Here is a 576,716-nt window from a genome sequence, read left to right as displayed (position 1 = left end):
GGTTTTATAAGGAAATAGTACTCTATTAGATGCCATATAGAAAGAACCCCATTTAATTCCATCAGCTGTGCGCAGAAAAGCAATGTATCAACAGCACTATATAGCCCCTGAGTATAAGAACCCACAATGGGGAAAAGTGGAGAATAAGTGTTTTCCAAGGCAATGTAGGAACATATAATAGCAGCAGTTTTACATCTCAGTCCTGAGTATAAACTGTGGACTAAGTCTCCTTAACTTCAGTAAGATTTCTTCTTCATAAGAATGCTTAGATAGGATCATCTTAATAAGTTAAACTTATGTAAGCATCTGTAGGGGATGTTTTAGGTTTAGGCATCTTGCCTATGTCTGGAATTAGACTAAAGTCTAAGGTAGTTTTAATCCGTTTAGTATTTTAACTTTTGTATGTTTTAAAGTAAGGGTGTACATTTTTTCTTAATTCTACCATTTTATCTTTTTTAAACTGCTTTGAGGATTTTTTCACAATCGAGCAGTGTATAAATTTAAATAAATAAATAAAGCTCCTCTCCCATATATAAAGCATTTAAATAATTCTCAGACTGTTGCATGGGACACTGCGAGGAGTGGATTCAAGGGTGGGTTTGAAGCTCAAGGGAGGCAGAAGAGCCTGCAGCGGGCAAAGCTCTCCTTTCCCAGCAGTAGAGCTTTATGCTTGCAGCCAATAAAATTGCTGTTATCATGGAAGTTGCACAATGTCAGGCCAAATATATTTGGCCACAGCAGCTCCTCCCCGCTTCTGTCTCCTTCAGAGGCTGGCTTAAAGAGGAAGTCTGTTTTAGCTGTCTTCTAATGCCTCAATTGATTTAGCGCCCCAGTCATCAGATTCTTACACCCAGCAGCAGTGACTAGTGTGTGAAGATTTTGTGTGATCACACACTAAATACATGGCTGCCTACCAAAAGTTGTGGGGGGCAGGGCTCAGAGGGAAGATGATGTCTATAAAAGGTAAAGGGACCCCTGACCATTAGGTCCAGTCGTGGCCAACTCTGGGGTTGCGGCGCTCATCTCGCTTTATTGGCCGAGGGAGCTGGCGTACAGCTGCCGGGTCATGTGGCCAGCATGACTAAGCCGCTTCTGGCGAACCAGAGCAGCGCACGGAAACACCGTTTACCTTCCCACCGGACTGCTACCTATTTATCTACTTGCACTTTGACGTGCTTTCAAACTGCTAGGTTGGCAGGAGCAGGGACCGAGCAACGGGAGCTCACCCCGTCGCAGGGATTCGAACCGCTGACCTTCTGATCAGCAAGTCCTAGGCTACCTATAGGTGGGTCCAAATTCAAATATTTGGGAAGTACTGCACAATGGTAAACTTGCTGGACTGTAATGTTGGGGCAGCTTTTGTAATTAACAAAATAATGCTTTAAGATGAATAGCACCAGAGGCTGAGAAACCTAAATAATGCTCTCATGTGGTAGTGAGGAAGGAACATATACTCTTTGTCTCTTTCCCAGTTCCACATATATTGCACCCCAGGTAAACGATCGTGATTCTGCTATGACTCAAGTATATGCGTGTGTATTACTATTAGGTTTCCCCAAGTGTGTTTACTGAATGACACTCCTTGTGTGTCTGTGTACTCTCTTGTGACTCACAGCAGCAGTCATTATTTAATCCCCTCTACTAATTAATAACCAATTTGTTTGATTCCATTACCTGGGTGGAGAGTTCAGAGGCCTATCAAAATAACATTTCACACCTGAGTCCTTTGCTGCTGCACCTGTCATCACCAGCACTGCATGTGTAGGGAATAATTTTGTGTGGTATCCATTTACGTGATGCAAATGTATGGCTTGGCCTACAAAGAACATATGTAGCCCATGGGTCATGGTTTTAATAACTCTGCTATATACATTGCAATAGCATAATATTAATATGCCAAGGGCCAAACAAGGTATGATTGGCAGATCCACACCATACATTTAAAGCACATCCAGCTTACATTTAAAGCACATTACTTTCTCCAAAGAATCATGGGGACTGTGGATTTATGAGGAAGAATCTAGTTCCCAAAATTCTTGCAGAGAGGTCATGTGCTTTAAATGTATGGTTTGGATGTGGTTAATGCTAAAAGCATATTGGCATTTAATGTTTCTTAAAATGCAAATTGCATCATGGGGTGGGTGATGATTATCAGGATTGCAGAGTTTTAGAAACACCGATTGCATTAGCCTGGGGGAGTTTCTGGAATTGCAGCAGACATGGAGAGGCCTGGTGCAAATAGTGGCTTCAGAGAAAGGCTGCAGCAAGTGAGGAAGAGGGTTAAATAGCCTCTTCAAGCCTGATGCAATTAAAAAAATTATCCACTCTGTTAAGCTGGTGCTATTTTCATTTCTAAAAACCTGCACCTTAAAAGCAAAGGCACAAGTCCACTTAGGCCCTGACACTACCCCTATTAGGAGGAGGCATTCCTTAAATGGTCACACCAAATTCTCCATCTCCTTGATTCCCTGTGGTAGGCATAGTCATCCCCGTGTAAAGGTCACTGGCAGCTCCTGGTTAGCGCTGGCAAACTGTTCCCAGTGGCTCAGTGCCAGCTCCTCACCATCTGTGGCTAGAGGTTAATGAACAGCCTACAGTACACAGCACGAGGGTCATTAAACAGCAGCCTGACAAGCTAGGCCTGCAAAACAAAAGGGGCTGATTCACACTGTATTTGTCCAGAAATAATATTTGCTTGAGAGAGAAGGAATGTTTGTGAAGAATGAGTGTGGAAGAGGGAGAACTATTGCAGTGGGGTTGCAGTTATGATGCTGAGTCCAGGTAAAGAGGAAGTGAGTCAATTGAGAGTTATGTGAGTCTCCCAACTTCTGGGGTGCCCAATCTGGGTTTCCCTGAACCAGAGGCGTAGCTGGGGGGGGGGGCAGGGCACACTGGGCACCACACTATGGGTGACATCACTTACCAGGGCCTGCAGCGCACCCGAGCTATGTGTCTCTCCTGGAAGTGACGTGGTGGCTCAGGTGCCTGCATGCTCCACACTGCCCAAAATGCCAGTGTAGGACTTGCGTCTGCCCGCTGCCTCCTCCTCAGCCGCCCTACAGCTTAAGGGGAGGCTGTGGGTGGACTCCTTGGAGGCTCCGCATAGCATGCTCTGCCCCAGCTCGTAACCACTGGGCACAGGGCTCACGTGACACCCCGGGCACCCGAGCAACTAGCTACACCACTGCACCCTGGACATAGTTTTAGGATTATGAGAATGAGCTGCAGTAAGTCTCCGTTTCACATGCTCCCTGCCCTGCACTGCCATGGCCATGCAGAAGAATTTGCAAGCCACCACTTCCACTTTTACATAACCACAGCTTGTCCCATCCTCTGAATTAACACATTTTGATTAATGTTAACAATGTTTGACTTGAAGCTTCTTTCAAACAAACCGTAGTTACGGTTAACCACACTTTGTTAATTCAGATGACAGGACAAGTTGTGGTTAAGCAAGAATGGAAGCAAAAGTTTTAGAACTCCTTGCAGTTGTGTTGAGGAACAAGGGAGGAGCACGTGAGCCAAGACTCTGGTTCACACAAAACATTAAACCATGGCTTATTAAACCGTGACTTACCATTATGTGTGAACCCTGCCCAGCAGCTTAACTAGTTTTGTTAACTGCCAACATACCACAATCTGAAGCTACAGCTGGTTGATGGCTTACAAACATAAGTTTGTTTTAACTATGGCTTGGTGTTACATATGAATCCAGTACTCTGTCTTAACCATAGTTTGTTTGATCATCCCACTCCAGAAGCTCACCAAACTACAATAAACATGAGGCAAGAGCAAACAAAACAAACTGAACTTTGAAGTAACAACAATAGTATGTTTGATTGTCTGTGTTTGTTAACTTTTTAATTATTTACTTATATTTATATTATTTTATTAAATTTATATCCTGCCCTTCTTCCACTGGTGCCCAGGGCAGAAAACATGTCAGTACAAAACAGTACTATTTAAAAGCAGTTAACCTTCAATAAACAAATTCATTGTTTGTTAAACTATGGCTTAAACAAACTATGGCTTAGCATTATGTGTGAACCAGGCCACCAAGGTGTTTTCTTGTAATGCTGAACTATGGTTTAACTTGAAGTCCATATGCGGCCACAAATACCATGACAGTTATCTTTACATCAAAACGGGCTGCCTTCAAACTGCAACTTACGTATGGATTCCAACTTTTTGTGCCTTGTATAGCATTTAATTTTTAGTGGGGTGGATTGCTGATGTTTTGGGAAATATCACAAGTCCCCACCCTTACCAGCTGGGTCTTTCAGACACTTGGAGTTACAAAAACCCTATTACTACTAACACAGCCTTTTATAAATTTTCAGTCATTATCTGCAACAAATGGGATGGGCTCAAAAGTTTTCAAAACAACTCAGTCTTGATATAGTTCCTATTTGCTTTTTTTTGTTTCTGAGCCTAGAACACAGTGCTTCATTTCAACATGGGGGTGAGGGGTGGGAGCGGCGGCGAAGAAGGCAGGCTCTTCCTTTTCAGAAAATGTGCTAAAGAAAATCTTAAGAAGTGCCAAGGACCTATGAAAACTTTAGCTCACTGGTAACAGGGGATTTTAAGATAAATTACCAAATCCATTTAGAATACAAATACCTAACTTTGAAATACACCACTTGCTGCTAAATGCCCTTTCAGGTTTCCTGTGGAAGTTATTTCCTGCTTGGCAGGGGGTTGGACTCGATGGCCCTTGTGGTCTCTTCCAACTCTATGATTCTATGATTCTATTCTATTTGTACAGGATAACACTTGGTCACAAGTATCTGGGTTTTAAAGACCCTACACATTTTTACAAGATAGATCTAGCAAAATGTTTGGTGAAACTGGTCTGACTCAGCATGTGGATTATTTCCTTCTGAAATGCATTGCCATTGCATATTTTTATATAACTAGTATATCCATTATGGAATTATTCATATGATGCTGGCTGCCCCTATAAAGCATCCTTCCCTAGTCAAAGCATTTGTACAGCATATAAAGGGGAACTACATCAACCCTCCAATATGCTGCATGTGTTGCTTGTTCTGTCTTTGAATTGTCTGCAGGGCCAGCCCTATCATTAGGCAGAGTGAGGCAATTGCCTCAGGCACTGCATGAGGATGGTGAGACAGGGGGCCTCACTTGCAGCCCTGCTGGCTCTTCCGCCTCACCTGAATTTTCCCAGCTGCTCCCCCTCTATTGGAGGGTAAGACATAAAATATAACACTTTCCTGACAAGTATCTACAAATTTATTTCATTACCCCCTTAATTGCATTTCTTAAATTTAATATGGGGTGTTAGGGGATGGGTATGGGACACGTCATGCTCCTTCTGAGGTAGTTTGTCCACCTGTGGTTCCCACCCTGCACTCAGCTCTCACCTGTGGCTCCTGGAAGCTGTCAGTATGTGACAGCAGCCACACCCCAGAAATGGCTTCAACTGGCCAGCTAAAGCAGGTGAGGGTAACCAATGGGTCTCAAACCCTCAGTGAGATTGGGACTTCCCCTGCATGCAAAGACAGGCTACGGTGGATTGAATGGACGAGACCAATAATGGGTCCAATGACCAAGAAGATGATTTCTGCATGTGGTGTAGATGGAAATGAGGGGAAGAGGGGGCTCATCAACCTGGGAAGGTAGCCCATTTAGGAGAAGGAAAATTCTGATCCTAAACCTCTGCTGCCCTGCAGGATATCTTCAGAGAATAAAAGGCTAAGGAATAAACCCTACACAAATCAGGGATGGAGTCCCAAAGGCGATTGAATGGTGCCCTGTACGCCTCCTTCCTGTATTGCTTTCCTCTGATCCACATCAGCAGGGGCGGGGGGGGGGGAGGGTCTTGTCATCTGAGCAGCCCAAGATCTCCATATACACTGCTCAGGCTTGTGCCCAAGGGAGGCCACTTGGGTGCTGCTAATGCAGTGGTTTGACTTCCCCTCTAGAGGCACACTCCATTGTCTCTTGAGACAGATGGATGTCAACAATACCTTTATAGCCACTAGGATAAAGCACTTATTGCCTTAGGCTACCTGCTCTAATATTTTCCATTTCAGATTTGTGGGGGTTTTGGACAGCAATGTTTTCTCTCATAAACTGTACACTTAACACATTTACATCATAAACATTAATTCACTGTAGCATTGGTTTTGGTATCATGTCAAGCACATTTAAAATGTCTTTACATAATCCTACTTGTTGTGTAGGTAATCCATGGAAATTATTTTATAAACCCAGAGTATCTAAACACAATTACTGTGTAGGTATTAAAGTACAAAAGAACTAATCCTCTGCTGTCGTGCTCTTTCCCAGCATTCCCCATTCTAGGTGTGTCTCTTGTTTTCTACCTTTATAGCAAGTTTCTGTGGCGTCCTAGAATGAGATGGTGGAAAGGACAAGGGGTGTGTGTGTAACTGAACACAGCACAATAAAATATATACAATTATTATCTGAGCAAATGCAAAATAAGTAATTGTTTTAGAAGTTCTTATTTCTGTTTTCATGTGAGAATCAATATTTACCAACAGGCTATCCAAAAAGCATTTACTGGCCTTTTGCCCATATATCCTGAGACTGGGGAAACCTTTATTCAACTCTGTAGTCTACCATGCCTCAAATTGAGGGGTGAGGAGTAGACCAGCAACAGCGGGGTGGAGTTATATTAGCTTTTTATTCTGGAATCCCTCAATTTGCCAGTTTTCATATACAACAGCAGACAAAGGCAGCCTCTTCCCTTGCCCAGCTGCTCAGCCCTTTAAATCTTCTGCAGTACATCCATTATTATTTTTTATATTGGCAAAGCTAGCAGTATTTTAAAATTTCCTGCCACTAACTGGGTTTTTATTCCTCTACTTGTAATTTCCGTATTTCAAGGAACTTTAAAGGGATTTGGTGTTGGAAGAAAGATAAGCACATTTTTTTCACATTGACAAACTCCCAATGAATTGAGCCAAAGCTGTTACTCTACTGTGTAGGAAAATGAGACAAACAGTTGAGCCATAGCTATTACCCTCCTGCGCAGAAAAGCATTTAGCTGAGTGGTCAGTCAAGTAATGGAGCTCAGCTGAAGGTACCAGGTAATGTCTTCTGAGCTCACATACATACATGCATAAATACACATTTGTACACAGAGATCCACACCATGCATTTAAGCTCATGGCTTCCCCTAAAGAATACTGGGAACTGTAGCTTCCCCTTTAAAGAGCTCCAGTTCTCAACACCCTTAACAAACTAGAGTTCCCAAGATTATTTAGGGGAAGGCACGTGCTTTAAATGTGCATTGGATGCGCTTTAAATGTATGGTGTTAATCTGCCATTCTGTATCAACAGCAGCAAATGGCATCTGCACATATCCACATCATGTTGGCTTTGCAATGGTTTCTACAGCCCTAACCTTGGGTCAGGCGTTGTTCTCTCTGGAACAAAGCGTTTTCCTATTGTTGGGAAATGTATTGTGCGGACAATGACCTCAGTATAGCTTACCCTTCTTCCAACACGAAGCCTTGGCAGCAGTTCTGTTCCTTGTAGGATCACTTACAGAAAATAAACAGACACCACCCAGGGAGACTGGGAGAGCAAGTGGGGTTTATTTTTGGCTGGAGGCTGAAGAAGCACAGGAAGGCTGCCCTCCAGCTCACCCCTCTGCTTGTCATCATGTTCCTGTTCAGTCTATGATGCCCCTGCCTGGTGCACAAGTCGTGCATTTTACACCTAGGTAGCAGCTGGATGGCTGGGCTGGAGGATTTCAGACTGCTTGGTAAATGAGCACTGGGAGCTGTAAAACTGGTCTACCCTGCCATTCCATATGAAGTCGTCCTCAAGGCAGCTTACAATGCATAGTAAAAAAAACCTAAAGGAAATAAAGGACAACCAAAGACTAATAAAAATAATCCTAATAACCCAAAAATAAGATAGCAGTACAGGAGAAAAAAGCAGAGTCATCAACATATTCATATTAATTAATACATACTAATTGTAAACTTAAGTCTTTGAGTGCCAATCAATAGAATGTGAAAAACAACCATCCAGACAAGAAGGGGGTGGATTATACATACTGCAGGTAAGAGGCAGGAGACGTACTACATATAAGTTTGTGAATTAAATTTGCCCTGTTACCTTTCAGGACCTGTGAATTTCCAGCTCTTATGGAATCTTAATACTGTATAGAGATAAGAAACTGTTAGCTTAACCAGGGGTGGACTTTGGTAATATGGTGCCATGAGGACAAAATTTGGCACCCCCTCCCTAAGTATTTCTTATTTTCACAATCCTTCCTTTCTGGTACAGTTGCTTTTTAATGGATTTCGTCAGTAGGTACTCATATAAATATAGATGATGATGATGATTACAGTGGTACCTCGGGTTAAGTACTTAATTCGTTCTGGAGGTCTGTTCTTAACCTGAAACTATTCTTAACATGAAGCACCACTTTAGCCAATGGGGCCTCCTGCTGCCGCCACGCCGCTGGAACACAAGTTCTGTTCTCATCCTGAAGCAAAGTTCTTAACCTGAAGCACTATTTCTGGGTTAGCAGCGTCTGTAACCTGAAGCGTATGTAACCTGAAGCGTATGTAACCCGAGGTACCACTGTATTATTATGCACCCCCTCAGCTTGGCACCCTGTGGGGGGACGGGACTGCCAGCACCCCCCTAAATCCAGCACTGCCTTATTGCTTTAATGCATCTGCAAGGGACTCCAAATTTGATCAGAGCAGTGTGTGTGCGCATGGGGGGAGGGCTGGGTATAAGACATTATAATTAAGACAGAAGATTGAGCTTTAGGGGGAAAGCAAATTATCTCCAGAAGATCAAAAGCAATCAATATACCACTGCACCCACCTGTCTGTTTAGTGGCTTTGCCAAAAGAACCTACCACTTGGGTTGCCATCTCGCCTGTTTCAAACTAGCTTAACTACCTAGGCCACAGGCCAATGCGTCTTCTCTCGATCCCTTCTGCACCTGTCCTGCATTGTTCTGAGTGGGAGATTGTCACTTTGTAAGCCATAGGTCATAGTGCCAAATCTTGCAATGTGGCACCTTGCCAAACCATAGCAGGAAAAGTATGCTAAAAATTTGGTGTCCCATGCTGGGGCTTGAAGCTGGATGGGCTCCCAGCCAAAAGCAGCCATGTGCTTGATCTGAATGGAGAGCTTCTCGCTCTGGGCCAAAAAAGCCAAAATAATCAGCAAAGCCCCAATGCGTACAGCTATGTGTGACTCACTTGGTGGGAGGTGTGGGGCAAAGAGATCTTCTCTTCCTCCTCCTCTGCTCTGACCTTCATTCAGGACATGCTACTGAGTGTCTCGCCCTGTGGCTACTTTTTCCTGGCTCAGTAACCCCTCTACCTCAGCTTTCTCTCTGTTTGTTTATATGCCATTTTTCAGTGGTTCAGTCATTGCTCTGATCCAGTGTGTTCTGTGTTATATTGCCACATGTGACTTTGCAGTGTGGATGTGTCTCTAAATTTAATACGTGTCTTGTCAGGTCATCCTGCCACCGGCTGAGAAAGGTGAGCCATTAATCCATTTTCATGGCAGAATTTTGCCCCCAAAATCTACTGGAGGGATCAACTTTTCCCTGTCAATCGATCTGTCCACAGAGATTGTATTTTAGAGCACTTTAATTTTATTGTCTGTTTTGAATGGGCTTTTGCTGCTTTATTTTGTTGTTTAAATTTGCTGCACTATTTTCCATGCTTTCATTTATTATTATTACTAAAGTGTACCTTTTTTATTTCTTTTGTTAAATTTGTGACGTTTGTTTGAAAGTTACGTTGAAGTACAGGATATAAATGGTGTACAGGCAACTCCGCATTTGCATGGGGGTTGTGTTCCGAGTCACTGTGCGTGCTGGTGGGCCACACGTAAGCCCGCCCCCCGTCCCTTCCCCATCCTGCCTGTTCCACCCCCTTCCGGTGTGTGTGACTCTAATGCGTGCAAATTGGGAGTTGACTATAAATAAATTAATAAGTGAGATGGGTTTGTGCCTATAATTCATCTGCCATTCATCCAAGTTCATAGTATATATTAATTGACTCCAACATTTTCATTTTCTTGACCTAGTCATGCAAAGCCTAGATCAGGGATGGGGAGCCTCTGTCATGCCAAATGTTGCTGGACTACAGTTCCTATCATCCCCAACCCAGACTAGACAGAACTGATGGGAGATGGGAGTTCAACAACATCTGGAAGGCCACAGGCTTCCCACCTCTGGCCAAGAATGCTATAAACTGAAGGTTTAAGGAGGAAGAAACACACACTTCCTGGGCTGGATGACAGAAGGAAATGGTTGTTGTAAGCAGCAGTTTCTTGGCTGTATCACCACAGGGGGAGGCTGACATGATGGAATGCTCTTCGACAGAAATTACTGGCATATAGAAAACTGGCATGTCAGGGACAAGGCTGGACTGGAATACTTCTCTCTGGCATTGACCTTTCTATGTGCGGAGGTTTGGGGGTTTGTTTGCTTTTTTTTGTATGGAGAAGCGGTGATATAAGCTCCTACTTGTGCTCTGCAGTGATGTAGTCAAGAAACAAGTTTACCACCTCACCTTTGTTTCTGAGAAGTACTCTAAGGTCACAGCACCAAATGCAGTTTCTTTATAATCCAGTTGGCAAAAGCCTTGCCTAATACTCAGGGACATGTGTAGTTCCTGTCACTTCATAAGTCGTGGTGCCAAGTCTGTGCTAACAAAACAAAAAATTGTTTCCTATCTGCTAGCAGCTTCTATAATTTTATACATGAGCATAGCTACAGACCCAGAGGTTAATGTACTGTATAATAACATATGGGACAACACAGTCATGACTAAATTAACTTACTATATTAGTTGTTGGCATCTGTCTGTCTTGAGAGACAATGGAGTGTGCTTCCGGGGGTGAAGTCAAACCATTGCATTAGCAGCACCAAAATTATCTCTCCGTGGCACAAGCCTGGGCAGTGTATGGAGGTGCTGTACTGCCCAGATGACAAGACCGCCCCCCTCGGCCTCACTGATGTGGTCCAAAAGAAAGCAGAGCAATATGTTTGCCACCAACTTGGCTGCAGGAGTTGCTGGAACCATCTTAGGGACGCCACTCTAGGTTTGTGAAGGGGTTACTCCTTAGCCTTTTCTTCTCCCAAAGATATTCCACAAGGCAGAAGAGGCCTTCCTTCTCCTGGTTGGGCTACCTTCCCAGGTTGACGACTCCATCTGCCTCTTACTTCCCTGTGGAGCATGTACCTTACATAGTTCCTTGTTGCCCTCTGCATGGCATGCAACAAGGAGCTACCAGTACGTAAGGTACAGAAGCTGCAATCCAGCTGTTGCCCAATGAGAAGCAGAATGTGCCACCTTTCTGGAAAACAGAGGGAAATGGGTGGGATGACCAAAATAACACCCTCCGGTAGCCTGCTATTATTAGCTATAAAAGCCCAGTTTCTTGTGAGCTGAATATGCTCCCCATACTAATCAACCAGCTCCTCCTTAATGACTCCCTTCAAAACTCAGTGGGAGGGGAGGGGAAAGATTTCAATTAGACAGAAATGAAAAGTGGATTTCATGGATATATGGGGAATGGATGAACATAAGTAGGTCCCTGCTAGACCAGACACACCTAGTCCAGCCTTTTGTTCCTTACACTCCAACCAAATGCCTATGAGAACCTCACAAACAGGACATGAGTGCAGTAGTCCTCTCCCCCTCCTCTTGTAGATGACCAGCTTTTGGCAGAGTGGATACAAAAGGACCTGTTATGCAGCTCTATGTCCATACCCTTGTGGCCTACCAGGCCTCATCAGCTGACCCATAGACTAGGCAGGGATTCCCAAACTTGGGTCTCCAGCTGGTTTTGGACTACAATTCCCATCATCCCTAACTAGCTGCACCAATGGTCAGGGGTGATGGGAATTTTAGTCCAAAAACAGCTGGAGACCCACGTTTGGGAAATCCTGTACTAGGGCAGCATCCTTAACTAAATAGCTTTTCCTTCTAAGCTGCAAACACATCACCCTCCACCTCCAGTGCTTGGAATTAAGAGAGAAGCGAGGGGCTATGGGCTTCTGTTGGGGCAGGCAGAATGAAGCAGCAGACAGTATGGCTGAAAAGAGGACTACAACAACATTATGTTATTAAAGGGTGCATTTTGAGATTTTGAAGGAAACAATGTGTCAGCTTACAACTTAACAGTCAAAAGCAACTTCTTGTTGGAAGGAAAGGCCATTTTTAATATTTGCTTTTTCATGTCCTGCTACAATAACACACCAGAGAGATGGTTTCAAAAAATAAAAACTCTCCCCACTGAACTACACTGATTGTGCTTCTTGAGTCTTCATTGGATGCAAACGCTGCAGACCCACAGTGTGCCTTGCCTGTACCACTCCCTTATCTATCATTCAGTTGCCACATACACACATATTAAGATACAGATTTATTAGTGAAAGGGTATCTTGCTATGCTGCGTGTAAGAAACGATAATCTAGTATGCCAGCACTCGCCAACTTGGTGCCTTCCAGATGTTTTGGATTACGGTGCTGCCTGGGCCTGATGGCTGATGTAGTCCAAAACATCTGGAGGTCACCAAGTTGAAAAAGACTGTAGTATATTGGCAGAAGGTTAGAGGTTGCACTTTCTCAATGCATGTTTATAGGTGGCCACTGATTGTTTATTGTAATACACATTGTGAGTATGGAACTAGGGTCTAATAATTGTTATGAATTAGTTCGTCCTGTTGATAGCATTGTAGCATTGTACTGGTAATATTTCTCTCCCACCAGACAGGCTATGCTTAGGAGTATGAGCAATAGAGAGCATCAAATACCAAGAATTTGGTGGAGCCATCTGTGCCTTTGAAATATGAGGGCCCTACAGGCAGCCATTACTACCTGCTGCCTTCATTGTCCAGCCTGACACCATCCCTGTAGGAGCCTTTTGTGGTACAGCCTGAACCGCCTCCCCCTTTCTGGTCACCCCCAGTAGTAGGGCAGGGCTGGTATGCCTGTAGCCCAGCAGGGGTTGCCGAAGCAGAACTGCTTCCCTGGCCTGTGGCCTTCCTAATGGGGTCTGCTGGGTCTTGGCAAAAGCCTAACCACAGGGCTACAATATGGCCCAGCAGGAAGTAAACCTTTAATTGTCTTGCACCTGAGCACAAGACAGGTGACCCAGGGCCTGCCATTGCTGGGAACCTGTAATTTTGCCTCCAGAGTAATTGAATCCCTGGCAGTCCCCCTAGTCCCCCTGTACCATTCTCTATTAAGGCTTTGAAGTAAGGGGACTGGCCAGAGGGGCATCATTAGCAAGGTATTGCAGTTTGGTTTGCAGAGACCCTTTATTGAGCGCTGGCCCTGCCCATTTGACTGGTTGGCAGGGTTAAACTAAAGTGAGCCATGTCCTTACGAGGAATGTGAAGATTCAGTTGCGTGCAGGTTTTCCAGATTAAGATCTAAAACAAAGGTCTTACCATTTCCCATTTCCTTCTAGAAAAATCACCGCCAGCACAGCCACTTTCCCCCAATATCACCGTCAGGGGCAAATGGCAGCTTGGGGATTGCGGTGGTTTTTTTTTAATAGAAAACAAGATGGGGGGAGGCTCTGCTTGGCCCCCTTTCCTCTGAATGGTTGTCCCAATCTCCCAAGTCTGCTTTCTCTAAAGAAATAGGTTGACTCTCCTTATGTACATTAGTTAGACAAGCTTTGTTTGGCCCTTGGTTCTCCTGGCCCTTCCTCACCCGTCTCCCACTGCACTCTTAATTGCTGAGGAGAGATTTTGACCTAAGCCTTTTGGGTCCAAGTTAAACATTCTTGTCCACTACAACACACTTTTTGTGTCACAGCACCACACTGTTGACTGATGTTCTGACAGTCCCTAAATGGCAAGCCATACCTTACATACAAAAGTGTAATGAAGTAATTGAATGAAATGAATAGCTGCCTTTGGGAAGTAGACCTATTGAGTAGAGAAGTGGTGGTAAAGGCAGCTTGGGGAATATTTATTTCAATCATAACAAGATGAACGGGGGGGGGGGGGAGTTCAAGTGCCCTGCCTGCCCACTAGTCCTCAATATCTTAGCCTCCTGAGCCTGCTTTTCATTAAATAAGGAAATAAGCATGCAGAGATACGTATGTATAAGATATGTGACTAAGGGATAGAGCCAATCTAGGAGTAAGCCCTACTGAATTAAGAAGGCCTGATTTCTGAGTAGACATACCCTAGTTAGGATTGTGCTGTGAGTTAGTTAAACGTAGATCCCCCTTGATCAGAGGGAAAAATTAATCATGACTTAGTTCCTATCCAATCAGTGGGATTTAAGGAACTAACTTTGTCCAGAAAAGATCCAACCCAATCTTGTAGTTTACTCCTAAATCTGTCTCAAATTTAATTGTTGCTTCTTAGTCACTTAGCCCTATTTTTTTTTTAATTTCCTACTTTACAGTTAAGATTGTACAATAATACTACCAAACTCCTACTTAATTATTCTTACCACTCTTCTTTCCTCCCTGTGCAAAACATCTTTGTTCCATTACATTTTATTTTCTAATTCATGGAGATGTTGAATGTTTAGCTATCCCTCTAAATAACCAAGGTCCTGCAGGATATAGTATCTCTGGTTTGGACTGGAAAGCTAAATAAATATGAAGCACTTTGAAGCTAGCTGGTGGTGACACCATGGCAGAGGGGCTCCACTAACAATCCTGCATTTCATAACAAAGCATCCCATGCATCGCATGTCAACAGTGCTTGTCCACAGCCACACTTGCTCAACATACACACAGAGGCAACACATTCAGATCTATCCACTTGGGCTCCTGCAAACCTGCTCCCACACGCAGCTCTGTTGTCACATGGGCAGATGCTGACACCATACACATCTACTCAAAATATTGGCATTTAATTAAGGCCAACCCAGAGTCACTTGATCTAACCTAACAGGTTGGAGCTGGGAGAATTGCCAAAAGGTGATGAAGTTCAACAGTGCAACATCTCTGGGGTGGGGCCCAAATCCATAAGGCATGTCAGAAGAGCACAATGTAATGCAATGGTAATAAAAGCAATAGTGTATAATGGGATCCTCTTAACATATTAATTATGAAGTAACAGCCTCTCAGCCCCAACAAACCTTCACCAATATATGCAAGGCAAGGGGCACATAGCCAGAATCACATAAAATAGATTAGTTATCCTGTACGATGATTCACTTTTTTACAATAAATAATAGATTAAATCAGTAAAATAAAGCGATTTGCCCCCTCACAAAGGTCAGATTTATAAGTTAGATGGTGACTGTGACCTTTTTAATTGATTGTAACTACATGCAAGGTGGTGGTAGTTACTCTAGATTAATTATGTAATTTATTAATGTTTGAGGGGGAAGGTTGTGCATAGGTGAGACTATGATATCACCTTAGCATACAGGTGCCCACTCGACTGCTTCGATCGACAGAAATGGCATTACTACAAGTAGCACATAACACCCATTCTGAAATTGTAAAAACTTGGTTGTTTAGTGTGGCAGCACCTATACTTTGGAACTCCCTGCCTATTGAGATCAAGCGGGCTCCTTCACTGTACAGTCATACCTCGGGTTACAGGTGCTTTGGGTTGTGTGATTTTGGGTTGCACACCGCGCCAAACCCAGAAGTACCGGAACGGGTTACTTCCGGGTTTCGGTGCTTGTGCATGCGCAGAAGTGCTAAATCACACTTTGAACATGCGCAGAAGCGCCAAATCGCGACCTGCACGTGCGCAGATGCGTGGGTTGCGAATATGCCTCCTGCACAGATCACGTTCACAATCCAAGCATCCACTGTACTCTTTTTGACACCTGCTAAAAACATTCCTGTTTAGATAAGCCTACCCAGATGCTTAGAAAGTTGAGGTAATTTTAACCTGTTTTAGTATTTTAACTTCTGTATGTTTTAAGGTAGGGTTGTACTTTTTCCTTGATTTCACTGTTTTATCTTTTGTCGACTGCTTTGAGGTGTTTACAATCAAGCGATGTAAGCTTTTAATGAAATAAATAGTGCTGCAATGAGTGCCTCTGATGCAAGAGCATTCCACTCAGTAGTCTCTAACCATGCAAATTAAGCCAGGAGAGAAGAATGATGATCGCTTGAGTCATTTCTGTAAATCACCACTTCATTGTGGCTTGCGATAGCAAACTGTCCAATTGCTAATCCACACAAACGATTTGCTTCTCAGCACAAAAAGAAATTTCTGTTAATAGGTTGCTTGGATCCACCCTCTGCAATTTAGTGTATGACCTGTATGGCTGCCAACTTCAAGGGCCTGTGTCAGGGTGGAGACCTCAGGCCCGTAGACCAAATGTGGCCCTACAGCCTCTCTATCTGGCCCTTGGAACTCTCCAAGCCACACCCCTCATTGGCCCTTCTTTGTACCCTCCTTGGGTGTTTTTGCATGGCTGAATGGAAGATAAAGATAATGTGTGTATCTAGAAACCAGTCTGCTGTACAAGGATAAAAATTACTTTTCTTTTGTCACTGGTCCTGCTCCACAATTGGCATGTCAATCAGCCTAGGCTGGTTATCATTAGTCAGGCCAAATGTCACCATATGGGAGGGTGAGAGAGTCCACAGTGGGACTAGCATAGGAGGGGGAGCAGTGGCAGACTTTGGGCTCTCAAATTTCAGTGGCACCCCGTGCAATGCTGAAATTCTGTACCCACCCCAACCGCTTCTTGCACTCCTGTTGTAGTCTCTTTGCTGAGCACCAACATGCAGAGCTCAGTAGAATGGGAGGCCAGTCAACCAAAAGGGTCTCTGAGGTGTACTTACCTGGAGGCAGAGTCAGCATCTGAAGTCAGGTCCAGTCCTAGGGTCAGGAAAACAACAGTTCACATGGTCAGATAGTCCAGTGGTCAGGGAATCCAATGATTCTGGGGTCAAGGGTCAAGACAAGCAGGAAGCAGCAAGGTAGGATCAGGAATTACAATCATTGTTTCCAGCATCTGAATGCTGCTGGAAGCTCTACTTAAGAAGGCTGAAGCCTTCTCCATCAGTGCCTTCTCCTCTGTGTCCTTGACGGATGATCAGCCACAGGTGAAGTCACTCTGCCTTCTCCCACTTTAGGCTGCTGTTCAGCAGGCAAAGCTGGCTCCTGGCCCATGACAACTCCATTCTGCAGCACTGTTGTGGTGCCCCATGCAGTTCGGCGCCCATTTGAAGGGTTCTTGCAATAATTATTGAGACCGTATGTGTGAAATACTTTGAACCCTTACAGAATAATAATAATAATAATAATTTTTATTTATATCCCGCCCTCCCCAGCCAAAGCCGGGCTCAGGGCGGCTAACAACAATCAAATAAACAATCAAATAATAACACATTCTAAAAATATTTCATTATAAAATTAGTTAAAATCAAATTGATGGCAACCGATTAAACAAAATTCTGTGCAGGTTGCCAGAGGAGGGAGTCAGGCTGTGCCCTGACCAAAAGCCTGGCGGAACAACTCTGTCTTGCAGGCCCTGCGGAAAGATGTCAGGTCCCGCAGGGCCCTAGTCTCTTGTGACAGAGCATTCCACCAGTTTGGAGCTGCAGCCGAGAAGGCCCTGGCTCTAGTTGAGGCCAGCCTAACCTCTCTGAGGCCTGGGACCTTGAGGATGTTATTATCTGCAGACCGTAGGTTTCTCTGTGGGGCATACCAGGAGAGGCGGTCCCGTAGGTGCTTATCATTATTCATAGGTATTGGTTTGCAGAGTTACCGTATTTTTCGCCCTATGGGACGCACTTTTCCCCCTCCAAAAATGAAGGGGAAATCTGGGTGCGTCCTATGGGGCGAATGCAGGCTTTTGCTGAAGCTTGGAGAGCGAGAGGGGTCGGTGCGCACTGACCCCTCTCGCTCTCCAGGCTTCAGGAACACATCCGCAGCCTAGGCAGCCCTACGGGAGGTCCGGCAGGGATGTCTAGGCTGCGGATAGCAGCCTGCTGCCCAGCGCGAGGGGCGCCCTGAAGCAGAGCGCCCCCCGCGCCAGGCAGACATCCGCAGCGTGGGGAGCCTTTCAGGAGTTCCCCGCAGGGCTCCCCACGCTGCGGATAGCAGCCTGCCGCCCCGCAGGGGGGGGGCGCCCTGATGCAGAGCGCCCCTCGCGCGGGGCAGACATCGACCAGCCCCACAAGCTCGGGGGACAGCAGGGAGGCGCAGCGCCGCCATCCCGCGGTTCCTCGACCTGGTTCTGTTTCCCCGACCTGCTTTGGGGGGGGGGAAATAAAGGGAAATTTTTTTTCTTTATTTCCCCCCCAAAAAAACTAGGAGCGTCCTATGGGACGAAAAATACGGTAAGTGATGGGGGACTTATTTGATCCTGCTATTAAATCTTCACTTCTAATAAGACCTTGTCCGGTTTTAATTGACAGACATAATGCTTCCCCCAAAAATCTTTGTTTTTTCAATCTGAATTAATTTCAGAATTTGGCTCTTATAAAAAAAATATTTTGTGCCCACCCCCACCCAGAAAAAGATGTACCATATTTTTCCGTCTATAAGACTCCAAATTAAGAAAATGAGGGGAGATACTATCCGTGTATAAGACGAGCCCAGATTTTGAACATTATTTTAGAGTAAAAAAACATAGTCTTATACACGGAAAAGTTTGGTACTTTTAACAGATTATTAAGAGGTTATCTGAAAAACATAGGAACATGAGAAGAATCCTGCTGGATCAAATGGAAGATCCATTTAGTCTTGCATCCTTGTTTCACGCAGTGGCCAAAACACATGCAAAGCATGAAGACAATATTTCACCCATGCTTTTGCCTTCAGGGAGCTAGTACTGGCAAACTGCCTCTGAACATGGAGGTTCAACTTGGCAATTGCAGCTAATAGTTGTTGATGAACCTATCCTCCATTAGTTTATTGTGACATTTTCTGGTAAACTAAAACTTCTTTGTTTTTTCGCTGTTGGGCTTCTCTGCCCTGCCAATTCCTTAGAATTCCCAATTCCCTTAGATGTTCTCCATGCTCTTTATGATTTCCCAGCATTCATTTCAGCTGAAGGTTGTCATAGAGAATTATTGTCTATATAGAACATAACTGAAATATTGATCCCACACACACAAGCCCAGCCCCACCCACCGTGAAGAATGAGGGAGAGACATCTCAGCAAAGTAGAATAAACTTGAGTTACATGAGACTCTTGCCGACAAAATGAACAGGGCGTTGCAGTAAATATTACAAAAGGGGAGTCAGAATAGGAAAAGATTATCTTTTTACTGGATCAGCTTTTAGGATGAGCCATTGACGTATCATCTAAGCAAATTAAACCGTTCCAGTTTCAGGGCCCTGGGTGGGGCTACTTTCCAACCTAGTGTTATGAGTGCCAGACCCCTATAATCCTAGCAAGTGTTAAAAGCTAATCAAGCCAGGCTAGCTTCCTGATGAGGTAATCACCCAGGTGATGGGCCATTAAGAAATCAAAGGAAAGGTGATGGGCCATTAAGAGAGCAACAGAAAGGGGGCTCTCTGCCATACAACGGCTGGGTGGGGCAGGGGGCCCTACAGCTCTTAGTGGGGGACAAAGCCTGAGTTTGAGAGCAGAGATTGCTGTGGTGTGAACTAGATGCAAAAAAGCAAGCAGATGGTCGTCAGAGATTTCTGTTTGAATCCAAGGGAGAAAAAAAGACCCTTTTGGGGTGTTGATGCTGTGAACCCCTCCATCCTAGGCTCAGGTTGTATATATGTGTTAAGAAACCATATATCATAAAGACACCACAGTCTCTGTTCTGCCTCATTCCCAAAAGAACCTGGCACCCCTGAAATCTTACACTGTTTGGAGACTCGGGTGGTGCACAACACTATTTTGCTCTGATTCCATGCCAGTTATCAATGATATGGTAAAGGGGAAACCAACTCCCTTCAGTCCTAGCCAGATGATGGGATTTGTAGTCCAGAAACATCAGGTGGTCTACGGGTTCCCTACCTCCCCCCTTGTATAAGCCAGACTGGTAAAAGTTTTTTCCAGCTGCCATTTCTAGGTACTTGGTATGTGTTACATCCAACTTCTGGCAGTTTAATGTTTTATATATTTCTTTTAGGGATTTATACCACACCTTTCAATAGTTTCCAGGTATGCATGTACTACTGAGGTAACTTCCATCTGATTGACAGTGTGATCCTATACATGTCTATTCAGAAGTAATTTTCAGAAGATTGTACTGTTAAGAGTGCTCTTTTTACATGCCTAGAAAGCAAGTCTTTCATTGTTTAAAAATTATTCCCCTGACAAAGAGCTGAGGCTAAAAGCTGTAGCATCTTTTTTTAAAATACAAGTTGCATTATTTTGGTTACCAGCTTTTTTGTTCTCATTTCATTGGTGCTTTTTTCCTACTTTACTAAATGAAGTTGGCACTGTAATTTTGGAATACACTCCATAGGATGGCTTACTCTGATGTATTTTCAGTGCCAGCCAAAAATTCTCATTATTTTTCCAGGCATTTTAGATATTTTCATTTTATGCAATATTTTATCTGGCCATAACTTTCTACTACTGCTGCTATTTTATGTTGTTTTATACTTGCATGAATTTGTTGTTCTGGTTTTTATTGTTTTTTCTTTACCTTATTAGCCCCTTGGAGAGAGCGAGTGGCTTCAAGTACTAGGTTACAAATCCTCTTAACAAATTAATAAGAAACAACGAAAATGAAGTTAGTGTTTCCAATGTGCATACTTTAACTTTTATCACCTCTGAATTTTATACTTTGGAAATATATCTTCCCCAGCTTTTCCCAAGAATGTAATTGCACCATAGTGTGAGGCCTACTCTGTCCTCTTACTAATAGTTGGCTGCCTTTGCCATTTAAAAAAAATAGAGACATCTTGTACACTATGTGCCCATCTTCCTGCTCCCAACAGCAGTATTAGGAACACTAGCCATGGCTCTCCAGGATTTCAGAAATGGCTTCTTCCCAACCCTGGCTGGAAAACTGAACCCATGACCTTTGGGATGCTAACAGCTTATAGGAAGCTGCCTTATACTGAGTCAGACCATTGGTCTATCTGGTTATGACAAGCTGTGGTTTCCCAGGGTCTCAATCAGGGGACTCCCCAAACACATCTTGGAGATGCCAGGGAAATTAACCATCCCTTTGGTGTGCTGCGGTCAGTCAGATGACTGCAGACCGTAGTTATCAGGCCCAGCTGACACTTGGATGCCCATTAACAAGGTCCTGTTTTGGGGTATGAAACAGCATGGCTGTCTTTTCAGGAAGCTTCTTAAAGGGTCTCACACAGGCAACAAGAAACCTCTTTAGTGCAGTCCAATTTGCCCTGAAATCCTTTGGTTGCTGCCTTCCTGTATGCTTCTCTAGTGTTTTTTCTTGCTTGTATCAGTTTATAATTGTGTCTTAACCTGGTATCAGGTTGGGTGGGTGGAGATAGCATTAGGAATAGCATTCTGTCACTGAAATAATTGATTCCTAAGGGGTCATGTTACAGGACTGTGAGCATTCGCTGCTTAAACAGCCTCTGAGTTTTGGAAACTTGCACTCTCTTGCACAAACAGAAGCTAGCCCAATAAAAAGGCATCACCTTTGCCAATTTTGTATCACTCAGTTTTCAAAGTGCAACTGTGCACCACTGGTATATATACGAGGTAGATGATTTTGGCTTTATTTACTATCCCAACTCTTTCTGAATAATTATTAACAGCAAGGAAGACGTAATTTCTGCTCTGCCTGCCGGGAGCATGGAACATGGCCAGCCCTGGATGAGAGCAAGAGCAGACTCTCGATGAATAATAGAATTGGATGCCAGCCTTGGTAGGACCAGTTGAGCCAGTCTAGCTGCTCCTAGTGGCAAGGAGGCAGGCTTCTTTTTGACGTGACTAAGAGAACAAGTTGATGATGCTCATGCAGAGGATAGTCTGTGCCCTCACCACGAATGCTCTGTGCACAAGCCAGAGTAGGAGATCTACTACTCTGGCTTGGCCAGTGGTGTCCGTCACCTCAAATGGACTCTCAGTAAGGCAGTGCTTCCTGTAGGCTGTTTTGTGCTCTGGGCCAACAGAGGGTGCTGTGTGGTAGTTCTGGAAGCAGGAAACAAATCTTGCAGGTGAACAGGTACATCAGCTGCCAACTATTCTGTCTCCAAGCACTGACATGAGCTCACATTTGGGGGCAATCTAGTAACTAACTGCCCAGGTGATCTCAGGTCAAGCAAGCTGATGTTTAACTGGCAGACAGGAAATCATTACAAGTTCCAACAAGACTTGTTCAGCAAGCATGGCAGGTGGGCAGCGTTGACAGCATTAGCAAATAACTGGGAGATCCTCCAAGCATTTGGGATGGGGGAGAATTTAATTTACAGAGGACTGGCAGAGCATCCTGCTTTGCCCTCCATTTGCCTCTTCATAGCCCATATATTTCCATGGTTCTCATTGGCTCTTCAATACAGGAAGAGGCTGACATGAGAATGTCTCGCCTGCCTGTTATAATCCCCACAGACTGTTTATTTTACACCGGGCTTCCTCAACATGGTATCCTTCAGATGTTTCAGACTACAACTCCTATTAGCCTGGCATGGATCAGGGATGATGGAAGTTGTAGTCTAATAACTAAGAGGGCACTGTGTTGGGGGAAGGCTGATTTACACCCTCATTGGGCTAAAAAGAGTGTCAAAACTGAGTCGGACTTTTTAGATGATGTAACACAGGTGAAGCTAAATACTCATCTGTATAATATCTGAGAAATACAAAAATTGCTTATTTGAGTTTGTTCTTTCCTTCTTTTACTGTTTGGGACTGGTTCAGATACTTCCTAGTAGACAGAGTTCAGGATGCCCCTCATTTCATTTCCCTTGTTCATCTTTGCATGCATTTAAAAGTTTCTGGGCAGCTGCTGTTTTTGTTTGCTTGTTTCAAATGAGATGGTAGGGGACACCACAAGGGGAGAATAACAGTTTTGCATGGCTTGCTGGCTATATGGCCATAAACATTCTAGGTTCAGGATTCTGCAGACTGTGGGCTGCTATCCCACTAGAACTGCTGAAAGTGGTATTGCGGTCAGGGTGAGGGGTTAGGAGACTGAACTGCCTGGTTTTGCACTTCTGTTTAATTTCCAAAATAGATACTCATATTTGATCCGCTTTGGGAAACATACTTGATTTAGAGTCAGTGTGTACACATCTTCACTTCAAAATTTGTTGTTTCTTTTTAAGGTGGTGGAATCTTCCCTGTGTTTCCTGTCAAATATCCCCAGACACTTTGAGTGGCACCATGGAAGGCATTATGTAGAGGGCAGCAGGATGAAGTTGCACAAAGGAGGTATAGGTGCTGAAGAAGAGGAAGAATGAAGCACAATGCTGTGCTGCATTGGACTTGATGGAAAGGAAAGTAACAAGTGGTACAGGAAATGGACAGATATACCCAATAGCGCTGTTTCAATTTGCTTGCTCTTGGGGGTAGGTATGAATGTGGACATGGAAAATCTGATAGGTTTGGAAGAATAACATAGTTTCATAAAGTTTGAGAAATACTGTCATATGTGAATTCAATAGCTGTGTATGTGTACATGATTGTTTATGTACATAAATATATGTGTCCAAGGTACCGGTAACTGCATGGTGCTTCCCCATAACATGATACCATTTGCATAGCACCTTTCAGGATAAACAGTCTGCTTCCCCTATAGAGGGTTCTGGATTAGGTATAGTACTAAGATGCTAATAAAGAAAGCACTGTAAACCTGTAAGCCCAAAGTAGCAGTATTTATACAGAAAAACTTCGAAATTTATATTAGAACTGTTTATACTAAGGACTTCATTTTTCCCTTGGAATGACTAGATTGATGGCTATTGCTCATGTTCGTGACTACCTTAGAAACTGGGCTGGGCCAGAATTTTTCCCAGGTCAGGCGAGCTAATAATTCCAGGGGATTTTGCTTTCTCCAAGGGTTGACTCACACTTCTGTTCTGAACTATCTGTTTGTACTGTTAGGCAGTGAACCTGCTCTCTGTGGCCCATGATAACGTGGATTTTTTTATATGTTGATCTAGAGGGGAAATGGAGGGCAACTGCAGCTGGGAGTTATTGGGACCTTCCAAGTCAATGTAGCAGAATCTCTGAAAAACATAGCTAAGGCCACCACATAATTATAGATACTACTTCAAATTGCCATGTAGTGAGCAGCTTTTCATATGCAGGAGACTGTTAACTAGATAGTCCAGTCAATTTTCTCCTTGCCACAGCAAACCATTTTTGGACATTTGGAGTATCATGGAAAGTAGCGTAGTGGCAAATTCAAAAGTGCAGGGTCCCTTCATGAAGATCACAGCTACAGCTCTTATAGCCATGCCCCCTCAAAGCTACAGTTAGTACCCTTCTAACACTTTACAATAATCTTATAATTGTACACTAATAATAATTAGGGATGCGTTGCAATGATCAATGTAGATCCCCATGTGCTGTCTTTCAGGGATCTACTATTTTCTGTACACATACATACATGGGGAAATTATTTGTAGTTCTCCATCACCTTTCAGAGTGACATGTTGTCTTTTCCTTGAAGTTCCATTCCACATAACAGAACTTTCACACCATATCTTTGAAACTGAAGCACCTTCTGTTTTCAGTTTTCCAAAATGCTTGGCTTTGGAGCATATAGACCAGCTCCAGCTCACTGTTCTTCCTGTGTGTTTTCTCCAGAGCAAACCTAGGAGCCAATCCCCTGTGGCTGGCTCACCTCCTTTCACTCTGATTGACTCCAATCAGCTCAAAGGGTGAGAAGACATCTCAGTGATTAAAAAGCTCCTCTTTCATGTTGATTGGGTGGCTGCAGGACACTGGCAACAAGGACCCTGCAAGGGCACTGCTACAAAAATAGTAGCAGGTCTTTGAACCTCTGATACGCCAGACCAATACCCCTCTGGTCATGTAGAAAAACAACATGATCCATACAATAAGCTATTGCCCAGAAACTGACCTAACCCATAAAACTTACTGCAATATCCACACACTAATTAGTAAAACTTAAAGTAACTTGTAATGGGCTGCTCCCGTGGTGCCTTCCAGATGTTGTGGACTACAACTCCCATGATGCCTGACTATATTGGCTAGGGCTGATCGGAATCCATCTGGAGGGCACCATGTTGGCTACCACTGCCTTACAATAATGAAAAATGTAATCCCATTACGTTTAATTTTTAAAGCATGCTTTCTGCTATTTTACAGTTTACCAAAGAAGAACCTCCAGGACTCAACACACATGTTGATCTGGACATTTTTATTTGCCTCTGGGAAAGTTGCTTTTGGGTGTAGGAGCTGCAACATGCAAATCAGCTCTAAGTCTGCCACATAGCAAAATACAGGAAGGAAAGGTCATACATCTTCCAGGTTTCCTTTCTGCAGTGTTGTAAGTACTCTAATGCTAAACTTTCTCTAACACAAATTGAGCCTGTTCCACCCTACTGAACCATGTGAGGCATGGCCATCAGCTTATTTGTTTCGTTAGATCACACACACAAAACCATGGGCTGCTCTCTCCCCTCCCCTCCCTCCCATGTCATAGATATGCATACACATTCATTTGACACAAATACACTTGGTTCACATACACAAGGTCCAGGTGTGACTCACCTATTGTAGATTTAGTACTGGGCGCACTGCCAAAACATTTCAAACCAAACCTAGGCAGGTTTTCTTCAGCCCAGGGGGATGTTGGCTGTGTCAAGGAATTCAGCACACAGGAGCAAACAAGACCCTGCCAATCACAGCAGGAATGATTGGGCTCAGTTTCCACATGGAAGTATTTCAGTAGCCCAGCAGCAAAGTGGATTTAGATCTTAAATATGAGCCAGGGCTCACATTTAGAGCCTGTGGTCTCAACCTCAGAACACGTCTCGAGTGCCAGAACTCAGCCCTGAAATATCTGCACTAAAATATTACTAGGTGTACTAACAAAAGAGATGATGCTTCAAACATATGCAGAGTGTATTCCCTTCTTTGTTTTGAGGGCTTATTGTTGTCATTAAATTTGTATTTAGTAAAAAAAAAAAAGTATATTTAGTAAAACACACACCACAAAAAAAACCAATCAAAAGTGAACTGAACTGAACTTTACTGATGAGAAACCAGAGCCTGTCCCCCAGATTAGGGGTCAAGACTTGTAAATCAGGGTGTCTCCCAGACAGGTTTCAGCCACATCATCTTCCTTTTAGGGAATTAATCACTGTGGCTCGGTTCACACAAATGAGTGCTCATGCAAGAAAAGGAATCCTGGTCAAAGAAGAAAATGTAGGGTGCAGGAAACTGGAGGGGGATGTGTTGACTTATCAGGAAAAAAGCATATCCTTAAAAGTAGTGTAGTTCATTTATTAAAAGGGTAAGGAATTGGATCTGACTGGAAGGTCAAATCCTTATCTCCACCATCTCCTACAGATCAGTTTTCACAGAAGAGACATGGCCGCCCCCCCTGTCAATCATATGCTGTCACAACGACATCAGGTGAAGCATTTTTCCCATGTGCTGATTAGTAGTCCTTGCAGAGCATTGTGCATGGGGCATTAAACCACCCAGAGTGGCTAGGAAGGCCCAGCCAGATGGGTGGGGTATAAATAATAACTTTATTTATTTAATTGCAGGATTGGTAGTGCCTGAAACCCCCCTCTTGGCTCTGCCACATCAGGCATAGGGCAGGTGAGTGTGGCTTGGCTAAAATTCCCTGACAGTCCAAATGAGGAGACCTGGAAGGCCTAATTAGGCAGGAGGTCCCCTACTGCTGATTATCAGAACCAACTGAGATGTCAAAAAGTTCACTAGAACCATAGGCGCCGACTCCATGGGGCTTGAGGGGGCCCGAGCCCCCTCAAAAATTCGTTTGGGGGGGCTCAGCCCCCCCAATAATCTCGGGCGGCGGTGGGCGCGTCCGCGGCTTTTATAGGGCGCCCGGCGCGCACCAGCTCCATAACGGGCACCGGCGCGGCGGGGGGCGCCGGGCCGGGGGAGGAGGGCGGCCGGCCTGTCTCCTTGGCAACCCCATTGAGCAGCGCCGGCTCCCCCGGGAGGGCCATCCCCCCGCGCCGCCGATCGCCAACACCGCCGACGCTGTGGCTGCCCGAGCCCGAGCCTGAGCCCGACCCGGAGCCCGAGCCCGAGCCCGAGCCTGAGCCCGAGCCTGAGCCCGACCCGGAGCCCGAGCCCGAGCCCGAGCCCGAGCCCAAGCCCGTCAGTCAGGAAGGAAGGAGAAATGGGGAGGGAGACGAGGGAGGAAAATTGCGCGCAGGGTGAAGAAAGGAGAAGGGCGAACGAGACGAGCTTCCAACCCAAAAAAGGGCTGGAAGACTGGGAGGATGCAGGATCGGGAAAGAAAGCGACGCCTTCCCTGCCCGCGACGTCGCCCGCTTGTCATTGGCAGCGCAGCAGGCGCCCAGAGGGGCTGGGCACCGGCGCAGGGCCGCTCCGCAGCCGCGGAGGACAGCTGCGCGGCTAGCAAGGTGTGCCGCGTAGAGCGCGGCCCTTGTGTGGCCCGGTGGCCAGGCAAGCTCGGGCGGGGACCCCCATGCAAATCTAAGACGGGAGAAGAGGGCAGAGCAAAGGGGGTCCCTTCCCCAACCTCCGGCTCTGAGACTTCCCTGAGCCCCAGAAAAGCGAAAGGATTTTCTCTTCTTCTTTTTTTATAAATATTTTATTAAGTTTTCCAATACAAAGTTAGAAACATACACCGAAGAAAAAAGTAAAAGAACAAGAAAAAGAAAAAAAGAAAAAGAAGAAAAGAAAACCAACCATTCAACACATTTTTTATATAACTAACTGGACTTCCTCGCATCTCCCTTACCCTGCATTCTTTATAATAAAGATATCAGCAAATTATTACCTTGTTTCGTACCTTATTTTGTACTTTTCAAATACTATACCTCTAAATTTAACATACTTTTCATCAGTTACTTATATCTTAAATTAAACATAGTATTACCTTAGATTTTGACCTTTTCTTACTTAAAATATAATTTCCTGTTTCCCAAATCTAATTGCTGAAGCTATAGTTTCCGAATCGTGTAAATTTTTAACATTCATACAACTTATATTGTTTTTGTAAATAGTCCTTAAATTTTTTCCAGTCCTCTTCCGTTGTTTCTTCTCCCAAATCTCGGATTCTGCCAGTCATTTCAGCCAGTTCCATGTAGTCCATCAATTGCGTCTGCCACTCTTCCAGTGTGGGCAAATCTTGTGTCTTCCAATATTTTGCGATAAGTATTCTTGCTGCTGTAGTTGCATACATAAAGAAAGTTCTATCCTTCTTTAACACTTTCTGGCCAACAATGCCCAAGAGGAAGGCCTCTGGTTTCTTGGGAAAGGTATACTTAAATACCTTTTTTAACTCATTATAGATCATTTCCCAGAAGGCCTTCACTTTTGGACAAGTCCACCAGAGGTGAAAGAATGTCCCTTCAGCCTCCTTACATTTCCAACATTTATTATCAGACAGGTGATATATTTTTGCAAGCTTGACTGGGGTCATGTACCACCTATAAATCATTTTCATAATATTTTCCTTCAAGGCATTACATGCTGTGAATTTCATTCCGGTGGTCCATAACCTTTCCCAGTCCTCAAACATGATGTTATACCCAATATCCTGAGCCCATTTTATCATGGCTGATTTGACTGTCTCATCCTGAGTGATTTTCTCTTCAACCTGCCCTCCATCCTCTTGCAGAAAACTCTTTGCCTGCCCTGCCCGTATCTCGTTTTTGCTTTTTAATTCCACACACGCACCCTTCGGACTTCGTGGCAATCGGGCGCGCGGGTGCGTTTCCTAAGAGAGTGAGGACCCCCGCCTCCTCCCCACCTGCTCCCTCGCCAGCCAGCCAGCCGCGCGCCCTAGCCGGAGAGCCCCGGCCGTCCCCGTCGCTCAATCGGCTGGATCTCCCTTCAGCAGGCTGTGCTCACAACTCGGCCCAGGGACCCCCCAGCAGCGGATCTCCGGCCCAGCTGAAGAATCCGGCAACAAGCCCCCTCCTCCCCAATCGCTCCGCCGAAATACGCTCCAAAACCCCCCAGATAGGCCGCCGGCCGCCAAGTCTAGTGGCGCCCTGAGCGAGGGTCTCTCCCCAACACCGCCACCTCGAACTGCGTTCTCCCGGCTACTCGAGCAAACCAGCGGCAGGACCCCGGTATGGGCCCCCCCAATATTTTTTATAAGTCGGCGCCCCTGACTAGAACTCTTCTCCAGAATGGGCATGTGGGTATTCACTGGTGAGGATGGGCATCTGTTGAAGCTTATGCCAAGGCCCGCTGCCTAGAGCCCCCCTGGCTGAGCTCCTTTCCATGGGCAACTTGCTCACTTGCCTGCCCCTTCCTCTCTGTCTCATGATTTGTGCAAGGGTTCTCCAAACCTGGAACTGGCAGCATATAAGGTGGAAAGGTCAGGGATCATTCTCACAAATGGTCAGGTGGTTCAGTATAGAGCTTTCTCTGCTGAACACTCTCCTCTGTTCTCTCTACCATACCTGGCTTCTGGCGCAGCGCCCAGGGTGTGGCTGCTAGTATACCATAGCATCAAAATGATTCATCTTTTTCTCTTTCCCCTGCTGCCCCCCTCCACCCTATCAGAAGAGCAAATGTGGCTGACATCAACTCACAACTCTGGAACAATCTCAGTGAGGCAGATCAGGAGACCACGGACCGTGCAGTAAAGGCATTGACCTCAGAATATCTATATAACAGAATTCTGGTGATCGGCAGAAAACCTTCTACCAGATCAATTCCCACAAGGTTCTCCCTACAATTCAGTCCTCTGGGTTGTTTCCTTCTGTAGCAGCTTGTCTACTTCCCCCCTTGTTTAGTTTAAAGTAAAATAGCTACGTAACACAAAACAATCTGACCTTCCTTTTAAAAATACCTTCTTTCACCCTTATCAAATTAATGGACAAGACCTGACATATACTAATAACCCAACATTAAATACCCTCCCATGGGTACAGGTGTGTGGTTTTTTTGTTTTTAAAAAAGATGGGAACTTTGGATCTCCAGAGTTATATATCCATCTATCCTCATCCCTTTTCCCTATATCACACTTTTATTTACTAGTTGTATGTGAGGGTGTTTCTTTCTAAGCTTTCTCCATGACATGCTAGTCTGAAGGAATATATGTGTGAGTGAAAGAGAGAGATCATTCTGCCTAGTAAGCCTAAACATGCATTCTGAGACATTGGTCTACCATTTCATCTGCTATGTGTTAAAACTAGGCAAGAGAAAGAGATTGAGAATTGGAAGGTACGTTGTGACTGGGGTGCCTTGGAAACTGTGTGCATCCCCTCCATAATTTGTATCTTGCCTGGCCTGAACATTAGAGACAGCTGTAGTTATGAACCGGTACTTCACGATGGTGGAGGAAGTAGGATCAGGACAAATAAGAAACATTGAAATCTTCATAGAACAGCTGGTCCTGGTAAACAAGCACTTATGAATCATACTAAACAGGAATGTTGAAAATGCAATGGGGCTAATGTGCCACGTGAGGACCAGACATGACAGAGCATGCCATAGTAACTGGGGCTCTTAGTCCTCATGCAAACAAGTTTGCTTGGTAGGAACAAGACCTTGGAAGAACAAAGGGAGATTGCAGGGAGATTGGATGCCCAAGGGTGCTCATTAGGAGTGTGGGCAGGCAAAGCGAACAAGCGCATGTCATTGAACACCTTCTTATGGCCTCTGGAATGCCAATAAGAGTTTAGGGAAGCAGCATATGCAATGCCTTTTGGGAAACTTGGCTTTTTTATTGTTCTTCCTCTGCTTTCCCATCTTTTATATTCTCCAGTGTTATCAGTGGAAGGCAGGAACATTTGAACTATACTCCATAAATAAACAGATCTTTACTGTATTTGTGTCAGAGCTAAGTCCATGAATATGTTTCCTTTCCCTTCCATGAAACATATGAAAGCAATGATGGACCTAAATGTCTCTCATAATGTTCAACTTTAATCTATTCCCCTCATAACACTACTGAGTCATCTTAGGCAACCTGTTCTTTTCTAACTACAACTCCCATTATCCCTGACTGTTGGCCATGCTATCAGCAGAGGCTAATGGGAGTTTTATTTATTTTTTTGTAATTGTCTTATCCCTGGAGAAATCAGGATTCTGCCAGATGTTCAGCCGTAATCTTCCCATTACTGCTTCAAGACAAAAATTTTGAAATCCAAAGTTGACAGCTCTACCTAAATATTTAACATAAGCAAGCTTATGGAAGGAAAGTTTGCTGTCTCATTCTCCCTCCCACAGCCAACTGCAACCACTGAAAGCACTCTCCAGAAAGGGTGAGGGGTCCCTTCTGAACAATGCGGAATGGGGTGGGGCAGCTGGAGGGGAGGAGGAAGGAATGGGAAACTTGGCTTCCTTAAACTTCCTTGAGTTATATTAAGGTCGAACCCCATTTTAGGGGGGTCCCTCTTCCCTCAGCAGCCCCCTGCGCCCTAACCACATGGTTCAGAAAGGCCTCCTCAACTTTCCAGAGAAGCTTTAGGGTGTCAAGAAGAATCGGTTGGCAGTATAAGTCCCTTATGTGAACTTCCTTAAGTTAATTTACCCTTAACTTGTTTGTATCATTGAAATAAACCAATTGCACACAAAAAACCACCCCAAATTGTGCATTTCCCCCTTCTAGTTCACTTTAACTAATAAGTTCTTATAGTAAAAGCAGATTTTATAGGATTGTCTCTTGAGGCCTGCGTAATCATGGAAACCAAACAGTACAACAGAAACTATAAGCACACTATCAGCCTTGCTCCTGCCCATGCTGACTCAGTGGCAGTAGTGGTCCGCAGAGATGGGTGCGGTTAGGAGTGCAGGGGGAGTGGCTGGGCCAGGTCAGGGTACTGAAGCAGAGGTAACTGGTTGCTTACATGGCAAGAGAGCAAACATTCTATCAATTCTATGATTCTATGGTTCTATTTTCTGCTCACGACACTCGCAGCACATGCCGTATCTCTCCCTTGATAATTCCCTTAGAGCTGGCAACATTTCAACACAAGGTGAACAGCACCCAGGACCTTTACTGTTATTGACGTGAATAGTTCAGCAGCTGAAAGAGCAGGTTGCTTGAAGGAAAAACTAAACCACCATGTTTGCAAAGTATATTACCTTCAGTCCTGAATGCAGGAAGGAATTATAGAGTTGAACAACAAACGTATCATTGGAGCAGTGCACTAACTGGCTTTATTTTATGTCAGTACAAAACATGACCCAGTTATTAGCATAAAGTGCCTTTATACCTGTTTGCCAACCAAATACATTTGTCTTTGAGCCATGTAAGTTGTGGGTTACACTATTTGAGTGGCAAACTGCCTAGTATTGCCTGTAAGATGCTGATGCAGCTTCTGAAACCCAGTGGTTCCTCAGCAAGGACAGAGCTGTTGTAAAGAAAGCATGCTTGTGCTGACCAATCAAACCTGTTTTTCATAGGATCTTGTGGTCCTCCACAGATTATTGAACTATAGCTCCCATCTCTCCTGACTTCTGGCCACACTAGCTTGGCTTTCTGATGCAATTCTAACACAATACAATACTACCCGGAGTGTGACAGGTTCACCATGCCTGTTTTATACACATTTCAAAGGCTAGAAGTTCTTCCCAGGATCACTAAAAGATTATCAAAGCATGCTTCAAGCCCCAGTACAGTGGTACCTCAGGTTAAGTACTTAATTCGTTCCAGAGGTCTGTTCTTAACCTGAAGCACCACTTTAGCCAATGGGGCCTCCTGCTGCTGCCGCGCCGCTGGAGCACGATTTCTGTTCTCATCCTGAAGCAAAGTTCTTAACCCGAGGTAATATTTCTGGGTTAGCGGAGTTTGTAACCTGAAGCGTATGTAACCTGAAGTGTATGTAACCCGAGGTACCACTGTACTTAAAAACTAAGAGTGGGGAATAACATGGGAGAGAGAGAGAGAGAGAGAGAGAGAGAGAGAGAGAGAGAGAGAGAGAGGCTGTAGTATATATTTCTATACACCTGAACAGAGTTAGGCTACTTCTAGACAGGTTTTGGCCAACCCAATAATAGTTCTACCATCATAAGCTGCAAGTAGAATTACAACTGACTTTTCACACTATTAGGAGTATTGTACATTTGCTATGTGCGCATACCCTGTGTTCCATCCACAACAGTGGGCATGATATATCAATTTATGTCATTATTATCTATTGAATTTGTAGATCTCAGGGCAGTTCACAACACAAAAATACAATATAAAAACACAAAATAAAACCCAAAACCGATAAATCCCCCTCCCCATGATGGTGTGGAAGGAGGAAGTCCACTTCACTGGAGGAGACGTTTGAAACTCATCTCACATTCACTGCAGCCTTTACAGTGGGAGCTACAGTGGGAGCTATATTCTTTTAATCAATATTGTAATTAGTTCTAAAATGGTTATTCCAACTGTATTAATGAAATACTGCTTAAATGAAATAACTTATCGTCATAATACCATAAAGCTTTTTTTTTTTAACGGTGGGGAACTCCTTTTCAGTAACTGCCATTTTAGCAAGATGATTAAGGATTAGGCGAGATCTAACTAGAGCTTCAAAGAGACGCGGGTGGCGCTGTGGGTTAAACCACAGAGCCTAGGACTTGCTGATCAGAAGGTTGGGGGTTTGAATCCCTGCGACGGGTGAGCTCCCGTTGCTCGGTCCCTGCTCCTGCCAACCTAGCAGTTCGAAAGCACATCAAAGTGCAAGTAGATAAATAGGTACCGCTCCAGCGGGAAGGTAAATGGCGTTTCCGTGCGCTGCTCTGGTTCGCCAGAAGCGGCTTAATCATGCTGGCCACATGACCCAGAAGCTGTACACCAGCTCCCTCAGCCAATAAAGCGAGATGAGCGCCGCAACCCCAGAGTCAGTCACGACTGGACCTAATGGTCAGGGGTCCCTTTACCTTTACCTAACTAGAGCTTCAGCCAAAGTGGCTACTGCAGTCTCTAAACTGTTTTCAAGGGCAGACCCACATAGAGCCCATTGCAATAATCCAAGCTGGAAGTTATCAGAGCATGGAGTAGAGGGACCAAGTCATTTCTGTCCAAAAGGGGCTGTGGCTGGTGAACCATCTACAGCTGGAAAAAGGCAATCCTAGCATGTGAGCCTCCAGTGACAGTGTTGAATCCATGAGCACGCCCAAGCTGCAGACCTGCTCCATCCAGGACAGGCCATTTCCCCACCTCCCAGAAATGAGAACTTGGGACACATAACACCTGCCTTTTCTGGATTCAACTTCAGTTCATTGGCCCACATCCTGCCCATCACCGCCTCCAAGCACTGGTCTAACGTCTCTGCTGCCTCTCCTGATTCAGATGGAACACAGAGATAGAGCCAGATGTCACCAGTACATTGCTGACACTTCAAATCTCCTGATTATGGTTCACAGAGGCTTCATATAAATGTTAACTAGCATGGGGGACAAGATGAAGCCCTGTGGGACAACATAGGACAACTCCCATGGCACAGAACAGTAGTCTCCCACAACTGCTTTCCGGAAATGACCCTAAAGGTAGGAGTGGAACCACTGAAACACAGTGCCCCCAACCCCTAGTTACACTCCAGAAGGAAACCCGCCAAAAGACTGAGAACAAATAGAGTCCCACTGTGCCCCAGCCCACCATAAATGTCATCTGCTCCTGAAAAATGTCATCAGTCAGGGTGACCAAGGCAGTTTTAGTGTCATGACCAGGCTTGAAGCCAGACTGGAATTAATGTTTCTGAGCTGTGATAGGTTAATTTACTAGATACTCAACTGGCCATGTAGAAACTCCACCCATTTAAAAAGGCGGAAGAGTTACGGTATGCTATGGGAGATTGCACTAGTTTTCTGCGCTTCTGGGGGGCAAACTCAAACTTTCTGTAATCTGCGAAAAGATGGAAGAGGCCAAGGAAAAATAGTATAGATGTAAAAAATGAGTGAACTGAGCATGGCAATTCCACACTAAATGCCTAGAATGGAAGCAGTCTTGATCTCTCTCCAATGAGGTAGAAAGGGAATGAGACACCTCCAAAAGATTGTTCAGGGCAAACAAAGTATATAAACAAAACTTTCACAAAATTGGGAGTAGGGACATTGCTGCAAAAGTGAAGGGATACTTTTTAGCACTCGCCACTTAAAAGATTATATGAGCACCTCTGCACAGGAGTTGTATAACAAACGCATTCACAACCTCTGAAGAATTTTTAAAAAGTTCTTCTCCAGTTTCAATAAGAATTTGAAAACTAAAGTGTTGATAAGCCACTTTTAATGGTAGCAAAACTAATGAAGGTCAATTTTGGAAGATTCAGAAGCAGTTGTCAAAAAATACTGGTATAAAAGGGTTTGGAGTATAGATTTATTTGGAAAGTTGACAAAATGAAGTTGCCTAGAGGGATATGACATGCTAAGGGCATGAATGCTTGGGTAATGTTTAATTAGATGCTATTACTTAGTCTTATCTGTAATTTTATCAGCTATTGCACTATCTTCCCATTTCTGTTTTTGTTTTGTGTTTGGCAGCTGTTACTTTATATGTATTTTACTATTTTATGATCTGCCACAACAATTCTCAAAAAATTGTTTAAAAGAAATAAATCTTTTAAATAAATAAATATATATGAATGAATGACAAAAGCACCACCATGGGGCAGATATACAGACTGTGCAAAACAACTTTATTGTGCTGTTTTCTGATTGTGTGGAAAAGCTACAAGTATGCACACAGCAAAATGCTATGGCCTTTTTCTTCTCTAGGTATCTTACTGCTTTGATTTCCATAAAGACATCTGCTGGAACTACAATTGCTCCAACCAGTTCTTAGTTCACTCCATTCACCAATGGTAGAATCATGAAATCATAGAACTATAGAGTTGGAAGGGACCATGAGGGTCATCAAGTCCAGTCCCCTGAGATGCAGGAATCTGCCCAACATGGTAGGTTGTTCTGAAATTGATTTAGATCACTGGAAGATCCATCAGTAGTTCCAAGCATTGGTCAACTAGGAAATGGAGTTAAAGGGACACTCGGAATGGTTCCAGGGTTCAGAGCAATTATTATGATTAATCGCTAGTGTCCTGATAGCTTGCGTCCTTTTCAAATGCAGTAGCCTCTTGACTCCATTACTAACTGCAAGCAACTCTTAGAGAAACAGAACGATGTGCATGTCAGGAACATAACTTGGGGCAAGTAGGAATTGGTAAATCTTTTACAAAAAAAAAAACACATAGCGATTCTACAGGTGTGAAGTAAATGTCTGTAGATGTGCATGTGTTTTGTCAAAGTGTGCAGTGGGCTCTGTTGTCTAAGAGAAGGAGATGGTAAGGAGTTGGCAATGTGACTATGTTTCAAAGAAGAGCATCTGAGCTGCATCAGAACAAGTCTTTTTCAAGCATGGGCTTATCCACACTTCCTCTTGCCCTGCTGCTTTGCCCCACTGCGTTCCGCCAGGGAAAGCCACTGTTTAGTGCTCAATTGGAGCAAACAGAAATTCAGGTTTTCTCCTTATGGACACGAGCTCCAATTCAGCACTGAAGAGCGGGTTTTCCCTGGGAAAAGAGGCAAACCTAAGCACAGTGCTGGTAGAAGTATTGACAAGCTCCATCTGAAGGGGCGTGTGAAGCAATCGTTGGTTAGGACAGGTGATGGAAAGGGCTCCTTATGCCAAATGAGATCAAATGTCTCCTCTGTGCCAGAGACTTGGGAGCCAATGATGTCAGAACAGAGGGAACCACATTATCTATCTAGGACATTTAATCAACAGTAAACAAGTTCAACAGGCCTAAAAAAAGGATGAAGCAATTATTGAAAAGGGAAGAAGTCCTTATAAGGCTAATTGGATAGTAATCTGTATGGCACAGGTGGCTAATAATGGCCTTCTAGAAGTTGTCAAACTCCCATCATCCACAGGCAGCATGGCCAATGTTCTAGGGGTTGTTGGGAGCTGTAGTTCAGCAACATCTGGAGGCCCACAGGTTAGGCCCCTCTGTTGTACATACATGAGCAAAGCCACCCCTAACCCAATCAGTAGTTCTCAGGTGGAATGTAGCACAGTATTGCCCTGCCACAAATGGAAGAAGAAATATATTTGTCAACTCTGAAAGCATTACAGAAGCAGCCTTCCTTACATTATACATCTTGCCTTTCCATAAGAACATCTAACACAAGGCCACTTACAACAAGATGGATACAAAATGGCACATAAAATATATCAAAAATAAAACCAAATACAGTAGAAACAAGTCAGTGGTCAATTGAAAAAAGATACAAACAGTGATAAATAAAAAGACAAATCAGTCAATGAGGCCAAATCAGTCATCAGAGGGCCTGCCCACTCCACAGCTGAGCATTAATTAGCTGTGAATCCACCCCCTCCAAATATTTAAATTTGTATATGAAGAGCAACTTTGGTCTTTCCCATTCATACCAGTAGGCATTCCCTTTTGTGCTTGTTCTTGCCTGCCGGTTCTATTAAACTGATTTAGTAATGGCAGGGCATGTACACCTTGTTTTTTAAAAAAAGTCACAGGAAGTGAAAGTGAAAGTGCCCAGAAAGTACGCAAAAGCACACAGTCTGGCAATCGTCAATTCAATGCACTTATAAAGCTACTCTCCTCCATTCAAGCGCATGTTGGAAGTAGTTTCGAATGAAAATAAATAAAAGCAATTGTAAAATCTCAACACACACTTTTCAGACTGCTGTGCAGTACTGTATCTGGTGCACAATTTTTAAATGTGCTTTTCTTGTACAGTTTTCTGGTTTTGTGCAAAATTGAGGGACCAATAAATATATATAAGCCTATGCTCCTCTGCTCAGCAGCACACTGGTAATAGTTATGAGCAGGGTCAGAAAAGAAATGAAAGCATTGAGGAAGTAGTAGGTGATGAAGTAGTAGTGGAGTTTTGAACCCGGATCTCCCAGGTCTTAGTCCGACACTCCAACCACTACACCACATTGGTTCACACTAGTTGAATCTGGCCCAGAGTCTGTGTGATAATGACACTATGAGGAGACAAATACATTTAAAAACTAAGGGGCACAAAGGGAGGGGGCTCCATTAGCACCTCCTACCTTTATTTTCTCCATTGGGGTTTCTTATATTTTGTGTGCAGGCAGTGCCATGAAAATTGCCTCTGAGCAATGAATGCAGGGAGGGCAAGTCTAAAAGCCCTATGACTCACACATTCTCTGTTTGTGAAACTCAGAGAGCTTTTATTCCTTTCCCTGGAGACCCTGAGAAAAGGGCTGAAACTGCACGCCAAGCCTCAACAGTTTACCCCAACTAATTTATACTGACTACTTTTTACCTCTGAGAGGATGGTTCTGGCTGTAGCAGACACCAGTGCCGGATTTATGTATAGGCTAAGTAGGCTGAAGCCTAGGGCCTCTAAATCTAGGGGGCCTTGCCAGCCCTCCCGCTCCCCAGTGGGCAGTCTCCCCTCTCCCAAAACTGCAAACCCAAGACTTCATGTGAAGGCAGGACAACTCGGGCCTCTAAATCTAGGGGGCCTCACCAGCCTGCAGTCTCCCCTCTCCCAAAATTGTAAACCCAAGACTTCATACAAGGGCAGGGCAACTCAGGCCCAGCAACTATTAGACTCAGGGCTAGCCAATGGGGCCCAATTTAAAGCAGTGGGGCGCAACTTAAAATTTTTTTAGGGCCCCAGTTCACAGCCAAAGTCTGCAAAATCTTATAGATATAAATAAAATCCATCTAGATTGCCCTGGTGCAGGGGCCCCCTTAGGAGGGGTCTGCAGGGCCCAATTTGGCCCAATTGCTCCAATTGCCTTAAGGTCAGCCCTGATGAGACTGTGCAGGGGTTGAACTGACAAGCCCTGCACCTTCTAGGTTCCTGGTGTCACCATTCAGAGTACAGACTCAAGGACTTGTTATGGAAATAAAGGAGGGCACTTATTGGAAATCTGTTTTGTCACCTCTTCCCCCCCAAACCCTGAGACAATGAGCCCAGCCACCTTTTATTCACAGTCACATAAGCACATGGCCATAAACTTGTACGTTCAACCACTGAAATATACACCCAATATGTAGCAATGTTACTGCTTTATGAATGAACACTGTGTTTTATTAATGGACTTTGTATTTTGTGAATTACATAAGAGCCACCAATAGGGAGCTCTAGAATCTGACAGCTAACCAACTGGGTACTACCAAACAGCTACCCCCCCTATTGCTGAAAGCATGTAACCAGCAGGGAATGCTTCAGCTCAGCCTTTGCACTGTGGACTGAACACCCCCTGCTGTGCAGATAATGGAGAAAGCTCATAAATTGTATCCCTTCTGGCATCCTGACCAACTCTATTATGCTGGTGTAAACCCTGGAGCACCAGAAGCACAGAATAGCAGCAAATAAAATCTGGTCATACGTCAGCAACTGATAAGACTTGTCAACCAGTTCTTCCAAAGTCTTCCTAAATTATAAAGCTCCAAAATACAGGCCAAAAGAGAGCTGGTCTGGGAAGAGCGAGGCATACAATGGGCACCACTAGTGAAAAGGCCCTGCTCCGTGTAACTCCTGCCCTGTCATTTGATAGAGTGCCCACTTGCCCTTTTTCTTGACATGGAATGCTCTCTGTTGGAGTCTCCAGGTCCAGTACAAAGAGCATAAGTAGGGAGAGCAGGGACCTTGAAGTTCCCAACAGCAAACTAAAAATGCTTTTGCATCAAAACTATCCAGCAATATCAAGTTATATGAAAACTGGTGCTATTAACAGTAATCCTTCTAGTTGGTTATGGTTTGGCAACTTCCATGCACGTGACGTATGATGCTAATTATTTCCCCCAAAGAGTTAATGATAACTTTTTTTTTTATGAAATTTTTATTGATTTTACAAAATTTTTTAAAGAACAAACAAACACTTAAAAAGACAAACATACACGTATAATTTCATAACATATTTTCATAACCCTCCTTTCTGGGACTTCCCCATACCCCCCCCCTTTCTGCATCCCAATGTCCAAGATTTTGTAGCAACTCCCAATTGTTACTTTCCAACCTCTGTCATCTTAGTCCTCTCTATGTTCTGACCTTATATCACTGTATCCCTTTATTTCTAGGAACCACAACACTTTAACATTCATTAAGTTTATAATAGTCCTTAAGATAGCTTTTAAATTTTCTCCAATCTTCTTCCACCGTCTCTTTTTGTTGGTCGCGGATTCTGCCTGTCATCTCGGCCAATGTCATATAGTCCATCACTTTCATCTGCCATTCTTCCAGAGTGGGTAGATCTTGCATCTTCCAATACTTCGCGATAAGTATTCTTGCTGCTGTTGTAGCATACATAAAAAAAGTTCTGTCCCTCTTTAACACCAATTGGCCGACAATGCCCAAGAGAAAGGCCTCTGGCTTTTTAGGGAAAGTACATTTAAGTACCTTTTTCATTTCATTATAGATCATTTCCCAGAAGGCCTTAATCTTCGGGCACGTCCACCAAAGGTGGTAGAAGGTACCTTCAGTCTCTCTACATTTCCAGCAATTATTATCGGGCAAATGATAAATTTTTGCCAGCTTGACTGGGGTCATGTACCACCTGTAGACCATTTTCATAGTGTTTTCCTTTAAAGCATTACATGCCGTAAATTTGATACCAGTGTTCCATAACCATTCCCAGTCAGCTGACATAATGTTATGCCCAACATCCTGTGCCCACTTAATCATAGCCGATTTGACTGTTTCGTCCTGTGTATTCCATTTCAGCAACAAGTTATACATTCTAGATAGATTCTTGGTATTGGGTTCTAACAATTCAGTTTCTAATTTTGATTTTTCCACCTGGAAGCCAATTTTCCTATCCTGTTTGAAAAACTCCATTATTTGACGATACTGAAACCAATTTTGTACTTTATGTTTCAATTTCTCATGACTTTGTAATTTGAACTTATCTCCATCCTGTTCCAAAATTTCCCAATACTTCGGCCATCCGACCTCCATATTGAGTTTCTTCACTGCTTTAGCCTCCACTGGTGACACCCATCTAGGGGTTTTGTTTTCCAACAGATCTTTATATCTTATCCAAACATTAAATAGTGCTTTTCTAACAATGTGATTTTTAAAGGCACTATTAACTTTGTCATACCATAGATATGCATGCCAACCGAAAGCGTTATTAAAACCTTCCAGATCCAAAATGTCTGTGTTCTCGAGGAGCATCCATTCTTTCAGCCAGCAAAAAGCTGCTGCCTCATAATACAATTTTAAGTCCGGCAGGGCAAAACCCCCTCTTTCTTTAGCGTCTGTCAATATTTTAAATTTAATTCTGGGCTTTTTGCCCTGCCAGACAAATTTCGAAATATCTTTCTGCCACCTCTTAAAACATTCCATCTTGTCAAGAATCTGCAAGGTCTGAAACAAAAATAACATTCTAGGCAATACATTCATTTTCAAAGAGTTAATGATAACTAATCAGAGGCAGCTACAGGAGAGCTATGAGATTCAGGTGAGAGTCAGATGCCTTGTCAATCCCAGCAGGTATATAAGAGGATGACCCAGCCTGCCTAGGCCTGCCCAGGCCCTGGAGTTCAGAACGTGAAAGCACTGAAAAGAATGAAAATAGTGGCTGAAAAGAGACAGATGAGATGGGTTAATCTGATGCACCACCACCACCCCATAGCAGGTCAATCCTATAAGTTATCCCCATCTGGGATATCTTTATCCTTACGTCATTCATTCATTCATTCATTCATTCATTATTATTTTTTAACAACTAAAGTTTATTGAAATATCGCCAGTAGAAAGAAAGAAAGAAAGAAAGAAAGAAAGAAAGAAAGAAAGAAAGAAAAGAATTCCTCCTGCATGCACACACATAGCTTGAAGCATCCACTGTATCATAGATGCTTTTTACAATGCTGACTACATGTAGAGGAATGTGGTGCTAGGTCAGGGGCTGAGAAAGCAGTAGCCATTGAGAAGCTGTTGGACTCCTATCCTGCTGGAACCCAACTTATCAGCCCCTGCAGGTAGTACAGCTGGTGGTTGGGGGTGTGTGAACTGTAGTCCAGCCTCATTGGGAGGGCCACAGGATAACAAAGGATACCAAGATTATTAAAGCAAAAGTTCTCATCGCTTCCACAGTCCCCCTTTTTCTATTCGGCATGGGATCTGTAATGAAATCTCACACTGGAAAAAAGAACCTTGGGGAGGCTAGATCCCTGAAAGGAAAGGACCATCACTGCCTCACCACTTTCCCTCTCCAATCACCCCTCCAGTTCCAGTAGTCTCTGACGCGTCTTCAGCACAATCTTCTCCATCACCTCTGGCTTGAGAAGGTCCTTGAACACCGCTTGGACTTCTGCACCGATAAGGTCCCCTTCCTGCAGGTAATCTCACATTGCCAGTTCATCCTCTACTGATCTCTGCCTCAGCTCCCCTCCTGGAAGATTCATGGATGAATGGAGCAAGGCAGAATCCAGCCTGGAATTGGTCTCGACTTTCCACTGTTTCTGCTGAACCTCTGTGATTCGTCCCACAATATCACTAACTTTGCCACTGTATCTCGTTTTCAAAGTTTTCACACAGACCAGCTTGTTCACGCTGTCCACAACACCAGCCACAGAGGCAACGAGCTTATCTTCTGCCAGGTATGTTCCGTGGCCTCTCATGTATCCTGGGTCAGTGGTGATGGTGTCCCCTGGGGCCACCAGGTCCTTGTCCCACTTGCCCACCCTGCTGGAGAAGCTCTGAGCCAGGTGAGGGCAGGGAACTGGGAGCTGCACTTCCACGGATGTCGTCGGGGCCAGTGCTGCTGTTGCTTCCGCCATCTTGACTACTGGCAAGCAGCCGCATGATTCCCTGAAGCGCTGCCTCCGGTTCTGCCTTTTTAAGTCCTGGCACGCATGCCTCATTCATTCATTTTACTTATTTCAGAACTTATAAACATTCAGGGAATACCTAGGTAGTGTACAGAAATAAATAATGTATTATAAATATTGGAAAGTGGTTCTTCTGTCTGTCCATCTGTTCTCTGTAGGTTTGATCACCGTTGCCAAACTCAGCACAAGGCTTCCTGAGGTGGGGGAGGCAGTTTTCATTGATGTTGGGATCCCAGGCACCATTTTGGAACAAGATAGAATGAACTATCACTTTGGTGTGACTGCTCGTTTTTTGGCATAGGTTTGGCTGCCTCTTGAGATATCATTACCAAACTTGGCACAACAAAGGTTTCCAAGGTGAGGGGTGGGGAACTTCATCAACATTTTGATGCCAGTCAGGAGAAATTGAAGCATAAAGTAGAAAATTGGTTCCAATATCGCCAAATAATGGAATTTTTTAAACAGGACAGGAAAATTGGCTTCCAGGTGGAAAAATCAAAATTAGAAACCGAACTGTTAGAACCCAATACTAAGAACTTATCTAGAATGTACAACTTGCTGTTGAAATGGAACACACAGGAAGAAACAGTTAAATCGGCTATGATTAAGTGGGCTCAGGATGTTGGACATAACATTATGTCAGCTGACTGGGAGTGGTTATGGAACACCGGTATTAAATTTACGGCATGCAATGCCTTAAAGGAAAACATTATGAAAATGGTATACAGGTGGTACATGACCCCAGTCAAGCTGGCAAAAATCTATCATTTGCCTGATAATAAATGTTGGAAGTGTAAAGAGACTGAAGGTACCTTTTATCACCTTTGGTGGACATGCCCGAAGATTAAGGCCTTCTGGGAAATGATCTATAATGAAATGAAAAAGGTACTTAAATGTACCTTCCCTAAAAAGCCAGAGGCCTTCCTTTTGGGCATTGTCGGCCAATTGGTGACAAAGAAGGATAGAACTTTCTTTATGTATGCTACAACAGCAGCAAGAATACTTATCGCAAAGTACTGGAAGACACAAGATTTACCCACTCTGGAAGAATGGCAGATGAAAGTGATGGACTATATGACATTGGCCGAGATGACAGGCAGAATCCGTGATCAACGAAAAGAGACGGTGGAAGAAGACTGGAGAAAATTTAAAAGTTACCTTAAGGACCACTATAAACTTAATGAATGTTAAAAATGTTGTGGTTTTCAGAAACAAAGGGGTACAGGGATATAAGGTTAGAATATAAAAAAAGGACTAAGATGACAGAGATTTGAAAGCAACAATTGGGAGTTGCTAGTTGAAGTATGGACATTGGGATGCAGAGAGGGGGGGTATGGGGAAGTCCAAGAAAAGAGGTTTACATGAAAATATGTTTGAAACTATGCGTGTTTGTTTGTCTCTTTTAGTGTTTGTTTGTCTTTTTAAAATTTTGTAAAACCAATAAAAATTTTATAAAAAAAAAAAAAACATTTCGATGCCAGACACCATTTTGAATCAAGATGGTAGAAACTCCCAAGATGGTCCAAACTCACAAATTACACTATCTGTTTAAAAACCAGACCATTTTTTCCCGTTTCTACAAATTCCTGGGCAGCACAGGGCACTCCCCACTAGTAGAACCTAGAGAAACTTCTGTTCTATAGTCCTACTTATACAGAAACATCTGTTCTATGTTCCTACATGTTGACTATCTGATGTATGTTTTGTAGCAGGAGCCTAATTTCCATCCTCAGGTTAATTTCTCTCTGAGTTAATTACTGGGTCTTGCTTTCTAATTGGAAAATAACCAGTTTTAAGATACAATCTGGTCATTCTTGTTCCAGTTTCCTGGTCTGACTGTGCATGAGTGCTGCTGTCAAAGACAACAAATGTATCCGAGTATGAAATACATTTCAGTAGAGACAAGGGAAGATGGAAAAGAGCATGGCATAAGCAAACCAAGTCGGAGACCAGCGTGAAGAAAAAGGAGAGAGCCTTCCGTATGAGCTGTTGTTCATTTATTTTCCTAACGGACTGGGTACACCAGACATTGAATAAGACTGTAGCAACCAGCTAGGTAGTTGCTGGGACTGCAGATATTAATAACTGATAATGATCTATGATTTGTATGTGGTCCAGTTCAGTAGGTCCATGTTAGACAATAGTGTGAACTTGCATTGGGTTCTGTTACGTAACTGGCAGTGTAGAGAAATTGGTATGAAGAAGTTGAGATTTCTAAAAAGAAGAAGAAGAGGAGGAGTTTGGATTTGATATCCCGCTTTATCACTACCCTAAGGAGTCTCAAAGCGCAATCCTAAACACAATTATGTTAGAGTCAGTCGCATTGAACTCAGTGTGGTTTATTCTTGAGTAGGCATGTTTAGAATTACATAGTTACTAGTGCTTGATCACCTCTGTGCAACTCTGGAAAAATATAGCAGTTCCTGGAAGTTGGCTATATGTTGCAAAGCTGTTAGAACGTATCTCATTCATCACATTGCTTTGAAGGCATCAGATCCAGGTAATCATGGACATGGGTTTTCCCCCTGAGCCCACTAGGGATCATGGTCTGCTTGACTTAGATGGTCTGGCCCAGACCTAGCCCAAGCGCTAGGGTTTCATGCAGGAAAGGAGAAAGGGAAGTTAAAGGTAGCTCAGGTCCTGGGAGAGGCAGGGATTGGGGCCACTCACTGCTCCCTCACATGCATGGGCAAGTGAGCGGTACCAGCCCAAGACCTGTTCTGCCAGCTCAGGTTTGAGTCATCACATAGCCTAGCAACCTTTCTTTAACTAGGTCTGTTGTTATACTCAACTTTACAGCCACAGCTGACAAATTCTGGAAAGCAGGAGTTGCAACAGAGGGACAGCGTGAAAAAGGTGCCACCAAACTTGAACTAGCTCCCATACTGTACTGCAGATGCTCTATCTTGCAACTAGGAACTGTCCAGGGCACTGACATCTCACCTTTGGTCCAGAAGCAACACAGGAAAGAAAGGCAAATAGAATCTAAATAGCTTCTGTTGACAGATAGGTATAGAGGAATGTATGGCAGCCACATACACATCACTGAAAAAAGCAAATGAATCACCTAAAAGAAGGACACACACACACACATATACTTTACAGGTAGAGATGGACATTTTATAAATAATTGCTATAATTTGACTCAAAATGTAATACATTTTGCTATAGCAGAGAAGAATTTGACCAAGTCACCTGGGTGCCTGCTTAGTCTGCTGACATTAGGTGCTAATGTCCATGGGCAACTTCAGTGTCCCTGCTCTACCTTTTTATGGTTCTTCATCTTTCAGATAGAGGACTGGCTAATATAAACACCTTACCATTCTAGATCGGTGTTCTGTGGTATGAACGAACCTGCTAAGGTCTGGTCTGGCAGTCAGAGAAAGAAACAATGATGGAAGCAAAGGGCTGGTTCACATCCTCCTAGTCAGACCTTATGCACACATAGCAGTGGGGATCACTCAACATCCTAAGTACAACAGAGCACAATAAACCAATCTAGTTTGATAGGTAGGCTAAATGCATCTGATCTGAGTTCAGCTAGTAGCTTCTGGACTGCTGGCTGTTTGGTTGCTAGGTGGCCAGGTGAAAGATGAAAAAGATGATCCTACTTCCACAATACTTCACTTTAATCAACTTTAATTAAATGTAAGTTTGCTTGGTAAGCTACATCTACTGAAATGCCTTTTTCTCTTCTGCATAAAAGTGCAGAAGCCCTGGATAGTCTAAGGCAGGGGTCAGCAACCTAAGGCCCATGGGCCGGAAGCGGCCCACAGAGGTTGTTTGACCGGCCCAAGAGCTGCCTCCGAACTGAGCCGCCTGCTCTTGCGCTGCTCTAAACCTGTGCAGTGCGGTGTGGGGACTCGCTTCCATGGTGCTGAAAATTGCGTCTGTGCATGCGCAGACACCGAAAATCACATCTGCACAAGTGTAGACGCTGAAAATCATGGGCACGTGCGCTCACAATCCTGCCCACAGAGGGATCTCTGTGGGACCAATCTGGCCCAGGCAAGATAAACCTTGCTGACCCCTGGTCTAAGGCTAAGGCTGAGGCCATTATATGAAAGCACATGAAGGTTATGGAAACAAAATGGAGCAAGAAACAAAAGTATGTTGCCTATGTTACTTGTGTGTCTTTTCTAAACACATAATAAGAGCTCTGCCGGATCAGACCAAAGGCTCAGCTAGTCCAGCATCTGTTTTCACAGGAGCCAACCAGATACCTATGGGAGGCCTGTGTGCAACAGCCGTCTCCCCACTTGTGATTCCCAGCAACTGGGTTCTAATATTCAGGGCGGCCAGGTGAGGCAGCCACCTCAGGTGGCAGGATCCACGAGGGGGGCGGCAGCACACTCCTTGGAGGCTGCATCTGCCGCCTCCTCAGCAGCCCTCTGCCAAAGTGGCATGTTGGCAATAGGAGGCACTGCTGGTCTCCTCCCACCCCTAAGGGGGAAATGGTTGGGGCTGCCTTCTGGGATCTCAGGCTCTGCACTTACCCTGCATGGTTCAGAGTGGTCCCCCCGCCACCTCCCATGGCCTTTGGGTCCCAGTTCAACCATTGGGTAAGGCTGATTTGATTTTCCCTCTGGTTGCTGGTGCAGCTCTTCACTCTTTCTTTATTCCCTGGCTGGGTGGGGCACACCATTTTGTGGTTTGCCTCAGGTGCCAAACTGTATTGGACCAGTCCTACTAATATTATCTTTTCCCTATTCACATTTCCCCCCCTCCTATCCACTTTCTCCATGCCACAAAAAAAGTTATACACCTCTATCATGTCTCCTTTGTCTCACATTTTTTCTAAACTGAAAAGCCCCAAATGCTATAATTTATTTCATAGGGGAGTTGCTCCAATCCCTTTACCATTGGGATGGCCCTTTTCTGAATCCTTTTCAGATCTGTCATGTATGCTTTAGAGATTCCTGCATTGCAGGCCGTTGGACTAGATGACTCTTGGGGTCCCTTCCAACTCTATGAGTCTATTATCAATATTGTCCTTTTTGGGGTGTAAATATAATTTTCTGTGTGAAATGTCTTTCTATATCATAAACCTTCTTTTATTAGACCTTTAGAACTACCATGACAGAAGCGTACAGACCTTTCCAAACAAGTTACTTGAATATGATATTGCACAGTTGTTTCTAGGTAGTCAGAAACTTCACATACAACAGCCCTATAAGGTTTAGACTACTACCATATCCCTTCCCCTTATATTGCAGGTGTAGGAACTAAAACAGGATCTTGCCTGCAACCACTTACAATGTAATCCTATGCACTGTAAATAGGAAAATCCTATGCTTACTCAGATCTGTCATGTATGCTTTAGAGATTCCTGCATTGCAGGCCGTTGGACTAGATGACTCTTGGGGTCCCTTCCAACTCTATGAGTCTATTATCAATATTGTCCTTTTTGGGGTGTAAATATAATTTTCTGTGTGAAATGTCTTTCTATATCATAAACCATAAAATCATATATCATAAAAGGGGATGTCCTGAATGGGGTAACTGTGCCCCTGAAGGACCAGGTGCGTAGCCTGGGAGTCATTTTGGACTCACAGCTGTCCATGGAGGCGCAGGTCAATTCTGTATCCAGGGCAGCTGTCTACCAACTCCACCTGGTACGCAGGCTGAGACCCTACCTGCCCGCGGACTGTCTCGCCAGAGTGGTGCATGCTCTAGTTATCTGCCGCTTGGACTACTGCAATGCGCTCTACGTGGGGCTACCTTTGAAGGTGACTCGGAAACTACAGCTAATCCAGAATGCGGCAGCTAGACTGGTGACTGGGGGCAGCCGCCGAGACCACATAACACCAGTCTTGAAAGACCTACATTGGCTCCCAGTACGTTTCCGAGCACAATTCAAAGTGCTGGTGTTGACCTTTAAAGCCCTAAACGGCCTCGGCCCAGTATACCTGAAGGAGCGTCTCCACCCCCATCGTTCTGCCCGGATGCTGAGGTCCAGCGCCGAGGGCCTTCTGGCGGTTCCCTCATTGCGAGAAGCAAAGCTACAGGGAACCAGGCAGAGGGCCTTTTCGGTAGTGGCGCCCGCCCTGTGGAACGCCCTCCCATTAGATGTCAAAACGATAAACAGCTACCTGACATTCAGAAGACATCTTAAGGCAGCCCTGTTCAGGGAAGTTTTTAATGTATGATATTTTAGTGGTTTTTTGGTTTCTATGGAAGCTGCCCAGAGTGGCTGGGGAAACCCAGCCAGATGGGCGGGGTACAAATAAATTATTATTATTATTATTATTATTATTATTATTATTATTATTATTATTAATAAATCCTATTGTTCCACAGAGCAGAGTGTGTGTAGGATTGCAGCCTTAACATGTTTGTAGCTGAGCTGAGGACTTCCTGACTCAGAGCAGCTCACACTTACAAAATACATTTACACAGAATAAGGTTCCTCTGAGTTAAGCAGTACGAGTATTCATATTTGGGATTGCGGAAACTAACAAAACCTACCCTTCACTATTTCACAAATGAAAATGAGCACTCTCTGGTAATACCCCTGTTCTGCTACCAAGGAGTGCAAGAAGTTACCTTATACCAGGTCATGCTTTCTCTGCCTAGCCCAGCATTGTCTACTGTGATCAGTAGCTGGGAGGCGGGGTGAGACAGGTGGAAAAGAGTACAGGGCTCCTGCACTTTTAATAGTTGTATGTAAGACCGAATTTCAGGAGATGTAAAGCGCGGGTGGCGCTGTGGTCTAAACCACTAAGCCTAGGGCTTGCCGATTGGAAGGTTGGCGGTTCGAATCCCCACGATGGTGTGAGCTCCCGTTGTTTAGTCGCAGATGCTGCCCACCTAGCAGTTCGAAGCACATCAAGTGCTCCAGTGGGAAGGTAAATGTCATTTCCGTGCGCTGCTCTGGTTCGCCAGAAGCGGCTTAGTCATGCTGGCCACATGACCCAGAAGCTGTCTGCAGACAAACACCGGCTCCCTTGGCCTATAGAGCGAGATGAGCATCACAACCCCAGAGTTGTTCGCGACTAAACCTAACGGCCAGGGGTATCTTTACCTTTACCTTTAAACTTGCGTGAAAAACCTGCACCTGTTGAAATTCTCTCTTATACACAAGTATTAAAAGTGCAGAAGTCCTGTCTTCTTTTTCATCTAGCCATTCTTCTCCAGCCAGAGGTTTTCCTCATCACTTATTATGTAGATTCCAGGACCGAACCAGAAATTTCCTGCAATCTAAAGCATAAGAGCACCACTGAACTAAAGTGCCTTCCCTAAAGGGAGCATTCCACATCCTTTAATTTAATTCTCTTTTATACCTCTAGAGCTGTCATCAGAGATGCCTACAGGCCTTTCCAGACAAGTTAATTTAACTTACGATTGTGCACTTGCTTCTAGGTAATCAGATTTCACACTCAACAGTCCTGTGAGGTAGACGATAGATTGCTGCAAGTTTGGGGTCACTGGCCATAAACCCTCTTTCCATTGCACATTTCTGAAGGCTCTTCTCCACCACCTCTACACTGTTCTAATTTATTCCACAATAGTTAACCTGTCTTGCGCTGGCTTCCAAAACAGGGTGTGTTAGTAAACTAACTGTAATAGTTTCCTTTTAAAAAAACATAAGGATGTTTATTAGAATGCTTAATCTCTCAATGGATCTTGTTGTTATTGTTACAGAATAACTGTGACTCACACACATTCAGCAGCCTTTATTGGGGGCTGGAAACAGCGGCGGACATTTGGGTCTCAAATTCCTATCGAACGCCAAAATTCAGCACCCCACCACCACCTCTCGCCTTCCTTTCTACATCATAGTTGTGGCACCCCCTGCCATGTCCCTTAGTCTCCACACCCAGTCACATGGAGGATGGAGCAAGCCTGTTATTGAAGAAGGGTTAAAGGCGTCTCTCTCTTTTGAGCTGGAAAGGTTGTGTGCTTTTGCTGAGGGTACTCCTAATATATCTGATATGTCAATGTGGGAAATTTTTAAAAATCCTCTCCCTCACATTTTTCTGGGTCACCCTTTTGCTGCAACAGTTACTAAGTCCCCGCTCCCAAGACACATAGTTCTCCTTGTGACTGTCTAGGTCAGGGGTCGGCAAGGTTTAACTTGCCTTGGCCAGTTCACTCCAGCAGAGATCCCTCTGTGGGCCAGGTTGTGCGCACGTGTGAGTGCACGCGTCTGCGATTTCCGGCATCTGTGTATGTGCAGACGCAATTTCAGGTGCCACAGAAGTGAGTCCCCGCACCACGCTGAGCCGGTTTAGGGCAGCAGGCAGGGACTCACCGAGCAGGCAGCCCGGTTCGGGGGCAGCTCGTGGGCCGGTTAAATGACCACCGTGGGCCACTTGTGGCTCATGGGCCTTAGGTTGCCTACCCCTGGTCTAGGTCTTCCCTGTAGTTATTCTCTCTAGGGGGGCTTTGCAAGAGGCATGTGGTGCAAGGTGCTCCTTTCCTCCTGGGATTTGAGCCACGCCTGGTGCAGTGAGTTTCCTTTCGGATGCTGTTATTACTCAGGTATGTTACTCATGCAGCTGTGTGGGAGCAGCCTTACTCCGGTTGCCAGCTCCCACACTGTCTCCTTCACTAATGGGCAGGTGTCACTGGAGGTTGTTTACAGCTCCGTGGCAGGTTGACAGCTCTTTTCTTTGCCCTTGTCTCTTGCCCATGAGTATGCAGATCCAAGCATGCCCTTTGATGTTCTGCCCCACTGGCACTTATATACAGCTACGTGGATGCCATGGTCCAGAGAGAAGGAAGTGCCCATAGTTCATGATGCAAGTAGGATAAGGTTAACTGAGTTTATCAGAATTGAAACAAAACAACAAGGAACAGCTCATGTTGACGGTGTATCCGCCAGAAGCTTTCTGCATTTCCTGCAACAGCTGGAAACCAAAACGAAAAGAAAGATTCACAGAAATCCAGGAGGGATGAAAACAAAACAAAACATACAACTATTACAGGAGTGAATCCTGCAAAGTCCTCAGGCCAGGGCTTATTTGACTGCTGTGCACCAGGAAGTTCAGGTTCTAATTCTGCAGAATGAAGGGTCATTTAAGTGCTATCACTAGAACAAACTAAGTGGCTCACACAGCAATGGTAACTGCTAAACAAACAAATAGAACCTGTTTGTAAGCACCACATAGACAGCCTACAGAATTCCCCAGAAAAAGGTGTATACGCGCGCGCGCACACACACACACACACACCAGTTCTCAGGTAAAGTATTCATTGACCTCAGCACCTATCCGTTCAATTAGATGGTAATGAAGGAACATTCCTCAGCAGCATCTTTATTGCTGAACACTTTACTTCCTTTCCTTGGTATCCTTTCATCCAAGAGACTGCTGATGCAAGACAGGAAGCATATTCTAGGAAACAGCTTGAGTAGCCAAATGGCTCAAGCCAAAAGAACATATTAAATGAGGCAGAGAGAAAGAAAGATAACAATAAATCATGGTAGATGCTGTGCCAAGAACAGAGTAGAATAATGGGGCACAGGTGACACAAACTAGACATACCGCAGTGCCCTTTAGTGTTTCTGCCACTAAAATTATATTTATCGACAATATTCATAGGTTGCTTAATGGGTCATGAATCCCTCTGTTTCCAAAATCTAGGAGTGTGGATCTCTTGTGTAGTAGAAATTGCACCATCCATGTACAAGGGGGAGGCATCAAGACACTTTCTGAAGAAGAAGAAGAAGAAGAGTTTGGATTTGATATCCCGCTTTATCACTACCTGAAGGAGTCTCAAAGCGGCTAACAGTCTCCTTTCCCTTCCTCCCCCACAACAAACACTATGTGAGGTGAGTGGGGCTGAGAGACTTCAGAGAAGTGTGACTGGCCCAAGCAGCTGCATGTGGAGGAGCGGAGACACGAACCCGGTTCCCCAGATTACGAATCTACTGCTCTCAACCACTACACCACACTGGCCCCAAGGTTTGCAGAAGTATAAAATTATTAGGGGAAAAGGCTGAACATGCTCAGTGGCCATAAAATACTGACTTGGGGTGGAGGGATAAGACTGAATGGGAGGGGGAATGGAAGAGATCCTATTCAACAGAGTATGATGAAGGAGGACATGGCTGGCTGGCTGGCTGGCTGGCTGAAAAACTATGCTGCTGGAGCATTGTGTTACAAGCCACACTTGCCCTGCTTGACACGTTTGTTTCTTGACCCAATCTTATCTCCAATTCGTTCAGGTGAGACTGGAGAGTTTATGCCAGAGATATGGCACATACCTTTACACATCCTAGGGCAAAAAAGGATGAAAGCCACTGTGTACCCTAGCTGGTTCTTCTGTCTCCCTGTTCACCTACCCCAACGAAAAAAATGGGGTAGGAGATGCAGTTATTGATTTCTCACTTTTAGTTAAAGATATATGTACAGTTTTCAAGTTTAAACCCCCTGCAGCTTTACCTAAGTATAGTCAAGGCTCTTCAGCAGCAGGTGGTAATGAATATAGGAGCAGGGGATGTTACTGGAAGTTAATCCTTCAACTCTGTATAGATATGTCTGTGAACAAGATGCTTGCTTGTGTAACCCAACCCATCCCTGGAATGGAAAGGGGGGAAAGAGTCCCACACAAAAGTTACACGTCATCACCGTCATATTTAAGAGGTGTAATCAGACAATAGGTGAAAGTCCATTTCTTTTGCAACTGGCACGATCCATTCTCTTTATTTTAGGGAGGGCCCTGATTGTCCAGAACATAGGCCTAGTCATAGCACAATAATTTCCTAATTACAGCATTGACCAACATGATTGTCTCTTGTGAGACTTAGCTGCCTGAAGAGGGGTGTGTGAAAGAGGCATGTGGGCAATTAGCTTCTCATTGTATTGGCTAAAGTGAAGCAGTGAGATACTGAACTTTTATCAGCTTCAAAGCGAAGAACAGCATTTGTAAACTGCTATTTGTGTTTATGAGCCAAACACATAATATTTCCCAGAAGGGTAGCCATACTAATTCCTGTTGCAGCAAAACCTCAAAGAGTCTTAGGCACCTGAAAGACTTGATGAATTTATTGTGGCATAAATGCTAGTGGACTACTAGAGCCCACTTCATCAGATACACATGAAGTCTGTGATGTTTTCACATAATCTTACAGTTCCAACTTCAGCTGCATAGCATACTACACTTTGCTCTCATTTCTGCTTTGTATTTGGTCATTACAGATGGTAGAAAATGGATGATATTTTCTTAGTTCCAGTAAAGTGGCACAATAACCTATACACACAAGTTTTTTTGAAGGGGGTACTGAATAGCCTTGCAGCAGTAAAGATAGCTACGTCGTAGAATAAGTAGAATAAGTCTGTTCCTTGGGGCTTTTAAAACATTCACCCTCAGTAGATACACACTGATTCCAGCACTGAAAAGTGGGGAGCGCATCCCCTAGTTATGCAAAAGCAGAGGAACATATAGCAAAATTACAGGGTACAGTGGGGTGAAGATAGACTTCTCGTTTGCTTTTACATTTCCAAACTATTGAAGAGTTACATTAGTACTTCTTCTGGAATGTTCTGGAAAGTTATTTTCAATTCTACACAACCTTTTTTAAAAGTTCTGAAAATGAAGTGAATCGGAGCCATGAAGGAGTATGTCTCTGGTCAGTCATGATGTCACTGGCACGCACCGAAAGGCTCCTATGACAGATACAACCACACTTCACATGATGTTCTAGTCTGTAATGGAGAAAACTGGTTGTGGGAAATTTGCCCAGAAACAGCATGTGCTGGCAGCTTATTGTTGGTAAAAATGCAGTTTGCCCCAAAATAAATTTGCAATTTTTTGGACCCCTGTAAAAAGTGACAATGGATTTATTGTTAAATAAAACAGATATTTGGAAAGGTCTTTTGTCTCCTTATGTGGCTAAACAATGTAACAGGTCTGAATTAAACTCTGGAGAGTTGATGCCTATCAGTGTAGCCAATACTGAGCTAGATGGACCAGCAGTTTGATTTTCTATAAGGCAACTTTCCTGTATTCAGCAGACAGTCTGATTTCCAAATAGAGAGCAGAAGTTAAAAAAAGATGGCCTAAAGATTTTGCTATGTAGAAAGCAGGTTCCTTGCTCATTTGTCTTGCAAGCCCTTCTTATTTTGGCATTAGACTACCAAATAACATTAGATCATTTATTCTTTAAAATCTGCTCGTCTAGTTTTACTTTCTATTTATCGGGTTATTTTTTCATGCAAAATGTTTCACCAAGAGCTTATCTACTACACCTAAGAAGAGATCCTTAAATGAATTGCAACTGATGACAGCGGCAATTTAATTTAGGATTTATACAGTGAATGAAAGAATCTATTCCTACCTGTGAAAAGGGAAGAGCAACCTACTTCATAAAGTTACTTTGAGGGCAGTGCAAAATAAATATGGTAAAATTCTTTGCACATTTCCAAAGGGTTATATAAATTACCCTTGATAGTAACTGAAATCTACTATTCATTGTTAAATATAGCACAATGAAATATCTGAAAGAAGCTCCTGCTAGACAAAAATGTGGACCTGCAACCCTTTGTCTTTTCTTCCTGGTTTCTTTGCTGCAGGGATTGTGAAACCCTGTCATGTTCTTATTTTTTTTATAAGGCTCATTTCCACTTGTAATTAGGGCTGTCTCAGCCACAGGCTCAGGCCTCTAATTTGGTGTTTATGTTGATGATGCATCACTCACCTGGGGAGGGAGGGCCTCTCACGTGGATGCTTGCTGGGTTTTCCCCATCCAAGGAAGGTTGCCACTTTTTCTTTTCGTTTCTTCTTAGTTCTGCTGCTATAGCTTTAACAGCAGCCTGACACACTCCAATGTAGCAGGTCAAACTCGTCATGGAAGGAGAATACAAAATATAACACAGTTCAACAAAACAAATCAAATAACCCCACCCACAAAAGCATAACATTTTCTCTGTCTGTTTGTCTATCTGTCTCTCTGTACACACATACATACTAGGGGATGTGGCCCCGCTTTCCTTTGTTCCCCAACTCTGCATGCCCCCATCAACCCCACTCTACAAAGCGACCTGCCCCCAGTCTTTACTCCTTGCCAAAGCCCCTTCCCTCCCAATAGAATTTGCCAAAGAAACACCTCCCACTTGCCAAACCTCTGCAACCCTCTAGGGGCCACCTGCCCAACTGCCTCTGTCTCGCCCTCCAACTCTGATGCGATGACCCAGCAGCTCTGAGAGCCCAGTTTGTGCTCACACCATATTTCCCAAAAAGCACCTGTCTGTGGCCAAGTGAACTGCAGTGTGATGCCATTACATACCAGAGAGGCACTGACAATAACATTTCAACAGAGAAAGGTCAAGGAGAACAGGTGCATCTCCTGCCACCAGCTAAAGCTGCAAAGAGATGGTGCCTGGTGCACCTGTATAAGAAAGGAATTCTAAATTTGGGGGCCATTACAGAAGAGGTTTTCTCACAGGCCTTGCACCTCCAAAAAAGATGGAACCATACAATAAAACAGATACAAAACACTAAAATCAATGCAATAAAAGAGCTGTACATAAAAGCACAGAATAAAGAAAATACAATCTGGCATCACATACATTAATCACACCAAGACCTAAACAGCCCCATAGGGCAAAATGCTACATAACCATCATAAAGGAGAAACTAAGTACATAGGCATTCTACTAAGTACATAGAAACTAAGTACTTAGGCATTCTACTATAGAAATATCTAAAGACTGGCATATAGGGTGGGTCCCTCATTAAGCAATGTGGGAGGTGATGGATCAGTGCCCCCCAGCCCCTCTACTGTTGCTTTGCCCATGGGGCTGTGAGCTGCAACTGCTGTTGGCTTGCTGCCTATTGCTGCCTCCACCACCAATCCATTATGGAGTGGCCTCTAGGAGAGCCACCACTTGGCTGCTGCAGCAAACGGCAGCAGTGCTCTTAAAGTGCTCTATGGAATGTTGCCTACGCAATATTTGGCCAATAGGCTGCCATTTTATTTGCAAGCCAAGGAATGCAATTGTGCGAAAGGGTGTCCTAGAGAATAGCTGTTTAAAATCTCACTATTTGCTACAGTGAAACTTCATTTGCCATTAAGAATATAAGACGTGCCCAGCTGGATCAGACCAAAGCCCCTTCTAGTCCAGCATTCTGTTTTCACAGTGGCCAGGCGGATGCCTAATGGAAGCCCATTGGCAGGATCTGAATGTAACAGTGCTCTCCCCATTTTTGTGCCCAGCAACTGGCCTGTCTCTGACAATGTAGGTGGAATACTTCTGCAAATATTGTTTGAAGTATTGAATGCCTGTGCCACCACTGCTAATGCACCAGCACATATATGTAAGTAACACCTCTCAAAGGAGGAGGAGGAGGAGGCTGATATACCTGCCTCGAGAGCCAGTGTGGTGTAGTGGTTACGAGAAGTGGGCTTGTAATCTGGGGAACCAGGTTTGCATCTCCGCTCTTCGACATGCAGCTGCTGGGTGACCTTGGGCCAGTCACACTTCTCTGAAGTCTCTCAGCCCCACTCACCTCACAGAGTGTTTGTTGTGGGGGAGGAAGGGAAAGGAGAATGTTAGCCGCTTTGAGACTCCTTCGGGTAGTGATAAAGCGGGATATCAAATCCAAACTCTTCTTCTTCTTCTTCAAGTAGCACAATGTATTTTGCTAGCCCTGCTGACATAATCAGCACTTTCATTTTGGAGATATAAATCAGCCTGCTTGGGATGCTAAACCACGCTAAGCTGATCAGCTTCATATCATAGTAGGCAAAATGAGTGAGGTGGAACTCGATGAGTACCGATTTCCCACATGCCTATGACATGTAAAAGCCTGTCTCTCTTGGAAGAAGACAACAAAAAAGAAAACACATTCTGGAAGCATTGCTGCAGTATTTATCACATGTAAATGATCAGCTGAACCCAGTGGCCACTTCCACACTACCAAAAAAGAAGACAAAATGCATCATAAAAAAATGAAAAAAGAAGAAAAGAGGACAGAGATATTTTAAAACACTTTGGGATGCCTCATTGTTGCTGGCATGTGTCTGTCTCAGGAGATAATGAAAGACTGGGCCTTTGCGGGGGGAAATGCCTCATGGAAAGTGATTCATTAATAATAATAATAATAATAATAATATACATAAATTTTGCATATGCTAATTTATAATTTATATGTATATGTGCTAGTTTTTTTTTAAATACTGTAATTTGAATAATGCAATACATCTCAGCATATTGGGAAAGACTGTGAACAGGTGACCTATCTGGCTACTAAGTATTCTGTTCAGCTTACCAATTTGCTTTTTAGCCAAACTCAAGATGCTTATACTACATATACACAAAAGAGTTAAAATATCTAAAATAGTGCCTTCTTCCTTAACAACTTGCCCAGTTACTAAGATCAGTGACATCACACATGCCACGCAGGGAAACTATGATATAACTTGCAAACATTTTATAAACACCTATCTGGGAGTAAGCCTCATTGAAATCAATGGGACTTAATTATGAGCATATTGTTTAGGGTTGCACTTTATGAGATTCCCCTGGGCCTCCAGCACTGTTCCCAACAGCATCCATACAAAGCATTCCTACTGGGCTGAGTCACTACTCAGTTGCTGTTTAGAATTTCCCCATTAACACCTCCTCACATGTTTTGACTTAACATTCAGGTTGATCACAAAGTACTGCCATCATTAGCCAGTCCTCTGTCGCACACAAAGAGACTCTGCCATGAGCTACTAACTGGTCTGATCTTAATCTGAATAACAGATTAGAGACAGATCTGCATAATTGATAGCTTGGCTTTTCTGCTTTCAGAAGGAGAGGTCTAACCTAATTAAGTCTGCAAAGCACCAATCTTCTATCTTTGAGACTTTGGCAAAATGCAGACAGAGGATTTTCCATCGCTCCAGTTTTATCTCCCCCTACTGTTGTTGGTTTTTTTGTTTGTTTAATGTGTCTATTTCCTAGCCTGAAAAAGAGTTTTGGGAAATTTGAAAACCTGTTCACCATTTCTGCCATTTCATTTGGCCCTAACAGAGTTATTCCACTGGTGTTACTTTCCTTTACTTTTTTAAAAAAATTCTTTGGAAATTGCATCCCCTTGATATGCCTTTTTCTAATATTTGGCTTGAATACTGTCAAATGTTGGTTTGAATAATAGCCAATATTTTTTGAGTACATACACTTAGGACACATCAAGCAAATTTTATATGATTTAGGGAAGCTCACTAAGAAGCTCACAAAGTTTGAGAAATTTCTTTCCTACTTCTAGTGCTTCTACTACTGATGCAATATAGTACTTGACTGTTCAAAGCACTTTGCATACATTATCTTAATGAACCCTGTAAGGATGATGATGATGATTTGATTCATTTTGACAATTTATATACTGTTTCACTACAATCATCTCTAAGTGGTGTAACAACTCGCTCAATACACTAAAGATAAAAAATAAGTGAAAACTATAAAATCAGAATACTGTTAAAATGCCTGTGTGAGTAGAAAATCTTCAATAGGTACTGGAAGTTCAACAGGGAGGGTCTGTCTGGAACCTCACCTGAAAGTGAGTTCCATAAACCTGGGCCCACAATATAGAATGCAGGACTCCTGGTGCATACAAGTCATGGGGAGACAGCTAAAATTGACTTTCTCAAAGACCTCATTGATTGGGCAGGGATATAATGAATCCACATAAATTGTAAATGGGAGTGGGGCTGTCTGTAACTGAAAGAGAGAGGGGTTAGCCTAAGGCTTGGGAGAAAGTTCAAGGCAAGGATGTGAGTCAAAGTAGGGAAGGACTTTGCAGCTCATGTCTCTTAGGCACAGCACTAGAGCAGCTGTGCTCTAGTGTGTGTGCTCTACATGCATGCAATTAATTAATTAATTAATTACCAACAACAAAATAGAAAACAACAACAAATTAAAAAGCTAGGGAGCCACTTTAGGATGTATAAAATGACTTTTTAAATAGGTGAGTCCAACTATTCCCATGAAATTCATTGATCCAGCAATGGATAATAATATTGTTATGAGTTTGTGGGGGAGGAAGTAGGCTATGTGCTGGGAAACACTGCCCCGCGAGCACTCCAATTGGAGAACAGCCTTTACCAAAGGTGTTATGGGTTTTGAAGACGCTCAAAACTCAGGACGAAAGGGAGAAACGAGCTAAGAGGAAGGCACGTTTGGCAAACCCTCACCATGATCAACTCCTGCTCATAAATCTATGTCCCCACTGTGGAAGGACATGTGGATCCAGAATTGGCCTTCACAGTCACTTACTGACTCACTGTTAAAACTGTGTTTATAGAAGATAATCACTTACAAATGATTGCCAAAGAAGAAGGCTATATGTGAGATTCTCCTGTCCCTTGGATCCAGCAAGTGTTGACATATAAGCCACTAGCTTCCTGTGTAGAGGTGACAGCCTGGGTGATGGGCCATTAACGGAAACAGAGGAAAGGGCTCTGTGTGAGACAGAAAATGGGTGGGGGCTGCTCATGGTTAGTTAGAAGACAAAGCCAGAGTTTCGAGTTGAAAGTAGCAGTGATGTGACCTAGAAGGAAAGCAACAAGTTGGAGAGAAAGTTGGGGCAAAGTATGAGAGAAATGTTTGGATTCTATTTGAATCCAAGGCTGTGGTTATGGGAGAAACAATAACTATTTGGGGTGTTGATGCTGTGAACCCCTCCATCGCAGGCTCAGGTTGTATAGGTGTGTAAATAAAGCATATATCATAAAGACACCACAGTCCAAAAGGAAACATGAACCTTAGGTAAGGGTCTGGAACACCTGGAATCTTGCACTGCTAGAGACTGGGGTGCCATGTAACACTATAACCAAGATTAAAATTAACAGAACAATTGTTTATTTTAATGGAACACAGGAAACTGTCTTTTACCAGGTCAGGCTTTTTGTCCATCTAGCCTATAATACTCTGCTCTGATTGGAAGCAACCTTTACCTGATCCTTTTTAAACTGGTGATGATAAAGACTGGACATGGCACCTTCGGCATCAAAACACTGCACTGAAGGGGGTTGAACCTCAGGGTCCCTTTCAACACCTCAGTTCTGTGATTCTGTGCGCCCCATCACGGAGCTATGATTCCCACTCCTAAAATTATTAGTCATTAAGTTAGGGTGCAGCGTCACAGCAGAATATGAGAGCTTGGAACAAATCACTGCACTCCCTATTCCTTACTCATTTTTTCAGGAGCACTTTAGATCTGGAGAAAGATTTCTCTGTGGTATGGGCACTTGTTCTGGCTCAGCCCAGCAATTGCTATGATATGTCCCTCCTCTAGAGGTATCAGGTGAGGAAAGTGGTATTGCTATGAAGCCAAACCACCTCTGAAGAAGGGGGAAGGTATTTGGATCCCAGAACTGCCCTTGATTCTTCATGTGACCTTTTATTTCCATACTCTTTGATGTTCAAATCCCTTGTTTTTACAACACTGGAGGGAGGGATTCCTTTTAGATCACCAGCATTGTAGAATGGAAAACATCTGCAGGACCCCCTGATTCCATTTGAAAGTGCAACAGCTGAAATGCCACACAATATCTGTCTTCCCCAGCCTTGCTGGCTGTGATTATAATTTTTCCCTCCAAACAATGCAGTTTTTAATGGACAAGTGGAATTGTATGGCTAGAGGACAACATGTGATAAACTGCTCATATTGTTCCAAAACAATGAGGCATGAGGAGGGCAGACGTCCAGGCAAAATACCTCGTGGTGTTCTGATTTATTTAAAATATTGGTGGAAAAATCCTCTTTTTGCCTGGCTGGCTAAGCTAGTGTTTCAGTCCTATATCATTTTGGACTGAAGAGAGGTGGAAATCTCCATTATATTCTGATAGAAAGATGTTGCCTTCCCAGCTGGAGAGGCAACATTAGAGGTTGTTTTGTTTCCCCCTTGCTGGAATGCCACAGAAACCTATTCCTACTAAATTGAGACGAGGATAAAGACAGCTTCTGTACGGAACTAGAGGGTGATTTATTCCCCTCACAGCATCTTGAGTAGGAGGGTGTGATATTCTAAAATCAGGGGCTGTCCTTTAAAAATAGGACATCAGACAACTCTAGCAGTACTTTTCTAAATTAACACATTTCAGGCCTTAACTTAAATTGAGAAACATTTGAAGAGTTTCTTGCTACTTTGGGGCACTTTTCATAGTGTTTTAATGGCAGAACCACTGACTTGCTATGGTGTACATTAAATTTCTCTCACCCCTGACAAGAATAATGGAATCAAGATCTTTCATAGTTCAACCCCTAGAAATAGCAGGACTTGCTAGTCTTAAACTGTATCTGACATACAGTATACATTTTAGGACCTACCCTCCTCTTCTGATATAAAACCACTTTTAACTGCTTTTGATAGTTAATATCCTGATGTAAATTGTTTTAACTGTTTTTAATTTTGTACATATTTTATCGTTGCAACCCATCCTTGGACCTTATGGTGAGGGGCAGGTAAGTAATCCAATAAATAAACAAAAAAATCCCAGCCTCTTCGTAATTTTCTCTTTTTCTCTCTCTGAGTGTCTTCTCTTGTATGACCTGTGGTACACTGAAGTTGTCTTCCTATAGAAAATGAAGGTATAATCCCATGTTCCATCATGAGACGAGAGGGATAATTGATTAAGATACTGAAAATGTCCCTTGTCTAAGGGGTAGCCACAGTGTCAAAGGTAAAAATAAAAAGGGAGCTGGAAGTTGGTTTACAGACCTCTTCATTATTGTGTTTTTGCAAACTCCAGTTGAGGCCCTCTCTGTTGTTGTGGCACTGCTTTATACAGTGGTACCTTGGGTTAAGTACTTAATTCGTTCTGGAGGTCCCTTCTTAACCTGAAACTGTTCTTAACCTGAAGCACCACTTTAGCTAATGGGGCCTCCTGCTGCCGCCGTGCTGCTGGAGCATGATTTCTGTTCTCATCCTGAAGCAAAGTTCTTAACCTGAGGTAATATTTCTGGGTTAGCGGAGTCTGTAACCTGAAGCGTATGTATCCACTGTATTGAGGTGTTGTTGTTGTTGTTGACTACTGTACTTCATTTGAAGGATTTCCCCCCTCTCCTTTTTATAAATCATTTTTATTTATTTTTGAACAAGGGAGGAAAAGATTACAAGCCATTCAAGCATTTGTAAATAACTTACAGAGTTGGCAGGGGGGCGGGATGTAGATTTACATAATACAGATAACTAAAGAAATAGCCTTAGGTTTTTGTTGTTGTTGGTTTTTTTGGTGTGTGTTTTTAGGGAACAGTGGTGGGGAGGATAAACGAGGGATTAAAACCCCATATGCAAAGAAATTGTTTGTTTGTTTCTGTTAGAGAACAGCAACAGGAACTTAAGCAAGCTGCCTTATACTGAATCAGACAATTGGTCCATCTTGCTTAGAATTATCTGATTGGCGGCTGCTCACCAGAGTGTGACAGAGGTTATTACCAGCCGTTCCTGGAGCTGCCAGGGATTGAACTTGGCCCTTCTGAATGAAAAAGCATGTGCTCTAAAGCTGAGCCACAACTCTTCCCCTACCAGCATTTGCCATGTCAAACACAAATACAAGTTTTCACATACAAAATCTCTTTTCAGAGTTATCAGAGATGACAGGTAATTCTTTGATTTTATTTTTTTTTCTATGACTTACTGCCATATTACTGAAATGTCAGTATTTTGTTTTGAAATGAAATGTCATTGAAATGCTTACAGGTGTTTGCTAACATGTTTTATCTTGTAGTCTTGACATTCTTGTTTATGTGAGACGCTTTCAATGCAATCCCTTCTGTGGAAAAGCAGCGTATAAATTAAAATCTAGTGACATCTAGTCCAGCCAATGTGCTTGGTGGAATATGGTTCTCTCATGACAGAAACTGAACTTTCTCACATTATTATTATTGCTATTAATTAAATTTCTATACATTCAACTGAATCACAAAGAATATAGCAAGATTCAAAGTTAGCTAGGCTGCCTTGACTTGCTCCAGGAATCCCCAGATAAGGAAGGCTTTTAATATAGCATCTCTTGCTACTAAGGGCCTTCCCGCATTAATAAGACATGGGGCCTCCCTAGTCAGACAATGCTGTATGCAGGGTGTGTGCCCTGCTCTAGTTCACCAGTCTTTTGAGACTGGCAGAGTTACAGAGTGCACCATCTGCCTGCCACACACCCCTGGGTGTGCTACAGCACGAGACTCACCTCTGAATGATTCTAGGAGTATGGCCATAAGGTAGCACTGCCCTACTTATACCAGAACCTGGGAACTACCCCCCTCCCATACCCTGGCTGTGTGCCATGGCTTGTAGTGTTTTGCATCAGTATGGAGGCAGGTTTTATGTTTCTGGGTATGATTGCATATAAATGATGCTTGAGTTGAATGGAAGATGTTGACCAAGTACCTTCTCAGTAACTTGCTGCTAGAAAGTTGCAAATACCAAAAGTTAATATCTTAAGTACTGCCTCCCCGGCCCCCATAGAAAATAAATCAACTTCAGGCTAATAAATAATAATAATAATAATAATAATAATAATAATAATAATAATAATAATAATAATAATAATTTATTTATACCCCGCCCATCTGGCTGGGTCCCCCCAGCCAGTCTGGGCGGCTTCCAGCAAAACACTAAAATACAATAACCTATTAAACATTAAAAGCTTCCCTAAACAGGGCTGCCTTTAGATGTCTTCTAAAAGTTTGGTAGTTATTTTTCTCTTTGACATCTGGTGGGAGGGCGTTCCACAGGGCAGGTGCCACTACCGAGAAGTCCCTCTGCCTGGTTCCCTGTAACTTGGCTTCTCGCAGCGAGGGGACCACCAGAAGGCCCTCAGCGCTGGACCTCTAGCGGAGAGAGCAGCATCTCATCTGAGAGGAGCATCATATTAAGCAAGTGACTGGCCCTTTAATGCTTTAAGAAAGGCTGCAAAAGAAACAGGTGGAAGAAACCAGGCAGCATGCTTTATTTAGAGGAAAGAAACTAAAAGTGAAAGATGACTGAAAGCAGTTTCAAATGCAGCAGGCGGCTGTAGAGAGACTGGAAAACTGTTCGCCACACCCATGAGCATGAAATAATGCTTAGGCAGAAGTCCCAGGTTAAATCGCTGGTATCTCCAGGAAGAGATGAGAAAGACTCCCTGAATGAAACCCAGAAAATACACTGTTGGTCAGGGTTGACAGCACTGAGCTAGCTAGACCAATGGTCTGATTCAATATAAAGCATCTATCCAAGTTCCATCTCTTCTGATCTCAGAAGCCAAATCATGTCAGGTCTGGTTAGTACCGGTATTTATAGGAATGACTGCCTGTGACTAGGAATACCATTTTTAGTAGAGAGGCAATGGCTCATGGGTAGAGGGCAGGTTTTGCATGCTGAAAGCCACAGGTTCAGTCCCTGGCATCTCCAGGTAGGTCTGGGATGATTCCTCTCTGAAGCCTTTGATAGTCACTGGCAGATAGACAACACTGAACTAAATGGATCAATGATCTTAAGAAGGTAGTTTTCTCTGTTCCAGTGGAACAGACTATTTGAAAGAATATTCTGTTGGGTTGGGAATGGAACAAGTTGCTTTAGAAAGTTTATAAGTATCCCCTTTGGATTGTTGTGAGACTGAATTCATGTTTGTTGAGATAATAAAACTATAGGCCTGAGTATGATTAAATGAGTTAAAGCAGCATCTAAAAGGACTGGGCAAATTGAAAGGTCATTATCTGATGCTGAAAAGGTAATAAAGTTATCATTATGGAATGCCATAAGGCCGGCATTCCAAAGCCAGGACACCGCTACAAAAAAGTCCTGTCTCTGAAGGCAGGTGGGCCCAAAGAAGGGCCTCTGAATAGGATCCAAAATCTGGCCTGGTTTAGGTGGGAGCAGCTGGTTCTTGAGGTGCACTGATTCCAGGCCACACAGAGATTTCAGATGTTAAGGCCAGCACTTTGAAATGTAGCCTTGTCAACTAGGCAGGCTTATGGTAGCCCTGTGTCCTACAATATGGAGGGTAGTCCTCTATTTGAAGGACTGGCAAGAGCACAGTCCTCTATTTTAAGGCGTCCTCTTGGAAGAGCTGCCCAGTCCAAGTCAGGTTCAAATATAAAGAACTGAAGTGAGCACAGAGGCCTTGAAGCTGGCGATCAACATCCAATAGACAGCTGACTGAACAGAGACACAGGTCCCCTGATCCCAGTGCTTACTATGGTAAGATGGTTGCATTTCTGTTTAAATGACAGGAAATGCTGTTAAATGTGCACATATGCATATACATTAAGGTAAAGGTAAAGGTACCCCTGCCCGTACAGGCCAGTCTTGCCAAACTCTAGGGTTGTGCACTCATCTCACTCTAGAAGCTGGGAGCCAGCGCTGTCCGCAGACACTTCCGGGTCACGTGGCCAGCGTGACAAGCTGCATCTGGCAATCCAGCGCAGCACACGGAAACGCCGTTTACCTTCCCGCTAGTAAGCGGTCCCTATTTATCTACTTGCACCCGGGGGTGCTTTCGAACTGCTAGGTTGGCAGGTGCTGGGACCGAGCAACGGGAGCGCACCCCGCCACGGGGATTCGAACCGCCGATCTGACGATCGGCAAGTCCTAGGCGCTGAGGTTTTACCCACAGCGCCACCCGCGTCCCCTTTATGCATATACATTAGCATATGCAAATTTTATACAAGTCTGTGTTCTCCATTGTTTTCTATGAGGTGGGCGATGCAGTTCCTCTTTTCTGGCAATGCATAAGTTGTACCCTAAACTAGGCTTGACCCCTTCAACACAGAGCAAAGACAATCTGCTTCCTCCCCCTCACACATTTTCAGCAAAATCCCAGTGCCTCAGGACTCAATTCATTTTACGCAGGAAACGTCCTGCCTGCTACTGAGACTGGCTGGCAGCTTGCCCCACCAGAGGACTGTGTTTACATGCCTGGTACTCCCCAGATTTAATATTTGCTTGTTTGCAGCAGGGTGTGCAATTCCTCCGGCATATATCTGGAGAGGAGTAGTCAGGGCTGTGTTTATAAATAATCTTCTCAGAGCTTTCTGTACACCCCTTTGCCATGAGCATTTCTGACAGTGGCAGTCTCTTCTTAAAGAGCAATTCCTTCCCACCATCTTTCCAAGAAATCTACAACAGTGCACCCAGGAATCTAAAATTATGTAAGTGCAAGCAGGAGGATACAAGCCTACTTAGATGAGGGTTTATATGTATTGCCTTTGAAGAAGCACAAAGCAGCATTCATTCACCTGCCTCCAGTCCTAGACACATTTCCATAGAAGTGAGTTCCACCAAAACCAATTAAATGTACTTTAATCTGCCTTGAGTGTTTGGTGTGTGTGCTTTTCTTCTGGATTTCCATCAGCAGTGCAAATGCCTAGTACTTACCGCACCATTCCCAAAGCCCGCCACGTCTCTGCTTTCAAATGCTTGTAGCTGAACCCTGCTCAGTTTGCAACAGTTTGAAACGGAAAGTTACTACCATCTGGTGAGCTGCTGATAATGAGTTGTATTCAATTAACATTTAATCAGAGTAGATCCATTGAAATTTATGACCATGACTAACTTAGCTCCTTTAATTTGAATGGGTCTACTCTGAGTAAAAGATAGTTGCGTACAACACAATAGCTGTGAAGCTTCTAACTTTAAATTGGCCCTGGTAGCTATCTGTCTGACAGCAGTTTGAACTGTAGAAATTAGCAAGGTGTCCATTCACAGCAGCTGCAACTGATGATAATACAGCCACTTTTGCTGCAGCAGATTTCAGTTACAACCTATGCACTCTTACTTGAGAATAAGCCCAATGGAATACATTGAGATTTTACAATGATTAGACATGTTAATGACTGTACTATAACAGTATTATCCTCTCCGAAGAAGGTAGCACACTCTTAAACATGATTACACTGAAGGAAGTCCCACTGTGTCCGATTAAACTTACTCCCAGTGCATAAGATTTTAGCCTTAATTAGCTGCTGAGCACTTAATCACCCATCACACTCTCAGTCAGTGAGTTAATTTATTCTCTCTCTCTCTCTCTCTCTCACACACACACACATTCTCTCGCACAAACAAACTTATACTTTCCCTACTACTTGCAGGTTGGTGAGTGAAATGGGGAACCAAATCTATGTTACTACTAGACTTTAGGCAGCCTTCACCAACCAATTGTTTAGGACTACAATTCCCATCAGACTCAGCCAGCACAGAACCACCCTGCTGTGAAAACATTTGGAGGGCATCAGGTTGGCAAAGGTTGGGGTGGTATTGACTCTTAGTTTTGTTTGGACAGTGCATACATGTATGTGATCGTTTGCAGGTAATAACAGCAAGGGTTGTCCCCATATGCTTGGAAAGCACCGACAACATCCTGGATGCCTCTATGCACTGTTGATACTGATATAAATTGAAGGCTGATTCTGAGGAAAAGCGGAACTGAGCTTTCTGGCATGGCACTTCCATTTTCTCCATCTCACCTACATACTTTAAAACACAAAAATACAAGCGATTTCCTGAAAGACTTCACAAAGCAGTTTTCCAAGACAGCTTTTACCAGCTTGTGCTTCTACCTTTAGTCCATAACTCTCCCCAAACCATCTCCAAACTGACTGTGGGCTGTGTACACATTACTGTTTACTCTGGTTCCAGTGTGCTCCCACTGCTGGCTTTTGAATCTGTGTACCTACATTATTACCCATGATGCAGAATTATCCTGTGTCTCCTTGAGAAATGCTGCTGTTTGATGTGTTTTCCTTCAAATCACCTTCAATCTAAAGGGAAAACTTAAGCCACATTCACTTCGCAGTTAAACAGAGGTGTGTATATTTGAGATAGCTATTGTGTATGCACAGCTTCATGAGTAGGCATTCCGGGGGAGGGGGTTGCAGGGGCAAAGAAACCAATCAGGTCATAAGCATCATGTGAAGACATCCCCACCCCTCTGATGTGCTCAGTGACATGTAAATGCAACTTGGAACGCAGCAGGGAAAAACAGCCTTGTTGCACATTAATCTGCTAACATGTACACACATTAAGCAACTTAAAATACAAGTAGGTTGTCCATCCCCCACCCCATTGCATTTCAAGTCACATTTGCACATTGCTGTGCACACCAGATGTCTTCACCCAATGCACATTTCCTGTTCAGTTACCCTGTCCCTGCAAACCATCTCTAAACTCCTATTCATGCACGTGTCAGCTATCTATACATGTGCTGTTATCTGTACACACACAAATGTACACACCTCAGCTTAACTGTGAAGTGAATTTGGCTTAAGTTTTCCTTTTGAAGCTAATTTGAAGGGAAACATGTCAAACATCAGTATTTTTCAAGAAACTACAGGATAGCTGTGAGTATCATGAGTATCGTCGTGTGTACACAGATTCAAAAGCCAGCTGTGGGAGTGCATTTGAACCAGAGTAAACAGTAATGTGTACACAGCCTATGAGTCCTATCTAGGAAGCCTGCCTGCTTTCTTCTCTCTGACTGACATCTCTCTGGTGTGTGTGTGTGTTGTGCTCATAGGGTTATTTGCTACACAGTGACTGTTGGTTTTGGCATGGAGTGAGGACCACACCTGCTATTCAACAGCCAAGGATTTTTTTATACATATAAAAAAAAACCTAATGCAATATTTGTTGTGGCTTTAAGATACATATAAAACACACACACAACATATCCATTCAACCTGACCATGAGGGATGATGGAAAATGTTCTGAGAAAGCAAACTGTGAGAAGGAAAGTATTTGAATTTTGAGAGACTTCTCTTAAGAAAATGTTTCTTAAGAGCATCAGGCCCCTGTGAAAGTAAATATTTGTTGGCTGCTTTCCTCACATGTTTCTAGTCATCTAGTTGTTGCCTTCTATGAAAGCCTCAGACTCCCAACCATCTTTTTCTCCTTCTGTGCTGTGCAGGGGGATGAGGAGAATATCAGGTGCATGACTTGTCTGGCTCAAGAGGCAGTCCTAAGATGCCCTTCCAGATAGCAGATTTTAACAGCCACCTCAGATGATGATAACTGACAGCCCAAAGGAAGGCACTGAGAAACAAGAGGGAGACATCAGCATTGCTGAGGAAGGAAGTACCTCAAGGTGTGCAGAAGTAATTAAAAAACCAAAAATCCTAAGTGGCCAACTTATCTTTTGTAAACCACTTTGAGGGGTTTCCCTCCCCAAACAAGCGGCATATAAATTTTATGAAACAAACTCCCTTAAAAACAGACCAGTGAGGACTGACAATAGAATATTGTGTCATTTGGAATCCTGTGTGTGTTCGTGTGCACACGCCTTCATGTGGAACACAGTGAAGTACCCTGAAGGAAGGTATGTCTGGCTGGAAACCTGAAGAGCATTCACTACTACAACATTTTGTTGTAGGTCCCACTTGCTCCTCCTATCTCTGTGACCCTGCCTCAGTGATTTAGCCTTAATGTAACCCTGCAAAAAAACTTTAGTGGAATAGATAATGCTGTCACTGCTGGGTTTTCTGCATATTACTAGCTAGATTGACTGGTGCTTTTTTTCTGGACCAGGATAAAGACTGGAAAGGAACCTGTGGGCCATGGAATTTGTATATTGCTAGTTTCCCACTTCTTGTAATGATAGTATTTGGAAGACTGGCTCAAGCTAAAAATGCCAGAAGGCCAGAAGTGAGTCATAAGATGAATTTGTCATTATCAATTGTGTTTGGCTCGTGGGATATACCAGTTAAGAACAGACCAAAGGACCAACCAGTCCAGCACTCTGTTTATTCATTTACAGATTTTTATACCACCCTTTACCAAATGGACACAGGGCAGTTTACAAATTAAGGACTTCATAAATACCTAATATAAAACATTAAAGTGATTTAAACAGCAAACTAAAGTAACATCAGCAAACATTCAGCAGTTCCAACAATTACATCATTCTGCAATGCCTATACTTTATATCGTACTTCCTCTCCTGGTGGAAAAGTTGCATCTTTACCTGTCTCCTCAATTAAAGCAACCACAAAGCAATATGTTTTTCTACCAGGAGCTCATTCCAGAGTTTTGTAGCTACCACTGAAAAGGCCCTGCTATTGGGCCCCTCACTTCATATATCCTTGACTGGGAGAAGTCACAAAACCCCTTGCTGATCTTGACATAGGAGGAGACACTCTTTCAGAGAGCCTCCCAGTGTTCTGCCAGTGGTTAACCAGATGTTAATTGGAAACCCACAGGTATGGCATGAGTGCAACAGCACTCTCCCATTCATGATCCCCAGCAAGTTTTCTGTCACTGCATCCCTTTTACAATAAGTGCCTGAGTATCATGTTTGGAATTAAAGCAGGACTACAGGTTTTGAATGGTTGTCCTCTTCTGGGACAGGCTACATGTGCAGCAATTGCCTGCTGTAAAAGTCTAGCTCAAAGAATGCAAACCGGATGCTGGAAATCAAACTGACAAGAAAGCAAAAGCAAATAGCAACATAACATCTCAGCAGCATTCTTGCAGCCAACTAACAGTGAATGATTAAACAAACTGCATGCCATCTCATTGCTTTGTTATTGTTTTATTTGTTATTATGTTATGTATTTTTGTGTTTTTATACTGTAAACCGCCCATGATCTTCGGATGAAGGGGGGTATATAAATTTAATAAATAATCATATATTAACAACACCTATAATATTTTAAGGAGAAACACACTACTTGAGAGAATAAGATGCTTTATTTTAGGGCAAGTGAACTTATTCTCCAAATGTTGAGCATTATATAGCTAAAAAATGGCATAGTGCGTGCATAAGAGAACTCAGCAAGCTTGGGGAAATCTCATAACTTGCAGAAGCACAACAACTTTTTTTTTTTGAGGGGACATCTTGGGGAAATTATAACCCCAAAACAGCCCAATGCTTAGTGCCCAGATAATGATGAATGGGGGGGGGGATAGAAAACTAGGGAAATAAAATTAAATAGAGTATGCTAGAAAATAGCATGCCTGGCTGGCTAGAAATCTGAATGGGAGCCCTCCATACAACCACATTTTATTGCCAATCACACATGTAGAACTAAATAAAATGGCCCAAACTGAAGAAAGGGACTGATCTCAGGTAATGAACTCAGTGACATATATTTGTGCATTTTTTTTTAGTATGGGCAGAAGGTGATGAAGATGAAGACTCCAAAGTTCCCTGCTAAGCACTTGAAAGTGGGAAGAGAGTGAGGAAAACAGCAATGGATCTCTTAAAAGAAAGAAGACGAAAAACATGTCCCTAATTTTTTTCCTTGCTTATTAGCAACCGAAACTGTTTTGGAACCTGAGCCCCAAGAGATTAGCTAATCTGAACAGTGAACAAACCTGCTTCCAAAAATTGCAACCCTTTTGTGATGTGTAGCAAACCTATTTACCAATATGAAAGCTGGATAATTAAATGACACTTCCTGGAACAGAGGGAGGAAGCTTTACGTAATGCAACATGAAAGTGGCTTGCTCCCTGATCAGGAGAAGGATATTGTTCCTTCTAGACTTTTGTGCCTGACCAAGGCTGTCTACTCATGTGTGTGTGTGTGTGTGTGTGTGTGTGTGGTGCTGCTGCTGCGAAGGGCAAATAGAATGCCCGAGCATATGTTACATGTCTGATATTAAGTTGGGGTTGTTGTTTTTCTTACTCGTTATCTAAAAGAACTTTTTTACATATAGTGTGGGTGTGTGCTTGGATAACTTGCCCTGTAGGAGTATTATAAGCTGAGCAGTTAATATTGTGTGATTGTTTAACTCTCTGTGTGCTGAATGAACTTTCACAGCAACTATTGGGTTCATACAACTGGAAAACAGTAGAAAAACTAAAAATGTATGGCAGAGGTTGCTAACCAGTTGGCCCTCCAGTTGTAGTTGGACTCCAGCACCTATCAGTCCCAGACAGCATAGCTAATTCTCAGGCATGATGGGAACTGTAGTCCAACACTAGGAGGGTCACAGGTTAGCCATCCCTGATGTTCAGGGATATACATGTGTTTCATTCAGCTTCTGTTTGTTTGTTTGTTTGTTTGTTCGTTCAGCACAGCCTCCATCTCTGCAGGTGAGTAAGAAGAGGCTACTGAGTTTGAAAGCCAGGTGTGCCTTGCTTTATGGCTTGCAGTATAGAGCACACTACTGCCACATAACTGCCTAAGAGACTCAGCAATTCCATAGAACAAATGATCTTCTAGCTACTCACAGGTACCCATGGCAAAGATCCATCTTTATAAAGGAATCCCATGGGAAAACTCCACAAGGTCCTTCTTATTTAAATACTGATCTGCCACCTTAACGGCAAAGATGTAAGAATCATCCATGCCCCAGATACCATAAGATAGTAATTCATTATTAATTAAAAGATGGCTGGGAAACTGCATTCCAGTGTTACCAAAATACACAGAGGTGAGTTGGAGGAGAAGGCAATAGATTCAGAAATAATGTCTGCCAGTCAAGTCTCCTTTTGAGGATTTTAATGCCTTCTGCTCATTGTTTCAGTAACTGAATCTGGACTAGGTGGTCATCATGGTGTGGTAAACGTGCACTATGCTGATTTCTTGCTTTCTCCCAACAGGCCCAAACAGAAGCCATTTAGAATTCCAAAAAAAAAAAATATGTAGGAGATACTCTGCTTCCATGCTTTCTGGATTGGAAGGGGCCATCTTTGCCCAGCCCTGGAACCAGAGATCTCATTGGATGAGGAACAGGGACAACAGAACCCTAGCATATCTCCATACTGCCAATGGCTCAGAGGAGCCATCAGAACTGGACAATCCTACCCAAGGACTGGAGGTCCTCATACCAGCTACCTGGATTTCTTGCTGGCTCTCAGACCCACCACTGCCCACCTCCCCCAACAGCAGAAGAGACAGGGAGCTAGACAGAAGTTCCAGAGCCACCACTAGCTGCACATGAGGCTACTTGAAAGGAGGGAGAAACCTGTCCAGATTAGGGTCTGGCTGAGATCCAGGAATGGGTGGATTCTTCAGCTCCTATAAAAGCTCTCAGCTTGAGCTGTTGAAGCTCCCTGGAGAAACAGGCATTATAGCAGAATGCATCTCTATCTCAATCTCTTCCTTCTTATGCACTGTCCATTCCCAGCAACCAATATTCAGAAGCCTACTGCCTCTGATGGTGGAGCTGGAACCAAACCTCTGTGGCTTGTAGCAATGGTTGACCTATCCTCCAACAACTCTATAGTGTCATGATAATTATTTTGCCATCTCTGGTAATCTCATCAAATGCTGTTTTAGCAGGCGTGATACACCTGTAACAGTGTGATTTGGAGTGAAATACACACACACCCGTTGATAAGGTTGCAATCCTATGCCCATTTACTTTTGATATGGACAGAATTCAGTGGTGAGTAAACATACTTAGTTTTGAGCTATGTGATTTAATGCAGCTCAAGACTGCATGACATAATGTATTGGAAACACTCACATGAACAGTGACATTTGTGGGGGGCCTTCAGTTGACGTGAGCAATTGGCTACAATGAAATAGCCAGTTCACACACTCTCGTCTGCATAGTCTGAAAAAGGTTACCACTCTTGTTCTACAGATATCATATGTATATTTGCACTCAATTTGGGTGGCAGACATTAATCAAGTAATGAATGTGATTAATTCACTTGATTTAATTTTTAATTTAAAATTTGGATTTTAAGTAGGGCTCACCTCTGTGTATTATCAAGTGCTTCCCATAAGCATCTGTCTGGCCACTGAGAAAACAGGATGCTAGACTAGATGTATCTTTGGCCTGATTCACAAGGCTCCCCTTATTATCTTAAAGGCTTATGGCAAACGTTTTCAACCTTTTTGAGTCCATGGCTCCCTTGACCAATTACATTCTTTCTGTGTCAGCCCTGCAGGGCTCAGAAGCCCAATTATGTCGCCCCTGTTCCCTCAGCCTCCTCTCCTCTCTCCTTGGGAGTCCCCTGGGCAGCCGCCACAGCCACCCCTGGTCTCTGAGCTGCAAAAAAAGAGGGGTGCCTCCCAGAGGCACCATTTGCCTGGGTGCTTATAGCCAGGGCTGCTGCAACAAACAGCCACACAAGCCTTTGGGAGGTCGAGATGCGAGAGGGCATCAGAGGAGGAAGGGAAGGGACAGAGGTGAGTGTTGCCCGCAGTACCCCGACCATCATTCAAGGCACCCCAGGGTGCCATGGTACACTGGTTGAAAACCACTGGCTTAACGTATCACAAGCAAGCAAATGTGTACATATATAACACCCACTGATGTGAGTGTGACAACTATGAAGACTTCATGGTTCAGGATAACAATGCAGTGGATTTGACAAAAGCATGGCAAATTATGCAGTAGCACAAAGACACTACTCTAGTCAGCATAATATGAAAGTAACAATACAATACTTGGCCTACCCTCCAGGGTGGTTGTAAGAATTACTAAGATGAGATATAAAAAGTACTCAGAGCTCTTGAAATGTACTATAGAACAGTATTAGTAGCAAAACTTTGATATCTGGGTTGGTAATGGGAGTGCTTGAACGAAGAGATAACATCTGCTATGGCCTCTTTTGAGCTTTCTGCATATTGCCTCTACTTGCAAATTTGACTACTTGCAAACCATGGACATATCTGTTAATATGCCATTAACAGCAATTATCTCAATGTGATGAAGAGATATCCTAACCTGGGAAGACAAAAGCTAGCTTGCTCCTATGGGTTCACCTTCCACCCAACTGGGGAAGCAGCTGGGATGGCAAGTGGCCCTAGGCAGGGTCATATGTTTAGACAGGTTCAAATGCACCTGCCCCCTTAGATGTGTGCACATCTGTCTGTCTATTCTTTTGTGCTTTCCTCCTGCGGCTTGCCTGGTCTGAAGACAGTGCATATGCAGGTTGTACCTGTTACTTCACAGGCTGACCTTTTGTCCTGACAGATCCCTTATCCAATAGGTGTTCAACATCCCTTGAAGACACTACAATGACAGGGCCTTGGCTGGGCTAAGCTGTTCTCCATCTGAAGGACTCAGACCCTGGGGGCCCTTCCTTCTTACACTCATTTGGGCTGCCAGCAAGCTTTCCTGGAACAGTGAAAGTTAAGAGTAGGAGAAAATAAAGTTGTTCTTAGCATGTTATAGAGGAAGAGAGGTAAAAAGGGCAGGAAATTTGTGCCGTGTCCATTTCCCCTTGGCCCTGAGCCGCAGCTCATTCCGGATCTGGGATTTGCGTAGGCAGAGTTAAAAATAACAGGGGTATATAAAGAGAAATGCACAGGGCCAGTGAATTCTATAACAAAGAGTCGAAGGGATGCGCAGTGAAGTGGCAGAACTACCACTGCATCAAGGAACATGATCAAAGTGAAAATGTTCCAACACAGAATAGTCCAAGTAACTGTAGCATGCTTCTGCATGAAAGTGTGTGCATGCCTGGGTAGGCAGAAGAGACAAGTAAGGAAACCATATTGCACTGATATCAATAGCAGTTTTCCAGTTGATTTCAGTGGAATCTGGACTGTACCCTTATAATCAAATCATAACCTTGTTTACTTGGAAGTAAGTCTCATACAGCTTAATGTCTGAACTCCTTGTAGGTTTACTTGAGACTGTAGCCTTAATTATATGTTTGGTAATGTCTGTTCAGTTCATAATTGCAAGAGGTCTGATTACATTGCAGTTGAACATGTGTGTGTGCGCGCGCTAATACACAGACACAAGGAGAGTTCGTGCCCTTCCAGCCATTTCAGTCTGTTTGCCTTTTATAGTCCTGGAAAATAACCATAATAATAAATCTTCTTCCTAATAATAAGTGGGGCTGTAATTTTCTAGTATGGAAATTTTTAATTGATATTTTGTATGTCCGTAACCATTAAAGGTTTCAAAGGAGATTCATGACTATAATAGGTGTAGATGATACAACTCTCTTTAGGAGGGTGAATAGTCAATATTAACTACCATTCTAACTTCAGTTTTATGAATTAATACAAATAAGAAAGTGGGGGGGAGAGAAAAAGGTTTCTAAAGAGGCATATTTTCCACCCGGATGCTGGATGCTGATTTTTTTTTAAAAAAATGTCTTTATGAAATACTATATTTTTAATTTGTATACATACCGTGCAGGATAACTGAGCAACTGCTTTTAGAAGGGCACAAGTGTTGGGAGGACCCATTCACTAAGTTGCTTCTCTCTAGTCCCCAGGAGAGAATGACACTCTTATTTAGCCTCTGTTATTGTTCCATTTGAATACAAATTGACAGAAACAAACTGAATAAGTACAAAATTAATTCCAATTTGGTTTAATTTCTGATAAGCATGTGCCCAGAATTTTCACACAAATATTTTTATTGGAAGCCCCCAGGTCCAATCACATTACAGTCACATGAGTCCAACTGAAATCCCCATTTATTTTCCTGTTTATTTAAATAGTTCTAGACTGAACCAACTGCAGGACTGTAATCCTAAAGACACTTATGAGATAGCTTTGGAATAGGCTGAGGAAAGAGATTAATTAGCCTCTTATATAGTGATGGTTCTCAACGACAATGACTGAACTTGCAGGTAAATTCCATCAGAACAATTACTTGATTTAATCAAGTAATGATTTAATCAAATAGCCTCCAGAAAAGCTAGTTGCATACATAATTTGATTTTCAGGACTTCAATCTGTTTCTCCCCCTAAAGGAGTGTGTTACCACCCTGGGTTGGAGCAAAGTTTGGAGTTCCCCCACCACCTCTGAAACTCCTTACAAATGAAAATGAATGCTACTTCTGATAAGATTGTTTTCTTTCCATCCAAGGGAAGGACCTGCCAAGCCTTGATAAGTGAATCTCCCTTTAATCTGAGGCCACTCTAGGTTGAATTTCATTTTCTTCTAGTTGTTTTTACTTTCATTTTGACCCCACTGCCTAGGCACAGCATTTGTGGCTGTATTAATCTACACCTGATAAATGGTTAGTTCACGCAGTTCTGTTTGGGGAGTGCAATATTAAGTGACAGTAGTTTTTTCTTTGCTTTGTTTTTAAGAGACACATTTATAATGTGAACACCCGCCCGCCTTTACATGTGGTTTGGTTATACTGACTCAAAGGTGACAATTAGACAATGATCACAAAAGGCCCTGCTGTTTTTTCAGAGCACAAAGTTTAAGCTGGCAACGCTGGCTAAAAACAACGGCATAGAGACAGTTCATTGCTGTTCTGAGGGGGCTATAATGGTAGTAGATGAACCCAAGTATTCTCTTTTGTTTCAGAGGGTGTTTTGAAAGGTTATGTATCACCAGTAATGCTAAGTACCCAACCCATTTCAAAGATAAGAAGGACTTGTGAGTCAAGCAAAGAGAAATGGTTGCTATGTAGAAATCTTTTGTATGTGTGTGAAACCCAAAGTCATGGAGGTGGAGCGCTTGAGACTGAGCCTCCCCCGCCCCCAAAGTGACCCATTCCCTACAATCAAACTCCTAGAGCCCAATGCTTCTGGGGAGGAGCAGCTTCTGGTGTATGCAAGTCCCAAGTAGGATATGTAAGCTCAGGTTCTACTGCTGTGAATGCTAATAATACTATTCATATTTTTTTTTAATTCCATCTTTCCTCCAGCAGGTAGACTGCCTCAGACCCTGGACGCTCTCTTTAGCTATCACGGGGAATAGCTGTTGATAGAATTTGGCTAATCCTCTTTTGAAAGCTATTTAAGCTAGTGCCTAATACTGCTTCTTGTGGCAGCAAATTCCTTGAATTTGAGTGCAACCCTAAGCAGAGCTGCTGTATGTGTCATGAAACGGCAGCTCTATCACCACTTCCAAAGCTCTGCAGACTCCTGCTAGCCAGGATTGTTTGAGGAGATGGAAGGTGGGCCTATTTAGCCTTCACCCCCTCCCTGCAGCTGCCGCTGCCTCTTCTTCTTCTTCTTCTTCTTCTTCTTCTTCTTCTTCTTCTTCTTCCCTCCTCCATTGGTTCTAATCAGTGGAATTGTTTACAGTAGCTCCAGGCTGGCCATAGGCTATCCTGCCATAGTCTCAACCCCAGGGAATGTCCTGTTTGGGGGCCTAATGGCAGCCACTGCCACTGGGAACATGGCTGGCTCTAGACATGCACCTTTTCCACTGGTGGAACTCATCCCTGCTGCTGGGGAGGCACCCATGGGCAAACCTCACACTGTTCATCTGAGAAGTCAGGGTTGCTCTGTTAGGAAAATATTTTACAAATAAGCACTTTCTTGTCTCCACATAATTCCACATAATACATGGATGTAAATTTTCCCAGTTTATTCTAGCCTTGGTGAAGTAGTTTAGGTTGAGAAAGTGAGTGAATGAGCCAAGGTCACCCAGTGTGTTTCATGGCAAGCAAAAAATCTAGGGGCTGACTACTCCTTACTGGTAGTGACTTGGATCAAGTCTGTTCACATCCTTTCCTTGTTTCCTGGTCTGGGAAACGAGGAATAATTACACATTCTTTTTCACAGAAGTCTAAAAACTCTGGTGCAAGAGCTGATTGGAAGGCACAGCCCATAGAAATGCACATCTCTGTGCTCACCTGCTTCTAGGCATCAAATAATTAAATAATGTCCATTTAATTATGTCTCCTATTCTGCAACAATCCAACTTCATGGAACATGATAGGCATTTCTTATTTCAAAGGTACTCTAGTTTTGCGGAACACATAAACCAGAGATCATAATTGAAAAACACACCTTATTTTGGATTCTGTAACTTTATACCTTGGCCCCTATGAAACCTCTTTCAAATAGACCACCAACAGGCTATTTTCTTTCTACTCAGGGCTGCATTCCTTCAACGATAATCAGTCACGGGCCACATGCCAACTGTGTCTTCTTTCTTCTTTGGCGATCACTCGTAGCCAAGTAAGATTGTCTTCCATAAACATGGTCTTAACAGTGAGTCTGTAAGTGACTTTGGAGGCCAATCCACACGTCCTTCCACAGTGGGAACATAGGTTTCCGGGTGGGAGCTGATTATGGTGAGGGTTTGCCAAGCCTGCCTTCCTCTTAGCATATTTCTCCTTTTCATCCTGAGTTCGAGCGTCTTCAAAGCCCCTGACACCTTTGGTAAAGGCTGTTCTCCAATTGAAGCACTCGCAGGCCAGTGTTTCCCAGGTGTTGGTGTTTATACTACACTTTTTAAGATTTGCCTTGAGAGAGTCTTTAAACCTCTTTTGTTGACCACCAGCATGACGCTTTCAATTTTAAAGTTCAGAATAGTGTAGTTGCTTTGGGAGACAGTATTCAGGCATCCGAACAACATGACCAGTCCAGTGAAGTTGATGTTGAAGAATCATTGCTTTGACACTGGCGATCTTTGTTTCTTCCAGTACAATGGCATTAGTTCACCAGTCTTCCCAAGTGATATGTAATTTTTTACGGAGACACCATTGATGGAATCCTTCAAGGAGTTGGAGATGGTGTTTGTAAGTGGTCCATATTTCACAATCATACAGTAAGGTTGGTAGTACAATAGTTTTGTAAACAAACATTTTGGTTTCCCTGTGAATATCCAGGTCCTCAAACACCCTGTGCTTCAATCGGGAGAAAGCTGCACTCGCAGAGCTCAGGTGATGCTGGATTTCGGCATCAGTGTCAGCCCTTGTGGAAAGATAACTGTCCAGGTAGGAGAAGTGATTGACACTTTCCAACATTACACCATTGAGTTGGATTTGTGGCACTGCAGAGGGTTTGTTTGTGCTTGTTGGTGCAGCACTTTGGTTTTTTTTGGATGTTGAGTGATAGGCCAAGCTTTTTGTAAGCTTCTGCGAAAATATTTAGGATGGTTTGGAGGTCATCCTCTGGGTGTGCACACACTACGTTGTCATCAGCATACTGAAGCTCCATGACGGAAGTTATGGTAATCTTACTCTTTGCTTTCAGCCTACTCAAGTTAAAGAGCTTTCCATCTGTTCGATATATGATTTCTACCCAATGGGGAGTTTCCCTTTGACAATGGGAATGAAAATAATGAATAGAGTTAAACCCTGTTTAACACCCGATACCACCGTGAATGGTTCACTTTGAGAACCATTGTTATCTGTGATAGTTGCTATCATATTATCACGGAGGAGCTGAAGGATGTTCACAAATTTATCTGGGCAGCCAATTTTCAGAAGGACAGTCCACAGGATGTTACAATTTACAGTGTCAAAGGCCTTAGTCAGGTCAATAAATGCCATATACAGGGTTTGGTTTTGCTCTCTGCATTTTTCTTGTTGCTTGTCCAGCTTGCATGTGATGCTAAACCAAACCACAGCTGAGAACAAATGAGCAAGCTTGTGAGTTCATTGACTGAATACTGCAGCTGCAGCTCTCCTTTCCTGGTCCTGCTGCCACCATGCTAGCCAGAGCTAAGCTATGGTTCAGCTTAGTATTTTGTCCAAACCGAGCTTATTGGTTCAGATATACTTGTAAGCACAGCTTATATCCCTTTGGGTTGGCTTTGAAAATACACAAAAACAAAACACAATATGTAAGCAGAAATTAAATTGTGGGTGGGGAGACATAAGCAGCTGATGAAAGCAGAATAAAACAAAATCCAGCAAAATTTAATTTGCTTTGGATTTTTTTTTTTTAAAACCAACCAAAAACATTTTTACCTTTTACACTCAGAAGGCCTCACTCTCTCTTGTTGCTCCTCAGCCCATCTCATCTCACAGGAAGTTAAGAAGCTGCTTTATACTGAGTCAGACTGTATCTATGCTCTCCAGGGTTTCAGACAGTGGATATTCCCAGCCCTACCTGGAGATGCTAGACACTGAACCTGAGACCTCTGCTCTGCCTCTGGACCTTCTTTTTGTGTGTGTACATGCCCTTTTAGAAGAGGCCACCACCGCAAGAAACACACTTAGCATTTCAGTATTGATAAACTTGTCAGTGTGAGTCTCCTTGAAATCACTGTAAGCTGCCTTGCACATTTTTAACTTAGTGGCAGGGTGTGTGTTTTAAAAACCAAGCATGCTTCACAATAGCATCTCAGTAATCCTCATAACAAGAGTTCTGCAGAGTCAATGAATATTATGTATTATCCCCATATTGCAGAGGGGAGGCGATGGTGCTGAAGCTAAGAGATAGTGGGTGGCCGAAGGGACTGAGGTAAGGCTCAAACCAGGGGCTGAGGTAAGGCTTACCATACTTCCCTGCTCCCAGTTGCAGCTTCATCCTAACCAACTTTACATACTCAAAAAAATATCCAGTTGATTTCAGAGGGACTTACTTTAAGGGAATTATGCTTAGAACTGCATTCTCAGCTTTTGCAGTGGTGACACCACTTTTATATTTAAAACTAATTCATTACATTTATGTCTTTCCAAAAATTTCAGGGCACTGTACATAGTTTTCTCCTCCGATTTTGTTCTCTCAATACCCAGTGAGACAGATTAGGCTGAGATAGAGCAGTGTTTCCCAACCGGTGTTCCGCGGCACACTAGTGTGCCGCGAGATGTTGCCTGGTGTGCCGCGAGATGTTGCCTGGAGGGAGGCGGGCGAGTCCAAAAAAGGTTGGGAAACACTGCAGTAACGTATCTTAACCGCAGGGCAGGCAACACGGTTCATATAGAATTTGAATTCAAACCTCCCTCCGCTGCGCCTGCCACTGAGGCTCCCTTCGCGCGCGCGAAGCCCAAGCCCTCCTTTAGCGACGCGCATGCCCAAGAAAGGCGTTCACGCCGCCAACATTTCGCCTCCTGGGATCACGTGGCTGCTCAGGTGTTTCCATGCGCGCGAGGGGGGGGCGTGGTCGTTCGCATGCGCGGGCCTCCCAAAAGGTACGTTGGTTCGGAGGGTCCCCGCCGCGAGACGCTGCGCTCCCTTTGCCTCTGAAGGAACGAGCCAATCACTCGCTTCGTCCCTAAGAGTGTGGGCTGATTGGCCTCGCTCCCGGTGTTGAAGGATCTGGCTTCGCAACGTCCTCCGCCGCGTGCTTATTGGAGGGAGGCGGCGGAGCCATTTTAATTCCGCACCGACGGCTGTAAGGGCGGGTAATGGCCGCTGGAGGATTTGCCGATGCCTCCCGCTCTCAGATACCGCTGGTGGAGCCTCTTGTCTGGCTTCAGCAATTATTATTATCCCACGGCAAGGGCTCTCAAGAGAGGGCAGCCTGCTGCTTAGCAGTTTTGGGACTGCGCGGAGTGTGCACCACGTGATTTCTCCGCATTGGAACCTTGTTCACACGTTAAGCTGAACGTTCCAAGCTGTGTATACGTGCGTATACGTTTGTCTGAAAGTGTGCCGTTGATCATTTTTGTACAGTTCCACTGTTGCGCATAAAGATATGCAGTTGGTGTGAGTTGAATGTTATATTTTAATAACTACAAGTGTACACCTGAACTATTCATGTATGCAGTTGTACGGATTGTATACATGTTGGATCTAAGGTGAAGAAGGGGCAGAGTACTCTAAACTGGACACGGTATAGATTACTAACCTTTCATATACTGTGAGGTCTAAAAGAGAGGTGAATACATTGTATTGTACTTCTTGAGACATTTGGTTGTTCATTAGCAGAGAGAATTTTCATTAGATCAGTAAATAGTTAATAGTAAGAGTGGAAAGAATTGTTCTATTGGAAAAAGTGACCATTTTAAGTTTTAGAATGACAAGCTTCAAGATTTGTATTTATTTATTTATTCTGACATTTTTATACCTCAGTTTTTATTATCTTCTTAATAACAAAATATATAAAATAAAATGCAGAGAAATAAAAATCTCTCTCTCTCTCTCTCTCTCTCTCTCTCTCACACACACACACACTGCACAGGAGTGGGACCAGGAGGAGGGACCCCTCCATAAATCTTAGCTGCCAGCCTGGCACATAGCAGGAGGGGTGCTCCAACAGGTATCTGAGTACCAAAAACACGCACAATCATTTCTGTTAAAAACAAAACCAGACAATGTAAAATACGTACTTTCTTTGTGTTTATTTGATTCCTATTAAAGAGAATTACTTTATATATAATCAATATAGGCACAGAGTTAATTTTTTAAACATTTTCTAATGGTGGTGTGCCTCGAGATTTTTTTCATGAAACAAGTGTGCCTTTGCCCAAAAAAGGTTGGGAAACACTGAGATAGAGAGAGAGAGAGAGAGAGAGAGATCAGTCCAAAGTCACCCAGTGACCTTCACCACTGTCTGCGTAAGGATTCGAATCCAAGCCTTTGCGGTCCTACCACTACGCCACTCTGGCTCACATTTTCTACTTCAACATCTCATTCCCCAAACCACATATATCAAATTCTCTTTAATATCCATTATCCAAATTCACTTTTTCTCCACCCCCAATGACACCATACATCAAGGTACTCTTCTATAGATGGCAGTTTTATTGAAGCATCTGGTTAAACTGGAGATTTTTGGTTGTCCGTTGCATAATTTAAGAGGAGATGTGCTGTAGCTTCCATTTACTATGAATGATTGTAGATCACAAACCAGCTTCAATAACGTGTAACCCTGAAATTTTGGATCCCCTCCAAACTGATGCCAAAGCTTTGTGCTCATTTTGTGCTGTTTACACCATTTCCCCACATCCTTGATTCTTGGGACAGAAATATGCTTAAGGCTTGTGCCTTGCTCACTGGCTGAATGAGTCACTTTAATACGCAAAAATTAGGTTTAGCAAAAGCAAAGCAGCTTGCTGCTCACCAGGTTAGAGACCTGTTTTCTTTTGAATTTACCCTGAAGGCAGAAGAGCCTTCAAGGTCTTGCATTGCCACTGTCAGTGAATTAATTCTGAGCTTGAAACAAAGATGAGCAACAGGGATAGTGTGGAGCCAATTTCCTTGTAGAGACCGGCATGTGCCTTGAGAAGGAGAGAGATTTGCATAGTTGTTGCTTTTCTGGATTAAGGCAACCATTTATTGTCCTGCTCCACCCGGATAATTATGGTCTGTAAGGAGAGTAACTGGAAGAGTAGCTTTTTGATTCAGGCTCGAGAATCCAGTGTGCCTCTCTCCTGATGGTTATTAGCGCATCCACTTTACTTAGAATTGTCTTGTGCACTTTCCAAACAGCAGAATCAACCCAAAGTTCTTAGAAAGGTAACTGGATATGGGAAACCCTGTGTTGGCAAGAGGCTTGGGGAGATAAGACCTATCTCTCCTCGACAAACTCAACAGCTAAGGAGCTTCTTGGTACTGAGTGGCTGGAAGCCAGATCCCAGCTAAAGAGGGAAAGCAGAAGACACTTTGCTTCGCTAGTTGGCACAGTCCTGTGTAGTTCTTCAAGGGCCTGAAGACCACCCTATGTGCCAGCCCATGCCCTGTTTGGGAATCTGCCAAGATATCCCCAGCGACAGTCACTCTTCCAACTATCCTGCACATTGGCAGGTGAAGCAGAGCTCATATGAGAAGGAGCCTGCCTTTCATGCCCAGGGTATGGAAAGCCCCAGCTTGTCAAAAGGAATACACCCCATGCCAGAAGAGCTGAAATAATTAATGTTGATATTCTGAGATCAGCAGTAGCTGTCTAACTGGTCACAGGGACTCTGTACAACATTTAACCCTGTCTGCATTTGGGATGTGCTTGCTGCATGTTCAAATGGATCACAAAAGGTTCTCCCACTGTTAGGGTTCTCCCACTCACAATGCTGCTTATTTAACATTTTTGCAAACTTCTCTCTATCATAAAAAACCAATTATCTCTCTCCTGCCACACATATATACAGCTACTGTACCTCACGGAAAAGGCAGCAGCTGAGACCCCGTACTCAGTGATAAAACTATCACTGCTTGGAATATACAACGAACATCACCAGCAGACACTCAAGTTATCTAGAAAAAAAAATCCATACTTGGAAGTGAATGGTCTGTTGCTGTTGTTGTTGTTTTTTTTTTTAAAAAAAGAAGCGAACTTTGAAGACCAGATCAGGACTGAAACATAAACATTCCAATGCAGAGAATTTCTGAGGCATTCTCGTGTAATTAAAATTAATAAGACCAAGGGTGCTATGGCAGTTTAAGGGCTAATTGGTTTATTGTGACATGAGCGTTAGGTTAACACACACACACATGTATGCAAATGAAGTCAGTATCTCTTGTATGGTGTATGCATACATACAGTGCAATATTTTGTAGCAGCTGACACTTGTTAGGCTTCTTCCAAGAAAATGTGCTTCAGATTGGCAGGTAAGGCCATATTCATGCAGCAGCGCTTCCACTGCCAGTCTGGTGCTGCAGTGCAGAAACAGAGGAGGTAATTAGAATAAGCAGGTACTTTCCCTTGGGCATCCCCATAGTGAAATCAGGGGATATTCTCGTAACTTCCCCCATCAGTCATGTAGGTAGGCAAAAAACCAAGAGAGGATAGGATCCATTCATGAACTACAGAGGCATTCATACAATACTTCAAATTATGAAGTCATGTGTGGGGATGCCCTAACACAGAGAATGGAAATAATATGCATAGGGAAGTCATGTGCCCACACTTGTGTAGTAAGCAAATAGAACAATTTACCTTTTCGCATTTCCTCTCTTATTGAATATATGTGTAGTACATGTTGCTTTTTGCACCTTTTATCATGGAGGGGAGGGGCATATTTGCATTTCCTATTACTAGATATGAGTTTACACATGAACAGAAAGTCAGAGATAATTGATGGGAGGCCCTGTTCTAGTCCTGGAAGCAGCAGCAACCACCTGCCTCCCTATTTCATTTCTTGCTATATTGTCTGAGTTGCTTCAGACATTTAAAACTATTGTTCAGGGGATGGGAAAGAACAAGCAAAACATTTGGGTTTTGACACCTAAAACTAAGCCTGTGCATCTCCTCACATAGGGAAATGCACGTGTTGTTTCTACAACTTGATGTGCACGCATCCTCTTGTAGGTGGGCTCAGCTCTGGGCATGCTAAACAAGCAGCAGAAAAAGTAGAATTTATATTACTCTTTTATGTCACTTTCCTCAAGCTTTCTTACATCCAAAGCCTTGATGAATCCAAACTACATTCCTATTGTCTTCTGCTACTTTACTGAAGAGGTAGGAATGGATGGGTTGAGTAACTGGGATAGCTTAGTTAGAGTGTGTTGCTTATAATGCCAAGGTTGAAGGTTCAATCCCTAGATGGGACAGCTGCATATCCCTGCATTACAAGGGGTTGGACTAGATGATCCTTGGGGTTCCTTCCAACTCTTCAATACAGTCGTACGTTCGGAAACCAAAGCGTGGCTTCTGATTGGCTACAGGAAGCTGCGTTTGGCTTCCAAAAATCATTCAAAAACTGGAACACTCACTTCTGGGTTTTGATTGTTTGGGAGCCAATTTGTTTGGGAGCCAAGGCGTTCAGGATCCAAGGTACGACTGTATTGGTAGTTACAAATTGATTAATATGATTCTGAAAATAAACAGCCACTGGCATTTCATAGAAGTACTGCTGGGTCTAGTACATTTAACTTTATAAAATTTGTGGATGATACTACATCTGGAGGAACTGCATGCTAGAGTATTCTGATATGAACCTGGGCTATAGTTATACAGTCATACCTCGGGTTGAAGTTGCTTCAGGTTGAACACTTTTGGGCTGCGCTCCACTGTGACCTGGAAATAACAGAACGCATTACTTCCAGGTTCCGCCGCTCGCGCATGTGCAGTTAAAATGACGTCATGCGCATGCATGGAAGCGGCGAATTGCAACCTGCACACACACAGACGTGGGTTGCGTTTACTTCAGGATGCGAACGGGGCTCCGGAATGGATCCCGTTCGTATCCAGAGGTACCACTGTATTATTATTATTATTATTATTATTATTATTATTATTATTATTATAATATCCCACCTTTCCTCCAAAGGGCTCAAGGATGGTTATCCCTCTCCTCATGTGATCATCACAACAAATCTGTGAACTTTCTCCTTCAACCCGTTTGAGCTAGGTCTTCAAGAAGCTTGACATGCGAGATCTGTAGGCCTAGAATAACCCATTATTTACTCCATAGTTTACCAATCACACCTTTCTACTCCCTACTTCCATTTTGGTTAGCATTGTGGCCTCAGGCAATCTCATGCTGCTAATGGATGTAATTTCAGTATTGGGATGCTAATATTGCTCTAAAACCCTAATCCAATCAATTTGACTCTGCAGTCTGATTCAATCCTAAAGTGTAAGAGAAATGTAAGCCTTATCAATTGCTCAAGCTCAAAATTCAAAACCCAGCTAATAAACTACCAAAATGAGAAGACAGCAACAAACATGAAGGCAGAACTGTTAGATATGGGATATGTGTTAGAAGTGGCAAAGAAGATACAAATGTTTGGGAATAAGATAGGAGAACAACCAGGCAGGCAGCAAGAGTGCTGAAAATGGTATCAGTGTTAGCTCGGATAACAAACCAAGCATGAGTCAGCAATACGATTCTGTGACAAATAATGGTGAATGTCTTTTTCTGTTATCAGCAGAAGCATCACTTCTAAGACTAAGAAGTGAAGTAAGTGTTCTTTGTCATTAAGACTCACATGGTACTCACCCAGGTCTAGCTGAAGGTGGAGTATTGCATTCATTTAGGCACTTGCAGTTCAGAAAAATTGCTAACAGGCAACAAAGGGGTTCGCAAGAAAACAACAAAGGTGGCAAAGAGTCTAGAAGTACTCCTAGCTGGAAAGGCTAACGAAACTGGGCAAGAAGTCCATCTTAGGGGAAATAAAGTTAGGGCAGATATGTTGAAGAGTTTGCAAATATTTTTTAAATATCTTAGAAGATAAATGGACAACATATTATCCACTGAGCATAAAACAAAAAACAACTGTTTTCAATAGCAATGATATAGAAACTTTTAAAAATCTATAATATCCTGGCTTTTAAAACCCAAGGTTGGCTGCCTAGAACACTCCCCGATGCAACATTTTGTTGAAGATTTATATAAATACCAGCATGTTCGAGGCTTTATCGAGTACAAAGGGATAAGTCTCTGCCCATAGGGTTTATAACCTATAATATATCACAGGGAGACAACAGAGAAAGGAGAGGGGAATGTAGAATCATAGAATCATAGAGCTGGAAGGGACCCCAAAGGTCATCTAGCCCAACCCCCTTCAATGGAGGAATCTCAGCTAAAGCATCCATGACAGATGACTATCCAGCTTCTGCTTAAAAACCTCCAAGGATCCTTCCTTGGAAGTCCACAACTTTCAGAGGGAGATTATTCCCCTGTCGTGCAGCTCTTACTATCTGAAAGTTTCTTCTGATGTTTCTTTAGAATCTCCTTCCTTTGTAACTTGAAGCCAGGGTAAATAAGGGAAGAATATGCATTACTAGTTTACACATATTTAGGCTTAATTGCAATAGGAAATAGAGACTGTGTCAAAGGCTTCACAGAAAAAATAGGTTTGAGATTTAAGACAGAGCATCATTCAAGTGATAGGAGTAGCAGTTTCATACATAAGAGGAGGCAAGGAAGAAAGGAAGGAATAATTTGAAGAAACAGCAGATTGTCTATTTTTAAAAATGATTTTAATCGTTTAATTTCAACAGCTTGTTTTCTATAGCTCTAGGAAATCATGGAATTGTAGAGTTGGAAGGGACCAGGCGGGTCCTGCGATGCAGGAATCATTTTCCCAAGGACGCTGGGTTGCATGCTCTACCAGCTGAGCTGTCTGCAGAACACTGTTAATATGTACATAGCATACAAAATCACAATGGACTCAAGTCCATTAATTTAAATGGGTCTACTCTGAGTATGGCCTAGTTGGATACCACACATCATTTTTGCTCAAAAATGTTCAACCTTTGATTTCTACACACCATCACACATATAGATTAAAGTCCCAGTTTTACCCAGAACTTTTACCGACTTTGGTTTTGCATATAAAGGATGATTAATGCACATTATGCTTAGAACTCATTGACAGGCTTCAAGGGCTTACTTCTGAGTAATCATGCAGAGGATTGATCTCATTATGATTTTGAGTTTCATTCACTATTGTGACATCTCCCTTCTGCTGTCTTTTGGAAGGTGGGGCTAAGAATTTGCCCCATTTGGTTTCTAAACTTGGAAGTCAGACCTTTCTCTTAAATTATTTCACTCAGTTCTAATCATTCTTTTTGTGGAGATACCCATGAAACACATTGTGTGCTAAACATTATGTCTATCACCCTGTGTGTCTCTCCACTTACCTTCTTCCGTAGAGGGAAAATCATGCATCAGAACCAGAACTCATTTGCTATAGATGCTACTTCCACAGCAAATTACTTAAGAGGAATAGCAGAACTGTATTTCTATAGACCCCTAATATCCCTTTACAATGGGCATCTCTGAATTTCTGAACTGAGTCCAAGGGCAGTTATGGGATGCCTTTCTGTGAAGACTTTATGGAGGATTTCAGTCTGCTGTGAAACATTTTGATTGGGTATAGGTTGTTGAAGTACTGTACATGACTTTCAATATTCCTTCTCACTCTCTAATTAAGATAAACATGCCTGTTCAGCCACCTGATCTGCCTTTCCTATTTCATGCCCTTTTTAAAATTTATGAACAATATTGATAGGATGTCCAGTTTAAAAAGAAAAATCAGGACACCTTATAGAAAACAATTTAAATTAGACATACAATGTAACAAAGTATAAAGCAGCATAACTGCATAAGACATAAGAGTGGGCTTTAATGGGTGTATGTTCTTTGGAACTTTAGCAGTAGCCCTAACTATGCCATTTTCAGCTGTGGACATTGGGCTGGGGGCACGTAAGATCTTCTTACAGTCCTTCATTGTAGCTGTTTTCTTCTCTGCTTCATGAGATGTTCAGAGGCAAAACACAACTCTCTGACATTGCTATTACAGTTAACTGGGCAACCACCACTTGCACTTCTGTTTTTTGCAATTATGCATGAAGCATGCAGAATGACTTCCAAGCTTCCATGCATAGGTTCATAGCTTCCCCTAGAAGCTGGATCCTGACTTTAGTTATAAGTTGTATCTTATATTTATCGACCACACACACACACACACTACCTCTCCTTCTAGGAAAAGCAGGGTACAGTATTTGATGTTCTCTGTCTCTCATACACACACTGCAATTTTATCCTCGCATACAACAACCCCTCCTGCGTGGTCTCTTAGCCATCGCCAGTTGGCCGGAGTGGGGATTTAAAGCTGCCTCTCCGCAAACCCAGGCGGACACTAACTAATCACTAGCACCGTGGATCTCGAAGAGTAGGCTGCTCTCTCCAAATCGATTTCCTACGAAGTGCCTGCCGGAAGCATTCTGTGGCAATTGCTCCAGAGTAAAGACCGCTTGCTTAGTAGGTCTGCTTCTGGATCTAAAAAAAAGTGGGAAGGTGCCCCTTCCTTTACCAAGAATGGGATTTTCTTGCTCATTTCCATTTGCTTGTCAACGAGCTTCGACTACAGCCGAGACCTTTGTAGTGGGCGTGGCCGTTTCCTTTGTAATAAATTCCAAAGATGAGCCTCCTGAATATGTAGTACGCCTCGGCCAATCAGAGCGCACGGGAGCTCAGCTGTTTTACTGCTGGAACGCAAGGAACCCTTTTTTTTTTTTTTTTTTTTGGCGCTTGCAGAAGTTCAGCGCTCGTTCAGTGCCTGGAGGGGAGCTGCCGGACTCGGGGCAGTTTCCTAGCTCTTTCCCGCTCAAGCCACCGTGCAAGATGAGCGCAGCCGTGGAGGAAGCTGTCTTGCCGTCTATCTCCACCTTTGCCGGATTGGTGCCGCTGGAAGACCGGCAGCCCGACATGGTACAGGTGAGGGCGTACGGAACTGTTTGGGAAAGCGCCGGAGGGGCAAGGCGCAAGGAAGACCCTCCCGTCCTTTAAAACTAATATTAACGGAATGGCGCTCCGAGACTATTTGGAGGGATTGCGGGGCAGGGCCCTGGGCCCCCGGGGACAGTTTTCCCGTTCTTAATCGCCCTCCGTTGCGCCCCTTGCCGCCGCCAGGATCCAGATGTGTATTTTGGCGAAGGGTGTTAGAAACTCTGCGCGACGGCGCCTTGGTCAGGATCGGCTGCGAGCAATAAGATTTTTCAACGATGTTAATTTAAAACTCTTGCCTGAGCTGTTTGAGGGCACCAACATTATTGAGGTTTTAGCTTAAAAAAAAAGAAAAAACTTTCGAAATTATCTTAAGAATTCTGGAGTGACACATGCCTTAAACTCAGCTCACAGCTGTGAGGCTAAAATACCGCACTCAGCCTCTTGGAGCGCGGGCAGGATACTAGAATGTATATAAGCGAGAGTTTTATCCTGGTCCAGGAGTACGTGCAGAGAGTAAGGGTGGAGTTCCTGATCAGGCTGAATTGATGCCCGAATTGTTCGGTAGCAAAGTTAGCCCCTCACAGTTACTGAAATTCCTACTGAAATTGCGTCCCGATCCTGCGCTGCGTTGGGCACCCCGAGGGGCAGTGGCGGCGCATGCAAGCTCTGGTCCTTTAATAAGGAAACTTTGGGAGAGGGGCATTTTGAAGCCGGAATGGGTGTCCCTGCGAAAAAGGCTCTTAGGGAAAGCGATTTTGAGCAGAAAAGCGTGGTAGTGGAGGAGAAAGGTGGTTGCGCATTGCTCTCTCTCTCACCCCCCCCCCACTTAAAATCTCCCTTTTCTTCTTAAAGGTCGTCACGGCTCCCTTATACGCATTTGCGTGTAAAATGTATTTTTGTCCCCACGAAAATTTCTGGGCGATCTAACAATTTAAAGGCTAGCTAGAAACAAAAACACCTTGAACATATTTTTGTGGGACTTGGAAAGGATGCAGGGATGAAGTTTTTTCGACGGCCGAGAAATTTAAACTTAACTCTCCGCGGGACGTTTTGGTAAAGACCGCCGTAATCTGCAAAGGACGGAGCGTACCAGTCATATTCCAGCGCGAGGGGCTTCTCGCTGAGCGGAACCAATCAAATATTGGGGCGGGGGCGGAGAGGGGGCGGGGCTAGTGGGGGATCAAGTCAATTAACTCCTCCATAATTAACTACATTCCAAGAGGAGATGGGTACATTTTGGAGAGATCAGGAAGCGATCCCGGCTCATTCCTGGCTGGCGTACTAGTAGGCTGTGTAGACGCAGGATCCGCTCCTCCAAACCATAGCGAGGGGACCGGGTGGGATCCAGTGGAGCCTAGCAGATTGGTATTAATTCGAAGTGATTTGAGTGCCAGGCGCACCCTGCCCTTAAACTCATCGGAGAGGGAAGGTGCGCGCAACCCGTTTTTCAGGTTAGGGGGTGCTATAAATAGTGTCTGGATTTGGCTCCCCAGTAGCATGTTTGCGCCTGGCACCTTAACTCTTTCCCCGCCATAACCCCGCTGCTCCTATCCACGCAGCAGCAGCAGCAGAGGATCCCCACCCACGTGGAGGGCGCCACGACCATCAAGAGGGAAGCGGACGAGTTAGGGAACTTCGTCGACCTGGAGTTCATCCTGGCGCACACCACGAACGGGCAGCCCACGGGGGTGGCGGCGCCCCCGCACCCCAACCCCAACTACCCGTTGCCCGAGACTCCCGAGAGCTGCGGCACCACCTACGACAGCGACAGCTCCAACTACCAGCAGCCCTCCAACAAGTTCGCCGCGTCCTACATGCCCAGCCCCGGCCACAGCTACATGGCCGAGCTCTTCACGCAGGACATGCAACAGCACCCGGCAGCAGGGCCGGGCCCTTGCGAGCTGCAGCGGCGGGAATACACGGAGCTGCGCGCCCCTGGCTTGGCCCACGCTCCCCCAGGCTTGGCTCGGGGCCTATCCATGGAGCACCTGCGCGTCAAGCAGGAGCCGATGGACGGGCAGCCGTGCATGATGAGCGGCAGCCCCGATTGCCTGGGGCCCGCTCCTCTGGACCACAAGCCCCTCCTGATGCAGGCCATGATGCAGCAGCAGCACCAGCAGCCGCCCCTCCCGCAGCACGCGCCCTCCGGCTTCCCCAGCGAGCAGATGAGCCCCGCGGCCCAGTGCCAGGTGGCCGGCGACATGCACGCGCAGATGGGAGCCCCCCAGCATTACCCCCGGGGCGCCCACCTCTTCCCGCCCAACTTCGCCGGGCAGATGCAGCCCCAGTTCCGTGGACACTTCAGCGTCTTCCGGGAGTCCTTGAACGCGCACGCCCAGGGCCTGCACGGGCTGCTGGTAACGCCGCCCAACTCGCCCGTCTTGGATTACTACGCCCCGATGGGGCCCCCGGAGGAGTGCAAGCCGAAGAGGGGCCGCAGGTCCTGGGCGCGGAAGCGCACGGCCACCCACAACTGCGAGTTCGCCGGCTGCGGCAAGACCTACACGAAGAGCTCACATCTCAAGGCGCACATGCGGACCCACACGGGTAAGGAGGGCGCGGGGCTGGGAGTGGAGTTAAGGGTCGCTGGGGGTGGGAGGGACGCGGATCGCCTCGGGTGGGTGGATGTGAGGAAGCGGGTTCGCGGAGAAGGGCTCCCCAAGAGAAGGAGCGGCGCGGGGGAAGCGTGCGTGGGCGCACAGGGTGTAGCAATGTGGAGAATTGGACGCAGGGCAGACTCGCCGACTGTGCGAAAACTGGCAGCAAACTCTGCCAGGCTGATCTTATATGACACTTGGGCGTGCTTTGGCCAATCCTGTCTTCCCGGGAATGTGCCGGTTGTGTACAGGGGACGCTGCAGGAGCAGAGCTTGGCAGGACAGCGCCAGTGCGCCTTGTTGCTTTATTCCGCGAATTAAATTGTTTCTGGAAAGGCGCATGCAGTACAATCTTGTGCATGTTGTTTGCCCGGAAGTTTGTTTACAGAACTCTCCAGTTCAGACCGCTGACTAGGTTGAACTAATGCGAATTTGATGTAAAGCGGTTACGTCCAATGTAGGACATCGTTGGGGCCAGTTTTCACCAGGGTTGTGAGATCAGTTGAGAGTACATTCCCTGGAATAGACTCACTTGATCTTTTATTTGGGCGAGTGTTTGCCCCAGGGTGGGTGGAGACAGAGCCATTTGCACTCCTTTTCACCAGGCTAGAAAGTTCACGTTTCTCTCCTTTTCTGTTTTTCCAGGTGAGAAGCCTTATCACTGTAACTGGGAAGGCTGCGGCTGGAAATTTGCACGGTCAGATGAACTAACACGCCATTACCGCAAACACACTGGTGTCCGGCCCTTCCAGTGCCACCTCTGTGACCGTGCCTTCTCCCGATCAGATCACCTGGCCCTGCACATGAAGAGGCATGTGTGAAGCATGGCCTGCTCCCTGGCGCGCCGGGGTGGGATGTGGTAGGGATGAAGAAGAGGGGGATGGGACAGGGACGCAAAGAGACTCTGAACTCTATTTATGAAGGGATGGAATATTTTCTTATTGGAAGAGGTAAATTATGTATATATTAGTAAAACATTTTAATATTTAAAGAGGAAACCCAGTTGGTTCTTCCATGGCAATATGGAAAACGTTTGTGTATTTAAGAGTGAATAGTTACACAGATCTAACTGCAGCAGAGTATATGAAAAATTGCACTGGAAATATTTGTGTGTGGGCACTATAATTGTGGCAGCATATCTCTGCCATTCCCATTCCAAATCTTCAGTGTGCACACAGCCATAGTTCAAAGACTATGTCAATTGCCTCAAGCGAGTTTAACTTTTTAATGTTTTGCTCTGTACAATGGTCTTTATTTTTTATCTTGTAATGTAAAATGCTTACTCTTGTCAAACTACCTTTTTATAGTAGGTATCCTTGAGGAAAAGAGGGACAAATTTAAACTTGCTGGCTCCTTTTGTTCAAAGGGATGGTGCCAAAAGGGACAGATCCAAAAAGGTTGGCTTGAAATAAGTTAACCCAGTGAATTAAAACATCTGCATCTCATACCAAATTTTTTAAATCAAAGATAGATTGGGGGGGGGGTTACCTCATGTTTTGCCAATGTATATAATGACCAGGGAAGGGACTAGGGGGAAGTCAACTTTTTTCTTTTTTCTAAAATGGTCACTTCTGGAACAGGTTGTAAAACCAAAATATAAACCCTGAACAAAAGGCAAAACTTACTCTGGAAGATTGCATGAGCTGAAGGGTTTCAAGGACCAATGTAGTGCAGGACAATCCTGCTGATACTTAACTCAGAAGCAAGTCCCATTTGAGTTTAATGGGACTAACAGCACAATCCATACATTCAATAAAAGCACCATTGAGTTAAGCAAGTGTTCTAAGGTGGCCAAGCTGAAAATGAGGACAAGACTCCGGCACTTTTAATTAGTTGTATAGTTTAATAGTTGTAAGTTGTCACGCAGGCTTACATCTTCTACACAACTTTTATTAAGCAGAGGAAAACTGTCTTTTTTTCCAGCCATTAACCCCAAAGTATGCCTAGAGTTGCAATGTTAATTCCCCCCACCCTTGTCCTGCTCAGGGATGCTGCTAAAGCATTACCAAAAATGCCTTAACATTCAAATACACTTTTTCCTGCAAAATTGAGATACCGCATATTTATAGGCGAAACCTTTAAAAAGTTGCCGTATAAATGTGTACTACTTCGGTGCTGTCAACCAGCTAAAATTCCTGTGGATGCAATCTTTGCTTTTAAGGGAACAAGTCACACTGAATGCAGTGGGAGCTACTTTTAAATAAGTTTATATAGAATTGTCCTTTGGCTGGCTAACTGTACAATCCTATATGTTTACTGAAAAATAAATCCCACTTTTCTTCAGCAGGGCTTACTCGCAGATAAGTGTGCATAGTACTGCAACCAAACTGTCTTAGCTTTTAACTGACAAGAAGATGTCCGTACATCTGCTTAGTTGCAATACCTCTAGGTGCTTTGTGAGAATGTAACATGATTTTCAACCTCTTGTCTTCGTAAATGGGAAAGAAAGCCATCTTTGCTTGCTTCTTACACAAATGTGTAAGGCAACGAATGCTCCAAGAATCTTGTAGATTTATGAATTTAACCAGCGACATTTTTGTAAAAGTACAACTGAAAACTATGGTTCTGTTCTTGCAATCATTTGTCCTGAACTGCCTCTTCCTTTGCTCAAAGCAAAGATGCTGTTTGGATCCTGAAAGCAATCTGTTCTACAAGGCTAACGATTTGGTTGATTAACTGATAACCTTTAAAAATCTGTTTTGGTGTCTCCTTCCAAAGGATGATCATGAAGCCAGGTACTGCTGCAGCTGCAACCCCTCTCCTACAACTGCCATGGCAGCTTTTTTACTTTTCATTTTTTTGTAAAGGGCATTTTTGTCCATTTCTGCTATACTTGAAACTTTCTTTCCGAAGAGAAAAGGACCCTCTCAATATGTAGCTCCTGCAAACAAGTTGTAATTCTTTTTAAAAATGCTGTAAATGTATTGTTGTTGTTTTTTGTTGTTGTTTTTTTATAGGCTGGGTAAATGACCTCAGCCCTGGTATGTGCACTGCACCTGTCTGTATTATATTGTTAATATTGTGTGTGTGTTTGGCTTGGGCCCATCGAGCAATCTACCATGCAAAATGTTAGTTTTCTCTATATGCATACCTTTTAAAGATTGTTGATCTGATGCAGACAAATAATAAAAAATCTGAACTAAAGTAGTTTATTTCTAATTTAATTGCAAAAAAAAAAATGTGGGCAGGAGGACGGCGTCTGAAATGGCGAGGTAGACATCTTTTAAAATAGGAAACTGCTCTTTGTTTCACAAGTTAGGTTTAAAAACAAGAGTGGGGGACCTGTGGCCCTCCAGAAGTGGTTGGAGTGCAACTCTTGTCATTCCCAATCCCTTGTGGCTGATACGAGTTGGGAGTTCAGTAACGCTTGGACTAACGAAACCTGCAGATGTGCCAGTTTCAGTTTCCTCCCCATTTTGCTTGGGTGCCTAACACAGACGGAAATTCAGGTATGAGGTGGCCAGGTGCAAAGAGGGATAGGGGTCCTTTGCCATTAATAGTTGTGTGGAAGTAAGTGGTGTTTATGTACCTGCTAAAATCCCCACTTTTACACACTTGTTAAAGGCGCAGGAGTCCCATCATTGTCTGTAGCTGGCCACCCTACTCAGGAACCAAGATTGTGTTTGCAGCTGTATTAAAAGGAAGCAAGGACTTCTGAGTCTCTGTGATGCCAGGTGGCTAGAGGACAGGTTCCTCCACAAATTCTATCAAGGCTGGGCATGACCCATCCCTCTGGCTCAGCTGAGCTCCCGCACTGGATCTACTGGTAGTTTCACTCCTTGCTAGGCACGAAGGCTTCCTCTTTAAATTAATAAGGGTGACTAAGTTCTGGCAGGTCCCAAGCCCAACAAGCAGGTCTTTCTCCCTCCCTCCCACAGGCACTCATACTCATTTTAAGGGCTGGGCTTGTGCAAACTTGATGTGGAGCTATTAGCACAGGCAAAATGACTGTCCCAAACAAGATGGGTTTCATGAGCTGGGGCTGGAACTGGAGGCCACATCTGAACAGAGGAATCTGTAGGGATGATGGGCTCTGGCCATCCACTCAGTCACCTGGTGGAGGGAGCTTTTCTGTTGTAGATTACTTAGCTAGGTGCAGAGTGGGAGGGTGCACATAGCGATCTGTCCTGAGAACTTTGCAGACTTATTAAGGGGTTTAAAATGAAGTAAGGGCAGCTATCCTGTGGGGGGTATTCTAGGGTAGTTGGTTGGTAGCGAGATCTGAAGAAAGCATGCAGTTAGTTGTGTGCATCTTACCAGAAAGGATAACTTTTATTCACTTCTTTGCTGTAACAGAGAGAGCTAGATTCTGCTCATGCTGACGGTGTAAATCTTATTTCGCCCTGCTGGAAGCCTTTGAACTAGTTGTGACTCACTAAATCTAGTGCTGACATGATTTTGGATTTGGTTAATCGCTAGCGCATAACCTGATTTCAAACTAGCTAGTTTGGTGTGCAGATGGCTGGTTTTATACTTGTGTGTTGATAAACTAATTTGGTCCCTTGTGTGAAGCTTGGCCGCCTCTGCTTGAATTTTGAAATATGCTTGTCTGGCTGGATAAATGGAAGATGATCTTGGCCTCAAATTAGATTTTCTAATAGATCCAGGTTTGTGTGTGTGATACTTCTCTAAGGAGTGTCTTTGTTTACAGACCAGAGAAAGAGGTGTGAGATAAGCTGAATACCTGATTAATCAGGCAAGTGTATGTATGTGTGTGTTTGTGAAAGAAAGAGAGAGAGAGCACCACTGCTCTTGATATAGTTAAGCCTCTTAGTTCCTACAAACATCCTGTAACACTGGAAAAGCTGGATTCAGAGTTTACCTCCCCTGTTCTCAGCAAATATCCACAGCCTGCGATTATTGTGTGTGTGTGTGGGGGGGGGAATTATGTGGAATGACAGATAATAGAATAATAAAATCTTAGGGTTGGAAGGGACCCCAAGGGTTTTTGAGAAACCCACATTGGGTCTTTATAATCACAGCATCCTTTTCTAAGTGTGCACAGACCAACTGTTGAATTAACTGTTCTAGGACCTTTCCTGGTATCAGTGTCAAGCTTACCAGTTGGTAGTTAAATGAGCTTTAATTTTTCCCCTTTTTGAAGATGAGTACAACACCCTACTTTCCACAGCACTGTTACTTAGATCTTTGGTGGTGTATTGCTCTGTTCATATATTTTGCAAGAGGGAATAAAGCATTTGTTCCCATAGTGTTTATAGCTTACTAGAGAGAAGGTGGTGTACCAAACAAAACCGAAAATGAGTGGGATACAAATATTTACTGTTTTAGGCAAGATGGTCAGGTGAAAACTCCCTAAGCTTCGGCTGCTGGAGCGCCTATTGTTCTGAAACTCCTTATACAGCTTCTAAAACTGAAATAGGCAGAGGTTTACCTAGGGTCCTTTGCACTTTTGGCAAGGAGCTGTATTGGCACTGGTGCCAGAAAAAAACACTTTACCACAATAGCCACTGTAGAAATTACTACATTTTACGTGATTCAAGTACTGAAAGCATTCAGAGTGAGGGCGAGGGGAGTAGAAAGGGCAAATAAATAAATTTTTAAAATGCACACCTTTGTGCCATGGTACAACAAGGACGGGAAACCTCTCTCGCATTTGATCTTGCACCTATACATCATACACTCCATGATCTGATAAGTGATTCTTGTCCCACCCCTGGCTTGAGTCCCTGGTTGGGGCTGGTTTTGCCAACCCCTAGGTATGCCCCTGGTGTTGGCTATTTGCAGTTTAGTTGCGCTGCAGAAAGCTTGCTGGGGCGACCACGCATTACAAGGAACCCAAAAATAACTTTAACAAGGTTTTAATAACAAAAACAAAAACTCCTTTTACACTAAATATATCAAAAAGCATGACCCAACCACCAACCCATCCCCCAGGATACTGAGAGAGCTAGGTGCTGCTCTTTATATACTATAACCAATTGCTAACACAGCTTAATTAACACAACTTAGCAGCACCTGCTATACAAAACTGGGTCTCATTATTTGCTCTGGCCCTTAAAGACATACACATCTTGTGGAACAATAATGAACCTTCACATTTAAAGAGACCATTCAACACCTGGACATAGGATACAAGTCTAATGCTCAGATGGCATGATACTATCTAAAGAAAAAGCAGTACTAATGGGAATGTTATGTGTAGGGATGGGGGGGGGCGTTTACTGAGTCCAGGTATGCAAATTTGTGAAAGATGGAGGGGAAAGAAGACGGTACCAAGAGGAAGGGCCTACAGGCTCCTCATCTCCACCATCTTTGGTGATAATATAAGCTCCTGTTCTGTGGGGTAAGGGCAAATGAAAAAAGCAACTAGCACGGTAATGCCCTAAGATGACAGAAAACATGAGTCACCTGGATATTGTGATGAGGCCTTGATCCTATAAAGAGGGCAGAAAGAATCACAATACTTGGCCTCTGAGGTGTTGCTCACTGAACTGCTGGGGGGGGGGATGTAATTCAAGTGGAACCAGCTCATCCTGCCCGCTTGCATACGTTACGTGATGGTCCAACCATTGGAAGCGAATGAGGCCCTTAGTGCAAATCATGAAGTGGCTGGTGTTCTCTGTGTTAGCTTTGTAAAAATCACAAACATGAGCTGCTTTGGGTGGAGTTAGTGTAGCAGTTCTGTATGCCTGCATGCCAGGTAGCCTCCAGGGAGCAGCACTTGTAGAACAAAGGCTAGGATCAGAGTTCTCAGAAGAACTCAGTCGCTGGCAGGTCTTGATGCGAAGAGGCTGTACTGTATCTTGTCCTAACTTCAGTTACATTTCCAAGGTAGAATTATGCCCCCTTGTGAAGACTTTGTATAGTGTACTATCAACACAGCTCAATAAGAATGCTAGAATCGTATGTATTTCTTCTTTCCAAAAACAAGTCGGCAGTGCATTACCCCAGTTGCCTGGGAGCAAGCCCTATTTAATTCTGACAGCCTTAGTTCTTCTGAGTAGTCATGTATAGGATTGCACTGTAAATAATTGTCCTGAGATGGAATAAGAAATTCACATAGGGGAGTTTGTTGGCACCCGCCTGTCTCAAGAGACCTTGGAGTGCACCTCTGGGGTTGAAGTCAAACCACTGCATTAGAAGCACTGGTGGCCTCCCTGGGGCACAAGCCTGAGCGGTATAGATGGAGGTCCTGGGCTGCACAGATGACAAGACGCCCCCTCCCTCAGTCTCGCTGATGTGGTCCAAAAGAAAGCAGAGCAGTATGTTTGGTAACAGCTTGGCTGCAAGAGTTGCTGGAAGGAGGCATACAAGGCACCATCCAACCATCTTAGGGACTCCGCTTCGGATTTGTGTAGGGTTTACTCCTTAGCCTTTTCTTCTCCTGAAGATATCCCACAAGGCAGAGGAGGTTTAGGATCAGAGTTTTCCTCCTCTTAGATGGGTTATGTTCCGAGGTTGATGAGCCCCCTCTGCCTCCCGCTTCCCTCTACAGCACATGCAGAAACCACCTTCTTGAGTGTTGGGCCCACTGTTGGTCTTGTCCACTCAATCTGCTGGAGCCTGTCTTCACATGCAGGGGTAAGTCCCTTACTCACTGAGGGTTTAAGCATTGGCTACTGTTACCTGGTTTAGCCAGCCAGTCAAAACCGTTTACCAGGTTGTGGCTGCTGTCACTTGCTGACAGCTTCCAGAACCCAGAAGGTGAGAGCTGCGTTGGATGGGAACCAAAGGTGGACAAACTACCCCAAAAGGAACATGACATGTCCCCCACCAGAGGTACTACCCTTGCCCGAACAGCCCATACACCCCAGGCAGGGGAGTAAAGAGACATAATCAACAAGGTTGGGCTGGGTCAGGCCAAAGGCCCATCTCCATCAGCATTCTGGTCCTCCAAAGGTCAACCAGGTGCCTCAGAGAAGTCCACAAGCAGGACATGAGCACACCACAGCCATCTCCTGATTGTGTTCCCCAGCAACACTGCGGATTCAGAGGCTTACGGACTCTGGTCCTGGAGGTAATACATAGACAGCATGATTGCCCTAACTTCCAAATCCCATGAGTCATCTGGCCACACAGTTTCATCTGTGGCCTCTCAATTTTCACATTATTTGGGATACTGAAAACACAAGCAGGCTACAAAGGATTCAAAAGACCTCTCCGGCTGGCTGAACTGAGCAGCAAGATGGCAAATGAGAGATGGGGGGGGGGGGGGAATAGCTTCACACATAGGCCAATGTGATCCAAAAAGGCAGTGGCTCACCATGAAAGGGAACTTGGTGGACAACTCAATGAAATGTTTACCCAGTGTGCTGTGGAGGTGGTGAATTCCATGCTAGGGATTCTTAGGATGGGAATCAAAAATAAAACTGCCTATAGCACAATGCCCTTATACAAGCACACTTGGAATACCATGTACAGTTCTAGTTGCTGTAGCTCAGAAAGGATATCTTAGAGTTTGGTGCAGGAATGGGCAACCAAAATTATCAGCACCTTGCATGGGAGGAAAGACTATGATGTCTGTAGCTTTCTATTTTTTTTGGGGGGGGGGTGACAAACGGCACAATCCTGACAATGTCAACTCAGAAGCAAGTCTTATTAACACTATGAAACACCTCACAAGTGGTGAATCACCCAGGGAACATGGGTTCACTAGCAACTTCTATAAAGCCACACCATGGCTCACTAAATTCAACAGCATGCTAGATGGAGGTACCGTAGCTGATTCATGGCAGAAATCAAAAATCGTGGCACTACGGACACCAGGTAAATGCTCTCTTCTAGTGGGCTCTTGCTGCCCAATAGAGCGTATCAATCAGGACACTAAATTACTATCCTCAGTAATGGTTAACAGATTGCCCTCTAAAAGGAGTTATGACCTGTTTGACAGTGAAATTAGATCATGTATTTCTATAAGTTCTGTGGGCTGTTACCTCAGACATTTCTTTATCTTTCCCTGACTCCTGTTAGACTCTGCATTGTGCAGCTGTTTAGACTGAAGTGTTGGCTCAGACACTGGTGCCTGGTGCCTATTGGAACTGACAGGTCAAAAGGCCAATGGTACATGGAGCTGGAATCAATGAGAGGCGGAACCAACTAATTCTCATTTTGCCTGCATTCCTATATGGACATCTATAATGTCAACACTGAGACTAAGGGCTCCTTTAGATGTCCTTTTTTGTGCATTCATGATTATGTGCACTCATGAAGGTCTTGGGATAGCTATGCACAAACCTGCTTTTAGCACAAGTTTTGTGGTGGACATACTATTTCATTTCCAGTCGGTGCATGTCCTGTCCTTACTGATGGAATCCTATACCTTTATGATGCCAAAGGTTCCATGAAAAATATTTTTGTCTCACTTTTGTTGCACTATAGTGCAAGGGTGTCCTTCAAGATGTCAATAATGCAATAACATGGGGGAAGCACTGCAGAGCTACTAGTAAAGTGGAATGATATGCAGGTGGTCCAGTATAAATCTACCACTAATATACTATTAATTATGTGTTGTAGAATACACTCCTCCACACAGAGAAAACAGTTTGGAGAGACCCTATGAAGGAGGAAGCTAGCAGCTAGGTCCACCCCCTGGCCTGCTAGTAAGTAAACAGGCAGGTGGGGGCTGGGCAAGGGTAGGCTGAAGTTGTCGGAGAGCCAGTGTGGTGTAGTGGTTAAGAGTGGTGGACTCATAATCTGGTGAACCAGGTTCACGTCCCTGCTCCTCCACATGCAGCTGCTGGGTGACCTTGGGCTAGTCACACTTCTCTGAAGTCTCTCAGCTCCACTCACCTCACAGAGTGTTTGTTGTGGGGGAAGAAGGGAAAGGAGAATGTTAGCCGCTTTGAGACTCCTTTGGGTAGTGATAAAGCGGGATATCAAATCCAAACTCTTCTTCCTCTTCTTGGGGTGTTGCACTAGCTACCCTCACTGGGCTCAAAGTATCTTCTTTCTCTGCTGGGGTCTTTAACATGCCTCCCCAAGTTGAGACCTTTGCCCTGCTAGCAGAGCAGACTGGGTGCAAATTGTGATGTGATGCTAGCAAGGCAGAGGAAGGCTATGATGTGACCATCCACAAGGCAATCTCTATTTGAGTGCAGCTAAGATCTGATAGCACCAAATGTGAACATCAGGCAGCAAGGGAGAGCTGGGAATTATCACTGCCCTGTGGACTCTGGTGCCCAAAGGCAAATGTTTCCTAAGGGTGAGGCCGGCCTGCTTCTCCATGTGCGTGCGTACGAGTGTGATACCCATGGCTTAATGATCTCAGCCTTCAATTTGTAATCTGATCAGAGCTGTAACACTGGGCAAATAGCAAAGGAAAAACATGGCCACACGCTCAGATTGTGCAACTGGCATGTTTGTCCTACAGAGGTTTGCATTGAGAAATGAATTTCCATGTACAGTTGTCTGGGAATTAGGGACCTTGGTATCGTAGGCTACATAAGGGGGAACGGGAAGGTCAACATTTTCTGTTCCTTGCAACCTTGAAACAGTTGCTGTAGAAGTATGCAATTGTTTTAGATGTTTATTATTTAATTATTTTTAAAATTATTTTTAAAAATGTACGGTTTTAACACTGATGTATTGGCCGCCCTGGGCTCCTTTGAGAGGGAAGAAGTTAAATTCAATCAAATCAATCAATCAATCAATCAATCAATCAATCAGTCAATCAATATTTGTCTTGATTTTCCAAGAACTGGCAATCAGAAGTGCTTGGCTGAAGGGGCCCTGTTGACACCTCTCCTTAGATTCCCAGGAGCCTGAGGATTCCTGCAACGAGCTCTTTGTCAACATGAGCCTCTGCCTGCATTAAGGCTCCACGGGGTCCTGACACTTACATTACCCCGCCTTGCTCTCACCAGCGTCAGATCTGGCTACATGGCCCGTTGAGTATCTAGTTCTAGTAATGTACAGAAACGGTCGGGCAGAGAGGAATGTGGAGGAGCACCAAGGGAGCGCAGCCTCTTGCTAAATGCTCAGTTATCCAGAGCAACCACCAGAGGGCACTGTGCTCCTTTTGAGTCGACGCGGCTGGTAAGGCTGCCGGAGCGCGGAGTTACGTAACCCGGGAGCTCGCACTGCCCTCCGCGTGGCTTTCAGCGCTTGCTAGGGAATGCCAGCTGGCGCAGGCTTCTGGTCAACCCCCCTCCCCTTATGCTTTGCAGCCCCGTCCATTCCAGTTCAGTTTTTTAAAGCATATATTTTTATTGGTTTTCAATCCTGCGACAATGCAAGCGTACAAAATAAAATAAAATCCCAGCTCTGGCCTCCTGCAAACCTTTGCTCCGTGCTTTGACACAGTGTTACAGTCAAACTGTAGTGGTTATTTTTCACAGGTGCTGGGAGACACAGACATTTAAGTGAAAACGTCCCTTACTCAAAGTTATAAGAAACTGCTCCATGTTTTATTACAAGCGATCTAATTCGACTACAAGTCACATTTCATGAGCTGTTACTTTCACCCTGGATATCATCCACTCTGCCCAGGTTGGACGGGCTGGGTTTTCCCAGTGCTGTATAGCCCCAAACATAGGGGCCAGCTCCTTGGGGCGGAGGTCCCTTCGCTCACCCCCGAAAATATTTGAGGGGGCCACTGCCCCCAAAGTCAATGAACATTGCCATTCAAATGGTGTGCATGCACCGTGTCGTGTGATCACTTGAGTTAAACAATCAGAAGCTATTCCCAAATCAGCATCTCACAGGTAAACAAACTAGCAGCTACTATCAAGCTCTGTCTTACACACTTTGTTTTTGCAAATATAACAGGGGGCAAATAAACACTGCCGATAGCAATTAAAAGCATTGCATCAATCCTAACTTAAACATACAGATTAACATAGGCAGTCTATGTGTTCAAAGAGGTGACAGAGTAAATCAGTTGCTGAGGCCGACACCCCTCTGCCTCCAGGGACGCAGAGACGCCAGTGATGGCATGAACAAGCTCACAGATCCAACCCACTCAAAGCGTGCCTGTTCCCTTGACCAGTTCTGGGGCTCTGGCTGCTTGCCACCCTAAGAGCTGGGCCTGTCCTGCTCTTCAAGCGGAAGGTGCAGACAGAGTGTGTTGCTTGTTGGATCAATGTCTTACTTTGCACTTAGCCACCTCTTGTGTACCTGCCACACTTTGTAACCTGTGTCTGGCCTGCATACCCAATCTGATTTACAAATTAAAACCTGTGGCAAAAAACAACAACACAGAGCTGGGAGTTCGAGTTCTTCATCTTGCAGTGAGACAAGGACACTTAGTCCTTAATTATTTTCGGCACTGCAATACTTGCAAGCCTCAAATACTAGCCTTGCAGTGGTAGAAACTTTCTCTGCCCACCCCACCCTGATTCATTCTCTCCCTTGAAATGTTGGCCATAGTCACTTTTTTCCAGTTGGATGTCTTCTGCCCACCCACCCCAATTTTCCCTGGGAGTTTGGGGTAACCAACTCAACATTTGTTGAAACTCTGCCTTACATTGGCCCAATTTGATAGAAAGGTATGAGGGAAAAGGCTGTGTTTCACCTCATGGCTGGCTCTTGGTACCATCCTGTAGCAGTACCATCTGGGATGGGTGGGTGGGGTTATCATCCTGTAGGTGACACCCCCGCCCCCACCCCAAATTCCTGTGCAACCCACATCACACTCAGCATTCACAATGACCATGGATGCAAAAGCTGGAAAACAAACATGTTTCGCTAAGAACAAAATGCTGCTGTTCGGATGCTTTGAAAATGTGGTATTTCTCCCACAACAGAAGTATTACCTTGAGGCAAGATGTCTGGACCATGCACAGCAAAGCAGCTAACTACTGTGAATATATTGTGCAGCAGTCCGATCATCTGGAAAAGCCCTGAATAATGCGAGAAGCTTGGGCAATTGTTCCACAAGCCCTGTCCTAAATAGTCCTGCTGACAGCAGAGAGGGAAAACAGCATTTGAGTGAGGGGCTGATCTGGCTTTAATACTCAGTGGTGTGGATCCTGGATGTAAGGACCACGGAAGATGCTAGAAACAAAGGAAACTGCCTTTTTATGAGTCAGACCACTGGGCCATCTAGCTCAGGGCTGTCTACACGGACTGGCAGCAGCTCTCCAGGATTTCAGGCAGGGGACAGCTCAACTTGGAGATGCTGGGAATTGAACCTGGAACTTCCTGCCTGCCAAACAGATGCTCTACCAATGAGCTATGGCCCTTCCCCAACACTGGAGGACTGCCAGGAGAGAAGATACACATTGCAAGGGTTGCTAGGATCTCCTGGATCAGGGGTCTGCAACCTTTAAGACAAAAAGAGCCACTTGGACCCATTTCCGAAGGAAAAAAAACCTGGGAGCTGCAAAACCATTGCAACATTTAAAACAAATATATCTCCAGAGCCGCGATCTGACAGCGGGCAGGAAGGTGATGTCGGGACTAACACACGCACCGCCCCCATGCGACGTCACAGCCAGTACAGCGCCCGCCACAGTGGGGAGTGTCAGGGCGCACAATGCGCCTCCTCCCCTCGCTAGTATCCACCCCGGAGCCGCGGCAAAGGTGTAAAAGAGCCACATGCGGCTCCGGAGCCGTGGGTTGCAGACCCCTGTCCCGGATCAAAAGAGTCAGGAATTAAAGAGCTTAGTGAATGTGCCACAGATATGGACAGTGAAGCCAAGCGTCCTTCACTCTTCCTGTTGCAGGACCCTCCTCTGCTTGGGCCACAGCGTGTATGTTCTAAAAGCACAGCTGCAGCATGTGCAGTTCACCCCTTGGGAACAGAGCCAGGGGGAGGGGACAGATGCCAGCCCAGGAGAAAGCTGGAAACACATTGTCCTGTGGGCTAATCCCGCCATTGCTAAATCATACCAATCTGCAAAAAGAAAGAAGTTGGAGGATGAGGAAAGTTCTTCAAGCAGAGTAGAAGGTGGAGGCGGCCTTTTTGAACTGCTGATTTCATAGGCAGTCAGAGGAGGAGAAAGTAGTAGTAGCAGTTATTTATGGAGTTTATATACCACCCTATACCTGGAGGTCTCAGGGTGGTTCACAGAAAAGACCACAGCATATATAATCAGAATAAAAACAACAACCCAATAAAAACCCCACAGAAAACAGCCACATTTTAAAAGGGTATAGGATGTTAAACGGATCAACCAAAGGCCTGGTTAAAAAGGAACATTTTTGCCTGGTGCCTATAGGTGTGCAATGAAGGCGCCAGGTGAACTTCCCTGGGGAGAGCATTCCACAGACAGGGAGCCACTGCAGATAAGGCCCATTCTCGTGTTGCCACCCGCCGGACCTCTCGAGGAGAATACACACAAAGGAAGGCCTCAGAAGATGATCTCAGGGTCTAGGTAGGTTCATATGGAAAGAGGTGGCCCTTGAGGTATTGCAGTCCTGAGCCGTTTAAGTTAGGAACTAAGATAAGGCAGAGGGACCCTTGTCCAGGGAGGCACTGCTCACGGATCAACAGATACATACAAATACAACAATGTCAATACAAAATGATGCAAATACAAACAATACAATTCATATAAATTCAGAACATTTCAACCATACAAAAAACCAAACACATGGCTCAGGGGGATTTGAACCCAACTCCCCTTAGTCCTAGTTGGGTGACACTCTAATCCAGGGGTCAGCAAACTTTTTCAGCAGGGGGCCAGTCCACTGTCCCTCAGACCCTGTGGGGGGTTGGACTATATTTTGGGAGGGGGGGAAATGAACGAATTCCTATGCCCCACAAATAACCACAAATTCCTACGCCCCACAAATAAAAAGGGCACATTCTGCTCATGTGAAAACATCAGGGAGGCCCCACAAATAACCCAGAGATGCATTTTAAATAAAAGGACATATTCTACTTGTGTAAAAACGCACGGGTTCCTGGGCCATCCACGGGCTGGATTTAGAAGGCGATTGGGCTGCACCCGGCCCCCGGGGCTTAGTTTGCCTACTCATGCTCTAATCACTACACCATGCTGGCAGTCCGAGTCTGATTCCTGGCCATCTCCTGTAAAAAGGACAAGGTTGCATGGAGTATGAAGCTTTACTGCCATCGTGACGACAATTCTGAGCTAAATGGACATGTGATCTTACCTGATAATATGACAGCTTCTTACAATTCATGTCCTTTCTGGTTAGTACTGCTGGATCAGGCCCACTTTTGCACAGCCAACTGCACTTGTGCTTCTCCTGTTACAGAGACAAGGCATGGGAACATGGGGACTTCAAAACTCAGAATCCCTCCCATCTCGGGGCCTGTTGTGCCAGATGATTAAAGCAGCCTCCATTTTAAAAGAAACCAGGATATTCCTAAAATTAACCTGTCTGTATTTCACAGACGGTTCTTGTATATGCTTCTCTGTGCCGAATAAAAGAGTCCTTGAGGCACCCAACTCTTCTGGCTTCCAGCCCAGTTCCTATGAGGTCTTCCTGAGCAGGCAGGTACTATGAGGGTAACCAAATCCCAAGGACAAGGCTCCTGTGCCATTAATAGATGTAACAACAAAGATTCTTATAGCAGCTTAGAGACTAGCAGATTTATCGTGGCAAAGGTCTTGTGTCCTAAACCGACTTCATCAGATGCATGGTTCCTCAGTAGTGTACCCATGGGGTACATGGGGGGAAATTAACAAACTATGGAACCAAAAGACTGCAAAATGCAAGGAACACTATACAGTGGTACCTCAGGTTAAGAACTTAATTCGTTCTGGAGGTCTGTTCTTAACCTGAAACTGTTCTTAACCTGAGGTACCACTTTAGCTAATGGGGCCTCCCGCTGCTGCCACACCACCGCCACGCAATTTCTGTTCTCATCCTGAAGCAAAGTTCTTAACCCAAGGTACTATTTCTGGGTTATCGGAGTCTGTAACCCGAAACGTCTGTAACCTGAAGCGTCTTTAACCCGAGGTACCTCTGTAACTGCTGTTGTAAATAATCACACTGCTATTTGTGTTTTGCACAGAAATGTTACGTACTATATATTTTTTATTCCATGGCCTTTTGGCTCCATGGTTTACAAGATTCTCCCCTCACCCCATATATATGTGTGAGTGTGCACACGTAGCATCTGGTGAAGTGGGCTCCTGTAGTCAAAAGCGTGTGCCACAATAAATGTGTTAGTCTGAGGCACAATATTCTTATTTTTCTTCTGACTGTAGCAGGCTAGCACAGCTGCCCATCTTGGATTCAAAACTAATTTAAGAGAGTGCCCTCGGTGTGCATAGTGCTTTACAGAGTGCAAGGGAACAGGTCCCTGCCCCAAAGACCTTATAGTCTAAAATCTGACACAGGTGAAGCCAACAGAGGAAGGAAATGGAGACAGATGTACCCAGGCAAGCAGTGGTTCCAGTTCTCTGTGTACTAGGCTGAGTTTCAGGAGGGCCTGGGAGCCTGTTGGTTATGCAAAAGGCTTCACAGCAAAGGTGGGTTTTGAAGAGGAATTTGATGGAAGGGAGAGGTGGCATCGCAGAGATAATATGGAAGGCAGTTCCAAGCATACTGGGCAGCAAAGGAGAGTTGTGTAGACTGATGATGCTTTTCTTATCCCTCCATGACAAGCCGAACATTCCAAACTTCCCCCTTCAACACAGCTATCACAAAATCACAGTTATTTTGTCCTCTTTTGCAATCTGTCAGCCATTTGTTCTGCAGGGAAAGGTTTGTAGCCTGCTATCTCTGTTGCGGCGTGTGGAGATACCTCCCCCTATTGGAGAGCAGTGATATTACAGAGATCCACCCTGATCTGATATACAGGTGTAAGATACCTGCATGTACCGTATGTATGTTTTTGTGTGTGTGTGTGTGTGTGTGAGAGAGAGAGAGAGAGAGAGAGAGAGAGAGAGCGCCTGCAAGGATTTTATAAGTATTAATCATCACAAGTATATTTTGATTGCCTTTCTGTTTGCACAGTTAGAATAATAAGACACTGGTTTTGAAGTACTTAAAGGATGGGAGAGTAGTTTCAAACTGTTGCTTTCAGGAGCATACTAGTGTCTTCAAGATAGTTCATGAATCCTGAACTATATAGTTTTTGGACAATTATCCCTTAACTGCTCCTTGAAGCAGCGGATTCATCTTTTTTTAAACCATGGGTAGGCAAACTAAGGCCCAATCGCCTTCTAAATCAGACCGTGAATTGGCGTGTTGTTACATGAATAGAATGTGTCCTTCTATTTAAAATGCATTTCTGGGTTATTTGTGGGGCATATAAATTCGTTCTCCCACCCAAAAAAAATATAATCTGGCCCCCCACAAGGTCTGAGGAGCAGTGGACCGACCCCCTGCTGAAAAAGTTTGCTGACCCCTGTAATTTAAACCATCCTAACTAGATCATTAAAAACCCTTAAAAACATACAGTGTATGTTGAATTATCTTGAGAGCAGGTCCTTAAATGTGAGGGTGTTATAATAAAAACCCATGTCAGCAAGAAGAAAACCAGAGAGTAGATTTGGGCGGTGGAGGCAATCCTGTTTACTCTGCATCTTGTGTGCTCCCCCTGCTGGTTTGGGCAGTGGTGTACACGCATCATATTAACCACAATCTATATCTATCCTGTATCCATCCCGTCATTTCTTATGAAATTCTGCATTTGGGTGCGCTTTTCCGTGAACCACCTTCAATGCAAATTGAGGAAAGGAACAACCTAGCACCATTTGAAACTGGCAGTGTGTACACAGCCTTATTCCAGGTTGTTTATTCTGGTACAAAAGAACCGCCCAAGAGAGACCCAGGATGATCCAGCGGCAGGTGCTACCCACCGGGCCTCCTTGCATGCGTGGAGACCCCCCTCCCTATACTTAGCCCCATGGACTCCATAAATCCTTCAAAGTAATTGGTGCCAGCTGCCAGCCCAGCTCAGATGCCTTCACCCCAGCTGCTGAGGCCCCTTTTGAGGCCCAGTCACATGATAGTGCCTCACTGCTTGGAGGTTATTTTGAGCAGCTGCAGACAGCTCAGCTGTTGAGCTTCCCCACTGCAAGCAGGGCAAGACCTCTTGACTGGAAGCTCTTCATATTGTGCCCATCGTAATGGGAAGGGGTTGCAAAGGATGAGCAAAGCCATCCAGGAGCAGAGGGGGGTTAGGCTCTGTGCCTTCACCCACAGACTCCTTGGAATTGCTATAGAAATCACAGCACTTATCCAGCGCTCTAAAGCTAGTATTTTGAAGCTGCAAGAATGACAGTGCCTAGAATAATGAAGGACTGACTATCAAGAAGAAAACAATGCAAGGATGTATCTCTGGGAAAGGAAACTGCCAGCTCAATACAAATATTATGCAATATTTCAGTGAATGCAATTGCTCAGATAACATGGTGGTTTCAGCCCCCCCCCCCCCCAGATCTTGTATGACATAATCTCTGTAATTCTTACAACCTTCAAGTAGGCCAATGTTATTTTCCTCATAACGGTGGTGGGTGACTGAAATGAACAAGAATTTGCCTAACAGCAGAATCCTATACATGTTTATTTAGAATATTAGAACTATAGAGTTGGAAGAGACTCAATGGGTCATCTAGTCCAACCCCCTGCAATGAAAGATCACAGCTATTTAAAAAAAAAAACCCTGACAGATCCACCTTATTAAAAAACTTAATAAGAAGAAGAACCCATCACCTTCCAAAGTAGTCTATTCCACTCTCAAACAGCTCTGACTGTCAGAAAAAAATTCCCAATGTCTACTTGGAATCACCTTTCTTATAATTTGAATCCATCGGTTCTGGTCCTACCCTCTGGAGCAGCAGAAAGCTTGCTCCATCTTCCATGTGACAGCCCTTTAGATACTTAGAAATCAGCTTCAGTGAGCTCTCATTGAGTTACTCCCGGGTAAGTCAGTACAGTATAGAATTGCTGTGTAAGGTTCCCTAGTGATTTAGTGTCTAAAATGGAACCAAGGACACCCCAGTCATACCATCTCCCCATGTGAACGGTGTGGATGATGTGCATCATTGCTGTGCTCATGAGTCCCCCATATGAGCAGCAGCACCCCACATATCTCTTTCCAGATGTATGGCACATTCCGGTGTGTGTTCATCTCCTTGCCCAACAAATGGCACCCAGCCTTCCTGCCTCCAGAATAACTCCACTTCACATCACACTTGAGGCTACTGCAGTTACTGCCTGGGACTCATCAAATCAGTCTACAGAAAGGCAAGAGATGGGATGCATTTCTGCTAACACAACCGCGGAACTGAAGGGGGAGGAAAATATTTGATCTGATCTCCATTAGACCTGTTAGCCATTTTTCTTTCTGGCAAGCTCCTTATGCCTTTAATACAGGGCTGGAGAACCTGTGTTGGTCCTCTAGGTATTGTTGGATTTCATGCCCTGCCAGCATGACTAATGGTGATCTCCAACATCTAATAGGCCACAGATTCCCCAACCCTGTTCTAATAGCTGCAGAACTGCAGAATTCAGGAGGCAAAGCTGCTCTCGATGTGGAATCGCCATAGAGAGGGACAGTTTCACTTGTTCTTACTGGTGCTGGGCATGTTCCTGGTACGTGCAAGATCTCTCACACTGCCTTCTTAGCGTTTGTAGGATGACAGATCTTGTCATTCACTTCAGCACCAGAGCACACAATCATCCTGCACATGGTGTTCAATTTTTCCTCGTAGCTCCCTGCTTTTGCTGAACACTAGTCAGCTGGCTACCTATTCAATCCACATTTAAGAGGTGCTCTACAAACTGGAAAGGACTATGTGCTCATAGTACATGAAAAAAGCCAATCCATTTGATGGGAATAGAAAACTGCTACAAGCAAAAGGGGGGGGGAGGGTTTCAATTTTAAGTCTTGCTACACAAACACAAGTCTAATACATTTTTAACAGACACAAGGCAAACAGCTTAACAGATAGAGCTTTCCATGAGGTGCTGCTGCGACTGCTGAGGAAGCAGTAGCTAAGCTAGCTACACTTGTTGATTTTGTGTTTGTTGTATACCTATTAGTAGCTGCAGGACCTTGTAGAAATCTAAAAAGACAGTTCTAGACAAGACAAGGCATCATGTGTGATGCCCCTTCATAACTGTCCATTCGGTGAAAAATGGACTGGCTCTGATTATCGATTCAGGTAGGTAGCCGTGTTGGTCAGTCGTAGTCATAATAAATAACAAGATAACAAGTCTTACAAATAAATAACAAAATAAGTCTTATAAATAAATAACAAAATAACAAGTCTTAAGATTATTTTGAAAGATTCTTTTAAAGACTGTCCTAAGACAAAAAGACTTGATTCTCTTAAGGGAGTTCTTTTTGGATAATCTTTTAATATTTTTTTTAAATCTTTCATCTTGTTATTTATTATGGCTCTGAATATGACACTTAGCATATGGCTGCCTTGCTTGAAAATGAGGGTATGGTGGATCCTCTTGAATGATGGTTCCCAACTGGAAGCTCCCAATGGTGACCCCCATGCAGAGTGCTTATCTTCCGCTTTCTGAGTCAATAATTCTATTCACTTTGCCAGCAGAGGGCAGCAAAGAACATCAAGCTACAATTGAGCCTCTACCTGAGATCATGGGGTAAATAGGGTAGGCGTTATGGCCATTGGTGCTTGCAAAAAAGCTTGAGCAAGTAATACTGGACGAATTTTGGTTGGGATACAGATTTTGTTCAAACTTCCCATAGCCATGTGCCTTCACCATGCTGACAAAATACAGTTATGTTTGTCCTGTGACCACATGCATATCTTTACTCCAGCACCAGGATTATAACAATGTGTGCATGTGTATCTCAACAGCTTACAAAACAGAGCCTTGTTCTGTGATGAAATAGTATACCACCAGGACAGGCTCCTGTGCCTTTATCAGCTGCCTGGTAGGAAGAAATACAGCAGGGGGCATCTCCCCTAGGCACAGAGACAGGACAGAGGGGGAAACTGCACATGTTATATTTCTGCACAACATGCAGCAGTTAAAGGCCCATCAGAAAAGAGGTAGCAATCTCACTATTCAACATATGGGGAAATGCTTTGCATTTGCTGGGTTCGGAAGGGCTCCAATAACAATGAAATCAGGGAAGTCTGCTTGCCCCTGGCTAATCTAGCCCTGGGACGGCCAATGTACTGTCCTCCAACACTCATCAGCCTCAGCCAGCAGGATTAGGGATGATGGGAGTGAATCGCCCGAAATATCTGCAGGGCACCATGTTGGCTCCCTTCCTCTTCTCCAGATGTCTATGCTAGCTGGATAAACAAACTTCTCTGCTCCTTCTCACAGCTCTTCCTCCAAAGAGTCTCACAGTGCTGCTGCAGTCTCTGTCCCTGTCCCTGATGAAAGGAAAAGGCTGGGGGAGAGGAAGTGTACTGAGCACACAGCATAACAGTGTTACTTCTTTTATTATTGGGAAATATTTGTCTGGCATATTGCAAGAGTAGGAGGAGGAAACAAAGCCAATCTGCTGCTCATATATGAGCTTGTGAGTTGGGATTGATGTTTTCTTCGGCTTAGATCTTATTGAGCCTGAGTTACACTATTCTGGTATCTCCAGTAGGAACAGAGCTTGAATTGCTCAACAACTAGTCTATGTCCACTGGGGCAATGGAGCTTTCTGCTCCTCTCATGAGGCCATGTTAAGTCATGCTGCCCAGATTCCTACTCCTATACACCTTAGTCACCTCACCTAAATGACTGGTTTCATTTTGCTTGAGCCTACAGGCACCTTTGTTAGACCAGGTCTCATGACTCTCTATTTGCACGTAGCCTAAAGAAGTCTACTTGGCTTGCAAGTACTTAGACCTTGCTTGTCTTCACTTTTACCCAGTGCGCACAATCCTATGCACATCTACTCCTAAGTAAACGCCAGTGAGATTAATCAGGCTTACTCCCTGTGTAAGTGTGTATAGGATTTTTGCCTCCATCACCCACTCTGGAGTCTGTACCTCCCTTGAACTTCTTATGATACCAAGGCTGCAATCCTAGCATCCTCACTTACCTAGAACAGGAAGTAAGTCCCACTGAACTCAATGGGACTTAGATGTGTATGGGATTGTGTTGTAAGTCTCCTGGCCATGCTCTTGAGCAGGGATGGGAAGCCCTCCAGAAGAATGCTGAACTACAATTCCCATAATTCTTGATCATTGGCTATGCTGGCTGGGGCTGATGGGATTTAGAGTCCAGCAACATATGGAGGGCTGTGTTTTCCCTATCCCCAGTCTTGGGTAACTTCCTGCTTCCTGACTGATTTATAGATACTTCTGGGACCCTGACAGAATTAAGCAATCACTACTGGCATTCCATATTTCTGGCGATGGTTATCAGTCACAGCTGCAAGCAGAGAGAGAAGAGCACAAAAATCTGTTACAGTAAAAAACACACACACCACAACTTCACATTTCTATTAAAACCAGTAGTTTAACAATCCACAAGGGGGGGCTCCCAACAGAATGAAAGCTGGTAATTCTGTAGGGAAGCCGTAAAGTAGACTGGGGGGGAGCATGACTATGCCCAGTCCAGAAGGGGAAGTTCTGTCCTGTTCTGCATGCCTGTACTCCAATTAAGAAAGCCTCAAGTCTCTACATGAGAGACCATTAAAAGGATTGAGTGGTCTGAGACTTTAAAAAGAACTAAAATTATGTAATTTCATTCAAACTGGCTGTTGCCTCAGCAGGAATTTTGCTTTTTGTAGTAACTGTTTACTGTGGGCATGCCTGAGAGCTGCATCTCACAAAGCCTCCATTTAGGAACTACTGTAGTTCCAAAAGTAGAAATCAGCCTATCTGATTTCTGATCAGGTTGGGGTGATGGGCACCAGCCACTATGGTCTCTGCACAAAGCATTTTGATTGGTGGAGCACTAGAATTCCTGGCTCTGTGTTCACAAATATTAAGTGGGAGGCAAACCTAGGATCTCACCTGTACAGAAACATTCCCAAAGAGCTAGGGAGGGTGGGAGAAATATGATCACACAGCTCTAGGGTGGCTAGGTTTAAGAAAGGGGACTAGGGCTCCTTCACCTTTAATTGTGCAGACATTTCAGCGGATGGTAGCCTATAGGAGAAATTTCCTCTGCTACACAACTTTTGAAGGTGCAGGAACTGTGTCTGCCTTCTCACACAGATCCCATTCTGTTGCAATAGAGCATTACCCATTTTCCTGGGTAAGAAAAGCCAGAAGTTTCCTTTCTTTTCTATTTTTGCAGCAGCCACCACAAATCAGAAAGCAGTGTGACTGAGCTAGGCAGATGATGGAAATGAGCTGAGATGGATAAAGCAGGGGTGCAACTTCTGTGAGAGATAAATTTCAGAGGGACCTAAACAAGCTCAGGGAATGAGTTGTATGCTGACAAATGCAAATCAGTGTCAACTAATACAGAGTAAATGCACATTGGAGAGCATAATAAGAATTACTCATGCGCATCACTGGGTCCTAAATTAATCAGAGCCAATCAGGGGGAAAGACCTGAACATCTTTGTTTGCAGTTCAGTAATACGGAGATGCAGATGGAAATGAGGGGAGACAGTGGAAATACTTGCTAAGCCTAGAGCAGGCTTCCTCAACCTCGGCCCTCCAGTTGCTTTGAGACTACAATTCCCATCACCCCTGACCACTGGTCCTGCTAGCTGGGGATCATGGGAGTTGTAGGCCAAAAACATCTGGAGGGCAGAGTTTGAGGAAGCCTGGCCTAGATGATCAGTGTCAACTGGTCCTGCTTTTCAGAAAGGTAAGAGAGGAAATGGTACCCAGAGAGGCACTACCCCAATGGGGTCAGTATAAGAATCATGACTAGATGTTAACATTTCATAACGTTTTTGTTTGAACCCAAGTTGGTTTAACAAGGAAGATTGGGGCCCCCTGGCATCAACAGCCTGACTGGCAGGAATAGGGTGAGGTAGAATGAGCTTAGGTATTGAAAACATCTTCCCCCAAAATGTCGGCAGCATAAAGGAATGTATTTTCGCCTTTGATGGGAATGTTCTATGGTAGCCTCTTTTGAAGAACTGTGTTCATAGTGATTATCCAAATAACAGCATAGGCTTCGTTGCCAGTGTCCTCACTGGCACTGTTAACCACCAGTAACAACTAGAACAGAGTTGGGAAAGGGAAAAGTTGAGCTGAATTTTTTCTTGATGTCTGCAAGATCTCTAGGCACTGGAAATATTTGGAGGGTCTTTCTGCAAAGGCATGGTATCAAAGGCATGGTTTCTGCCAATTTTGCAGAAACTGACCACTAACTTTAGGGGCCAAATAGCTTGCAAAATGTCAAAATTAGTCAAAACTGTATATGAACCATCTTTTTAAAGGAGACATTTGCTCTAAAATGCTGTTGAATTTTTGTGAGAATTTTTTTTTAAATCAGAAATTGCTGCAAGATGGTGGATAACTGAATTTAAGATTGGAAAAATGGGAAATGGAGAGGACATAAATGGACAGATCCTTCTCTCTCTTGCACCCACCATGGCAGGAAACAGATACCAAGCAGGGTTACCTTATAACATAAATCAGGTACCATATTAAAATTATTAAAAACAAACCTATTAAAAACAGACATTAGCCCAAAAGCAGCCATGGCAGCTTGCAGAGAAAAGCAACACAATTATGCTTTTGCAGCTCCTTCTTGTAGACAACAACCAGCCTGGCCCCTCTTGGAAATGACGTCTCTGAGCTCCCAGGTCTTCTCATTTTACAGCACGAAAATATCCTGGCAGGCACAAGTATATGTTTTCCAATATCTAACTGAAACACTTTTAATGAGCTCTGAATCATCTGTTATTCTACCCTAAATCTCCAACTGTAACAAACTCCGTGATTTCATGCCAATTAAAAGTGCTTCCATCTCTAGAAGGGCATGCCAATAGGTTACTCTTTGGGTTCCGCTGTGCATGCCTGTTGGATCGCAAGAACCGGATAGAGCTGAGAGGTGCTTGTTTTGCTGTTCAGGTTGTGAATAGCTATACATGCCTGGATATGTTTCAGTAATTCTTGGACTGGTAACTTCTCCATATCTTCCCATGTGATCTTTCTCCTTCAAATGTAAGGTAGAACGGTATGTTAGGGGGAGATGCATTTTACGTTTCCTTTATTTTCTTATAGATCTTAATTTTACGTTGTCCTCTGTTTTGAACAAACTTTCCCCTTTCAATATTGCCCAATTTTCTCCATTATTTAGAAACCTTTTGTTGTTGTTGTTTAGTCGTGTCCGACTCTTCGTGACCCCATGGACCAGAGCACACCAGGCACTCCTGTCTTCCACTGCCTCCCGCAGTTTGGGCAAACTCATGCTGGTAGCTTTGAGAACACTATCCAACCATCTCGTCCTCTGTTGTCCCCTTCCCCTTGTGCCCTCAATCCAGGGGCGCCGACTTATAAAAAATATTGGGGGAGCCCGTGAAAGCTCATGAATAATAAATAAGCTCATGAATATGCAGATAAAGTGGCGCCGCCTCCTCGTGAGCGAATAGGGGAGAGCGTGCTGTGCCTATTAATCAGCTCTGAAGGAAATTGGGTGGAGCTTTTGCTCGGGAGGGAGGGCAGGAGGCATGCAGCCCGACCCTGTGCATTTTGGGCTGGGGGAGGGGCGGCGGTGGCGCTCTGCTGGAGGGGCGCCCAAGATTATTGGGGGGGGCAGAGCCCCCCCAAACGAATTTTTGAGGGGGCTCGGGCCCCCTCAGGCCCCATGGAGTCGGCGCCTATGCCTCAATCTTTCCCAACATTAGGGTCTTTTCCAGGAAGTCTTCTCTTCTCATGAGGTGGCCAAAGTATTGGATCTGTCCTTCCAGTGAGCACTCAGGGCTGGTTTCCTTAAGAATGGATAGGTTTGATCTTCTTGCAGTCCATGGGACTCTCAAGAGTCTCCTCCAGCACCATAATTCAAAAGCATCAAGCCTAGGCTAAACCCAAATAAACCTCAATCATCTTTTATTTCTCTGCTATTTAGGACCAACCTAGATGATATATGAGAGGTCTTTAACTGGATGTCAGTGTTATTTTTCAGCCCCCTTGAATCGCCCAATCTACTCTAAGCCCCAGAAAGGGTATTAACAGCTTTGTGTGCATGGATTTAAATTGTGTGCTGGATTTAAATTGAACAAGCAAAAAACCAAAGTTTTAGGGAAAAACCTAACAGATATGGAAAAGGAGAAATTTCAAGAGGAAACAGGTTTGACTGTGGTCAAGAAGGTCAAATACCTAGGGGTTTACTTAACATCTAAGAATCAGAATTTGTATAAGGACAACTATGAAAAATGTTGGTCAGAAATTAAAAAAGATTTAGAAATATGGTCAAATTTGAAACTGTCAATGTTAGGCCGAATTGCAGTAATTAAAATGAATGTATTGCCTAGAATGTTATTTTTGTTTCAGACCTTGCAGATTATTGATAAGATGGAATGTTTTAAGAGGTGGCACAAAGATATCTCGAAATTTGTCTGGCAGGGCAAAAAGCCCCGAATTAAATTTAAAATATTGACAGATGTTAAAGAAAGAGGGGGTTTTGCCCTGCCGGACCTAAAATTGTACTATGAGGCAGCAGCTTTTTGCTGGCTCAAAGAATGGATGCTCCTCGAGAACACGGACATCTTGGATCTGGAAGGTTTCAATAACGCTTTTGGTTGGCATGCATATCTTTGGTATGATAAAGTCAACAGTGCCTTTAAAAATCACATTGTCAGAAAAGCATTGTTTAATGTTTGGATAAGATATAAAGATCTATTGGAAAACAAAACCCCTAGATGGGTGTCACCAGTGGAGGCTAAAGCAGTGAAGAAACTCAATATGGAGGTCGGATGGCCGAAGTATTGGGAAATTTTAGAACAGGATGGAGATAAGTTTAAACTACAAAGTCAGGAGAAATTGAAGCATAAAGTAGAAAATTGGTTCCAATATCGCCAAATAATGGAATTTTTTAAACAGGACAGGAAAGTCGGTTTCCAGGTGGAAAAATCAAAATTAGAAACCGAACTGTTAGAACCCAATACTAAGAATTTATCTAGAATGTATAACTTGTTGTTGAAATGGAACACACAGGATGAAACAGTTAAATCGGCTATGATTAAGTGGGCTCAGGATGTTGGACATAACATTATGTCAGCTGACTGGGAATGGTTATGGAACACCGGTATAAAATTTACGGCATGTAATGCCTTAAAGGAAAACATTATGAAAATGGTATACAGGTGGTACATGACCCCAGTCAAGCTGGCAAAAATCTATCATTTGCCCGATAACAAATGTTGGAAATGTAAAGAGACTGAAGGTACCTTTTATCACCTTTGGTGGACATGCCCGAAGATTAAGGCCTTCTGGGAAATGATCTATAATGAAATGAAAAAGGTACTTAAATGTACCTTTCCTAAAAAACCAGAGGCCTTTCTCTTGGGCATTGTCGGCCAATTGGTGACAAAGAAAGATAGAGCTTTTTTCATGTATGCCACAACAGCAGCAAGAATACTCATCGCAAAGTATTGGAAGACACAAGATTTACCCACTTTGGAAGAATGGCAGATGAAAGTGATGGACTATATGACACTGGCCGAGATGACAGGCAGAATCCGTGACCAACGAAAAGAGACGGTGGAAGAAGAATGGAGAAAATTCAAAAGCTATCTTAAGGACTACTATAAACTTAATGAATGCTAAAATGCCGTGGTTTCCAGAAACAAAGGGGTACAGGGATATAAGGTCAGATTATAAAAGAGGACTAAGATGATAGAGATTGGAAAGTAACAATTGGGAGTTGCTAGTTGAACTATGGACATTGGGATGCAGAGAGGGGGGGTATGGGGAAGTCCAAGAAAAGAGGTTTATGAAAATATGTTTGAAACTATACGTGTATGTTTGTCATTTTTAGTGTTTGTCTGTTTTTCTTAAAAATGTTGTAAAACCAATAAAAATTTTATAAAAAAAAAAAAAACAGCTTTGTGTGCATGTGTGATTTCGCTCAAGGCAATGGTGTGTGCCGCAGTCCTGATCCAATTTTGGGTAAGGCCAGGCTGTTTTTGAAAAAAGGTGTTGAGAGATCTGACCGTGAATTTAGATTGGTCCCTACAGAACATTACAAAAGTGGAAGTTGGTGACACATGTTAAGCAAAATTAGGTTCAGAGCTAGCCTGATACACTGGCGGAAGAAGAGGAGTGCAGGGTGAGCACACCGCCCCCGGCAGCACGATCCCGGTGGGGTGCCATCACAGCTATCCCCCCACCCGCACTGGGTGCCACACCCCCAGGACACACGCCATGCCCCTGCAGGCGGCGTGCCACGCCCATGGGACGCACTCCAGCCCTGCCCCCGCCTGCTCTCCGCCCCCACCCACCCCCGGTGCTGGATCATGAAGCTCCACCACTGGCCTGATGATGGATAAAGTGAGATATGTGCTTCTGTTGACAGACCACAAGCAACACTCACCATAGACTGAATCCATGGTAGTTGCTTGCCTATCAAAAGAAGAGCGCATTCTTTGATTTAAATACAATACGGTGTATATACTGGTGCAACTTTTGTAGCAACCCTTTTGTACGCTTTCATTGGTGACAGGACTGTCATTGCACCATACCAACTGCTCCCCAGTTTAGATTGTTTGCCATGTAATCTGGGAAGGCTAGTGTTGCTAAGGTCTGCTAGAGTGAGTGGATGTAACTGCTCTCCAAATGCCTCTCTAGGAGAAGCAGAGCAGGAAAGGCAGCAGAACATTGAACCTAGTGTGGCTGGCACTCCAAATGCAATGCACATAAAGCGGGGGAAAGGCCATAGTATCATGAAATGCATCCAGACCTTGCAGCCAACTTAACCTTGGACCAACCAGCAAACTGGTTCTTCTGCATTCAGACCCTAGCTGCTGGCAGCTAGCATGTGCGGATTGGGTTGCACTGAGAAGAGAGAACTGTTCATATGCTCAGCACGTCGGCCACCGAGCTGTGGAGTTGGGTGTGAACCCAAGCTGGTTAGTGAGCTGGCAGTCAACACACAAAATCACAAGAGAAGCTGGCATGATACAGGCCCAATATGACATCCCAATTAGAAAATTGGCTCCACCCAAAGCCCCCCCCGGGGGGGAGCAATTCTAGTGAGGGCGGGGCAGCTCAGTGAGCACTCAGCAGCCAGGTGTTCCAGTTTGCAGTGGGCCTTCTGGGCACACATAACTGGGGCCACAGCCAGCCACCTCTTCTGTTTACAGCATGGGAGGGGGCAGGGAGGAGCCCCTCCATCACTAAAAATCTATAAAAATGCATAGCAAACTGAGATTCTGTCTCCCCCTAACAAAAGGCCTGCCACCCCAACAAAAATCCTGGCCACGCCCATGGTTTACAGTACTCACTTTGGAGTACATACCCTCCAACATTCCTCATGAAATTTCATAGGTCCCAAATCATAGGCTGTCTGCTGAAGAACAAGCAAACACAAGACTGAGTAGGAAAATCAAAGTAACCACAAGCACAGTCTAAGGGTGGAGTCCTTTGCTCCCAATATAGTGAAAACCTTAACGTTAACCCTACATTTTCCCATCACAACTTTGCTCTCCTCTTAGGGCTCAGCAACACTTTTGCTTGACCTGTATTTTGATTACAGTGGTACCTCGGGTTAAGAACTTAATTTGTTCTGGAGGTCTGTTCTTAACCTGCAATTGTTCTTAACCTGAAGCACCACTTTAGCTAATGGGGCCTCCCGCTGGTGCCACACCACCGGAACACAATTTCTTTTCTCATCCTGAAACAAAGTTCTTAACCTGAGGTACTATTTCTGGGTTAGCGGAGTCTGTAACCTGAAGCATCTGTAACCTGAAGCATATGTAGCCCAAGGTACCACTGTATACTGAATACCCATTAATTCCCCTGAGTCTGAGAGCTTTCCTCATTGTTTCATGGCTGGTTCCTTGAGAAAAGCCTATCTTGCCTGCTGAATTGGATCTTATCAGATGGACAGAAAATCAGAAGAGAGATTTGGCTTAACTGAGCAGGCCAGGGTGGTATAGTGGTTAGAATGTCAGACTAGGGGGGAGACCAGGGTTCAAATCCCCACTTGGTCATGAAACTTGGGCCGGTCACTGCCTCTCAGCCTAACCCACCTCACAGTGTTGTTGTGGGGATTAAATGAGGAGGGGGAGAACCTTGAGCTTCTTGGAGGAAAAGGTGGCATATAATGCAATCAATAAATGCAATAAATAAGACTGGGGTTTCTCAAGGCACGGTTGTGGAACAACAAGAAAAGCTTGCAGACATGGGGAAATTAATTGGTACACAATATGATCAAAATATGGGTCAAGCAAAAGTGTGGATGAGCCTTACATTCACAACCTGAACATATTTCTCCCCCCCCCCAATAACTATGAGCTTTCCTTCCCCCATCCCTGGATAACAGCCCTTCACAGAAGCCAACAACTTATCTGGCCTGAGAGGGTATCTGTCCATCACAGGGCCACTGGAAACTGGTGTTTCTTTATGGCGTATTCTGCAACATGCCATTGATGCAATAATAGGGCATCAGTGGTGGATTTATCTTGGACTATCCATGCATCATTCTGCTTTCTTAGGTGTTTACATATTATTGTTGTCTGGAGGGGCACTTTTTTATCGCAGCGCAACAAAAAGGTGGTATACAAATTTAATAAATAAACAGAAGTGGGGTAAAAAATAAACCAGAACATTTATGGTACAAAAATTTACAGAATTTCAGCAGAAAGCTATGGGACATGCACTGATTGGAAATGAAGCAATTTTCTAATTGTGTGACACAGATTTCCTCATCACTAAGTTGCTTGCTTTGTTTCTAGGCTGTCCCAAAATAACCACAGATTTGAATCAGAAAATGGAACTAGCTACAAGAACAGTCTAAGGGTGGAACCCATATCCAACCCTATTTTGTGACAACTTAAAATGTAATTCTGTATTTTCCTTTTACTATGTGTAGTCTCTGCATCTGTGTTGAAAGGAAGTGCAAGAAGGAACAAGGCAGACCAGCTGTGAGGTTTAGGTGGTCGCAAGTTGTGTGGCCATGTTTGTATTTTCACATATATCAATATGACAACATTGAAGACCTGCAAAATTTGGAAACAAACTGAAACAGAATGACAGGCAGAGCCCATCGGTAAAGACTTCCCTTTTTAGCAGTGAGCGTGTTCATGCTTCTGCTTCTAATGCGGTAAGGAGCCATGTAAATGCCCAGTCATTGTGATTTTTCAAAAAGCCTGATCAATACAAACACGAAACAGAATGTTAGCAGAATGCTTCCAATGTTTTAACTCTGCTTTATAGAGTCAACACACAAGCTGACATTTTTGCTGTGCAGGTTTGTCAGCATTGCAAGACGGATCAAAGCGACACATTTCTGGTGTTCTGAAGGGGAAGAGGGGAAGAATTCCCTGCCTCTTGTTACATGTACCATTTCAGGCACACAGCACAAAAAGGCTACAAAGACAGGTTTGTGTCCTTATTCTGCATGCCTTATTCTGCTTGCCAGCAGTACTGTCCAAGTCTTCTAGATTGTCAGCTTCACATTGCAGCAATCGTGAAAACATCCTGAGAATGCAGCAGGTGCTGGCCACAGGTTTCCAGTTCATTCTGGCAAGTAAGCAGTGTGTGAGAGAGTTTAACAGTATCAATACTGGTTACAAATCCGGGGTCACCAACCTTCTAGGTTCAGGGGCAAATTTGGATTTTTGAAAAGGAGTCTTAGGTGACTCGTTGGGTCACTTCTCCATTCCACTCCCTCCCCCAGATCAGGACCCCTGCCCAAAATATAGTAGAATGAATCTGAACCTTGAAAAGCCCATAGAGCTGAAAGAAGAAATGAAAAAAAATGTCCCTATTCCAATTTCTCCCTTTCAATGGAGAAAAAGGTAACTACTCTTCAGTGGCGTAGCAGTTGCCCTGGGTGCCAAATTCTTAGAGGTGCAAAATTTCAAAAGAAAAACAGAGAAAGTAGAAATAATAAATTGAAAATAGTGCACCCTCCCCCTCACACAGAACATCTCCCAATGTTTGCTTGGACAGATGGAGGGCTTTAGAAAGATACTCACTCCTAACCAATCCTCTGTCCCGCTCTCTGCTGTGCTCGATGCTCATGGGGCACCATGGGCTGCCACTTGGTTAGGCGACCAAGCTATTACCCCATTGTTCCATCTTATTGGTGGGCGGTACTTACCTTGCCCTGAGTGCTGACAACCCACATGACACCATTGCCACCTTCACACCTCATGACAAAGTGGGGCAATGAGTGGGAGAATGTAGAATAGAGATAGCCCTACCAATGCATTACTGAGTTTACAAATTGAGTATTATTACCATATCTCAGTTGTGAAGAAGGAAGTGGAAAAGAATGCAATGAAACTAACAGTCTGGAAAGGGAGGGAGGGAGATTAACTACTGGCATAGATGGTTGCCTGTGCTTGGGCAGAGTCAGGTGCCACTGCCAGCCCTGTGGGGCTAATCCAGCCTTGTACAAAACTATCAGAACTGCCCTGTGGTCATCAACTGGAAGGCTCCAATTTCCTCAGGTGCACTGAGAGATTTTTGAGCATACTCATTACAGAAAATGATCTACTGGAGTTCCTTACCTCAGACATTAATCCTTCTGCCCCTTTGTTTTTCTCAAACCTCTCCTTTCAGGTGGCAACAATTGATCCATCCTAAGGACCAAATCTTCTACCTCGTTTCCTAGGCAACCAACAAGCTGCTTCTCTGGTAATATTAGAAGAGACAGCAATGACACTGCAGTAGTGACTGCTTTTCTGGGAAATGTTGTGGCTGAGTTGCATTCATCATCATCTTAGCAGCATAAAAGAAGACACATCCCCAAACAAAACAGAACAGAAGTGCAGGAACTAATAGACAATGAGGCAAGTAGCATGTGTGAAGGACTATGACTCAGAGGGCATCAATTCTTTCTTTGTTCCATATCCCCACGACATAATGGAGACACAAGTGGGAGTTGGCAGGGCATGCTAGCCTACCGTGTCCTTTCCTTTCAATATGCTGCCCCTCTTCACAAATGGACACATTAACAGTGGGCTTTTTTGTGCTGAATACAGCAACAAATATGTCCTGGTATATGGCAGCCACTATTTCCACACACTGCATTTACTACGCACAAGCATCTCCTGCCATGAAAGCATTGGCCCTGCAAAATCTCTTAGTTCTGCCAGCCAGCATGGCCTGTATCCTGAACGCTCTACAGAAGGAAATCCATCAAGTGGAGCTGGGAGTAATGAAAGCCTCATCAGCGGGAAGTCTGCACCAGCATGGTCACCCTGCAGGCTCTGTGAAAGACAAGATTACATCTGCACCACTCCTTTAGAAATCTGACATAGCTCTGTGGGGTGTTGATCCCTAGCATCCAAATGTCTCTGGGGAGGAAGAGAGAGAGAGAGAGAGAGAGAGAGAGATGGATGCACAAGGAGAGTTTGACCAGGCTAAAACAGATATTTCCTTATTAGAAACACATACAGATTTCTGTATATGGTTTTCCACTACAGTCTGGGGCTCTGCTGTCCATGTTCGCTGGGAGCATGTGGCAGGCTTCAGTAGTGTTCAGTAGGGTTTTTGTTCTATTCTACAGGATCTGAAGGGGAAATTGTGCCCAGCTTAGTTGCAAACCTTTCCCCTCTCGCAGCACTCATTGTTATGGCAAGCACATGCACACCCAGTGGCAAACGCACAGCACTCAGGCTCTCTCCTGAGATATAGAGGCGATTGTCATCCCAGGGAGGATGGGCTTGCAGTCCTTTTGCTGGGAAGGCAGACACATGGCAGTGCTCCTGGGCATTGTGCTTGCAGCAGAGAGTGTGCCATGGCTGTCTCTGCACCGGCTGTCGTTTCCAGAGGGTAGCGCTCAGCTCTGTCTGTGCAGCCTCAGCAGCAGGCAGGGCGAGATGCGGCCTGGAGATCATTGCTGTGACAGGCCTGCCGATGGAAGACGTATGGGCAATTGGTGTGGGAGAAACCTTGAGCTCTCCAGGTTTGGGTTGTTTGTGCAGGAGAGTGCCAGCCAAGGGGAGACCAGAAACGAGGGGCGGGATCCCGAGAATGCTATAATTAGAGGAGGTAAGACAAGTACTTTTATTGGGTTGAATTGCAAGAGTGTAGAAACCTCACGGTGCCCTTCCTCTGGCAGAATGGAAAGACGAAAGGCGAAGTTCAGGCCTTCCATATGATCATTTAGCAAGCTGAGCCCTTTAATCTTATCAAGTGAATCAGGTCCTCCTTATTGTAAAATTAGAGGGCAACAAAACAAATGAAATACTTTTTATACAGTGACTTCACACTTCCATCTTACATTTTTTAATTCATATTTTATTTAAAGTATTTGATATTATTAGTATTTATTTATACTTCCCCCCACCGGCAGGGAAACTGTTTCAAACTGATTGTCCTGACTGCTGCTAGTGGATTTGGAAGTTTTCTTTTTCCTGAAAGGTGAGATAGGAAGGGTTTTTCAAACAAATAAATAAGATACCACCCACTCACAAGGAACACAGTCTAAACCAACAGGCCTGAGATGAAATACGTTCAGAACTACTCAGGGGCAAATGACATTTAGGCTGCAATATTATACACACTTACCTGGGAGTAAATCCCATTGGGGAAAACAGAGAAAACATGTACACAGCTGTGCTGTTTGAGTTCCTTCCTGCTTTATATGGGAAATATGTTTCTTCGGTGCAAGAGTGGATAGCAGGGTTCATAGAAACTTGAACAATATTGTGATACCAGCTCAGAAAGATAGAGTTATAAATGGTAAGGCACAGGTGAAACATACCTCATTTCCTTTCTCAGGTACAGGACCCAGGTGGTGTGAGTTATTTTTTTGGCCTCTTTTTAAAGTGGATAATTTATAACATATAAGTGTTTGGCTGTAAACTGGAAACCCCTCAATTAAAATCTTAATTTAGTCATGGTGCTCAGCTGCAGCTGTGAAGCACAGGACCTTCCCATCTTAGTTATAATGTAATGATTAGAATTTACACAATGCTTTCCCTGAATGCTCAGTGTCATATCGGTACAAGAGACAGGGCCTTTTAAGTGGTAGCATCAATCTTTGGACCCACTGGGACCCCTCTCTTTATGCTTTAAAGGGTATGCAGAAAAAACTCTTATTACAAGAACCTTTCAATGTCTGATCACCTGCTACGTTTTGTGGGCTGCTACTTTTATTTTGTTATGTGATTTTAGCGATGTTATTATTCTACGTATTGTTCTTGTAACTTCTTGGCTGCATTATTTTTACAGTTTTAAAGCTGGTTTTTTTAATAGAAAATTGGAATATGAATGACACTTAAATAACACTTCACTCTCTGGCTGGTGCTTATAACGACGGGTTGAATGCAAGCAGCTTGCTACATGCAATAAATCCTTGAACCTTTATTTTAATCTACCCATCATCCTGTCTGAGTGCCCCAATACACTTTTCCCACTTCCCCAAAGCACTCTCCCTCTGCCCTCTCCCTGCTGCCTGCCCTCTAGACCTTTCTGCCTTTTGTCCTTCAGTGAGACTTACTCTCCTTTCCTGCTCCAGTCTCTGCTTGTCTTGTTTGGTATGTTTGCTATTTTATCCTCATAGGACTACAGCTAGGTTTATTTCCCAGAAATGGCCATTTACCTGGTGGGAGTGGCTTGAAAGAACAATATATGAGAAGGCGCTTCTTAAGTATTTATGGTGGAGGGACACAGAATAACACACCCTGATAATGAAAAACTGTTGCTGTTGTTGTTGCTTTAAAAAAAAGACACAATTGTTAATTCCTAGTGTACACAGGACCATAGTTATGGGAGCAGGGGCAGACACTGGCAATTTTATGTAATTTGCCACCCTGTGTTCCAGGCCCCTTCTTTAATCTGGGGGAAAAGTAAGCTTCTAGTCCTTTTTATTTATAGAGATATGCGGGAACATGTTTCAGAGAGTATTCTACCTAATTGCTCAGTATTATACACTGAGATATTGCAGCTCTCTCCAAGCTTAGAAAATGCCAAGAGAAATATGTAGTTCTTCTTTCATCATCATCATCATCATCATCATCATCATCAACAACAACAGCTTAACCTTAATTTGGGAGTGTGCTACAAAGAAAATTAAACAAATTTCACCAGGAGCAAAGATGTAAAGGTCAACCTCATTTGTATAGCAAGACCTGTCAAATAATAAGTAAAGCCATATCAATATGCATCATCTAGTACTTTACGAGTGATCCACGATTGCTGTTCCTTAAACATCACATCTTGTTCCTGTCAATCAGCATTTTGGAAAGTGGGGATAGTGATGACAGTGTCTTAAAAGAACTCTTTCCCCTGCTAGCCCTGCTACTGTTCCTTCTATTTGTGTGTGTGTGTTTTAATGGTTGCAACAAAAAACAAATTAGGGATAACATGATGCCCTTTAACAGTACCCTAAACTGTCCTTGACCCTGCTGTCATTCAGGCAGTGAGATTCAGTGAGATTCAGTGGGAGCCAGTGTGGTGTAGTGGTTAAGAGCAGTGGACTCGGAATCTGGTGAACCGGGTTTGATTCCCCGCTCCTCCACATGCAGCTGCTGGGTGACCTTGGGCCAGTCACACTTCTTTGAAGTCTCTCAGCCCCACTCACCTCACAGAGTGTTTGTTGTGGGGGAGGAAGGGAAAGGAGAATGTTAGCCGCTTTGAGACTCCTTAGGGTAGTGATAAAGCGGGATATCAAATCCAAACTCCTCCTCTTCTTCTTCTTCTTCTTCTTCTTCTTCTTCTTCTTCTTCTTCTTCTGGCATTTGTCCAGCTGCCTGTCTGACTGACCATGTACTGCATGTCCAGTGGTGAATACGAAAGCATCCGAAGGAGGGATGTGTGTATACAAATATGTATCCTTTCAAACAGTGCAGCATTCATCACAAGGCATACAATAGATACCCAAGAATCTCGTCTGCAACCATAAGTGAGAAACAGCCCCCAATCTCCCACAGCAGTATTTAACTGATGACAATTAACACTCACCCTGCTAAGTCCTATGAAACTCAGTGCACCTGCTCTGCTCACCTGGTCTACTTAGGTGATGCTACAAGAATTATTTTTACTGTCTGGCTATATGTATTTTGCTTTATCTTCCTAACACTGTATTAGGGAACAAAAGCAATAGTTCTGTGGCATTGTAAATGCTTAGCAACTTTATTTTGGCATATGCTTTTAGTGTCAAGGTCCTATTTCATGAGATGTGTGGAAGTTTTAGAACTGGAACATAGAATGTCAGGAAAGAATTTACAGGTGAACTTACTGAGAATTATATTTTTGGAGAAATCACAGCAGGACCCTGGAGAATATTCAGTGAAATCCCCTCTTCCAATTCCAGAATCACAAATAAGGTGAAAGGTTTTGCATGCAGTTTTAATATGATTTTAATATTGTTGATGGAAGCAACGGGTGTGGACTGTATTCCTTCCAAACCTTCTCTCTTATCCTATTGTTTCTTCCAACCACATGGACTAACAGTAGTTCCATTCAGTATTACCTGAGACAAAAGTTCTTGAAATAGCATTTTCTGCGAAATGTTGTCAACTTTATTTTTTGGGTCCCTCTCCCCCTAAACTGTTGAAGAATTCATCTTCCCCCGTAGAATATTCAGTGAATCCTCCTTCCATTTTCCCACCTGCAAATGCATTTTTTGCTGTGTTAGAAAGTTTCCCCCTAACAGGTGTGTGTGTGTGTGTGTGTGTGTGTGTGTGTGTGTGTGTATAACAGAGAGAGAGAGAGAGAGAGAGAGAGAGAGAGAGAGAGAGAGAGACTTCTTGACTTGGAGCCATCTCAAGCATTTCTGACAAGGAAATCACTGGATGCACTATTGCACTAGTCTATTGGTGGTTTATTTTGGTGGTGAAAGTATGTTGGGGATATTCTATATACAGTAGTTCTGTTCCTGCCTTATGTAACGTGGGAGGAGAATGGACACCCCAAAAAACAGTGCAAGGTTTTCTCCACACCCACCCACCCTCCACCTTTCCTTCTCTTCATCTTCTCATCCTGCTCTTTTCATTTCCGGAGGAAACAGTTCCAGACTTCTCCATCTCCCTTCACAAATGTTGCTCATACCTTGCAAGGAGCAGTGTCATTCAGCTTGAACAAAGTAGTCCAGATGAGGACCATTCTGAACAATTCTGTTCTACTGAGCAGTACAAATGCAGGTTGTGATTGCTGAACTGGATCCCAAGTCTTTCCTCCAGCTTGTGTACTCACTGCAGGGAAATTGGGGGAAACGGAATATCCCTCCTGAAATGCCATGTCCTTTAAAGGAAAGCACACATTTTAGGCCACAAGCTGCATTTTTTCCTCCATTAGAAAAAATGCTATTCCAGCCCCATCTACTACTAGCACTTTTGCATCTGTTTGGAATGTCGTGGATATGTTACAGTTATGCTACTGACATATACATCTATTAGCTGGCCTTCTGGACATCACTGGTGCCCATTCACGCATGTCTCCTCCCATGCAGGAATGCCCTGCTGCCTTGTGAAAAGATTTTCTTCTTCTCACTCTTAAAATTTTGTTTTTAGTGTTCCCTCCCCTTCACCAGTGCTGCAGCTATGTATGGTTTTTGTTTTTTTAAAAAAAGAAACTAAGAAGGACATTCACAGCAGAATGGTTAATTCCACTCCCCCAGCCCCACCATAAAAAATAACATATGAGGACAGGATATTTCAAGTTAGCATTGCCTAGAGTGCATAGGTAAAGGTAAAGCGTAAATAGGTAAAGCAGGGGTAGGCAACCTAAGGCCCAGGGGCCGGATGCGGCCCAATCACCTTCTCAATCCAGCCCACAGACACTCCAGGAAGTGTTTTTACAGGAGTAGAATGTGTCCTTTTATTTAAAATGCATCTCTGGGTTATTTGTGTGGCATAGGAATTCATTCACCCCCCCCCCCAAAAAAAATATAGTCTGGCACACCACATGGTCTGAGGGATGGTGGACCAGCCCATGGCTGAAAAAGGTTGCTGACCCCTGCGGTAAAGGGATATAGGTGACACTATGGTCTAAACCACTGAGCCTCTTGGGCCTGCCAGTCAGAAGGTCGGCAGCTCAAATGCGATGGGGTGAGCTCCCGTTGCTCTGTCCCAGCTTCTGCCAACTTAGCAATTTGAAAGCACACCAGTGCAAGTAGGTAAATAGGTACTGGTGCGGCAGGAAGGTAAACGTTTCTGTGCGCTCTGGCTTTCATCACAGTGTTCCATTGTGCCAGAAGTGGTTTAGTCATGCTGGCCACATGACCCGGAAAGCTGTCTGCAGACAAAAGGCTGCAGACAAAAGCCTTGGCCTGAAAGCAAGATGAGTTCCACACCCCATAGTCACCTTTGACTGGACTTAGCTGTCCAGGGGTCCTTTACCTTTACCTAGTGTGCTTAGTTAAATGATCACACAGATCCCTTGTTGGTCATCATGTGGAGATAGCCTGAGCCTTTAATCTTGCCTTCTAAAGAACTTCAAGTGTATGGCATAACCTGAAGCGCTGCAATGTTTGTTCCTACTGTATTTCTTTGCCAAATGCTTCTGATTGCCAATCCTGCTAATATGTACCAAGCACCTGCTTCAACAGTTTCCTGAGATAAAGATCTAATCTTCCGCACTCATACAAACAGTCATTATATATCCTATTAGTTGTTCAGGAGCCACGGGGCTCCATTATTTGTGCTGCAGTGTGAGGTGTGCAAGCTTTAAGCAACTCTTTGGGGATCCTTTGGGAAGAGGTAGAAATCTGCCAACATGTGAAGTAAACAAATTTCTTAAATATGATCTACTGCTATCCCCAAGGAAAGCAGTAGATCATATTCAAGAAGCAGTGGATTGTAACGTTCTGTACTAAGAATGCAGGGAAAGGTATTGTGAAATAGGCACTGATGTGGGAGCTGATCAGGAATGTGGGCTTGATGTTGAGCAATGGAAACAGTGGGGGCCACTCATGTGTGAAGGCTCCCTACCATGGGCATAGCCAGGATTTGTGTTGGGGGGGGCAGAACCTCAGTTTGCTATGTATTTTGATTGAATATCCCTGCCCCCCCCCAGCTATGCTAGTGCTCCCTACCACCATCAGGTCTGGAGGCCAAAGGACCCACACCCCCATACCCACTAAAGCTCTTTCACTTTCTGCAAATACCATCTTCAGGGGGGAAAGTGAAAGATAAAGATCAGTTGTACTGAAAAAAGGTGATTGGGAAAAGTTCATCACCCCAAATACCTGCTTATGAGGGAGGGAGGGATTTCTGGTGGTTTCCATGATAAACTGAAATGTATGCTGCTCCCTCTTCCTTAATTTCCTCTTAGATAACGGGTAAAAAGCCTGCTTGTGTGCAAGCCCTACTCTTTTATTTATCTCAGAGATGGGAGATATGTGAATAAGCAGCCGGTACAAGTTTCTGCATGCAGCGGGTGCATGCTTCTCCATGTATTCAGAAACCACAAGCTCAGTCATAACTTTTACTTTCATGCTTCTTGCCCAGAAGGGCAGAGTTAAAGGCCCTTTGCCTGCTCAGCAGTCTCATTACCTGGGTCAACAAACACAGAGTTTTTAAACCTCAACACGTATGTTCTCACATGCATAAACTGACTGCCAGCAGTGCCAGGGCTCCCTCCCCGCCCCCGGCCCGACACTACTCTTTCTTTGCTGCCCGTGGCAGCCATTTTGTGCTGGCACCCACAGCACTTGTATCCAGGGCTGGCCCAAGACATTTTGCCACTTGAGGCAGAACAGAAAATGGCACCTCTGCCACAGCAGGCTCCTCTTCCTCCTCCTCTGCCAGCTGTCTGCTGCCATGTCCCACCTCAACCCGAGGCAATTGAAGGAGGCCCAGGTAAGCCCCGGAACACCAAAAGTGGAGGAGAGAGAAAAGGAGGCCAAAGAGGAGGAGGTAGCAGCAGCAGCAGCAGCAGCCCTGTGTCTTCCCAGGCAGTGCATGGGAAACAAGCACAGGAGGTGCGCTCCTCAGAGGTTTGGATCTGCTGCCCCTCCCAGCTGTCCCCAGCCTGCTGCCTGACCAAGGCTAATGGGCGGGTCAGTCTTGCTTGTCTCAATATATGAGTGCTGGCACCTCATTTTTTTAATACCAAAAAAGCACTGCTTGCTGCCATACCTGGCTGTTGGAACATGTCCCTTAGAAAGCATGTTATCTATCTAAACAGAGATTAGGTATCTTTCAATATTGTGTAATACTTCTGCTGTGCTGACAACTGTGTGATTAAGAAGTGGCAAAAGGGTGGATTTTCCTAATTCTCCAACACACTTAAGCTGGGGTTCTAGCCTTGTGAGTAGAGGTGCAAAGTAGAAGATACTCTGCATAAGGTGCAAGAGGCACACGCAGCAAGGAATTCAAAACAGCCAATGGCTAAGCAGGAGTTGGCTACTTTGGAGTCGAGTCTCCCTCTGAAGTCCATCCCTGGTACAATTGTACAGCTGAGCCTTCAAACAGATTCTGCATGATAAAACAGACGGACAGAAAGCAGTCTTCCTCCTCCCCTAATGTGCTCTTGATGTAAGGAAGAGATATGCTGACAGTGGTGGGGGAGGGAAGAGGCAGAGGTCAGTAGCAGGCGCTCTCTTGGTCAACAGGTCCTCCCCCCCCCCCCCGCCGTGACGCGAGGTGGAGCAGCACCAGCGACCTGTCACAGCGAGGATTGCTGGAATCCGTTGCATTATCCACTGGCACTTGTGGCGCCTGTCCTATAAAAGAAATGCCACTTCAGTATAATGATGGCATCTGCATTTGCGGTGAGGGGAGCGGGAGAAGAAGCGTCACGAAACACTTCCTCCTTGTCTTCTGAGGGACACTGTCACAGCCAGTTGCACCTTACTGCGGCTTAAGGGGGCGATTGTTGGTGGCAGGTGGGCGCTGAGAGTCAGAGGGAAGTCGACCCTGGGAACTTTTTTTTTTTGGTTTGGATCGATTAGCAGACTCTTTGGCTCAAAGCTGCGATCTTCGTCCCGGGATGGAGACAGCTTTGCTCCCTGCCCCAAGCCCCCACCAGCAGACCGGCAGGGGGCGGCAGCGCGCAAAAGCCCACGCTTCCCTGGCGCAGCAAAGAATCGCTGCCACGTAGCAACACGCAAATCTCGAGCAAAATCTGTGGACCAATTTAACCGGGGGGGGGCGTTTCATACTCTGGGGCTGGGGGGGGGGTGCTCCATTCCTCCTCAAGTGGGCTCTTAACAGCACCTGGGACAGTTCGTACGTAGAAGGGAGCCCCGCGTTTGTCTGACCAAGGCTGAGCAATGCGATCCCTTTGCTTGCAAGACGCAACAAGCCAGGCGCCCTCGGTCTTGGGCTGGAGAAGAAGATGGAGCACTCTGGGGAGAGCGGGCCCGAGATGACAGGGCAGGGCAGGGAAGACACGATGCTTCTAAGGCACGGCCCCGCGAGGGATCGCTGGGATCGTCAGGTAAGAAGGGGCCCAAGACAACGAGGCTTTCCTAGAGAGCAACCTGAAGCCTTAACAGGTTTATTGTCGGCTTCGTCCGATGCACGACTGGAATGAGGACCTGAGGCACCTACAGCCGCTGTGCGGGGTCCACCCAAATCACCGCGGGGGCGCGCGCGCGCGCCTTCTCTGGGACGTGCCTCTCCAAGGTGCTGCTCGGCGCGTGGGGGCTTCTCGGGTCTGCGAGCGGGAGCCCTAAGAGGGAGGGGCAATTGCGCGGATGTCTTCCTGGTTGCGCATCTATGTGCCAAAGGCATCGCACATGTTTCCACGAGAAAATGTACGTGCCCCCAGCCGGCTCTCTGCGTCGGTGTGTGTCTGTCTGAGAAAGCGAGCGCGCGTTGCGCCGGTGCCCCTTCGGAGTACGCGCGTGGCCACAGCCATCTGTTTTGCTCCGCGCGCTTCTTTTGTGCGTCCGCGCCCCCTGCGGCCCGTGCGCGCGCGCCTCCAAGCCGGAGCATGCCTTCGAGGTATATGTTTTCTTTGTCATGTGGGCGGCGACGATATTTATTGACACTGCGCGCGCGAGGAAGGGGGCCGCCTCTGGGGTCCCGCCGAGCCGCCTCTCTCCGCCGCCGCCACCAGGGCTCTGCGCAGCCCCCTCCCCAGAGCCCCACGGCGCGGCAGGGCGGGAGCGGGTCGGGGAAACAAATCGCCCCAATCAGCGAGCGGGGCGGGATCGGGCGGGGCGGAGCCGGCCAGGGAAGGCGGGACGTGCCCGCCGCTGTTGCTGCTGCCGCCGCTGCCGCCCCCTCGGAATCCTCTCCCAGAACTTTCATTAAAGTCGGCGTCCCCCCCGAGCCCGCGGCAGAAGAGGGACTGTCGGCTGCCACGCGCGGACACGCTGCTCCCGGGACGCGCAGCAGGCGAGCTCGCAGGGTGCGCGGCGGCGGCGAGGCGAGGCTGAAGGAGTACGGTTCGGGCTGATGCAATTTTCTCAATAAGAGGATCCTCCACCTTGACAGCGCGCCTGAAAAGCCCGGGCGAGGCACCGGCGGGGAGCGGCAGGAGGAGGCGGGAGCGGCATGGAGAGGGTAAGGCGCGGGCAGAGAGAAAAGGATCCCGGGGTTGGGTTTGGAGACACGCGCGCCGGTGTGCGCGAGAGAAAAAGAGAAACGAAGGGGCGGGGAAAGCATGGTAGGAAAACGTGGTGCTGCCGAGGAAGCGCCGGCGAAGGTCCGGAGGCGGCGCGGCTTCCAGTGTGTTCCATCCGCCGCTGTCACCGGAGCCGCCTCGAGGCAAGACCTGTAGCGAGCAACCCCGGAGGCGGGCTGTCAAAGGGTGTCCCGGACCCCTGAGCTTTACGGAAACCGCCACGCGGGAAGGGAGCGGGTGCGCGCGGCCTGTCTGGACGCCGCGGGTTTCTGGCCTAGGGGAGGTGAAGTTGCCGGGCGCTCCCGGGGGCCGGGGGATCCGCGCGCTGTAATTTTCCACCCCGGCATGTGCGGGGGCGGGGCGCGGAGCAGCTCCCACGTGGCAGCTGATGTAACCCCCCGTTTTCTTGCCCCCTCCGCTGCTTTTAAAGGGATCGCGCGCCCTCTCTGGCCAGGTGTTTCGGACTTCTCTGGAAATGTTTTCACCCACGGGCTGTGTGTGTGTGTGTGCGTGTGTGCCAGGGGTGGTGGTGCTTCCTTCAACCGATGCTGTGGTGGGTCCAGTATTGTGACATCATACTGAAAGTGGAGAGAGGTGTGGATTTGGAGTTGAAGGAGTGACTTAATAGCTGCATCAGCTTGGGGGTAGTATCAGTGAGAGGTTTTTGCCAGCACTTGTCAATGGTGTGCCACCAGGATTTCTCTCTCTCTCTGTGTGTGTATGCCGCACACGCACATTATGCCGAAAAATAACTTACAGTTTTTCACTCAACTTTGGGAGCCTAAACTTGCCTCACAGTATCCTGTGTCCTCTTTCTAGCTTGGCCACATGCCGACTTGTAGAATTACAAATCTGAAAGTTAAAGGTGTTCAGGCAGTAGGAAATCAGTTAATGCAACAGTGTACCAATGGTACGGTGGGGGGGGGGGAATCCACACATAATTTACATATTGTTAATTGCAACAGGTTTGATGGCTGCAGACAACTTTGTTGAAGGTGCTGCTAGCTTGCCACAATAAATGCGCCCAACCAGTGGCGTAGCGTGGGGGGTGCAGGGGGGGCCGGCCGCACCGGGCGCAACATCTGGGGGTTAGGGTTAGGGGGCGCAAATCCACGGGTTAGGGGGCGCAAATTACTTGCCTTGCCCCGGGTGCTGACAACCCACGCTACGCCACTGCGCCCAACTAAAACAAAGAGCCTAAATAATAGATTCAGTCCTGAGGATGGACTGAAAGGCAAAAAGCTCACTTCGCACTCAGAAATGGAGGCTGTTCAGTTACAAAGAGAGACTGAGGAAACTTACAAAATTACTCCTTCTGAATAATCAAAACAGCAAAGACCCTTGTGGCACCTTAAAGAATTACATGTTTATTGTGGGTCGGAGCTCACTTCGTCAAATGCCTGAAGTGAAATATACGTTGACCCTCCCTGAATACAGATAAAAGAAGAAAGCGGGGAATGAATGTATAATTATTTTTTGCTGTGATACTATTTTTTGTTTATGCTGCCACAAAACTAGCATGGCTACCCCCGGAGTTCTAATTTTTAAAAAAGAATCTGTAACAATGTTTTATTTCCGATTATGAGGAATAATGTTCCGCCAGATCTCCATTTCAGCCCATCAGCAAAACAGTACCAACACTCATGGGCTGGGACGTGCAAGAGTCACTAGATTACATCCCAGATCAATGCTTCATTCTGAGACAGTCTCATCCATCCTTGAGGAGATAAAAGTGCAGGTTGCCCTGTGCCACATAACCGTACTTGTGCTTATGCAGGTCAGCATCAAGCTGTTTGCACCACTGAGATGTGGATGTTGCCAGTGTGGTTTGGGTGGTCCTCAGTTTCCTAGCATCTGGGTTCAGCCGCTTGAATAGTCAGACACGTAACCCTAGGGCAGTCTTCATTATTGTGTCGTGCTAGCCCTGAGTAGTGAATCAGTGGCAAGAGTGGAGATCTGATTACAGTGGTACCTCAGGTTACATACGCTTCAGGTTACATATGCTTCAGGTTACAGACTCCGCTAACCCAGAAATAGTGCTTAAGGTTAAGAACTTTGCTTCAGGATGAGAACAGAAATCGTGCTCCGGCAGCATGGCAGCAGCAGGAGGCCCCATTAGCTAAAGTGGTGCTTCAGGTTAAGAACAGTTTCAGGTTAAGTATGGACCTCCAGAACGAATTAAGTACTTAACCCAAGGTACCACTGTACTGTTAAAATAACACTTTGGGCTGAGCTAAGGCCAGGATTTTTTTCATAGTATTAAGTGTGATATATTCCCGCCAGGTCTCAGAAGTTCCCTCCCCTCAAAGTCGTTGCTGACTCTTCCAAGGCAATTGACTTTCATGCAGGACTTCTGATCCCCTTATAGTTGTGACGTACAGCTGCTGAAGGCTATTCAGTGAACCAAGACATGGTTGGCAGGAGTGCTCCCTCCCCCAGGCCAAAATGCAGTGAGTGTGGCGGGGGGGGGGAGAGCTCCTTGTTCAGTCCCGTGGGCAGGGTGGGTCAGTCCACTGGAGAGAGAGAGAGTGTGTGGACAAAGTGGCTCTGAGAGAAAGTGCCATCCCTGGGCACAGCTTCCCTCGTGTCCCCTTTGTGAGATGTCCTGCTATTTTGCAGGGTTTCTTAATTGCACTTCCGTGCTTTTGGCATGGCAGAGCAGAAAAACTTTTCTGCATCCCAATTCAGTAGCCGCTTGTTGGCAGGACAAGGACTGCTCAAGTATGAAAAGGGAGCCATCATTCCGGTGTCTATCTAGAGTGGGGGCAAGTCACTCAAGCTTAGGAATGGGGTAGTTTCCCTATCACATAATGCCTTCTGTGTCGCTTCATTCGTGCACCTCCCCACAGAGCATACTTTCCCCCCCTTGTCTGATCCCTGACAGCTTGAGGGTGTATCATTCACGTACTTCCTTATATTTAGGACACCGGAGCAGAAAGGGCCTCTGTTCCAGCTGCTCCTCAGGGTCCCTTTGGTTGCACAACGTCTCCTCTGGCCTCAAGAGTGTCCTTTGTTATGCTGTATTTTCACCTTGGGTCTTTGGCTAGTTCCTTGCTGCAAGCATAAGAGTGTGATTATTATGGTGTCCTTCCTTGAAGTGAAATGAACATTTATTTGCAAGTGTGCACTGGGCAGGATCCTGAGGACAATTTGTTTGCTAGGCTGGTGGTTTAAACACCTTTCTGGTTGTGAGAGCCAGGCTGTGAAGCAGCAGAGAGGATTATCACTCATGCCTCATATTTTATGCTGGGCCTGTTTCCTGGTTATAATGTTGTGGAAACTTCACCTTTTACCTGAAACAGGGCTGCTGAAAACTTGTGTGTAGCAACCATATATCCAAGATACCATATATCCAAGATATGCATACTCTTGCATTTATTTATTTTTTAAGAGAGAGATCTGCACAGAAGTTGCCACAATTTGTGGTAGCAAGCATGTAAATCCGATTTGCACCTTTTGCATATCTTCATTTCCCTGATTTCCGAGGAGATTTGCAGGGCGCTGTCAGGCTTCCTCCTGAACTCAAAATCGTGTGCTTATTTCCCTTCTGGTTTTTGGGACTCGGATGTTCAAGCTTATATTTGCCTTCAGAACTGCCAGAAATTTGCTTTCCACCCACCTCTTTATCAACAAGAGCTAAAATTCGCAGGATGCTGAATTTTCTGGCTGCTTCTAAACTTATGTCTGTACTTCTTATGTTGTATTTCTTCCTTCCTTCTCAGGAAATAATAATAATATGCCAACAAATTCAAACATCAAACAAGGGCTAGCCCAAGACATTTTGCTGCCTAAGTTGAAGAACATGAGAGCCTCAGTGCCACCTCTATCTGAAATTAACCAGATTGGTGACATGTTAGCATCCTCCACTCTGCCTGGAGGTAGTAGATTAAGAGGTCTGGTGTGAGCTGTGTGGCACACACAGAACTGCTGTCCAACATTGCTTCTCCCCACATCCTAAATCTGCCACCTGAGGTGAACCCCTTTCTCTGCCTAACAGTATAGCTGGCCTTGTGTCCTGCCACTGCTACCTCTCTCTCCTCTTCCTCACTTGGCAGTTGTTCCCTCCCTGTGTTCTTCAGAAGCTCATTACTTGGAGGCCTAGAGATTGTAGTGCACCATTTTTTAATGTTCCCTTTCCCAGCGCACAAGATCACACCCTTATCTTTTGCATTCAGCTGGAGTGATGATCACTCCTTCATTTAATGTTGCCAGTCTCTAATACAAAGTGAAACCCCACCTCATTGCAGCCAGCATGTTATAGTTATATGTTTAACGTACACCACATGCTGTGTTTGAATGCACTGTATTTAAAATGCTGTAAAGGGAAGTTTACCTTAGGCAAGAAGTTTCACTCCAGCAAAAGTGTAAGAGAAGGCTGATATTTTTGAATTGGTTCTTGTTAAAGATTGTCTTGTGTTGGAATACAAACAAATGAACAAGGAAAGTCTCTGCTTTCAATTCATAGAGTCTTTTTCACATTTCATTTACATTTGGTATGAGACACTATTGTCATAGACACTGTGTGGTTAGGGGAAAAGAGAGGGGGAGGGAGAAAGATGGGGGGATAGCGATCTTCCATTCTCTTGCATAGTGTTTGCGCAAGTTTTTGTGTCAGCATCATGTGTGTAGGTCCTTATTATATTTATTTTTTTATTTGGCATTGTGAGAGATTAGAGGCTTCAAAGCTTGCTTGGTTGCAGTGTGGTTTGTTTGTATCTGTGAAATGTGTGTGGGGGTGTGTGTTGTTGGGTCAGATTAGCCATAGTAGTTTGTATGCTGTTGGGGCGGGATAGGTCGTTGTCTTGTTGTGATAAAAAGGAGCTACACCAGGGTGAAGGTGTCCTCCTTTGCTTGTCCGCATGCTGCTTTAAGCTTAAGTTACTTACTCGCAGCTAGAAATATTGTAACTAGACACTGGAAGGACCTATAAGAAGTGAACATAGACCACTGGTACAAAAAGGTATGGGAAGCCGCCCTATAAGAAGACTGATACTTTTTCATTCAATAAAGTAAACTACCTGGTGATTCATCACAGGAGAGCCGCAGAGCTCTCACAGCAGGAAGTTGGAACTTGAGAAGCCAGCATGTGCTTCTGGGAGATAGCTGGCAGCAGCAGCAGTGGTTGCAAAGAAGCTCTGCAATGATGAACAAGCTTAGCATCTCTCTCTGGGTTCAGAGAGAGAAAAGTTTGCTGAACTGCATAAAGGACCGGACCCCATTTCTTGTTTCCAATGTATTACTTTTGTTATTTTGCAATGTTTATCTCATTTTAACTAGTATTTAAGATGGTTCTGCAGTAAAGATTTGAAATTTATTCTTGTGGTAGACAGAATTCATTTCTACACAAGTTCTAGGGCAGGGATTTCACTGACCAGCTCCCAACACAGCACAGTGTAGTAACTAAATGACTAAGCTTTGAACCAGGAAGTTCCTTGTTAAATATCCTCTCTGCCTTGGATTTGGTAGAGGATGTTGAACGAGACATATTTTTCTCGAGTCTGCAGTACAGGGCTAATAATACAGACTACCCTAGATGGCTGTTGTAAGGGCAACTGACAGCGTGTATAAAGTGCATGGAAAATTATACAATATTAAGTATGAATATAATCATGTCTCCAAAGAATGGCATATTTTTGAGTGCCAGGCAAAAAACATTCCTCTTCTTTCAGGCCTTTGGTTAATTAAATGGGGGGTGGGGGGTGTTATTGATTTTGTCTGTCATTATGTTATATATTTTTGTGTTTTTATATTGTAAACCATCCTGTGATCTTTGGATGAAGGGTGGTGTTGAAATTTAATTAATAAAAATAAAATATGAATACATTTTAATTAATCCATGATAAAATAGTTGATGGAAGAAATGGGATGAGAGGCAAGTCTGTGTGCTCATACTCATGACGCATCTGTTCCAGTTCACTGTCTTCAACTTTTCAGGAGCTGCCCTTTCAAGTGTCCAGGAACCAAACGTGCCCCGTGGTATTGAGGTTGCCACCTCTGTCCTGGAGATTTGAAAAAAAATGTGGCAATGACCACCTCATGTTTTTCTGTAGTGAATGTGCCAGCTGTTTAGTGGTTGTTTCCCAATAAGATATCCAGGGCCCAGTTTTGTGTTCACAGTCCTGTTCACAGGAAGTGAAGCACAATTTGTTCAGCTTTATTGCTTGCTGAATACAATTAGCATCCATAGAATGTCAAGCAAAAGGATCTAGCCTTGTCCTGAAGCTGAAATGAAGCTCTCTCCCCCCACCCAACCCCATGGCTCGCTGCATTTCAACCAAACTAGTGAGTCCGCCATGTTATTTATAAACACCTCTCTCTTTTGCCCTGCTCTGCATTTGCAAAAACCCACACAACACACATTTGCTTAATTATATTGGTTTTCATAATTTATATTCGATCACGGATCCTGTGGTCCTGATGTTTTTTATTTAGTCGTTAGTGTTTCCGAATTTGGGTTCTGAATTTTAATTCAATAATTTAGAGAGACTTAATGATTGTGTCTACTTTCTTGTTGCCGAGTTCTGCTTTCAGTGCCAGTTTACGCTGGTACTCAGAGCCAAGTATATTATGGAAGTGAAGAGAAGACTAGGACTCTGGTGTTCATGCTTACATGTGCACATTCCTCTAGCTGGAGCCCAGGTGAGGAGAATGAGGTGATGTTTCCTCCCTGGTGACCAGAAATGTCTGATGCAGCTAGGTCAGCCCCCCTGGGGGGGAGGGCACCTGGGGCCCACCATTGTAAGGCACAGGAAGAAGCGGGTGCTCAGATAGGTCTGCTAGGAGCTGAGAAGACAGAATTACCAGGACCCTTTCCTTACAGTAGTCGCATTCTTGGAGTGACGGATAAGTGCAGTGATAGTACATGAAAAAGAATTTTTAACACTACCCATTTCTGTGCACATTTTGGGTGGTTGGTATTCAGTCTCCATGGGGTATTTGACCCCTGGCATTTATCATGAAGCTGGGCCATTTGAGTTGAGGGTCTGAACAAAAGTCAATTCAGGTTTGCTTTCTCCAAGTCACCTTATCTGGAGTTGCATCATCTCAGAAGAAAGAAAAATGAATCGGAATTTGGGTCCCCTTTTTATAAGACAGTAGAGAAGAGCTTGCACACTTCATTCAGCTCCTTATCTCACTGGCTCAGGCTCAGCCACCAACAAGGTCCCTCTAAATACCCACCCTATCTTCTCCCCATCCACCCTGTTCCCCATGTGCTACAGTTTATAGAGGCATCCTTTTATGCTCTGCCCCCTTCATGACCAACAACCAATTCACTTTTGTTGCCAATGTCTTACAAACTATCTTGCGCGATGCCTTTCCCTGCCACAGACAGACAAACAGACACCATGGCTGTCCCTTTTTCGCTGCCTGGCAGTACCACCTGGTCTCTAGCACAATGGCAGAGCTGACCTGGCACGTGACTAGGTGCACCAGGGTGGAAGGCAATTTCCTCCCATCTGTGTCCTCAGTGGCAGCTGTGCCCCTGTGCGTGTTTGGTGCCCTGAAGACTTCCCCTGCCCTGAGCCCTGGCTACGCTCTTTGCAGCCATGTGTGTGGTTCTTGCAGCTTCTTCCCGCTTCAGAGATGGCAATGGGCTGAAGGAACCAGGAATGATGGGGCAGATATAAGAGCCTGCTAACCCAAACTCTGCATCCCTTCCCAGCCCTGCTCTCATTTTACCATCTTTGGGCATATGCTGAATGTAGACTGGGAAACGGCAACGTAATTTTTGCTGTAAAAAGAGATGGTCCTTGCAAATGCACCAATCTTGGTCACGTGTGTTTGTGTGTGTGTTCCCCTCATAGAGGATTTAGAGCAGGGGTAACTACCCCTGGCCCAGAGGCCTGATTCAGCCACCTTCCCAAACCACCTCCCCCGCCCCTAATTTTGATAGCAGTGGCAAAAAAGTAGTGCTGGTGTGGATGAAGTAAAGTAGACACAGTACTTGAGTGGTCAGGGAGGGTTCAAGCTCTCTGCTCAGCACCCTGATGGGGATGCACATCTCTCATTCTGTGGCCATCTGATCAATCATTTGATGAGCAGAGATGGGCAATAACCCCCTCTTTCCACATTGATCAGCTGGAGAGGGGAGCTGTGTGTGTGTGTGTGTGTGTGTGTGTGTGTGTGTGTGTGAATGTGAGGTGACTGCAATAACTTTAGGCCACACCCACCATTAGTATGTGGCCCCTGCAGGACTGGCCAGGAGTGAATGTGGCCCTTGAACCTCCCCCCCAAAAGTTTTGTCACCTCTAATTTAGAGGACAGGAGTCTTCTCTTGTTTCATTTTCTCTAACCAAAGCCCGTTTTGTTCTCCACAGCTTCCTGTCTCTTTGGTCTAATTTGCGCTTCTGTCTGAGCTCTCTGTGTAGCCTGGGAAGCCTAGCCATCAAGACGGACAGTGGGCAGCTGGGCGCTCACATCACGGCCCCCAACCATGGCAGAAAAATGCAGTGAGGGGTTGCTGGTGAGTTTGCGGGGAATACGTCAGGTTTGAGTTGGCATATTCTGCCCCCTTGGAATGCAGGGGGAGGGATCATGGGTCTCGGTGGTCTGGAGGGGGGTGACGGTGAGGAATTGTTACTTAATTTGTTTGCTGCTTTTCTGCACAAATGTGCCCAAAGCGACGCACTACATGAGAACGCAACAAAGCAGCATTAGCGTAAACAGCTCAGTACCAATTTGTTTCAAATCATAATACAGCAATCTCCACAAAGGAGTCTGTTTCATTAATACTGTACTGTTATAACATCGTGCATTCATTTCAGAATAGGCGGTATAAATCATTAAAGCACAGTATCAATTTATATTATTTATCAGTTGTTAAAGCACATTTAAGCCAGAATTAGATACAATAAAGCTTTCCAGTGCAGCCAGGTTTTCATAAATAATATACCCAGCAGGCAGTTCCTCAGATGTGTCAAGTGCAGGAAATCGCAGCCCTATATTTTACAGCTATCGGTATAAAAAGGTGTTAGATGCAGATGCATCACAACAATCTTTAGCAGAAGGGCAGTGGATGTAGAGTCCCCAAACTAAGAAAGCACACTTGGCTGCCCTCAGATATCTATGAAAAGTCATATAACTGTTTATCTCTTTGACATCTGACGGGAGGGCATTCCACAGGGCGGGCACAACTACCGAGAAGTCCTCATGCACCTGTCCGTTTCCTCTTCCCCCAAATAGCCTGGGAAGTGGAAGGCAGGATGTGCCTTCCGCAGGTGTCTTTTACCGGAGCTAGGCTCTTCGCTTCTCTCATAGGTGGAGTGATGCTGCTTCCCTTAAAGCCCCCCCTCCCCAAGTCATCAAACATTACCAGGGAAACATGTAGAGTTCAGCAGGTGGGAAATGTTAGCCCCCATCCACACCGCTGTGTTGTTTGTGTTTTGGATTTCTACATTTACTGAGAGCGAGGCTCCCAGGAGACGCCTGAAATAGCCTGCACCCCAGCCAGGGGGCACCGTGCCAGTTTCAGGCCTGGAACATGTGGGGGAAGGGGAGTTTGGATAGCTGCAACACAGAGACACCAAAGTCCCTTGCATTCCATCCATAGAGATTGCAGGTCTTCTCTACGGCAGCATTTCACAGGCACGTCCATGCATTCCTTTACACATCTCCTCTCATGTGCTGCTTTATATTTTTCCTGCATAAAACATCATTTTGCAAGCACAGAGCACTCAAACCCTGGCATTCGTGCATGCAGCACAGCACTGTATGATCTGTGACCTGCACACACTATTTTGTCCCGCAACTTTTTCAATCCACACGTCTGCATGTGTATTGGAATTGTTTTTAGATGTTCTAATTGTGCTATTGCTGCTCTGTTTGGTGATCTGTTGGCTCTTTTTGGAGGAATGTCAAGATACACATGTAATAAATAATAATACATCAACGCATGCAAAGACATATATTCATGCACACAGACACACGTGTAAAGGGCTGTGCCCTTTGGGTCACCTCCATTCAACTGAATGTGATTCTGCTGATTAGAAACCAAGTCAGGCCAGCCAGCATTAATCAAAATGAAAGGAGATGATAAACGGGTGAACCACCTGCCCAAGTGCTGTTCAGATTGGCTGAACCTAGACAGCAAAGGGTATGTGCGAAAACTACTCAGATTCCCATATTTGCCTGGTTGTGGGACATTTTGGACTTTGCACATACCCTTTTCTGTCTAGGTTCAGCACTTGCTGTTAGAAAGCATCCCAGCAGGCCTGCAAATGTGTGCACATGCTTTCACATGCACAGGCACTAAGAGCTCTGCTTCTCTTTTGCTATATTGCAGTGCTCTTTGTGTGAAATGGTATGTAATGACTTGCACATCCTTGCTTTCTTCCCTTGACACAACTTTTATACTGTTGCTCAATGCTCTGGCTGCTACTTTTGTTTCTGGAGTCCTTTGTCAATGTTGTTTTGTGCCCTGGGGTGGGGAGAAGAGAGTGTGCGGCGGGGAGAGTCCAGCGTAGCATCGGAGTAACGACGTATATTCCGAGTCAATCTTTAACCAATTCTGGGAGTCAATGTTGTCAAATGGGAAAGAGGATGTTTGCAGAGGCTACTAGGACAAGGGAAGGGGTTGGACTAGTAGGTGATCCTTGGGATCCCTCCCAACTCTATGATGGGAAGGTGAATCAGAAATGCCCCTGCATTTCACCCCACCCAGTCACCTGGCATTGAAGTTTCCTGCTTGCTCTCATGCAGTTTGTGTAGTGTCTCTAGGTCACTGGAGCAGGCACTCGGAGCTTTCTGGCCACAGAGAAGAAGCTAATCCCCTCATTGAGCTGCCTAGACATAATTGAAATAGCAGCATAAACCCATCACCCACTAATCGCCTATCCCAAGACAGTAATAGTATCTCAGAGCCTACAGCTTCTCTTTGAGGTCCAGGGAAAGAATGGGACAGCTCTCTCTGACACTTCTTTTTGATGGGGCTTGATTTGCTAATGTCCACATTCCCCAAAATACCAAATAAACATGACCTTGGCACAGGATGTCCCAGTCTGGGAACCACAAGCATTTCCAAGAAGAGACAAACAAGGGGTGGTGGTGGTGTCAATAGCACATAAAAACCCTGTTGGTCACCTCTCTTACCTCTTTGTGTTCTGTTCTCCACCCCCCAGTTTGTCCTCTTGGGTAGTTCTCTTTCATCTGACTAGCATTGGCGTACTTGTGATTGCATAGGATTTGCCCTCAGAAGAGAACATTTCCTGGCTTTTTCAAGGATTGTCTGTCACGAAACATAACTTTCATATTGCACAGCATTCAACTATTGTCATAATGCCTATTTCTGATAGGTAGTGCAGAGCAAGACAATTATGTAGTTGTGGGTGGGGGAATAGTTTTGGGCCACTTGCTTCTTTCTGGAGCCACAGTAGCCAAGTCTTGTTCCCCATCTTGTTGCATGTTTACGTGTGTCATGAAATTGGCTCTATCAATAACGGGGGCTCTTTTGGACTGAATCTTTGCAAAATGCCACCTATGCAGCTGCCCAGTCCCTTTGCTCTATATTGGCTGTGGATTAACATAAAGGCAGTAGAGACTGGGAAGTGTTGTTGACACACAGTGAGATCCAGAAGTGCTAGTGGTAATTAGCCTTGGATGGTCCTTTCCATTCATTTGGCACTCTTTGCCGCCAACATCAGCCAGCAGTGCCTGGGGTTCTGATGTTTGGACGGATCAAATGCCCAGGTATGCCCAGAGGTGCCAACTTTGGTCTATTTACCTCTTACCCAAAGTGACATTGTGTGGCTCAGTCTGACGTTGTGGAAAATTACAGTTTTTCAGCCGGTTGGGGAGATGGAGCAAGCTGGGCACAAAGCCACAAGTGAGATGATTGCATGGGCCAGCGATGTCATTCACCCATAGTGCTAGCATCTATTTTGTGGAATTGATCAGTGTTTCAAGAGCCAGGTTTACAGGTATCTGTGGTGCAATGGGGTTTCTCCATCTGGCCTCTGCCCAGTTCAGTCAGCTACTAGGAAATATGTGGGTACATAGTATTTCTGTCAATGGGACAGTGTATTTCCTGCTTCTAATGCTCTAGGACTAGGTGAAAAAAGGAACCATTCATTTTAAAACAGGGAGGAGGAGGAAGACAGGCCACTGAGAAGCATCTAGGTCTGTTCAGCCATTGAAGAACTGTGTGTTCATAGTTCTGTATGTGTATATAATGCTCCCCAAAACTGGTGTGGATGTTTCTCCTCAAATTTCCTTGGTATTGGCACTCTGACTCCAGCCCTTCTGAGTATGTGACTCTTAGTCCTGGACTGGCCTTGTTTTTACTTTCCAGGGATGGCAGCAGTGCTTGCCTCAAACCCAGAGTTCTATAAAATGTGTAAGAAAAAATGAGGAACAGGATTGTAGCCTCATTCTATTTTATTTCCTTCCCTTCCCTTCCCTTCCCTTCCCTTCCCTTCCCTTCCCTTCTCTTTCTTTCTTTCTTTCTTTCTTTCTTTCTTTCTTTCTTTCTTTCTTTCTAAATTTAAAAAGTACCCATTGCTTTGTGACTTATAGTTTCCACACTCCCCGGAAAGATTGGACTTTTTCTGATAAGGAAATATGAGAAAATGCAAAGAAAATAAATCAGAATGAGCGCTCATTAAATAACCAATGTTGTCTGATCGCCCTACAAGCATCAGGATGAATGTTAAGTGAGCAGGCTGTGTGGAAGCACCCAGCTATTACAGAAAAGAAGCAGAGATGGTAAGACAGGGAACGGTTATGTGTCAGGTGTTAACTCTACCTCTCAGTGCTGTGCTGTGGAACCAACTTTTGGAGAATTTTGTTTTGGTTCCTTCTGAACAAGGGGGTTTGGGGTTGGAATCCTGATGCTGTATGGCATTCCTACCTCAGAGGGGTTTCTGCAGGCTGGGAAATGCTTTCAAGTGCTTCGGGGAAAGGCAGTATCAACATTTTGGGAGTCCAATGCAGGGGTGAGGGCAAATGTGCCAGCAGGACATTTTTAGATCACTTGGATCCTGCTCCCCCTCCACAAGTTCTGCAAATGGGGCCATCATAGTACAGCTTGCAAACACCAGGATGTGGGCAGGACTCGGACCTGAGAAAAACAGCTCTGTCCTGCTGCTTCCTGAGTCCGGATGGACAAGACCTGGGCTCCAGCCAGCTACAGCATCCGTCCAGTCTGCCTGCAGTGGGATTGGGGCCCAGATAGTAAAGGGGGATGGCTAGTGTGGTAGTAAAGGGGGATCTGCAATAGTGTGTAGCAGACTGCGGTACCTTTAATTCAGCTGGGAACCCTGATTCCCAGGGAGATGTCAGGAGACACAGTGAATCCTGGAGAGGGTACTAAGTAGAGTGAGAGAGAGGATGCTGAGCACTTGAGGCAGCTTGCCTTTTTCACTGGAACGGGGATCCATTCACAAATCCCATTTGCTGCCCTGACACTGCCTGATGGGGGTGTGTGTGTGTGTTTTCTCCCATTGAGGGGGTGGCATTTCCCAACCCCCCAGCAGAACTCAGTGCCAGACACTCTCTCACTTGCTCGTTTTTAAGGACATTATGTTTTGTCCTTGGATTTGCCATTGCCTTTGTTTGCACAGCAACCCCTGCCAGCGCCTCCTGACTCTTGGGCAGATTCCCTGGCTGCCCGGGGGCTTGCAGCATCTGCTGGGGGACTTTTAGGCAGACTGGGCGGGTAAAGAGGGCAGGGGCGTCCGTGGCATATACTGCAGTGATGACCCGGGCAGTTGTCTTCCACTTAGCTGCGGGGTTCAAGCCTAATGAGGGAATTTTACTTCTGGGTTTCAAGAGATTTAAGCCTGGCTCATGCCTGCCGGCCTCTGGCCAAACCACCCCCGCTGTGGGTGCTGAGCCTTTACTAGGCTGCGGAAGCTCCTCTGGCTGGAATAATAAGGGGGGGAGCAGAAGGAGGGGGGTTGGTGAGGATTTTCTGCCTGAGCAGCCCTGGAGAATTGAGGCCGGGCTGTCAGCGGGGCCTGAGAAAGTCGCCTGAGGATGTATGCGTCTGGCACGGGTCTCTTTCTTTCCCTCCTTACCCACTTCCTTGCCCCATGTTCTCCCCCCACACCCATGACAGAGACAAGAGCTGCCACCTGTGAATGAGGCAGCTAGATAGGACCCGGTCCCATCCTTTTGAAATGCACCTATCGTATCCTGAGGTGTTACATGTACCTGGCACGCCAGCCCTGTTGCTGATATTCACAGTGTATTCGAGGCTAGATGAGGCTCAACTGTATCAAGTTGTCTTTTTTTTAATAGTAATATTTATTAGTTTTCAAACAAATTGAACACAACACTACAAAAAACCAAAAAAGAAAAAAACATACAATAATACAATACAAAAAAAGAAGAAAAAAGAAACTGCAAAACACTAACATACAACTAACAAAACAAAACAAAAACCATTTAAAACACAGTCCAATTTCAATATCTAATCTTTCTTTCACTAATTTCCATGACCTCCTCACACCTCCCTTTTTGTATTCCACTTCTATTAATTGTTTCAGCAATTCCTTTCCATCTTCCTCTGTTTTCTATCTTATAATTGTCTTAACACATTCTAACCTTATTTTTCCCTTTAATGCTCTAATAATCTATTTATACTTAATTCCTTATAACATTTCTACTAAAGCCATATAACTTCATTCCAACATCTTTCTAACATTCATTAATTTTACAGTATTTCTGTAAATAGTCTTTAAACTTTTTCCAGTCTTCTTCCACCGACTCTTCTCCCTGGTCTCGGATTCTGCCAGTCATTTCCACCAATTCCATGTAGTCCATCAACTTCATCTGCCATTCTTCCCTGATGGGTAGATCTTGTGTCTTCCAATATTTTGCAATGAGTATTCTTGCTGCTGTTGTTGCATACATAAAAAAAGTTCTATCCGTCTTTAACACCAATTGGCCGACCATGCCCAGGAGAAAAGCCTCTGGTTTCTAACTGCATCAAGTTGAGACAACAGACAACTGCATCAAGTTGTCTGTCTGCTCAGGCAAAGGCTTCTGTCACTCCAGTCCCTCAACCCCTCCAGCATGACCCAAAACATATTGAAGCCTTACACGACTCTTTTCAATGGGCTTCTAAGGGGTGCTCTGCTTTATAGAATATTTGTGGGTTCTCTCTCTCTCTCTCTGATCTGCATCAACTAAGTGGAAATTTAGAGAGAATTGCTTGAAGCATTATATGTGATGTGCCATAAGATTGCCTAGACTCTGAGTTACCTCTTATGTATCTGTACTGTTGGTCAGTGTCCCACCAATGTACCTTCATCACACTGGCATTCTAATCCTTGGGGGTTCTGCAAATATGCTTGGCTGTTGTCATGCCATAGACAGGCATGGCCAAACTTGGCCCTCCAGATGTTTTGGGACTACAACTCCCAACATCCCTAGCTAACAGGACCAGTGGTCAGGGATGCTGGGGGTTGTAGTCCCAAAACATCTGGAGGGCCAAGTTTGGTCATGCCTGCCATAGAACAAAGAATAAACATTTAACATGGAACACAATAGCTAAAATCCCAAGAATCCTAGCTTGCTTAAGAACGTGACCTAAGCACACTTACCGGAAAATAAGCTCCACTGAACATAATTGGATTTACTTTTGCATATGATTGCACTGTTGTTATTTTGTTAAATGGTGTTCAGGGAAGATGACCATCATATTTGAATTGCTAATAATAAAAAGTCTATGGTTTGAAATATACAGGGATTTCCATACATCTTGACTTTTAAATATTAGAAACTTTGTTAGAATTTATTTTTTTCCTATCTTACTGGCAGGTTTTCCTCTGATAGATACCTGCTGCCATGCTGGTGGTGTTACTTTTCAGTAATGGCATTTCAGCTTGCATGATTGCAAAGAAAAAATTGAAAACACATGGTCCATATTTTAAAAAGCGCAGAATACAGAACATACAGATGAGAACATTAGTGTTTAAGGATTACAAAGGTCAAAACAATAATAGGCCTAACTTATCATACTCCTTACAGCTACACCCCACACCAAACTCCTGCATAAATTCGCTCTTCCTCTTCACTTTTGTCTGAATTCCAACACTTCTTTACCATACATAATTTAAGATAAAAATCCAAGTTTTGCAAAAACCTTAAAAAATATTTTCCAGCCAAGTATGGACTCTGTTCACATAGGTTTATGCAAACTTTATTTTAATTGAGAAACTGGCATGTTGCTTGCAGAATGTGGGGATTTTAGTGCACAGTTATTGATTCTAGCCATGCTGTTGTCTCAGTTCTGTTTCACCTCTATTTAATGGTGATGGTAGAGAATGGAGTATTCCCCAGTGCTGAAGAACCAGATGTTCCAGCACCACTATGCCTGAGTTTTCTTTCTTTCTTTCTTTCTTAATTTCTAATTAGTTTTTTAAAAAAGTTTTTTTGTGTTACAAAACAGACAGACAAAGAGGGACCGGTACAGCTATTGTCACCAATTTCAATTTGTAGTCTTTTTCACAGTTCATTTACATTTAGTGAGAGACACCTTTGTCATAGACATCTTCCTTTTGGGGGAAATGGGAGAGGGGATGCCTGCATTTTCTGATGTTGCATGCTCAAGGTGTATTTAAGTGCAGAAAGCCAGCATCCTTGGTGCCTCTCCTTCCTTTGACATGCTTTTTATAAGCAAATACATATCCTCCTATCCCTGCAGTTACATTGATTTGGATAATAAATGGACTGCACTGGAATAGTAAAGGTAAAGGTTACCCCTGCCCGTACGGGCCAGTCTTGACAGACTCTAGGGTTGTGCGCTCATCTCACTCTAGAGGCCGGGAGCCAGCGCTGTCCGCAGACACTTCCGGGTCACGTGGCCAGCGTGACGAAGCTACTCTGGCGAGCCAGAGCTGCACACGGAACGCTGTTTACCTTCCTGCTAGTAAGCAGTCCCTATTTATCTACTTGCACTTTGATGTGCTTTTGAACTGCTAGGTTGGCAGGCGCTGGGACCGAGCAACGGGAGCGCACCCCGCCACGGGGATTCGAACTGCCGACCATACGATCGGCAAGTCCTAGGCGCTGAGGTTTTACCCACGGCGCCACCCGCGTCCCTTAGGAATTTTTAGGAATTGCACTGGAATAGTATTTTCCATTAATGCTGGCCTCTCCATCCCCCAGGATAGAACACACACCACAGCATTCTTCTTTGAACTTCAGATTTTGAAGTTGTATGAAAACACTGGTAGCTTGAAGTTACTACTTTCACATGGGAGACCTGGAACAGAAAAAAGGGAAGCTTTCCTTCCTGATTAAAGCAAAATAATTCTTTGAGATTAAGGGGGGAAAGCATCCTGGGCGTATTGAACAACTTCAAGCTGATCACCGTTTCTAATGGTCTGATCTATGAGTGGAATATGTTTTAAGATATATAGATCTGTCTTGGCTTATTTTGGCATAAACTTCCACTGCCAGGTTTCTCCCAGAGAAGTTAAAACATGTAAAAATAAATAAGGTAATTAGATCTGTTTCTATTGGTTTAGCAAGCTGCCCTTCAAATCATGCTAAAACCTTCATCTGCCTGAGAAGAGTGTTGAATTATTTCAGGTGGTTGCATGTTTCTTTACCGCACAAAAGTTGGTCTAATAAAAGGTTTCACCTTTGGGCTATGCTCACTTCTAACTCACCTTCTAAGAAGCTTGACTGAATATAGTTGCACATATGTGCGTTATCTAATCTCCATATATACAATTTTGAATCAGCATATTTAATCCTCCTAAGATGCTCCATATATTGTCAACAGTATAGGATTGGATCCAGGCTCAGTCCTGTTTAGAATAGACCCATTAAAATCAATGGGACTAAATCTTCTAAAACTAACTGAATATACAAACGTACTATAGTTCTTTGGATTTTTGCTTTAATAGGCTATTTCTTAGTGGGAGTTTTCCAATAAAGAACCAGTGGTTAAGTACAGTTTACATAAAACAGCCACAGGCAACTATAGCCATCCCCTGTTCTATGCCCCCAGCATCTGATAATTGGAAGCTTGCTGCCTCTAAACATGGGGGCCTCTATTTTTAGTTATTTTTCTAAAAGGCACTATATAGCTCCTAATCCCAATGAATTTTTCCAGCTCTTGGATTTTGTTTTTTAAAAAACATTTACAGTTGTAGCCACAATCATATCTTGTGAAAATGGTTTCTATAAGTTAATTGTACATTAAGTCTGACATCCTATACCTCCCTAGGACTAAGCCCCACTGAACTGAGTAGAACTTACTTCTGAGTAAATATGCATAGGATTGCTCTGTAACTTGTACTTTCTGACAAACACTTCAGAGAGCAAGTCCTTCTAATACACTTTGCCAAAAGTTTTGTATCTTGTAACGGCAATGAAATATCACTGAACTGAAATTGAACAAAGGTTTCTAATCTTCTAATCCTTTCTCCACAAGAGGTTACACAGACAAAAGCTTCCATAGCAGCCAAACTTGTTGACCGATTTGTATTTGCTGCTTACCATTGAATTCTATGTTGCTGTGTTGGGCGTGGGTTGAATGTTTGAGCATCTTCTGGTCTGACTTTCACAGTGGTTCAGGAAGGCTGCGATTCACAGGTTGGGATATGTTTGAGTTTTAAGTTTTGATCTTGCAGAGCACTGCTTTACTAAAGCTACATAAGAAATGGGAAACTCTTATTTTTGTTGAAGGGAAGTGTCCCAAGACCTGTCGTCAACTGCTGTTGTGGGAGTTCCCGTACATTCAGAAAAGCTGTTGCATAAGTTTATTCACTTATTTCAGTTGGTTTCACATCCACGAAGTGGTAACACTGACTGGATGTTAGAGAATGAGATATAGAGATAAGAAATATAGAGAATTGTTAGGGAATGAGATATATGCATGCCGGTGTGGTGGGGCTCCCCTCACCTCAGTTGCATTGTTGCTGGTTCCTGGGAGGTAGAGGGTGAGGGATGAGGCGACGAGCTTATTTTATACTAGAAATGGCATGCCCCTCTACTGTCCCTCTCAGTGTTATAGGTGAAATTATGGCCCCACATATACACAGTGAGGAATGTACCCATACCCCATCTGTCTGTAATGGAATATATAGTACTCGTTTGCAGCTATTGTCTCGGAAGTTATTAACACCGCTCCCCCATTCACACTGTACAACAGAAATGGTAGTAGCCTTTACTGTCCCTTTTTAAGAGGATGGGTGAAGTTATGGCCAGATTTCCAGTTCACAGCATTCACCTGCATTCTGAGTAATTCATTTGAAGCCTGGCTGTAGCAAAATGTCAACTGAAGTTATATGCCCATCTGTTTAGATTGTTTTACTCAGCTGTGTGACCAATTTTTATTTTATTTGTTTTAAGATTCGTACCCATCTTTACCTTTTCATGAAACACGTGATGGCTAATGTATTAAAAATATAAAACATATATATTTTAAAAACGTGTAAAATTACAGAAACAATTTCTGGGGTGGGGTTGGGGAAGCAAAACAAAATCTCATAATAAGCATGGTGAAGGCTTCCTAGAACAAAAAAAGCATCTAAAAGAATGGAAAATAAAAAGAGGGTGAGTGAAATATCCTAGGGAACAGCAATCCACATTGTGGGTGCCATGGCAGAAAAGGCCCTTTCTTTTGTTTCCACCTGCTGTACTTCTGCAGATGAGAGGCCACGAGGAACAGGATCTCCCACTGAACAGAGAAGCTGGGTGGGTTCTTATGGGAGGAGGCAGTCCTTTAGATATCTATGAGTGCAGCCCAAATCCCCACCCCTCTGGCAGGGCTGTGCAGAGCAGCAGAGCCACAGCAGCATCCACAGCACAGCTGCTCACAGTGGTGGCAGCACACAGATGGATGGGGGGCATGGAGGAGGATTGAGCCTGATACCATCAGGTGGTGGCAGCAAGACCAGCTCAAGATCCAGCAGATTCTGGGCCAGCACAGCTCCACTACCTCCCTGCTCTTGGAACACCCAGGTTCTGGGGATTTCAACTAGCCACTGCTGGTGCAGACACTGCCAGTGGGCAGTTACTCCAGTGGAAGGCAAGCTCAGGCATCAGTGCTGAGTCAAAAGGTAGCTCCACTCTATCCAACCACGCCATGGCCAGGTCCAAGAGGGGTTTGGATTGCTGTGTAAGCTCCAAACCATCAATGGCTTTAAAGGCAACAATCAGCCCTTTGGATTGTGCCTGGAAGCAAACTAGCACCCAGTGTACTTTGTACAAAAGAGGAGTTACATGCCCCGATTAAACCAGCACCTGTTAAGTCTAGCTCCTGCATTTTGAACTACCAGCAGATGTTTCCAGGTAGCTCTCTGTATGCATTGCATTTATCCAGTACAGATGCAACTAAGGCTGTGGCCAGATTTATTCCTTTCCTGTTCTGATCTGGAAATCTACTTGTCCGTAGGAGCCTTTGGTCGGGGTCTGTTCTCATCCTTCATATGCTGAGCCTGAGAATAAATATGTGCCTAGGAATTTAAAACACTTTCAAAGCTTGCTCCCACTCTTCCTGGGTTCCTGCAGGGTGTATGTATCCTTGTCATGGACACAACTGAGAAACTGGTAGTAAGAAGGGCATGCCAGAAACTCTGACCTGCTTCAAGGTGATAATACCAGTGGGGGTCAGGAGAAGAGATGTGCAAATCCCTTGGTATGAAGTGGGTGGGTGTGCTGTTGTGAATGCATGGAAACCAAAAGGTGCAAGCCGTGTGTGTCTGTGTGTGTGTGTGTGTGTGTGTGTGTGTGTGTGTATACACAGGGGAATCGTTCTAAACAATTGAGCTAAGTCTGCAACTGAAAGAATCTTTTGTGGAGAGTTTCAGTGTACATTCGTTTAGTCTTTATACATGTTCATCGGCAGATAATACACCTGAGCACACCTCGTTGAACCTGTAGTAGGTCACTGCAACACCCACCAACACCCCAAAGATATCCAGAGACAGGTACATGGCCCTGTAACACAGTTATTGCGATGTAGATTGACACAGTACATGATGTGACTTTAAGGAGATTATTGGACCACAGAGACTAGCAAAGAACACCATTGTCCTAAGCAGTGATAGTAGGTGACATGGACTTGTACCCATGATTCCTGTGCTGGATTTATCTCCAAGGGAAAGATGAGAAGTGACAGCAAAGGGACTCAAAGATGGAACCCCAAACCCAGTGTGAGGCTCTTCTGTGACATGGCACAAATACTTGTGTGGTGGTTTTAAATGGAAAGATGCTCTCTTTCTTGCTTTAAGTTTGTTGTTGCAAATGGTTTCAGGCAGAATAAAGTCTTTGTACATATTTCCAATTTAGAAGAATGACTAAGCTTCCGTTCAGCTCAAGATTTTTTAGCCAGGCTGGGTTTCCTGAGACTGACCCATCCAGGATTTATGTAGCCCTTGCAGAACATGGTTGTTCTAGTTTGAGATGTTAGAGCATGTTCCTTCTGTGTGCTGAAGTATCTCCCATTAAAAATAAGCCATCCCCAAGAGCAGTTTCACCCTGCAGTTTGGTGTCTGATTTCCTGAAATGTAAGACATTTGTATCTGCACGGAAAGCATTTTCATTCTGCCAACTGTATTTTTCCTTCTTTGCATGAGAATGAATGTAACTAACAAGAATGAATGCGTCTCCTTTGCCCTTTGCTTTTATATCTGACATAGGATTCCTATCCTGCCTATCCTGTCTAGCTCCACCTTCTGGCTGAATTAGACTCTGTTGCTGGCATGACCCTCAATTTGCCTTTTGCAGCTGTGGTGGCAAGTAGGTTTTGCAGAGTGGGACTTACTGGTTCTAAGCTAGTATTGCATGCCGACTGCCCCCACGCGCCGCAGCTTATCACTGGACAATGCCTTGTCCATGTGTAGCAATGGCAGCCCCCCAGACCCCATCTGGTCTCTTCTCCCCCCTTCTCTGCACTTCCCTGCCATGTTCTGCTGTCTCATTCACGCCTCATTGGGCTCCTTGGACAGTTGATGCTCAGGAAACAGCTGGGGTGCTCGAAGCCATAGTAGGGGAGGTGGTGAGGCTTAGCATTCCATCAAAAGCAGTAAAGACAACAAGAGCGTCCCTAAAGAACAAGGCAGGTCAGACTGAGTCCAAAAGGGGAGACTGAGAATCAAGTTCTTGCTGCCCCTATGAGGAGCCCAAGTTGGAGAAAATAGAAGACATTTGTTGTGCCATCTTAACTTCCCCTCTTTTCTGTTGCTCATTGTTGTCACCATATGGTCAGCTCAGTGCATGGTGACTTCATAAATGGTTACCATGGAGATGGCTTTGATGACATCAAGAGGAAGGGAGAGCAGCAGCAGGATGTAGCATGTGGTTCTTGGAGGAAAGGCAACCTGGGATGGCTCTGAGGGATCACATGTCCCTAAAGCAGCTTCGCCAATCTGGTGCCCTCCAGCCGATGGGATCTGTAGTCCAAAACATCTGGAAGGCACCAGGCTGGTGAGGTCTGCACTATTGGATAGGCTTCCCTTTCCACTTGGATAAGTTGTTGCTCTTTTCCCTTCGCCACTACCTCAATCAATTTTGGGAACCTTTGCATCTCAAGATAGTGGGATAAAGGTTCAGAAAGTTAATCTAAGCATATCTGGTTCATCCACCCAAAGAGCCAGAACTGACCTAAGATGAGGCATTGTTAAAACATGGTGGGGATTAGGATATACCATAATTTTCGCTCTATAAGACGCACCAGACCACAAGATGCACCTAGTTTTTGGAGGAGGAAAACAAGAAAAAAAATATTCTGAATCTCAGAAGCCAGAACAGCAAGAGGGATTGCTGCGCAGTGAAAGCAGCAATCCCTCTTACTGTTCTGGCTTCTGTGGTAGCTGCGCAGCCTGCATTCGCTCCATAAGACGCACACCCATTTCCCCTTACTTTTTAGGAGGGAAAAAGTGAGTCTTATAGAGCAAAAAATATGGTATTTAGCAGCACTGCACATTCGCAGAGTGGATTGCACCCTGCCTTCCTGCACCCTAATACCACTGTGATACAAAGTCAGAAGGTCTCAGTGAGGAATGGAATGGTTTAAGGCAATGAGTGATAGCTAGTTTTACTCAGTGTCTAGTCTGAGCAAAACCCAGACTCACATATAGGAAAGTGTTTTACACCAGGTCAGTCCATCTAGCTCAGTATGGTCAACAAGGATTGGCAGAGGTTCTTTAGTGTTTCAGAGATCTTTCTCTGCCTTGCCTGGAGAGGCCAGGAAGTGAACCTGGGACTGTCAGCAAGCCACTGTGCTATAGCCATTCTCTACTGGAAGGAGAACCTGCAGGCAGGGGTATTGCTGTACCCCAGGTTTTTTGCAATAGGCTCTGGATCGCCTACTCCTTTGTCTCTTTTTTTGGGGGGGGGGACTTTTTAAAACAAGTTTGCATATAGGACAGCTGGGCACACTGCAAAGTATTCTCTGAGTGGCAGAACTACCTGGCCAAGGCATGGCTACAGAACACACACACACATCCAAGGGTGACACGGAGAAAGAGGAACCTTGGCTCTCACAGTCAAGCCTTCGACACCAGTCCAGGCCCAGTGCTAGATAGCTGTATCCTAAGCAGACTGTGGTGCTATATACAGGCCCCTGCAGAGGGGCAGACGGCTGTGTACAGTTGCCACTGACCTCGGAGGGCTAAGCTGGCTGTGGGGCAGGACCTACACTGTCATGCCAAGAACTAGACTCAAGCCTGGCTACACACAGACACACAGACACACACACACACACACACACACACACACGTTCATGTCTCAGAGCTGTCTCTTTACAGCTCTGACTTCTTCTCAGCTCTGTGACTGGCTGGGCTTTTTGGGATGCCCTACAACAGGTGGGTGCAGGCAGAAGTCCCTATAAGGCCAGGGGTGTGTGCCAAGCCAAGACTTAAATAGCTCAGCAAGGAACACTGTATGTGAGCACTGTGAATGAGTTGTTATGAAATCTGTTTGGGCCCAGGATGCCTGGCTCTTCAGACTCCAGCAAGACTGTAATCCTGTGCCAGGTATTACTGCCTCCAAGGAGCCGGGCCAGGCTGAAAGCACAGGCGCTGAGCCCGCACTGGGCTTGGGAGGGGCTGCCTGTGGCCGGGGGTGGGGGGGCAGAAGCGGGTGGAGTCTCCTTCACCGCAGGAGTAAGAAAAACTTAAGCCCTTCCTGGCTGCCTTTCCCTCTTGGCGCCCGGCTGCTTGCCCAAGCGCTGTGGGGTCTGAGCCCATCTGTGAGGCAGCCCCCTCCTTCTAGTGCTAGTTAATTGAAAGGGAGGGGCAGCCAACAGCTGGATGCTGCTAATGAGGCCTCATTAGGTGAGGTCAGGCTGAGCTGGCTCTTTCACCACACTGAGTGCCTGCTGGGCAAATGGGAAAGGGTTGTGCCACTATTGGATGCAAAGCGGAGCAAGAGGCCCCACATGCACCTTCAGCCCTGCACCCCAGACTTCTCTCCATTTCCAAATGGAATTGAGAAGTCAGGGCGGGGGTGTCAGAGTTGGGGATGAGCTGTAGCTCAGTGGTAGAACATTTGCTTTGCATGCAGAAGGTCACAGGTTCAATCCCTGGGAAAGGCAGGAGGGGGGATCTAGGTGGGCCAAGAGTCTGACTTGATCATAGAATTAGGGCAAAGGACCCTAAGGATCATCGCAAGTAGATAAATAGGTACTGCTGCAGCAGGAAGGTAAATGGTGTTTCCATGCGCTCTGGCTTAGGTCACTGTGTTTCATTGCTCCAGAAGCGGTTTAGTCATGCTGGCCACATGACCTGGAAAACCATGTGTGGACAAACGCTAGCTCCCTCAGCCTGAAAGCAAGATGAGCCATAGTTGCCTTTGACTGGACTTAACCGTCCAGGGGTCCTGTAGTCCAGCCTCCTGCAATGGAGGAATATGCAGCTGTCCCAAACAGGGATCAAACCTACAGCCTTGGCATTGTCAGCACCATGCTCTAACAACTGAGCTATCCAGATGTTGCTAAATGATATACGGCAGCTTTCCATGTTGCTGTGTATGCAAGTCTCAGCTTCAGGTAAGCCAGATCCCTGCCCTGGAGCTGTTTGCTGCATCTCTACCTGAAGGTGCTTATAGCTGGCTCCACAGGCCAGTGGATATAATGGGAACCATTTGCATAGAAAAGGTACCCAGTTCAGTGCCCAGCATATCCAGGTAGAGATGGAAAAGTGTTCTGGCTGAAACCGTAAAGAGTTGTTGCTAGTTGAATGTAGACACTACGCAGCTAGATAGACCAGTGGCCTGGCTTTGGTATATGGCAGCTTCCTAGGTCTTGGTTCAGTGGGCTCTGAATACTGAATGCTGGGAAGGAATGAACCACCCTTGGAAAATGAAGTACTACATCCGTGCCTCTCAAGAGCAATTCCACATAGGACCCTTGAAAAGCAAATGGAAATGGGCTGTACGACAGGGATGGACCTCCAGGCTCATTTTGCTTGGTTTAGTCATGCTGGCCAAATATATCCTGACACTGCCTTGCACCCTCCAGCTTCATTTGTTTGTAGCCTGAAAGCATGTGGAATTTGCTGGGATTCCACGCTCTTTCTTCGTTCCCTCTGAGTCTTTACCTCATTCATGTTTGCTCATCATTTACCAAGTACACTTTCTTCAGTGGGACAAATAGCCTTAGGGGAAATGCTTTGAGCGAGAGGAGTTGCATGTGCCTTTCACAGCAGTTCTGCCCTGACCCAATCTTTAATGAAAACCAAAGCACTGGAAGATCCGACCGCAGATCTCCCAGATAACATGATGAGCTTTCCATGTGTACTGTAGGTTATCACTTGTTAGGAGGAGCCACCTTTTGTCCATGAGAGTGGAGACTAGGCTGCATGCACGCCATACATTAAAAGTAGCTCATTAAAGGTGCTGGGAATCGCAGCTCTCTGAATGGATAAACTATGGTTCCCAGGATTTGGTGGTGGTGGGGTGTATACAGCCTTAATAGCAGAGGAAATGGGTGATCCTAGGTCCTTCTGGGAGTGTGGGCTCCTCTGTGTGTGTGAGAGAGGGAGAGATTGCAGCAGTAGAGGGGAGCCATGTGGCTGGGTATAGAATGCTGGCGGGTGCTGGGCAGCGCGGTGCTGGGCACTGGGCAGGCGGGGGCAGCATGGTGCTGGGAGAACTGAGCTGAGAGTAATGCCAAGTTCATGAGGGAGAGGCAAGCACATTATCGCCCCAGTAGCAGCGGGGCTGGATGTGAAGGAGGCAGCAATCAGCCACAGCTCTAGCAACGCCCCAGGATACCGGGAATGAGCAGCCAAGGGGTTCCCTGCCCCCAAGAGCAGGTCAGTGGGGAATCTTCCCTAAAGCCCTAAAGTGAGGGGGAGGGGAGGGAGCCGTTTTCCAATGGGGGAGGAAGGATTCGTGTGAGTGTGTGTGAGTGTTCGAGTTCCACAAAGAAGCGAGGGGGTCCTGTTGCTGCGGCTGCCACAGCAAGTTTAAAAAGGGGGTAAAGGGGAGAAGTTAATGCCGGAGACTCAATGAAAGCTGGTAACCACACTCTCTCAAAGCCTCTTTGTGCTGGCTCCCGGGGAGACAGCGCAAAGAGGTGAGGAATTGCCAGGCTCAATGTGGCTCAGGCATCACTGCCAGGCTGTTTCTCATGAGGGTGGAGATGCATAAAACAGTTTGGGGGCTCCAGCCCATAAACATACAGGAGTGCAGGGGGGGGGGCTGCTCCTTGGCTGCCGTTCCATCCGCTTTATGAAGCCAGAAAGTCTGCATTTAAGGTTATGGTTATAGGTGTGAGTGAATAAACTTTTGTGGCTGCACATGTGCATCCCCCTCCCCCCGCTGTGGACTTCAGTAAGGTGGCCTTTTTCTTCTTGAGGGCTCTAGACCTTGCTTTCTTGTAGTGCTCCCTTCCATCGCCTTATGGTATGTGTTGTCCGGTAGCAGGAAATGCTTTCCAGCACTACTCAGGCCCTACACTTTTGGGGTCACCATTGTACCCTCACAGCTTATATGCATTAAGTTACATTTGCCAGCTGGAGGTGTGGGGAGCTGCTGTGTTTCCCCATGGCCTCTAGAGAGAGCCAGAGAACAGTATTTACTGCATGAGGGGCTGTAAAGGCCATGTAGCTATTGGTAACTCCACTTCCTGCACACTTTAGCACAGGGGTGGGGAACCTCTGGCCCATGGACCAAGCTTGGCTCACCAGAGGTTCAAATATGGCCAGCCACCCCAGCTGCCCCACACCTGATGTCATATTTGATGTTAGGTGCGGGGCAGGTAAGATGCAGCTGCCAATGCACAATCTGGAACCTTGAAGTGCACTCCTTGTTGTGAATTAGCAAGGGAAAACAGGCTTGCCCACCACCAATTTGTGGATCGGAAGCCTGCTGGATTGGCTGCATGTGGTTCTTTGAAGTCATAGCTTTGAGGCCTCAAAGCACTGATTCCCTTGTGCAGTCAGGTGATTGACAGGTGGGAAGCCTCACCCACCTGTCAAATTTGGCCCGTGAGGCTAGATCAGATCTTGCTAAGGATCTGGCCTATGGAGCCAAGAAGTTTCTCCTCACTTTTCTTAGTAACACCTGTCCAGAACTTTTGATGCTCTGTGTGGAGTAAAGGGGAAACTTCAAACACTGATGCACTGATTGCTCTGCTGGGACAGTGTCTGTGGTCAGGGGTTTGGACAAGGAATTTATCTGAGCCTTTGAACAGAGGCATTCCTGAAACAGATTGCAGGATCCATGCTCTCAGTAACTTTTTAAAAGTGAAAACAACTAAAAGCAAGAAGAAAAGGCGTCAACAAGGCCGGCCCTACCATTAGACAGAGTGAGGTGACTGTCTAATTTACCAGGTGCTGGAGTGCAATGACAGCAGCCCCTTGGGTATTCCTCCTGGTGAGTTCCCAGACCATACCATTTTGTTGAGGACAAGGCTGCCTTGTGACCTATCCTGCAACCACAGAAGTAGTCTGCTGCCCTCAGGTATGGTGGACACTATACCATTGCTAGTATTGAAATAAGATTTAAATGCTAGTCTAGTTGGCTTCTGTACATGGAATGGTGAGACGCCATTTTGTCTTTTGCCAAAGGCAGCAAAATGTCTTGCATCAGCCACAAGCAAACAATACCTTTATATGCATGGTTTCAACACAAAGTATAGTATAGGGTGAATAGTCATATTTTTGGTGATTTGTCAGCAGTAAATTTAAAAGAGAGGAAACTGAACCTTTAAAAAAATGTATTAATACTGACTTGGTTATGCTATCATTTTCACAAGAGATATCAATATTAGCAAGAAATTTCAAATACTGGAAGCCAGCTGCAATTTGTAAGTTCTACAACTTGGTTTGCGGTAAGGGGAACACAGAATTTTTGCACTTCTAGAAGTCCCACAGCCAGCAAGAATGACTTAAAAAAATGAAAATCACATTCATTTCCCTTAGTTTTGGATGTACCAAGCAATATACTATGAAACTTTAAATGAAGTATCAGAATGACTACGAGTACAAAAGAAAAATCAACTCATTAATTAAGATTATTGTGGGTGGGACCTATTACTGGTTTTTTCTCATAGCACCTTGGAACAGGTTTCACCTTTTTAAGAATGATATCTAGGAACTGTCTCTAAAAAACAGAACACCAGCTTCACCAAATCTCAACACCTGCAAGCAAATGTATTGCTTGCATCACAACCAGAGCCATTGTGATTAGGATACCCCCTCTTCTCCCTTCGGCAAAGACTTTTGAGTTTCCATTGCTACTTTTCTGTGACTCAGTCTTGACTGCACCCTTCCGAAGGCAAGAGCCTAAACCAGGGATGGGGAGCCCAGGAGTGGATCTGCTACGAAACTAATGAACTTTAAACTTCAGGGCCCTTAATCCCAGAGGGGCCCCAGAAGCAACTTTCATCCACATTGCTTTAAAAAAATGAATGGGTCTAGTAGACTCAATTTGAGTTGCATGGCACAAATTGATTATTTATTTGTTTTTGTATATATTTCTCAGAGTTTTGAGAGTCAGTAGCACGGATGTTGTAAAGATTATAAACAACCCAACTGAAGAAGATAACAGTGGTTATCCAGACCTAACTGCTGGTTGCAAAGGGGCTCTCATAACAATTCAAGCTTCAGGCCCCTAAAAATTAAGGTCTGCCACTGGGCCCTCCAAATAATTGCTGCACTGCAGCTCATCCCTGACCATTGGACTTGTTGTCTGGGCTTGATGGGAGTTGTAGTCCAGCATCTGGAGAGCCACGAATTGCCTGTACGTGGGCTAAACCTTGACTAAGTTAATCCCACCTACCCAAAATCCTGGATGGTCGCAGTATGTGTTATGTGACTTGTGGGGCTCTGATACTGCAGCCGATTTCCTTGCTGTCGCACTGAAGGTGATAGCTACCAAAGCTGATCTGTCCCATTTAAAGGAAGTCTGAGGCCAGATGGATTGTGGTTGCAGCTTGTGTATGGGTTGGAGTGAGGACAGTTGAGTGCTGCGTCCCCGGCTCACTCCTTTATGCCTCTTTAAAACCTCAGTTTGCCCATTTATTTTTATCCTGCATTTGATGGGTTGATGCATAGATTTAATCAGGTCATATGTTTTACCCTCAGTTGCTTTCTGTAGCAATTTAAGGTTCAGCCTGGGTGCCAGATGGAGTCCAAACCGTTGTTATAGTCAGTGAAGCAGACAAATAATTTCCGTGATTAAAAGAAGTTTGCTCATCAGTACATGAAGGGAGGGAGGGACATCACAATTGGTGACTTCTTTTGCAGTGTGGAGCAACATTTCCTTTCAAAGGTTTACCCAAAGTGAGATTTCTGATTTGATGAACTTGCTACAGATCATACAGGTGGTTCTGTAGCTGCTTTGGGGTCATGGGTTGCATAATGAATTCATCCTGCTCCCAGCTGAAAACTATGTTTGAATTGCACTGGGCCAAATGCAATTCAGTGTCTCCTTGTAGAGCTGTGTGTGTATATAGAACTTGTGGTGGCATAACTCTTATTTTTGGATGCACAACCTCAGTTCCTTATTCTTTTCTACCTGTTTTGGCTATTCTTGGCATGCTGGACAGTGCTACTTTTGATACAAGTCTTTGATTTGCTGCCTCTGTCCATTCAACAGGCTCCCTTTAGTTCAACATCCATTAAATCATACAGTATTTTGAATTAAGAGGGTGGTAATCTAAGCAAATAATTTATGGAGGAAATATATAGAATAGTGTAGAGGTAAGCTTACAGAGAAGCACCAGAGTGACAAGAATCAATCTTGAGGCAAGCTGAAAGCCTCACCACAGGGAGTGAATTTGAAGAGCAATTTAGGGGTGGCAGATTTTCTCCAAAATATGCTGCCCCTGGACCCTAACTTTAAGAGCTCTAGCCCCTGAACTGGCAGGTGGGAAAGTGCCTCCAAGATGGCACCAAGGATGCACATGGCAAGCAAGTTTTTTGTTTTGTTTTTTAATCATCCATCTAGGACAACCTTCCCCAATCTGTGGCCCTCTGGATGTTAGTAGACAATAATGCCCACTCTCCTGACCATGGGCCATTCTGGCTGAGGCTTATGGGAGTTATAGTCCCACATATCTGGAGGATAGCAGGCTGAGGAAGGCTGATCTATATAATCTTTTTTCCAAAGTGCCACCACCCTAAAGCAATTCCAGAGAAGGATGAGTTGGAAAAAACATCCCACCTAGAAAAGCAGCTTGTCTCTTCCATTACACAATTTATTGCCTAGCACCATTTTGGAAGTGCTGCTCCCTATGCTAAAAGGATTCTAATTTGGGGGCAAATGAAATGAGAAGCCCCCCCCCCCCAGTGCTCATACTTGATATGTGTTTGAGAAGGAGAAAATCTATAGAATGATAGTGAATGCAGTCTAAAGGTTGTAGCAAAAGAAGGCAAAGAAAAGAAAAGAGAAAAGAGAAGAAAAGAAAAGAAAAGAAAAGAAAAGAAAAGAAAAGAAAAGAAAAGAAAAGATCAGCCCTGTCCATCAAACACTGAATAATATTTAATTTGATGCTTGGATTCACTATTTTTAATGTTAACTTCTCGCTGCCATAATAATCCACTCAACATCTCCTGATTCAGGCATCTCCCTCCAATTAAATATACTTTCACATATTGTGTGCATAGCATCTATTATGTTATTTTATTTTATTACACTTATATTCCTCCTTTCTTCTACCATGGGATCCAAGGAGGCATGCATGTAGTTCTCAGGCAATCCAGCCACAAACCTGTTTAGCATCAGCCAAGTGGTGACCTCCTGTGCCTTCAGAACACACCTGGGTAGCAGCACCTCTGCTGGGTGTCCCATGTGACTTTTACTAAAATGTTTGGGCTTCAGACTGAAGCATAGAACCCTCAATAAGTTGAGAAAGGTCATCTCCCCTCTGGCCCATTGTATATTGAGTACAACACTGATTCAATGCAATAAAGGTGCAGTATGTGAAGGTGACCATGGGAGCCCTTTGACCAGCATGGCTGGGGGAATTGGGAAAAGCTTTTCTGGTGTAATATCTGCTGCTTTCTCTTTTCCTCCTGACTTCCACTAGAATATTTAGAAACATGTGTGTTGTGCAGCTCCTAGCCTAGGATGAACATTCTGTGCCCAGTCTCTACCCACTGGCACTCCAAAATGATCTTCCCTGTTCCCTTTGCTACTGAGGGCATCATGTTGTGAACAGTTTGACTCCAGCATGCTCTAGGCTTCTTGTTGTTGATATAAGCTGAGCAGCTAGTTGTCTTCTTGCCTGCACTGCCCCAGAGTTGGAGGCTTTGTGGGGTAATGAGTGGGGGTCAGGTGAGGCTCCAGTTGACTCAAGCAATGAGTGAGCTGGGATCAAAAGAGGGATTTCCCTTGGCTCCTAGCTAAGCCTTCCTTGCCACCTGGCTTCTAGCCCAGACCTGCTTCTCTTCCTTCACCACCGCAAGGGCAGCATGTCCCTTGGGAACCACTTGCCGGAAGGGGCTGTGCAGCTGACAGGAGCTACCCTAGCATAAATCCTGTTGCCTGATTGAAGCCTCCTTCTGGAAGCAGCCCAGTGGCCTTACAAGCTCAGCCATGAGGCCCACCAGTTGAGCCAACAGGTGAATTAGCATAAGAAAGGTAGCTCTTGCCAGGGAGTCCTGATGGATGAGCATGAGGTGGTATAAGAACTTCCTTCCCCTTCTCATGCCTATGAAATCCTGCTGTGTCTCTAGGAGAAACCATGGGTGACTCTCTGATCTGTGTCATCACTTGGGTCAAATTCAGTATGTATTTCTCCCACATTTGCTATGCAACTGAGGGCTCGTCTACACTTCCGCACATCCGCTTGTCCCATGCCTGGAAAACATGGGTCTGAGTGGTTTTGCCTATGCCCCACAACTTCCTGAAAGCCTGCTGTTTAGTGCTAAATCAGAGCAAATGTCAATCTGGACAAAACCCAACTGATGTTTGCTCCAATTCAGCAGTAAAGATTGGGTTTCCCCGAGGGCAAGCAGCAGGGCATGTGGAAGTGTGAATGAGTCCTTACTTGATGGGTGCAGGTAGGAGGATGCAAAATCATGCATGTATGTGAATATAGATGCACACACACTTTTTCTTGAATTCACCAGCATTGTAAGTAAAAAGTGAAGTTTGTGGTACTTTCCCCTTTTGTGCTTTGTTAGAGGAAGAAGCAGGTTAATGGCATCCATGGGGATTCAGGGTAAATGGCTCCCCTAGTTCTGCCACCTCAAACTTTAGCTCAGGATCAGTTCCAACATGGCTCCGGCTGAATATGAAAACATTTGCAGCATTTGCTTTTGTCCATTGAGGCATTGGTATTTCCGCAATAGTCACAAATAGTGAGGAAAGGTACAGTGCCACACTCATAGGGGGATAGTGGCAGCACCAGGAAGAATCTACAGTGGTGCCCCGCAAGAAGAATGCCTCGCAAGACAAAAAACTCGCTAGACAAAAGGTTTTTCCGTTCGCGATTTGCCTCGCAAGACGAATTTCCCCTATGGCCTTGCTTCGCAAGACAAAAACGTCTCGCGACTTTTTTTTCTTTGACTAAAAACAAAGACATGTTTTGTTTATAAAGTTAATTTATTTTCCCTTAAATTTTTGAACTGCTCTTTACAGTATGTGTGACTTTAAAGAGCAGTTAATAAACTGTTGTTGTACCAAATTTGGCTTTGTTTGGACTTTTTTTGACCATAGGAACGCATTAATTGATTTTCAATGCATTCCTATGGGATTTCGTGCTTCGCAAGACGAAAAATTCGCTAGACAACAAAAATTGCGGAACGAATTAATTTCGTCTTGCGGGGCACCACTGTATATTCAGGAGCGCACCAGGGATAAAGAGCCTTCCTGGGGAGGTGAACATTAAAAAATGCATTTCCCCCCTCAAGTAACCACAACATTTCAGTAATGGGAGAGAGGCAAGCTAAATGTCCGGAGAATGGTGACTGTTTGCCCCCACTCCTGGTGCACTGCCTATGTGTGGGGAGGAAATCCAGGCTTAACAAACAGCATTTAAGGAGGGCTCACAATTCTGCCAGAGGGAGAATTTGGTAGAAACCTGTGCTTCCACAGCAGAGCAAGAACTTGGTAGCTTTCATGATTGTCTGGCACGTAAGGTGAACTTTGTGATACATTTATACCTGCACAAAAGCATCTTGCACCAATATAGTGTGATGAAATAGCTGCACCATGTCAGTACAGGAGACACCTGTGCATGCATACTGAAACCAAGGACATCACAGAGCTTTAAAGAGAAATTGCAGTGTAAAACCACGGAATTCATCAAGAGGTTCAGTGCTATAATTTGTTGACTGAACTGGAAATTTGGGACATTGTTTATTTGTTTATCACACTCTGCGTGCTACCTAGCTTACAAATGTCAAGGTTTCTGTGTTATCAGCAACAACTGTTTTGTAAATTACCACTGTTAATTACACAATTTATTACTACCTCTGGCATCAGCATTTGCAATTCTTCAACCCCTCCCCAATAACCATATGAAGGTATACCTGCAACTTTATGTACTTGATGAAATCAACAGTGGTCCACAAACGTTTATGCCGTAATTCTCTTTATTAATTTGTTGTCCTTTAAGATGCCACAAGACCCTTTTGTTGTTGCTGCAATAGGCTAAGACAGATACCAATCTAGAACTGCCAAGTACAAAGTCAGAACAGAAGCTTGGAATCATAAACTGATAATGAAAGTGTGTGTGCCTACCAGCTTGTTTTAGACTTTTCATTTTTATCCCACTTATGGACTTTAATTCAGTACTACTTAAGTTATTAAACTGGTGGCATCCGAACCATGATGTCCAAACTAAGAAACTGTGGTTTGAATGATCCCTACAAACCAGGACAGTAGTCCATGGTTTGTTATCCTGCTTGACAGGGATCACTCAAATGATCATTTCCTAGTTCATATATTGTTGGAAACTCTTTCAGGAAACAAGGAAATGTTGAATTAAGGAAGAGAAAAGGGAAGAAGCAGGAGTCTGTGTTCTCATAGCTTATTCTTTGGTTTGTTGGACCAGGGTTGTTGTTGCTGCTGCTATTTTTTAATTTACGAATCACTTTCTTATGTCTGATCCAAATGGAATCCTCTTCCACAAGTATAGAAAGGTGTGTGGAACTTTTCCCCCATTCTTCCCCAGGGTCCCATACATGGTTCTCCTATTCTGCCCCCCCCCCCCTCCAGGAGGTTCTTATGCCCTTGGGTCTGGAGGATGAATGAGCTGCTGGATGCTTCCTGAGGAGGCTTGGCAGGCCTTGGATGGGAATGCGTGAGCAGGCTGTATTGCTGCATGCCCTGGCAATGTGATGAGAGCCTGTTACAGGGGAGTCCTGCTGGCAAAATGGGGGAAAACAAAATAATGTTAAAAAACAAATTAAAATAACCATGGAGAAACAGTGCTCTTCTATACAGTAACTACCAGCCCTTGTTTCTGGAAAGTTCTGTATAAAAGTATTCAAGTAAGTGACTTTACACATATGTATAGAAAGAATGCCAAACAGAATAATTAACTTCACCATTGAAAGCTGCATGACCATATATGCTCCTAGGTAGTAGTATAAACCTGAGGCAGAATTTAGTATAAAATATATAGAATTTCATTGACTTTCATCTGTTTAGTATACAGTATATACTTGCTGAGTAAATACATGAATTGGAAAGCTGGAAACTTTATTTAAAGCACTGATTTAAATCAGCCCTTGTTCTTGGAGGATATCATTATAAATCTTCCCAAACAGTGAAACATTCTGTCTGTATGTGACAGGTAAAATTGCTGCCACCAATACATGATTTGGCCAGACCCGCCAAATACCTCTTTTCTTGCCAAGACAGTTTTCCTTCATGAAAAGTCAACTGATTTAATTTCTGACCCACTGTGGGAGCTAATTCACATGTCTTCCTCTAATAAGGGAATGTGTGGCCCATTCCTGCCCTGCTATAGCCACTGCTTGTCTTGCCTGCCCCAAAATGGCAGGGTTGGTAGTTTCTTCCAGTAGCTGACAGAAAGGCAATGGTAACGGAGGATTAGCCTCAGTACTCACCTCCCCCTAAGAAGTAGTAACAGAAGCAGTGGAGGACCGATTCCCTGCATTTCCTCCTCAGGGAGGTGAAATGAACTGGTCCAAAGTTTGCAAAGAGTGGCTTGATCCTAACATGCTAAGAAGCAGCAGTGTATGCTGGGAGTTGCCCAAGTCAACGGGCTACTTCCATGAGTTTCACTCCAGCCTTCTCTTTGAGTTCCTGTTGGGAGTTCTCTGCCCAACAGACCACCACGTGGCCAGAGTGAACTGAGCTCCCATTAATTAAGCAGAACAGAAGCCTCATTAGCGCTCACTTTGCAATTCAAGTTGGATTAGGCTACTCAGAGTGAGCAGCATGCTTTAAGAAGTCAGCCATGGAGGATCTGACCTGCAGCCAACTATAGTGCTGCCCTTACTCTTGAGATGCTGCTCCTTTGGCCATGAAAAACTGTGTACCAGCTAGGACAGCTGAACTGGTAGGACGAACTATGACCATTTTTCTTCACAACGTAATGGTGTAGAGTCATTCTTTAATGTCAAGCTGGCACAAGTAGAATATAAAGGATAGAGGCAGTTGTGTTGTGTGATACCCTGGAGCTTCATGTTACAGTACTAGAACATCATAAACTGCCACCCTATTCAGAAACCACTGGGGGGGGGGGGAGAACACTTCAACCACCCAGATCACTGTTACTGACCTTCTTGAGCAAAGGAACTTCAGAGGGAGACTTCTAGCGTGAAACTGCTGAACTGTAATTTATGAAAAGTTCAGTTCTCTCACCTGTGCCAGAATCGAGCAACAGTAGCTCATCTTACCACATTGTTAATTAGTTTACTAATTATTAGTGAGAGGATTTGTGTGTTGGCCATACACAGCAATTTGTGTAGCGATTTGACAATATTTTAGTGTAAAACAAACAACGTATTTGTGGTATATTTATTTCTGGGCAGTTGTGAACAGTAGTCAACTTTTATTCTTGGCTTTACATTTTTGGTTTATTGCATGGTAACAAATCAGAACTCCGCTTCCAACAGCATTATTGTGGCATGCAGACACAGCTGATAAACATACATGCACTCAGAGAGAGACCCCCACCACTACAGCAAATGCAGGATAACGCTTCATGCATCTGATAAAGTGGACTATTCCACAGGTCTTTGAGATGCCGCAATATTCTTGCTGTTTTTGCTGCAACAGCCTGACACAGCTACCGCACCGTTATGACTCCTTATGGGGAAGGCTACCAGGCTGTGTATCCAATTCCTTGCAAAGTGCTGTGTAGCCAGGCTGGCAACCCCATTAACTGCGCCAGCGAACGTGCCACGCGGTCACATGTGGCTGCCGCCTGAACATCTCGTCCCGAGCCCATGCTCAGGGAACATGAATGGCCGCAAGCGCCCGGCAAGGACTCGATCAATGCAGAAGGAATGGGGGGCAGAGCGGGAGGGGAGCTGGGAACGCACTCGTTGCTTGATTTACAGCATCTGGACTCCCTGCTTCCGCGGGTGAGAGAAAGGGAGGGGGTGCTAGCACTTCCTCTCTCTGCCCCAGATTCCCTGCTGTGCCCTGGTGAAAGGCCTATTGGTCTAAGTGGAAAAGCACTGAGGAGCCTCTGCTGTCCATTGTGTCACACATCTTACAAAGCCAAAGAAAGAAGCTTCCTTCAGGTGGGTACAGATCCAGAACCTCAATAGGAAACTTGCCATTAGAGCCAGGAGTGGAATAACCTGTTATTACTCCAAAATTCTCAGATTGTCTTTGTGGGGACTCTTTGAGATAAAATTACACATACACCATCATCCAAGTGGGCTGGAGCTGCTAGCCCAGGTCTGGTATGGTGAGATACCTGCCTTTTTATCAGAATCCACTGAGCGAACATTTAATTCTTCCGACACACTCCACTGCTGACCTGGAAGCTGCTTCTCTTCAACAGGAAAATGTTAAAGAAAGATGTCAGCAGCTGAAAGGACTGAATCAGAACTTATTAAGAAGTTTTCTTGTATCCGTTTGGGCATAAATAGGCACAGTGCTTCCTGTTCCAGTATAGTTTGCTAATTACCAATGCTAGGATGATTGTATTTTTACTAGTTACTGCTGTTGTGAGTGCTGCTGCTCTTCCCATCCCCATTTAAGTTCAATTCAGTATTTGCATGTACTTTTTGCATTTTATTGCCATTCCGCTCCACTGGTTGTCCCTTTTCTTCTTCTTTTTGCTATGCACAGTGTGAGTGTGTGGTGTATTTACAGTACCAAATGAGGATAATACTTAGTGTCGTAATAAATTGGTTCAGTCTTTAAGATGCCACAAGGCACTTTGTTGGTTTTGCTGCAACAGATTAACAGAACTGCCCCTCCAGAAGCTGCATTTATGCAGTAACATCCTGACTGTATCTGGAGGGAGAAGGCTGTTTGGTTAAGAGTAGCCACCCATATTAAAGACCCCTTGTGGCAGGGCTGGTTTAGCCTTCAGCCGAAAGGCACCAAGGGAAAGTTGCTGGCAATGCTCAGGCCATCAACCTTATCCCTCTGTAAGCAAACCCTGCAAGGTTATTTGCACATACCTAGATGCATGTATACACATGTATATGTGCAGGTATGTAACAGTTACACACATTTCTGTAAACAAGCATGCAGAGAAACCTTGGGACAAATATTCATAGATACATGTATCTCGCTGCTAGTCTTGGAATGCTCTGGGGCTCTGTTCATATTCTGTTTCTCATTTCAGAATTGGTGGAGGAGAGGCAACATCTGTTAAAGGTCATATTCTGCCACAGCTCTTCAAAAGTGCCAGATTCTCTGCCCCTAAAACACAAACGTCCCCCATAAGAGCAGCCCTTGGAACCGCTGGGTCAAACGTTGCCATGATGTAGGATTGTCTCTTGGCCTGACTCCCTTGTCTTGCAACTGTGGTTGGGGTGCATTCTGTGTGTGCAAAGTGTTTGCTGACTTCCCCTCTTTGCATTTGCCCCTCCAAGACTCCACTTATCGTGGGGAAATGACTTCAAGCCTCCCTTGTGTCAAGGGTGGATGTGAAGAATACAGAGAAAGATTGGGATAAGGATATTAGGATGTGGTATTACTCCCTGCTTGCCACTGGCAAATGTATACCTTTGGCTGTGTACATACCATACTTTTAAAACACCCCCCCTAAGGATAATGGGAAGTGTAGTTTGCCCTTCATAGAGCTACACTTCACAGTACCCTTAACCAACTACAGCTCCCAGGATTCTTTTGGGGTGTGCGTGCTATAAAAGTATTGTGTGTGCAGTCTTTTCTTTGGAGGGTTGTGTGCAGGGTCTCCCTGTCCCCTGCAGAACATGGAGATCCTGGGAGGTGATCCTTTAGGTTGCCGCCGAGTCCCCATGATGCCACAATCCCCACTCCGGCTTCCATGGCCAGGGCTCACAGCAGAGGTCACTTCTAGCAGGCGTGGCTCCCCCGTACCCTGCCAGTCCCCCCAGTTAGCGCAGCAGATGGCTCCTTGGCAGCTCTGTGCCAGAGCGGCTGCTGGCTCTAATTGAATGACACGGTTAGGTGCACAACTCGCCGGCTGCCAGCCCCCTCCCATCCCAGTGGCAGGAGGCAAAGCTGAAACGACGGCTTCCATTTGCTGAGTGCTCACAGCAATTGTTTGCGATCAGCGGGCAGCCACGTGCGCCTACGTGGAGTGTGCTGCGTGCACCAGGGGGAGAGCAAAGGAGGTGCATCCACAGGAGAGGCTCCTGCAAAATGCTCCTGCTGGCAGCCTGTTCATCTCGGAGCTCCTGAGAAGTAGTGGGGCTCAGGGAGCAACATCCTCCCCAGCAAAGCATCCTGGAACATGGGGCAGGGGCCAGCCATGAACAGGAGGGCCCACAGAGGCCAAGTGCTTCTTTCCTAGGGCACCCACTTTTTCTTTACAATACCCTCTTTTCTCCCTTCCTGTAGTAAAGCTGAGCTCTCTCATAAGCACTCAAGTGCAGCACCCTCTTCCTAACACACCAGCAACTGGAGGGGTCATTGGCAGGGTGTGAGGTGCAAACCACAGGAGCCAATGTGAGTTTCTCAGAAGATAAAAGGAAATGCTTTAGGCTCTCATGAGAAGCAGCAGCATTTGGTTGGGGAGGTTTAAACCCAGGGTTGGGGAAACCTGTGGCTGAACTACAAACCCCAGCATCCCTGGTTGAGGATGGTGGGAATTTCGGCCCTGCAGTGTCTGGAGGGCCACAAGTTTCCCTGCCCCTGATTTAAAAAGTCAAGATGCAAAAGCTGCTAGCACAGGGCTGATCATCCATCCGTATAACCAAGGGATTCTAGGATGCGCCAGCTGCAATGCCTTGCTCCCAATCCTTGCTTATTGACAGATCACTCCTTCAACTGGAAAGAAACAGCTCTGTCATGGTTTATTTAATTGCTTATGAATAATAGGTGAAATATATTGACATTTGGAATGAGATTATACAGAACATAGTAGATTATTAATAATCATATATGTATTTGGACAATAATAGTACTGATATATCTATATAATAATGTATGGTAGTGTAACTGATTATATTTAGTGTATCCTATGTCTTTTCTTATGTTTTATTTTTTTTGCTTTTTTATTTGTGCTTCTCTCTCTCCCTTCTCTTTTATCACTTTATTTTCTCTATAACTGAAATTTTCTTAATAAGATGTTAATAATTTTACAAGTGGCAGTTGACAGAGAAGAGTCTTTGCAAATTGCTGACCCAACTTACTTCAAATTCTGATTTACCCCTCAAGTAGGTAGGCAAGCGAACTAACGATCACTTAAATCTCATGCGGGAGAACTGAACCCAGAAGCATCTTCAGGTGATGTCCCATCTCTCAGTAGGAGGAGGGGGCAAGGTACAGGCAGTAGCCGCCAGAGAAATATTGCTCCAGAGCATGACCAGATGTGCCCCATCCGCTCTAAGGGAAGAGAAGCCAGGCTTTGTTGTTGACACAGCACATCTCCCGTTCCTTTGATCTGAAGGCTGCCATTGTTATCCTTGGGCAGTACAGGGAACTGGTGGTGCCAGGATGGAGCTAGATGCACAAAAGCTCCATTTTTGTCCTGCGGAAAGCGGCTACGCTTGATGACAGCATCCTGTCCTGTGTGGTGCTTGGGCTTCTTCTGTGTGGGGCTGAGTGCTTCCAGCCACATGGAAGTCGTACTGTTCCAAAGGTAGCTCAGACCTTGGCTCTGTCAACGCTGCGGCAAGTAGCCTCTGTTCCTCCCCCTGCCCCTTAGGGAATAGAGAAATTAGGGGCATGTCTAAGGCTTGGGCTAGCAATGGACGCATTCGGAAGGGGAACTCTAGGGTGATGGGCCAAGATTGTTTAGTACCATTTATTTTCTCTGACAGACCTTAAAGGACTAGGTATGATTAAGGAGGACTGAGGCTCCCTCTCCTGGCGATGTCCTTTTACTACAGCCAATAACAGCCTTCCTGAGCTGTCACAGATAGACACACCGTGGGCACTTCCTTCCAGATGACCTGTTTACTAAGCATTCGCCCTGATTTGTTTGCAGAGAGATAACATTGGCTATTTAATGACCATTGGTTTGGAATTGTTTTTGGGGAGATTAGATGACATTGCAAGTGTTTCTTTACCTGCCGTTCACTCTCTAGTGCATTCTCCCCACCAGTTTCCAGTCTTACAGGGAAGAAGCTGGCTTGTCACGCAAGTTATAACTGTGCAACCCAAATTTGCTGGTGCACATGTTGTTTTTGGGCCCCAGATGGGGCAGGGGTGGAACGGTCCTACGTGTGACTGCTGTCATGCGCAATGACCCGGAACTCAATCCCCATGCAAAAGGGGAGTTGCCTGTAGTCCGTGTACCATTATATGTTCTTAATAGAACAGCTCTCACTTATGTGCTGAAAGGTCAGATATAGTCATTTCCCCACTTTTATTGTGAGTACAGAAGGGAGTTAACATCTATAAAAAGGCAATTTAGTGATGCCATGTAAACATCCATAGACTCTACGCTTAATGGGCATATTCTGAATTTGCTACCAAGGGCCAAAGAGAGGATCCAGTTTTCCTCCTGAGATTGCCAGGAACAAGCACGGGTATACAGTGGTACCTCAGGTTACAGACGCTTCAGGTTACAGAAGCTTCAGGTTACAGACTTTGCTAACCCAGAAATAGTACCTCGGGTTAAGAACTTTGCTTCAGGTTGAGAACAGAAATTGTGTGGCGGCGGCGTGGTGGCAGCAGAAGGCCCCATTAGCTAAAGTGGTACCTCAGGTTAAGAACAGTTTCAGGTTAAGAACAGACCTCCGGAACGAATTAAGTTCTTAACCAGAGGTACCACTGTATTTCTGTTCCTTCTTCACACAAAACATAGTTAACATTGGGCACTCCCTGTCACAGGATACAGTTATGGTCACTGGCTTATAGGGCTTTGTAAAGGGCGATAAATAATTACAGGATGCAAAGTCTCAACAGCTTAATGGCTTAAATCAGTGGTTTCTAACCAGTGTGCCGTGGCACCCAGTGGTGCCTTGAATGATGGTCAGGGGTGCTGCGGGCAACACTGGCCTCTGTCCCTCTTTCCTTCCCTCCCTCCTCTGATGCCCTCCCATATCTACCTCCCAAAGGCTTGCATAGCTGTTTGTTGAAGCCCTGGCTACAAGCTCCCCAGGCAACTGGTGCCTGTGGGGCTGGCCAGGAGGTGTTGGTTGCCAGGAGCTGAGGCAGCTTCAGAGTAAGCAAGCAAGTGGATGAGGGAGCCCAGCCAGCCAGTCCGCCAGCCCTTGCTGTTGGGAATGGACAGACAATTGGGAGGCCGGGCAGGCAGGCAGGTGCTGCGCTGGGATCTGAGTGCCCTGTGCTGAAGGGAAGCCTTTCTGCCATGCAGGCCCAGCGGCTCCTGCTGCTGCCTCCCAATGGAGGACTCCCAAGGAGAGGGAAGCGGAGAGGAGGCTGAGGGAACACTCCACAAGGGGGGGGGGTGTTCGAAAAAGGGTGTGAGGCTGCCGGCTCTGCAAGCAAGGTGACATAACTGGGCTCCTGAGCCCCACGGGGGTGCCGCAGAAAGAACGTAGTTGGTCAAGGGAGCCATGGACTCAAGAAGGTTGAAAACCTCTGGCTTAAATGAAACCTCCACATGGAGAGTTCATTCATGAAGTAATGACATAAATCATTCAGATAAATCTGTAAATATCAGGTGCCAGGGACAAAACAACAAGTATCTTTATGAAGCCCCCCTCCCGGCTTGTGGGCTTCCCAAAGCAATTGTGCTAGCCACTGATGGAAGCAGTATACTGGGTTAGGTGGGGCTTGGTGTGGTCCAGCAGAGCTTTTCTGATGCCCTGATGGGCTCCCTGCCAGTGAGTAAAGGGATCTGCTTGCCTTTCCTGTGGCCTCTTGTGCTCCATCAGTAGGCAGGCAGAGGGAACAGGCACAGAGGCTCCTTTGTGCTGACTCCTCTTATGCCTGCTTTGTATGGGCTGCAGCTGCCAGCTTCCCTACAGCCTGACCCAGGACTATTCATCTGGGCAGGCAGGGGGTAGCAGCCCCCTTAGCATAATCAAACTCTCCGCCCCCTGCCTGCTTTGCCTCCAGCTGGGGAAGGGGAGTGACTTTAAACCACCAGCAGCGCAAGCATCCAAAGTTGCAGAAGGGTGTGTGTGTGTGTGTGTGTGTGTGTGTGCGTGTGTGTGTGTGTCCATCCATATGACTTGTTTTGTTATCTGCCTGTTGCCCTTTCTAAAGCCCCTCTTTTTGTGGGAAGACCTTACAGGACCGACAGTAGGGGAGACCCAGAAGGATGGAACAGGATAACTTACCTCCGCCCACCCTCTTGCCATTCCCCTACCTGCAATAACTGACTGTCCTCTTCTGGCAGAATGGTGCTGTGCCTGGCGAGACGGCTAAGCGAGACGAGAACCTCAAGCGTGGCAACTGGGGCAACCAGATTGAGTTTATTCTCACGAGCGTTGGCTATGCTGTTGGGCTTGGCAATGTATGGCGCTTCCCTTACCTCTGCTATCGCAATGGAGGAGGTGAGTATTGGCCGGAAGGGTGGATGCAGCACACGAGAGATAGGACCCACTTTGCATTGCATTTGCTGACAGTCCTGGCCCTGACGCTGTCTGGGGCTAGAGCGTGTGCAGTGTTGCAAATAGCAGGGTAGGACTGATTCCCTGCCCCCAGCCAGTACTAAACCCAGTGCTCTGGCATAGCACTGGTGTGTGTGTTTGTGTGTGGTGGGAATTGCAGTGCTGAGTCCTGCTAGTTCCGGGATGCAACTTTGTCCCCACAGATGAAGGTGTATCCTAGGAGCTTCATATATCTGGTGAGTATAGGGCTCCTCCTGCAGGAGAGGACTGGGATTCCATGCCACACACTGGGCAGCTTTCTCCCCACCCAGAATATGGCACTTGGGGGAAATCTCTGCATTTCTTAAGGGTTTTGAAGCTCCTTTTCCACTGGCTTGAAGCACAGGAAATTGCCTTTTACTATTTGTCCATCTAGCCCAGTGTGCCAGGTAGAAGAGGTCTTTCCTCGGTGTGATGTAGTGGTTCAGGGCCTCAGACTAGGACATGGGGGAAACCAGGGCTCAAATCACCACTTGACCATGAAGCTCCCTGAGTGACCTTAGGCCACTCACTGCCTCTGAGCCTAACCTACCTCACCGGGGGGGGGGGGGTAAACGAGGAAAAAGTGGGATGTAAGTACAACAAATGAATATTACATCCCATCTTGAGCTTTTTCATCTTGAGATGCTGGAGATGGACCTTTTTGCCTACAAAGCATGTGCTCTACCCCTGAGCTATGTTTCCTCTCCGGTGCTCATTTCCTCTTCTGTCTCCAGGTGCTTTCATGTTCCCCTACTTCATCATGTTGGTGTTCTGCGGGATCCCCCTCTTCTTCATGGAGCTCTCGTTCGGACAGTTTGCTAGCCAGGGCTGCCTTGGTGTCTGGAGGATTAGCCCCATGTTCAAAGGTGAGAGGCAGCACATTCAGTGCATACATTCTGTCCAGTTATTGTGCTACAAACACATTTGCAGTCTGCATCCTCTGCTCCCCGTGTGTGGGTAGAGACTCGTGCGCACATTTCCCCTTGAAATGCAGGCTTCTGCACAACAGCTTTACTTTGTTGGTAAAAGGCCTGATTGAAGGACTGGCAACCAAATTCGTACAGTATTTGTATTTCAACTGGAGTTGCTAGGAGCAAAATCAATTTAAAGACAAACAGATCATCAGTATTTTGGGGCAGTAGACCTTTGGCATCTCTGGGCAGGATTAGTTCAAAAGCAAAATTCAGAACATGTAATACTGCACATGTAATATCACTTCCTTTTCATCATGCTTAGTCTCACCTGTTGTAAGTGCAGGAGACCATGCAGGGCGTGGTGCAGCATCTGTGCAGCCAGTCTGCTCCCTCCACCTGCATCCCACGTGCCTTGTTGCAGTTGTGCCTTTGCTGTTAGTGAACCAGGGAGGGCAGGCAGCAGCATAATGTGCAAAAGGGGTGGGCAGGCATGCAGGCCTGAGTGCTGACTAGGCAGAAAGCTGAGATCTTGGTACATTAAATAATAAATAAACAAACTGCATAACCAGGCCCAAATTGTGCTGCAGTTTGTCTGCCTGTGCCATATATCCACAGCCTCAGTGTATGCGTGTCCATACTTGCACAGGCCATATACTTTATTTGGCTGCAAACTCCCATCCCTAGATGCCTTAGAGCTCTCCCCCTTGCAACCTGTGCTCACGCTTTGCTTTCCCTCCAGGTGTTGGGTATGGTATGATGGTTGTGTCCAGCTACATTGGAATCTACTACAACGTTGTGATCTGCATCGCCTTCTATTATTTCTTCTCATCAATGACACGGGTGCTACCCTGGACGTACTGTGGCAACTACTGGAACACACCTGATTGCGCTGGTGTGTTGGACGCTACCAATGGCTCAGCTGGGTCATCGCTCAACGTCACACAACTCTTTAACCAGACGGCCAAGCGCACGAGCCCCAGTGAGGAATACTGGAGGTGATGATGATGGAGAGGGGCAAATGGGTGTGGGATGAAGAGGGAATCAGCTTGTCAGTCGGGAACTGAGGGCCTGCCTCACAAGAGGACAAGCTGACCACCATGGACACATCTTGGTTCAAATATGGCAGATGGAGATCATGGCCTTATTTTTACCTTCCCTAAGGTGTTAAGGATGTTACCAAAACCCTGGGTGTCTCTAAGGGAGGCTGGATATTGGAGAGATATTGGACCAAGCACAGAAGTTTTGAAGGCAGCTGTCCTGAAAGTTTCATGGGTCATCAGAATGAATGTGGGGAAACCTCTTGTTTGTCATAAATGATAGGAGAGTGTCTAAGGATTTGCAGCCAGAGACAAGCACATCTGGATAATTAGAAGGCAGGCTCTTTATTGCTGAGCCAAGGGATGGAGATAGTAGGTGTGAATATGAGCCTGCAGAATTTTCACTTTAAAAGTTCAAAGTGTACTATGCCTCTTGAATTACAAGATTGGAACAGAATATATGCTGAGGATTGTTTTTATATTCATCTTCTGATTGACCTCAGCTCCAGTCGGGCCCTGAAATGTTTCTTATATTGTGAAGAGGGTTATAAATGGACTGTTCCCATAGGAATCTGAGAGATGCTTGTGATATTTTTTTTTCTTTTTGTAAGTCTCATGATGCAAGTGGTCTAGAAATAACCAAAACCTTGAGGCTAGTGCTAAATTGTGTGCATTCACTCGCTTGCTTGCTTACTTATGCACAGGTTCCTATCTCCCATTTTCAACTGTTTGATCAAAGCAGCTAATGTCACAAGGCCATTATGCCAGCATTTAACATAATAGGCTGTCACTCCTGGCAATCTCAGCGGCCCTAATGTCTGGGGTTGGACCTTTGGGTGGGGGCAGGTTGGGTGGGTACAGATTGGTTGGGGTGTGTTTTCTGGAGCACATATGAACTCTGGTTTGTGCTGCTGTCTTCTACCCCAGGCGGTATGTGCTGAAGCTGTCGGATGACATTGGGAACCTGGGCGAAGTACGGCTCCCTCTTCTGGGTTGCCTGGGCGTCTCTTGGGTCGTCGTCTTCCTCTGCCTCATCAAGGGTGTCAAGTCCTCAGGAAAAGCAAGTAGTGTTCCTTCTCTTCTAACTTCTCCATGGAAACCCAAAGCACAATGACCTCTCTGGGCCTCCAACATGGCCTACCCAATGCCTGCAAACATTCTACCCCTCCTCTCTTATCCAGGCCTAACGAGTTGCTTGTGAGAAACTTACTTCAGAAGAGCCTTAACAAAACATATAGGGCAAGGTGGCTAACCAGAACTGCCCTTCTAGATCCTTAGGAAGAGGCTGAGCTGTGTGCCCAGTGCTTAGACATTGACTAACCAGGGGACACAGATTCATGATATAGGCAGAAAAATCATGCTGCCTAACAGACTGTTGGTACTAAAGCAGTGTTCCTCAGACTTGGGTCTCCAGCTGCTGTTGGCCTACAAATCCCACCATCCCTAGCTAACAGGACCAGTGGTCTGAGATCATGGGAACTGTAGTTCAACAACAGCTGGAGATGCAAGTTTGAGAAACGTTGTACTAAAGAAACGTTCAACAATAGCAGTAGCAACAGTGGCAAGTTTTCCTTAAGAGGGAGTAAAAGTTAAGTTGCAAGCCCGTTATGACTGACACAGTGATGAAACTAAGTTTTCAGGGGAAGAAGACATCTTTGTCCAGTTGCTGGAAACCATAGGCAGATAGAGTCCTCTTGTGCTCGGGTCCTGTTGAAGGTTTCCCACAAGCATCTGAGTGGCCACAGTGACAACAGAACACTGGACAGGATGCCATGTTCTCATCCAACTAATGTTCTCATCCAACTTTCCTTTTGACTCCCAGGTTGTGTATTTCACGGCAACCTTCCCGTACGTGGTGCTGACAATCTTATTTGTGCGGGGGATAACTCTTGAAGGAGCCGTTACTGGGATCATGTACTATCTGACACCGCAGTGGGACAAAATTCTTGATGCAAAGGTACTTGTGTGGAATGCCTGATAGGCTTAAGCTGTTGCCCCCGGGACATGATCTCTAGGATTTCATGATCACACCACCTCTTCCCCTCCCCTCCCCTCCCCTCCCCTCCTTACCATAGGAGTTTGGGGGCTTGTGTAAACTAGGCAAGGAGCTGTGCTGGTAATGCCCTTTCCTTGTCTTTGGTAGGTATGGGGAGATGCGGCTTCCCAGATCTTCTATTCATTGGGTTGTGCCTGGGGTGGACTTATCACCATGGCATCGTATAACAAGTTCCACAACAACTGCTACAGGTAAGATTCATTAAGCAATCCAGAAAGCATATTGAAACTATTTGTTGGCGTGGCATAGTTCTTCGTCTCTGGAAGGTGTCTATAGGGAGGTGCAGGAACCACAGTGGATCTATGGCTACTACCCATTCCATTTTCAGGTGCTCAGTTTTAGATGCTGACCATTTTCAGGTTGTTCCATGAAACTATGAAGTCTAGGGACTTGATTTCTTCACCAGAGCCTTAACAAAACATATAGGGCAAGGTGGCTAACCAGACGTTGTTGACCACCAGCTTCCATCAGCCCCAGCCAGCATGGCCAATGGTCAGGGATGATGTACTCCAAGGGCCACAGATTAGCTACCCCTAATATAGGGCATGTGTTCAGAATTAAACACGGTGGACTAGTTACCTCTTACATATGTCAGCCATACTTTGTTAAGAGAAGTAAGAGGTGATTTCCCCTACTCCTTTTAAAATTTCAATTTTGTGTCTTACGCTTTTTTGTTCCTCCAAAAATCTGAGCTGCTTACTTGGGGCTCTACAAAGGGTCTCTGGTGATATTGTTGAGAGTTAGCTTTAGAGAATGCAAAGTACATGAGATACCTTGAAACCATTCGCTTGACCTTTTCCTCCTTCATTCAGTGATTTTTTCTTGGCTGAAATAATCTCTCCTTCTCTCCACCTCCAAGGCTCATTCTTTGACCCTTTCCCTGGTATCTCATAATGTGACATGTCCTCCCACTTCCAACAGAGACAGCATCATCATCAGCATCACCAACTGCGCCACAAGTGTCTATGCAGGTTTCGTCATCTTCTCCATCCTTGGCTTCATGGCCAATCATCTAGGTGTGGATGTTTCCAAGGTGGCTGACCATGGTCCTGGCTTGGCCTTCGTGGCATATCCAGAGGCACTGACACTACTTCCTATCTCGCCCCTTTGGTCTGTTCTCTTCTTCTTCATGCTCATCCTGCTGGGGCTGGGAACACAGGTAATCATGGAAATCGACCCATCAGATATTGTGGGGTGGGAGAAAGGGTATAGGCACCTGTGTAGAACACACTTGCAATTGGGGAACTTGAGTGCTTTAGTAACGGAGGGCTGGGTTTGTGAGAGTGGGCACTGGTGTCTGAGGCATTGCAGAACTGGGTGATGGAGGGTCTGACAGAAATCACCCAGGGCACTGCATCAGAAATTAATTCTCCTTTTTCCAGACTGGGTAGAGCAAGGACCAGCTGAGTCACATGCTTAGGGACTAGGGATAGGTAGCCAAGCTGGTTGCATCCAGATGTTTTGGACTACAAATTTCCTATCTGCCCCATGTGATATGGCCAATGGTCAACAATGGTAAGAATTGTAATCTAACAACTGAAAGGCATCTCTTTGGCTATCCCTATTGTAGACAAAAAAAGTTACATTTAAAAAACAAACAAACTTATTATTATCATCATGTATTTATTTATATCACAGCTTTTACCCTGACAGGGACTCAATGTGGCTTACAGATAAAATAAGAACAGATAAGAATGGTGTTATATAAAATGTTATTTGTGCCCATGTTGTCCCAAAGAACAAAGAAAGCATCTTTGATCACATGCTGTGGGCCACATCTCAAACAGACCAGATCCTCACCCTGAAAGTGTATTAGAAGTGGTTCAGGTGAAGGAGGAAGGCAGCAGGCCCTGTTGCTAAAGGGGGTGGATGGAGAGGTTGGAGCCATCTCAACATTCCTCACGTCCTGTTTCTCCTTGGTCAATTCTCTCCTTAGTTCTGCCTCTTGGAGACTCTGGTCACAGCCATTGTGGATGAAATAGGAAATGAGTGGATCATCCGTCGGAAAACCTTTGTGACTCTAGGTGTGGCTGTAGTGGGCTTTCTTCTAGGGGTTCCACTCACTACACAGGTATGGGGCACAGGGAGAGGGGGCATTCTTAGGGAAATCAGCCCTTACTGAGCCGAAGGCAATAGGTCTTGCCCATACTGACAGCTTTCCTTCCCTCCATTCTCCAGGCTGGCATCTATTGGCTGTTGTTAATGGACAACTATGCAGCAAGCTTTTCACTTGTCGTTATTTCATGCGTCATGTGTGTCTCTATCATGTACATCTATGGTAAGTATCCTGAGAGTTGCCTGAAAGCTTCTTCTGGGATAGCCAGTCAAGATATGGGCCGTTTGCACTTTGTCCTTTTTAGAAGCTATGTCAGGAATAAGTTGGGCAGCAATTGGCATTCTCAATCAGAATTGGGCAAGGTATTCCACAGTCCAACAAAACCTTTCATTGGTAGTCAAGACTACCAAGACATCTTCCTTCTGTCTGCAGTGTGGCTGACAGATAGGAACCCTAGAATTGTTAGGGAAATTGAATAAATTATATTCAACAAGAAAAAGGGATTGTGGTACCCCTGGGAAGGGAAATCAGCAAACTCTCTGCTCATTTTTGGCTTGTGAAACCTTCACCATAGATTAGTTTCCCCAGACTAACGATGACGGCAATGTTTTCCCTAGTCCCCAAATCCATATAGGAGTAATGTCACTCAGGCAGGGCGATATGGATTCTGTTGAAGATAACATGTCCAACAAGGCTTGTACCAATGGTCAGTTTGGTGAGGCACTTGCTGTGGTCCAAGATGCTGGGCTGATCTCCCATTCGCCTGTGAGAGAAATGCTTGTTGCTAGGAAAATAAACCATGCAAGAGCAGGCCTGGTGTCAGCATCTGGAATCTTGGACAACTGCTGAGGCCTCAGTATTATTTCTTGGCCCACCAATGCTGATAGCTGCTCTGGATCCTCTATGCCTTTCAGCTGGGACTGCAGGTAGCAGTATATCATCACCACCACCACACCACAATTTATTGGTCACCTTCTTAAACCACTGGTCTTAAGGCAATGTACACATAAAATAATTAAAAGCAATTAAAAACATAATAATAATAAATATAATTAAAACCCTAAGGAGTGGACACTCTTGTAAACAGCTATTTATCCAGTTGGGAAAGTCTTTGCATTTCCCACAGTGCCCTAGAGCTACATCAGGCACCCAAGGGCATTGTGGGAAAGTACAAAGGTGTCTCCTAGCTGTCTGTGGAAGTTGACCCACTAGAGGGCCCAGTTCCCACCCCACCCCACCCCACAAAAGAAACACAACCCTGGAACTGGCTGTGTGCAAGGGTTCAGCACCGTTGTCTCATCCAGGTCCTTTCCCATGAAGCAGTTGGAACCTCTGGGGCAAACTCTGACTATCTGGTGCTCTGCTTCCTGTCAAAACAGGGAAAATCTGTGGAATCATGATGTGGGGTGGGAAGAGAGACCCATCACGCGGGGAGAGAGTGCACAATCTACAATGTGGAGTCCCACAGACACCCTACTACATACAACAGGGCCCATGGAAACCTGCAGCTGGGCCTAGTGCCCAGTTACAACATCTCTGGTTTATGCCACTCCTCTGACCACCCTTTGCCTCTGCTCCACACAGGGCACCGGAACTACTTCAAGGACATTGAGATGATGCTGGGCTTCCCACCACCCATCTTCTTCCAAATCTGCTGGAGATTCATCTCTCCTGTTATCATATTTGTGAGTGTGTGACGAGAACACTCCCAGTGAGAGGGGGCTAGAATGGGAGGGAGAGGACTCTGAACAGCCACTCGCATATGAGCTGGGGGAGGAGGGAGATGTTAGGTAGCACACCAGTACAGGAGAGAACAGTGCCAAGGAAGGAGACAAGGGAAATACCAATGAGGAAGAACCACATATGCAAAGGCAAGAGGGGTTCCCAAAGATGCAGTGAGTGTAACATTGGGCATAAGCGTAACCAGTATGAAGGAGGACAGGAGGGTGTGGAATTAGGGCAGTTGCATGATGCCACCCCCCCCCCTTGCTCCTCTTGGGCTTTGTATCACTCAGTCTTCTTTCCCCTCTCTCCTCAGTTCATCCTCGTGTTCACAGTGATCCAGTACCGACCGATCTCCTACAATACCTATGTGTACCCCACCTGGGCCATCTCCATCGGTTTCCTTATGGCGCTCTCGTCAGTCATCTGCATCCCTATCTATGCCGTGTTCTACGTGTTGCGCTCAGAAGGGGACTCGCTGATGCAGGTGAGGCTGTCCGTGAGCAGGCTAGCCGAGCGCCCCCTGCCTTGGATCCCAATGGCCAAGGGCTTTGAAACCACTAACCCGCTCCCTTGCCTCCTGTCTCCCTGCAGCGTTTGAAAAACGCTACCCGTCCCAGCCGCGAGTGGGGCCCAGCCCTTATGGAGCACCGGAAAGGCCGCTATGCGCCAGTACTCAGCTCCTCCACGGAGTCCCAGCTGGAGGTGCAGCTGCTGAACCCCGAGAAGCCCAAGAGCGACGAGGCTGGCGTGGCTGTTGCCATCACCGTGGGAACCAACGGCTCTACCCACAGCCAGGACTCCAAGATCTGAACATGAGCCTGGGAGGCAGGGCAGGGAGCCCTCCTTGCACCTCCCCTCTCCCACCTGCCCTGGTTCTCCAAACCCTACTCTGCTCAGATATATGACAGCGTCCCCCCACTGGGTGGGGGAGCCCTGGCTCCCGGGCTGCGCCGGACTCTGGGGGAGGGGCTGTGAGTTCCAACCCCACCCACCTCATTAGTGCCCCCGTGCCATCTTGTAACCCTCATGTTTACAGTCACGTTCGGATGGCCCCAATTCGCAACCAGGACCAGGGTCAGGGGTGGGGAGGGTGTGCACTGGCTGAACCGTTGGGGGTGCCTTGGGAAAAGGCACCAGGAGGAGGGTCGGTTGGAGCCTCGCTGGCTCAGCAACCCCTTTGGGGGTGGATTCTGGCAGCTGCACCTGGGCCCAGGGGGTCTGGTATCTATTGGGGGTGGTATGCCCCATACTGCCCTGGATCAGGGCCCTGGGGACTGGCCCCACAGATAAGCAAATGGGGGGTTGGGGTGGGGGGAGGGGGAGGGCAAGAGAGTTGGTTGTAATTGTAAATGTTAATCCTGACATTCTAGGCATCGCTTGGCCACAGGCTAGGCAGCCTTCAGCTAGGCTGCTGCCCCTGCGAGGGCTTTTCCAGAGATGCACTTAAGACTGCACCTCCCCCCCCCCAACCACTGCACAGACCTTCCCAGCTTCCCCACCTAGGAAAGGAAAGCTAGCTTCCCCAGCACTTAACAATTTGCACTTCTCGCCATGGCCTCCCATGATACGAAACGTTCCTGCTAGAAACTATGTATTGAATTTGGCAGGTTAATGACTGCGGTGGGTGGGTAGGGGGCAGGAGAGCTCTCCTTAATTGGGTTGCAAGAGCATGGGAGGATGACAACTCCATGAACAAAAGTATGCACTTGTCTCCCTTCTGATCTTAATATTGAGCCTTATTTGCACACCATCCAGAATCGCACACCTGCAGAGTGAAACATAAGCAAACAGCATCTCTCACAAATAGAAAAAGCGACAGCTGAGAGGCTGGATGCACCGTATTACCATGATAGACATCTCGGGCAGCGCCACAAACACTGGGCAGCACATGCAGCCCACTGGACAGATTTTGCCCAGGTGTGCATTCTTGGTCTAGACAGCATCTTCTGGATGCTCCCCCAAGCCTGTTATTCTGAAGCACTTTTCTACACTCTTTCCCTAAGAGGAATAAATTAATTTGAATGGGGTCTCCACAAAGGCAAGAGACCATTGGGACCTAGCTCTGCCCTATCCCACAGGGAAAGGGACAGAGCCAACCATGGTGCTAAGAGCAGATGATGTGCCAAGTCCTGCCCACACCATTGCAGGTGGGAAAGACACACACACACAGAGCAAAAGCACAAGCTTCCCTAAAGGCTATCCTGGCCAGGCCTGGGTTCCATGTGGCCCACTTCTCCACTAGTAGTGGGGGCAGAAGCTGCTAGCTTCATGGTGAAGCTTTGGAGAAGTTGGCCATAGGCACCAGCCCCGTCTCCAACTCCAAGGCTTTTCTCCCTAACACAAAGCAGGGCCTGATCTGCCTCAGGTGGGTAGGAGGTACTAATGGTTCCGTCTTTCGGCCTCACCGTCCCGTGTTTCCATGTCAGTGTTGCTGCCTGCACTTTACCCCCTAGAAATGCCTGGGTGAAGGAGACAGGAGACCCCGGCAGCCACAATCCTGTCTTGTACCCTGATGCCAATTCACTTAACCAATGCCAAACAGTGCATGTCGGGGGGGGGGGCGCCCCTCAGCTCCCAGCTGTGCACGATTGCTGCAGTGTAGCCATGGTGCCAACAGCAAGGGCACACCTGGCTCCTACCCATGTGGTACCTGTTCCAGCCGGTGGCATGGGCATAGCAGCCAGCGTTCAAGTGCCAAACGTCTGCATCATGAGCAGTTAAGAGGGAGAGGGGGGACAGATGGCTCCATGCCATGATGGTACTTTTGCCCTAAGCCGACAGCCCCCAGACCTTCCCTCCTCTCCGCCGAGGCTGCACTATTTAATGCATGGTTCCGTGTCTGTCCTTTCCTCCTGTGTCGAAGGCGGCAGCTAGCATTGCCGCCTCATTGTTCATAGCAATAATTGTGACACGTCTCCCATACTGTGACTCTTCCAGTTGTAGATTTTTAAAGTCTGATAGATTTTAATGAAATTTATATTCCTGAACCTTGGGTGGTACAGTTCTTTGGTGTGCGTGGAGGAATGGGGAAGGTGTGGGTTGGGTTCACAGCCTCACTGCCACAAGGCCCACTGCTCTGTGTTGTGGACAAGAAGGAGAAGAAGCATCTCACTGGCATGGGTCCCACTTGCAAGTAGTTTATCTGCATTCATGGGTTGGGGGAGGTTGTGTGTATGCATTTCTTTGCCTTTCGCTTTCCCTGGAATCCCATTGACCCTGTTCACAAGGATGAGCAAAAGGCAACAGCAGAAACTCTTGAGGCACAGGATGCTGCAGGGCTGGGTCCCTTGAAGACCCTGCAGCATGGGAGTAGGAAATGAGGTACTTAAGGGAAGGCGGCAGCTCTCCATTCCCTAGCTGGGTCCTTTGCATCGCAGCAGCCGAGTGCGAGGGCAGAAGCGGGGCACTGGGCATGGTTCTGTAGGAGGCGTGGGGTGGAAGACATGGTCCAACCCTGCTACTGCCAGCCCGCAGGCCGAAGCAATCCTGCCCCCTTTCAGAGGCACTGCCAGCACAGGTCTGGGCAACAGAACATCAATGTCCTTCCTGGCTTGGTTGGGTTCCTCAACATCTCGCTGCGACCATCCATAGGACCCTCGTGCTGAGTGGCCCCGCCGGGGTAGTGCCTGATGGCATAAAGGAGAAGTCTGGTCTCTGAGAGTTGGTGAAGAAGCAGGACTGATCTCTCCAAAGCTTGGTCCTTTTGCCGAGCCTCTTAAGCCACTGTGAAAGGAAAGGAAGGGGTTACCAAGAAGCAGGAGGTGTTGCCCAAGCATCTTTCCATGTAAAGCGTCAAGGACAGAAGAGCCTTAGTCTCTACAGCAGAACTAATGGGTCCTGCACAGAACTCCATAATTTTTACTTAAAATATGGCAGGTATGCTAGAGATCATACAGCACAAAGTGCCAGCAAGATGCCCCCTCTAGATGTTAGACTCCCAACAGCCCCACTTGGAGGGCACCGCGTTGGTGACCCCTGCCACAGAATAATAAACCAACCCTAAACTATGCTTGCACCTCTCTGCTGCAGGCGCCAGTTTGACAGCTACCCCTCAGTTATAATATTATGCAGCTTCATGGTATCATAGCTTTGGTGCTTGCAGGCTCACCTGAATTGCGGCTGGTAGCTGCTACTCCCAAGATGTTTCGATATCAGGGAAGGACTGGTGCCTGGCTTAGGTTGGCTTAGCTGCAAATCCCGTTCCATGGCGCGCTTCTCCTCTTGTAATTCTGTGGAGATAAGACCCTATTTCATGGGGATTGGGGGAAGCAACAATCATGAAGAGCATTGGGGCTGGCACTCACAAAGAGACCATGCCCCATTGCAAATGCCACTCCTTGGCAACACCTGCCTAAAGATGATGGCTATAGGTACCATGATGCTGCATCCCTTCCCCAATTCCCAGCATGGCCTTATCCGAGACTCGGGTTCTGCATACCAGCCATGGTGGGCTCATGTGTTGCCTCTAGCAGCTCTGCAGCATGGTGATGCGCCTCCTCCAGTTGGCACTGTGGAACATGAAAAATGCTATAGGAAACACAACACAGAAGCTGCTTCTTCAACTATACCATTTCTCTTAAAGATGTACATGTCTCTGCTCAAAGGTTTTCCTCGTGTTGGAAAGTCTTCCCATATTAAATATCTTATTTTTCCTCCTAGCCTTCTAGTTGCCCCAGTCACTGCAGAAAGCTAATGGATAGGCACCAGCATATCCAGTCCCTTTAGCTGATGACGTTCGTTTCATATTCTTCTGGAAAATAGTCTGTCAGGTTGTTGACTTAGAAACTTAGTGGGCTGACTTAAAAACCTCTAACAAATGAGAGCCTATTAAGCAGAGGCTAAATGGCCACTTCTCAGGGATGCTCTAGCAGTGAATAGCCTACATTGCCGGAGGCTGGAGTAGATTATCATTAGGATTAGATGATCATTCCAGCTTTTGACCCTGATTCCGCAGTCACAAGTCACTGTGATTTCATAACTTGGCAGCTCTCAGCACTATGGGTGTACTGCTGCAAAGGTGTGTTTTTTAATAATTAATCATCATCATCATCAGACAGTGGTGACAGGAAGTACTCTTGCAGCAGTCCTGCAGCCCAATGTGATAGTGTTTTCACATCCAAATCATCATAACAGTTTTCCTGCCACTCACATCTTTCCTCAGCCCCTCCCTGTCCCCCAGATTTGGGAAGGAGACAAAAAAGCTAGCTATTTGGGCAGTTGTAGAACTGGTATGGAAGCCAAACACCCTTGTCACTCCTCTCTTGATGAACTCAAGAGTTCTGTCCCAAGGCCTGCCCACACTCTGTTCTAACCCAGGCTGCCATAGCCATGGGAACAGCTTTGTCGATACATCTCTGAGACCAAGCTCCTATGTACATGGGCAGGAGGGAAGACATGAGAGCAGTAATACTAGAACTTGGGTCCATCCAATGCAGAAGATGGTTGCAACATTCAGGACAAACAAAAGTAACTATGGAATTTGCCCCCATGAGATATAGGGATGGGTGGCAGCTCAGATGACTTGCTGTGGGGATATCCTGCATGCAAATTTACTATAAGCATCTGTGAAAACAGGGTGCTAGACTAGATGGGGCTTTGGCCAGATCCCACAGCGCCTTGTCTCTGTTCTTACACAATAGTCTAGAAGGGCTGAGGAAATGTTGCCACGGATGCTCCACCTAAGCTGCAACAAAAACCAGTCTCACAGACCTATTGGCCAAAACTTGAAGCAGATCCTTGGAAGTGCATGGGAGAAACACTGCTTATGAGGAACTCTAGAGACCCTCCTTGAGATGCGAAGGGTTTATTCCTTACCTGCAAATAGGGGATGTATCTTTCCAGATCACAGCACTCATCCTCTAGCAAGGTTCTAGGAAAAATAGTACAGCCAGTGAGACCCAAAGGAGGTGACACATTTGGGACAGAAAGCAATTGCCAGCACTGCAGACTTGGTGTCTCCACATCTTCCTCACTTTTTGTTTACATTCCCAATGTAGGGGCTGGCAATTCAAATGAAAGTTAGATGTGAGGATAGCCACCATCTGCTTGCAGTGGCAGTTCATGTTGCTAGGGATGAGAAGAGAAAGCCACACTACTTTGAAGTAGTTCGTAACTAGGCACAAGTATCTCTAATGCCGACAGTGTTTCTAAACCTTGTTTTGTACTCTGCTGCTCTCCTTGTTCAGAGTTCCTGGCTGGTGAACACTTTCTGGCATTTCTGGGGGTGGACTTTAGCAAGCTCCCTTCAATAACTATACATACTGCCTGGAATATGCAGGATGCCCAGTGGCACAAGATGGCAGAATCTTTACAAAGCCCTTTGTGTGTTCCCCACTGGAGACTGCACTGGGAGCCAAGACTATGTATGGCTTAGACACCACACTCCTGTGTTGCTTCTTGACCTTCTCTTGCGGTTCCCACATTTTTATGCTATGCCTTTCCCACCAAGTTCTGCCACAACTGTTGTTTGATCTGCTTCACTCCTTGCAATTACACAGAGCAAAATGTGCCATTGAAATTATATCTGTACCCAGAGGAAGTTTGGAAAGAGACTCTTGCCCCTCCTTGTCTTCATGATTGTGGTACAGGCCAGACTGGGAGACAACTGATGGGGAGAGTTAGAAGGTAGAATACAAGCTGCTTGGGTCCATCTGCACACATTTTCACACAATGCCATCCCCATCTTCCCTTCTGTCTCTGCAGTGAGTTTACTGTTCTCAGACACAAGGCCTTCTGTTATATCTGCCTTCCAGACACCTGCAACGGATACCTGTAACCCTCTTGTGCCTTCTTCCCTCTTACAATATTTGTGCAAATAAAAAACCTAATAGAGCAAAAACTTACCGAAGTTGAGAGGCTACCTCACTGATATGGGCAATATTCAGTTTATTACAGAAGGATTCCAGATTAGCGGTTCTGGAGAATAATGGCCTAAGGAAACAGAAATTGGGTGAGACTTGCATTTTCCTGTGACGAGACGGGCTTGATGCCCGCAACTGGGCATTCTTGCACTAAACAAAGTTTGAATGGGACACTGGCACAAGGATCAGGTAACAGAATTTGGTTGGGGGTGTCAGTCATTTTCTTTCCAGGACCCCTAGTCTCTTTCAATGAGTTGTACTCCCATCCTCTCTGTATGGCTGTCACAGGACAGGGATTCATCAAACTGAACTAGCATGCTTCTTAGGACTCAGACACAGAACATTAAAATCACAGACCATGCCCCAGTAGAAGCAACCCTCATAATAGGAGAGGAAGCATAAACTACCCAATCATGATCCTTCAGCCCCATCCTAACCACAAACGAACTACCTAGAGAGTCTCTTGAAAACTCTCCAAAACTACTTTAAGGACAACGAAGTGGACGACGTTGCAACCCCCCTTCTCTGGGACACAATGAAAGTGGTCATCAGAGGAGCTTACATAAAGGAGAGGACATCCCTTAAAAAACAAACTTCCTCAAAAATTGGTAAATTAGAACAAGACATTTCAACCTTGTCATCACACTACAAACAAACAGGAGCCAAAAAAACTCCTTAAATTCATAGAACAAAAAAGAAGGGCAATTGACTCTCCAGAAATCAATAAAACAATGATTAACACCCTATACTCTAAACAATGCTTTTACGAATATGGAGGGAAGAACTCCAGACTATTAGCAAACAGATGCGGGGGGGGGGGGGAATCACTCAAAACAAGTATACACTGTGTCACTATAAAAGACGGTAGTGCTAACATCCACCACCAAAGAAATAACCTCAGAATTTTGTGCCAACCTATACACCTCCCGCAACCCACCTGAACAGGAAATCAGAAGATTTCTAACAGGGATGGCCATGCCAACCATAACTGCAGAGGAACAAAAATTCATGGGATCATCGAAAACATCCCCACAACAGCACACCCATTTCTCCAAAACAAACTAAAGTAAATCCCCACAACACTGATGCAATCAAAGAACAATGGGCGCATGATATAGGCTATGAAATTAACCCCACCCAATGGACTAGAATGTGGTCTATACCTCCCTTTAAGTCCATATCAGCCAAAAGAAGGGAACTCACTCTGAAACTCACCTACAGGTGGTACTTAACACCACAGAAACTGGAGCTGATATGCCCAGGAACCTCACCAAGATGTTTGAGAGACTGTACCTCCGCATACCAACCTGCTCTTGGTTTCTTCAACTAGATATAAAAGGAAAACATACTAGGGGTGGGATTCACCTACATCTCTGTCAGTGGAAGCCCTGCACAAAGATTTCTGCTTGCTCAGTGAGTCTCCCCACCCCACCCCATTGATATTGCCCCATCTTTGCTGGCTGAGTCTGTAATTTCACAGCCTCTCTGACTTAACATTAAGGTTCTATCCAAAATGGAGACTTATAATTTAAGTGGGCACACCACTGCTAATTCTACATATGCATAGTTTGCATATCTATATAAATAATACAAACACATTTCTAGATTAATGCCACAATGGGACTGAAACCAGCACGGAGGCCAACTCATTGCAAGTCCGCGCTCCTGGAACTTGTATGAGGATCAAATGAGATAATAGTGATCAGTCCCAAACTGCCCATAGATGCAAAAAGAACCAATCGCTGCTAGGTTGCTAAGTCTATGGCATATGTCACTCTGTGGTGTTAGGCTTCCTACAGACAAAATCAGTCCTGGATTCTGAGACCTCCTGTGGTGATACAGTTCATGGTGTTCCGGGTAAGAACAAGTCACAACCCAGAAGTTCATTGTGTGGAGGCTGCAGCTTACTTCAGTCTTACCTGATTAGGGCACTGCTCCCAGATGAAGACTGACTATTGCCAGCATTTGCCTTCAGTGCAAAGGTGACCACATGAGGGCTGTATTTAGCGATGGCACAATCTTGGTTCCTGTGAAGCAGAAAACGTACACCCATAAGGTAATTGTTCATCTCCAGGATAAGGACAAGAGAAGACCAGTTGGTGGCAGTGCTGGGTCACAAAACCACCCAGTAGCTGGAATGAATAGAAGCCTAAAAGGAAAAACAAGCTGGACTAAAGAGCCCAGTGAGGTCCAATTTTCCATACCAAGTAGACCACAAAAGTAGTTTGACACAGAACCAAGAGAACACATACTGTATTGTGCAGTGAGGAGACTGAGGCAAAAAATTGATGCCACCCCCCAGTCCTTGCCCTGCCTTCCCAAAGCCAGCTAAGTGAGACAACAGGCTTTGGGAGAGTCCTAGAGCACTCCAGGGAAGCAGCAATTAGGCTTTGGGCAGGAGACAGGAGGACTCTAGGACCCTGCCAGATCCTTTACACCTCCTTCGCTAATCCTAGTGCCTTGCTTATCTGGCTTTGGGAAGGCAGCATGAGGGCTGGGGAGGGTGTCAAATGTTGCCCAGGGCCAACAAAACAGGCCTTGAGGGCTACATGCAGCCCTCAGGCCATTCATTGGACCCAGTTCTAGGCAGCACACAGGGAGCCATGACCTGTGCTCATGTCAATTCAACAAGAGGGGAGCTATTTGAAAGTAAGTAACAAATGCAGAATTTCAGGTTGTGACTGAGAGATAGTAGAAAGGTTTGAAGGGTGTGAAGGGATTCTCCGATAGGGCAACATGGTACAAACAACTCCAGCATGAGGAGTTTGAGAGCTTATCCCTTACTAGCCAGCCTGTTCTAATCCGTGCCTTCACTGAGCTATTCATTGGTTACACAGGGCTAAGGCAGGGAGCAAATCCTCAGGCAAGGGTTCCAGCAGGTGCTGATCCCAGTGCTCACTCGGATGAATGCTCACTTTGAACTTGGAGGTGAGACATAATCCCAGCCTCAGGCTATGGACTGAACACACCATACAAAACAAATGCACTAGCAGGACTGGCATTCTTGATAGAGGCGCTCAGCAATGTGATTCCTGCATGATGTAAGGAAGCTATGTGGAAATGACAAAGGCTATATGATTGAGACCCAAAGAATGGGAATGTAAGGCTAGAATTAATTCTACAGATAAAAAAGACTAGAGAGACACACAAACTGACAAGCTGCACTTGAATGGGGAGCGCAAGTTACAGATGGAGGTGTACGGTGCAAACATGTGTTTGGGACAGGTTATTTTTGCTGGACATTGGCCATCTGAGTGGCAATCATGTTGAAACTATACTGGAACTGCCAATTAAATTGCATTGGAGCTGATATTTCCTAGTAAGCATTTCTGGAACAGTCACCCTTAGAAGGCAAAGGGAGAAAGAATACTGTGTCACTAGTGTAAATATATAGTTTAGTCACTAGGTGGCACTGGACTTATTTATATCTGAGTGGAATCAGAGGTTTCCCCCATCCTGTTCTTGTTAAGAGAGACAATCAAGTTATTGTCTAGCCTCCTAACTGATTTGTCCCATGAAACTCTAAGCCTCTCGTAACAAATAGTTATGGCTTCCTCAATCTAGACTGCTTTGGCCAAAAGATGATGTAAAACTCACCCATTCCGCACACATAAATACCACCAGGCACATCAGTTGGAAACTAATGGGCTCATTCTTATATCAAATAGGCTTCAGGTCTTAATATAGTCTGCTTGCTTTTCTTCTATCCCTACTACCTGCTCCCCCTTAACTCAGCCCTTAATTCTCTCAAGTCCCTTCTCTTCCAATCTCCAGTACCTGCCCTCCTGCGATGCCTTCTGCTGTAGGCCAATTAGAAGAAGGCGGATCTCCTCCCTCACCAGCTCCTTGAGGTTGGGGGGAGCTGCCAGCAAGGCCCAGCTGTCATCTGCTTGCAGTGGGCTTTGCTCCACTCCAAGGCGGCCTGACTGCAACTCCTGATGGAATTCCAACAGTGTCCGCACCTGTAAATAGGGAAGGGGTTGGACTGCATTAGGGACAGTGCATTGCCACATGCAGAAATTCACACATGTGCACATTGGCACAAACTGCAGTAACTTTCTCAAAGTAATCTTTCCCCCACCCTCCACCTCCCCAAATGATGAAGCACCGACACAACCTAAAAATACAAGTTGCACTCCCACTCCCAGTATTGCTATTCTGCACACCTGGAAATCAAGCCAGGTGCCTGCCTGCAAGAAAAAAAATCAATACCTAGCCATGGTTTAGTTACTCACCTGATGGTAGACAATTACATTTCATAAAGGCCACAGTCAGGGAACTGACAACTTTTCAGAAGTATGTCACGCATCAAGGAAATAAAAGATGCTTCAAATGTGATAAATGTGTGTGAGAGTACACTAAATTCAGAAAAACGTTGCATCTGCCCAAAGACTGGGAACAGTCTATGAGGCTATTAGTTTATGTGAAGAGTATTTTAGGATTAAGAGTGAAGTTTTTAGGTTTTAAAAAAACAACTCTTTTGCAGAAAGTGGGCAAAGTTGCCTGCAGAAGATAAGAACACTAGCCAGGACACTGTCATTCCAATGTAGCTGGCAAGAGGGCACTGCATTGTTGCCGTCTGTACACTCCATAAAAGGTGCAAAGCTGCAGACAGCCCACCCACAATCATTCTCTCCCTCCTCCCATGAGGAAAGTCAAGGTCATGCCGCAAAAATATCTGCAGGATATTTGTAAGGCAAGCGAGCGCCAGAACTCCCTTTCTGGCCCCACACATCCACAAGAGGAACGTTATGGTACAGCTGCTTCCCTGGGCGGCCTCTCAGATATCCAATTGGGGAGGGGAGCAGAGACACATACAAGAACACAGCAGGGAGACAGGCAGTACCTGGGCCACATTTATCAGGCTTGTGATGAAGATGTAATAGACAGCCAGGTGAGAGACCCCATAAAGGCTGGGGAGGGGGTCACTGGCCACAATGGGGGGGGGCTGGATCTCAAGCAAAGCTCTAACATGAAGAAGTGATAGAGAAAGGTGCCATCTTGTCAGGGTGTGCTGTGCTTGCTCTTCTGGTTTCAGGAGGAGGTAAGGCAATTACCATGTGAAAAGCGTCTGGGATGTTTACTGTTCTTCTCAGCTGCAGTCAGGACCATGCTGAATAAAGAAAGGGCATGAATGGCTGGAGGAGAACAAAGGGCCTGGAATAGCATGGATTAGGGGCTCTGGCCAAGCATTAGGAACCAGCTGAGCTGGGAGCTGGCAAATGGGGACCTTGTCAAACAGGGGGGGGGGGGGTTGCAATATTTTATGCCCTCCTTGAATTGCCTTCTCAGATATGCTTTCCTTTCACTGAAATTAAACAGCACTCAAAGCAGATGTAAGTGGCAAACCAGAGGTTTTTTCCATACACACATGAATGCTACTCTATATGAAAATGCATGTATGCCAAAACTAGTGGCCAGTGCTCAGTGGAAGGGGGCTTAATACAATTTATAAGCCCTCCCTTAGCGCTGCTCAATTTTAGCACTCAGTCCACTCCACTCAATCTATAGACATGAAAGGCGGGCCCTTTCATCAGTCAAATCCCCTTACAAATTTAGTGCTGCCTCTTTAGCTGATGAGACCTAGATTTTATGCTTTATTCAGATATCCCTTTGTCACCAGCCACTTCTAAATTGTGTAGTAAGAGGGGTGGTTGGTTGGTTGGTTGGTTTGTTCTGCTCTTTTGTGAATCATTTTGAATAGGAGAGCCAGTATTTCGGTACTTAACCTCAGCATGAAGTTCCAAGCTCCGTTCCACAAGGCCATGACCCAAGATAGCTTTCGCCTCAAGCCTCTCACTGGGTGCTAATTGTTCCTCTATCATTGTCCAGAGTGATGGTACGGACTGCAAGGATTCCCCAGATGTACCAGGCAAGGGCAACATGGGTGCTGTATCCGATTCCACGATAATGGGCTTTAAAGGAAAAAAAGATTGTGCCAATGAGACAGCGAGTAGAAGCTCCACATCACAACTATTCGGTGCCACATGCAATGGTGCACCTAGGTAATTTTAGACACTGAACTTAATGGTTTTACACATGGGCTGCTGCCCTCCCAAGATTCACAAATATTATTGAAAGGCATTGAAAGTATTCAATTATCTGAGGTTCTGCCCCCCCAACAGAAACCTGGCCCCCCGCAATGTCCTATTTATGAGGTATTTTTACCCATGATTTCCCAAGAAAAGCTCAATAACTTTGTCCCTCCCCAACTAAAATCCTGGCCACATCCATGGTTTTACACCCCTCTCCCATTAGGGACGTGGGTGGCGCTGTGGGTTAAACCACAGAGCCTAGGACTTGCCGATCACACAGAGCCTAGGACTTGCCGATCAGAAGGTCGGCGGTTTGAATCCCCGCAACAGGGTGAGCTCCCATTGCTCGGTCCCTGCTCCTGCCAACCTAGCAGTTTGAAAGCAAGTCAAAGTGCAAGTAGATGAATAGGTACCGCTCTGGCGGGAAGGTAAATGCCGTTTCTGTGCGCTGCTCTGGTTCGCCAGAAGCGGCTGAGTCATGCTGGCCACATGACCAGCTGTATGTCGGCTCCCTCGGCCAATAAAGCGAGATGAGCGCCGCAACCCCAGAGTCAGTCATGACTGAACCTAATGGTCAGGAGTCCCTTTACCTTTTACCCATTAGACAGCCACACATATTACATTTGTCAGTTGTCAGTTGTAAGGTAAGCCATTCCCATGTTTTATAACTGCTCCTACATTCCTGATACATTAGCACAATAGATAAATGGTTGTGAAATACTCTGAGCATGTACAATTTCACATTCTAAACTCACTTAAGTCATAGCACTAGCATTACAGGAATACAATGGAATTTGCTTCTGCTGCCCTGATGTTAAACACATTTATGGGGGGGGGGAGCACCAAGGATGAAGGTAAAAGTAAAAAATAGAATTGAGTGCCATGTACATGCCTGGCTAACCACCCTCTGACTAAAACTGTTGTAGAAAATAAGAATGCCGCTGTGACTACCATCAGCGCCAATAGACCACAACATGCCCATGCCAGCCCAGGTGCTGCCACAGGTCGTTTGTTCCTGACTCCATCACCTGACACTCTCTAGATGGCCATTTGAGGGGCCCCATTTTTGTGGTGCTCTGTACTTTCCCCCTGAGTTGCACTACTGTCTACAAATCCTGTTACTTGCACTCACCTTTCTACCACGTGGGTCACCAGACAATAAGAGCATATAATTTTTCTTGCTCCCCATATATCAAACTCATCCCCTCACATTAACCCCGAGAGTCGCACTAATTCCCGTTAATCGTAATTATTATTAATCATTATTATTATTATTTATTTGTACCCCGCCCATCAGACTGGGTTTCCCCAGCCACTCTGGACGGCTTCCAACAAAGATTAAAAATACATTAAAATGTCACACATTAAAAACTTCCCTGAAGTTTGTCTTCTGAATGTCAGGTAGTTGTTTATAGCCCCAAATGTAACCTATTGCCCATTATCCCTCCCCACAGTTGCTCCCCAGTGCTTAACTCACCTAGGTCTCGGCCCACCGAGCCCACTTCCGCCCCAGACCTTTTACTCTCCCCACACTTCCTCACTCCCTACGGACTCACGGACATAACTCTGCGGTAGCCCTCACCTGCGACACCGGGCGGAGGGGCGGAGGGCCAGGCGTCTTGCCCTATCCGAGCCCCCTCCACCCTCTAACTCTCTGGAATATAAACTCGCCGTCTCCATGGTAACGCCCCGCCGCGTTCCTCTGAAGCCTCGCCTCTTAAAGGAGCCGTGCCCACGAGGCAGACAGGATGTCGGTCGAGCGTGGAGACGGGCGTCCCGGGGGAAGGAAGCGTGCGCGTTGAAGCTCTTGGCGCGCCCGCGCTTGCACCCAAGCAATCGGAGGTAAAGAGAAGCCACACGTCGGCCAGTTTTCATCCAGGAGGGGTCCCACTGGCTTTACGCTTTGGCAACAGTACAGTATTGAGAAGCTTCTTTCTTTGCCTATTAATGTTCCTAGGATTAAGATGGGGGGGGGGGAGGGAGAGATCCAGCGCCGCGCGTGTTTTGGAGGCCGCGGAGACTGGGAACTGGGGAGACGCAACTTTCGCTGCCCGGATGAGTGTTCGAGGGGTCTGGAGAGGGAGCACAGTGGACTTGTCTTAGCAGGCTTTTCCTGAGGTGCAGATAGGGGGCCAGGTTCCTCCCACCGCCCCGGTCCCGCCCGCTCCGTTGGGGAGGGGGTGCTGTGCCCCTGGGCGGGCTCGGGTTGCAAGAAGGGGCGGGCCGGGCCGGGCGGCGGCTGCACAAAGGCCGAGGCACGCCAGGGCGGTTCTTAGCCGCAGCTTCAGCAGGCAACCTCCCGGCGGGACCCCGCGGGCGGCGTTGGGGCGGACTGGATGCCCACTTTCCCCGCCAGCTCTCCTCCGCTTCGCTTCCCTACTGCTGCTGCTGCTGCTCTGCTCCTCCCTCTCGCCAACTCCCATGCCCGGCATCTGTCCCTCGAGTTCAGCGATGCCCTTTCCGTTGGCACAGCTGAGCTTAGCACTGCTGCTGCTGACTCTGGTGCCCATCCCAGGACTGGCAGGGCCAGTGACCACGTGCGATGCCAACGGGAGCCTGTACTACGTTGGGGAGTGGTATTTCCTGGACAGTGACCACTGCACCCAGTGCGAGTGCACAGCGGAGGGGCCCGCCTGCGCCCGCACAGACTGCACCGCTCTGCCACCTGCCTGCATTCACGTCAGCCACTACCCCAGCGACTGCTGCCCACGCTGCGAAAGGGTTGGCTGTGAGCACCGTGGACAAGTGTATGAGCTGGGGCAGCATTTCCAGGTAAGGCATTTACGGGAGAATTAGGCATAGTGGGGATGGCATGAGAAGGAATCTAGAGCGAGGTGGGCAGGGATGGATAGGTGATGGATGGGCAAAGTGAGGATATTCAAAAGCAGGAGAAAAAGCGAATGCTCTTGAAAAAGGCACTGTCTAAGAATCGCAAGCGGTCACTTCTGTTTCTTAAATCTTGTTCTGAAAGGGAGGCCTAGGCAGGAGAGTAAGAGACTGGAAGCAGGAATGGCTATCTCTTTATGGTTTGTTCATTACTGGCTGAAGCAAAAGAAAATACAAACAAAACTTTTCCAAAGTGGGTGAGAAGCACCAAATCAAAAGTGCTCTATGAAGCTGGAGGTGCTCTTAAGATGGTCCCATAAAACCAAAGCTTTTTGATAATTCAGAAGGCAATTTTATTGGCTGTAGTACCTAGCTGAGCATCCTTTGACTAACTGAATTGCATTTTCATCCATTTCTTAGGCCTGACATTGACCAGTTCAGCACCTTGCTTCTGGCTATTGTCTGTTGCTGCCAAAAATGTGTGTAGTTTATTTTAGGACTTGAGTCAGACCAAACAATCTCTAGCATGGCTGACTTGGACAATTGAGGGTGGGTGGGAAAAGGAGTATTTTTGGCACTAAGCCTGCACTAGCCGAAGGGAGTCAAATTCTAGCCCTGAGGCTGCAGGTGGAAGATCAAAGCCCTCCATTCCTGGGCTCCATGCCTCTTTGGATAGCATGAATTGAGTGTTTGCAAAAAATAAGTGTATTGATGAAGAAAGGACCAGTTGCTACATATAGTCAAAGAATGGGCAGTGGGGTTCTTCCTAGGTGAATTGTCCGTTACCTAAACATCAAATTATTGTGTGATGACTTATCTCTTGGCCTGTCCCACTTACCCAAACACAAAATTCTGTTGAAAGGTACACAGAAAGTACCATACTTTTCGCACCATAGGACGCACCAGACAATAGGACGCACCTTGTTTTAGAGGGGGGAGAACAAGAAAAAAAAAATCTCCCCCTCTCTGCCCAGCGCCCCATCAGCGAAGCGGTAGGAGGCACTGCGCAGAGAGGGAGAGAATTTTTCCCCTCTTGTTTCCCCCCTCTAAAACAAGGTGCCGTTTAAGTTGCGTTCAGGCGGCTACCTTGGAAGCCTGGAGAGCGAGAGGGGTTGGTGCGCACTGACCCCTCTCGCTCTCCAGGCTTCAGGTTCCTTTCAACCTGCTCTTTGGGGCTGGCGGGGGGAAGCCCACCACCAGCCCCAAAGAAGTCGGGGAGCAGCAGAAAGCTTCTATGGCTTCTTTAGCCCCGCACGCGCTCTCCTGCCATCGTCGCGCGCCACCTCTCCAGCCCAGAGAGGGTCGCGGCTGAAGAGGCTCCTAAAGAGGCTCCTACCAGCCGGGAGAGGGTCGCGGGGCTATGGCGTCTTCGCTCCATAGTACGCACACACATTTCCCCTTCATATTTGAAGGGGGGAAGTGCGTCCTATAGAGCGAAAAATACGGTAAATGCTTTCTGCAAAGCCATATTGAGCCATATTTTCCCCCCAAATAATAACTTTATTATGGCCAACCAAAATATCATAAAATAGCAAGCAAGCTTTTGATTATCCAGAACCATTCAGCTGGGGCCTAACTTGCCCTAAAATACTTTGCTCAGCCAAAGCTTCTCAGTTCTTTACTAGGGATTGCCAGATTTTGCTCTAGGTCCATAACATCTGGGTTGTAGATACAGTAATATAGGGCTGCTTCCCAACACTTCCTGGAACTAAGTTATCTTGCATTTGCTTACAAGCAAGACATGTGCTATAGATCTAGCGAGAGAAAAGTTCTGTCATTAGGAAGGGTAAACACTTTCCTTTGTACTGTAGGTTTGTAGTACGAACAAGATATCAACTTGCCAGTGAAGTTGTGCAATCTCCTTCCCTGGAGTTATAAAGATGATCATGGACAATTATATCATTAAGATGTGATTTTTGGTGTTAAATGTTGATGTCATCTTCCATCATTGTTATTTTAAAGTATTGTGACGAGTGATCTAGAGCAAGTGACCAATGTTTTTATCTGCAACCACTTGAACTTCAGTGGAGACCAGTCTTTATCATCACCCACCCTGAAGGTGTGAAATCAGACAACCAACCTATTAGTTCAGGAGGGAGGGAATTTGACAGAAGGTAGAATCTTGGAACTTTCCCCTTAGGGCAGAGAACAAAAGCATGTGGCTTGGCTAGAATTAGCCTCATGTTTTGCAAGTGAGAAGGTGAATGAGAGGTGAGGTGCTGAAAATGACTTCAGTCTCCTTTGCTGGATATTTTAAGGAGGAGCTTGATTGGGTAATGGGTTCCAAAACACATTCATGGGCCTTTTTAGCATATTGGGATCCCTGATGGTTCTGCGCTACTGGGGACAATCTCTCACTCACTCAGAGTTTTCTCTATTCAACATTTTATGACCAGTCAGTTTCCCCAGTGACCAGCCGCATGATTATTTGAGAGTAATCTTGAGTTGGCCAGAGCTGACAAGATACACAAAGTGAAGGGAGATTGGGACAGAAGCTCTTTCTCCCTCATTATCTATCAATTCTTGGTTGATAGTGCCATCTGATGGTATAATTCCAGTACTGCCATGGCTATGCAATTCAGTTTGGAATGCTTCTTCACACATTACAAAAAAAGGAAGATGATGGGCCTTATATTTCTTTTGTGATCACTCCTTCCCCTGATACTTAAAGCACAGATACAGGTAAGCAAAGATGCAGCCAGGAGCCTAATCCAATTAAGTATCTGAGGCATGAGTTTTCCACCTGCTTACATACGCATATCTCTTTTTGCAAGTTACAGACAGAAGACATGACTAATTCATTCTGGAACTGCAAAATCCAGTCAATTCTGTAACATGGTGGTGTGGGATGGATGGGTAACCTATTTCTCTCAGCCTAATTTTATTAGGAGGAAAAGGGGGAGGGAAACAGGGTAGCAGAGGAGGTGCCCTACCCACTTTGACTCTGGACCAGCACACCACTGGCATGCAATTCTGAACAGATTCCCAAGGGAATGCAATTCTCAGAAAAGAATAAGCTTCTGCACCACTGATGCAAAATAGTTCTGGAGGTGCTGCATCATCATCTTCATAACCGTGTGCTGTCCACGTAAAGCTGCCTTGCTCTATTGACCAATATTTGTCTCTCACAGCCCTCAGAGTGTGAGCAGTGTACCTGTGACCTAGATGGCATCGCTCGTTGCCTAGTGGCTGACTGCGCCCCTCCGCCCTGCGTCAATCCAGTCTACGAGAAGGGCCACTGCTGCCCCACCTGTGCGGATGGTGAGAAAGACACACCTTCACAGCAAGGGACAAATGTTCCACTTCAAGCTGTCCAGAAGGGGAAGAGAATTTTGTCTCCCTCGCTGTTCAGGGCCCCTGTCCTAATGGAGCAGGGAAGTGAGAGGAATTGAGCCAAGCTGACCAGACACAAGCTTGCTTAACTGAACAGGAAGCTTCCTGCTTAGAAATGATGGGGGGACACCTGGTAGCCCCCACCTCATCTTGAAGGATTTGGCAGGTGTTTAGCCCTAGTGTTAGAAGAGGGGCTCCCCCCAAAATGAAGAATGTCCTCCTGGTACAAAAGCAGCATCTAGCACAGAACCTGTGCATGAGATGAGCTCCCAGTAGAGGATAGGGGTGCAAGGCTGGAGTAATTATAATAATAATTTTATTATTTATACCCCGCCCATCTGGCTGGGTTGCCCCCACCTACACATGTACTCTTAAACTGCTTGCCCTTTCTGCTTCTAAGATTCATGATGAGACTTCTGCAAACAATGGCAGACTCTAATGCATGGACATGTCTCTCCACAGGGCCCAACTGCTACGTGGATGGGAGCCAGCGACGCGTAATTCCTGCTGGGGAGAGCATATGGGTGGGGCCCTGCACCCGTTGCCGCTGTCATGATGGCCAGGATGCCGGTTACTGGGAAGGAAACCGCTTAGCTAAATGTGAGCGGCTAAGGGGATGCCGGGCTACAGGTGCACATCACACCTGAGCTGCTCCAAACACCAAACAATTCCTGGGCCAGCCATTCTTCAGCACCTGCAAGGCTTCTGCTTATCCAGACAAGCCCTAGTGTGCCCTTACACCCAGCCCTGGCCCAACTCCTTCAACCATACACATAAGCAATTGCCAGTCGCAGCCCCCTTTCCAGATCTACACCCTTTCCCTTGACAATGTCTCTAGTTATTACGCAGGGGAGTAGCTCATATGAGAAAGCCCGTTTTATTTAGGATGGGTGGGCAACCTGTGGCCATTCAGATATAGTTGGACTCCCAGCTCCCATCAGCTGTAGCCAGCATGGCTAATGGTTAGGAATAATTTAGCCACATCTCGAGAGCCAGAGGTTCCCCATATGATTTAGGGAATCACCCCTCAACCACCATCACATTCCCACTCCAGCTTCAACTAAACATAGCATCTTTTGCTACTATTTAACAGTTTTTCTCTGTGTGTGAGCATCAATAAAAGAACCTTGTAGAATAGTTCTCTCTTGTCTTCTGGGCTGAGTAACTATGTCCAGAGTTTCCTGGGCCAGAAAACCCAGTCCCTGCTTTAAACAAACTTGTTGGGGAAGCACAATGAGGTGCCATTCATTTGGAAACGAATTTAATTCTTCATTTTGTACCTTGCCGAGATGAGCACAAGGAGGGGAGGCTGCAGATTGCATAAACCTGCAGCGTTGCCCCTATCCACAGACCCCACCTGAATCCCATAGGCAAGGAGTCTCCCAAGTTTTGAAACTTTATTGAATACAAAAGTCTGATCGTAGTGACCAGTGCTGCATTCACCATAGGCTTGAAAAGGGATCAAAACATTCAAATGTACAAAAGTCACCAACACCTGGGCTGCGCAACACACTGGTGCCTGGCTTCAAGCCTGGCCCAGCTGCCATCCCAAAGTGGACCAGCGCAGGAGATTCTACCTGCCAGGCACCATAACCAGAGATGAGGGACACCAGCAGCTTCCTAGCTCCAGGAATTAGGCACACGGCCACCATGTGTCATGAGCAGACGGTCGGACCCAGGGGCCTGGCCTCAGGTGGTGGCAGATGGTAGCTTGACAAAGAGGGCACGATGAGTGGTCAACGGCAGGTTACCTGGCAGATGGCGGGAAGGTTGATTGGTGAGTGAGTGAGGGTTGGTATGGGGTAAGTGGGTTGGAGGTGAGAGGTAGGGGACAGGCAGCAAGAAGCCAACTTCACCTTCCTCTGTTCTGTAGCCATGGCCATTGGCCTATCGGTGCCTGTAAAAAAGAGAAGCCAGCCCACACCAGAGAGTAGGCCGAACCATGCCATTTTGATTCCATCCTTGCTGAGAAGTGAAGCACACACTGCCCAACCAATATTCCCCATTCACAGACAGACGAGCAAACACTGCTAGGAAGAATGACCTGTCGTCCCTTGACAGACAGGCTACCTGTCACACTAACCCAGGAAGCACTCAAGTATTCTAATGAGGGTTTTGTATAAAACGCCCCTGTGTTACTGGAGCCAGAAGTGACACCCAGGGACCAGCAGGGGGGCAGCACCAAGCCATGAATGGAGGTGGGCAGTGGCCAAGTGGCCAGGCCCATGAGAGCTTCTCCTTTGGAAGAGCTTCTCCTCAGCTGGGCACGAGTGAACCACCTGGACACCTTGCGAGCTGGCATTTGTCGTAAGGCCAGGCCACCCCCTGGAAGGCAGGCTCAAACGGCACTCTTGCACACTGAGAGGAAAGGAAAACAACTACCTGTACTGTACTTCTGGGATCCTTAAGGGATGCCGCTCTGTGAAAAGTTCTGGGAGAGGATAGGGAGGTTCAAGAACCTGCACAAGGTTTCTCTGCTCTCAGTGCCTTCCAGCCAGGAGTGGGGCTTGGCTGTGCCCAGGACCCCTAAGCGCTGCGCCAGGCACCATGACACACTCACACTTCCTCCCCAACCTGTGAAGGGCACTGTGGAGAACTGACTAGTGATCAGGAGATGGGCTTCAGCCAAAGGCTGGGGCAAGGCGAAGGTGTAGTCTTGGCCTTTCCCGCATCCCCACAAAGGAGGCAGACAGCTCCTCCAAGCCAGGACACAGTCCTCTGAACCAGTCAGGGCTGGGATCCGCACAGCTCCTCATGCATGGGGCCATGGGCAGAGCCAGGCAGCAAAGAGTCAGCCCCGAGGGGGGCGTGGTGGTGGGCGGCCAATCTCCACGGTTACATTGGTGTACATGGGACGACGAACCACCTCCACCAGGCGGTACTGAAGCGAGCCAATGCCATCGCGTTTCATGGTCACCTTGGTATTCTGGATTTTGGTGAACCTGCCAGGAGAACCAGAGAAAAACTCATCTTACACATGAAAGTAGGCAGTTAGGTTAATTCAAGTTAAACCTACAAGCCATTCCTTGATGAATGGAATAGAGCAGGCTTCCTCAACCTTGGCCCTCCAGATGTTTCGAGACTGCAATTCCCATCATCCCTGACCACTGGTCCTGCTAGCTAGGGATCATGGGAGTTGTAGGCCAAAAACATCTGTAGGGCTGAGTTTGAGGAAGCCTGGAATAGAGAGTCTAATGACAGCTCAGGCCACTTGGAAGGATTTTGGGTAGAGCCTTACGTGACATTATCCACGCACAATAAAGCAATTTGTTATGTCAGATTTCCAGCATACAAAGCACTGTGGGACTTCCGAAATGAAATTGTGTCTTCTGAACACATGAACGGACAGTCACCATGCACAGCCCTTCCAGGTTGAAAGTCCCAAGTAACAGAGTGAGCTTCTCCACCCAGAGCTCAGCTGTAAAACAACAGTCCCTGTCAAATGATATAGCAAGGTTGCAAAGTGTGATGGCGTCATAGGATCCTGGAGGGCTATGGATGGTGACTGCATTTAGTTCTCATGATAGGTGATTACTACCACCACACAACCCTCTCAAGTGGAATGTCAGGGTCTCATGAAATACGGTTTAGTGTATTGCCCTGAAACCATGCCAGCTGTGGCTTTTCTCTGGTTCCAGACAATAAATGGTAGGGCACAGGACAGGAGTCTCTTTCTCTTTCCTTGCCTAAAACTAGCAGAACATAGATTTAACCAAACACACCTGGTCCATGGTTGGGACTCTGATTCATGTCTGTGTCTCTTAGAAGTAAGAGGCAGAGAGTGGAATTAAAACGGGGAGTAGGTCAGAAAGAGAGGAACGCACACGCAGTAATAGAAAACACTCTCTGGGGGAAGGCTAAGGACTTGTAGGCTATCTTGGTTTGTCTCATGGTCATTCTACAGGGAGGCAAACAAATGTGGCCCCTCTCTCCTCATGAGGTGTAGAGTAAAGGTAAGGTAAAGGGACCCCTGACCATTAGGTCCAGTCGTGGCCGACGCTGGGGTTGCGGCGCTCATCTCGCTTTATTGGCCGAGGGAGCCAGTGTACAGCTTCCGGGTCATGTGGCCAGCATGACTAAGCCGCTTCTGGCGAACCAGAGCAGTGCATGGAAACGCCGTTTACCTTCCCGCCGGAGCGGTACCTATTCATCTACTTGCACTTTGACGTGCTTTCGAACTGCTAGGTTGGCAGGAGCAGGGACCGAGCAACGGGAGCTCACCCCGTCGCGGGGATTTGAACCGCCAACCTTCTGATCGGCAAGTCCTAGGCTTTGTAGTTTAACCCACAGAGCCACCCGCGTCCCTCGAGGTGTAGAGCAGTATGCTATAAAAGGGAAGAGGCTTCTGGAAGATTATTTTCCATTGGAAATCAGGATGGAAAGCTATTATGTGCCCTGGAAAATGGTGCAGAAATTTTGTGGGAGCTTTCCATCTCCTTATGTAGCTTGCAATGGACTAGGTAGGGAGCTAGCAAGCACATTGTCTTTCTCACCGCTGGGGATTGGGCTCATTGTGTCGGTCACGCTCGTGCTTGATCATGCGGTAGCGCCCAATGCGGGCATCAGGACGTGACACTTTCATGCCATTAAGCGAGATCCTGTGCAAAGAAAAAGTGCAGCTCAAAGATCAGCAGACAGGTCGGGGGCAAACTCTAAATAAAGCAGGAGTTAGTCCTCACCCTCCAGTCCTCAGCACCCCCAACCCCTTCTGGCTTTCAGAGTATTGGCTCCCCAGGCCTGCTATTTGGCCCTGATTGTTATGTGCTGTGGAATACCTACCTGCCTATGTCCTCCTCTCTCAGATTTGGGAGCATTGTTATAGAAAAGGCAGGTGTTGCATATTGCCACCTGCCATTTGCACAGCTACCCCACCCCAGAAGAGAATGCTGTTCCCTGCCACTCAGCACATTCCCAGGAGACACCACATGGAAAAACAGACTACATGGCTACTACAACCAACTTGCAGAGAACAAGTTCTGGCTAGGCTTGGCCCAGCCTCTCACGCACCGGTTAAAGATGTCGTCATCTTCCCCACCCCAGCCCCAGTACTCGTTAGGGAAGCCATTGATCTTCAGAAACTGTGTCTTGCTCAGGCCAGAGACACCTCCGAAGTAGCCAGAGTATGGCAGCCTGCAGAGGACAAGCAGGAGAGATGGGAATCAGTCAAGCCACGAATGGGTTCAGGAGCACAGAACCTGGGTGGTCCAAGCTACACCTGACACAGTCTAAATCCCAGTTTCCAAATCAGCCATGTGATGGCAACCCATTGCTCCCACTGCATCAGGTCTCTCCTAAATCCTTCCCATTTCCCTTCTCCTTAGCGGGAATGCAGGATTCCATTTTATACACACTGTACCTCCTCCATCTCCTTTTGCCATGTTTGGCAGGTAAGAATATAGACAACACAGAACATTCACGTGGGGATCCTGTCTGCTTGTTTACATCACCTTCATATAGGTTTTGCAAGCGCCCATTCCATAATGTAGTATCACAAGGACTTCCCTGGAGCATTTCATCTGGTCATATAAGAGGCAGCAAAGTTTAAATTAGGGGTGTGCACCAAACAAGATTCAGTTTGGCCCTTGAGTCAGTACTTCAGAAAACAACATGCCTAAGTCCCAAGTGCTTCTGAGTTGGGGAAAAACAAGATTTCATTTCCCCTCGTTCACTATTGGATTGTTGTTGTTTTTTAAGCTATACCTTTCCCCCTTTTTACAGTGGATAAAATTTGCAGGCACATTAGCCGCTCCACAGCAGATTCAGCCAGCCAAATAATTCCAGGGTGGGGATTTTTTCTGTCAGGTACCTTTGAAATTTGATGGTTATTTTTCTAAGGAAACCTTTCCCCCTCCCCCACTATTGGATGAAATTTGCAGGCATCAGAGTCTCCAAGAAAGATGAATCCTGTCAAATTTCTGAACGATAGCTTCATTGGTTTTCCCACAAGGACAGCCTTCACAGTTTGGGGATGGGTAAAAAGTGTCCACTTAAACTTCCCATGTCTTTTGAGGGCAATTGTTCGGAAAGCAAACATGAAAGAAGTTTCCCTAGGTATGAAACTTGCCAATGGCAGACAAATTGGTTCAATTTTTGTGAACTAGGGACTTTTAAAGTTGATCTTGGGGTTCAGGGAACAGAACTAAAAGGGATTTCATTTCCTCCCCACAAAGCACTGGGGTTGAAGACTCCAGGTGAACTCATTCCCTCTGGTTACAAGCTTGACCTGTCAGTCACAGCAGAATCCCCCCCCCTCCCATTACCCTGGCATTTGTTCTACTTTTCTACTTCAGCCATTCCACACCCCTTCTGCTTTCCTTATACACTAAAGTTAGCTACATTAGTTTTGCTTTCAGCAGACAATTGTCAGAGTTGTCACGGTGCCATGAGGCACTTTGGGAAATCCCCACTTTGTCTCTGGATCCCTGAAGAGGTTCCACTTTGTCTCGGACCATCCCAGAATCCCTGCAAAGCACCCTGCTTTGGCTGGGGATTCATCCAAAGCTGTTGTATATCCCCACTTTTAAGTACAAAAACCCTGCAAATTATGAAGAAATGTGACATGGTAGTCTTAAGAATGGGGGAGGTTCCTGTACTGCAATCTAGATAAGAAACACATTTCAGAGCTTGCAGGTCCCCACAAGGTCCAAGCCAACACAGAATGAGAGCACATATGTGTGCAATAAAGTCATATATTCCCCATTCCATTTTGCCTCTGACACTCTGAACAATTTCAAGGGGCCACTGGCATCTCAAAAAAGATCAAAGTGCACAAACTCACCGGAAGCCAAACTTATCCATGGCAACAGCAAAGTGCCGGGGTTGGTCATAACAGCGATAGAGATTCCGGTCATCCATGGGCACCAGGTCAACGTCGCTGAAGATGAAGCAGTCATAGCTCTCATCATCTCGAAGGGCTTCTAGGAAGCCCACATTCAACAGCTTAGCTCGGTTAAAGGTGTCTTCACCAAACTGTATGGAAAGATAATGAAGGGCGGGGTCACATCAACTGCCATGACCCTCTTACTCTTTCTTACCTGATGCAGCTGGCCGCCCTCTCTCTTGAGGAGGAGGAGTTTGGATTTGATATCCCGCTTTATCACTACCCGAAGGAGTCTCAAAGCGGCTAACAATCTCCTTTCACTTCCTCCCCCACAACAAACACTCTGTGAGGTGAGTGGGGCTGAGAGACTTCAGAGAAGTGTGACTGGCCCAAGGTCACCCAGCAGCTGCATGTGGAGGAGCGGAGACGCGAACCCGGTTCCCCAGATTACGAGTCTACCGCTCTTAACCACTACACCACACTGGCTCTTGTTATATTTCATTGTGAATAACATTCTATTTTTTTCCTAGAACTGTTCTATCTCCCTTTATAGATCTTGCAAAGTCCCATCAACTGTATTTCAGGTTTATCGTCATGTCAGAGAGCAGGCCTGATTTTTTTAAACGAGAAGCAAGTGAGAAGCATCTACATCACATTCCACACTTACCATAGGTGCAAAGTTCATGGTGCATTGTAAGGCCCACACTTTGCTTCCCCCATAAAGCAGGAAGCCTTTGCTTCCAATCAGAACAGAGAGGCATATATTCATGAAAACTAACATACCGCTTTCCCTAATCAGGTTCCTCTCAAGGGAACCGGGTGGCACTATGTTCTAAAACCAGCCATCTTGCTCTCTTCCACATCAGTGGTGCCATTAGGACAGAACTTTGGGTCAGATATCCAGGCCCTACTCCTTCTGCTTTGGAGGACAGCAGGGCTGGAACACCATATTTTGAAGTAATGCACATTACCATCTGAAGGAGATATCCATGAGACCATTCAGTCCAGAATGCTCAATGACCCAACTGCACCACTGTCCCCACATTGTCATTTTCTACGCACCTGGTTAATTATATAGATGCCGTAAGACACCTTCTGGCGCCGTAGAATCGGGTGCAGGTAGTGCAGCCAGTACTTGAGGTGGTGCTCCCGGTGCCGGAACGGAATGAGGATGGCCACCTTCTGGCGAGGCACACAGTCTGGGGGAGAATACTTGCCGCCCTCCCGCACATCTGGGTTTTCCCGTTGCACCCGCTCCATGCTCATGGGAGTGCTGAACTCGATAAGGAGCCGGCCCACTGCAGGAGAAAGGACTCCATTATCTATGCATCAGCCACGGCCTCTTGACTTACACAAACAGCTCATGTCCCTTTCACTAGCCAAGTTGGCGGGGCACTGCCCAGAAAAAAATCAGCAAAGAAACCTAAAAACCGAAACATGTATCAAGCATAGAGACAGCAAACAGTCAAAGCAGAGTTAACTCGAATACCCAGCTAAGTGATTCAGAGTTAACAGGAAAGGTTGTTGCTCGTTGCAGATTGCATTGTTTAATAAAAGTTTTAGCCCCAGTTAAATATCAATACCAAAGCTTGTGCTTCAACTCTTTATCCACCTGTCAGGAATAAGGGTATTAAGTTCTCTATGCCTTAAATGTTTTACCCCCTAGGGTGAGGAGATGGTCTACTTTGGTCTTCACCAACCAGGTGCTCTCCTGATGTTTTTGGGCTACAAGTTTCAGCAGCAGCAGCCATGTTGTAGTCCAATACATCTGGAGAGCATCAGGTGAGTGAAAGCTGGTCTACTTCATGCATTCATTCGAAGAGATCAGCATAAGAAGGAGCTAACCCTTGTAGCCCCTACTAAGCCATGTCTGTGCAGAAGCTGAGCCCTTTCCCCAATTACTTGTAGCCCACTTGCAGAAAGGCACCAGCTAGGTACAGTGGGGCTGGGAAAGAGACAAGGAGTTGCCATGGCAAAAAAGGAAATAATAAGTCCGCTATCTGATCACTGTAAATATACTAAGAACACTATTCAGTTTGCCAGCTTTCAACAAATACTGTCCACATATTCCCAACTGCTTTTCCACTGCAGGATTGGCTCCAATGGTGGAGGCTATTGGAGCCTATGATTTGCAATACCATGCCTGTTCTGCAGATTCCTAGATCTTCTAGTTCCTATTATCAGGAGCCAAAGCCACTTGACATATTTGCATTGACAGGGAAACAGCAGGTGGCAAGCAGGGCACAAATAAACCCAATAACTGCAATACAGTTTCCCCACTAAAGGGCCTTCTGTAGGACACGGCATGAGGCAGACAGAGCTCATCTGTAATCTTACCTAGGCCAGGAGGCATCTCTGGGCAAGGTGGTAAGGGCTTCTCGGTGACAGTGCTGTTCATACTGACGGACTTCACACTCGGGGCCAGGAGCTCAGGGCCCAGAGGCCCAGCGGTCCCGTTAGGCCGAGAGACGTTGACGTAGGGCAGAGTGCGGGAGGAGTTGCGCATATTGAAGCGGCTGAAAAAGTCCAGGCGCTGGGCGTAGACATCAAAGTAGAGGATCATGATGATGAGGAAGTGCAGTAAACACAAGAGCAGCACAGCTTTGCAGATCCTCTCCAGGGTCACTCCCACCAGCAATCTGCTCATCTTCTGGGCACAGGCCAGCCAGCATCAGGGGGGCACAGTGTAGGGGGCTCTGGCCCAGGCACCAAGCCTATTTGGGAAAGATGGAGGGGTCAGCAAATACACCTTCCCTACCAGCAGCACCCACCAATCACTCTCATAAGAGCACAGTGTGTTAAAGGCAAGCAAGTACTACCCCTTCTGTCTTCCTCACAAATTTTGGGCATGTTTCATGGGGAAAGGGTGGCCATCCTATCACTACCATCACCCACAACCTGCAGAATGACTATGCATGCTTACACTATGGCACTGATTCCAGTCTAAGTAGATGAGCTTTTTCAATCTAATAACTCTCCTGACATTCTATCTCCCCCTATAAAGAAATGTTGGCAAATGGCAAGAAGCAGCCCAGCCAAAGAAACAAAAACAAAAGAGATGAAGGGCTGGCACTCAACAAGGGGTTATTAAGAAGGAAGGAGAGGGCTTCCCACTTGCCAGCACTGATATCCTCCTGCCCTTAACATCAGAAATGAAAGAAGGGCAGGTGTCCCTTGAGCTTTGGGGAGGGCAAACACAGGAATCAAGAGGTGAATGATCCAAGTTAGGCACTGCATCCCTTTCCAGGGACCAGGGCCTGTCTTCTCTCTCCAACAACAACTCAGATACCAGCTCTGGAACTAGACCTTTACCACACCAGACCAGCACCCCACCCATGCCCTCTTTTCTGTATTCAATTATCCTTTGCTTCCTCAAAGATCTACAGCCTGCACACACAGACATGACAGATAACACAGATCAATCACCCATCATCACACCTCTTATCAGAAAAAGGCACCAGTTCCACAGCATTTGGAAGGGAACAATTCTCAACAGGAGCTTTATTTAAGAGGGGCTGTTCCATTTTCACTTTGAAATCTGCTGTCCCATGCTGGAGTCCCTTTTTTGTGTGTGGAGGGGATAAAAAAGGCAAGCTGGATCTAAGGCACAATTGCACACATGTGAAGAGTATCTGATCTTATCCTTATCAGCAGGATCCCCCCTCATCTATGACAACGAATTTGTAGGGTAATAGCAGAAAGCAGGCAGAAAGAACAGAATGCAGAGCAGGGCTGTACTCCTAGCCCCACTTATCTGGGAGTAAACCCCACTGTGTTTAATAGGACTTACTTCTGAATAGAGGGATGCGGGTGGCGCTGTGGTCTAAAACCACTGAGCCTAGCGCTTGCCAATCGGAAGGTCGGCAGTTCAAATCTCCACAATGGGGTGAGCTCCCATTGTTCAGTCCCAGCTCCTGCCCACCTAGCAGTTCGAAAGCACATCAAAGTGCAAGCAGATAAATAGGTACTGCTCCGACAGGAAGGTAAATGACTTTCCTTACGCTGCCTTGGTTTTGCCAGAAGTGGCTTAGTCATATTGGCCACATGACCTGGAAGCTGTCTGCAGACAAACGCCGGCTCCCTCAGCCTATAGAGTGAGATGAGGGCTGCAACCCCAGAGTCGTTCGCAATTGGACCTAACGGTCAGGGGTACCTTTACCTTTACTTCTGAATAGGAATGGTTAGGATGGCACTCTTAGGATTCCCAATGAGACTAAAGTCTAACTAGAGAAGTAACCTTAGGATTCTCAAGGAGTCTGAAGTCTAATTAGAGAAGTAAATTTTCTGGAAATATTGAAGCCATGATTTAAAAACCCAGGGTTTTTTCCCACCACTACCTCAAAATAGACATTTCTGGGGACCCTGAAACATTTGCAATACTTTTGAAATGCCCTATGCAGATTGAGGGGTGTTAGGAGAGGAGGAGTACCTCTGGCAGCAGACTCATAATGCTCTTTCTGGGAAAGTTTGTCCATGTTTGGTTCCCACCCTGCACTCAGCTCTCACCTGTGGCTCCTATAGGTTGTCAGAATGTGACAGTGGCACACTCCAGGAAATGGCTTCAACTGGCTGGCTAGACCAGGTAAGGGTGGCCAATGGATCTCAAATCCTCACTAAGTTAAGGACTTTCCCTGCATGCAAAGACAGGCTCCAACATGTTCAGCAGAAGAGACCAATAGTGGGCCAAATGGTCAAGGCTGTAAGGAACCTAGCATCTCTTTGGTTCTGCCAGTTTATGAGGAGCAGGCAAAATACTATAGAGAGAGAATAAATCATCAACATTATAGCAAGACAAAGAATATTATTGTCTCCTCCAGACCTCCAAAGTGTCAAGCAGACATAAAGCACTCAATTCCATAAAAAGAACTGAGAGGGGGAAAGAGGGTGACCAAGACTCAATGGATACTACATGGAGTTTAATCAGTCTCATTTTCAGAGCTATTGCCATCAGTTTCTGCTTCTTAATATCTGTCATCATATTTATCAGAGACTTCTAAAACCTCTACTTTCTCCACTCACGCCCACAGTCCTTTGAGGCCCAAGCAAGAGCACAGAAACAAACCCAACAACTGTGCCAACAAGAGGAAGCCCACAAGCAAAGTAACTGAATCTTTCACATGCCAATTGCAGTGCCTCACAGAGGTAGCAATGCAACTTGCTTTTGCATTTGAGAATTGTGCTTTCAGTGTGCAACTCGTGACCTGCTTATTCTAAGTGTACAGGAATAATATTGTAAGGATCTTGTACTGTACAAAGTCTTACATAAAAGTCTTCCTATTATGAAGTTTTTAGAAATCATTTTGGGGAGTAAAACTCTATCCACCATTCCAAAAGAAAATGTTTCATAAGCCTATTTTTTCACTTTAGGGGACAGGGTAAGGCTTTTTGGTGTGGAACTGGGTATCCCCTCCAAATATTTTTGTTTCCCCACCTAGACCTTCACAATCCCTGTGAGGGAAAAGTGCAGAGTATAAATATATTATAATCATCATCATCATCTCAAGTTACTGTGCATGAAATATCAGCTTAAAAATAATAATAAACCTGCTCCTTTAATTCATTCTAGCTGTTTGAAATGTTAGGAAGTACTGAACATGGGACTGTGTGTAAGTAGGTTTTGTTAGAACAGGGGTGGATAACTTTTGGCCCTCCTGATGTTGCTGAAATACAACACCCATCATCCCTGTCCACTGTCCATTTCTGCGCTGGGGCTAATGGGTAGTTCAGAAACATCTGGAGGGCCAGAGGTTCTGCATCCCTGTGTTAGAAGAAGAATAAAGTCTCTATAACAATAGATTTATTTATTTGGAGTCTTACCTTATGCCAAAGTCAAACATTTCACTGCACTCGCTGCTATTGATGGAAGGAAATAGGAGTTTTCAAGTAACTACTTCAGGCACCAGGACAAAGCATCTGGCTCTCAGCTTAATACAGAGGAAAGTTATAATAAGCTGTTTCATTCAGGCAAATGCTGGGCTAATCACAAAGCATTTAGCACGTCAGACAGCTGCATATTCAGTACATTCACCCACATACCTTAATCCCATAAATTCTCTTTCATCCTTTGTGACTGAAACAGCAGACTTTCTGCCTTACTACTGCACTATAGAGTTCTATGACCCTCACAAAAAGGGAAGAAGCCAATAACTCTCTCCTTCTTACATGGGGAGGCAGTGAATAGCAGAATCATAGAATTGTAGAGTTGGAAGGGACCACGAAGATCATCTATTCTAGTCCAACCACCTGCAATGGAATCTTTCACCCAACATGGGGCCTGAACCCTTGACCATGACCCTGAGATTATGAGTCTCATGCTCTTTTAATTGAGCTGTCAGAATAAATTTTTGGTGGTGGGTGTGGGAGTAGTCACTCTTTCCAAAATATGTATGCACAAGAAAACACTCCTGTATTCATTTTACAACAATCAGTTGATCATCACTACTTCCTTCTGCCTCCAAATTCACAATGACTGTGGGCAGTGTTCAATGCTCCTGTTCCACTGGTACAAAAGACATTGTGCTAATGGAATGGAACCTCCTCTCCCATTCAGCTCCACATACACTCTCAAAATCAGCTCTGGAGGATTGGGGAACCCTCTGGAGAAAATTTTGGGGGAACACCAGGGGTAGGAGAAGAAACAGAAGCGCCACTGTTGCCAGCAGGACTCTGTTGATGCTGCTTTGGATGCAACCCTAACGGATAGGAATCTTCACTTCAGCCAGGTCTAGATCACACAACCAAATTGTAACACTCTTCCTAAAGATCTATCATCTAACCTGAAGGTTTGGAGCGAGGTTGAATGCTTTCCCATGGGGAAAAATGCACCCACAAAGTAATGTAAATGTCAGGGAAAGCATGGATTTATCCCAAACACCCACATTTCTATGTGCAGGGAGTTTTTATATCAGCTGTGAGCTAGGGGTTGAAAAGAGTTGAACTAAAACGACAGTGTTCACCCTGGCACACAAACCACATCTTTTCACAACTTCTGAAATACATGCTGGGACATTATATGGGGGATAGAACAGAAGTCTTGAGTCCTGGATCTTTTGCACTAGGTCCTAGATCTCTTGCCCCCCTCTCTTTTTTTTCCCAAAACCATTTTGCTTGCAGGCTAGCTTTCCCTTTGAAAGGGAGCCTAAATTTACACCTACACATGAACGTATTAACATATGCAAATATATATCATGGGCATGTGCCCCGAGTATTTTAAGGTCCTAGTAATGCCCCTGAGTATGTTTATTGTGAATGCAGCAGAGTGGAAAAAGGATTTATAAGGCACTCTCATTTAATTTTAACCTTGCATGTCCCAAACACCCTACTTACTTGCTCCAGGACACAGTGAGGAAAGTGCAATGAGAGGAACAATATAAACATCTGAGCTGAAGCAACAATTCCCATTCCAGAGATTCACACATCTCACCTGCCACTACAGCACACCCAACAAAGCATACACTAAGGAGAGCTCAAGAGCAGAAGACAACATAGCCAGGGGCATTCTGATGGTTCAGGGAATGAATGAAGCCCCGTACAAATTTGCAGCTTCCTTGCCAAACCAACTGACACCAGCACCACTGCTGTATATGGGTCATGCTCCAAGCAGAAGCGGGCTTCAGAGCACATCACACTGGTCTCAGGGCCATGTAGCTTCCTAACGGTTCGCAATGGGCCAGGTGCACTTGCTCTACTCCAACCACATTGCAGAGCTGGAATCTCAAAAGTAGCCATTTCTCAGAATGTGTGCCAGGACAGCATCCCAGTGCCTTGCTGAGTCTGCTGGATGAATAACCTCACCAGAGTTTGCTCTATTCGTGGTGAAGATAACAAGGCCTTGCTTAAATGGAAGGGTGTGGGGAACCTCAGAGGTAGTTTTAAGGTAGCGCAGCCAGTTTGGCCGCATTAGGCACTGGCACCACAGGGGGGCACCAGAACAGTGATGTAGAATGGAGCATGAGAGGGGGGCACCAAAGTTTAGCATCACACAGGGTGCCACTGAAATTTGGGGATCCAAAGTCTGCCACTGGGAACCTGAAGATTAAGAAAACCAGTCCAGACACATCCTTGTTCACAATAAAATGGCTCCTCTTAAGGAACAAAATATCTCAAAACAGAATATGTAGATACACATTGGCATCCTAGAACCACTATGTTTTACCTGTCAACCAGATGTCTCTTGTCCTAAAGCAGCCCTTGTCAACATAGCACCCTCCAAAGTTTTGAACTATAACTCCCAAACAGCCCTAGATGGCACATGCTAGCTGGGCCTGGTAAAGTTGTGGTCCATCATGTAATTCCTTCAAAATTATGGCTTTGCTGCACTCTGGCTAGTGGAGTGGGTGCCAAAGGAATATAATTATCTCCTCCCAGGAGCTTTGCTGGTCCCCGAGTTCATCCTCAGATACTTCCTTTGCCAACCTACATCCACTGCATTCAAGAAAACCCCTGGCCTCCTCTCACACAAGAGGATGAGAAACAGAGGCAGAAGTCAGAAACTGCTTAAGTGGCAACTTGGCCCGTGTGTCAGAGACAGCTCATCTCTGGGGCAAGAAAGACTATTTGTGAAGCTAGTACACATCGCAGGAACCCATTAGCCACCATCTTATTCCTAGGATATTATCTACAGCAGCCTCTTAAATGAGATGGCATCCCAGGTCTGCCTGTGTTTTCCCTCACAGGAGTCTCTCCATTCCTTTCCCCTCGATTAAGTATGTAGCTGGATATCCCATTGTACAAACAGAGTACAGGCAAGCTGTGCAAAATACAAGTTAGCAAAGCTGGAGAGATGGGCTTTTGCAGTGTTAACAATCCACTAATGGAGCCAGACTGCAGCTGGGCTGCTCCTTGGCTGTGAATAATTTATCTGGAAATTCAGTCTTGTCTTCTGCCTGATGATCACCAGAGAGCAGACACCAATGTTTATACAATTTGTGGGCATTAAAAAATATCCAGGTTTTAACTGGAGTCAGAAAACATAGTCTCGGGTCAATAATGTTCCTTGCTGACCTGACTTGGCATAAGCATCCCTAACAGTTACCTGTTTTGGAAAGTTACCTATCTACCTATCTGTGAAAACAGGAAAGTGAAACATTCGTAAATGGTGCCTGCAGGAAGGCACAGGCAGCACAGAGCCCCCTGCTTCCCAGGCACACACATTTCTAGGCCATATATAGTGCTAGCCCCTAGTCCCATATGGGCTCCCAAGGGGCAACAAAACCAGTTGGCTGAAGAGAAGCCCATGGGGAAGCTCTGGGAAAGGTAAGTGGATGCCAGCCAAGGGTTGCTGTTGTGTGTGTGTTTATTCCTCTCATCTTCTTTTTTGCAAAACTGATCCAAAAGACAGCAACAAGGCCATTCTGTTCCACACAGAGCACACAGCCTGGTAAACATATACAAGCTCCATTATTTTCCGCCTGGGCTGCCTTGGCTGTGAGGCCCCTCGTTCCTAAAAGCAGCTGCCCCTTCCCTTTTCCTAAGAGAAAGGCTACATTGTTTCTCCACGGATCCCCCTGCCTGGAACAGGAAATCCCCCGTCTTGTCAGGAACCTCAAACGGGTAGAAGAACCTCAAAAGTGAGCCGGCCCAGAGGCGGAGGGGCTGAGAACAAGCTTGTGCAGCAGGTGCCAGAGCGCCCCCCTCCCCAATTCCCAGGCGGCCCAGACACAGCCCCAGCCTTTCTCTGCTCGAAGAAGCGCCTTGGGGATTGTGCAGGAGCCATCTTGGGGGAGGGGGAGCGAGGCTGGCTGGGGGAGGGGCTCAAGTGCCAGCATCCTAGAGATACGCGCAGACAGACAGCCAGAGGCACACCTTTACTCTCGCCCACGCACCTGCTTGTAAACAGACATCCGTGCACAACTGTTATCTAGAGACACGCATCTACGCTGCACACCACCGAGAACTGGTACACGCGAGAGCATCCATCCGCGCCTCTCGACACACCTATGTCCAAGCCCATCGGTCCACACAATGCCCAGTTTGCCCAGGAGTGGGTGATCAGACGAAACATGGCTGAGGTGCCGGAGGAAGCGCCCCGCCTGGGGATGCGCCCCTGAACCCCGGAGGTGGGTGCAGGTGATGGAGGCGCCGAGAGGAGCCGTGTGAGGAAGACCTGCTGGGAACACACCCAGCCCCTTCTCCACAACAAAAGGAGGCTGGCGGCCGCAAAGGCAGGGTCTCTCTCTTCGCCCACCCACCCGCCCGCCCGCGATGGGTGCAGCCCCTCTGGGCTCCCCGCGCCCGAGCAGCGGACTCCCTCCCCGGCTCGGCCCCGCTCGCTCCAGCTCACCGCCTGCTCGTTCCCGGCCGCGCCGTGCGCTCGTGGTGCCGCTGTCTCTCGGCGCCCGGGCCGGGCGGCTCAGGGGACGGCGCGGCGGCTCCCCCGGCCCCAGCCCAGCCCGGCCCGGCCTCAGAGCGGGCGGCTGCCCGGCCAGCTGCAACAGCGGCTCCTGCGCCCCATCCCGGGCAGCACAGCGGAGCCCAGTCAGGACGATGAGCGGCGCCCACACCGGGGAGCGGATCAGGCCTGCTTGGGCGCGCCGGCAGCTCCGCCTCCTGCGCGCTCAGCGCCGCCCCTGCCAGCTCCGGCCAGCCATTCCCAGCCAGCCCGCTCCCCGGGCCGCTGTCTCCGCCGCCGCCGCCCTCGTCAGCCCCGTTTAGTGCAACAGGACGGGGGGCTGCTCTCCAAGAAGTCACGTGGGAGATTAGGGAACGCGGAGAGAGCGTCTTCGGGATTGGTGGAGATCACAGGTTCCTCGCCGGCTCTCAGTCCCGATCAGAGGAGAAGATCCTAGGGGGTGGGGTGGGGAGTACCCATTCATCACACACGCACTCCAGCCAAGGCATGAATCTCATCACCCAGTGGTGATGATGCTCACCTGAGGGGTGAACCGGCGATGTATTGACCTCCTCTGCCGATCTGTGATGTATTTCGTACTTGTTTTGTGAATCTCATGTTATTGTTGATTTTATGCTGTTCGTCGCCATGATATTTTCCCATAATGTCAACTGTACACACCATATTGCAAAAAAAATAAATAGAATCGCATATATTAAACGTTGTGGGCTCAGCTCCATGGGACACACACGTTTTCAGTCGTGGGCTCTGGAGCATGTGAAGATGCAACAAGGGAACTGGTTTGACTGCATACAGAATGCATCTCCCTCCCTTCTAAATAGCCCACTCCTTTTTCTCACTTTTGAACTTAGCAGCAGGGCTCCCAGGTACGCAGGGTCCAGGCACGCAGAAATCTAGGCCCCACTCTTACAAAGGTACACCGAACAGGAGGAGTTGGGTTGCCACATCAAAAAAAGGAGCATTTAGTTGGTATTCCAAAATTAATGTTTTCTGTGGTTGTGAGTTTTTGACATGCAAGATAGGGTGGTGGCCCATCTGTCCCTTCCACAGAGCTCGCCACCCTGACCCATTTTCTGTGGCACTGTGGTTCATCATAGGCCACTTACTAGTCCTGCCCGCCATGTTTTAAGCTAGAATATGGTGTTACTTAGGGTAACCAAAACTATCAGGGAGCCTGAGCCCAACTGGTGAAATGCAACAAACAAGGAAGTTTGGGCCTCCTTCCAATCTGCAGCTCTCTAGAATTAAAAATAAATAAATCTCACTTTTAAGATTCCTTTCAAGTCTAGGGTACTGCAAAAGCAAAGGCAAAGGTCCTTCCATTTCCTGATGCCTCTCCACTCTTCTCTGAATTTGGCACATAAATGGTCAGGTGGCAAGTTTATAAGCACATCTGCTGAGGCCCCAGGACAGTGTTAACTGAATGTTTCCACTAAATGTGGCTTCACAGGACCCGCCTCTCAGCAGGGTTATATAGCCACAAATGTAAAATGTGGCTGTCACCATGTTGGTGCTTGGTTAGGCAACTTGGAAATGAAGTGGAGATGCAAGGGAAATTCAGGCTGCCGAAGGTATGATAGGGTGATGCCAATGCTGCCCACAGAAGCGGCACACAGAAGTCACACTTCTAGGCATGCTGGAGTAGAACAGAACCCAGCAAGTGGCAGTTGCCTCTCCCTGAAGCAAGCTCTGTATTAGTAAGAACTTTGGGCTATCACTTGGATAAGGCGGTGCATAATCAGACCCATGGAATTTGGTAGGGTATAGATGTGCCTAACACCAGAGATTTGGGCTCTTCATTTCCAGCACTACATCAGTAATCAAAATATGCAAAATAAATAAAAATAAAGCATACATAACATGTAACTCATTGGCTATAGCAAGGTATTAACTTGCTTAGGGTTTCCCAAAATGTCCATATGTTTAGGAGACTGTTATCCAACCTGTGTCTGCTAGGTCACTGTCACCTTCCTACCTGGCATGGACCATTCAAATGTTCTCTGTCTTGGTCTGTCTGTCTGCCGCCGCCCCCCACCCCACCAGTTCAGTTCAATTTGTGGCTCCTTCATTCCAAAGTTTCTCTTTCCAGCTGTACTATAGAATGCTTTTGGGATACATTTCCAGGTAACTGTGAAATGAACCGAGCCTTCTTCATTCTAGGAGAGAAGGAGCTCATTAAATGAGAATATGGTTTGGCAGACATGCTACATGTTAACAGTGGTGAGGCGCCCAGGAAATTTGAACGATGAACTTGTCATAGTTACATATATTTAATACAAATGCATATTTCTTTTTATTTCATCTCTGTATCCTTTTCTTTAATAAATAGGATTGAACTTTAACTTGGGTAAACTATGGCAGGGCTGATGGAACATCACCCTCTCTGAACATTTTTGAGCTGTGACAAGCAAATAAATGCCACTTGTTTGTATGTTACACTTCAGAATGGCTGTTCTTGCAACTACACAGGTAGGCCTTGGGAAGAACTCACAATAGACAGCGCTGTCTATCTTAGCAGTGGCAGTCCAAGGTTCTTCTTTTTCTCCACTTGGTATCTTTTCAGTTGGAAATGCTAATAATTGAACCTGGGGCATTCTGCATGCAAAACACGTTTTCCTCCAGGGAACTATAACCTCTGCCAATAGGACTATTCTGCTGTTGCCAAGACAGTGCCATTAACTCTAGCCTCCAAAATCTCCACACCTTAATACCCTCAAGAATCATCAGGAAGTATTGTCTGTTCCTCACTAGAATTTGGAGAACCCTGTAAGTTCTGAACAAAGAGCTTCTTTTGTTTTTCCTCCCTCTCAGCCACCCAGCCCCACCCAGCCTTCCCCTCCAACTATCACGTAACCTAACCTAATGAGTTCAGTGCTTCCAGGCACTCTGCAAGCCATGCCAACATTCTTGCCCAAGCACATCTGAGCTCCTTCAGTCCCAGTGCAATATTGCGGGGCTCATGTGTTTATTATTCTCTCTGTGTGTGAGAGCTGTCAAGCTCCCCAGCTCTTCTTTACAGCTTTGCATGCCAGCCTAGTACCTCGATCTGGTAATCTTTACCTTCCTACCACACCCAGCAACTTGCATGCTCATTAAGTGGGAGGCAGGATACAAATATCCTGGAAGAGTCTCCCCACAACACCCACCCACGATGCTACAAGGATCCCTGCCAGCTCATTAGTCTGATGAGCCAGCTTGGCTCCTTATGCCGGGCACTCTACAAACATCCAAAGTGAGTGGATTTTCTGCATCTTACAGCAGATTTGCAGGGATGTGGCAGAATCACCCAGGGAGCCAACACTAAGCCAGGAAAGCAGTGTGATTGTACTTAAGCCTCCTAGAGAGGAAAAATGGAGGACTTCACTTTCACTCCTTATGTAGGCTCAGGCCCAGTCTGCACCGCCTCAGAGGTCATCCACATGAGACACAGGAGTTCATGGCACTAAGGAAAGAAACACCCTCAGAAAAATGGTGTGGCAAGATTCCTGAGGACAACAGCTCCTAACATAGTGCTAGGAGGCAACACCATTTCAGTGTAGGAAAAAACACAGCAGGCGGCAGGTGGGGACTACAGAAAGGGCCTTCACCATTTTAGCACATCACTGGAATGCTTTCCCAAGAAAGCACACCTAGTGCTAACTACAATGCCTTTTTGATGTGACGCACATAGCCTTTTAATTTCCTAGACTTTTATTTTCCTAGCCTTTTAAATATCAGTTGAAGTGTTTTGTAGTTTGCTGCTGTTTTTATTTTCAAGCATTTGATTGTGCTGCCACTTCCATTGCTCGCTAGTTGGAATATGTTCTTCTTTTAAGCTGCTTTTATTACCATCAGCCTGGCACATAGCAGACAGGGCAGGGCACACATTTATTAAAGAGAGAGAATTATCTGCAGCACAGAAACACGCAAGGCCAGTGTAAGGTTCCTAAAAAGCAATGGGCTTGCCAGGGTTATGCCTCTGCAAGATAAGCCACCTCAAGGCAGTAACCACAACATGTTTTGAGGGGGGAAATGTGGAGCTACAGTGTAGCAGGCCCTACTCATGCCACAGAACAGCAACCTGTCCTGATCTGAAGGAACCCTCACAACTTCTCCAGCATATTTCCAATGAGAATAAAGCCAAACTAGCCCATTTCTTAGAACAGTGACAGTTACTATGATTTCACATATGACAATCAGAATGTAGGTGTTTTGTTTGGATCAAGATTCATCTTGTGATACTGACTGCTCACCCAATGACGGTATTTAAATACACAGAAGTGGGGTATGCAAAATCAAGGACCTGAGGTTACGTGTACAGGTCAAATTTTGAGTTATTATCTATGTAAAGAAAAGCCCCCCCTGAGCTGCAATCACAATGAGAAGAACATTAAGAGAAGAACATTAAGAGTATGAACTGCAGGCAAACGAAGCCATCACAAGTAACTGAGATGCAGACCTTGAAGAGGTCTTGAAGTTATACATATCTCAGTGCTTAAGAAATGTTGTGTAGGGACCACCGGGCTGCATTCAAAAGCAGGTAAGTCTTGTAGCGCAGCTTAAAGGTTAGGAAAATAAATCCCTCATCCCCACCTATAGCAACTCCAGTTTGTGTTAAGGCTATTCTGGACATATTGTTATAGTCCTATATGTTTTAAATAGGAAAGATTTTGTAAATACATCACCAGGAAAGAATGTATGTGGCACTAGACAAAACAATGTTTGTCTTTTGAAATCCGTTTTGCCCCACAGCAAGATGTTAGGCTTGTCAGTTATCAAGCTGAACTAAAATTTGAGGCTCTATGTCCTCTAAATTTACACAAGCCATCACATCTAGCTATCAAAACATGTACAGATCTGAACTGAAGGAAACGTCCTTGACAGAGCCATTTACTGGAGGGCTTCTTCCACCACCTGACCTACATCATTTTTTAAACACTAAATGAATCCATTTCAGTCAGCCTATGAGAGAGCATCGGGGTATCATCAACATAAAGATGATGTTCTCTATCCTTTGATGACTTTTATAACCACATGCTGATAAAGCTACAGTTTGACAATCAAATTATGGAGAGCAAGGGAACATGCAACCCCATCTGCTCTAGCTTATATGGGTCAGATCTTGCCCCACTAGCAATGTTCTTAAAAGCTTTATTTAGATGAACACCAGTTATGTCATTGAGAAGTGCCGAGAGTGTCCCAAAGGAACATCTTTGCCTTCAGAACAAACAGCAGAATGGCTCACACATGTAAATTCAAGTGTTTTTACTCAGAGTAGTGGGAAACGTGGAAAAGAGGCTAAATATACAGTTGTCAAAAGTGTTTCAGGAAATCTCCCGGGGTGGGGCTCTGTCCCAGCAAGGAACCCAAAAGGTGACACTAAACACCCTGCCACATAATTTTTTAAGTTCCTGTAGAAAAATAAGCACAGCTCTGTTGTTCTCCAAAAGCACTGAGCCAATCAGAACAGTGAAGACTTGCTGTAAATAATGAAATAACAAACAAACAGAATCAGTTTTCTTTTTTTATATATTCCTTAAAATAAGAATATATCACAATACCACACCACCCCCCATTTGACTATCTAAACTTTGCAGGGAAAATAACAAATGTTGCTGCCTGGAATCCAGCTCTTTCCTCCCACCCTTACAGTTACCAGGTAAGGCTGGCATGGGATTGGATTACAGATGGCAAATCCTGCTCAGGGCTTAAGCTATAAGATCTTTAGATTCATCCTACCATAAGAAGTGTTTCCCCTTCTGCAATGTGACTCTCTGGCTTCTAATTTTCAGCTAAGTTTTGCTTTAACTGAAAGCTACCTTTGGCAACTCCCAATATAGGATACAAATACAGTTTTGTAAATTAATATGCTTCATGGTCCTAGGACTGCAAAACTACCCACCCCTGGGAAGAGGTAGCAGGAATACTCTTTATCCTGGGAGAGGGAACCTCCAATCCATGGGGGTCCAGTGTAGAAACTCAGATATATAAGCTAATTGCTAAATGGTAATTTAAACCTAGGTTGTGGCTGCCACAATGGAATGTCCAGGTCTCATTTTCTTTCTCAGGGATGATGTTGATGATGATTAATTTCATTTCTATACCACATTATAAAGGAAAAAACCCCTTAAAGTTTACAACACTTTAAAACTTCAGGGTTCAAATCCCCACTCAAGTCATGAAGCTCACTGGGTGACCTTGGGCCAGTCACAGCCTTTGCACCTACCTCACAGGCTCTATCAAACCTCTGAGTGATTTGCAATCAATCAGCAGGGCTTTTCAACTATCAGTTGTCTAAAGGAAATAACAAAATGACCTTTCCCATCTAAATTTGGCCGCTGAAATGTTAAAAGTTACGCAGGAGAGGACTTGGGCAAAAGGACTATAAGCTCCGTTCTAGTACTGAAAACCAATTCCTAGGATTCAAAATGGGCTCAGAGGAACCCCTTCTAAAAAATAATAATCTATATTTTGCCCCTGGTTAGTAGATTTTGGATTCCAGTTAAAGAAACAAAGACAATCAGATAAGCCTGAAGTTTGCCCACCCCTGCATTGAGCAGTTTGATGAACAGCAGGCACACCACAGAGAAACAGCAACTATTAATCACAGTACAAGACATTTCCCATAATTAATTTTAATTAACCAATCATTTGTGAAGTTTCAGGGAACTCAAAAAATCACAACTTTTAGCTCCTATGCACCCCTTCAGTATGGAACAGATGTGCCTAGGAGGGCACCTCCCATAGCCCGCAGAGCCAAATCTTCAGCCAGTACCACTGGCTGTTCCAGAAAATGTGGACTGTGAGAGGCAACAGGAGCCGGGGTAGCAGGAGGGGCACAGCAGCACAAGGAAGGGAAACCACTTGGGACACGGATGAGTTTATTTCACAGAACATGGCATTGCTGTTGGCAGTGGTTGCCACAAAGAGTGCAAGGGCTGGAAGACTCTAGGCTCCTTCTCCTAGGTCCATCCAGCCCCTTCTTTCAGGGGAAGTGGAGCAGGAAAGGATGGAAGGAAAGGAGGACAGATTCTTTCTCACACACACATCAATTGGTCAGGTTCTTCCACGGCCTCGCAGGGAAAGATCACGGGAATAAATTTATACACCAAGCTCCATCCCAAGCCAACAGAAGACATTAAATAAATATGTACAGAGTCTGCAGCTGGCAGACAGGCTGGTGGCAAAGGGCTTAGTCGCCCATTTTCACTTTAGACACCTACAAAAGACAAAAAGGAGAGAAGGTAAGAAAACACAAGTGCCATGAATTAAGCTCCCCTACGTACCCCCACTATTGCCAAGAATAATGCCAGGATTTGTTTTTGGCTTAAGAGTGTTTGGAGTGAAACAAACAGCAACGCCCAGGCCAGGAATGGTGATTTGTTGCTCCTGCTGACTAGAAGGGAGGAGCAAATTGGGAGCCTTCTGTGCCTTCACAGTAAACCATTAACTACCAATTACAGACTGTGAAATGCAAACTGGGCATGCTATCATATTTGTCGCATGTAGCAGCTTTTTAACACTGCAAATGCATCCACCTGTACATGATCATGAGGAAATATGGCTGTTCAGGACAGGTGCACAGAGCAGCAGCCAAAAGTGAGGGGCAATAGTTGTGGAGAGGGAGGCTGAAGAGACAGAGCCATAGTAGATCTTATGGACAGGGAAGCTTCTTGTCATTGAAGAAGGCTGAAGGTTGAGCCACACACACCCATTAAAGGACTTGCCTCTTCCTTGCTCTGAAGCAGGGATGGCTTGGGGATTCCTTAAAGCAACACCAGCACCGCGAGATAACTACCTAACCTACCGAACCAGTAAATATTGGGCGCAACTTAAGAGTAGATGAGAGCCCCTTTGAAGGAACAAATTAGTTTTTGAAATTCTTTTTTGTTTCGCTAATCTGCAAAGAGCAGTCTAGGCATGACTACTGGCATTTCCAAACCTTCATCCTCTCTAAATTCTTCCTTCTACCTCTGCTTAGGAGGTGGGAATGGGCAAGACTGGGGACAGCAAGGCCGGAGAGACTCACCTGCAGGATAGCCACGATGACTCCAAAGAGTCCGATGGCGCTGCCAAAGATTTCCACAATGAGGATCTTGACAAAGAGGCTGGCATTCTGGGCATCTGCCAATGCTGCACCACTGCCCACAATGCCCACACATATACCACAGAAGAGATTGGACAGGCCCACAGTCAAGCCTGCCCCAAACATGGAGAAACCTATGGGAGGAAAGAGTATTAGGAATGGGCGGCACCCAGTTATATTTTCAGTTGATGACCATTGCAGGCCTGACAAGACTGGCCTCAGAGACCGTTAGGATGAAGGCCCTTATGTTTTCTTCTAAGCCTGTCCTTGTTATGCATTATCTGCAGATGGAAATAAGGTAACAAGAAATTGTAACAATTTCCCTCCCAAACTCACACACAAACTGATTTTTCCTTAGGAAGAAAAGGTGCATGTTATGTATATTAACCCTTGCTTTCTATATGCAAACCTTTTAATCCACAAATAAAATAAACCAGTTCTTAGGAATTTAGTGCAACTGGTGCAAGGGCTCCTTATTTATTGGAGAAAGCTCTCCCTGTCACCCTCCCTCGCCACACCTTAATCATGAGCCAGACTACTGGGTTCAGGTTTACAAAGTTTAAAGGTGTTCCTGACTCACTCAGGGGAAATGCAGCAAAGCAAAGAGTGGTGACAGTAACACTATCTAAGCAGAACAATGGCTATATACTATTTATTTAGTTATTTCTGGAGCACTAGAAAGCCTCCCAGGCCACAGGGTGGTATTAGATGTCACAATTCTAAAGACTTTGGGACAAGATACAGCCAAAGACAGCATCTTGGCCCAGCTCACACCTCACTCAGGCTTGCATCTGTGGCATGCCACAAGAATAGCATTGCCACTATAGCCATCCAAGAGGACAGCTGCTGCCAGCAAACATGTCAAGATGTGTCGGTCTCTTCTGTGATGACAAAAGATGATATACCCACCACCCCAGGGTGACAGCACAGATATAGTTGGCACATCAGATACTGCAACATGGCGGTAGGGAGCTTTGCAAAGCCAGAAAATCAACTGGAGATAATACATATACCCCCTGCTTGTCAGACAATGTTCGGTGGCCTATTGGAAAAAAGCTGTCCTACTGCAGGTGAACTTGTGCCAAGACACAATTCAACTAGGGAAGGGCTGCAGCTCAGAGACAGAGCAGGTTCCAGGTTCAATCTTTGGTGCATCTAAGTAGGGCTGGCAGCCCCTGAGAAACTGCTGCCAGTCAGTGTCGAGAACACTGGCCTTGGTGGACCAATGGGCTGACTTGCTATAAGACAGCCTCCTAGGTTTCCTACGTAACAAGGGGCGCCTGATGATATCGCAAGGGCAAGAACCATTATGCCTGCCTATCCCCAGTCCCCACAAACCCAGCCTACCTGCATGGTAGTTCTGGGCGCCAATCGCCTTAGGGGTTCTGCCCGAAAATTGCTGCAAGGAAAGGAAGGATATTAATAAGCAAGTCTCTGACAAAGACATTAGATGTGGCATTAAGGCATGTCACTGTAGATAGGAACTATCCAGACTTGAGTTGAAATAAACTCGTACCCTTTTCAGAATTGCAGCAGGGGGAAAGGGAGCTGAGAGGACTGTGGCCCACCAAGGTGCCTCATTCCTCATAAGCTCATAACTCTAAACATCTGTCAGGTGCAGGTTAACCTTGCTCCAAGGTCTTGGGCAATCTATGGCTCAGTAGTGGGATTTATCCCAGGTGAAAATAACTCCTCTTTCTCCCTATGTCAATACTATGTCCCTGTGTCAATACCAGCCCCTGCTTCAAGAACAATTAGTCAGGGCTTGTTCTCCCCTACAAGGATAAAAAACTTTTGCTCAGAGGCATGAGCCAGGATTGCCTCCTGCAACTGGGCTTCTACCCAGCATAGCACTTGGCTCCACAGTTGCCTGGACTCCATCAATACCTCTCTGATTACCTTCTTTGCCCTCCTCCGTTTGGCAACAGCTCAGCTCCCTTCAAATCAGACACCGTGGAGCATGGCCAAGAGCGAGACTTGGCACACAACTGTGTCCCTCCCATACAAGCCAGCCCCTGCCCCCCCCCCCCATTACCTCAGCCATGTTGGTGATGACGATGGCCATGATGATTCCATAGATGGCCACAGCTTCACAAAAGATGATGCTGCAAGGAGAAAACACATATTAGCAGCTGCAACATCTCAAGGGTGACAATGTGGGCATGGGACCAGGGAACGAGAGAGGGAGGAATGGGCTGGCCTCTAATGGCACATCTACCACTGGGACCCTCCTTGGCTTCCCAACCACCTCCTTCCTTCCCCTGGCTAGCTAGGAATGAGGTGGTAACCTTACAGATGAGGCAGCAGCCTGAGAAGGACCAGGCAACCAAGGAAGCAGCAAGTTTCAGAGCACACCTTGTTCCCCCAAAAGTAAAGCTGATTCATTTGTTTAAAGTCTTTGCTTGACACTTAAGGCAGAGTGTTTCTGAGCATAGGCAAAGCTGGCCCAAAGCAGATCCTTCCACAAGCTGCTCACACCCCTATTCTCACACCCCACCCATTAAGCCAGGGATGAGGAACAGGTAATGCACTGAACTAAAGGGGATTTTATTTATTTGCTTTTTCTTTGTATTTTGCTGTGCCCAGTTCCATCTTTTGCCCTGCAAGCATTGAGGGTCCCCACACCTGTGCTGGATCAAACTCAATGCCTAGCTCTCACAAGGATTTTACGGTACACAGAAGCCATTTCAGGAATGTTCAATTTTTTAAAATCTGTGCAGCAGGAAACAAGGCATATCAAGGATGGGCAAGCGAGCTTTTGGACTTTGCAGTACCTATACCTGTGAAATATATGCTGAACAAGGGGGTCCTCTCACCTGACCAGATTTTTGGTTTTGATCCTAGGTGCTTTGACACCACCGCCAAGGATGCTGGATCCAGTAATGTAAATGCCCCTGAAAAAATAGTTACAGAAGCGGTTAGAGGAGTGGTACTTGATAGGCAGCAAAGGGGGGGGGGCAGCTTGCTTAGATCGCACCCTGCCAAAATCATTTTATTATTCATTAATGCCCAGCACTACACTTATTTAAGTATACTTATATCTTGACTTTCTTCCATCATAGAAGTCAAGGTGGTGTACATGAAGTTAGGTTAGGTTTATTGAATCCCAAAATTCCCAGGGTGATTTACAACAATAATAGAATACAGTAATGAAAACACATAAGCATATTAAAAATGCAGGCAGAGTAAGGGGAATATCTGATCATTGGTGCTTCCCAAATGCCCAGGGAAACAAAACTGTATCTGTCTGGTACTTGAACTATGACAGAATTGCTGCCACACTCCATAGTTGGGGAGCTGCAGAAAAGGCCTGTTCTCTCATCACCACTCTTTGAGTCTGCCTTTGATGCATCCGGCAGAAAAGGGTCTCAGATGACAATCCCAGGGTCCAGACAGAGTTTGGGGATCTCCCTCCAGGCACTGACCAGACACAGACCTTTGGTGAAGTGGCTGCATCATGTGCCCTCAGACTGTGCCTTGGGACTAAACCCCCAAAATGGAAGCCCAAAGTAGGGCTCAGCAGTATTGGCTGAGGAATGATGTCTATTAACAGATCGCTAGGGGCTGGGAGAGATGAAGTACTCACCAGGCAGCACCCACCACTGATAATGAGATGGCCAGCCCAATGCCCAGGTTGGACCACAAATATGGCGAGGTCTCTGTCAGGAACCTGTACATAGGAGGAATTACCTTATGAATACTCTATTCCTTTCTCCATCATAGCATCAACTCGTAGCACCCGCAGGGGAGAAGCAGCCCTAGTCAAACCAATCCATCCCATTTCTGGACAGAACTTGGTCAGGTCAGTCTACCCATACTGCACAATTGGTAAGTGGTAAAAGAGAACTAACGCCTGCTGCCCAGGGTGGCAGCCAGAAGGCCTTGCCTCTTTAGAAGTAACTAGGAGACTTTATAACCCATTAGGAAAGGTGTTATTTGTTATAGTTTGGGCTACAAAACAACACTGTAGAAAAGCTGTGCTGAGCCCAAGCAACCCTAGGCTAGTTTAGCCAACAGGAAAGGAGGTCCATGAAAGCAGGGTGAGCTGGAGACTTGCTTAAGATGCTGTTCAATACAGCACTCTTTGGTTAGCTCTTGAACTAGCAGAAGCAGGATATGGGTCACGGCAACTCCTCAAGACCACTAATCCTATACCATTAAGACTAGTGGGTGCATGGAGAAGCATCTGTTTTCAGGCCCAAGCAATAGTCCAGAAGCACAGAAAAAAGTGCCCCAAAAATGTTCAAGATGTGTGTGCGGATGTGCCAACAGAATCTGAGCAGCACAGGGCCTATAACCTAGCTAAGCACAGGGACAAGTGGCTTGCAACAGCAGGCAAAGAGGAGAGGCAGCCAGCTGACCTGCAGGCAAAATGAGGCAATTAGCAGCATTGACTAGTGAAATGGGACACTGCCATCAATACTGTTGTCAACCAACGGGGGAAGGGGGGGGGAGACACGGCCTGCCTGTGGAAGCAACCATGCAAACATCTGCCTGCCTACCACTCCTCAGAGCAGAGCACTGTTGGGCTTTCTGTAATTCACGCGCATGGAAAAGAAAGCGCGAAGGCAAATTACTGCTTTTCCTCATGCTCTCTTCCCCAATATATTGCTGAAAACACCAATAAGCCACTGTTCCCCATGCTACTCCAACCCCAGCCTCTAGGGAAAAGTGCCATCTTACCATGCTATATCGAAACGGAAACCAAGGTCAAATATTGTGTAGCAGATTCCTGAAAAACAAGAGAAACACAGAATGATTCCACTTTTTGCCTTGGTCTCCTCAAAGCCCAATCTGTGATGCTCACACCTTGCCACCAGTGCTGAACCCCCCCCCCCCCAGCGAGAGCAGAAAGGGTTTATATAGTCTTCATACAGCTTACACCACAAATTGCCCCTTTCCAAATCACCTCTTTCATGGGGAAACTATCACTTACTCCTTTCTGTTGTGCTCTGTTTAACAAGACCCAAAAGGTCACTATATACTAGAAATAAGAGACAGAAAAGGACTCCTATCCTACAGGCTTCCTACCAGCACACTTTTTAAAATCCTTTCAGCACTAACAGGAAGTCTTGCCCCCCTCTGTTCCAGGGTAGCCAATGTGAGCATCCTCTAGATGCTGTGCAACTCCAGTTCTCATCATCTCCAGTCAGTAGTGCAAAAATAACATTTGGGGTACCATACTGGCTACCTCACTCTTTATCTTCTGAGTGCTGCAGCACTGACCCACATAGGAATACAACACCTTGGACCTCAAACAATCACTTTTGACTTCTGCCAGGCCCGTGCAGAAGCCAGGCTCAGCCAAAGGCAAGATAACAGCCACCAATGTATGGGCAGGATGTTCTGTGTAGCTATGATGGAAGCTTCCTAATGGCACAATTGGCAGTTATAGAAAAACTCAAGAGATGTAACCATTCCACCTATCATTAATGTATCTTTGTCTATGTCTATCCTCAAAATCTAAACAACAGCTCCTGATACAACACATTGGCTTGGGTAACAAGTGATTTAGATCTTTATCAATATTTAGAAAGTTTCAGTTTACTGGAAAAATGTAACGAAGATCTCCTATGATCGCCTATAAAGAAGTCACAGGTATCTTGGAGGCAGAGAATATGGCCTTTTATCCCTATATTCATAATTTGACTCTACAAAAAGAAAATGCAATGTTCAGAGAGATAATGGCTATGAACTCCGGTCAAAAAAACCACCAACCACCCTTGTTTCATCTTCCATTAGTGCATATGGTCAAATTCTTTTATGACAAACTGAACAAGAAACTTACAAAAATTCTGTGGAAGTGCAGACATTTTTATTTACGGAAAGGTCAATGTTTTCATTGTGCTTGAATTTAAGGGGAAACTGCTATAACATGGCAATTCAGTGACATCTTATGCCACAGAAATGTGTAAACCAGATACTGGGTACCTTTTTAGCATCAGGGGGAAAAACATTTTCTCTGCAGGTAGTGGAATTGTATAAGAACTAGAGAATTTGGGAAATGCTAGTGGGACTGATAAAATGAAATGTAGCTGCCATTTGATCCTCCCTCTTTTGAATTATGTAACAGAAGAATATGCGAAAGATTGCATGAGCTGATTTCAAATTTATTGGTTGCTGCAAAGTTGATTTATGCCAAACAATGGGAAGGACAATCTATATCATCAGGGAAGGATCAGTGACAGTCTCGGAATCATCTTATCTAGCCAAAATGTCGGCTTTCAGGAGAAATGATGTACTGCAATTCCTAAAATAAATATGGAGCAGGGTGATTTAATATAATGCTTAATGAATCTATGTCTATAGATTTGCTGATTTTACTGTGTGCAGTAATGGAAACGCTTTTCTGCCCCCGCCCCATTTTTTCTGTACGTATAAATGAAAATCTTTCTTAGTTTAATATTCATTGAAATATTATGTTTATGTATAAAAAATAAAATCCCCATGTTCACACAGCTAACTGGAAGGGCACGGCCCCTTTGCGGCAGCCCTAATGGGCATTGCTATGAAAAATGTTATCTAACTGCTGCAGTCTGAAGCACATCCATCTGTGACACTACTCGCGACCAACCCAAATAAGCAAAGTTATTCATGAAGTCTTTTTATAATCAGTCATTCTTTTCTGTGATGTTCCCAACCGCCTCACCTGTGGAATGCTCTATTTAGGGAGATGTGCCTGTCACCATCTTTGTCAATTTTTAGGTGCAGCAAGCCAAGACCTTTGGTTAATTAATGTTGCCTCCTATGGTGGTGCCCATCTTTTAGTGGGGTGGGTAGGACTTGGTCCTTATTAATTCGTTGATGAACGTGCATTTTATGTACTATACATTCTCGCTGTTTTAAACTTTTCTGGCTTTAAATGGTGTTGTAATTTAATTTGTCAAGTTGCTTTGAGACTTTTTATTGCATAAAGTGACTGATAAATGTTATTATTGTTATTAACAATACCAAAAGGATCCCCAGCAGCTTTCATTCTTAGATAAGCAAGAATGCTGTACCTTCACATCCACAGCATTCTTGGCTCTAGGGGCCTTTTTTCATCCATAAACCATTTTCTCCTTTTAAAGGGCTGGATGAAGAACATGCATGGGGAAGAAAACCAGCTGTGAAAAAGTTAGCAGTATCACATACTGCAGACAGGAAGGGAAAATCACCCCACAACCTCAGACTGGGAAGCAGAGTGGAAGAAGATGAGTCAATGACATGATGATGGGAACTGTATTTCGGGATATATGAATAGAATATGATGGGACAGTCACAGGATGCAAATGTTCCACTTGCAAGGTCCAGGCAGAACTATCCTCCTGTGAGCCTGACAATGTGAAAAAAGACACAGACAGACACAGAGGTGGGAAGGAGCTGAAAAAGAAAGAGCAAGGCTGCAGAAACAGAGCATCATGGGGCAGGATAGAGAACAAATGAGCCACAGAACTGGGGAAGAAAGGATAGATTGGCTCCCATGGAGAATAACTAAAGAGAGAATGCAAGTAGGGTGACCCTTTGATCTATTTTTAAAAAATAGCATTGACATTAGGAAGTGTTAGACAACAAGGCAGTTCAACAGAGGGTGTGAAGTCCCTATCAGTAGACATTGTAGATATAATATACCACACCAAAAACAAGTCTGGTAGAATTAACCATGTATGGGGAAGCAGAAGAAAGTGGGTCAGGAAACTGGAGACTCTATTCAATGGCTCAGAGCTCATCAGGGTCATATTCACATCCCCGTGAGCAGAAGCCTATCTGCTCACAGGTGTGCAGCCTGCTCCAAGCGACAGCTTTAAGCCCCAGGCACTGCCAACTCCAGACCCTTCACTCAGCAGCAGCAGACTCTGATCTCAGGAGCCGACAGCCTGCTGCCTTTCCCTGCACACGCAGGCTTTGAAAGCAACACTGGCGAGAGAGAGAGAGAGAGATATAATGGGCATATACACCCAGGGAGAGCTACACTCTTCCTGACATTTAGGTAAGAACTAGGAGCAGAATCTATTCAAACTTGTATGCTGTGCAGGTTAATAGTCTATGCACAAGGGGAGAACGGGGCCCCATGAAGGCAAAGTGTTCTTTTGGAGCAACCCAGGTGAAGGATGGAGAAGAGGGGAGTGTGGCATAGCATCCTTCCTTGCCAAGCCATGCCACCAACACTGAGAGAGTTAGCATAAGATATAATCTGATGCCATTTTGTATTAACTGCACTTTGCAGTCTTCCTTACAAAAAGTGGTCAAACCCGGTAGTTACAAACCAAGATGTGGAATGGAAAATTTACCAGTGATTTATTTTGCTGTGGAATCCCCCCCCCCCATTTTGTAAGTTGGATGCCAACTGCAAACACAGGCAAGCTTGCCAATGCCCAAGTTGTTTTGCTTTGTTTACAAAATATTAGAAAAATGAACATGCTAATTTGGGAGTGTAATAAAAGTTGCCAACACAAACTGAATTATCTACAGTGTAAATTAGCCTAATAGCATAAGAAAGTTTCCCAGAAAGGTATCTAATTCAATTTTTTTTGGAAGATCCACACTACAGTACTGGTTACAAAATATCAAAAAGCATAGCTAGAGCCTTCCTCTCCAGAAAGCTACACAGCTACACAATAGATGCAGTTGATTAAAGGTCTCCTGGAAACCCCCAAACCTGCCTGTCAAAAAATAAGACAGGGTTTAAGGGTACTTCTAGACACCTAACTAGTTTGATGCGGAGACTGTCACTTCTGTCTAATAGAGGTAGGGCTGCTACCAGTCCAGAACTATCTACCAGAACTATCTTCATCTTGCCTAAATTCAAATCTAGTTTGTTTAACCATCCACTCCATCAAAATGTGTCAATATTAACTAAAACCAAAATAGTAGTACCTGTTCATTTAGTTAACAACATATACAGCTTGGTGTTATGTCAATAATATCACTGCCCAAAGTTCCAGATTATATTCAGTTTAATATATATATATATATATATATATATATATATATATATATATTTATAAATGATACCACGAACATCAAATTATATTCGAATATTCACCAAACATATAACCAAAGACACAACAAGGTGTTAGTGGAATATAATGGAAATGTGGGGAAACAGTTGCGGGTTATATTAATGTCTGATGGACATGAGACAAAATTTGGAATTTGGTGGGAAAGACCACTAGATGCATTTATATAATTATAATTGCATATCACATACTTATAAATCTGCTAGTAATTTTTCTGGAATATCCTAATGAAGATGTGAGATCAGAACATGGAAATTTATTTGAGTTTTATTAGCTGCTGCCAAAATATATATTTTGGAAGTGAAATGGTATATTCCAATCATTTTAACAGAATGAGAATGGTTTGATAGAATTTGGTATCTTGCTACAGTAACGAAATTAAAGAGAAATAGTACAATTAAGCAAAAGTAGAGAAAGAAATGGGACAATTTGAGAACTTATGGTCCCCCTTTCTAATGTAGAAAATTAGATCAACTAGCATAAATTTAAGTTTTTTCTCTGGTTATAATAATTTATTGCATAAAATATAGTTATATTTTTATTATATTATAACAAAGCTATATTTTAATGCATACTGATTTACAAGTAAATTTTAAATCTGGCAAATATTAGCTCAAAATTCTCCTTACCAATGGCTTCATGGTAAGCAGCATTAATTAAAACATCCTAGGGATGGTGGTCAACCTTGGCATAACCCACTGAGTGCAAAAACCCTACTAAAAAAAGAGGGGTTCTTGTAATCCATCCCAAGTCTTTACAACATGGTAGGAAAACATATCAGTAATTCTAGCTACCCTCGCGTACTACAACAGCATCATTCAGAAACAGTAGACAATGTGAACTGAAGTCAGCAATCAGGTATCTGAAGGCATCCCAACAATGGAGGAATACAGGAATGGAAAGGCATAATAAGACAAAGCACAGCTGAATGGTAGTTTACTGACACTGCTTGAAGGATCTTCTTTACATACTGCAGGAGAACCCAAGGGCCAAAAATGAACCCTAAGGACACCTCTACTTTTCTTCACAAGAAAAGTGTGAAGCAAGCTGGCAAAAGAAGCTTCCTGTCCTTATGTGGATTTGTTCACTGCTTTCTCAGTGGATACTGGCTAGTACAATCCCTCTCTATATTGCAAATCAATTTGTACTATAAGCAGTAGAGAATACACTCAGTAGACTGGAGAGTCTCTTTCTATACTTTCAGAAGGGGAGAAAATTCCATGGCACCCTGTGAGGCCTAACAGGAAGTGGGCTAAAGATTGCCACCCAGAGGTCTGGTCTCTACTTTTCAGATCCACAATGATGATCTTGATATGTTACTTCCAATAGGACCAGCTCCAGATTTTTGTCTCTTGCTTGAAGTGTCACAATTAATGTTTTTTACCCTTGCGGTAGTAGTCATTCACTTTTCCCCTCCTTGATTTCTATTACAAGCATATAACACATAGCAAGGATGGAATATGCAATTGCAAAGAAAGGAAGCAAACTACCACTTTCAGGCCCAATCCTATTTTGGAATGCGTTATTTCAGGATACAGGTAGCATTTTTTCAGAGTTCTTTTACCCAATGCAGTGCTGAAGCAATTGATGAAAATACACTACTTTCTGTAAAACTCCTAGAGGTACAGGAGCCCTCTTAAAATTTGGGCCAGATAGTATAAAAAGTGACACAAACCTATCCTACCTCTAAGTCCAAGACCAAATGGTTCATCATCCTGCCAGAAGACATGAGTGACACCCCTGTATGCAGTGCATTTAAAAAGTTTTAAAGCAACAATAATTCTTGGGGGAAATTAACTCCCCCACCCAGACAAAGTCCCAAAATTGTTAGTGGACACTATGGAAAACCAAGTTAAGTGTAGTTTATTACACAAAGTAGAGTTGGCACAACAGCAAACTGACCAGTAAAGCCATGATTCTGCTGATGCTTTGAAAATTGGCCTGTACAACTGTTCTTATTAATTGTTTAACAATGATTAAAAAATAAAAATGTCACAGTGTTTCGAGCATAAAACCTAGAGAGAATAATTTTTCAGTAAATCCTTCACATTAAAGATTGTGATCCTAAGGGTTAAGATCCAAAACCTTTAAGACTCTTCAAAGTTATTAATCATTCAATCACATCTGAGAAGTTAAGTCACTGTTTTGCAACAACAGTTGCCCAAAGCTACCATAAAAAAGAAGAGACAGCACAGTGAATAAACCTCCATTCATCACACTGCTTCTTCGCTATAGTAGCAAGGTCAAATGACAGGCTACCCCACCCCCCCAGTACGGTTACATACATCATTTATTCACTCAAGTGGTGCTCTGCTCTGCTTCCTCTCCAATAAGTTTAGTCATAAGGCAGAACACTGAAGTACTGTTGTAGGAAAGAGATCTTCACTGTCCCTTCCAGATATATATTGGGATGGGGTAAGGTATTTCTACCTCTGTAGCCCATCTATAGGTCAAATAGCTTCTCACATTATGGGACAGATGTTTTATGACTTGGAGCACATTCCTTCCCGCCCACAGTCCCCAGCCACCCGTCTGACAAACCCTAGCTCAGGTGAATGAATGTCCCAAAGTAATAACAGAATCATGCTTGGGCAGGGTCCACAGAAGCCAAGACAGGCCGATACTAAGAGACCCACCATGAGGCATCTATGCTCACATCCTACTGAAAAGAAAGGAAAATGTTAACTTCCTCCCTGGTACAGCTTTAGTAATCATGGCTAGAAAAGGAGAAGTTCTGTTCTTCCCATCCATGCTGATCTGAAAGAGGAACTAAGAGTCACACTTACCACTGGAAAAGTAGCAAAAAGAGGAGGGGCAGAAGAACCCTAGCTGCAAATAAGATATAAGGAAGAAGGAGAAAAGGAAATGGAGTACTGTTTGAGTAGAGTGGTATACGTGAGCAGACTGCTTAGTCCCAACAGGAACCAGTAAGAAACTCTCTGCTTCTAAGCAAGGTCTGTGTCCAATTGGTAAAATGACCTTAAAGGAACTGAGTTTGAATCAGAAGGTCAGAGCTTAGTTTCCTGTTTGTCATTCCTCAACCCTGACTGGTGAAGTCTTAACCAAATCAGCTGGGCTAATCCAGTTGAAGCCACCAACAGCTCCCAGAGAGCTGGGACAGGACTGTTGTAGGACAACTGCTCCAAAGCTTGTTGACAAAACAAACCCAAGGATGCGGGGAGAGTCCACTGTGCACCTTTTGCATGGTTCATCACATTTCCCCCAACAGTGTTAACGCTTTTTTGGTTCCCAATAAATTGCAACCACACAACACAAGAACAAATATGTCATTCAACTCATGATGGAGGACTTTCTAAATTGTTCCTTGTTTAGAATAAGGACACAGCATACCTGCATGGGCTCACCAAGAACAAATTATCACCTGAACAAATGTAGAGACTACCAGAAAATGTAAAGATCTCTCCAGCAAGAATGAATCCAGGCTATTGGTGAGCCAAGTCTCCTTCATAGATCTGCACATGCAGAACTTCTTACCAATGCTAGGATGATTAACATCGAAACCATGATGAACAATGAAACCAATGTTTGGTGGTGAAGGAAAAGATATATATCAACATTAAGACCCAGTAATCCTGTCAATGTATAAACAGTTACGTAGCTAGTCAGGAGTTCATTAAAGTGCAATTGCTTTGATACCAAAGATAACCAAGGGACAGCAGCTTCAGACTCTGCCACAGGTCCCCTGGTTGCAAGGCTACACACTCTAGCCCTTGCTCAAATTTCACCAGACAAGAAAAGGAAACGACACTGCACTTTTAGAAAGTTCCTCCAAATACACTTCTTTTGATCTGCTTTCAGACATCAAAATGCCATTGGTGTGCACAGCATCAAAATTCACAACTAGCACTGAGCAGCCATTAAGAAAGCCTTTCCCCACCCCTCGCCTTTTCGCTGCTTTCACAGATGAGGAAGCAAACTGAGCACCACAGAGCCCAATATGGTGGAAATCTGGAGTCGTCTCTTAAACTATTTTTATTTTTGAGACCAAGGATGTGGAGAACGACAAGAAGTGGGCCTGCCGTGGGAAACCCACATGCGAGGGCCCCTCCGGAAACCTTCCCAATGAGAAGGTCATGGACAAGGAGAACCAAGTACAGTATCTTCCAGACCAACCCCTGAAGACAAAACGGCTCTCCCCGCGCAAGCAGGAGGATGCGAGTCTCCCCTCTGCAGGGATGTCGCCTCGCCCCCCAGCCCCGAGAACAGCCTGACGGGCCAACTAGGGTAGGGCAAGGCAGCACCGCGGATCAAGAAGCACCTAAAAACATTCGCTAAGCCTGGAGGGCGGCATCCCGCCACAGGTGGGCTCCCTTCCGCCCTGCGCCCCCCCCGCCCGCCCACGACAAGCCATTTCCTTTGCGTATATCCGCACACAGCCCCGGCGAAGGGAGGGGAGAGGAGGACTTTGGCAAAGCTGCGTCGGCCCTCGCAGCGGCGCTCCCAGCTCCCCGTTCAAAGCACTAACCGATGCCGGTGATGGTGGCGGCCGCGGTCAGCCCCAGCCCCGAATACAGCAGCGCGAGCCCGGACATGGCGGCGGCGGCGGCGAGTCCTCAGAACGGACTGAACGCGACCGGGAATCACCTGACCCACAGAATGACGGGAACCACGCTCCACGTGACCAGACCAAGTTTATCTGACGCCTCTCGCCGGCTGGGATGATTGGTCGGATCGGAAGAGAGCGAAACTCCAGCCCCCACAATGCACCGCGCTGATAGGCTTCCCGTTTATTCTACTTTTCCGAGGGCCTTGCTGTGTCGGGATCTTTTATTGGCTGCAAAGCTCCCTGCTAATGACGTAGGAGAGAGAAAGAGAAGCGTAGCGATAGAAAAAAGACGCGTTCCGATAGGGAAAGGAGCGCGGCGTTCTCATTGGGTGCCTTTAATCCCACCCAGGAAGTGTATTGGTGGCCATGTGGTGGATGTTGGGGGTTCCTCTAGGTGAGTAGAGTGACAGTAATGGGGCGCAGTAGTTGATGTTTCTTATGTCGGGCGGGCGCGCGGGCGGGGGGATACATTTGTTTTGTGTGCAAAGGGTTCCAGATTAAATTCCTGGCATTTCCAGGTAAGGTTGAGAAATGCTTCTGCCCGAAATGCCAGTCAGTCTTCTTGACAACATAGAACTAGAGCAGGCATAGGCAAACTCGGCCCTCCAGATTTTTGGGACTACAACCACCACCATCCCTAGCTAACAGGACCAGTGGTCAGGGATGATGGGAATTGTAGTCTCAAAACTTCTGGAGGGCAGAGTTTGCCTATGCCTGAACTAGAGAGACCGGTGGTCTGTCTGTGTAAGGAGCCTTCTGCTGTTTCCCAGGCCGCTTCAGTGCCCTTTTCTTGTCTCTCTCCTATTTCAGTGCATGTTTCTGAACGAAGGAGGCATTCTAATCAGTGTTAGTGATTAGAAGCATGGATACAAAGGGTTTTAGCTATGTCGGTTCCCTACTGATTCATACAGAATCTGATCCTGTAAATGTGACCTTGGAGAACTGAAGCTCAGGACCATTCTCATCCAGCATCTTGCTAGTAGTGGGATATTGCAATGCGGATGGGCATCACTTTGTATTTTTGTAGTTTGGATATAGGCCACCATGGCAACAGCATTCAGCAGTGATGGTGCTGAGGTTATGCAGCGGACCGTGATTCCTGCAGAAGCAAGTGGATGTCCCCCAACCACCAGGCTGGAAGAGTTCTATGAACTGGAGAGAGCAGCTGCATTTGTATCTGATAATGGCTTCACTAAGGTGAGACAGTAGTTTGCCCTTCGCCAGAAAGCTACAGGCATGAATGTCAGTTCTTCCCCTAGAGTTAGTGGACATCCCCGCCCCAAATAATCAAGTATTGGGGCACTAAATATGGGGGACTTTAAAAAGGTTTTGTTTACCAAGTATGTCAAACAAATAAATATGTAGAAACAGCTCACACACTACAGTATTTAAGGTTGAGATGTGGAATCCTCCCCCAAGGGCCACATCTCCCAGGGGGAACATGCCAGCGATGGGAGAGCTGAGGCTGCCCAAGGCACATCTCTTCTCCCCCCACCTTTTCCTTTTCACCAGTGATGTGAGGTGCTTTTTGGTGCTTTATTTTTCCACAAGGAAAAAATATGTTTCATAAGGTCATGAGCAACAATGAATGGATGCCAGCTGCAAATACAGCATTAGGCAAACTTGGCAGTTTCAAGTTTTTAGCTCTTGTTTGCTAAATGCAAGTAAAATAAAAAAAACAAATTAGACCATTCTCTAAGGCAGGTATTCTTCAACCTTTTCAGACCCAGGACCCACTTTTAACCCCAACATACTATGGAAACCCATTTCTTAATCTTTTATCATATATTTGCATGGTGGTAATGCTCCTGTTGTGACCCATCTTGGATCAGGCCGTGACCCAGCAGTGGGTCCAAGTCCACCTGTTGAAGGCCAGTGTTCTAGGGCATCACATATTGCCCTGTTCACACTATCCTAATTTTCAAAGGATTTTTTTCCAGTTCAGAATTGACTGGCAAACCCACATCACTGCTTACACATGTATGTCCATCCATTCTATTCTCTCTCCCCACCCATTCTTCCTCCTCTTTTTTTTTTTGCTTTTCTCTTTGCCCTTCCCTGCTGCAATTAAGCTTAGAGGAAATTTATTTCACTCAGTATGCAGGTTTTTGAGGGAGTCACAATGCAGATGGAGGGGTAAATTAACCCTCTCCCCAGTGCTGCCACCCTTACCCTTCAAACCCCTCCCCTCATGGCAATTAGACTTACAAGAAAAAATCCTGTCCGTGTGGATGGGACCTTTTCCTTCAAAACCTAATTCCCCAGGAAACCCACAGTACTGATAGCTGTGTACAGTGGACATGTCCTGAATAATTATCTTGGGTTTGTTTTGTAGGTTGCTCTTCAGTTTCCCGATGAACTCTTGCCAGATTCAGCAAGCATTGCTAGGAAGATGGAAGCAGCAACTGGCGCCAAAATGTACATTCTGGGGGACACATCATACGGCAGGTGAGGTCACAGCAGGAACCTCCTTCCACATAAACACATGATAGAAGCTCAGGCCCATAGTCCTATAGACACTTGGGAGTAAGCCTCATTGAAAACATGGAACTTAGTGCTAAGAACGTGCATAGGACTATAGTGCAGGCTTGCATTTTCAAGGGGTTCTATAGTAATATGTCAGCCTCTGGATGTTCAGCAGTCTCTTGACTGCCTCTGCTGGGGTGGGGGGACTATTTATGACAAGAGAGTAGGACTTTGGGATCATTAGTTGCTCCCCAGTTCCTGCATCTTTGGTGTTGGTAACAGAGTATTTTTATCATCTGCTGTCAGGCCTGGGGCTCCATGCATGCTGAGTGAGCTGGTGACAGGGGAAATCCAGTCTCTACAATGGCAACCCATTTACTACAAAGGAAGCATTTTTTGTGTGTGCTAGAGGTGGTAGGTGTTTTGAGGAAAGCTGCCCTCTATAGCTAATGCTGTTGCTTTTCTTTAGCTGTTGCGTGGATGAAGTGGCAGCAGAGCATGTGGGCGCTGAGGCTGTGGTGCACTACGGCCCTGCCTGCTTGAGTCCCTGCCGCAAGCTGCCCGTGCTCCATGTGTTTGGCCGCAAACAACTAGACGTGGCGCGCTGCACAGAAGTCTTCCGGGAGTTGTATCCAGACCCCCTAGCTCATGTGGTTGTGCTGAATGAAGTGGCCTATTTTCATTCTCTAGGTGAGACCATGGGGATCACAATGTTGGAGGTGGGTGGTATTCAAAAGATACATCAGGCCAGGATGGGAAAAAGCTAGTGGGCATCCTCTAACCGCAAACAGTGCTCTCCTTGCCAGTCCTGCCCTTTATGTCTTATCTGCCTTCCAATGTTACTCAGTCCCAGCTTTTAACCCTCTCTACTATCCTCAGGGCTAGATTAACCAGGAAATGCCTATTTCTCTCTGTGCTCCCCACCTCATTTGCCACTAGGATACTAGTTTGCAGTTTCCTCAACAATAACATTCTTCAGAGCAAAGCTAATAGACCTGCATGCTAATGTTCAAAGGCAAAACCACATAAATTAATCAGTTCAGTTTACTCCTTTGTAGTTTGAATGAACTAGGAATGTGGTCAGTTAATGCACAGATACCTGCCGAAGAGGCTTTTATAAGTTCTATGATTCTATGAAAATGAGAAAAGTCAAAACAGTACTCCTGTCAATGTTCCAATTTATATTTCTGATTTGGCGGCTGTAGGGGGTTGTTCTCTTTTAAAGGACCACAGAAGTAATATTTCCTTGTAATATTAGCTTTCAGTTAACTCCCCTCTGTTTACATCCTTTAAATCAGGGATGGGGAACCTATTGCTCTCCAGATGTTGTTGGACTAGAACTCTCATCATCCCTGACCACTGGCTATGCTGCATGAGGCTGATAGGAGTTCCCCATCACAGCTTTAAACCTAGTGTCTAGCACAAGGGCCCTTCCCTGTCCATGGAAGAGGCCTGCTGAGTATTTGGAACAGTGAGATGTGACAGTTATTGTCTCTAAATTGAATGACTTTTCATTTCTCTTCCCCTCAGATAACCTGGCCTCTCAGCTGCACCCCATTTATCCCAATGTAGTTTTCTCTCAACTGGATAACAAGGAACTTCAGCCAGTTCCCGGGCTGGTGCAGAAATTTGGGCGGAACTTTGTAGTAGACAGTCAGCATGGTCTTGACAACTACGCCATGTTCTACGTGGGTTGTGAAGGCCCAGAACTCACAAACTTCATGCTGAGCTGGAACCGGTGTCCCTTCAGCTCCTTTAATCCTCAGACAGGACAAGGCCGACGGGAAACATTGGATGTGAACCGGGCCCTGAGGCGACGCCTCTATCTAGTGGAGCGGGCACGGGATGCCCAAGTAGTGGGCATTGTGGTGGGCACTCTTGGTGTGGCAGACTACTTGTCTGTTCTGGAGCATCTGCGTGGCATCATTCAGCGGGCAGGCAAACGGGCCTATACCTTGGCTGTGGGTAAACCCAACCCTGCAAAGCTGGCAAACTTTCTAGAGGTGGACATTTTTGTGTTGGTAGCCTGCCCACAGAACTCTTTGCTTGATTCAGCTGACTTCTACCGGCCTGTGGTCACACCCTACGAGCTGGAGATGGCATGCAATCCAGCACGGACCTGGACAGGCAGCTATGTCACAGATTTCCGCCACCTCCTACCAGGTAATAGTAGGCTTCGTAACTGGAGAAATGAGTAGAGGCAACAACCAGTGAGCTCCTTTCACACCAGACTCTGGAAATTATGTTTGGTCACACACTTCCAAAATTCTCTCTGCAGGCATAAGGGTTTGAAAGTTGTTTATTATAATAACTTGAGTTTCACGATGAATTGCAATTTCAGACTCATAAAAGCTGCACAGCTCTACCAATGCTCTTGGGCCTGCCCTGAAGGCATAGTCTGCTGCAGCAGCAATGACCATAAAGTTCCCTACACCCACACAAAGACCAGCGGCAGGGAACAATTTCTACATTGGGGATAATTCAAATACACAGGGTTGTATCCAAAATAGTAACATGTCCTGTCAGTGCAAAGACTTTCACTCGCGCAATGAAACTCCCCCCTCCTCTTGCCCTGAATCTATTCTAGGGGTTCCCCTAACCCTTCAGAGCTGGTTTGGGAAAGGAGGAAGTGGGGAAGTTCCATTGTGCAAGCAAATATAATTGGGCTATGCTTACCTCCCATAGTCCTCTCCACATTTGCCATATGAAATGGTGGTCAATGGAGGGCAAGGCAGTGGGGAGCTCAGTGTGGTGTAGGTGCAGGAAAGGAAGCATCAGAGTAGCTATGCTCTTATCAAGTTGGGAATGTTGGGAAGCCAGGCGAGTAATGCCAACCCCACCCACTGCTGTTTTTCCATGTGCTAATTCTGCACGTCTTGATCATCCTTAGGTGGGTAAAAGTAGGGCATGATTCTGGATGGGCCAAGCTTAGCTGTTACTCTTTCCCTTGCTGTTGCCTGCAGGAGCATGTGCGCACACCCCTTTCCCAGACAAGGTTTCAGAGGTGGACAGTGAACCCAGCATTTCACTCATCACCGGCGAGCTACGCTCAACTTGTCTTTCTACAGCACCAGACCCAGAGCCAAGCTCTGGCACTTCTGTGACCTGCCGCAGCTATATGCATATGGCTGAGAGTAGCCCAGCAGGTATGTGTCCGAGGGGTCGGGAATGGATTATGTTAATGGTCCACACAAATGGTGGCAAATCTCATCTGTTAGGACCTTTCTTGTGACTAATGGTTGTTCCTGGGAGATGAAAATGGCTGTTTTGAAGTCTGTTATGTGGTGAATGTTTCAAAGGTTTATGCTAGTGTCAGAATAGCAATTAGCAGCCTAGTCGCCTTCCTCCATTTACAGTTGCAGTAACGAGTGGGGCAGTGGGCCCCGTGGGCTCTTTCATCCATAATCTTGAATATACTGTAAGCTCTGTTCTCTTCCAGAGTGGTGTCTGGAATTCAGCTTGGGGAAATCATTTATGCCATGATCATTGTTCTTGTTTGATTGTTGTTGTTGTTTTGGTCTTAGCCTCATTTTTGGAGTCACGAAGCTGGCGGGGGCTGGAGCAGCAGCTGGGGCAGTCAGCAGTCACAAAAGCTGTGGCTGGACGACGGGGGATTGCCATTGCATATGAAGATGAGCCTTCTGGATGACAGTACCAGCCGGGCCATGCTGAGAAAAAGTTGCCTTCCTTTTCTGCATCTAGATAACCAAACATGGTTTTTATCACAACCTTCTTCCTCCTACCCACAACTAGACACATGTATAAGGCAAGGAATATCACTTTCCCTGGCCTGGACATTCCTCTTGGTGGATGGACAGATCAACATTTTAACTGGCTGACATCTACAATACAGTAGTTCTGCCAAATGGTGTTTTTTATGTTAAGAAGCTAAGTAAACCTATTCTTCTCACTGTGCTCTCAATTGTGCTGGTATTTATCTGTGCACATAAAGCAGCCCTGGGCTAAGAGTGGCAGCACAGTAGACTTGGGGTTCTGTTGGGGTAACAGGGGTGTGTAGCATTGCAGCTTAATTCACATGTGAAATTATACCACAGATCCCCATTTATCCAGCTTCCACTGGCAAGTGGAAGTTATAGTTAGCTATAACTTAGGGCACTCTTGGAAGCCAATCGTGCTCCTACATGCCCAGGCTCAACCTCTGCCATATTCTCATACATGGGAAAAAGGAGGTCAGAGTGCGATTGAGGAGGGAGTGCAGGTTTCTATACTCTGGTTGAACCTTGAGCTAATCCACACCACCCAGTGTTAAAGGCGTAACTAGAAGTCGAGAAAAGTTTTCCTATTGAGGCTAGGATTTTGTATCCTCGAGGAGTTAATTTGCTGATAGCATGAGGAATTGAATTTTAGGACTCAGAAGCAAGAACCAGGCTTTGAATAGCTGGTGTATAAGAATCCTATGATAAAGAGCCAGTATAGTGGGTAGAGTGCTGAACAGGACTTTGGAGACCAGGGTTCATATGCCCACTCAGCCATGAAGCTCACTGGGTGATCTTGGGCCACTCAACTCACTACAACCCTGTAAGGTGGGTTGAAGGTAAAATGGGGAGAAGTATATATATCTCCTTGATATCTCTTTGGAGGAAAGGCAGGATACAAATGTAGTAAATAAATAAGAACAGTCTTGCTGCATTAAACCAAAGGCCCATCTTGTCTAGGATCCTGTTTCCCACAGTGGGCAACCACATACCTACACCTATGGGAAGCACACAAGAACATGAGAGGCAATGGCATCCTATAGAAACAAGTAGAAATGGAGTCCTATAGTTCTCCATACAGTTATGCTCCTACAAAATATGCATTGTCTGCTCAGGTGGAGGTTACATATTTTGCAGCTCTTTGGAGTTTAAAAGCACAGACTGAAGAAAGGGGTGGCTGTTGATCTGTGTTAAAGAGTTGTGTACTAGCATCTTTCCTCCCAGTAGCAGGATAGGGTACAGTGGTGCCCTGCAAGACGAATGCCTCGCAAGACGGAAAACTCGCTAGACGAAAGGGTTTTCCGTTTTGGAGGTGCTTCGCAAAACGAATTTCCTATGGGCTTGCTTCGCAAGACAACAATGTCTTGCGAGTTCCTGCTGGTTCCCCCCCCCCTTTTTCTAAGCTGCTAAGCCGCTTGTCAGCTGATCCGATCAGCAGATAAGCCGCTAATAGCGCTAATCCGCTAATCCTTCAATGGGCTTGCTTTGCAAGACGAAAAAAACCGCTAGACGAAGAGAATCACAGAACGGATTCTTTTTGTCTTGCGAGGCACCACTGTATGTTTATCCACTCGTCATTTCTGACCCACAAGCATAAGTCACTGACATCCTTAGATGTGTACCATCCAATATAATGCTCAAAGTTATTTCTGTTGAACATGCCTATCAAACAGAAAGGAGAAACATCATTCCATATCCTAATAGAGAATAAAAATATAACACATCTGGCACTGTGTTGTGTAAACATCTGCCATCCAATCAGGAATCAAAACAGCATTGAGCACAAGGTACAAGATGTACCAGGTAAGGGATATATACATCCCTTAAGTCAAGAACCTACTTCAGTTAAAGCTAGTAACATTTTTAAGACTTAGAATAATTTGCCAATAAAAAAACCATTTTTAAACACTACTTGTATACCTTGCTATGCCAAATAAAGTTCTATTTTAAATTCATTGGCATCCTTCCTTTCTCCTTATTTGGGCAACTTTTCTGAAGCATTAATACACCCAAATCAACTTCATAATTGTTTATCAGATAATAGGAGGGCCACTGTATGCTATGCACATTACAGCCCATCTGGCCAATGCTCTTAGTATCTGGCTGCGTATGTATGATCCCTGGGGTGGGGGATTGTGATACATACCAGCAAAAAAGAAAAGTCATGGGAGTGGGAGAGATAGTAACTGGTAGAATGGGAACCTCCAGAAATGAGCACAGCATAAAATAGCACAGGGTAGTACAGAGAAGTATATACCCAGTGTTCTAAACTTCCATTGTTCTAGGCACATTTTCGACAGGGAATTCCATTAGCGCAAGTAGCTTCTGAGCTCTGGGTGCAGTACTGCGCCTAAAATTTCAGATTAAAACTGCAGAGTGGAAGGAAAGGACCTTTTTCTGCCTCTTCACTTCCAGAGCTCAAGAATATTAGTGGGGTGGGCAGTGGAAGGACTAAACCATGTGAAAAATGAACATAATATTTTAGCTGCAGTTCATTCATTTTCAGCTTTGCATTCTTGTTACAAAAAAGTGTGCCTAGACATTCCATTGTTGCGCCCATACCCTAAGTTTAAGGTGCCATTTAGCTCCTAGCTTTCATATTTCTGTTTATAACACTGCTTACACCATGTCATAGCTGCTTTCCTGGTCTCCTGCTCACCTTCTGCTGCTGTTATAATAGTTTGCTGAAGTGAGAGGGGCATCCTGTAGCAGGCCAAGGCCCTAGAAGCGGTCAGGTGAGTTATTTTACACCAGGGTGGCTAACCATTGGCCTTTCAGATGTTGTTGAACTACAATTCTCACAAGCCCCAGCCACCATAGCCATTAGGTGTAATGGTAGCCCATCATAATTAGGAGGGCACCACATTGGCTATACCTGTTTTACACGGCCACCCGCGATGTAGAGAAGTCACACACCTCTACCCTTCACACATGGTCCAAAAAGTGAAGAAAGAGACCACCACATAGCAATAGCTTAAGAGTTATAGACAGAAAGGCTAAGATAGACAAGAGTGGGGCAAACAAGAATACTTAATAACCAAGGAAGTATGCAACTCCATAAGCCATACTACAAAATGCAGCATAACTGTGAAGAAGCCGTGTTTAGACATTAGCACTGCTCCTAATCTCCGTAAGTTTGTTTCCTCTGAACATTATTTTCAGAACATCACCTCCACATTCCATTCGCCAACTGCCATGCCATGCCAGACAAAAAAAAAAGCACAAGAAAGGTTTAACAGGCAGTCTTTTGCACAAGCTAGTAATGATTATGTTGCTTTTTGCTCCATGCTGCAAAGTAAGATTCAGCTCCATGGCCTCTTACAGTCTCTTGCTTGTACCTTCTATTCTACTTATACCACCTACGAAGACATGGGTCAAGTGCTGTTTGCAATGCAAGCTCATCAGTCAAGGTCCTGGGCAGTAGTTGCATAGGTATCAGGATCCGGAAAGCAGCAACATCATATGCTAAGCCCTGTAGCAGCCCATGACCACACCAGTGATCAATACCTTTCCTAATAAGGCAAAGTGTGGAGTGCTTAGATAAGCAGCATGGAAGTAAGAGCTTCAAATAAATAACTGAAAGGTATAGCACACAGCCTCAAAATGCTACTTTTTAAAGGAATGTTTCAGTGCAAAGAACACCAAACAGAAACACTGAAATCAGCGGAAAGAGAGAAGGTGCAGCAATGTACCACATGCCCAAACCTAGAAGGCACATTCTCTGCCAAGTACTGCTTGTTTTGTGCATTAATGTAGATACTTCTCTTTACTGGGGTGTAATCATGGCCACTGCTATAGAAATACCAGAGTACTGCTTTTTCCCTAATATAGCCAACTATACTTTGTTCTTTCCATGTGCATTGTGAAGGTTTTATAGCTATTCAAGATAAGCCACCAAGCCACCTTATAGATTACTTAATTACAGATCATTACTCCAATTTCTGATCAAAACACATAAACTACTTAGTTGCACTGATTAGTTAAACATTAAGTCCACATTTGATGTGAAGATTTCTGATGTAATTTGACTTTTTTAACCAGTTACTTAACAAGCCAAGATTACACAAAATGCTTATCTTGTTTCCAGATTCAAAGTACTTCATCTGCCTGAACTGGAACAACCCTTACTTGGAAAAATATACGGTATACCTATTCACTTTTCAAGACTTGACCTAGAACAGTGCATTGTCAGTATGCTACTTTTTGCATTTACTTAAGATGCCTGATTTTGTTTCAGCTTCTGTTGTCCCATAAGCATATTCTTCCTGAAGAACATGTTTTGCCTTGGAAATGCAGAAGCTCCAGCTGATGTCTACATTAACCTCTAGTACAGCAGTTCTCAAACCACTTTTTCCATGGACCACTTGGAAAATGCTGTGGATGGTGCAGGGCTCAGCCAGCTACTTTTTTGTTTTATAACTCATACTCTAAATAACTGCAGTCTTTTATTTCTAATGCGATGGATATGCCTGTTTTTTGTGAGCAACGTTCTGTGAAGTCCATCTCCATCATCAGAAAATATAAAGTGCAGGGCCAAGTACAGATACTTTTGACCACTCCACAAACCACCTCAATGGAGCCTGCAAATGTGTTTGAGAACTGCTCCAGTACTTACCACACTGGTATCTGCTATTGTTATTTAGATGGTTCAGTTGTTACTTTGGTAAGCTCTTGTTAAATAGAAAGGATTGACTAAGGTTCAAGCCATCCCAACCTGCTTTTATGTAAACTGAGCTTCGCTACCGAGGGATAGGAAACATTACAGCAAGTCCCAAGTTAGGAACCTAACTCATGTTGTATGGGGAGACTGAAACTGGCCCTGGAGTCATTCTGAATTGCACATTTGCTCAACCTGGTTAGTCTCCAAACCTGCAATACCAACAGTCCCCCATATGAAAATGATTTGCTCCTCTTCCATCCTTCCACCATAAACAGTAGCACACCCTCAGATCCATTGTCACATCTTGATCTTCAGCTGCAGAAGCAACCAGGGACATTTTTCATCAGAGCGCGTAAAGGTGGCGGCAACCCTTTTAAATGAACCTAGAAACTATCATTCATATTACAGGCTAGTATGATAATATGCCTTCCACGGGATGCTCCTATAGATTGTTGCCTGCAAAAAGTAAATTTGAACTGGTTATGCAACTTTGCCAGCACACCAAGAAATGCAAAGGCTGGCAGGTATGCTTCCTTCTGAGAAGCTAACTTTGATTCTTTCCAATACTTTGTTGCAGAATTTGGATTTCTTCTTTGTCCAAAACGACATCATACTCTTCTTTATTACCCGTTAGGCTAGGGCAGCTATAAGTGCAACTGCAGCTGCTACAGCTTTTTACCCTCCCCTGCCCAATATTGTCCAGAAGTTACATCTCTTCCCCCAATTCACCAAACACCACAGCTTAGAAATAGCCTTAATATAATTCAAGGCTGCAGGGCCTTCCACTTCAGTCAGACACAAGCTGCCTCATGCAGGGCAAAGGCAGACTCTTTAGGAACAGACAATACCACAGATATGTCTACAGGAGTGTGCCGGGAAAACAAGGGGCAATCATTGCACCAGTCTAGCAGGGGGAGGAAATATCCTCAGCTCCAGCCTGTGCTCCAAGTCCTTGTAGCCTGCTGCCTCTGAACATGCAGGAGGGATGGACAAACAGCTCATTCTTGAGAGGAGCAGCCTCAGCAGGTTAGTTGTGGTTATCGTCCTATGAGCTGGTTCAATAGCAGCGTTAGGCAGTGGCAGGTAGCCAGCAGATCTGTTCATGCTCCTGTTTTGCTACATGGCCCCTCAGTAGTCTGCTGTGTATTCGGTACCATGCAGTCCTCGGCACAGCAGCGTGAACTCCTTTACCATCTCCTTCACACGCCGTTTGTTCACACGCTCTCTGCTAACACAGAAAAAGAATGATGAAAGTCTGATATATAAGAATGGTGAATAAATCACTTAAAAAACCAGCTAGAGCTGAGTCGGATGTTCCCATACGCAAGGGCACCACCCAGTGCCAAACCCATGGAATCCCCAGCACTGAGAGCTGGGCACTGCAGACGTGCTCCACACAGCTACTATAATCATTGCTGCCCTCCATTAAGACATCCTCTTTCAAATAACTCATGTTCCTGTTCTGCAAATTTTCGTTCACCAATGCATCTCAGTTCCTCGGTGGCTGGATTAATCTAGTGAATCCTACTCTTCCAGCCATAAGAATACAAAAAGAGCCTGCCAGAACAAGCCAATGGCCCGATACAGCAGGCTCTGCTTATGTTCCTGTTATAATTATTAAATGCTGGTGAATTCATGGGTTTTTACATGGAGTAGCAGGGGCTTAAAGGAGAAACCAAAGCAACACCAAGATAGGTAGCATGTCTCTACAAGGATAAAAACTCAAGTTCATGTTTAGTTTCCATGCTACCCTTTTCTATTTACCTCTACTTTATATAAATACCTTGAACCTTTCTGAACATCTTAATTAATTTACTAAAAAAAATAAACAAGCTCTTTATTGTAGAAGATTCTGGGGAGGACTGTTGAACCTGGGGAAATGTTCAGTATCTATCATGATCACTCATGACAATTTGGGGGCATAGACAGAAAGCTGAAGAGCCAAGAAACCCCTTCACACATCTTCCCCAACTCAGTCTTCCAGAAAAGTCTTCAAGAGAAAGTTCACCTGAGAATTTGCTGGCTGAAGATTTCCTTTTGTTCAGGGCTGACACGGGCTGATGGAAAACCATCCTGCTGCATCACTTCCTTGATCCAGACACTCAAGTAACTGAAGCAGTGCTTGTTGAGAGCAAAGAGGATCTCAGCAAAGTGATCCATCAAGTTGCGTGCAGCCTGGCCACCTACACCCTGCAGATGGAGCAAATCCAGTTAACACCAGACAATAATCCTCCCAGGAGACTGCACTGAAGGAAGCATTACATTACAAACCTAAGAAGGCTCCAGCAGATTGCATCAAGGAAATGTTTTTAAAAAGGAAGTGGCCAAGGTGGCACACTTGCTTGGGAGTAAGCACCACTGAACTTAGTGGAACACGCTTCCAAGAAAGACATTAAATACTAGATCAGGCTGCAAATCATTCAGGGATATTCTGGTTAGAAGGGAGCTGAATTAATAAAAGATACTGGAATAAGTGCAGCTTATCTGTGAGCATGGCTCCTTCCAGTTATTCCTTCTAATTGTCCCTGACTTAGCTTGAAAAGCCCCACTCCTTACCTCAAGCACAGCCTGCAGCAGCATTTTGCCATTCTCATGTACCACTTGTCCCACCGGTGGAATCTCCCCACAACGTGGCAATAACTCAGTCTGTAAGAAACAGTGAGAAGGAGTTGATGCAAACTATATTGCTATAACTCAGATATATAGCCATCTCCCATGTGGGAGACGAGAACATTCCTGTATACATGTCCAAACAGAGTGGAGGCATATACAGTTAGGAGAAAATGCCTCCATACAAAAAATCCCAACTGCAAAAGAAAATAAAAAGGCCCAAATGGCAACTTATGAAAGGAGAAGCTCCCTTCTGGAATTTCGAGGCGGCTCCCTCTCACCAGTTCTGGGTGCTTCTCCATCCTGTCCCAGCACAAGTGCTTCCAAGCCACTTGGCTGAAACGCAACTCTGCCTGTACCATTGGCCAATGGCAGATCTAGCAAAAGCAAAACACTCACAAAAAAGCCACAGGCAGCTTTGACAGTTGGTGCTTCAGGGAACTTCAAGGAGATCACACCTAGAGGGAAAGCAACACTTCAGGACTCAGCTAACACAATTCAAAGCTTTCCACAAGAGTGGGGAAGGAAAGGAGCCTTCCCTTCTCCAAGCACAAGGACTTTATATGGAGCTTCAGCTGGTCTGATTTGAGGGGTGTTTCTACATCAAACATGCAGGCTGCTGTCATATATCTGAACCTTTAAGAAACACTGCCTCATTTGGCTATATCAGCTTTCCCAATTGCATCAAGGGAGCTCAATTTTTGGATAGCTTAGTCTTACGGGGCCTGCCTACTCACCACAATGGAATACTGCTTTGACATCCAGGCTGCTACACAGGAACAGGTCAGGTTTCCGTTTGAGTGCCTGCAAGGTACACACACATACACAGACAATAAACACAGCTCTGGCAAGCCAGAGGCAAAAAAGTGCCACAGAATAGCTCCCTGGCCAAGACCCCCATGTGCACTTACCTGGCCATCAGCCATGGTGCACAGTAAGTCAGATATGGCAGGAAGGGAAAGAACATAAGTAGGACACTTCTGAAGTCAAGGGCATCAAGGACTCCAGGTAATTAAGAGCCTCTGAAGACACATGTAATTGAAACATTACCTAGAAACAACCTACTAGGATTCCTACTTTGCTACAAATGAAGAAATCTAGAGATGTGGGAATTCTTTTCTACACCACCAGGAAAGGGGGCTCATCTAGTTTCAGTATTCCTGTTAAACTACAAAAAGGCTGATTTTACTTGTGACTTAATATAAATATTGCTGCCTCGCAGCTTATTTCAGCACCATAGACAGCAAGCACAGGCAAGAATTCTGCAAGCCTATCCATTTCAGCACCTTGGACAGCAGTCCCCACTGTTACTTCCATTCCTGAAGGACCTAAACATCTGCTCCACCATGGCATTCACAAAACAAGGTGAGACCTATTAACAAACAGGGCCCTAAACAACTTATACTCCTATATAGCTATGTGAAGTATGTGCTTTTTCAATGAAGCACGATCTTCCGGGGCTGCAGAAGTATTGCTTGTTGTACCTGCAACTGTATACCAATCGCTGCAATGACTAGCTTCCAAAGCTTTGTATTCTCAGTTTCCACTCTACATGCCTTGATTGTCCACTTGTTCATCACCCAGGTGGAAGGAACAAAGAGAGTTAAGGGAAGGGCTGTAATTCAGTGGCAGAGCATCTGCCTTGCACACTGAAGCTCTCAGGTACAATTTCCGACATCTGCAGGTAGGGCTGGGGATGTCCCCTGCCTGAAACCTGTTAGAGTCACTACCAATCAGTGTAGACAATACTGAGCTAGATGGACCAATGGTTTGACCTGGTGTAAGGCATCTTCCTATGATCCAATGTTATGTCCTTTTCTGTCATGCAATGGTAAATATCTGCTTGGTGCTAATCTGCAGGGTTTTCGATGGTTCTTGTATTGCAAATGCTACTGTTAAAACTGCTACGGAATATTGCTAATACTCTAAAGTTTTAAAAATGATTTTTATTCCATCACCCTAGTAAAGAATGTTTTGTTTGTTTGCATCCCTCCAAGTACTGTTTTACATATTGAGGGCCAGTTTCAACTAATGAGCCCCACTAGCGGAACTACAGCAATGGGGCTTCCCCTCTTCCCTCTCCCTGCACCCAAATGGGCTGGAGAAGGGCCACGAGACCCCCCCCCCCAAAACAGCCTGCAGGAGGAAGAAAGGGGGCATCATTCCATATGGCAAGATGAAGCGCTTGCTTTGACAGAATGATTGCAATAGTGCTATGTTGAATTCCTCCCACAATGTGTTACAGCCAACTAAGTGGAAACAGATTTGCTTAGTACACAGTGCATTGTGAGCCACCAGTATAGAAATAGATAAAAAGGCCAATTAAATCAAATGTCTGAGCCCACACATCTTTGTATTCCATTACTGAAACATTTGCTCATATCCAAAGTGATGCAAATTAAACCATGCAGAATAAATTATATTAATACCTATACAGGTTTCAATAAACAATTTAGCCAATATACCACATAATGACAGCCAGTTAAAGGAACCTCAGTGCTAGCTCGCAATATGCTCATGACTTGACACTAACCCTTTGTCTCTCTCAACAACTACCTTTGTATCAAAGCAACCTTATGGTGGTGCGCTAAAACTAGGACCTCTAAGAACAAACTTAAAATTTTCATCTAAACACCTATGCTAAAGGAATGACTCTAGTGTTCTGACATTTTAAGCAATTAAAATTGTTCCAACAAAAGATCATTCTTTTGCGTCTCCCTTTCCTCTTCACTTCTTTTTTTCTTCTACATGGCAGTACACACACACAATTTCAGGAAAGTTCAAATGTATATTTAAGCCAAGGCTGCTGGTCTTCTGATTTAGGGATAATATAGGCATTAGTGGGGCAATACTTGCAAATCAAGATTATTTGATTTTTGAACAAAGAAAGGAAAATGGTATATATTCTTGCATAATTCTGCCCACAGACACAACATTTATGTTTCACAATGTACCAGTCCACTTGAATGGACAAGCAGTGTTGTTACATACTCAATGGTCTTCTCATTTTAGCAAACTGACCCTTCTGCTAGGCCTGTATTCTAGTCTCACTAGATGGCTCCAAAGGAAGTGCATGCCAGATGCTGATGCTGTGAAGAATTTTCCTACTGATTTGTCTCCACACTAAGCATGAGGAGAGAACATTCCCCTCGAATTTCAGATTTCTCACATATTCCTATATCCAGTGTCTTTTAACTTGGTTGTTGGGACAGAACAAGCCTGGGCATGGGCCACCAGTTGGGCAAGTTAAACAAACAGCATATGTTAACGTAAGTCTTCTAGGGCATTGCCAATTTAGGCTTACTCCAAGAGAGAAGGGTATAGGTGACATTCTGCCAATGAGACAATGTCAGCAAATTATAGGAAACTGGCAGACTGCAGAAGCTGCACTTTCAAATGCAACCCAGTCCTCCTTGCCTCATACAGAATCCAGAACCATGCGTAGTTTGGAACCATGTTACCTCAAGGGTCATATTCTCCCATATGAATCCACTCTGCCTCTTTTGTTTTAGTTGAGTTCTTGCTCCAGGTACTACAGGTATATGTAGGCTGGTAGCCACAAAGAGCATGACTCTTTGGGTGATGGCAGCCTGCCCTTGGAAGTATCTCTCTAGAGAGTCTGCTAAGATGCATTTTGGTGCATGGCCCAAACATCTTTTTAGCAAGGCAGTTGGAAGATGAAGAGTTTCAAATGCTGGACTACTGTAATTAATCTTTTAGTTACAAGTGTTTCAAATATTGCTTCAGAATTTTATTGTATCTTATTGTAAGCTGTTTTGTGGGACTGGCGGACCAGGAGGTAGTATTTTATTTTTTACTCAAAGAAAGAATGAAAGTGCTAATGACAATATGGGGAAGAACCAGTATATCAGCTGCCTCTCTCTCCTCTTTTGGGGTGTGTGTTAAGTTTTAATGTGAATGCTGAGAGATAGCAAAAGTGCAATGGGACTTAGGCTCACAGATGAAGTAGAATAAGAGACAATGAGAACGCCAGTGACCCCAAGATGGAGGGTGCAGTGTCTCCAGACCACCAGCTTTCACATCTCCAAAAGAAGTGGTGAACAAAACATACTGGGCACTAGTAGCTAAATCAGCCCAAACCCAGGCAACTTCTAATTTGAGCTTCTCTCAAAGTATATGGAGGCAAACAAACAATATTTATTCAACCAAGGGAGGAAAGTGTGTGTGTATATATATATATATGCAAGAGAGGAAGACATACAATATAAAAAAGTATTAATAGCATTGTTTTGAGTCCACTGAAACACTACTGCTTTAATTTCCAGCATGGGCCAAACTATGACACCCACTGTCCCAGACACAGTGCTGCATTTTTTAACTCTTCAGGATGAATATTGGCTGGTGATTAGGTCTCATCTGGATGCAGTCAGTCAGAAGATCTGGGGTCCCAAGTTGTTCCATGTCGAACCGCATGAGCTACTGTGGGGCTTTCAACTGTGTCTGGATGTCCCAGGGGCTTCTCCTAGTCCCCTCTCTTCACATCTCCCATTCCAACTGCCTTTTCCTTCATCTGGCTAAAGCTACTCCCTATCCCCCTCCTAGGATGAGATTGTTCCAACCCTTTCCTGAGAACATGGATCCACCATAGGGCTCCACCTATATAATTATAACTGATCTCAGTATTTGATATTTAACTGTACACTGTTAGCTGACATCTCCTTAACATGATGACAAAACAAGAATAAGAACTCTAAAGGGTGGCATTTTAATTTTGCGATTTGCTGTTGTCAAATTTCAGAATTTTCTGGAAGTTCGTTACTGTGTTACTGAAGAGAAGTGCGAGATTTACAGTAACGTATTAGCTGATGGTCAGGGGTCCCTTTACCTTTACCTATTAGCAACATTGCCTCCCATATTTGCATCTGTATTAACTGCCACAAGGGGGAGCTAAGCACTCAGACACTTCCCCCATCGCAGTATACAGAAACCCCATTAGGCAACAATAAACCAGAGCCAACGAGAGAGCATCTTATTACAGTCAGGAGATCAATATATAAGATCCCACCCAATTCTGCTCCATCAGTTCTTAGTGCTGCAGCTTATTTTCAGTCTAGGGATTGCTCATTCTAATCCACTTGCTGGGGGTGCTTCATCCTTCACTTACTCCAGGGAATGATACCCACCAGCCTCTGTTTGTATTCCACCACCACTGCTTTGCCCTGCCCTGTGCATGATGTCATTACAGCATTAGAGACAGAGCTCTATGGAAGATGCACAATCTTGGGGGGGGGGGACAAAACACCAGACACAGGAAGCCTTGGCAGAAATGCTGGAGTGCAGAAGGGTTTTGGGGTCAAACACGGGAGACAAGGCTCATCTGCTATCCTTGCCCATTAGATCAGCTGCCCCTCCCAGATCCACCAAGTTACTGAATACATCACTCCTACCTAATAAACAGAAACTATGGACTTGCCAGCATTTGTAAAGAAGTCAGAGTCACTTCAGAAAAGCACGCAGATCTATACCAGGACTGGAATGCTGCTGCCAGAGCTCTTGAACTACATTAACATTTTTCAGCAGCCCCCTCCTGGGCAAGGCCACACCACATGACCTGAAAACAAACCCAACCTACAAGCCTTGTTGCATCACTAGGTATTGCCCCTTGGGGAATGAAAAGGGCAAACTCACACCTATGAAAAAGGAGAATGTTTTGTTTTCAACTTCCACGGAAACAGATGGAGAAACTCGATATTCAACTAAAAGGAAAAAACGTTGTCAACAGAAAGCTAAAAATAGGTTTAAATTGAATTAAAAAAGAGAAAGAGAGAGAACAGAAAGTGAATGAATAAGAAACTAAAACACACCTGTGCCAGGAGTTGCATAAATGAATCAACAATATCAGGATGATCCCTGGGCCCTAAAAATATAATAAAGATGTAACTGAAGAGAAAAATCATACAAACAGCAACTCAACATCATATAGTTATGTGATACAGAAAGAATTTACAAGTGAAAACAGGAGTAAGGGAAGGGGAGGGTGCAAGGGGGTGGGTTGAGGAGGGAAGGCACATGAGCAGCTTGAAGCAAGTTAAAGAAACAAAACATACAAAAATCATGGAGCTTGGAAACCCAAGAACAGAAAGAAAGTGCAAAGGAATAGGCCTGTGCCCAGAGTCCCCTGCCAAGCACCAAGGATAGGAAGGGGAGAGCTCATTGCACCCTAGCAGGGGAAGAGAGAAGCAGGAGCTAACTGGACACCAGCTTCATGTGGAGAACGAGCACATTTGAACTGGATACATGTTATCATGATTTACTTGGTCCTGAAAGACAACTCCAGAGTCAAACAACAAATCCAGTATTGACATGGAGTAGGCACAAAGTCTTGGAAATCCACTAGAGTGCCGGATGGACAGTCCCAGCACAGTATTTTCCTAACATCCATGTCCACATGCCTACCTAGTTGGGAAGAACCCAACTTTCTGGCATTTTCTGCAGGGAAAGGCCAGCGTGGTTGCTGGTAAGCATACTTCCATTCCACAAAAGAGAAAGCCTTGTGGCATTATAAATTTAGCAAATTTATTATCACATAAGCTTTCCTGGATCTGAGAATTCTCTTCCTCCATGTTGGCTATGCCTGACCCAGTCAGGCAGTAACAGGGCATCACTCCAAGCACTAGTTGCTCCCCATCAATTCTGAGTTCAAACAAGGACCTGGAGAAGGAAGCAGATACCCCACCAACCATGCTGACTGGATCTGTACATGTATTCCAAGCTTTTCATCTCAGCTGGGGTCAACATGGAGTCAATATGGCAGTTCCATGCAAAGGCAAGTCCAAACACTTGCTGGGAATTTCACAAAGCTGTAAAAGGAATCCCTTGAGCTGGAGAACCAGGGAGATAGGATACAGAGTCCACATGACAAATGTTTTATTTAGGCCACAGGGGAAAAAAAACCCTGATGAATATGGTCGACTCCATAAAGAGCAGTGATGGGGTTAACTGAAAGACATTACAACGCACTCCTGAGTGATTCTTGCTTTCTACTCAGAGCCGACTGCTCGCTTCATCTTCCTCTTGGGGCTCTAACCCTGGAATCTGACACGGGGAGGGCAGATTTCCAGTCATGAAGGACAGGAGAAGAGGGGGAAATGGCAGCACTACTGTCCACTCAGGCACTGATACCTGAGGAGAAGCATGCCAGAGAGTCCACCTCAGCAAGAGCTTTTCATCTTCATCTGTACCAGCTAAAAGCTTTTGGAACTGAACGAGCACGGCCATGACCTGAGGAAGGTGTTCCCTCCCCCCACCTGCACACACCTTATAGTCGAGTCTGAACAGCTGAAACCAGGAACAGCAGTTTTCAACGTGGCAGCCTCACAAGACTGAAGGTGCCCAAGCACACGTACCTTGCTGAAACAGTGTTAGCGTAACTGATGTGACGAGCAGAAAGAGCGCCTTGATAGGTGGGAAATGGGCAGGCTCATGGGCAAAGATGTGAACCAGCTGGGGATATAAAATACAAAGGGCATTGAAGCCAGAGCAGTCCGGTATGACCCATTCCATCCCATATTTGTAGCCCCTAGCTATCCCCCGTGTAAGTCTACCTGCCTGTTCTCTGTCTGAAAACATCAACAAGATCCTTGCTGCTAACACAACAAAGGAGACAGAGACCAGCTGGCATAGGAACAGTACAGAGGGTAGGAATTACTCAACAGATTATCAGCCTCCATTGTAAACTTAGTAGCTTCCAGGAATTCTAGTACTTAGACTTACCTGTCGAGTGAGATCAATTGCAGATGCCTGAGGAATGGTGCTATACATCTGGCCCAGCATCTCACACAGTTGAGGCACCATGGGTGCAAAGTCATCCAGGAGGGTCTTCACAGACTTTTCAAAAATGGAGCACACAGACTGTGGGAAGAGGAAGGGCTGCGTCAAGGGAGGACTGGTTAAATAACTTGTTCCTTAGCTAAATATCTACTGATTCTGTACTTCACCTTTCCTCAAAGAAGCCTGAGGTGCCATATATAGTTTCCTCCACCCACCACCAATTCAGTTCTGTGAGGTAAGTTTGGCTTGGTCGGCCAAACTCCTAAGCCTAAAAGTAGAATACCAAATTGAACAGAATGTGGGAATCAACTGAAAAGAGAGACTTATCCAACATCACAAACATACCTTCTTCAAGTTCTGTCAACAACCACCAGTGCCAACCTGGGAATCTCCTATCTAACTATAGATATGTGGGCAAAGTGTTGCTTGTTTTTTAACCTAGAACATGCATTACCTCCACAACCTGGGCATCATTCAGCCACTTGCTGAGCACTTTCTGGATAAGCTGGAAGACTTGCTGCAGCACCATCACCACCTAGAGGAAGAAGATAGAAGAGAATTACGAAACTGGCTTCGTCTCCCACAGTTTGAGGAGGAGGAGGAGGAGGAGGAGGAGGAGGAGGAGGAGAGAGCTCAAAACCATTCAGATCCAGGGATGAAAAGATGGTATTAGAGGCCTCTCTAGAGATTGCTCCACAACTCATATTATGCCAGAGTAGTTTTCAAAAGTCTCACAATACCAGATGTGTAGCTGCCCTCACTTCTTTTTAAAAAGAAAATATACACAATTGAAGGGACATTCTGAGCTCTCTTCTGATCACTCAGTAGTCACGTCAAACAGCTCACAATCTGCAGTGAGGAAGTGGCTAATCTATGCAGGCTCATTCCAATAGTTAAAGTAACACACACACACAGTGCTATGTTGTACACCACCTATTTTCACAACCCTTCAACCATTCTATGCTACTGCCCATCAAGAGTTAGAAGAAGCTGCCTACAGTTACATGGCAGGGAAGAGGCACAGCCAAATAAACATGGAGTTGTATGCCCTAATGTATAAAAAGAACTACTCAGACACATGTAACACCCACCGGATTGGGGCCCTGAGGCACCGGCAGCTTCTTGACCTCTGAGCTCTCATGATCATCATCATGATGACTGATGTCCAATGTGGTGAAGAGGTTGGAGAGCAAGCCCAGAATGTGGATGATGGCCAACTTGTTGGAGGGGTTTGGCTGCAAGGCAAGGCATCACTATAGCAGTTACAGTAGATCCAGGATATGGGCCACTCACATCAGATGTCCCAGACTGGCAGCAAGAATGGACAGCACAACTGTGAAGCATAGTCTAGTGATTGATTCCCCCCCCCCCCAGCCAATTCTCACCCACTCCGTTCTTGACTTCAGAAGCATAATGGAAAACAGGGCAGGGGGAAGGAATTTAAAAACCAGAGGACAGAGATAAGAAATGAGAGGCTTGCAAGACCAGAGAGGTATGGTTAAAACAAGGCACAACTTGCAACAAGAAGAGTAGAGTTTTACACACAACAGGCTCTATTCTTTCTTAAAAGAAGGTTGGCAAACAGCCACCACCAAGAAAGGGGAGTAGCTCACCGTTTCATCAGCCAGCTTCTCCAGCTGCTGGATGTAAGGAGTAATCAGTGAGTGCAGATTCTTCAAAATCTCCTCCACTTGGAGGGCAGACAGCAAGAAGCCCAGAGCTTGCATCAGCCACATGCACTGACTTGTCTGGGGGCAGAACAAGATGGACAACATTCTTAGTTTCTCCTATTATCCTCAGAAAGTCATGCTACACTACATCTCAGTTGGAGTTTATTCTCCGTCTATTTTTCGTCAACTCTAATGCTTAAGTCTTAGCTATGCCTTCTGGAAGTCTCAACACAGAAACCTGTGTTTAGTGCCAGAACTTAGCACCAAAATAGCCATTGTCAGAGCCCTGAGTCACAGATAAACACAAATAAGACTCTTTCATGCAGCTTTGGAATGCCTGGAAACATAACGGATGTCTATCTAAACCAGGAAAGAAAAATGTGTGACTCTACAGATGCTTTTGGATTCCAACTCCCAACATTTCTTGCCTGCAAAGCCAATGGCCAGGAACTTCTGGAGGGTCACAGATTCCCCACTCCTGATCAAAACTGTTTGGGAGACATGCATGCAATTTCACCAATCCCTCTAATCCTCCTCTCATTGACTGGAATGCTCAATACTTCGGAAATAATAACCTGATAGGTAACCATATATTCTGTACACTCTTTGACCCTCTGCACCAGGGAGGAGTATAAGTATCTTACCTTGTGAATCTGCTTCATTAGCACATCCTACAGAAGGAAAGATGTGAGAAAGTGAGTACTCGCCCCACAGCAGAAACGTTTAACAATGCTCCAACCACAATATCAACTAACAACTCTGGGAGACAAACACTGATCTGGAGCATGGGCGCTGTGACATTTCAAGTGGATAAGCAAGAGAAGGCTAACTCCCTTCTGATTAACTTAAGCTTGGCCCCTTCCATACATGCTTTTAAGAGGGCCTTGAAAAGCTCTCTACTGCTTTTCCTGAAGAGTGTTAAAGACTTGTATGATTCAGAGCAGCTTTCTCATAGTGGTTGTACACCTGTCTGATGTACCCATTGTCATCTTGCATCAATCTTTTTACATACCGGTGAGGGCTTGATCTTAAAATGCAGCTTATAAATATCTGAATAAATAATCAATAAGCACCCTCTCCCTCCTACAGTGAAAGCCAACCCTTCTCAAGGATGCTTCATAATGGATAAGTAGTCATCAGTGATTCATTATAGGCAGTGGTTTCATACAGCTTGTCTCCCAAGCTCCATAATGTCAGCAGCAAGGGTCAACAGTTCTGCTTCCTCCACACACCCTGCAAGCATAATTTTTCCTCTTCTAGAAGGAAATGTGAAGGGGAAACCAAAGACTGCATTTAGTTTAGCAGAAAGCTGAGCTGAATCTTGACCAAATTTCCACTGCAGAAGTAGCTCAAAGTCAATCCACCTTGCCAGCTGCCAAAACAGATGAACACATATCTTCAAACTGATAAGATTGAAGTTATTTTAACTGATAGATGCAGTCAGAATTCCCATTCTGACAATGTGCAATAAATATTTACTCCACTAAATCTCACATACACACGTAGATATCCTTCTCAGAATGTTCCTACTGCTCTAAGCCCTGTTGAATGATCTCTGCTTTACATACAGCTCAAAACTAGTCAGTGACTTAAACTTCCATGTTCTCATAGAACCATGTATCTTTAGACCATTATTTCAGTTACCTGAGAGACAGCAACTATGTTGGCAGCATAGGGAGGCAAGTCATACTTGCACTCACGGCAGATTTTCTTAAGGGTTGAGACACTAGAGATGGACAACTCAGGATTGCCCAGAGCCTGTAGCACCAGGGGTAAGACATTGTTGATCATGACAGGGTGGTCAGCCAGCCACTCTGAAAGTGCTCCTAGAAAGATAGAAAATGCAGAGTCATGAGCTGCTCTGTTTAATGTGCCAAATGCTATCAGTACAGCCCACAAAAAGCAAAGAAGCACCCCATCAGTATTTAGTTATTTAAAAGCATTACTAAACCACTTCATTAAAGGTCTAAGCAACGTACAAAAATACAGCCATAAACAGGATCATAAAAACAGCTAGTGCAGTTCCCTCAGCACAGGTGCACTATGTGCACGTCAAGGTGCTCCATTCAAAAAACTGGCTGTAACATTCTCCGCCAGATATAGCTTCCAAACCATCTCAAGGAAGCTCTACATGGACTACTGTAACACACACCAATTTCAGGCATTAGGAATCTTTTCAGTCCAAGGGCCACATTTCCTCACTGCCAACCTTCAGGGAGCTACATGCTGGTGGGGGAGTAAAAAAAATAAATTGCCCCATTCTGTTTTGGCCACACTCAAACCTGGCACACATATACACATAGCAGAGACAATGCAAGGCTTTTTGCAGCCTAATTGTAGCACAGGCTTGGGCAAGGAGAGGGTACTGTGGACTGGATGAAGAGGCCCCACAGGCCACATCCAGCCTATGCACTGCTGGTTCCATAGTGTTGTAAGAACTCAACAGCCTGAGGTTCTTTGGGTTAACCTTCCCTTTCAGCACCCATTCCCTCCCCATACCCAGTCTTCTTACCAATAGTGAACATAACCGTATCTGCAAGCTGCACATTGCTGATGCTGATGTGAGGAATGAGCCCAATGAGGCCAGGCACTACATCCGAGTAGTTTACATCTATTGTTTCTGCAATGGACTGGAACCCATAAAGCAAAGCTTCTGTGTGCTGCCAGAGAAAAAAGATTTCATTCTTGAGCCCAGGCCGAACTCTAATGCCCCACATAGATATTTGTTTTTTATTTATTTATTAAATGCATATACCTCTGTTCATCCGATTTGCAACATGGACTCAGCGTTGGTGCTGAATTTTACAAAGGGTGGTTCAAACACCACTACCCAAATGAACAGTGATATATAAATATTTTAAATTTATTTAATCAAACTTGAAGGCAATGAAGGCAGAGACACAGTATGTTGAAAAAGTCCCCAACCTAGATTTCATTTTTACAAAAAATATGCAGGGCTAACTTCCATAGAAAGTTATGATGAGTTGTTGATCCTTTACACTTAGTAGCACAATAATAATTGTTTCACCAGTAAGCTTTTTGCAGGGGCATCGTATCCAGTTAGTCAAATTCTTCAGGTCAAGGAGCCCCTTTCCCCAGCAACATAAAGCACCTGCTATCCTTCAGTGCAACCCCAACCAGACATCCTGAAAGCGCTGGGCTATATAACACACAGGGCTCACCCACACTTCCACTTGTCCCATGCCTTGAAAGCATGGATCCAAGAGGTTTTCCACTTGTCCTGTTTGTCTCACCACTTTCCATGGGAACAAACACCAATCTGCAGAAAAATTGATTGGCGTTTGCTCTGATTCAGCAGTAAAAAGTGGGTTTCCTGGGGGGAAAGGGGCGGGGCAAATGTGGATGAGCTCATTGTGTAGTCTCTCCCCTTCCTGCACCTGCAAGAGGAGGCAGGATACCCCTGCATCCATGCTCCCTCTCACCATGGGCTATTCTAGCAAGATATGGACTGCTGAGGCTGCATACTTAGTATGCTGGAGTGCTGGTATGTTTGCTACTGTCTTAAGGCTTCCAGGTGCGTGGACTGTAAATCATGGCTAGGCTGGGTTTTTGCTTGGCTGTCACATTGATGAACGAGGAGCCCCAGCGGTCACTGGTCCTTGACGCCCATCACTGTTTGCTGTGCCAGTAACACACTGTCAACATGCCAAGGTGAACAGATACATTCTGATTAGCTGCTACACAGAAACCTCTAACCTGGCATTACCACCCATCATGGCACAGGAGACATATCTAAGAATCTTTCAGCATCTTTCAGCAAACTGTAAAGGCAGATTTTCTTTGTAACACTGGAGGTAGTAGGACAACAACACTCCTCAATTTTCCCAGTACAGAAACCTAACTTGTAGACTATATAAAAACATGTGGTAACACAAACCCTATGGTAAGGAAAAATAGATATAATTGAGCATGCATCCTGCTGTCAGATATCTTGCATACCGTAAATTTCGCTCCATAACACGCAGATTTTTCCTCCTAGAAAGTAAGGGGAAATGTCTGTGCGTGTTATGGAGCGAATGCCTACAGATGGCGGGGGAATCTGCTGCAGTCGTGAGCAGTCCGTGGCTCGCTTTGAAACAGCAAAGCGGGTGTAAGCGGCTCCTGTCAGCTAGCGGAGCCGGGGAGGAGGGAGAAAAGCAGAGCGGGAGTTGGCTGCTTTAAAACAACCCCGTGCTCTCTGTCCCTGCCTGCAGTTTTTTGCTGTCCGATTTTGGATTAGGCACTGTAGGGGCTGTGTGTGTGTGTGTGTGTGTGTGCGTGTGCTTGAGCTATCCTTCTCCTCCTCTTGCTTCCCCTTCACTCTCCCCACGTTAGAATCCACACTCTGTGTGTCTGTGTGTGCGTGAGGGCTGCTTCTCCTCTTGCTTCCCCTTCACTCTCCCCACGTTAGAATCCACACTCTGTGTGTCTGTGTGTGCGCGAGGGCTGCTTCTCCTCTTGCTTCCCCTTCACTCTCCCCACGTTAGAATCCACACTCTGTGTGTCTGTGTGTGCGTGAGGGCTGCTTCTCCTCTTGCTTCCCCTTCACTCTCCCCACGTTAGAATCCACACTCTGTGTGTCTGTGTGTGCGCGAGGGCTGCTTCTCCTCTTGCTTCCCCTTCACTCTCCCCACGTTAGAATCCACACTCTGTGTGTCTGTGTGTGCGTGAGGGCTGCTTCTCCTCTTGCTTCCCCTTCACTCTCCCCACGTTAGAATCCACACTCTGTGTGTCTCTCTGTGTGTGATTTGCTTCCCATTCACTCTTCCTGCGATTTTAGAATCCACACTGTGTGTCTCTCTGTGTGTGAGGGCTCCTTTTCCTCTTGCTTCCCATTCACTCCCCCAGCGCCCCTTCGACTTCCAGCGCCCTGCAACTTTAGGGCCAGTTCTCTCTCTCTCTCTCTCTCTCTCTCTCTCTCTGTGTGTGTGTGTGTTGACCTCACTGTGCTTGTTGGGGGAGAGTGTTGGTCGCACTTTTTCTTGATTTGTCTCAGAGTGGTTACTATCGTGGTTTCCTTGCTGGGGAGGAGGGAGAGATGCAGAGCCTGCTTGTTCTAAAGGAGCAAAGCCGGAGAGGAGCCTCTCCTGCATTATTAGCAGCACCCTTCTCCACACCCCCCACGTGTGCTCCTTGTCCCTTGAGTGCTTTTCCTTCCCTCCCCACTTAAAACGTGGTTACAAAGCACGGATCCACATGGATCCTCAGGATTTTTGCACTGGGTCACCCCAAATTCACCATCAGATCACATAGCATGTCCATGGCTACAGCCTGCACAAGAAACACACACGCACCCACTGTTTCATGGGGCCGCAATGGGGCAAAAACGTGGTTACAAAGCATGGACCCACATGGATCCTCAGGATTTTTGCATTGGGCTACCCCAAACTCACCGTCAGATCACATGTCTGTGGCCACAGCATGAACCACAAAAATCATACATCCACTGTTTTGTTTAGAATATTTTTTTCTTGTTTTCCTCCTCTAAAAACTACGTGCGTGTTATGGTCAGGTGCGTGTTATAGAGCGAAAAATACGGTAATTTGGTGGCTGCCACACAGTGATGGGAGGTGTGCCAGAATGCTTGCAAAAACCACCAGCAGTGTCTAACACTAGGAGACAAATCAGCAAGCTGAAAGTTGGGGCATAAAAGCAATCCTTCAGTCCCAATTTTGTAAGTAACCAACTCAGATGTACACTACAAGGAAGAGGTTGACACATTTCAGACCCACTCAACAATTCTAACAACTTTTTGGAGTTTTGTGACTTTGGATTGCCCTTCTACACATACTGCTGTGAGATTTAACAGATGGCTCTTCTGATCAAGACACTCTGCACCTTCACTTTACCTTAGGCACCTCTCTTCCACAATGCTCTCGCCCCAGGTCTAACAAGGACTAGTACCATCCTTTCTTAAAAATTTGCAGCATCTTCAGCCTCTGTGCTTGCTGCATTCCTCTAGCTTGTGTTCCATTTGAGGGTGGAGCTCTCCACTCACCTGCCATGAGGATGGCTGCTCTGTGTTGGTCAAGAGGCGACCTAGTTTGTCATATAAGCTGCTCAACAGCTCTGCTCCAAGCATTTCATACACATACATCAAGGTGTCAGAGATGTCCACTCTAAGGAAATGAGCAAATGAGCAATAGAAAAAAAGAGTTACAAAACACTCCCACATTACTAAATAGCAGCTAAATTGCTGAAACAGTTATAGCCCATAGCCAAATCAGGGCAAGTTCAATGTTTACTCCCATTAATGAAGCATGATCAACTTCCTCTTCTGCAGATTATAAGCACTGCACACCAACTGAATGCTAAGGGATATGATTAGGCAAAAGGTCATACCGGTATATCCGAAATTGCTCCTTTTCATCAGAGGACCAGCAGCTGTACTCTTCATCAGAGGGAAACTGTGCCTTGTGCAGGAGCACATCCACCAGCTGGAAATAGACAGGCCGATATACCTGCTGATACATGGCCTGCTTTTCTGGATCAAAAGAGAGGATGTCATCCTGCAAAGAAAAAGATCATTCAACAAGTGGAGGTTGTAAAAATCAGCCCTGAACTCCAGCAATCATGTTGATGTTAACACAATCAGTCCCCCAAGCATTTTGATGTGATTGGGGGTGGGGGGGAATCACCTCTCATTGCTGTTGAATCTCTATATGGGAAACTCAGAAATGACATTTTAGAGTCAAGTTACTCCACTCAAATATTCTCCTTAATGCATCAAAGATCCTTCCTAGCTTTTAGGAGGAGTTCTACATATTTTGTCAGGTCACTCTCTCTGTAGTATCATTCCTTCTCAATACATTGACACCAACTAGACAAGTACAGAAGCCATCACAGGCTGGTAAAGCAGCTGACCATGTCTGCTTTCTTCTACTTTTAGTGACCAACACCTTGGTTCTTTCCTTTAGAGACAGTTTTAGCCAGTTAAGGAATAAATCCGTCCCCTACAGTATAGCAATGTCTGCTCCAAGAAGAAAGCTGGGTATTCCTATGCTGCTCAAGGCTGGCATGGACAAGGTTACCTTATAAACTAGGCTGATGCAAAAACAGATGTATAGAAAAGAAAAGTAAGAAGGGATTCTGGGTCAGTGAATACAATCCTGGAGGCTTCACTAAACCTCTGATTTAAGATTCTTCCACTAGGCAGAGCTTATGAAGGAAATAGAAAAGGCTGATCCTGGGCTGTCTGGCACAAAATTACCAAAGGTTTTGGGAACCCATAGGAAACTGCAAAGGTGTGTACTGGTGTGGGTTAGACCATGCAGAAAAAGTCTTCTGCTGTCTCTCTGCTCTTGAGCAGCCTATAAAAGATGCTGCTTCAGTTTTGTTCCCTTCATTAGGAACGATGTGCCTGTGGACTCAAGTACTGCGCCAGTCACACACTGAGACAATGCATGACCTCATCTCATTTCAAGCTGGCACCCAGAGAAGCAGCAGCTCAACAGCTAGCCTTGCTCTTGGGCAGTGCAGGAGTATGTCAGGCTAATTTGCCATGCTAATGAAGCTTCTGGGCTCCAAGGAAGTGTGGGGGTGGGGAGGGCAAGTCAGACCAGGCTGCACTGCTTCGAGGACTGTGTCTCAGCATAGCAGCACACATACACCACAAGAGACAAATCTGCATCTGCATTAATTGTGCTTGGAACTGGGAATAGCAGCACTTTGCCTGTCAAGACAGAGAACAAACTTGGTCTTCTTCCATAGCTGAAAAGAGCTATTATCTGTAAGGCTCTTCCAATAAGGCCACTGATGCACTATGGGTTACTCTAGTAAAGAAATACCTTGCCACCACTAGACAGCAAACTAAATGGAGCTCTCTTCCTGTCAAAACAGGGTACTCACAGTCAAGTTGTTCTCTAGCAGAAAGAGAGGAAGATGATAAATCTACCTCATAGCGAATAATTTGATTCATGTAATGAAGTGTTTAGTTTACACACTTCTTGAAGAAGGTGGAGTCTGAGCTGCAAATAAATACCTGCAGGACCTAAAAGGAGTTTAAGGCTCACAGGTATATCTGAGCATCTTCTCTGTTGCCACAGAACATATTACTGGAACACAACTATGTTTATACACCATGTTTATACAGTGAGCAGAATTACTATACATCCTTGTCACTCACTCTGGCCTTCAATATATGCATGCAAGAATGCAAGAATTTCCACTCCATTAAGCACAGAGCATACATCAAGTTTGGCCTCAAAGCTTCTAGTGGACAATTCCAGAACATTCCATTATACTCAATCCAGAGCCAATATCTATACAATCTACATGACAAGTGCAGAACAATTGCAGAACAATTAGTGTAATCGTCATAAACAACTTTAATGTGCTAGCTATTAGCCTTGCCAACTCTTTCATGTAGAGGCATGCAGAACCGCTAGTACAAGCACATGCCTGGCACCAACCAAAGTACAAGCCAGAGAACAAACCTATAAAGATGGCACTGAAGAAGTCCACTTCATGAAGGTGGCTAACACTTACCTGAAGTGTATACCAGAAAGTGAGTGTAAGTGAACTCGTGGTCTCATTGACAGGATAGTGTCCTGGGATCCCAGTGCAGAACATGATCATGTTAACCAGTGCTAGGAAGCTCTGCCAGTGGTCCACTTGGTCCAAGAGAGCTCTGTGGGAGATAGTAGGCACACTGCATCAGGAATTGGCTCTGCCATTGCAGGTGCATAGAAACAGCAGTCACCCCACATTTGGGATAATACAGTACAGTACATTAGTGCACTATACCCTCTACAGCAGGCATCCCCAAACTCAGCCTTCCAGCTGTTTTAGGACTACAACTCCCATTATCCCTAGCTAACAGGACCAGTGGTCAGGGATGATGGGAATTGTAGTCCCAAAGCAGCTGGAGGACCGAGTTTGGGGATGCCTGCTCTACAGGAAAAGGGCTAGAAAGCAAACTGAAAGGGATTCGGCCAACTCAAGCAAGTGGAAAGGGGTTCCGTATAGTCCAGGCATGGCCAAATTTCGCCCTCCAGCTGTTTTGGGACTCCAACTCCCATCATCCCTAGCTAACAGGACCAGTGGTCAGGGATGATGGGAACTATAGTCCCAAAACAGCTGGTGGGCCAACTCTGGCCATGCCTGGTATAGTATCTCTACTATCATGCACAGATACATTAGCATCCATATGACCCTTTGGATCTTTGAGCTGCTTTAGAATGAGGTTTGGGAGACTTATGGGCTGCTTAGCTACAAAGAAACCTAGTAGGGCACATAGCTGTCAACTTACAGATTTGAAAATAAGGGACCAGCAGCCTCAAAAATAAGGGATCAGCAGCCAAAATAAGGGATTTTCCCAGAACAGGTATGTTCATCTTCTGACCGCTTCTGAACCAAAGGCAGAAAGCCCAGCCAACAGCCAAATGAAGCCTCAAGAGGTGGTTCCCACAGCGCAGCAACCTGGCAAAGGGGATGCAGCCAGGAAAACCACCGTCACCTCTCCGCTGGGAAGCACTGAGCAAAGGTGAGTCCCCAGGCAACGCAGCACAAGGCATGCAAGCTCCGCCCCCCCAGTCATTCTTAGACTCCTTACTGGGTGAGCAACGCAGCCAAGCAACACAGTTGGAGCCTCCCTCCTCCCTGGTCGGCAGGGAGATGAGCTGCATCCTTTGAAACCCAGGAAATTTAAGGGACATCATCAATAAGGGACAGCAGTGGGACAAGATGCTGGGATAAGGGACTTTCCCGCCAAATAAGAGACAGTTGACAGCTATGGTAGGGCAGAGGGAACACTCCCCAAAATAGCTCCACTTTCTACTGATCATTGCTATCAGATTCCATCACCATGCTCCTCACCGGGAATGATTCTCCCCCAGGGCAACAGCAATGCGGCAGATCCCATGAGATGTCTCCATATCCCTGCTCTGAACTGCTTGACGTAGTTGTTCCTGGAGTCCCAGTACAGGTGGGATGAGCTTCAGAAGAGTATTCACATACCTGCCAAGGGAGAGAGGATATGGGAGGCTTTATGCCTATATAGCCTCCTAAAATAATGAACCTTCAATCACAAATGTAAGATGACTCCTGCTGAATCAAGCCAGATAGCAGTTTTGCCCAGCCTTCCATTTCCCATGTTGCCCAACCAGATGCTTCAGGAAGCTCGTAAGCAAGGGATGAAGGTAACAGTCCTGTCCTACAATTTGCTCTGCAGCAACTGTACTCGGGAGTTATATAATCTGTGAGCCTGGAGTTTCTGTTAAATACTATTGCTACTGACCTTTCATAGACCATTTCCCCCCATGAAGGTGGCTTATCTCTTGCACCAGTGAATTCCACAAGTTAGTTGTGCACTGTGTGAAGAACTATTTTCTTTTTGTCTATCCTCAATTTGCCAATCAATAGTGAGTGACCCTGAGTGTTGGGAGTAAGAAAAAAATTCTCCACCACACAACTCATGATTTTTTTGAAGTTCTATCATCCTCTTCTTGTCTTTTATCTAAATATAAAAGCCCCAAACACCAAGGGCATCTTACACAGACCTCTCCTCCACAACTCTGAAGGTGCCTACGTCAGTCAGGAAACCCAAGCCAACTGTAAAGAGTGTATTTTGTTATCTCTAGGCTTGTCGCATGCAAACTACTGTCACATTAACCAACACATGAATACCCATTTTGCCTCTTGGAAGTGAAATTTTTCAGATATGAGATTTGCTATACCTCTTAAATGATTCTTCCTGGCACAGAATATTGATAACTTACATTAAATGGCCTTCTCTTCCACAACAAACCTTTCAAAATTCCTGATCTACAGGTCTTGTAAGCTAACAAACACTGCTGAGAGAACATACCTAGAACTTTCATGATGAAGAGTCCTGTAGCACTTTAAAGACTAATACAGTGGTACCTTGGATTACAGATGCTTCAGGTTACAGACGCTTCAGGTTACAGACTCCACTAACCCAGAAATAGTACCTCAGGTTAAGAACTTTGCTTCAGGATGAGAACAGAAATCATGTGGTGGCAGCGCAGCGGCAGCAGGAGGCCCCATTAGCTAAAGTGGTACCTCAGGTTAAGAACAGTTTCAAGTTAAGAATAGACCTCCAGAACAAATTAAGTTCTTAACCTGAGGTACCACTGTAACTCATGACATGAGCCTACATGAAATACCTCAAATAGGAAGAAGGTTTGTATACACCATGGAAGAGAAAGTATTTTACAGTAAGGCCAAGACAACAAAATATAACATATCCTGGTCCCAATAAAGCCTAAGTGCAGTAATATCTGCTGAGCGCAGATGAACATATAACCCAGTTAGATGCATTCTTTTCCCCAGATGAATGCCAAAGGAACCAGCTCACACTAAGTTGTGTCCTGTCTGTGCAAGATGAAACCATGGTTGTAACACTTCATGGGATGCAGTGAGGTAGCCATCAACAATCCCTTTTCATACCAAAAGATAATGTAAAGTGTAAAATTCGCTAACAAACATCATGTCCTAGCCATATTAAGAATCCTCTGCTATGTTCTACATAGGATAACAGATACAGATTTGTAGGCAGATGACAGAACATACCTCATGGAGGTTGAACAAGTGAAAGAGGCCTTGATAACAATGTTGTGAGAGGTAGGCTTCAGAACTCAGTCTACTTTGTTACGTTCTAGCATGATTCTGGTGATGATGATTATGATGATGATTATACTGCATGCTAGAAGAGTAACTGTTTAGGACACATGCTAAAACCTAGAAAATAGGGTGCTGAAAAGGGCTGGAGCTCCCCAGAGCAACATTAATTTTCTGAGGCCATTTCAGATTAGTTTCCAGCTTGGTTTTGGAACTGAAACTGTCTTAGTCTCCCTTATGAGTGATCTATGCCACGGGAATGAGACCCTGCTAATTCAACTATACACCTCATGACTTTCAATACTATTGACATTGCTATCCTTCTAGATTGGCTGCACTGGGGGAGAACAGGGGAACCACACTTTGGCGATCCCATACCAACATGAATCATCAGTTCTAGAAGGTCATGGTGCTGGACTGTTGCTGTGACCCATGACAGTCATGCCATGTTGTTCCACACAACTCTAGTCTGCCCTTCCTATGTTATACCAACATCTATTTGGGAATGGGGAACCAGTGGTTCTCCAGATGTTGAAGTACAGCTCCCATCATCCCTGATTATTACACACACTGGCTGGGACTGATGGGAGTTGGGAGTCCACCAACATCAGGAGGGTCATGTGTTCTCTATCCCTGATCTACATGAAACTACTGAGTGAGATTTGAGAATTTAGGGCGCACTTGACACCCACCTCTATCATTTTTCCTTCTAATTCAGCTGGTGCTGTGGCCTTTAAAAGTGCTGAATTGGTGCCTGGAACCCGTAATCGGCTGCATGAGGACCAATGTCCTGAAGCTCAGTCATGACAAGTTCTATTGATAGGTGGTTTGCCTGCCTTAGTAGATTGGATACACAGTCTGGAGGTGCTATGAGATCTAGCCTTACTTCTGGATGCCCAAGAAACCTCAGTGGTACAAAATACCTTTTACTACTCTAGGCTGGTACAACCAAGCTAACCACAATTAATCATGCTCCAGGAAAATCCCATTCAGATTGTTGCAATGTATTGTATATGGGGCTGACCTTGAAGAGTTTGGAAGTCAGTTAGTAACCTAGTTGCCATACTTTGCACTATTTGGGATGAGATATATGGAACACATCTTGCCAGTCTTAAAACAACTGCACTGGCTCCTGCATTGATTTCCAGAGCAAATTCACTGTGCTATTTAAAGATCTAAACAGCTTGGGATGAAGATACCTCAGTAACTACTTCCTCCCACATGAACCAGCCAGGGTTTTAAGATCCTCTGAGGCTTTTTGTGCCCTCCCCCATCCGAAGCAAGATGGATGGTGATGTACAATGGGGCTTTTTCTACTGTGATGCCCTGTCTCTGCAATGCTCTCCCCCCAGGAGATCTGCCTGGTGCTAATTCTACTTACTTTCCATACCAAATGAGGATCTTTTCATTCAGCCATACACTTTAGTGTCTTTTAGTCTCAAATGATGGTTTTATCTGGCTTTTGTTTTTCCCTTGCTGTTTATGTTCATTGTCATTGTACTTTAATTGAAGCATGTTATTTTAAATGATTTATACAAACTGCTTTGTGAGGGTTATCCAAACACTTAAAATAATGAGCACATACTAAATACCAGGATCAAAAAACTCTGGTGGAGATGCAGCTGTGCATTTCCCTCTCACCACACACACCACTTAATATATGAGGTAGGTGCCCATACATGCACAGGCCCAATTGCACAGGCAGGAACATAGGAAACTGCCTTATACTGAGTCAGACCACTGGCCCATCTAGCTCAGTACTGTCTACACTGACTGGCAGCAGCTCTCGAAGGTTTGAGCAAGGACACAGTTCTGGCTCTAGCTGGAAATGTCAGGGATTGAACCTGGGACCTTCTTGATAACAACAATAATGTCATTATTTATACCCCAGCCACTGGGCGGCTTCCAGCACATATAAAATATTGTAAAACATTAAACATTAAAAACTTCCCAATACAGGGCTGCCTTCAGATGTCTTTTAAAAGTTCTGTAGCTCTCTATCTCCTTCTTATGCAAGGCAGATGCTCTGCCACTGAGATATGGCCCTTAAACCTCAACCAATACATAAATGTAAAAGACTTTTGTTTTTGCTGCAAAAACTCAACATCACTACTCTTCTGGAATTTACCAGCTACAGGTGAATTTAAAATCTGAACTCAGATTTCAAGGATGAGTGTGTTCTGCTCAAACTTCAGGGAAAAATAATCTGGATATGGTTTCCCTGTTCTGGCTTCCCTCGTCTACTCACAATGCTTGGTGCTTGTCCTTCCTTCTGTATAGTTCCATTACCCCACAACATTTCACAACATTTTCATGCATTCAGGATGAAACATATTCTGAAATGGAATACAAATCTAAAGCTGTATGCCATTCACAGAATTTATTCCATCTCAAGAATCTGTTGGTAAAGGGGAGGCGGGAGGCTGAAAGAGTCAAGACCCTTGAATATCCATTTCCTAAAATCAAAAGTACAATGCTCATACAGTGGTCTCCTGGGGGCATCCAGGCAGCTACTGCCTCCCTGTGCACAGCAGCATTCCAGCACCATATAAGCAATTTCATGCCTGTCAATCTCCCTGCTGCTGCCAATAAGTGATTGTAACCATGACAACAAGCACAGAGGAAATGGAGGGGAAGAGCAAAGGATGGCCCCCAGAGAGAGGCTGTGCTGGCGGCTAATCGGCCAGCTGTCAGTTACCTGGCTACTGAGGCATATTATCTGGAGACACAGCTATTCTGCACTCGCATGCCTGCCCCCACCGCACATGCAGCTCATAGATACAGGTGGAAGAACACACCAATGTGCATGCATGCAGCACTAAACAGTTCAAAGGCCATCCATATGCTAACATCACCTTCAAGGCTGAGTTCTGCACTGGAGACCCAATTCCTCTATCATTTTTTTAAGTTCTCAGGACAATTAGGACCACCGTCATATCAATTTACTTGGGACATATCACAGAATGCCAGGTCTTGGTTTGAAAGCAGCCTAAGCGAGTAGACAGATGCCCATCTGCCCACAGTCACTAGGCATATAATATCCTGCAAAGGGAAAAGTATGTGGTCACGTCACTGGTGTTTAGAAGCCAGGGGTAGAGAGATCAGGCTGCTCAATAAGCTGCAAACGTAGGAAGGAGGTGAGGAAGAAGGAAGCATTTATGCCCTGAGGGGCAACTCAAATGAATCCAGTTCTGCATTGCTGTGTGCAAAAACTGAAGTGGATGGAGGAGGGGAAGTGCGCCAGCTCCAGTGGTTGCCGACAACAGAAAAGCATGTGCATCAAGGCTGCCAGCAAGCATCCACAGACAATGCATTGGGGGGGAGGGGGCAGCAGCACACTCAGAGAGGTCAAGGGAGATTCTTAAGAGCAACAGAGACTGAAAGGAGAAACAGAGCTTAATCCTGTTGATCCAGCCAGAATCATATTGCTATTCAACTTCCTCTCATTCCTCACTGATCTCTAGTGAAAACAATGGCACTGCATGCACACACACAACCCTTGTTGCTCCCTCCCTACAAAGCTTATACAACCACTATCTTGCCCTGCTGTCACCCACTCTCAAACTAGTCTTTCATGTCACATTTTTCCTTGTGGCCACCTAATGGCACCCAGTGTTTATCATTTTGGGCTTCTACACACAAGCTTACTTATTCCCTAAGGTAGAGAGTGCTTCTGTTGTAACCTATGGTTAAAACATTAAAGACTGACCGAGAGTGAGTGCCAGTGCTATTCCGTGGCCTGTATTCTGATTCCTGAAATGCATAGTTATGGTGTATTTGCTAGTGATGTGTTTTAAGTTTCTTTTGACCTTGCTTAAGCTCTTATTTGGGGGGCGGGTGACAGGGAGAATTATAATATTTTTAGGCCACTTTTAAGGACAAAAACCCTCTCAAGGCACAATGCAACCATGATAAGAATGCTTCAGAAAAGCCAGTCTAGTTAAAAAATAATGAATATTCAGCCAACCCAAAGCTAAACAGACTCCCTTGGAAGGCGGTAGACTTTCCTTCACTGAAGTTTTTAAGCAGAAGCTGGATGGTCATATGTCATGGATGCTTCAGCTGAGATTCCTGGATTGCAGGGGTTGGACTAGATGATCTTCAGGGTGCCTTCTAACTCTACACTTGTATGATTCTATGAAATCATAAAATACAGTCTAAAATCACCAGCTATAGCATGAAGCAAAACACAGTCTTAAGCAAAGGCCAGAGAGAACAGATTGACTTTTAGTGCTCTCCTAATTGCTTATAGGGTTGATGATTTATGAACCATGACAAGGAAATATTCCAGAAGTGCAGAGCCACCACAAAAAGATCCTCTCTCATGTAGTGGTTGCTACAGGCAACATGGCACCTATGAAGGCTTCCAGTGGTGCCACTGGGCAGGTGCCCTAGACTCTGTGAGCAAAATGTGTAGATACCTCCTAAGTGATTTCAATGAAATGAGAGTGGTATGACTACCTTGTATATTTTTCCTGGTACTAAAGAATGCTCCCTGTTGTCATTACACAGCAACTACATCTGTGTATGTGTGATCTCCATAATCAGGACCAGCAAGACATTGCTGGTTCCTCATGGTAAGCATAAGGTTGTTGGGGGTATTTGTCTTTCTGTATGTACCACTTTGGTGTAGCTAGTAGTGGCTGAACCACCTCAAGTCATGTAACTAGCACATAGATTCCTTGCCACATCTAAATTAGTCCTTGCTAGTGGTTTTTGAGTCATTCAGCAGATTGAGTTTAAATAAATGGTGGGTTGTAGCAGTAAGCATAATTCAGAATTTAATATTACTGCTAAAGAGGATTAACAAATTCCCTTTCTGGTCCCCTTTGAATAGGTTGCAATCAACTTAGTGCTAAGGGAATTGTTCCATCAGCACAAGCATTTATGCTTGTCTGACAAACCATCTCCTCTCCCCCGCCCCGTTGTGGGGGTTCCTCTAACCCTTTGGAGTAGATCTGGGGATGGCCCAGGGGTATATGATTGGGGGGGGGGAGAAGGGAGAAATCCCATTGTGCTCATTGCACTGGCTCCTGCTGGAGCAACAGTTTAATTGTATATGGCCCAGTGTCACAACACACTTGAATACAAGTGAAATAATTACTTTACTATACACCTGACCTTATAATTCTAATTTGGCAACCACTAAGAACATGCAAGAGACTATAAAGGTGATTATCCAATGTAAGCCATACTCATTTGAGTAAATCCACTGATATCAATGGGCTTGTCCACTGATGTCAATTGGTCTATTAAGAGTATGGCTAAATTGGATCACCATTCTAAGATCTAAACTCATGCACACACAGCCAATGCTCATCCAACTCTCTCATAAGAACTGCATAGAATGAGACATTACAGCAGGGATGGGAAAACCTCTTCAGCCCAAAGGCCATATCTCTCATGGGCAACCTTCTAGGGGTTGCATGCCAGTAGTAAATAGGGTCAGAGGCAAAAGAGAACAAAGCAACAGCTGTGACTTGGTATAATAGACCACATTCCAGCTAAGCAAAAGTCAGGTTTTTACACATCCATACCTATTTCTCCATTCCCCATCCAGGTAAGAGACATTATCAATCACAGTTCAAGGACACATTTCAGCCCCAAAAAAGCACTTGAGGAAGGAGTGGCGTACAGCTGATGAGAGGTGTGGCCTGGGGAAGGGGCCTGGCCTGGGCAGCATCTTGAGGGCCAGAAAGAGACCTGGAGGGTCTCATTTGGCCTCCGTGTTTAAGGTCCCGGCTCCTGCTCTACTTCAACCCTGAGGAGTTTGTTCTATTGCACCTTTATTCTTATGAAAAATGTATTTTTGAAATCTAACCCAAGTCTATTCTATTACCACTTAAGGCCAATGTTTCTCTTTTTTCCAGCAGCACTGGTAAATAGTGGTTTACTCTGCCATCCTTTTAGATATTTGAACACTGGTATCATGTTCCCTATAATTTTCTTTTATCTAAATTGAGTATGTTATACATTTCCAAGCCTATAATATCTGTTGTCATGAATAGTTCTGCCACCTGAAGAACCACAGCACTCATTTCCTTAAAAACAAAACAAAAAAAACCCTAGCTTTATTGACGAGCCTGTGGGCAAGGCCTCTAGCTCCCAGACATCAAGGATGTAATCTGTACTATGAACAAATACAGTCAGGGAAGGAGAGGTGTTGGGAGTAGGGAAGGAAAGACAGGAGATGAAAGGAGATAGGAAGCAAACTATATTACAGGCCCTGTCTGCTGAGAGAAACTTCCCAATTATGTTTGCACCCAGAACCACACCAATGTAGTCACAACAGATTCTAGCTCTGCTAGTCATTAACAGATTTTGAAACAGACCAATAGTCCTGGACAACTCCCCTACTCACTTAGATTCCATACTGTGCTCAGAGGGGTTACTGAATTAATGCACACCAGTGAACCTCTACAGAAAAAAGGTGAATTCCTCCATTCATTACTACCTTTCATATCACACAAGACAAAGAACTACAACCAACAGCCACAGCAAATGAATTAACAGAGAGGTGATTTAAGACCTGGATGAAGACACAATGCAAGACTCTAATGGGTAGGGGCCCAAAGCTGAGCTGTCTGGCCACTCCATGAACTCTCCTGAAGCTTACGAGATCCTCCCCTAGTTGAAATCATAACAGAACCAACAGATGCTCTTGTAGATTGGCTGTGGCTACAGAATGTTTGTTTTGAAGCTTGGTAGAATTCTGTCTCACAAGAATCAACCACGCGATTATTTAAAAGTTAATAATACTAGTTTTAGCTTAATTTCAGTTCTGGTAATTCTGTTCTTATTGGTTGGTTTTAGCTTAATTTCAGCACTAGGTAATTCTGTTTTTATTGGCTGATACGTAGTAACTAAAAAAGTCCACAAAAGGTGGATGCTTGCTTGCCAATGGTTGCGCCAATTCAAGAGTTCCTCAATCTCCTCCCTTGCCCCCCATCTTCAAGAAGACCTGCGGAATTTATGTACTGTCCATGGATATGAAACTCTAAACAAGCGCACTCTATAACCTCTTTGTTGGAATCAGAGTGTGGTTGAGAAAGCTGATTGAAAGTTCTGTCAATACAGGTTCTCCCCTTGATTGCTGCATGTGGAAACAGTCAGCTTACAGGGGAGGCTGCACAACTGTAACCACAACTGACCCACAATTTGGAAACAACACTTACCTCTGAGCATCAGGCTGGGAAATGGCATTGACAATGGCCTCCACAGCTGTATCAAAGAGTTCTGGATCGCGCAAAGAGGTGAAGGCTGCCTGGATCAAGTTCTCACACTCCATCAGGGGAATCTCTAACTGCACCCAGCTCGAAAAACACTTCAACACCTTCTGCTTAATGAAGCTGGGAGAGTCTTGTTGCTGTAGTAATTGCTCTAGCAGGGGGAAGACAGAACTGCACTCCTGTGCCAAGACACTACGCACCTGCCCCTTACGGTACTGAGGCAGGCGGCTGGTTTGGAACTCCTCAGGCAGAACAGTCAGCAGCTCTAAGAGTGCCAGGCAGCGTGCTCGCCCATCAACATTAGAGTCCTCTGCCTGAAACATGCGCACCATGTCAGCAACAGCACATGGCCAGGCCTCTGGCATCATGTTTAGTGCTAATGAAGCCAGTGCCACACAAAGCCGGGTCAGCACAATCTTGGAACCACTAGCAAAACGGGTTATTTGGCTGAAGAGCTGTGACTTGAGGCTTTCATACTGGTCAGCTGGGATGTCATTCCAGTAGCGTGAAATCTTGATGTGGAGGGCGCTGGCCCCAAAGTACTGGATCTCAGGCACCTTGTCCATATCGAGAAGTAGCCAACTGAAGTGCCAGGCTTGTGGTGAGACTTGAGCTTGCATCAACCATTTCTGAGCCAGATTCTTGTTTTCAATATTGGGGTCATAATACAACTGGTGGAGTGCCTAGAAGGTAGAAAATAGCAACTTAGCCACTATTTTATATATGCTTGTAAGACAGTAAAAAGCCAAATCCAGATCCCTTACTGTTGGGTACCTGGTTCATGAAATGTTAACTCTCTCCATATTACAAAAAAGAGTAACACCCTGCTCTCCGGTTCTTTAGATCAGAAGAGGGCAGATATGGTTGAGTGGGGACGATACTACAGATAACCATGCAATCAAGTACAACACAGCAGTTGGGGACTGGTAAAAGTCTCAATTGCCCTCAACAGAAGAAATTCAGGATAAGAGTATTCTAAGTCAGTGAACAGAAAGTGTTAATTACTACAGTGGTACCTCTGAATGTGAACGGGATCCATTCCAGAGCCCTGTTCGCATCCAGAAGCGAATGCAATCCGCATCTGCGCATGTGGCGATTCGTCACTTCTGCGCATGCGCGTGATGTCATTTTGATCGTCTGCGCATGCACAAGCTGTGAAACCCAGAAGGAACATGCTCCGTTACTTCCGGGTCGTCGCAGGGTGCAACCCGAAAATACTTACCCCGAAGCTACTTCAACCCGAGGTATGACTGTATTTCAAACCTTTAGTGCTGTAATAATATCCTTCCACAATGAAGAGCTAACTAGATGTGAAAGCAGCAGCCTCATGTTTTAGAACTAGGAATGGTAGAGAACAAATATAAGGGAGCAGCAATTTAATGAGGAAAGCAGGGAAATGGAAGAAGTTGCTGAACACTTCCTCAGCCCTAGCTGCTTATTTTTAAGTTGGGTTCCAAAACATGACGAGAGAAAAGTATTTGGGTGGCAATTCTGAAACAGAAGATTCATAACCCCCTTTCTATTACCTGTTTCTATAATACATTACAATCACCTCCACCCCACCCCATGCTTAATATCTATTCATCATGGTGCTGTCACATCTAGGTGAACCCAGTTTTCAGTGCCACTTTGCTGAACACACAATGCAATTTTCCCCACCAAGCAAACCCTTTTATTTCTGTATTTTACATATGGGAATAACAGTCTGGTCCATCTTGGTAGTGGCTGTTTCCTGGATATATTGAGTTATAGCTAAGGGCTACTCCACACTTGTCCAATGCCTAGAAAGCACAGGTCTGAAAGGTTTTCACCTTGTCCCATGCTTTCTAAGCATGTGTCCAGGCGGTTTTGCATTTGCCCTACCACTTTCTCTGGGAAAACCCACTCTTCACTGCTGAGTCGGAGCAAACGTCAGTCTGCAGAAAACTCAACTGACATCTGCTCCAATGTAGTTTCCCCATAGGAAGCAGAGGGGCAAATGGAAGTGTGAACGAGCCCTGAAATTCACTTTCTTTACATAGACAGTAAATTCTTCCCTACATAGCTAGTAAATTCTTTTCTGTCTCTCACTCAGAAAAGCTGTGCACCTGCCCATCAGAGGCGAGCTATAGCAGTCACTCAAAAAAACTCCCTGTACCTTGTGGCAGACTGCCAGTAAGTTAAAAGTGAAGCCAAGGGTGGTTTGATTTCTCCACTACTTTTCTGCTGAAGAAACAGAGAAGTTTGAATGGGTGAAAAACCTATTTGCAACTCATGTCACAAACCTGTCTTTGTGCAAAAGGAACAACTCATTGGGCCCTCAAAGATACATTTTTGGAAGTGAGGCTATCTGAATTTTGGGTTCAGGTTACCAAAATTACTCAGCTACTATTGAATATCCTGAGTTTGCCAATGAAGCAAAATCTGTGCTGCTGCCATTTGATAGTGCATATATTTGCGAGACAGGTTTTTCAGCAATAACTACTATGAAGATAGTATAAATACAGTATAAATACTATAAATATAGTAGCCAGCTATGTATCAATAACGATATGAGACTATGTTTGACAACCATCAATCCCCACATTGATCTACTCATTAGCGAAGTGCAAGCTCAGCCATCCCACTTATACTTGCCAAAATGGACTTTATTGTGAATAAAGTATTTAAAATATTCATAGTTCAAAATATCTAACACTGCTCGTGTAATAGCATGTTTTTAAAATATTTTTAATAGTTCATGAAGCAATATTCTGTAATCAAGTGATTGGTGGTTACATTCCCACAAAAAACTGAGTATCTCTGTAAGTATTACAAATATTTCAACAAGTTCCATATTAATAGGGGCATTAAGTAAATTTTTGCTTGGATGCCTCAAATAATGGTTACAAAATAGGCAAATGTGCAGTTAAAATGCATGAAATCGACAGCTGTTGAAGACCTAAAGTACGAAACTCATGTGACACTAATTCAGTGGATCACCATACCAAATAAATAGTGGATCATCATACTAAAAAGATTGGGAACCATTGTTTTGAACAAAGCAAAACGTTGAAAAACAGAGACCACAAAACTGATTAGTTTTATCAAATGTAAAAACAAGAAATCTCTTTAAACATAAATGCAAATATTTTAATGGGTAGGTGTAGCAAAGGAAAAAATACAATATGAAGTCATATAGCTCCAGATGTTTTAAGCAGTGTCTACAAAGAAAAGTATCAGGCTGCTGATCAACAAGTGCATTGTGCAGCCATGGTCTGACTTTGTGTCAGGTTCTCCACAAATTTTAGAGCAATCAATGATATTTCTCTAGATGTGGCACAGACTGCACTTGGTCCTTGTACAAATCTGTAGCAGACTACACACACACATAAAATTCCTATTAACTACTGAACTTTATAGTAGGTTCCCATGCAGCCAGAATCTATTGAAATATAAGGGTTAAAATTATTTACCGTATTTTTTGCACCATAACACTCACTTTTTTCCTCCTAGAAAGTAAGGGGAAATGTCTGTGCGTGTTATGGAGGGAATGCCTACGGGTGGCATGCCTACGGATTTTCCTCCTCTAAAAACTATGTGCGAGTTATGGTTGGGTGCATGTTATAGAGCGAAAAATACGGTATATTTTTGAGCAACGATTATCATTAGGTAACTGGAAGTTTCTTAGGAGCCTCCAACACCAAAACAGAAAGCAGAGTTTGACAGCTTTCATGAAGAAGGACAGTAAACCATGCCCATTTGTATTTGTATTGGTGCTATATAATTTGTCCATTGTGGTCTGGAGTAAGATGCAAACTGACAGACAACCAAATTTGCAGATGGTGCCAAATTATTCAGGATGGTGAAATCTCAGCAAGACTGAAGAGCTCCAGAATGCTGTCCCTAGCTGGATGAATTGGCAACAAAATGGCAGCTGAAATCCAACATTAATAAGTACATGAATAAACATTACACCACTCGGGCTTTAAGTTAGCTCACACACTTACTGTATGTAGTCAGCACATAACTAACACAGTCACAGAAACACGCAGGAGCTCAATTGCTGCATAAACTAAACCATATTACAATCTCCCTACGCAAGTGTCTCAAGACTTGACCTGCTGAGACTTCAAAACCTCCAGATCAGGGGTAGGCAAACTAAGGCCAGACGCGACCCAATCGCCTTCTCAATCCAGCCCACAGACAGTCCAGGAATCAGCATGTTTTTACATGAGTAGAATGTGTCCTTTTATTTAAAATGCATCTCTGGGTTATTTGTAGGGCATAAGAATTCGTTCATTTCTCCCCAAAAAAATATAGTCCAGCACACCACATGGTCTGAGGGACAGTGGACGGGCCCATGGCCGAAAAAGGTTGCTGACCCCTGCTCCAGATAATGCATCTTAAAGTAACAGCATGCATATGCCCCTTCCTCTAGACAATGGAGGCAAGGGCATTGTAGGGATCTTTCAAACGAGAGTGGCAATAACGGTTTCTGAAGCCTCAGACCAGCTTTATGGGTTCAGCACCATAAGGAGTTGGCATACAGCGTCCAATCCAGCGACTAAAGAAATGGATGCAGAATGGAGTGTCGTAAGAAAGCCTGAAATACTGTGCTATTCTTGGGCCAATAGAAATGGCAAGGTTTGTAACATTATATCTTGTAAGCAGCCCAGCATGCACGGCACTTTCAGTGCAACAGAGTGAGGTCTCGCCAGCAAAGGATCACTGTTGGGAAAGAACTCGCCTAATGAACACCACAGCACATGGTATACTAATGTAGTTCAACTGATGAGACAACACTATTGACACCCTAAGCCTTAACCAGAGACCCAAAACAGGATTCACTTCTTTTCTCTGACCTCTCAAGCAGATTGGCACTGGGTTTGCTTTATTAAAGGAGCATGAATGAAAATGTGACATATCAGGTTTTGATGCTTAAGTAGCAGCAGCAACTGCCACAAGCTCAGAGTCCCTGGTGCAGTGCTTCCTCCTTCCAGGCCTCCTCTGAGCTTTTGAAGTGTAAGAAAATAGCAGTTTGTCTCCTTGACAGCACTATGTAAATAACAGCAAGCTGAATTCTCAAAGTCCCAGAGACTAAGTGAGAAGAGGAGTTCCAGCAGATATCAACAATTAAAGATAGCATGAGTACATGAGGCCACTACAGGTTAGTGAACACACGAACCCCATCCCGTGTTCCTATACAATCTCTCTCCCTGGAATTGCAGGAGATGCAGTTGTTTGAGACATACTTCTTGCTCCATCAAACTGAAGTGAATGGAGACCAACATGATGACACTGTGCACACTCAGGATATGGCCTCATAATCCAATGACCTACCCCAATGGGCCAAAGAGGGACTGTATGGCTGCTGACTCTGCAGTGACTACCACTCCTCACCTCCTGGAAGGCATTCTGGGTTGCTTTCCTTTCAGTCCTGTCCAAAGCACCCAATATCTTGATCTCCTGAACAGCACAGCCAATTGCCACCAAGCAACAGGAACCATAGCAACCAGAGCATCATCTGTTCATTCAAGCAAAGACCTAGCCCTCTCCACTATGGCGTAGAGGGCACAGGCAATCTACATAGAAGGCGGAAAGGTTGCTGAGCATTGCCCTGGTTCTGCAGTACTGAGCGCAGTCAGCTGCAACCACAGTCTCAGTTCTGCCACAATACAGGCGTGAACATAACAGGCATTTTCCTCCCACCCACTTGAGCCAAATATTGATGGGCCCATATTATAGAGATCTGTGCCAACCAAGCCGCCAGACATGTTTGCCAGCAGCCAATGACATCCTTCAACACGTCGAAAACATTGCTGGCATTACCCACTGCCTTCAACCCCCACAGTATGCAACATACTGTCACCCCAAAGACAGTAAAGTACATAAGAGAGGAAGATGGGCCAGCCTTCAGCACCAACAGCTTAAGAAGACTAGATGGTAGTGATGGTGTTATTTAGAATGTTTGTACCCAGTCTTCACAGAAAAGGCTTGCAGAACAGCTTACATACAGTACAATCAACTAAAACAAGACAGAAAACAAGTTTATTAAAAAAAGCTAATTCAGTAACAAAAGAGCAGCTTCTAGCAATAGCTCTTGCTACAGTGAGTATGCCACTACTACTGACTAGAACTAGGGAAGGGGCATGAGTTCTAGGGCTCAGGCTGCAACGTGGTTGAAGCTTGACATTTAGGAGTGACAGAAGAAGAGTGATGACCCAGGGCTGATCTTCAGAACAGAAGAGTGTTCAAAGAATGCAGATTCTGGGAGAAAGAAAGCCTACAGTTAGAGCAGCAGTTGAAGTTCCAGACAAAGGAACACAAAAGGATTCACATTCTTCACCTCTAGTACATTAGAGTCTGCTTCTTTACAAGAGGAAAGTACTGCAGACACTTGGTGTGGGTGTACACACACACACAAAATTTACAAGAAGAAGGTGATCATATGCCCAGTTAATGCTAACCCTACAAAAGAATCAAGACTACAAAAGTCACAGAAATATGCAGTCCATGTCAGAGATTGCTTCTTGCTAGCAAATTGCTTTAAAAAATAAACTCTCAAACTGAAACATCACACACTGCCTCTTTCACTTACTTTCTAAAATGGGCTTTAGACAAGGGCTAGCATGATTGGCCATCTGTCGTCATGAAGGAAACACCTATTACTTGCTGTTAACTAGGAGGTATTCAAGAACATCAGAATATATGGTTGACTCTTTGCTTGGCACAAGAGACCAGCATTGATGACAGTTGCAACCATGAAACCAGGCGACACAATACCGCAGGCTACACAATATCCTTTGTAAGCAAATTCAAACATACCCTTAAAAAACAGAAGCCCCATTGTCTATGAGCAATGACATCTTGTACCGCAGGAACAAAAAACTTCTTTCTAACAAGCACAGCACCAATACCTTCTGCAACACAATTCATAATGAACAGTGTAAAGCAAACCTAAGAATCCACAATATGCACAGGTAGTGGTTTGCTCTGTTCCAAATACTCCAGCATCCTATCCCTGGAAATCAAGCAGAGGAATGTCCTTGGGGAAGTCACTTTTAGCTGATGCCAGCACAAGGTTGTGCCAGGCAACCGAAACTAAACTAGAGCTAAAGATGGTGTGTTCTTGGACCTGTTGCTTTGCTGCTCTCAACAGCAGCACTTCCAGGGCTAGCTCTGTGCAAGTGGAGAGGCCATGTGCTGGTACTATGATTCATAAGACCAGGCATAAGACAAAATAACCCAGTTATCAGCAGAAGTATAGTGTCCAGATCAAGGGAAGCAATATTACCACTTTATTCTGCTTGGTAAGACCACATCTAAAATACTGTGTCCAGTTCTGGGCACAGTTTAAGAAAGATAATGGCAAGCTGGAACATGTGCATAGGAAGGCAACCAAATGATCAAAGGTCTAGAAACCCAGTCTTATGAGGAATGGTTGAAGGAGCTGGGTATGTAAAGATGAGAAAGACAACCATCTTTAAATATCTAAAGGGCTGTCACATGGAAGATGCAGCAAGCTTGTTTTCTCCTGCTTTGGAGGCTAGGACCCAAACCAATGGATTCAAGTCACAAGAAATGAGATTCCAATTAAACATTAGGAAGAACTTTTTGACAGTAAGAGCTGCTTGACAACTGGAACAGACTCCATCGGAAGGTGGTGGATTCTCCTTCACTGGAAGTTTTCATGCAGAAGTTGTATAGCCATCTGTCATTAATGCTTTAGTTGAGATTTCTGCATTAGAGGGTGTTAGACTAGCGATGACCCTAAGGGTCCCATCCAACTCTACAATTCTATGATTCTCTATGCAGAATCCACTCTATGATTCTAACTAAACAAGGCCAGCCAGTGAAACTTGAGCTAAGGCTTGCACTCGCGACCATTATCATTCTGCAGACTTCCATTTGAAATGAAATGCTACTATACCCTGAAAGTCCAATGAAATCCTCAACAGTACTATGGAAATTTACTGGAAAAGGTCAGGAAAGCTACTCCCAGTTGCATACAAGGAAGGGGATCTTCAGACTACTTTGACAGCAGTAAATCAGCAACAGCATTTTTAAAGAGTCAAAGAGGCAGATTCACTTGTATTTCTATTCCCCAATATCTTGGTCTGAAGGCAGCTGTCTCAGCTGTCACATCACACAGGCTGGCGGCTCACCACCTCAAATTAGAAGTGATGGAAACCAAAACCTTTTTATCCAGGGAGAGAGCCTAGATGATACAGCCCTCACCTCAAATACACACACATGCCGACAAGAAAAGGGGAATAGCAGGGGACGTGGGAGGATTTGATTTATTAATTTCATTTATATATCACCTTTTCCTTCGAGGACCTCAGTGTGGTCTACATGGCTCTCCCCTCCCCAGTTTATCCCCACATCAACCCTGTGAGGTAGTTTGGCTGAGAAATCCAAGGTCACTCAGTGAGCTTCATGGCTGACTAGAGATTCGAATTCTGGTCTCCCAAGTCATAGCCCAACACTTTAACCATTAAAACACACTGGATTGAGAACAAACACAATCACACAAATGCAGAAAGGTTATGCATTTATGTTGAAGCCATAAAGTTAACAGGAACTGCTGCCTAAAGTACCATCAAGATGGCTATAGGAAGAGTGGAGTGCATGTGTGTACAGATTCAACCCAATGTCTTCCAGTGGTGGAAATGTGGTGTTTCCAAGGTGTTCCCATCTTCAGATTCATTTTTTCTATTTTTACCAACCTGTTGAAGCCAGAGAAATATGCATTTTTTACACATCTCTTATTGAAAGTGCAACCATTTTTTCCTGTACCCCAAACAATTGTTGCATTACACACAGCATAAGATAATTCCTCTATACATTTTCACATCCCTTGGCTTCTGCTGGGAGATAAGTCACCTCCTAAGAGTCACCCAATAAAAAGCGCAAAATGGCAACTTACACACTTGCCTCTGACCTGAAGCCTTTATCCAATGTGAAATGCAACCAGAATACTTCGCTCTAAGCCAAATGGGCCTGTGTTATCACAAGACCAAAAAGGCTTCAGATGTAAGGGCATGTCTCTGGTTTCATTGGAGTTTCTTGCATCCTGTCTGTACTGCTGTGTGAAAAACTAGCTTGTCTAGGCTAAGAAACAGAAAAGCCACCTGGTTTGCTCTCTGGCTAAGAGTAAGAAAGATCTCCCCCCCCCCCAAAAAAAACACACACCAAAAACCCCCCAATGTTTTGAACACTGTACCATAAATATATAATGCCTTGTTCCTTAAGGTTAAAATCTAAGCTGCACTTTAATTGGTATAACTATTTTAACTTCCTTTTTCTTTGTGTTGCTTTTCCCAAGCTTCCCCTGCTCACTGAAGTTTTGAACTGGATAATTCAAACATTCAGAACCAATTAAGCTTCTTCATTCATAAACTAATGTGTGAGGTTGGGTAGCTCTGCACTGAACATGAAAGAAGTGCCTAGTATTAGTTCAACCCCTGCCTGTGACAGCCAGATGTCATTAACTACTTTGGTCTAAATGTCTGCTACAGTGATAACTACAAACCAAATCTATGAGCTCCTGCAAAAGCTGGTTAGCCTACTCAGTCACTTCTGGAACTGGAGCATGAGCATATTGGTTTGGCTAGATGCTGACTCCCTGGATCTGTGGCACCTGCCATGAAGAGGCAGCCTCAAGACCAGAGAGGATTGTTATTACAAAAAAAAAAACAAAAAAACACCACGTGTTTAAGAAAGCAGTCTGAATCTACCCTGGCAAAGTACCAATTTCTGTCACTTGCAGGGGAAAAAAAAAAGCCTTGGGCTGATGAGGCAAATGCATGGCAGATTTGACCCTACTCAAAAACCTGTATCTTGACCCCAATAGTCAATGCTTCCTGCAGCATGAACTGGCACTAAATACAGACTATTATGGCACAATCGCCTGCTTACACCCTTCCTCCTCAGTCAGCCAACCAATCTCCACTGTTATAGCATAACAGTTGTATCTTACGGGAAAGCTTGATGCAAGCAGTGCTAGGCAGCGAAGCAAAGAAGGTTTGAGACAGGGGGGGGGGGGGCGAAGCATCTTTGAGAGCCTGCTACAGCCCTTCCCAGCCAGTGTGGGAGCCATTCTGGCACACCCCTGATGGCTCCAACTTCTACCCCAGCACTTGCTGAGCTAATCACCACCTGGGGTGTACTGACCTTTCTTGATGTCAACATTTGCTCTATTGTCAGCTCGCACAAAGAAGCTGCCTGTGCGTTCCTTCCAGAGGGAATTATAAAGCAGCATTACCCAGTAACAGATTAGGCCACAAAAGCTAGTGCTGCTATATAACTTTGCAGAAAGCACAAACCCTTATTCCATATGCACTGTGAAAGTGGGAGGTTTTTAACATCATGGCCTAAAGCCTTGGACTAGGAGTCTGCCATTCCTGGCTATGGATCTAATAAACAAAGAAAGGGAAGCAAGTCAGGTTCCATATCCAGCTAAAGATATACCCTGGTGAGTTGTCACTATCTGGGCTTTGCTAGGAAGAGGGCTAGATGTCATAATCCCTACTAGTGAGCTGCCTGGAACCTGTGTGACAATTTAACACGAGCAGAATGACAGAATTCAGGGTGCAATAGGGAGTGGCTGCTCCAGTGCTTCGGAAAATACAATGGGCAGCAAAGGCAGGTTAAAGCTGCCTGAATAGTGACAGCTCCACAACAGAGCACTCTACAAAGCCACAATGGAAGATGTGTGTTGTTTAACAGAAATAACAATTTCCATCCTGCAGAACTTTACTCATCAGAAAGGGAGAAAAATAAACTGTTCAGGACTAACCCTAAACTGCCTTTTAATTTCTTTCAGGCCAAAGTATCCCAGTTTCAACCAGGAAAAGAAAATTTCTGCAGTATGTATAACTTATTCAAAGTGAGTGCACCTTTTCTGCTTTTCCTAGACATGGAGCTATGCAGGCCACAGAGCTCCAGTTCCATGGCCCCTAGGAAACTTACAAGGTATCCTTGGCTTTCAATATTTCATCAGATATTGTTCACACATTTTCAAGCCCACCTTCAAAAACCTGGAGGCTAGAAATGTTCCTTTTCATTTAAAGATAAATTATATTCATCATAATCAATTATAATGAATTATACATATGCCCAATGTGGGAAACGGGAGCAGATTGGAGTTCTACTTACACTTGAGTGAAATCTCCAAAAACACATAGCTATAGATATTTCTAAGTATCATTCCTTAATAACCTCTCAAAAACAGCTCCAAGCTCATGCTTTTCTATCTTGTAAGTGTAGAATTTTATTCTTACAAACAGGCAGCAACAGTTAAGAAACCAATCACTTGGCAAAGTGAAATCTTCACTATTATCATAACACAGACTGCCCCACAACTTAAGATGGAGCCTTAAGAAATATGGTGCCCTTTCAGTAACTAGTACCACAGCATCCATTCTTCTTGCTTCTCCTTGTTAATGTCCATTATACAGCACATCACAGTCCAGAGACAGGGATAGTTTACCTGGATACAGATAAAGAGCTGTTTTACTGCAATATACCGTAGTGACTATGAGTGTGAGCTTTGACTGGGAAGTCCCTCTTCAATCCACACATAAACTCACTAGATAGTCTTGAATAAGCTACTATTCATCAGCTTCAATATTCAATCTGCAACATGGGGACAAAAATACTTGTCTACAGTATATGGTTGTTTCTGATCTTTCAAAAATGCATTGTATAAATCTGAAGCACAATTGTATTTTAATTAGCAGCCTGCCTTCCACAAGGCCACCACAAAGAATTTTGATAAATAGTTGCAAAAGCATTACAGTGAAGGAATGTGGAACAATTACATAGGTAAGATCCTCTTTATCCTTGAACCAAGTGGTGGCACTCACTCTAGTGTAGCATATTTGCCAGTGAAGTTGTGGTATGCCTATAGCAGAGGTGGGCCACCTGCTAACCAATTTTTAAAAACCCTCAGCAAGCCATCTCTGGCGAGAGTGATTTCCCCCTGCCCCCAGCCTGCTGGCCAGGGAGGAGGAGGAGAAGGAGGAGAGAGGGAGAGAAAGAAAGAAAGAGAGAGAGAAGTAAGGAGTGGCAGAAAAGAGAAAGGAAAGCTGGTGGCAGCCCCACCCATGATCAGCATGCAATCCCCGACAAACGACTGCTAAGGGAATGAGGCCCTCAAAATAAAAGGTTACTCTCATTACAAAATTCATGTAAATATAGGAAGCTGCCTTATACTAGGACAGACTATTCTAAGAGGAAGGAGCTCTCCAGGGTCTGAGACAGAGGTCTTTCCCATCACCTGCCATCAGAACCTTTTACATGGAGATGCCAGGAGTCATAGCCAGTATTACAATACCATTTAAATAACTCCTGTGAATTAGGGAACATTTATACCAACATCTAAAAGAGAACAGAGGCAGGTGATTACACAACTGCCAAAAGAATAAAGCAGTCACCAGACAACAGTTCATCTTCCAGGTGTGTTTCTAAAGGCCACTTTGCTTTCTACAACTACAGGGTATCTCCTGAGGAGTGAAGCTAAAGGAGATAGCCCAAAGTGCCATGACTATGACATGCTAAGGATTCAATGAGTAACAGGATGCCCCCTGGGTATGCTGTCAGGGCAGAGCATCACTTCTGCAAATGCCCCCTCAAGCCAGCAGCAGTAGTGTCACCCTCCCCCCCCCCCCGCCAGGCTCATCATGATACGCTCTCAGAAGGAGGTAAGCAGAGGAAAGGTTCCCAGATCATAACATAAGGACCAATATTACTGCCACTCCAAAGTGAGTGTGTGTGTGCGACTCAATGGGATTCAGAGGCTACAGTAGTGCAAACTAAACCGTGAAGCCAATGTCAGAGACCAATAACATGCCAAGGGCACTCTCAATCCCCTGAAGAAGATCAAGATGGGAGCAGCTATGCCCACCGAATAGGTGAAGTACAAAACTACTGGAACTCAAGACAGCATTGCCTGAGACAAATGCACACTGAAAGCCTGAGCACATTGAAAGCTCCTAATCCCGTGTACGGAAATTAACCGGGGTGTAGGATAAGGTACTTCCACCCAAGCCACCCCGCAACCACAACACAGGTACCCTAAAGCGGCCCCTCCTGCCCACCTCTCACCTTCTCCACGTTCTCCACGGTGAAGTCCAGGGTCTGCGGGAGGGCAGCGGAGGCAGCCTCCCCTCGGCGCTCCATGGCGCCGGCACGCCGACGGTCCGAGCCTCGCCCTGCGCTGGGGCTCAGCTACAGGGGGGTAGGCGGCGGCGGCGACAGCGGCGGCAGCATCTTGGGGTGGAAGGACGGGAGAAAGAAGAGAAGAGCAGCCCCCCAACCGAGAGTGAAAGGGCAATTCTCTCTGCCTGTGTCTTGCCCGAAGGAAAGGGGAGTGCTACGTGTGCTCAGCCTGTCAATGGGAGGGGTTTTTTTTAAAAAAGGGGTGGGGGCTGCCGGATTATTTCCCAATATTCTTCTCTGCAAGAGGGATACATGCCTAGCTGCCCCCCACAGGGCGATGTGGGGGGGACGGGACTCTCAGCAGGGAAATAAGGGGAGAATCTCCCGCCTGTTCCCAACAAGATTCAGAGTGAATGGAAGCTACCTGCCTCCGCCCCGGTAAAGCGCACGGACTATCTGCGCCCCGCCTTGAGTGGGATTATTGGGAGGGAGGGAGCACAGAAAAGGCTTGATAAACTGACGCAAATTTCCTGGGGAAGCGGGGAATCTGTCCTTCTGCCCTTAATGGCGGAGGAGGTGCCTGCCTATCACCCGCCACAGACAGACAGACAGACAGACAGACAGAAGGGCGTCTGCCGGTCTCGTACTCGCCCGGCCCCTCCCGCTCAACGCCCCCCGAGGAGGGTCGCTCTATCTGCCTGAGGCGGCAACCGCTGCTGCCGCCACCGCCGCCGAGACGCCTCCCTGGCCACTCAGTCGGACTAATTGACTGGCAGTTGGGCCGGGCACCCAGTGGGGCACCCAGTGAGAGCGGAGGAAGGGAGGGCCTCACGCGCTGCCGGGTTGTCCACGCCAAAAGCCCTCTTGCCAGCTCGCTCGCTCGCTTCCAGTCAGGCGCCAAGAACAGCCGCTTCCCGCTGAGGACCAAGCTTGTGGCGGAAGGATCATGGGAGTTGTAGTTCCCAGCTCCGGAAGCGAGAGATACATTGGCCGAGGGGTGCTCATGGGAGTTGTAGTTCTTGCAGTGTGGCGAGTCTCTGCCTACTGCACCCCCTGGTGGCGGGGGAAAAATAGTGAATCTCAGCTAAGCAGTGGGATTCTGCGAGACTGGGGCGGACGAAGTTGGAAGTAGTAGTAGATAGGTAGCCGTGTTGGTCTGCCATAGTCAAAATAAAAAAAATTCCTTCCAGTAGCACCTTAAAGACCAACTAAGTTAGTTCTTGGTATGAGCTTTCGTGTGCATGCACACTTCTTCAGATAAGTGTGCAGCTAAGTGTGTTCTTCAGATAAGTGTGTTCTTCAGAAGAAGTGTGCATGCACACGAAAGCTCATACCAAGAACTAACTTAGTTGGTCTTTAAGGTGCTACTGGAAGGATTTTTTTTATTTTGAAGTTGGAAGTGGCACCCCGGTAAGGGAGTCTGGTCCAGGTACCTCGTAGCAGCAGCAAATTTCCAGCTGGTATAAAATAGAATGTTATGGAAACGCTTAGGTAACCCATAAATCACTCAAAGCAAGTTACAGAAACACTCCCAATCCCGGTAGACAACCTTTCAAGTGGCATTGGTGGGTGGGGTCAGGTGTAAAAGAAGGCAGAGCATCGGATGTGACTCACCTCTGCGTAGTGGGCTACTTTTTACAGTTCAATGACATGTTCTGGTCAGATAAAAAAGGGGGCACAGAGCAGGGTCAGTGACAATGCTGGATTAAACCCTGTGGAGGCCCCATGGCAGTTGAAATATTAGGGGGGGCTCACAAATTATCTCCTAATATATTTTTTGCAATTTTCTTTAAAGACCAAGTCAATATTATTTTGATCCATTGTCGGGGGGCCCCTGAAAGGCATAGGCCCATAGGCAAGTCAGTGAAGGATGTGGCCTGGGAGGTCTCAGGGCCGGAAAGAGAATTTGGAGAGCTACAATCAGCCCCCATCCCTGAGGTTCCTCAGCCTTGGTTAAACATTTAAATAACAAACAACCAAGCCCTAAGACCACACCAGTCCCAGCAACATAAAAAACAAAACTAGGTGTCTTTATGAACCTGGGCAGAAAGGGAGGGGCAGCTACTTTACAGATGCACTCCTACACTCTTCGACAGAGTAAGTCACCAGGACTAACTTCTAAGTAAACACTGCACAACAGGCGCCATTATAAAACACTGCTTAAGCTACTTGTGTGGTAGGCACTAGTCCAGGATTTAGTAATGTGTGAAACGTGTTTGCATAACTAACTGCTGGAGTACATGCAGTTATGCGTGCCTAATTTGTTATTACCATCACTTGTGTTTAAAGATTCTTTATTATTTGTTTATCCAATCCTGATCGGTAGTTGGATTTGTTATTTTTAATGATTGGTGTAGACGGCAGGTTGTAAATATTTTAATTAATAAATAAAATAGCTTACCCCTGATATTTACCACCTGCTAAGTTTGAAAACATCTCAGATTGTTCTGACCAGTGTTGGAGATGTGACTTGTACAATGTTTATCCAACAATAAATATGCATGCATCATGCACTAGGGCTATCATAAAAGACATTGTATTTTCTACCAAATGGAGGAGTAGCCATGTTGTCTCTAGTTTTAATGGGGTCTTACTTTTCAGAATTTTTGTTTTCAGTGTGGAAAAGTCACTCCAACAGAACTCCCTTTTTCCTTTCAGGAATGTGTTGATAGATGCCAGCTTAACCTTGGCTCAAATTGGAGAAGATCAGCAGCACAATCTATTCTTTACCACCTGTGCTGTCGTTAGAAATGAATAAAATAACATATTCTAAGCATTCCAGAGGTTTCTAGAGCTTATTTTTATACTATCTGGTAACCATTTACCAACACTGTATGTCAGTGGATCCAGTTTTGAATAAAGGAACGTCAACTGCCATGTTAAGATGGACTAGTCTGTAATAGTTTTCACAAAGTTACTTAACATTTGTTGCACAAAACCCTCTTTTTACCCTGAAACTGAGGTGAGAGGACTCCCAGGATTTGCAGGTTTTTACCTAGAAAGGAAGCAGCTCTTAGTAAATTCTCCTAGGCACTGCTGGCCAGAGTTCAATCTGCTGGCCTTTTAACTCACTTTCAACCAAGCACGTATAAATAAACAAGAGGTTTGGCACATGGGTGATAAACTTTGAGATGACAAGGCACATAGTCAAATGCTTGTCTGTGCCCACACTTGCTTCAGAAACTATATTTATGAATTAAGCTGGTTTGCATATTTGTTGTTTCCCCCCCCCCCTCCTACACAGATACACACGAAGCCAATTTCTCACTGCCTTAACAGGCTTTATTGCTACAGGAAGTTGCTGCTGTACAAAAATAGAGTTTATTCAAATGCAAATAAAGGGTAGAGAATATAAAAATCAGGAAAGGAAAAAGAGGAAATGCCTTTGGTCAGGCCAAGAAGGGAAAAGGGAGTAGGAACTGCTGGTCACAGGCCGGGACATAACATCAGCACCCGTTTTCAAGGGTACACCAGGCCCGACTCTCAGCATCATAAATAGGTGCCCCTGGGTGGGTAGGGTGGGGTTCAAACAAATAAATAAATAAGTTAGAGAATAAATAACTTTGTTCAGAAAGTGTCACTTCTAGGACAGAGAGTTCCCCACCCTGCTGGCACCAAGTGATGGCTGACTCAGGGATTAGCAGGGGCTATTGCTGCTTCCATTGTTGGCCTGGCAACTGTAGTGGCCAAACTCCAAGCTGCTGGTGGTGTGTTAGGGAATGTTGCAAACCAGGATGTTAACACCATCATTGGTTTTATAGGATAAGACCATTTTCTATAGCAATAGATGCCTTAATTATGCTGTGGAAACATAAGACTTCAATCAGCTGTGCTTCTCGATCTCCACAAGGTCCAGCCACCAGCCTCCCATCTGCCAAGGGCTTGTTCTCACCAGGAGAAGCTCCCCAAACCAGGTCAAAGACTCTAAGAATTACCACCATCTTAGTACAAAACCAGGAAGGTGCTCCATTCAGTCCTCAACAACTGTGCCGAACATCCCAGCACAAGACTGACAGCAGTAGCAATCGCTGGACCATCAGAGCACAAGCTCACCAGTTGTAGGTTGACCCTGAAGCTGCTGCTAAGCATTGTGACTCTGTCCTTCGTGTTCATCTACATCTGCTCCCTGATGGAGCAAACCAAGTTGCTCAGGGAAAGGTTTGGGGGCTTAAAGTGGGAGAGAACATCAGCCTTGCAATTGACAGGGCCAGGTGACCTGAGCGAGCAGCCAATTCTTTCCACTGCCTGACAAAGTGGTAAGGAGTGATGCTCAAGAACCTACCCATTTGCACCACAGGTCTTTCAGGCTACATCCCTATCCTTCATCCCTTGAGTAAAGGTATGGGAAATCCCAGTGCTGCTTCTCCACTGGAGGGTGCAACTTGATGGGTGAGCAAATGCACGACACGGTTGACGGACCAAACCCTAAAGGGGAGAATTCCTCCCAGTGTGGGTTTGCAGCCCTCAAAGGCTTGGCTGGCCTCCATATCGCCATCTTGCTGCTGTGAGGAAAGTACCCTATGAAAATGTTCCACCGATGTAGAGATGAAGGCCTAGGCACCTTTGAGCCGTGGCCATCATGCTCTCCTCCTGCTTATTGTCCATGTGCTGCTTCTGCCTGACCTGGAAAGCCCCACCACAGACCGTGTATCTCCGCGTCTCATACCCCACCAATGGAGCAAGGCCCTAGGCATGGCTGCAGCCTCAGTGACAAACTGCGAGCTCGGAGTAGGCAGCCCCCTCAGCCCACGCAGCCACACTCTGCTGCTGAGACATGGTCCACAGTCTGCCAGGCATTGCGCACATTCATAAAGGAGAAGTCCTCATACCGGGTGGGGCGGCAGCAGGGGTGGGAGGAAGGGTGGTCATGAGGCCCAGGCACGATGGTGCGTTGCTGTAGCAGGCTACTCAAGGCCAGGTCATAGTTGGTGCGGGCTCGCTGGCACGACCCACTGCAGTACTTGAACCGCACAATCTCCTCCGACTCAAAGCCCAGCCCAAGGTCCCGCACCTTCACCAGGCGGCTGTGCAGGCGGCAGAAGCGGCTGTTTTTGCTGCGACCGGCTTTCTTGGATCCTTTCTTGGCCTTGCTGGAGCTGGCTGGGGAGCGCTCAGCCCTGAGCAGTTCCGAAGAGCTCAGCCTGTCTATGGTCACGTTTCCCCCTGAAGGAAAAAAAAGAAGAGGGGCGAGCGGAAAGGAGGACATGGGGAGAATGTTAGGCACCGGGAATCAAGAAAAAGGGCATGGGGCTCAATCTGCCCAAAAGATAACAGGCAGAAATATACCTATTTCCATTTCCTCTGCAAATGGACTGCCTGTTTCAATGGGCACGGGGGGTGGGTAAATGATTTAAAGAGAGGCAAAGCATCACAGCAGTGCCTGAGACAAAGGAAGCTGGGGACCACTGTGTGGGTGAGGATCCAACTGGGAAAAGTTCAGATCCTCACTACCCCAGGCTCTCACCCACTTCCCCATGAGACATGCCAGGTTCCTACCGTGCCAATGGCTCCATGTGCCCAGTGATGATGCTTCCCTGCTATTTTCCTCCAGAGAGGCAGGGCTGGCAGTGCCCATGCTTCCATCAGAGGCAGCTCCCAATGTCTGGTTGTTGTGCCAGGTCTGCGGGGTTGCCATGACTGCACCAGCAAACAATGATAGCAGGGTGATTGTACCCCACAAACCCCGCTCCTACGAAAGAGATAATGGCACACCTCAGTAAGCACACCTCATGGAAACAAGGGCACAGAGAATGCAGCAGGGCTGTCCTACAAAGGAAGGTGCGATGAGGAGGCAATGTGTTGTGCTGGAGTCTCGAGGCTACTTCACCTTCTAATGTGGGTGCCACTTCTGTGCTGGAAAACACATGCTGGCCACGTATATGTGCCATAATTGCACCATTATGTGAAAAGATAAAGGTGCCCAGGAATCCATTTCATCACATGCATGCCAAGTGAGAAGCTACAGTTATAGATGCATGCAGCAAAGAAGACATATGCAAGTTCACATGAGCAGTGGAGAAGCTTTGGCCTACATAAAAATTAAACCTATGTAAGAAAACTGCTATGTACAATGCGGCCCTCCAAGACAAGGTTCCCACAAGGGGAGAGGCCAGTGTTTCTCAAACTTGGGTCGCTAGCTGTTGTTAGACTACAACTCCCATCATCCCTGACCACTGGTTCTGCTAACTTGGGATGATGGGAGTTGTAGTCCAACCACAGCTAGAGACCCAAGTTTGAGAAACACTGGGCTAGGCTAACAGAGAGCAGCAAAGAACCAGATTCACGCACTGGAAACCCAAGGCAAGTGATGTACCAAGGAGCCATTCCATCTCTCATACATTGGGAGAGCTGGAATCCTCCTGCAGACAAGGGCCTTTCTACCTACCCATTGCTTCTGAGGCTCCTGCTCCCGTGTTGAAAACACCCTCTGGCAAGGCTAACTCACCCTGTATCGCTCTTGTTGGACAGGCAAACTCCTGTAGGCAGAGGGAGATCTGTCCGATCTGTGCCTTGGCCCCTCCACTCTCCACTCCATCCTACCTGCAACACAAAGACACAGTTCAGGAACCGGACCTTTCTTTCCTAATTGGATAGCCTAATTTCTACACCTTCAGCCTTACTGTGGCCCAGACATCACCCTTGTCTAGATCTACACTTCTCCTTCCTGCGCTGCAAGCCTCTCTGGATAAGTGAGTCAGTTCAGCTAAATAAAAGCAGTTCAGATGACCCTTGCAAGAGATAGTTGACCCGAAAGTTTGCAGTTTAGGATCTGGTATGAGTCTGTAACAGGAACAGGGTTGGGCTATGAGACATTCCCATGGCTCTGTCCCAATAATGTATCTTGGCCAGTGAAAAATTAAAACAAGCCTTTTCCTTAGCATCAGCTAAGACCACGAATATCCACAGCAAGCAACTATCTTGGGATGCTGGTGCTGAAATAAATAAAACAGGCATGAGTGTTGCAGTTCCTTGTGATTTAAAGATCATCTCTAGAGGGGTACTGTGGAGAGATCAGGCACCTACCCAGGACTGGGACAAAAGAGGTTCCTGGCCGGTTCCAACTCTGATGAGACCTAGCTTGATAATTTCTGAAGGTTTTGTGCTAGTTCATGTTTACGGTGACATGCACACAAATGGCTTGGGGTTTGTAAGGGCTGCCACCAGGCATGCAACCAGGAAAGGCTCACATGGAAGAGTAAGTGCTTCCAACATGGGTACTTTATTATGCCACTGCTATGATTTGTGAGATATGAGCACACCTGTCCCACAACTGCAGAAAGTTTTACTCCAGTGTAAAATTTTAGATTGTAAGCTCATTGTTAGAGCTAACGCACTGAGTGAAGCACCAGATATTATCAAAGGGACAGTCTGCCCCTACACTACTTTCTGCCCCGAAACTACAGAGAGCGGTTCCCCAGAGTATAAAACACAGCTGAGCCCTTGTGTAGAGGCTGGATGCAAAGGTAACCCCTTTTGGTTCTTGATTATCCTTCCATCTGAAGTTGCCACCACCTTAAATAGCTAGCTTTGATATCAGACTACCTTCAACTGGCATCAATCTGACCTGACCAGACAGGATTCATCTCCTGCATGAGGGAACATCTGGGAAATATACTCAAGTTTGCAGAGATGTGCACTTTATCAGATTTCCACAAGGTGGCAACAGAGAACCAGAGTTTTGCTGCGTTTTTTACACTGCCCATACCACACACACAGAGGGGAACCTTTTATCTCATCTCAGTGGCTAAGAGGGAGAACCTAGCCCTGATTCCCCAGACTGGGAAACAGAGAGTTCCAAAATGATTTAAAGACGCAGCAGTACGGGTAGCTGCGAGAAAGACAGGCTTCCTGGGATAGCTCAGCCAGTAGAGCAGGAGACTCTGAATCTCAGGGCCATGGGTTCAAACCTTACATTGGGGAAAGAATTCCTGCATCACAGGGGGTTGGACTAGAGCAGGGGTCAGCAAGGTTTACCTCGCCTGGGCCGGTTCACTCCAGCAGAGATTCCTCTGCGGGCCGGATCGCATTTGCGCAGCCACAATTTCCAGCGTCTGAGCATGCGCCAGTGGCGTAGCGTGGGTTGTCAACACCCGGGGCAAGGCAAGTAATTTGCACCCCCTAACCCGTGGATTTGCGCCCCTTAACCCATGGATTTGCGCCCCCTAACCCTAAACCCCAGATGTTGCGCCCGGTGCGGCTGGCCCCCCCTGCACCCCCCACGCTACGCCACTGGCATGCGCAGACATGATTTCCAGCACCGCGGAAGCAAGTCCCCGTGCCGTGCTGCGCTGGTTTAGCACAGTGCATGGGGACTCGCCTAGCGGGCGGCTCAGTTAGGGGGTGGCTCGTGGGCCGGTTAAACGACCCCCGTGGGCTGCTTGTGGCTGATGGACCTTAGGTTGCCTACCCCTGGACTAGAGGACCCTTTTGGCCCCTCCCAACACTACAATTCTATAGTCTATGAGCCTTCCACTGAAACAGATACATCTCTATCTTTAAGCCCTGCACAGAATATCCATGTCTGTCCTGGAAGGTGGGGAGGTCCTATCAGTGATTTTGTACAGAAAAGAATAACTTCTGAAGATCAACCTGTGAAATGTGGAAATGATATCCTCTGGGTCCAATGTCCAAGCACTTCCTAATAGATACTAATGATCTTCAGCATTCAGACTTCTCTTTATTCTCTGCCATCCAGGCAATCATACCTAGTATGCAGAGCCCCCAGCCATGCAGACATTGAGGCCCAGTGGAAATCTGCCTCCATATCTTGCCGGACCCAGCACAGAGTAATAACCACACTGATTGCAGAGCTTCTGGGAGTCATCAGCTTCCAGCAACAACTCTGGAAGCTTCAAAGACATCTTTCCGCTTTCCCAAGACCTTTGGGTGGAAAAGCCATGCCTCCTCTGATGCAGAGGCCTGAATTTGACTCATGTGCATTAATACAAGTCTTCCACAGACCTGGATCAGAATTATGGGGGTGGGGAACCAACTTCAATTCCCAGAGAAACCCAAGAGGACTGAGAAGAATGGAGGGGAGGGGAGGCTTATCCATTGACTGCTGGCTGCAAAATGAATTCAGAAGCTGCGTCAGAAGGATGACACAAATCCTTTGAAATGTATTCCTGAAGACTCCTGCCTGGTATGTGCCACCTAGCAGCACACAGGGGCAAGGGCATTATCAAAACAGCATCTTCCCCTGTCATGCAGCTGTTTCGATTAAGAAATGAAGGGCTGCTTGTGCTGCATTTCGCAAATCAGGGAGGAGTGTTTGGAACAGGTTCTGGGAGAGCCAAATAGGCAGTCAGAGCACATAGGACCACATAGTCTATTTGTGGGTAATTAGGGAAATATACAAAACAATGGCAAGTAAGAAAGGAATGGGTTAGTATGGGCGGGGAGAACAGAATATTATCTTTCTGGTGCCTCGAACTGTCATAACAAGCTGAAGTGGTGACTCTAAGGCACTCCGCTGCAGAGCTGCAGGAGTTTTTGAAGGAAGCTGGTTTGAAGATTTATGTTTACTTTCCAAAACAAAGAGATGTTGGCAGCAAAGTCTTCCTTGAAGCTGATGAGCAGCCAATATACACCCCGCTCCTTCTCCTGCTCCTCCACCCCCACCCCCACAACTCTGAACATCCTGCTCACTTTGTAAAGCATCCATGCATATGCTATCCTGGACCCCTTGTGGCTGGAACAGCATGCCAAAGTGTCAGTTCTGGAGCCTCATCTCTGGACACTCAGCCACCGGAGCAGCCCAACATGTTCCTGGTGTCTACAACGAACACAGTCAAAAGACTAAGTGAGCAAGCAAGCTAATGCAGGACTCGCAACCTGACGCCACATTCCACAGTAACCAAAAACAGCAGGAATTATATCTGCGAGGAAGCAACAGAGAAGTCACGCCAGGATCGGAACCACAGCAGAAAAGAAGAGTGGGCCGTCTGACACCGGTGGTGATGGGGAGTGGAAAACAGACCTGCTGTGCAATCCTCGGCAAGTTTACTCAGACGTAAGTCCCACTGCTCTCAGGTAAGTTTGCATAGCATTGTAGGCTCAGTGACTGAGGTGGAAGTGCTGAGTTTCTCAAGTTCTGATGATGTAGAAACTGTGTCGAATTCTTCTCTCTCTCTCTCCTTTGAATGCTGGTGGAATTATGGCCTGGAAGTGCCTGAGGAAGCCAGAGAGGTCCTTCCTGATAGGCCTGGTCTAACAGCCCCAGAGAGCTCGCTAGAAGTTGTTAGGCTCTGTAGGGTCAGTGCATCTGGCTGTTTTGATGGGTCAAGTCCACCCAGGTACCATGAGCAGGATTCCTGCATTCCAGGGGGTTGGACTAGATTACCCTGGAGGTCCCTTGCAACCCTACGATTTTGTGATTCTATGACTCCTCAGTCCCATCCAACATTACCAATGGTCAGGAATGATGTTAGTTGTAGTCCAGTAATATCTGGAGGGCCCAAGGGGAGCCACTCTTGGACTGGAGGAAACGCAGAGAAATGCCAGAGAAATTCTAGAAGAGAAGAGGACCGTGGACCGCCTGGGAAAAGGCAAAGAGACACCCTGCATCCGGCTCTCTTGTCTTTCTCTGTCTCTCCCTCACACACACATACAACACACCCAACCATCGATTCTCTCCAGAGGAGCTGCCTGGAAAACTTAAGACTGGAGCCACGAGGCAGACCTGAGCTGTGGGGTGCGGGGGAACCGAGAGAGCGAGCGAGCGTGCGGTCCGACTCCGAGCAAGCGGCCCTCTGGAGAACGAAGGCGCTCGAAGTCCGCCAAGAGTTACCCGGGTCGGCGGCGGAGAAGCAGCCCTGCCGCGACAAGCGCCAGCTCCCCTTCCGAGCTACTTGCTCGGCTCCAGAGTCTCGCTTCTCCACCCGCCCCCCCCCCCCGCCGCGCATTTGCCCCGCTCTCTCCTCCCCGCCCCAGTCTAGGGGGCGCTGCGCTCGCGCTTTCCCGCCCGCCGCACTCACCGCGCGCTCCGTCTCGGCAGATCGGGCGCCTCCTGCTGCGCGCGGCTCTCCGGGGACCATGCTCCGAGGATCCGGGCCGGGAAGCGCCTCCCTCTGCCCTCGGGTACCGGCCCTTCCAGGGCATCGAATCCGCTCCCTGCACGGGAGACACACGGTCACCGGCGGCCACGGGGAATACCTACACCAGGGAGGGAGCAAAGAGGAGGGCCCCCGCGCCCCTTCCCTCTTCCCGACGGCCAGAGATTTCGCCTCTCCCCGCTCTGGGACACAACTGCGCACACCCACAGCCCTTTCCCCGCGAGGACCACGAGCTCGCCAGCCCCCCTCCTTACCTCCCGGCAGCGGCAGCGGCGGCGGCAGCGGCTCCTCGGCGGCTCCTGCGCTCACCCGGCCCCGGGGGCCATAGCCCGGCCCCGCCGGGATCGCTCCCTCGGGCGCCCGACGTTCACGTCGCCTGCATGGCCGGCAGGTGCCCGGTGGGCTCAGCGCCCCCCTGCGGGGAAAGATCGGGTTAGAGCGGCTGGCGTCCGGGCCGGAGTCGGCAGGGCAGCCCCGATCCCGGGACCCCCCTCCACGCCGGGCCGGACTCACCGCACACGGCGAGGCAGGGAGCCGGCGGGGCGCTCGGCCCTCGGGAAGCGGACCTACGGCCGGCCGGGCTCCGGGACAGGCGGCCTCTGGCAGGAAGAAAAGCACCGGCTCCATCTCCGCGGCTGGCAGAGTCTGGTGTCAAATTCCAGCCTCCGCTGTCACCTGATCCCCAGGGCGGGGCTCGCCCGAGAGACAAGAGAAAGAGCCACGGGTGGGACCTCGCCGCACCCCACCCCGGCCGCCAAGCCGAGCAGACGGCGCAGGCGCCGCCCCTGGGACCGGCGCAGAGGCCCTTGGGGCCCTCGGGCAGCTGGCGCCCTGGCGATGGTCATGGGGCACTTCTCTGCCTCCTAGTCCTCGCTGCCACCATACAGTGGGGGGATTTGAGGCTGCCGGCACTTTCGCTCTCTGGACAACATGGTGGAGAGGATTGGGCCCAAGGAGAGCCAGAGTAAGGTGCTGCTTCTGCCGGCTTGCGCTCTCTCTCTCAGGGAAGTGCAGCAGGGAGGGTGCAGGTGAGCAGAGGCAGCTGTTCATGCAAAACGTGGGCCACCCACATAATCACTCTCACCTGCATCCTCCCTCGTGGTGGCACAGTATTGGGCATGACGTTTGCTTGCACTCTCAAGCTGGGCAGTCCTTACTGCCGCATCACCCGCAGGCAGAGCTGCCCAGGGCAGGAGAGATCAGGTGAGTGGCTGGAAGCTGTGGCAGTTGCTCCTTACATCCACTGCTAGGGGAGGTACAGAGCAGTCCTTGCCCACCCAAACTTCTCAAGGATGTTGTGCCACAGCAGGAACTGGTCTGTAGTCCATGCCAGTGCGGTGCTGGTGTCTCAGCAGCGGCTTGGCAGTGCTGATCCCTGACCCCAGTAGCTGAATCGCAGCTGCCTTTCTCTGGACAGAATGGCAGACGCACAGTGCTGTTTTGTCAAGTTCTGCTCTTGTCTCATCAAGCTCCCTGAGTCCCTACTTCCAGGTGCTCAGTAGCAGTCACTCTGGATTTGACTGTCTTCTATCCCCCTCCCCATCATCCTTAGATAGTAATAATTTGTATGACTTTGCTCACTTATAAAGTCATGCATTGGGGGTCCTTCATCATTTTGCTGCATGGGACCCTTGACTTCTGCCCCCAGATCCTGGCCTGAAGGCACTGCTGCCCAGGAGCATGTGCTAGGGGCCTGGGAGATTCTGGGTTATGGGGTACAGTGGTCTTGTTGGAGAGCAGCTAAGCCACACTGGAAAGTCTTCCTTTTTCTGATTCCATGGAATAGAGGCAAGGCACCACCTAGTGTAACAAGCACGCCCCCTTTCCCCAGCTATTCAAGTGCACATGCAATTCCCCTCTCTCCTTAAGCTAGACTGGTGCCTGTGGCCACTCTGCTTTTGCTGGGGACCAGGGGCGTCTTACCCATAGAGGCTAGAGGCGCGGGGCGCCGGGGCGCCAAGTTCTGGAGGGTGCCAGTGAAGAGGCGGAGGCTGGAAGCAGTACCTCCTGGCATCAGCTCGCCGCCCTCGCCCATCTCCGTCTGCCGTGGCCACTGCGGCATGAAGTGGCCAGCTGAGCCGGGAGGTGCCACGTCCATTCTCCACCTCTTCCCCACCGGAGGAGCCACCCTCCAGTCGCTGCCTGCCTCCTCCAGCCCCGCCAGCAGCTCCGTCCTCCCTGAAAAACTCTGGGAAACGGGGGCAGGGGGAGCTTTGCACCACGGTGCCAGATATGCTTAAGACGGCCCTGTTGGGGACTCGACACAAATGTAAGCAGATATGGCACACTGGTTTTCATATGCACCTTCGGAAGACTCAGTTACTCTGATTAACACTTCCTCATTCAAAACATAAATGGCTGCTTTAGTCCAAGTCAGATCATTGGTCCACCTAGCTTGCTATCATCCACCACCATCCCATGAGTCCTGCCCAGCTTGGCTGCTTCAGCTTGGGCTGTTGGTTTGGAAAGGCTGGTCTACGCAGCACTTCTCCAGTATTGACCTTCCTCAGCAATATCTGGAGATGCTGGGGGCTAGATGAGGGATCTTCGGCTCTGCTGCTGAACCACAGTCCTTCCTTGCCGGCTGCAAGGAGCTGCAAGGAGAAGCCTGGATCTTTTCTGGAAATCACCACTGGCGTTGCTCACATGTCCCACGAACCCCCTCCCCACGCCAAGTGGATCATGGATTAACTCCCACATAGCTGCCGAGGGTATACCTTGCTAATCTGTTTGTGGGCAGACAGCCCAGTTCTTACCTCCAACTCTTATGTTCTTCTCCGGATCTCAGCGGAGGGACTGAGATAGCTCAGCAGAACCACCACCCCAGGTCCCCAAGCACCCTACCCCTTGGAGGCCTGGGAAGGGAATGTGTTCCCTGCGCCTTCCCGGCTCCCCTGGCACCAGGCAGCTCTCAAGGGCACCAGCTTGTATCCAGTTCTCACATCCCGTCCCCTTCCCTGCCTGCTGCCGCTGCTGTACATCGTAAGCCCCTTTGCACCGTTTCTCTGCTGGCTGCACTTGCCCTCAGCTGCTCTCTCTTGCCTCTAATTAGCTATTCCAATGGAGTGAGCCAAATGGGGCGCTTGCTGTTGGCACAGGATCTAAACTGGGATCGCTTGATAAATTGCCAACCCAATCTCTCTGGGCTTATATAATAATTCTTTGCTCCAGAGAGGAACTGCACGCTCATTAGTGGTTTCCACTGCTGGCCAGAGAATGGGCCTGGGGGATGCCTCTGCACCTGGCCCTTCCCCCACCTCCTGCCCTGGGCCAGCTATATATAGGCCAAGCATTATTTACTCTTAGCTACATAGGGTCTTACCCCTGAGCACATTTGCTTAAATCCGTTAGGATTATCCTGTATGACAGCTCCGTTTCGTTAAAGTGTAGCCACTCCTCCCTTACTTACACTTGCTGTGCAGTGATCTTAATAAGCATTATAGTGTCAAGTAAACCTATTGCTAAAACTGCCCTGCTCAAGGCAGTCTCAGCGGGATAACACTTTAGAGAACCAGCACCAGCTTTAGACCCAACCAGGGTGTTGTGCTAAATCTACTAGTGTGGACCCAAGATCCTTGACAAACTGGGTTTTTAGGGAGGAGGAGATTTGAATCCTGGCCCCAGCAAGGAGCAGTGCCAACCCCACCCCCTCACTTGATGTGTTGCAACTGGGAAATATAAGAACAATAACTGGTGCCAGAGATGTTTGTTTTGCTCTTTCTACCCCACCCCTTCCCCCACCCCTTTTTGGGTCCTGCCTTTTAGATTGTAAACCTGCGAGCAGGGACTGCCATGTTTTTAATCTGTGCAGAGTTTATTAAAAACGTAGGTACTTTGTAAATGAGGAAGCATAACAATTGAAATCAAAAGGGAAGGGGGCATCCAATGAATGTTGGGAAATTCAGGACAGATGAAAGGAAGTACCTCTTCCCACACTGCCTAGTGAAACTATGGCATTTGCTCCCACAAGGTGTTGGGGTGATCACCAACTTAGATGGCTTTAAAAGAGGATTAGACAAATGCACAGGGGATAAGGCTGTCAATGGATACTAACCATCCTATGTTCTACCTTCACTGTCGGAGGTAGTATGCAACTGAATACCAGTTGCTGGGGAAAGGTGTTTTTGGCATTAAAGTCCTACTTGTAGGCTTTTTATACACATCTGGCTGGCCACTTTGAGAACTCAGTGTTGGACAAAATGGGCCTTTTGTCTGATACCACAGTTCTCTTCATATAAGCTTTCCATGGACATACCTGGGGACCCTCGGTGGCATGAATACTGCCTCACAAGTACTTCTCTGGGAGCAGAGCAGCACTTATACCACACCTCAGATGACCTTTGTCTGGATTTAGGAATGTAGTGTAACAGAGTCTTTTATGTTCGCTTTTATCAGCACCTCACTTTTAGGTTCTTTTTGAACTATATGTTTTTTGTGGGGCTCTGCTGCCATTTTTGCTCCATTTTAATATCAGCGTTGGTTTGTTGTTGCTGTGTATTTTTAAATCAGTTTGCCATAAGCTGCCTTGTGGGGTCTAGAAATGGAGAGGCTGGGAAGAAACCCTCTTGATAAATAACACATATACAGATGGTAAAGACTGCCTGAGTCTGATTACGGTGAAACCCAAAAGTGGATGCAAGAGCTATTTAAAGAAGAAGGTATATTTCTCCCAGTTTTTGGAACAGAAAGCTGGTTGCCTGCAGAATTTATGGTCTGTGCTAAATCTTGGATGATCTTCTCTGTTGCAGGCTGTCAGGGACATGTCAGGGACCAAGGCAACAGCAGTGCATGTAGTTATAGGCTTAAGGCATATCTATATATCTATATCTATATCTATGCTATCTATATCTATGCTAACTCTATCTCTATCTTTATCTCTATCTCTCTACCTATAAACTGCTGCTGACACCCTGCTATAGGTGGGTGTGAGTGGGTGAGATGGGGTTAGCTTTTATTGACACCTTGAAGCACACTAGTGTTCAAATTATTATTAGTAGTATTATTCTCTGCCACCGACCCCCAACAGCCCTAAGCCATTTGTATCAATTTCCTATGCCTTCAAGGATGGGGATATGCCTGTCATTTTTTGATAAAATGATTGTTTCCTGCCCTGACCCCATGAGATAAGATGGACTATAAATAAAATGAAGCAAATTGCTTGCAATCAGCTAGCTTGACCTTCTGAAGAAATAAAAGTCACATCTCAAAAAAGCTTCAAGTGTAGCTGTGTTAACCATTTAAATCTATTTTAGCAATTGGAGCAGACACATTTAAAATCACCCACTGCTTTCCACTGTCAAAACTAAGCAGTACAACCAGTCCACAATGCTGGTGACAAAGGCCCTAATTGGGATAATTTTTCCACATGAGGTGGACCTGTGGAACGGTTAATAGTTTTTGGTTAAAAGTTTTACTATAAAAGGTCAACATATTGTACACTAAAGCTGGAGCTGATCTCATTACTGGATGGACAAAACAAAAACTTGCTATACAAACAAGTCTGTTATTTGTGATAGGGGCACCCATGCAAGTATAACCTAAGGATTAACACAGAGAAGTAACATGATTGGACCATGGGTAGAGCAAAGTGTGCAACATTCCCTTGGCCAAAAAAACCCCTAACCAACCAAGTAAAAGTTGCTAAAGGGAAAACACATGGGTCAAATTACTTTACTGTTTTCTTACTTCTGGAAATGAAATAGTTGGACATAGGCTTCAGATACTGGACAGATGTTCTAAGTTAATATAAAAAAATGTTCCTGCACAATTTTTCATTCTCTGTACTTACATTGTATAGCTGAGTAAACTGTATAGAATTGGGGGGGGGGGCAGTCTGGATTAGATCCATGGGTCCCTTCCAGGCCTGAGATCTTGTATCTGTGGGGTTAGAACAGGGGTCAGCAACCTTTTTCAGCTGTGGGCCAGTCCACCATCCCTCAGACCATGTGATGGGCTGGACTGTATTTTTTTTGGGGGGGGGAATGAACGAATTCCTATGTTCCACAAATAATCCAGAGATGCATTTTAAATAAAAGGGTACATTCTACTCATGTAAAAACACGCTGATTCTCGGACTGTCCACGGGCTGGATTGAGAAGGTGATTGGGCCGCATCCGGCCCCTGGGCCTTAGGTTGCCTACCCCTGAGTTAGAATATGTAAGCTGAAACCTGTTGAACCAGTTAAACCAGTTCCTTTGTTAGCTCAGCTAAATGTTCATCACCAGCATCTTAAAGAGTGAGTTCTGTTGTCATAGAGACAAATGGGTGGGTCTTTTCCCACCTCAACTGACTGGATGCCACATCCTCCTAGGATTGAAAACAATAGGTAAAGAGGGGCTGTGAGAGAGTTTTGGCTAACGCTGGTAGCTGGAGACACAGAGGCTTGGTCTCTGCTGGACTCAAAAGCTGTGGCTTGGGGATCCCCCTGGGAACCTAATGAGAAGGCAAGATCTGTTGGTGAGTTTATGCTGCAAACCCTTCTATACCCATCCTATGCTCAGGTTGTGTATATACTGTATGTGTAAATAAAGACATCACAGTCTCCATTGAGCTTCTTTCCTGAAACTGGAAACCTGGGTAAGCATTGGGTAAGTCTCCTGCCATTTGGAGATTGGGGTGAACAATACCAATTGCAAATTTAACACCTCCTCCTACTTAGTTTTTGAAAACAGTAAACATATTTTATTTTAAAAAGTGGGGTAGGAGAATGGAATCTACTTAAGGTACAGGGAAAGAGTAAAGAGTTAAACCATGACAGGAGCCACTTGGCCTACACAGCATCAAAAGCATATTTGTTCCTTAAAATACTGTAGCACATGGAAATGTTGTTTGTGGGGATCAATTGTCCTCCTTGCCAGAATAGAAATTCTAATATTTTTCTAGAATAGTTTCAGAGGAGATTGGTTGAGGTACAACTATAGCAGCCTTTGCCAACTTGGTGGCTTCCAGAGGTGTTAGATGACAACTTCCACCCCATTTGATGGAAGTTTTTATTATTCTTATGATACTTTTTCTTTTGCAGGTAACAACAAAGGGTAACCAACTTCAGCCTAGAAACCTGGAAAGTCACAGGAGAGATGCATACATATGTAAGATGGGTAAGTATAATCCGATACATTCATTTTACAATATATTCTAATCATGAAGTCCAGATTTCTTTTTATGTGCAGGTAAAGAATCTTGTAGATTATTGGTAAAGTCCCAGCATATTGCATAGAAGTGCTCTGCAGAATTTTGCCTTTAATTACACAAAGTTTGTGGGTTCTTTTTTCGGCGATCACCAGTCTGCAAATCTTTGTACAGTACCATGATGCAAGAGTCAACTTTAATGTCTTCCATTTTTGTGTTGCAGAAATTCTGGCAGCCGCCAGCATCCAAGTAATAGCTCTTTTGAAGGAAACTGCTTCATATTATTATCCCACATATCTAATAAATAAATAAATGTGTGAGGTTGCTTGAATCTGAAACTTAAATATGTTTGACATTTCTGCAAACATCTCTTTCATGGACATTTCCACCATAAAGGGAAAAAAGTTCCCTTTTGAGCACACTACCCTCCAACAGAACTGAGAAGGTTGAGAGTTTATGTGTGAGATCTGAACAGGAGTTTGGTGCCATCTGTATAATATTGTACTTTCAAAGAGCATTCTTGGATATAAGCAGATACTGACATGAAGGATTTACTTGAGCAAATACCATTCTACATAGTCTTCAGTGTTGAAATTAAGGTCTCTCTCCTATGCAGTTTTCAGGCCAACTAATTGGCCGGTAGTTGTGTAATAATTCATTATACTATACATGGTAGAGATCAAGCCTCTTCCTACATGCCATTGGTTTAAGAGTATAAATTCAAATTTAGTTAACGGTCTGGTGGCTTGTGCAATTAAAGCATTATCTGCTAAATAATTGGGAAAACTGTATTTATTGTAACCAGTAGAGCAGTGTTTCCCAACCTTTTTTGGGCAAAGGCACACTTGTTTCATGAAAAAAATCTCGAGGCACACCACCATTACAGCCCCGTGACGTCAGCGCGCAGCGTCACACCGGGAGGGATATGAATTGCTAGCAAATTACATAATCACCTCCTTGAGGGCTGGCTCATCTTCTCCGAAGGCAGAACCCCATTAATTAACAGCACAGACTCACACCATAGCCAAGACGAGGTGGGAAAACCTCAGTCATGCACAGTCATGCACATATGGGGGCTAAATGAGGACGAAGACCGGGTAGAGAGCAGGGTTCAAATCACCCCACCTGGCCAGGACAATCCCTGGGTGCTCCCTTGGGCCACTCGCCTGACCCACCTCGCAGGGCTGTTGTTGCGAGGATAACACGGGGAGAACCACGCGCGCCCCCGGGAGCTCCTTGGAGGAGAAAGCGGGCGATGAATGCAATGCACGAAATATATGAGAGGCGACCAGGTTTTGCAGGTGAGGGGCCCCCGCCAGCCTCCGCTTCCAACACCCGGCGCAACGACGCCGAAGTTTCCCCCCGGGCTCGGCTCGGGGAGCAGCGCTGCTCCCCCCCGGCTCCCCTTCGCCCTCCCGGCTCTCTCTGCCACCCACTGGGGACCCCCCTCACCTGCCAAGTCCAGAGCGCCGGTGGAAGTTGCATGCATGCATGCAGGGCGCCGCGTTCCCATTGCATTGCACTGCACTCCATGCAACGCCTGCACACATGCATTGCCTTGCACGCCCGCCAAGGGGTCTCCCCGCGGTCCGATGCGTCCCCTCCGGCGCGGATGCAGCATTGCAAAAATAACCCCCCCCCCGACCAGCCCTACCTGGGGGGCAGCCTCCGCCGCTCCGCCTCCGCGGTGATCCCCGGGCTCCATCCTGCCGCCCGATCTCCGCGGGGGCGCAGGCAGGCTGCGCGGGGTCTGCGCGGAAGAGCCCCTGCCCGCCCAGCCGCTGCCGCTGCACTCATTCCATGGCCGGGAGAAGAGCGCTTCAAACAAAACGCCCGGCCCGCCAGGCCACGCTGGGAAACGTAGTTTGCGCACCCCGCGCGGGCGCAGAGCCCAAGGGCGAGGGGACTACGGATCCCGGCAGCCCCCGCGCCGGGGACGGAGGGGGAGAGGCCGGGTGCAGGGATGGAGGGACGGGTGGGTGAGCGAGTGAGTGGCAGCCGCCAAGCCTTGGCCGAGAGCCAGGAAGGGCCTCCCCGGAGGAGGAGGAGGGAGGCGCAGAGCGGGAGGGAGGGAGGGAACCCCAGGGGTCATCTAGTGACGGCGCCCCAATCGAAAATTTGACTTAAAAAAAAATAATCTTTCGAATTTTTTAATTTTTCCCGCGGCACACCAGGCAACATCTCGCGGCACACTAGTGTGCCGCGGAACAGTGGTTGGGAAACACTGCAGTAGAGTACCAAGTCACCTGTATTTATTGTTAGTTGTTCTTTGGATATTGGTTTATCATTAGCATAAAAACTACAAAGTCTAAATAAATGTTTTTTCTTCCATAATAGGATGAGATTTAACGGAGCTGGATCTTGGACTTGGGTGTGAAAGCCAAGTGATATTAAAGGTGAACACAGAGGAGATAAGACATCACTGCCACCTTTTCCGTATTGTGTTATTTGTATATGGGTTACGGTATTTTATCTAAATTGGAAATTCAGGAGTACCCATATTTTATTTTATATCATTTAGTCTTTGAGGTCAATGCATTTCTTATTTGTTTTAGTGATGATAAAACTACATTGACATCGTTGGTGTGCATTGTGACATAAGGCTAGGTGTGGTAGCCCCTATTCAGTCCCTTGATTTCTTGTAAAAAATAATAATAATAGCCAGCCTGGACCATGTTTTTTTTTTTTTTTACACAAACACAAACTTTTAAAGTATCATTTACCATTTCTTGAGTCAATTGGGTGGAAGTCAAATTAGAAGCAATTGGGAAGGATATAAAATTTTAGGTATTATCATCATTTGAATAAACACAGTTATGAAATTGAAAGATGTAGTTTATCCCATCAACCCAAGGCTCCTAACTCTTTGTAAGAGTATAATTTAAAATGTATAATTTATTCAATTTATATGGGATTTTTACCCCTAAAAATTAGTCCTACAATGTGGAATAGGTGTTTGCTGAAGCTTAATTTGCTCCATTGGACCTATATTGTGGTACATGATTCATGATTTATTGAGATTGGTTTGAAGGCCTGCCATTTTTTCAAACTGACCTAATTCTGATTTTAGCATTGGTGAGGTGTCCAGTGGATTAGTTAACATGCAAATCATGTCATCAGCATAAATGCTCTTCATCCTTTCCTCAATCACTGCTAATATGAGGGTTGAGTTGCAGTGAAATTGCTAAAGGTTCTAGAGAAAAGGGAAAGAACAGTGAGGACAGAATATACTGTATCATTTATCTTGCATCTGATGGACAACGTGGTTCAAAGCATCTGGAGGGCACTAGGATGGTAAAGGCTGGGCTATAGTATCAATTTGGAAACCATCTTCTGCCCCTCGCCTGGTCAGAGAACATTCTAGGGCCTTTTTAACATTCTGGTAGGTTTTATTACATTCTATGCTAGGAATGTGCTGCTCTTTTTCAGTTAGTGTGTCTAGGATTTGGGAATCATTCTGAAATGTCGGCCAAATTATCACTTGTTTTGCGGGGAAATAACATTTTCCCAGCAATAAATAGCTTTTCTTGTTGTTGCTGGTAAAGAAAAAAAGAAAGGAAAGTGTTTCTTCTTCCAGACAGCATGTCAATTGCAGCAGCATGCTTGGTGTGGAATGTGGTTCTGGCATGTCAGAAGCACTTTTTGGTTAATGTCAGTGATGTCACTGGTGACAAGCACCACTCTCCCCCACCCCTGGTGGTACTTTTAAAGTTGTTGTTGTTGTTGTTTTAAAAAAACATGTTTCTTTTTAAAAAAATCTTTTCAGGAGTTAAAGGTCTTTAATGAGATTTCCTTCTGTAGCATAACAGCAGGAGTGCCAACTGCAGCCTTGTTAAATGTATAACGAGCTGGGTGAACCCTATCAAGACTATTTCCTCCCCTGCAATATTGTCCTGACATTTCCTAATAAATTATAATCATAATAATATTCCCTCTAGACTGTGTGTTCCTCACCAATGCTGGAGTGCACAAACTTTGTTAAGTAAGTCAAAGAAAAACTCAAAATACAATACTCTAAAGTTGCAGACCAAAACACACTACAGAGTAAACATCATTGAACATATTTATTTAAATTTATATCCCACATTTTCTCCAAGGAGCTCAAGGTGGTACACACACTCCAGTTTATCCTCACAGCAATCCTGTTAAGTAGGTTAGGCTGAAAGACTGTGGCTGGCCCAAGGTCAGCCAGTAAGCTTCATGACTGAATGAGAATTCAAACACTGCTCTCTCATGTCCTACCTAGTCCAACACTTGAGGTGCCACACCACATTATTAGGACACTCTTTTGAGTCAATATATAATATATAGGGTTGTACCTAGGGACCTAGATGAAGAAAGGCATTAAGAACATCGATTCCTGACAGTACGTGATATGCAATTTGCATTAAAAGGTCCTCTCTGCATTCTTATAAAAAAACAACAACCAACCTCAACAACTTACTTTGGCCCAAAACAATTAACAGATTCTGAAAATGCTTGCAACGTAGTTTATTTTCCCCCACACATGCTTAGTTTGTTCAAATACTGAGTTCTTCTGTGGCTTATTTTATAGATCTTGTATTAAAGCCTATCTTATAACTCTGTTAATGTCGCTGGACTGGGTTTGTTTGTTTTGATGAGTCATTCTGACAGGAGCATCAGGAGCCATTCTAGAACTGCTGGAACTGTGATCTTGAAGTAATGGCTTGAATCTAATCTTCCCTCATTAATGCAGGTCTTTTAATAGACAGTCAGATTTAAAATGTACAGTTATAGGGGAAAACGGGTAATTCAGAAATAACATTCAGGCAGTTCACAATTTCAAATCGTTTAAAAGCTGTATTCTCTTAGGCGATTTGCTGCAGGAAAAGGTGTCTGAACTTCAGCAGAGTTAATTTCTAATAACCAGAACCCACTCCTTGTCCCTTTCAGGGACTTTCTGTGCGATATCAGCAGTAGCTGGCATTTTTCTTGGAAGCAAAAATAGTGGGGGATTTTCTTTTAAGTTCCTAGGTCCAGCTAAGGAAATATGCGATGTTCCTTTCATTACCACTCACATCACAAAGCAGACCACTTAGGCAACACTGGGAGACAGGTAGCCCTTAACATAGAGAGATATTCTAAGACTGGAAAAGGACTTTCTCCAAGACTTTAGCTGTCTATTTATTAACAGCATTCATGTCCTGCCTTTCTGTCTCCATAGGAGGGTCTCTAGGTGGTTGTTAGTTCAAAATGCCACAAGGCTCTTTGTTGTTTAGGCCTCGGTATGTTGGTTTCTCCCACAGATATCATTGCTGTTGGCACTGACATTTAGAAGGTGGCTGCAGAAAAGTCAAATCACCTATTTTATAATGTCTGTAATGTTAAAAGTGATTTGCCATCAACACTGTGTTTTGTGTTGTTCCTTCTATCCCCCCCCAACGCATCCTTTCTTCAGTTTTTTTAAGAATACGTAGACACAGAATTTAACGTACCAGTAAGCTGAAGGGAGGGCAGGGTTGTGAGAGGGGAAGCCACGGGAAATGGAGGCTGATTAACATATGTCACACATCACCAGCTTGTATAATTGGGAAGGGGTGAGGGGAATTCTTTTAAACAAACAATAAAGGGTGGATACAGGGACGCAGGTGGCGCTGTGGTCTAAACCACAGAGCCTAGCGCATGCCAATCGGAAGGTCGACAGTTTGAATCCCTGTGATGGGGTGAGCTCCCGTTGCTCAGTCCCAGCTCCTGCCAACCTAGCAGTTCGAAATCACATCAAAGTGCAAGTAGATAAATAGGTACCGCTCCAGCGGGAAGGTAAATGGCATTTCTGTGCGCTGCTCTTGTTTCACCAGAAGCGGCTTAGTCATGCTGGCCACATGTACGCCGGCTCCCTCAGCCAGTAAAGCGAGATGAGTGCCACAACCTCAGAGTCGTTTGTGACTGGATTAACTGCCAGGGGTACTTTACCTTTACCTTTTTAAAGGGTGGATGAGACAGAAGTATTTTGTGATTTTAGTTTTTATAAATCTCATCCGTGTCTGAGCTCTGGCGTCTTTCTTGACAGCTCAGTTGTTTCTGTACTTTTCTTCAGTGCTTAAATGCAGAACTCACCCAAGGCAAAACAGAGATGGTGTCCCTCCCTCCCCCAGTACCCAAGGCTGGCCGAATTATTTTGACACCTGAGGCAGAAAATCTCACAAAACACTTCTCCTCAGGAATAATATAAAATAACAATAAATTATTTATTGTCCTTTCTTGACTCTCACAATCGGCTGCCTAAGGTGGCTCCCTCACTCTGGCCTGCTGGAATGCAGAAACACATATTGATGAGCTAGTTTCTCCTTCCCCATAGCAGGTCTACGGCTTTTCCTATAACATGTATATTGCACAAAGGAGGATTTGCATGGATGACACACAGTTAGAAGCTATAGGATTACATTATAGAAAATGCCTTAAAAGCATTTGAAGACCTTGATGTTCTGGACATCCCCCCTTCCTTCCTTAGGGACAATCAGGTTTGACTTTTATGACCATTGTCTCAGTCCTGTTAACATCCTGATTCGCTTAAGGCCACAGGGCCAATTTCACAGGCAAGTCTCTGTAAATACTTAGCTAAGCCCTGGGAATTCTTTTTAAGAATCATGATGTTTTTATGTTTATATCACCCCAGTAAATCTCTTAATAAAGTATTGTGTGAATTGGGTCCTGAAGTTCTATTTGGTTCTTGTAACACGGGTGGGGCATGCCTTGCATTGACTGATCAACTGGATAAACTTGTAGTGCTTGATAAGAATCCAAAATTATTATTCAAGACCAACCTTCTTATGCAATATTTATCTCAAGTTTATTCTCTTCTGTTACTTAACTGACATAATGGATGTTTTCCCTAACATTTTAAGCTGTCCTAAAATTTACATTATGTGGCCTATCCCAATGCAAATGGTATGTCAGGAAGCATTCTGCTTAGACAAAGCCTCAGTGTCCCATTTATCTTATGTAAAAACAACAAAAAAGGACTAAAAATAAAACAAAACAAATAGTGAACACTCTGTTTGGGCTAATCAAGAACAGCCAGTAGCTGCTTCTTTCTTGGTGTAGCTTCTGATCCAGACCCATGTGCATATAAACCTGGCAAAAAACACCAAATGTTCCACATTTAGGACTGAAAGTTCCATGATGTTTTCCTTTTAAGCATGCTGGGAACATAGGAAGTAGCTTTCTGTCATGTCAGACAATTTGTCCATCTAGCCTAGCATTGCCTACTCTGGCAGTGGCTCTGCAGGGCAGATTATTCCACATCACTTCCTACCTGACCTTTTCAGTGCAAGACACCAGGAACTGAACCAGGGACTTTCCCCACACAAAACTTGTGTTCTGCCACTGAGCTATGGTCCCTTCTTCTCCCCAGTATGTACGTCAGCTGGAAGTGTGGAAGCTGGCCTCAACAGACATCTCAAAGGTACTTGTTTCCAGTAGAGATTTCTTGGTACTGAAAAGGAGGACTACTGTGTGTTGCTTAAGCTATGTTTAAATCCTTTTTTCTGTTGATGACGGCATGGGCATAGCTTGCTCTGTTCCACCTCCTTCTTGTTTTCTCTGTGCATCTCCTCCTCCATCTCTCAATCCACTTGCAGCTTTCTCCTCTCCTCTCATGATCACTTGCAGGTTTCTCTTTATTTCATATCCGTATCAATTTTTTATCCTCTCTCTGGGCTGCCTCAATCCCAGGCTCAGTGAAATAGCTGTCCACTTTCCATCCAAATACACAGGGAGAACACTATTTTCTTACCTTTATATGTTGCTTTTCTTCCATCATGGAATGCATCATGTAATTCCTAGGTGGCTACCCATCCAAGCCCTGACCAGACCCAGACATGCTTAGCTTCAGCAAAGTGGTTGCCCAGTGTGCCTTCAGAACATACCTTGGTTCCATGACCACATTCTCCCCCCCCTCCAGCATAACCCTGTTTGTCCCCAAAATTCATCAACTAGTTGAGTAAATTGGGCATTTGGATGGAGAAAAGGATATAGATAGATGGGAAACATTTAAACTAGTTAATGTCTGCAAGGCAAGCTTCTGTTATAGAGGAGCAGACTGATAGCATGGTGGCAATCCTATACCAAAACTGTCCTGTGGCTGCACATTGTAAAGGGAGGTTGCAGAAACTTGTCCATCACTATGGATATTTGCATCAAAGCACTGTCAATAAGCTTTCAAGAAACCAGACTTTTCCAGAACACAGTTCTGCTTTTCAAAAATATATTTACATCTCATCTTTTCAGGATGTTCCATGCAGCTAAGCATTATAATAAATAAATATCTCTTCAGTTGAGAGGAACTAAAGTATTATGTACCTAACCTTACCCATCCCTGGCTTTCAGGGGAGCCTCCCTGGAGTGGTCTAATTATTAAGAGTCAGTCTCAGAACTGTTGAGGAAATGAGTGTGTGCCTCCATTCTAAACAGCAAAACTTTTCCCTAGCTTACAGGAAAAGAGACCATTTTACCTGCTTTGTGGCCCAACATGTTCTGCTCCACTTTACCCCGCACCCTTCAAAGATGCAAGAAACAGCTGGATAGCTCTGTTGGCTAGAGTGTGGTGCTGATAACGCCAATGTTGCGGGTTCGATCCCTGTAAGAGACAGCTGCATATTCCTGCATTCCAGGGGGCTGGACTAGATGATCCCCAGGGTCCCTTCCAACTCAATGATTCTAAGAAAGCAGATTTCATGGAAGGCTACCAAGTTTCCACTCTGTGGGCACATCATTACAGTACCTGTTCATGTTGCTGGTTCAGTACGACTTTATGCAACTCAAAGTGTAGCTGGTGTGACCTCAGCAATGGTAGCAGTCTTTTCTCACATGGCATTCCTACAGCACTAATAGGAACTCTGCTGTGCAAACTGCACAACTCATCCAGGCTCACTCTCACCTCTGTCAGTTGCACAGTTAAGTGATGTGTTTGTATCAGATGAAGCCTCATGAGCTTGTGGCTTGCAGGGATTGAGTACACTGCACAATAAAATATGATATTCTCCAAATAATCCCAGGATGGATATTATGTAAGGTATCTGTCTGAACATAGATACCAGATAGTAGCAACAACAAAAACACACCCAGCTGTGGCATGGCACCATTGGGATCTGTATAGATAAGCTGCAACTTCCTCAGATGACAACAGGTGGCCTCTTATGAGTTTTTGTGAAAGAGTGGTACCTAAAGCCCAGAATACAGAATGTCTGCACATTAAACTATGAAAGCACACCATGTGCTGAGGTTAGCTCGTCCATAGCTCCCCAATGTGGTTGAAAATAATGTTATATACACAAGGCCTAGAGTATCTATTTTCACTCATTTGACTTTTTATGTGGAAATACAGTATAAAGGTGCTCCAGTTTCCTTTTCTCACAGGAACAGCTCCTTATAAATCTAGGAGCTGATTTTTCTGTGTGATTTCACCAGTAGCTGTTTACTAACTATGGAAGCGACTCCAGGAACAAGTTGCACCAATCTGTAAGCATCCCTCTGCCTTTTCACTTGAGAGGAGGGGAAGGGAGGGGAGGGCAGGGAGGGAAACACAGACACAGAAATCCAGACAACGTCTTTTATAGTTTTATTGCTTCCATGATATGAATAAGTCACAAGTGACTTGGAGGCTCATACATCACACCACCTCTTTCTTAGCTAAAAAGAAAGTTCAAACAATAGAAACTGCACAATTTAATAAAACTATGCATGTTTCAAGCACATTAACAGGGTGGGCCCCTTCACCATCCACCGCAATGTGGTTCAGTCCCTCTGTAGGATGGGCCAGCAGAGCTCACTCTAGTACTTTGTACTCCTTGAATGATATAGAAAGACTGTGTTTCTAAACTGTTGATGCCAGGGCAGGTGACTGATAGTGAATGGCATGAACAAGGGTCTCTCTTGCTGAGGCTCTGTGAGATCTGTAAAGCACGCCCCCAGCCTCTGTCCATAACAGCTGCAGGCTCACTAGGCTAGCAAAGGATTTGCTGTATTCCCACTGAAGCCTACGAAACAACTTGTAAAGTGAAGTTTCTGACTTTGAAGAAATAGTCACAAAAATGGAACAGGCATTTAGTAATTGTCACAAACAATTAAGTTTTCGCATAATTTCTGTAGGAAATGCCTGAAGGCAACTGTAAAGCTCCCAGCCATGATGATCAGACAAATGGTATACATCAGTGGGTAATTCCAGTGTAAACCACATTCCTTCAGAGTCCAAGGCTAAGGGAAGTCAGGAAGCAGCAGAAGATCCTGCTATCTATCTCCTGTGCAACATCTTCCCCATCCCAAGGTATGCTATTGCTGGGTTACCTTGGGTAAATTACTCTCTCCCTGTTTCAGTTCAGCTATCTGCAAATTATAGAACTGCAACATTTAATCTATTAACTGGTTTGATTACTCAGTTAAAACACTGAAGAAGTGTCCAGATTAATTTGGCAGATTTTTTTTTTAAAAAGTATTACATTTAATACAAATACTTGTAAGAACTAGTGATGCCAAGCCTAATCTTAACAGAGGCATCATCCTTTCCCATCAAACAAGAGGGAATGCCTCTTCTAAGATGATTTCAGCAATGACATACATGTGCACTGAGCAACGGAAGCATGATTTTATTTTATTTTTTGCTTCTGAACTATATACAAATTTGATTAATTGACTGAAACTCATATAATAAGCTTTCTTCTTAACTGGGGACAGCCCTACTAAAATTGGAATAATTGCAAATTTTACATGATTATTATGAAGTTGAAAGAAATAAGATTTGTAAAATATTAGGAATACTCAGTTTTACCCTTTTGCACGTGCAGTTGAGTTAACATTTGCCAATGAGCAATGTCTGTTTTTCTCCTCTGGGTAGCAACCTTGACTCAGAATGGAGGTGGATTGAGGGCATAGCCTCTGTGTATCAGTGATCCTTTCCTGACAAATGTTCCTCTTTTGCACATGTCGTAGGAACGGTACATGACTAATGGGATAGAAAGTGTATGCACTTAGGGGCAGCAAATGCACTAAAATAGCATAGATTGGCAGGAAAGAGAGTTCAACCCACCTCTTATCACTCTACCATTACATCCAAAAAAGTGGCAGTGGCTCCATTTCCACTCTAAGAATCCACAAGTGTAGCTCTCTGGCCAGGACCCTGAGGTAACTGATCCAGGGCAGGATAATAAAATGGACTCAACACAGAGCACAGGAACTAACAACATTATCATCTTAATACTTTTTCAGCACATCACTCTTGATGGACTAATGCCATAGCCTTGCTTTCTGTGTGGCTTGATTTCCAATAGGAGACTTAGCACTGGTCAATATGGTGGAGGCCTGCTCCCCAATTCTACAACTCATTCACACTCTTTGGGCCTATCAGAACACACACATACCTCCCATCCAGGCTATGTACAGTGATGAATGAATGACATATTTTTCAGAAACTTCTATAATCTTGGAAATTTCTCATTGATTCATGTAGCTGAAATAGCTCTCCCAGGAACGCTGCAAACCCAGCTGCAGAAACTACGGAAGTGGAAGTTAACATGACTTGAGTACCAGTTCAAAGTGAACCAGTGTCACCTGGGGAAAACAGAGCATTTGGGGGCAATTATGCTCCACTCTTCTGGCCTGGGCAGCAATTCCAATTCAGTTTTGAATCTCACAAGAAAGCATTCAAGTAGGCAAAATTTGGATGGATATATATTTTTGCCTAGCTGTGTTGCTGGATGCTTAGCAAACCAGGTCTGACATTTCTGAAAACTATCAGGAGGTTAGTGGAGCAGATAAACAAATAATAGAGATGTATTCAAATGCGCTAATTCCAATACAAGAAGGGCTGGCTACAAATTCAATACTTCACACTCCAGCTCATTACTCTCAGCCAACAAGGGCCAACAAACAAAGCAGCCATCCTCCCCTATGAGGAGCTGCCATTCAAGCCTGACACACTTTGATGCACATGCAAGGAAAACAGCACACTTGGGAAGCTCTGCCAGGCTCAACTCAACTCCTGCCCAGAGTATGTCAGCTTGTGCGTTTTGGGTCAGTAAAAGTTAAAAATGCCAACATTCAAGAAATGCTTTTACCTTAAGTAGTCCTACAGAGGTACAGGGTCAGTGGAGGCAGAGGTTAACTAGCCTGGGGACTTAAGTTAGCTCTTGTATCATTAACTAATTCCATAACCATGCTCTTACCTTTCCAAATGACCCTGAAAAACAATTATGGAAATGCACACTCACATTGCAGAATACAGGGTAACACCACTGGCATACACAGAATAAACATTCTTCATGTCTATCTGCATAACAAGAGTAGTTCAGATTCTCATATCCTCTCTGTGCAAGGAAAGGCAAGCCAATGATTTTAATGCACTGTTGAACCTCACGTCAATGCAAAATATATTGGTATTTTAGAAGAGGAGGGGTAAGAGCCCCTGAGAAAGCTTCTTGGGTGCACAGATCCCCAGACAAATTATGCCATTTGACCCTTCCCACTGTTTGGTCACTTTGCACAATATATTTCTAACCTTTCCAAAACAAATGGAACACACTTGTGCAAATAGTGCATCTGACACTTAGGGCACAGGAATACAAATACACCTCTCTGTCCCCTTTAAAAGGATGCAGAAGGATTTGGTAACAGACTGAGTTAAACACCTGACACATGGAAGCTAAAAATGGGGTAACTGCAGGCCAGGCAATTTCTATCAGTATCTCCAGAGGAGCTTAAACACTATCAAGGTAGTAACCACTTAAAATAGAATACAACCGAATGAGTGTAAAATTTCTGGCACCATTAGTTGCTGAACACTGGTGAAACTTCATATTTTAGGACAATTTCTGACCTGATCCAAAAATAAATTATTCCCTCCCCAAGCAAAAAAACAAAAACAAAAAAGTACAGAACACTTCAGAACCATGATGCAGTTGCCACAGAAAACAAATATTTTGGGGTTTCTTCCAGCAGGGCCTGTGGCTAACCTACCAAACAGGTAGAAATCCCCCAGCACATTGAAGTGAGTTCTGTGAACAATGGCTAAAAATGCAGCCTGGTGAATGTTGGCAGCAGTGGCTGCTGCATGAGAAGCAGGGAGTCTGAAGATCCAATAGACCTCTAATTGCTCCATCTAGGGCAAAGTGAGGCCACAATACTTTTAAATTATAGCAGCACCAACAACAGACAATTCTTGGACGGATTCAAGCCCTGCAAAGGGGCTGTGGCTGGCACAGAGGCAGGCTAAGTGCAACACCAGGTCAGGTGTCCCATGGGGCTGGTGCACAGGCCAGGCTCCACTTGATATATTTAGTGTGATTCTCAAGAGTTTCTTTATATATATATATGCATGTATATATATAAAATAATGCATTGGACATTCAAACACTGCTGCCTCCGGCCTGGCTCCTGTTCCCATTTGGCACAATTTTGTTTTGTTTTACCACTCTGTTTGTTCTCTCCAGTGATATTCCATCTCAAGAACAAGATCCTCTTGCAGTTCCGAGTGTGCGACCTGCCCCCTCAGGCCAGTAGCCACTGCTCCCCTGTGAGCCCTGGTGCAGGCAGGCAGAGCAGGCCAGGGAGACTTTTCAAGGGCACCGTGTGTCTCTAAAAAGCCGGGATTCTTGCCAAGGACCTCTTGCTGCCCTTGTCCTCAGCTGTATGCATGTAGCTGTGCAATTCCGCACACTGGCTGCGCCTCCTCATATTCCACTGGTGAGGTCTGTGATTACTCGAGCTTTCACCAGCTTTCGTAGAAACTCCTTCTCCCGCTGTATATTGTGCGTCCAGGACTGCAGGGGGTGGGGAGTGGAAAAGGAAAGACAAAAAGTGAAGAAAAAGTCAATCACTGCCCCGTTTCAGGTTTGTAAAGCTCTATTGTTAGTCTCAGAGCTCTGATCACAGAGTCCAGATCAAGACTTTACGCTATACAGGTGCATTTAAAGGCTCCTTGCTCTTGAGGCATCATTGTGACACTTAAAAAAAAAAAAGGAATAGCTGCTCAGCAGCCAGATGTCATGGTGTAGCATGCTTTCTCTTAAATTAATCCGAAATCCTTTGCCATATTATTATTGCTATTATTTATTACTCCTGAAGGACCAGGTGCGCAACCTGGGAGTCATTTTGGACTCGCAGCTGTCCATGGAGGCGCAGGTCAATTCTGTGTCCTGGGCAGCTGTTTATCAGCTCCATCTGGTACGCAGGCTGAGACCCTACCTGCCTGCAGACTGTCTCACCAGAGTGGTGCATGCTCTGGTTATCTCTCGCTTGGACTACTGCAATGCCCTGTTCGTGGGGCTACCTTTGAAGGTGACCTGGAAACTACAACTAATCCAGAATGTGGCAGCTAGACTGGTGACTGGGAGCGGCTGCCAAGACCACATAACATCGGTCTTGAAAGACCTACATTGGCTCCCAGCATGTTTCCGATCACAATTCAAAGTGTTGGTGCTGATCTTTAAAGCCCTAAATGGCCTCGGTCAAGTATACCTGAAGGAGCATCTCCACCCCCATCATTCTACCCGGACACTGAGGTCCAGCGCCGAGGACCTTCTGGCGGTTCCCTCACTGCGAGAAGCCAAGTTACAGGGAACCAGGCAGAGGGTCTTCTTGGTAGTGGCACCCACCCTGTGGAACTCCCTCCCACAAGATGTCAAAGAGAACAACAACTACCAGACTTTTAGAAGACATCTGAAGGCAGCCCTGTTTAGGGAAGCTTTTAATGTTTGATGGATTACTGTATTTTAATATTTTGTTGGAAGCCGCCCAACAAAATATTTAATATTATTCCCAAAATATTATTCCCAAAAACATAACATGTTTTGCAATAAATGATCGGAAAATGTGCTGCAAAATGTGGGATAACATTTGCTTTAATGCAACATCATCTAACCTCCTCACAAACAAACCAAAATGAGTGGTTATTAAGTAGTCAACATTGTCTAATCACCCTGCAAACAAATCAGGATGAATGTTTCATAAACAAGTCATCTGGAAGCACAGGAGGAAACAAATATGACAACAGAGCCCTCTCAATCAAAGCAATGATCTAAAGGCTGGACTATCTATCTATATCAGAGAGAAGATGAGAGAAAGATGTTCTGATTGGTTAGTGAAGAGTAGGTGTGCTGGATGAGGAAGTGTTGGAATTTACAAGCCTAATTGTTGTCAAAAAGTAGCTGGTTTTAAATGTACTGTGGTAAAGTTTCTTATAATGTTTGTTAAAACATTTTATTGGTGTTTCTATTCTTTGAACACCACATCTAAATCTAAAGGTGAAAATATATAAAAGCCAGAATTACAAATTTGGGATTCAATTGCATTGCATTCCAACAGTTTCTGGAGGCACCTGCTGAAAGCAGCATAATGTCCTTTTCTATGGAAGTAATGTGATGATACAGAGCAATGCAGTGGTTTGTAGTTCTCCAGGAGCTGCTATTTTCTGGATCAGCCCCTATGATGAACGCAGCTGAATAAATAAAATAAACAGAGATCTTCATTCAGCGCACAAAACTGCAGCCAGACTATATTCTCACAGCCTCTCACTTCCAGCTCTTCTTGATTATGCCCTAACCAATCATTCAGATGCATCTTCAACTACACCTTCAACTGCAGAAACAATTGACATATATTCTATTAACATAGCCTGAAAACAATGAATGCAAATGCCTTTCCCTCAACCAAGAAAAGACATTCCTCTCCTGTTCTAGCACCCACAAATAGTGCATTACCAAGACTTCTTTCCTTTCATCTACTTCTTTATGGATGCTAGAAAGCAAACAGAAGCTGAGCTTGAGAATACTGGGAGCTGTACTGTATCTAATAGGTTAATCATGCAGAACATTTCAGAGATGGTTATTACTGGGCCATGAAGACAGCTAATCACTATCTCGTGCCGTGGCTGGCAGAGAGTGAGCAACAGAGGCAGAGCTGAGGTCATTGGTATGTAGACTCTGTTCTCCATAAGGCTAAGGAGAATCTGCCTAAAATCTCAGTCTTCTCTGAATCAGTTACACTTGCCAAGCAGGCATGCACTAACTACAGCTTGTTGCAAAGTGGTAAAGTTTGAGTAACAAATCCCAGAAGCTGCTTATCTGAGTTAGTCAGTATCTTCATCCAATACCACAGTGACAAATTCTTTGCCTCAGAGAGATACAAGCCTCTCTCTCTGTGTGTGTATATATGTGAAGTGGTATAGTCATGCTGGCCACATGACCCGGAAAGCTGTCTGTGGACAAACACTGGCTCCCTCGACCTGAAGTGAGATGAGCACTGCACCCCATAGTCAAGTTTGACTGAACTTAACCATCCAGGGGTTCTTTCCTTTACTTATGCTCCCCAGGATAAACTGAGTCATATATACATGAGTGCACTGTCACTATTCAAACATTATTAGTCTTCTAACAAATAGGCAAAATAAGCACATCATCAACCAGTATAATTGCAGTAAAACCTCTGATGTTAATACCCAATGCCCCCTTGTTTTACAAAGGAAATTAGGATGCACTGTTGGAAGGAGTGCAGAAATTCCCAAAGAGGGACTTGGGCAGATAGGCATCTTGCCCAGCTGACAGAAACAGACAGCTGGAAAGTGAATGTCAAACAGTCTCAAACAGACATAGGGGCCAAGTTTAGAAAAGCTGCATATTACAAAAATCTTTATCCATGGGTCTCTGATCTTCCTCATTGTATCCACAGCCCCAATGTCATTCATTGACAGCTGCCTCTAATTATGAAACTTCTCTTTATTGTAATGGCAGAACACAAAGTAGCCTTCTCTTCTCTGCATCATATGTCATGGCCTCACACTGCCTGACCCAGCCTTTTGGCACATGATGAAGACTGATAAGTCACACCCAACGAGCCTTAGCGGTAGTGCTGGATATTTGCATTTAACATGTGGGATTCTGGGATATCATATGCAAATAAAATACAAATCCCCAGGATCTATTTCACCCTGGTGAACATTCCACCATGCCAAGAGAGCTATGTACACTGATACCCAGACTGAATATTACTGATACTGCATATCATTGCAACAATGATTGTTGTTTTAATATTAAGGGTAGCATGTTGAGCATCTACTTGTGGTACCACTGAAAAGGCTGCATTAGTTATGTCTGTCATTTGCCATAACAGTTGCTTCCCTAGCTAAAAGCTTTTCCAGGGATCTGGGAACAAAGTTGCAGTTGTTGATCTTGGTGAGACCATTTGCCACAAGTGAGCCCCTCACCTGCATCAAGAAACACAGCAAGGTGCCATGGTCCACATAAATAATTTTAGCTAAGTGTTGGGACATACCAATCTGAGGGGGAAAGAAGAGGCTCATCCCCGCTCCATCTATGGTTACCAATTATAGAAGAAAATCTTCTTACTGCAAATGGCTAATCAGGCAAATAAAACTGCATTCCTGCGTTTAGCTAAGATTAGAAGAGTGAGGATAAGGTGGGAGTGATAAACTGAAACCCATGCTGTCCTTTCTGAGAAAGAAAGATGACCAAGTAGGAGGAAAATGAAACACATTGGATATTGATGTCACTGGTGGAACTGGGCCTCCCATGAGAACGTATATACTACAGAGGGAACTCCATCACAGGGATGTCCATTACTTGGACCATGTAATGAATGGGAAGCCATTCCAAAAAAGTAATTAACCCTACTTGGGATGCCTCAGACAACATGGTAGTATGAACCATTTCCCTCTTACTGCTAGTTATGACTTGGGATGAGTTACACTGGTCACAAATTCTGTTCAGGTGGCTTAGAAAGAGTGCATTGTCTACTTCAGCTTTCCCATCTGTCCTACAACCACATGTGGGTCATTTCCAGCCTGATTTCCTGCTACTGGTGGGGTTTCCTGTTACTCTTTGCAGTGAGGCAGAGCTGTCTGCAATCAAATGCATGTGCCAACAACAGCAGGGGTGTCAGGAGAATGTGTGGTTCAGTGGAACACAAAATTGATTTAGCTCCCTGGTTTCATGTTCTGTACCTCATTGGTCCTGTTCGCTAGGCTCTTGCTGCAGTGATGGCAGTTATGGCAGATGACTTGAACTGATTAGAAGGATTTAGCCACGTGATGGTAACATACCCCAAACTCTCTTTTGTCAGTATAAGGAGCATAAACCCAGGGCTTCTACAGAAGAGCCATGCTGTCAGAACAATATTAGCCTCAGGCAACCCATGATTATTATTATTGGAACTGAGCCCTGGAGAAACATGCTTGTAGCCTGCTAGACAAACTTCTCAGCCCACTCCTTTCATGCTCCCCCTTTCCCAGTCTCCCATTTCCAATGAGGACTCTGAACTGTTCTCAGTTGTGCAAACAAACCTGCTGAAGGTCTGAGGGGATGGCAGAAATTACAGATTTCTGTGTTTTCCAGCCAGAATGCTCCATGTGGTGTAAAAAATCTCTTCCTGCTCTCTGGGGATCAAGATAGGATTTCCTCTGTTTACAGTCTTGATTGGACTGTCTGATATTGTGCTCTGTCAGTGGTAACAGGAGCAATGGGAGATGATAGAAATCTGCTCTGCAAAACAAAAGGTGAAATGCATTCCTTGGAATTCTGGGTGCACTCACTGTAAGCAAGCGTGAAAGAGTGTGGGCTGGGGCAAGGGGAACAATAGGAGGGGCCAATGTAACATGAACTCAGTAACTGTCCCTTCATTTGCATTTTTATTTAGTTATCTATATAGCCTTTAGAAAGTGTCTTGAATATGTGCAAATGAAGAATATCCACTTCCTCTTTTATATAAGGTACTGCCTCCATGTACAAATACCAAATGGAGAACTGTGCCGGGTTTGATCATGATGCGTGATAAACCAACTCAACAGGAGGAAAAGCTGCCCAGCTACAGCCAATTAGCCTCACTGCAGTTGCTGGACCCCTGTTATCAGACATACTTATCTTGATGACCAGCACACCAAAATCCCATAAAGATTAAATCGCAGGAGGAAAACCTATAAGAAGACAGCCCCTGTTGCTTAAGAATGGCAGGCTAGGAGGGTCGTTTCCTGAAATGCCCTGATACTAATGCATTTGCCACCTGACAGAAAGCCAGCCATATGTCCAGGAAACTGTGCTGCTGCCTTGCAGCGGTAAAAGCTCCCTATTGACCATCTGTGGACACCCAACTCTACCTTCCCCTCCCCTGAGGTTAAGTAGCTCTTTTCTGGCTAATGAGCCACACGCAGGATCATACCTGCCAAGTTATTTTGTGCTGAACTTAGTATTTAATCTCCACTTTCTTTTCCTGCATGTCTCTTGTATGGAAGTTTCAACCAGGGACATTTTTCAAGTCCACATAGGGAAGCATAATCTGCAGCTATGGGAGGAAGGGGGGTGGAGAGTGGCCAGAGGCAAGGGATCTTAGGGTCTCTGGACATCTAATACAGAGGAAAAAGTGAATTTTGGCAGAGGTGTGAAATGCTGAATCTACTGAAATTCCTTCTTCTACACAAACATTTACAAGTTCTGTATGTGTTTACCCTCAGCTCTACAGCTGAGGAAGGGAAATAGAAATGACACTCTTAATCAAGTCATATTCTTGAATTAAAAACCTGGGGGTTCACCTGGATAATTTATTTGAAGACATTGATGGGCATTACTCAGCATACCTACTCTTTGGTTCTTCTTGTCTTTTATAGCTCAATATTTAGCGCATTTACTAAAAAATAAACCTAAATGAGCAAAATGGGACTTACTTCTTGTCAAAATGGCTGTATGGTTAAACTAGGGCACTCTAGGCCTCTCTATATTGCCCTTGGGCCTCTCCCCATGCCCTGTCCTTCATTGGCCCTGCTCTACCCCTCCTTTTGCCTGGCTGGAATGCGCCCTTGAAGAGTGATAATGCCTCTAACTTGCCTGGATGGAAAAATGCATGTGCAGAAATGCCTAGGTTTTGCTTGGCCTCAGTCTAGCCCAGAGGTTTTCAACGTTTTTGAGTCCACGGCTCCCTTGACCAGCTACATTCTTTCTGTGGCTCCCCTATGGGGAAACACACTCCAAACCTCAGAAATCCAGTTATTTCAACCCTTGCCTGCAGATCCAGCAGCCCTTTTTGAACACCCTCTGTTGTGGAGTGTTCCCTCAGCATCCTCTCCTCTTCTCTCCCGTCTCTTTGGGAGTCCTGCGCACAGCCACCACGGCCACTCTGGTCTCTGAGCTACCCCCCATGCACCCCAAAGAGAGGTGACTCCTCACATCGCCCCACAGGAGCCTGGGAAGAGGATGCCTCCAGCCTTAGCAGCCCAATGGAGACTGGCAGAAGGTGAATGTGAGGCCACCAATTTACTCACCTTGGGAGGTAGCAGTGGCAGCAGCAGGAGCTGCTGGGCCTGCATGGCGGAAAGGCAGAAAGTGCCCCTTCAGCACCGGGCACTAAGCTCCCAGGCACACAGCAAGTACAAGAAAGGCCAACATGGCACCTGCCTGCCTGCCCACCTGGCCTCTCACTTGTCTGTCCATTTCCAACAGCAAGGGCTGACAGACCGGCTGGCTGGGCTCCCTCATCCACTTGCTTGCTTATTCTGAGGCTGCCTCCACTCCTGGCAACCAGCAGCTTGGAGCCAGGGCTGCTACAACGAACAGCCGCACAAGCCTTTGGGAGGCAGAGACGTAAGAGGGCATCAGAGGAGGGAGGGAAGGAAAGAGGGACAGAGGCCTATTTTTCTGCGGTACCCCTGACTGTCATTCAAGGCACACTGGTTGAAAACCCCTGGTCCAAGGGCAAGAGTCACAACTGTTGCTACACCCATTTTTTGCCTCTAGCAATGCTCACCACTGACATGCACACTCTGGAAGGTTGTCCATGAGGTAATGTGGCCTTTGGGTTGAAAAAACATTTCCCACCCCTTGGACTACAGTTTTAATGCAGTGAGGAGCTGACACTTGACTGCTCAAATGATGTTAGTTAGATGTGAGCAAGTAACTTTACACCAAGATTAAACTAGATCTGGGTAGGAGGAATCAATTCTCCTATTGAGAACTCTTGAGATTCAGCTTGATTCTGCCCCCATGTGGCTGGCAAAGGATGTGCCTTAGGAACAAGATATACTACTATTGAGTGGGAACCATGGTACTGTACTGCTTTTTAAAAACCGCTTTCTATAGTGGGGAATGCATTCAAAAGGGCACTTTTAGCTATATAAATTACAACTGCAAGAGTGTTTAAAAATGCAAATTCTACCTTCAAGTTATGCCAAAAGTCTGCAATCCCCCAAAATTGCATTAGAAAAATGTGGCATATTTCTATATTTTTCTAATTTGACTGCTCTGTTATTGTGGTAGAAGTATTTAAAATTCTGAATTATTCATTTCCACCCAGAGAATTCCCCAGGGAATTATCAAAATCAGAGAAGCAACAGATTATGTACGCAGAAGGACAAACTGGGGAGAAGATGAGGGATGATGACACTAGAATCTGTAGGGAAGCTATTGCTTCACCCTGATTATTAGAAACACTACTCAGACCCTTTCTGGCTTTCAAGAATGTTATCACCAAGCATGGTTAATGGCCAGTGATGATGAGAGTTGAAGTTCAGCAACATCTGGAGGGTCAGAGGTTCCCCACACCTGCTATAAAGGATCATTTATGCTAGTCTGTCTTTTTACTAAGGAGCAGAAAAAAGCCAAAAAGCAGAAAGAGTGTGTGTGTGTGTGTGTGTGTGTGTGTGTTTGTAGCTGAAGAGACAGATAGATAAAAGGTGTGGTGAGTGGGTGGGGTGGGGGGAAGAGAATGAACCACATCAGTCATCACTGCAGCCACCTAAAAATGTACTATCCTTTTGCAGATCACGATGCCTCAACCCTTTGCCTCCCAAAAGTGACCGTGACCCTTCTTTCAGCCAGTGTTGTTTCTTGCATTCCCAGAGCTATTCACCAGGAAGGCTTGAAGAGCAGCCATGCTGCCAGACCATAAGTCATTAGGCCAGGTTTATATAATGTTTTGAAAGCAGTTTCGCTCTTCATATTTACCAGCAATTACAGGGATTCACTGTGGATAACAATGTGGCACATATTCTCTCATACTTCTTTAACTAATAGTGACACAAGAAAAAAAACCCAACCCCAGTATTGTTGGTCTGTTTCTCATCACATTAACATTTGAACATTATGGCATAGACTCAACACTAGCACTGTCCCTCCCAGTTCTTCCAGTAAATGTATTTGCATACCTTTGTATGTTTCCTGTGATTTGCCTCCCTTTCAGAAACTAAGAGTTATATGTTTAGTCTTGATGATGTGTAGGCAAACTAAGGCCCGGGGGCCAGATCCAGTCCAATCGCCTTCTAAATCCAGCCCACGGACAGTACGGGAATCAGAATGTTTTTCCATGAGTAGAATGTGTCCTTTTATTTAAAATGTATCTCTGGGTTATTTGTGGGGCATAGGAATTCATTCATTCCCCCCCGCAAAATATAGTCCGGTCCCCCACAAGGGCTGAGGACAGTGGACCGTCCCCCTGCTGAAAAAGTTTGCTGACCACTGATCTAAAGCTAAAATGTAAGGGTCAACCTAAATGTAATGAAAGCAGTTCCCAATGGTTAAGCACAGAACTATCCCAGTAATGAAAAAGAGATCATTTAAAAAAAAAACAAACAGAAGAGGCTGACGGATGAGAGAATCTGCTTTTGTTGATAGTTGGATACTAAGTCACAGAGCACACCCACTGAAATCAAGCAACAAATTAGTCAACCCTGTATCTTCTACAGTGGTACCTCAGGTTAAGTACTTAATTCATTCCGGAGGTCCGTACTTAACCTGAAACTGTTCTTAACCTAAAGCACCACTTTGGCTAATGGGGCCTCCTGCTGCTGCTGCGCCGCCGGAGCATGATTTCTGTTCTCATAATGACGCAAAGTTCTTAACCTGAAGCACTATTTCTGGGTTAGCGGAGTCTGTAACCTGAAGCGTATGTAACCTGAAACGTATGTAACCCGAGGTACCACAGTATTACCGATTTGGAAACTATTTTGAGCAATGGAAGAGTTGCATATTCGTTTTTTAAATAAAATTAATATAATACTTAAAAGAAAAACTTCCCCCATGGTTTACCTCCTTTCAGCCCCCTTCCCTAGGAATATTTTCTCGTATCTACTGTCACATCTGGTGTTAGAGCTCAGGCTGGGAGAAATGTGTTTGCAGAGAGCAGCTGATCAGGACGCAAGTTCTGTACTCCTGAGCTACACCCTGCCCTTTTCTTTGGAAATCAGATGACACCATCTATCTTTCTACATTACTAGGGCTGGCAAGTAAACACCCCCTGGGATAGGTGGGGCGCATGGGTGTGTGATTAAAGCCCCACTATCGAAATTACAGGTGACAACCTGCAGCATAGAGCCAACCTAATTTTACAAAGCCCCTGACACCTTTCCAAGTTGACCTGTTTTTCCATCCTATCAGAATTCCTTCCTTCCTGTTCTTTCTCCCTATCTTTTCCTAGGTTCTTAAGAGTGTCTAACACCTTACTTTTAATAAATGGAAGAAGCAGTAACGTATTTTACTTGATAAAAAACAACAACAGATTTTAAAAGATCCTTTTCCTGTCTGGATAGCTTGGGAAAAGGACTTTCTTTTTCAGCTGTCTCGGAACAAACTGGCAGGTTTCTGCCATATGTATATGTCACAGTCACACTAAAGTCAGAGGGTGGTATTCAACTAGGCTTTATCTGGAGTAGACCCATTGAAATTAATGAATATACCTAAATTAGGTCTATGGATTTCATTATGTCTACTCTGAGTAAAATGGTAGTTGAATGCCATCCAACTAAAACAAATCCTTTGAATATTTATTTGACAATAACCCCGTTATATTATAATTTTATGATGTTTAAATGCGTTTTTCTATACCACCATGGTATTTTTTAAGAGCTGGCAGTTCGGCAATATTCTTATAAATAAAAATCAAGCCTAGTGAGGTTCACTGCATAGGACTGGGAATTCTATGCATGGTGAAAACTGAAGCAAGGTCACCTTTATTTTGGATAAGTTAATCCAGGACACTTTTGTTTCTGGTTCTGCCCATTATAGCTTCTGGATTCACCCACTGCCCAAATGTGACTATAGAAGAAAAAAGGTTGCCCATCCCTGATCTAGACTACAGAAACTGGGGGGGAAATCACTGCAGAGGAGTGTTCTGGGGCAAGGAAAAAATGGCAAGGTTGTTCTTTGTATATTATGTGAACATTTGTTGTAAAACAGGACTGATCTAGTACCACAAGCAAATTTTCCTGCCACACCTAGTCCCCACTGATCTTGGCAGTGGAAGAAAAAATATAAATGTAGACAAAGCGCTGGAGTGGGTGGAGCTTAGCACCCTGATTGAATTGCAAATTGCCTTCTCCCTAGTCATCAGACTGATCATCTGATGAGCAGAAATGGGGAAATAACCCACCTCCTCAGCCAATCAACAGGGTTCAGCAGAAGAACTGCCTCACCTTCATAAAGAGCTACAGATAGGTAGCCGTGTTGGTCTGCCATAGTCAAAATAAAAAAATTCCTTCCAGTAGCACCTTAAAGACCAACTAAGTTAGTTCTTGGTATGAGCTTTCGTGTGCATGCACACTTCTTCAGATACACTTCAGATATACTTCAGATACACTTCTTCAGATATTCATAAAGAGAACAGCTTTACAAGTAAAATAACAAACAATTCTCATAATGAAGTATTTCTCTCTTTTTCAGTTAAATAGATTGTGTATGGAATATGTTTGGGACCAGTTTTGTACATTCAGCCTATACAACTGTGGATCAAACAGACTTCTACAGTATGTTCTATATAGTGGCCATACTGATAAGACAACATACTTCCAGTGTCACTCTGATTTTCTCCTTTTTTTCAAGAAGCAAGATGTTTCTCTATTACCTCCAGCAGCATTGTAAACAATGCCAGCTATGCCACCCTGCAGCAACTGGTATATGCATTCGCATTCGCAATGTAATCTTTTCGTGTTATTTTTTTCTACTCAGAAAAAATTAACCCTAAAGTCCTGTCTGTGTAGTGTTTGCTTTTGGGTGGAGATGCTGTTGCCTAGTCATAGCTATACTAAAATTATGGATTCCTCAAGTATATTATCTTGACAAATATCATTTCTAGAGGAAAGAGGGCTCAAAAGGGACTCAGGAGTGCTTTCCTTCTTGTCTGAATCTAGAGGAATCTAGAGTCATACATGGAAGACTCTAAACAGTTTCAAAATGACTAAGGAATACCCTTCCACACTGTTGGTGAGGGTCATTTTGATTTTGAGCCTTACAAGGTGCTTGTTTAACAAAATTTTGCTATAGCCCTCACCAATCAGTTATGACTTCACTTATTGACTAAAAGCACTGAAAGGCGGGAGCAGGCTCATATCTCACAAAACAATTGTGTCAAATGGCACCTGAAATTTTGTTTCATAAGATTTGGTATACAAGCGTTAAGGATTGGGCTCCCTGCCCAACAGAGCAGTACCCCCTGTACTCCCTCTCAGTGACCCTGAATATTAGATAAACACCTGTTTAAAAAACCCACACACACCTCAACCCTTTGGCTAAACAAAGTAGACAGAGTCTTTCACCAACAGCTTTATTTGCATAGGCATTGTGCACATTACCTTCAATGTAAGCACAATCTCTCAGCCAACTTTATGCTCATGAGGACCTAAGATGAAAGCTTGAATGTTCATATTTTTGGACCAAAACCAAGCACTTGCTCACATTTTAGATTTTCCAGTATTAGGAGTTATATATGAATTAGCTGTGGGAAAGGTAAAGACACAGCTGAGCTGATCACTGAGTCTTGGAAAGCCCCATGCATAGTGTTCCGCAAGCACCAATCAGCTAATTGTTGTGTTCTGCAAAGCCCTGTACACAGCATTTTGCAAGTGCCAGCAATTACCTTAAAGTCAGGGCTTGTGCAGCACTGTGCACCTAGCATCATACCATGGGGGTGTGGTAGATAACGATATGACCTTCTGCAAAGGTGGTTCCTGGTGTGAAAGCTCCAACAGGGAGCCACTTGAAAATGCATCTGGAGCAGGATAGGAGAGGCTTCATTGCTCTCAGATATCCTCTGTCCACTGAGATCCACTAGTCTGCCAGGTCCGTATTTAGGGATAAGGTTTTGCAGCTGCCATTCACTCTGCTGGACTCTTTCTCTGAATATACAGAGAAGAGGTGTTCTTATATTGCATTAACAGTGCTCAGTGTTTACTAGTTTTGCTTCCTGTCTGAACTCCTCCCAACCACCTCCCAGTGTTTCTAATTCTGGCAGTGGGCTGGATGGGCTATCTTTAAAGATCAAACTCACCCTCATGTTAGGGAGGGGACCAGGACTGTTACATTTGAAGTGGGTGTCCAATAATGCCTGTTGACTATAAGGCTATTAATGAGCGATAGATGTCTAGATTTTTGGGGAAATGTTTGATAACTATTACCATAAGGATGCAACTATACAAATTTACTCATGAGTTGTCCCACTGAGTTCAGTGAGTCCTACCTGCTCCATCTAGGCTGGATGCTTCCTGGATGATTTGCATACCTTCATATGCATATAATTTACACCACAGATATGTAGCCGGTAGCCAGAAATGCATGATTTCACAGTAACATACTGTGCTTTCAGCATTTTTGCCCTTAAAAATCTGACAAAACCTTCAGCCTTACATAGTGCAGCAGGTAATAGAAAAAGGCCATTTGTTTCTATCCTGAGGTTTTATCACTCATGTCTTTGCACAGGAGGGGCCATCTCCACCCAGCTGCAAACAAATGCAATTCATTGGCTTTGTGTGTATTGAGAAGAAATTCCCTAGAGATGAGTCACTGGGTTTTTAAATGGTGTCCAGGGAGATGTCAAGCAGACATTGCGTGTAAATCAATGACACACCTTGCGTTAGGGAACACACACCGTAGCCTGCAGGTCTGTTCCCTCTAAGACACAGCACAATAGAATTGCCGGTTGATGGACATTCCCAGAGAGGCACCTATTAATGACTGTGCACATGCGCATGCACGCAAATATACACTTTTGGGACTTGAATTTTCTATTTATTCCTATTATGTGAAAACAATGGAGATTTGGGCTGGGGTTCTTTTACCTTCCTGAACTGAGTTTAGCAGAGAGGTATATATATTATTTTTAGGGCCACGGGTGGCGCTGTGGGTTAGACCACAGAGCCTAGGACTTGCCAATCAGAAGGTCAGCGGTTTGAATCCCCGCAACAGGGTGAGCTCCCATTGCTCGGTCCCTGCTCCTGTCAATGTAGCAGTTCGAAAGCACATCAAAGTGCAAGTAGATAAATAGGTACCGCTCCGGCGGGAAGGTAAACGGCGTTTCCGTGTGCTGCTCTGGTTCACCAGAAGCGCCTTAGTCATGCTGGCCACATGACCCGGAAGCTGTATGCCAGCTCCCTCGGCCAATAAAGCGAGATGAGTGCCGCAACCCTAGAGTCGGTCACGACTGGACCTAATGGTCAGGGGTCCCTTTACCTTTACCTATATATATTGTTTATAGTACACAGATCTCTTTTATCAGACTATTCCATCCTTCTCTTTTGTATCAGAACAGAAGTTCTAACAGGGCAGTACACAGGGCAGTACCAAGTGAAACGCAACAAGCAATTTCTTCTCATTTCCTAAAATATCATGGTGGGGAACCTCTGGTCTGTGGGATGAATTGAGCCACTAGCTCTCCCTGTTTGGCATGCAAGGTAATTTCCCCCAAACCACACCCAGCTGCCCTGGGGCAGGTGGAGATGCGGCTGCTGATCCATGAAGAAAGCACGACTGAACTCCCTGTGCATAAACAGATGGGGAGTGGAGGCATGCCTTTTCCCAGGAGCGGGGTTTCAATGAAACTACTGTCAATGGAAACCCTCCTGGAGCAAGTTGAGCCCTCACCACACCAGAAAGCAGGTTTTGGCTCTTATGTCATTGTGATGTCAAGTGATTGACAGGTGGGCAACCTCACCCACCTGTCAAATTTGGCCTGCAAAGCCAATCCTAAAAAAGGTCTGTATTGCAGAGCCAGAAAGGTTCTCCATTCCTGCTATACATGATGCCACACTGGAAGCAAAACACACTTTGTGCTTAGTCACACAGGCCATCATTTTCAAGGTTCTCTCAGTCTTCTGTAGATTGATTTGTCTGAAAATTTACAGAAAATGCACTTTTGCTTGTTGTACACTGGACTTTACTCCCCTGTCCTATGACAAAACAGTTTAGACTCAGGTCATTCATTCATCCAATAGTTGTTTTAGGCCTCAAAAATGTTACGCCTACCTTCCTGGATGAATCCCAAAGATTTATTTTAAAAGGCATAGGTTTTAAGTTCAAATGAAACTGTTCAAGGCTTTACTGTACATGTAAATATTACTACAGAATAGAAGAAAGAAAATTATATTCAACACACCCTCATTACCCTTCCCTCCCATTGTTATGGATAATTGTGTCCCAAGAGCTATGATGATTAATTTCCTCCTCTCTTTCACAACACGTATAAACCTTGTACCTATTTGGCACTAACACTGATGTTCAAAAAGCTTCAAAGTTTCATAGACAGAAGTGGCTCTTTATGGCATACGGTGGGATATCCTGCCAACAAGCACCTGTAAAGTAAAAGGAGCATATAGAACCTTGCATAAAGGTAAGTAAGGATATAACCTCAGCTGACCCAGTATCAAAAGGACAAAGCTGCTCTTTCCAGAGCACTGGTTATGAGAGACAATTCATGTACTTTTACCATGGATCACCAATAGCACAACATTCTTCTCACCTCTTGGCATTTGCATAGTCTACTGATCATGGAACACCAGTCTTGCAGCACTATAAACTCTCACTTGTTACACTCCTGGGAAAAGCAGAAGATGACAAACCAAGCCACTGCCCCTTTTACCTTTCATCTTAATTCCCAAGTGGCTAACAATTACTAGCTGTCATTAATATTAAAAAGGCGAGGCGAGGCAGAAATGCAATCCCCTCTCATGTAGTTAGATTCCATAATATTATAAACAATTAGTCCAGAGGGGAGAAGAGAAGGCTAGAGAAGAATTAAATATTGATACTTGGGAGCAGATGGCTCTGCTTGTATTAGGGGAAATGAAACCTAAGAGAACTTGGGTTTGAGAGGTGAGGATTAGCCTGGTACCCATAGACCAGATAATGAGAAAAGGCAATCTACATGGGAGATGACGTGAAAGCAATTCATTCTTCATACCTCTTTCTAATGGTTCTGCATGTAACCTGGAATCCTTATGGGAAGGCAGGGATACTTCATAAAGGCTGGTGATCCTCCTGCACCTTTGTCTACAGAGCTCCTCATATATCAGTGAGCAGCTCCTCCATTAGTATGGTTTGCAGGTCAAGGATGCTTTAATGTTGGACTCTATTGAAGACTGGTCTGTCCATAACAGCTGCATTTGACTGTCATTTTTACTGACAATCAGGTGCGTCTCACAGATTACTTTACTCCCATTGCTTGGTCCCAGCTCCTGCCAACATAGCAGTTAGAAAGCACGTCAAAGTGCAAGTAGATAAATAGGTACCACTCCGGCGGGAAGGTAAACAGCGTTTCTGTGCGCTGCTCTGGTTTCGCCAGAAGCGGCTTAGTCATGCTGGCCACATGACCCGAAAAAAACTGTCTGCGGACAAACACCGGCACCCTCGGCCAGTAAAGCTACATGAGTGCCGCAACCCCAGAGTTGTTCGCAACTGGACTTAACTGTCAGGGTTTCTTTACCTTTACCTTTATTGAAGACTGGTCTGTCCATAACAGCTGCATTTGCCTGTCATTTTTACTGACAATCAGGTGCATCTCACAGATTACTTTAGCCTGTAGCAGCCATAAGGCAAATATTCATCTCCATAAATTTTTTTGCAGCAAAAATAGTTCAGATATGGGACAAATTGTTTCACTGCTGAATGGGAGTAAGGAAGGGTAAGTTAATCTGTCCTGCCTTCTACACCAGAGGTGGGGAACCTTTTTCAACCTGAGGGACACATACCCTCATGGACAACCTTCCACGGGCTCTATGCCACTGGTGAGCAGGGTCAGAGGCAAAAGTGAGTGGAGCAGCAAGTATGACTCCAAAAGCAACTGAGACAGTGCAGAATGGGGCCATTGAAGGGTACAGTCTGGGAAGAGTCCTGAGAGCCAGACAGAATGGCTTGAATGGCTGCATCTGGCCCCTGGTCCTGTGGTTCCCCACCCCTGGTCCACATACCGTATTTTTCGCCCTATAGGATGCACTCCCCCCCCCCCAAATATAGTTCCATTTAGGGATCTCCAATTAAAAAAACTTATCAATAGCCTCACAAAATTATATGGTTTTTCAGCATTGTTCTGGGAAAACCATGATGGTTACAAACTATTTAAAACCAGTTTGGGTCTGTAGCTTGGATGTCACTTAAGTAGCAATTGTAAGTTACATAAATGGAAAATGGCCAACAACGCCTTGCGAAGGCCCTCATTGTTCTTCTAAATTATCTGTTCTCTATCACACTTTCCTGTACCTTTTCCTTTATAATGGCTGGTCGGGAAGTGAAAAAAACACAGGATTCTGCTGTAAAGGAATCCTTTGAGCGGTACCATGAAATATGAGCTTCCACTATTTGTATGAGTTCCTAGCAGCACAACATCCAGGTGATATTGGATTTGCTTTGTTGTCTTTTCTAGCTTCCTCCATGGAGGGAAAACCACTAGTTAACTATTTTGCTTTATAAATAGCTGGCTCAGTTCAAGGGTCCACAAAGTCTACCATCTTGTTTCTAAAAGTGGCCAATACATGCCTTCAGGAAATCAATGAGAAGTGTAGGAAGAGAGCAGCCCTCCCCCATTGTTTGTTTCCTGCACCTGGCATTCAGAGATATTCTGCTTCTGAACATGGATTTAGTTATCAAGGCTACTGCCTACTGAACATAGAGTACCTTACCTCTTTGATGGCAGACATCTTGATGTTTTCATAGTAATGTAGTGGTGCATTTGGAGAGCTCATGTCATAACCAAATCCAGCCACTGCTACCTCATCACAATTGTGGAGCACCATGGTTATTGCTACACTTCCCAGAGTAGGGATGTTCTGTGGAGGAAAGGGGAAGGAAGCACAATGCAAGCTATTAAGTTAAGTTTTCATTTTCTTAAGCAATAGCATTTTAATGGCACCCAAGTGTGTGTGTGTGTGTGTGTGTGTGTGTGTGTGTAACTAGTGCAAATCCCTACTGGAGCAGAATGTGGGAGCAAGTTGCACATGAAAAATGGGAAGGAAGGATCCATGGCAATTGACAAGAAGAGGAAGGGAGTTAATTGAGAAGAGAAAAATAGCTTTGCAGAACACAGACGGCGAGGAGGGAAGGAGAGAAGAAAGGATTTCAACTGGAACGGCTATGGAAAAACAAAGAGGCATCAAATACTTTCACAATAATCCCCGAGAGAAGAGCCACAGATCATAACTCTGGCATTGAGTGTTGATGGCACACAGCAGCTTCAAAGCAACTGCAGGGAGTCTGACAGAAGAGCAGTGGGCTGGATTCAACTAAGTAGGTGTGCTAGCAGGAGTCAGTGCAATGAGTTCTGCTAGTGCAAGGGACTTTCCTCCCTCTCCTCCTCTCCCCGCCCCCCGCACTGGCTCAGGGGTGGGAAGGATGGGGTCTGAAGAACCCCCAGAGCAGAATGCAGGAGGAGGAGACTAGATTATTCCACTGGGAAAGCTGAAATGCTTGTACTGACGGAGAAATTGTAAGAGCACAATATTGAATCCTTCCCAGGATCTTTATACGAGGCCATTCAGTATTAACGGATCATTTTATTTGTTGTTGGTTCACTTCCTGCTGTTAACGATATGTGGTGGGAGCTGTTTAATAAGTTGGGTTCTGTTGCTAATTAATTATTTAATAAGTAAATGTGTATACATTCAAGAGCTAGAACAATAAGCCATTCGAACTAATATGATAATAGCAATGTGTGTGTCTTCCCTCTGTAGAAAGTTTCCAGTTACTCAGACTTCTTTCAGGCATTGGCACTAGCAAAAATCAGGAGTACCTTAATCTTTAGAGGACAATACAAACTTCCACCTTACTATAGTTCTGCCACTTGTCTCATTCCTCTCTCACTGCCTAGCTGCTCAAGAAAGAATCTGTACCAAGGTGATCCTTAATGCAGAATATCTTGCTCCAGATTATGTCTGCCTTAGAGCAGGGGCATATAATTCAAAGCATTCTGAGGGTGACTTTTATACTTTTATTAATATAAGACGGTGACATCAGTAGTTTGGCTAGCATTTTGTAACACAGTTTTGTCTGTATACATTAACTTTAAATGATTCATTATATACAGTCCTAAACATTCCTTTGCCATCTTAAAAGTTTTGATTTGCCCCGTAAGGATAAATAAGCAGGCCACTGACCCTTATAAATCCAAACATCTGAATTTCTACAGACAAAATCCAACACCTACTCTTATTTTTGTTTCCCATCTCACAAGTCTTTTTGCATCCTCACCTCCCTGCTGCCTCTCTTCTTCTCTTTATCTCACAGATCTATGTGCACCACCATTTTCCCTCCACTCTTCCTTTTTACCGTGTTTTCTTCTCTATCATTTGGTTCCTTATGTTTGTTCTTTCATGCTCACCTCAGTGACAACAACAGAACATAACATTTTCACTCTCCCAACAATTCATATGCAGAGGGAATACAAACATACACACATCATTTGACCTGTAGGCTGCCTTTCTATAGTTAAAACCATGCTCAAGGTGGCTTACAACATGGATTTATTTTACATAATTACAAATACAGTGGTGCCTCGCAAGACGAAATTAATCCGTTCCGCGAGTCTCTTCGTCTTGCAGTTTTTTCGTCTTGCGAAGCACGGCTATTAGCGGCTTAGCGGCTATTAGCGGCTTAGCGGCTATTAGCGGCTTAGCGGCTTAGCAGCTATTAACGGCTTAGCGGCTTAAAGAAAAAGGAAACAAACTCGCAAGAACTCGCAAGACATTTCGTCTTGCGAAGCAAGCCCATAGGGAAAATCGTCTTGCGGAGCGACTCAAAAAACGGAAAACTCTTTCGTCTTGCGCGTTTTTCGTCTTGCGAGGCATTCGTCTTGCAAGGTACCACTGTATAACACAAGTAGGCATAAACAATAAAAAGCACAACCAAAAGTATGCAACTAAATTGAACCATTTCCATATAAATCATGGTAAGATCTAAAAATAAAGATACAAAAACTAATATCAATAACAGTAACAACCCCGCCAACAACCCTCATCCTTGCCCCACAAACAGTACTCCAACCTAGTAATCTGTTCAGCAACCTCAGCTTCTGTAGCTGGGTCCCGTCCTCCCAGGCCAGGTGCAAGGCAGGAGCAGGTCTTCTAGAACTCACAGCCAAGATCTCAGACACAAAAGAAGCCATGCAGTAGGGGTGGCTTGTGGTTGAAGCAGGCATGCAGATTCTGGCAGCAGCACCTCACACCTCTAGATCCAAGAAGGAGCAATGCAGATTATACAATTCTTCTATCCCGACTATAACTGCTTGACTTGATTAGGGTGAGAAAGACCCACAAGGAATGGGTATTCAAATTATTCAAGGGAGCTACAAATAATTGGGGGCGGAGGGGTGGTGGAATTGGCCTGTGAGGTTTTTGTTATGTCAGCCTGTGCTAGTGAAAGCTTTATCACAGAGTTTATACACAGCCCTGATTTTAAATCTTGGACCTCATGCTAGCAACCAAGTGTTCTGAGCAACATGACTGCATGTCTTACACACCAGGGTGTCCCAAACTGTGATCCACGGACTGCCAGTGCTGCAAGCTTCATTCAAATGGTCCACGGTGTGTCTTTGGATTTGTGTTTGAAGGTGGGAGATGGGACATCCATTGCATTAAATATTCACATTTATTTTTATTGCTCCTTTTATTTCTCATATTGTACTTTAATGTATTACAAATTTCTATGGAATTAAAATTGCAAGAAGAGGCCAAAAAATAATTAAGTGGTCCACCAATACCTTCAGCAACTTTCAAATGATTCATGGGATGTGGGGGGAGTTTGAAAATTGCTGACATACACGTATACCAGTCGCAATGGAGAGAAGCAGAAGCAGTTTGAAGCAGGGCACAGCAGTTACAGGATCAGTAGCTTCAGAACAGTGTACAGTGGTACCTCCGGTTAAGAACTTAATTCATTCTGGAGGTCTGTTCTTAACCTGAAACTGTTCTTAACCTGAGGTACCACTTTAGCTAATGGCGCTGCTGCCGCGCCGCCAGAGCATGATTTCTTTTCTCATCCTGAAGCAAAGTTCTTAACCCGAGGTACTATTTCTGGGTTAGCAGAGCCTGTAACCTGAAGTGTCTGTAACCTGAAGCGTCTGTAACCCGAGGTACCACTGTAAATCCTATGCATGGTGACACTATGATACCCGCTAACTCACATTGTATTTCTGTAAAGCAAAGAGAGCAACATTTTCTGCAGCAGTGGGCTTGATGTATGAGAAAATTCCTGTTGCTTCAGTGCCTTGCCAGCTTTATGGGGTGTGGGGGTCATTTCTATGTCACTGCTTTTTGGATTGGGAGGAAATGGTTGCAGTAAATCTCTTTGGAGAAATACCTGACACCTACATTGTGTATAGAAGTTTTAGTTGTTATTTGATCCAATGGTGGGGGACAGGCCACCTATAATGCTGATTCCTCAAAAGAATAATGAGCAAAATGTGATTCTTTTGGTCTAACAGTTGTCACAAGTCTTCAAGACAGCTCTCTGCAATTTGTCTTGTTAAAACCATCCAACTTTTACATGGTTAACAACAGAGGGTTATAATCAACATCCTTGCCAGAAAACCAGTTCCAGTCCCTAAAACACAGCATCTAACACCCTTGCAGTCACTATAATGCAGCCGCTGGATTTACATGCAGCCGCTGGGAGAGATCATCAGGAGGTTTGGGCTGGGTGTTCATCAGTATGCGGATGATACCCAGCTCTACCTCTCTTTTAAATCAGAACCAGTGAAGGCGGTGAAGGTCCTGCATGAGTGTCTGGAGGCGGTTGGAGGATGGATGGCGGCTAACAGATTGAGGTTGAATCCTGACAAGACAGAAGTACTGTTTTTGGGGGACAGGAGGCGGGCAGGTGTGGAGGATTCCGTGGTCTTGAATGGGGTAACTGTGCCCCTGAAGGACCAGGTGCGCAGCCTGGGAGTCATTTTGGACTCACAGCTGTCCATGGAGGCACAGGTCAAATCTGTGTCCAGGGCAGCTGTTTACCAGCTCCATCTGGTACGTAGGCTGAGACCCTATCTGCCTGTGGACTGTCTCGCCAGAGTGCATGCTCTGGTTATCTCCCGCTTGAACTACTGCAATGCACTCTACGTGGGGCTACCTTTGAAGGTGACTCAGAAACTACAACTAATCCAGAATGCGGCAGCTAGACTGGTGACTGGGGGCGGCCGCCGAGACCATATAACACCGCTCTTGAAAGACCTACATTGGCTCCCAGTACGTTTCCGAGCACAATTCAAAGTGTTGGTGCTGACCTTTAAAGCCCTAAACGGCCTCGGTCCAGTATAACTGAAGGAGCGTCTCCACCCCCATCATTCTGCCCGGACGCTGAGGTCCAGCGCCAAGGGCCTTCTGGCGGTTCCCTCATTGCGAGAAGCAAAGCTACAGGGAACCAGGCAGAGGGCCTTCTCGGTAGTGGCGCCCGCCCTGTGGAACGCCCTTCCAGCAGATGTCAAAGCGATAAACAACTACCTGACATTCAGAAGACATCTTAAGGCAGCCCTGTTCAGGGAAGTTTTTAACGTGTGATATTTTACTGTAGTTTTGGTTTTTATGGAAGCCGCCCAGAGTGGCTGGGGAGGCCCAGCCAGATGGGCGGGGTATAAATAATAAATTATTATTATTATTATTATTATTATTATTATTATTATTATTATTATTAAAACACAATCAATGAGACTGACTATAAATCCAAGTAAACATACATACAAACATACAAAACAACAAGACACAATTCTAGCCAAACTTCTGAGGCTGGATGAAAAATGAACCCTAATGGGCTTTGACATCCCTAAGGAATGGCTGTTGGAGTTTCAAATCACAGTCCATTCTTGTCCCTGAAGCCCAGACTTTCAGCCCCCTGTCTGAGATCACTTGCAAGAATTAGTATTTTAAACTCTTTTGTTACTTCCAGAAACCCTGGATATTGAGCATCTATCCAGATTTGTTTGCATAAAGTTTGTGGGGAGGTTGCATTACATCAGTTATTTATTGAGCATGCATTCTGATTTGCTTGTGGCAAAGTTATAAGATAGTGTGGCAAGCGTTATCCCACATTTTCCAGTGCATGTACCTGCTACTTTATCATTAAAAATCTGATTCTTCAGGGAAGTGAGTTTGTTGTGAAAGAGTACCAAATCAAACCTGAATTTGCTGGTATGTGATTGAATCCTACCCAAAAACAGCAAGGCTCTGGAAGGTCCCTTTGTTCAGGGAACATGCCTTGGCTGTGATCCACTTAAAAATAAGTATAATGTTATACTTATAAATTTATAAGTATACATTCTGTATAACATAATGGATAACAATTAGCTTTACAGTATTTTTATTCGAATTGTCTTGCAGGTATTACCTTAGGTTTTCAAGCTTGCAAATAGTCATTAAAATATTTATTGACAATACAGCAATTATTCACAAATGTTTTTAAAGAGCAGCTTTCAGTTGGTGAAATTTGAAACCAACACTAAGTTAATATGCCAGTAAAGTCAGCCAAGATATCATAATACATCTATATTGTTTTTTTGAGAACATTTGGATTTTCGCAACATTTATTCTTCCGCAAGTAATACCGACACGCAGTCTCACAAATGGAGCGGCAATCCCTTGCCAAGTGCTTGTTGGGTAGATCTTTTTAGCAAAAGCAATTGTATTAAAGCCTGTCTCAGACCACAAACATGCCTATAGGACCATACATGCCAAGGCCATGATGAAAGGCACCACAGGTATACCTACCTCTTCTTTAGATATATCCAACATCCAGTAATTCTAGCCAGGTGGTTGAGCTTTCCTTCTATCACTTTTGGGTGGAGAAAACGTTACTTAAGTTTTGTGTATGAAAGCATTTTCACTATTAAATAGAAATGGTAAGTGTGTGAAACTCCGTATGACATCAGAGAAAGAAAAATGAGAATCCATAAAATAAAAATGGCTTATTTATGATTTTTAAAAAGCACAGAAAACCTCTGGTAATGTTTCAGAAGCTTCCACCATGCTGTGCAAGACTATGCATTTGTTCAAGACATAAGGGATGAAGACATGGACACTACCTTGCATATGTGAAGTAAAGGATCTAACAAAAGCAAGGAATAAGAGGGCTAATTGATGGAAAACTTAGCGTGTATGATGAGCAGTCTGAAGGTGACCCAGAAGGACTACTTCTCATGAGGTGGAAGGCCATCAGACCAGAGCTGCTCTCAGCACAGCTGAATGATAGGTAAATAAGCTATGCTGATAACAGAACGGAGTGTTCCTCATTATACAGACACTATTTTAATTGAGAACATGAGTGACTGCAGTGCCTGTGGGGGAAATCCTCCTGTTCAACAAAGCATCACAAAGGCTGACCAATTGGCACATGAAGTATAATGCAGAAAAGGCAAAAATCAGTGCTGGTTTGGAGAACCAGAGAACTAAACAGCACATTTGTGACTAGTGTAAAAATATCTGCAATTTTGATATCTTAACCCCTAATCATGTTTGGGTTGTACCCCACAGATGAAACTGGAGTAGAAATAATATTAAATCTATTGGCATGGGTATCAAGCAACATTTTATAAATTCTCTGGCAAGTAGAGAACTGCTCATATGCTGTAACCATACTTCTGGATTTTTACCAGTCATTCTGAAGCTACTAAATATAATTAAAATAACTTTGTAAGAGATGCACCTTTATTTGAAAAAGTACATCCTTTAATGCAGGAGTGCGGAACCTCTGACCACCAGGCTTAATTAGGCCCACCAGGCCTTCCCCTATTTCACCTGCTTGGACATTTTGGTCAAGTCACACTCATCTGTCCCACACCTGACATCATATATCACATAAAGTGCCAATCAGCTGCTTGGTGGCACATGCAAGGCCCTTTGGCAAAGGGCTTCAAAAAACCTGACTATCAGCAAGGCCCCTTGTAAAGTGTTCCACAAGATCGGACTGGTGGAGACTTTGCCATAGGCTTCACAAGACAACAGCTGGTTGTCAGGTCTTCCAGAGTCCTTTGAAAGGTGTTTTGTGGGCTGTGCATTTCAAACTGCCTCTAAATGTTTCATTTGACATCCTCCTTCAGATGAAAGGACATATATTTTAAATGATTGTATATTTTATTTTAGAAAATTTATGCCCTGACTTTCAGCCCCCGAATGGACCTCAAGGTGGTTTTCTTATTAAAATAATAAATTACATTAAAGTAATATAGATGTGTGAGGATATTAGGCAGAGTGTGACATGACGATGCCTCAAATTTCACTAGCAGAATATTACATTAAAAACTGTTTGTGCAGCCTGGATAGTTGTTTAATTGTCAATAACAATTTAATGACTAACCACAATTCATTAATCTAGCATCCACGAGGAACTGTTCTGTTCATAAATAGTACATACTGTGTTGTCCAAAATTCACAAAGCTGGAATTATTTGTAAACAAAGCAAGTGCAAGTGTGTTTGCTTGACTGCCTTGCTTCCTAACTGAAGCAGAGTGGAATTGTATAAACTCAACAGTTTATTACTACAAATGTGCTCTACCATGTTCAGTAGATCACAGTTAAAACATAGGCATGTAAAAGTTGTTTAAAATAATATGGATCCCTTTTTAAAATAATATGCATGAAGTGACCTCACACAAATATTAGTCCAGGACATCTGTTCTTTTTCTGCATATGAGTTTCTACTAAATATGTTTGTAATGAGAGACAACCCTTTCCCTAAGAACGGAAAGATCCCACAAAGTTAATTTGTGATCCAAGCTCAATACGTCCGCCAAATTTTCACTTACATGTGAAGTGATGCTAGACCGTGGAGTGTCACTAGGGGAATATGTGGGGTGGAGTTGGGGTTCAGTCTGAGTTGATAACTATATATAGTTGACAGATTTAATGGCTCAGTACAAGTTAAAACAAGACTTTCAAGAAGAACTGTTGAAATCCACCCCTACTCCATAAATGTATGGAGCCATATAGAGAAGATCTGAAGAAGACAGGATTTCCATACATTGGAGCATACGCAAAATATCTATACAAACACTTTGGCAGAATACTACAATCCTCACCCCCATGCTGCTGCAGTCTTTCAATCATGCCTCCTCTCTGTTAAGTGCAGCAGAATTGAAACCCTAGAGGAGGGAACTGGAAGGTGAATGGAAGAGAATAGTACAGTTCTGTTCTGGGAAAGAGTCTGGTAACCACATGAACAAAGTAGACTGCATGGGATAGCAGTTCTACCGATTTAAAGCAGAAGCACTTCTTTACTTAACGCCTGTTGGCTTATACTGGCAGCAGCAGGCCTAAAACCAGCAGGAATTACTGGTGCAACTTCCACCACTGCTGGCCAATATGGATCCTGCTAGACTACCTCCCAACACCAAAGGGCCCATCATGGGCTATATACCATTATGCCTAAACTACAAAACAGCTGAGAAGTGATGATTCTGTGAATCTCACAGTCTCCCTGACCTCAGAGGTTAATCCCCAAGGGTGTGAGGGATGTCAGAACATGACAGAGATATAAATCCATGACTTGAAACATAACACTAAATCTGTAGTATGCAGTTTCTCTAGGCAAGGTTGAGGTGCCTTGAGGGAGAAAAATTCAGTCTTATTCACAAGAGGCCCAAAATACAACTCCCAGCCATTGCCATGACAATAGAATGAAACAAACAATCACAGAATATGTTTCCAAAGAGGGTGGATATCAATCATGTATTATCTTCAGGTCTTAATGAAATGGTGAATAGTATCAATTTTTATTTTAAGATTTGTCAAACAAAAATGAAAAGTCAGGAAACTGTGAATGCACTATACACAAATGATTTAAAAATGATAATGCAAATGAAGAACTTGATGCAATTAGGCTTCATGATTTCTAAATAGTCTGATGATTTTGATGTCCACCTTACAAGGAGCTTCCTCATATAACTCATAAAGTCTACTGGCATCCAAGTGAGAATAAAGTTTTACTGGCTTCTGTGTATGGTGGGGGAGTCACCAATGCTACCCTGCACATTCGAAACAAGAGGAAGAGGCCAGGCATAAATAACTGATACTCATCAGAAAGTACAAAAAACTTTAGACAATGGGGTAAATCTATCCTAGGTCATAAAATGACCCCATGAAGCTCCTGTAACTCTCAATAATTGGTTTTGGCCAAATAAAAAAATTGTTGTTAGCACTTGAATTCTGATCAGCTTCTCAGTGAGGATATTGACAACCGTGTTTCTTAATTGTGTTGCCACTGCCAATGGGGAAGAAAATTGTGCCTTCTTGGCTGTAATGACAGAGCATTAGAGCAGACAGGTTTCTCTGACCCACTCTTCAGCAATGTGGAAAAATTACATCCTTCCACTAGAATGAAGAGAGTGTGATTTTCCTCCCAATCAATGGTGGTAAAAACCATTAAGAAACACACACACACTGATAGTCATGGGAAGTTAAAGGCCTCTGAATGATGCCCCCTATCACCCCGCTATCATTCCCCATTGCAATCTGGATGGCTGGTGGGTGAAAGAAAACAAGGAACAGAGAGAAGAGGGAAAGAAGGAACAAGAATGGGTTGTGGTGACCTGCTTGACTCCCTGTGAAAGGATGGTAAAGAACAGTAGATTGACATCAATGGGCCATGCAGAGCAGAGAGCAAGCTGAGCCCTTGTGGCTTGAGTGAAGGGGTAGTGGCAACCAGCCATATCATTTCCAGAGTAGCAAGGAGCTTGGAGACAGCTACTGTCGCCCTCAGGCTGTGTATCAAGATCCCCTCTTTCTGTCTCCCACCTGTAAATAAATTTTACCAATTCTAAATTAATTTTCCAATTTATTGTCACCAATTAATTCATTTCACTTTCGAAAATCAGTCAAGTACTTCATTTTTATTACTGCTGACACTACTATTATCTTAACCCTGGGCTTTCGACACCTGAGGTTTGTATTTTTAGGACCCACCTTATTTTTGTATCTAAGTTACTCTGTACTGTTTTAAATATTGTGTAATATTATGCTTTAATAAATGTAACTCACTCTGGGGCCTTAGGGTGAAGGGCGAGTACTAAAATGTGACAATTGTAATAACAGTAAGTAACCAAGAAATACATTAACAGATAAATGTGCATGGTGGGAGTTGTAAGTCAGCAGCATCCAGAGGGTGCTATTTGCTACCCATTTTAATGGCTAAGAGCGTTAGAAGAGCCCTGCTGGATTAGATCAAAGGCACCCTGTTTGCCTATGGGAAGCCTGCAAGCAGGATCTGAGTGCAACAGCACTCTTTCTATTGATGATTCCCAGAAACTGGTATTCAGAGGCATACTGCCTCAGATGCTAGATGCAAAACCATGATGGTTGTAGTCATTGATAGCCCTATTCTCCATTAATTTGCCTAATTCCCTTTTAAAGCCATCCAAGTTGGTGGCCATCACTAAATCCAGTGGAAATATATTTAATAGATTATGTGCTGTGTGAAGAAGCACTTCCGTTTGTCTGCCCTGGAGTCAGCTCCACTGGACATTAGACAGGTGGGAAAAGCCTCTCTATCCACTTTCTTCTCACAGTGGATACTCCTATACACCTTTTTTCATGTTTCCACTTACTTGCTCCCCCCCCCAACTAAAAACCACCAAATGTTGTAACCTTTCTTCATAGGGGAGTTGCTCCAGCCCCTTAATCATTTTCCTTGCCCCTTTCTTCACCTTTCCCAGCTCTACAATAGGCTTTCTGAGGTGCTGCAACCAGAAGTACACATAGTATTCCAAGTACAGTCACACTGTATAACTGAAAAACAGCACTATCCTATTCGCAGTTTTATTTTCAATCCTTTTCCTAATGATCCTCAAGATGGAATTTGCCTTTTACACAGCTGCTGCACACTGGGTCAACACTGTAATCAATATCTATCATAACCCTGAGGTCTCATTCCTTGTCACTCACCACCAGTTCAGACCCCATTGGCATGTACATGAAATTAGGATTTCTTGCCCCAATATGCATCACTTCACATTTGCTTACATTGAATCACATATCACTCATTCACTCAATTTGGAAAGATCCTTTTGGAGTTCCTTGCAATTACTTTTTGTTTTTATCAACCTGAACAATTTGGTGTCATCATCAAACTTGACCGTATCTGTTCTCATCTTGACTACAAGTAATTTATAGTCAAGTTAGAAAGCATCACCAATACAGAACAACAAACCCCTGTGTTGCAAACTTAACACAACAAACAACACAAGCAACACAAAGACCAGTATACTAGATAGCACTGTAGTTCTTATTGCATAATATAAATGATTTAGTACAACAAAAACAAAATGTGCACACTTGTAAATTCTCTAATATATTTGAAAACAAATGAACACACATCTGTCAATCTTTGAAAGTCAGTAGAAGTAATAGGTCTATGGTTGAAACAAAGTAATAGAAGCTATCCTGTGGGCTAAGCGGTAAAACTTTTTAGGCGTTCATGGTACCGAGGTAGTAAATGAATAACAACGAAGGACAGTGATCCCGGATAATCTGACTGTTTTGCTGGAATCTTCTTTGGCACAACCCATAGATTAGAAAAATGCACAAGGAGCAGTGGTCATGAGGACATGGAAATGAAACTAACAGAACATAACACAAGGCTTGATTCTAACAAAAGCAACTATAGCAACAGAAGAATTAAGCCAAATCCATGACAAACAGATAAAAGAACTGGAAAAGAAAATATAGATAAAAGCAACAAGCTTGAAGATGCATAAAACTTAAATAGGAGCATTAATTTACACCTTTCTTTTTTTTTGACGAGGGAGTGGAAGGGAATGATCCTGCACACTTCATTGCTTCATAGCTGAAATCACTGCTTCCAGACCTCATAATCTCCTGATGATTTTGAATAGGCACACAGAGCACTTAGAGCCAAACTAGATGTGCTAATAATTTGTCCTGGTATAAGGCAGCTAGCTACCTTTCATAAGGAGATGGAAAATCCAGTAGAATGTTATGTGGCCCAAAAGCCTATTCTGCAGTTTATATTTATATTATACAGTGGTGCCTCGCAAGACGAAATTAATCCGTTGCGGTTTTTTCGTCTTGCGAAGCACGGCTATTAGCGGCTTAGTGGCTATTAACGGCTTAGCGGCTATTAACGGCTTAGCAGCTATTAACGGCTTAGTGGCTATTAACGGCTTAGCGGCTTTAAGAAAAAGGAAACAAACTCGAAAGAACTCGCAAGACGTTTCGTCTTGCGAAGCAAGCCCATAGGGAAATTCGTCTTGCGGAACGACTCAAAAAACGGAAAACTCTTTCGTCTTGCGCGTTTTTCGTCTTGCAAGGCATTCGTCTTGCGAGGTACCACTGTAATAGGATGTCTTTAAGCTACACACATATTTTCAAAATGAAAGGTAGGATTCTAGAGATTTTAAATTACATGCTCTGAGTTTGAAATGTAAAGTAAACTATTTTAAGCTCCATGGCAAACTGGCACCACTGCAAGAAGTGGCGATACCAACCCTTCCCACAGGCCTGTTACTCACTGGCATGAAGGCACAACTGTACCTATTCACTGGTTGAGGGACTGCAGGATTTGAAAGATGCTCCACTATACCAGAAGAACAACAAATATGCCACTGCCATAATTGTATTTATTTATTTATTTATTTATTTATTTATTTATTTATTTATTTATTTGTGTGTGTGTGTGTGTGTGTGTGTGTGTGTGTATAAAGCACTTTAATTTTTAAAAACCTCTCAGTGGAGTACAGCCTAAAAACAACAAACAAAAATACATCAGAAAACCGGTAAAACAGCAAAACAAGCATATGAACACAAGAATTCAGGAGAGTCAGGCAAACGAAGACAGGGTCTGATCTTATAGGTCAGGGAAAGACTGGACAAGAAGTCTGGAGCAATTGATGGTTGCTGCTTCACATAAAACTGAGCCAATAGTGGATAATCTGGTGAAAGTCATCTGATATATCAGTGGTACATACTGCTGGCAGTGCTATTATGGCAGTGAAGACACCCCAGTTGAAACTGGATGGACTCATGGGTGGCTTATGGGCAGTACATGGGACGAGAACGCTATACCTCTTTAATCCACAGAAACACACCTCACTAATGGCACACCTTTGCACCAGCCCCAGACCTGGAGCAAAGTTCCCTTCTATTGACTTCAATGGGAGGGAGGAAAATAAAAGAAACAGTCCTGCATTGACAACTGCCTAGCCACAACAAGGAACAGGACATGGTGTAACCGAATCACAACACACTGAAACAGTATATAAACCCCACAGTGAAAGATCACAACTCCAAGGGTCTGTGCTATGGGACTACAACTCACAGGGGAACTTTGGTGATGGGAAACAGAGAAAATAGCCTGACCTCACAACACACATTACTAATATTTCCCTGATACTACACTTTGAGACTCCAGACACAAATGTTCAACAGCAATTCCCATTCCACTCCAATGGGGGGAGGGGCAGGACAGAGTACCCTGTATAGCTAACAAGAAGGATCACATATAATAATGTATAACTGCTGCAGCAATTTTATATGTCTCGCACCCCTTTACTGCATTTTTTCTCAACTGTATTGCATTAGCACTGTTCCATCCCAACAGCAGAGAGCAGAGCCTCCCATATCAACTAAACTCTCTCTTAGCAAGGGCGAGGCACTCTGATCTAACTATTGCTGCTACTGGCCAAACACTTGTGAGAACATATGACTTGCAGTATCACAGCCTGTATGCAAGCTGTGCCTGCAAATAGTCAGAGTTCCCCTGCAAACTCCATGGGGAATTTGGAAGTATACTCAGGGGGTGAAGGGGAGGCTGATGCATGAGTACTAACTAAGCACCCATATGACACCTCCATCTCCTCTCTAACCTTAAAAAATCTTACTTGCATCTAGGTCCAGGGACTATGTCCGCCTGCTCCTAATTATTGCTTTTTATTTCCGTTCTGTTACTTCCTTTGCTCTCTGCAGGCTGCTCTCTCCCAGATTTAGAATATATCCCACACTCCATTCCATGCTGATCGTGAGAGAGGCCCGCTCCATGATCAGCAGCAATGACCAGGATGTTCCCCGCTGTTCCTCTGTGGGGTTGTTGAACTAACCATTCCAGGCAGGCTTCTGTATCCTTTCAAGTTCCATGACAAACAGTAAGTCTTCCAAACTTGGTTTTGTGCCATAAGAGACATTGCACATGCTACCCTGCTGTCTATTCAACCAGTGTCCAAGGTACAAGATAGTTTCAGACTGCCCCACACATTTGCCTTCCCCTTTTCAGGATCTCCTTCATCCAGATACTGTTCAGAAAGGGCTTTGGCACTGCTTCATGCAGTGTTGCTAGAGTGATTGGTAAGGAATCCTTTTCCCCACCCTAGTATAGTAGGATCTGGCTTCAGATCCTACTAGTGCAGTGGTTTTCAACCGGTGTGCTGTGTCACCCTGGGGTGCCACGGACAACACTGGCCTCTGTCACTCTTTCCTTCCTTCCTTCCTTCCTTCCTTCCTTCCTTCCTTCCTTCCTTCCTTCCTTCCTTCCTTCCTCTGATGCCCTCTCATTTCTCTGCCTCCCAAAGGCTTGCACAGCTGTTTGTTGCAGCAGCCCTGGCTACAAGCTCCACAGGCAAATGGTGCCTCTAGAGCTGGTCAGGAGGTGTTGGCTGCCAGGAGCTGAAGCAGCCTGTCGGCAAGCAAGCAAGTGGGCAAGGTACCCCAGCCAACCAGTCTGCCAGCCCTTGCTGTTGGGAATGGACAGACAAGTCCCAGGCCCCTTTGGGGCAGAGTGAGGAGGCTTCTCTCTTTGGGGGCAGGGGGGCAGCTCAGAGACCGGGGGGGGGGGGAGCAGCAGCTGCCTGGAGGACTTCCAAGGAGGGGAAAGAAGAAGAAGCTGAGGGAACACTCCACAGGGGAGGTTGTTCAAGAAAGGGGGACAGAAGGCAAGAGGTGACATAACAGGGCTCCTAAGCCGCACAGGGGTGCCCCAGAAAGAATGTAGTTGGTTAAGGGAGCTGTGGACTCAAAAAGGTTGAAAACCTCTGTACTAGTGGAATGGTGGAATGGCAGTAAGTTTGATCGCCTCGGGTGCAGTGCTCCTCCACCCACTGCTCATTTAGTAAAGTGTTCCTTGGACTTTAAGGGGACAGGCATTTCAAAGGTGCACAAGAGAAATGAATGCTGCTGCATGGGTGCATCATTATTGAGAAATTCCATTTATCTGGAACACTACATACGACCAGAACTGTGTGCCTAGTTTGGTTTTGCTCTGAGCAATGTGTGTGGTGCTACTACAAACATACCAGAGGAAAACAATCTTACTCCCACAGCAGTAGCCAAGTATGTGAGTGGGTATTTGCATAATCTGCAACAGAAGTGCAAGTCTAATTAATTCCCAGAACCTTTGCCATATCTGACACAAGCATATGGTCCAATACCTATATTCAACTATTAATTAATGAATTAATTTCAAGAAAGGGGAAAAAAGGCTTCCTACAGCAAACATCTTCCACCAGTAATTGGATTAAGTCTAAAAATGCATTCTTCTTTTCCTTATGAGGGACACCTCAGTCATCCGCTTGTGAGTTCTGATTAGTCACAGATCCCTTGTGGCCTCTTAACTGTGGTGGACAAACTGTCTTGTGATGCTTACCAACAGTCACTGCCTGTGCCCTTTGCCATTCAAAGCTGGCTTGCCTTTGGCCACCCCATCATCGCAGGAAACTAAACCTGCTTTGTGGATGTTTGTAGATAAGAGGCAAGTTATCTGACATCCAACCAGATTGGCCACCAAAGTAGTACTTACCGGTAGCTTCTGCCAAAAACCCCGGATTCATCTGCAAACATGCCCCTGGTCAAAGTCAGGAAGCCACTGCTTACAGACTGCTTCTTTGGGACGGGTAGCTAGTAGAATCTCACTGCTGCTTTGGCCCTTGTCCAAAGATGGCTGTGTGTGCTCTGTATGGGTGTCCTACACAGGAAACTGTTGGAGCTGTAATTTGAGGGCTCCTCGTCTTCCCCTTTTGTGCATTGTGCTACAAATGCTGGGTGTGAGTAGCAGAAGTGGATTAAAACTTCTGCATGTAGGACTGGAAAAAGTGGGATCATTGCAGGCTATGTGATTGGGGCTGATGGAGGGGAGGTGCTATGGAGCTGTGGGGTGTGTGTCCCCATCATCATAAATTAATTGGCTCTCTCCATGTGCGGGTAGCATGTGGGTGGTAGCACCACAGATCCTGATTGATGGTGCACTTGCAGAGTCTACTGAGACTCTATGGTCATGTCTTCTATTTTTATGAGGTTTTTAAAATATTTTCTAGTTGTTTATCTCCCCCTCCCACCCCTTTTCAGGGCCGAGAATATATTGGATATGGTAGCTGTTGCACTGGTATAGTGCCAGAGTAACTCCCACTACAATCCCAATAGAGTGTGAGTATAGATTTCATTTCTCGATTAGATGAAGATAATGTAGCCTGCGTGTGGAGAAGAAAACGATGGGAGCATATATCAGAAATCTGCGACTCCTTTGCTGCTGCTATCATCATCATCATCATCATCATCATTCCCCACCCATCCGATTGGGTTGCCTCAGCCACTCTGGGCAGCTTCCAACAATGTCTTCAGGCATTGTCTCCATTGGGAGGGTATCTTACAACAAATTCGATAAATTAACAGTGAAGAGAATGGAGAAAGTCAAAGATCTAGCATTTCTTCCAGCTTTTGAGGCTCTAATCAATGTCCTTTGAAAAGGAAATAATTTTAGAAATATTTTGTTCAACATATACTTGTGGTATCATGCAGAATAAGGGGCATATGACACATTACATAAAAATATATTTTTATAACGGCAAATATAATCAAAATCACAGAAAAAGGCAGCTTATGAGCAGGAATATGGCCAGCAAGGAAAGAGTTAAAGTGTGCATTCACACAGTCTCAGCTATTTCATGGAAAAGTACAGCCCCTCAAGATTGCTTTTCATTAAACAGACAGACTAACATACACCCCTGGCTGGGTCCTGTATACAGTAGTACCTCGGGTTAAGAACTTACTTCATTCTGGAGGTCCATTCTTAACCTGAAATTGTTCTTAACCCGAGGTACCACTTTAGCCAATGGGGCTTCCCGCTGCCGCCACACGATTTCTGTTCTCATCCTGAAGCAAAGTTATTAACCTGAGGTACTATTTCCGGGTTAGCGGAGTTTGTAACCTGAAGCATCCGTAACCCAAGGTACCACTGTACATGCTCTTGTATGCAACATCCAGTTTGACCAAATAACTGCAGAAAAGTGCATTCTATGGCTTAAGATCATGCTGAACAGATACAAATGCAACACACATTTACAGCAGTTAAACAAGCCAGGTCATGAGCACAGCATCAATATGTATCAGCTGAATTCAGTCACTCCTATGGATGTCATTTCTCACTAGAGCAACAAACTGGCTGAAAGGACAACTAAAGCCTAGCTCATGAATTACCCAAGACCACACAGAGAGCTAGATACTATCTCTACTAACATTAGTTTCCATTCTGTATAATTGGAATGATAGTGGCAAGGACAGAAAAGATAAGAGTGTGAATTACTCTGCGTAATCAATCTGCTACAAAAAATGATTTATAAGGATGCACCCTGAATGCTAATTAGAAGTAGTGGTCTTTAGTTATTTACCTGAAAGAATTATAAGCTGGAAGATGCCTGTCCTGGTTTTGTGCTGGGACATGTTGGAGGGTTATGCTGGCACTATGCACATAATAAAAACTACCACATAGATAACATTTTCAAAAGTAGGGGGTTCATGGCTTGGCTTTTGAAAAGCAGGGGGTCTGCAGTACTTAGCTAACTGGAAACCACTGCTCTAGTGGAAAGCATACAAACAGGAGGCAAAACAAACCTCCCCAGGGCAGGGTGTTCCAGAGCATGGGAGTGAAAGCAGGTAAAGTCTCTTCCTTGTTTCAAAGCATGTATTTGAACTGACAAGTGGATCTCTATGGATGACCTTAATGAGCAGGGTGATTCAGACAGTTATCCCTCAGATATCCTGGTCCTAACTGGTATGGGGCTTTAAAGGTCCAAACTAGCACTCTGAACTGGGCCCAAAAGACAATATGGAAGCCAGTGCAGTTTGAGCAGTGGGGTGACATGCTGCCAATACCCTACCTTAAAGTCCTGCACCAAAAGTTTATTTTATGCCCCCAAATAATGCTGACAGTGTTAAGGGAAGGAGAAAGATTTGATGGTCTTCCCCTGAAAGCTTGGCTCACCCACTTCTCAATCCAGAGGCAGATGTCACTAAAAAGCCTACAACACACTGAAGTTTCCCCACTTTCCACACACCCTATCCAATTCTGCCTAGAAAGCAAGTCTCACACAACTGAATGAATCTTTCAGCCATCTTTGATGTCTATGCACTATTGTACCTCACAGTATTCTCCAGATTCATCTGGCACAAATTATAGTCTCAAAGTGGAGAATGTTCCTGCATTTAACCATTTATTAAATCCTGGAAGAAACACTTTGAGATCAGCCTTGAACCATTTCACTCAGCCTTCTCAACCCTGCTGAAAACCCCCCTAAAATTACGAAGTTAATTGGCAGCACATTGTTACCATATGTGGTGTGCTAGCAGTGCCCTGAAGTTTATTTAAGCTTGGAAAGAGGTATGGAATATTACGGCCCTTTATAAGGATTTCAGATTGGCCCTAGTTATTAAGGATATGATCTACCTCAAGCCTCTGCCTGACCTTATGCTTTGCTGGTGCCTTTTTGTACAATTCTGGACATGCTCAAGATAGACACTTTGTAAGAGGACTTTCATTACATATTATCGTTCATTAATTCCCCAGTACCTTTTTCAATTAAGTTCTTGACAAAAAGAGGAGGTTTGGTTAACTGACTCTTAAGATACCATAAAGATTAAAGAGCAAGCTGCACATTACATGAAGAGAACTCTGCAGTGTCTTTATGGCAAAGATTTACCCTTGGCATCCATTTGGTAGGATGGTGCTGCAAATCACTCCTATTCCCACTGCCTCTGCTCTAAAGTAATACAGTAACAAGCAGCTCATAGGTGTCACAGTCTATACAAAGGAAGGTACAATGCTTTTGTGAGAAACCCTGTTTCATAGCCAACCTCCTTTTCCCTGGGGTTGCTTCATACATTCCAGTTGTGCACTAAAGTATAACTCATGAGTACATGGAGGTCCCAAGTGGATGCAAACAAGTTCTCAGATGGGATTGTAATTGTCCCTATGTGTAGCACAAGATCCTAACTTTCTAAGGTCCTACACCTGCATAGCTAATTTTGCTTTTGTTCAAAGCATCTGACCAAATAGTTTACCGTTTACTTCATCTGATAGAGGCCATTGGCAAAAATCTGTTTTCCTTAAAGTCTCATAAACTAGATTTTTTTTTAAATGCCCAAGCATACTTTCATAAAGTTAAACATCAGGTTCTAATTAAAGCCCTCCTTGGTTGATTTTACCAATTTGATATTGTAACACAACCTATCAAAACCTCAGAAAGCTCAATTCAGAGCATGTTCATTTCTGCAGTCTCTTTTCTACATTCCAAAGAAATTTAACTGTATGTGTATTTAAGATAATGTTTTTCAAAATAAAAATAAACTGAGCAAAAAGAGGCTAGCAAAAAAATGTTTGTCACCCACCATACACATCAAAAACCCTCATCAGAAGCTGTTTTGTTGATAAGAATGAAAATAGGGGGAAATGGATTCTCAGAATGTATACATGCATAATTTGGATAAGGGAAATCCTTGCTAAAATAGAAAATCTTCTCACAGCAGTGCCTGTCTCAAGAGACAATGGAATTTGCCTCACGGGGTGAAGTCAAACTGCATAGTGACTTCCTGGGAGTGCAAGCCTGGGCAATGTATATGGAGATCCTGGGCTGCCCAGATGACAAGACCCCACTCTTGGCCTTGCTTTTGTGGTCTAAAGGAATTCAGAGCAATACATTTGGCACCAGCTTGGCTGCAAGAGTTGCCGGAAGGAGGCATACAAGACACCATCCAACCATCTTAGGGACTCCACTCAGGATTGTGTCAGGTTTATTCCTTAGCCTTTTCTGCTCCTGAAGATTTTTCCAGAGGGATTACTCCCAAAGCCTTTCTGTCATGAATAAAATCACCCCTCTTGACCATTGGACCCACTCAATCTGCCAGAGCCTGTCTTCACATGTAGGGAAAGTCCCTAACTCACTGTGAGTTTGAGACCTATCAGCTACCTTCACCTGGTTTAGCCGGCCAGCCAAAGCTGTTTCCAGAGGTATGACTGCTGTCGCATGCTGACAGCTGAGTGCAGGCGAGGACCAAAGGTGTACTTAAGATAATGTTTTTCAAAATAAAAATAAACTGAGCAAAAAGAGGCTAGCAAAAAAAAGTTTGTCACCCACCATGCTGACAGCATCTAGGAGCCACAGGTGAAAGCTGAGTGCAGGCAAGGACCAAAGGTGGACAAACCCCAGAAGAAGCAGGACATCTCCCCCACCAGAAGATCAACTGTCAATCAATTGATGTCACTAATACATCAGGAGACCCATTTTCAACCTGCGCAATGCTTTGAAGCCCCACTTTTCCTGACAATCAGCCGGTTGTTCTGGTACAAGAATATACATGCTACTAGGGGCAGAGCATATTTGAGAAGTTAAATTGCAATCACTCCTTCCCTAGAGAAGCTAGACTGGCTCCTTCTTTGTTGTCCTTGTGCTGGCTGGTGAAGACTTTCTTGTTCCAACAGGCTTTGGGGCTTTTAATGAAAGGGCTGGTTTAATAGATTTCATATATGTTTATAGTCAGTACGTAGAACACAAATATAAAAATGACCATCAGAAAATACACAATTAAAGTATTCTGCTATGCATTCTGCAATCATGTTTTCAGCATATCTGTAAATAATGAGTTGCTTTGCTGTGTGTTAAAATCCAGCCTAATTGAAAATGAAAATGAAATAATGCAAGAAGTCTTCCTGGTGTTCAGTTCTGACTAATTTCCCACTTCTGAAGGTTAATTTTTAGGGGAAAGAGCTTTGAATGTCTCATTTTATCTCTTATGTATGTAGAAACTAAACACCTGGATTACTTACATTTGTTTAAGAAAATAGTCAATCTCAGTAGTATCCCTGGCTTTCTCATCATTCTCTTTGAGTCGTTTTGGGTGCAATTATTCTTAATGACTGGAAGTGCATCTTACACCAAATTTGCATGTTCTTGATTTCAGAATCTAATCACTAGATATTTTTTCTCCATGTCTGTCTGAATAAATAAACTGATTGAATTTCATCACATGACTCTTTGCCATCTAGGTGGTCTGACTCACTCAATCTCTAAGAAGCTTACTGCCTAGTGCTCTCTCATAGCAGGCCATGGCACACCTTTAGAAATCCCACCTAGCAAAGTGTATTCATTCCAAGTCTCCCATTTCATGAAAAAAAAACCTTCAAAATGTATTGTGGGGGTGGAGTATGCCAGAAAAGGAAGGGAAATGAACTCTCACGGGTCTGGGCTGATTCTTCTGTACAGGAAAATTGCAAAGGCTGGGATTGTTTACCTTAGAGAGGAGATGACAAACATCTCTATAATTACAAAGTCCAACAGGAATGCAGAGGGGCAATATCTAGCCTGCCTGCCTCATAGGATAAAAGAATAAGGGCCATTCTGTGAAGCAAAGAGTGAAAACTGAGATGAGGAAATATTTTTCTGCACAATGTCACCTTTAGATTGGTTGTCACTAGTACAAAAAAGTAGGATAACAAATTTATGAGGATTAAAAAAAAACCACACAACTATGAGAATATACTTGGGTATATACTCAATAAAAAAACAGTTTAACTGAAAATGATTCCAAATATTAATCAAGAAGCTTTTCAAAAGACATTATCTACCTTGCTGGGGGAACAAGAAAAAACATACTGTGGGGAAGCTGTTAAAATCTTCTTAACAGGCAACTTGTCCTGGCTCTATGCAACAATTGTTTATCTTTTACCCATTCCTTTGAATCAGATAATACTGCCTAATGCTGAAGACAGAATGCTGAAGCACAGAGCTGACCTAGCTGGGCAATTTGTCCTCTTCCAGCAAAAGAAACCCAGATATTTAAAAGGCATATGAGGAAGGGTCTTGGGAGGATCATTTACTTTTTCTATATATAATGATAGAAATATATTGTAACAGAAATAAATAGGACCTGAAGAGGCTTAAGGAATGTCTGCATGGTTTCCCATTCTATCAATTCTGGAGCACGATTTCTGTTCTCATCTTGAAGCAAAGTTCTTAACCCGAGGTACTATTTCTGGGTTAGCGAAGTCTGTAACCTGAAGCGTATGTAACCTGAAGCGTATGTAACCCGAGGTACCACTGTATAGTAATGGAGCGTATCTCAGACATAGATGAAAATTCTTTTCTGTGTCCTCTAATCAGCAACTCTGTTCCATCTACAAATTACCTTATACAGTGGTGCCTCGCAAGACGAAATTAATCCGTTTTTCGTCTTGCGAAGCAACCCTATTAGCGGATTAGCGCTATTAGCGGTTTAGCGGCTATTAAAGGCTTAGCGGTTATTAAAGGCTTAGCGGCTTAGCGGCTAAAAGGCTAATAGTGGCTTAGCGGCTTAGAAAAAGGGGGGGGGGAGTGAAAAAAATCTCAAGACTCACAAGACATTTTCGTCTTGCGAAGCAAGCCCATAGGGAAATTCGTCCTGCGAAGCGCATCGAAAAACGGAAAACCCTTTCGTCTAGCGGGTTTTTCGTCTTGCGAGGCATTCGTCTTGCGGGGCACCACTGTACTCTATGCTTACTCACACTGCTAACATACTGGAGAAATTAAGGGAACATTTTTGCTGTAATCCCTCAAAGTGAAAGGGAGTCCATTCCTGAGTGAAGGACGTAAGAATGATGAAAATGGAATTGAGTTGTTTTTATATTTATTTCCTATTGAAATTTGTATACTGCCTTTCATCTGAAGATCACAGGGCTGTTCACAATATTAAAATGAAAATGAGAACATAAAATACATAATAAAATGAAAATATCACCATCCCCTCTAATACAAAACTTAGGTGATTCCATACCCATCAGTATGGAAGCAAAACAAGTCCATCATCCAAACAAAGGTGGTAATTCTGCATATTGAGGAGATTCCCCAAATATTCAGAAATATATTATTTCATTATTTAAAATAATAATATTAATAATGTGAAAATGCCCTAGCAAGGACCTATAAACTTCCAGTACCTACAGAATTTGAGGGAAGTTTAGCCATGGTTTGCCAAAGGTGTTGGCTGAAGAAATAAAAAAGAAAACTGAAGGAAGAAATAGGCCTGCTTAAGCCTAACAGCTTACTTATAGCATCCAAGCAAGAAGAGTAGCATTACGTGCAGATGTGTGCCATCAGGTAAAAAAATGATCACTCCAGCATTATATGAGCCCACAAACAGTGCCAGTGCTGTAAGATTCCTGTTAATTGGCTGGAATCTTGAAGCCTGCTTTATATATCTTGAAGGAGGGAAAACAATGTACCATATGTGTATTGATGCAATTTAAAACATATAACACATATGACCACATCTGACCCAGTCATACCTGTTTTCTGTGAAATGCTGCAATTTGCATTCCTCATTTGTGAAATCTATTTTTATCATTTTTAAATCACCTTTCTGATAATTACTATTACAGCTTCTATCTAACATTTAGCACCAGTATGCTAGACACTGCACAAACACAGAAGTTACAGAGTCTCTGACCAGAGGAATTACCTCTATTAGATGAGTGTGGCTTTGGAAAAGGACTATGGATCATGGTTTAAATTCACATTTTGCTTTCTATCAGCAGCACAAAATAAAGTGTCATATTGGGGGTAAGCTTCCTGCACACTTACCCCTCTGCCCATCAGACCATTGTTGAAAGGAAGGCCAATAAAGCTGAAAGCTGCCTCTTGGATGAAATATGGATTCAGGATACGGATTTCGTGTGGCTCTCTTGGAACATGGGTTGCCACAGACTTCCAGAAGCCATCAGAGGCACTCTGTAGAAAAGCAAAGGCCCATCGCAAATGGTTAGATAACTGACATGCTATAATCTCACAAACCTGTTTTTCATTTGAACCTGCCAGCTCTGTAGAAAGAAATTATATCCTAGGAACATATTCTAGGATCTACCCAGGAATGATGCCAAGGGATGGGCAGGTTACACAAAAAAGCCCTGAATGATGGGTCCATTCCAGCCATTCTTGTCTGGGCTTTTAAGATACATTCCACCCATACTCCAACTTCAGCCATCCTTGTTAGGTCACATCTGATTTACAATCCAAGACAAATAAGTCTTGTCACATACACATACAGGGAAGGGGAAGTAACAACGACAACAAATTGTGAGCATAATAGAAGGGGTTTGGTGTTGGTTGTGGTTTAGTACTATTACAAAGTCTTGGGGGGAACTTACTAAATTGGCCCACACATAGGCCTAAAGGTAAAGGTAAAGGACCCCTCTGTTGCTGAAGTAGAGCTGGTATAGGGAAGATAAGATGTGTGGGGTATAAATAGTAAAATTATCTTTATGGAATGGGACATCCCTATTTTCACTGCAGAAACATTGGAGGGTATGTGCATCCAAGACCAGAGGTTTGCTGCATTCTTCCTACAAATTACAACCGTACTTCAAATATTTTCTGGACAGCAATAATAGGTCATGGCCTACTTATATCAAGCAGAAACACAATTGCTTAAGTAGATGGGCTGTATAAGTGAGAAGTGCATTTGGGAACTCATAAAAATATGCCCAGAATCACTTAAAATTCCACCATCAGACTTTTGCTTTCTCAAAACTGTGAGTAAGTTCAATCTCAACTCAATTTACAAAATGAAAGTAGCTTCAGTCTGGATGTTCCCTAGACTGACCATCAACACTGGTAATATATTTCTCTTGTTCTCCCAGCGAACCATATATACTCCCTGCCCTTTGCACCCATGGGCTAAAGGAAAAGCTGAATGTCTGCAGAATGAAACACCTCATAAATCGAAGGAAGGGAGAACTCTGACAGATGAGGAAACTAGGCTCTCGGCTCATGTCTAGAATGGATTAGGTATCTTTATTTACTGTAGTTTGGTCTGTACTTCTTATTGTGCCCCTGAGAAAACCAGCTATTTGATGTAAAATCCACAGCCGATGAAAGATTAGTGGAGACAAATCAAGCAGCTCCAATTACAGAGCGCCTGCAATGGCACTGATTCCCTGCAGTACCTAATCCAATGCTTTGGGTATTGTTTTCACAAGTGCTCAATTTCTATTATGAACTTCAGAAAATCATTAGGATATGCAACACAATATTTTTGAAGAAGACTACCTTCTGAAGATTACTGTGCAGTATGGAGCATGACAGCACTATCGCTCCTTACTCCATAAGCACAATCTTCAGTGGAACTAGAAACATGTGTTAAATTTTCAACATGATACAGAGATCACACCTTGCTCTTGAGAGTTCCCTGAAGCTCCTGATGTGCTGATATCTAGTCAGCAGTCCGACACACAAAACTATGTTTTTTAATGAATTCCCACAATCCACTCATTGTGAATTATCTGCTTTTAAAATACTGGCAGCTAACATGTGCTCCTCCAGATGTTATTCGACTCTTAACACTCATCAGCACCAGTAAGCATGCCCAATGGCCAGGGATTAGAGCAACTGTACTCCAATAAATTAAGGAGGGTCACATGTTAGTCACCAGTTGTTTTTTAAAGCAATTATAAAATCTATTGGTCTTTAATAATTAACTAACAAAATGCCCAAACAGATGAGATGTATATGGAAATGTGGGCATAAAAATGGTCTGCAGCTTAGTGGATGGGCACATTTCAGCCCCAGCTCCAACAGTCCTTCCCTTCTGGTTTTCCCATGGCCTTTGCTTCTTCTCTCTCCCTTGAGATTCCCACCTGCTGCCACAATTCTCAACCCTTAAGAACAGAGTTCCCCACCAAAATACCATTATTATTTTTTGCTTGCTCCCAGCCTTGTAGATAGAACAGCCTTCCGAATCTGGCGCCCTCCTTTGCTTCTTCTCTCTCCCTTGAGATTCCCACCTGCTGCCATAATTCTCAACCCTTAAGAACAGAGTTCCCCACCAAAATACCATTATTATTTTTTGCTTGCTCCCAGCCTTGTAGATAGAACAGCCTTCCGAATCTGGCGCCCTCCATATGTTTTTCACTGCAACTTCCATCACCCCCAGTCAGTGAAGCTATGTTGGCTGCAGCTGAAGGGAGCTGTAGTCCAAAACATCTGGAGGACACCAGCTTCAAGGCAGAGCACAGCCTTTTCCACACATTGCCAGTTTCCACTGTTTAGTTTGTGCTTTCTCCTATACTAACTAACTAAGCAATTTTCATATAATTTTAAATAGCAGCAATTTCTGCACCCCAGGGTTAAAAAGTCTATACAAAGACAAAAGCTGACAAAACAGTCATCATCAAAATAAGGACTAGCAGAAGTATCACTTCTTCCTTACCAAGTGGGATGCAGATAAGTACAGGAAGTTGCCTAATTCTGAACCAGAGCACTGGTCAATCTAGCTTGTGTGGCTCTTGGGGGTTTCAGACTAGAGTTCTTCCTACGCAGGGATACCAAGAATTGGACCTGGAACCTTCTGCATGCAATGCACAGTCTCTGCCAATTAGCTACAGCCTCTGCCCTGAGTCCTGGAAATATGTGAAATAAAAAGACTTGCCATGAGTTACTACTGATATTACAGCATCAGTTGATAGGCAGTGTTTATAGCAAGAGAAAAAGTGCTAACAGTTTCTGGGAAGCAGTTAGGATAGACACAGAGGTGTCAGTTAAAGGAATGTTGAAAGAGAAACAATTAAAAGTTTTAGTATCAAGAAACAGTGCTGTAATTCACATGATGGATTTCAACATCACATCCTGTAGAGCTATTTGGAGTTACCTGGAAGTGGTGATGAGGTAACAAAACATTCAAACCAGTTTTCCTATAATAAAATCACTACTGTGGCACACCACATATAGGCGTGGAGAACAGAAATGTGTGTCCACTGTAGGGGACGCATGCAATTTACTGCATGTTAAGACATCTATGCAGAAAATGCTTCATGCGTGTGAACACCCTCTGAAGTGGCAGTTTAGAGAAAGAAAGGTGGGAAATGCAGAGGTGTATAGGATTTCCAATAAAACCCCTCTAGTCCTTGCCTCAGTAATGGACTGAATAAGAGCCAATAAACTGATGCTCAATCCAGGTAAAACTGAGGCACTTTTAGTGGGTGGTTCCATAGAACGGATGGTTGGGAAATTACCTGCTCTTGATGGGATTAGACTGCCTTTGAAGGAGCAGGTACGTAGCTTGAGGGTACTCCTGAATCTTTTGCTCAGCTGGCCTTGGGTGTGCGGAGTGCATTCCATCAGCTTTGGCTGATGGCCCAGCTGTGCCCCCATCTGGACAGGGACAGCACGCCTAACTTCTGTTGTCTATGTTCTGGTAACCTCTAGATTACCGTTTTTTCGCTCTATAAGACGCACCAGACCGTAAGACACACCTAGTTTTTGGAGGAGGAAAACAAGAAAAAATATATTCTGAATCCCAGAACCCAGAACAGCAAGAGGGATCGCTGTGCAGGGATTGCTGTTCTGGCTTCTGGGATAGCTGCGCAGCGTGCATTTGCTCCATAAGACGCACACACATTTCCCCTTACTTTTTAGGAGGGAAAAAGTGAGTCTTATAGAGCCAAAAATACGGTATATTACTGCAACATGTTACACATGGAGCTGCTTCTGAAGATGGTTCAGAAACTTTAACTGGTGCAGGATTCAATGAGGAAGGGTAAGAGGGAAAGTGGGGTATATAAAGACCACTCCTCTTTTCTTATATCCTGCTTTTCCTCTTACCCTTTGGGTCACCTCACTTTCTGACCAACTGTTTGGCTGCCAATCTGAGCCTTGAAAAACTCATACAACTGAAAGAGGAAGCTGAAAGGAGCAACACTCTTCCCACTTCCTCTTCCAGCATTATGTGCTTTGCAAAACTCAGATTGACAGCTTGGATGCTGCTCTGAGATTTGAAGAGTAAATACAGATGAAAGAGGCAGTGAGATAGAATGTAACTCTAAGTTCTTCTTCAGCTCTATATACTTGATACCTCATGATGAAGGAGGGGAGTAAAGGGGGGAACACAGAGGTTTCAAAGGTACCAGTGGAAGTAATCAGTCATGAGCACCATGTTTGCAACTCCAGGATAATGGAAGGATCTTGGCCAATTTCACAATGCGATTAGAAGGGGTGGCCCATGACTCAGAAACATGTGGGGCACTGCTTTGAATGCAACTGCGAACTGAAGCAGATGGAATACTTGTTTAAAAAAAGTATTTACAAATTGGATTAAATATATTTCTGTGTTTTATGCAAGCTCTGGGGTTTAAACAATCGTCAACAAAACATTATCAACTAGGAAAGCTTCCTATAGCTTGTCTTTATGCCCAGAAGCCAATTCTGTGATCCTGAAACATCTACAAATGAAAACAAAACCCCAAAGTCAGCAATATTTTCATTTTGCAGATGGCAGCAAAGAAAATGTTACAAGGAGTTTTCTAAACATGAAATTTTCTAGGTTTATTTGAACTACCTTGTCTTGTTGCCAGCAACATCTGTGTGTAAACTCCAGGAGCTAGTGATGAGCAGGCAAACTTAATGCATCAAAAATGTGTGTATGTATTTCATTTTTTTCCTTAATGCTATAATTAATATGACCTATTGCTTCTAGACCATCAAGGACTTGACTTCTAGGGGGAGGGGGAACCAGATTGTTGGATTGGATTGCTTTCCCTTTAAGGGTGGCAGGGCTCACTTGCAGAGGTATTAGCTGTGCAGTCTTTTTACCATGGTACACTTTGCTTAAACCTATTTTGGGCACACTGGAGTTTGGAAATATATTCTACTTTGGGTAATAGGATATGGGTAATATTCTGGTCTATTTCATTTGTATTATTCTAGGATTATCAACACTACTGAAATGTGCTACCACGCTGAATGCATTCAAAATAAAAGCATCCTGTTCCTTGTGTTTGGGTTCCAAAACAGAGGCTTTGTGGTTTTGTTCTACAGCTCCTTGTTTCTCAGCTATAAAGCTCATATCCACCACTATACAAACCACAGGCAGCTGGCTCCATAGCCACTAACCCCTGTAGGCTTTAGCAGCTGGTATTAAGGTATCCTCTCAGCTGCTGTGTTCTACTGGGGCAGCCACTATTATGTCTAATAGTCTGATTAGAGACAGATGCTTGGGGAAATGTCTAAAGCTGTTAATTCCTATTGGGGATACCTGCCCTTCTTTAGACTCAGAGGAGCAGACAGACAGGGCAGTTAACAAATGCCAGGCACTACTAAAAACACACATTTCTTAAAGCTCATTCAGCTCAGTCATGGGAAGAGAGCTAAGGGATATATTCTGAATGTTTGTATAGACCTTATCAAAAAGTATATTCCTCAGATCTGGGATAAGAGCAATCTTTTTAGGATAGGGGGTAGAGATGAGTTGATGGGAGGTGATTCAATACAGTGAGTACCCTGTATCAAAAGAGGCAGAAATTCAATCAGACAAGCAGCAGATTTTACAGTATCTTAGCAGTAGTAACATAGGAATAGCCCTGCTGGATCAGGACAGTGGTCCAACTAGCTTCCTGCTTTTACAGTGGCCAGCCACATGCCCATAGGAAGCCCACAAGTGAGATCTGAATGCAACAGGACTCTCTCTTCCTATGGTTGCCAGAAACTGGTATTGAGAAGCATGACACTGCTTCGGGACCATCAAGGGCTTCACTTCTAGAAGCATCTGGAACAAACTTCTGCCAGTTATTGTAGCTAGTAGCTACAGATAACCTTATCTTCCTTGAAGTTGTCTAATCCTCTGTTCAAGCCACCCAAGTTAGTGGCCATCACTGTCTCTTGTGCAACAAATTCCATAGTTTTAACGATGCACTGTGTGAAGAAGTATTTCCTTTCGTCTGTCCTGAATCTTCCAACATTCAGCTTCACTGGAGTCCATGAGCTTTATTATTATGAGAAATGAATAAAAACTCTTTTTATCTCCACTTTCTCCATGCCATGCATAATTTTATACACATATATCATATCACTTCTTACTTGCCTTTACTCCGGTGATCAGTAATTAGGGAGGGCTCATATTTTGTTCTACTTGAGCGCTGAATGGAGGGCTAAATTACACCCTCCTTCCAATTTCTTTAACTTTACACTTGAATCAATTGAATCCACATCATGTGGGATGTCACATGAAATGCTCAGTGAACAGGAAGAGCACAGCTAAGGACATTCTATATATGGAATGTGGTTTGTAAGGTAGATTTGGGAGGATATAATTGTTTCATCTATGAGAGCACAGGTGAAAGCAGGGCACATTATGAGCTGAATTTGCCTTTACCTCTTCCAGAATCTATTATTGTCTCCACCCGAATAACAGGGGGAGTGGCAGATTTTCAATTGCATAAGTGAACACATTGAACTCAATGGGGCTTACTTCTGAGAAGACATGTAGAGGATTGTGCTGTTATATCACATTCCTTCTTGAGATTTGTGACTAAATTCATTCTTCTTTCTCAGTCAGACAATATCCATCCCCCTCTCTTTGCAGGGCACTGAGGTTGTTTCCACCATCAAAGTGGGAGTTTGCATCCTGAAGAGCAGCGAGTTTTCCTGTGCCTGTCATTACTTACATTTGCCAATACTGGTTGAACCGAGGAGAGCAACTTGGGGGATGTCAGGGTATCCTTGGCCTTCTGTTATCTGAATGCTTGAACCGAGTAATGACACCAGAGAGGGTGTTAAAAACACCAAGCTATCTCAAGAATGTGTGGAGGATGGTATCAACACTGCCAATTTCTCCACTCCTTTGCAGTCATGTGTTGGGTAGGCTCAGAAAAAAAGATGCTTATTCATTCTTCATTATGGAACACCAAAGTGGAGGTCTAGTGAAGTACTGCTACTGAGATCTTTTCCAGCGCTTTTCTTACAATCATTGCACTGAGTCACTTCCCAGGCAATTGGCCTGTTCTTGTGACTTCATTTTTATATAATTAGTTGCAGGAAGTAATTATTTCCTTCAGCGAGCAATAAAGTCTCACAATGAAGTGCATTTGTCATCAAATAAGGAGTGTTGTATTATGAAAGCAGAAACTGGGCAAAGCAAACCCAATGGAAATTCCCTGGACACCCCTGCTCTCATTGAAGCATCAGCCCTTAAAATACAGAGTTTGCTCTATAGCTTGGTCACGGCCACCAGGAATCTCTGATTTGTGGGCAGTTGGTGAAGTCTAGTTTGGTTTGCGCCTGCTCTCCCTGACATAATCACCACTCTTCTCACCCAACTACAAACCTCAGATATGCTTTCAAATGGGCTTTATTATATACTATCATTAAAGGTTATTTGACTTAAAAAAAAAAAGCATTAAACACACTGGCTCAAAATGCCTGACATCCACAAGCCATCAAGGAACAGCCAACCCCTGATAGGTCCACCTAGAATATAGCTTGTATTCAAGCTCTTTCCTGAAGTATGGCACTTTTCTACCCATCATATTTTAGTAGAGTGCAAAGACATTAATGAAGAATGCATTCTGAAAAGCTTCCAAGCTGGAGGCATGTAATAAATGTTGCATGTTGTGCAAAGGACTAAAACCAGTTAACGGGCTGTATTTTTAATATCCTTAAATGTATCCAAGTGCCAGGATTCAGTCCAGCCCAGACCTTGAACCCAGCATCTCCACAGAGAAAGGAAAGCATGATTCTCCAGCAGATCTCCAAGCCACCAGTGACCCTGAAGACCTAACAGCTCCTCTGTCTCTCTGTTCAGCCACCAACAATTAGACTGGGATAGCTGCAGGATTAGTTCCGCCTGCGGATTTAGCAGAGTGGACTTCACACATCTCCACTGGACATATAGTACCTGCCTTTTCCTAGGGTTGCCATATTCCAAAAAGTGAAAACCCAGACACAAAGGTTGTTGAGTTTTTTTGGGCCAAAGTTGTTGAGATTTTTATTTTATTTTTTTGCAAATTGCAAAAAACCCAAAAATGGTTCTGAGCTATTTTTAAAGGAAAATCGGCAAAAACTACACTGCCAACATGGGTTGCCATACATCCAAATTTTCCTGGACATTTTGCCGATTTCCGCCCAGACACTGATTCCAACTGCAGTATTCTGTTTATGTCTGGGAAATTCTGGACGTATGGCAACCCTACTTTTTCCAGTTTCTCACACAAAGGGGCAAAGAAAAAGGTCCAAAGAGAGCTCACATAAAGGTGTGCTCATGGGGTAGGGGTGGTGGTAGATCTCCTGGATATATTTTGTGATCATGTTGCTCACAGTGCAACAGTCTGGTGTCATACATTCCTTCTCACACATTTTATTTGAATTGCATTTCTTTTTCCTTGCATCTGCCCAAGGGATAAATGAGCTATCATTTAAGTTGCATGGATACGATTGGGTTATTAGCTACCTTCCTAGTAAAGGTTCCCCACGCCCTGATTGAACTCTCAGTTGTACTACTGAAAAATGTGCAAAAATATAATGTAACTGACCAATTAACCAAAAAATGGGTGGGGTGAGGGATCAGAGACAGGCAAAAAATAGAAGAAATAGTGCAAAGATGAGTTATTTGTGCACATTTTGTTCCTCTGTAGTTGAGTCTTTAGTCACTGTGCTGCCTCAATTTCATATAAAGAACTGAAAGGTGGATGCATTACCCTTCCCCAGGTAATTATTTCTGTGGTCAAAATTACTTCCCATGCATCTCCTAGTCATTGCAGGACAAACATGAATTTGGAACGCTGCAGGTGGGGGTGATATGCAGCAGAGAAGTGGTAGGTGGGGAAAGTGTTAAGTACTCTTGCTACTTCTCCACTCCAAATTTGTCCCTCCTGAAATGAATGATACCAGGACTCTGTTCGTCTGTTGATGCATGATGCCCCCAGGGCAGCAAAGAAATGAAGTTTCTTCAACCCAGTTTCGTTTAAAAAGCCGTAACTCAGGAGGTGTGTTGATTCATAGCAGTGCATCTCACAGATTCTGCAGGTTACATCACAATATAGTACTCCACGTCCTGCAAACAAAACTTTAGTCCTGTAAAACTGCTCATTGATCCCTAATTAGCTGCACATCAGTTGTATGAGAATGGCTGGTAGATCAGCAGGAAAGACAAATCATTTGGAAATAAGGGCTTCTGTAAGGGGATATTTTTGTGCTTTATACTTCAGGAACAAGTTTGTGAAAATTACACAGAACAATGAATGAGAATGGAGGCTTGCCTCAAAGTATCTAGGTGAATGCAGTTGGCCTTTGGTACAATTGGCAACAATTGAGAGAGGAAACGGAAAAGGGCAGATGTAGACCAAACAATGCTCCAATTCACCATGTGCCTCTTTGTGTGCCCCACCCAACCAGGAATGTAGTTATACAATCCCTGACTACATTGCACAAGTGAAAGGTAGGTTTACCAGACTGACAAATGGGAAGTGTTTCTGCCCACATATAACTTTGGTTAGGCCCCAAAGTAGGCACTCTCAATTAGCAACTCAAGACTCATCTGCTTACATTTGTTCATGAGAAGCACAAACAGAAGAAAAGGAAGAAGAATTCTGATGTGATAAATAATAAAGGCATCTAACTAAACAGGGCATTTTAGTCAGTAGCTGGTAAGATTGCATGGTACTTGCAGATGGTTTTGAATATACTGCTCTAAAATGTTTCTTGTTCCAGGCTGCAAGTTAGATGCTAAATGTTTGCCTTTACCTAAGCAGAAACCCTCCAAGCAAATCAAAAGACTGAAGTAAGGTCTGAAGACTGCACTGTAGAATGTAGTTCTGAGCACTCAAAAACACACATTTTTAAAGAAACTGAATCACAAATACTCAGATCACCATGCTCATGGTACAGAAATATTCTCTTTGAAACCTTCAGCGCATAGATGCTTTTCTCCACAGTGTTTACAAGTGGGTAACTGGCGTAAGTAAATACTTAGATATTTGGCTATCAGAGGAAACGCAAACGTTAAGAAGAAAGAGGAAGAAATGTCAAATACCTTTGTGTATAGCACATACTTCAAGTACATGATTTTCATAACCATCCACAATGCCTTCCAACTTCAAGAGCTCTCAATGGGTTTTGTATTTGTAGGCTGCAGAAATGAACTCATGCGTATTCTCAGTTGTAATACTCCATTCAACACTTTCTAAGGATTTGATGGGTCACCTGTTCTCAAAAAGGCACTCATTTTATGTCATTTCTGTGATGCTGACCTTAATATTAAGCACTTTTCCCTTTCACTTATAGCCATCCACCTGATGGAGAGCACCACAGTGAAAAGAACAGTTTCAGCACTGCCAAAGATATCCTGTGCAAACCTGTATAGTCTTGTAGACTTATGCTTGTCTACTGTTGTGTGGGCAGGGCAACGCTGCCAGATTTTCTGCTTCTCCCACATATAAACTAAATTATGATTTATATATGGCAAACACTAAGACAAACTGGGAGTTCAGCAGGGAAATGTCTGCCTTATGTTTACATAAATATACTTTGTGAGTGTGTGTGTGTGTGTGTACCTACACAAGCTCCTACTTTTCAAAATGTGTTTAACCTGCATGGATTTGTATGATCTTTTGCTGTGCTAAACTGAAGAATTTACAGCAACTACCATTCTGCATGAAGCTGTTGGGACAACTTGTGTGTCTCCTTATTACACAGCCATGCACAGACAAGCCAAAAAGGCCATAAACCTAACTGCTAATCTTAGTTGGCATAACAAAACTAAAGCTGATTCCAGCAGCTTCAGCATAGTCTTCTCTATAGGACAGGAAGGGGTATTTTCTTATTTCTCCCCTTTTTACTTCTTGTTTTCCTCCCATTGACTACAATTTTGGTGCCATTGCAATAACACAGCCAGCAGGACATGCACATCTCTGAACTCTTTCTATGGAACTACTGAGAGGCCTCTGACAGTGCTGTGCCATCCCACTTCCCCATTCCACTTCCCCCTCCAACTGTAAATTGGTACTTAAGCGTGCCATCCTACAGGAAGTGCTGTTAAGTGTCAACTATTTCCCCATTAGCTCTAATAAAGTCTTCACATGCCTATAGGTCGGGGTACTGTTATGGCTTTCCCCAAAGAATCCTGTGAACTGTAGTTTGTTAAGAGTGCTGAGAGTAGTGAAGAAGCCCCTATCCCCCCCCCCGAACTACAACATAAATAAATTCAAAAACAAACAAATCACTGAACTGAAATGACAGTAAAGCTGGAGAGGCAAAGAAACACAGCATGTTTAGTGATAATTCATCTTGGTGACTGAGAACTCTGAAAATAGGCAACAGCATGAGATAAACTCCTTCCTTGGTAATGAATAAATGCATGGGGAACTAGACATCCTGTGACTGAGCACTGTCACTACCTCACCTCCAGAGAGCACTAAAAAAATGAATAGAACATTAAAAAATGAGCATATCAATGGAAAGTCATGCTAATAGTATTTGCAAATACCAGCAGATTACAAGTCTGGGGAACAATGCCCAAACAACAACAAGGAGAAGTACCGTACATCTCCCTGAAGCTTGTGGGGAGAGAGGCAAGGTTTCAGATGCAGCATTGTCAAGTGGTCTAAAGCTAAAACCTCAAAGCAGAAAGTACTTTCCCAATTCCTTTCATATTTATAATGTGAGAACTTTTATTTGGGCAGGATGAAAGAGGTTCAGAAATACTACAGTTCTGTACATTGTCCCCCAGGAATGCTAACTCCTATCCCAGCAGCAGTTTGGCAATTGCTTTATAAAAGGATTAAAGGACCTTCCCAAACTCCTATGACACATATTTTAACTCCTCCCTGAACGTGCCTCTCAGTTTGTCCTGGAAAACTGCCTTGCAAGAACAAGGTCAAAGAAGGGGAGTGAAAGAGAATTTCTGCTCCACTCCCTGTGTGTACAACACCTTCTAGAGAGAATCAGTTTAATAGCATTGCCCCTCCCTTTGCTCCCCTTTTGCTTACCTTGTGACTGTGATTCATTTTAAATGTTTAAAGCACCCATTTCCTCTTTGATGCAAGGCAAAGAGGATTAATTTTAACCTATTTGGATCATTCATTGGTTTGGGGGGGGGCAAGACTGTATTGTTGTGCTGGCTCTTCCTGGATGGTGGCAGAGAGTTCATGTGTGACTAAATAAATCTGCTAATAAGGTAATACCCACAGTGGTAATGTGTTGCACAAGAAGAATTAGTTGCCACTTGATCTATCCACTGTTCTCTGCATGTTTACACAATATTCAAAACCAGTAAAGAAAAGGGAAAAGGAAAAAAAGTCTTGCTGCCATCAATAAATAGTGGTTTCTATGGTCCTAAAGAGAGCTAAGCTGATAAAACTGCCCTTCTTCTGTAATGGTTCCATAGGCAGGTATAAGCATATGGAGAAAAAATTCCAAATACACTGTAGTAAGACATTTCCCCATTATTTCTAATGAAATAATCATTGAAGTGGGTACTGTACAGGAGATGGTTTCTTTTGTTCCTTCCTCCACTGGTGCCTCTGGAGCCCATATACTAAGATTTGCTAGGAGAGAACTTTTCGCTTCATAGTAAATTTTGTCTTTCCTTCCTAAGATATGTAGATTGAAGATTGTTCAGATCTTATAGAAGACAACTGATGTGCACATGGAATAAAAACAGAAGCATTTCCCCTTGCCCAGATTCAGCTGCACCCTATTCGACCTCCAACGTCATCCCTGCAGAGTGTGCATCAGACACACCTCTGCAATGAGCAGGCTGTTGAGCGTGGCTGCACTTGCAGGCAGGTGCTCACTCAACACCAGACTTACACTACTAAAGACATCTTCCTGATGCCGCAGGCACTTGCTCCATAAGCTGTTCATTTTGGCAGCCTACTGGTGAAAGTAGGTATAGGGTTATTTTTTTAGAGCGGGGAAAACCTAGAGGCTACTTATTTCCAAGGAAACCTTTGCCCTCATTTGGCTCCTTTACCAACATGAACCAGATGTTCAAGGAGAGTTTCCTACAGATGAAATCATTTTATTGAGGTAAGGAAGTATATTTGAATCCAACCCACTAAATAGCATTGCATGTATGAATCAGGGCTGCCCAGTTATTTAAAAAGTGTCTGAGTTAAGTTTGGCAATCTGCATTTTTAAGTATCTTTCTGCTGCCGCCTTTTCCAATAGAAAAGATGAGACAATGCTGACACTTCCAAACTAGAAACACGGTTATCCCTAATGTTTGTTAACCTATTGCATTTATATTCATTTTTTTCTCCAAGTAGCTGTGGATGGTGGACATGGTTCTCCCTCTCAACATTTAAGCCCCACAGCAACTCTAAGAGGTAGGTTAGGCTGAGAGGCAGTAACTGTTTCATGATCACTCAGTGAGGATGGCTAAGTGGGGATTTGAACCCTAGACTCCCAGGGTTCCACTACCCCACACTGGATTCTCAACCTATGAAAAAATGTGTTCCATGCTTACAGTGCAGCTTATGTCTCAAGCCGCTAAAAAAGGCCAGAATGAAACAGGTATGTGAGACCAAAAATAACCTGAAAAGGAATAGCAGCCTGACTGGAGTGTTCTTACCTCAAACACTCGTTAAAGTCCTCCATTGAATCTGTTTATCGATGGGCTGAGCAGACTGTATTCTGCTGGGATATGAGGTGCTTCTAGATAGCCTAGTTTATCCCCCAAATCATTTTCCTATTTTGTTTGAATTTATTTGCCTTGATTAATTTATCAGCCTTGTTTTTATCAATAACAAGCAGCCTACAAAGATATGTTGCTCTTATGCTGCCATTTTAAATTATTTATTTATTACATGCCTCAAACCCCACATTTCTGCTTCATTTTGTCGGTGTTCAAACTCAGGGTCATTGGAGATTAGAAAGGCATTCTGAAGCCCATTTTATTACTTCGAAAGGCAAATGGAAAAGATGCATTCCACAGAAACAGAGCTGTGCAAGAAATGTAAGCACAGCACTGAGAGCTACAAGCAAAAAGTCAGGAAATACCAGGAGTTCTTCTCCAGAGTAACTCTTACCACTTTTTCCTTGTAAACAATGTACTTCAGCCACTTGAAATCCTGCCACTTGAACCCTGCCAGCACAAAGAGGGAATCCTTTTCATATTGCTCTGGTTTCTGGATGGCCCCTTCTGGATATGTTATTCGCATTGTTGTCTTGCCACCAACATCCTTTTCAAAGCCTTTCACTGGAGCAGAGTTCAGCCTACAGAGAGTTCAGAGAAGAGCGGGCAGTTGCATTTACACCAGAGTTCAGTTTGAAATGGTAGCAAAAACACAAGATAGAAACTATAAAATTAAACAAAAGTCAGACATGAGCAAATATGCTGAGAGCTCGTAACTGCCAGTGAAACAGTTAAAACTGCTTGCATCCAACTTCTGGAGTTAATGTGTATAAAGAGATGATCAATTAGACCTGACTGAGCAACCAAGAATTTCAGAATTTAGTGTTTCCTGATTCTTTCACAGGCCAAAGTGAGAAGCTAAGCACTCAAATAAAGAGCCAGCCACTATTCTCAATACAAATATAAAGGAAGTTATTAGTGCCCATTCTCATCCATCTACACTATCTTGATTTTTCCTAGAACATATTGAACTGCTGGTAAGTAGTTATTCTCTACTAGGACTATGGCGTGGGCCAATATTTATCATCAAAGCTTATCACAAAGCATGAGTGCATAGAACTTTTCACCTACAATTTAGTTTGTTGTATAATCGTGCTCATGAGGTAGTGCTAGCAAGACTGCCTTATAAACTGAAACTAGTTGTCCACAAACCAGAGCATCCCTAAGCACTTGAAGATGAAAATTTTAGGTATCCAACTCTGGAAAAGGAGCTCCTTGAATGCCCTTGGGTACTCGGCATATGAAGCAATGTCACCGTTGCACCACAATTTCCATCCAACTGGAAACCAAGAAACTGGCAACTGGGTCTCTATCTCTTTATAGTTCAGGACTAGACAAAATCAGAATGGCTGTTCTGAAAAGCAGTAGTCCCACATCCTCCTATGCCTCCCTGATAATGAAAAACATTTAACATCTTGCCAGTGTGCCCCAGGTTTCCCCACTACATTTCATTAGCTCTTTGCAACTCAGAATGAGATGATTTTATGTCACACATTGTATTATTAGTTGCTACTGCGGAAGCGGAAGAGAATGAAACAAGAAGCTGCTGTTTTTAGCAGCAGCCCCACATCTGCCATACCTTCTAATTCCAGCCTTAGTCTTTTATGTGAGGCATATTGTGCCAAGGACACTGGAATCTGACAGGGCCAGAGGTGCTGCAAACCTCTACTGCATATAGTAGGAAAATAATTATAGAACACCTCTTCCTCTCCCCTGTGCGGACAACTCACCTGATAACAATGTCGTAGTCATCGATTTTCAAACCCAGTGACTTGTTTGCTAGAATGCCACCATTTCCCACAATAACACATCTCCGGCAACTGAGACTGGGAAGGAAGCAGAGATAAGGGCAGTTGGGTAAACAGTGAAATCCACAAGCACAGAGCTCCTCCTGGTCAAGATCCAATTCAGGCACTGTAAGTATAATCAGGAGGCTGTACTCTATTAATTTGCAGTAACAAACTCTGACAATTTATAATACAGGGAGCATAGCAACACAGATAGCAAAAGGAGGAAATGTTCTCACCATATCTACTTAGGCTTATTGGCTCAAGATGAAATCACTGCATTTAAATAGCTAACAAAATGTTTCTTTTCATAATGAAACAACTGCAAGGGAAGAGTTAAACAGTGAAACTAAGTGCAGTTTTTGTTTGCACAGAAGAATAGTAACTGCTTAATTAAATACCATTTATCTATGCACAGGAAAATATGCAGAGAAAGGTCCCAAATAAACAATCCTTAAGAGGAAAATGACAGTTGTAGATTGTTGGTTAAAATCATGTTAGAATTCCTAGTGCGATTCTCTTCCCTTTATTTTACTATTACTTATTGCTAACAGGAGAGTAGGAATGCTCTGGGATACCATAAATACAAAGATGTGTAGAAAAACACTGAAAACTGCCTCAAAGGAGTACCACAACTGAAGCAGAAAGTACAGCACAATAGTAGGCTGTCTGTAAACCAGACCACATTTCCATAAAGTTGTCACATCAGAAGTAAGACAGACACTTGGAAATGCTCCTAGACAAGATGAGATACTGATTGAATTTTTTGTTCAAGAACAAGGGTAACACTTCTTGCTTCAACTGAAAACTACAATACTATCACCTCACTTCAGTAATATTTCAAGTATATACAGTGATCTGCAATCTTGATTTAACTCATTCTCATATCCAGTCTGTATAAAAATGGACTATTATTCTTCTATTTTACTATTTTAAGGTAACTCAATGGAAAGGAGAATGAAAATGACTTGTCTAAAAGCTTGGAAAAGTATTTATTTAAAATTGTCTGATTTTAGGATGGGTTAACTCTACTCTGCTCTGTAGAACTCCATATTTAACCTTTAATCTCTGTGTAGCCTTAATTCCTTGCATACTTCCTCAAGTCTCTCTTATCTCTTTCCCTTCCATCAGTTTAATCTCTACCAAGGATTGTGGCTTCTTTCTTCCAAACAAATCACAAGCGGTAAGCCAAGAACAAACCTTGGTTACCACTTGTGGTTTTCCTGGGTGTGAGCAACACAACATGCCAGATTCTGGTTTGGGTTCATCCATGGAACTGCAGCAGTAGAAATGGGGCATGCAGCCTGTTCACACTAAACCACTGTTTGTTGTAAACTATGGGTTATGACAGGTGACCCAGAACAGAGTTATCTCAATTTTTTCTTGCCAGTTCAGAATTTAAAATATGTTTAGTGAGGTACAAAGCTCAGTAGAAGAAATTGAGGCAAAGGAAAACAGCAAGAATTTTGTGCTAAGCTAGTATTAGACAACAACAATAGGTGTGAGGTTCCACCATGTGCCAATATATTAGTGAAGAATGTTCTATATTAAAAGCAAAACATTGGGGGAGGGGGAACAAATGAACATGTCTGCCACTACATCCAAGTTTGCTGCTCCCATGAATATGTGCATTAACAGCTCATGCCTCCAAAAGCCAGGTAAAAATTTCCATAATCAGTCTTGCTATCAGCTCCACTGCCCCACAGCTATAAACATAGGGTTTAGAAGAGGAGCTGTTAGTGAGAACAAGCTGAACCTTATATTTGTCTGAATAAACACTGTGCAATTCTGCTGCCTTACAATGATACCTTGGGGGAGGTTGTGACAAGTTAATGCATTTGTTGAAAGACTGTCAGTTATTTATTTTGAAATGTAGGGAATTAAGCAGATTGCGGTAACACTAGAGAATAAAATTTCTGAAGCTGTCAAAAACACTATTTTATAGACCCCATGGATTGGAACAGGAGCATCACTCCCAGCTCCTCATTTTATTCCAAAGCCAAGAGCCCATAGGGAGGCTGTTTATTAATGGCCAGCAACTCCCAGGGGCTCCTTCAGTCTCCCAAAAGAATCTACTCACCTATCAAGGGCTGGAGTAAGACGATAATCTTTGGTTGCTGACAAGATGGCTTTGATCAGATTATCTGTTAAGAAAAAAATACATTAGAAGGGTTAGCTTGCTTCATCCCCCCCCAAAAAAAAATGTACAAAGACTTCAGGGACCAAGATGATTAATGAATGAATTTGCACTGGTATATTTAAGTTACAGCATAACAATTAGAAATTAGACAAAGGGCAACAAACATTACATAAATACATTCTTTAGGTTGTATGTTATAGCACATTATTTTGATTCAGGAATGTCCTAGAGCTAAAAATTCAGATTGACTCTGAAAAATAAAATTATATTTCCAAAATGACTGAGCTTCAATAAACACAGGCACCTTTGAGGATCTATTTCTCCATTGTTTCTTTGTTACATACAGTGTCTTCCCTCTTTGCTTCTCTTTCTGATGTGTACCAAGTGGATATCCTGAACAATAAACCACATTGTTTTCACTAAAGACCTGCAGCACTTTCTACATGTAGGGAGGGAGCTACTTGCATTACTCATATGTGCAACTGGTCTATTCAGTGCAATCAAGGGTGGCAAACCATTTTGGCAAGTATGCCATAAGTCAACTCCACAACATTAGATGCCACCCTATGTAGTGCAGTTACAGGCAGCCCCTGGTAGATTAATGTGGTTTCTATCTACTGAGCCAGGGAGCAAACAGCAATGTGGCAATCTAGAGACAGGCAGATTTGTAGACACCCACCTCTATGCCATAACCAGAGCATTGGGCTCCAACTCTTGTACAGATGTACTACAAACTCAAGTTTAGATTGGCTATTCAAGATGTACACATGACTTTTCAGCACTGAATCTGTTTGCATGTCAAGACCCCGAGGTCACACCCCCCCAATGATGAATAAGGCACAAGGACACAGATATTAGGTTAATGGTTATTGGGCAAATTTTGGCCACAACTTTATTGGTTACAGAATGTGACTGGTATTGGCTTAGGCATTGGAATTGACCCGACTATATCTGACTCCTGCCTGCCATGCAGGGAGTCTTGTAAGGGTCAACCACCAATAGGGGGAGCCCCATTGATGAAAATCAACTCGAGCTCCCCCTGGGTTCCCGATGGGGTCATGGCATGGCCTTAGCCCCTCCCTAGGCTTCGGACAAGATCCACACCCCCAGATTCCTTTAATGGAATACCCTTAATATTGGAGGGGCAGGTGATGGCCACACCTCGCCTCCCCCAACACAAGTTCAACCAATGCCTAACTGCCAAACCTTACAAAGTTGTGACAACTGCTACAATGTTTAGTTTAGATTGGCTATTAAAGATGTACACATGACTTTTCAGCACTGAACCTACTTTTGGAACATGATACTATAGTAAACAATAAAGAGCTCATTTTAACCAAGAACCAGAAGTGATGCATGACATAGCACTAAATCAGGAGTATCGTGTACTGGATCCTGCTCTCACTGGAGGTATTTTGTTTTCTTTTGTGCATTCTCAAAATAATGCTACCTCCTTAATTTTAAAAAGTAGGTTTGGACACTATTGTAAAAATTTTATAAATAAAAATAAATTGTTTCAACTCAAAATTGGTGCTTTCCATAACAAGTGAATATATCTGAATGGGTGATTCTCTTCTTAATTTTCTTTCACTTCACATTTAGGTAGCAGGTAGGTCTACAAAGCATTAGTAGTTGTAGTATTTTAGATGTATATTCCACTCTTCCTCCCAAAGGAGTCCAGGGCAGTGATCACATAAGCAATAAAACAATTAAAGCATCTAAAAACAATTCCAATACAGATGCAGTCTGGGAAAGATCTTTACTCAAAAGACTTGTTCGGAAAGAAAGGTCTTCAGTATGTGCCAAAAAGACAATGGTGACGGTGCCTGTCTTCAGTACGTGACATATATTTAACAATAAGGAGTTCCAAAAGGTATGTGTCACAATACTAAAGACTGGATTTCTATATTGTGCCAAAAAGGTGGAATCTGCAAACTGCCTTGGTTGTGTGTGGGCAGAAAATTGGCATATAAAAGTCGTTAAAAAAATACTGTATGTTTTGGTTACTTATAATTCAGAACTGGGACAACTGCAAATAGCTACTGCAAAAATTATGACTATAAGGAGGCAAGACTATCAGGCACTGAGCTTTTCAACGAGTTAAAAGGTGCAGAAGAGTTAGGAGTTTGGCTTTGCAAACCACATTTAAACAAGGGAAAAACTTACACTATGAAAGCAGAATTATGCAAGTTAATGGAAAAGGCAGATAATATATAATATGCAAAGATTACAAGATCTATCTATCATTAGACAGTAAAGTAAAGAAGTGTGGCTGCTTGAAGGGCTGTGAAGAGTGTATATCCTGAGTGGAGGCAGCTTTTATCAAGCAGCATGGTAAATGGGAGAGGGGAGGAAGAAGAGAAAAAGTCTGACTTGGCATAAGGCTATTTCCTCCTAATGTTGCAAACCTTTTACAACTCCCCACCTTAGCTGGAGCTCCCTACTAAGATGGTAGAGGCCAGACCTTTCATTTAAAGATGAATAATGGATGGGAAAGAAGACAATGAGAGTATAATCCTATGCATTTCACTCAGAATAAAGTTCCATTCAGGCGTGCTCTTCCTTAAGTAGGTTTTTCTTTCTTTTGAAAATGGAGGGGGAGAAGGGAAAGTGTTCAGAGCACTATTTTCAGTTGAACATCCTGTGAAGCAGTAACTTATGTAAACTGTGTATCCCAATGTATGACTCATTGTAGGAGACAGCAGATAATTTCAACTAGCCCTGCTCCACTTTTTATGACTGGTTCAGGCTAGTAAATCTCAAGGCTCTAGCGCAGAAGAAGCCGCCAAAAATTGGTGTACCTCTTGTATTAGTGGAATAAAATTCGGGGGGGGGGGACTCTCCTAAGGAAATTATAGTGGCTTTCAATAGCTATCTAATGGATTTGTACATTTTTGTTTTATGTTTTCATATATGCCAACTTCTATAAGTTAATGTATTGCAATGGAGGATAGCACCATAGCAAAATAAACTGTTATGAAATGCTGACATGCACATAAGAATACTGATTCCTTAGTGCTCAGGGAGCTGACTGAACAGATAATAACACAGTTAATATTTTTTTACAACCCAGGTTGGCCCCAGCTTATTTAGTATGAGTTATTCCCAAGTAACAAGGTCTTTTTCCAGCTTTCTAACTATGCAGGTTTGTAATAGATCTAGATCTCAAAATGATCCTAGTAAAATTCTTGGTGCATCCTGTTTCACTCATCTAAAGCCAACCTACCCCGAACAAAGCAGAGATTCTGCCAGAGGTCCAAACCATACAAATTCCCCTCCAAAGAATACTCAGCTTCCTGTCTACAACGTGCTGTTCTCACCCCTCTTCTACATTAAGGCTAAATAAACAGCCACTGGGCTTAATGACTCAGCATCCACTTCAGGGATCAACAAGCACTGATGGGATGCAGTGTTCCAAGCACGTTTGGTCAGTTTGCCACATGAGTCAGCTCCATCGAAGTTTATATAGTGTCTTTCATTTAAAAAAATGTTCCAAAACAGTAAGCAATGAGAAAAAGTGAATTTTAGTATTTTATCTCCCATTGGTCTCTATTTGAAAAATTCACCAGAGCAGAACTTCTCTGGCAATGAGCATCTGACACCTGCACACATGCCATTAATTTGACTTTACATGGGAGGCTCCTAGAACAGGTTTGTGAGACACAAGTCAAGGTGTAACAATGTTGTCAGGTGCTAGGAAAGCTGGTAATATTTGTGCTAGAAAAATCTAGACCACAAGGTTAGCACTGCTGCTTTTATATGCTACAAATTTAGCCAAGAGACATTTTGTTGGAATGCTGGAGATGTAAGAAAGCAGCAAGAAACTATGGGATTCTTACAGCCTAAGAAATGCAAGAGTATGTTGCAGCAAGTAAAGAGAGGATGGGTGAAGATACGGAATGCAGACACAGATCTCTCAACCCTGTAACAATTCTTTTTCTGATATATAACTAAGGCTGCATAACCACCATACATTTCAAGTGCATTTAAAACACACATACCCTTCAAGAATCCTGGGAACTATAGCTTGCTAAGGGTGCTGGGAATTGTAGCTCTGTAAGGGAGAAACTACAGTTCCCAGGATTCTTGGGGGCGGGAGAAATGCATGGTGTGTATGATATCTAAATCTGCACTACAAATAGCAGATCTTTTGGCAGAACAATCTCAACTGTTCCTGGGAATTTGCACTGTGAGCTGTCCCAGGTCCTGACCTACCTGACCTTGCTTGACCCTGCCTTAGCAACTTAAAACCAAGGTACCTGCTGCAGGATTCTGGTATAGATCAGCCTTCTCTAGGTCATGTTCAGCACTTTGTGACTCACAACTCTGCAAAAGGAGCACACAGCTGATGAGTACAACTGAAGTCAGAGTTCATATTGTGAGAAAACAAAGCAGTCGTGGCACAAAGATATCCAGTGCCACATAGCTGCTCTTCAAATGAATGCAATCAGATGTAGGATGCTTTGCTCTGGAGTGATATATGCAGTTTTCATAACCAGATACATGATACCAATGCAGGGCACACCCAGTTTATGATGTACCTGCTCTGAGGGTTTTAACTTCTTAAATTCCTAGATTAGCATAATAGCAATAAATCAGGACCACAGAAAACTATGTAGATGAGCTGTAACACATGTGGAAAGACATCAAAATTGGATGTTGAGCAACATCCAGCTGTACATGGAACATACTTTTGCTTTTCTGATTCCTTAGGGGGTATTATTCTTGATCCTCAAGCTTCTAGGATTTTTGCCAGGGGCATGCAAGCTATTTCCAGAGTCTTGGGTATTAGGAAAAACTTCAAAGGGGTTTCAATGGAAGCTTTGGTGGAAAAAAAGGCCAATGAAGATATGTGGGTTCCAGCTAAGGCCTCATCTCATCCGAAATGCATACTTTTAGGTTCATCATAACTAAGAAAAGGGTAACTCTCAGATAAGGGAGCTGCATCTATTTTTCCTCCTCTCTTTGAGTAATTTTAGAAGGCTCTCTGTTCTCTTGGGAAGTGCCAATCAATATTCATGGGATTCCTCTCCCACAGAGTACAAGGCCAACCAAAGTGGAACAAAACACTTTGGCTACATCATACTATGACATAAAAAACCAGGATCAAATCTTCACTTGGCCATGAAGCTCATTGGGTGACTACATGCAAGGCAAGCCTTCCTAATCAAATCTACTTCACAGGGTTCTTGTGAGGATAAAGTGGGGAGGGGGGGACATGAACCACCAGCTTATTGGAGGAAAGGTGTAATATATTATTACTATTATTATTATTTAAACTTATTAGTCACTTGTTACTCAAGAGCTTCCTAGTGACTTGTCACAGAAAAATATATGCAAGTACATTATACCTAGAAAAAAGGAGGGGGGAATCATAGAATATGTTAGTATTCCATAAAACATATTAGGAAAACAAAATCAACACACCTTAGCAGTAATAAACAACATTAGCAATAAGCAAACAATAAACAAAGCAACACTCACAAGCACTAATTAGCAGATAAACAAAAAGAATCTCACCCCTTCCTTAGCCCCCAACCATTCAATATCGTTAAATTGTTTGTTTGTTTGCCCCCGCCTACCCACCACAGAGATTTAGGCAAGTGGGAAACAAGTGAAGGGGATTTTCGGTGTTGGTGCTCCAATTGTTATTCTTTACCTATTTGCCACTTGCCTAAATTTCTGAAGGTGGAAGGCACCTATAGAAGGGTCTCTCATGTAAATCTTATGCATGGGAAGGTTAACTGGAAAGGATATAGTGTTTTATTTATGCTCTTTGACAATTGTTTTCATTAGAAGATGGAGGAAGTTGCACCCTAAAACCTCTGTAGATAGCAAGAGATCCATTCATGAAAGAAACAGACTGCTGAACCTCATCGTGTTAATGTAGAATAGTTACCATAACACAGCAGACTGAAAAAAGGTTCTCAATGAACACAGGAGGTTGATGAGGGAGTGAAAATGGGCAAGAACTCCTGCTCTCTGAACTTCAGCTCCTCCAGACACAGATCTGGGCAAGAAGCCAAGAAGGAGGTGTAAAGACAGATAGTTTGGTTCAGTGCAAATTTGAATTTTGATGTCAGCATGCATCTGTATTTTATCAACAGAGATAAAGTATTATTTATATCAGCATGCCAGATGTGAAAAGAGACTGCTATGCAGCTAAAAGAATGTTTAGGGAAGGGAATGGCATAGATTGTGTTTGGTAGTGCTCAGATGTGCTTGTTCCAGTATGCCCTGGAGGTCAATACTTCCAACTGTGCATGCATAGCTTTCTACCCTGCAGAGCTCATAAAAGCAAACACTTTGACGTAACACTTGCCTCCACAGGAATGTAGGCATATATGTGAAAAATGTGAAGTTAAAATTGGTCATCCACACAGATTTTTCTAGGACAATCCCATGATCAGGAGCCAGCAAGAGCTGTTCCAGAAAATTCACATAGGTGAAGAATTCTGACATGACATTTTCATAATGTGTGCCTTCTCAGACATTATTTTACATAGTTTTTTGGCAAATAAGTTTTTGTTGATTAAGCAGCATATCGACTTTGTTATATAAATAAATGAATAAGTTTTTTTCTATTGCTTGTTTTTGCATTTGAGTAAATAACTTAAGAAGTTATGGCAGGTGTGACATTTGTAACAAATTGCTATGTTGAAACCAACCATGCTTATTAATAATTATAAAATATACTGTAGTCTACTGGTATGAAACCTGGTCGAATCTCAACACTAAAGTTTTGGTTAGCTTGCTTCTTGGTGAAGCCAACCCAGAAAAGGCATAGAAGAAGAACTCTAGGAATCAGTTTGACAAACAACTCACTGACTAAAACAGTCTGGTACAACAGCTTGAAACTTTAAAATGTTACTGTGCAGACTATGTACATCACAGCCAGGGTGATCCCAAGTTCACAGAACAAAGCAAGTTAATCCCCCTTGCCATTTCAAATCAAACAGCTGACAAGCAGACTGAAGCTCCTGAACATTTGCACCAAGCACTTCTCATGGTATGCTATACACTTCCTTGACAAAGGTAGGGTCTTTATGAAGGATTAGCTGCCCTCTGATGCTAAACTGGCACGTCCTCTTCTCAAGCATCGCCCAATTTCTCCAGTTGCTGTAGTTCTGGCAAGCACCAGCAACTTCTTCTTGCAGTCTCATTTCAACTGGCACCAGACTAGCCCTGACTGAAGACCTTAATGAGGTGCTGATCCCATCATCAGGTCACTATTATTCATCCCCAATGCATCCCCTGGGATAAGCAGAAAAAGCTGATGTAAGAATCCCAGTGACGTGTGATGCGAGAAGGTTGCCATTTGCCTCTCTCACGCTCCTAGCCTGTCAGCACAGCCATTAGGCTCACCAGTTTACAGAGAGTAATAATTCTTCCCTCCCACATATACAAACTGCCTTGGACTGAATCCTGGCACAAAGTTCTGTCCCATGAGGGCATTAAACAATCCATTCAGTTGTTTTGCTCCCATTGCTTCAGCTCCCAGCCATTTAAGTAATGGCAGTTTCTGTTTTTAACTGAAGAAAATCCAACATAAAACCCTGGATTTACATAACACTGTAGTGGTGACACAAGCTGGCAGCAACCTGGAAATGCAAAGCAAAGACTGCCAAATATATTCAGTCATCCTGTGCTGAGGTTCTCCATTTTGATTCTACTTGGCAAAAGACTTGATCAGCTGCTTCCGAGACCTAAAACCACCTAGTACAAAGACCTGTATTCCTCTCTGTATCTGCACACCTTGAAAGCCAGCAGAATGGTGCAAATCTCTTGCAGTGAATGAAGAGTTTCTATTTCTGGACAATTTGCACAGCTGTATTTAATCATCCGCTTTGCTAAGAGGGAAGCATAAGAGAAGAACAATGTATACAGCTTATTACATCTACACTGACTGGGTCTGGTACAATGATAGGGAAAGAGTGAACAAATTCCTCCTTATACTAGGTACAAGGACTATAAGTATGGCAAGCTCATGCTTCCAAGACCCTCTCCTTATTAGGGAAACTAATGTCATTATATGAATAATAATATATGTTGCCTCATATAGAGCAGATTTATTTACACTCAGTCCCGCTCCTACTGCAGTGTGAAGACAGATGCTACAGTGAGACTGTTACCAGTTCCCCATGCACAGTGTTAATTAAATCATATCTAACAATACACAAGACCTCATGAAGCGCAATTCTAGGATCACTTTATGGTATACCCAGTATCATGAACTGAAGTCTTACAATATGGGCCAAATAATCCCAATATTCACAAATAATGCAGGCAAGTAATGTAATTTCTGAGATGCAGAATTAATTTCAAGTTTGCCATGGTCTGCATCCTACTCATTGATCTTTCCAAAGTGGCTACAAAAGGATCAAAGTACAAAGCTATGCCACTTTAGGTAATTAATTCACACGGTCAGAGTCAATAGGTGTGGGTAATCACAGAGTCAGGATCAACTTCCTTTAACTGGTAATCAGTTCTATTTTTAAAAGGATAATTAATTTTCCAATTAATTCTTAGGGTAATCAGCTGTACAATTAATTCTTAAAGTATAGCAGCAGAGCTTGTGGAGGGCTGTTAAATGTCTTGATATGCTTGAAGTAGGAAGGAATTTTTGAGGTGGGAAAGCTCAGTTTGCAAAGAAGCAAGCCAACCGGTAATCAGGCAGAACTAAAAATAGTGTTGATAGGAACTCAGAATAACAGTACAACATCCACACGTTCTTCTAACCAGACAGTGAATTTCAAATGAGGCCAGAAATGCACAGTGAAAATAGGTGAACTCTCAAGTGAGGCAGAAAAACGAACTGCTCCTCAAGGAAGGGGAGGGCCTGGCATCTAGTCAAAGCTCTGCCTCTCAGTTGAGTAGAGGGTAACAATATCCACCTGGTGGTGTCCTAGTCCCCACTCAAGAATGTAGAATTCAACATCACACAATTACAAACGTTCTGTCTGCACGAGCATTTCAACTTGCAACGTGATATTTCAGAGCCAATTTCAGGGGCCACAGGGTCATGTGGAGGGAAATAGGGGGAGCCCTGTTGCTCAAGTGGAAGTCCTTCCATTGGGTTACTGCTGATGGGGCTCGTTAGCAGTTGAAGTCCACAAGCGGCAGATACCATAGACACACAGAGTATGTTTAACTATAGGCACCTTCTATTTTTGTACTTCAGCAGGGCATTCGAGCTATGGTAAATGAACTCCTATCCTACCTTGTCCTTTAATTCCAAAAGGAGGTACAAAGTCCCGGATTCGTGCCCACTTTCTGAAGGAATCATCCAAAAACATTGGTGCTGGCTTTGAGAACCTGAAAAATATAATGAAGCAGAATCTTTTTTTTAAAAGTGGGGAGGAACTCAATGAAGAGAAAAGGTTTTATTACCTAAGTGCAAATTGTAAAACTATGTGACTCAGCAGCCAGCAATGATAGGGGGCAAATCAAACAGAGAAAAAGGAGTCAGGGAACCTGTGGCTCTTTTAATCTTAGGAATGCCCCTGAAAAGGATGCAAAAAGCTTTCCAGCATAAGCTATTCCAAATATGCAATTCAGAGTTCATGATGATAGCATCCACATACCCAACCAGAAGCTACACAAAGAAAACCAATAGAGTCGTACCTTGGAAGTTGAACGGAATCCATTCCAGAAGTCCATTCGACTTCCAAAACGTTTGGAAACCAAGGTGCAGCTTCCAATTGGCTGCAGGTAGCCACGTTGGGCATTCAGGTTCCAAAGAAAGTTTGCAAACCAGAACACTCACTTCTGGGTTTGTGGCATTTGGGAGCCAAAACATTTGACTCGCAAGGCGTTTGGGATCCAAGATACGACTGTAATCATACAGTTCAGAACATACAGTATTCCTATACACTATACCACCAGTTCTAGCAAAGCACTGCATAACAATCTTTCAAGCCTAATTTGGATACAAAAACTGAATATACAACATGCCATTCAGTTGACTTGAAAACTAAATCAAAAGAAAATTACTGCTTCTAAATCTAATACTCAGAACTGGTGTGGCGAAGAGGCTAAAACAGTTGAGCCACAAATCCTCCATTCAAATGTCACTTCTGTCATGAACTCACTACGTAGTCTTCAGCAAGTCACCCTTCTCAGCCTCCTAAGTGCATCATGTGGATAATATTAAACTTTACAGAGTTGTTGTAAGGATTACAACAAGATAATGCATGAGTAGTAGTATACTAATCTCATTCAAAACAGAAGAGGCTGGTAGGAGACATCACACAGTGTGGCTGGAAAATAAAAGGACTGGGGGAATTACCAAGTCCTGAAAACCATTAACAGTAGGCACTTGCCTTATCTCAGTGGAAGGGTTGTTCTATAGACTGGGCACCACAACACCATTTCTTAGGAGATGGACCTCTGCAGGCTGAGGAACAACCAGGAGGGCATTGTTGGAATATTTTAGTGATCAGGCAGGATTATATGAGAGAAGGCATTCCCTCAGATAACCCTGCCCCATGCTGTTTAGGGCTTTATAGCTAAAACCTTAAAACTGGCCCAGGTGCATACTTTTATAAGTAGTGTTACATGCTCATAGTAAACTGTCTCAATTAACAATTAGCCACACTGCCAGCCATAAAGGCAACCCCAAACAGAGCACATTAAAGTAGTCCAAGCTTGTGGTTACCAACGCATGGTCACTGGGGCCAACTTATTTTGCCCCAGAAGTGGCAGCTGCTGTGTGTGTGTGTGTGTGTGTGTGTGTGTATGTATCTGTATGTGTGTGTCTGTTTCAGAGGGAGGAGAATGATAATGGGCTATGCTGCAGCAGTGAATTTTTGCAAAGAAAAAGAAACAGTGAACTCAATCCTGACCTTTCCATTCCTCCTGCCATTTTCTCTTTCTTCTCTATGCTCACATTTGCTCTCATTTTCACCAAGCAGAAATACCATATAAGTGTTTAATCTCCCCTCCCCTCAATCTCATAAACATGTCAATTCACAGGATTTAAAATTTCTGTCTCAAAGTGACACTTACTTACATACACAATGTATTTTGGTCTCTCTCTCAATTCTCCTCCCTCTCGTGGAGGAGAGAGGCATGGAGAGAACAATTAGACACATAATCTGCCCCCCACCCCCATCCCTAAATGGCTTGGCTTGAGTAATGTATGTGTATAGCAAACAGGAGATAGAAAATATTCAGAGGGACTTTTGGGTGGGTGTGAAATCTATTTACTCTAATTTAGATGGAATAAATACTTGCTTCCTTTCATATTTTGGGGTTCTTTTTATTCTTTTTATACTGTGTTTCCTTCAGGAATCAGTCATCTGTGCACAATTAAACTTCTCCTTACACAGTCTCCAATTGTCTCAGGCCAATGCTACACTACAAATTTAATGGACATTTAATACACATGGCTTCCCCAGCAAAGCAATGGCAAGAACATGGTAGAGGAAGAGCCTGGAAACACCAGCTTTTTAAATCTTTTTCATCTTTTGTCCCTTTCCAATTTCTGAGCAAATCCCCTGCATAACGTTTGATTTGGGATCCTCAAAATAAGTGCATAGGAGTGCAGTCAGAGGACAAGGAGATGGCCATGCTATGATGAAAAGACACACAGGTTTGAAAATAGTGCAGAAGACAGTATTTCAGAAGTGTTTCTGTTTCTCCATCTTAAGTGCTGCAGCGGTATAAAATATGCACCTGTTTCAATTTTTCCTTATGCACAGTTGTGTTAATACAAGAAGAGCCCTGATGAATCAGATCAAATCTCTATCTCATCTAAGGTTACTGAGTTCATAATAGTTTGCTGTCATTATTTATTTTCCTAATTTATGGAGCCTAAAATTGCAACAATTAGTATGTGCAAATCTGCAACATCTTCATGGTTAAAAGGGGGTCCATTTACTTGTAAAGATTGGGAACCACTGGTCTAGAAGGTCATGGAAAAACTGCAGGGGAGGGAAATTGCTTCTTGTGCTCTTTCGAAAGTAAACAACAGCAGCAAATTCAATATCTGTGTACAAGCTAATAAACTATTAGACTCTGGAAAAACCTCCAGAGATGCCACTGACGAGATTTATTTTTCTTCTGAAAATTAATTAGTATATTTAATATAAGTTTTCAAAATCAATATATTGTTTCAGATACACAGTTTAATTCAAATAAAGCAGACACAAAATTCATAATACTGTATAAAAATGTAGCATACCAGTCTAATAGAAGCAAAATATGTGCAGACAGGCCTATAAAGCTTACAAACAATGTGTATAATCTCCAAAATCAGTTTTCTAAAACACACAGAGAGACAACTTATTTTCTTTGGCAACACAATGATCTCCACCTAGTTCAGGCTCAACCACATCTACTAAATCCGGCACAAGAGGACAAGACTTAGAAATAAAATGGGCAGTAAGAATTTGACAAAACATAACAAGAATAATCAAGAGCACACTCACTTTCTCTTAAACAGATGTTACTTATATGAAGTGCTAATTTTAAGAAGAGCTGGTATACTGTATAAAAGAGTACTTAAATTTTTGTGAAATTTATTTGTTTAATTAATAATTTATATCCCCCATCATAAAAAATCCTTTCAGATACACTCTCGTGGTTGTTAGTAATGATTTTTTGTTTGTTTGAGAGCCAGATAGTCACTTTAGTCATCCTTTTCTAGGTTTCATTTGTCTTCTTACGCTGCCTGTTTCTCCAAGTATATTTTGGTAGTTTGCCCAAATCCTGGAGGGTGCCACATCAGACCTTCACCATTATCACAACTGTAGTCATACCATCAACTGGCTGTTCACACCACCGTAAGAACTAGATCTTGTTATCTGCTCACCCTTCATCCTTTTTAGTCTTCTGAATATTAAAGGGAAGAAGACGCCCATCAAAGCCAGCTGTCACACAGATGCCTGGATTCATGGGCCAAAAAAACACACTGAAGTTTTAAACTGAAAACAAAACCAGAGCAGCACTTGGGTTTTTTGCTATGGAAACATGTCTCTATTTACAGAGGTCTTCCCTTATGGATGCTCTAGAAAGCTGTTGGAAGTGACAATTTTAGGATATTTATAAAGAGAAACAACAACTCTGACTGAATTTAAATTTATATTGCTCACATATTTTTAAACCAGTAGTGGAGAAAAATGGGGAACAGGGAATTGGTCTGATCAAGTCCAAGTAATGTATTGTGCATTTTGCCATATGAGGGATAATATGAGCTTTGGATAATATGAGCTGGCTTAGTTCCAAAGCTTGTTTTTTTGGAGATTAATGACTACAAGAGAGAAATGTCTTTCAGAGCCCAGTTTGACCCAAAATATATTTCTATTTTGACTTTCATGTGAGAGTCACTTCTCTCTGCCAAGTACAGCACCCAGGACCAGGGAGAAGAACAGCTCTTGACCATTCAGAGTATTGGACACAGACACACATTAGCTTGCCGTTACAGCCTGGCTAAGTATTGTGAATGTCTTGGTAACAAACAAGAGAGCATGACAAGTTGCTGCCATGCAATACAAGTATAATATAATGAAATCTTTCTAGGACACAGCTGGCTGCAAAATTAAGTCCTTTTGCCATTTTTCACAATGAATACAGACAAGTCGTCACATTTTAAGACACTTTTTATTATGTATTTTGGAACTTAATTTAGACAGAAACCGCCTTTCACGTGACATTTTCAATGCAATCACATTATTGTGGTCTGCCTACGAATGAGAAGCAGAATATTAGGAACAGTTTGAAAGAAACTGGTATAAAGTCTAATCATTACCACTACGTTAGTGTCATTTTTTGTATTTAACATATTACGCTGAAAGCAGCTGGGCTGAATTACTATTTTTGGAGTGCGGTAGAGCTGATCCATAAACCTACTGGAGCACTCAAGGCTTCCAGTATGAGTGAGCCAAGGGGATGCAGTTTCGGGGTATTCTGAAACACAAAGAAGGTAAGCAAAATCTGAAGGAATTTACTGCTTACAATTTGCAAAAAGGAAGCATAAAGTAGTGAGTGAATTCTCGGTCTGCATATCTATGCACATGCTCTTTTGTCACAGGTATGCTGGTATGCCTCCCTTTCTCTCCCACCCCTGTCTCACACATAGTAACAGCAGCCAGACAGCCAAAGCTTCATGTTGATCAAATTTCCTTAGTACAAGCAAGCATGAAAGGAAGAGGAGGGAGGAAAGTCCATTGCTGGACACTGTTTACAATATTAGCTGGCATCAAACAGGTTCCGCAGGTAGCAGTCTTAACTGCAGTGATTATACTAAGAAAGCAGAATGCTGATGGTTGTATATTGGATGAGGGATTATGTCCGGCAGAAAGAAGAATGCAGTTTTCAGCATCACTATCCACAGATACAAGAAATAAACAACAATCTAAAAGTAAGTGCCAGCGACAAAATTCTTAGCAACTTAAACGCTGACAGAGCCTGAATCAGAGCCAATATATTACTAGCTTTATTCAGGGCCAGAGGTAGACATTATCTGAAACACATGGCCATGCTAATCCATGATTCTTTGTCTCTTGTTAACCTCTAGCTGAAGGAGATGCTTGAAGAGGCATCACATTTAGTATTTCACTCACCACTTACATTTAGCAGTCAATGAAGTGGTAAATGAAATGGAACAGGGACTGAGAAATGCTGGTCACGATGGCATTACATCACACATCTGCTTCAGCTAGATGTCACCACGAGACAAGGGAAAGAGTCACGGATTGGTGATGGCCATCAAATTTAAATAATTTCCTAGTTTAGCTCTTACTGTGAAAATAAAAATAAAAATAAACCACTGCTTCATGTGGCTGTATCCTTCACTATGTAAACCTTTTCCTGTTCTCTCCCTGCTGCAGTAATCATGTGCTGTTTTTCAAAACTGCTCTAAAAATAAGTTATAATCATTGCCACTAAGGCTAAAATAAATTCTGATTTTTGTAGAAAAGTATTAACAGGTCCACAAAACTTTTAAAATTGCTTAAGGATCTAATAAGGTTGATATCAGGTCTACTTCGCATATGGTAGTTACATCAAAGTGCTATGTGAATAGAAGCAAACCTAGGTTTACATGCTCCCACATCTTTCAATGGAACAGCTGCAAGGAGGAGATCAGAAGCATCTGTTTGTTCACAAAAAAGAAGAAGCATCTGCTTGTTAATAAAGTACCGTATTTTTCGCTCTATAAGATGCACCAGACCATAAGACGCACCTAGTTTTTGGAGGAGGAAAACAAGAAAAAAAATATCTGAATCTCAGATGCCAGAACAACAAGAGGGATCGCTGCACAGCGATCCCTCTTGCTGTTCTGGCTTCTAGGATAGCTGCGCGGCCTGCATTCACTCCATAAGATGCACATACATTTCCCCTTACTTTTTAGGAGGGAAAAAGTGAGTCTTATAGAGCAAAAAATACGGTAATCAGATTTCACCATTACATCCAAACTGGGTAAGGTACTTTACAGTTTGTAGATTACAATTTATTGTTACAAGCCAATCTTATGTCTCACTAGCAGAGAACTTGAAAGCAGTCAAAGGCCTGGTTTGGATATAATACTAGACTTGCATAGAATGACATATGCAAGTTGAGGGGTCTTGTATTCCCTCCTACTCTGGTGTTAATAATTAAGCCCAAACACAAAGTTGAAGTTAACCTATGCTCTGGGAGAAGAAATATCATGGTGTTTTATGTAGGTTTACACAGAATGTAAATGCTAGTCTTCATACAATATATGCAAATGTTTTCTGAGGTCCCAGGCCCTGTTTTGACCCCAGGCAGGGGTACAATATACCTGCTGCACCCCCATATCTTGAGCCATTCATTGTACCACTCCAAGACATAGGCACTATTAATCTAACCTTTTAAGTGACAAGCACTTGAAAACTAGCCCTGCCTCTGTTCAGATGGTACTGCCATCTTATCACCACCAAGTCCTGTCACAAACCATACACATCTAAACTGTTTTGGGAATCAAAGCAGAATAATTCATTTGGTTCAAGAGATACAGTTTGTTTCTCTGTAAACTCAATTTCATGTCGCTGGGGAAGGGGAGCATGTGTCTCAGTTCAAGTACTTCAAAGGCAGTCCTGTCACCCGTTTTAAGTGTATTTTGTACACTATGTACTAGAGCTCCTCCCCAAAAAGCCATTACTTGGGAACTGCAAAGCCTATATTAATTACTTCTATGGCAATCTAGGCAGGAAACTATTCCAGATAGCACTCTTCTATTACACTTAACAGGAATTCCACTTGCAATGCATTAAACAAAGTCCAATGTTGTTTCACAACAGGCCTTTCCATCTTTAAACCTAATGTCAGAATTTCCTAGAAGCAACAGTTCCCGACTCTGTCCACAAAACGAAGAAAATGCCAAAAATAACTACTCTTTTCTAAACAGTCTTCTCAACCTACGCCACGCACAGGACTTGTCAGACACAGGGCTGTCCATGTATTTTTCTGTCTGTTCCACTGCTTTCTGACTCTGAAATTATCAGCAAACCAACATGTTCTATAATCACACTGATTTACATAAATGCTGTTTAATATAAACACCCCTCCTGAGAACCTGAGGGGACAATTTTTTAAAAGAAAAATTATATAAACAGATATTTTACCAAATCAAGAGTAAGCTTGTAAAACCTCTTTATAAGAACAGCTTTTAGAAATAATACATGTGAGATGGATACACGAGAAACTGCCATGTTGGAAGAGAGGCAAAAGGCTCTGAAACAAACCCTTAAGCACAGTTTCGGTTTCCCCTAAATGGATCAGAGATAGGCTGGGGATTTAGAAAGCTAGCTGTGAGGAGTATGCCAAATGCTTTTGCAAATATGCAAAATTAAAAAGAAATAACAGCTTTTAAAAAGTGTAGCTGCACTCTCTGAGCATTAAATACAGGGAAGCATAAATGTAGCCTTCTGCATAGACATTGATAGGTGAAAGGAGGCTTTCTGAATAATGGAGAATCTAGTGCAGGCTTTCACCATGTATTGGTTGTAAACAAAATACAGTGGTACCTCTGGTTACATACTTAATTCGTTCCAGAGGTCTGTTCTTAACCTGAAACTGTTCTTAACCTGAAGCACCACTTTAGCTAATGGGGCCTCCTGCTGCTGCTGTGCCGCCGGAGCACAATTTCTGTTCTCATCCTCAAGCAAAGTTCTTAACCCGAGGTACTACTTCTGGGTTAGCGGAGTCTGTAATCTGAAGTGTATGTAACCTGAAGCATCTGTAACCCGAGGTACCACTGTATGGGCACATCCACAGCCTCCTGCAGGATACCTTCTCCTTCATTAAGCACAGCCTGTGAAAGACAAGGTGGCTAAGGGAAATGGGCTGTCGTACAATGTGGCTGCAATGTGCATACTAAAGCTGCAGTTCAACAACTTTCGCAATGCTGCAGGCAATTCCCAGGATATACCTCTTGGCTTCCTGCACTGTCTCCAATTCAAACCAGCCAAAAGAAGTAGCTGCAGCATGCATCTTGAGAAGAGTGTTCCAGGATTCCATTCAATGTTGCAAAGGCTGATGAAGGGCAAGTCTTGGCTCATGTAATTCAACCATTTCTCACTGCTACCCTAGTGATTTTCTATTGGTTATCTCATCCAGAGCTTGTGGAAAGGGGATTAAGATCAACCCATTCAGTACACTGCTTTCTCAGCAGATGGTGGAGAAAAGAATCTCAATAGCATGTCGCAGGAAGAAGAAAAGCCCTGTTCTCTTGGCAAGTTTTCCCCAGTATTTGTTCTCAAAAAAGCAAATGTATTGATTCAACATTTTGCAAATGAAACTGTAACTTCTCAGAATGGCTGGAACACAGCTTAATCCTAATCATTCTTATTTGAATAAAACTCAGCTCTTCTCCTTGAACCTGAACAACTACTTTATAAAGCTTAAGTCTAGCACACAATTAACAGTCAGAAAGAACTGGTCCAATAAAAAATTACAGCTCGCTCCATTATTATGTGCTTCAGAAGCAAGAGCCAAAAATCTTATGCCCATATTTATTTTGGGGATGCTCACTTGATTAGGTACTAACATATATTGGTTGAGGGAGAAGGGGAAATGGATTCAATTAGAAGTGCATACAGATATACATTTTTTTTCTATTACCCTTGCTGGTACCTTTCCCGGGAAAATCAGAGGCTCACTATGTCAGGTTCCTATTGGAAGACAGGCCAAACGCTAGAACATTAGCAGTGGCAACGTTTTTATCGGTGGTTGCAAGAACCAATGATCCCTATCTTTTCAACAAAATGCTTGTTTAACCTGGAGGTAGGCTGTATGAATGGTGCATTGCTTTGTAATGATTGGTGGGGTCTCTGGACCGTAATAAAGATTGATTTGATTTGATATTTTTTCTATGAGGCTCTTGCAGAAGTGCACTTACTATATCTGTGGCATATATGTACAATCCTCTCTCCCAGAATGAGGTAAGTGAAACTGTTCCCTCCTACCACACTGTAAGGAGCAGAAGCTAGATTTGATTGGTTGGCCCTTGAGTCAATCATGAAACTACCACCCCTCTTTTCAGAATTGCTTTCCAAGAGTTTAAAAACGTTAAGACATCTTCTTTAAGGAGTGCCACGTACTTGTTCACATGAAGATGCAAAAGTACTTGAGAGTAAGAGAAAAAACAAGCAAGCATCCCACCTGACCTGAAGCATGGGGGAAAGAGGTAAAAAGAGACAATCTGCATTCAATCTGGAGGCTGTACATGTATTGCTTCAGGACCGAAGGCAGGGAATTGTGGTAGGCACAGACTGTAGGAAAACCCTCATCACAGCAGGAAGACTCTCTGCTTGCAGGTAAATCTGCATGACGTCTACCGGTAAATGAAATGATTGAAATACATTGCTTAGAAGAATTGATGAAACCAATCTTCCACAACACTAGCATGACTCAAATATGCAGTCTCACCATCTGATTCTAAGCAACCTAAAGCATTGTAGCCAACAAATACCAAATATTCCACATCAGTTTTGTGTCTCAGTTGCTGTTTGCAGTAAAACACATGGCCCTCACTTTGTAAGAAAGCATCATAGTTTTCACTTGTGCTCACCAAGCCAAAAACCTCCACTCTGCTTTGCTGGGTCAGTAATTACTCTCAAGAATCCATCACTTTGTGGTATTTTTACATAGAAATACATGATTTTGCCACCTCTTTGGCTTGTATGGAAAAGCAGAAGGAAAGAGAATGAAAAACCATATATAGAATCTGTTATCTGTATGAGACCTACAAAGAAGTCCTCTCTCTCAGGATTTTCTTGCTTTCTTGGACTTTATTTCTTACTCCCTGAACTGTACTACATCCCATTTCCTACAGAAAGCTACCACTAGGGCTGTAGTAAAAATTCAGTTGGGCTTGACTTTTAAATTGAATTAAATTAAAATTTCAATTATTAACTGAGATTTGACAGAAAATATATCAAAATGCTTAGTCAACTTACTAAAAGCCTGAAAGCCACAAAGAAGGCAGAATGGAAATAATACCTTTAAGTGCCAGATTTAAAATGTGGTCCTTGCAAAATTAAAGGCTTTTGCCTCCAGTCAGCTGTAAAGCAGTGAGATTATAATACCTTCTGGCAACTTAGAAAGTTGTACACATGCAAGCCTCTTATGCAGAAGGTATGGTTTTTAGAAATGAATTATAGCCACTTGGCAGCTGGAGCAAAATAATACAGTAATGCTTTTAGTTTCAGATCCACCCCCCCCCCCAAAATTTCCCATAGCTCACTATAAAGCACCCCTTTTTAAATCATCATCATCTTGCTATATGCAAGCAGCTAGTTTGAAAACTAAATTTGACAATAAACAGATCCTCAGTGAATAGTGACAGTATTTCTGACACATGTTTTTAGGTACAGTATCACACTTACATTTCAATATGAGTGTCCCTTATTAATGGTGCTGCAAGCTGCTTATAAACCACTCGGGCTCTAAATGGGTCATTAACAATCCCAGGACCAAATCCATCCATGCATCTGTGTTTGTATGCATGTGCAGGAAGGTACTGACAGTTGTAACAATGGTACTTGCAGGCAGACCACTGCTTATTTAATAAGTCCAGCGCCAAGGGACCTCTGGCCGTTCCCTCACTGCGAGAAGCGAAGTTACAGGGAACCAGGCAGAGGGCCTTCTCGGGAGTGGCGCCCGCCCTGTGGAATGCCCTCCCATCAGATGTCAAAGAAATAAACAACTACAGTATCAGACTTTTAGAAGACATCTGAAGGCAGCCCTGTTTAGGGAAGCTTTTAATGAATCGTTGTATTTTAATATTCTGCTGTAAGCCACTCAGATGGCTTATACCTCAGCCAGATGGGCAGGTATAAATAATAAAATTATTGTTATCATCACCATCATCATTATTATATCCCACTTTTTGCCATCAGTTTTTTGCATTGCCCTCTTCAGCTTATGTTTCTACTATAGCTCATCCCTCCACAACATATTATCTCTATCCCTGCCCCGCCATTTCCTAACCAGTTAAAGAAAACCTACATCATCATTTTCTCAGTTCTGTTTTTTAGGACCGGAAGTGGTGGGATTGGTTCACCTCCCATCCTATACCTTAAAGTGGTCATCCTATAAACCTAGTTGCTTTAACCAGTCAGCTATTGGCAACCCAAGCTGATTCTCTCTCTCTCACGCTTTGTATGGATGTGGAAAGTGATAATATGTTGTTTTCTTTGCTAAAAATGTTTCAACTGGCCTCTTCATAATTTAAATCACTCTTCTAGCAAAAACCAGTCCTACAACATTGCAGGCCAAAAGTTGACACTTCCAGAAGCTTTGCAGCAAAAATAAGGAGAGTACAATGGAAATACTTAGGCAACATTGAGCTACTGCTAGCCCCTCATGGGAAGCTTTAAAAGATTCTTTATTGTGCAGCTGAAATAACCAAAAAGATGTCAGCTGATCTGAACGTAAAGCTCATATTAAAAAGAGATGTATCAGAAGTTGTAATGATTCAATTGCAATTGATAGCTTTAAAAGATTCCAAATGCCTTATATAATTAATCCCATGGAACATTTTAAGGGAGTCATTGGAAATCTTTTCCAAAAATGCCTGTCCAGCAGACATTTTCCATAGTATTAAAGCAAAGGGGGGGGGGATTAAAAGAGGAGAAAAGAGAGAGAGAGTAATAAAACATCTGATAACACTGGCCATCTTTCTTATTGGAACTGAAATACATTGTTCCCATGAGGCTTTGAAAGAGAGATTGGTCACTAGCAATGCAAAGTACTTCCAGCAGGTTTTCTTAGTGCTTGTTGGCTAAAAACAAGCATTCACCTAGCACACCAGGAAGCATCTGGGTTTGCTTATGGATCTTTATAACGCCCCACTTCACCTTAAATTTCCTCTTAAACCATTTTTAACAAATCCAAGTGGTATTTAGCATCAGCTCACATTAATGATCTAGAACTTCTCAGTAATTTCCAGTGAATATTTAAATTTAAGCAACAATTACTATGAAATTATTCAGTAGCAAGCATCCAGAAAGGTGACATTAACAGTCTTGTAGAAAACTGAGGCAGCATTAGTGTATTTCATATTTCTGGTAATAAATGTCAAAATTACAATAAAAAAGCAGAAAACCTCAAATATTTTAGATTCTTAATATGCACACAAGATCACAAATGAGCTTAAAAATTCAATTAAACGCCATATCTTTATTTATCATCACCACCACCACCACAATCATTATTATTTTTTAAATTGATACACTGTTCCTCATCAAGAGACCAAAGGGTGGTTTACAACATCAACACAAAATTCATTTGCAACAAATAAAAAAATGCTTCCAAGATGTCAAGTGCACCTCTCCACTAAAGCATGAGAGCTCATGTTGTAGTTGCAGCAGTCAGAGCATGCCAGACAGACAGTGGTGCACTGTGGTTGCTGCTACTGCTTTGTTTGTTGTTCCATTTATCTCATGAGAAAGAAACAGAGTGAAAGGACAATAAGGATGTAGGGAAACCATAATAATTGTTCTGGTTTAAGTAGAATTCAGTGGTTGCTACTGAGTATTCCTCTTTGGGGGTGGGGGGAACCACATAAGGTATAAGCTAGCAAAAGGAGAAGGCTAGGTAACCACTGCCATAGTGTTTGTTTTAAAGGAACCTCTGTTTGCTATTGCTCTGATGCAGCAGGAAGAGAAGCTGAAAGATGTTTTGAACCTAAAGTCCAAACAGCATGGAACAGTAGTAGAAACAGCTCTAAACCCCATATAATTGCTGTCACAGGAACTGCATCATTGATGACATTTGCCTCTATATATTAAGGTTTAGACTTGATAACAAATGACATAAAGATTCACACTCATGTGATTTTATCCTGAGAGAGAAGTAACAAAAACCTCTCTGGCCAAATCTGTTATTAGTACTGGGAAGTTTCATCAGCTATGGTTCATTTCACATTACTTCTCAGCAACTGAAAAACTTGTGATCATGTGCATAAAAGATTACCTAACCCACAAAGACTTTCTCTAAATTCATGCACAGATATCAGAAAACACAGAAGTGGGAGAGGAAATGCAACAATAAAGACCTGGAACCATTCAGGTTTTGTTTGTTAATTTGGAGAATCTATTTTACATTTCTTCTGGGATCCAAGACAGTTTCAATACAAGGTTTTGAGGACACAGCTAAGTTTCATCTTAAAGGCTAGTTACATTTTCCTTCACACTGCAGAAAGCCTTCAGCTTTTAGATCTAGTCATGAAACACCTAACCAAAGCAGTCTTGGACAAATGTCCCCTGTAGATCTAAGTTCTCTTTCCCAACTAATGTACTATTAAATCAATTAAGTTGTGGTTATTCAGAAGTATGATGCAGTGTGTGTAACTCCCACCTCTGGGCTTCATTCTCATCCCTGAAGTTTCAGAAGTCTGCCCAGCAACTTCATCCCGTTTCACAGGGATAGCCAATGTGCTGTCCTCCAAATGCTGTTGGACTACAACTCCCATCATTCCTGATCATCAGGCATACTTGAAGTGTAGTCTAACATCTGGAGGGTGCGACATGGGCTATCCCTGCTTTAGATATTTCCAAGTGACTTTAAGAACACAACAGAGTTTGCTTCTTATGCTCATTGTGTGTATGTTTGTGTGTGTGTCATACATATCTGCTTCCCCGAGCAATTCTCCTAGAGTTTCTACTGGAAACACACCTCCCTATTCCAAGACAATTTATTTTAAACTCTTCAGCTTCTAGTCATGTTCCAGACTCCCCTCTCTCTCAATTCTTCAGTGCCATGAATGCTTTCAGCACCATCATTAACACCAACATTCCAAATAAATGTAACAGACAGGAGTGGTGTGCCAGCAGTTCCATCTCCTGACCTTGTTGCATTCCAGCAGTTTAAAGTAAGCTAAATAGTGGGAATTGCTTAAATCATATTTCCCACTGTGACAGCTTTAAAATTCTATTTCAAGCACCCAGAGTCTGAAGCTACTATCAGTGGCTACTAATCATGATGGCTATATGCTACCTACAGAATCAGAATGCCTCTGAATACAAATCACTGTCTTCAAAGACAGCCTCACATATAACACATTGCAGAAGAATATTGTACTCTATGGTGCAGAAAGCGGCTGACAGACCACAGAGAATTAAAAAGAACACACTTCCCTTGTCTCTTTGCTGACAGACGTCATCATACAGGGTGACAAAGTTACTAATATTTACTCAGCTTTACTAGGACTAGACTATTTAAAAATAAAGCTAGAGTAATTCAGAACACCACCAACAATAATAAAAACTGGCCAATAAACTTCTTCTAGTTCAGCCACAACCCAAGTATTAGTAATTTTATCTTTCTGAAGGGGCTGGGAAATGACAAGCTGTGTGTTTTGTGTCATCCTAAAGAAGAATTCTACCAAAGTACCCTGGGATGGAAATTCAAGGAAGTGCTTGTTTTCCACAACAGAACTGTCAGTATCCACAATGTTGTACTTGACAAATAGTAGTATCTCCTCTCTCAGTCACTCTGTAAAGACATCTCCCACCACTCTAAACCTGTAAGAACAGGCCAAGGTTTTCCAAATGTAAAATAGATGTACTCTTAATCTGCAGCTTTTAAAAGAGCACACATTTTACAGAGAAATAAGGAATTCAGGCAATTACAAATGACAGTTGATCACATGGCTGAATCCTCTCCATCTGCAGTCAGCGTGGGAACCAGTGTTGGTAAGGAAACTGCAGCAGATAATGTCCAGCAGCTGTCAACAGGCTGGCACGCAAGCAAGTCCTGAACATAGAAGGGGAGGGGGTTGGCAGCTGTGGAGCCAGTCTAAGGCTCCAGGGTGCCAAAGCAGCATCTGTTAACTGAGGAGTGACTTAGTTCAATGGAGTATGCTGAAGGGCCTTGTTCAGGCACTTCATTTATCCATCTCCTGCTTGTACTTTCTAGTACAAAAATATGATACATAGAAAGTTTGGGAAGTAAGAGAGGCTTAACCTTCATTTCCTAGTAAAACCTGTTATTAATATTATTATTATGTGCCCAAATTCTCCCTGATTAATTCCAAGTAATAAATTGATACTAGGTGAAAGAGCTTGTGAATGAATGCACTACAGCTGCAGTGGGCAATAAACGATATCTGGTCCACTGAGGCTTTTCTTCTAGAAAAGCTCCCCCCACCTCCTTCTCCCTGAAATGACCTACTCATGGGTGAGTCACGACACAGCAATGCAGGTCTACACAGGATGGTAGAGAAACCTTAGCAGAACAGATGTGGCCTCCAGCCCTGAGACTGTTTATCCTTGCACAAGAGATATGTGCATCTGCACACACCTCCATCTGGTATCCGCATAACAGAAACAATATTGGTTTCTTTAATCTGTCCACAAAAGACTTTATTCTGTACAAAAAGTTCAGAACAATTTGGCACAGTTGCTTCACTGACCTCTAATATTGTAGAAAGCTATTGCTGTTTACGTTGAGCCCTTCAGTTCTACTAGAGTTGAGGTGGGAAAAAGAACTAACAGTTTTTTAATCTATTTACTTTATGAGTCACTTTTCTGCTTCACAACAGCTGCAAAGCACCCGGGATCTACCTTTATATAGCTCAACATCTTCCAGTTCTAACAGAAGCAACTTCTGAGACACATAAACAAGCTTACACCAGAATTCCATCTCATAAGGAGGAACTGTTTCTTCTAAAGAGGACATCAGTTTAAAATAGCCCAGGGTGCTGCACGCCAAGGCTGAGGTATGTAGCAGAACAGCACTGGGATGGCAGGAGGAATAGAAGACCTTGGGAGTTGGAAGAAGGAGCACTAGAATAGCAAAGGTGGGCATTTGTGATTCAGATGCATTGGCAAACTTATAAGAATGGAGTACAAAGCTAACACATTTGACAGGCAGTAAAGTGCATATTAAAATATTGCCTGAGAACAGAACCCGAGTTTTGATGAGGAACAGGTGAACAATAAAAGCAGCAGTGATGAACCTTTACTGTTACTGCCAGTACTATATCTGGGTATCAGGCTTAGCTCAAGATGCTCTGCAAAGATCCAACTAGGTTTCATTCCAAGGTTTCATTCCAACTCGCCTGAGAATCTTCAGCAGTTCCAAAATCCTCTCTTTGGCCCAGTTCAGACACCAGACTACGATTCAACAAGCAAGTTGCTGGTACACAGGTCCTGCAGGTTTATCTCTCCTGAGCCTGATGCCATATCACATCACGTGATGGTTAGGTGTGGGTGGTTTAAGCCTAGATGCGGCAAGCTTAATTAGGCCCTACAGCTGAAGTAAAGCTAAGATGCCTAGGGATGCAACAAATGAAGAAGCTCTTTCAAAGAGGAAATTATCCTCCACAGAAATGACAAGACACATGCAGTAAGCAATTTTCAAGGATAATATCCTTGAAGAGAGATGGTGTTTGCTGAAACATAACCAGGTGAGACCCCCAAACATTCTTCCTACCCCACCAGCCACCAGCACCTTCTAATAGAAAACATATATGGGGATTTTATTCTACTGGACATCTGACAGGATACTCATGTAGCCATGTTATTATATTATATGCTCCTGACCAAAATTATTATTGTGAATTACTTCAAAATGGAAGTTTCTGCGTTACAATCATAAAACATTTATCTCAACATGGAGGTTTTCTGTGCAGTATTCATTTTTCATCTTGAGAGAAACATGAAAAGGATGTCCTTTCTTTTGATGTGGAACCCAGGAATACTCAGAAGACACAGCTCTGACCTTTACAAAAACAATTATTATTCTCTCTCATTCTTTTTCAGCACACACAAAGATACATACTGTGTTTCTTCAGGGAGAGATAATCTTCTCACTGACACATTGAGATGGCAACCAAGATAGGACACTATAACCTTAGAATAACAACAGTTTTAATGTTCTACAAATATTTTTAGTTCCTGCAAATACCTATTAAAATCCTAGCTTAATGGAGTTTCGCTTGTAGTTCTGTGCACAAGGCAAATATAAAGAATTAAAATGAGTGATTATGGGGTAAAAGCTCTTTCTCTTCCCCATGACAATATTCCCATTGCCGAATAAAGTGAGTCATGGCAGACTGCTTATGTTCTTATAAAGAAACAAATACAAGAAAAGTGACATCACAGTATTCCATAATTAATATTGAAAAGAAATTTCTCTTTCAAAAGTTTATCATCATAGGAATATAAAAACAGCCTGCTGGATCAGGCCAATGGCCCATCAAGCCCAAATGCAGTCACACCACTGATCTGTATAACAGCTTAATGTTTTTGGCTACTTGTGTATGATGGTGTCCTGGATAGGGGTAGAAGGTAGGGTTGAGTTTGAGGTGAAATGGGACATGCTGCCCCTGTGAAAATATCACTTACCTAGGTTGTGTGGTGGCAGCGCAGACTTTTGGCAAGATCATGAGAGATCTTGTTGGAAGCTGGTGCCAATGCCAGTGTCCTTTCCCCACCAGTGGTGGAGATGGCAAGATGGTTGGGGTGCCCACAGGGATGCTGCCTCAGGGGTGTCTGCTGGGTGCCAGCCGTAAGTGAGTCTAAGGCTGAGCAGAAGATCTGAAATCCAGGTGTATATGAATCAGGCAAGTCATCTTCACTGGACCCAAACAGCCAATAGGAACAAGTCTCTTACCAGTGTTCTATGTTCCTTGCTACTACCCCTTTTGGTCAATGTTTCCTCAAGGAGCTCTGAGAGCCCAGTGTAAGACTAGGGATAGTTCTCACTCCATACTACTCTATGTGAGAGGATTTTACCTTTAACTTTTCTTCAGGAATGGAGCCGAATCCTGCAGGTGCCATTGCACATTACTGGTCTGGAAGCCTTCCTCTATGCTCAGCATGCCAACTGCCACTTCCCTTGCTGCCTGCCTTCTCATGCTCTCTCTCTCTTTTTAAAAAAATGACACTTTGCATCTATATGAAAAAGTATCCGCCAAGCTAAACAGAATCTTTGCAGTATACATAGGTTTACAGAATATTTATATAAACATGTACACAAGCCTCAACTGTGTATATGGAAAAGTCCTCATCAATAAACAATATTGTGAATTAACACAGGTATAGACGGTTTCAGTTTACTCAGTCCTGTTGCATAATTTACTTCTAATATTTTATTGCATCAGTTACTTCTTGTTTCCAACATTCAGATTTCCTACGATTGTTCATTTTTCTATGGTTATATCTTTTATTTTAAAACATCAGTTTATTTCCCTCTTGAGGCACATCTTAGGTACATAAGGTGAAACACACAATTTTCTTCCACAGAGGAACACATGTGAAAAATGTTAAATCCGAATGCAAGAAGTATGAGTATTTTGCATTCCAGCATAATACTCTTCACATGTATTTCTCCATGAATGAAAAAAGTTATACAGAATCAGTCCTAAAATACCTGTCCCAAATGAAGACTGCTCCAAAATATCCCCTGCAAAGCAAATCTGACCAATCAGATTTTTTCCTTACTGAATTCTTTTGAAAACTGTACAAGACAGTGCAGAATGCATAAGGGTTAGATTTCCTTGCCAAGTACTTGCTATTTATTGCCTGTTTGATTGCATTATGGAGACTTAGTGAAGCCAAAGCCTATTTCTGGCATTTCCAAGGTACATTCCAGAATTGTTTAAGATGGAAGGACATCAAACTATAGTTCTGAGATAATTATCAAGCTCACTGCTGTATAATGTTTACGCATCCAGAGTAAACAATGCAACATAGCAAAGTTGTAGACACAGCTACATGATCAAGCCACAGAAACATAGGAAGGGTGAGGGAATCCATACTGTACATCTAACAAACAAGAATAAAAAAGGGTGTGTACATACCGTACATCTAAAGCACATGGCTTCCCCCAAAGAATTCTGGGAACTGTAGTAGAATTCCCAGCATTCTTAGCAAACTATTGTTCCTGTGATTTTTGGGGAAAATAATATGCTTTAAATATATAGTGTACACACAATAAGAAAGATTACAAAATAAAAGTTTATCTTATATTGTGGCAAAGATGCTATGTCCTTCATTTTTGAGATACAGGTTTGTATCCATCTAAGTTCTACTCAACACAGACCCACTAGAATTAATGGGCCTAAGTTAGTCATGTCCATTCATTTTAACAGATCTACATAGAGTACAACTAATAATAATATTGGCTACAGCCCAGACCACTCTGGTGTGACTATCCAGTAAAACATACAAGAACACAGATGTTCAAGTTGGCTATCATTACAAATAGCTGTTGATAAGAGTTGAGAGCCATTCAGTATTCTAACTTTTTTGTTTCCCCCCCATTTGATTCTACAAAGAAAGCTGAGGATGGGGTGGTGCACTTCAGATCATGGTACTGCAGCAAATGTTGAGTTAGGAGTTAATTTTTAGAAAAGGACATTATTTTTGGAGTTCTGTCATTTGTCACACAGACTCTACCTATGCCTTATGCTCAACCTGTGGTATTATGCAATTTATTTGCTTCTGAGCCTCACTGTTTTGCCTTCTATAAAATGGATGCTGTGTTGTAGCTGCAAAGGAATGTCAAAGGCGTGGCTTGGTGTTGGTCAAGTCACTGTCCCCATTCAGTCCAGTACTGTTTCCAAAAGCTGCCAGCCAAATACTTCTGAAAGCTTAAAAGAAGGAAATGTGAGTAACAGAACCCCTCAGCTTGCCCATCCTCAGAATTTGGCATTCAGATATGAAGTTGTAAGAAGTTTACTTTTGCGAGGCACCAACTGGCTCTTGTTTATATGTCTGATCGAGTCCTGTGACTGTCTATGTAATTTGACTTCATTTGCAGTGCTGCATTTATTATCTGGTCCTGGTGTAACTTGGAAGACTAGTATGTCAAATTGATCAGCATCCCATTAACCCAAGCTGAGCACTCTCAAGGATTGGGAATTACCCCAAGCATCAAAACAGACCTGTCCCTGAAAGATCTGAGTCATCATGGAATGAAACACACAGTACTTACGTAGATTCACGGGAATCTGGACAGTTTGCACTACACCATTTGTAAATACACTAGATTAACTCCACCAAGATGTTTTTACTTTGCTTTCCTCCTCCATCTACACTCAGCTGTTATCCTTCCTTTGCTCTGAAGCAAGTACCTCGAGGTAGGGGAAGAAAACCAGGGGCTCAGAGTTTCATGAGCCTTCCTAATGCGTGCCACATTGTGGTGAGAGAAACGGTGTAGCAGCATGGTGAGATAAGGTCAAGAAATGCAGGAAATGAACTATTATTTTTTAATAAAAATCAAGCACTGGATTCAACTAAATGGCTGTGTTAGAGGGAGCCAGCACAATGAGTCCCACTAGCACAATGGGGCTTTCCCTCCCCCAAATTGGCTCTGGGGAATCAGGAGAACTCCCTGAACAGTGTGTGGGAAAAGGAAAGAGGAGATCGTTCCATCTGTCAAGCAGAAATTCTTGATCATGATAGCACAACACTAAATTCCTCCCCACGAGTCCTCTGCTTATGCTTTTACTCCACAAACTTCTTCCAATTGTTAAAGTGATTATCTAGACACTACATCAGAACTAATTGCCTCAAATTATCTATACTTATGAACCAACTACAGTGGTACCTCAGGTTACAGACGCTTCAGGTTACAGACTCCGATAACCCAGAAATAGCACCTCGGGTTAAGAACTTTGCTTCAGGCTGAGAACAGAAATCGTGTGACAGTGGCATGGTGGCAGCAGGAGGCCCCATTAGCTAAAGTGGTACCTCAGGTTACGAACAGTTTCAGGTTAAGAACGGACCTCCAGAATGAATTAAGTTCTTAACCCGCGGTAACAATGTATTGATTTTAGTCAGCAGAGAATACAGATTTGGGCAGTGAGCAAAATTATTATTATTATTTTCATTTCTATACTTCTTTCTAATTTTAAGGAAAAAATATCAAAGTGGTTTACAACCTACATTAAAACATAAAATAAAACAATCTGGAATAAAACTTTACTGAAGAAAGTCAAATATAAAGTATACATTCAAAGGAACATTATGAATAGGAAATTAAATATTATCTTAAAGATTTCAAAACAAAACACTACGAAGGATGTCACCTCTTTCAAATGACCAACTCTATAAAATATGCTACATTTTTTTTTTTTTACAGGGGCGCTGGAAAGCTAACAGCACCACTCATATCACTCATTAAACTCTGTAAAACCATTGACATGGCAGTATGCATCAGGAAAGCAACAGAACGAGGGGGGGTTGAAAATGCATCTCCTAAGAGATTGGCTGCATCATTTGTCAATTTAAACATATTTTGGCAATGAAATCTGAAGAGAGAGGGGAAAGAATTCTACAGATCAACCACTTTCAGTATCTTATTGAATTTACTTGAGTCTATTTTAGCTGCTACCACTCTAAACTTTTCTGAACCCAAGGTGACCTTCAAAAAAATAAGCTGAAAAGGCTTCCAGCATATACAAACAGATCCTAAAACACACTGTTGGGAACAAACAGTCCTTGGAAAAGGGCAAACAATCTCTATAATAAACCGAGAGCAATTAATTTTGATGGGAAAAACTGGCTAATTCAATTCAGTGGGGCAAGCAGGTTACCAAGACAAGGAATAACTTTGCTTCATGAAGGCAATAGCTTAACAGAAGTTAATGACTTATTTGGAAAGGAACCATACAGCTGAATTAAGAATACAGCATTGATAGCATTTTACTGGTCTTTTCCATACACCTATGAATACACACACAACACACACCAGGGTACATTACAATTACACACACATTACAATTACAGACTGATCTGGACATAAGTAGTCCATACCTTGCGTATTCACTAATAAGTCCCGAATCTATCTCATCAAACCAATGTTTTACCAAGGAGGATATGAAGGATTTCATAGCTGCAAACACATAGATCCATGAGAACAATCAAGAGCAGATCATCGGAAGTGAGCTACAGATTTATTCCAGTGTACACTGAATCCTGTGCTTAAACCTTGTGCTCACATAAAAAAGCTTTTCTTTCCTGGAAATGTGTGGAAATCAGACTATTTGATCTGGTATGTGGTAATGTGTAATTCCAATCACGGTCCAAGCTTCCCTGGGGAGCAAAAATAGCCCAGAGGGAGCAAGAGCCCAATTTTACAAACAGTATTTCATCTCTTGTGAAGATGTAGATTCTTTCTAAAGTTGGCTGAAAAGTTCTACCACTCTTCTCCAGGACCTGTAGGTTTCCTAGAAATTAGACACCTTTTCTGTCAACTAGAACATATTCAGTCCTTGACTGCTTCAGACAATTATAATAAAATAAAATAAAATAAAATAAAATAAAATAAAAACAAAAATAGTCTAGCACTTCACTATAGTAGCCTAATCCACACATAGACTGTTGAACATAAATCAAGAGCAAATAATCTGCCAGCACCTGTTCTGATGTGCCAGATTGCTAGGTCACTTTAAGGATGTAGAAAAGAATCTATCTACCCTCTGTCCAAGAAACAGGAAAAAAATTCTTCATAACATTTGAACAGAAGCTGAATGGGCGGCCAGGGAGACTAAACTACACTACGTTGCAAGAGAAAACAGCTGCACCAGCTTTCAGTACTCTTCTCAGGGTATTTGTCAGCACTAAACCTAAACCTAAACCCACCTGAAATCTAAAGGACAAATTACACACACACACACACACACACACACACACACACCCTTCAAACAAAGGTTAAGAGAAACATAAAGGTCGCTGTCCAAAGTACTTGGGCTGCAATGTAAGAACAGAAAAGAATAGGTTGCTTTTGTGCAGCAAGCAGTGGGACAAAGCTCAGAGCACACATGCGCAGAAGGCAGCTCTGAAGTCTCTCATGGCCTTGCATACATATCAGCTCTCTACCACTTCTGGGAAGAGTTTGCAATGTGTTTATAGGATGTGAAACACTCTCTCCCAAACACAAGGCCTCTTTCATGATTTTAATAGTCATTTAATTAAAACAAATAAATTCAACACTATTAACGGACTACATTTCTGTTGACAGGCAAGGCATCCAATTTCAACTGCATCAAGTAGAGGTTTAGAGGAGCGATGTCCCTAATGATTTAGAAGGAAATCAAAATTAGACACATGTAGTCATTTAAGCTGGAATGCAACAGCAGTCGGACCAGTCAGAACTTTTCCCAATTCTCCTAGATTAAAAATCTTCACAGGCAGGGATTTTGGAACAATAAAACTCAATGAACAGGTAAGCCAGCTTCTCTAACCAGGGAAGTATCCTGCTTCTGCTATTCTTTACTTATAAGTTTTCCCCATACTTTTTATACTGTTGCTGAACCTAGACTAGAAGGAGAAAGCAAATATCAAAGGGAAAAATGTGTTACTTTAAAGCTTAAGCCCATCCTGCAAATACAATTATTTTGAAATGTATATCAGCCTTACATCATATGAAATTACAGGATCAGTGAGCACAATGAAATAAAAGTCTTTGGGTGGAGATTAATGGGTAAACACAAGTCTGCTAGGAGAGCTGAATGCAAGAAAGGAAAAAGAGTGAAATTATGTTTTCCCTCTGCTCAAATCTGCAGTGGTCAGCTCTGCTTTATGGAGTACACATTGAGTATTCACTAACCATAAGAATGCAATAATATAATGAACAGTCTTAATTTTAAAAAATTACACGAACTGCTACCAGGTCACTGAGGTGTTGCTGGGATGATCACCACATGTTTCCTTCATATCTTCTGAAGAAGTTTGGGATCAGAGGCATTAGTGAGATAATGAAGAGCTCCTTTGGTCAGGGAGCTATAAACACATCTGAGGGCTCATCCACACTTCCATTTGCCCCACCACCTTCCCCTAGGAAAACCCAGTTTAGCGCTGTATCAGAACAAATTGGTTTTTCCACGGACTGCTTTCTGTTGGCCAATGGCCAGCAGGTAATGGCTTTTTCCACCTGCTTTGCCCCACCCTACAGCCTTAGGAGCTCTCATAAGGGAGCTGTTTCCAGAGTAAGAACTGTGAGGGAAGAGAGACTGTTTGTCATTAGGGGGTGGCTAGTTTCACCTGTGCTGCCCCACCTCCAGCCTGAAAAACCTTCAGAAGGGAGTTGCTGCCACAGGCATTATGTGGATGTGTATTTTAATGAGCTGAACAGTGAACAATTATGAGTCATGGGGGTGTGGGGAGTGTGCATATGAATTTAACAGTGCTTACTTTATTTTTTGGCTATTTTGTTAATGTTGTTAATAACGCTGTATTGATTTCACAGATGATTTGTTAATTATTCTATATGATTTATGCTGTATTTGTGATATTCTATTATGTTCCATCATGCTATTCTTATTTATTGTTTATAAGCTGCTTTAGGAGTCATTTGAATGAAAAGCAGCACAGAAGTATAATAAATCAATTCAATCAAATCAATTGTTCTGAAAATATAACATTCAACCAGCTGCTAGTCTCCTTAGAATGTCTCTCTTCATCAGAGCATATTAATCTATGTGGCCTTTCCCCAGATAAATTCAAAAAAGTTCTTGGGGACAGCAGGGTACAGAGCCAACAAAACAAACCATGACTCAAGCCAACTCTTGTCTTACACTAGGTTCTAAGGCATTATCTTACACTTCAGACTAAGGGACAAAACAACGCTGTCGGCACTTTATACTGCATACTCTCCAAAGGCATGTACACCACATTGTGAAAACAATATCTCAACATCATTCACTGTTATTCATTTGTACACTGTAAGTAGATAATTCACCTGGTACTATTTTTTTTTTCATTATCACAAACCCAAAGACGACCCAAACCTCTAGACTTTTGTCTTTGCTATCACCAGCAATTTGTATTATCTGTTTGTGTTACCTGGGATTTCTCCCCTTGTAGTTTTACAACTCATAAAAAACAGAAACTTTTATATTTCATTCCCCCTCTGGAGATCTCTAGAAGCATTTCTTCTCATTTACCTGATATTCTTCATCCTAGAAAGCTTTCATTACTTAATATTCCATCACTGTGAAATATTCCATCACCTGTGTTACAGGAAAAACCATTATATACAACAAGAAACTGGATTTCAAAATCAAGTCATAATTACTGAAATAGATATGAGATCATTAGAATCACAACGTTTTGGATAGTTACAGTAGGAAATGAATTCATATTCACTGCAAAAAGGACTAGGTGGAATTCAACATTATGCTCTACTAATGCTTCCATCTGTGCAAGCATTGCCAGATGCAACAATTCCCCCTTGCCTCCCCCAAAACACTCTGTTATGGAGGTTTTCCAGAACCCTCCCAAGTCAATTCTGGAGGCATGGAGTTCAGAGATGGAGGAAGCTCCTTAGTGCAAGCAGAAGTCATTGCAAAGGCTTCCACTGACAGGGCTGGTTAGGTGAATACCACCCTTTGTTCCCATATGAACCTGCCCACTTTTCCAGATGATATTCAGAGGTCCTGAGGATGTGGCTTAAGGCACCAGGTCAATTGGCAGACCAACCTTGCATTACAAATATGCATGCAAATGTGACATGAAGGCTGACAAACAACCGCAGTGCCTAGAGACAGTCAGGTTGTACATCCATAGCATAGAGGAGGGATGACGCCATGGTGCACCTGCAGCAGCACCAGTACCAGCACCAGACACCTTCATCTGCCCCAGCTGCAACAAAACATGCCCGTCCGGTATCAGTCTCTACAGCCACAGCAGGTGCTGTAACCTTCCAACAGTTAGACTTAACCTCCAAAGGCACACTCTCCCACTGTCTCCCAAGACAAAGAACACCAACTAGGTATTTCAGGTACCTTTGCATTCAGAGGTTAAAGGGGGAGTGACCAAATAATGGGCCTTTTGTAGTGGTGTAAGGTAAAGGAAAAAGTAAAGGACCCCTGGATGGTTAAGTACAGTCAAAGGTGACTTTGGGGTGCGGTGCTCATCTCATTTCAGGCTGAGGGAGCCAGCATTTGTTCAGAGACAGCTTTCTGGGTAACGTGGCCAGCATAACTAAATCACTTCTGGCACAACAGAATACTGTGATGGAAACCAGAGCGCATGGAAATGCCATTTACCTTCCCGTTGCAGCGGTACCTATTTATCTACTTGCACTGGTGTGCTTTCAAACTGCTATATTGGCCAAAATGTAGTGGTGTACTACTTGTTGGAATGCTCCCCCCACAGATACATGCTTGGTGCTTCCTTTGTTGATCTTGAGATGCCATGCTAAGAGAATTTCTCCTAAGATTTGAGTGTCTATTGTGCTGTTTTTACTGGCACTACTATTTTACGGATAGGTATCTCCTTTTATAATTTAGAATTGTTTATTTGAATTTAGTATTTTAGGTTGTTATTTTAATTTATTTCTATTAACTGATACTTATGTAAAAGTAAAAAGAAACAAGCAAACCTGTTAGCCACAAAAGGCAGGATATAAATATTTTAAATAACTAAATGCAACATTTCAAGTCTCTGCAATGGAAAGTCAAATTACAGGTACAGACTTCCAAGTCTGGGATTCTAAGAACATCTCTTTCTTAGAAGAGCAGCTAAACACTTCAGCTATATGCAAAGCAACATTTTCTGATATGAATGTAGATTTTTATAGTCTTTTCTTACAGATAATAGCTATCTTTCCCCTCCATTCTAATTAAAACTGATCAGTGTCAAAATAAGCCACAAATCCAAGACCCCTCTGTATTCCACAAAAAGAGTTGAACACTTTGCCTAATTTTCTCTCTCTTTCTCTGGAACTAACATGGAAATGTGCTGAACAAACCTAGCAGTTTTATTGTCTAGATACTCTCACCACTAGGCAAAAGTCCAAGCTCTAGAAATAAACAGGCAGATTCCCCTCTGAGTATATTTTGTGCTATTTTTATCAGTTCTGCTGATCCTGGCCTTGTCTCCAGTTATGTTCATCACTCTCACAAACAAAGCGTGGTATACCGCAAGTGATGTAAACTACAGGGCATGATCACTCTTCAAGTGAGTATAACAATGTCTTTAGATGTTGAGTAGAAGTTGCTGTTCAAAATAATGGCTTAATACCCAGGAAATTTAAATCTCACCTGAGTTTTGAATTCACTGAGCCCTTAAGCAAGCCATTACCCTCAGGCTCAGCCCTCTTTCTGTAATATGGGCATGAACACTATTACTGAGATTATGTGTACGAATCTTACTCCTAACACAAGATTGACAAAACAGATTGTAAAAAAAAAAATGACCTGGTTTGTGTAACGCGGTGCTATCTGTTCTATTAATCAGTCAATACCTGCTTGCACCATGTGAATATTTACTCGGAAGGAAGTCCCACTGTATTCAATGGGACTAGCTCTCAGGTAAATGCTGTCTTTTCCTTGTCAAGTTTCCTAGTCTTTTCAGGAACAGTTTGACACAGGCCCAAGCCGGGGGGGGGGGTAGCCCCAGGCCTTAGAGGGCTAAGCTGGCCAGGGTGGGGTGGGGGTACTGCTAGGGGCTTGCTGGTCTTACACTGTCATACACAAGACTCCCGACTCAAGCCTCGGGCAAACTCTTTGCAGGCCTCGTTTGAAATCACAAAATAATTATGGAAAACCTAGGAACAAGGAATAAACTGGGTGTGATGAAATGTTGGTAAGCAGTTCACAACACTTTAGAATAGCAGCATGGAATTTTGTGGTGCTCTGAACTTCCATTTACCATAACACAACAGAACATATTTTGAACATGTCCAGCTATAATTGCATCTTTCATCTGGGGATTTAATGTGATTAGTTTGACTGAACACAGAGATTAAGTAGCATTAAGCACAGAAAAGGGAGGAAATGTGCCTGTATTAAACTTCAGTACAAGGAGACAATGGCTCAGGAGCAGAGAAAATTCCATTCCAAGTTATGACTTCAGTCTAAGGTAGCCATCAGCCTTCTGTCACTGTTATTTGCAAATTTCTCAGTTATGACCACAAGTGTCAGTGGAAAGCCCAATAAAACTGGAGACTCCCTTAATGGTTTCTGCTGTGGTATATGCTCTCCAGACTAAACAAAGCCCATAGTAGGCACTTCTGAGAACATCCATATCCAAACGCTGTAACATTTTCAGAGAAAAAGCATCGTTCAATCTCCAGAGAGCTTAGCATAAGAAGCCTCCCAACTGCAACCTGTAAACAACTTTCTCCAGATATTAGATGTCCTGCACCTATTCATAGAGTTTGTAATATTTATACTAAAAAACCCTTCATTTACACCCCAATATTGAACAAAATAATAGATTCCATTAATTTGCGTTATAAGCATTTTCCAGTGTGTATGGCTAGAATCATAGCTTTCCAACTGCTTAATAGGTTCTGATTGCTGTGTAAAAAGGCAAGTCAAAATGGAAAGTAAGATGCTTGGGAGGAGGTCTAATTGGCTGGAGAGGGAGTGCCATTGTGGCAACCACAGGCACAAGTGTGTCCATAGACTCCCCTCTGGCACCCATGGAAAGTCCCTTAATTTCAAACAAGAGAGAAGGGACTTCTTCTCTCCCTTCCACTGCAAGCAGTCCCTCATTACTTTGTTTGGACTTGCTCACCTCTTTTAATGCAAGCACGCTTGCTTCTGCCATTGACTTCTGACTGGATGTCCTACCTTCTATTTTGGATCTTAATCAGATAAGGGGGGGGAGGGTATTCTGTGAGGAAGTGGCAGTGGATGGAAAATGGAAGACATTCTCCATTTGTCTGGGCTTCCTCTTCCTAGCCTGTCCACCCACTTACATTTGCTTGTAGGGGGCAGCAGAACTGGGCTCACCAGGCCTCTTTGGCACAGAGTGGGGAAAATGGAGCAGGGAGGATGATTCTTCGTTTGCCCACCCACATTGTTTTGTGGCAACAGCAGCCTCAACACTTCAGCATGATAAAAAGTTATGAGGAGTAAAACAATCTGCCACTCATTAATCTAGGCTGGGCTAATCAACTTGAAAGATGGTTTGTTTTATTTAGGGCCAGATTCGATTCAATTCAATAGTTGCACCAGTAGGAGTTAGAGCAATAGAGGTTCCCTCCTCCACACCGGCTCTGGGGGTCAAGAGAACCTCCAGAAGAAAGCACAGGGGGAAGAGAGGGAAGATCATTCCACCAGGCAAGCAGAAATGCATGTACTGATGGAAAAATCATATTAGAGCAATGATCAATTCCAGCCCAACTAATTAACTTATTATTTGGAGAGGGGGAGAGAAAATGATTGAGGAACTATTGCAAGTGTGCAGCAGATAATAACACAAAGCTGCAGGGTGTCTCTCTCAATAGCAAAAGCGATTCATGTCTTTTCAACTGCATCAATATTTAGGACTCATGGTGGTGATGTTCAATAAACCAGAAGCTGAAGACGTGATGATGGTTGCTGATGATTACATGGCTATTAAAGTGTATTAGACAAATTCATGGCTATTAATATGTTAGAGAAAGTGTACCTCTGAATAACAATTGCTGGGAATCATAAGTGAGGAGAGCACTATTGTACTCAAATCTTGTTTTCAGTCTTCCCATAAGCATCTGGTTGGCCATTGTGAGAACAGGACTAGACAGGCCTTTGGCCGGACCCAATATCATTTTTCTTATGCTCTTATTACAGAAGGAGAAAATAATGAATCCATGATCCCCTCGGTACCTGCAATAGCTGCTATTGTTTTTACCCTACCCCCGAATTTCCTTTATCCTCTTCCTGGCTATATTTAAGTCATTCTTCAGCAGTGGTCTGTGCTACTCTGATTGACTAGATTGAATGTGCATAACTTTCTTTTTTAAAACACAGGATCAGCCCCAAACTGCCATCAAATCACAGAACACATCTGTCTCTATGGTCTGAATAATAAAAGTCTCAGATTTTTGCTTCCCATGATTTTTATGTTTCAGTCTAGGGAGATAGATAAGATCTAGATGGTAGTTGTTGGGTGCGTTCTCATGTAATAGTCATGAAAATGCAGGGATATGTCATTTGTGTGCTGTGAGTGTGTCAATGTGACTGGGTCATACTTCCCAGTAAACTTCATGGCTAAGTCAGGGTTTGACTTCTGCAAACGTGAACCCTTAACAACATGGACTATTTGTCTTCTAGTTAAATGTATGCTTCCATTATTTTCTCTAGCTTGGTATTAAATAGTCTGCCAGCACCACTGAGTAAAAGCTAGATAAAACAACAACACCATGATCATTAATAACAGTGGTTGTTTATCATCCTAATGAAGAGTACTCAAAAGTATTTTTCTAGCATTTTAAGCATTAGTTGGCTGATATAAACAGGTACTGTGTCTGTTTTCCCTTTTTTGAGAACCAGAAATTCTCAGCCAGTAAAACTGTAAATCTCCACTAATTCATCAACCTGGAAAAGAGAGTATTTCATATTCCTTGGCTCTCTCACTAGTATAGTCATCAAATAAGGATACCGTGCACTAATTACTAGAGGGGGCATCACTGTTAATTAAATCCTTCTATACTGCAGAAGGTAGAAAAGCAGAAAAAGCAGAAAACGAGTCCTAGAATCACAAGGGGGGGGGAGAGAAGGAGCAAGGGTCATGCAAGGAAGATTACTATGCGACATAATCAGTGTAAAACTGTCAAAACAGACTAATTCATGAATGGACACACCCTCCCTCCCTTTTAAAATTACTAAGGCTTTGGTAAAATAGGCGATAGTATTAAGCTGAACATTTTATATTAACTGAAAGAATTAATATCTACAGCAGAGACTGCTATCTCAGTGGAGAGGAGTTGAGTTAATTTGCAAGGACAACTGGAGCCTTTGAACTTAACTGGGGCTTTAAAGCAACAAGCCTGTCACCTCACGCTTAAAAAAATAAAAGATACTTGCTGAAACTGAACTGAAGGAAAAGAGATCACATTTTGTGAAGCTGCCATGGGCACATAATGAAAACCAAAGTGTGAAGAAACACAGAAACATTTCATATATATCATTTTGAAATGTTCCAGGTTTTAATTTAAATGTGATACCTAATACATATGGAAGTTTCCAAAATGCAATAATTAAAATAATTGCTCACCATAAATTAGCTCCCCCAGAACTAAGGCCCCACCATGACAAATTTCAGCATCATTTGTCTTTTCCAACACATACTGAACTATCATCAAGAACAAACGTCACAGCCAGATTGCAGCAGGCTTACAGCATCTATAGTTGAGAAACAGGAACTTTGCCATATATGGATGTGAGGCAATGTGCAGACAGAAAGGGCCTTTCTCCATTTTGGTCTTCTTCTGGAAAGATGGGCTCCCTGCAAAGTATGCCTGAACATAGGTACCAACTCCCTGGGGCCCTGGGTATCTGAGCACCCACAAAATTCCCCATGAAGGGCCCGGGCATCCACAAGGTCTGTGGCAGGGCCATGCACGCTGCCCTTGGTACCCACAGTCACGGGGCCAAACTGGCACATCTGTGCCTGAGCAATGTCATTCTCCAAGCATCTGCCAACCTAACAGTACCTTAGCAAACCTGAAAACTGAACAGGTAACTAAGAACAGAGGGAGAATAATGAGGGGACATGACGGGGGCGACTCCTGCCTACTCTCACTCCTAAGTAAGACAACAGAGAGGCTCCAATGACCATTGTGCCAGACTGTCCCATATCCATCAAGAGGAATAAGCAATATACGGATAAGGCAAAACTACGTCTCTCCTTAGTGTCCATGGAATGTACAAGGCAAGTTTCATCTTGTGTAAAACATGCCCTCAAAAATTCAGTCTCCCAGAATATTCTGCAACATCCACCTCTCAGAAGTGGCACCTGCAATCAAGCAAGTATCTTATAATGCCTCATGAAAATATGAACTGACCCCTAAGTGGCTACTCTATTGATTTCCTTTCTGAAAGCTCAAACCTAAATGTTAGTAGACGCTGCTCATCCTTTAAGGGAATATATCATAATACCCTGCAGGGACTAGACCATGTGAAAAACAAACAAAATATTTTAGCTGCAGTTCATTCATTTTCACCTTTGTATTCTTGTTATAAAAGAAGTGTGTCTAGACATTCCATTGTTGCACCCATAACCTAGGTTTAGCGCCTAGCTTTCATATCTCAGTTTCTAACACTGCAGCAAAGCAGACACATACTGCCAGCAGGATTTCACTCTGCAATCTCCCATGCACATCAGGCAACTGGACACACATTCTCAAAGTCTGTCTAGTGTACCCTAACAGCAGAATATAATTTTTTAGCACAGAACTCCAGAGCCCCTTTTCATAGCAACCAGATTACATTTTACCGAATTATACTCAAAACTGGATATAAAAGTGACCACCATCTTTTGACCCTACACATCTGTACATTATTCACTGCTGATACACAGTGAATATAGTCCTGAAGTCACATTATAAAACCCAACATTACCCATACTTTGTTGAATTCATCTCTCAATAAATCCACATGTACACTGAGAAATGCTACTGGAACAACTTCATAATGAGTTATACATGTTTTGTCTCCTTTTAAAACAGGAGACCAGAAGCTCTTGACTTATGATGAGAATGCTCTTTGTTATTTCCACACAACTGTGAACTACAAAATGGCAGGCAGGCAGGCAGGCAGGCAGGCAGGCAGGCAGGCAGGCGGGCAAACAGGGCTTGTACACTGGTACATAACTGCAGCTTGTTTGTGAGCAGAAAATCCTCAGGGTTAGGAAGGGCTTTGTTGCATTGTGTACTGTATACCACAGGCATATTCCATAGGACTGGAGGCCCTTGTATTAAATGTGGAAAGCCAGACTCCTCTTCCCGAAGAAAGGTCAAAAGCTATTCAGCAATCCAACTCTCAGATGAGCAAAGGCCTCCAATTTAGAATGATCTTTTCAATGAACAAGGACACAGCAACAAGCCATTTAAAGCCAAACAGTGAATACTGGTTTCTGCCTTTCAGCTCCTGAAATCTCTTGCATGCTGTCAGATATACACATATATTTGAGAATCACCAGCGTCATCATACTATAACATGGTTCTATTTTTATCCAAGAAACAACTTTCTTTATAAGCAAGGCAGACACACACACACACACACACACACACACACACAAACTACTTGATGACTGCAAAATCAAGTGAAGAATCATATATGCTTCTAAGAACCTAAAATGGACTGGATGGTGGACAAGGCAGCTCCTCTTCAATTCAAAGTCATTTGGCACCCACAAGCACATCTCCCCTTCACCAGCAGTTAGCATACAAAAAAGATTACGGTAAGTAACTAGCCTTTCATAACACCTACAAATTAGGTACTTGGGGCAGTTCCCTCACTCTGCCTGCTGGAAGGGTCAGTCTTGTGGGCACAAATCAACCTATCTTTATCAGTGCAATTCTAGGCAATCTAAAAAGATGGAATGCATAAAAAAGGGAAATGGGAAAGGAAGAGAAACAATGCATGAATATTCAGACACAGTTTCATATTATTAAATGCTGTAAAGGATGGCAAATATGATAAGAAATTATGAATGTATGACCAGTGAAATTTATATTTTGGAATTAATCAGTACTGTTTGTCCTCCTGTTTCAAGGTACAGTTTTAGATTATGAAATATGTTGATTTTGCCCATAAATTAGGTAGTAACTTTTAATGACATGAGGAGATAATGTTTTAAATCTTTCAAAATGTGTTAAGTGGCTTTGATTATGGCTTCACAAAACTAGCTTATTTTATGTTACTGTAACATACGTCCCTGATAATTTATAAATCACTAAGAATATAGTCCCCCAAATCTCTAAATTACGATATTACCTTAATCATCGTCGTCATCATCGTAGCACAAACAGGGGGAAATATTATGGTAGGAGTAAAGGTGTGTAAGGCACAGGTAACTTACTTTGGGAAGATGGCAGTCATGAGTGCAGATGCATATCCAGGCTTGCAAACCCCCTCTGAGATGTTAGCATACTTTGATGCTAGTTCTGGAGGCCTGTGAAGAAAGAAAAAGAATCAAGCTAATCCTGTATAAGAAATGTCAGCTGTGTCACCTTTTATCAATTGTTTTTCCTCAAATAGTTAAGAGCAGCAACAGGGGGGAAGCAATATTAAACAAATAAGAATGTGATAGCATTGAGCACCTAATATGTTCCCAGCCATTATAGGACTTTAGACACCAAGAAAGGTAAAGAAAGGGATCTCATATGCTATTTTAAACATGAACTTTCCAAAAAAGATGGAGGTAAGTAGCAACAAAGAATCTCTTGTCAGACTATTTTTCTGTTGCATGACAGATCTACATGCCTTGTGAAGTTACTATTTGCAGAGCAAGTCTAACCAAATTACCACAAATTTCTACCAGGCAATGTGGGAATGGAGGCAGTTGACATTTCTCTATCACAGGCGCAACATTGTTTCCCAAGTTCATTTTCTAATTGCTCATCCTCTCTCACAATCAATGGATATGTCTTTACATTCTAAGAAAAAGCATTGTGGTTGAGCAGCTAATGTTTCTGCTAAGCCTGAGGAGAATGAAGTACTTTTAAACAGCCACTTGCTATGTGAGTCAAACAAACTGGATTTTGTGTCTGCCATTTTATCACCAAAAACTCCCAAGTTACCATACTTAACTCTTAGGGGCTACATATCACAACCTTTATAATTGTAGCTATTGGGGGCATTAATTTCTGCCTTAATTCCTCTCCTTTCAAGGTTTCATTGACAAATACAAAAAGAATATTGGCCACATAATAATTGTAACCTGTTACTTATATACCTTTTGTAAAATGGTTGTTCTTTCAGCGAAGCAGTTGGAGCCACTCTATACCTTTGGATAGGTTTGGATTTAAACCTGATCCTGAGTTATCAACACCAACACAAATTAACAAATCATAGGTTTCTTTCTTTCTTAAGATTTAAAGTAGTAAGAAAGCAAAGCAATCTCTCAGGATCACAGTTACCACAGCAACTGCACTTCTGATTATATGTGCTCCATCTCAACCTGTATAGATATTTAAACCACCATCTTTAATAAAGCTGAAGGCCAGCTAAGGTATCACAGCATAACTTTTTCCCAAATGCAGTGCAAAGGAAAGCAGCACCATTCAAGAGAGAGGTCATTCTTTGAGGAAGTCTTAGCAGAATCTATACACGACAGACATTTTCATTGTTCAAGACAATACTGAATGGCATATATAGGTAGCGAATAGAACTGAAGTTAAATTTTTATTTTAGATTTTGCCCTGGATAGTGTCCTATCTATAATACAAATATTCCAGAAATAACAGAGTGGGGAGCATCAGTGTACAATAGAAATTCAGATTTTGGGAGGAAATTGGGTTCTCTGCCTTGTGTGAGTGGGGTACAAGTGAAAAGTCACCACTGGATACAACCATTATGTTATGTGCTTTCATTATTTAAAGCCCATACAACTGGGAATATCCTATTTGAGGACCTAAAACCAACAAAGAAAAAAAAAGCCATTAACACCACGTCCTATTATCCATTCAAAATGTCTACACTGACACAAAATATCTAGCACAATGCATAAAGATGTATTCCCCTAGCCTGTCCGTAAAGTTTTCTAAAAAATTAAATTCAAAATGCCAAAGTATATTCTGTACGGATCCTATAAAGGATTAATATCCTTGAGTAAATCCTTTCTTGACTAGTGATGACTTGCTGGTGCCATACTAGGAACATATGTGCTCATGTACCATAAAACCCACAATTACTCCCAAAGTCATTGAAGTCAGAGACAAACTTATTAAACTTTTTCAAATGTAGTAAAGGTTTGTGTTCCAAAGTGCCACAAGCAAGGCTAGGCTTGCAACCCAACCACAGCTGCCAGCTCCATTTGCTTAGCACTACTCATACCCCATTCTGTAGATACACTTGGGTCAGTCTTTCATAGTTTTTCAAGCACTGTTCTCTTTATCTGGGAGTATTTATTTGTCTAGCCCTATTAACCACTACAGATCTCAATCTTTATTAAACTATCACAAAGACATTCACAGCCAGCTTTGAAAACTTACGTAATACATATAGCTAATAACCTGAACCACATCAGAGAAAACGCCGCAGAGGAAGGAAAAGACTGCTTCCCCACAGCACCTTGAAGGCATTATGCAACCGGGACAGTCATATATCAAGGTGCCAAAGGAAGGATATTTCAGACAGATCCTCACAAAGAGCCAAAGCCCAGCCATGGATTCCAAACCATGTACACTAATATTTTACATTAATGTAAAAAAAGGTACAGTAGCATCTTATGACATTAATTAAAACATTTACAGTACAGTATTACCACTGTCAATTGTAAATGGCACCACAACAGTACAATGCAGATTACAATAACTAAAGATAAGAACAACCTAGTGATTCCTAACACTTTGATTCTTTGCTATACTTACACCCTGATTCTATTTGCCTTGTCAACAGATAAACTTCTCTAAGTGTTCTTTTTGAATAGAACCTTTGATACCTTCTAGCTCCCTAAAGCAGAAGAAACGCTAAATACAATACTGAATAGTTTTGAAATCTTATCAGCTATGCAGTCCCATGTGCTAGGACTGGAGACTTTTTCAGCTATCCTCATAGCTGTCAACTTACAGATTTGAAAATAAGGGACCAGCAGCCTTGAAAATAAGGGACCAGCAGCCAAAATAAGGGACCTGCAGCCTCACCTGTTCCAGGCACTCCAGTATTCCTGTCCTCCTGCAGTCTGGTCAAACTCATGCTGGTAGCTTCGACAACACTGTCCAACCAACTTTGTAACCAGAGGTTCAACTGAACAGAATCTGAATCACATGCACCACAAGGCCTATGCAGCCTTAACTTAAGATGGCTCCCCGGCCTGGCTTTGCACTGCAAAGTTTGCAGCAGCACGTGCAACAAAATGGCGTCCAGCATTCAAAAAACCCCTCAGCTTGCATTAACTAGCCACACACAAGGCATGCAAGCTCCACCCCCCAGTCATTCTTAGACTTCTTATTGGGTGAGCAACACAGCCAAGCAACACAGTTGGAGCCTCCCTCCTCCCTGGCTGGCAGGGAGGGAGGGAGAGGAGCTGCTTCCTTTGAAATTTAAGGGACATCATTTAAGGGACATCCATCAATAAGGGACAGCAGCGGGACATGGCGCTGGAATAAGGGACTGTCCATTCAAATGAGGGACACTTGACAGCTATGGCTATCCTGTTTAAGTGGGACAGTGTTGACAACCAGGTTGCTCACCGGAGCAAGATGGTTTGTGCACATAATACCAATCCTGGTCGGACTGCGGCCGGACTGTTTCTGGGCCCAATTCAAAGTGCTGGCTTTGATCTATAAAGCTTTAATGGTTCAAGACTGCCTCACCCCATATGAACTGACCCAAACACTGCAATCATCACCTGAGGCACTTCTTCATGTTCCACCTAAATGAGAGGTCCAAATGTGGTGGCTCCTCATCTGTATAATGCTCTCCCCAGGGAGACTCACTTGGCGCCTTCATTACATATGTTTAGGCATCTGACAAAATTGTTCCTTTACAACCAGATCTTTGGCTATTTAAACAATCTATGGCCTCTCTCTATCTCTCTATTTGTGTGTGTGTGTGTGTGTGTGTGTGTGTGTGTGTGTGTTATTGGTTTTCTTTGTTACTATATTACATATTTTTGTATTTTTATATTGCAAATCATGCTGTGATCCTCAGATGAAGGGTGGTATCCATACTATAGATAGATAGTATGGATTATACATGTAAATATTTAAATATAAGTAAGTAAATATTTACTGTCACAAGAGAACCCTGTTCTGGGCCTGGGTGGCTATAGTTACTTCCAGCCAAGTTGGGGAATAGCATCTTGGACAGCAACTGAAAAGCAGGGGTTATATTTCAAGCTAGTCCCAGCCTATTGATCACTATTCTGGGGCAGGCTGAGGCCTTCTGTGATCTAGTTGAGATTCCTGCATTGCAGGGTTGGACTAGATGAACCTCGGGATCCCTTCCAACTTAGCAATTCTATGATTCTATTTTATTGTTAGCAGTATTCCTTCCCACTGGGAAATAACATATATAACTAGTATCAGTATAGGAAACCAACATTTATCTCCCTTTCCTCTCACTGTGCTTTCCATTTTTTCATGTGCTGTTTTCCCAACAGCTTCAGGCAGCTTCATCTCCCTCCACCCCATCATCAGAGGTTAAAGCCTTCTGGAGCCTGCTCTGCAAGAAACAGACTTTGGGCCTCAAGACTGGAGATTTGACACCCACTGTGTTAAACTATTTGTTTGGTTCTTGCAATATTTATTACAGATGGTTTCAGAATTCAAAGACACTTCTTTAAATATATACTTCCTTGGAACCTGTTTACAGTTTTCACCAAACAAAGCTTTTATGTCTATTCAAACTGTTTTTATTATATTGCAATTATCACTTTTTATTTTATAGAAAAGCCCCCAAGTGGTGGATGATAGGCTGATTATTTGTTAAAGTAAGCATCTGGCAGGTACATCCCTGCCAATACACATTTTTAATCAGATTTTTTAAAAAAACACAACACTTTTTAGTTTCCATTTCCATTTGCAAGCCTGTCACCATTCCTGTGTTGGGAGCTTCAAAATCAGCTCCAGCTACGCCATGTTTCCAAAGCACAAAGAATAGCAGTCCTCCCCCCTCATCCCAACAAACCTACCACTATCATATACTACACATAGGTCAAGGGCCTAACTAAGAAATCAAAGCAAATTTAATCCCCACTGCAATGTCATTTCATAATTCTAGATCTGCCTCTGATTTGCAAGATCCCATACTGGAAAATAGCTGGGATCTTCAAAGCAATAGTGAGTTACGGGGCAACCTACAAATTGCATAGTAATATAATCAGACTTCATGCAAGAGGCAAGACTCAAAAAGACACAGACAGGATGGAGATTAATGTGAATTCTATTATCTTTGAGAGGGTTGAGAGCTAATCTGCCCCAACAGCAATAGTCATGTTATCATGTTAAAACAGAAGCTACTGCCCTGCCAACACCAAACATTCTGGAGCTTTCCCTCTGGCAAATAAGATGCCTATCATCCACAAACTTCATATGTGGACCAAGATGGTCTTGGTCCAGCCAGTTTTAATTGAGCTTAGAGTTATATTTCATTATTATCACAGAGTACAATTCTGTTTCACTTTTGTTCATTTTTCTTTCATGCCAGGACTCCAATTTACGATACTGTGCAAAATAATACAGCTGCATTTATATACGCACCAGTAAGCTAGAAAGAAGGCAGACATTATTGATTTAAATTCCTTGCACAATGAGTAAGGAAAGGATGAAAACAATTTATTTTAGTTATTTGTGCATGTGGTGAGCTTACACAAAGCCCAGCTCCACGAGACACAGAGGGAAGTGGGGGCCAAAACTGATATTAAAACTTTCTGCATTGATTTTTAAATAAAACATGTTTTAACAGCTTAATAACAAAATATTTTTATTAGTAGAATGAGCTCTAAATTTCAGAAGATAATACTGAGAACAAACTAAAATGACTTATGAAGAAAACCATGGAGAAAAAATAACATAAAACCAAAACAAAGCCATGGAGTATGGCAAAATCGCTCACCAGAGCATGGGTGAACAGTTAAAGCAATTGCTTATTTGCCTGTGGGCGAGAAGAATCCTAGCCATTAAAGAATGAAAAGACATTAGTTCTTCCAGTGCATCTCCATATCAATTTGGGACTGCCCCATAATGTACATTCACTGGGGATTTGTCAGATCTGATTTAAAATACTCTTAGTGATGAGTATCTACAACCTTAACAACAGTGAAATCCAATGCATGACTACCCATGATTTAAATGGGACTTACTCTCAGGTAACTGTGTGCAGGACTGGAAATTTGTTTCACACAGAGATGCCCCTAATATGTTAACCTAATATTAGTTCTGTTTTATTATATTGCAATTATCACCTCAATTTTATTCTTATGAAATTTCTCATTCTTATTGAGGTTATGTTTCACCTCAATTTCATTCTTTTATTACTGGATTTCTCCTTGTAAAAGCTTAAGCACTGCATATTCTATATATAATTCTGCCATTCAAAAGGTTGAACAAACTTCTAATCAGCCCTTACCCTAGTAGGATCTATTTCCAGTCAGTTTAATTTTGCAAATACATATCTATATATTCCATCTAGTTTATCTACATATTCTAGTAGGGAAAAACCCGCACAACTCCAAAACTAACCAAAATAATAATGGGCATTTTGGTGGATGAGTTTACATAATTCCTTTTGCTAAAGATAAACTGTTATCAGCAAGACAAACTTGGAACCATATAGCTCAAAGCCATTTCAAATGAAACATCTCTTGACGCACACAGTAGTGAAGAGAATAGTGTACTGGGTATAGACCGAAGAGCCTTTGGTTTGAATCACTGCTCAACCATAGAATCAGAACTACAGTTGAAAGGGACTCATAGTCATCTAGACCAGTGTTTTTCAACCACTGTTCCGCGGCACACTAGTGTGCCGCGAGATGTTGCCTGGTGTGCCGTGGGAAAAATTGAAAAATTCAAAAGATTTTTTAAAAAGTCAAATTTTCGCCCACTAGGCGGGCACCGGACTGTGTCCACCCTATTTTCCATCCATCCTGGGTGGGGATCAGATCGGATGGTATCGGATGAGAGTGGACAGGCGGTCCGCTCTCATCCGATTCCCCATAGAGAGCAGCGGGGCTCTGACATCTCCCTCTCCGCACACAGTGGTGGTGTGCCTCGTGATTTTTTTCATGAAACAAGTGTCCCTTTGCCCAAAAAAGGTTGAAAAACACTGATCTAGACCAACCACCTGCAATACAGGAATCTCAAAAGCATCCATGGCAAACCTCTGTTTAAAGAGATAATATGCTCCAAGATCACTGCAATAAGTGATACCTCAGGTTAAGAACTTAATTTGTTCTGGAGGTCTGTTCTTAACCTGAAACTGTTCTTAACCTGAAGCACCACTTTAGCTAATGGGGCCTCCTGCTGCTGCACTGCCGAAGCACAATTTCTGTTCTCATCCTGAAGCAAAGTTCTTAACCCGAGGTACTATTTCTGGGTTAGCGGGGTCTGTAACCTGAAACGTATGTAACCTGAAGTGTATGTAACCCGAGGTACCACTGTACAGTTAATAACAGAGAGATAAAGAAACAGAAGCAACACCACAAACCACATTGGTAGTGGAATTAAAAAAACAAAATGTCTGGTGAAGCAGGAATGTCTTCATTCACTGCTTTCCTGAAGGCTAAAAGAGTGAGCTAACCTGGCTTCTCAATGGAGGGAGTTCCCTCTACTAACAATAAGTCCCAACCAACCTTCAAAGGGACATGGAGCAAGGCCTCTTTATGTTGAACTTAGTTGGGAGAAGAGGTCCTTCAAATATCTTGGTCCCAAACCATTTTGGGCTTTCTAGGTTATAACCAGAACTTTGAATTGTGCCTGGATACAAACAGGAAGCCATTGCAATTCACATAATACGGAAGTAATATATTCCACAAAGCTGAACACAGCACTCGGCACCAGCTGTAGTTTCTGAACTTCTTTATGGGAAGCCTCACATCGAATGCACTGCAGTAATCTAATCTGAATGCAATCACGGTATGTGTAAAAGTAGTCAGATCTGCCAAAGTATTTATTTATGCCCTCCTAAAACTTAAATACTTGTGTCTTCAGCTTCAAGTGGAAAAACACTGTTCACAAGACCATCCCAGAAATAAGAGGCAAAGGAATCTGCTTAAGCTTTTGTTAATGCTGTGTAGGGAAGACATTTAAATAAACACTAGTAACTCAAGTTCCATGGGTTCCTAAGCTTAGGCTGCCTCCATTTTTATGGTTTTCTCGCAGTCTGGGTTGAGTTTCATTTGGGTTTGAGAGGTTGAAGGTTGTTATTTTTGGCTCTCCTCTTATTTTGGACAAAGACCTCAATTTCTACACATTTTATTTCTTACAAAGAAGTTTGCAATTACAGTGTAATATGTCCTTTCTAGTATAGATATGGGAGATATAACACAAGTATGTAATAAAACAAAGACAAATCCTCAGAGCTTGCAGAATGTCTGGAAAATGGCTGGTGGGGAAGCCCTCCCATGAGTCCTTAGTTTCAATTATGTGATCTCCCTGGAGCCAGCACTACTAAAAGTTTGTGAATGTATGTGCACGCAGCACCTGACACTAACATTGCAAGTAACTAATGCAGCCACCAAATAAATACTATAGTTTATTTACTACTACACACACTATTTTAGTTAATCTGTGTGGTTTATAGCAAATCCATGTTTCTGGGCTTCAAAATACATGCTGTAGTAACGCTGCCATCTGCAATTATTTATGGAGTTGATTAAGCACAGACTGTTGATGCAAGGTTACTCTTCTAGCGACAGGCTAGACAATGGAATGACTGCCAAGTACGTTTATATGGGTCAAGAAACAGTCCTACAATCTATAGCTTCGCATAATTTACATATAGTGCCTAAAATGTCTGCCAGAGCCACTCAGCTTACAGTGTGCCTGTCAGTAAGTGTAGCAGCTGCCGATTTGATTAAAGCTTTATGTGCAAGTTACCACCCAATTAAAAAAAACCTATGAGGCTGCACTTGTTTCTGCACCCCAACTTTTCATTTTCAGTGTGAACACAGCTTATTTGGCAGAACTTCAGCCTGACAATATTAGCCCGCATGCAGTTTCACACAGTGCTCACTCTTAATATTCCCCCCTTCATATACTGAAAGCCTCCTTTTCTCATTTCCTTTCAATTCCCATGAATTCTAGAAAATAATACCAAGCAATCATTACCTAGCTGCGAACATAACAAGTGTGACTTACGTCACATTGAACAGTACAGGCTGAACGTCAACAATGTAAAAAAAGAGGCAGAGATCACAAGAAAGAGAAAGTCATAAGCAGCCCAATGTAAAATACCACATTATATTTACACCAGTTGAATAATATCCCAAATATAGATGCATCATGGCTATGAGCCAAGGAATATGCATTATTCAAAAGCTAGTTTAACAAAAAACAGTTTCTTCATTTGTTTTATCTTTGTTGGTAAAAAGATAAAGAATTCCCTGTCAGAGCTCAGTAAGCTCTGTTTCACAAAGTCATACAGGCATGGAGACACCATCGCCAATTAAGGCACTGTTACAGAGTTACATATCAGCAATAGAATTCCACAGGGGCAATCACATCTACAAAACAGCCATATAATGAAACCATTTCTGTCAACAGGGTCATCAACCAGAACATAATATCCATGCAGCACCATGCCCAGATGTCTTCCACTCTGAACCTCTCCCTGCCCCAGGATTATCTTCTGCATTGAGCTCTGGAGAGAGAGAGAGATTAGTTTTTAACCCTTTCCTTTGACTTTCTTGCCAATCTGCGAAAATATTGTTTTCCACATTTGGAATCTTCAATTTTTGCAACAAGACACTGCTATTGCACTGGAAACATCCAGTGATTGCTAATGGATCAAAGGAAAGCATGCTATATACAGTTCCGCCGGAAAACTGTGGGCTTCAATGAAAAAATGTAATATTTCATTTTTAAATCACACACACACACACACACACACACACACACACACAAACACACACACCTCTGTTAGTAAAATCAACAATATTTGAATAATACTGCATTTCCTAATCCATTACAACAATATTTAGTTCATGTATGCTTTCTAAATGTCCAGGTAATCTATCCAAATATTTCTTTTTGGTACAACTACCCAATCAGCTATACCTGACCTGTGCAGGTAGTCACCAAATTCAGATTTCTTGCTAGATACTCAAGAATTTGAATAAATTGGAACTCTGTGTAATGCTCAACCATTGCCTTTTGATAGGCTGGAGTATTTAGGAATTTGGATCTAAAAACAAATTAACAAAATAACATGGACAGACTGTTGCCCCAAATTAACCTTAAATCTTATTCGTTAGCAGACATTAGATTTCTCTCGCTAGCATTCTAACATAAATGGTTGACCTCAGTTAGTGATTTGCATGAAATTGCCCAAATTATCTATTTTTGTAAATAATGTGGGGTTTTTTTTGTTAAAATTGTTGACAACCCCCTTCAAAATAGGTAGGGCAGATTAAAAAAAATCAAATCAAATTACTATACCTTTAATTATTGACAGGAATTTGTGGTCTACAATCAGAACTTATTAGTTCCTGAAGTTTGAAATGAAGCCCAAACTGGCCTCCACAAGAGGCACTAACAAATCCTTGGCATTTCCAGTTAAAAGGAGACTTTTAACAGGTGCAGAAAAACCTCTGCATATGCTCCATAGAGCCACTGCCAGTCAGAGCAAACAACACTGGGCTAGACTGGATACTACCTTCTACTTGGTCAATATTCATAATTCATACAGGCCATGATCCAGTCCCTCTGCTTAAGAAGGGCAGAGCGCTGGAAGTTAGTGAGTGAGAGGTATCTCCAAAATAGAAGAACAGGGAGGAATGGCCTGGCTTATTCCTACTTCAAACTAGAACACTTAAAGCATGAATCACTTTTTTTATGTCTGCTGATGAAGTCTTCCTCATGGAATCTTGAAGTTGAAGCAAAAAGTTGCTCCATCTGATCTGAGTCAGTGGATGCACTCAAAGAAGAGAGGAATAATGCTAGTGGGCTAGCCAATTCTATTCTACTAACTCTCTTCCGATGAGACTTGTTGGCTTCCAGTCTTCCACATACAGAAAGGCTGAGTCCTGGCTACAATATTTTAATAATATGTGATGAGTTAGAAGAGGAATAAGTGCATACAGAAAAATGCATACACTGAAAACTAATAGGGGTATATTAAAGAGCATGGCATAAGGAAGAACATGAACACATGAAAAACTGAAATAAAAGGGTGCTGGTGTTGTCATATTCTTACATACCTTAACTCATATACGCGTGTGTGTGCACGTATATGCATGTGTGTATACACATCTTATCAAAAGGTGGAAAGTGGCATATATGTGAATGAATCTTACAAAACCTTCCCCTGCTTGAGGAAAATTATGTGTGCCACAAACTAGTCAGCATGCCTTATAGCAGTAGTGGGGAACTTCTGACCTGTGGGCCTAAATAGGGATCATTTTAGCCAGAAGGCCATTTTCCTGCCTACCTGCCACCTGATCAGCAGCACTTGTTAAGTTCTTTGCCTTTAGCCGTATGTTTGATTTCAAACTGCAAGGGCAAAGGAAAATGTGCCACCTGACAGAATGCCAAAATGGCCCACAGGGGTTAGACAACCTTAGCAGCCATTCTGCCTGCTGGAAACAGTTTCCCACCCATGCCTCATAGTGTCACACTTTGTTATTATATCTTCTTACTGCTACAGACTAACATAGTTCTCTGCACCTTATCACTGGTTATGGCTTACTTCAATCTAGTCTTCATTTCACACCTGTTTTATACTTCTGCACTGGCTATTAAATAGTAACCTGAAATGAAGCAACAGAAAAAGCACAATATTAAACACAATTGCTGACAATTGTTCAAATTTAAATTTTTTTCCAAGTTTACTCTATGTGTAGGACAAGCACTCACAATTAGTTTGAATGAAGTTGCTTGAGAAAATTTAATTCTACCATTTCCTCAGTAATTTGTCACTGCATTATTCAGATAACTGTCAAAATGAAAAAATTCCTTCCAGTAGCACCTTAAAGACCAACTAAGTTAGTTCTTGGTATGAGCTTTCGTGTGCATGCACACTTCTTCAGATACTTAGTTGGTCTTTAAGGTGCTACTGGAAGGATTTTTTTCATTTTGACTATGGCAGACCAACACGGCTACCTATCAGATAACTGTGTATGCCCTTACTACAGCAATTCCCACCCTGGTGCCCTTCAGATGTTTTGAATGACAGCTCCGTCTACTGTCACTTGGCAGCAGCCATTAATATCAGGCTACAACAGGGGAAGGAAAAGAGAGGATGCTGGGCCACAACCAATTCTGCTGAGAAGCCAGGCTCTGTCCTCCATTGGCAGTCATTACATTACAGCCATTACATCAGGCTGCAGCAAAAGCAAGAGAAGGAATGCAGAGCCATTCCTTTGTTATACCTGAGAGCAGCAATTTCTTAACACATCCGCTCGCCATCTAGTTATTAGAACAACTTGTAACTAAAAACTTGTAATTTGCTTATTTTCTCCCCACTTCCATTCCATTTTCATTTTGTGTCATGTATTTCTAGACTGTAAGCCTGACAGCACAGGTTGACTTTTTCAGTCAACTATGGAGTACCCACATCTAAAACAATGTTAAGCTTCTGCCCTTTGAAACCTGTTCAGGGAATGTGATCTGTCATTTTACAAATTTAGTTCTAATTTTAAAGTTTATGACATAGACAAGGCAAGGTGATATACCTTACTGAAGAACAGATAGGAATATTCATCAGGTCAGATCGATCCAATGAGAAGATAGAGAGGGAGATCACATCCCTATGGTCACACTAGTCTTGGTGAAGAGGTTGAAATACCAGAGTTATGACAGGGCTCAACAGCACCAGTTGCTTCTCAGTACTAATAAAAACAACATTAAAAAAATACAGTGGCCAAATTGGGGAGGGGGAGTACAGGTTACCACCATTGGTCTTATTCCTGAGAAGAGACTGTGCAGTGCAATCAGCTATCAACAACAAAAAGTGCAATTGTGAATCTTATTGACCAAGAGAAAAGTTGTGAGCAAAATAGGAAGAAGCTGCCAACCAGCTCTGTTAATTTTGTGCTATACTACTGAGCACTACCGTACAGAGCTAGGGATCAGAATCTATTTTGTCTCCAGAGGAAACTGATAATGCTAGATCAATAAAAAGCCTTTCCATAGTTCTACTCACAGTCTGGAATCCAGCTGCAGGAGAAATCCCAGTTTGTCATATTCTGAAAGACAAAAGCAGGAGAGTTCAGGTAATTAAGGCAATACAACTTTTCATCATCAGGTGTCCTACAAGAGAGCAGAAACTTTTCAAAAAGATAATTTTTTGTGAAGGGCACAAAAGTTTAGAAACTGGATATGACAGCATAGTTAATAAATCAAGAAGTTCTTGTTAAATGTACCATCAGATGAATAATTTCTGGTTTCTTAATTTCTAAAGTCAGAACTAAATAGACTATTTTACATAAAGAACCTAGAAAAAAGAATAAAGATGCACTTGCATTTTCTATATACACACATACTTCTTTCAACTTGATCCTGAACGCGAGTTGTCATGCAAATTTTCTGAAGCATGATCATTCACCTTCTAACAGATTCTTTTGTAACTCCTGCCACAATTAAATACAAAGCCTGCATTTACTTGGGGAGGACCTTCAAAATAGGGTTCCCTATAGAAACAGCGCAAGACACCCCAGAATAATTGTTTTTTGATTGGGTATTGATATATTTCCACATGCTGTAGTCTGTATAAAGCATAGCCAAGAACTACATTTAACCCTTGCATTTTTACTCAAAAGGGTATAGCAGAAGGGAGTATCAACAACCTCCCATCCTGTTCCATTTGGCAGTCTCAAGTCTTACAGAGGTTTCAATCCAAATTGCATTCCTGCCTAGCAAAGGAGGAACAGTAGCAGCCCTGCTTCCAGCTGCTTCAAGTGCTGATGTGCAAAATTTACAGGCTGCATTTACACCTTCTCATCAAGTCAAATAAACTTTCAAATGAATTCCATCACCTCACCATACCCCAGCAAAAACACAACATTCTTTTAAAAAGACAAGATAACAATGTCACATTTTCAAGCCAACAATACTGCATTTTGAGAAACAGCATTTTAATTACAAGACATACTATATAATTAAACTTTCCTTTAGGAAGGCTATTGAGAAGACAAATCATTAACACTGAGTGAGTGCAAATCTGAAAGCAAGTGTTATATACTTTCCCTGATCCATATTATCTACACATTTGGGCTGCAAGAGGTAAAATCATGCAGGAAACAATTGAATAAATCCCATGATCAACACAAAGTCTGCAACAGGCAAAAAGTTCCAAGGAATATAAATGAAATACAGCTTAAGACAGGAAACTCTGAACACTCTAAAATTCCAATGCCTTCAACTGAAGATTAAGCATTGTGGATTTGCTAGGTATCTCCTGAGCAATGATACTCATAACAGGCACCAGTCACTTTGGGTGGGGATCGACATGGGTGGATATCTCAGTCATTTGTTGCAATACCATACAAAATCTTGTGGGCATCAATATAAATTTGATGCAAACAACCAAGTGTCATACATTATGCAAATTGACTTTTAAGCTTCCTTCAGACCTATTAAACCCAACAGACCCTAGTGACCCTTTACTGTGGCAATACAATCTACCCTTGTTACTTATTGAAGAGCCATACTCCGACTCTCTGAACTTCAGAAAAGGCATGTTCTTGTGTTGCCACCCTCTGGACTTCACATGGAGGAAGCACATGAAGAAGGGTCTCAGATGATGATTGAACAGTCCAGGTCAGTTTATACAGGGAGAGGTGGTGCTTGAGGTATTGAAGTGCTGGGCTGTTTAAGGCTTTATAGGTCAAAAGCAGCACTTTGAATCGGACCTGGAAACTAGCTTACAAGCAACAGTCAGGCCAGGATCAGTCTAATATGCTCAAACATATTATTGCCCCAGTGAGCAACCTGGCTGCCGAATTCTGCACCAGCTGAAGTTTCCAAACCATCTTCAGAGGCAGCACCACATATAATGTGTTGCAGTAATCTAACTTAGAGGTTACCAGAGTAATTAACAACAGAAGTTAGGCTCTCACTGTGCAGCTAGGGGCACAGCTGGGCCATGCCACCAAAGCCAATTTAGCATCAAGCAACAGCAAAGGTTCCAAGAGTATCCCCAAGCTACATGCCCACTCTTTCAAAGGGAGAGCAACCCCATCAGGAGCAGGCAACCTCCCATCCATCCAGTGTAGAGAACCACCCACTAACAGTGGTTCAGTCTTATCTGCATTGAGCTTCAATTTGTTGGCTGTCATCCAGTCCATTACCAAGGAAAGACAATGGTAAAGGAGAAGTAGAGCTGTGTGTCATCAGTGTATTATTGACAACAGACTCCAAAGCTCCAGATGAACCCACTCAAAAGTTTCATGTAAATGTTAAACAGCATGGGATATAAAATGAACCCTGAGGAACCCCACAATGAAGCCTCCATGGGGTCAAAGAGCACTCCTCAAGCATCACCTTCTGGAAAAGACTGTCCAAGTAGGACTGGAACCACTGAAAAGGAATGCCACCCACCGCCTACTCTGATAGCTGCTCCAGAAGAAGTCAAGAAGAATGACCAAGGACATATTTTTCCTGTCTCTCTCCCAACAAAGGTCTTTATATAGGGTGACCAAAGCAAGTTTCTGTGCCAAAACCGGGCCAAAACCCCAACTGAAATGGATCTAGAAAATCAGTTCCCTCCAAGAGCACTTGGATCTGGTCCATGACCACCTACTCAAGAACCTTGCCCAAGATGGGGAGATAGGCAACTGGCCAATAATTGCTTAGATTTTTCTAATCCAATGAGGGCTTCTTAAGGAGTAGTCTTACCACTTCTATCTTTAAAAAAGTATCTCAAAATGTCTATTACTGATACACATATGTGTGGTGCAATTCTCATAAGAGCGTACAGAGGAAGGTGGGAGATCCACATTCACAAGCTGAAGATTCTTGAAAAAGAAACTCATATATATAGAAAATTTGAATAATCAGTTCTCAGACTGATTTATAAGATTTATAAGAAAGTAAATTATATCATACATATTCAACAATAATTAATGATGTGCTTGCATGATAATATATACTTTGTAGCCTAAAAGGCCATCCAAATTTGCCATTGATAGTCAAGTACAGGCACAGGCAAACTCAGCCCTCCAGATGTTTTGGGACTACAACTCCCATCACCCCTCACTAACAAGACCAGTGGTCAGGGATGATGGGAGTTGTAGTTCCAAAACATCTGGAGGGCCGAGTTTGCCTATGCCTGGAAAAGTAGATACTGCAAATATTTTGAAATTAAAGTATAGGGGTAATAAAAAAGAGGTAAAAATGTTTTATTCCATGCATCAAAAACTGAGAAATTTCACACTTTAAAAAAAAAATTATAGGTAAGTATTAAGAAAGAACAATTCAAACAAATGTGCTAATGAGTGAATCAATCTTAACAAAGGTTTGGGACCTGTTGCTATTCTGGATATCATAGAGAAAGCTACACCTGAAATAAAGGGCAACAAAAGCATTCACTGCATGAGAACACTGACCAATGAATGATTAGGGAAACTTGACCTTGCTATACTAAGAGATGTGAAGAGGAACTCCTGCCCATCTGAAACGATTCAAGCAGAGCTATCTTACTCAATTAAGAAAAGTAGAAACATTAAGAACATAGGGAACAAAAATATGAAAACATGTGACTAACTTTCTTTGTACCGCATAGTGCAATGTGTCACAGATAACCCTAGCATATCACAAGTACAAGAAAACAATTTCCCCTCATACCACAAAGCACACTAGGCCTTGGGTCAAGAGAGATAAAAACATACTGTATTCTTCTAAGCTATAGGGCACCCTAGTTTCAAATGAGAACCTACTACTGCCAACGATTTAATAATAAAAGTGTAGCAGAAATAACACAAACAGACTTACAGCCAAGCACAGCAAGCTCAATAAACTACACACTTTTCATGCCAAGCTAAACACTGGCACAAATATGGAACTTTCCTCTGAACATCTAGGATCAGTTTAACTGCTGGACAGTTAAGTGAGAAATGCTTAGTCTAATTGCCCAGCTCCCAACAGACCACCCAAACAGACAACACAGCAGAAAGAGCAAACGCATGTACAATCCATCCACCTTCACATTTTCCAGCTGCATCCACATGTTTACACAGAGAGAAGGAAACTAATTTGTCTCTAGTGTGTATTCCTCAGGGGCCAAACCACAAATCGGACTAAATACTCCACAAGCATAATTATGAAAAATTGTATACACAAGTCAAACCAAAGAACACAGATACTACAACTTCAGCTGCTACCTGACAACATTCCTTCTTGTGGAATCTATAATGTCTGCTCTCATTAAAAGAATAAGAGGTACAGCCCACTTTTATGCTAAGGGGTTATGTGCACATTTGTGGTACAGTTCTAGAAATATGCCTATACACTGCTGGTTATGGGAACTGACCCATGCTCTATGCATAAATTCCATCCATTTGCTCTCTCTGTATGTACCACCTTACTTGTCATAGCCTCAGTTTGCAATGGGAATTTTGGTGGCCAATCAGCCTAACCTAATTGATTAGGTTAACTGATTTCAAGTTTCCTAATAAGACAACACAGAAAGAACATGAATGAATCTAGATTCTTTGCACTTTTGGATAATAGTAATACATGGTTAACTCTGGCTCCAAGACAACCTTCCGTTGAGGTTCACTGGTATTAGCTTTTAGCCTCCTGTTTCTGAATCTTGCCTTCTAATGTCTGAGACAAGCAGTTCTACAAAATGTGGTGTGCCCATGCCGATGTTCATTAAAAGTTTCTAGTTTGAGAAACCTGTTTCAGAGTTTCAATATATTCGGAGAGTTAGGGAATTCATTATATTGGTGAGAGTTCAGACTAATCTTTCTGATCATTCTCTTACTGAACGGACCTGAACCAATGGATTCAAGTTACAAGAAAGGAGATTTTGACTAAACATGAGGAATAATTTCTGACGGTAAGAGTTGCTCCACAGTGGAACAGACTCCCACAAGAGGTGGTGGCCTCTCCTTCTTTGGAGTTTCTTTAAGCAGAGGTTAAACATCTGTCATGTATAATTTAGTTGAGATTCCTGCATCGCAGAAGGTTGGACTAGATGACCCTCTGGGTCCCTTCCAACTCTACAATTCTATGATTCTAGGACTGTTACAACGTTTCCTTGGGACATAACGCGTATACATATCTGCAGATTACAGATTACCGTATTTTTTCGTGTATAACACGACCCCATGTATAAGACGACCCCTATTTTTGGGAGCCCTCAACAGTTGTGGAGTTTCTTTTGTAAGTTCGCTGAGCTGTTGAGCAGCTTTTTGATGATCCCCTGCTCTGGCTGACGGAACTGGTGCCATAATACACCACATACTGGCACTCACCAAATACTCTTCCTAAGCTGGGAAGAGGGGATAAGATGCCTCCTCTTGGACATTTCATTGCTACCGCCGTAGCACCAGCCCTCGCTTACTTAGCATATTAACCCGTGTATAAGACGACCCTCAATTTATCATAAAAAAATCAGAAAAAATGTCATCTTATACATGGAAAAATACTTTAAGGAATAAACCCTTATGGAATTAAAATGACTGTCTGGGCAGGATGTAGCTGAAATATGCTAGGGGAACTATTTACCATTGCAACCCTAGTTCTATTCTGCTAGAAGACAGCTCTCTTGCCTAGTAGAGTTGGCCCAGAAACTAACATGTTTTCTGAAATACACAAGAGCACAGTGTGAGTTTCTTTGGGTCACAATCTGAATACTGGAGTGCTCTTGTAAGGCCCTTGGGATATGCGTGTGTATATATATATACAATAGACAACGGATAATAACTTTCCCAGAAAAATATCACAGAGGAACAGGTAGGTGTAGATGAGAAGTGATGCCACAGTTCACCTGATTATTTTGGTTTCTGGGGAGAAAGGAACCTCCCATCCCAAACTGAGTCTTGATGACAGTTTACCCAGTGGCCTTACCATGGTTTGCACACAACTACTTAATGGGCTGGCTGTTTGTAACAGCCAACCAACATTATTTATTTCTCGTTGCTATTTCTTACAGATAATATCCAACATGAAAGCCTTAACTAGAATAACTTCCATGCACCTATTATATCAATAAAGATACTTTATAGCCAATTGCTTTATATTTTTCTCACGGAGCAAACATTCATATAAACAGTCTTCAATCATGAATGCCATCCTTTGATTTAGAGTGTTTAGCAAGTTATGTAATTCAGGTACTGCATTTTCAGTAAAATTTCCTTTCCCATGAAAATGCCTGACTAGACCCCTCAGAAACTTCTTTTCTGGGCTCACATCCAGAACATTTCTCAGTGGCACTCTGCCAGCTCCATATCACCTTAGCAATGAAAGAGTTAGTAATCCACTGTTTTGCCTGTATGTATCTTCTGAATAAACAAGGACTGAGACAAAAAAAGAGAAAAGAAAATGGGGACCGGTAGTCTCAGAGCTTATTCGCAGACATGTCAGAGATAGCAAATTCTAAGCATGTGAATATTTTTCTTCTCCACAGTAAATTCAGGGCAGCCTTCAAAACTACGGAAATCTTCCAGACAGGAGTATAAAGAACTCATAGAAAACTCAAAAAGAAAGGGAATATGCATCATCTTTGTCTTTTCTTCTCTAAAAAGTTATGTACTTGGACACATGCAGGTCTTTGTTACATAAACTGTGATTTCATTCAGTGCCATGAATCCTTGTGTAAATGTAGTTAAACATTCCTAAGTGACTGTTTCACAAAAGAGGTTTTGCTCCACTTCAGAAGCCGTATCATATTTCCTAGTAAAAGTCAAAGATAATATTAACAAAAAAGTAATGTGCAAAAGTTCTTGGTGACCTCTGGGGCGAGTCAACTTGATCTGCAAAAGATAACAAATAATAAATAAGAGGACATAGGAATATTTTATTACAAGACTAGATTAAAGGTTATTTCTATGGAGATTCCCACCCACAGACACTCATATCCCATAGCCAATAGAGATGAGAGGTGGAAAGGAGACTAATAGTAGAAAAGAACTGCTGCACTTGACAAACAAGGTACAACAGGAATTGGCAAACCATCAGCCAACTCCCAATTAAACTGTCATGGGGATATAAAACATGGAGGAAGCACTGTTACCCAAAGATGAACTGGAGGAAACCAAGGAAATGTTCTGCAGAACAAATGAGCTTCTACAATTCATTGAAACTGATGAAACTTTATGGGCAATCATGGCAATTATTTATCAAGTAGAAAAAGCTCTACTGCCCCAGGCAGAGATGTCCTCAAAGTAGCATTGAAGTAGAGCATTCTGGATCACAAAAGACAAACTCAGACTTCACCATCGAACTTAAAATAAAATGTTTTTCTAATCATCAGCAGTTTTCTCTAAAAAAATAAATAATACAGCATTGTTTAAAACTATCATCAGGACATACTGGCTGGGAACCTAAGTTTCCTCCCACTGGTGGGAGCATCCCTTGAGCAGACTTCTGCTAAAAACACTCCTGGTAGTGTGTGGAGGACAGGGGAATCTCTTGCCAATTCACCTTGGTGTTCCTCCAAATGTATTTGGGAGGGCTGGGGGACTCTTGAAAGCAGCACAAAAAGCAGCATAGCAAACTTACGGGGAAATAGGGAAATGGGTGAAAAATGCTCCCCTCCTCCTATTTTTTAGCTGTTATATTAGCAGCAGTTATAAAGCTAAACACTATTTCTTCATCATTTTCTGGAATGACATATTTTAGTTAACTAAGCAGAAATATTTTATTTTCCAGGGGCATATGATATCCTAACGCAGTGTTTCCCAACCACTGTTCCGCGGCACACTAGTGTGCCGCGAGATGTTGCCTGGTGTGCCGCGAGATGTTGCCTGGAGGGAGGCGGGCGAGTCGGGCGGCGAGAGGCGGGGCGGCGGCGGCGAGGAGAGGCCGCCCAGTGCGGGGCTCTCGCCGTCTGCCTGCCTGGCTGCCTGCGAGCATGGCGGGCAGCGCCTCCGTCCGCAGCGCCCGCCTCGCGGCTCTCATTCCCTGCCCCTGCCAAAGCTCACCCAGCCAAGCCGCGCTCTCCTTCCTGCCTCGCTTTGCTGCCTCCTCCCCCCCCACCCCCAAAGCTTGGAGGTTCCCCGGCAAGGGGGAGGGAAAAAAATTGAAACTTACACTTTCGTGCGTCCCTCCCGGCGTGACGCTGCACGCTGACGTCACGGGGCTGTAATGGTGGTGTGCCTCGAGATTTTTTTCATCAAACAAGTGTGCCTTTGCCCAAAAAAGGTTGGGAAACACTGTCCTAACGTATCAGAGATATGCTCCTTCTGTTCATAGACAGGATGCAAAGGAGAATCCTGCAGGTAGAAGGGGGAGAAGCCAATTTCCTACTATATCTGAATAGATTGATAAAATTTGGTCCATAGTAACTATGATTAAGTAACTTGGTACAAAAAAATTCATATAAACCAGCATAACAGGTTTGGGGGGGTGTTTTTTGTAATGTTTTAGAACAAGATCAATTATAATGTCCAACCTTGTGCTGCTTTCAACCTGCTGAAACTGCTTTTTGCTCTTTATATTTGCTTTATTTTATTAAACAAAATTAAAATGATAAAAAACACTTTTCTCTTTCTCTAAGCCTTGGGGTCTTGGGGTTGGTGGATGAGATATGGAGCCCCCTGGTTTATTTTTAAAAAGGAGCAGATGTAGTGAACTATATAATTTATATTGTTTATTTGGTATGAACGTTGTATTTTATTTATGTACTTTTACCATGTGACTCAGCCCGGAATCACCTGGCGGTGAAGAAAAGGATAGAAAAAATTGAAGGAAGGAAGGAAGGAAGGAAGTGGCTGGAAGCAAAGGTTCTGGACTACCTTCTTTATAAGGAAGCTGAAGTCTCCTTCATTTCCTTGGACCTAGTAAAAAAAATAATCTCCCAAGCATGAAAGCAATGTCCTTCTGAGCATGCAGTTGTACCCTTTCTAGGGTTGCCATGTGTCCTCTTTTCCCAGGACATGTCCTCTTTTTCATGGGTATGTAAAATGAAAGTCATCATAGTGAGCCATAGTTAAAAGTAAAAGGTAAAGGTACCCCTGCCTGAACGGGCCAGTTGTGACCGACTCTGGGGTTGCGTGCTCATCTCGCTTAAGAGGCCGGTAGCCAGGGCTGTCCGAGGACACTTCCGGGTCACGTGGCCAGCGTGACAAAGCTGCTCTGGCGAGCCAGCACTAGCGCAGCGCACGGAAACGCCGTTTACCTTCCCGCTATAAAGCGGTACCTATTTATCTACTTGCACTTAAGAGTGCTTTCGAACTGCTAGGTGGGCAGGAGCTGGGACCGAACGACGGGAGCTCACCCCGCCGCGGGGATTCGAACCGCCGACCATACGATCGGCAGGTCCTAGGCACTGAGGTTTTACCCACAGTGCCACCCGCGTCCCATAGTTAAAAGTAGAAGTTGGCAAATGTGTCCTCTTTTTTGCCCTTCAAATTATGGCAACCCTACAGGCTTAACCCCAGAGCAAAAAGCTCCAAATGTCACTCTCAGAAACCTTTCACCCAAGTCAAAGAAATATTAGATGAGACTGAGAAATGCCCTCAGGAAAGACATGATGTGGAAGCTAAGCTCTCGTGGAGGTTTCCCCCTAGGAAATATTAGATGCTGCTGCCTAGTATCAGCCCTACCCAAGAGCAGGTCCTCCTCCAGAAGTAATACATAAGCAAGACAGAAAGATGTCAGAACAGGTTTGAGAAATAGAACTATCTCAAGAATTGTAAGAGTCCTCTAATTGTAGCAATCCATTTCCCTAACCCTACAGGGAGAGATGAGGGCAGATGAAAACATTAGCTCATTTGCTTCATTAACACAAGCTTATTTCTTGCATCTGGTAACAAAAAATAGACAGATCATTCATGGTCCTCTAATAGTATCCCTCCGGGGCACTGATAGTGGTAAAGACAGTTTTCTGATTCAGGAGTCCAGACCCTGAAATCCAGAATTATTTATTTTGGTGCCCTTTGCATTATGCAATTCAAGTTTCTAACCGCATAAGACCAAGGGTAGTAAACAGCAGATTAGCCATGACACACTCTGTTTCATTGAATCATGGAATCTTTTACATTGTGGGCAAAGAACACTAAACCAGTCAATTGTCAAATTCTAAATACTGTGGTTGAAAGTATGTAGTATGTCAGCATGTAGATGACAAATGCAATTATACAGCCACACAATGAAGAGGCATAGCAGAGTGGGACATGATTCTCATTTTAAATAGACACTAAGTGCTCTTTGGTAGTTTTATTTTACTATCAATTGTTGATAATACCAGTTTAGATGCTTAGATCAAATCTACATCCCTAATATTTTTTTCAATAATTATAATTATATAAGATAACAAAATTGATTTGCTCTTTGCTGAAGTTTATTCTTTTGTGAAGATTAATCAATTCTTGGAAATCATAACTGGCCTTTCAAAGTTATCCATTTATCTAAACTGAATATAACTCTTCAACTCTTGTTCTTTCGTTGCATGTGATCCAGACAGCGTCCATCAACAAAGTGTGTCTGTTTCAGGGACACTGAATTTTCTAGAACACAATATAATGTCACATGGAAAAGTTATTGGGTTTAATGCAATTAAGAACAGTACTTCAAACATTCACAAGGGCACATAATGCATAGCAAGTTTGATGTCAACAATGCCAAGACACAAACACACACCCTCAAGTATTTGCTCCATTATGTGGCCTTTTAAAAAGGTTAGCATTATAATAACTCCCCTCCCGCAAAACTTCTGAGGCTGCGTCCCCTCGCTGTATAGCTAAGTAGTGCTAAAAAAAAAGTAAGACAACATCAAAATTCTAGTCACTTCTGTGGACAGTGTCACAGTATAGTTAAATCACCAGGTGGCACTAGTAGCAGGAACCGTCTGTGCCTGTTCTGTTATTTTGAGAGAGTTAATAAAGTTATTGACTAGTTTCTTGACTGGTGTGTCCTGTGAGTCAGAGATAGGCAGAAGGCAGATCAGGATCCACAGACAAATCTTGAGGTGATTTATCAGGGGTGGAATTAACTGCTAGATATTGAACAACAGAAGCCATTAAAAGTCCACACACACAGCCTTTAGAAATTCAAGTTACTGAGAGAAAGACAACTTGAGGGGTATCCAGGACTAGATTTGCATGTGAAATGACCAAGAGATCAGTTCTAGGCCTGAAACCAAATTGCTCTGCTCAGAGGCCTTAAATGAGAAGTGTGCAGATTGCAGAAGCCTGCTTGTGCCCCCATTTTGCACCTGCATGTGGCTGGTGGTTCTCATGGTTCTACTAAAAAACAAAGATCTATCAAGCCTGTGGTCTGCCAACCCCTGCTTGAAGCTATCCATAAAAACAGCCTCCAACATCAATGTCTGCCATTTTTTAGATTGTTCTAAAAATATACGCCCTTCTCCGTGGCTGAAATGCACATCTCCAGTGCTCCATTAATTTTTATCAGGGGGGGAAAAGACAGCAAACAGGCTATCCCTCTGCAACTAAGCTACCTTACACACTCATTCATTATATTTGGACAGATTACAGCGCTCACTGCACTGGGACTAGGGAAAAGGAAAACACCCAGGACTTCAAATATCTGGATAAGCTCTAAATCTAACTGTCTCCTACACAGCAGAAATAATCCCACAAGAAAATGGTTCAACACATACAGATGACCATTTAGGGTTTGAAGGTAGGCTGGTGCTTTTTCAGAGCAAAAGGCATCCTTCCCTATCCCCAGAGGTTCTAGTCTACAGAGATTCCTGTGAAAAGGGGCCAGATGTATATTGGAGTAGAAAGGCAGAAGTCAACAGAAGATAAGAAAAGGTAGAGCCGTTGGTCATAAAAACTGGTATGGAAAAGGAAGGAACACGTGTAACGCACAAGTTATGCCATCAAGCAACTTCACATCTTCAGGGACATATGGCACTAGGAAGAAGATTGGAAAAATTAATAGGGGCATAAAATCAGAACAATGACTAGAGGTCCAACCCAAAACTTCAAAGTGAGAAGCCATGTGACTGGAAGGACAAACGTGTTGCAACTTCCTCACCACCTCAATTGATGCCCTGGGGTGTAAGAGGGCCTGCTTTTTCAGTATGCTATGAACTAGATTCCCTAATAGAGGCTACCTGAGAAGTACTTTAAATAGCCACAAAGTCCTTCCTACACATACAAAATGTCAAAGCAACACATAACACATCCTTCTCCAACCTGGTACTCTCCAGATGTTTTGGATTACACCATGGACCAACAACGGTTCATGAACCTCATTTGAGTGTTCTGCAGCACATCTATTAATTTGAAGATGGGAGACAGCACATCTATCGCATTAAATATTCATATTACTTGCATTTAATTAATTGTTTATTTCTTATATATTGTATATAATCATATTACAATCTGAAACGATAGAATTCAGTTGTATTACTGCAAAATACACTATAAAAAATAAAAGAAGTAATAAATATGTAATTAAAAATCATGTAGCATCTGGCATAGCACATTACAGTGGTGCCTCGCAAGAGGAAAATAATTCGTTCCGCGAGTCTTTTTGTCTTGCGATGTTTTTCATCTTGCGAAGCACGGTCCGTCGCAACTGCGCCTCTTCAAGTGGCTTTTAAAAAAAAGCGCAAGACGTTTTCATCTTGCGAAGCAAGCCCATAGGGAAATTTGTCTAGCGAAGCAACGCAAAACCGAAAAACCCTTTCGTCTAGCGAGTTTTTCATCTTGCGAGGCATTCGTCTTGCGGGGCACCACTGTACAACTGTGACCACAGGCAGAAAAATAATTAAGTGATCCACTAAGACCCACAGCAATTGTCAAGTGATGTGCAGGGGCATAAAGTTTGGGAACCACTACACTCAACCTCCCTTCAGTCCCAGTCAGCACAGCCAATGGTCAGGGATGATAGGAGTTGTTGTTCAAAACATCTGGAGTGCACCAGGGTGAAAGAAGGCTGCTAGGTATGGCACCTTGTCAAGGCCCTGGAGCATCACATTTCTTTTTTCAGATTGGGGCAAGCATGCAGTATCCTGCATGTGACTGAACCAAATGCATGCTAATTAATTCAACTTTTTCCGAAGCAGCTTTTAAATCAAAGTTTTCAAAACAGTGTATAAAAATTTACAGAAAAATAGTAAGCCAGTAAAAATTGTCACACAAAACAGAGTAAAACAAAAATTAAAATAAAATAGCTGCTAAAAACGACTTAAATGACTGGGCAAATAAAAAGGACTTGTCCTGGCACTGAAACTTATCACAACAGGTACCAAGTGAGCAGTCACAGCAAGAGATTCCAGAACCAGGACAGCACCACTGAAAATAACAGTTCTGTGGTTGCTACCTGCCTAATCTCTGATTGTACAGCCTGCTAGTAAAGAGCCTCCAAAGCATATCATAACACATGGATTGGTTCATGTGGAAACAGGTGTTTTTTCAGATAGCAAGGTATTTTTCAAAGATGAATATGCACCCTCAGATACCCTATTTAAAGTTTACTTTTAAGAACCCAGAAGACATTATAAGTTGTTTAATGCAACTTTCCATTTAAAACATCTGGTGTCATGAATGTAGAAGGGATTTCATACAGTCACAGAAATTTCTGGTTTCAGTTGTTTAGAATCTAGGAATCAATCAGAAGGTAAAAATGGAAAATGAGGGTAGGAAAAAATAGATGTAAACATGAACTATGAGCAAATTCAGAGTTATTATGTATTCATATAATTGGAAAACTACACAGCTGGAATTTAAATTTAAAATCATCCAAACCGAGCCCCAATGAGCAGAGGAAGCACCTACCCACTCCCAAGTCACCTATTGCAAGTTTCCAACCCTTGAAGAATATTTTTTCTTTAGTGTGTGTATCATTTGATTTCCCCCCTTTCTCTCCCCAACCTGAAGCAGTACCTACTAGGAATGGTTGGAATGCGTGGAATAGCGACAGGTTCTCTCTTAGCTTTGCCTGTTCCCAGGTTTGCAGCAAGATGTGATGGGAGAGATGACAGAGGCACAAGAGATGTGGATTTTCTCTCTCTCCTTCCTGTTTTAACAAGGAAAGCTATCCCTCAGTCCAGCAACAGACCACACAACTCAAACTTATTACATAGCTTCTTTTTCTCTAGTAGGCAGAGCTCGAAGCACAAAAAAGCCAAAGCTCTTAATATTAAATAACTTTAACATGCAGCTGTTTAACAAACTGTAACCGGTTCCAAGCTTTCTCTCCATGGCTGGCTACTTTAGTATAAAGACTGAATAATCAAATTTTGTTGAGGCAGACAGAGGAACTGATTCCCCCCCCCCTTTTTTTATTGTCTTCTAACACCTCATGATGTTTGCCCCACACAGAGATACTAGTGCAACAGTATCTGCAAGTACTAAATTGGATCTCTTTAAAACTTAATGATATTTCCCTTCTTCAAGCAAAGCTGGGCAATCTGTGAGCAAGATCATGCACCCTTGCCCAACCAGCCTTTAGGATCACATTCTCAAGAATGAAGCAAGAAGAGCAGGAAGCAGCCTGTGCTTTTTAAAAGACCCCCATCTGAGGTTAGTAACTCAGCACCCTTTTGACAAGGCTTTGCTATTAGTGTTAGGCAGCAAGCTGTGCTTGATTATTGTGCAGGAAGGAGCCTGGGACCATGTTGGAAGGCAGCAAACATTCTTCCCAGAGTACAATTAGAAATCCTGAAAGCAGCTTTTAATGGGATAGGGTAGGACGAGGCTAGTTTTTAAAGGGGAGGGGAACAAAGCTTCTTTTATTGGGGGCATCACACCTCTTTAGGACTGCAACAAAATCTGGACAATGAGAAATTTCCTATCCTTCCTCTTCCAGAAACGCACATTGCAGAGTACGTGCCCTTAACAGAATATCAGAACTTGTGTTGTGGTAGAAAGCTATGAGCCAGAACACTGATCCATCCTAGTAATAGCACTCCGAAGGTACACTCTATGCAGTGCTGGTTCATAGGTGACCTGAAGTGACCCAAGGGACAGAATTTGGTTTTAGGCTCCAATTTGTAAGATTATAAAGTTCAGTCACAATCGAAAAGCAAAATGAAGTTTCTCCCTGGCTCATAAACTCCATATGTCTCAACAAACATTGCTAAAACTCCACATTTAAAACTTTGCATACCTTCATCTTCCCTCCTGAACAGATTCCTCAACAGGATTTCTTCCCAAAAATGGAGAAGTGATCTATTTAACTGAACTCTCTTTTGGAAGAGTATTTTTCTCCAATTAGTGTACAATCCACTGTATGGTTGGGGTGGTGGTAAGGTGTGCATGTGTATTTATACATTAAAGGTAAAGGTAAAGGTACCCCTGCCCGTACGGGCCAGTCTTGACAGACTCTAGGGTTGTGCGCTCATCTCACTCTAAAGGCCGGGAGCCAGCGCTGTCTGCAGACACTTCCGGGTCACGTGGCCAGCGTGACAAAGCTGCTCTGGCAAGCCAGCGCAGCACACACGGAAACGCCGTTTACCTTCCTGCTAGTAAGCGGTCCCTATTTATCTACTTGCACCCGGGGGTGCTTTCGAATTGCTAGGTTGGCAGGCGCTGGGACCGAGCAGCGGGAGCGCACCCCGCCGCGGGGATTCGAACCGCCGATCATGCAATCGGCAAGTCCTAGGCGCTGAGGTTTTACCCACAGCGCCACCCGCATCCCACATTTATACATTAGATGCAACTAAACCCTCTGCCTAGAAAAAAATATTATCATTATCCTTAGTTAAATTTATATCCACCCTTTCCACCAAATGGCATGACAAGGCAGGATATCATCTGGGAATGGAGGAATACCATTTGTGCAATGTGGATCCGTTGTGCAATCAACAGGTCAGCTGATTTGAGGAATGTGGAGAGGTGGCAAGGAGCACAATAAAGCAGGAATGAGGAATCTGTGGCACTCTAGATTTTGTTGAACTAAACTTCCATCATCTCTGACCATTGATCATGCTAGATAGGGCTAATGGAAGCTGAAGTCTAGTAATATCCAAAGGCAGCAGGCTCCCTATCGCTGAAATAAAGTCCTATAGTATCACCCTGCATCTAATGTGTCTGCCACTTAGAACAAATGCTTAGTCAAATTCACAACTGAAGCACTAAAAATGCAACACAAGGAAACAAGCAGTTCCACTGTAAGTGGCTTTGAGTTGCCATGGCACACAAAGTAATTTTAAGTAATTCCCTTTTGAAGACAGAGAGTTCATCTGCTAGAATTCTTTCAAGGGCTACTTTGAAGGGTAATCCTGAACTAGGCTTGACAGCCTCTTCTCTGCCTCCCAACATGGCTGTCACATATAAATTAAATGGCAGTCTTTTTATGAGAGGGGGAAGGGAGGGGGAGGGATTGTTGTACCTGAGCCTATTGAACGTCCAACGGAGTCAGAGGAAAGAACCACTGAATCTGTAACACAAGAGTACAAGTTCATTTTTCCCTTGTCATATAAATCCATTACTTGTTTACAAGAGGCTCCTATTTCCTCTTCCTCAATAAAATCAGTGTACTGGCTACACATTCAGCAAAGAAACTCTAACCACGGCATTTTTTGTGCTACATGTGCAGCTGATCAATCACACTGGAGTGAAACATTAAAAATACTTCTGGCCCAGAATTATATTCCTTCCAGGAAGCAGGTAGGCAGTCCTAAAAGAACCTAATTTTTGTCCCACAGCAGAAATTCAGTAGGGAGCAAGCTTCATGCTGCCTTTGAGGAGCTACTAATGCCTCATAATTATTATTCAAATGTCTTGCAGTTTCTTTTCTGAGTTATTCCTCTGCTGTGACAGAGAGAATGAAGTGCACTTAGTCAAACAGGTTAGCAAATTACTGTGTCATAGAATACCCATGTGCTACATTCCATCATGTGAGTAAAAGAAGGTATCTAATACATATGAAAGAGAAGCAAGGACTATGTTAGAGATAACATGTGCATTAAGAGCAAATGCCACCACAAGCATAGCTGTTAAAATCACTACTGGAATTATATGGTCTCTTGAGTCTAAGGACATTTTGTTTCAACACTGTCCATGGTTTAACTTCACAATGTAATAGAGAGATCATGGAGAGAAAGATTGTGGAAGCCAGTTGACAGACACAGAATTCAACTGATAAAATTCAAGATCATTCATAATTCCCTATTTCCCAAAAAGGGCAAGCAACATGGTGAAACCTAAAACCAGAAGGAACCCTCAACAACAGTGGATGGAAGCCGGGAGGGAAGGGATGGACACTTTTATTATGTGAATTTTCCCAAGTTTGACTTAGATCCCAATATATTCTATGCTTTATAAGACTCATTTCCCACTTTCTTTTTCCTTGCAATATCCCTCAAGCCATTTGGACATATTCTGTGTCCAAAGGAATAATGATTTCAGCAGAATCATGTTTAGCAATAAACCATTTTTATTCTGAAGGTTTAGACTTGTATGTACAGATTGTATGCTGTATTGGAAAGAGTTCTGAGAATCACAAAATGAACCACAGGCCCTGCAGAGATACTTTAAGTTTAATAAAAGATTGATGCAGTTTTTGTATTACATACTGCAGGTAATCCCAAGCCAAACATAGTGATGGACCAACACTAATCTGGTGGCTCCTTTAAAGAAGTGTACACACTGGACAACAATGAAGAAATGTATTATCAAAACTGGTACATTCACCTAATGCAGAACCAAACCATAGCTTAGCCCCAGATAGTGTAGCAGCAGGAGGACCAAAGGAGGAGCACAATCTTCGATCTGGGAATCCAAACATTTGCTCATACACACTAAACCAAAATTTATTCAGTGTTGCATGCAAATCAGGTCAGTGTTAGGTAAGGTGTTCGATATTTTGATTCCATCTCAAAAATAAGATCACAAGATCAAAGAACAAAATTCCAGCTAGTAGCTCCTACTGATCAAGGTAGTTTCTCCAACCTCACGTTGTAATTCACAAACTCAATGCAATGAAGTAATACTTTTTGTAGTGTCAACATCTATCATGCATATCTGCTCTAGACGTAAAGCCCACTTGACACAACAACATTAACTAGATTGTGGCTATTCCTAGAACTCCTATACACACATCATTATCTGTGAATAAATTCTTTAAAAAGCATGATTAACACATGATGTGTTGCTTCCTGGAAAAGTGCCCTGCTATTTCACGCAGTCAATGCTAAGTCTACTGCCAGATCCCCTTCTCCATTCCAAGTTGGATTTAGTTCACAGAAATACTACGATTGAAGCATATACAGGAAATGCATATGCATACACACAGCTTTTTAACTGTGTTACACCAAACAAGGTATTATTAGCAGAACAAAATAAAGCTTTAATTCACAAGTGAGAACATTAGGAAGAATTATAGCTGTTAACGTCTAGAAGTTACTTATGTATTATTGTGCAAATGTGTTGATCAGAGAAACTTCTCCTTCACACAGAGCCAATTCTGCATGCATCATTGGTACAGTAACAACCTGAAACAAAGGTCTACTCAAATATGGTCCTTTCCAAATAAAGGCAGTTGATATGGAAAATAATGAAAAGCAAACATCCAACTAGCAACAGTTAATTCCTGAACACAATGAGAAAATTGAATATTGAGATTGCTGTTAAAAGTCTTTATTAAGTCTGCTTTTCCAATCTGAAATTTGAGTCCCTCAGAATACATTTATCAAAATCACATGTAACAATTTTCCATGTATGTTTTGTTTCTTTTGCAGCGATAGGACCACAATATTTTATCCATTCACTGACACCCCACTATTAAAAGGATAAACACAGACACAGACACAGACACACACACACACACGTAGTAAGCTAGCTGGTAGTAAATATAGTTATTACAGCATAGTCAAGAAAATGTATGCAGTAATCTGTCAAGAGGTAGCTTTGTCCACTTCACTGGTCCCTGCAGCCTAATATAACCACTTCCTATTAAAATTGCATGGGGACACCACACCATATATGCATTACTCCTTTTCTTCCCCCTCTCCAATAGTAGGAGCTATGAGGAACTGCTCTAGCTACTAACAGTTCACAAGGAAGGCTTATTCTTCTTGTTCCCAGGCTTAGAGCCAGTTTGGGGTTGCTCAATACACACCCACACAAAAGCACCCAGCCAGTCAGTGGACTGCACCCATCAGTTTCAGGACCCTTGTTCAGATTCGTATCTGAAAATAATAATAATGTGGAATTCCATCAACTACTGAGCATCCTGTCTTGCTTTGGTGCTTCTTATTTGTCTGGACTATGAATGCCCTGCATCAGCCACTCAGGGCTTTTTGGCAGTCACCCACACCTCCTCCAGAGTTATTACCACATTTATGGACCTTTGTTCAAAATGAACTGAACGCTGCCAACTGCACTGAAACACATGCTACAAAATTATTTATTCACATTGTCATCAGGTGGAACTGTTCCTTTATTTATTCTACTGTTCATAGTACTCTGCTTTCAAGAGAAATAAAAAGGCAACCTGTTAAGAGAGTCTTAACATCTAACAGGGATGTAGATACTTTAATCATTTGCTCAGGTATGGTCCAAAGTTCATTCAATTCCAATTGCTCTATTCCACGTTACATAAAACTTACAAAAGCACAAGCAGCCACACAATGTGCAGATACAAATAAAACCTTTCCATCAGCCATACTTTTGCAGTGCTCAGGAATGTGAGATGACTTACAAACTGCAGTGACAACTCTGCAAAGGTGCAGAAACAACAGCCCTTTTGAGGCAACATAATCAGGGAGCAAACCATGCTTGTACAGGTACTGGAGAGCAATCCCTGCCAGATTCTACATACATACAAACTGTACACACACAGGATCTGACACACACACACACTCACAAACCCACTGAAGTATACCATGTATTATGTTTTTGAAAAGAGGGACATGACAGAATTGAAACAGGGGGACTGGAAGCTACTAGCAAGTTAACTTATGGAATGAGCCTCAGTCAGGTTGCCTGTCCAAACTGACAGGAGAAAGGGGCCCATGGTGCATTTTTATTCCCTTTACTGAAGGAAAGCAGCAACAGGATCCAGCAGCCGGAAACATCTGATTGTAAAAAGCATTTCCAATAAATTCTGGATTTTCTACTTTAATAAACTACCTCCTTAAAATGAGATTGCTTTACAAAGTCTTACGCTGTGTGTGTTTCACTAAATTACCCCCATGGACCACAAAAGTTGGAGGTGCGCCTGTGAGGCCCAACTGAGAAGCATATGGACCTAAAGCAATTCTTTTATGTTAAAAATGCATTGAAAGATGGGAGTCATTAAGTTTATAAAGATGCAGAGTTGCTTCAACCTAAATTTACTGTGTATACTCACACGCACATAGACACTGTGAGATTGGTGAAAGCTATTCTAGCATGTTCCTTACTTGGAAACAGAAAGCCTCCTTTGAAGGGTAACCCCTGCAAAAAAAACAACAACACAACACCAGGTTTTTGCAAGCTCACAAAACTGCTTCGCCAACAAAAGATGGCAGCCATCCAAGGAGACCCTGAAGGCTCTGGGGTCAGCAAACGTTTTCAGCAGGGAGCCAGTCTACTGTCCCTCAGACCTTGGGGGGGGGCAGACTATATGTGGGGGGGATGAACGACTTCCTATGCCTCACAAATAACCTAGAGATGCATTTTAAATAAAAGGACACATTCTACTCATGTAAAAATATGCTGATTCCTGGACCTTCTGCGGGCCAGATTTAGAAGACGATTGGGCCGGATCCGGCCCCTGGGCCTTAGTTTGCCTACCCATGCTCTAAAGAAAGCATGAAAACTCATATTGTCCCATTTTTTAAAAAAAGTTTTTGAATTCACAAACAGAGTTTTAAAATTCAGAGTTTAAAAACTCATTTCTAAAAATCCAAGAGCTGTCATCTAGCAAAATACATCTCTTATAGTTACCACATGATGCTCTTCCCACATAGTGAGATACACGGGTCATGCCTACATCTGCACACACAAACATACATATGTGAGAACTCATTCTTTTTTTAAAAAAGTTCCCTGTACAGCCTGGTTCATTCATTCCATCTTTGCCTGAAATAATATACAGGTAAACAGAGAAGATTCACTGAGGTATTGCATCTCAAACTGGCTGATAAAGAACAATAATTTTAACTGTTTATTGGTATGTGTTCCAGAACCCAAAAGATGCTCAGCCAATTCAGTTGGTAAGGCCCGGGCTTCCTAGGACCCTTGTGAATGAAGTAAAGAACCATCTTGCAACTGTTTGTTCAATGTAATATTTTTTTAATTATTTGGATACCCATGGCAATTATTCCAAATCAGGTTTATGCAGAATCACAAATGGTTTATAACTAGTTTTTGAAATGTAAGCAGTAGTTGCAATTTATATAGAAATAAAATATGTGATTCTGTGAACTGTAAAAGGTGAGGAAGGAAAGCACAAGGAGTGAAAACAAATTAAATAAACATGCAAATGTGCATGTTGCATATGTGTACTACAGATTTCTTATAGATATGCCCAAAGAGGACGTATGAAATCATTAGATCCCTTTGTCAAGTACAAAAGCAGATCAAACATCAACCTCTTAAAATAGTAATGTTTATCCCAAATTTAATAGCCCCTATGAATCAAGGAAGATTTTCCTTAAACTTTGACAATGCCAGGCATCTCTCAAATGAACGTTCTTCCCATAAAGGCAACAATGCTTCTCAGTTTCTCAGAAAGGATTTTTGCAGCCAAAATCTCCCAAAACTTAAAATCTTCTGGCTCAGCTGCCTAGAAAATTGTCAGCGATTTCATTCTTGACAACTTTACACAGATAAAGCTTGCCTGTCTCAATTCCGCTGACAATATGAACAAGCAGCAGCCAAGACTGAAGCACAAGAAAGAAGAGCGAAACACGGGAGATAAACTAAACTATCTGGTGACTAAGAGCTCTCCCAGACACCCTTTCTGTATGAAGTGGCAGTGCCCCACTTCTCTCTTCATTACAAGGGCTTCAACAAGACATTTATTCAATGAAAGCTGACACTGAACAGATCCAGTCAATGCCTCTGGTTTTCTACTATTGCCCTCATGGATGCAGGCCTTGGCTGGCTGACTCACAACAGCTGTAACTTTGAACTGCAAGTTGTAAGATGTTCCTGGCCCTCCGCTGCCTTACATGATCATTGCCCCAAGCTGGGAGTGAACATACTTTGCAGAGGAAAAAAAGGCATGACATACAGAGACCAAAAGCAGCATGCAATATTTCTAAACTAAAAATTACAAACAGATTAGACTTGTGCTTCCATAAACCCTGTGACCTATAGTGTAATAAATAATAAAGTAAAAACAGATCCACAAATCAAGACACTTGCATTTTAGGAATAAAAAAGCCACAGTTCAGGGCTAAAGTTCAGGGTCAGAGCTGTCCTCCTTGGCTTAAAGGTCGTTTGACAGAGATACTTGGTTTGAAAGCTTCCAAGCTGAAAAACTAAGCAAGCCCACTGCAGCTCTGACAAGAGGCCAAGAAACTCAAATGAAAGAAAATTCCCACAAATGGGAGCATGATCTCAGAGCAGAAAAGGATCTGCTTCATGGGAAAAGTTTGGACATTTTAAAAAAGCCAGAGACCAGGCTCTGCGAGTTACCAGTCAGCTCTGTAAGCAGCATGGCTGTGAGACTGTTAAACAAGAGCAGATGACAAGGAAGCAAACTACTCCAGCCCTAGACAAATAGAGCTGGAACATTTTCAAAAAGAACCACATTCCTTGCACCATACTGAGTATGAAAACCAAACCACAATGTGGCCTTTCAAATTAGCACTTGGGAAAGACATGATCTAATGAGAAGAATAACATCCTATGTCATCCAGAAGTGTAAATGCAGAGAAATGTTTTATCTGATCAGAGTACCATGAGGATTAGCAACAAATAACTGGAAGCCCTGCGGTAAGTCACCAAGTCTCTTCTACATCAGCTGTTCATGTTGCAGAGTTCCTGTATAAGCCCCAATAAGCAGGGGGAAGTGTCAGCTTCACTTGGTAGCAACCACCATCTATCCAATCAACAGTATATTAATAGGGTGTTCTGTTCCAGCAGAGATTTGCAATAGCATGAGGCTTATAGGCAAACTGAGCATGAGATCTTCACAGGAAAGACATTTGACAGGTTTGTTGGTCCCACCCACTTACTGAAAGGTCACACATGTATGTCAACTAGCGTCTTCAATGCACAGAATGTTGAAAGCTGAAGCTGCATATCATTACTCTTGCATTTGACAGTTAAGTTATTTTGTTTTGTGGTGCCTACCTCTTTTGCATAATTTATACTCTTCCATTCCATATTTGAATGGTTTTATGTATTTTATCATTGTGATGGTTTTTCTTTGGTTCTATAATTGTATATTTCAGTGCTGTCACCCACCTTAGGACTTTATGGTGAAGCGTAGGTAAGAAATCTTATAAATGAATAAGTGTGCGTACAAACACACACACATATTCATCACAAATGAACTAAGAGATGTTTGAAGACAAAGAGGTCACAGAAGAAGCTCAATAAAACCACGAAAGCCCTACAAGAATTGAGAGTTCCGTATTGTTTATTTGACCATACACCTTCACGGAGCATCTCTTGTGATTCAGTATAAATAACACTTCTATTTCTCTAGTCAAACCTGTCACTAAACCTCTCATGAATAACCCTTCAGAAATAGGAGCTGCCCACACAGTTTAGCCATGAATTCTTGCTCAAAACCCTGGAAAAAGGCAGACCTGGGAAGGTATCTGTCATTTCCTCCCAACCACTTCTTGGAATATTTCCACCCACCTGTTAATGTCAGGCACAGAGGCAAGGTATCATGCTCTCATGGGATTGGCAAGCTTACAGTTATGTCGGTTTACTGGGCTATTTCCAGTACCAGAGCACCTCATAAATGGTAGCAGTTATTTTATTAATCTTGGTATTATGAAGCAGCTGCCTTCCCTCTTCAATTCAATTTTCATTGAAAAGTTTCTGTAGTTAAAAGATTTCCAAGTCAGCTCAAGGCTGAAAGGGAATCTCTTCTGGAAAGCATCCCTTTGGGGGCATGTGTGACAAAGATATACTGCTCTTCACTGACAGTAATGTTGGGCAGAATGCAGTTCTAAATGTATATTTTTATTTTTTTAAAAAAGTAGAGAAAGAAGGAGAGAAACAGCAGATAATTCTACTAGGTGTGGGAATATAAAAACTGAGCATTAAGATCAAATGGAATACTGAATTAATATTTCCAAACGATTCTTTTGAATATGTTGACAGTTTGCGGGAATCTAAATCTATAAGCATATTCATTATCCCTTACACTAGTTTCAAATTATGAAACAAACATTATTGACTAATGCTGCAATCCTGTACCTGTTTACCTAGAAGTAAGCCCCTTTAAAACCTATGATATTTCTTCTGAATAAACATGTAGAGGATTGTTCATTTCTCAAAACAAAAAGATGCCTGACAGTACATGTTAGAGCATCTGGTGATTCAGCCCCGAACACAGAGCCTTGCAAGCGGGGGTTTCACTCTTAATTTGAGCATTATTTGAAATTGCACTAATGCATTGGGGTGGGAGCTGCACGATTCCACTTGCTTACTATGCCTCCACTGGTGTGCACAGGAGGCATATTAGTGGCACATAAAGAGGCAAGCAGAAAGAGAAGTGGGCACAAGCAAGATACAATTCTAACGAGCAAATGTAGCAAGTACAGAGGCTTGAGGGTTTGGCTTACTCTAGCACATCAAACCCTTACAGCTACCAGAAGTCTACCCATCCTCACAAAAGCTATTTATGTCCCTTCAAAGGGGAGCCTCCCTTAGAAGACTAGAAAGCTCAGTCACACAATGTCCAAGACAGCTTTCTAGATCCATATGGGAATCCACTTTCAAGCTAACAGAAGGGAATAGGAAGGCTCCAACAACTTTATAGCAAGGGCTGCAAGCCCACTCCCCAACTGCTCTATGCAATTTTTCACAGGTTTCAACTTGTCATCACGGATTCCAAATGCAATAATATATAGCAGCAGTGCCCTCTACTGGCATAAGGAACAAATAGCTACGCACTTGCTCTCTTTTTGCCTTCAAAAGCTATAAAACATCAATTTCTCATAGGGCACATTCTCCAACATAAATATTCCGAGGGTAACATTAGTGGGCTTTAATCTCTTGGAATGAAGTGACATCATCACAATGAATTTAGACTATAAGATGTCTATGTAGAGGCAAACCTAATCTGGAACACATTTATGCAACTGGTACACACAAAGCCAACTAACATCGGACTGGATCCTGAGTTGCCTTTCTATGAACAGAAGGGCTCCTTCTGTTCATGGATGGGACTGCAATCCAGCAAAGACTCCCACTGGGGGGGATGGGGGCAGGCCATTTTCATAGACAACTTTTCTTTTGCAGCCTCCTCACCATCTCCCACACTGTTCCAGAGTGTCCCCACAACTATACAGGGAAACCATGAAAATTATTTGCCAGCAGAAGCATCCCAGGAGCAGAATTTTGCTTGTGGAAATGCTGGATTTAACCCTTGTGTGAAATGTTAGTTCTTGGGTGAGCAAATAATTAACTTCAGAAGCAGGTCTTTTATGTTCAATATTCAGTTCTGAAGTCCTTTCCTCTCAATTTTCACTTAAGTATCTAACCCTGAATATTAGTGTTAAGCAGGCAGAAGTCCTCTTTGACAATAAGCAAAATATATTGCTGGGAGGAGCATAAAAGTAAATATGAAACTTTAAAGCATGTAACAGCTTCTAAGAGGCACACTGCAGCCTATCAAGTTGGTTTCTCATTTCATTTAGTCCTGCAACTGGGCTATGAAGTCGTTCGCCTTTGCCAGATCTAACCTATGTAAACTTTATGAACAATTATATTTCCCCCCGTTAACAAGAGAGAAGAAAGAGAAAAACTAATTGCATGAAGGAACTGCTTTTAAAAGTTCACTGAATATCCAACATTTGCTAATGTCCTTCATTTTTTAAATGTCGCTACTTAGGGTTGTGCCCGACTAAATCACTGAGCACAAGTGGAAGGACTTCCACATATAAAATGGAACTTCTTCTACCTCTCCCCTCCCCAGGCACCCCCAGATCAGGTCTGGGAGTTCCCCAACTCTTGGGAGTATATGGGGGGAAAGTAGGAAAGTTCCATTGTGCGAGAAGTCATTCCACATGTGTAATTATTTAGTTGGACAAAACTCTTACTTACTTTCCTTTTACACTTAGTTTTAGGGCCACATCATGCATTCTTTGCTGTCATGAGCCCTGCAGCACTGTCCGGATCAGGCTTGAGTTGGTAGATTCCGAGAAATAAGGAAGAAATGGGAAGCAGGGGCTGAATTGTAGGAACGTAGGTTGGAGAAGATGGGGAGCTCATCTTTCTACCCCAACCTTTGAAAAGGGGAGCAGAGATGATGGCTCTCCCCTCTGACATTCCTGTGGAATGCTAAGCCTCAGTGGAGGCTAGAGAAGATTTTGATCAGCTGAGGAGGGAGGCTGAACCAGAGACAGCAACAGCTAAAGCAGAATCAGAATAGGAAGGTGCAATCTTGTTGCCTAGAACGAAGCACCCCCTTTGGTGAGATCAGACCCTCTTGTCTTGAGAGAGCACAAGTTTTCAATTTTCGCATTCCCACAAGTGAGAGAATCTCACAAGGGAACATGTCATGCCTTGTCTCTAAAAGCTTGGCAGGAGGAAAGTGGAACCTTGATGGGACATCTTCATCACCTTCAACCTAGTTCTGAACTTCTTGCCCTGCTCCTGAACTCCTGAATCATGACAAGTCAGTAACATTACTTTGCCAGAATAAATATCTATTTCTTACATGCAAGTAATAACTTCTGTCTGTATGTGTTGGGTGGGAGCCAGGACATTTCCTATCAAATCTACATGTGGCAAGGAACAGTGGCTAAATCTCCAACTCCCTGGCACAATGTAACCAATGTTACATGTATGTAAATAATTTTCAGTGTACATATGCGCAAAGTGGCTTTGAGGTCATGGAGCAAGAGTCCAGTAACACTGCTTAAGATTAGCAGTTTGAAATTTCTTGAACTTTCAAGAGCAGATTTGCTGAAAATCACTATCTGTTTTCATTAAGCAGAGTATCTTTATTCAGAGCTGAGTGTTCACCTTACTCAGAAATGGGTAATTCCAAAGAAATCTGGATTTTACATCCATAATCAAGTAGGCAGGTTTTGAAAACAAACTCCTGTACTATTCACACAAAAAGATGAGTGAAAGTGAAGGAACATGAAGTACATATTTCTATTTAAAGGATCCCTATTTCTGAAATGCTTGTTTCTGCCAAGTGTCAATATAAAATATATTCCTTCCCAGTATACATTCATCCATGACAAAAGGTCATGATAACTCTGGGATAGTCCCATGACTTCTCTAAAAATGAACCCATCAAATATGTGAACAATCCAGAAGGCGACACGTCATCCTGAATATCCCCAATAAAAATATATAATACATTTACACCACAAAGAGCAAAACACAGGCTACATATAGTTGTCCCCCTGCCCCATGTGGCCAGCTGGATGCCTCTCAGTTTTCTACTGCTGTCAAATTTACCCACTCCCTCTGCCATTAAATTTGCCATGGCCACAGCTGCATTTGGTACCGTCCCTGCCACCAAAGCAACTTCACTTTTGCTAACCACCCATTACTTAAAAAAACAAAACAAAGAAAACACCCCTCCCTTACAGAACTGAGCGAACGTTGCCACCTCGGTCTACCCTACTCTCTGCTTCCTCTAACCATAGATGTGCCAGGTAGAGCATCTATACAACACTTTACCTTGCACACTCAATGATCAAAAGAGAAGAAAGACAACAGCAAGATGTAGCAAGAGTCAGCAAGATCAGAATGGAACTCAGCACTGCAGTGGAGAAAGACAATCCAAACGAGGGAAAGCAGAAGGAAGCACTTGCCAGAGATAGGGAGTAGAGTGGGGAGATAAAGGGATACAGTCATACCTTGGATCCCAAACACCTTGGGAGTCAAACGTTCCAGCTCCCAAACAATCGAAACCCAGAAGTGAGTGTTCCAGTTTTCAAACATTCTTTTGGAAGCCAAAAGACCGATGGGGCTTCTGCGGTTTCCGATTAGCTGAAGGAGCCAATGTTTCCAAATGTTTTGGAAGTTGAATGGACTTCCGGAATGGATTCCGTTCAGCTTCCAAGGTACAACTGTATATGGATTTTTTAAAAAAATACCATTGCATGTCTCCTCTCATGCTGAGATAAAAGTGTGTTTGTGTTTGGTGTGTGTGTGTGTGTGTGTGTGAGAGAGAGAGAGAGAGAGAGAGAGAGAGAGAGAGAGAGAGACAGACAGACAGACATTGGTGGGGAGGGGAAAGGTTATGGGGAATGAGTGTGTCTGTGTGTATGTGTGCAAATGAGTGTGTGGTCCCTGATCTACCACCACTATCTCTGGCCCTCAGGGCCAAAAACGTTGCCCATCCAACTTTATGTGCATGTGAATTTAAAGTAAAGGTAAAGGTACCCCTGCCCGTACAGGCCAGTTGTGACCGACTCTGGGGTTGCGCGCTCATCTTGCTTAAGAGCCCGGGAGCCAGCGCTGTCCGAAGACACTTCCGCGTCACGTGGCCCGCGTGACAAAGCTGCTCTGGCGAGCCTGCACCAGCACAGCACACGGAAACGTCCCTTGTGCATGTGAATTTAGCCTTCAATAAATGTATTTAATAAGCATAATTGATTCTGGCAGAAATACTTTAAGAATAATTCAGAAAAAGAACTCCTAAATGGCAGGGGCCACATTTTGATACAGTGCTAAGGCACAAGCTATGGCTTGTTTAACCGTGCTGTCCATAAGCTGTGTACTGGCACATGCAGCTCAAGCTCTCCCTCTTGACTCCGATCTTAGTCAAATAGGGAAACAAACCCTGGAGCAGATGGATTAGCAATACATGCAACTCAGCACTTGTGCTTTGTTTCCCTCCAAACAAGACACAATCTGTGCATCCTCCTAAGTATGCACAGAATCACAGGCTACGGGCACTTGAATTCTGTGTTTAGGCTCAAAGAAAAGTTTCCAAGCTTTTCTTGCCAAGGCTTCTCCTCTTACCTTTCATTACCAATCAGGCATTTATGCCTAATGTATAGTAAATAAACTCTCTAAAGGAACTGAAGGTATGCACTTGGGACAGCAGTTGAAAATCATGCCAATAACTGTTTAATACTGAATAAGTCCATATGACAAATATTTATTTGTTTGGTTAAGCCAGTATGAGGCAAAAACCTTAAGTGCATTTGAGGGTGACTCAGGAGGGGAAAACTGGAAACAAATGCTGAATTTGTAAAGTACTTACAACACTAATTGAAAAAACAGAACAGAGTAAAACAACCCAGATTTCTGTGGGCAGTCAGGGTGGAAAATAAGTGGACATCTTTCCTTTTTATTTAAATCTATTTGCTTCTTGGATAAAAGCTCCCAAGATATATGACTGCAGAATGCAGAGGTTAGAGTCCCAGCATGCACAGTCCAGTATGCATGGATATAAATATATTAAACAGAGAGCTCATTTGCCCTTTTTCAGGCTACAATTCCTTGTATATTTCAGGAAACATTGTAAGTAACCACTATATGCACTGAACTCAGAAGAGACTTTCTTCCATGTGGACAGTGTAATATGGGAACTGGGTATCACACTATCAATGACAATGACACATGGGTTGATTATCCCCCAAAATATGCAAAGTGTCTAACCAAAAAAGCTTTATACCAAGTGCATCAAATCATCATCAATAAACAAATTAGAACCATATTAAATTTAAAAAGTCATTTATAGTTAAGAGCCTTTTGCTTACAGCAATTGCAGAACAAACAGAAAATATGTAACAGAGTCCTTTCTCATGATATTCCTGTTCATACCATCAATGAATTGCATAACTGTTTAATTTTGAAGACTGAATTGAACATATCCTAAAGTTTCTCCATTCATTCTCTAATAGGACTGTGGACATAGCACAATCTTCAAGAAATAGCAAGCAGATCCAGCTGTTGAACTGTCCTGGTTACATACTGGTCTCTGTCCAGCCCTCCCACAGCCACCACACAAGTAAATCAAAACACATCTGTGATCAACACCAACAGCCCAGGGCTGTAGTGGAACATTTTCAAATGCAGTAAAAGGTTTCCATGCAAAAATTCCTAATAAGGAACATAGCTAGGTTGTCAAATGGAACTAATTACTATTTGTATCTTGCACCTCCTGAGATGGCTCTGGCCTCAGGAAGGCATCAAAATAGAGAGCCAGTGGTCTTTAAACATATCATCCAGTATTCAAAACAGCATTTCAGTGGAAAGATTGGGGGACGTAATCCCTGGTGATGGCAAAAGCTTAGTTTGTAAGTACTTTGATTATTAAGCGTTTAGGTTGAGGCCCTACTGTAATTCAGGAAACTGAAGTTTACCACAAGCAAGGAGTAGCAAAGTAAAGAAAACTTTACTATTTGGGGGAGAAGGGGCACATTTTTTTAATGTGCAGGAGGTGGTCAGGGTTGAAACAAGAGAATATGTTTCTGTTCCATTAAAGGAAAGCAGATTACTTTAAAAAGCAAAGTGCAATGTGTACTATAATAATGTGGAGTCATTCCAACTACTCTGCCTCCAATTTATCTTTTCAGTTTGGAATACTGAAAAAAATCTTGAAAAGCCCCTGAGAGACAGGTAGATAGAAGAATAGTGTCATGATGTTTTATTCCAAAGGTAGGAAAGCAAGAACGTTACATTAATAATCAAAGCTGCAGCGCAGAAAAGTAAGCAGAAAGAACATCATTTCATACTGCTTCACACATATTTACAGGTGAAACTCGGAAAATCAGAATATCGTGGAAAACTTCATTTATTTCAGTAATTCAACTTAAAAGGTGAAACTAATATATGAGATAGACTCATGACATGCAAAGCGAGATATGTCAAGCCTTTATTTGTTATTGTGATGATTATGGGGTACAGCTGATGAAAACCCCAAATTAACAATCTCAGAAAATTAGAATATTGTGAAAAGGTGCAGTAGCTATTCAATCCATAACACCTGCAATGGGTTCCTGAGCCTTTAAATGGTCTCTCAGTCTGGTTCAGTAGGAAGCACAATCATGGGGAAAGCTGCTGACCTGACAGTTGTGCAGAAAGTCATCACTGAGACCCTCTATAAGGAGGGAAAGCCTCAAAAGGTAATTGCAGAAGAAGTTGGATGTTCCCAAAGTGCTGTATTGAAGCACATTAATGGAAAGTTATGCAGAAGGGAAAAGTGTGGAAGGAAAAGGTGCACAAGCAGCAGGGATGACCGCAGCCTGGAGAGGATTGTCAGGAAAAGACCATTCAAAAGTGTTGGGGACTTTCACAAGGAGTGGACTAAGGCTGGAGTTAGTGCATCAAGAGCCACCACACACAGACGGATCCTGGAGATGGGCTTCAAATGTCGTATTCCTCTTGTCAAGAAACAACGTCAGAAGTGTCTTCCCTGGGCTGAAGAAAAAAAGAACTGGTCTGTTGCTCAGTGGTCCCAAGTCCTCTTTTCTGATGAGAGCAACTTTTGCATCTCATTTGGAAACCAAGGACCCAGAGTCTGGAGGAAGAATGGGGGGGCACACAATGCCAGATGCTTGAAGTCCAGTGTGAAGTTTCCACAGTCTGTGTTGATTTGGGGAGCCATGTCATCAGCTGGTGTTGTTCCACTGTGCTTCATTAAGTCCAGGATCAACGCAGCCGTCTACCAGGAGATTTTGGAGCACTTCATGCTTCCTTCCACAGACAAGCTTTATGAGGATGCTGACTTCGTTTTCCAGCAGGACTTGCAACCTGCCCACTACCAAAAGTACCAAAACCTGGTTCAATGCCCATGGGATTACTGTGCTTGATTGGCCAACAAACTCGCCTGACCTGAATCCCATAGGGACATTGCCAAGAGAAAGATGAGAGACATGAGACCGAGCAATGCAGAAGAGCTGAAGGCTGCTACTGAAGCATTCTGGTCTTCCATAACACTGCAGCAGTGCCACAGGCTGATAGCATCCATGCCACGCCGCACTAAGGCAGTAATTGATGCAAAACCAAGTACTGAGTACATATGCATGCTTCTACTTCTCAGAGGTCCAATATTGCTCTATTTGCAATCCTTGTTTTCCTGATTTCATTTATTATTCTAATTTTCTGAGATTGTTAATTTGGGGTTTTCATTAGCTGTATGCCATAATATCACAATTATAACAAACAAAAGGCTTGACATATATTGCTTTGCATGTCATGAGTCTATCTCATATATTAGTTTCACCTTTTAAGTTGAGTTACTGAAATAAATGAACTTTTCCACGATATTCTAATTTTCCGAGTTTCACCTGTATGTTCCATCCATAGAGGAGGAATCAGGATTAAACAGAATTTTTAGAGAATGCCAAAAAAGGAAATCTACTGCCCTCAAGTGGTAACAAATAGCTACTTTGAGACACTGAACATTGAGCTTTTTCCACTATACAGTACAAAGGGCTTTAAAAGATTGCTTAATGAGACTGATACTGTGTGTGCCATGATTCTGCAACACAACACAGAAAAAGCAAATGGCAGGCTTTCATATCCAACATGAGACATACTCAAAGTAGACCCACTGAAATCAATGGTCTAAAGTAACTGAAATCTACTGATTTCAAAAAAAACTACTCCAACTATGGCTTACTTGGGTATTAGCCACAGAGATCAGCTTTGTAAAAAAATAAAAAAAATAAAAATCAGCTTTCATTTAAGGTCTTGAAGATAGACCAATTGCTTGGTCTGGACAGGTTGTGTTACCTCTGAAGGAACAGGTATGTAGCTTGGGGGCATTCCTCAATACATCTTTCTCATTAGATACCCAAGTGACCTCTGTGGCTAGGAATGCCTTTTACCAGCTTTGTCTTGTACTCCAGGAACAGCTGCGTGTGCATCATCAGGATAGTCTGGCCACTGCAGTCCATGTATTAGCAACCTTGAGACTGCCGTACTGCAATATGCTCTATTAGGAAACTTTTACAGCAGGGGGGCGGTCCACTGTCCCTCAGACCTTGTTGGGGGTCCAGACAATTTGAAGGAGGGACAAAAGGAACAAATTCCTATGTCTCACAAATAACCCAGAGATGCATTTTAAATAAAAGCACACATTCTACTCATGTAAAAACACCAGGCAGGACCACAAATAATCCAGAGATGCATTTTAAATAAAAGGGCACATTCTACTTATGTAAAAACATGCTGATTCCTGAACTGTCCGCGGGCCGGATTTAGAAGGCAATTGGGCCATATCCGGCCCCGGGGCCTTAGTTTGCCTACCCATGCTCTATGTGGACCTGCCCTTTGGCTTGGTCCAAAAGCTTCAGCTAGTGCAGCATGCTAACAGAGGAAGACAGCAGAGATGTCACATGCTGTTGGCTAAAACATCTGCACTGGATGCCCATAGGCTACCAGTCCAAGCTCAATATTTTTGTATTAATATACAAAGACCTGAAAAATCTGGGTCTAGGATATCTCATGGGCAGCATGAGCCCTATATTCCATGCTCCTTCACCAATATAATATGGAGGAGTGCTGTTAGTTGTCCCTAGTTTCAGAAATCTGACTAGCTGCAGCTAGAAGTCAGGGATTTAGGGTTGTTGGTACACAAGTACCACAAGTACTCTTTCAGACGAGATTTGGCAGGCATCCTTGCTGCTAATGTTCAGGCATCTTCTGAAGACCTTTTTATGCCAACAGGACTTTATGGTTGTTTAATTTTTTCTTAAGAAGAGACAGTCATTTTTATGATCATTCTGTATTGCTTTTCTGGCATCTTATGGCTTATTATATTTTATATGAGTAGGTAGTGCACCGCAAAACTAGTGAATGACTAAACTTCTGCTTAATTCAATAACGAAATGTAAGCAAATGTTCAAAAAGAAAGAGAGACTAGGTGCCAAAAACTTTCAAAAGTGTAAAGTGGGAGCAATGTAGCTTACAGCAAGGCAATTCTTTCTTAAAAAATGAGAGAGCTGCAAATTATTTGAAAGAATTACAGTAATTGGCTAGTGACAAGAACACTACAATAATTAGTCCAACACCGCTATTTTAGACTTCTTAACCTCCAAGTTATTTAGCAAATAAAGCCTGTTATTAAAGTAACACAGTTTTGTTATTTGCAGGAGAACAATGTAGCTCCCCTTCCAACAAGGTTGGGTGTAAGTCATGATGCTTCAGCCTGCAAGAGCTGAAATACAATTAGAAGAAAACTAGCACAAGCAAAGCTTAGTCAGCCATGTGGGAATACAGTCACTTCTGATAAATAGCACCCTAACAAACCAAGGCTGCCTTTCAAGAAATGAACCACACATCCAAGATAATGGTTATGATCCAAATGATTTCTTTCACAAGCAAAATACAGTTCTGCTGCTGAGGGCGGTGGGGTGGCGTCCTCAATCTCTATCCTCCAGGAACAGCCCCCGCGTCACATCCCCCCACCATCCTAGAGGGTCCCTTACATGTAGGGGAGTGGAATTGACTGCAGTGGAACAGATGCAAGGGAAAGCCTTGTTGCATGAAAGAAACTTCAATCATGCTCTCCTTGATCCCATGTGGTTTGGTTAGGACTTACTAGCTGCTCTTGAGCTGTTATCACTCCCCTGATTTTATCAAGTAATTTGTACTTGATCACATACATGTTGCAAGTGTTGCATATACAGTTCTAGATACAACTTTTTGCTGCAGTGAGGTTGCATGGAAGAGTGAGTCCTGGGCCAGTGACGACTCATGGCAGAGACGATGCATTTGTATTTTCTTCAGTTAGGAATTCTGGCAGCATCTTGATCAGCCTCACAATACTGAGTATCTTCCATGAGCATGGGGTGGGGCCAGCAAGCTCAGCCCTGCTCTAACCTCATGCACCAGCACTCATGCAAGGAGAGAATAATTCAACAACCTAATTCGGCTAAAATGCCAGGCAGCCTTTCAAATTAGAGCACCAAAATTATCCACATGCTGCGGAGCAAAGACAGAAGACAACCAACAGCTTGCAATCAGACTACGTTTTAATGCAGGCCTTTCCAATTTATAAGCCACCAGTCCAAACCTAAGACTATCTTGTAGTCACAAGAACACCTTGTCATTGCTTTTCGTCTGGACTGCAAAAGCAGGAGGATGAAGGTATCAAATATATAATACATGGCTAATGCCCTGCATTCAACTTTGTAGTTGTGCAGATTTGTGGCAATGGTTACAGCTCACTACTCCAACACTTATGCCAACAATTCCATGCAGCATACTGGTGTATACTTAAAAGAAATTTATACTACATTTACTAAGTTGCACACTTTTGATAGTTTCAGAGTTATAAATGCATAACTTACGTTTATGCAATGTGCATTTGAGAAACACTTTCTAACTATTTATATAACGAAGATTGTGAATATGGTGTCTCAGAATCCCCTTTCAGGTCCTAGAGATAAGCAAGATACCTGCTAGAAGAAAATCAAGACTCACAAATAACTAAATGGCGGTGGGGGGTAAGAAAGTGTCAAACATATGACCCGCACAAACATTACTTCAAACCTCCTGCATTATCAACAGGAACCCTGGAAACCTAACAGTCTTAAAACTCTTTTTCCTGGAACTCAAGTTTAAATTATCTTTCAACAGAGCTTGCAACCATAAAAATGGAAGCGAACCACAACCTACCAGGAGCAGCTGAGTGAGTCTATTTGCTCATGCACCTAATTTCTGTTCCCATAGAAACAGACAGACGGGAAACAGATAAGAATTGCATCTAGTGCTTTCCTGCTACCAACTATTTTTGCAGTACAACCATTGGAGAAAAGCCAGTGACAACAGCAGCAGGAAGAAATGAGTAAGAACGTGATTTTATGCTTCAGCAGGAAGCAGGCATGGACTAAAATCTGTCTACCGAATGGCTTCAACAGTCACTTACAGGGTTCTGTGGGTTCAGGGTTGCAGCATTTGTCAGGAAATTTGAGCTAAATCAGTAAGGATATTCCAAGGCTGAGAGAGAGCAGATGTCATGATTTGATACATACTGGTAGGTGTCCAGCCAAAGCAGAATCAGCCAAGGTACAGTGTTGCATATGTCTGCCCACCCATGCTATTCAACTTCTCCCCTGAAAAACAAACATCACACAACTTGCTTAATGCTAAGTACTCAGCTACCAAGTACTAAGGGACCAAAAGCTCATTTGTAGCCGACGTGTCTTGCATGTAAGTAGAACCTAAACCCAGTCCTTGGCATTTTGACTTACAAGGATTTCGGATGGCAGGGTTGGGAAGTACCTCTGCCTCAAGTCGTGGATAGCTACTACCAGATGGGATAGAGGGCTGTTGTTGTTGTTGTTTAGTCATTTAGTCGTGTCCGACTCTTCGTGACCCCATGGACCAGAGCACGCCAGGCATAGATAGATAGAGGATAGAGGGCTAGATGAATCAATACTGTGGCATCATATAAGGCAACTTCACAGGTTCAGTGCAATTATTTAAAAACAAGACCTTACCCATTTCTTTGGGGAATATATATATATTGTTAAGGTTTATTTCCTTTATCATACCTGTTATAATATTCAAATGCAATAATTCTTAGGAAACATACTGAAGCTCCAGACACATCAATGCACTCTTGATGCATTTAAGACACCAATTAAATCTCTTCCACTTAAACATTTGGGCTTCTGCTACTACTGCTGTCGCTACTACTATTTATATTGCCTTCCGTTTACAAAGTGCTTCACAATCTTTACCCTCCCCGTGTTTTATAAAACTATGAACTCAGTGTGTCTTCAACAGGTGGGCAATACCTTTTCTTGGGACCAACCAATATGTCACAAAAGTGTGGCAAGCTTTAGAGTTCTCCAGAACTCTTCGTGAAGCACAATGTTACACAAAGAAGCGGGGGGGGGGGGGACACAAGATAAAAGGGGACAGAAATTAGGCTAATGTAGTAGCTATGAGGTCAACTTGTAGGCTCAATTTCAAGGTACAGATGATAATTTTTGTGACATTTTAGTTGGTCCAAATAAAAACTATTGCCCAACTATGGTTATTTGGGGGGAGTGTGTCTTGTTTTATAATAGTTCTTTGTGCTCATGTTTTCGAATTCAAGCCTTTGCAATGGGCAGCTTTTCAAATGTTAAATGTTGGCCTCTTTGACTAAAGAATTTATTTACATGAGCTTGTTGGCTAAAGATCTGCTGAAAAGTCCTATCTAGAAACTGTGCAGTTCTGGTCACTAACTTATCTCATTAATTTGCTTGTTTGTTTATGAGATTTTGATACTGCCTTCATCAAAACTGGTAATAGCAATATTGATCAGGCAGTGCAGGAACATGTCATACTGTGTAAGATCAGCCCAGATATTCCACTTGTCTGAAATAAGGGATAAGAGACAGAAAAAGCAGGAAGGAATTTAATACCTATGATTGAACATCAGAAAATGCAAATACAGGAAGAAGAAGGGTTCAAAGGGAGTCTAAGTAAAATAGGTGATATTGAGGAGGGGGGGGAGCTTGAATTGGCTACCTGTTTCCCCTGATCAGACACAGAAGTTTCCATCTGCAAGCACACACTTCATAATTTTGTGTGTGAAGGGTAAACATGCCATGATCCTGTATTCCAAGTCCATGACAACAGAATACAGCACATAGAATATCTGCTTTTACTCTGTTTATTTTCTGTGCTTAAAAAAAGCAAAAGCCATGATCTTCCCCACTCTGTATCATCATCTACAGTTACTAGGCAACTGTGCAACTGCAAAAAAGTGCTGTTCAAATGAAAGAGAGTTGGTCAATGGTATCATGCCCTCCAAAAATGACAACAAAAACAGATAGCAGAAATGGAGTGGATTTCTGCTTCTGACATAACAAGACACTAAGTGCAAGTTGTAGGCAATATATATACGTACAGAAGTAACAAGGAGTCTTTTGGCATTTTAAAGATTAACAAGCTTGTGGTATAAGATTTCATAGACTAGAGGAATTAGAAATATGCCTGAAATGTTAACTTAGGTTAGCAGGTATATATATATATATACACACATATACAAATTTGTGGTTACATGCAAAGGAGAAAAACATTAGAAACGATCCAGGGAAAGTTAAGCATTGAGGTCCAATTTATTTCAGAAGCATGTGCTTTATTATCTCCCACTGAATGAACTAAAATACTGTGAACTGCCCTGAGATCTATGGATGAAGGGCAGTATACACATTTATTAAATAAGTAAATAAAAATAAAATTTCGATATACTTATGTTTGGCTAGGTTGTGCTGATTCATGAAATATATGGAAACCCTATATGACCTAGAAATAGGCTATTTCATTTACAAACAAAGTCATCCCTTCCAAGTTTGAACTACAAGCTGAGCACTACTGGAGCCAAATGGTCCAACTATAATTGCACATCCTATGCTTAAAGAGCATTATTAGAGACACTATTTTTAACACTGATCAGGCATCACACCAACTGTACTACAACATTTTACTTCCCAGGTGACCTCATTGGAGTTATGACATTTGTCAGGATACTTTGGCTGCAATCCAAAGCCTTACATGCCTAGAATTAAGTTCCATTGAACTAAATGGGACTATTTTCCAAGTAAGCATGCCTCAGATGTGGGATGTTACTCCACTGTACTTCAAATGCATTTGTTCTCCAGTGTACTTCAACTCCTATTTTTCTATATATGTACTTACCATTTTTTAACTTCCATAAAGCAAATAAGCAGACTGCTGTCTCAAAGACTCATCTCACAATAACCATGGTGGTTTCCAAGAGTCAATGAGATGTAGTAGATGGTTATATACAGGAAGTTAAATATTTGCAACCATTACAACAATATACTTTACTGTTATCTTAACAACGAAATAAGTATGCCACAGTAATATAGCCAAGTGACAGACAAATATCAAGACACTACCACAACCCTTTCCTAAACACACAGCACATTTTATTGCAAATATAATAAAAGCTCCTGAACTACATCAGATACAAAGGTCTATTTAGGAGGGTTTGGGAGTGAATAATTTATTCACTTTAGGTACTCTGAAACACCCCAGTAACTGTTTTGGTGCTACCAGGAAACATGGTAATAGAAAACGACAAAGCAGGCCACGATTAGGTAACTGCCAGGCTGTGGGTCAAATACAGCCCATGGTACCTCCCCACCAGGCCTGCAGCCTCCCCTCAATTCCCAGCACCACAAACCTCCCTTGGAAACCAGCAAATATTTTTCCAAGCCTAAATGTGGTACACAGGGCCATATGGGGGAATCATAAGTGGGAAGCAAAGGGTTAACATTTATAGCTGAAAAAGCCCCCCATGCCACCTTCAGGCTTGGATAAAAATCCCTCCCATTGACTCCAAGCCTGATTCTAGCAAGTAGGTTTGGATGTGTCCATGTGTGCATCTGTTTACCACCATCACCAGAATATGTGGCTGTGTCTAACCACCACCACTGTTTGCATGCAGCAGCTGACAGCATTCCACCACAGCCAAAAAAGTTTCTCCACCCCTGCAGCGGGATGTGCAAAGCCCATCACCCCAGATTTATCTTAAGTTGCCTTGCTCTTTCCTGTCACACTGAACACTGCCTTTCACACTGAACACACCATGGTAGCTTGCTCATATAGTACCCAAGCTGCAAAAAACTAAAATGAATATCCAATAACATGCATACAGCAGGAACACTTATGTGGAAGAGAAGCAGGGAACTTGTAGTTTCACCCTGTCAAAACAAGATGTTTAAAATGTCAGGAAGGAGCCAATAAGAGTTAGAAAGGAGAAGTGTGTTCAAACTAAGGAAAACCCCAGATTATCCTTCATAATTTGCACACCATCAACTGCATCATGGATTGAACCAAATAATAATGAAAGCAACAACATTTGGATTGCTTTTTTTGTTTAATAAAGCACTGGAGAAACAAATCATCTTCAGCTATTTAAATAAGGACTAAACTAGAAGTGGTTCCACCAAAGCCCAAATACACCAGTAAGCAAGGCATTGAAGTTGCATCTCACTCTGTGCAAATACCAGCACAATGACGGCATTTTGTATGTGTGTTGGATTCTTCATTCAGTTGTGTCCTGGTATGTACTGGACACAATGAAAACATACAGATCCATTGCAGAACCAGAACAAAACCATCCCCCAAAATGAATGCCTTTACCAGTAAGTCATATCTAATGGAGGATAAAGAAAATAAATGGAAACAACATGCTTCTGCTTGTATAAAATATAAAGAAATAAATAGCCATCACCACCACCGTAATAACAATAGTAATAAATCTTCACACAAGTCTCAGTGGCTCTCCCAACACTAGTAACATAAATAACTATCACATCTATAGACAAAATACCTATATAAATGCAACAGGAATCTACAGTTCATTTTATAATTTTCCAATTAATTGATCTAGGGAATAACAACATTAAGAGGAAGATACATTTGATCTCTACAGCACAGGAAAGGATCAAACAATTGTTTGGACATGTTCTAGGCTGTTCCACAGCAGGCAGTCCTGAAATCTATGAAAGATTACTTAGCCATACATCTATGGAGGCTCTTAAATGGCCTGAGCAACATACTTACTTGAATCCTCCCATCGGAGAAGATGCAGTTTCCAAGCTGAATAATACAGAAAGCCCAGCACCAGAAAGAGACAGAGGGCTAGTAGCAGGTTACGCATGTACACCAGCAGTCCCATCTTCATATAGGGTTGTCTCTTTTATAATACCTGGGGGAAAGAAACCAGTTTGAGCCTTGCATTTTCTAGTTTGTTTACTGAACCCTCTGCAACCTAATACACACAGACATAACATATCAAGCAGCACATCTGTTCACTTCCTAACATGTATTTTATGTAGACACTCTTATCAGCAATAGCAACACCACAATTTTATGTCTCTTGCATGGAATTAAGTTCCATTTAAATGATCATGATACATTTCTGAGTAACAGTCTGTGAAAAAACAACTAACAACAGGGAAAAAATCTGAGTAACTGTCTGTATGCGAGAAATAAATAAATAAATCAGGGGTTGCTCCTCCAAACATTGGTCTATAAATGCTATTCTTAGATGCTATCAGATTCCATAGGAAGCCAACTCATTCCTAGATCACTATGTTTAGAAAATCCACTGCTCTATAACACATGACCTCAATTATAAAAACTCAGAACAAGCTATACTAAAAGTCAAAAAATATTCCACAACACGAGATAATTGGCATAAGATAATTATTTTAAATAGAATACAATAAAAAATATTGAGTATATGAAATTATTTTCCCAAGAACTTGCTGGCTTTAATTCGCACAAATCTTAAAAGTACCATTCACATTCATTTAAACTTTCTAATAGCCATTTACCCTCAGCAATATAGCCCATGACTCTTTCAACACCATAATGCAATGCAATACAGGGTTATAGCAACATTTCCCCCAAAATTAATAATATTTAATTCTGAGACAAAGCTTCTACACAGCCGAGCACCATTGGTATTTTAAGATTAAATGAGATGTATGTCCATGGCTACAGCAGTCAATGGAGATGTGGTAGAGCAGGTGCTAACAAGAGCTGCATTTTCTACAACTGTCTAAAAAACTATGGGCATAATAGCAACTTGGCATATGCCTTAATTAGAATCTATCCCATATTGGAGCCAAAAATTCTGGAAATAATTGCTCATCTCTCAATAGCAATAAGAATGGTGATAATTCTAAATGGAAAAATACTAATCCGCTGTCCATAATCTGTACACATGAATGAGGAAAGCAAGGAATGAGAAGAGAGGACTCAAGGCCCGTGGCTTGTTCCCAGTCTTCCAAACCATGGTTTTGACTAACATTTTAATTCAACCAAGGTAGCACCATATATTTCTTAAAGCCACTAGGTACTTGGTATCTTCATCATGTCAGATTTAGTTTTCATGTGGAAAAGAGATAAAATTAACCATCTCTCATAGAAGGTTTATTAACTTTGCATGTGCAAAGATTTTCTCAACAAGTGATGGACTCACGTTTAGTATATATTTATCACATCACTTACAAAGCAAGCATGAGCAAACGATTAGGAAATTAAATGACAGAGCTCCTCTTGACTTTCAGCAACTAAAGAAAATAAGTATTAGCATACCAAGAACTGGCCATATACAGAAACTCTGAAAAAAAGAAACGCCAGCTGGCTTGAAGGCTCGTACAAACTTCAGTATTCTGCCAGCATTTGAAGTCTGGCCACTATTTCCAATTATCTGATACCCTGTACATTTTCCAAATCCCATTTCAGGACACCTGCTTCAAACAGACTGCAAGAGACAAACACAAAGAACTTCCACCCACATTCCTCACATATAGCATTACAAGACATGACTGATGAATGCTGAAGGCCCCCTTGAGTAGTCCAGAGATCCCTGCCTATTTCAAAGCAGACCCCCTATCCTCCAGTATCCTATATGAATAATTGACCAGGAAAGCTCATGCCTTGAACACCTCTATGTACTGTATGCATCCCGCTGTTGCACTGCTTGTTCACTTCCTTCCCACTAGTTTGTTGTGAAGAGAAAGATATTTCAGAAATCCCATCTGACAGCCAGCTGGAGCTCCAGAATCACATTTAGAAAAGTCAGGAAGAAATCTAACAGCCTCCTCTGTAACTGTAGCATTCAGGAGGAAGGGTGGAGCTTAAACTTCAACCGTGGCATTGCTCAAAGAGAGTCCTGCATCTTCTAATTATAAGGCAAATTCAGCATTTAATAACAAAGGGCAGAGTTGCTTAAGGCAAGAACATTCAATTCTGATCGCTAGAGCTCTTCCAATAAAAATCTCCCCGGAGCAGTAACCAAAGTATTGTATGCTACCAAAATTGGCACAAATACATGTATTATTCTTCACATTATTACACCACAAAATTTACTAGTGGGTTTAAACAAAAAATAGATATATGATTCAAAAATTATTCTCTTTGTTTCCTTGACCATTCAGCTGAAAAAGAAAACGCCACTACATAAAATAAAACACAAAACAGACCCTTCTGATCCGGAGTGAAATCCTATACTCAGAACTAACCCTCAGTGAGTTCAATGAGACTGATTCCAAGATAAATGTGTATAGGATTTCAGCCTAAAGCTGATTGAAACATTACACCAAACCATGGTTTGGCATTGCATCCAGACCTGGGCTTTCCATAGGCATCTGGCTGGTCATTATGGAAACAGAATGCAGTAGTGGCCCGTGCAACAGAATAGGTGGGGATCTGCTACTCTTCTAGCTTCTGAACAGAGCACATCACCTGCACTTAATGAAGGGAGGAGGGGCAAAGTGCAGGAAGCTTGGCACTGTGCTATGCAGGAAAGTCAAAGTCTCGGCCTCTTCCAAGATACAGCAGAAAAAGGCCTGCTTCACAGAAACAAGTTCCAGCTGACTAGAGCACATTTCTTGCATAACTATTTCGTCTGGATTAGGAAAAGTCACTCACATCTCGAAGAAGAAGAAGAAGAAGAAGAGGAGGAGGAGGAGGAGGAGATTGGATTTGATATCCCACTTTTATCACTACCTGAAGGAGTCTCAAAGCGGCTAACATTCTCCTTTCCCTTACTCCCCCACAACAGTGGGGCTGAGAGACTTCAGAGAAGTGTGACTGGCCCAAGGTCACCCAGCAGCTGCATGTGGAGGAACGGAGACACGAACCTGGTTCCCCAGATTACGAGTCTACCGCTCTCAACCACTACACCACACTGGCTCTCCATTAATACACCACACTTTGCTCCATTAATACTAAATTTCTAGGCACACTTAGGGAATAATCCACATTATAGGACTTCCAAGTAAAGATACATATGAGTGAGTTGTAAGAGGGACTCATGTTCTCACCATCCTTGTTTTGATATTACTAGCAAAATTGTGTCAGGCTGAAGAACTCACACACGTGAGCTTTAGCCCATAATAAATGCTCTACCCCTCGAGAGTAGAAAAGCTAATACATGATTAAAACAAATTCCTTAATTTAAAGAAATGATGAAAGTATCTTGAGATTTAGACTTACCCTCATCACACAAAAGCACCAAGGAGAACAGTAATAAAGTTGGAAGAAATTTATTCAAACCTTTTTTTTAAATATAGCTGTAAGTCCAGCCCTCTTAAGTTCAACTCAAGGCCATGTCTTTTGTCTGTTCTGACTGGTTTGGGCCCCGCTCTTAGCATTAATGCACAAAGGTCAATATTAGGACTAGCCCAATGTAACTTTTTTAAAATAGTCAAATATACAACTGTCACCAAATCTTTAACAAAATCCCACACAAATTGTGAAGAGCTCCATGAAGATCTCTACTAGACTAGATAAAATAATTGTTGAAGAGATTCAACTAAAGATCAATGTGATGTACAGTGGGACAAACAACAACCCAGCAAATGCACACGGATGGAATCCCACTTCTGACCTCTTGATTACCTCATCTCATTGCCTGGTAAGTTCCCATACAAAATAAATGTATGCATAAGTCAAGCTGCAATCCTACACATACTTTCCTGAGAGAAATTCCAATTGAACTCAATAGCATATGCTTCCGAGTACACATGCATAGACTTGCCTTTTTCACACTCAGAGAAAGTGCACTAGATTTGCACTGGTACAGAGATGTAAACTTTAACTGTTTTGCACACCCTAAGAACTATTTTCTGTAGCATATCTCAACATGGAACAGATTTCCTAAATACCTTTGGTCAGTCAGTACTCTGGTCAGGTGTTATTGATTTCTCTTATCAGCAAATTCTCCAGCTACTTTCTACATAAATATTGTCAATGTTTCTGCAACATATGGCAAGATCCAAAGGGTTCATTTTTTAAAGGAGCTCTGTCGTTAGCCTACAAAGGTTATAAAGGTAATTTTGGCAAATGGAGATGCATTTCGGAATAGAGCCCTTCAAGGTTTCCTCTGCATTCTAACTAAGAAAGGCTTGTGTTACAGTTACAGTCAGCGTTTTGTTGACCTTTCCCTTTGGGTCACTGAATGAATAATAATGCAGTTGGAGAATTTATCTGGAAATGAACTAGCATGTGAACAGTCACACGGGTGAACAGTTAACCCATAAAGTGCAATCACGTATGAAATAACCATAAGGCAAAAAAAGAGGCACGCCCCAGATTTAATCATCATTCTTGCTTATTTCTTCCTCCCTCATGACCTCTCATCTTCCATTCACTGCTACATAGAAAATGTTGGCACAGAGGAACACATATTAGCTGGCGAGATACAACCGCCTTTCTGGGAAGAGTCCTGAGGTAACACTCAAAGACCGATTGTCTCCCTACCGGCCCAGTCGTGTAATCATCCACCCATACAAGTACTAGATCCCATTCAGGAGCTAAAACCAAGACAGGGAGATTCTGAAATCGCAGTACAGTACAGTGCTCGGTGGGTGACCCAAAGGGAGTTGTTTAGATGGCGAGCCTGAGGCTATATATTTGATGGGAAGGGGAAAGGTGGGAGGCGAGGCGCTCCTGTGGTGAAAAGGAGGTTCTGGCCACACATGCGGTGTACTTTAATGGGTCTTCTCTTGAGAGTGAGAAAGGAAGCAAGAGAGGAAATCCCTGGAGTCTCATGGGATCCCTCATTTCCTCACTCTCAAGAGAAGATTCCTGGCAAGGCAGGGTCCACGTGAGGTGGTGGAGGAGGAGGAAGAAAAAGAAGAGCAGGACGGGAGGGACGTAAATAAGAAAAAATCACTGCGGGGCGAGAGGTTGACCTGGGCAAAGAAAAGATATTGGATGCAGAACTGAAGCGCTCGCTCGCTCGCTCGCTTCCTTCTCCTCCTCCTGCACCACCACCACTACCCCGGAACGGATACCGCCTCCCTCCGCCTCCCATCTCCTCACCAGAGCATCAGGGGGATCCCGGCCGCCCTTCCTCCGGGTTCGGGTTCTGGCTGCCCCGCCGCCCGCCATGCCGGGCCGGGCAGCGGCGGCAGTACTAGCCGGCCTCAGGGGCAGGAGGGGGGGCGTCGGTCACCAATCGCACAACAAGGCGGGACTTCCGATGGCCAATGGAGAAAGGCGAGGGGCATTCTCCACAAAGCGCTCAGCGACTGCGGGAGCGCGGGGGGCTCCCTGCCGCCCAATCAGAGGCAAGGAGGGTCCTCCACTCAAGCGTACCAAAGACGGAGGCCCTCAGCTGTCCAATCATGTGACGCGAGGAGCGGAGGGGGGCGAGGGCCGTCCAATCAGTGGGGCCACATCCTTTTATTTTCCCTCTCCGGTTCTCCCCGCTCCCCCCTTTAACTCTAGGCGGGGCGTTACATATCCTCTGTAGCCAATTGAGGAATAGCGTGGGAGGACCAGCGTCCTCTGCAGAGATTAGGAAGGGTCGGGGGCAGAATAATAAAGGTATGGACTGGAATCCCAGACACTGGGAAAGAGGGAAGGGAAGGAAGTCAGGAAGGGAGGAGAAGGGACCAGTCGTAGCACATCCGACCTATTGTAGGCTGATTGAGACGCTAGCCGCTAGGAGGAAAAATTCTCGTCCGAATGCGGCAATGCGTGTAGGTTTGTGTAAATCGCAAAGTGCCAATGGCATCCGTGGATGACCAGGGCTAGATGAAGCTTTTGCGAAGAGCACATTGCTGCTTGCAGGTAGCCTCGCTTCCCCACCCAACCCAAAGGTGGGTACCGTGGAAAACTTAACTCGCCTTTGACCGGGGGGTGGTGGCGGGCAAAGGGTTGACAATCCCACAGTCACCGAGAGGCTGTCCTGGGAAGCTGAAGCGCAGCATGTTGGGGTCAGGGCACGCTTCCCTTCCCCACCGCTCAATGGAAACTTCCCTTGGGATTCCCCGTAATCTCCACATGACATGCTAAAGAGAGCGGGTGGTTAGTCTTGTTTGTACCCGATCCTGTGCGGAAAAGCAACAGCGGCGGCTCCCCCAGCTAAAGCAAGAGTAGGAGAGGGTTAAGGAGGCGGCAAGGCATGCCAGCGGAACTTCCGTCCTGCAAAATGCTAGTTTGGGTCCTCTCCAGGGAGGCTGTAGGGCAGAGCCTAAATATACAAAATGGAGCTGTAGAAGGGTAGGGGGAGATGTCTTTCAAGACATCTTCTGGGGCTTGGATGTATTCTCTTCCTAAAACGATAAATAACATTATGCTCTGCTGCCAACTGCAGGTATCAGAAATATCCTGCAAAATAAGGGCTGTTTTGGACGTGGCCTGTAAGTCCCTTAATAAGCACACAGAAAGAGCAGCAGCAGCCTGATTGAAAAGTAGAATTGCGGTGCAATGAGGAGAACAAAGGTGCCCCCAAAGATAGATAATAAAAGTAAGATTCTCCATAGGGAGGGAGACAAACTACTTACCTGCATCTCAGTAAAATGAGATCCCCAAAAAGCTGAGACAAATAAAAATAACAGCTAGAAAGCAAAGGTGGGAATTTCCAAATAGATTAGGGTTTGAGGAGAAATGGAGGCTATCAGGTGTAAATGTGGGGCAGCAGATTGGAGCCAATGGCTTCCTAAAGGATTCAAACATCCTGTTGGTTGAATGAGTAGGGCAAAATAACACAGAAGTTAGCAATCCATTAATGGGGCATAGTTTAGTGTAGATCTTATGCTTTGAATGCTGAAGGTTCAATCACTGGTGTCTATTTAAAAACTCAGGTAACAGGACTGAGAAAGGATTCTACTTGAAATCCTGCAAGAGCTCCTGCCTGTCAGATAGACCATATTCTATCTACTCGATGAACTGCCATGGTTACTTGATCTCTCAGTTTGAAAGGTTTTCCTCTAGTTAGGGATTTTCCAGCACTTCATATTTAGCTAGATTCATGCTACCTTTATAAGACTTTGTTAAGACAAATAATCTCACACTTAATGCTTCTTTCTGCAGCAGTGCTTGCTTTCTACCAGTTTACTCCTGATGTCAATAAAAAAGCAACTATAACAAACCAACACCACTCGGTTTTGCATCATGTTCATCACCTGCTGTGAACTGTCAAGCAGCATTATCCTATTATTTCTAAAGCACCTATATAAACTAGTTGTATATAAAACAAAATGAAAAGATGCAGGCTTACAATTCTAAGAGAAGACATATTAAGGAAAAGGATGCGTGAAGGGAAATGGTAAAGGTGTGAGATCAGTTAAATAAAATTTATGAAGTTTTTAATTGGACATCTAAATTCACCAACAGTTGAGTGGAATAGGTAAAGGGCTAAAGCACAACAAAAAGAAGAGAACAACCAAGAAAAAATGGTACAGTTGGGAAATGGAGAAACCAAAAAAAGCAAGAAAGGGAAGAGAAGGGGATGAACGGCTAAATGAGTAGGACAGAGATAATTAAACTTTTGAAATTCAATAGACAACATTTAAATAGAAAGCAATAAGAAGTCAAGTTTAAATCAAGAATTAAATTATAGCAACAAGTGGAATAGATTAAATGAGCTGAATAATTTGAGACCTAAGAAAGGGGTGAGTGAACAGATAGGACTGAGCAACAGAGCATTGCATTAATCAGTTTTTGAAATTTATAAGAGTGAACATGCACTCTATCCTTCTCTGATAAACAACTGGTCTTCAGCATAGGTTAGCTTGTACATCAGTTTACATGCTTTGTGGAATCCTGTGGAATCTTTGCGCAGCCTGGCAAGGAATGCATATTTGTATAACTATTATTGCAACTCAAAACAGTTGCATATGTTACGCAGTATACAAATTCTGTTTGTTAAATAAATAGATATTATGCTGTCAGGAATTACCCCTTGCTTCCAATTGGAATGAATAGTTTCCTTGGAGTGAAAACATGTTCCCTGGAAATTTTCTAGGACTGAATCACCTAGATATGTTTATTTGCTGCAGTATATAACGATTAAAAAGAATTTACTCAGCTTTTCAGTAAAACAACCAAATGGCTTATAAAAAACACACACACATACAATTTGATATTGAAGTCATACAAAAAACAAAACAATAAAATGGAAGTACTTATACGTCAATTATAGTAACAATCTAAAAGCAGCAGACCATAGGAATTTATTAAAATAGCAGATCATGTGTTGAAAGCCAGCTGATTTTTGAAAAAGGCTTTAGTTGGTGTCTAAAAATAGAAAAAGGGAGCATAGCAGATCCCCCCCCCCCGGGAGTTTATTTCACAAATATGGTGCCTTCACTACAAAGGCCCAGCCCATAAAAATTCATGTGAGAGTAGCCACTTTCTATGATATTCTCATCCTATATCTTTCAGAGCATTAAAGTTTAATGTTGTCACTTTAAATTTCTCAGCTTTCTTCCTTACACTCTTCCTTCACTTTTCTTACATATTTGTTGGTGTTACTTAGCATTCACAGAGTTTCCTTCAAAATATTTCTATTACTTAAGCACCACCTCTTTTTTCAGCGTAGTTATTAAAGATTGATAGCATTGAGTTGAGTGCAACAATTGTTCCTTCACTGTTAAGAGTCTGCTGTGTGTGTTTTTCTGAGCTAGTGCCTTGCATTTGTTTTGGTTTAAATTAGAATTGTTCCAAGTGCTCTTTTTTAGTTTTATACTGTACGGCTGTACTTTGGACATAATGCAAGACGCAAACATCTCAGTTTTAGATTCAGTGCGACACTGAAACTGTGGAGACTGCCATCTCCTCATTAAACATTGACATGCAAGCAGCTGACCTGATTTTTTTGATGATCTTTATGTAGTCAGTCTGCGCTCTTTGTGTCAGTTGTTGAGTTAACCATGCTTTTGTGATTAAGTAGATTATCCATTACAAGTAGGTCTTTCACAATTTCATTTTAGATCCACAACTCCCTTGAGAGATAAGAGTGTCCCCTTCATTAAATAGTTTCCACCAGCAACTAAAATCATTTTCATCTGCTAATATTTCTGCTGGGCTCTTTTGAATACACTAGTATATTTATTATATTTCAACTTTGCTTCTATACTGGTTTTTAAAAGATTGTCACTGTTAGCAGCATTAACCACATGTTATTTTCCAAATAAACGAAAGGCCATTCAACATATTAAATAATAATACAAGAACACTCTGAACTAAATCCAATACAGCAAACCACAAATCAACAAATCCCAACAGTCAATAAATAGATATAACCTGAGCCGTTACAAAAACTTTTTAATAAGCCAAAATCCCTATAACAAAATCATTACTTCACCAGACACCTGAAATAATACAATGAAGGAGCTTAACATTTCTCTCTTGGCAGGACATTCCATAGGGTTGGTGCTACATGGGGGAAAGCCCTAAGCCTAGCTGACACTACCTTCACCTCATTAGGCTGTAGGACCTGCAGCAGAGTCTCAGATGATGATTGCAACTTGTGAAGCAGAGAAGCCTGCTGAAAAAGCTAGTCCATGAGATAGCTACGTCCCAATCCATTGAAAGCTTTGTGGCTAATACCAATATCCTGAATTGAACCTGGAAACTAATCAGCAGTCAGTGCAAATCACACATTCTTGACATGATAAAATCAAATGGCTGGGCACCATCAGCATGTGTCGGGATAAGTGTCTAAGAAATTTAATACATAAATGGAACACAATCCAGCCTAAAAGAAGCATATACAAAGTTTACTTGATATTAGAATGAGAGAAATCTGCTGTTTAAATCAGGCATTAAAGTCCTTAACATAGGCTGGAAAGTGCCCATAGAAATCATGCTTCCCGATTGCTTCCCAAAGGAAGGGGGTCCAGTGAATCATCTGGTCCAACTTTTGCCCTAGACCAGGATATTCTATACCTAATGCATTACCATTAAAGCATTAACTGAAGATTACTTAGCCAATACCTCCAATGTTCCCTCATCAAGTTTCTTACAGTTAGAAAGTTGATCCTAATGCTTCACATAAATTAACCCTTACACATTGCCCTTTTCTCGGAGTGAACAACTCTGCCTGAAAACTCATACTGTTTCCCTCAGTTTTCTTTTCTGGACTAAAAAAATGCATAATTTCTCCCACATTTCCTCAGATAATTTGCCTTCTGGATTCTTTGTCTCTCTTGTATATCACTTCTAAATCCTTTCTAATGTCAGTTCAACGACTTTTGCAGTTGAATCTCCCATGAATGCTATGTGTCATTATTGCTTCTTGAGTCTTGGAAACAGCTGCTCTTTTAATACATATGAATATAACATCAGCTTTTTATGACGCAATGTTAGGAATAAGGAAAGCTGCCTTATACCGATTCAGATCATTTGTTATCCAGCTCAGTGTTGTCCAACATGGCTCTTTCAGGTTTCAGGTTTCAGGTAAGGGTCTTTTCCAACCCTAACTGGAGATGCCAGGGATTGAACCTGGAACTTTCCACATTATTATTGTGTAGCAACGTTGATCCACAAAATTACAGGTCATATTTTTACTACAGCTCAGTCATTATTTTGCACATGACACAAGAAGACCAAGTGGACTTTTCTTATGTTCAGCTTGGACTGATTGCCACCATTTAAAAAAACCAATTGTATTTGGTATTTGCATATTTCTCATAAATACTTCAACATGTCCTCCTATTCCTGGCATATGAAGACTACTTCACTAGATGATAAAATGTCAGGTGTTGTGTTTCCCTATCAGAATTTTAAAAATAAGGACACAACAGAGGTGCCATCCCCTCCCCCCAATCATAATCATAAGCAATATGAAGAACTGGTGAAAATGAAGGGATTTGGATTTTCCTCTCAACTGTGTTAGCTCTGCTTGCTACCCTGCACTCAAGGAAATAATTCAATCCTCCAAGGATAATACAGTATGAACAGCATATAAGGCAGTCCTCAAAGCCGACCAAGAAATTGGCTCTAGAAATTGCATTAGTTTCTAAAGCTGCCTGAGATAACATATGGAAAGAGACTTAATCCACTAAATTCTGTTAGGATTAAGGGAAACATTTTCAACATTTCCTACTACAACAAATGGAAGAGGACTTTTGCTGCCAGCTTCCCATAGTCATCTGGTTGGCCACTGTGGGAGCAGAATTCTTGACAGTGGACATCTGACTGAACCATCAGGGCTCTTCTCACGCTTCTCATGCTTTTCACTTTTTTTTTCATTTTCAGGACATACCCAAGAGAGAAAGCAACATAACACCATTTCTTTTCACTCACAGCTCCACCTAAAGCATTCCAATGTATCATCAGTGCTCTATAACCCATGCTAGACAATGAGACACCCTTCTCATGGTGCTTGAGTACGAGGTCTGTCCTTGCTTACAGATGGCTCCCTAATTTAAAACAGCTACTCTCACGAGCAACAATAGTCAATCAGACCCTGCAACAATACTATCCCAGGACCATGATAATATCCCTTACAACATCAAGGTGTCATTTGTTCACTCCTTGTCTGATTTGTTATAGGCTGTCACTTACTGGAAATGCCCTGTGGGGGGGGTGGGGGGGGTTAGACCAATTTCATGCTACCAAGTCTAACTAGGCCCAAATTTGTGAGAGGATAGGTGTACTGTCCAACAGAACTAAGTGCAGGACATTGGAATTAATAAAAGTAAACAAGATTTAGTGACAAAAGGTATTGTTGAACCTAATTACTAATGAAATAAGATACTGGCAGCTGCTGGGTTGGCTTAACAGAGCTTAAACGCCTTAACAAAGATACATGGTTTGTAAAGCAATTCTTTAGGGGAGACCTGGTCCCTGTGAAATAATGTGATAAAGTAGCCGTGTTGGTCTGACACAGTCGAAATAAATTAAAAAATTGTCCAGTAGTCCCGATCTGAAGAAGTGTGCATGCACACGAAAGCTTATACCTAGAACAAACTTAGTTGGTCTCTAAGGTGCTACTCGACAATTTTTAAAGTTTTTTATTTATTTCAGACCAACATGGCTACCTACCTGAATGTGATAAGGATTAGTATTATTCAGCACCTTCAACTGAAGTCCACTTTAAGCAGTTGGGGCAAGCTATTACTATGTACAAGGTACAGAAACAACAAGAATCCAGTCGTGGCTCATCACAACAATCCCTCATCACACTCCACGCTGAGCACAAAAAACTAAAAGGCCTCATCATGGCTAGATGCTGGAGGGTTCGACCACTCACCTCTTCTCCAGCCAACTGTGTTCACTCACAAACCACATGACCTCTGATATAGGCAATGACCTGCTTCTGACAAAAGGTGAGATTGGCAATTATCTAGGTAGTTAAGACAGACAGCAACATGGTTCTCATTTGTTATTCAGCCTGTGTTTTGTCTCTCTGGAAACACAACTCCATGCTCTCAGGTGTCTTACCTGCTGGAAAGCTTCCACAACAAAATCAGATTTCCTGCCACAATGAATCTTGAGACAACTGAATCTTGAAACTGTGCACTCAGGATCAGTCTATGCAGGCAACCATCTAACTGCCACCTAGAAGATTAGGGCCATGATTACTGGGTGGTGTTTAGGGCTTTAATGTGTTGTTTCACATTAAATGGTATTTTCAAACAGATGTCAAGCTGGATGTCGCTAAGAGGACATAAAAACTAGGAAGTAATTAAGTTTGATTAAACAACATTATAATGTCTTACAGCTTCTCTGGGATTTACTGATGCTTTCAAGAAGAGAGCACATAAGAAAAAGTCCAAGGTTTATTTGGCATGTGCAACTCTCCACTTCACCCCTTTCTCAGCAGGAATGTCCAGAACCAAGAAGAAAAAGAATCATTGCCGTATTATCATCCCGCATAAAAGGGGAGAAGGAAATCACTGCCCAAATAGGGAAGGGAAGGAAAATGGGGCAGAAGAGGAGTAGTAGGATAGAATTATAGGGACTTAACTCGGGGAATCACCATTATCCGATCCCTTCCTTTTGCAAATCTAAAGTTTATAAATTTAAATTCACCTCTTTTATTTATAAAAGATGGGCTTAAGTTGGTCATAATTTGCAACCCTGCTTAATCTTTTGAGTCTATACTCCCTGTTCTAGGAACATATTTTGTTCTTTCAAATTGTGAAGTGTAAAAACTATGGTCTCTTATAAGATCTTGTTCTTTTATTTAGTACTTTCTCTGAAAGGCTGCAATTGCTGTATTTGTGAGGGGGTGACGTGGGGGAGAAGTGGCAGTTGGAAAACAGCTCTGTTGTGTTTGTTTTCTGGTGATTGCTTCTGAGTTGTACCCATCCCTGCTATTTCTCCTTGTTGAAACTGGTCAATTTGTGGGTTGCCTCGCCAATAGTCAGACAATAGCTTTGCACATTCAAAGGTTCATGCGCTGCTCACAGGACCAACCCAGAGAGTGAAGTGATTGTGTTAGGTGGCAGAGGTGTGTGTTTGTGTGGCTGCCACTCAGCTTCTTCAGCTTCTTCTTCTTCTTATTATTATTATTATTATTATTATTATTATTATTATCATTATTATTTATTTCTACCCTGCCCATCTGGCTGGGTTACCCCAGCCACTCTGGGTGGCTTCCAACAAAAGATTAAAATAAAATACTATTATCTCTGTTGGAAGCAGAGTGCACCATGCATCCTGCCCTGTACCTCCTAACTAGCCTACTGCCCTCAAGCCCAGTGGAGGACAATGTCCTGTTACCAGCACTGAAATAAGAGGGTGGGGAAGGTGCAGACGTGTCCTTTGGGCAGCCAGTTGTCTTAGGTGTGCTGTGTTTGTTATTCTTAGTACTTCACAACACATACAATGGTGAAAAGGGCCCACACTTTCCTGCTATCAGAGAACTTGGCTTCCTTAAGCAGCTCTCTTCTTCTTCCCTCTCCTCTAAATCCATGTCTTATATATATTCTACTAAGCCAATAATTATTTTAAATGAGACAAAATTCCTGTGTTTCTTAAAGCCAGGAAGTTATGATCAACAGAATAGATAAAGGCACAGTGATGAATCAATGAATGTGCAAATAGGTTCCATTAATTTTCTCATCATATCTTGTTGCTAACTTAGTCTATTCCAGGTCTCTCTCAGAAAAGCATCCCAGCAGGAGCCTTTTAACTTAATGGAAGTAAGCAGAGGCTGCTCTGTGGGTGATAAGCCGAGTCCCATAGTTGTAATTGTTAACAAAATGTTAGAGAGCTCAGGTGCAGCCCCTGGGAGTAGCTATCCTTCCTAACTAAGCTCAGCGAACTAAGTGGAAGAGGAAGTTCTGCTGATACTCAACTCTCTGACTCAGACCATGTCCAGATTTACAAAAAGGCCAAAAAATGAACAATGCATGCAGGACTTGCACCTCTTTGGCACACTGATCTAGCTCTTGGATTTCAGCAGCGATAATTCATCATCCATCATCCTCAGGAATCTATTGTGCTAAATGAGTGGCTGTAGCCTACCTCTAGTCAGCCTCTCACTAACTCCAGCTTTCATCTGTCTAATTTTTTACTAGTTGATTTTTCCTTGCCCCATCACCCTCTGCTTTGTGTGCTTGATTAAGACTTATAGAAGTTTGCCACACTTCAGTGACATTTGGATGGGTTCCAAGAAAGGTATCGCTCAGCTTTGGAGGTTTTTTCTTTTGGATCAACACAGCTACCTTTGCTTTTTAGAACCCACTGTGACCCTGCAGGGGACCCTGGGACATGCCTCTCAGTTAATATGCAGCCTTAGTAGCCATAAAAATATCGGTATCTTAAATAATTGTCTGGGTTGTTTATGCAGTTGAGCCAGCCATGTATAATGATTCCATGAGAGAGGTGCCTTCCCTGAGTGATTCTGAGTGAGTCAGTTCTTACGTCACATGGCCAACACTTTGTTGTGTATACACCAGTCTTTGTGGCAATGAGCACTGGAAAGTGTGAAGCAAAAAGCCTGTAGATAATGCATACAGTGCATGGCAGCTGTGGCTGGATTAGGGTTCCCTAGCAGAAGTCCACTACTCACCTCTTCCTTCACATGTTTCTCCTTCACACTTTGTGGTGTTTACAATGCAAACATTTGTACACATATAACAAATGCAATTGCCATGCATCATGCATTTACTGTAGGTGAAAGCTAGATTAGAAACATGGAGTTGTTGTTCAAACCAGATTTTTTTGGGTGTGGGTGTGTGCAAATTGAATCAGTGAGGAAGTGCTGAGAAAGGGAGCATTTACATCTTCCCCATGTGTCCCCCCCCCATTCCCAGTCTAAATCTATATACCCTTCCTCCCCCATTTGCCTCATGAGGGAAAGCATTCAGGTACATGTATCATGTTGCCTGTATTCTCCCCTCTCCCAGAACAAATAACAGCATTTTTGGAAATGTATTACTTAGATCAATACAAATGCATGTGTTTTTATATTGTAAACCGCCCTGTGATCTTCAGATGAAGGGCAATATGGAAATTTAAAGAATGTAATAATAGGCCCTCAGGCAGAAGATATAGAAGCATGATTAGTTGCACCAACAGGGTAAAGAACAGCTTCTATCCATGGACTGTTAGGCTGCTGAATGAAAAGATAACAACAGGGCAACCGACTTTCGGGTTTGGTGGGTGTGCATCAGTAAACGACGAGAATTAAGACTAAGAGAGCTGAGTGGAGGGGGGGTGCTCATGTAATCTCACTGTATACAAGTTGTACAAGTGACAATAAAGTATTTCAATTTCAGTTTGCCAGTGCCAAATCTCTGATCTGACCCAAACCCCACAGCTCTTTTGAAGTTGAAATATATTTATACCCCCACACATCTTACTGGGTTGCCCAGCCACTCTGGGCAGCTTCTAACATAAAAAAACCTTCCCTATAGAGGATTGCCTTCAGACAGCTTGGGGGATCAGATAATGTCATACCCTCCAATGAATATAGCGACATCCTAAGAAAAGTGGGACATTCCAGGATGAAATCAGAAACCAGGATGGCTTCTATAAATCAGGGACGTCCCTGGGAAATAGGGACACTTGGAGGGTCTGAAATTATCTAACTTAAATCAGCTGATTAGAGAATAACTGTTAGAACCTGTTGGAGATCAGAGAGATACCTGAAAAGAATGTATTAGAACTCTCTTGCTTCTATGATTGGCTGTTTGCTTGGAAACTTTCAGGATGCAATTGGCCAGATTTAGCCATGATATTGTTTCTGCTCTGTATGATTGCACGAGTTCTTCCCACCCCACCCCCAGCTTCTTCCAAAAGCATTCATGCATTTTAAGAGTGCCAGCGCTTTCTAGGGTGGACTATTTCACACAGTGCTCTTTGTGATAGAACCTGTGACATTTTTAGGAATTTGAAACATGTTCACAGATAAGCCATCTGAATAGTATATCATGTGCTGATCTCTCACAAGCAGCAGCCCTGGCATATTTTCTGCATTCATTCAGATTCATATCTGCAAATCTATTTCTATACACATCTAATCAGTTTGTTTTGCATTTGCTACCAGCTGTACAATACACCCACACCACAGTGCACCATATCCAGCTCTGAATATTATAAAAACACAACCAGATCTTGAACAGTGGCTTTTTGACACTCCCCAAATCCCCTACAGTCAAGAGATATATTAATGGCAATGCTGTTCCTGCAGTGGAATCTCTCTTTTGCGGTCAGAGTTGCTTTTCAAATGAGAGTGCTCCCCCATCCCCAAATCCTACCTTGAATTGCTGAGCCCTGGCCTCACCTGGATTCCAAAGCATCTTCCTTAGCGACAGACTGCCAAAACTGCTTTGCCATTCTGAACTGCTGACTCTGAAAGGAGCTGATGGCTCAGGTTCCAAATTCTATGCTTGTTCACCAGCGGACCTAAAAATATCCCCGGGAGCAGGATGACTGAATTCATGCAACAGCATCTGTTATCCTGGCACTTCTTCAGAGAGTAAAAGCTGAACTGTCAATCTGCAACAGAGTAATCAGCCCCCAAAAGAACCTCCTTTCTCTCCCACCCCTAGGGCAGGCGAATACTCCAGCATAGGCTGCATACACCTGCTACAGGAGGGAAGAATCTATGGAGAGATTTGTTCTTCAGTATTGTTTTATTGTTTTTAATATTCAGTTGGAAGCTGCCCAGAGTGGCTGGGGAAACCCAGCCAGATGGGCGGGGTATAAATAAATTATTATTATTATTATTATTATTATTATTATTATTATTATTATTATCAGTGGAGCAAGTCACTCAGACATGTTACAAAAGGCAGGTTTTTTGCCTAGAGTACACATGTACAAAGGTATAATGCATGTATAAATGTGTGGAGGTCAGCAACAGCAAAACATGTACAAGGCATATGAATTGTTTACATTGCTATCTGCAGAACGCCTGGTGGTGGTGTGTTATTGCCCCTTGGAGGAAAGAGTATCTTTCAGGTGGAGGTGTTTGCCTATAGTACTGGATAGACCTGGGCGCATGCTTCATGTTCCATAATGTTAAAGCACAGGGGGCCAAGCATTACGTCCATGTCTAATTAGCTGGTCCACCACTGCTATTACATTTTAGTCCTGGCTGCATGGATATTTGGGGAGGGAAACAGAGTGAGGCGGGGACAACACTGGGCAGTTGCCTAGCAACAGGAACATCTCATTTTGGGCAGTGCACCTGCTTGGTCAGAAATGGCATGTGATGAAGTGCTTAGCAGCACACAAGACTTCTGACATTTCACACAAAAGACACAGGATGCTGCATGGATGTCTAATGCAAAGGATTCTGTGACATCCTGCTATTTAGCACTGGAAGGTGTGCTAGTCAACTAGGAATAACACCATGACAACTTTTGGCCTGGCCAGTACTGCCTGTAAGCTCATTCTGCTTTCATCTGGCCACCACCTCTCCCCCGTGTTACATGGACAGGGGTTCAAGGGGCCTCTGGAGGGCTAAGGTCAGTTCATGCTGAGTGCCTGCTAGATTAAAAGTGGCACTATATGGTACCACATCAGACCTACCAAGCACCCTACAGTGTGACATGATGCCCCACTGATGCAGGCAGCAAATCATGAACATTCCTACCTTGATTTATAAATCCACCCAGCCCATAATTTATCCAGCATTTTAGTTCTTATGGTGCAGAATTTAATGGTATGGAATATTTGCAGCCTACACAATCAAAGTCATCCTTTTAGGATATTGGAGTTGATACAAATTCTGTCCCAGCACAGGAAGGCAAGGTCTGCAAGGTTTCTTCTTCTTCAGCAGTTTCACTATTCCATCCACCACGATCTTGAGAAGTAGTCCTGGCAAAAGGCCTCACAAAAGGGTAGTGGGAGTGAGCATTCAATCTGCCAAGTACTCCTTCCCTGAGAGACACACAAGAAGGCTCACAGCTAATTAAATTGCTTTGTACTCCAATCTGCCTGCCTATGCTCCACCACTCCCCCCTCCCATACAGGCACAGAGCTCTGGCAGAGCAATGTTGCTATGGGACAATGCCCTCCGAGTCTTCAGGGCATTAATTGCTGGCAAGCAGCCTTCCCTGAGGTCTCCTGTGAATCACCACAATTCACAAAGAACAGCTGGCAAGTAAGCCCACTTCTTATTACGTCCCTGAGCTGAGGCTAGACAGGTAACCCAAGAGTGTCTGCAAGCAGCAGAGCATTCATAGCATAGATTAGAAAGCAAATGAATGCTAACAGTTCCCCATAAACACTGTTTGCTGCTGAGGGACTCACTGGGCTCTGGGACTCTTTCATCAGCACACAACATATGAAGATACCCAGGGTGACTCCCTTTATTTATATACCACTTGCATGCCAAAATAGCTCCTGAATCCATTACTCTCCACACTTTAGGGAAATGCAGTTTCATAAGTCTGCTTAACCCAAGGTAGCTGCCACACCAGCCAGTATTGTGTTGTGGTTAAAGAGTTGGACTAGGAACTGGGTTCAAATCCCCACTCAACCATGAAACTCACTGTGTGACCTTGGGCCAGTCGCTGCCTTCAGCTTATCCTACCTCACAGAACTGTTGTGAGGATTAAGTGAGGAGAGAGAGAACCATGTGCGTCATCTTGAGATCTTTAGAGAAAAAGGTGGGCTACAAATGCAATGACTAATAAATATTGTAAAGAATATATTCAAATAGCATAGCACAAGCTGTACTGAATCTTAGTGGGAGGCCAGAGTTACTAGGGTAGAAGAGAAATCTTAAAATGAAGACATTCAGAGAAGTAAAAAATAAAACAAAACAAAAAACCAGGCATAGTATACAGAGAAAAATTCCCTTCTTCCATGATGGAAATGGTTGTGGGGAGAAGGAAAAATGCTGCTGTGAGCATGGTCTCCATAGAGCTGCATTTCCCATTCCCCAATACTCCTGTTATGCTCCGCTAAGCCAAAGCAAGAGACAACACAGGGAGACATTGAAGCTCTTTACAAGTCCACAGAGCTAGAGCATCTTCCCTGACTCTCTTCTGGGTGATATGAGCACTGCAGAAACTTGCTTCCTATATGTGTTGCCATTCCTTATCATTCGGTAGCTATTCATGTTACACAGCACCCAACTGGTTTTATCACATCGGCATTTTGGTAAACAGTGGTTACCCTTTCTTCAACCTTGTTCAATGAAATCTTCATGCTTCCCCATCCATATATTATTTTCATTAGAGAGGAGGGGTAGTACCTGTGGTGAAAGTCACACTGTGCTCCTTCTGGGGCAGTGTGTCTGCCTCTGGTCCTCATCCTGCTCTCAGCCCTCACCTGTGCCTCCTAGAAGCTGTCAGCATGCGACAGTGGCCACACACACCAGGAACAGCTTCGACTGGCTGGTTGAACCAGGCGCGGGTAGCCAATGGGTCTCAAACCCAGTGTTGGACTTCCCCTGCATGTGTAGACAGGCTGCAACAGATTGAGTGGATGAGACCAATAGTAGGTCCAGTGGTCAAAAATATGGTTTCTGCACATGCTGTAGATGGAAATGAAAGGCAGGTGAGGCTTGTCAACCTGGGAAAGTAACCCATCTAGGAGAAGCAAAACTCTGATCCTATTCAGGACTACTTCTCTCTCTCTCTCTCACACACACACAGACACACACACACACACACACACACACACACACAGAGAGAGAGAGAGAGAGAGAGAGAGAGAGAGAGAGAGAAATTGCAATCCCCCACCTCAGCCCCAAGACCCATATGAAACCACAGGGCAGTTGTGTCTAACTATGCTAGAAGCAATTAACAAATCCTGAGTACAGACTCTTGCTTTTTTAAAAAATTAAACCATTATTGGCTTTTTTAAAATGTTGATTTTTATTACATTGTGTTTCAGTTTGAACTCAAAAGGTAGGCTAATAAATTTATTAAAGCACCACAGAGCAGTTGACAAAAAATATATATAGAGAGCATGCATGACAGGGAGGATTGGGAAAGCAGAATCTGTCTTTGATATTTGTATCTGGCCCCCAAATATTTGCACTTCAGCTCCTCATGCTGCATTGCCTCCAGTTAATTGCTAGCAGCCCAGTAACCCATTTCCCAAACTGTCCACAATCACCAGTTTGAGGAATTTACTATTTATTTGCTTTTATTGCAAACTGGCAGGTTTATTTATTTCTATCCCAGCCTGCTCTGAGAGTATAGAGGACATTTAAAGGAGAGATTTGAAAACAATGGAAGTGAAAGAACTGGGGCTTCTCCAGACCACTCCCCATGTCCTGCTCTATGTCTGAGTGTCTACTAAGAAGAAACAACAAAGATGAGTGCAGTTTTAAAAGACCTCACCTCAGCTGTAGTGAGCAGAGTTCTCTCCTTCCCAGCCTTGAGCTCCCCTTGCACCTCCTGTTGGCTTTTCCTCATACTTCCATAGTACAAGCACAGAGAGCTACTGTGCTTGCCTCAATCCAGCCCTGTCTGGGCCTCACACACAAGCTGAGAGGACAAGCCTGACCTTATGTTCATACCCTGGGCAAGTGGCAGGCAGATGCTGTCTTTATGTAGTGACAGCTCCTAGGCCTCCTGCCAGTTCTCGCTGTGTTCTACAAGGAGCAGAAAAGGCAGCCCCAGAGCAGGAATATACCCTGGGCAAGATGATAAAACCTTCCATCCTTGCAGCCCTCCTGTTTCTTTAATAATGTCTAGTCATCGGCCCAGTCCCTGTGGAGATTTGGCATGAATGAGGCCAGAGAGGATAAAAACAAAGTGTAGGAAAGATTTATACATAGAAAGATTTAACACACCATACACCAGTTCTTAATTAGAAGAGGGAAGTCACTGACAGACATCTTCCACATAAGTCATGTGCCAGAAATGAGTTCTCTAGGACAGACAGAAGATCTAGACTGTATTAGCAGCAGGTACTGCAACAGGTAAGCTTTGCCCCTAAACCTTTCTGAAAAATGGGTTGAATTTAATGTAGCTAGATCCATGGTATTTCAGCCAAGTGCTTCTGTGACAAACTCATCCCGAAGAGTGGAAGTCACTGGGAGTAGGCTTCAGGTGTAAACAACCCTTGCTCACACCTAAATCATTTTCTCCCTGTGCTAGTTTTTAGAGGATTTTGGTTTTCTGCAATGACCTTCAATATGTGAAGAGCATTTGTGCGTCTTCCTCAAAATGAGAGCTGGAGTGTTGCAAAACTAGCCAAACAAAGAAAAATTTTGGCTGTTCAACTCTCTCACATATTTCCATAGGAATCTTTTTTCAGAAGATTAGCAAATGGAACAGTGAGACAACTGGTGATGCAACAGCCGCTCAAAATAAGTGAGAGTTCCTTAAGTTCTATCTCCACATGTATAACTGAAGCAAAAAAGCCACAACCAGCCCTACAACTAGTGCACAATCCTCCACAACTCAATGAACCTTCCAGCACGTACTTTTCCTTCCCCTTTCACTTACCTTTCTAGTATCCCATTCAAACCTTGGTTATAGGCAGAGATGCAAAAGTTAGAAAGGTCTGCTGGCTTGTGTTTCACTAATAAAATCAGCCAGCAGCCAGAAAAGTTACCCAGAATCATTTCAAAGGAGAATCATGTGGGTAAACCCTAGAGAACAGCATTGTTAGCAGCTACATCTCCCACACCTTTGAGACATTTCAATTACTGGTACTTGCAGCGAAGGGAGTGAATATGAATTTGGCAGATTTTGAAACAGCTCATCTCACATCTCAGCAGGACTGTGCAGAGTGGGGGGTGGGCAGCTCAGTACACTTGCCCCGGGCTTCAGAGGGGTAAGCTGAGTGGCTCTGCCATCTTATGTAACTGGACCGGCTGCTTTTTTTTTGACTTTGTAACTTTTATTATATAACAAGACTTCTGCCCTAGGCCTCAAGACAAGCTCTGCACGGGCCTGGAAGCCGAGGACCAGATTTGCCAAATTCAGGTCTAGCTTGAAACTGAATTTGCCTGCCAATTCTCTCCCAAAGAAGCCACAAAAGCACAACCAAACCATCTTACCTTTGAGAAAGTTAAAGTTGTAACTAGTGACAGAAAGGGCCAACTGTTTCTGCACTGGAAATGATGCACCAAAGTATGCTCACAAACATAATTTCCTGCTGGGCAACATGTATTCATAGTTTCCTCTGCTTTTCAAGGCAAATGCTCAATATTGTAATTTCCTGTTAAGGGAACCAACAGGGCCTCTTACATCTTTATCAAGGCCTCCCCACGGCTTGCTGTCCTTTCCCCTTTTCAGAAAGTATTGTTGCTTTTCTTGGGAAGGGGGTAGTAAAGTTCCTTCCCCTTCCCAATGTGTGTGTATGTTTGAAAGCATTCTGTAGGGCAGAATTCTTCAGAGATTGTTGGTCTACAAGTTAGTCACTTCTGCTGCTCTATGGAGAAAATTTTTTTCAGGAGAGTTCACCTATCACTTTACAGTTGGAAATATTACCATTGTGCAAATCACGTTTATCCCATCCCATCCCGCAAGAAAAGGAGGAGGATAGAGAGGAAGAAAGTGTTCCATCCTTTTACCTATATTTTTCATTCTCACTCTTACTGTTCACATTTCATCTGCCTATCATTTTCTGAATTAGGAGCTGTGGGCTTAAAACCGGATGAACTTCCAAATGTATATTCAAGTGTGCATAAGGCATACCCCTACTGCAGTACATTTATTTTCAGAATATCTGGAATGACCCTTGAAGGTTGGGGGGGGGGAGAAAAATCAGATGATCCAGGGTTATTAAGAGTAAACAGTGACCAAACTACCATGTAACTAGGAAAGATACAAAAGGAAGAACTTGGGATAAGCAATAGAGGTTCCATGATGTAATTAAATACATGAGGCTTACAATGTTAAAGTGTTTCAGATTTAATCAGTTGAGTCTAGTCCAAAATTATATTACTAGATCAGGTTGAAAACAATACATAAAGCTGCCTATCTTGTCTCCATCTCACATTGCCATTCCAAAGCCAGTAAAACTTCAAACAGGTCAGAAATTATTGGAGTCCAATTTAGAGAAGGGTAATAATGACATAATGTCTGTAACACTCTGTTCAGCCTGCTCCTTGCTGTTCATGCATCTTAATCAGTTAATTTGTATTTAAAGTAGGGGAGAAGCAAATAACAAGGAGTTTAACTCCTCAAAAGCCTATTAAAATATCAGTACAAATGAGTTCCCACAGTCATTATATAAAATTAATCAATAATTGGCATTTTGGGGGACAGACACCTGCTTTGCTATTTCACTGATCTCCTATGCTGACTAAGATTAAATGCATTTAATTGATCTAAATGAAGCAAGACACACACCCATAATAGTAGTAGAGCAGAATACTTATAGTAAGTTCTGGATAGAATCCTTAGAATTCTCACAAAGTGTGCTGGTTCAGCCACAATGTACTTTACATATTGTCTCCTCACAATATAAATTTGTTTTACTTTAACCTGTTGCAATCTATCTTCAGGTTCACCCACAGTCTAGAATAGGAACAGCCATTTCCAGAGACACACATATTCAACCCCGATATCATTTTTAAAAATATTCAGAAAAGGCCCTGAGCCACAGTATAGCTACAGTTCAAGACAATTTTTATCGGGTGAATTTAAATGCCTTCTAGACTAGTTTTTCCCATAGACAATTTGAAACAAAAGCATAAGGAAAAATCCCCCTTGTATGTTGATAATATTTAAGGTAATGATTCAGTTTCAAAGCTGATACAGAAAAGCCCATTATTTCAGTTGAAGCATAACAGTAAATAAGCCATATTTTAAAAAATATGCCAACATAAGGATTTCTGTATATAAATAAACACAACCCTTCCTGAATCAAGATGCAGAAAATGCCAGCTGGGACAGGAAGAGGCTCCTGGGAAAAAGAAAGATAGAAGACTCCGCTTTTCAATATCATACCTGGGGAACCAGAAGAATACCGACCAGAGGGAATCTGTTACCCAAAGCACCAAAAAGTATGCCCACCCACCCACCCAGATAGCTGAGGGAGTGAAAAGCATTCAAGAATATTTGAAGTGTTTCTCCAAAGGCAGATTTATACATTTGGGGAGCTGCCACTCTTCAAAGGACAGTCACAGAAATCAATGAGATGCAATGACTTTTCTAATCCTCCAGTCTGCTGTGTGTATGTACATGTGTGTGCGTTCAGGGATCCCACATACACTGCTTCTGAAGTCACCCCACTCCTAGACTCTCTCAAATAACACACAGAGCAAGTTAATACTGGCTATTAAGATTTATATTAAACCCCCCCCCCCCCCGTTATGGGCTGCCTCAGGCCACACCAAAATTACAATTAATAAAGGGAGAGAAGAGTCAGAAAAATGCCTGAAGATTGTGTTTGCAAGCTGAAGGAGAATTTGGTCAAATTACATTATAAGAATTTGCAATATATACTGCAAGGCTGATACAGAAGCAGTGGCCTACCCCACAACATAGTCTGTTGTGTAAGAAGGCACTCCATCCCTAAAATTTCTGATACAGCACATCTTTATACAGCAAGAGAAATAGCTGAACAGAGGGTTGTGGCACCACATCCTTTGCCAGAGCAGCCAAATGAACAAGAGGGTACTTTTATCTTCCAAGGTCAGATAAGGGCATGTTCATGACGATATGGCCCTACATACACTACAATAACATACTTATAAAAGTAGCTTGCACTCTTCTCTGGAACGTACGTAAAGTTGTCCCCATTGTTGTAAAACACAAGAGCAGCCCTTTATCTCTCCCAAAATCATACCCCTTGAACTTCCACACCTTGGATAGGACCAAATACACATGAGTTCTGTTGCTACTTTTACCATCTTAGTTTAGGGCAAAACCAGCATAAAGTTCCTAAACAGAAATACCAATAATGCTGACCTTTGCACTTATTTTATAAATACTCAACTTATACTCAAGACACCCCACAAGCTGGAGCCAATGCCAGTGAGATACGCTTACAATTATTTTCCAAGGCATCCTTGCTACATGCCTGCGCCTGACTTCTCGTCTTCCCAGGAGAACCAGGGCCCTGGAATGCCTGCGGTCCTTATTGCCTTAATGAGGGGTACTTCCTAGGATTCTCTTGCCCAAGGAATGCACGTGCTAAATGGCTCCAAACAGTTTCCTATTACATAGGCACATACTATTACAATTAAACGCATGAGTAAATAAGTCTCTGAATATAAAATAGGACAAAAACTTAAATCAAAGGTTCAAGAAGTAGGGACTAAAAGGAGCTAATCAGTTTCACTCTCCCTTCTTCATCCCACTTGGCTCCGTCTGAGAGAGGTGATGCTGAAAAAACACGTGCTCATGACAAAAACAGGGTTATAAATATAAAAAGGAATTAATTGTCAAGCACCAGTGACTTTGCCAGCTTTGTGCAGGCATGGTGAGCTGGGAAACACACCCTGAACCAGACAGTTAATCCAGGAAAAAGCAGGGGGTTCATCCATAGCACTGCAGCTGTCTGTTGCTCCCTGGGGTTGTATTAAGAAGATTTTCCTCTGGTAGAGAAGAGTTTGTACTTCAAAAAGAAACTCACTGCCAAAAGTGAAGCCATCAAGCTGGTGTGAGCCAAATGGTTCAGGAAGTCAGAGAATTTAGTGCTCCCAAATTCTAGACTTAGAGTTTGCCAGTAAAGTCGAATCCATCCTATTACTTTACAACCACCTTCAAGGTGCTGCAGAATCAGGTAAGTTTGTTTCATTATTATTTTTTTAAAAAACCTGGATGTAAAGACAGTCTGTTTGGCCTCTGCTGTGCTGGAGTGCTAGGATCCACCTGGAGGTGGTCACCGCAATTCTGTTGCCAGCTACTACTCCACTACTACTCCATAATGGCCCGGTACAGTGCAGGCTCAATGTAATCTTCACGGTAGCGTGAATTGATGACCCTCTGTCTTTTTCTTTCTTGTTTGACCTCCTTCTCTGTGAAGATCTCTGTGAAGCGCATATCAGATGCAACAGACTGTGGGAGAGAAATCAACCAAAATAGTTACTATGAGAATGCCATTCATGTTCTGCATTAGAGGTGGCCCAGCTGATCCCCACAAACAGGTGATCAATTGGGCTTTCAATTTCAGGACTTTTAAATGGCAGCTTCTGAAGCATCAGTTCAGTTTGCCAGTCATTAAAATAAAATTAGGGCTAGTTACAAGGGATTTTACAATGTTTCGAGAAGATCCACGATTGCTGTTTAAAATCAAGGATTGCGCCTTGCAGGGATATAGTGCCCCCCTCATCGTAAATTAATAATTAAAATTCACCTATGCCCATAGCTACATGAAATGAACTATCTCAGGCACAGAAAGGTCTGAGTTATAACTTTACTTCTCTGTGAAAAGAACTATATGGATCAGCCTCCCCTGCTCCTTGACTCACCAGCCTTGACTTGACCCTCTTAGGAAGTTCTTCATTAAGAGTGTACACATCATCTCTCTTTGCCATCAGCTGGGAGCCATCCTCAAATTCCACCTACATCCAGAAAAATCAGGCAACTGTCAAGTGAGCACAGTAACCCATGCCTTCCTGAGTTCAGGATAATGTCCATCTTACCATCTGTCCCCTCATGGCTTCTGCATTTGTTGAACTGATGCTGAGAAACAAACACTGAATCTGCATATATGCCCTCAAGCGACATCAGGGTGGGAATGGTGAAAGACAAGCTAACAGAAGAGAGGGGACTGCGAAGGGACTTGGACAGATATTTTGAATCATAGCACACAACTACAATTAAAGCAAGTCAAATTTCAAATGCTCAGCTCAACCAGTGCTCCTTGACTATGGCCAAGCCTAGATGCCATCTGCCACTTGTACAACTGACAAATAAGTTTGTGAATTGAGCAGAAGTAGTAGACCTCCAAGTTAGTAAGCCATCAGGGGGGGGAAAACCCATACAAAAAGACAGGGGAGACAGAAGATAGAGCTATAATCCCTTCTCACTCAGTCCTTACCTGGTACATCTGAATAACATGCGAAGCCACGAATGTAGCTCCATAAACTTGGCCGTCTGTCCATCTCACTTGAACAACTTCACCTCCAGCTGGAGGACCCATTTGGAGACAATCTTGACTCTATCATGTGGGATAATTTTTTGAAAAAGATAAACATTATCTATTTACAAATGGGAAGAATAAATATTGCCGACTATCCAACCCACTCTGGAGAGAGTTACCAGTTGAGTGGATGAATGGGGGTTGAGGAGGCATCAGACCTTTCATTAAGTGGAATTACTGCTCTCTCTTAGTTGCTGTTAGGAATGAAACTTGTGTTACACATAGAGCATTGCTGCCTTAAATAGGCAGTTGTTTACACTTCAAATCTGGTGCTACAACTACACAGCTGTTCTACAGTATGGAATCAGTAGTGGCTAATTCATCTCCGTAGATACCTCTCCCTATTTTTTCTCAATAATGCATGTAAAGGTTTAACAATAAAAAACAAAGAACACTTTATCCTTGGTGTTTCAGATATGTGCTCCTACCACAGCTGCTGTTATCTGGCATCCTTTAAAAAATGATGCTAAAGGTACAAAAACACCGAGGATGAGGAAATGGAAAGTATTTGTACTTTATAGCAGTCAGGCATTTTAAGTGCTCCATTCAGAGTCTACATCCTACAGCCCAAAGTGATATGCTGAGCCCTGTTCAGGTGCTTTAGAGATTTGTCCCACTTCAATGAACACTAATACTTCAGCAATGTGAACTGAGATGCAATATGAGCATTCAGGAAGGTATTTCCTTAAACTATACACCCTCTAGTGGAATGGATCTTTCATTACATAGCATACCACAATGTCTTCTGGGTATAAGTTGTCACTGAAGGAGCCATCGTCAAAGTTGACCTCATAAAAGGTTTCCTTGGTCAGATTGACCACTTCACATTGGTAGAAACGCCCGTTCTTGTGCTTGCTGATCACTGCTTGCCCCACAGTAAGATCCTGAAGAGCAGCCTTGGCTCGCTGAAGAAAAAAGAAGAGCCATAGTCAAGATAAATAAAACTTCCAAGCTTATGGACCACTGCTCAGGGAGCGAAGCACTTCCAATGCATTTTATGTCCAGGAAGGGTAAGATAACTTGCCCAAAGCTGTCAATTAACACAGAGCCCTAAAATGATATGCTCCTCCATTGAACAAAGGAGATCACTGTTTCCCCTCCCAAGCGCTATGTGTTTTGCTGGTGCTGCATGTCTTTGGATTCCTAACTACAGTGGTACCCCGCAAGACGAACGCCTCGCAAGACGGAAAACCCGCTAGACGAAAGGGTTTTCCATTTTGGAGGCGCTTCGCAAAACGAATTTCCCTATGGGCTTGCTTCGCAAGGCGAAAGCCCATAGGGAAATCTCCGGGGACCTCTTTTAAATGCTAGCGGTGGGGAGCAAAGCCTTTTCCCCCCCTCCGGCCTTCAGAAGAGGTCCTGGAAGGCTGGCGGGGGCCGAAAGGCTTTGCTCCCCAGCGCCAGCATTTTAAAAGCAGTCCGGGATAGCAGGGAAGCGCTTCCTGCTATCCTGGACGGCTTTTGAAGGCAGGAGAGGTCCGCGAAGCCTGGGCACACTGCGCGCAGGCTTCGGCATGCCGGCAAGTCTCCGCCAGCAGCGTCAGCGATGCCGCTGCTGCCGGAGACATCCGCGAAGCCTGGGCGCGTTGCGCGCAGGCTTCGGCATGCCGGCAAGTCTCCGCCAGCAGCGGCAGCGATGCCGCTGCTGGCGGAGACGTCCGCGAAGCCTGGGCGCGTTGCGCGCAGGCTTCTGCATGCCGGCAAGTCTCCGCCAGCAGCGGCAGCGATGCCGCTGCTGGCGGAGACGTCCGCGAAGCCTGGGCGCGTTGCGCGCAGGCTTCGGCATGCCGGCAAGTCTCCGCCAGCAGCGGCAGCGATGCCGCTGCTGGCGGAGACGTCCGCGAAGCCTGGGCGCGTTGCGCGCAGGCTTCGGCATGCCGGCAAGTCTCCGCCAGCAGCGGCAGCGATGCCGCTGCTGGCGGAGACATCCGCGAAGCCTGGGCGCGTTGCGCGCAGGCTTCTGCATGCCGGCAAGTCTCCGCCAGCAGCGGCAGCGATGCCGCTGCTGGCGGAGACGTCCGCGAAGCCTGGGCGCGTTGCGCGCAGGCTTCTGCATGCCGGCAAGTCTCCGCCAGCAGCGGCAGCGCTGCCGCTGCTGGCGGAGACGTCCGCGAAGCCTGGGCGCGTTGCGCGCAGGCTTCTGCATGCCGGCAAGTCTCCGCCAGCAGCGGCAGCGCTGCCGCTGCTGGCGGAAAGGTCCGGGAAGCCTGGGCCGGACAGCTTTTGAAGGCAGGCGGGGGGAGCAAAGACTTTCGCCCCCGCCAGCCTTCAGAAGAGGTCCAGGACCTCTTCTGAAGGCTGGCGGGGGGCAAAAGTCTTTGTCCCCCCTGCCTGCCTTCCCAGGGGCTTTTAAATCGCCCCGGCAGCGGAGAAGTCCTCCGCTGTCTGGGGCGATTTTAAAATGCCGCCCGCCAGCATTTTAAGATCGCCCTGGACAGTGGAGAAGCCCTCCGCTGTCCCGGGGTTTTTTAAAATGCTGGGGGTGGGAAGAAAAGCCCTTGTCCACCCCCCCCCCGCCTTCAGAAGAGGTCGGGGGACAGACTGTCCCCGGACCTGGTCTGAAGTCGGTTTCCCTAGGAACGCATTAATTGATTTTCAATGCATTCCTATGGGAAACCGTGCATCGCAAGACGAAAAACTCGCAAGAAGAAAAAACTTGCGGAACGAATTAATTTCGTCTTGCGAGGCACCACTGTATTTTCATCCCTGTATGGATATGCAAATGATTTTAAAAGTTAAACTAAATCTAACAGCCTCCATGACCTTACCTCTGCCTGGGATGGAATCTTGTGCCTGAAACAAGTAATGAAGACCACAAAAGGCCAATCATCCGGTTGCATCATGACTCCAGCTGCCTGAGCACAGCTGACATGGAAGGATGTAGGACAGCGGCCATGAGAGCACTGGACGCAACAGCCAGCAGTTCTCTTCCGTCTTTTCTTGCAAAAAACACATTTCTGTGAACAAACCAGTTTAGAGTCAACAGATTCAAGGAACATGACAACCAGAAAAGACAGTGAGTCATATCAGCTTCAAATCTGGCTTGGATGCTACATTTTTAAAGTTTAGGTACTGAAATAAGCACACTTTATATAGGACTGATTTAGAAATATTGAGATAGTTTTTCAAATGTTGTGGATATCTCCAAATTCCATATAAATGTTAACCATTTGCATCTTACGCTTACCTATGTATGTGAGCTTTGTAGTACATCAACTTTTGTTCAAGGGTTTGTCACAAAAATGGATGGACCATTAAACTCCTCATGAATCATTTTTATTGGCTTATCAATTAGCTGTCCCTCCCTGGCAGTCTCCTCACAATTCTTACAGGGCTTTCCCTTCCTCAAATAATTGCTGAGAAATTATCAAGAATGGTGCCTCCAATATCCCTGCTCTCATGTCATATCTGATATGCCCAAAAGTCTAATACCCAAATGACAAAGAACAAGCATCTCATTTAGAGCACAGGGCTTTGAACTAGTACATAAACAAGAGTGCCAACCTAGCTGTACAACATCAGCTGAAAAACATGAAATACCTGACAACAGAAGCAGGTTATTCACAATATAAGATAAATGGGCAACAGTTAATGGACTATGATACCCATTCTAACTGTACAGTAATATGAAAGACTGAGATGAAGGCATGGTGGGAACAAAACACAAAGGCTTTTCCAAAGCATAAATAAAAACAAGTCATGAATTATGTTCATATCACCACACTACCCTGAAAACAGCAAACTAAATTTGAGACATACTTTGAGTGAGAGGGAGCTACTGTAATATCAAGAGGGTAGCAGGAAAATCTCTTAAAGAGAAGTGTGACTAAATTATCAATGCTGTCCCCACCTTTGCCTCTGCTTACCCAGTCTCAAAAGTTGTGGAAGTGTAGAAGACCTGCAGCCCTAACCTGACAGTATGTCATTTATCTGGCTCAAGTTTCCATGGGTTTTTATCTTGTATTTTTATCTTGTGAACTGCCCGGAGATCGTTTGATGAATAGCTATATATCTCTTAATAATGATAATGATGATGATGATGATGACGACAGACTCTTGAGCTAGGCAGGGACACTTGTATTCCATAAAAAACTACAGCTGGGTTTTACTTGCTGTGTCCTTAGCCAACTGCCAGTGAATAGCTTATTCATTCATCTTTACTATAAAAATTAGCAAGGAATGCTTATCCCTTGTCCTCTCCCTAATTAATTACTGGTCTCCTTTCACAGAAAGGAGGTATAACAATTACTATCTCAGTGGAAAAGAACATCTTTTCCCTTCAGAATTTGTTCTCTGAATTTTCCTATGCTCTTAAAAAAAGAAGTCATCTGCATTCTTTCAAGTGAGAAGTAGATGAGAGGGTTTGGGTTCAGATGTGATAAATTCCTATTTTCAACAGGTCTGTCAGTTCTGATTTGTGTTTTATTATAGGCTTTATGTTTCATTTTTAAAATGTCAATGCACTTACTGATCTCCATCAAGTAAATACAGTACTGCACTTTCCACAAATGAACACTGCTACTCTAGAACCTTGTGAAGAATAATAGAGAACTCATGCTGTTTAGTTAGCTGCAGGTAGTCTATGCCATATTGCTTTGTAAATTTCCCCTGCTATGCTCAAGGTAATTTAGAACAAAATGTAATGCAACACTGCTTGCTGATGAAAAGGGCTGTTAACCGCACACCATACATAGGATGCAGGAGAATAATGGCCCATTTCCTTGGGATAGTTTACTTTCCCCATCTTTCTCTGCAGCATAAGCAGTCTGCTCTCTCATTATAATGCAACTGGTGTGTTCAACCTGACACTGGTATGACCATTGCTGTTGGCATTTCAGTGCCCTCTAATCTCTTGTATCTAGTAGGCTTTTGGGTCTCTCAACCCCTCATAATTACACATCTAGGAAAGATGTGTCCATCTTGCAGGCAGGAGCAAGGTGAATACTATTGACTAAAAGTTGGTGGGAAGGGCTTTGGAATTAGTTTCATGGGAAAAGAGCAGGATGTAAATGCAGAAAACAAATAGTTATAGCTATTAGTTCACTTAGTGGCCTTTGGCAAGCTATAATTCCAGCTTTAAGTTGCTATCTGCAACATAATACAACATAATTAACTTTTAGGGCTGCTGTACAGATCACTGGAACAATGTATATGAAGTGCTTAGAAGTTACAGTATACAGGTTATGTGTTCTACTTTACACCTGTACAATTGCTTCTGCTTCTAATCGCACTCCAGCTTCATTTATCTTATTGATCTGAACAACCTTATTTTACATCCTTTATCAGAATGTTGATGGAAGAATAATCAAAAAGCATATGCTGGGATTATTGATCACTTCAAAGGAACAAAACAATCTGCCTTCTTACCAGCCGGAAGCGCTGCAGTGGTATTTTACTGACATCCACTGGACTGCGTTCTGCGATGTTCACAAACTTAGCCTCCAGAACTGCCACAGCACACATAACATGAACCCACCTGAACAACATCAGAAGATGGAGTGTTAGCACATGCTTATAAAAGATGGGCTGCAGGCGATGATGCATCTGAAACCAACAAACCTACACCCACCCCTGCCTTGTACAAAGGTTAGGTAAGCAAATGTGCTTCCTCTCAACCCACTTTGCACCAAACAGGAACTCATAATTCCTAGATCTGTTGCTTCAAGTTAAGTGAATTATTGACACATTTTAGGAAAAAAGACCTTCCATATTCGGTTACCCAAGTAAAAGGTAAAGGTAAAGGAATCCCTGACAGTTAGGTCCAGTTGCGAACGACTCTGGGGTTGCGGTGCTCATCTTGCTTTACTGGCCGAGGGAGCCGGCATTGGTCCACAGACAGTTTTTGTGGGTCATGTGGCCAGCATGACTAAGCCGCTTCTGGCGAAACCAGAGCAGTGCACGGAAATGTCGTTTACCTTCCCGCCACAGCGGTACCTATTTATCTACTTGCACTGGTGTGCTTTCGAACTGCTAGGTTGGCAGGAGCTGGGACCGAGCAACGGGAGCTCATCCTGTCGTGGGGATTCGAACCACCAACCTTCCGATCGGCGAGCCCTAGGCTCAGTGGTTTAGACCACAGCGCCACCTGCATTCCTTCCATATTCAGTTACCCTGGTACTCACTTGTTATCATTGGCTTTTTGAAGTGCACCTCCCCGAAGTGAGCACAAACAGCAATCCTGACAGGTAAGGAAAAAAGCCATGTTACCAAAACAGAAGAAATGAAGAAATTCTCACTTTCATCCTTGTGACAGAACCTTCCTATCTCTCTCAAACACACAAAATGCTCAGTCCTGCAGACTGTACAAGCTTATCTCTCTTTTTATTGCATTAATCACTTTTGTCAAGCTAGCATACTAAAGCGGAAGAGAAGTCAAACCAATTCTACTAGAAACCTGCAGAAATGAAGGGCTTAACATATGTCTCATGCTGGGCAGAATGCACTCAATGGGGTTGAGTTCTAGAACAAATGAAGAGGAAGTCCTCCTACACCAATGAAAATTGAAGGTGGAGGTGAAGCAGGAACTCTGTCTTATTCAGCTGGATGCTAAGCCTATATACAGCATCCTAACCAAATTGTTAGGTAGTGGCTCTTACAGACCAGTTCCATTATCAGCTCAAGTACCTATAAGCCACATACTAAACAGGACCCAATTCTCTAAACCAGCAGACCAGATAATGGTTCTCAATGAGCACCATAAATATTAATTTTAACATGGAATCTCAATGTGCAACCTGACATACTGCTTTAGGGAAATTTCAAAAGAGCTACCTCAAAGAATCTTGCACTTTGTAACAGTTCCAGTATGAGGCATTCAATGGACGGGCTACCATTAAACACAGACACAAATACAGGGACTGACTGCTTTGTGTGGGTGTTACGTTCTTGACCCCCCGTGGGCAGCAGCGGAGTGCATGTAAGCAAAACCAGCTCCGCTCCACTCCCTTTTCCAGCCACTTTTGGGGACAGCATGATACGTGCATGCACAGTCATGCATCAATTGCACACGCCTAAAACAGTCATTGCCTATATATTTCAGTAAGTCAACCTTCCAATTTCCTTTGAGACTATTCCATGAAGCATTTTCATAACAGAAACTAGCTCACAATATTATTTACATTTCAATAGAACATTTTCATGTATAGATCCCAGTAGCATTGAGTCAAGGCCCACACATATACACAAGAGTTTTTTAGCAAAAGGTATGACATTCAAGATTTTCTTACCTCTTCTAAGGCATTAGCTTTGCATCTAGAGCACTTCCAGTCCTCAGTTGCTTTCGCAGGGGCTACTCCATAACAACCTAACACAAATGAACATACAACTTCAACAGGAGAAGCTTTTTTCTCTCATGTGTGTGTGTGTGTGTGTGTGTATTGTCCATTAATACATAAATATGGAGCAAAATATAAGTTAAATCTAGATTATTTATTTCTTCAATGTTTTCTGAATTATTGATTTTATCCTACTTGGATTTATTGGTAGGTTTGTAAACTGATTTCTCCCCCTTTCTTTTTTGTACTTTGATAGATTGATTTATGTTGTAAATTTCTTTGGGCACAGCTCACTGTGAAGCAGCAGCATATAACTAAACTGGCAAGCTTTTTCAGACTCTACTCTTCCTGCTTCAGTAACTTTATTTACTGATATAATTAATCACTGCATAGCTGAATACAGCAGTTGCGTCCCCGAAAACAACAGTATGGCATTCAGACCAGAGGGAGAAGAAATAGACAACACCAGAACATGAGCGGACTTTAGACTAACCATTCCATCACCCATTCAAATCATAGTAATACATATCTAACAATAGCACTGAGCCTCTTACACGCTTTTCATATTTTATTTCAAAATGGGAATACCCACATTTCTTCATGATTTACCTAAGAACAGTCATGGGGGTAGGGGTAGGTGGGTTTTCAGATCCTGACTCTGGTCACTGTTAGGAATGAGGGGCTAAAATATTAAAACAGGGTAACTAACCAGATTTAGTTTTCTCACTATAAATAGCTAGAGACTGGAAGTGTTAAGAATACCCAAAACATTATGTAGACAATTTATTGTGGCAATCCTAATAGCAGCTGATATTCCTATTGATCATTTGCTGTCTTTTTTTAATGAACTCTTATACAAACTTTCAAGTGGAAGAATTTCATAGTTCCACTACGTGTGGTGTGCAAATGCTTTCTGTATGCTTTTTTTAATCTGCTGCATAATTTCTTTGGCATGCTCTAGTTCTACTATGTGCACAGATTAGATTTCCTGTTCATTTCTAAGCTAATTCACACTAATGCAAGGTATTCCATGCACTTGTTCATTTTATTCTCTGTACAAATCAAGGTAGTTCCCAGAAGGCAACTCAATAATATTTTTCTGCATCCTTCCCCTTTTTTATATATAAAAAAAGTAGCAGTGAGTTACCACAGGTCCATCTTTCCCTTTTTAAAACAGAGTAAAATGGAGGGACAGCATTTAATATCATAGCACAGGATCACACCCAGGATATTTAGTACTCACTGGCATGTACTCGAACTTGACACTGTTTGCAAGTGACCAGAAGACTGGTGCCATCTTCCTCCAAGTACGGAGTGGAGAGGCTGACATCTGTGCTGCAGCCAGTGGTAGTAAAGCACATCTCAGGAATCAGGGGCTTAGTTCTCATCTTTCCATCAGCATCTGGAGCTGCCTGCGAGCTCTGGCCTCCACAATCTGCCTGTGAGAGGAGGAAAAAGAGTCATTTAATAGGACACCAGTTTGGAAAGGCAGTTAAGAGTGTAGGTAATAACAAAGGCCACCTACTCATTCAGTACGCTACCTATCAGGTACAGTCCTGTCCAAACACAAGAACTACAATACTCTAGTCTTAAACAGACAAGTAACACAGCCAATGACAAGGTTAGTGACAAATCAGATGTAGATTTAGTAGAATTCCCTAGTGAGAAAGAAACACTAAATATTACTGACATCCCCCCCACAACCCAGTAAGCCAACTTGCTGTCAGACCGAAGTACAAATGTGAGGGCATAATTTTAAATAATTTAAACAATTTAAACAAGTAATTTAAAATTAAACAAGTAATCATGTGCCAAGATCGAGGACAGGCTAAATTAGACCTCAGTTATCTTGTACTGTAATCCCATTATAGTACCCATTCTGTTTTATTATCTTGCCCCATATTCAATGCTTCCTGGGTCACATCAAACTGCTACAGAGGTTTCTAATAGATTTGGCTCAGAGAAGCTAAATGGAAGGTGTTGATAAGGGTAGGCTCTAGCAGCTGTTGGAAACAATCCAACACGATTTAAAGAGACCCATACCCCGCAGTATTTTCACAAGTAACTCTCTATGGAAGCAAACTCTGCAAGGTAATATTGAAGGGAAGGCTTAGTGAACTCTTCCTTGTTTAAGAAAAAAGACCGCCAAACAAACTGCACAACCAATAAAATGTTACTGTACAACTGAATTAAGATCAAACAACAGATACAAAATGGTACATGCCTTTTAAGATGCATGCAAATTATTCAGACACATTTCAAGCACTTTTAAAAGGGCATTCTTGAAAACTGTATCCATTAAAACTGTGCTTTATATATATTTCACTAATCATCATCAAACCTCTTATTGGCATCACATACAAACATCCATAGCAAATCAATACAGAATTCCCGCCTTTCCAGTGACACAAAACATTTGTCAAATGAAAGCGGCAAAGCAGTCTAACATTAGATCTCTAGGTCTCCAGAGAGATCAGATGTCTGCAATGTGTTTCGACGACAAAAAACCAGATAAAGGTATTTAGCCACTAACTTGGTAAGCTCCTGATTATTCCCAATAATAGAAAATGTATGAAACTCTGGTTTCCATTTGGGGATGCAGAGTTGATCTAGGAACTGCTGGTGGAGATCAATATATAGTTTACATTTAAGAACCATATGTGTAAGAGTTTCCACCTGATGGTCTTCACATGGGCAAATTCTTTCTCCTTCCACCATTCCCGAGAACCTTGCCCATAGGAGGTTTGAAGGATTTGAATTAAACCTGGCCAGCAAAAATGCCCTTCTTTCTTGAGGATTAAGCAAAAATTCAATATAATTGTGGTTAATTTTGTATGCCCAAGAAAGTTGAAAGTTAAGAGGGGAACATGTTTTCTCTGCTGCTGCTGTTAGTTCTTGGTGTTCAATATCCACAACCTAGTTTTTATTATATCCTTGGCTATTTTCTCTCAGCATTGGTGCACTACAAAGACCTCTAAAAGATTTGGTCTGCTTACCTGGTAGGTTTGGAACAGCATGCAGACTGCACAATAGGGGGCTTGCTGAGCCATGGCTGAGTTGTACTCCTTTTCTGCCTCAAAGTTTGGAGGGCGATTCTGCCATAGTTGGCTGAGTGGCTTTGCCCATGCTTCTATCTCCTCAGTTTCTTCATCTGGTCCCAGCTGCTCTGACATCTCTGCAATAAGATACACAGGGGTCTTTCAAAGCTTACAAACCTGAGCTGCAAAATAGCCAAGTCAAGGGACTTATAGATTGCTGGAAAATTCCTTAATGATTTGACCCACTTCACAAGTACTACCAAACGACACTGGTCTCACTATCCCCAAAAGTGTACAACTGCCCAGTTCTGCTGAAAGTTTGCTTCACCAGCAGCAATTACAAGCATGGTTCTCACACATGTGGTGCAATAGTGGAAGCTCTAGCATGATGATCCTCAAGCCTATTTAATTTATGGGATCAATAACTTGGAAGTAACACAGTACGCACTAAATGTAAATAGATACAAAAAGTGTGTTGAATTTTAGGAACCAAAACAGATCAAAGCCCTGTACCTGCCCCTAGCCTGCTGGCTAAAAATTCAATGCCAGAGTAATTCTAGTTCAGTTAGCCACGCATTGCATCTTCTCAGGAATTATTAATCAAAATATTCCAGAAATGAGTAAGAGGACATATTTCAAGGAATAACGTGGGGGCAGGGATTTCGTTTGGAATCCACATTTTCTCCATTCAAATTTTACTTCATTAGTCCACATATACACACATTGCAGTTGGAGACAAAATCTGCTTGCTTCCATCCATGCCAGTACGCATTCCCCTTTGTCTTTGTCCCTGCCTTCCAATTCATTCATTCAAATGTGTTCATTTTGCACAAATGTGGCATGCATGTAGGAAACAAGTGAGCAATACGCACACCTTTAAAAAATAAAAAAAATTGTGTCTGCCCAGCAATTGCACAAGGGCACACATTTGGGAATCCCCAATCCTCACTAGCATCCACAACAGATCTCTATTGCGGTAAGGAAACAACACTGAACTTACCATCATCACTGAGGCCATCTTTAACCAGAAGTGGGTGATGGCGTGGTAGTTTGCTCAGGGGCTGGCGACGCCCTTTTGATTTTTTACGGTCTTTTACTGATCTGATGTACTCCTTCGCCATCTGGAAAAGACAGAGGTAGGTCAGTGGACATCTCTTCAAAGACAACAGATGCAGCACAACATAAACAGATTGCGCAGAGCGGGCGGTGGGGTGGGGTGGGGGAGAATTTTCAGAACTGAAGTCAGGAAGAAGAGAGAGAAAAGCCGAAATCTGCAAAATGCTTTTGCTGTACCAAGCTACAGGACAGAGTCTGAAAGTGAAAACAGCTTGTTTGTTTTGTGGCTTATGTTCCATGACATACAAGACTTTCACTCGGAGAAAGTACTCATGTCTTAAAAACCAGAGGTGCAAATATTTAGCTTTTGGACATCTAGAGTTACTTGGTGCCGAAAGCAGAAAACACAGTCCTAGCACACCTATTTAACATCTAGCTTATGCTTGTACTAGCAAAACACTACAAGGATCCAGCTGACATCACATTACATAAAAGAAGACCAGTCTTAAGGTCAAGCCTGATCTATTACACAATTCATACAATTTAGATATCACTGATCATTAGTCTGCTTGCAGCATATGCTACAGCAAGACTGCTCTTGTAATGCAATCGCAATACTAATCTTCCAATTACTTTTGCAAGTTCCTGTTCATTCACATGGGTAGTAGCACTGGCTTTTTTTCCAGAGGGCTGCTCACTGTCCATGCCACCGACTTCTTCTTTAGCATAACTGTGCACTGTGAGAACTTCAGTTTGCTCAAGAGCCTGCCTGGGGAAGTCAGGAGATTCAGAATCTGAAGAACTTGAACACATTGAAGAGCCAGACTGAGAGCTGGAGGCTGAACTCTGCTTCATGGCTGACTGGGTCAAGGCTGAAGTCACAGAATGAGAGATGGAAAGATCCAAAACAGCTGCGTCTGGCTCTTCCTCTTCTAGTTTGACATTTTTCAGTTCTTCGAATTTTACTTCCGAGGAATCTGCATATTCTGGACCAAAGCAAGGTTTAAAGCACTCATTAGTAACTGCCAAATGAGACAAATTCCAAGTGAGGCTTCCAGAGGTGATCCTGGCTATGCCAGCAGTGCCCCAGCAACCTTTTTATTCCAAGACTTCAAACACCAAGAAAACATTCTAGCTCAGTGTCATCACCACCCCACCATTTCTCAGCATGCATGCTTGCACATTTCATAAGCATTTTTTCAAAAAATGATATTGTCCATTTTGAATTCTCCACCTGTATAATGTTAAAACTCAACATTAAGGGAAGAGGGAGGGGACACATATTATCCCTACTAGCATGTCCCAGCGCACATTCCCAATCTATTTCAAATCTTTTAAACACTACATATTAGCTACCTTCTAAGAAAGTTAACAATAGGCAATTTATTGTTACCACAATGAACCCTTTGGCAATTCTGTATCAGTTCCTTTACAACTTTCAGATGAACACCTCTTGATATGGGGGATAACCGCTATTCACTTTATTAATTTGTTCTAAAAGCTTTTAATGACACGGTAGTATTGGACTTCTTTTGTCAAATGACTCTGAATAACTTAAGGTGAACATTACTGCAAAGAACCCATCTACTTTCTCTGTGATTGCCCCAGCTTCTTTGAGCATGTATTTTGTAGTTAGATTTAAAGGTTGTGCTAATTTACTGCCTAGATTTCTGCATGTAATGCAGAAACAGTAGCCCTTTTCAATCTAATGTGTGTTGCACCTGGTACATGGCACCAGAGTGACAGTATGAATAAAACCGCAGCAACATGGTACACGCTGATGGGAGTAGTGCAATGGAGCAAGACCTTGAAGCAGTTACCTGGGGGTGCAAGCCCTTGGTCCCCTTGTTGCACAGGCTCTCTAGCAGGTCCAACAGGCGGTTCTGCCACTTCCATGTCAAACTGCACTGAACCCATATCTTCTTTGGGAAAGGCCTCACTTTGGCTCACCTCATGAGGAACCTCTAAGCAGACGCGGTGCCGTTTGGTTCCAATGCGATGCTTGGGCATGCTGCAAAAACAAGTCTTACAAGTTAAGCACAACTGAACCCAGCACAGCAAGTTGCTATGTCTCAGGACTAGTTGATTAATGGACTTCCTGCAAAACTAAATAAATGCATGTATCACGATGAAGACAACAACCGAGAAGGGTGATAGAAACCATACCACACTCTTCCGCAGAGTAAATGGACATTCATTGACATCAATGCTTGGAATACATTTTACAGCATTTCCTCCTCAACTTTAAAAAGATCCCTGTTTTACATAAAGGTCCTGAGAGACTTGACTATTATGTAGCAATGGAGTAGCCATCTTCAATGTAATGTATCCATCACGGATACAGACTTAAGGTGAAAAGGCTGTAAAAAGGCAGGGTAATCTAGTCAGATGTTTGCAGTATATTAAATTAACTCAGCTTTTTCTGTAAAATGCTCCCTCACAAGCCTACAGTGAAAATATATTTAAAGAAAATGCTGATCAAATAGCACTAAGTAGCCTTCTCAGCTATATGGTTTTTATTTCCTGCACTCATCTAAATATTCATCACCCCTCTGTGAGCCAGAAAACATCAAAACAAGAATTTGCTGATGGCCATGTCCTTAAGTAGGTTGATCATCACTTTTGATCAAATTTTTTCATAGGAAAGGAAGGTAATATCCAGCTCCTGAATTGGCCACTTCACAATTTCTGTGTACGGTATAAAAAAACAAACATACCTCTTCTTCTCCATATCTTCCTCTGCTTTGCATCCTTCTTCAGGTTCACTTTCCTCAGGACATTGCTTCTCCTTCTTAACTTTCTGGAGGAGCTCTCCTTTAAGGAACTCAGCTGCCTCTGGAGTTGGAAGTGTGTGGTCAATGACAGTTGCATCTTTCCCTGCTTTCCAAAGCTTGTAGCGTTCTGGCTGGTATTTTCTCACGAAGACATCCATGGAGATTTTGACCATGTCCTTTCGGCATGAACACTGCATGGAATAACAAACCAAGTGAAGCCACTTCTATTTCTATTTCCGTCCAATGTTACTTTACTCTGCTACCATGTTTTCCCTCCAATAATTTCACATACCATTCCCAGTCAGAACTAATAAGCAGGTACTAGGACTTGAGATTGAAAATAATAATGTGCAAAAAGGGAGTGGATAACAGAGGTACGGGGGCTCCACTGACTAATTGGAAATGTATTTGGAGAGTGCTGGGTAATAAGTGTGTACATCCAATTCCTGTCTAGTATTCTTAATATCAAAGGTTGTGAGCTGTATTCTGACATCAACACATTTGTTAGTTGGTGTAACAAATGATTAATGATGAAATAAAAAAGGACCCAGTGAATGGCCTAGAACCATTTGTAGCTGCCCCACTGCTCTGATCAGTGTGCAGCTCTGATCAGACCCCTGGATGGGAGAGCACTGGGAGGTTCAATAAAATCTCTCTCTCTCAAACAACATATATAAAGAGTACTGGGAAACTCAACAAGTCTCATTACCACATTGTTATTTCACAAGCCTTGTGCTTTATACAGTAGATGAAACAAGATTTGCCTCTATTTGGGGAACTATGCAGGAGCAGCCAGAGCAGTGGTGCCATAAAGCTGCCCTGACGCTACTTGTGGCTACTTACTTGGCCATTGTGGGGAAAGATGGAAGCAAGATCAGAGCTCTCCCTATACCAACAATCACTGTTGCTTACCAGAATGGGGTAGAGGTGTAAAGGACTCCAAAGTTCTCTAATCAAGTCCTCCCACTGCACATTTTTAAGCATAATCAATCTTAGAAAGACTAAACTGGCTGATTCAACTTTGCAGCCCAGAATCACCAACAAAAACATTTGTTATAAAAATACAGTAGTTCCAAGATCCCCTTTTCAAAAAATCAAGCTGTTAAGTAGGGATTATTTTTTTCAAGCAGCAAGCAAATTGACACCTACTAGTACAGACTGCTTTCCATACTCAATCCACCGAAGTGTAGCAAAATTAGTAGATTCAGCACAGTTGAAGCCATGATTAAAGCCAGCATGGTATCCATAAGGAAAGGTTATCATGAATTCACCTGCTTCTTGGGTCACCTGTAAGACAGGAAGGCCACTTAAGATTATCTGCATTTCACATTATCTCTTACTTGTAAGTTCTAATACTATGAATCCAAAATCATAGGGCTCAATTACCCTTTTGCTCAAATAATTAAATTGTCAAAAGCTGATTTACTTGCACTATTCTCAAATTTCTAGGAGACTGAGAACTTCTGCAAATTGAACTATATATGGCATATTTCAATCTGGACAGAAGAAGAAATGAGGTGCAACATACATTTTAGTTAAAATTTTATTTGGCCACATGTACATTCGTAAACAAATATTTAGACAAATTATGTATCAGCTGAGACTGAGTGACTAAAACCATCTTTCAATGCTATAGTAGTGCCTTTTCCATTTCAATTAGAACTGTGAAACTGTTATTAGAATAGAGATGTGGCCAACCCCTATGTGGCCAACCCCTATGTTAAGGCATGTTATGCTAAGTAGGCACAAATCAAATAAATAATAATTTGCTACATCCCTCTGCACAGCATCAAACCCTGCACCTTATAATTCACTTGCAGAAGAAAACTATCTTGTCCAGTAAGTTTAAGACCAGACCTTTCTAGAAATAGGAAGGCCAAAGTTTAAGGGATCTCATAAGAGATTTTGTATTTTCTGGTGTTTTCATCAACTTCTCAGAAATCCAATTCCTGTCATCTTACAAGGATCCCTGATGCTTCCTTAGATGTACTCTAAAACTGCAGTAATGCCAATGCTCCTTTCTCACCTTGTCAAATGGAATGCCATATTTCTTCAATATTGATGGAGATATTAGGGTCATCTTGTGACGAAGGAAAGCTTCACAGCTCTGGGCACTTCCAGGAAAGAACCCTGTTCAAGTAAAGATGTTATATGTGTTCCTAGATGAAAAGGGCTGCTCACATAAATACCCTTTGGCTACATTATTTAATACTTTATTCTCGACTCTTGCTACTCAAGCAGGAGAGAGACAAGACTGCAAAAAAATCAGACCATTATCATGCTCTCTCAAAGGTGACTGTACTCACTTGTTTCAAATGGAAAGGTGAACAGTCTTTCCTTATCCAATCTCATAGCACAATACAAATTATGTCACAGACTCAGAATAAGGACCAAAATAATGAAAATGGGGGAGGGGGACACCTCACAATAAAAACCCCAAGAACTAAGGTGGAGATTAATATCCGTTTGTTAGACTCTTAATAGAAGCTGCATCTTGTTTGTGGGTTCCAAAGAAAGTGAAGCTAACTAGTGGATTTCCTTTAATCAAGCTGAGTAAAAAACATTTTGAAAGCCTAAACAGATTACAATTAAGACAATAAGCCTAACTTCAACGCCCCCCCCCCCCAAGTAGGAGTGCAGGAATAAAAGCAAACACTTCATTCCCAGATTCTAAGAATGGTTACCACCACAAAGAAATTTCCCTTCCCACACACTCATTCAGAGACCAAGTGTCTCAGCAGAGATATTTCCCAGCCCTGCTCGGTCTTTAACCGGAGATGCCGAGTACTGAACCTGGAGCTCCATTATGAAGGATATGTGCACTACACACTGGGGTACAGTCCTTCCCCACACCCAAGGTCTCTTCTCGAAATGGTTTTCCAATTTCTCCAATGTCAGGCATTGCCCAAGGAAGCCAAAACTAGCTCCCAGCAGTACAACCATCACTGTTGTATTATATACTGTATATTTATACATTTTGGCACAATTATTACAGTGATCTACTGGATTGTGCTGATGAGTAATGCTTCCTCTTTCAGCTGCAAGGACATAGCAATTGAGGAACTAACTTTTCTTTGAAGATACATGAAAAGATGAATGTTTGTGCATATCTTCACCTATGTAGTCCTTAAAAAAGAAAAGGGAGCTGTGCAAGGGTAATAGTCTTCCAACATTGCTCATTTCAACATTCAGAAACTGACTGTGATTTAATAAATTTCATCACTCCACTAACCTGTCAGTTGAACTGTATGGGAACTAGGGTAAGTTGCTGCACTAGAAAAGGTTTTTCCCCCACGTGCAACAAGTTCTTCCTCCCTGCTGTTAGGTTTATAATGCTGGATTAGGGTTATTGCCATGGTAGCGTTAAAGCGAAAGTAGATCCTATGGCTCTTCAGAAACAATCAACTGCATACATCCACTGAGACAGAAAGAGATGGTTACCTTTAGCAAGGCGTTCCAGCCGCTTCCCATGCTCTGGAGGAATGGAGTACCTGTAGTCACAAACACGTTAAGTAAACAAAAAGCATAGCGGAGCTTGGGGTTGAAGAGCTTTAGATATCATAATAATAATAGTAGTAGTAATAATAATAGGAAATAATGGAGAAAGAATTTCAATTACTAAGCTACCAACGTTTATAGGCCAATTTTGTTCTTTTCCAAACTAAGGAAGTCAGAAAGTTTGCTTGCCCATGAGACTCTTACTAGAAATACAGAATGGTAAATATAAGTAAAGTTTATATACAAAACGCTTTTCCATAACAGGTTCTCTCACCATGACTTGGGCTCCCCAAAATGCAAGTAGTTGATGCTGTAGAGGTCCATGTCCTCTGTGTGCCAGGCAAATGATGTTTTCCACATTCCAAAGTAGAGATATGGTGTATTCACCCCCTCAATAGTAATGCCACTTTCATTCTCTACTACATCAAGAATTGTATTCAGATGGCCAATATTCCAGTCATCTACATGCTGAAGAAATTAAATGAAGCCAAACAGAAACAAACAATTAACATCTTATCAGCTGTAATAACTAATATTATTTGTCCTATATTAGCTGTAATAACTAATATTATTTGTCCTATATTACTGCTAACCTCTGCTCCTTGCCCTATTGGTAATTTCAGCAACAGGGACAGGTAAGTCTGCACTTGCTTCAGTGACACCCTACAATGGTTAGAGCTCAGCATCAAGGTTAAGAGTTTGTAATCACTATTGAAAGCAAGGTAAACCATACACAAGTTAGAGACACCTATTCATAAGTTTGCTTCTTACCTTGTCATAGAGTGTGCCATTAACATCTGCACCATATATTGGAGCATTGAATGTGAGGTTCTTCCAGTATTTGCGTTCAAGGTCTTCAAAATCAGTATATCGAGGGGTGCAGTATCTAAAATAGAAGGCAGTTGCTTTTCACTTTCTTTTTCATAGGCATATCTCATAGAAATGTCAGAAAAAGTAGCAGTCATTTTTTTTAAAAAAAATGATTAGTCTTAATAAAAATGTATTATAGAAAACAGATTAGATAAGAACTATGGATAGAGGGAATATGTATAAGTATAAACATGCAGAACTAAGAAGCCAAATGTTCCATTCTTGTTCTTTTCTACTTTTAGTAATAATGTTTATACGCTATGCAGTCAGGCTCAAGTTCTTTGCCAAAAAAACTGATTTGCATAATTTGAGAAGGAAAAGACCATTAAGAAATACAGTACATGACTGGATAATTTTATCTCAATTATTCTGGTGATAATCTTTGACAAAGAACACCAGTGTTCCTGGGTGGTCAGCAGGGATAAACACAATTCCCATGAGCCACAGAACAGGACGAAACATCAGTTTCTTATGGGTGCAAGAATTGCAATGCGCAGCAGGGGATCCTTGGGGCTGACTCATGCCTTTGTGTATGAAGATCTGTTCTTTTTGTTAAAACTAAAGGACAGGTCATACATGGGCATTACTTGGCAGTCATTTTAAAAAAGAAACTAGAGCAGGTAGTTGATGTAGTGCTCTCCATGTGTTTTGGACTACAACTCCCATTAGCCCCACCCAGCATAATTAATGGCCAGGAATTGAAGGTGTAATCCAACATCATCTGGAAGGTGCCATGTTGGCTATCACTGTGATAGACAAAATTACAGAATAGAAATGTATTTAAACTTTCATACTTATCACTATTTGCTATCCTCCTGAACTCCCGAACTGTCATAGCTTTCTTCTGGATGTTATATTGTGTGAAGAGGCCTGACTGGCCTGTAACCACTTGCTGAATAGGAGCTGGGATGTTCACATCATCAATATCATCATACCATTTGCGTGGTTTCCATTCCTTTGGAGGAACAACCTAGAAAGTTCAAAAGACAAATGATACAGTGGTTCAAAATAGCAAGTAAATAAAACCTGTAGAAGTAACCCAGTAAGGCATATGATTTCATAAGATATTATTTCAAGGGTACGGCTGCATATTCCTGCATTGCAGTGGGTTGGAGTAGATAATCCTCAGGATCCCTTCCAACTCTACAATTCTATGATTCTAAAATATAGTTTTCATTGGCATAATGCTTTGATATAATTAGTTGGGACTAAGCCTAATTGAATTAAATAGCTCATACTTCTGAGTAGACATGGTTAGAATTATACAGTCATTAAAATGTCTCAACTTTTAATATGGGGGGGGGAATCACCCTTCATCTCAAATATTGTTAAGCAAATAGTATTAGATAACGTGCAAAATTTCCATGTCTGACTATGAAAATCTAAACAACTCAATTTTTATCAGTGAGGAATAATAAGACCTATTTGTACTGAAAATAAGAACTATTTCCTTAGCATCAACGGCATGCAGCTGTGTATCAAAACTTTCCAAAGACACGTCTTCACTGCAAAATACATTTCCCATTAGCACTATGCTGTGGTTCTCAACAAATTACAGTAGGGCAACTTAGGCACATTTGCTCATTCAGCTTTATGTAAAAAAAATAAAACAGGCAGAAAGGGAGTGGCGTTCAGGGAAAATTTGGCAATCCTACCCGTCACTAAACATAATGGGTTTGGACTAAACATGATTTTGGCTTTAGGTGTGATCTCTGGACTGTAACCCCCATGTAAGTAAGTTAACTATACACTATATTTTTCTGAATCATACTAGAGAACATTTTGAACACTTTTGTGGTCTGATTTACCTTTGCCAGTCCAGCTCTATGAGCTCCTTGCGACTCTATATACGCAATGTAACGGCTGAAGTTTTTGAACTCTTCCATAGTTGGGTGGAATGTCATTATTCTCGCACTTGGATTCGGGTTTTCAAATTCAGATGCCATGGTTCTTGTTCACAATTGTCCTTGTCACATGTGAACCAGGAAAAAAGTGCACTAATACAAACAACCATTCAAATAACACAAATAAATAATCAAATCAGGCCTATCCAGGATAGTTTAAGCATAATATATAAAGAATGCTAAACATAAATGAAGGCATTTCCCCTCCCATTTCTCAAAGATCAATAACCCAACTATCTTGGGAGTGGAATGACAATTAAAAAAACAAATCCTCCTAACTTTCACCGTGTTTTACTCAACAGCTTGTGCCTCCTAAACATCCGTCACACTATAAAAATCCCCTGTCAGAGAACAAGGACCAGGGTATACTGCCAACGCTGCTGTTTGCGAAAGACCCCACCATTCTCACTCTTGGGATACTGGAAGGTGCTCTGATGGTTAGCTACAGAGGATACGGTATGACGATGCTTTTGCTTTTGTTTTATTGAGAGCATTTCCTGACACGGAAGCTTGAGTTACATTTCTCACCAAAGAGTTACTTTCTCCTCCAACAAAGACATTTATCAATCCTGAAAGGCCATGAAGCCTAGGGGAAAGAGGCAGCAGTATGGCTATGAATCTCATCGTTGATGGGGCCCACAAGCAGGAAAGGGTTACTACGCTCGTGTTGTTCTTCTTCTTGGGGGTACCTGGCTCTTCTCGGTGGGAAATAAGATGCTGGACTAGACAGGCCTTTGATATGACCCGGTGTTACGGCCAGCAAGGCTCTTCTTAGGAGAAGGATGTCTCCTTGACAGGGGCACGTGCGGCACTGTTTGATGGGCCGGGCCTGTTTGGTTTTGTACACACGGGAGAGAGGCCTGCCTCTCCAGGAGAAGAAAGGAAGCTGCGCCCGTCGCTGCGAGACGTGAGGGGCTTAACAGCACTCATCTTTGTAGGGGCGCCCAGGGCTGCGCTTGCGGTTACAAAACCCGGCCTAGGGGAGGCGAGGAAAATCGGGTCGCTCGCTTGTGCGCGGAGGCGGCGAGACCGGCCGTCCCTCACCCCTTCCACTCATGAAGCCAGGGCCTGGCACCACACGGCGCGGCTCTGAGCCCCGAGAGAGATCAATCCAGCAGAGAGGGGAGCCCACCCTCCATCCACTCCCACCCGAAAGGACTGTCTTCCGCTGCTCTCGACGGTTCCCGTTCCTCAAACGCGACTTCAAGCCAACCGAGAGGGGCCCCACCCGGACCCGCCTCGCTCCCCACTCCCCCGTTCTCGCTACCCTCGCGCCTCAGTCAGTCAGTCAGTCCGCCGCCCGCCCCCGGCACTGCCACGGCTCCCCCAAGAAAGCCCCCTTAATTCGTACTCACCTACGTGCATACAAGCACCACCTCCGTCTTTGCCAAGGCCCAAGGCTCGAGTATTAGCCTGGGGCCGAAACCGTCCTATGCTCCGCCCCCTCCCGGTTGCGTCGGGGGCGCTTCCCAGTCACAGTCCAATCCCCACGACCGTCTGGATCGGCGTTACCGTCTCATAGGCTATCTGCAATGCCAATCACAAAAGTCTCGTCCGCGTCAAGCCCCCCCTTCGCCGCCGCGACGACTGGTCGGATTAGTGCCCCCTGCCGTGAAAGTAGTTCCGACGCTATTTTACGGCTGCGCGAGGCGATATTGCGACTTTGTTTGTTCGAACGACCATAGGACGCCCCCTCCGCTCGAGTTAGTAAAGAAACAGCTCAGTCTTTCTCTCGCTCCCTTTTTTCCGCCCCTTTCTCCATATTCCCAAGCGGTCTCCGCCCACAACGAGATTCACGTACTGTAATTATAGTTCCGATCCAGTCAGCAAGGAGAAGTGTGTGAATCGACTCGACCATAGAATAGCCAATCAGTGAGGAAGGGAGTCTTGTCGTTAAGCAGACTTTGTGTTTGTGGGGAGACGCTGAGGGAGGGAGGGAGTCTCCACCGTTGGTGAGGGGGTTATCTAATAACCGTTTTCATATTGAAAGGAGAAGCGGCATAAGGGTTTGTTGATATAGGGGACAGCAGCGTGCGCGATACCCTGTTATTATTTTGTACGTCTGCTTTTCATTTTACTTAAGCACTGAAAGCGAAAACATGTTGGTTGAATTTCCTCGACGCAAGGAGAAATTACTGTCGTTCCTTTATTTACTTCTCAGCGCTGACGCTGGAGCCCAATTCCAACATGGCTCGGTTTTAAACTGGCGAGGTGGCAAATCTGTATTGTTTATTGTTTTACCAAAGAGATTGTAGAATCGTAAAGCTGGAAGGGACTTCCAAGGGTCATCTAGTCCAACAGCCTGCGACTCAGGAGTCACAACTAAGGAATCCCAGAGAGATGGCCACCTCTGTTTAAAAACATCCAATGAAGAAGGGAGAGGCATGTTGTACATACCGGTAATAATTTAGTAACAATTCGGAAGTTAGCCAGGGGTTACTGGAGGGAGAAGGCTTTTTTCTGCACAGGCATAGGCGCCGACTCCATGGGGCTTGAGGGGGCCCGAGCCCCCTCAAAAATTCGTTTGGGGGGGCTCAGCCCCCCCAATAATCTCGGGCGGCGGTGGGCGCGTCCGCGGCTTTTATAGGGCGCCAACACCGCCGACGCTGTGGCTGCCCGAGCCCGAGCCTGAGCCCGAGCCCTACCCGAAGCCCGAGCCCGAGCCTGAGCCTGAGCCCGACCCGGAGCCCGACCCTGAGCCGGAGCCCGACCCGGAGCCCGAGCCTGAGCCCGAGCCCGTCAGTCAGTCAGGAAGGAAGGAAGGAGAAATGGGGAGGGAGACGAGGGAGGAAAATTGCGCGCAGGGTGAAGAAAGGAGAAGGGCGAACGAGACGAGCTTCCAACCCAAAAAAGGGCTGGAAGACTGGGAGGATGAAGGATCGGGAAAGAAAGCGACGCCTTCCCCGCCCGCGACGTCGCCCGCTTGTCATTGGCAGCGCAGTGGGCGCCCAGAGGGGCTGGGCACCTGCGCAGGGCCGCTCCGCAGCCGCGGAGGACAGCTGCGCGGCTAGCAAGGCGCGCCGCGTAGAGCGCGGCCCTTGTGTGGCCCGGTGGCCAGGCAAGCTCGGGCAGGGACCCCCATGCAAATCTAAGACGGGAGAAGAGGGCAGAGCAAAGGGGGTCCCTTCCCCAACCTCCGGCTCTGAGACTTCCCTGAGCCCCAGAAAAGCGAAAGGATTTTCTCTTCTTCTTTTTTTATAAATATTTTATTAAGTTTTCAAATACAAAGTTAGAAACATACACTGAAGAAAAAAGTAAAAGAACAAGAAAAAGAAAAAAAGAAAAAGAAGAAAAGAAAACCAACCATTCAACACATTTTTTATATAACTAACTGGACTTCCTCGCATCTCCCTTACCCTGCATTCTTTATAATAAAGATATCAGCAAATTATTACCTTGTTTCGTACCTTATTTTGTACTTTTCAAATACTATACCTCTAAATTTAACATACTTTTCATCAGTTACTTATATCTTAAATTAAACATAGTATTACCTTAGATTTTGACCTTTTCTTACTTAAAATATAATTTCCTGTTTCCCAAATCTAATTGCTGAAGCTATAGTTTCCGAATCGTGTAAATTTTTAACATTCATACAACTTATATTGTTTTTGTAAATAGTCCTTAAATTTTTTCCAGTCCTCTTCCGTTGTTTCTTCTCCCAAATCTCGGATTCTGCCAGTCATTTCAGCCAGTTCCATGTAGTCCATCAATTGCGTCTGCCACTCTTCCAGTGTGGGCAAATCTTGTGTCTTCCAATATTTTGCGATAAGTATTCTTGCTGCTGTAGTTGCATACATAAAGAAAGTTCTATCCTTCTTTAACACTTTCTGGCCAACAATGCCCAAGAGGAAGGCCTCTGGTTTCTTGGGAAAGGTATACTTAAATACCTTTTTTAACTCATTATAGATCATTTCCCAGAAGGCCTTCACTTTTGGACAAGTCCACCAGAGGTGAAAGAATGTCCCTTCAGCCTCCTTACATTTCCAACATTTATTATCAGACAGGTGATATATTTTTGCAAGCTTGACTGGGGTCATGTACCACCTATAAATCATTTTCATAATATTTTCCTTCAAGGCATTACATGCCGTGAATTTCATTCCGGTGGTCCATAACCTTTCCCAGTCCTCAAACATGATGTTATACCCAATATCCTGAGCCCATTTTATCATGGCTGATTTGACTGTCTCATCCTGAGTGATTTTCTCTTCAACCTGCCCTCCATCCTCTTGCAGAAAACTCTTTGCCTGCCCTGCCCGTATCTCGTTTTTGCTTTTTAATTCCACACACACACCCTTCGGACTTCGTGGCAATCGGGCGCGCGGGTGCGTTTCCTAAGAGAGTGAGGACCCCCGCCTCCTCCCCACCTGCTCCCTCGCCAGCCAGCCAGCCGCGCGCCCTAGCCGGAGAGCCCCGGCCGTCCCCGTCGCACAATCGGCTGGATCTCCCTTCAGCAGGCTGTGCTCACAACTCGGCCCAGGGACCCCCCAGCAGCGGATCTCCGGCCCAGCTGAAGAATCCGGCAACAAGCCCCCTCCTCCCCAATCGCTCCGCCGAAATACGCTCCAAAACCCCCCAGATAGGCCGCCGGCCGCCAAGTCTAGTGGCGCCCTGAGCGAGGGTCTCTCCCCAACACCGCCACCTCGAACTGCGTTCTCCCGGCTACCCGAGCGAACCAGCGGCAGGACCCCGGTATGGGCCCCCCCAATATTTTTTATAAGTCGGCGCCCCTGTGCACAGGTGTCCAGACTAAATAAGAGATAGGGAACCTACAGCCCTCCAGATATTGTGGGATTACCGATCCCATCATCCCCAGCCAGAGTGGCCAATGGTTAGGGGTGATGCCAGTTGTGCTCCACCAGCATCAGGAGGACCCTACTTTGGCCGCCTCTAAGAGATGCATGACAGACAGAATCACACCAGGAGCAATAGAGTTACAGAAACCGACAATTGCCCAAATGTTTCTTTCTATGTTACTCTTAAAAGTGAACCTAGCAGAGGCTGGGACTGTTAATCTTTAATCATATAATATCTAATCTTTGAATGGTTTCCAGAGAGAGACTAATATCCGTAGACTGGCCTTAGTCTGCTGGATCAGGCCTGCTGGATCAGGCCAACGGTCCATCTAGTCTAGCATCCTGTTCTCACAGTGGCCATCCAGATGGCTGTGGGAAGCCAGCAAGCAGGATTTAAGCACAAGAGCACTGTCCTTTCACTGTGTTATCTACCAGGCAGTCTCATCTGTTGACTATGAGGAACATGAATTTAAGGCATGCATTCCAGAAAAAATTCTGGTTTGCCAGTAACAAGATAATCATTCATTTGGCATAGGGTAAGGCAGCACCAGACCCATGGCGAGAAAGGGGTACTACTAACAGGCAGGGAAATGTGGACCCCAGTTCTAGCCATGTTTACTTATCTCACTGGTTTCATTTGAATTTGCTCCAATGTAAGCATGGACAGTACGTATTGCAGCCATTCATCTTCATGTTTATTATTGGGTTCAATTGTTCTTCAGTTTTCTGCCGCAAACAGCCTAACCCTATTTATCTGGTAATAAGCAAGCCCTACGTAATTTAATAGGAATCACTTCTGAGTGGACAGCTCATAAAATTAATGCAGCATACAATTTTCATATGTTTACTACCTTTAAATCTACATGCAAAATCAAATACCAGCTGATTTAGGGTTGTGGAAAACTTTCCAGAAATGTTTATGGAAATTTTCACTATTTATTCCCCCCCCCCCGCCAGTAAGCCCACATCACTAACTGAACTGATGCCTTTCTTACTGGGCTTATTTTAATATTAATACAGGGCATACATGTTGAAAATGACCCCTTTGTTTGAAACAGTACAGTTGTCTTTTAAAATCTTGCCTAGGACTGAAGATTTATGCTGGGCAGAGATCTGATTCTAGGGTGATACCAAATCACCTTCTGAGGGAAGACCAATACACCCCTCCAGCTACGTTGGGTATCTCTAATCCTGAGGAAAAACCAAGCATGCTTGTCATATTTATAGAGACTCTTTACTCACATTAGCATGCCATGGCTGAAAAAAGCATTAACCACCAGAAACAGCGCTGTCACCAGCAATAGACACTGATGCAAGTCCTAGAAGGACAGGGATCCATGTACTTACTTAAAATTATAATCTATCCTGAGTCACATGGATGGTTTGGGCTATAAAACAAAAATAACTATGTCCTAGTGAGCCACTTGTTTGGCAAGGTTGCCCAAGTCAGACCCCAATGACCATGTGAGTCAAATTCTCCTTTCCCAGCATTTAATTAGGATGGTCCTATTGAACCAGTAGAATTGCTGGGAAATTTTCCGGAAAACCTCTCAGCCACTGATGAGAAATGTTAGTTATTCTTGGGAACTCCTAAGGTTTGAGACAGTAGCACCCACAAATTTTGGATCAGAAGAAATAAAGACAAGTTAATAAAATGTTGCTGGCTGGTCTCCAAAGACTTCCATAGACACGGTCTAAAAAACTTTAGTTATCCTGAGAGAGCAAGCAGATGACTGACGACTAGCTGTGAGGGAAACGCTGTGTGTTCTCAGCTTCTCCATAGGTCTGGCAGGCACGTTGTTTCATTACTAAAGTCCTGGAGCAACTTTTAATATCATTCAGGATGACACAAGCCATTTTTTATGATGATAAATGGTCTAGAATCACCACCAAAGGAAGCATGTAAGGCTGGTGACACATTTATTGTTACCATGGCTGCTCCTGGCTGGAGATTACTTATTAAAAACCAGCAAGAGGGCAGCAGTAGACAGCTGTTTGAAGGGACCAGAATTATTCCTGCTCTCAGACACAATCATAGCCAGAATGAGTGAGAGGAACTTTCTGCCTTCGGCGAAACTAATAAATGAAAATATTACTTTAAGTGGTGAGGGGTAGGAGAGTTTTCCCCCACCCCCTAGATTTGGATCATATCTGAACCTTCTATGTGGAACAAATTGAATCGATTGCAATCTGATTTTACAATAATGTTTTCTTGTTTGAAATAATACCTTTATTTGAGCAAATGCATATTTTAAACCAATTAATTCAAAGTGTTCTTTCTTTGGCTATGTTTGTACTTCAGGGCTGAACTACATGAGCCATATCTCTTTTTTATTCTGTGGATTTATGCATTTTTATTTTTGGCTAAGCTACATTAGTTTATCAGCCTTCTCTAATCCCAGTTTTAAATGTGGACAATCAATTCTGTGGTGCATTTCTAAGAGGTTTTGTGTCAATTTTGAAAGCAGTGGCAATGAAGCCTCTGGTTCCTGAGTTGGCTGAGCTACTGTGAGGTTTTACAGTTTCTGTGAACATTCCATCTGCTGAGGGAGATTATTAGGCTGTGGCTTCATATTGCTCCAACTTTGCCAGATGAAGTAAACAAAACAAAACAAAACAAAATCTCTCACATGGAGAATGTGGACTGGAAAGCTCAGCAGGAAGAGGTCCCAGGAGGAAGCAGCACTCACAGGTAAGCAGCCTGAACACATGGAGGCTAAAGGAAGGTATTCCAGAAATGGAAAGCTGAGGGAAGGTTGGATAAGGCAGAGAGGGGTCTGAGGAAAACAAGAACAGAAAAAGGTGGTTTAGAAGAGTGAGATAAAAAATGAGCTAATGAAAGGGGAAAGAGTTTGTGTGTTCTTGGTAGGAGTGCAAAACTGGTCAAGTTGTCTAAAGAAAGTGAGTACACACTTGAGTGCACGCAGAAAGAGCGTACACATTCAAAGGAGCTGAGGAAATAGCAGGTGGCAGAAAGTTGAAGAGACTAAGGGCCTAACCAAATGCACACATGTGTATTAAATGCTCAGTGAAAGTTTGAATATAAAGTAGGGTAGTGGTGGTGAGAAGATTAACCTTTTACTCTAAAAGAAGTTTGGGGAGCAAAATCTACTCCCTCCCCTGCCTTAGCTATGTACTTCACTGTTTTATGATGCCCCTCCCCTTCAGCTCAGCTCTGATACCAAAAGTGAGGGGCGCATCTTAAAACATCGGAAAGTAAGGTGAAAACACTAACAGCATGGACTAAAGAGTGAAGACCTTCCATAGGCGCCATGGGGCTTGAGGGGGCTCGAGCCCCCTCAAAAAAAATTTTGGGGGGGCTCAGCCCCCCCAATAATCTCGGGCGCCCTTCCAGCAGAGCGCCGCCGCCGCCCCCGCCTCCTCCCCACCTGCTCCTTCGCCAGCCAGCCAGCCAGCCGCGCGCCCTAATGGCGGGGGCTCCTGCCTCGCTGCTTCGCAGCACCACCGCCACTGCCAAGGCACTGCCGGAAATCCCGCGAGAACAGGGGAATCCCGACTGGCCACACCTCCCAGCCAGCCAATCGGCTGGCTGGGGGGGGCGTGGCTTGCCCTATTTAGGGCCGGAGCCACTTTATTTGCATATTCATGAGCTTATTTATTATTCATGAGCTTTCCCGGGCCCCCCCAATATTTTTTATAAGTCCGCGTCCCTGAGACCTTCTCCCTCCCACCACAAAAGAGGAAGAATAAATTTTGAATCTTCAAACTAATCTTCAAGTTCAAACCAGCAGTCAGGCAGGAGGAAGGAAAGTGTGTACTGGAGGAAGACACTTGATGGTTCCAATTTTCTTTCCCAGCCAGATATCTTCCTGGCACTAGCTGTTTTTTTACCCTAAGCCTTCTACTTAGAATCTACTTAGAATGGTTGGACAGTGTTCTCGAAGCTACCAACTTGAGTTTGACCAAACTGCGGGAGGCAGTGGAAGACAGGAGTGCCTGGCGTGCTCTGGTCCATGGAGTCACGAAGAGTGAGACACGACTAAACAACAACAACAAGCCACTTTTGTTTCTGTCAACCCAAAGGAAAGGATGCAGACTGTCCTTTATGTGTATCTTAATTTTGTTAAGCAGCTCCTTTTCACAGAATTCCTCTTGCACAAAAACATTTAAAAATAAAAATTAGCCTTGCAGTACAAGAGGTGTGGGGTTGCGGGTGGCGCTGTAGGTTAAACCTAGGACTTGCCGATCAGAAGGTCTGCGGTTCGAATCTCCGCAACGGCGTGAGCTCCCGTTGCTCGGTCCCTGCTCCTGCCAACCTAGCAGTTCGAAAGCACGTCAAAGTGCAAGTAGATAAATAGGTACTGCTCCGGTGGGAAGGTAAATGGTGCTTCCGTGCGCTGCTCTGGTTTGCCAGAAGCGGCTTAGTCATGCTGGCCACATGATCCGGAAGCTGTACGCCGGATCCCTCAGCCAATAAAGCGAGATGAGCACTGCAACCCCAGAGTAGGTCATGACTGGACCTAATGGTCAGGGGTCCCTTTACCTTTACCTTACAAGAGGTGTGAAAGGTAATGGGGAAGAAACAAATTGGCATGGGAACAACTCCAAATCCTTTCCTGGCTTGAACTGCTCTTGTGCAAACCCAAATTTCTATTTCTGTTTTTTTTTTTTTTTTTTTTAGCTTTACGGGCACAGATAAGCAAATGGACCTCTGGCTTCAAATCACAAATCACATTTGCCTTAATTTACTTAATTGTAAAAATTATATATTCAGTGCTTTTCAGCACTGCCATGGTGCAACAATCTGGATTAAGAGGTGTGTGTGTGTGTGTGTGCGCGCGTATGCGTGCGTGCATACACACACATTTCGTCTTTCGGGGGGGGGGAGTTGCGGGAGGGGGAAGAGCTATCAGAATGGGTGGTGCCCAGGTCACTCTTGCCAAAATCTCCAATTGTGCTGACAGGTTCTAAAAGGTTGTCAGTCCTAAATGATTGACATTGGAGTGGTTTTAGCTGGAAGCTATAGGCTATAAGTGCTGTTCTTTCACTTTCATGGACACCCCCACGCCCCCACAAAAATGGCCTACAATATACCAAGAATATTTTCTCCCGATGATGCCTAAAGGACATCTAGCTAACAGACTATGCCATTTTGTACCTTTGCACATTTACTTCTGATTTGGGAAGAACAGATCAGTTGTGGATTTGCCTTGGGAAAACACAACTACTCCCACAGCAAAGGAGAGTGAGAGGGGCAAATGACAAACCAGACCTCATTTTCAGAGAAATAGCTCACAGGTGAACTGCAATTGTAGCTTCAGGTCACTAACATTTGCAGAATGCAAGAGCCACTATTATACCAGACTACAGTGCTGGAACAGTGGCATATGTGACAGCTTCAGTGAGGAAATGCTGCAGGATGCCTTCTTTATGTGAATGAGCCTGGTTGTAAAGAATGGCTGTGGTGGCGAAATCCTCTGATCTTAAAAATGTAGGGATTTAAAAATCACTAGAGCATAAGTACAAATGACTTGCAGCCTTTTTGTTTAATGTTTCAGATTCTTTACTTTTTATTAACATCACATGTTCCATCTTTACTCTTTAACCATGAGGACTAGAATGTGACTTTAAGAAAAATGAAGTTTGGCATTCTTGGGATAACAACAGGAGCTCTGGCTGTACATAAGTGTTACTTGTGTTGTATGTAAGCCATGGGATATTTGTTGCCCAGCCTGCCAGACATATAAGCAAGTACAGTGGCGTAGGAAGGGGTGTGTGATGGGTGCGGGCTGTTCCGGGTGTCATCACTGAGGAGGGTGACAAAATGACAAAAATGTGAGGGGTTTTTTAAAAAAATTGGGCTCACTAAACTTTTTAGTTCAGTCAACAAATGCAACGAAACGCGGCTGGCACTGGGCGCCACACCGCGGGGGCCGGCGCTTACCGCGGGGCCTGCAGCATGCCCGAGCTGTGTGTCTCTCCTGGGAGTGACGTGGTGGCTTGGGTGCCTGTAGGCTCCAGGCACTGCCTGAAACAGCAGCATGGGGCTTGCATCTGCCCACCGCCTCAGCCACCCTACAGTTGAGGGGGAGGTTGTGGAGAGGCTCCATGCAGCGCGCCCTGCCTTGGCTTGCCCTCCCAATAGGCGGCTTGCCCCGCCCCATGGATGGCTCACCCTGCCCCCATGGGCAGCTCGCCCTGCTCCCCGGGCACCCAAGCGGCTAGCTATGCCACTGAGCAGGTACAAAGTATTTTCATAAACAGTCATTGTTGGGGATTTGTGTTATCAGTCTTGTGAGATGATTAGAGTGATGTAAATTTGTGGGTACATCCATTTCTGGTTCCTTCTTTGCCGCACAGCCCCTGAGGTAGAATGCTGAATTATTTGTGAAAGGAAGTGGTCGCTTTTACTTGCTCATGAGTATTTCTATTCAGTCTAATAGAAGAGAAATGGGCTTTTAAAGTCTCCAGGGACCTTGCTTTATAGATGTAATTTACCTTCAAAGTGTCTCAGATATGCCGCTAGAGAGAATTTCTAAGAGTGCAATTGCATTAGGTATGAATGCAGAAGGCAAACTACACATAAAATGCAGAAGACATTAAGAGAATCAAGAGGGAGTGAGAAAAAGCTAAAAAATATGAAAGGAATGAAACATTATAGAAGTGAGGAAAACAAAGACTGAAAGATTGAAAGAAAGATTGAAAAGAGGCTGCACAGATTCAGCTAAAGCATGCTAAAAAGGGTGATCTGGAAGGGAGAGAAGAGGATGTTTCAGTGGTATGTGAATATTGGAAAACATGCAACTAAACTGGGCCTTTTATTCAAGAACATGTTAAAGTAGTGGACTGAATTATTTGATGGTATTTTTCCTTGTACATTAAGTGCAAAATTGTTAAAATGCTTGAATAAGAAGGAGTGTATATGTGACTCAGGCATTTACAGATTTAAAGTTAGAATGAGCTGGATTGTGCCATTATTCTTAGTCTCATGCATCTTTATTATGTGGTATGTCATAGCAAAAGAAACCTGTGATATTGTAACACTCTTTGCTCCTTCTCAGTACAGTGGTAAAGTACCTTGGTTTACAAACAATCCGTTCCAGAAGTCTGCTCTTAAACCGAACCCGTTCTTAAACAGAGGTGCGCTTTCCCTAATGTGGCCTCCCGCCACCAGTGCCCTTCCACCCTTCGGCTTCCATTCTTACACCAAGGTAAAGTTTGCAAACTGGGACACTACTTCCGGTTTTGTGGAGTTCGTAAACTGAATAGTTTGTAAACAGGGCTGTTCTTAAACTGAGGTCTTGGGTTACAGATGCTTCAGGTTACAGACTCTGCTAACCCAGAAATAGTACCTTGGGTTAAGAACTTTGCTTCGGGATGAGAACAGAAATCGCACGGCGGTAGCGGGAGGCCCCATTAACTAAAGTGGTACCTCAGGTTAAGAACTTCCCTATACATGGCTGCCTTCCAATATCTTCTAAAAGCTGTATAGTTACTTATCTTCTTGGCTTGGGGGGTTGCATAACTCCATAGCTGCCAACATTTATCCGATTAAAATAGGGACATCCTAAGGAAAAGTGGAACATTCAGGGATAAAATCAGAAACCAGGATGACTTCTGTAAATGCGGGACTGTCCCTGGAAAATAGGGACACTTGGAGGGTCTAGAATACTCTTCTTTCTCCTTCAACCACAAGGGGAATGCAGATTTACCATCCCATTCTTCCCCTGGCTCTTGCACCCATTCTCCTCTCCTGCCTACTTAAACAAGCAGGATGTTTGTGCTGTTCCATAGGAGATGGAAAGTGTAAGGAAGATAGTATTTTGCGAAGAGCAGGGATGTAGAAGTTACATCTGAAAAATTCCTAAGCAGATAGAGAGGTTCTGTGAGTTATTACCTGGTAAGACTCTGGGGCAGAACACCCAAAAGCCAATTTTATGGTATTTGTCACGGTCCGGTTCACGGGCGATCGAAGTCCTGGCTGGGGATGTTGGGACCGGGGGCAAGATAGCGGGGTGGGAGCAGGAACGGGAATCCAGAAGACAGGAGTCAGAAAACCTAGATTCCGAGGGTTAGAGATCCAGGAGTCAAGAAGCCAAGGGTCCAACGGTCAGGAAGCAAGGAGTCATGAAGTCAAGGGTCTGAGAGTCAAGGAGTCAAACGCAGAAAGGCAGGAAACGTGTTGTTGTGGCAAAGAGCTGAAGGGAAAATGCTGACCTTATATCCCTTCCCTGCTCTTGCCACCAGGTGTTGTGAGTTACCAATTGGCCTCACCTGTGTGGCCGCGCCTTGCCTCTTCAGAACAAACTTAGGAAGGCCCCAGTCCTGCAGAGTCCTATTGTCACAGGGCCTGGCTCTTGCACGCACACCTGACAGTACTCCCCCCCATAGGAAAATGGGGTTCCATCCCTGGTCATGGCCCAGGCTTGTCTGGGAACCTCCGATGGAAGGCCCGTACTTTGGTGGGCGTGTGCACGAAGTCTGCCGGCTCCCACGATCGTTCCTCTGGCCCGTAGCCCACCCAGTCAATTAGACATTAGAGCTTGCAACGGAGCCATTTCGAGTCCAGAATCTGGGCAACCTGGAACTCATCATGGCCGCCAACCTGGACTGGCGGTGGGGCAATGCTTCAGCTGGGATACGTGAAACACTGGGTGGATCTTCAGGGAGGGGGGAAGCTCCAACTTGTAGGCGACCGGATTGATCTGCTGCAGGGTGGTGAATGGTCCCTGGTCCACCTTAGCCAATGGATGTCCAGTGTGTTGGTGCTCCAACGACAGCCAGACCTTGTCCCCAACCTGGAACGCAGGCCCCTGCTGGCGCGGTCAATCCATTTGCGCCTTATAATCTGCCTTGGCTCTCGATAGGTGCCGTATCAGGTCAGCTTGTGTTTCCTGGATGTGGGAGACCCGATCATTGGCGGAAGGCACAAGAGACGCCGCCGGTAGTTAGCGTAGAAAGGGCTCTGTCCCGTGGAGGCATGGCAGGTGTTGTTACAATAGTGCCTCGCAAGACGAAAAGAATCTGTTCTGTGATTCTCTTCGTCTAGCGGTTTTTTCGTCTTGCGAAGCAAGCCCATTGACGGATTAGCGCTATTAGTGCTTTTAGCGGCTTATCGGCTTATCGGATCAGCTGATAAGCGGCTTAGCGGCTTAGAAAAAGGGGGGGAGGGGGGAAAAAACCGCAGGAACTCGCAAGACATTTTCGTCTTGCGAAGCAAGCTCATAGGAGATTCGTTTTGCGAAGCACCTCCAAAACGGAAAACTCTTTTGTCTAGCGAGTTTTCCGTCTTGCGAGGCATTCGTCTTGCGGGGCACCACTGTATAGGCAAACTCAGCCAGTGGCAGAAGGTCCATCCAATCATCCTGATGGTAGCTCAGGAACCAGTGGAGATATTGCTCCAGGACTTGATTAACCCTCTCCGTCTGGCCATGTGTTTCAGGGTGGTATGTGGAAGAGAGGCGCCTCTCAATACTCAGTCCCTTGAGGAAGGCCGCCCAGAACCGGGACATGAACTGGGGACCCCTATCGGAGATCACTGCATCCGGGAGCCCATGTAGCCGGAACATGGGTTCAAGAAACAAGTGGGCTGTCTGTTGCGCTGTGGGGAGGCTTCGAGCTGGGATGAAGTGTGCCATCTTGGTGAGTGAATCCACCACCACCAGAATGACCAACTGTCCTTTGGACACAGGGAGGTCCATGATGAAGTCCATAGAAAGTGTTGACCATGGCCTGTGGGGGGTGGGTAATGGCTGGAGAAGCCCCAAGGGTCTCTGCCGTGGCACCTTGGTCCGATCAAAAGTCTCACAGGACCGCACGTACTTCTTAATGTCCGCGTGAACCCCTGGCCACCAGAAAGCTCAGGCCAATAGCTGCAGTGTCTTCGCGTATCCCCCATGTCCGGCAGTTCACATATCATGGCACTGCTCAAGGACCTGGGTTCGGAGCAGCCCCTCTGGAATTTAGAGCCGGCTGCGATGATACACCCATCCCGGACATCAAGCGGCGCACCCCCCAGTCCCAAAGGCACCGGGCTAGTATCCAACCTGTGAACGGTTCCTGTCGCCGTGCCTTGCCTCTTCAGAACAAACTTAGGAAGGCTCCAGTCCTGCAGAGTCCTATTGGTCACAGGGCCTGGCTCCTGCACGCACACCCGACAGTATTAGCCTGTTTTAGCATGTCCTGCCTGTGTTAAAGTGGTATGGGAAGCAGCAATGGTGCCACACTCATTATATGAGAATTGACCCTTGGTCAGGTCTCAATTCAGCATGAGAATAATAGAGCATTTGGAAGGGCTGGGAATATATTTTTCCTAGTGCACATGTCTCCATTCACATGTTTCACAAACACATGCTCCCTATGGCAACCAATGCCTGAGGCCTGGGTCTGTAGCTTACACTTCATTATAGTGGCAGGGCTAGATGGAGGGGGGCTACTGTTGCTGTATAAGAGTGTTTTTAGGGATATGGGAGGGTGAAATGGAGGCCCAGATGTATCAGGGAAATGTTTGAATACAAAAGGCTTGGGCAGAGTGATAGCTAGGAGATGGAGAGAAAAGGAAGTAATAAAACACTAATAATTCATACCTTCCAACATCACTCAGATGAAAATCAGGACATTTTCATCTGAGGAATGCAAGGTGTTTCTGACTGGGGGGAAAGGGTGGTGGAGGAAATAGGTGCACACTTACTCAGTACATGCTCAGAGGTACTACTGCCATCTCTTCATTACCTCACACATAACCGGATGAGACCCTAGCACTAGGCATCAGCCCTCGTTCCCTTTCCCTCTGCCCTCTTATCCATCTTGCTAGTTGCTCAGGACTCAACCATTGCTGTTGCCAGCTCCAATCTGCACTGTAGCCCTTTTAATCCCTGCCCCCCCTCTCTCTGAAAGGTGCCCTGGTGAATGACATCATCAGGCCAGACCATCAAGCTTGCAGATCACCAAACTGCGAGGGGAAGAGAGGCAAAATTCATGCAGATCTGATCCAAAGAACCAACCTTGGAGAGTCCAATCCACTGCGTGGATGGCAGGTAAGTCTCAGGCCCTGCGTGGCCTCTGTGATCTGCTGTTGCCACTCTCACTCACTGCCAGGGCAGCACTGTGAGAGGGGAACAAAGCCTTGAAATTGGGACACCCAATTTCAAGTCAGAAGATTGACCTCATGGGCGTAGCTAGGATTTTTGTTAGGGGTGGCATGCCTTTTGTTGGGGGGGCAGAACCTCAGTTTGCTATGTATTTTTTTGAGTTTTATTGATTTAAGGGGGGCAGCTGCCCCTCTCTGCCCCCCACACCCCTTGCCTATGCCCATGCTTCATCCATCAAAATTTAGGAAATATTCCCTGAGAAAATTACACATTATTTTAGCACACAGAACAATCACAAAAAGCCATCTCTGGCTCTCCTCATTACTCCAAATATTTCCTCTACAAAAGGAGATATCTTGGAGAACACTTCCCCAATAGTTCTTTCGTTTTCAAATCTTGCCTTAAGGGCATATTTATGTATGAATAGGGTGGGCCAGTGACCTAGATACAAGAACTAAAGTATTTACCATCTCAAAAGAATGGTCAGACTGCCCAGGTAATGCAATCAGTAAAACATTATCAGGTATTCTGGCAGACAGAAGAGAAGCCTCATACTCCTATTTCTGTTGGAGACCACTTTACAGATGCAGAATGGTGGACTTCGGTTCCCAACGCAGTAGAAGATTCAGATGTTTTAAGGACCGCAGGGCCAAATACAAAAATCAGGAGGTTGTGCAACTGAATGCTTTGCCAATTTGTGGTTATCAATAAGCTACAGTTTTTCCTCAGATCTGAAAAGAGGACACAATATCAGTTAACTGGTTTAACTTGACCAGCGCTCTACCCCTGCCCAGATAAATGTACAACTTCAAATTTTTAAACAAGGGTTGCCCCAGGGCGTGCATAAAATGTCATTGTTAATCTGTCCCAAGACTTTTCATGCAGCTAAGATGAACAGTAGGGTGCCAGCCCTCCCTGGCTGTGCTTAGATCTGAGGACACCTTAGTAAGAGAGCACATAAAAAGATTAAAAATGGCAAATCCCTGTAGCAATTGAGTGCCCACCAACAGGTGTACTCTCTGGTGCAGTTCCAGATAAGGAAATACAACACCAATACCCCCGCTTCATCTGTTGGTAACTGCATTATTTGGAGGGATAGCTGAGGGGAGGAAGCCATTGAGAACCTTACAAAATATTGATTCATTTAGAATATTGTTGTGAAAAGTACTGAGAAATTCCTCTCAAGACATACATAAAATGGGGGAGCACTTTCATTCTGAGCACTTTCAATCTTGCCCACTTAAGTGATCCATTACACATACTGATTATTGTGGGATTATTCCCATATACTGCAGTAACTCTGGATACTGGGTGGGAGTACCATAACTTCCCCTGATGGGAGTATATTTAGCTTGATTTGTTTCTGATTACCTGCACTAGTGCTGTGCGCCCAGAGTGCAGAACAAAATCTAGCATCCACTGAGCCCCACTGGGACCAATTTGCAGGTGAGGTAAAATGCCTCCTCTCACAGCTGCTTGCCTTACCTGAGCAGACATAAAGTGGGAATTAGCAAAAAATGGAGAACATCTAAACTCCTGAGAAATAAGAAGTGGACATATGGAATATGGAAACTAAACTTGGTTATCAAGAGCTCAGAGTTACTTATTTTGTCACCAAATCTCATCTTCCTCAGTTTAATTCTACCAGACAGGCAGTCTGGTATCCTGTTGTTGTAGTCGTTTAGTCGTGTCCGACTCTTCGTGACCCCATGGACCAGAGCACGCCAGGCACTCGTGTCTTCCACTGCCTCCCGCAGTTTGGTCAGACTCATATTTGTAGCTTCGAGAACACTGTCTAACCGTCTCATCCTCTGTCATCCCCTTCTCCTTGTGCCCTCCATCTTTCCCAACATCAGGGTCTTTTCCAGAGAGTCTTCTCTTCTCATGAGGTGGCCAAAGTATTGGAGCCTCAGCTTCACGATCTGTCCTTCCAGTGAGCACTCAGGGCTGATTTGCTTAAGAATGGATACGTTTGATCTTCTTGCAGTCCATGGGACTCTTAAGAGTCTCCTCCAGCACCATAATTCAAAAGCATCAATTCTTCGGCGATCAGCCTTCTTTATGGTCCAGCTCTCACTTCCATACATCACTACTGGGAAAACCATGGCTTTTACTTTGTTGGCAAGGTGATGTCTCTGCTTTTTAAGGTGTTGTCTAGGTTTGCCATCGCCTTTCTCCCAAGGAGCAGGCGTCTTTTAATTTCGTGACTGCTGTCACCATCTGCAGTGATCATGGAGCCCAAGAAAGTAAAATCTCTCACTGCCTCCATTTCTTCCCCTTCTATTTGCCAGGAGGTGATGGGCCCAGTGGCCATGATCTTCGTTTTTTTGATGTTGAGCTTCAGACCATATTTTGTGCTCTCCTCTTTCACCCTCATTAAAAGGTTCTTTAAATACGCCTTACTTACTTTCTGTCTGGTATCCTAGTATATTCTAATGTCAAACTCAGTGTAGACTCTTATGTAGCCAGAACAGCACCATCCACACACAGGAGGGAAGTATCAGCAGGCTCAGAGAAAACACAAGGTTTTCAGAGATATTTTTCTTAAATGAGTAAATCCCCCTGTAAGAAGGGGGGACAGCTCAGGGGCCACAGAAGGATAATTTCCTGAGATTTTTAATAAATGGAAAACTGGAGAGGGGCTGACTAGAATCCAGACAGATGCACTCCACACTGCAGTTTTGTTGCAGATCCCAACTGTAGATAAACATTATCATATGTCTAGTATGGCAAATAATTTATAATAGTTATCCCATATATCTTCACAGCAGTTCTTTGAAGTAGGTCATGGTTAACTTAGCTTTACAGATGGGTAGAAATGTAGTGTTGGAGGATACCTAGTGTGCATAGTTGATAGGAAAACCTTGTCTGTCCATGCACATTGGACAGCCTGCAGCTAATAAATGGCCAACTCTGTTCAATAGGGTTGCCTGATCTCAGTCTGCAGAATACAATAAAATTGCATCTTAGGCACATTTACTTTGTGCAATTTCAGCTATATGCAGTTGAAGGCAGGCTGGTTGAAATTGCACAAGTTAAATTCAAGCAAGCTAGAGACCTTAAAAGCTCTCTTTGCACCAGGTCCACTTAAGGTTACTTGGTGGATAAAGAGCTTTTAAACTCTCTGCCTTGCTTGGGTGGCAAGGCCTTTTCAGTGTTCCTGCTTTGGGGTGTGCTTACAAGAGCTCATAGGAATTCAGATGGGCCTGTGAGATCTTGCATGAGTATCCTAGACCTAGAGCAGTGTTTCCCAACCTTTTTGGGCAAAGGCACACTTGTTTCATGAAAAAAATCTCGAGGCACACCACCATGCCAGATGGGGAAAGGTCACTTTTTACTTATGTAAAAAAAAATAAAAAAATAGTAACAGCATAGAAGGTAATGGTTAGGCTAGCATCCCTCTTCCAAATATGCTAGGTTTTTATTTGCAGGGACTGTTCTACATGGGAAAGCATTCAGCACTGTCATTCTCCCATCTGCCATCTGAATTGGTACTATTCTGGGTCAACTTACTCTGCTGCATGTGTAGATGAAAATGGCACCAAGTGTGGGGGAGGGGGCAGAACAGGTTTCAGATACAGGATATTAAGCATACAAGTACTTCAGATTGAACTGGTTGCTTGCTTTGCAAGTTTTCATTTCCCAAATGACTGCCTTGGCAAGCGCAATACCTACCAGGCTCAACGCCGGTCTCGCGCTGCCGCTTCCCGCGCTCTCAAGGACCCGGGAGGAGGAAGGCGTGAAGGGAATCCCGAAGGCACGAAAACCTCGCGCATGCGCAGGCCTTCCGCCTGCGACAGCCCAGTAGGCCGGCCGAAGCGAGCGGCGATGGGATGTGGGAGCTCGCTCGCTCGCCACCCCGCGTGTGCCTATGTGGGGCATGTTACAGCCCCGTGACGTCAGCGCCACGCAGGCGGCGGGGCGGCGGCGGCGAGGAGAGGCCGCCCAGCGCGGGGCTCTCGCCGTCTGCCTGCGACAGCCCAGTAGGCCGGCCGAAGCGAGCGGCGATGGGATGTGGGAGCTCGCTCGCTCGCCACCCCGCGTGTGCCTATGTGGGGCATGTTACAGCCCCGTGACGTCAGCGCCACGCAGGCAGCCAGGCAGGCAGACGGCGAGAGCCCCGCGCTGGGCGGCCTCTCCTCGCCGCCGCCGCCCCGCCTCTCGCCGCCCGACTCGCCCGCCTCCCTCCAGGCAACATCTCGCGGCACACCAGGCAACGTCTCGCGGCACACTAGTGTGCCGCGGAACACCGGTTGGGAAACACTGACCTAGAGCCACCTGAGTTCGCGTGCGAACTCACACAAGCATTGCACAGCTGGCCTTTCCTCACAAGCAAGGCAGAGAGCTCAAAAGCTCTTTATGCGCCAGGTAACCCAAGTGGAACCTGTGTATAACGAGTTCTTAAGCTCTCTGACTTGCTTGGGGGGCAAGGCCTGCTCAGTACACCAGCTCTAGGATGCTTGTATGAGCTCAGAACAAGCTAATGGACAGGCTTGCTCTTAAGATTCTATAAATATTAAAGATACAGTAACAGACATCATCACTGGGTGTGTGTGCAAGGGGAGCTGTGGAATAGGAGAGAGGAGGATGCGGTGTGAGGTGGTCTGTGTGCAAGGGAGAGTTTGAAAAGGACAAAGGAATAGTTAGGTGAAATGGGTGATTAATTAAACAGAATTAAATCAATACACAAACACACATATGTGTAGTTATTGAAAACAGTAAATGGCAAGCATAATCTTAGGGCACATTTTCTGCTTTCAGTCTGACAGGAGAGAATGTCTCTTCTAAAATGATGTCATACATCTAAAAAAGTAGGTGGGTTTGCTTCAGAACTATTGTTTTTACTCATATACAAATATAATAGATGAGCTGACAAAACATATGATTAATTATTTAACTGAGTGAGCTGTACCAATAAACTCACAATTTTCAGATGCTTGCTCTCTTAACAAAATCATCCAAGCTGCAGTCTTCTGCACATCTACCAAGGAATCCGCTCTATTGAATAAACATATGATTGCACTGTCAGTTATTAGGTTTTGCTTTTGGAACTAATAGTACATCTATGTGTAAATGTAACAGTAGAACAGCTAAACAGAAAGGCACATCCAATTTTCCATACCAGGAGGTGGCTTTTCAGTGAGGTGGTTTGGAATGCAAAGTGCCACTTTGCATATACAAATCATGCTCACTAATAGCTAATCTCTCAGTGCATGAGCTAAACTGGAAGAGAGAACTGATAATGCTTAGCTAGGAGTTTGAACCTGCTCACACTTCCACTTGCTGGCTTTGCTGCAGCTGCAAACGATAGGTTTTTTTTAAGGCTGCTAATAGATTTTTCAAAGGCTGCATTTACCTGTTTTAATTGTTTCACTTTAATCACATTACATATTAATATTGTATTCTTCATTCTGTAAGCTGTACAGAGAATGTAATGTATGTTGATGGGTGGTCATAAAAATAAGGTTGCTAAATAGAAAGAAACCTATTGAATATTGGGTGGTGACTTTTGATAACACGAGCAATAGCTAAAGCACTGTCTTCTAGAATCCTGCTGAGACTAAGGCAGCTGCTTTTCCACCTGCAATAACATTGCTTCTTGTTTCACTGCAGCCCCAGCAGGTGTATCCAATTGGTATAAATTAGCTAAGGCACAACAGTAGACCTTTGCTTGATACAGCAGGAGTTCTGAAGCTGAGGTTTGCAAGGTAAGTGCTGCTTTTTCCTTGTTCTGCTCCCTGTGGCTTTTGAATTTAGTCACCTATAGGAAACCATCTGAAGCAATGCATACCATGTGGGTTCTCATAATAGTCAGTAGTGAGCAGGCTGCAGAGAGGGATGAGCTAGGGCATACAGCTCAAGTCATGCAAGACTCTTTGTATTTCATGGGCAAATATCATGGGTCAGGCTGTGCAGTCTTAATAGTCTACTTGACTGCAACATATCTACACCTGAAGGACAATTGACAATGGTCCCCCACCCTGGTCCTGGGTTAGAGAAAGCATAAAAAACCCTCATACTTAATGAGATGGAGAGTGGGCGGATGCAGACTCTCAGCTTCTGAATTGCCACACAATTATTACTATAACAGATGTACAGCATAAGAGGCATGCTTTTTAAATGCTATACTGAACATTTAAGTTGCACAGAGGGAAGGAAAAAGGTCAGAGGTTAGTGGTGGCAGTGGAGGAGATAGCATGAGGCTGTACTGATTCCTATTTAAGAGACTGGTGCTGAAGAGGGAGAAGGAATTGTACTATTGTCACCCGTGATTTATTGAGCCAGGTTTCTGAAATGATAAGTGTGAATGGGGGCTTTATTCCAATACAAACAGCAGATCAAGACCATGATCTGGATTGGAACCGTCCTGGCAGGCGGCCTGTTATTTATTCTTTAAAAATATAAACACATCTGCTAATATTGTAAATGGTACTGCATTTGGTTTGGCCCTTAAGATGATTTTGGATGGATATTAGATAGTCCTAGTTTAATAGCTCTATGAATAGTTAGGACAACAAAATGTTAATCCATGTTTGGAAGTGTGCCAGCTCTTTGTAGAAGTTGCTGGAAGCATACAGCAGGTTAAATCTTTGTGCTTTGCTTGTGGGCTTTCTGGAGACTGTTGGCTGGCATCTGTTGGAAGAAACAGGGTGCTGGACTGGATAGACTTTTGGTCTAATCTTGCAGAGATCTTAGGTTCTTATGAAACAGTGAGCAGTGTTCCTCACTACTGTCTCTTTTCCTTCCTACTCTTTCTGCAATGCAAACTAAGGTGACATAAATAACAGCTAAAATGCACAAAATGCAGCTCATTTTGCATTTTTTGCTAGAAATTGGATCTTGACAACCTGAGCCAGATGCTGTTTCTCTCCAGTCTTAGTGGAGCTTTATCCCTGGCTTGAGTGGATGATGTTGCCCTAAGCAGCTATTTGCTAAGTTTTGTTGATGAGATGCCTTGACTGCACATATTATTACACAATGAGTGTACTGAGTAGGGACATTAAATTGCCTTTAATTGGAGCAGCTTGACTTCTTCTGTTCCTTTTGGTTGCTCTGGCAACTAAAGGCAATTGAGTCCATGCCTGATAGTTAATGAGGGGACACTGCTATTCTCAATTCCTGATGAATCATTATAGCACTTCCCCATGTGCCACAAACTTTGGCGTGTATCATCTAAAAGCCATTCTTGATTATGACCTACAGTATCAGAATGTTCCCACCCTTTCCTCCATATTTTCTTGGGGTTATGGATCTGAATTTCACATAAAGGACACCTGAGCTTTTATTTAAAACTGTCCCCTTATTCTGCAGCCTTCTCACTGATCTTCACTTGCTGGCTCTGTCAAGCCTTTTTAAATTTTGATTTCCTCAAAATGTCCTCCAACATCACTGGTGCATAGGTAGAGGTGGGTGAATAGTCCTACAGAGGAAAGGTGGTGTGTTTTTTGCAAACTGAAAAGCTAACACATGCAGAACTCAAATCCATCCAGCAAATCAGTTTACATGTGGGCTAAACTGAGTTTGAATGCCAGAAAAGATTATAGTGGAAGGAAAGACCTGCCTTTCTTGAGCAGGCTAGAGACTGGTTAATTACCCAAAGCCACTAGAAGATACTGCTCCTGCTGGCTGATGTCTTCATGTATTTCTCCCTTCAAGTAACATTGTTGTTTCCCCTTTACTTTTTAGTTTTAATACAGGGATGGGGGACTTGTCATCCTCCAGGTGTTTTTGGACAGAGGCAGATTTAGAGGAGTGCAACTGGTTTGGCTGCATTGGGCGTCAAGCCAAGAAGGCATCTCAACACTGACAAATAACAGAAGCCGAGAGGTGGGAGGGGGCAGCAAATTTTGATGTCACAGTTTTAAAGCTCAAAGTCCTCCACTGCCCTGGACTACTGTTCCCATCATCCCTGATCTTGCTTTTTGGGCTCATGGGTGTTGGATATTTGAAGGGCTACAGTTTCCCCATGCCTGTTTTAAAATAATATGTATAAGCTCCCATCAGGTACAGGCCTATGAATAGCCGACAGCCAAGGCAACACAGCACTGCTGGTCTAAAGACAACTCCTCCCTCTTGCATTGTTTAGAACTAGCAAGTTAAGAGACACTCCCAAAAAGGAAAGCTGAATATGTCTTTGTTCTGTGGCCACTAAGTGATCATGAACTAAAGCCTGGTAGAGGTGTCGGCAGCAGGCTACTGAGACTTCATTTTTGTGTCTACCTGTTCAAATAGCAGTGATGTCAGGTAAAAGTTTGACTTGGTAGAACTGCAATTTCTAACCCTGCTGTTTTCATCGCAATAGGTCTTGTACAGCACTTATTTTATACCCTCCAACATGCCCCAGAGGAAAACTGGAACACACATATTTCAGGGCCGCGATCTTGTGAGAGCCAGGTGACTTGAGTAAAAGCACCCCACACCAAAAATGTGGGTTTTTTTAGGGCCATGTGACTCTCATGAGAGCACGGCCCCCCAAAATGGGATGTCTCACTTAAATCAGGACAGTTGAAGGGTGTTATTTAGGAACATGTGCCATTACACATGTGCAGAATGTCACAATCTCATAATCTCTAGCCCCATCCCCCTGTCAAGTATTCTTTGCACATCTATGGACAAGGAAAGAGCTTTCATGTAAGAAAGCCTAAATATGATTTTCAGAAGATTGACTCCATACCTTTTATTTAAAAATTAAGCATTAATTAAGATATTCCTTCTTCCCCACCCAGTTATATAAGAAACAATATGCACCATAAAATAGCTCTTGCTAGTTCACATTGCTTGTATCATGGCTATGGGACTTATGCTACATTTTACTGAAAATGAAGCCGTGTGTAGGAAGGCTAGAGAATTTTGTTTTTCAAACATCAGAGCAAAAATCCAGTATTACGTATAAAGCATGTTCATGAGTTTACTTGGTTAGAAGATTCTGATTGGTCAGTACACAAAGGCTGATTTTTCATCTGATAAAACCAGGCAAGATAATTTCCAGCTTTACTTGATAATCACTTTTGGGTAGGTTTTGCCCCTATATAGTGGCAAATTGGACACAACTTCTACCAAGTCCTTTTTTGAATCTGCATCACCATAAAAAAAATATCACCTGCTGCCTTTTAATTCTCTTCCTCTTGTGCACTATCCATAGGCATCTCTGTAACTACCTTAGTGCTCATGTCAAAAACAATAGTAGTTGCAGGTCTTGTACTTTTACCTTCTGAAGTCAGGAACATTAGGTTTTCCCATTTCAAATTATGATCTGTATGGGCAACTGGGTGGAACAAGAGCTTGAAACTGACCTTCCATTCCCATTCCTCCACCCCTTTTAGTTTCAGAAGAGGAAGTAGATTTACTTGCAGAACTGCCTGCCCCCTTTGCATCTAAAATATTAGCTGCAGTCTCCAATTTGAGGCATCAGCAAAGGAGGAAAATTATAATTCTTAGATTACGGTACTTGGGTGAGACCTTCCCTGAAATAGTGTGTCCAGCATAGGTCACTCTGTTTAAGAAAGACTGCTTTTAAATTGGAACAAAATTTGCAGCCTCAGTTCTCAACTGCATGCATTCTATGTTACATGAGAAGCTGGAAATGTTGGGCCTGTTTAGCTGATGAAGTAGGAGTCTGAGAAGCACTGATTAATAGTTAACATGAACAGTACTAGGACTGAAGCCTTGTGATACTCCAACTGTTGCTGAACTTCTAGTTCCCATTAGCTCCTGCCAGCATGGCCAGTGGCCAGGGATGATGGAACGGAAGTTCAACAACGTCTTTGGGGACACAGACACCCCCCCCAGTATATACAGCCTACCAGAGCAGTTTGCAAAAGTTTGAAATGTTGTATGTAGCAATAAAAATACAACAACACAGAAGATGACTGCAAAACAAGAGAGCACTTAAGCCAGATAAACCCATATCCTGTCAAATCCAGACAGATTTTTTTTAGAAAAGCCTTTACCTGGCAATGAAAAGATAACAGAGATAGCAGCGGGAGGCAGATTCCAAAAGCAAGATGCTGCAAAACAAAACAAAAATCATATCCCTGATCACCTTATAATCGTGCAAAAAAAGCACATCATGAAGATCTTAGGGTGAGCAGCTTGTTTGGCAGCAGGTAGTCCTTGAGATACCTAGGCCCTGTAAGCCATTTAGGCATTTGGAAGTTAAAAAGCAGCACCAGAAATTGGCTCCAGAAACAGACATAGGAGCTAAGACCGGAGAGCTATGATGTGGCTAACTGTGGTTATTTAGGAAACTATAGTCTGAAGATTCTTAAACACACACCATTAGACTTATTTCAGGGCTGAAAACAGGTAGTGAGGATTCCAGATTGAAGGTGGTTGACCTTAATGTGGGGGGTCAACAGCAGAAAATGAAAATCTGCTCTCTTTCTACAGGAACTTTGCCTGTAAATATACATAACAAGAAAACTTCCAACATGCTAGAAAAAAATTTTGTACTTGCAAAAGTTGTAGGAAAGCTAAATTGGTTCAAAACAGTGCTTATATAGGAAAATGTATCCCCTTTATTGGGAGCACCAGTCAAGCTATGTGTGGCTTGGCTCATTTTCTTGAGATTTGCATGGCTTTACTAGAAACTTCCCAAACTGTGCAAAGCACGTTGTCCCCCCCCCCCCACCTCTTGTGCTGTTTCCAGGTCTTTTAAGTGGGTTTATGCATGTATGTAGGATCCTGACTAAGGGGAGGTGATGATCATCTTAAGCTGCTTTTACTTAGTAATTCAACTAAGTTTTACTTGGAGAAGACACATGAAAATTTATGAACATGACTTAAGTTAGGTCCATTAATTTCAGTAGGTCTGCTCTGAGTAAAACTTCATTGAACACCACCAATGGCATTTAAATACAGTGGTACCTCAGATTAAGTACTTAATTCGTTCTGGAGGTCCGTTCTTGACCTGAAGCTGTTCTTAACCTGAAGCACCACTAAAGGGGCCTCCTGCTGCCGCTGCACGATTTCTGTTCTCATCCTGAAGCAAAGTTCTTAACCCGAGGTACTGTTTCTGAGTTAGTGGAGTCTGTAACCTGAAACATCTGTAACCTGAAGCGTTGTTAACCTGAGGTACCACTGTACATGCCTATAAAGTAGCTTTCCAGATCTTTGGCAGTGGAATCTGGAGGGAAAGGGAGTGTTAAGTTTGTTTCTCAGGCACCTGTATTACCCCATGAATAATTTTGCACTTAGCATGGTGGATAGTTTCCCAAAAAAATATTAAGTAAGGTTTGTTTCCTTTCTTTCAACGTGGATGCTATTCTCTTTCTCTCGGATAGCAAGAGGCAGGCAGTGTATTAGTGTTGTGGGAGGGAAGGCAGAAGAGACCTCCCCTATCCAAACCCTTTTGTGTCCTGAAAACTTTTGCACAGGTTCTGTAGCTGCAGTTTTGTGTGTAGCTGCCTTACAACAAAGGAAACACAACTTGCTGTGTGGAGCGGCAGTAACTTTTCCTACCGCCCCACACTTTCTGAGAATACCTCCTGTTTGCATAAATGTAGAATGTGCATAGCTATGGTTGTGTGCATGTCTAGGATATTACGATAAAGTTTAGCATGTAAACATGGGGCCAAAATGCAGATTTTTCAAGCTGTTAAGTGATGTTTTGGACAGTAAATCCCTATTTTCTTTTTTAAATAAAGGGTTTGTAAATTTAGCTTGGGGGAAAAAAGATGGTGGTGCAGCAGTAGCAGCAGCAGGGAGGTAAGAGTGAGGTTCACTTGGGTGATGACTATGTGGGTGGGCAGGCGGCGCAGTCCTGCTTGGCTTTGGTGGAGGGGTGCACTGGCAGTGTTGGTGGCTTGCTGGCCCCGGGTGCCAATAACTCATGCTACTGGTGGTATGATGTGGGATGTAATCCACTGGGAGCAGTCAAGTACAACATTACCTGTTTTGCTGGAGTGGTCATGCAGGGGATGTTGATCCAGCCAGTCAAACTTCCTGTTCCCTCTTGGCCTGGAGCATCCTTCTTTGCATGTGACTAGTAGGTGGGCGTGACCTTTCCAGACCTGGTAAAAGGCCAAGTCACACAGCCACCTCCCCACTCTTCGATCTTCTTTTTCATCCTGCAAACTTCCTGATTCACCTGGACTGGACTGCTAGCTGACTGCCAGCCAGCAGTCTCCCCAGGTTATATCCCATATGGGGTAAACCTGTTTGTACATATTTGTAACTTTAAGCCCCAAGCCTGCCTTCAGAGATCACACTGTGCTCTGCCTGATCGTGAGTAAAACTACTTTTTGTTACTTATGAATAACACTATGGTGCCTTTATTCTTTTAGGAGGGATCAAAGAGGCCTTACCAGGGCAAGCCAGATTGAATTGTTTATTGTCTTAAGAGGCTCACACAAGTCTGCAACCAGTTTTTTGCTGCATAAAGGGGGAATGTACTCTACTAGGTGAAGAAACTTGCTAGCGCAAGTTAGGAAGGAATCAATATACAGTGGTACCTCAAGTTAAGTACTTAATTTGTTCCGGAGGCCCGTTCTTAACCTGAAACTCTTCTTAACCTGAAGCACCACTTAAGCTAATGGGGCCTCCTGCTGCTGCCGCACCGCCGGAACACAATTTCTGTTCTCATCCTGAAGCAAAGTTCTTAACCTGAGGTACTATTTCTGGGTTAGTGGAGTCTGTAACCTGAAGCGTCTGTAACCCGAGGTACCACTGTATCCTCTCCTGCAACCCTCAACATTCCCATATATGACACATGTAGTGTATTACAAACAGAAGCACTTTCATACTATCATGTAAGTGCTATTGTTTCAGCAGCCAAATTGTCCATGTGGAAATGATTCATGGCACACCCTTCTTCTACTGAAAGGCGAACTGTTCCAGCCGCTCCTCCTTTTTCTTGTCTGTGTGAGCAGCCAAGCAAGAGCATTTCGCTTTCACAGAATTTTGTTTGAGTTCTGCTTTCCACCACATGGACAGGTAGGATTCACTCCCACAGAGTTGTGGTCTTTTGGAGCTCCTGCCAGGGTAACTACAGGTTTATCTGCTAACTGGCAAATAAAACAAGACAGCAAAACGAACATGTAGGAAACCCGATTATTCAAATTTATTAACATCAAGAATTATGCAATGATGCTGTAGATTTTTATTAACAAATAGAAAACAGACTGTATACAACAGTGACCCCTACAGCACTATGCTTTCACAAGGTAAAAATGAATGTTCTCTCCAACATCACCAACCCAGGATTGTTGATTTCAATGTAATTTGACTACATTGGATAATATAGTTAGAGACCTTTCCACCACCTTTATTTATAGAACTATGCACCTGGGAGAAGGCTGTAATCTCCCTGCCTTTAGTGCAAGTGAGAGAGAATAAGGAGTATTAATATATAGTACCGTTAAATTAAGTCCAGTAGCCTTGCCACATTGGTTAATTAGACCATCCTGTCATAGTGAAAAATACAGCATTCTAATGACTTTTAAATGTGGTACAGGATAGCAGAAATTATAGTTACACTCAGCCTCTGAGAACTGAATTCCTTACCTGAAGAATCCCACCCCTCCCTCCCTAATAGCCAAGGCACCCCCATGCCGGGGTTGTTTGTGCAGGAAGGCTTGACTTCCCAGAGTTGTGCTCTTTCACCTTGGAAGGTGCTCCAATGCACTTGGTTGGCCACAGTTGCCTAGGCAACAGCACCTCAGGATGCTACTGGCACAGAAAGAACTAAATAAATGTGTCGGTCAGGTCCCTTTTGGGAACTTGGTTTTCGTGCGGCAAGGATGCCACATCCCCCCCCCCATCTTAACAAGAGAATCCCAAGCAGTGGGTCTCTCACTCAAATGGAAAGTTCATAAGGGATCTGCTGACAAATATGAGGTCACTGGACACATGTCAATAGGACCAAGCATCTAATAGCTGCTGGAGTCCCACCTGACAGACAGGCTTATGAATAAAAGGCTTTAGAAATAAGCATTAAGTTGGCTCCAGCTCTGTGAAATTGAATATTCTACAAAGGACTGAAGAGGGAGTGGAAGGGTCCCAGAGCTGTGAGCCAGCCACTAATATTAACCTGGGGCTGCCCGAAAATGGGCAGCACCACCTTGATTGAGACAACAAAAGAGTTAAGGGCGGGGGAAGCAAAAGGAAATTCAAACCCCACCACCTCCATTCTTCTGTTTTGCTTGAGCAAAACATTAAGACTTGCAAAAGAATTTAAAAAAGAAAAGATATAAAAGACTAAGTTTAACTATTTTACATATATAAAAGATCCCATTCCATCCACCCAGTGACTCTCACCATGAAATGCTGTCAAGGGGAGGAGGAGGAGTGGGGGCATTAACAGAAATTCATCTGGAAATTGGAAACGCTAGAAGCTGGTCCCACCTTTGGCGCTGTGGCAATGAACCCAAATACTGTGGTCAGAACTGGTTGGTCATGGGGAGGCTTGATGCTGCAACAACAGCAGCAGCATCTGCACAGAAGGACTAACAAATGGGCGGCTGGCTGGGAAGAACCCGTCTCTGCTCTTGGACATTCCCGCTGCAACTGGCTGAAAGTGCTAGTTACGTTGCATAGTGATCGAAGCTGCCAAGGTACTCCAGTGCAGCCCTGTAGCACAGCTGATACTGGTCCTGGAGAAGAAGGAAGAGAATGGGATAAGCAAAAAGCCTCTAAAGGAGACCACCACTTCTATCACATCATGGTGCAAATACCTGCAAGCGGACTCCTTCACCACCTCACTCTAAAAGAGGCAGCTGGCTAGCACCAAGCCCTGCATCTGATGTAAAGAGGGGCCATTTTGCTCAGATTAGTACAGTAAGCTTAGATTGGGAGTTCTATATAAAAAGGAGGATGAATTATGGATTTCTGCTCTCCGTCTCACGACCCATCCAACCACTGGTTCTGATATCCTTGCACTACACAAAGAACAGCACAGAATCAAAGGTCGCATTGATCAGGTGAAAGAGAGGCCAATCCAAGCTGCCATCAAGTTAGACCAGAAAACACCATGGGTTCTAACCAGAGGATAGCCACTAGCCATGTGTAATCCTTTGCAAATGCTTGCTGGCACTGTTATTTTGCACAGTATAACCATGGCTACCTTTTGGGACTAATCCAGAGTGGGGTTTAACTCATGGTGAGAAATCTTGGCTGGAAGGTGCTCTGATGTGGCTTCATCAGTCTTGACTGATCCAGCTGTCTCACCTTTTTAAAGCCTTTTACAGGCTTCAGAAGATGCTGTAGATACTGTGCCAGTCATAGCTTAGCGTAATGCTGGTGGTCAACAAAAGAGGTTTAAAGACTGTCTCAAGGCAAATCTAAAAAAAATGTAGTATAAACACCAACAATTGGGAAACACTTGCCTGCAAGCACTCCAATTGGAGAACAGCCTTTACCAAAGGTGTCATGGGCTTTGAAGACACGCGAACTCAGGATGCAAGGGAGAAATGTGCTAAGAGGAAGGCACGCTTGGCAAATCCACATCGTGATCAACTCCCACCCAGAAACCAATGTCCCCACTGTGGAAGGACGTGTGGATCCAGAATTGGCCTCCACAGTCACTTACGGACTCTTTGTTAAAACTGTGTTTATGGAAGACAATCTTACTCGGCTATGAGTGATCACCAAAGGAGAAGATTGTATATACCCTATAAAGCTCATAGAACACATCAACATGGGAATGGGGGCAAGATTGGTGGCTGCTTGATGTGATTTATATGGAATATGCCTACTTACAGAGAAAGTTACATCCCTTTTCCATACTGAAAGCAAGTGAAAGCAAAGTTTTGGTCTTAAATGCTTGCCCCCAGTCCTCTGTGCAGCAGCAAGCATGTGGCTGGTGGTTTACCTCTGTTTGCACCATGGCTGGTCGTTGTGTCCTCAAGGTCTTCACAGTCTGGAACATGTCAACTACGCCCTCATAGCGCATGCGCTCCAGTACAATGCTTAATGTGATGAACACCCCTGTGCGTCCGACCCCCGCACTGCACATAAGGAAGAGAGAAAGAGACGCAGTGAAAGGGAACTGAAGCATCAAAAGATCACAAAGATCAAAAGAAGCTCTCCCAAAAGCTAAAATATCTCTCTACAAGTGCCACAATGTTTTTGTGTGCTCAAAACTACAAAGCAGAGATTTCCCCTGCCTTTTACCAAGGAAATGGCTTCTATACCTAGAAAGGTGAGGCCATCTCTGCAGTAGTAATCTAGCTTTCCCTGATGACCCCAGCCTCCTCACCACTGGCACACAGCACCTAGCCAGCTTCCACGGACAAGCAAACAGCAGAACTTACCTGCAGTGTACAGTGATGGGCCCATCCTGGCCAAACTGCTCCTTGGTTTTATGAACTTGCCCAATGAAGTCAATGAAGCCCTCTCCAGTTTTTGGTACTCCCTGCTCAGGCCAGTCCGTGAACTGGAACTGCCGGATGGTTCTTGACTGTCCATCCTAGTTGTGGTTAAAGGGAGATATAGTCACTGCATCCTCTCAAAACGCACGGCAACCTTCATGGTCAGGCCTTTCCTACTGGTGCCAGAAAAGCCTTGAGGAGGGGAGGCCCAGCCGACCTAAGCAGATTTCTTTTGCCCCTTAGTGAGTATTTTGTTTTATATAGCAGGGTGTAGTAGATATAAACACAACTGAAATCCTTGCTTCTGCTTTCCAGCTGTCTCAGCCACTTGACACACAGTAACACCAATGCAGAGAGTGATAAAGCAATGGACAATCGGATGCACGTTGAAGATAAAGCCCTTCTGTCCTGTTCTACTTGCAATTTCTGAGCAGTAATGGGAAATAAATATTGGGGAATTCAGGGTAGGCTGTGCGGTACTCACCCTGGCATCAGTGACCTTGAATTCACGCAGAATGTACTGGGGCATGTTGTATTCAGCCATGGGATCCACCACAAAGTACTGGTACCGAGCAGAACGCTCTGCTGGCCAGTACTGGTGGCATTTCTCCTGAAAAGCAAAGGAAGAGTCAGAATTGTTACAGTCAAAATGTGTGATGTGACTGAAACTTGAATATTTTAGAGTGAGGTGCCTTTTGACATCTTGTCCTGTTGGGTAGTACAATACCCACACAACTCCATGCTCTAATATGCGCAGCAAGACACTGATCTATTTCTTCCCTCCTGCCATGATTAGGCTCCCCTTGCTCCTGCACGCCTCCATTTCCCACGACTTCCTGATTAGCAATCAGCCTGCTCTTCCATGCCAAGTTACTAGGTAGAAAACCTCAGTTCTAGCCCAAATGCCCGTTTTTTGCTGGCTCTGGGCAAAGCAAGAAACCTGAAGCTGCTAGCTCCTCTTAAAGTTTGAGCGGGCCAGGGGGATCAAGTCCATTGATGGTTGCAGAGGATACTTGTTCACCAACTGGGTCCCAGCAGAGCTAGTCAGCCATGTAGCTGGAGATGAATGACTCCTGCAGATTGCGTGCTTATTGAGCATACATTCTGATTTATTTAAATAAAGCTGACAAGGAGGTTATACAATGCTCACTGTTTATTCAGCAATCACCTGATTTGTTTGTGGGGAGGTTATATGACTTCATGTTGATCAGTTGCTATATTTCTGGTGCATTTTCCCATCACCAAAAAAAAGTCGTTTTTGTTGTTGTGCAAGAGTTTTAATTCACTTCAATAGCACAAACCTAAATTTACTCGTATGCAACTGAATCCCTCCCACAAAACAGTTACAGGCTGAAGACGTCAGTGCAATGAGCTTCACCTTTAGCAGTGACTTCAGTACCCTCTAGCATTAGGAGAATGAAAGCAAAATATTTGCTCCCAAGACTGGGCCATACACCTGGAATCTCACTGGAGAAACAGCCCCAGAATAGACATCACTTAGTAGCTGAGAGTGCTAGCTTACCCGCCCCATCTCTCGCAATTTGGTCAGCATCACCACAATGGTAGAGTTGTGCTCCCACAGCATCCGCCAGAAATCCTCTGTAGTTTCAGCAAGGGGTCCCTGTGTGGCAATGTAGGCCTTTTGCTGCCTGCAAGGTATCAAAAATTTCAGAGTGGTAGATGACTGACACTTCTGGGATGGAAAGGAGATGCTTAGCAGTTAGGTCTAGAGAACTAGTTAAAGGGTTTGCTGGGGGAGGAGAGGAGGACTTGTGCCACACATCGGATTTCTGATAGCATCTAGCTGCTTCCTTCTGTAGTCCTTGCCTACAACCACCTGTTCCGCTATGAGATCAATAAGGCTATCAGAGGTCCCTTGATGAAAGTAGAGTATTAACACAAAGGCACTAAGTAATTAGCCAAAGTTACTCAATGTGAGAAGAGGCATATTATATAAGTTGGAGTAACTAATGTTATTACACCAGTTGGATCTTCTAAAATGCACACGTGGGGTGAAATATAATACCAGAGTAGTGCTACAACTCTACAGTAAGCTTTTTGTAAAATTGTGTGAGTTCCTTTGAGGTGCGCAGGAAACCCTGGTATAGGATGCGTGTTGTAAAGGTAAAGGGACCCCTGACCATTAGGTCCAGTTGTGACCGACTCTGGGGTTGCGGCGCTCATCTCGCTTTATTGGCTGAGGGAGCCGGCCTACAGCTTCCGGGTCATGTGGCCAGCATGACTAAGCCGCTTCTGGCGAACCAGAGCAGCACACGGAAACGCCGTTTACCTTCCTGCCGGAGTGGTACCTATTTATCTACTTGCACTTTGACGTGCTTTTGAACTGCTAGGTTGGCAGGAGCAGGGACCGAGCAGCGGGAGCTCATCCCGTCACGGGGCTTCGAAACGCCGACCTTCTGATCGGCAAGTCCTAGGCTCTGTGGTTTAACCCACAGCGCCACCCGCATGTTGTATATGACCCCAAAGGGTGGAATTTCTGCCACTGCAAAACTCTAGCTACATTGCTGACTTCACAGAAATTAGACAGTAGTGAGCAAATACATACACAGACCCCGACATATGCTATCAGTGAAGACAGTGAATCCTGTTTCCACAGTGATATGTAGGAAAATACGTCAGAAAATTGAAAAGAGAATCTGTGCCATCTGTATTCTACCACTATGGGGCACTACAGATCCTTGAATGTAGTCTTAGGCTCTCAGCCTTATCCACTCTCATTTAATCTCTCCACTGGTGCTAAAAATTAATGAATCTGTTGTAGGACAGCTGTAATGTGTGGGACAGAGATGGAAGCTGTTCCAAGGTGGATTTATAAGACATCATAAAAGGCAGGAGTGGGGCGGGGGGGAGGGGAGGTGGCAGAAACAAAGGCGCTAATAAAGATGCAGCTTCAGAGCCGTCTGTAGCTCCTTGGGCCAATTGATCTCTTTAGATAAAGTGGAGAACGATTGCTCACTTCAAAGGGAAGGACGGGAAGAGATAAACAGGGGCCTGCAGGGACGGTTTAGGTAGGACATGAAATGCTACCACCTGCTGCTTTGGCACACATTTTTGCCAGCACCCCCCTCCCAACCTTAGCAGCTCTCTTGCAGCACCAGACACATGGAGGTGGCGGCTCTAACACACTCTGGGCACTTGAAATCTGAAGCAGATAAGTGGCCAGGACCTCATCTGCTCTTCTGTTTCCAGCACAGCAGCCTAGAGGCCTGGCATCAGGCTCCTGTTTTGCACTGAAAAGCCTCCCCATGTTGCTGGACCTCTGCCACTCAAATGCTCTCCTAAGATATTTTTTGCACTACCAACTCACAGCTGTTTTTGTAGCCTCATGGGGTGTCTCGGAAATGGGGGCAGGGAGTAAGTTATAGGACAATGCTTCCTTTGCCCCCACACAGAGGGTGCAGCCCTCCTCAAGGATCCCCAAGTCCATTTTGGAGGCAGATTTGCTCTTCTCACTGTTTCTTTGCTTTCAAGTGGCAGGATGCATTTCAGTTGCTGTTATTGCAGAACTGTGAACAACTTTGCAAGACAATCCCATTGTGGGAGGTGAACTGTACAGTTGGTTCCCAGCAGTATCTTGGCTAATGAAAAGCTGAGGATGCAGGAGCCAGTACCTGTCACCCCCAGGCTAATAAAGCCTGAGAGGGAAAAGGTAACGTCTACCAGGATCCCAGGCTCTGGGGAATAGGCAGCTTGAAAAAAGCCCCATGTTTGCTAATGAAAGGCTACTGTCTGTGCTCTTATTGAAAGATAGAGCTGTCCAGCTTATATTCAAATTTAAAAGTAATTTATATACTATAAATATATTTATAACTAAATTTTGAACATACCTATTTTAGTAATTTATTATATTTCAGATGATAATTCTAAGATGCCTATTTAAGGATGTAAGCTTCAATTTAAAATTATTTTAATATATTAATGAAATGTTGAAATATTTAGGATGTGGTTAATGTTATGATTTCTACTGATACTGTATAATAGCATCATTTTTTTGAAAAAAGGAAAAGTAAAGCAGCAGCACAGCAACATCACAGGAGGAGAGTTTAAACTCTGTTTAGAATGACTACATTACCTATAGCCATCTACAAAGCTGGCATTGATGTAATCTGAGCCCTCGACGCCTCGGATTGGCTGCAGGCAAACCCGTGTCAGCTCATAGGGCATAATATTCACCAGGCGGTTTTTGAATTTGTTGCAGGGGAGGTTGGCACTGATGAATCGTGAGGTATGTGCTTTAGAGTTGGCGAGGAGCTGTTAGGGGAGAAGTACAGATTAGAGGGGGACAGGGAGACACAGAAGTTGTAACTACTCTGGGAGGAGCAGCTCCCATATGATGTACACACATTTATTCACTCTGGCACATAGAATAATGACCGAGGTAACAAAAGATGCAGGAAGCTGGGCTAGAGCAGCACCTCTGCCCAGCTGAAATAAAGGGGCATTCCAGCAGCCTTGAAAAGGAAGAAAATTCCTGCCTACCCTGGCAAAGGTCCTGAGGAGGCAAGACCCTGGGAGGATGTCTTTTCACCCGAAGTAGGGTCATTTTACCCATGATGCAGAGACAAGCTCAGCAAGGATCTATAGCCAGTCACAACTCCATGATGAGCGTACCCTGTTCTTCAAGTTCACACTATAGATTTTAGATGCACATTTTAAAGCATCTTACTTGTACACCTAAAAACATAGGCTCGTGTGTGTGTGTGTGTCTTAGGTGGGTACTTAGGGTCACTCTATAGTATTCTTCCCCTGGGAGCTCTTGTTACAGTATTTGCTTTTACTCATTAGCACCTTACTAATACTCATTCTAACATCATTCCTGACCTGCTTAGAAGCATGTATCTTGCTCTTGAGGGGACTTTAATATTGGGACACCCCCTCCTCCAGGACCTTGCTAGTGTGTGTGTGTGTGTGTGTGTGTGTGTGAGAGAGAGAGAGAGAGAGAGAGAGAGAGAGAGAGAGAGAGTGTTGAAACTCTGGTTGAGCCCAGCAGTGTCTCCCATTCATTAGACCTACTCAGAAGAAGGAAGCAAGCCCCATGTATACTTCTAAGCAGCTCTAGGAAGAGCTGCGGCCAACAGGTCCTCTATAAATGCCACCCATTCCCGGCTGCTCAGTGCTAATTCCACAGCTCCAGGAGATAAGCCCTTGCTTAGCCTAGTAGCTTCTTCTCCTTGCAGGACAGCTTCCTTGCTTGGCAGGAAAAGGACAATTTTTCACATTCTCTACCAGAAAGAGTTAGGGGACCCTTTATGGATGTGGTGCCCAATTTCTTTCTAATTGTATGAGGACTTAGAGATCTGTTTTGCTCCATGTAACTCACTTTCCACTCCTTTCCCCCTTAATTCTTACTGCAGCTCTACCCATCCACTTCTTTCACTCCGTGGCTCCTGCTCTGATGTATGGCATGGCACATACAACCAAGTTGCTTTCAGAAACAGGGCTGCAATCTGAGCTGCTGACATCTGTTGAGGTCTACTACTGACTGCCAGAGGCCTGTTGTTCCTCCTCATTATCACTGCCTACTTGCCTCCACTTTCCAGGCAATAAGCATCAGCAGTAAGAAGCAGACGCTGCCACCTGCTTCCATGTCTGCCTTTCCCTCTGGTTGGCACTGGGAGCAGGCTAGGCCTAGTTCCCACTACCACTGAGTGACAGCTGTTCACTCTCCTCACCATTATCAATTCAACCAGTCTCCTCTATCATCTCTCTTGGGAGTGGTGGCGGCCGCAAGGAAGAGCAGCATCCACTGCCACCTACTTGCCCCTTGGCTCTTCTGGAGTAAGCAAGTGGCAGTAACTCCTCCTCTTCTCATTGTGAGGCTGTTACCACTCTGCTCACTCACCTGCAGAGAACAGCAAGCCAGTGGTGGGCAAAGCAAGCCATCTAGCAAGTAGCGACAGCAGCTGCTCTTGCTTGCTGCCATTACCTCTCTCACGTTCATTGAGCAGTGATGTCAGAATCCAGGAGCAGCAGCATGGCACCCCCCACTTGTTCACTTCTCCTTTGGGGAAGTATTGGGGATTGGGAATAGGTGCAGGTGGAGGTGAGAGCCTTGTCCAATTCCCCACCCCCAAAAAACCTCCAGTGTGAGCAGTATTCAGAGCAAAGAGGCAATGCTGTTTTGCTTTGTGCTGTTTCCACAGCAAGTCAATATTTTGACTCCATGGCTGCTGTTTTGCAAGAGGCTATTCCCAGGGTAGAGCAGGGCTTCCACAGTCTGTTTCACACTCTACATGCTTCACTGCTTCCCCACAGGAACTATTCCCCCCCCCCCCCAGCCTTTGCTGTACAAATGCACATCATTGGAGAATGTGGGCATTAGCAAAAATTGCAGCCTGTATCAAGGCTGTAAGAAAAAACTGGTGTGAAACCGACACAAGTGTGGGTGTTGGTGCTGGCAAGCAAAGACAATTGTGACAACCAGGGGACTTTACTTCCTTAAATTGCACCAGGCAATATGCCAGCTAAGCCTGACAGTGGCCCTCCCTCTCTCCTCCTCCATACTAGGGAGAAGTACAAGTGGAGCAAGGCAGGGGGCACTGGAGCTGTTGACATCTCAAGTATTTAAACTAGAAGCATTTCCAGCGAAGTTGTTCATAGTGACATCAATTACCACTAATGCCCAATCTGCATCTGATTTTGGATGCAGCTCCAGCCACTCTGCAAAGCAATGTTGCTGAGAACTTCATATCAATCTGCTTTTTTATATCCTTGCCAGAAGCTGCCGTTCTAGGAGGGAAATGTCGAGGACACTCACTCTGCAATGCAAATATATTTTAATCACTTCCTACCTGGTTTAGAAATTTACAAAAGAATCATTATCCCTAGAAAATCTCCCTTCAACCCAAGAATCAACTCTTCATAGTTGCTCACAGATCTGTGGGGGATGACAGGCAGGGGTGCAAGTTCCAGCTGAGCAGCCCCTTGATCACTCTGTGTGTTGACATGTGGAAAAATTGCAAATGCTCTTCTGCTCACCTTAAACTCCAGTTCCATTGCTGTGACACTCTCACCCGGAGGTACCTGACTCAGCTTCTGGATGTGAGCAAAGAGGTTGCGTGCGGGCACCTCAGTGTTTCCACAGGTGGCTGCTTCAAGCAAGGCCTCGTGGATGAAGATATACTGATCCTCAGTCTGCACCATATAGTTTCTTTGTGAGCGCATGCATGTCACATGCCCATAGATGTCCACTGTCTTCTCATGCTTCATCCTCTCAAGCATGGCATCGATTACAATGAAGCAGCCTGTCCTGCCCACACCGGCGCTGTAAAAGCATGGCACAAATCATGAAATAGTACTTCCTTCAGAATCAGTTCTAAGCCTTCACCAAGCCCTGCCCCAACCCACCGCATACTGCAGGGACTGATTCAAGTTCACACTTTCTCGGAAGAACCCTCAGAGAGGCAGGTTGACGCACCTGAATAGAGCAAATGGAATGAGGATTCTGCACTATGGTCTCTCTGCCCCTGCCCTGTGCACACTTTCTGAGTAATGTTCCTTCTTACAAAACCAGCAAACCCAAATCTTCCTTGGTGGAGGCTTTTTGAAGTGTATAACTTGGTCCTGCT

At 43.9% G+C, this 576,716-nt stretch overlaps 12 protein-coding genes and 3 long non-coding RNA genes across 63 annotated transcripts in view; 7 read left to right on the top strand and 8 right to left on the bottom strand.

Annotated features, from left to right (window-relative positions):
* The first annotated feature begins 90,536 nt into the window (after positions 1-90,536).
* On the top strand, positions 90,537-97,031 carry LOC310709841 (uncharacterized protein). Of its 2 annotated transcripts, none has more exons than XM_083509891.1 (3): positions 90,537-91,279; positions 92,854-93,838; positions 94,533-97,031. In XM_083509891.1, exons 1-3 carry the CDS (start codon positions 90,881-90,883, stop codon positions 94,706-94,708), a joined length of 1,560 nt encoding a protein of 519 aa, XP_083366017.1. In that variant the 5' UTR covers positions 90,537-90,880; the 3' UTR covers positions 94,709-97,031. The 2 variants fall into 2 exon arrangements, with proteins under 2 accessions (XP_083366017.1, XP_083366016.1); XM_083509890.1 differs by having other exon boundaries at positions 90,545-91,279; positions 92,851-93,838.
* Positions 97,032-135,498: 38,467 nt separating this feature from the next.
* On the top strand, positions 135,499-191,516 carry SLC6A9 (solute carrier family 6 member 9). Of its 4 annotated transcripts, none has more exons than XM_083509614.1 (14): positions 135,499-136,117; positions 145,570-145,715; positions 180,507-180,663; positions 181,476-181,607; positions 182,395-182,650; positions 183,620-183,752; positions 184,515-184,649; positions 184,836-184,939; positions 185,670-185,907; positions 186,685-186,819; positions 186,927-187,026; positions 188,389-188,489; positions 188,843-189,013; positions 189,121-191,516. In XM_083509614.1, exons 2-14 carry the CDS (start codon positions 145,686-145,688, stop codon positions 189,337-189,339), a joined length of 1,911 nt encoding a protein of 636 aa, XP_083365740.1. In that variant the 5' UTR covers positions 135,499-136,117; positions 145,570-145,685; the 3' UTR covers positions 189,340-191,516. The 4 variants fall into 4 exon arrangements, with proteins under 4 accessions (XP_083365740.1, XP_083365739.1, XP_083365741.1 ...); XM_083509613.1 differs by lacking the exon at positions 135,499-136,117 and adding an exon at positions 136,706-137,190; XM_083509615.1 differs by lacking the exons at positions 135,499-136,117; positions 145,570-145,715 and adding an exon at positions 136,863-137,190.
* CCDC24 (coiled-coil domain containing 24) lies at positions 191,467-203,253 on the bottom strand. Of its 3 annotated transcripts, none has more exons than XM_083509697.1 (9): positions 203,007-203,253; positions 201,119-201,279; positions 199,167-199,351; positions 197,309-197,416; positions 195,373-195,459; positions 194,344-194,398; positions 192,968-193,037; positions 192,638-192,758; positions 191,467-192,252 (listed from the first exon to the last, which is right to left on the bottom strand). In XM_083509697.1, exons 2-9 carry the CDS (start codon positions 201,272-201,274, stop codon positions 191,883-191,885), a joined length of 1,152 nt encoding a protein of 383 aa, XP_083365823.1. In that variant the 5' UTR covers positions 201,275-201,279; positions 203,007-203,253; the 3' UTR covers positions 191,467-191,882. The 3 variants fall into 3 exon arrangements, with proteins under 3 accessions (XP_083365823.1, XP_083365822.1, XP_083365821.1); XM_083509696.1 differs by having other exon boundaries at positions 201,119-201,304; positions 203,007-203,252; XM_083509695.1 differs by lacking the exon at positions 203,007-203,253 and adding an exon at positions 202,557-202,628 and having other exon boundaries at positions 201,119-201,304.
* A 369-nt stretch (positions 203,254-203,622) lies between these two features.
* LOC310709709 (von Willebrand factor C domain-containing protein 2-like) lies at positions 203,623-208,720 on the top strand. The gene is made up of 3 exons (XM_083509758.1): positions 203,623-204,196; positions 207,382-207,511; positions 208,046-208,720. The coding sequence occupies exons 1-3, from the start codon at positions 203,846-203,848 to the stop codon at positions 208,228-208,230; spliced, it is 666 nt and encodes a 221-aa protein (XP_083365884.1). The 5' UTR covers positions 203,623-203,845; the 3' UTR covers positions 208,231-208,720.
* Positions 208,721-208,961: 241 nt separating this feature from the next.
* B4GALT2 (beta-1,4-galactosyltransferase 2) lies at positions 208,962-225,054 on the bottom strand. Of its 3 annotated transcripts, none has more exons than XM_083509715.1 (7): positions 224,686-225,054; positions 216,741-217,117; positions 215,466-215,701; positions 214,362-214,552; positions 212,591-212,713; positions 212,077-212,181; positions 208,962-210,525 (listed from the first exon to the last, which is right to left on the bottom strand). In XM_083509715.1, the coding sequence occupies exons 2-7, from the start codon at positions 217,048-217,050 to the stop codon at positions 210,375-210,377; spliced, it is 1,116 nt and encodes a 371-aa protein (XP_083365841.1). In that variant the 5' UTR covers positions 217,051-217,117; positions 224,686-225,054; the 3' UTR covers positions 208,962-210,374. The 3 variants fall into 3 exon arrangements, with proteins under 3 accessions (XP_083365841.1, XP_083365842.1, XP_083365843.1); XM_083509716.1 differs by lacking the exon at positions 224,686-225,054 and adding an exon at positions 224,228-224,416; XM_083509717.1 differs by lacking the exon at positions 212,591-212,713 and having other exon boundaries at positions 224,686-224,926.
* Positions 225,055-231,352: 6,298 nt separating this feature from the next.
* ATP6V0B (ATPase H+ transporting V0 subunit b) lies at positions 231,353-246,499 on the bottom strand. Its single transcript, XM_083509889.1, has 8 exons — positions 246,305-246,499; positions 237,503-237,551; positions 236,406-236,489; positions 235,636-235,713; positions 234,855-234,924; positions 234,167-234,218; positions 232,763-232,953; positions 231,353-231,952 (listed from the first exon to the last, which is right to left on the bottom strand). The coding sequence occupies exons 1-8, from the start codon at positions 246,369-246,371 to the stop codon at positions 231,926-231,928; spliced, it is 618 nt and encodes a 205-aa protein (XP_083366015.1). The 5' UTR covers positions 246,372-246,499; the 3' UTR covers positions 231,353-231,925.
* Positions 246,500-246,628: 129 nt separating this feature from the next.
* DPH2 (diphthamide biosynthesis 2) lies at positions 246,629-252,766 on the top strand. Its single transcript, XM_083509888.1, has 7 exons — positions 246,629-246,779; positions 247,413-247,582; positions 248,721-248,833; positions 249,321-249,541; positions 250,382-251,014; positions 251,815-251,997; positions 252,376-252,766. Exons 2-7 carry the CDS (start codon positions 247,430-247,432, stop codon positions 252,498-252,500), a joined length of 1,428 nt encoding a protein of 475 aa, XP_083366014.1. The 5' UTR covers positions 246,629-246,779; positions 247,413-247,429; the 3' UTR covers positions 252,501-252,766.
* Positions 252,767-256,993: 4,227 nt separating this feature from the next.
* On the bottom strand, positions 256,994-302,164 carry IPO13 (importin 13). Of its 4 annotated transcripts, none has more exons than XM_083509885.1 (21): positions 301,813-302,164; positions 301,179-301,656; positions 288,054-288,790; positions 279,115-279,255; positions 277,786-277,927; positions 275,641-275,807; positions 275,297-275,417; positions 271,811-271,958; positions 270,943-271,124; positions 269,943-269,969; positions 269,242-269,376; positions 268,720-268,863; positions 268,083-268,163; positions 267,572-267,709; positions 267,205-267,301; positions 265,663-265,715; positions 260,575-260,641; positions 260,237-260,295; positions 259,784-259,873; positions 259,236-259,417; positions 256,994-258,452 (listed from the first exon to the last, which is right to left on the bottom strand). In XM_083509885.1, the coding sequence occupies exons 2-21, from the start codon at positions 301,251-301,253 to the stop codon at positions 258,356-258,358; spliced, it is 2,883 nt and encodes a 960-aa protein (XP_083366011.1). In that variant the 5' UTR covers positions 301,254-301,656; positions 301,813-302,164; the 3' UTR covers positions 256,994-258,355. The 4 variants fall into 4 exon arrangements, with proteins under 4 accessions (XP_083366011.1, XP_083366010.1, XP_083366012.1 ...); XM_083509884.1 differs by having other exon boundaries at positions 256,994-258,455; positions 301,179-301,660; positions 301,700-302,115; XM_083509886.1 differs by lacking the exons at positions 301,179-301,656; positions 301,813-302,164 and adding an exon at positions 299,563-299,703 and having other exon boundaries at positions 256,994-258,455.
* Positions 302,165-304,489: 2,325 nt separating this feature from the next.
* On the bottom strand, positions 304,490-312,917 carry ARTN (artemin). 3 transcript variants are annotated; one of them, XM_083510817.1, is made up of 6 exons: positions 312,800-312,917; positions 312,541-312,701; positions 312,209-312,344; positions 307,678-307,772; positions 306,729-306,921; positions 304,490-306,395 (listed from the first exon to the last, which is right to left on the bottom strand). In XM_083510817.1, exons 3-6 carry the CDS (start codon positions 312,330-312,332, stop codon positions 305,974-305,976), a joined length of 834 nt encoding a protein of 277 aa, XP_083366943.1. In that variant the 5' UTR covers positions 312,333-312,344; positions 312,541-312,701; positions 312,800-312,917; the 3' UTR covers positions 304,490-305,973. The 3 variants fall into 3 exon arrangements, with proteins under 3 accessions (XP_083366943.1, XP_083366944.1, XP_083366945.1); XM_083510818.1 differs by lacking the exons at positions 312,209-312,344; positions 312,541-312,701; positions 312,800-312,917 and adding an exon at positions 310,881-312,082; XM_083510819.1 differs by lacking the exons at positions 312,209-312,344; positions 312,541-312,701; positions 312,800-312,917 and adding an exon at positions 311,212-312,081.
* A 4,252-nt stretch (positions 312,918-317,169) lies between these two features.
* Positions 317,170-326,413, top strand: LOC310710193. The gene is made up of 2 exons (XR_014527881.1): positions 317,170-319,383; positions 321,752-326,413. It is a non-coding gene; the product is annotated as an uncharacterized lncRNA (long non-coding RNA).
* Positions 326,414-328,971: 2,558 nt separating this feature from the next.
* ST3GAL3 (ST3 beta-galactoside alpha-2,3-sialyltransferase 3) lies at positions 328,972-494,448 on the bottom strand. Of its 12 annotated transcripts, XR_014527878.1 has the most exons (14): positions 494,177-494,448; positions 488,900-489,044; positions 464,655-464,702; positions 462,210-462,338; positions 448,381-448,423; positions 435,437-435,529; positions 401,440-401,534; positions 392,160-392,223; positions 390,023-390,118; positions 388,687-388,873; positions 374,477-374,623; positions 350,298-350,444; positions 337,722-337,920; positions 328,972-333,186 (listed from the first exon to the last, which is right to left on the bottom strand). XR_014527878.1 is itself a non-coding variant. In XM_083510791.1 (13 exons), the coding sequence occupies exons 2-13, from the start codon at positions 489,018-489,020 to the stop codon at positions 333,097-333,099; spliced, it is 1,260 nt and encodes a 419-aa protein (XP_083366917.1). In that variant the 5' UTR covers positions 489,021-489,044; positions 494,177-494,448; the 3' UTR covers positions 328,972-333,096. The 12 variants fall into 12 exon arrangements, 9 of the variants coding, with proteins under 9 accessions (XP_083366917.1, XP_083366923.1, XP_083366922.1 ...); XR_014527879.1 differs by lacking the exon at positions 462,210-462,338; XM_083510791.1 differs by lacking the exon at positions 337,722-337,920.
* Positions 417,283-419,729, top strand: LOC310708412. Its single transcript, XR_014527011.1, has 2 exons — positions 417,283-417,405; positions 418,016-419,729. It is a non-coding gene; the product is annotated as an uncharacterized lncRNA (long non-coding RNA).
* On the top strand, positions 448,362-454,980 carry LOC310710198. Its single transcript, XR_014527887.1, has 2 exons — positions 448,362-448,450; positions 454,810-454,980. It is a non-coding gene; the product is annotated as an uncharacterized lncRNA (long non-coding RNA).
* Positions 494,449-512,357: 17,909 nt separating the features above from the next.
* Positions 512,358-538,462, bottom strand: KDM4A (lysine demethylase 4A). Its single transcript, XM_083510781.1, has 22 exons — positions 538,326-538,462; positions 536,875-537,063; positions 535,861-536,036; positions 534,968-535,082; positions 534,471-534,664; positions 534,140-534,189; positions 532,725-532,828; positions 531,848-531,985; positions 530,642-530,889; positions 529,745-529,935; positions 528,558-528,910; positions 527,869-527,989; positions 526,827-527,005; positions 525,074-525,269; positions 523,783-523,859; positions 522,679-522,734; positions 521,924-522,032; positions 519,325-519,513; positions 517,291-517,461; positions 516,455-516,574; positions 515,883-515,975; positions 512,358-515,469 (listed from the first exon to the last, which is right to left on the bottom strand). Exons 2-22 carry the CDS (start codon positions 537,010-537,012, stop codon positions 515,329-515,331), a joined length of 3,159 nt encoding a protein of 1,052 aa, XP_083366907.1. The 5' UTR covers positions 537,013-537,063; positions 538,326-538,462; the 3' UTR covers positions 512,358-515,328.
* A 27,394-nt stretch (positions 538,463-565,856) lies between these two features.
* The window catches only part of PTPRF (protein tyrosine phosphatase receptor type F), a 474,052-nt gene continuing 463,192 nt past the window's right edge, over positions 565,857-576,716 (bottom strand). For all 25 annotated transcript variants that reach the window (XM_083510759.1, XM_083510768.1, XM_083510752.1 and 22 more), the window contains 7 exons: positions 576,127-576,412; positions 573,221-573,399; positions 570,650-570,776; positions 569,612-569,737; positions 569,071-569,225; positions 568,629-568,764; positions 565,857-567,411 (listed from right to left, as the gene is read on the bottom strand). In XM_083510759.1, the coding sequence (XP_083366885.1) occupies positions 567,343-567,411; positions 568,629-568,764; positions 569,071-569,225; positions 569,612-569,737; positions 570,650-570,776; positions 573,221-573,399; positions 576,127-576,412 (1,078 nt within the window). In that variant the 3' untranslated portion in view covers positions 565,857-567,342. The remainder of the gene's footprint in view (positions 567,412-568,628; positions 568,765-569,070; positions 569,226-569,611; positions 569,738-570,649; positions 570,777-573,220; positions 573,400-576,126; positions 576,413-576,716) is intronic.

Source organism: Podarcis liolepis, assembly GCF_965112155.1.
Source record: "Podarcis liolepis genome assembly, chromosome: 6".
NCBI lineage: Eukaryota > Metazoa > Chordata > Lepidosauria > Squamata > Lacertidae > Podarcis > Podarcis liolepis.
The sequence above is the reverse complement of the archived record's forward strand: the minus strand, read 5'-3'. Positions and strand labels throughout refer to the sequence as shown.

Bases quoted from the DNA above. Each gene is read 5' to 3' on its own strand.
- LOC310709841 (XM_083509890.1), top strand. From the start codon at position 90,881: ATGGGATTTTCTTGCTCATTTCCATTTGCTTGTCAACGAGCTTCGACT. The intron at 91,280-92,850 runs GTGAGGGCGTAC...CTATCCACGCAG, and splicing joins GGCAGCCCGACATGGTACAG to CAGCAGCAGCAGAGGATCCC. The intron at 93,839-94,532 runs GTAAGGAGGGCG...CTGTTTTTCCAG, and splicing joins GCACATGCGGACCCACACGG to GTGAGAAGCCTTATCACTGT.
- SLC6A9 (XM_083509612.1), top strand. From the start codon at position 163,429: ATGAGCAGCCAAGGGGTTCCCTGCCCCCAAGAGCAG. The intron at 182,651-183,619 runs GTGATGATGATG...CTTCTACCCCAG, and splicing joins CCCAGTGAGGAATACTGGAG to GCGGTATGTGCTGAAGCTGT. The intron at 183,753-184,514 runs GCAAGTAGTGTT...TTTGACTCCCAG, and splicing joins GTGTCAAGTCCTCAGGAAAA to GTTGTGTATTTCACGGCAAC.
- CCDC24 (XM_083509695.1), bottom strand. From the start codon at position 202,613: ATGGGGAGCAAGAAAAATTATATGCTCTTATTGTCTGGTGACCCACGT. The intron at 197,417-199,166 runs GTACTGGAGATT...TCTGCTTCACAG, and splicing joins AAGGCATCGCAGGAGGGCAG to GAACCAAGATTGTGCCATCG. The intron at 192,759-192,967 runs GTATGCAGAACC...TTATCTCCACAG, and splicing joins ACATGAGCCCACCATGGCTG to AATTACAAGAGGAGAAGCGC.
- LOC310709709 (XM_083509758.1), top strand. From the start codon at position 203,846: ATGCCCGGCATCTGTCCCTCGAGTTCAGCGATGCCCTTTCCGTTGGCA. The intron at 204,197-207,381 runs GTAAGGCATTTA...TGTCTCTCACAG, and splicing joins AGCTGGGGCAGCATTTCCAG to CCCTCAGAGTGTGAGCAGTG. The intron at 207,512-208,045 runs GTGAGAAAGACA...GTCTCTCCACAG, and splicing joins CTGCCCCACCTGTGCGGATG to GGCCCAACTGCTACGTGGAT.
- B4GALT2 (XM_083509715.1), bottom strand. From the start codon at position 217,050: ATGAGCAGATTGCTGGTGGGAGTGACCCTGGAGAGGATCTGCAAAGCT. The intron at 212,714-214,361 runs GTGAGTTTGTGC...TGTCCTCTGCAG, and splicing joins ATGGATAAGTTTGGCTTCCG to GCTGCCATACTCTGGCTACT. The intron at 210,526-212,076 runs GTGAGAAAGACA...TTCTCCTGGCAG, and splicing joins AATGAGCCCAATCCCCAGCG to GTTCACCAAAATCCAGAATA.
- ATP6V0B (XM_083509889.1), bottom strand. From the start codon at position 246,371: ATGTCCGGGCTCGCGCTGCTGTATTCGGGGCTGGGGCTGACCGCGGCC. The intron at 235,714-236,405 runs GTGAGTACTTCA...CTATTTTTTCAG, and splicing joins TCAGTGGTGGGTGCTGCCTG to GGGCATTTACATTACTGGAT. The intron at 232,954-234,166 runs GTAGGCTGGGTT...TTCCTCCCATAG, and splicing joins CGCCCAGAACTACCATGCAG to GTTTCTCCATGTTTGGGGCA.
- DPH2 (XM_083509888.1), top strand. From the start codon at position 247,430: ATGGCAACAGCATTCAGCAGTGATGGTGCTGAGGTTATGCAGCGGACC. The intron at 248,834-249,320 runs GTGAGGTCACAG...GCTTTTCTTTAG, and splicing joins GGGGACACATCATACGGCAG to CTGTTGCGTGGATGAAGTGG. The intron at 251,015-251,814 runs GTAATAGTAGGC...TGTTGCCTGCAG, and splicing joins TTTCCGCCACCTCCTACCAG to GAGCATGTGCGCACACCCCT.
- IPO13 (XM_083509884.1), bottom strand. From the start codon at position 301,253: ATGGAGCGCCGAGGGGAGGCTGCCTCCGCTGCCCTCCCGCAGACCCTG. The intron at 260,642-265,662 runs GTGTGTTTTAGT...TGTACCTTGCAG, and splicing joins TTATGCAACTCCTGGCACAG to GCACTCAAACGGAAACCTGA. The intron at 259,874-260,236 runs GTGAGTGTTTTG...TGTTTCTTACAG, and splicing joins AAGCTGCCTGTGGCTTTTTT to ACTGAGTTATTGCCACGTTG.
- ARTN (XM_083510817.1), bottom strand. From the start codon at position 312,332: ATGCCCTGGAAGGGCCGGTACCCGAGGGCAGAGGGAGGCGCTTCCCGG. The intron at 306,922-307,677 runs GTGAGTTAGCCT...TCTCTTTCGTAG, and splicing joins TCCAACAAGAGCGATACAGG to GAGCGGGGTTTGTGGGGTAC. The intron at 306,396-306,728 runs GTAGGAACCTGG...TTTTTCCTTCAG, and splicing joins CACATGGAGCCATTGGCACG to GGGGAAACGTGACCATAGAC.
- ST3GAL3 (XM_083510791.1), bottom strand. From the start codon at position 489,020: ATGAAGATGGGACTGCTGGTGTACATGCGTAACCTGCTACTAGCCCTC. The intron at 401,535-435,436 runs GTAAGTTACCTG...TATATTTTTCAG, and splicing joins ATGACTGCCATCTTCCCAAA to GTTCTCAAAGCCAGCACCAA. The intron at 374,624-388,686 runs GTAAGAGTTACT...GCTTTTCTACAG, and splicing joins TTGTTTACAAGGAAAAAGTG to AGTGCCTCTGATGGCTTCTG.
- KDM4A (XM_083510781.1), bottom strand. From the start codon at position 537,012: ATGGCATCTGAATTTGAAAACCCGAATCCAAGTGCGAGAATAATGACA. The intron at 530,890-531,847 runs GTAGGTGTCAAT...TATTCCATGCAG, and splicing joins ATGGAAAGCAGTCTGTACTA to TGTTCATGCCGAAAGGACAT. The intron at 525,270-526,826 runs GTAAGCAGACCA...CTCCTCTCACAG, and splicing joins TGCTGTTCCAAACCTACCAG to GCAGATTGTGGAGGCCAGAG.